The sequence below is a fragment of the Sorex fumeus genome, unplaced genomic scaffold (genome assembly GCF_029834395.1).
Source record: "Sorex fumeus unplaced genomic scaffold, SorFum_2.1 ptg000128l, whole genome shotgun sequence".
NCBI lineage: Eukaryota > Metazoa > Chordata > Mammalia > Eulipotyphla > Soricidae > Sorex > Sorex fumeus.
In genome coordinates, this window is record NW_026606185.1 from 24592785 (window position 1) to 25117469 (window position 524685).

Here is a 524685-nt window from a genome sequence, read left to right on the forward strand (position 1 = left end):
CACTACCTCCACTACCCAGCCACCAACACGCTCCAGGACGCATTCCAGACACTCAGGCCGAGACTCACACATGAGTGAAGCCCCACAGAGCAATAGAAGCGGAACTCCGGACCTCGGACTCAACGGACCCAGGAACAGAGATCCTCGCCTGCTCCCAGCAGCCCAGCTGACCTCCATTACCTCCAATACCTCCACTACCCAGCCACCACCACGCTCCTCCAGGACGCTTTCTGGACTGCATGGCACATCATAAAACACTTAATACAAGATTACCGCACCATATTTGATTGCGTTGAAATGTGGTTTGAACCATGGGAATACCTGCAAGGATGATTAGGATGATTAGAGGCCGCCCTAAAAGCCTCTATCTCGGAGAGCCTGGCAAGCTACCGAGACTGTTCTGCCCACACGGCAGAGCATGGCAAGCTATACGTGGTGTATTCGATATGCCAAAACCAGTAAATACAATGGTTCTCTTTCCCTTGACCCTGAAAGAGTCACCAATATGGCAGCGTTAAGAAGGATGAGGAAGGAGAGGCTGATAAAATCTCAGGGCCAACCTAGGCTGCAACAACAAAGAAAGACAAAAATGACTGTCTGTACTTTCAATGCATGTACGCTCGCATCGGATGCATCCATCGAGGACTTGATGGTGCAAGCGCAAAAGATCAAGTACAACAATCATTGGTCTGACTGAGACGAGAAGGCATCAATCACAACACGCTGTTTTCAACACTGGGGAAGAACTGTTCCTTGGAATACGCAACAAAAGAGGTGTTGGTGGTGTTGGTGTCCTTGTCAACACAAACTTGGCCATAGGCATTGATTCATTCGAATGCCTAACAACCCGAATCGGATGATTACACTTGAATAGATGTGGCTCACTGCTGAGAGAGAGATAGCCACAAAAAGACGCCTGTCTTCAAAAACTCTCAAGCTCATTCGCAAACGTGGCTTGGCACAAGCCTCAGGTAACCGCAAGCGAATGTCGAAGCTCGCAAAGCAGTGCAGAGAAGCAATCAAGGAAGACCTCAAAGAGAGAAGAGCAGCAGTGCTGGCAGATGCAGCAGAAGCTGGGATAAGCATTCACAATGCCTGCCTCTTCTTTGCCAACTACAAGACCAAGATGACTGCCCTCTGATGGATGGATCTATCGTATCTTCCAGAAGGGCAATGGAAAAGATTATCCATGACTTCTACTCGGATCTCTTCAATAGCCACATCCACCTGCCCACATACCAAATTCCACAGGATGGAATGTCATTCCCAATGTTCTCCCTTCTGAAATCTGACACGCCATTTCGTAGGTAAAGAAGCAAACAGCACCTGGCCCAGACAAGGTCAGACCCGAACACCTGAAGAACCTGCCGTCAGTACTCATCAATACACTGGCTTGGCTCTTCACATGCTATCTGTCTGAATGCAAGGTTCCATCCCAGTGGAAAACCAGCAGGACTATACTACTGTACAAGAAGGGAGACATTCACAACATTGGCAACTATTGCCCGATCTGCCTGTTGTCTGTCATCTACAAGCTGTTCACTCTAGTCATCCTGAATGGGATTGGCAGAACACTAGATGGACAACCATGCGAGAAAGCCGGTTTCCGAAAAGGATTTAGCACAATAGACAATATCCACATGATAACCAAGCTCATTGAGGTTTTTCGGGAGTTCAAGATGCCACTCTCTAACAATCATTGATTTAAAGAAGGCCTTTGATTGTGTTGAGACGGAAGCGGTCATCGAGGCCCTAGTCAAACAGGGCATTCGATGTCAACACATCAGGATCCTCCGTGAGCTATATTGCGGATTCACTGCCAGGATCTCACCTCTACAGGGAGGTGATCATTGACGTCAAGAGAGAGGTTCGGCAGGGTGATCCCATTTCACCGAAATTCTTCAGTGCCACCCTTGAGAACGTCATGCGACGACTGGAATGGGAAGGAATGAGAGTGAAGATAGAGGGTCAGCAACTATACCACCTCCGCTTTGCTGATGACATCGTTCTTATAACACCAAACATCAGCCAAGCGGCACAAATGCTGGCCCACTTTAACCGTGAGTGTGGAAAGGTTGGACTACAGCTTAATCTCACCAAGACAACGTTTATGAGAAACGGTCTCCTTCCTGACGTTCCGTTCACTCTCAACGGAACAACCACCTCCAAATGCAACAGTTATGTGTATAGGTCGAGAAGTCAACATGACAAATGACCTGGCACCTGAGTTGTGCAGGAGGAAGAGAGCGACTTGGAACACCTTCAAGAGCGTTGAAGAAATAGCTAAGAGGATGAAGAACCTCTGGCACTGGGCACATCTCTTCAATTCCACTGTTCTTCTTGCATTAACATACGCCTCAGAGACCTGGGCCCTTTGAAAACAGGATGAGAACTCTATTCGGGTCTCTCAAAGAGGAATTGAAAGAGCTATGCTTGGAGTATCATGTTTCACTCAAATGAGAGAAAGAATCTGGAGTTCTGACCTCCGTCAAAGGTCAAGAATCAGGGACATTTTCTTGTTTGCCAAGGCGTCGAAAATCAGATGGGCTGGACACATGATGAGATTTGGAGATGACTGCTGGACTAGAGCCATTACTGACTGGATTCCACGGGACATCAAAAGATGGCATGGCTGCCCTCCTATGAGATGGTCAGACTTCTTCGTCAAGACCCTGAACTATCGTTTTGAGGCTCTTCGTGTTCCTGGAATGAGCAGATGCCACTGGGCTACATACATTAGCACGCGACAGGGACGAATGGGTATGTTACTGGCGCCTGCACAAGCAAATAGATGAGTTACGGGATGTCAAGTGATCAAGTGATGTTCTTGGGGCCACAGAGATAGGTCAAAGGACTGGAGCATGTGTCTTGCATGCCAGAGACCAGGTGTTAGATCCTCAGTACTTCATTCATGTCCTCCACCCCAGCACTGCCAGGGGTAGCTCAGGAGACCTGATTCCCATTAGTGTGGTTCTGCAGCCCCGAGCACTGTTGGGGTGGAGCAGCATCATATTGCTGGCCCAAACATTGAACCAACAGCCTGGGTAACTGAGGACTGGTGAGAGTGAACATAGCCCCCTGAGCATTGCTGGGGAGTACCCCCTTTCAGAATTTCCCACCAGAATAATTCCTTTTATCTTTGTAAGGAGAAGTAATTGGAATTTGAGCAATTTTTCTTGTTTTATTGAGTTGTAATTGATATAAAGCAGTGTATAAGTATAAGGTGGACAGGACAATAATTTGACATGTATTGTAAATCATTTATTTTTAAATAATTTAAAAAACAACCCCTTTATAGAAGTTTTTCTGCTTTATCAAGATGACTTCGGTGTATCCACATTATTTTCAATTAATTTAAAGATATTTAAAGGATAACAAAATATTTTCTTTTTTTTTCTTTTTTTGGGTCACACCCAGCAATGCACAGGGGTTACTCCTGGCTCTGCACTCAGAAATTACTGCCAAGGGACCATATAGGATGCTAGGAATTGAACCCGGGTCGACCGCGTGCAAGGCAAATGCGGGAATTAAGCCCAGGTTGGCTCAATACAAGCAAATGCCTACCCATTGCACTATTACTCTGGCACAAATACTCAATTTTATTTTATTTTATTATTGTTTTGTCTTTTTGGGTCACACTGGTAGTGCTCAGGGGTTACTTCTGGCTCTGCACTCAGGAATTACTCCTGGCAGTGCTTAGGGGACCATATGGAATGCCGGGAATTGAACCTGGGTAGGCCATATGCAAGGCAAATGCCTTACCCTCTGTACTATCGCTCTAGCCCTAAATACTAAAATTTAAAGCTAAATTTTTTACTTTTGCTATTTCTAAACTGTATTTCCCCCAGGGGCTGTAACAATAGTACAACGGGTAAGGCACTTGCTTTGCATGCAGCTAACCTGGGTTCAATTCCTGGCATCTCATGTGGTCCCCTGAGTCCACCAGGAGTAATTTCTGAGGGCAGAACCAGGAGTAACCCCTGAACTTTGCAGGTTGTGACCCAAATACTAAAATCCAAAACAAAAAAACCCCACATATATATAAAATATATATAATGATATGTTATATATATTATCCCCAGACACCAGTCTTCAGGTTCTTAGAGTTTATATCCAATCATCACTATAACTCAAGACATTTTTATTTATCAGATAGGGCAGTTATGATGTAGTCTTACATGTAATAATGTAGTTAATATAATTTTAAGAATAATATACTTGTCAACATCTACCAGGTCTTCCTGTGTATCTTGTACAGTTCTCTAATTTTGTCTGATTTTCATTTTTATTACTAAAGTTCTCTGGCATCTATATTTTATAGATGGGACCTCAGAATATGAATTAGCATATGCTTGTCAGGAAAGCTATATATGACAGGATCATGATTTTGAAGAAGATGTGAATTTGTACATGTCAATATCTAGCTGTGTACGTGTATTTCTCAGTGGCTAAGAAATCAAGTCTAGGCACGGTATAATAGATACTACAAGGTAGCAGTTTAACTTTCATTTGCTTTTTTATTTTTGTTGTTTTTGTGCCACACCCGGCAGTGCCTCAGGACAACTCCTGGTTTGATGCTGGGAGTTACTCCTGGTGGTAATTTGGGGGAACTATGCAGTGCCCCCCAAACTAGATCTCCTGAACTGGAGAGAGAATATAGGGGTTAAGATGCTTGCCTTCCCTAACACCACATGTAGTCCCCAAACCATTACCATCATGCCTAAGCCACTGGGTGTGGCCCCCAAACCAAAAAACAGATAAACAAACCAAACTAGGTTTCTGCATGCAAGCATGCACTCAGCGCCTTAAGCTGTCTCTCTGGCTCGTAAATATATTTGTTTTTGAAAAAAAAAATAGTATCTTCTTTTGAGGGGTAATAGTTTCATGCAAGCAAAGTTGCATCAAAACTACAGAAAGTTCCCATGGATCCTGTCCTTGACAAGCAGTGATATCATCACTATCAACATCCTGCATCTTAGTATAGTATTTGTTACATTCAGTGAACCAATGTTTACACATCATTATCACCCAAAGTTCATAGTTTATCTTATGACTCACTCTTATATTGTTTATTCAGTGGGTATGGACAAATGTACAGTTCCTGGAATAATGTCAGTTCATTCAACTTTGTCTCATTATAACACTGATGACAAAACAAAGATTTTAGCTAATGATTAAGGAAAGGACATTATTAGAGAATTTGCTTTCTTAATTCATTGCTTTGCTTAGAGTAGCAGTTTCTAAGAACCTATTGGAGGCATTGAGGACTTACTATATGCTGATATATATTAACCATTATAATATACAAATTACTTTCACTGCCCAAAAAATCCACTGCATCGTGGCTGGGAGATACTACTGTGGCTAGGACATTAGCCTGGGTTCAGTTCTCAGTATCCCCAGATGCAGTCCGGGAGCCCTCCCCAGCAACACTGGCTATGAATCCAAAAACTCCCAGCACTGCTGAGGCGGCCCAGGTATCCTTGTTTCTTTGAATTGATTGAACTGCCAGTTCAGTGGACTGAGAATCACAAGTGGGACTCCCCTCTCATATCGTTTTGGAGGCTCCCAAATTGCTTGAGCAGGAATTGGTTGGACCTCTTTTTGTTCATGCCCAAGAATGTAGCAGAGCATGGCTAGAATAGTCACTCAAAAAGTACTAACGGGTAAAGTGGCTTTGGCTTATTTTATGAACATTTACAGACCAAAATAAAGACAATATACTGAAATAGTCATGCTAAAGCAGTTTGCTCTTACATAAGCACTTCATACTCTCTCTATCTCCCTCTATTTGATCCATGTTTACTTGATATATAATTTGTTTTAACTAGCCTATGAATTCCTGCTTTACTCTTAAATTTGAGATGGTGGATATTTGGGTAGATTCCCGTTTTGTTCCTATGATGTTTCTTCCTACACACAGATTATAGCTCTTAGGCAGTGTGATTTCTTATTGACCTAAAAATATGTTACATCCTAGGTTATGAATTCTTTCTTGTTGTTATTGTTGTTTGGGGGTCACATCCAGCAAAGCTTAGGAGTTACTCCTGGCTCTGAACTCAGGAATCACTCTTGGTGGTATTTGGGGGACTATGTTGGATACCAGGGATTAAACCCAGTTTGGGTATATACAAGACAAGTACCTCACTCTCTGAACTATCTCCCTGACACCAGGCTATGAATTCTTTAATAGTAGGAAACATATCTTTTAATCACTATAGCCCCAATCCTGGACTGGAGCAATAGCAGAGCAGGTAGGGCATTTGCCTTACACGCAGCCAACATGGCTGACCTGAGTTCGATTCCTCCACCCCTCTCGGAGAGCCCGGCAAGCTACTGAGAGTATCTCGACCGCACGGCAAAGCCTGGCAAGCTACCCGTGACTTATTCGATATGCCAAACACAGTAACAAGTCTCACAATGTTACTGGGCCTGCTCAAGCAAATCGATGAACAACGGGAGGACCGTAACCGTGACTGTGAGCCCCAATCCTAGCATAGATCTGACTTGTTAGAAATGAGGTAGTTTCAACTGAATGAAAATCATCTCTTTTCACATCCCAACAGAAATGTCAGCTATCCAAATAAACAATTGGTATATAATGTCAAGCTTCCTATAGTAGATATGTGATACATTATGGACCGTAGTAACAAAGGCCATCACCAATTGATTTTTAATCAAAAGTCTGTGTAGAGCAAAATAATATCTAAATAGCATTTCAAGACAGAACAAATAGTTCTCTTTTGGGAGGGGGTGGGTGGTGGTTGGCCCACACCCAGGAGTGCTCAGGGCACTCCTGACTCCATGCTCAGGGATCACTGTTTATGTGGTACTTGGTGCAAGGCGAGCTCCTTAACTCCTGTACTATCTCTTGAGACCCAGGCCAAGTCATTCTTAAAATGCAGACATAGGAAGCAGAAATTTCATGTTGACTCCGGCACACTGTTAGTTCATCTCTCATCATTGTTCAGGAAATGCAAAGTAATGCTCATAGTGGCTTTGTCAGAGCATAGGAATAAAGGGCAGAGGAAGGAAGAAAAGAGGAAGGAGAGCAAGTCTGCTGCCCCCAGAAGGCAACTAAAAATGTTTCCTGCCTCCTGCTTTTATATTATTCATGTTACACTTTTCATTGATTCATTTATTTATCTAACCTAGTTAAATTCTACCCTAGAGTGATATTGACTGTGTTCCTCAAAGCAGATTTTCTCTTCTATCTATAGAGACTTCTATCCAAGGAAAGTGTCTTTCTCCTAGCAAAATATTTGCAAGTTATTCTGGTAAATAAGCTTGCTTAGTCAGCTAAAACAAATCTAGAAGTGTAAGGGTCAAGGGGATAAGTATGAGGGGAATCTATTGGATTCCCTTACTGAATAATTTTCTGAGTATCCTGTGTATTTCAAATAGGTACTAAGTTTTTTATGTCATGTTTTAGAGGAAAAAGAGGAGTTTGATGCTTTCTATGCTGATTTCAATGAAATGCCACCACCTCCCACCCCCTCCCCACCTTAGTGTATTCTTCCTCAAAAGAGCAGAACCCAGTCCTGATACAGTGTTGGAGAAGGAATTAGTCTGTTCTATAAACCATTAGAGATATAAAAAATAGGCAATCTAATTGACTCAGACATGGCTCAGAGCCAGATAAATGGTTGCAAAATTACTTCTTGTGCAGGAGTAGTGACCACAGAGAAGCAGAAGTAAAGTGAAAATAAGTGAGATGAGAACTCTTAGGAAATATTTAACAGGACTTTAAAATTTTTTGCTAAACCTTTTGTTTAACCTTATGTAGAATTGCCCTTTGGGGAATTAAATGTATTTCAATAACTTAGTGCAAGTCAAAATACACTTATTTTAAGTACAAAATTATACCTTTGGTGTTAAATTTCATTTGTTTTTCAAAATCAACTGCTGAAGTAAAACTTTTTTTTTTTCAGTACTGTGGCTACATCGTTACTAGGAGATTTGTAATCTGCTTTAAACATGTTACTAAAATAGAAGTTGACATAACTACTAAATTTTCTATTTAATTAAAGGCATTACTTAAAATACATTTGAGTATTTAAGCTATAACAGCACATACAAAGTAATGTTATATTCATTCTTAACAAAAGTGATCTCTATTAATTCTGCCCTTATTTATTTTAAAATAATAAGTGTTTATTTCTAATGTACTATTGTTAAAATTCTTAAAGTTTAAATTAGAGTAAAACTAATAAAATTCAGATTAATAAGCATGTTAGCAAGTCTTAGCACATGTTAAATAGGAAAGATCATTGTTTAAAGGGTATTTTAAAAGCTAATTAACTATTAGCACAATTTGATATCCAAAAGTAAAAGTGTATTTCACCCACCAAAGTTAAGTTTTAGGTGCTAGCTAATTAAACCCTAGAAACACAGAAACCAGCATTAGGAAGATATTCAATGGGTAAGCACTATGGATATACTAATTAAATTTTTGTGATATAGATTCTTTACCAAATGCATGAAAGAGATCAAAGGGCAAAGAGAGATAGCTCCAATTTCCAGTGCACATGTTAGGGCCTGTCACTGTGTCATGTTTTTCTGAGCACTGCTAGGAGCAAGCCTGGAGCACCACCAGGCATGTTACACACACACAGACACATACACACACACACACACACATACAGAAATTGGCATAGAAGTCTCAATTTTGTAATACATTGTATATTTAAATACAGGAGAGGAAAATACTGAATTTTGGTTCCTTGCTAAAATAAGCTGACGTTTATGTGCCATCAAGTATACCTAGATAATAACTCTATCCTGAGTATAAATTTTTTTTTCAGTATCAAATTCAGTTGAAAGGTTTTTGAGAAATGGATATATAAACTTAATGTATATAAATTGAACCACCACCTGCAAATTAATAACATTCAAGTTATTACTTTAAACACATGCAAGATTGCACAATTACATTATAATCTAGAATATTGCCTTTTCTGCTTAGACTTCAATTCAACAGTTCTATTCAAACATGTGTCTTCAACATCTGGTCCTTCTCAATCACTAAAGCCATTCACAATGAAGGAAACTAGGTGCCTGAGAAATGGATAGACATTTCTTGTCTTTTATAAGACTATAAAGACTTTTTTTTTACTGAGGATTGCAAAACTATTTGTAAAGGGGGCCAGAGAGATTGAATTGCAGATAGGGCATTTCTTTGCAATACTCAGGAGTACCCCAATCATCCTGGGTGTGACCCCAAAAACAAACAAACAAAAAATTATTTGTAGAGAGGATTTCATGAAGCAGCTGTAATTCAGACTCTTGCCAGTGAACATGGATGATATTTTATTTCACTCCAAGTGTAGAGAAAAGAACTTTTTTCCCTCCACATCCAGCATGCTCAGAGGTTACTCTTGGCTCTGCACTGCTGACAGCCTTGGGGGACCATATAGGATGCTGGGATCAAACCCACGTTGTTCACACACAAGGCAAACACCCTATGTGCTGTGTTATCACTCTGGCCCTAGAGAAAAGAGTTTTTCAAAAACTTATCTTAAAAGTTACGAATTTACAATTATTGTTAGGGACAGTCTTCTACTGAATTATTTGCTCCTGAGGAAATCATAGTAAGTAGATAGTGGCAGCCACAATACAGGCATCTGGGAAAGCATTGCACTCTCTTTCACTGGATGATCAAAATGCATGACTTTTCCTGTTTCTTTTTGGGTCACATCTAGCTGTGCTTAGGGCTTACTTCTGTCTCTGTGCTCAGGGATCACCCCTGATGAAGGTGAGAAGCCATACACAGTGCTGAGGGTTGGACCTGGATTGGCAAATGCCTTATCCTCTGCACTATCACTCTCACATGGAAATTTTTGGCTCTTTTTTTTGCAATGAAGTAGCATTGCTTTATAACATTTAAGTTTCATGTTGCCTCATTGAAAGCCAACATATATATATACTTCATTAGTCTACCACTAAAGTTCAACTTTATCCTTTACTATATTTTGTCTTCTTTGTCCTGATTGACCCCTTCATGTCCATCTTCTCTTTTGATAGCGACTAATTATCTTATAGTCTAAATGTGTTTCTTTTAATTTAGTTTAAAAAATTTGTTTTCTTTGTATTTTGCATCTGAGTGAAATAATACAAGGTTATCTTTCTCCATCTCTTTGCCTTTACTTTATGTGATTGACTATATCCCCAATTATTTCCTAGTTTCTCCTTATGCTCTGTTAAAAGTTGCATTGCCTTTATTTGTGTGTATATGTATGTTTATGTGTGTTTTTGGTTGTGCTTTTTTTTTTTTTTTGCTTTTCTGGGTCACACCCGGGATGCACAGGGGTTACTCCTGGCTCTGCGCTCAGGAATTACCCCTGGCGGTGCTCAGGAGACCACATGGGATGCTGTGAATCGAACCCGGTCGGCCGCGTGCAAGGCAAATGTCCTACCCGCTGTGCTATTGCTCCAGCCCCGTGCTTTTGTTTTTTAGCTCAGAAATTTCAATTCAGATTTTTGTAAATGTGAGACATGTATTCATCCCTGGCTATCATCATAATTATATATATATAACAACATATATACACGCATATATATAACAATATATATACACACATATATAGAATATATATTGCTTGTCAGTCATACTAAAAATGTTTTTTTAAATCTGTTGTGCTTGGGGCTGGAGCGATAGCACAGCGGGTAGGGCGTTTTCCTTGCATGCAGCCAACATGGCCGACACAGGTTCGATTCCCAGCATCCCATATGGTCCCCCGAGCACTGCCAGGAGTGATTCCTGAGTGCATGAACCAGGAGTGACCCCTGAGCATCGCCGGGTGTGACCCAAAAAGCAAAAAAAAAAATCTGTTGTGCTTTTCTTTTACTAGCAAATTAAATGCAGTCACCCAACATATAATATAAATCATTTAAAGTTTTACTTTCTAAATTGATTTACTGATTACCAGTTTAGAGGTAGGAAATTGTTTCTTTCTGTTTAAGACCTTATTCTAAAAGCCCAAGTCATCACATTATAACATTATAGTTAGTTAATATGTTTGTTATTACCTCCCCATATATTAAAGATGTAATTCAGGCATTCAAGTTAATTGAATTGAATTTTCAAGTTAATTTTATAAATTTATTAACTCTTCTTTTTTTTTTTCTTTGCTTTTTAGGTCACACCCAGCGATGCTCAGGGGTTACTCCTGGCGGTGCTCAGGGGACCATATGGGATGCTGGAAATCGAACCCGGGTCGACTAAGTGCAAGGCAAACAAACGCCCTGTCCTCTGTGCTATTGCTCCAGCCCCAATCTTTTTGTTTTTTTTTTAAATAGTAATGAGTACTTTATAATATTATCATTTTGAGTTAAAGTAAAAGACCATTATTTTCTTTAGAATTCAATTAAAAGCTAAGATTCAGGGTTGAAGCAATAGTACAGCAAGTAGGGTGTTTACCCTGCATACAACCCAACTGGGTTCATCCCTGGCAGCATGTATGGTCCCCTGACCTCTGCCATTAGTGATCCCTAAGAAGAGCCAGGAGTAAGCCCTAAGCACTGCCGGATGTGATCCAAAAAGCTAAAAAAAAAAAGCTAAGATTTAATTTTTGGCCCTCCTTCTCTTTCTCTTTCCCTCTCTCCCTCCTTCCTTCCTTTCTTCCTTCCTTCCTTTTACCTCTCTTTCCATTTTGGCTTTCGGGTCATACCATTGCTGCTTCAGGATCATGAGCTCCTTGGGAGTACTTATAAATTGGATTGCTTTCAGTCATCTCCACAGCCCCTAAAATGTGTTGTTAAAGTGATTGTTTTGGCTCTGGTGATGTAATCTTCTTAAAACCTTAAAATCACAGAATGTCCTGACAGCCAGGCTGTCTTCACCGGGGCAACTCTGATGGGGGCAGGTTGAGTTTTCCTCTCTGTGCCAGCAGAACCCCGGCAGTAGAAAACCTCTAGAACCCAACCGCACAGCCATATTCAAGGCCTCTCTCCACAGGTCCAACAAACCTTACCTACGGGGGAACCTGCAGAAAAACCCAGGTATGTGGGACCCGTGACTGAGATCTCCAAGCTCACTTGGAACGGCACTGGGCCTCCTCCTCCCAGCCCCCAGTTTTCCGGTAGCTTGGCAGTCACACCCCAGCACCACATAATTTCATCAACGGCCAAAATCCAGAGACTATGAAATAAAGCTCCCAGAAGAGAGTGACACAGAACATCCTGGGCACATGGTGCATTTGCGGCCGTGGGATCTCTTATACTCTGGCCCACTGATGTACCAAAAGTAGCACACATTTGTTTGCGTTTAACATATATGTTTGTAATCTCTTATACAAGGGCTTAAATGGCTCCAGGATGAAATCCAACAACCTTCACACACTTTCCCCTTATGGTGGAGGGAAGGTGCACAGTGGTGGGATTGGTGTTTGAATATTATCTCTAGTGAACTATTGTGAACAACTTTATAAAAATTAAATTAAAATAAAAAACCTTAAAATTTTAGGGCCGGAGATATAGTACAGTGTGTAGGATGTTTGCCTTGTATGTGGCCAACCCAGTGCCTAGTGTCTTATATGGTTTTCCAAGCACTGCCAGGAGTAATTCCTGAGTGCAGAGCCAGAAGGAACCCATGAGCATCGCCAGGTGTCACCCCAACTCCACCCCCCCAATTTTATTTTTAAACCTTAAAAATTTTTGTTTATCTGTATAGGTGATTTACTGGACTCTTGTGAGATACTTTGAACCTCTCCCACATCCAACAGATTTTCAAACTTTTTAAATAAAGTTTCAAGTCACTGCCAGATACTATCTTCTCTTCTTTCTTCTAGGCGTTAGGGCTTAAGATACAGAAGCAGAGGTCAAATGAAGTTTGAGGAAAATTGTACTTCTTAACCCCATGATGGCAGGTGGAATACTCCTTGTATAGCATTTTTTTAATTCTTCTTTTAAGATAGCCATCAGTTAAAGGCAGGAACATACATATGACCTCGCTACAATAAAGGATAGATGAGTATAAATTTAATTTCGATATTGTATAGCTTCCATGCTGGCTGCTCAGTGGAGCAATTCAGTTTCTCCTCCACATCCAAGTGTACATGCATGGATGAAGCTTCACCCAAGAGCAAAAAGGTTATTAAAATTATGTCGGTAAGCACTTTACCTGTGTTGACAGAACTCCACAGGACAGGACAGAGAAACGAATTCATTTGTTGCTAGGACACCAGGCTGTTTCCAGAGCAGCATGCCACTCTGTTTGCTGTTCTCCCAATTACCAGCACTACACCTGTTCCTTAAGAAATAAGTTTGTTTTCCTGTACTGTAAAGCAAATACTTAGTGGGAAATAACTGAATGACCTCAACTTCTTGATAGCTTTCCAGGGGGAATATAAAACAGCAAATAAAATTTGATTTGTGGAAGGGAAATTTACCTATGTTATGTTATTACATAATAAAAATATTCAGATGCTTGATTGATTTGGCTATACCTACCATGTGCCTCAGAGTATCTGAGACTCTGATACAGATGCTTCTGAGACACCCTAAGGTTTGTTCTGCATAAACTCATGGGTTACTCCTTTAAGGAGTTTTTTTAGAGAAAACTTAAGATAGCTTTCTAGAGAACTCACAATTTTCCTCTTCTACTAGAATCTAAATCTCTCACCTAATATGCCACTAATGCTCCCTAAAACCACTAACAAAAGCTGGAACTTGAATGCCAAGAGACAAAATTTAAGGAAGTCCCACTTTGAGGATAGAGAGATAGTATAGATTGTAGGGCCTTGCATGTGGCCAACCGGGTTCAATCCTGGCATGCCATATTGTTCCCCCACCCTATTCCCCCAGCCCCCAAGAGGGATTCCTGAGTGCAGAGCCAGGAATTACTCCTGAGCACCAACGGGCGTGCCCCAAAAGCAAAAGCAAAAAAAGGAGGTCCCACTTTAAGGAAATCACCCAAGTATACTGTCGTCAATAACTATCAAAGGTGATCAATATCCCAGTCAAGGGTGTGCCAAGATTTGTACTGTCAAGATCAGGCTATTAGATAACTGAGTCTGACCCACTTGAAAATATTACATAACCAAACAGAACTGACTTTAAAGAAATATCTCACTGTAACTACAGTACTAGCTTCATAAAGAAGTTATTATTCCTTTCTTTTCAAAGGGTCTCTGCTGTGCCTGAAAATAGAGCTCAAAGAGCTTCTCTTCTTTTTTGTCCAGTTGATTGAGCTTTCAGATGTTTTATTTTGAAGTTTCTCTTAGCTCTGCTTCAAGGTGCAAGCCTTGCTTAAGGCATCTGGACTCCTCCTCTTCCATGACAAAAAGAGCTACTCCCCACCCCCAATCTGTGAAGGGAATATAGAAAAAGGAGCAAACAGCTACAATAAAGATTTGTCCATTTGAATAAAGGAACAAACAGTTACAATAAGGATTTTTTTAAGTTACAATAAGGATTTGTCCATCTGAATACTGCTGCTCCCTCTGACTTTGGCTTGACCCTTGCTCCACTTTGACATGACCACTCATGCACTGGCTTTCTAATTTAGACTCTCATTATCTCTTGCTTATACTATACTGCTTACAGTTCTCATTCTGTTGCAGCAAACATTATGTTCCGATTATCTGCCTTTCTCAGAAACATGAAGTAAAGACCTTAGTTGTGGCTCAGCAGTAGAGCAACCCACCTTGCATGTATGAGACTCCGAGTTCAATCACCAGTATCACCCAAAGCAAAGCAAAACAAAATGAAGCAAACAAAAACCCCATTAAATTATTCTTTAGTGCAGATGTTGGTAAACTGCAACCTATGGATAAAATCCAGTTGCCTTTTTTTTGTATGCAACACATAATGTTTGAATATAAGATAATTTTTAAGATATAATAATATCTTCAAAAAGACTGAATATTGTAAATACTCTAATGCATTTGTTGGTAGGGCATACTAACTATGAACCCTGCTTAGGTAAAATGTGATTTCCCCAAAAGAATTTCATACAAGTATTCTAAGTGTTAGAGTCAATGAGCAGGACTGGAATGATGGCACAGGGTTTGAGATGCTTGCCCTTGCTCATGATCTATTCCAATTTGATCCCCAGCACTGTATATGGTCTCCTTAGTAACAACAAGAGTGATCCCTGAGCAGAGCCAGGAGTAAGTAATGAGCACCACTGGGTGTGGCCCCAAATCAGAACAAAACAAAAACAACCTACATGAAGCACCCATAATGTGCTCCCATCTAGATATTTGCACCTTCATCACACCTTCATCTGCAATTATCATCACATTCTGAATGATAATTGCAGAATGACAAATGTAGGCTTTATCAGGATTTTTTTGGCTTCAAGTGGCAAAAGCTTTACACCAAACTAGTTAACTGAAAAAAAAAAATTAAGGCCCCTGGTTAGGTCTAGTTTCAGAAGTGACTGGATATAGGAATGTTTCTTTCTGAATTTTTATTATTGTCTCTCCAGTTGTGATGCTTCTTTTATTTTTTTCATTCTGAATCAATTTTCAGGCAGTTTCTCCTGGACTAGTTATAAGTTGGTTACCTGGGGTTGCATACTTCTGCTTCATATTTCCAAGTATTCCAAGCAATGGTCTCAAGATTCACTCTGGACCAGCCTAGGTCATTTGTCTACCCTGACTACTCTGGCACAGGAAATGTAATGTGCTGGTTGCCTTAACCAAAGCTGCATACTTCGCCTTGGACTGAAAGTAGAGCTCCTTTCAGATTATGTAGCTGGGGCAAGAAATTTTACATGTGGTTAAAAGATGCCAAATGGCCGCCAGAAAGACAAATAATGAATGTATTCTCTTTATATTAGATGTGATTGTAGCTATGTAAGTTTGCATGAAATCCACTTCAAACATTTTATAATAAAACTACAGTATCCTTCCTCCACTCTCACCCCAAACACATAATATAGATTTACCTCTAAGTAATGTAGTATTTTGAAGTAAACTTTTCTATAAATACCCAATAAATACCATAGACTTTGTAGGCAAAGAAATAGAAAATTTTCACGTGAGATCTTACATAAATCTTTTATAATTTGTTCTGTGATTTAGATATGTAATTGTGTCCTTTCCATTTGATTGCTTAGTTAATTGAAGGCAAATGCTGGATTTTACACACCTTTGTAATCTTTTTGGTGTTCATCTGGGTTTCCCACACATAAAAAAATGTTTCATACATATTTTTGAGTGTTTTATGATGTATTTCTTGCTTCCTGGATTTCTAGTTTTCTGATCTTCTTTGTTAACCCAACTTTATTCCCCCTCTTATTCTACTACTAAATATACCAGAAATATAAGTATATAATTATTTGCCCACAAATACATTTTTTACATAGCTCTAGTGTAAAGGACCTCTGTTAGAGGTCACTAGGTGGCAGGCTGTGAAGAGGCGGACAAACCAGCAAGGGACAAGGATTGGTGTGTTTTTCTTATTGCATCAAAAGTAATTAATGCAGTGCAGAAGGGGAGAAGAGATGAGGGTGATTTTTAAAAATGTATTATCTAAAACAAGAACAGCTAAATATTAAAAAAAGCAAAGAGGAAAGAAATAAAACAAATTCTAAAAAACAACAAAACCAAAATGTCTTTTTTAAGAGCGATAGAGAGAGAGAGAGAGAGAGAGAGAGAGAGAGAGAGAGGAAGAAAAAGCTAAAATGTATTGTTCTGTTGACTCAAATTTCCCTTCCCACATCCATATGGTATTTTCACTCTAAAAGGAGAAATGTAAGGGGACCTATTTAAACATCTGATTTTTGGGGACCTATTTAAACATCTGATTTTGGGGGACCTATTTAAACTTCTGATTTTTGGCATAGAGAAGAAAAAATTCCAGAAACCAAAAGGTCTACAAAAGGACACACCTTGTCCCAATCAGATATCAAAATAAACATAGAGAAACTCATAAAAACCACTTCAAATATAGTATTGCTCTGACCTAAAATTCCTGGGAGGAAAAATAAAACCAAGAAAATATGACTGTTCTATGAAAACTAAATTAAAACATAGGGCATAATTGTGGGCAAAAGTCTTTTGAAATGAAATTAGTTCTGCCACCAAAAACAAATCTTCTTCTGAATTATAAACAGATGAACTATGTTGCAAACAGTGCTTAAAATTTATATAGAACACCAATATCCTGTCAGTATCATAGTCATGAATTCTTTGACAGTTATCTTTTTCTTTTGTTTTATCTTAGAACAGCGTCTGATAGATTTTCTCTATTCTCCCTCTTTTATTTCCACCCTCAACCAAGAATTCAAAAACTCACATTATAGAATTGTCAGGATACAAACACTTTGCCAGCTTAAAATATAGAGAAAAGTAAAAGAAAAGTTGATTAAAAGAAATTTGGAAAATTCAATTCATGTGACTTAACTCAAATGAATTCATTGTTAGCAGTTCATCTTTATAAGACACATGCCAAAAATATTACTTTCAATATCTCTCAATATCTAGATACAGCACCTATTTCTGCCAACATCTTGCCTCTACATAATTAACTGACATCTAGCTCCTATGCATTACTCATCATACCCATTTTTTTTTCTCCTGTTTTGTTTAGTTTTTTGGCCACACCTAGCAGTGTTGATGCTTGGGGAAATAGGTGGTGCCTAGAATTGTACATGGGCCTCCCACATGCAGAGCGTGTCCTCAGCTCATTAATCTCTCTCTCAAATGTTTCTTTTCCTTTAAATTTTGTTATATTTTGTTTTGAGGGCCACACCTGGCAGTGCGCAGGGCTTACTTCTGACTCTGTGCCCAGAGACAACTTCTGGTGGAGCTTGGGAATTAGTGTTGGGGATCAGATTCAGGTCACCTGGGGGCGAGGCAAGCATCTTATCCTCTCTTTTCTAAAGGATTAGAGTCTGTGGTAAAGTTACAAAAGTTTTGACAGAATCTAAATTGATACTAATCTTTGTATATCTTGAATATTACTCCTTCTATGTGTGATGTGCAAATATTGTCTCCTAATCAGTGGCCTCATTTCTTTTGCAGTGTAGAAACTTTCTAGTTTGATGCTGTTTCATTGTTTATTTCTGCTTTTGTTTTCTTTGTCAATGGGGTCGTATCATTGAAGATTCCTTTAACATTGAAGATTCTTGACCCTATAGAGTCCTGTCTATGTTTTCCTTGGTGTATTTTATAGAAATGAATTTAAGGGACAAGGAGATAATATAATGTTTGATCCCACCTCCTCATCATCCCCAGAACATCAACAAGTACAGCCCTGGAGGCCCCTAAGTACCACCAGGATGGCCCAGATAATCCCTGGCACTTAATTATCAGAGAAGCACCTTTGCATTGAACTGCCGGCCCAGTTGGTCTCAAATTGCCAATGGAGCTCCTTGGACTTCTGAACACTGCTTGCAAACCTTCCTCCCCAAACAAATAAGAAACACATTTGGGGGCAGAAAGATAGTATAGAAAGTAGAGTGCATATCTTACACATGGCAGACCTGGGTTCAATTCTTGGCACCCCATATGGTGCCCTGAACCCCACTATGAATGATCCCTTGAGCACAGAGCCAGGAGTAATCGCTGAGCACAGCCAGGTGTGGTCCCAAAACAAAAAAGAAACATGTATGATATCAAGCTTTTTTAATGTATTTTGAATGGCATGAGGTAGGTCCTTTTATTTTTTTCCAATATGTCTATATACTTCTCTGAGCACAATTTGTTGAGGAGGTTTTCCTTGTTCCTCTTCATGCTTCTATCCCATTTATCATAAATTAACTACCCATACATACATCTGAAGGGTTTGTTTTCTGAGCTTTAAAGCACTTTCAAACAAAATTAAACAATGAATAGCCCTATAAAAATGGCTGAAGGACTGGCCAAGCAAGTGAAAACAGAGATAAACAAATGGGACTATTTTAAACTAAGAAGCTTCTGTGGGGGAAAGGCAGCTCAGATAGAGAAGAGAATACCAAGTAAAGGATGTTTGGAGGACCCGTTTGGGTTGAAAGGTGTGTGCCAAAAGTAATTATAGACCGAACATGATGGCTGCCCAATACCTCTATTGCAAACCACAACACCCAAAAGGAGAGAGAGAGAGACCAAAAAGGAATGGCCTACCATAGAGGCGGGGAGAGGTGGAGGGGATGGGGTGAGGGTGGTGGGAGGGATGCTGGGACCATTGGTGGTGGAAAATGGGCACTAGCGGAGGAATGGGTATGATCCCTCTGCCAGTGCCCATGATCATTGTATGACTGAAATGCAAGCACTTAAGTTTGTAATAAAAGTAATTAATTAATTAATTTTTTAAAATTTTAAATGACTAAAGGATATTAACAGAAATTTTTCAAAGATGACTTTAAATATGACCAATAGGTATATAAAATGTTTATCACTGATTATCAGAGAAACACAAAACAACAATGAGATTTGATCTCACACCAGTGAGAATGATCTACATCAAAGAGTCCAGAAACAATAGATGCTGTGGAGATGTGGCAGAAAGGAACTCATGCCTTTTTTGTTACGTCCTCATCACCACTGTTGGTGGGACTGTGGCTTGGTTCAATATCTTTGGAAAAATGCATTTGAGACTTCTCAAATAGTAATGATGGGGCTGGAGAGATAGTACAGCAGGTATAGTGCTTGCCTTGCACTCAGCCAACCTTGGTTCTGTCACTGGCATCCCATATGGTCCCCCAAGCACTGCCAGGAGTGATTCCTGAGTGCAGAGTCAGGAACAACCCCTGGGCATCACTAGTTGTGGCCCAAAAATCTAAAAGACAATACAAACAAACATAGAAAAATTCGTAGTGGGGGAGTAATAATAGAGCTTCCATTTTCCCCTGAAATCTCACCTCTGGGTATCCACCACACTCCCATCATTGATCTAAGTGGATATATACATGCCTATATTTATTTTTTAAATTTTTTTTATTAGTGAAACACCATGAGGTACAGTTTTAGATTTAAAATTTTTTTGTGCTTGGGTTTGATTATACAATGATCAGATACCCATCCCTCCACCAGTGCCCATTTTCCACCACCATGGATAATATCCCCCCCACCCCCATCCCCCCATCCTCCCCTGCCTCTGTGGCAGGGCAATCCCCTGTGTTCTCTCTCTCCTTTTGGTTGTTGTGGTCTGAAAAAGAGGCATTGAGTGGCAAACATGTTCAGTCCATAGTCTACTTTCGACATGCATCTCCCCTCCTGGGAGGATCCTCCAAACACTCTTCATTTGGTGTTCCCTTCTCTATCTGAGCTGCCCTTTCCTCTAGAATGCCCGACTGGCCACTAAGCTATGAAGTAATCCTCCTGGTGCTGATCTCAGCTATTCTTGGGTATTAATCTCATATTTTGTTACTTTATATCCCCCAGATGAATGCAATCTTTCTATGTCTATCCCTCTCTTTCTGACTCATTTCGCTTAGCATGATACTTTCCATGTTGTACCACTTGTATGTAAATTTCATGACTTCATCTTTTCTAACAGCTACATAGTACTCCACTGTGTAGATGTACCAAAGTTTCTTTAACCAGTCATCTGTTCTTGGGCATTCAGGTTTCTTCCAGTTTCTGGCTATTGTAAAGAGTGCTGCAATGAACAAACAAGTGCAGATGTCACTTCGACTACACATTTTTGCCTCTCTGGGATATATTCCCAGGAGTGGTATTGCTGGGTCAAATGGGAGCTCAATTTCTAATTTTTTGAGAATCATCCATACTGTTTTCCAGAAGGGCTGAACCAGTCGACATTCCCACCAACGGTGAAGGAGTGTCCCTTTCTCGCCACATCCGCACCAGCATCGGTTGCTTTTGTTCTTTTGAATGTGGGCCAGTCTCTGAGGTGTGAGATGGTATCTCATTGTGGTTTTGATCTGCATCTCCCTGATGATTAATGATGTAGAGCATTTTCTCATGTGCTTTTTTGCCATTCGGATTTCTTCTTTGAGAAAGTTTCTGTTCATTTCATTGCCCCATTTTTGGATGGGGTTGGATGTTTTCTTCTTGTGGAGTTTAATCAGTAATTTGTATATCCTGGATATCAACCCCTTGTCAGATGTGTATTCGGCAAATATCCTTTCCCATTCTGTAGACTGTCTTTGTATTTTGGTCACTGTTTCTTTGGAGGTGCAGAAGCTTCTTAGTTTAAGATAGTCCCATTTATCTATCTCTGTTTTCACTTGCTCAGTCAGTGGCGTGGCATCTTTGAAGATACCATTAGCTTCAATGTCATATAAATATATGCCTATATTTACTGCAGTATCATTTATTTATTTGTTGGTTTGGGGGTGACTGCGTGCAAGGGAAGCACCCTACCTGCTGTACTATCTCTCAGACCCCTGCAGCATCGTATATAGTAGCAAAGATCTGGAAACAGCCCAATACCCAATAGCAAAGGAGTGGATAATGAAATATGCATGATAGAATATTTTTCAGCTACGAGAAAAGATGAAAATTTACAGTTTGCAGCAACCTGGGTGGAACTAGAGAGCATCATGTTAAGGGAAGCGGAAAGAAAAAGATCATTCTTTATGGCTCATTTGTGGAGTACAGGGAAAATAAGGGACTGGGTTGGGCAATCCCCAATGGAAACAACCCTGAGATAAGGTCCATAGGACTGTGGTCTGAGGGTGTGGGGTGGGGTAGGTGTGCAGCCCTATTAGGACAGAGCTATAGGGATCTCGGCACTCTGGTAGTGAGCATTGTGGAAGCATTGTGCACAGCACTGGTTCTTTTGTTTCAAAACAATCATTGTACTCTCTGCTTGTTGACATCGAGATGGTTAAACAAACCAAGAAGGTGGGGACCTTGGGTAAATATGGGACATGTTAGGGCACCTCCTCCTGACGATGGTGAGGAAAATTGATATGAGCCAACACACCAAGTACACGTGCTGCTTCTGCTGCAAGACCAAGATGAAGAAGAGAAGGGCGGGGGGGGGGGGGGGGGGGGGGAGGGGCGGGCATCTGGCACTTGGTTCCTGCTTGGAAACTGTCACGAGAGGCACCTGGACCTACAATGACACTTCTGCCATCAAAAGGCTGAAGAAATTGAAAGATCAGTCAGAAACATTGCTAGCCTGTAACGAATGGGTTCATTTATTTTAAAAAGAATTTAAAAAGGATAACTGCAGGCTACTCTGTTTCATTTTAATAACTGCAGTTTTGTTATTATTTTCCCATTTCTTTACAAGACTTGGTTATTCTAATTATGTAACTGATAGTTAATGAGCAGAAGTACTGTTTCTGTTGTTTTGTTTTTGTTGTTTGGGCCACATCCTGGCTCTGCCCTCAGGGATCAGTCATGGTGGACTCGGGACTGTTTGTGATCTGGGATTCCAGCATGGGTCGACCTAGTGCAAAGCAAGGGTATCATCTGCCATCCTATCTCTCTGGCCCCTGAAGAATGTACTTTGAACTCACTTTCACATCAGCTTTGCTTATATCACTTTTGGTTATCTGCCTCTCTAACTCCATAGACTCATCAAACCAGAAAAGTTTTGTTATAAATGTTGTGTGATATACAAACTGAAACACTAGGGGTTGTAAAAAAAAATAAAACAAAACTAGGAACCAGGCTTAAAATAAAAGCTATTTTAGTGTTGCTCTGTTGTTTCCAGTGTATGTAGCAACTTAGCCTCTTTATTTATATATTTTATATAGCAATATAGTTGCATGTTTTATGACTCAAGTCAGCTGAAAACTATAATCAGGGAATTTATTAACACACTCAATCCAGAATACACTCATATCAGACTTTAGGAAATCACCTTACATACACATAGATAATCCCTCTTCATGGTGTATGTATATGTCTTTTTGAGCACTATCCTCATGTATGTGTGGGTTGATATCTGGACTCCCATTGCTTTACTATAAGCAGTGACAATAATACTGCAGCAGTAGCAGTGCCCTCATATCAAGCAACTGCTCTGTGCTGAACTTTGATGCATATTTTTACTATGTTACACAATCTAGAACTACTGCAAGACAAGGATTATGCTCCACTTTACAGAAAAGGAAGTTAAGCTCGGAAATATTAAATGACTTGCTCAGATACTCAGACTATTGGGCTTCAGCAGGAGTGGGGAATTCCAAAGCTCATACCCTGATCCATTCAGCCTCTCAGTGCTTAGAAATGTCTTCCTACAGTCTCCGGAGCCAAACAGACAACTCACAGGTGAATGCAACTTGAAATTGTGTTCATTTTTTGTGCTAAGAAGTGTAAGTCATATGTACTTGAATGTGAGTAAATTGTCACAAAGATCTAGGAATTCTGGAGCCCATAAGTCCACTTGGTAACATTTGTCAGCTGGGTGCCCTCTAAAACTGGCCTGTATATTGTTGCGGCATGCTTTCTCTAGAACCACTTGCTTAATTCTTTTACATCACTTAGTCTGCCCCTGTAGCGTAGATCTGATGGCCTCTGCCTTACGTTTAGGTTTTCATCCTTTCAATCATTATAAAGTCATATTAGCCATTAATATTTCATTGAGATTTTGTGTAATATGCTCCTGAGGACAGAACGAAGAGATGACTTGGGGCTGGAGTGGTAGTACAGTGGGGAGGGAACTTGCCTTGCATGCAGCCAACTCGGATTCCATTTCTGGCATCCTGTGTGGCCCTCTGAACCCCGCCAAGAGTGATCCCTGAGTGCAGAGTCAAGAGTAAGCCCTGAGCACCACTGGGTATGACTTAAAAAGAAAAGAAGAAGAAGAAGGAAAAGACTATTGGAATTACCAACTGAAAAGAAGCAAGAAGAGAGAGTTTTCATTCATCCCCTTTCTTTTCCTTGGTTGATGCTGTCACCGTAACTGAGTCACATGTGGTTGGACTATTGTGACACTCCTCAGCACTGTGCTTCGGCCTCCTCTTAGCCATGGTGTGCTCACACATGTTACAACATTCACTGGGTCGGCTGATTCACATGTATGCTTTCAAAGAGACTGTTCTCCTGGTCTTCATGTTCACACATCTGTAGTTGATGCCCACATATGCCTGCCTGTGCTGCTGGTACATTCTGCTGCAGCTTTGGGGATGCAAGATGGCAGAGGTGCTGAGGCTGCCCTTGGTGTGGCGGAGAGGCCCTGGGGATGAACTCCAGTCTCATATGCAAGGGGGCACTTTGTGTTTGCCACTGAGACATCCCCCAAAGGAGTTCTTTTTTTTTTTAACCTATAGCTTTATTGAGAGAGGTTTCTATTTTTATTTATTTATTTTTAATGTTTTCTGTTTTTATTCTTAGGGAGGGAAGAAATACAGGGAAAGGGAGGGCTGGAGAAGGTGACTCTTTCGTTTCCTTGTTTCAAACAGCAAGTACTGTCCTGGGTTTCCGAGTGGCCTGTCCACTGAAGGGAACCTGGGACCCAGAACATCCAGGATGGTTCTGTTGGTTTTACACAAACAAACCCTTTTCCACTGAACTGAATGTGCAGTGGGATGGGGGAATAAAGGGGGTATGCAGGTATTTCATCTGTGAACAGCCCTGGTTAAAGGGACCTCCGAACAATGCATGGGAGGAAGGGATGGGGAGGAAGGAGCTGGTGAGAAGTGAGGCCCAAGGGTGGAGGATGAGGAGTGCAGAAAGAGGAGGGGTGGCAGGGCCTCTTTCCAGGAGAGCCTTGGAGTTGAGGGAAGGTCACCACAGAGGTCACTTCGAGGGGACCCAAGGCACTTCCTCCCCAAGTCAGGCACTAGCAGCACAGGGGCGCTGGCGGAAGTACAGGGCCTAGGGAGACAGATTTTTAGTACATTGAAAGATAAAAGCAACCATTACCACAGTGAATTTTAGAACATTTCTTCACCTTATGATGAACGCCTTCTCCCTACCAGCTCTTAACCCCAACTGCTACTCACCTCCTGTTCTTTTCTGGGCCACAAACGGAGATGCTCAGAGGTTACTCCTGACTGCACTCAGAAATCATGCCTGGTGATGCTCAGGGGACCATATGGGATGTCCGGTATAGAACCTGGGTCAACTGTGTGCAAGCCTTGCCTGCTGTACTATCTCTCCCATCCCCTGCTCACCTCTAGTACTAAGAAATAACTACTTTGCCTCTATAGATTATCTTCTGTGTGAGTGTGAGTGTGTGTGTGTGTGTGTGTGTGTGCGCGCGCGCACGCACACACATGTATGTTTTGCTTTTGGGGCCAGAACTGATTCTTTGCTCAGGAGCTGGACAAAGTAGTGCTCAGGGGATGCTATGCAATGCTAGGATTCAAACTAGGGTAGCAGCCACAGCCACATTCTATGCAAGTGTCTTAATTTTGTACTTTCTCTCTGGAATCCCCTTTTTTGTCTCCACCACACCTGAGAATGCTCAGGGGTAACTCCTGGCTCAGTGGCATAGGATTGTTACTAGTGCTGCTTTGGGGACCTTGTGGCGCTGGGGTTCAAACCCATGGCTTCTGCATGCAAAGTATTATTAAGGTATCTCTCCTATCCCAGAAGGAAACTTCCTTTCCCCCCTATATTAAAGGTTCAGATGTTTATTTTTGTTTATTTATTTACTGAGATTCTGTGGCTTAAAATAGTATTAAGAATTCTTTTTTTCTTTCCTTTTTTTTTGTTTGGGTTGTTGTTGTTGTTGTTGTTGTTGTTGTTGTTGTTGCACCTAGTGACAGTGTTCAAGGCTTACTCTGACTCTGCACTCCTGGAGGTGCTGGGGGTTGATATGGAATGCTGGGGATCAACAACAACCCAAACCAAAAAAAAGGAAACCTGGGTCAGCCACGTGCAAGGCAAAAGCCCTACCTGCTTTGCAATTGTTTTGTCCCCTGTTAAGAATTCTTGATGCAAAGTCTAAACCATGGTCTTCAGGAATTTGCCTGGAATTCTTTTTGCAAGGGGCTTCATTTCTTCCATACAGCAGAGGTCTAGTCACTTGTCATGAGAAACTACACTAGACTGCTCCCCCACACCGTGAAGTTACACCTCCAACTCTTCCTCATTCTCTCAGATGAGTTACAGTATTTGTCATCTTGAAAAATTATGTTCCTAATAATCCACATGTAAGTCCCACTACAGTTCAAAAGTCCTTCTCATTAATTTGACTCATACAGCAACACCGGACGGAGCTAGGCAGATAATCATCATCACTGCCTTCATCATCACTGCCTTCTTGCTGAGGAGGAATCTCAGTTCTGGGCCGTGAAATAACTTGTCCAAGATAAAACCACCAGGGAATGATGGAGCCAGGCCTAGAATCCAGCCTCCAACCCAGGTCTCTGCGGCCTGTTGGCATTTTACCACACAGCATGCCCTGCGGTGTCCCTGACACGGTGATAGACATTTCCTCTTAAAAATATTTGCACAATTGAAATTAATTATACCTAAGATATTCACTTGATATGTTTTCTCACTTTTTACATTTTTCCTAACATATTATTTGAGATATGGCCTCAATGGAGGGCCATTTTTCTTGGCACTTAGTCACCCTTTTTGGGTCAGCAGCAGAACAACAAAAAGCCCTTATAGTAAATTTTAAGAGTGCATGATTACACTAATATATAGTAAAATTTGGCCAGATTAATTTTGGTCTTATAAAAATTCTGCAAGTTGAGTTTACTATTTAAAAAATTTTAGGGCTATTTTATATATTTAGTTAGTTAGTTTTGGGGGCTCACCCAACTGTGCTTAGGGCTTACTCCTGGCTCTGTGTTCAGGGATCACTGGCAGTATCGGAGGACCATATGGGATGCCAGAGATCAAATCAGGCTCACCTACCTGCAAGACAAATGCCCTACTTGGCTGTACTATTGCTCTGGCCCAGGCTATTTCTCTTTTTTTAAAGGTTGTCTCTTTTTTAAAGGTTTATCTCTTTTGCTGGGGAGCTAAACCCAATGGTGCTTAGGATAGCTCTGGTTCTCTGCTCAGGGCTCATAGCTGGCAATGTTCAGGGGACCATACACAGCACTAGGGTTTGAACGGGGGTTGACTGCATGCAAGACAAGTGTTATACTTAACCCCTATACTATCTCTCTAGCACTATTTTTTCTAGCATGAGTTTTAGAATAATTTAGATTGAAAAGAGGGAATATGCTGGCAACACGTGTTTTGTGCCTTAGTGAATCTGAGTACAAGCCAAATGAAAGCAATTTAATTTCCTTCTGAATCTTGTATGAGGGCAAGTCAATATAATCTGCTCTCTGAGACTTTTATTCCATCCCACAATATAACCTCATCAACACAGAAAAGGGATCTGATCTATGTTATTACTGTAGAGGAGAGGCATTAGTAATCAAAGCACATGGATGAGTGTTAAGAGGAAAGAGAGCACATTTCTCACAGAGTATCTGGTACATAGAACATGCATCAAAAGCATAAAGATGATTTTATACTGTGTATTAGGGGGTTTCAGTTTAGGATTTTATAATTTAGGAAAAATAGGGGAAAAGTTGCACGCATGGAGGAAAAAAAACACTGAACGGTATTTGGAAAGAGGTTGGGAGAAGGAATGTTAAGAAAAATTCAATGGGGGTATGGTGCCGCTATCATGTCAATCTGTACCTGTGAGGCGGCCTCATGGCACCTTTAGACTTCCAGATACCCCCAAATTGCTGTTTTGCCTTTGGCCAGACCCCATAAACTTGGGCAAAGTTTACCAAAGAAAGCATCTCACATCCTATAGAATCTCTCCAGCACTTGTACTTAAAAATTTAAACATGGTTTTAGGAACTGCATTGGCAAATACAATTTAATATTAGTCACTGATTAAACTTAAGAACTATAACCTGTGATACAGGTAGAGGATTGCATCTCAATCTCTTAAGAAATAGTTTTACTTTTTACACTTGACTCAGTAAAAAAAAATAAAAAGGAAAAGAAAAAAACCTTCCAATTTCACCAGAGATATATACTTTTAAAATGTGAAATAAAAATCAAAGGACTACATTAAAATATTCTTCCAAATCTATAACTTGCCACTTCAGCACACTGGATTTAGAATCACTTTTTTTTTTCTTTTTTGGGGTCACACCCAGCGATGCACAAGGATTACTCCTGGCTCATGCACTCAGGAATTGCTCTTGGCGGTGCTCAGGGGACCATATGGGATGCTGGGAATTGAACCCAGGTCGGCCACGTGCAAGGCAAATGCCCTACCTGCTATGCTATCACCCCAGCCCCGCAACTTAGAATCACTTTTACTTAGAAAATTCATCAAGATTTTGACTACTGTTCTAGCCACCTACCTTTTTTCTTCCTTCCTTCCTTCCTTCCTTCCTTCCTTCCTTCCTTCCTTCCTTCCTTCCTTCCTTCTTTCCCACACTGTTTTTGTACTCAGGCCTTTGTGCTCAAGGATCACTCCTAGCAGGGCTCAGGGAACCATATGTGGTGCTGGGGATCAAATCTGGCCATCTGCATGCAAGGCAAACACTTTACCTGCTGTACACTCTCTCTTGTCTTCCAAAATGTGTTTTATGGTTTTGGTTTTTGAACCACACCTGACTGTGCTCAGGATTTATTCCTTGCTTTGCACTCAGGGATCATTTTTTAAAATTTTTATTGTGAAACATCATGAGGTAAAAATATGGAATGCTTCATGAATTTGCGTGTCATCCATGTGCAGGGGCCATGCTAATCTTCTCTGTATCATTCCAATTTTAGTATATGTGCTGCCAAAGTGAGTACTCAGGAATCACTTTTGGCTGGGCTTGGGGGACCACCTGTGGTGCCAGGAATCAAACCTGGCTTGACTGCATGCAAGGCAAGTGCCCTACCCACTGTACTATTTTTTTGGCCTCCCAAACTGTGTTTTTGTTCTAAACAGTAGATACTTCAGCCATGGTTTAAATTTATAGAATATATCAACAATTTAGTTTATCTGAGTCACAAATAAATATTTTATAAAAATATATGATTGCTAAAGTAATATGCTCATATTGATTAAAACTCACACATAGTTAAAGCAATTTAACAATGGAACATTATCACCCAACTTGAAACAATCTGTCTTTGTTGTAGGACCTGATCTAATCTCTAGCAGAAAATAGGATTCATTGGTTCATTATTCTAACACAAAAGCTGTTAGATTGTGCATGCTGGTCAGAATCAAGCATAGGTATTGAGGGGCCCAGACACCAAGTGGAACAATGTTTACTAAACTCAATCAATCTTTATTAGAGTGATAATAAATACTTTCATAGAAATAAATTTGACCTCATCATATCAAAGAGAGTTCATATTACTCAAATCTGAATGGTCACATTTGAATTATCAAATATATTTTATATATAATATATCAATAAAATGTTAATTTCTAAAGTATCACAAGTGACTTATGAGAAGTAATTATACCAGTTTACAGACAAGAAAAACTGGATAGAGATACTTAGTGATTTTCTAGGTTACATTAGTAGAGAGTGGCAAGTTCAAGTTGGTACCAAAGTGTTCTGGGTTTAAATTCAGGACTCTTCCCACTGTACCATGATGCCCATATTGTAAATCTATCCTGTCCTCCAAAATATGTTTTATGGTTTTGGTTTTTGAGCCACACCTGGCTGTGCTCAGGGTTTATTCCTGGCTCTGCACTCAGGGATCACTTCTGGCTGGGCTTGAGGGACCATCTGTGGTGCGAGGAATCGAATCTGGCTTGACTGCAAGCAAGGCAAGCGCCCTGCCCACTGTACTATCTCTTTGGTTTATATTAGTCATGCTAGTTCTTGTGATTATAAAGAAGATGTGGGGCCTGGGATGAAGCTCATCGGTAGAATGGGTAATTTGTATGTATGAGACCCTTGATTTGATTTCCCTACACCAAAAACCACGGCAGAGCCTGGCAAGCTACCCGTGGTGTATTAGATATGCCAAAAACAGTAACAATAACAGGCCTCATTCCCCTGACCCTGAAAGAGCCCCCAGTATGCCATTGGGCTACGCTAGCACGTGACAGGGATGAATGAAGACGTTACTGGCGCCCGTTTAAGCAAATCGATGACCAATGGGATGACAAGTGATATACCAAAATAGCTAGCTATGAGACGTGGATCCTCTGATTCCCCCATCTAATTTCTTATTTATGTGGGGTCCGGTGTCCAGCTAACTAAGTGAGGTTATTGCCAGAGTATATGCATAGTTCCTAAATTTGGTTTCTCATATGTTTCTTCCTGACCTCAACCTGATCCAGGCTTTATTCCCTTTGTATAGGCAATGGCACCACTTCCAGACTCTCAGTAAGCAATCCCTATTGCTTAAAAGGAAAGAATTGACCTTAAAATAAGGTTATTCTTCTTGACTTTTTTACATTTACTAAATTCATGATAGCTTTCAGAGGGCATCTATACTTATTTACTAACTATTCACTATGACCAGTAATATGCTTAGTGTTTTGTGCATGTCGTCTCATTTTGGTTTGTTCACACAATAATTCAGTGAAACACATAAAAACTAATTTTAGTATTAGATTATGATTTAATTTAAAGATGAGGAAACCACAACTTGATGAAAGTTAAATAATCTGCTTAAGAGCTTGAGGTTCGGAGACATGGTACAGGAGTTAAATGTGCTTGCCTTGCATGTGGCCATCCTGGGTTTAACCCTTGGCACCACATATGGTCCTCTGAGTACCACTAGGAGTGACCCTGAATGCAGAGCCACGAGTAAGTTCTGACAACTGCTGAATGTGACCCAATCCCTCTCCCTACAAAATAAATATCATGAGGCCATGAGTTGAATTGAATGCAGAATTCAATCCCAGAAAGTAAGACTGCAGAACACAAGTTATTTCCTTGGAGTAAGAAATGATTCAATTTATTTAAAAATAATCTCTAACCTCCACACTTTCAATCATGTCAAAGGTGTCTTCAATGATTTGATTCCATTGCCAAAGAAACAAAAGCAAAATAAACCAATTGTGGACCAGAATGATAGCAAACGGGTAGGGTATTTGCCTTGCACATGGCTGACGTGGATTTGATCCCTGGCATCCCATATGGTTCACCCGTGCACCAGGAGTAATTCCTGAGTGCAGAGTCAGGAGAACCCCTGACATTGCTATATGTGACCCAAAAAGTAAAATAAATAAATAAATAAATAAATAAAGCAATGAGATTATATCAAATAAAGTCTTTGCACTGCAAAAGAAATGATGGCTAAAATAAAAAGATAGCCTACTGAATGGGGAAAATATTTCCCCATATACACTATCTGACACTAATACACTACCTGACATACAGATAATATCCAAGATGTGTAAAAGACACAATATTAAAAAAAAAAACACAACCCCATCAAAAGAGAGGCTAGAGGGATAGAACAGTGGTTAAGGCATTTGCCTTGCACCTGGCTGCAGTAGGTATATCCCCTGAGCATAGAGACAGATATGGCCCCTCAGCACTACCAGGTGTGCCCCACCAAAAAAATGGGGAGATAAGCTGAATAGATACTTTCTCAAAGAAGAAAAAGTGCTCATCATCATTCATCAGGGAAATTTATTTATTTATTTTAAGTCAAAGTTTTTTATTTTATTTTATTTTTTTAATTATCAGGGAAATTTAAATCAAAACAACAGTGAGATATCACCTCATACTTGTCAGAATGGAAAATATAGAGATTACAAACAATCAATGCCAGTTGGGAGGTAGTGATAAAAGGGACCCTCATTCGCTGTTGGTAGGATTAGAAGACTAACATGTATCTCTTTAGCTTTTGGGTAGTCATGCAAAGTTCCCTACATGGCCGACCCGGGTTCGATTCCTCCGCCCCTCTCGGAGAGCCTGGCAAGCTACCGAGAGTATCTCGCCCGCACAGCAGAGCCTGGCAAGCTACCCGTGACGTATTCGATATGCCAAACACAGTAACAACAAAGTCTCAAGGAGATGTTGCTGGGCCCGCTTGAGCAAGTCGATGAACAACGGAGGACAGTGACAGTGACAGTGACAGTGATATTTAGGTGAAATCTGACTATTCTTTGTAGAGTCAGGCAATTTTATAGAGCTGTCACAAATAGCTACAGCCAAATTCAACATCCTTTTATCCCTGATCTGGTGATAAACATTTTCAAAGCTTTGGCCTTGGCCTTGAAATATTTGGGATTTCTGATCCCAAGATGGTTCTCAAAGTTCTCTCATCAGGTCAAACCTGATGCTTGATCAGCTGTGCTCAAAAAACAGGATAATGCTTTGGAGCAGGAGAGATAGTAAAAGGCTTAAGGTGCTTTCCGTGACATGGCTGATCCTGTTTAGATTCCTGATACCACGCATTGTCCTCTGTGTACTTCCAGGAGTGATCCCTAGCTCAGAGCCAGGAGTAATCCCTGAGCAATGCCAGGCCAGGTGTGGCCCAAACAGCCCTACCCACATAAAGAGACAAAAATAAAACTGGTATTTTGTATATCTCTATACCAGTTGTGCAGGGTCAGTGTTATTTATTCTTTTTCTGTCTGGTATCCCTGGCTATTTTAAAATATTATTTTTGCAATAGTATTTTACATTCTTATATATATCCAGAATTATGGCAAAAAGTTACTCAAAAAAGCAGTTGATCCTCTTTCTAAGATTGTTATGCTGTGAAAGCACCAGGAATGTTCGACTTAACAAATATTGAAAAAACACCAATCAAGACACTGATCAGAAATTTAGGAATCAAAATACCATCTGATGAGGTCAAAAGTTGTGCTTATGTTTTCGTTTGTTTTTTAAGCCACACCTGGCTGTGCTCAGAGCTTATGCCTGCTCCGTTCTCAGGAATCACTCCTGACCTGGCTCAGGAACATTATTCTATCTCTCGGGCTCCAGGGGCTGTTTTGGAAGTAAGCCTTACTGAATTGTAGAGCAATGAAGTAGCATTTGGAAAGTTGAAGTTAATTACTTAGTATTTTTAGACAAGATTTGCCGAACAAAATTTATATGACGTGGACCTTACTCATGACAAAATGCACCCTGGGGTAATGTCAGTTTGTGATTATAACTCATGCTGTTGTCAAGACTGATGGCAATTTGCTTTGTCTATTCTTTGTTGGTTCTATTTAAAATGACAATAAGCAGTAGCTAGGGAGATAGTACAGGGCTAAGGGCACATGCTTGATCTTCAATCTTCAGCACCATATGACTTCCTGATTATCATTAGGTGTATCTCCATGGGCCCCGAGACCCCTGGGATGGCCCTGGAGATCTGTGGCACTGCAAGACCTGAGCAACACCATATCCTCAGACCCTTGCATTGAACCTCAGGCCTACTATGCTAAGAATTACTAGAAATGGCCCCCTGGTTCTCTGAGCACTGTTCAGGAGGCATACAAGAATCATACAAGAATCAGATTCTTATGTTCAATAGCAACAAATCTACTAAATACAGATGATGAAAACAATGACCCGAGAGTTCAAATGACTTGGAGGAGGGGGTCAATAAATTGATTGCAGGCAGTATTGGAAAATACAGAGAAGTTGTGCAGTCTATTTACCTGCTCAGCATTATCTCCATTAGAAAAGGAAAATTCCTGAGGAATCCCCAGTGTGAACTGTAAAAGCTCGTGGAGGTAATATTAAGCAGTGAAGGTAGTTTTAGAAAAAGGCACAAGGGGGTAAGAAAGACATAAAAGTTGAATGATATTACAAATCTGAGCCACCAGTCCAAGAATGTCTTAAATTTAAAATTTTAATAGTAAAAAAATAAAAAGTTTTATTTGAAAAACAAGAAAACAACTGAAAACTCCCCCTCAGTTATATTATTATCAAGATTTTTTTCTGGCTTCATATATCTTTATTTTTTTATTTTAATTTAAAAAATTTAAACGCTGTAGCTTACAAAGCTGTTCATAACATAGTTGTTTTGGTCATACAATGTTGCAACACCAATCTCACCACCAGTGTGACCTTTCTTCCACCATTGTTCCCCATTTCTCACTCCCTACCTCAAGCCTGCCCCCTTAGCAGGCACAACATAATCTATTTTATATTGTTTGTTACAACAAAATGGTAAATGGAATTATCAAAAAATACTTCATGCAAAGAAAATTTGGGAAAATCGCTGTATCTTATGGTGGTGTCACTGTCTGAGGATTTACTGAGATGTTTGCTGCTCGCTGAGCCTTCTGTGTTATTGCTTTTGCTTGCTGAGCTCAATGAGCTTCCTCTTCTCCCCTCTTACTTGCCGTGCTCCTACTTGGATGTCAGTACTGTGGAAGTTGGAGGCATATGCAGCCCTGTGCTCCAGGAACTACACAACAGGGACAATTCAACCCAAAGTTTTCAGCCTGAAGACCAGTGTACCTGTGAGTTTCATCTGTTTGGTGTCTTTTCCAAGATTAGTCCTCTTTTTTTGCCTTTTGGTTGTTTTTGCACTATACTTGGTCGTGCCTAGGGCTTACTTCTGGCTCTGTGCTCAGGGATTACTCCTGACAAACTCAGGGGACCGTCTGGATTGCCAGGGATCAAGCCTGGGTTGCCTTATCTCTCGTACTCTTTCACTCTCTCTATCCTCCAAAATTTCTTTTTAAGTCAATAAATAATTGTTGGTTGTTTGATGGATGTATGGAAGGGTATACTGTTTAGCGGATAGATGGGTTGGTGGGTTGGATGCATGCATTAATGAATGGATGGATGCGTAGGTGGGTGGACGAGTGAGTGGATGAATTGATGAAGGCAGTATGAGTCCCAGTTCAAAATTTTGGTGAGGGGATAGGCTGGAGCTATAATACAGTAGTCGAGGTGCTCACATTACTGAGGGCCAAACCAGGTTTGATCCCCGGCATCTCATATGGTCCCCTGAGTATCGCCAGAAGTTATTTCTGAATGCAGAGCCAGGAGTTACACTAGAGCATTGCCAGTTGTGACCCCCAAACAAACAAAAACAGTAAAATTTCATTCAGGGGTTTGAAAAGTCCTCCAGCCAGTTTGCTAGTTCAAACGGTGTGTTGTAGTTTAGTGCCACTGCGCTGCCATCTAGTGGTAACATGAGCTACCTTAGGAAAAGTGTTAATCAAAACCAAAAACAAAAACGTTTGAATGCAAATGAAAAAGATGAATGTCCCAACTTTTTTTCTAGTTAAGCAGTTTATAATGCCCTATCATATATCTCTCTCTAATCATGAAACCCATTTAATTAATTTATTAATTGTTTATTAATTTTTATTTGTTTGTTTTGGGGTCACATCCAGCTATACTCAGGGCTTACTCCTGCCTCTGCACTCACAGGATCATGCCTGGTGGGCTTGGGGGACTAAAAGGGAACATCCATGTGCAAGAAAAGTGCCCTCCCCATTATACTATCATTCTAGCCCCAGCCCATGGTCTTTTAAAAATGCTAAAAATCATTCTTTTTCAAAATATATAGGTGAAAATAATTTTGTTGCTTTTGCACTTTTTTTCATGTTTGGCTTTTGGGCGCAGAAATGCTCAGGGGTTACTTCTAGTTCTTAGAATCATGCCTTGCAATGCTCAGGGGACCATATTGGATGCCAGAGATGGAACCCAGATATGCGGTGTGCAAGGCAAGCGCCCTACCCTCTGTACTTTTGCTCTAGTTCTGATACCTTATATTTTTTAAGAACATGAGTCACCCCCCTTCCTTTCTTCCACCTCCTGTACCAACACTGTCTTAATTAGAACTATTTATCTTGGAAAAATTATGGAAAAATAGTTTCAACATCCAGGAAACCAGGAGGACAAAAGTAGGACTCCATGTCCCTTAAATAAACTGTATTGTATAATAGCATTTTGGGGGCTGAAGGGAATTAGCTTGAGACATACTGGCCTGATGTATTAGGAAATCTTTCCTCAAGGACCTTGTGTTTGCTTTTCGTGGTATGTTTGGGAACTCCAGAAGTGCCCAGGTATATTTTCACGTTTGAATGGGATTCGGCAGTCTCCTGCCCCCGCGCCTGGCTATTCCTCACTGGGGCCCCTTGGAGGGGAGCGGGTTGAGCTTTCCTCCCCACCCTGACCAGGGCCCCAGCAGCCGAAGACCTCCAGGACCAGCCACCACCATGCTGAGACCACTCTCCGCACACATAAAGGTACTGGCAGAGGGACAAAGTCACGCGGGTTCCAGGGCCAAGATCTCCAAGCCTACCCAGATTTGGGCCGAGCATCCTCCACCCAGATCCTCCAAATTCCAGTAGGCGGGGGTCACACCCACCAACTGGCCCCCTGGCGCCGTGTAATCCCATCAGCGGCCAAGACTCAGAGACTATAAAAACCAGCTCCCAGAACCGCGTGGCTGCATTTGCGGCCTCACGGCATCTTATTTTGACATTTCATTCCTACTTTGGCAAACTGGCAGGCTACCGAATGTAGCCTGCCCACACTGCAGAGTCTGGCAAACTCCCTGTGGCGTACCCAATATGCCAAATACCAGTAACAATGATGGGTCTCATTCTCCTAAAGAGCCTTGAATATAATCTCAGGGCTAGGATGAAGGAGACTTTACTGGGGCCTGCTTGAGGCAATCGACGAATAACAGGATGATCTGTGATCTGATCTGTGAATGGGACTCAAGAGTACTGTGGAAAAGGAGGCTAATTCTTTTCACTAACTGCCATATCTGATGGACTCAGGAGTAGGGAAGAAACGTGACTGGAACAAGATTGTGAAAAAGCCCCAAATATTGAAGGGTCTGGAGAATGGCCTGGGTCTTCAACTCATGAAAGGAAGTACAACCACATTCAAGAGGGAAAGCTGCTTAAAGTCCACATTGGTCTCATCCCAAATACCCTCACAGAAACACTCAGAATAATGTTGAACCAAATATATTGTTTGCACATCCTGCAACACAGTCAATTTTGATGCATAAAATTAACTATCACATGTGCCTTGTGTGGGCATTTTTTTTTTTTACCCATTGTGTTAGACTCTCAATAGCTTCTTTTATTCTGTTGACTCATGTACTTCAGTTCTCAGAAACTTTATTCAGCTTTTTCTTTGAACACTCATATATTTTATTTGTTCTCTTATTTCTGGAACGCCTGCTATTTAGATTTTCAGAACATCTAGTTGTACTTCCAATACTTCTGTCTGCTTTTCCTGTTTTTTCATCCTCCTTCACCTTGTTTTCTGAAAGGTCTCTTTAGTTTTTTTTCTTTCAAGCCTTTTATTGAGTTTTTACTTTTGCAACTATGGTTTCGGTTTTGAGAATTTTTTTCTTCCTTTACAGGATTTCGACTCTGTTCAAATAGTTACTTCTTCCTGTTTCATTTACCAATACCTTTTCTTAGAGATTTTTTCAAAGTGTCATTTTCTCTTATATGACTTGCTTCTTCCTATTTTTTTCTACTTTAGTTCTTTGATTTCCATTACTCTAATTAGATACTTCCCTCAGTTGTTCCTTCAATCCTTGGTTGTTGTCATATCCTCATAAGTAAGGAATTAAAAAACCACTTTCGAGCTCTGAGGGAGGTGGTCAGAGGGAGGAGAAACATGTTTGAACGTGACCTTCACAATGAGGGGAACTGGTCAGCTTGTATGGTTGGAAATCAGTCAGTATGTCTAGATCTTTTTTATTTGGCTGGTCAATTTTTTTTTAAGTAAACGTTTTTGGTTTTTTTGTTTTTACCTTTCTTAAAGACAGGACCGCTAGTTGCTGATTAAAAGATATTAAAGTGTCAGAGCTAGAGCGATAGCACAGAGGGTAGGGCATTTGCCTTGCACACGGCTGACCCAGGTTCGATTCCCAGCATCCCATATGGTCCCCCAAGCACTACCAGGAGTGATTCCTGAGTGCAGAGCTAGAAGTAACCCCTGAGCATCACGGGATGTGACGAAAAAAAAAAAGATATTAAAGTTAGGATCCAAGGCAGAGGTTTCCAAATTTTTTCTCTAAGCACCCTGTGCCCTCTTTCTTCTATGTGTGTTCAAGGCAGTGACTTCCTGCCCATTCTTAGCCCACTGGGCTATTCAGTTGGTTGCTGGGGCCCAAGGGTGCATTACTACTCAGGCTCTGCAGTGCTGGGGCCCACGTGATGTCAGACGGTGAGCCGGGGTGAGATGCATGCAAGCAGGCGTCTAACTCTTACCTCTGACTGCCTCGTTCGTCCTTGATGCCCTGCCTTTGAGATTGCCGGGTGTTCCTGATTTTAGTTTCGCCGAAAAATAAACTTTCCTGATCTCAGCAGAGCTGAATAAGGACAGTAGCCCAGCTTTGGAAGGGGAGAGAGAGCAAGGTCCAGGACTGAATGAACTCTCACAGTTCATGTGGTGCTGAGGTTCTCTCCACTTCTTTCTTCTACTTTCACAGGTGCCAGATACTGTACCTGAGCCTGCTGGAGATACAACATTAAGAAATAGAATGGAGGGGCTGGAGCGATAGCACAGCGGATAGGGCGTTTGCCTTGCACGCAGCCAACATGGCCAACACAGGTTCGACTCCCAGCATCCCATATGGTCCCCCAAGCACCACCAGGAGCAATTCCTGAGTGCATGAGCCAGGAGTAACCCCTGAGCATCGCCGGGTGTGACCCAAAAAGAAAAAAAAAAGAAATAGAATGGAGGTCTGGAGCTGGAGCAATAGCACATTGGGTAGGGCATTTGCCTTGCACGCCGCCAACCCAAGTTCGATTCCCAGCATCCTATATGGTCCCCTGAGCACCGCCAGGGGTGATTCCTGAGTGCAGAGCCAGGAGTAACCCCTGTGCATCGCCGGGTGTGACCCAAAAAGAAAAAAAAGTAGAATGGAGTTCAACCTTCCCTACTATTAACTTGAAATACGAGTTCGAGGGCTTGCTAAGTCATTCATCACTTCATCTGTTTTCTAGCTTTGAAGTCCTTTTTCTAGTGCCTCTTTTCTGCCTCTATCCATCTTTGTTGCCTCATGCCTTCATGACTGATTTTACTGCTGCTTTAGTAGTGCTGCATAAAAATCAAGACAGATACCTGTTTGTGAAACACTATCTGGAAAACTCTCTGTAGAATTAACTGCCTTTTCTGTTTATGAATTTTCTATTCATTTTGAAATTGTTGAAATATTTTAGGGCTTTTTTTTCTGTAGTCAGATATAATTAACGTTGTGTTATGAATTTTTTTCATTGTTTCCAAACTTAAGAAATCTTTTTCCTATGTTCAGATTAGCAAAATATTTACGTAGTTCTATCCTAAATAAAATTGTCAAGCAGTAATGTTTTCTGTTTTTGGTGGTTTTTTGGCACTGGTTCCCCACCTTCTATTGGCTGTGTCTCCCGCCCCCTCTTCAGTGTCCGCTGCCTTTCTCAACCCCCATGATGTCATTTTTTTCACTGATATTCCCAGTCAAATACTTTTCTCTCCTTCTATGGTAGCCCCAATGCTTCAGCACTTTCCTAGTCACTTTAATCATAGCAAAACTTACCTGTTCAAAAGTTTTGTTTTATTCTCTCTCTATCTCTCTCTGTCTCTGTCTCTGTTTCTATCTCTCTGTCTCTGTCTCTCTCTCTGTCTCTATCTCTGTTTCTATCTCTCTGTCTCTGTTTCTCTGTCTGTCTTGTCTGTCTGTCTCTCCTTCCCTTTTTTCTTTCGGTGCCAGGGATGAAATTCAGTGCCTTATACACACAAAGCAAAGCTCTACAGCTCTACCACTAAGTCTTCCCCAGCCCTGTTTTTTCCCTCACTCCCTCCAGGGGTCTTGGGCCATTTCCAACAGTGCTTGGGCAGGCACGTGGTACTGAGAATTAAAGCCAGGATCTTGCACATACAAATACATGCTCTACAATTTGAACCATGTCCCTTTGACACTACTAACTTACTCTGCTAGGAAAAGACATCAAGAAATGTTTTAGAAAAACTTACATTCAATACTTAATTCTAACAATATGATGTGATAGATATTATCAGTCCTCTTTCATAGATGAATAAATTGAGGCTTAGAGATGTTCAGCGTGACTTGCTCAAAGTTATAAGTAATCAAGTGCTATAATACAGCAGCTTTGTTTTGTTTTGTTTGGGGAACACGCAAGGTGCTAGTCGGGAATACTCCTGGCCCTGTGTTTGAGAGTTGATCTAGATGGTGCTCTGGGGGCCATATGAGGTGCTGGGGATTGAACCAAGGCATCCTGCAGGCAAATATGTGCTCAGCTCTTGAGTGATCTCACTGACCCCACAACAGATTTTAACCACCGCATATTAAATCCCTATGCTAGAAAATATTTACTATGCCGACTCACACACTAGAACTTTAGGAAAGTGTTTTAGAAACAATATTTTCACTAGGACAGCGAGCACAACAGTCAGATACAAAAGTTTCAGGCAGCCGGGCCTTCACTTCCATTTAGGGATCCTTTCTCCTCCAACTACCCTTACAGAAAGCTGGTCTATTTGGCATTTTTAACTTCATAGCTAAAGACTATAAAAATAAAGCCATCTATGACCATGAAGATCTCTGCAAGAGCTGCATTCTAAACTCTAGCAATGAGTCGAGAAAGACTGGTTTTTTAGCAGTGTATTTGGATAGGCTGGCGTGTTATGAGACACATACTTGAGCCCATTCTCCATTTCACTTTGTTTTTCAATTCAAATAGGATTTTTATTCTTCATGGTAACAAATGATACCAAAATCACAGAGAAGGCATCTTCTCTGACTATTTCCATTTAAGGCTATATAAACACACAGTTTTGATGATTTAATACACATTTTTCATCCTTACTGGGCTAAGGCGGTTTCCAAAGAAGAATAGCAGAGGATTCCAAATCTTCTCCAGAGATTCAATATTTTCTCTCCTGTAACTGAGAATACTCAGATCTTCTCCTCTGACACCAAAGTTGATCAGATATTCCAGTTTCTCTCTCTCTCACTCTCTCTCTCTCTCTCTCTCACACACACACACACACACACACACACACTCACACTCCATGCACACATTCCACACATAAAACTGTTAAAGAATTATGTGCATTGTAGGTGACACCAAAATAAAGAGCACAGTCTCTCTACAAAGAACTTATGGTCTAGAGAAGATAAAAACAATACATTTTAAAAAATGGAAGAGGGGCTGGAGCAATAGCACAGGTAGGGCGTTTGCCTTGCACGTGTCCGACCTGGGTTCGATTCCCAGCATCCTATATGGTCCCCCAAGCACCACCAGGAGTAATTCCTTAATTCCTGAGTGCAGAGCCAGGAGTAACCCCTGAGCGTTGCTGGGTGTGACCCAAAAAGAAAAAAAAATTAAATTAAAACGGAAGAAAATATATTTTAAAAATCTATTCCTGGGTCAGGGAGATAATGTAAAGGACATGAGTGCATGCATTGTATGCTGGAAACTCAGATGAAATCCCTGGAATGGAATGGTCTCCCAAACACTGCTGGGAGTGACCTCTGAGCACCAATACAGGAGTAGCCCCTCCCACCCAAGCACCACTAGGTGTGGCTCAAAAACAAAACAAAGCAAAATTTTCCAAAATCCTTTCCTGTCAGATTCTTTCTTTCATCTTGCGAAGAATAGGGACTCCAGCCTCTTTGCTGCTCCTCTTCTGATTCCCCACCCGCCACCATAAAAAAACAAAAACAAAACCCTGAAGCTTCTGCTGACTCTCAATGAATAACTCTCAGGGAGTTTTTCAGGCCCAAACTTCTTGTGGTTTATCTAAGTGTGCATGTCTGTCCCCAGATCTCTGCCCAAATCCAGTCTGTCAGCAGGCACTGCATGTTCTAACTTCAAAATTCAGAAATTCAGTAGCCCATCTTGTTTTTCACTGTTCCCACACCCAGCACCATCCCTTCTTACTTGGGCCTGTGCATTACTTCCTGAATGGACTCTTTGATTCTATTTATTCTTTTTTTTTCTTCTAAAATAGGGGCCACATCCAGTGATGCTAGGAGTCTGGGGTCACTACTGGTGGTGCTTTGTCCACCAATGAAGGCCCAAAGATTTGCCACTCAGTCAAAGAAGATTTGGTGCTTGTTCGGGCACATGGTGGGGTGGGAGGAGGGGGAGCAACAGGTTACATCTGACTGAGCTTAGGGATCCATGCAGTTTTGGAGGTTGAATTCAATCTTTATACATGCCAAGTGTGTACTGACTTGTGCTATCTCCACAGCCCCTATTTCATCTCTTTTTTTTTTTTTACCAGAACCATTTATTCTTTACAAAACAGTTATGGACCAACGAATTTCTGCCTGTCAAACACAAATAATGGCAGAGGTTCTTAAAGTCCTGAGCATAGACACATGTGACTCAAAGTAATAGTAATAATAATAATAATAATAATACTGCATCATGGTGCCAGAGGTTCAATTAGTAAAGCATTTGTTTAGCATGCACAAGGCAGAGTTAGATCCCTGGTGCCACGCGACTTCCTGCACCCAGCATTGCCAAATATAACCCAGTGGCCTCCCAAGCATCACCTGGTCCCAAGCACTGCTATGCTTGTCCAAGCACTGAGCTAGCAGGTCCCCATGTCCAAGATGAGAACTTATGGGAGTAGCCAGGGGTGGTCCCCTGAACATTACTGGGTGTGACCCATATAACAAAAATATTGTGTTGTATAATAGAAAGTTTCTAAGGAACTGTATCATAAAATATCTCATCATAAGGAAAAAAACCAATAAAATGAAGTGGTGGATGTACAGGAATACTTCATTCCATTATGCTTTGTGTTTTCTTGTTTGTTTGTGCTTTAGTTTATTTTGTCACACAGGCGACTTATAGTACCTTTAGGCTATGGAGACATAGCTGACAGGGCTGAGCACACACTTTGCCTGTACAGGGCAAGGGTTTGATTCCTGGTGCTACATCGTCTCCTTAGCACTGCCCAGAGTGGCCCGCCACCCCAACCCTTTCACCTAGCCCAGAGTCAGAAGAATCCCTGAGCACTGCTGAGTCTAATACCAAACAAACACAAAAATAAGAGACTGGATTGGTGTAGAGTCAAAGTATTTTTTTTTTGTAGGAGTACTGCTATTTATTCAGCCACTGATTAGCTGATTGAATTGTGCATGAACTCCACCTTACTTTTTTTTTCATTTTTTATAATTTTATTTATTGAATCACCGTGAGAGCAGTTACAAAGATTTTGGGTCTAAGTCTTGGTCATACAATGAAACACCCGTACCTTCACCAGTGCCCATTCTCCACCACCAAAATCCCCAGTATACCCCCATCCCACACCCTCCCCCTACCTGTGGGGCAGATGATTTCCACATTACTCTCTTTCTCTACTTTGATCACATTCAATATTTCGACACCAGACCCACCATTATTATTTGAGATTTTACCCCAACACTCATATCTGCTGAAAAGGCAACAATAGACAATTTGTGTTCTATTGCTGGCTATGAATAACATATGATGTCGCGTGGCTGCAGTAGGACCATGTGGTTTTGAAATTCTGAAATTTTAACACTTAAATCTGGAGGGATTTCTGCCAAAAGCCACTGGGTTTTGAGATCTGCTCCCGAGTCTCTGGGATCATGGCCGTTGAGCAGCTTGATGAGGAGCCAGAAAGGCCGTTTGTGGGCGATGACTTGGGGTCTCGTTGGGGTGGAGAGGACAGGCCCGGCTCCACCCCATCCCATGAGGCCCAACAAGTTTCGTCACTGCAGGCCCAAGCCTGACTGTCCAATGGCCTCTGGAGGATGACAGCCACCAAGCCGCCAAGAGGGAGCAGGTGGAGGGACAACATCCTTTCTTCCCTGGGGTGGCCCGGCGACAGTAACGTACTGTGGGATCCGGATGCATTTCTGCCAAAAGCCACTGGATTTTGAGATTTGTTTCTGAATCTCTGGGATCATGGTCATTAAGCAGCTTGATCAGGAGCCAGAGAGGCCATTTGTGGGCGATGACTTGGTGTCTTGTTGGGGTGGGGAGGACAAGCCCTGTGTGTCTCATCACTGGGGGCCCAAATGTGACTATCCAGTGGCCTCAGAAGGATGGTGGCCACTGGGCCGCCAGGGGGAACAGGCCAAGGCACGAAACCTATTCCCACCTGGGTTGGCCCAGCACTGGTAGCCTACTGCAGAGACCGGACACATTTCTACCTAAAGCCGCTGGGTTCCAAGATTCGTTTCTGAGTCTCTGGGATCATGGCCATTAAGCAGTTCAATCAGGAACCAAAGAGGCCTTGCCTCCAATTATATAGCTGAGCCGGAGGTGGTTTGTGGGTGTGTTTCCCACATACCTAGATTCAAAGTTTTAAGAGGATAAACTTGATGTTAATGGAGACCTTGTAGTTTACAATCTTTTTATTGTTGTTGTTCCAAGATTAAGCTTATTACTGCTGAAAAATTATTCTACTGTATCAGAAGAAAAATCTTTCCTAGCTGGTGAAATGGCTTTCTGCATTTATACAAGTATTTAATGAAACAGAAGAGATTTTTTGTAATAGACTGGGGGAAACAAATCTTTAATAACTTGCTTTGGAATTGAGGTATTTACTGAATTGAATTCTGAAAATTTTCTCATGGAATTATTGTACCTTGATATGATACAGTGTTTCCAATACATCTCAAGAGCAGATTGGGTAAAATAGTCTTATGTTTATATTGAAAAAAACTGCTTAATTTGGGGCCAAAGCAATATCACAGCAGATAGGGCATTTGCCTGGCAAACAGACAACCCAAGTTTAATTCCCAGCACTCCATACAGTCCCCTGAGCCCACCAAGAGTGATTTCTGAGCACAGAGTCAGGAGTAAGCCTTGAACACTGCTGGGTGCAGATCAAAACAAAATCAAACAACTCTATATCCCTCCCCCCAAAAAAAAAAACCACACCACACCAAAAAACAAAAGAAAAGCCCCAAGCTAAAGCCAAATCTGACTTTTAAGAAGTGTTTTTTCTTAATGGATGGAGAGGGGGTGCGGGGAATTATGTTGAAGTGATTGGGTAATTTTTTTGATTATTTGATATCGTGTGTGAATCGAATTCCTGAAATTCAACCAATGCTGTATTCCTTTTTTAAAACTTGACTTGTTGGTGATGCCCTATTTTAGTACATGTTCTGTTAAAATGGTAATTTACTCTAATTTATGCTTTTTGTAACTGTTTATGTCTATGGGTTAGATAAGTATGTAGATATATGTTTGTATATATGTGTATATATGAACACACTAGTTTTAGTATATTAAAATATTTGTTTTAGGTAACTTCTATTTTGCTGAACTTTGTTGTTTTATTTTGGTTCTTGAGTCACACCTGGCAGTGCTCAGGGCTTACTCCTGACTCCATGCTCAAGGGCCACTCCTCGTGGGATTTGGTGGACCTTACACAGAGCCGGGAGTTAGTCTCATGCAAGGTTAACAGCCTTATTTTTACTTTCATACTAATTCTCTCATCCATAAACTGGATTGTGAAACCAAAAAAGTATTAGTTACAGACCTATGCCATTTTATTGTGCTTTACAAATGCAGTACTTTTCACCAGTAATGTTTGTGGCCACCTGCATTGAACAAGTCTGTCATCATTTCTCTAACAGCATGTACTTGCTTGTTGTCTTGCTGCCACATTTTGTTAATTCTCGCAATAATTCAAACTTTTATTATTCTTAAACCTGTTGTTATAATTATTTATTATTCTTATATCTGTCATAGTAATCTGTAATCAAGAATATTTTGGTTTGTTTTGCTTTGAGTTTCCACCCAGTGGAAACTCAGGGCTTATTCCTAGCTCTGCGCTCAGGGATCAGCTCCTCCGGTAGGGCTTGAGGCAGATTATATGTGATGCCATGGATCAAACCAGGGTCAGTCACATGTAAGGTAAGTGCTTTATCTGCTGTTCTAACTCTGCAGCCCATGCAATCAGGAATCTCTGATGTTACTATTGTAATTGTCTAGGAGAAACAATTGAAAAATATGTGTGATCTGAGGTCTGGGGAAATAGTTCAAGTGTAGGACATAGCTTATCATGTGCAGTGCCCTGAATTTGATGGCTTGCACTCCCTAGCACTGTCAAGTAGAGCCCTGGTAGGTCCCAAGCGCAACTAGCCTGAGCACTGATAACCTGAGAATCACCAAACTCTGAGAGGAGTGGCTTGAGTTTCAAGCACTGCCACATGTGAGCCCTATAAAAATATTATTGTAAAGGAGCAGGAGAGACAATACAGTGGTTAGGGCACTTGTCTTACATATGCTCAATTCAGGTTTGATCCTCAGCATCATATATGGTCCCCTTGACCCCATCAGAAGTTATTCATAAGCCTAGAAACTGAAGTGAGACCTAAGCACCACTAGGTGCGCCTGACACCAAATAAGAAGAAGAAATAAATAAGAAAAATTGGAGTCAGAGAGATACTAGTTAGGTTAAGGTTCTTGCCTTGCAGATAGCAGAACCTTGACTGAATCCTCAGCACTCAGTCCCCAGAGCATAGCCTGGAGTGATCCCTGAGCATAGAGTCAGGAATAATCCCTGAGTATTCCTGGGTGCAGTCCCATGCCCTCCATTCCAAGGCAAACTTTTTTTTCAGTGTTCTAACTGTTCCTCTATTGACTGTTCTCTCATCTCTCTTCCTCTCCTCAGCTTCCGTGTTTCCTGACATACAGCAATATTGAAATTAGGTCAAAAAATAATCCTACAGTTAACTCTAATGAAAGGAATTGTCCTAGTGAGAGTATCATTTAAAATCAAAAGCTAGAAATGATTAAGTTTAGAGAGGAAGGCATGCAAGAACTTAAATAAGCTGAAAGTTGTGTTCCTTGAGCCAAATAGCTGAATTGTGATAGGAAAGGAAAAGTTCTCAGAGGAAACTAAAAGTACTGTTCCATAAACATACAAATAATACAAAAGCAAAAACTCCATTGCTGATATGAATAAATTTTTTATTATTAATAGTTCAAACCAGCTACAACATTCTGTAACCCAGGGTCAAATCTGGAGCAAGACTGCAGCTCTTTTAAATCTAACAAAGGCTGAGGGAGATGAAAAAGCTATTGAAGAAAAGTATAAAGCTACACATGATTGGTTCTAAATGTTAGGGACAGAAGCTGTCTGGGACAGCAAATACTAACAAAGAAATTATAGCAGGGCAAGGGTGAAAGTCACCCCTTCCAACCCCACGGGGAGATAAAACAATTTTCACAAATTTTCTTTTGATAAAGTATTTTTGATAATTCTTTTAGCCATTTGGTTGTAACAAGTAACATAAAACAAATTATTGTGTGCCTGATAAAAGGGAGACTTGGGAGTGGTTGGGAAAATGGGAACAATGGTGAAGGGAAGGTCACTCAGGTGGTGGGGTTTGTGATGGAACACCAAAAGCTCATAACAACTGTATTATGAACAGCTTTGTAACCCAGGGTGTTTTAATAAAGTGAAAGAAATAAATCAGTATATAAAAAGAAACTATAGCAAGTTATCAGGATCTAGCTAAAATTGTTGATGAAGGTGTTTGCCGGAAAAAACAGATTTTCAATGTAGACAAAGCAGTTTTCTTCTATTTTTATTTCATATTTGGGCTACTCCAGCTTGGCTCAGGGCTTATTCCTAGCTCTGTGCTCAGGGATCATCTCTGGTAGGCCTCAGGGGACCATATGCTGTGTCAGGAACCAAACCCAAGTTGCCCACATGCAACTCCTACCCACTGTACTATCCCTCTAGAAGAAGATGCCATTTAGAAGTTTGATAACTGGAAAGAGGTAACAAATAATTTCAAATAACAAAGCCTGGGATGTGGCTCTGGAGTGTAGAGCCTTGCATGTGTGAGATCCTGGGTTCAATTTCTGACACAGCAAAAACTAAAATTAAATTTTTTAAAATAGAAGATTCAAAGAACCAACTGAATCTTTTGTTGGGAGCTATTATAACTGATGACTTTACGTTAAAGTTGGTGCTCATTTGTGTTCAGAGAATCCTAGGGCTCTTAAGAATTAGGCAAAATCTACTCTTCCTGAGCTTTATAAATGGAACAGCAAATCCTGGATGGCAGCACATCTGTTTACAATATGAATTACTAAACGTGTTAAACCTCTTTCAGGCATATTTCTCAGAAGAAAAGATCCCTTTCAAAGTATTACTGCTCTTTGACAATGTCCCAAAGGGCTCTGAGGGAGATGTAATAGATTAATAGATTAATGTAATAGATCTCTTGCCTGCTAATACAAATTCCATTCTGTAGCCCGTGTATCAAGAACTTATTTGGACTTTCAAATCTTAATATTCCAAAAATATATTTTAGAAATCTATAACTGTCATAACCAGTGTTTCCTCTAGTAGATCTGGACATAGTAAATTGAAAACCCTTTGAAAGTGATTCAGCATTCTAGATGCCAATAAGAATATTTGTGATTCATGGAGAAGTTAAACAAGTAAACAAACATATTAATAGGTTTATTACAACTCTCACGTGTAGCTTTGAGGGGCTCAGATTTCAGTGGAGGAAGTAATTGCAAATGTGATAGAAAAATCAAGAAACTAAAATGACAAGTGGAGACTAAAGAAGTGATTGAAAGTTTGCAACTTCATGACAAAGTTGTAAGAGATAAAGAGTTCTTATGGATGAGCAAAGAAAGAGGTTTCCTATAATGGAATGTGCTCCTGTTAAAGATGCCATGACATTGCAGGATTGACGATAAAGGGTCTACAGCAGTACATGAACTTAGTTGACAAAGCATCAGTAAAGATGAAGAGGACTGACTTCAATTTTGAAACTAAATGTACTGTACATGCTGGGGGAAAGGGAAGCTCAGATAGAGAAGGGAGCACCAAATAAAGAGTGTTGGGAGGATCCTCCCAGGATGGGAGAAGCATGCTGAAAGTAGACTATAGACCAAACATGATTGCCACTCAATGCCTCTCTTGCAGACCACAGAACCCAAGAGGAGAGAGAGAGAGAACAAAAGGAAAGGCAGGGTAGGATGGGGGGGATGGAGGGTGGGAGTGATACTGGAACCCGTGGTGGTGGAAAATGGGCACTGGTGGAGGGATGGGTACTTGATCATTGTATAACTGAAACCCAAGCACAAAAGTTTGTAAGTCTATAACTGTACCTCATGGTGTTTCACTAATAATAAAAAAAATAGAATAAAATAAAATTCCATCAAACATCATCACATTCTATAAAACAGCCCTTCACATAGGAGTTAGTTGGGCTTGAGAGCTAGTACAGAGGGTAGGGCACTTGCCTTGCATGCAACTGAAAGAAGTTTGTCCTTGGCACCAGATATGGTCCTCTGAGCACTGCCAGGAGTGATCCCTGAACATAGAGTCAGGAATAAGCCCTGAGCACCACTGGGGGTGTCTCTAAAACCAAAAAAGGAAAAGAAAAAAAAAGGAGAAAAGGAAATCTGATCATGTAAGAAGATGATGGATAGCATTAGTGGAATCTAGATATCCTTCAAAGAACTCTCTGAACTCATTTGCAACTTTAAAAAGCAAAATATTTGGGGCTCAAGCAATAGTAGAGTAGGTAGGGTGCTTGCCTTATACATGGCCAACCTGAGTTTGATTCCTGCATGCTGGGGAAAAAACACTCTTTATTTGGTGCTCCCTTCTCTATCTGAGCTTCCCTTTCCCCCAGCATGCAACTCCCTCTGGTCCCCTAAGTACCTGAGCACAAAGCCTGGAGTAAGCCCTGAGCAAGTGTGGGTGTGATCCCAGAACAAAAACAACAAAAACGTACTCACCTTGGCAGTAAACATATTAAAATTAGAATAATATGGAGGTTAGCATGGCCCCCACAGAAGGATGACACACAAATTCATAAAGTGTTCCATATTCAAACAGAACAAAACAAAAAAATCCTGCCGGCAAAACCAGAACCAGATTTATAACTGGCAATTTTTTCAGCCTGCTCCCTTCCCGACTGTTCGCATAGGCTGTGTCAGCTCTGAGCCTTAAATTGCAAGGCTCATTCGAGGATCCGAGGTGGCTTCTCACTATGCAGAAATCACAAGCTCTGCCTGATCTCACCTTTGCCTCTTCTCTAGTTTCCCCTCCAGATACTGAATCAGTTGAATTTGTCCTACAATATTATGCTCAGTTTTCTACAATGATCTTTATACTGCTGTCTTAAAAAAATTTTTTCCCTTCTGGGGGGTGGGTAGGGAGAGTAGTACAGCGGGTAGGGCACTTTCCTTGCAGGCAGCCAGCCAGGGTTTCATCCTCGGCATCCCATATGGTTCCTTGAGCACTGCTTGAAGTAATTCCTGAGTACAGAGCCAGGAGCAGTAACCCTTGAGCATTGATGGGAGTGACCCAAAAAGCCCCTGCCTCGCCTAAAAAAAAAAACCCATCAATAAAATTTAAAATTTCCATTTTTACATATCAGTTACTTCAGTATGTTACAACTCCTCTCTGAAACCTGATTAGGGGCCCTGGGTTTTCAGAAACTGTGCATCTGAGTTCTGGAGCGACAGTACAGTGGTTACAGATGGCGCTTGCCTTGCATGCAGCCAGGTTGTCATCCCATGTGGTCCTCTGAGCAGTGCGAGGAGTAATTCTGAGTGAAGTCAGGAGTAACCCCTCATCATTACCAGGTGTGTTCCAAGAACAAACAAACCAACAAAAAAATATAAAGAAAATATGCAGCTACTGTCTATTGCTATTACAGTTGCCATGGGAGTCTCCCGGTGGACGATTCCACAACGAAATAGACCACATCATATTCAATCGACGGTTTTGCCTGACTGATGTCGCTGTTGTCCCAAAATTTCGAACGGGATCGGACCACCGTCTCCTTCGTGCAAAATTCTACTTCACAGAGCGGGGAGAAAGGGCTGCAAAGTTCAAAAAGAGAACTCCCAGAACGACCACCAACTGGGAACTCTTTGGTACTATTGCGGCAACATGGGAAGATGCCATTGTTGACAACATTGACGAGGAATACGATCGACTGGTTCAGCACCTCCATGAATGTGCGAGGAACGCCAAGAGAGAGATAGCCACAAAAAGTCGCCTATCTTTGAAAACTCTTGAGCTAATTCGCCAGCGTGGTTTGGCGCATGCCTCAGGCAACCGCAAGCTAACGTCTGAGCTTGCAAAGCAGTGCAGAGATGCGATCAAGGAAGACCTCAAAGAGAGAAGAGCAGAAGTACTGGTAGATGCGGCAGAAGCCGGGAAAAGTATTCATAACGCCCGCCTGTCCTTCGCCAACTATAAGACCAAGATGACTGCCCTCCGACGTCCTGATGGATCCATCACATCCTCCAGAACGGCAATGGAGAAGATTATCCATGACTTCTACTCAAATCTCTTCGATAGCCATGTCCACTTGCCGACATACCAAATTCCACAGGATGGGTATGTCGTTCCCAACGTTCTCCCTTCCGAAATCCGACACGCCATTTCGTCAGTAAAGAAGCAAACAGCACCCGGCCCAGACAAGGTCAGACCTGAACACCTGAAGAACCTGCCGTCAGTACTCATCAATACACTGGCTCGGCTCTTCACTCGCTACCTGTCTGAATGCAAGGTTCCATCTCAATGGAAAACCAGCAGGACCGTACTACTGTTCAAGAAGGGAGACATCCATGACATTGGCAACTATCGCCCGATCTGCCTATTGTCTGTCATCTACAAGTTGTTCACTCGAGTCATCCTGAATAGGATTGGCAGAACACTAGATGAAGGACAACCATGTGAGCAAGCAGGGTTCCGCAAAGGATTCAGCACCATCGACCATATCCACACGATAACCAAACTCATTGAGGTTTCTCGGGAGTTCAAGATGCCGCTCTGCTTAACGTTCATTGATTTAAAGAAGGCCTTTGATTCTGTTGAGACGGAAGCGGTCATTGAAGCCCTAGCCAATCAGGGCATTCAAGCCCAATACATCAGGATCCTCCGTGAGCTGTATTGTGGATTCACTACCAGGATCTCACCATTCTACAAAGAAGTGATCGTTGATGTCAAGAGAGGGGTGCGGCAGGGTGATACCATTTCACCAAAACTCTTCAGTGCCACCCTCGAGAACATCATGCGACGACTGGAATGGGAAGGAATGGGAGTGAAGATAGATGGTCGGCAACTACACCACCTCCGCTTTGCTGATGACATTGTTTTAATAACACCAAACATCAGCCAAGCGGCACAAATGCTGGCCGACTTTGACCGTGAGTGTGGAAAGGTAGGACTACAGCTGAATCTTACGAAGACAATGTTTATGAGAAACAGCCTTGTTCCTGAGGCCCCATTCGCTCTCAATGGAACGACCATCTCCGAATGCAACAGCTATGTGTACCTAGGTCGAGAGGTCAACATGACAAATGACCTGGCACCCGAGCTGAGCAGGAGGAAGAGAGCGGCTTGGAACGCCTTCAAGAACGTCGAAGAAATAGCTAAGAGGACGAAGAACCTCCGGCTCCGGGCACATCTCTTTGATTCCACTGTTCTTCCTGCATTAACATATGCCTCAGAGACCTGGGCCCTACGCAAACAAGATGAGAACGCCATTCAGGTCTCCCAAAGAAGAATAGAAAGAGCTATGCTTGGAATATCACGTTTCACTCAAATGAGAGACCGAATCCGGAGTTCTGACATCCGTCGATGATCAAGGATCAGGGACGCTGTCTCATTTGCCAAGGTGTCGAAAATCAGATGGGCTGGTCACGTAATGAGATTTAAAGACGACCGTTGGACTAGAGCTGTTACTGATTGGATTCCACGGGATGTCAAGAGACCGCGTGGCCGCCCACCTACCAGATGGTCAGACTTCTTTGTCAAGGTCATGAACGATCGGTTTGAGGCCCTCCATGTTCCCGGAGCGAAGAGATGCCATTGGGCTACACTAGCACGCGACAGGGACAAATGGAGACGTTACTGGCGCCCGCTCGAGCAACTCGACGACTAACGGGAAGTTAAGTGATTAAGTGATAGCAACCTTTTAGCACTTCCTCTTTCTTCATTGTTTTGTGGGTAGGTAGACTGCTGGAAAAAAAAAATAGTCGGTAACTAATACTCTGAATAAACACTAGATGTCACTATTATCTTACGTTTGAACAAATCAACAGTCACCAGTTCTACCTCTATCTAAATACTGTCTTAAGTGTTTTTTTTTTTTAATGTCTTTCCCCCTACTTAATTTCAAAAATGCTTCCCCCCTGAAGATTTTATGTTATTAACTGTTATGTGGAGTTTTTGTTGTTGTTTGTTTGTTTGTTTGTTTGTTTTTGGCTTTGGTGCCACAGCAGCGATGCTGAGGTTCCTCCTGGCTCTGCGCTCAGAAATCACTCTGGGCAGTGCCCAAGGGACCACATGAAATGCCAGAGATGGAATCTGGGTCAGCAGTGTGCATGGGTTGCTGCTAAGGTAAGCACCTTACCCACTGTACTGTTGCTCCCCACCCCTAAACATTTATTTTAGTTTTAGTTTTTGTTTTTGTTTTGCTTTTTGGGTCACACCCGCCAATACACAGGGGTTACTCCTGGCTGATGCACTCAGGAATTACTCCTGGCAGTGCTTGGGGGACCATATGGGATGCTGGGAATCAAACCCGGGTTGGCCGCGTGCAAGGCAAATGCCCTACCCGCTGTGCTATCGCTCCAGCCCCGAAACATTTATTTTAGTAATCATAATTTTCATTACTGTAATAATAGGGTTTCGTGCATACAATGCTCTAACCTCACTCCAGTCACAGAGTGTCACTCCACCACTGGCTGGAGCAATAGCACAGCGGGTCGGGCTTTTGCCTTGCACGCAGCCAACCCAGGTTCGATTCCCAACATCTCATGAGGTCCCCTGAGCACCACCAGGGGTGATTCCTGAGTGCAGAGCCAGGAGTAACCCCTGTGCATTGCCAGGTGTGACCCAAAAAGCAAAAAAAAAAAAAAAAAAAAAAAAGAAAAAAGAAAAGTGAGAGCCAAAAACCTCCACACTCCACAATTGCCACCATGCTCCCGGCCGGACCCCACAACTCGGAAGAGCTTCATCCAGAAGTTAATTTGTTGAAACACTCAAGTATGTGGGTTTTGTGACTGACATCTCCAGCTTTTATGGGGTTGGGGATGAGCTACCACTATCCATCTCCCTGTACCTTGGAAACTCCACAGTCACGCTCACCAACCACCTTTGGTGTCATGTGAGCTTTCACCAGCCATGATCCAGAGATTCAGAAATAGATCTCTTGAAAGAGATCTGCAGGTGGCAGAATTTCTCCTCAATTCTGCACAAGGCTGAATCATACTGGGGCAACCCGGAGGGGGATGGTTGAGCTCCTGCACCTGCCCAAATAGAGCCCCAGCAGCTGAAAACATCCACACTCCACAATCGCTGCCATGCTTCTGGCTGGACCCCACTGCTCAGACGAGCCTGATCCAGAAATTAATTTGTTGAAAACCTCAGGTATGCAGGTTTTGTGACTGAAATCTCCAGCTTTCATGAATCAGTCATGGGCTACCTCTCCCCATCTCCCTGTACTTCCAAAAGCCCAGCAATCACACACATGCCCCAAAGCTGCCAGTCAGTTAAGAATTTAACTCCAGCTGTATCACCCCGTTAGAAATTTTTGACATCCTGAAGTGTGTGGCTGTGATTTCAGCTGCATGACATCTCAAGACTTATAACACTGACAAACTAGGAGTACCACACCAGACTGGACAGGATGTAATGTAGAAGGAACCAATTTCAGTTAACAAAATATAGATACAAAAGGCTTAACCTGTAACAACATCTTGGTAATCTCTTATAAGAGTTTAAGGACTCCATGGTGAGATACAAAGATCTTCACTAACTTTCTTCTAAGGACAGATTTTTTGATCACCCTTTTAGCAAATTATCTATAAAATAAATTATTTAGGGCCTGCTTTGGCTCCAGGTTTAAGAGTGGTTGGGAAAATTGAAAATAATGGTAGTGGGAAGGTGTAATGGTGGTGGAATTGGCATTGGGATATTGAATGTAACTAAACTAATGACTTAATAAAATTATTAAAAGAAAAAGTGCATCTTGATAATATTTTAACTATTTTTGTCTGTTGGGCCACACCTGACAGTTTTTAGGATTTAACTCCTGGTTCTGTGCTCACAGATCACTCATTGGTGGTGCTTTCGAAATCCTATGTGGTAACAGGGATTGAACAGAGGTTAGCCACATGCTATACTAATCTTTGTGCTATTTCTCCAGCCCCTAATTCCTTTTTAAAAATGTGGCTGGAGCGATAGCACAGCGGTAAGGCGTTTGCCTTACAAGCGGCCAACATGGTCAACCCGAGTTCGATTCCTCCGCCCCTCTCGGAGAGCCCGGCAAGCTACCGAAAGTATCTCGCCCGCACGGCAGAGCCTGGCAAGCTACCCGTGATGTATTCGATATGCCAAACACAGTAACAAATCTCATGATGGAGACGTTACTGGGCCCGCTTGAGCAAATCGATGAACAACGGGAGGACCATGACCGTGACCGAAAAATGTATCTAAAAATATTTCTTAAACACAATAAGACTAACATTACATTAACATTTTTCTTCTTAAATATAATAATTTTACAATTTGTCAGCTTTATAGATTACTCCATTCTTATATAATTCTAACCTAAAATTTGGTGATCATCCTTGATTTTTCCTTCTTCTCATATTCTATATGTAAACCATTAACAATGTCTACTGATTCTTCCTCAAAAGTACATTTATCTACCAATTTTTTCTTCTCTGACATCATCTTGGTTCAAACTACTGTCTGCCACTGACCACAACAGCCTTCTTATTGTTCTCCCTGCTCCAAATAAGGAGAAACATAAAACTTGAGTGTGATGGAGGCAGGGGTAAAGACTAACTTTATTTAGTATCTATTTTGGGGCTGGAGGGATAGTACAGACGTTAAGATGTTTGCCCGGCATGTGTCTGCGGGTGCTGCAACCCTGGTTTGAATTCTGGCACCACTTATGATCACTGAGCACAGTCAGGTATAGCCCTTAAGCACCACCAGCTTTAGCTCCCAAAAAAACCAGAAATCTACTCTAGGGAACAGAGCCTTGGGTTGGATTTCACTTTCACATGGTCCCCCAATGGGCTGGAGCGATAGCACAGCGGTAGGGCGTTTGCCTTGCACGCAGCCAACATGGCCAACCCGAGTTCGATTCCTCTGCCCCTGTCGGAGAGCCCAGCAAGCTACCAAGAGTATCTCGCCTGGCAAGCTCCCTGTGATGTATTTGATATGCCAGACACAGTAACAACAAAGTCTCCAGTGGAGACGTTACTGGGCCTGCTCGAGCAAATCGATGATCAACGGGAGGGCCTTTTTTTACTTTATGGTCCCCCAAGCAACATAGGAATGACCCCCAAATACCACACCAGGAATAACCTTAAAGCACAAATTAAAAAAAAATCTATTCTACATATAGTCCTTAAAGAACAACCTACCTATGTTGGAACTACAATTGCAAATCACAATGATTCTAAGAATGCTCAAATATTGGAATAAACTCTGAAATGTTTTATTTTAGTTTTGGTTTTGTTTTTCTTTTATCAGCCACATCTGGTGGTGTTCAGGAACTGCTCCTGGTTCTGTGCTCAGGGGTCACACCTAGCAGTGTTCAGGGAACGATATGTGCTGCTGGGATTTGAACCAGACTCATGACTGCAGCCTCATGTTATGCTAGCGTCATAAATTTTGTGCAATCTCTACAGCTCTAAAACACTATTTTTTTTTAAAGTTGTGTCTTGTGTAACTCTAGTGCAGAAACACTTTGGATCCTGGGAATATTACATAGTCCTCCAGGTGAGTGGGCAATGTTTAGTATTAAACGTAGAAAAAAAAATCAATATTGCCATTTTTGTACTGTGGCAGATTACTAAAAGAACATTACTAACAATATTCTTTTTTTGGATTTTAAATGATTAGACTGCCAAAATGAGGTTATTTATATCATGGAAAGAACACTGAGTCTTGAAAGTACCTTGTTTCAGCAATGGTATTTGTTTTATTATGAGTGAGACTTCTGCAAAATCATTTAAAATTTCATCTTCTTTATTTATTTACTTACGGGTTTTTTGAACTACACCCTGCTAAGTTCAGGGCTTAATCTTGAATCTGTGCTCAGGGATCACTCCTGGAGTGCTCATGGGGGTGGGAGGTGGGGGTGGGACCATATGGGATTCTTGGGATTGGACCTGGGTCTGTCACGTGCAAGAGAAACACCTTACCTGCTGTACTATCTTTGTGGTTCTCATCTTCTATTTTAACCAAATATCTTAGATTTTGTGGTGAATTTTGTTGGAGAACATGTATTTGACAAGATTCTGATTGCAAGTCATTCAGAGTGATTAAATTATAGCGACATATTATTCTTTTCCTTGAAAGTGGGTAGTTTCTCCTATAAAATCTGCTGCTCATGTAAGTTAGGTTGAATTAATACATGAATTATTGGTTTATTTAACAGATCAAACTGGAACATGAAGTCCATGCTTTTGAGTGAGCAATGCCAGGGATAGAACCACAGTAGACAGTGCAAGTCAGACACCTTAACCCATTTATCAATCTCTCAGACCTCTGAATATTTTTTGTGTTTATTTGGAAAATAATTACTACTGCTTTAACTCCATGTTGCATAACAGATGAAATATGTATGAGGCATTAAAAAATTTCTTCCTGGAGTGTTTTATGCATGAAATACTGCCATTATCAACATTGAAAATTATGATGCCTGAAATAAAATCACTGTCACTGTCACTGTCCTCCCGTTGTTCATCGATTTGTAGAGTGGGCCCAGTAACGGCTCCATTTTTGTTACTGTGTAACAACTTGTTGAGACTTGTTGTTACTGTGTTTGTTTTGTCCCTCTTTTTTTATGTTTCCATTATCCCATTATTTTTAGTCAAAGTCCCACAATTGCATCTGAGGCTACTACTCTTCCCTGTGGCATTCTTGCACTCCCCAGGGGGCAGTATTGCCCTCTTTGGGAAGCCGTATGGGCGCACATTCACTGCTGTGAGGTAAGAAAGAATCCTGTAGCTGTCTGCCAGCTTCAGTCTCAAATGCTGTTAGTCTTCAGCTTCAGGAAAAACCTCGATTTAGGCTGATGGATACCCCTTAGGAGCAGCACCTGAAGACCACAACGTCGACTAAAAGCTAAAGGACAGGCTACCACAAGTGCAGTGAGTGAACAACGTATTAAAGCCCAAAAAGCTGCTATCCTGATGGATAATCAGGTCTATTTATGCCTGTAGCCATCATTGTATATATAATATATAATACATATAATTATATATATATATATATATGTATATATCTCGGAGAGACCGGCAAGCCACAGAGAGTATCCGGCCTGCACAACAGTGCCTGGCAAGTTACCACTGTGTATTCGATATGCCAAAAACAGTAACAGTAATAGGCCTCATTCCCCTGACCTTGAAAGAGCCCCCAATATGGCAGCGTTGGGAAAGACGAGTAAGGAAAGGCTGCTAAAATCTCAGGGCTGGGACGAATGGAGACGTTACTGGCAAACACTCGAGTAAATCAATGAACAATGGGATGACAGTGATACAGTGATACATCTATTATCTTAAAAATAATAACTATGGCTGGAGCAATAAGTTCAGCAGGCAGTGTGCTTGTCTTGTATGTGGCCTACCCAGGTTTGATCCCTGTCACTCCATAGGGTCCCTTGAGCACCACCAGAAATAACTCCTGAGTACAGAGCAGAAGTAAGCCCTGAACACAGCCAAGTGTGGCCCTAAACATTGTCCTCCCCCTAAATAATTATTTGACTGTAACTAGCAATGTTATTTATTTATAGAACTTTAATATTCTGTTATTCTTTAGGACATAGCTTTCTTTGTTTAAGAAATGTTACATAGGGCTAGAGAGATAGTATAGCTGGTAAGGCACTTGCCTTGCATATAGGTTTGATCCCTGGTACCCCACATTGTCTCCTAAACCTGCTGGAAGTGATCCCTAAGTACAGAGCCAGATAAGCCCTGAGCAATGCCAGATGACCCAAATCTCTTTTTCTCTCTCTCCTCTCTCTGTCTCTCTCTCTCTTTCTCTCTCTCTGTCTCTCTCTCTGTCTCTCTCTCTCTCTCTCACACACACACACACGAAATGAAAAAAGAAAAATGCAAATAAAATTTTTTTATTGAAGAGGCTGGAGCAATAACACAGTGGGTAGGGCGTTTGCCTTGCACGCAGTTGACCTGGGTTTGATTCCCAGCATTCTATATGATCCCCTGAGCAACGTCAGGGGTAACTTCTGAGTGCAGAGCCAGGAGTAACCCCTATGCATCACCAGGTCTGACCCCCCCAAAAAAAATTATTGAAGACTATCCATATAAATAGTGGCCAAAATTATAGTCATGTATGGCAATTTTCCATCCCTTCCTTTACTCTCAGCAAAATATTTAACTCAGGTTTGAATACCAAATATATCTTCTCATATTTTAGCTAAAAAACATGTATGCTTCAGTTATCACTGTAAAACAATTCTTGGAAGCTGGTTTCATATAAATGAAGAGAAAATTGACTTTGTATTGTTTATGAAAAATTTAGAACTTTAAATTTATGATCTAAAAAATTTCTAATATCTCTTACTGTTTCAAGTGAGAGAAAAAATAATAATACTACAAAAGTAATATTAGGTAAGAATACTAAGAAGGAAAAACCATAAAGCTGTAGACCTTTAAGGAGGCATAGGTTGATGTAGTATATAGACCTTAAAATAATGGTTACAGCATCTAAAAATAATTTCCTTGTCTCTTCCTCCCCTAAGCAAGACAGGAATGCTTTTAAGGGAAGTAACACCTATTTAAAGGATGGTAAGAAAGAGAAATTTTGTTTTGTTTCACACCAATAGTCTAACATTGCATGAGGTGGGTCAGATGACACCTTTTGTAATCAAGGTAGCAGATGCTGGTCTGCATGGAGTCCCAAGAGAATTCAAGACTCTGGGCTTCAAATCTTGGGCTTTTCTTTGATATGGAGGCCAGAAAACTCTCCAGTTTTTACAAAGCCCTTATCTCACCACTCCTCCTCTAAAAAGAATCAGATTTGACTAAAACTCATTAAACTTTTGTTTATTCTTATGTTTGATCAATCTTATTTCTACTTCCTTATTGGCAATCTATTTTTATTTTATGTCTTCACTCATGTCCTCTTTTACCCATATCCTGATAATTTTTAGCAACATTTAGCTTTTTAGAAACTGTTTAGTAAAATGTATGAACTATGCTTAACATTTTATGAAGTCTTTTCTCATACATATAATCCTTTAAATCTATTGAGTAATAGCTCATTGGAACCTATAAACTTTGTAACTCAAACTCAAGCAACCACTTTTAAGCTTTATTTGGGCAGATTCAGCTACTGTTTTTGTTTAGTTTTATTTCGTTTTATGGGCCATGCCCAGTAGTGCTCAAGGCTTACTCCTGGCTCAGTGCCCAGGGATCAATCCTGATGGACTTGGGGGACCATATGTTCTGCCAGCTATGAAACCTGGGTCTGTTCTATAGCTCAAAGATGGGTAGGCAAGTACCCTACCCACTGTACTATCACTTTGGCCCCAAATTTAACTGTTGTTAAAAGCTATTTTTCTTCATTTCCCTTATGTCATATATTGCTTTCCCATTGTAGTCGATTTTTTTTAAGCAATGTAGATGATTTAAATTTGTTGCAAAACAAAGGAACAAACTAAATAAGACAAAAACATACACCTAAGGTTCATAGATATAGTACAAGGGCTATGATGTACACAAGGCATGTTTTCTCCTCCTGACCACTACATGGCCCCCCGGAGCACCACTGGATGTAGTCCTGGAGGACCCCAAGTGTGTACAGGTGTGGTCCCAGAGGCCCTTGAGCATGCTGACTATGATGCCAGTAGCTCTCTGAGCACCACTGGAGTGGCCTTGGTCGTCCTCGGCATGGCAGGTATATTGCAGCTTTGCGTCCTTGTGTCATATCACTAAGCTAGCCTGGCTAGTGGCTGAGTAATCCCAGGGCCCCTGGCAGCAGCTTGGATGCACTTGCACAGTTGACTGTGTGTGGTGCTCATACATACACACTCTAGTTGTAGTGATCACCAGAGGTGACTGCTCAGTGGGCATCAGACTTTGGGCACTGTGCTTGCACGTCATTTTTTTTTTAAGTTTAAGGTCATTTAAAAATTTTTAAATTTATTTTTTAATTAAATCAGAATGAGATACACAGTTACAAAGTTGTTCATGATTGGGTTTCAGTCATAAAATATTCCAACACCTATCTCTTTGCCAGAGTACATTTCCCATCACCAATGTCCCCAGTGTCCCTCCCACACCCATCTCCCAGCACCCCCACCTCATTTTTCTTCTTCCTCTCCCCCTTTCCTTTTGGGCATTATGGTTTTCAATACAGATAATAAAAAGTCACCATGTATATCCTTTAATGTACTTTCAACTCTCAGTTCTTGTCAGAGTGCTCACACATCTTCTGAGTTTTGGTCAGCTTGCTGTGACACCAAGGATTTCAGATAGCAGTGCTGCTGCCAGGTACAGATGACAAAGCTTCCATGGATAGGCAATGCCAGAGATCAAACTCATAGACTCTTGCTTCCAAGGCAAGCATTTCAGTTCTCGAGTCATCTCTTGGCCCCAGATAAAACTTTTTTTTTTTTGCTTTTTGGGTCACACCTGGTGATGCACAGGGGTTACTCCTGGCTCTGCACTCAGGAGTTACTTCTGGCGGTGCTCAGGGGATCATATGGGATGCTGGGAATCGAACCGTGGTCGGCCGTGTGCAAGACAAACGCCCTACCCGCTGTGCTATCTCTCCAGCCCCCAGATGAAACTTTTGATTCTATATTTTCTCTAGTTAACAAGACCAATTTCCACTAACTTCAGTACTATCATAAACAACAGCACCTCAACAACAACAAAATTGAAAAACAAAGATAAAGGATACAAGCACATCCAGGCAGACCACATCACTATTTACATGGTAAAGGCCTAAAAGCACTCAAGCACCTGGTAGCCAATAAATGGATGTGAAGATGTGGCCTATATTTACAATGGGATATTATTCAGCTATAAGAAAAAATGAAATTGTGATCTTCGTGGCAACGTGAGTAAAACTGTGTGTGTGTGTGGGGGGGGGGGGGGCTTGCCAAACAAAGTAAGTAAAGAAAAAGACAAATACTGGATGATCTTACTGATACTAGACTATAAAGAAGCCAATCAAAGGGACAGATAAAGCCAAACAAAACAAACCCTTGGACTCTGACCAATGAACTGAAGTTACCAGAGGAACAAGGAGAGAAATTGTGGAAGGAGTTCAATGGACTGTGGTAGAAGGATTTTGATGTTTTGGTGGTGGATAATATTTTATGGTATGGTAACATATTTTATAAAGGTATTAAATTATCCCCTAAAACATAGTCTTGTAAACAGTTGTAATCCCATTTGAAAAAAATGAATTGGGGGTTAGGGATATGATTCAGTGTTGCCATGACAACACTAAGTTTGAGCCCCTGCACTGTAAGTTTTTCCATTTAAATAAATAAAAATAAATTTAAAAATATATTGAGATTATCTGTCAGAGAGAGAGGGGAGAGAGAGAGAGAGAGAGAATTATATCTGCTAATGATTAATTGGTACAACAGCAACTATTTTATTCACTGTCATCAGGTTCTCCCCAATTATTCATGTATTAATGTTTCCTACGATGACAGTCACCAAAGCTACAGCCCTTTTTGTGTATGATTTCTTGAGGTGGGAATTGGACAAGAATTTTGACAAGATATCAAAAATAAAATAGTATTTATTTCTATAGTGGTAAGAATCAAAGCTAAATTTGTAGTTTTATAACTAGGTTGTTATGACTTATTACTAAATTTACTTTCTATTTCAAACTCCACAATGTATGCATGTGTGTGTGTGTGTGTGTGTGTGTGTGTGTGTACGTGCTAATATTGGTGATGAATCTAAGATTGTAAGACACAAGAGGCCTAGATGCTACTGCTGAGCCACATCCCAGGGCAAGTGTCTTTATTCTTAGAGTTCTCTGCTGTTTGGCAGCACAGGAAGCCAGTACAAAATGCTCAAGCAAGTGAAGACTTTTTGGTTTTCGTACTGTTTGGGGGCCACACTGGGTGTGCTCAGGGCTTGCTCAAGGACCACTCTCAGCGGGCTTGGCGGGACCATGTAGGATGCACAGGATTGAGCCCTTGGCAGCCTGGTGCAAAGGCAGGCACCTTTACCCTCTGTTTTATCTCTGTTCAGCCACTGAAGATAATTTTTATTGCATTCATTAGCTCTTTTCAAAACTGCCTAAATCAAAGAATAAGGAAGATTCACCTCGGCATATTATTTCATGGCAAACTTGTATTTCCATGATTCTCAGAGCAGATTAAATGTAACTGGCACAATACCAGCCGCAGTGGCGCACTGCCCCGGAGCGGGCATTTCTCCAGAAGGATCGCCTGAAGGAGAGAAGTTTTATTCTCAGTCACTGGGCCAAGCAGACTGCGACAGGAAACCCAAATCTGTCTCCTGGCTCAGTTAGCATGACTTAGTTCTTTTGCTTGTTTGTTTTTAATAGAATCACCTCAAGACACACAGTTACAAAAGCTGTTCACAATTGAGTTTCAGTCATACAATGTGTTTGTTTCTTTATCTGTTTTAAATCAAATCGCTGTGAGATACACAATTACAAAGCTTTCATTACTGGGTTTCAGTCATACAGCCTTCCAACACGCAGTGGCATTAGTTTTAAGTGAACAAGACAGGGAGAAGGAGAAATGATTGGTCAGTGGGCGAGGATGTTTGGATATTGGACAGGAGGATGTGGGCAGGTATTTGTGTTTCTTCATCACACGTTCAGAAAAATGAGCCCCTTTCGAGTGGTTGGCCAGGAAGTCTGTATGTGGGATGCCTCACTAGGTTGCTCTGAGACAGCTCAGGGATGCCATTGTGTGGTTGTGGAGCTGGTCTTTGTGGACTTTTGGTACCTCTCATGAATAAAAAATGTTCAGAGGAAGTTAGGTTTTTCCATGCCATCATCTTGTTAGGGTACCCCTTCTTGTGGGGTACTTGACTTGAAAAAGATTTGAAAAAGATAACTGCCCACTCTTTTAGAGGCTATGTTGCCTTTGGAACCTTCAGCATAATGGATAAAAAGAAATAATTTAACAGTTTGAGAATGTTTTCTCGTTTGGGTATTTGTTCATAGTTGTTGTTTGCTGTTTTGGTTTTAGGGTCAGACCTGGTAGTCCTTGGGGCTACTCCCAGCTCAGTACTGGGGTTACTCCCTGAAGTGCTGGGGGCCATGCTATGCTGGGGATCAAAGCCAGGCCTCCAGCATCTGAAGCATGTACTCTGCTCATTGACCTACTCTCCATCCCTTATCTGGGTTTTGAAAGAGATTTTATAATATCCTAAATAACAGAAGATGGGACATCTTTGCAGGCATTGATTATTTTAGCTAACCCAGAATATTTCCCCTTCATTGGGGAAAATGGCTGGGTCTTTCTTAGGAAAATAATCCTGTGCATCTACAGGATCAACAGGAGGCTGTTATATGCCAGTTAAGAGTTTTATCTGTGGAACCAGCAAGATAGCTCAGTGGATTGAGCATAAGCATTGCACGTGTGTGTGTGTGTGTGTGGGGGGGGGGGGGTTCTCAGAATCAAACCCCGCACTGAATGTTTACTGAACATTATATGGATTGATTGCTGAGCTGAGCCAGGAGTAGCTCACAGTGTTGGTTGTGAGTCAAGGCTCTCTTCAAATAAATAAGTGCAAATTACATTTTTGAGTCCAAGAGATAGTACAACAAGTAAAGAAAATGCTTGCCTTTTTACAGCCAACCCCAGTTGGAATCCCAACATAGCATATTGTCCCCCAAAGCTCCACCACACAACACTCCTGGGCACAGAGCCAGGAATAGCCCCAGAGCACTGCTGGGTGTGGCCCAAAAAAACAAAAAACAAGAAAAAAGTTTGATCTCTGATTTAGAACTAAGTAAAGAATTGCTTTGACTGGTTCAAGGTTAAGGAAGTCACTCTTTTTAGGATAATGGGAGTCATTATCCTAAAAGGCCTTGGGTCATTTTCTAGAACAAAGAGAAAATGTTGCAGTCAAGGGCTCAAGAGATAGTTCTGAAGACAGGGCCACTTTTGTTTTTTTTTTTTTTTACCTGGATTTGATACCCTGTGCCCACATCATTCCCCAACCCTTCAAAAGTGACCCCTAAGTGAGTTGTCACAACTAATCTGAGCACCGCTGGTGTGGTCCCTAAACAAAACAATTATGCATTCTTTTTTGCTGAGTTTATTAAACCATTTAGATGTTGGTTCCCAGTCACTACTGGTCACCTTTTCAAGTAGTTGGAAAGAATCTGTCCTACTACTTTCTTTCAGAGCTAAACAGAGCCAAGAGAAGAGACACTGATTTGTGATGATGCTAAGTACTGAGACTCAAAAATGCTTCTAAATCCTGCCCTACCCAGAGAATTGTTATTTGTATTATGCAAAACAAGCTCTCCTGTGAGACTGTTTATATGTAATACAGTAGGTTAGACTCTTGTCTTGCACACTGTGTTCAATCCCCAGTACTGTATATCGTCCCCTGAGTTCTCCCAGGAATGATCCATGAACCTAGAGCCAGGTGTAAGCCTTAAGCACTGCCAATATGGCCTCCAAACAAAGCAAAAAGTAACCAAGCCCTTTTGTGTCTAAGTTGATTTGAATTGTTATTCTTTCACTTGAAACCAAAATAATTCTTAGTAATAATGTGAATGAAGATAGAGGGACTCAGAAGTGCATGATACAGTTGATTTGTTCTCTAAGAAATGATAATCTGCTTAGGAGGGGGACACAGCCAACACAGAAATAAAATGGATAATTAAACACCAAATGATATGATATAGACCCCAAATTTAATAAACCTGAACAAATATAGAGATGACCTTTTGACTGAAGTACATGGGAGATAAGATGAGTAAAATCTGAGTCAGTCTTAATAACAGATAGAAATTTGTATAGGGAAAAGGTCAAGGGAGAAAATCTTGGGCAGTAAAAACCTGAAAACTGAACAACTGAGGTGCAGATGTATATGTTAACATACTGACAATAAGAACGTCAGTTGTATTGGGGGTGCATAGAGGTAGGGAAGCCACAGAAAGTGAAGGTGCACAAGTAGAAGAGACAGCTTCTATAGACCTTGAAGGTCAATCAGTAACGTTCTGGAGGGGAGGAATACTGGGAAAGCGCCATATAATTATAAATGGATCATTACTGTATTTCACCACATAATCATCACACGCTCTTTTTTCAGCAAGACTGGCATGATTTGATTAATTAATTTATTGTTCCTTATTTAAACAAGGTTTACAAAGGTTTACAAAGTTGTTCATAATACAGTTGTGACAGACATTTGATGTTACAATACCAATCTCACCACCAGTGTGACATTCCCTCCACTATTGTCTCCATTTGCCTAACCACGCCCAAACCTGCCTGCTTAGCAGGCACAGAAAAATTTATTTTATATGCTTATTACAACTAAATGGCCAATGGAATGACAAAAAAAATAGTTCAGTAAAGAAAATTTATGAAAATTGTTAATATCTCACCATGGGTTCATGAAGTCCTTGTCTGAAGGTTTGCTAAGTTGTTTGTTGCTAGTTGAGCCTTCTGTGTCATTATTTTTATTTATCGAGCTAAGTTGGCTTCTATGTTACTTTCCCATTTAATTTGGTGTGCTCCTACTGGAATGTGAGTATGGTAGAATTTTGGGTGTGACACAGTTGCAAATGTGCTAAGCAGGCTCCAGAACCTGCAGGATCTGTAGAACATGGCAGATGGTTAACATGATGGTGGCTATGGAATGTGGGTGTGCCTGCCAGGGCTTCTGGAAGTCTGGATTATGGGGGGAGGCTGCCCAGCCCCACTCCGAGAAAACCCTAGAGTTTTCAGCCTAAACGCTGATGTACCTGGAATTCTCATGGTTTTGGCGTCTCTGCAGAGATTAGTTGTGAAGCAGTGGAATTGGGCTGTTGCATGGTGCAGCTTTGGGGTATGGGTGTGGCTTCTGGGGCTTTGACAGGGCAGTCAGTACCCCTCCCCATGGCAAATACTGGCACAATTTTTAAAAGCTTTACATATACTGATTGCACCACACATGTTTGCAAAAAAAAAAAAGGCATAAAATCAGTGATGGTATTATTAAGTGAAGTGTGATAAGTATTAAAAAGCAATATTTACCTGACACTATCATGCTGTTAGGGATATGTATATGAGGGAGACTGAAATTAGTGTGAGCAGCTATGTAGCCACTCTAAAAATTAAAAAATAGATTTGTCAGACTGGAGAGATAATAAAAAGGGTAAAGACACTTGCCTGTCAGGCTACTGATTCCAGTTTGGTACCTCAGTACTGCCTGGAATAACCCCAGCACCACTGAATGTAGCTCAAACCCCTCAGATCAAACCCAAATAGATTTGCCAATGTATTATTGTTTATTAATTTACTTTTTAATAATTTTAGCTTACAAGAATGAGATGATTAAAAGTAGAGTATAATTAAAAATCATTTTGATATTTTATTTTGGGACCACACCCAGTGGTCTCTGTTGTTACTCTTGGCTCTATGCTCAGGAATGACCCCAGGCAGTGCTCAGGGGACCATATGTAGTGCTGGAGATTTAAACCAAGGACACTGGTATGCAAGGTAAAAGCCTTAATCCCTGTACTATCTGCCCCAGGGATTATTGTACTATTTTTCAAGGCCTTTTTTTAAGGCACAACAACCAAAGACTACAAAACTAATTGAAATAAAATAAAATGTTAGATGGATGGACATGGAGAGTTTCATGCTGAGTGAAATGAGTCAGAGGAAGAGGAACAGACAGAATGATTGCACTTATTTGCAGAATATATGAAAAAAAAAACCATAGATGACACTAATACTCAAAGACAGTAGAAATGAGGGCCAGGGCCAGGAGGTCTGGCCCATGGTTGAAAGCTTGCTACAAGTGGGGGTGGGGAGTGCAGATAGGACAGAGAACGGATCATTATGACAATGGTAGATTGAAGTGATTGAAATGATCACAATGATCACTCTGGACAAGGACTGAATACTGATAGGAAATAAAGTGATGATATACATGATAACCTTTAAGTACCTGTATTACAAACCATAATTCATAAAAGGAGAGAGAGGGGGGGAGGGAGAGAGAGAAAGAGAGAAGAGAGGAGAGAGAGAGAGAGAGAGAGAGAAAAGTGCCTGCCAGAGAAGCAGGCTGGGGAAGAGTAGTGGTAGGAGGGAAACTGGGGACATTGGTGGTGAGAAGTGTACAAGGATGAAGGGATGGGTGTTGGAACATTGTATGACTGCAACTCAATCATGAACAACTTTTTAACTGTGTATCTCATGATGATTCAATTTAAAAAATAAAATAAAATGATAGGAAACAAGAGCACATCCAGCATTTGTACCAGATCAGAATGTTCTAAGGCTTTTTAATTTGTTGGCTTATACATATATGACCTATAAATCAATGTTATTTACTTGGCTTTCAGTCTCCCCACATCAGCCAGTTAAAGTCGCAGTACTTGTGAAGAATTTCCAATAGGTAAAAAGCAAATGAATAATTTTTTTAGAAAAAGGTTTAACTATTGTCTCTGCAATATCTCTTGTCTGTTCTTACCTTTCCATTTCCACTGATCTAGTTTAGATTTATATCCTCATAGTCCTGTCCTGAATTACTGTCATCCTTTTCTCTTTCCAGTCTAATTCACATATTGCTGCCAGGTAATATTCCTAAATTATAAATTATCTCATATCAATTCCCCCTGCTTAAAAAATAACAATTTTCCATTATCCAAAAGCTTTAATGGGATATTCAAGGTCATCCAAAGACCTGTCCTAAACTCGCCCGCAGTCCTGTGCTTTTTTCCCAAAGCAGTCTGCTAGCACAACACACTCCGTCACATCAGACAGGCTTTTTTCCCTGGCCAAGAATGTAGCTCTTTTGCCTGTCATTATTCATCAGATTCCACATATTGCAATACCTACTACACTAATCTCTAACTGTTAAAATCCATCATCTTTCAGATCTAACTCAAAACCTTTATAATGAAAACTTAAAAAATTTTTTTCCTCCAAAGCCTGTAATGTTTTCTTCTGAGGATTTCCATAGCTTTCTGCTTTAACCTTTTTAACCCTTTAACCAGGCCATATTAAACCTTACAAACAGTGACTGAGGCAGTAAGCTATTTAAGATCTTACTCTTCTCTTTATGTGCCATATCATAGTTTAAACTAGTTTCACTGTTACCATAACTATGTAATGAAAATACCTGTATTCTTTTTTTGGAGCACAGAGGAGTTTCCCATTGGAAGCAGAAAATTAAATTTAGTTTTTTTGGTCCATTCAGTCATTCTATATCTTTTAAATAAGAAATTCAGACTTAGGGTAATTATTGAAAAAATATGACAATTTTATAATAGTTTTAAAACTATAAACAGGGGTCAGGGAGATAGCAAGGTGGACTGGAATGTGTACTTTGCATATAGGAGATCTGGGTTTGATTGCTGACACCATCTGCCACCTGACAACCACCAGGAGTGACCCCTAAACACTGAACCAGGATCACTTTTTTTGTGGGAGCCCCCCCAAAAAGCCTTATGAACAGGTCAATGAGATATAGAATAGCCAATAGCCTTAAGTGATGAACTAGGCCAGATAGATTTAATAGCTATTCAGAGGATATTACACCCCAAAACAGCCATATTTGCATTGTTCTAAAGAGCTTATGCAACATTCTCAAGGATAAACTATATGTTGGGACCCAAATCAGTTGTTAATGAATGTATGAAGACTGAAATCATAGCAAGTGTAATTTCATAAATGAAAGAGGAGAAATTATAATAGATACTTTAGACACACAAAAGATCATAAGAACTACTATGAACAACTGTATTTCAAAATATTTGACCAGGATTCAATCAACTTAATCAATGGCTGAATAAATAGCAGTACTCCTTCATTAAAAGAAAATATTTGACCAGGGTTCAAGTCTCCACATCCCATATAGTCTCCTGAGCTCTGCCAGGAGTGATCCCTGAGTGCAGAGCCAGGAATAAGCCCTGAGCAGGTGTGGCAAAAACTAACAAACAAAAAAGAGAGAGAATGTAATATACACATATGCAAAATATACATATGTATATATACAGTGGAACACGATGTATAGGTATATATAGTGTTTACACATATTTATACATACATACATAGTGGAATGCTATTTGGCTATAATAAAGATTAATATTTGCCATTTGCTCCAAAATGAAAGGAACTCAAGGGGATTATTTAAATAAAATAAGTCATAAAGAAAAATATACAAAAATTGGATATCACCTGCATTGTAATATAAGAAAACAAAGTAGAGGAACAGATAAAATAAAAGTAGGTGGATATTGACAACAAAACTGAGGTTACAGACACTGAAAAGGACACTGGGGTAAGTTAGGGAAGGGAATACTGGAACGCTGGTGGACAGGTACAGGCCCTGCTCTAGAGGCAGGAGGAAAACTGGGGACCTTGGTGGAGGGAAGTTGATACTGGTGAAGGGATTGGTGTTGGAACATTGTTTACCTGAAATTTAATAATGAATAACTTTATAACTCTGCAATTCATGGTTTAAAATGTATGTATTGTAAAAAAAATTTTTTTTAAATGGAGATTACCAAGGGGAAAGAAGTGGATGGTGGGAATAAGGGTAGAAGGGCTATATAGAGTGAATGGTGAGTGTTTGAAAATTAAAAAAAAAAGGGAAAAGAGTGGAACTTTAATTTTTCCATATTATGGACATGGAAACTAAAATATAGAAACTTGCTGGACTGTCCTGATGGCTAGTTAAGTGGCACAGCTTGAACTTACCCTAACTCTGAAGCACATGTTTTTAATCTCTAAAATCTACAGCCATTGAATTTGTGGCCAGTCTTTGAAAAAACAAATACAAACTGTACTTGGTCTCTGTACTGGGAAGAGCATGTACTTTAAGAATAAATTTATCCTTTATAAATTAAGAGTTGTGAAATTAAAGCTGTTTCACCAGGGTTTGAAGATAACAAGTTAGTGAAGCAGGATCAGTGTCAGACGCAAGGAGTGACAAAGTGTTGTGACCCAGAGAGTGAATGCCAGGCTTAAGGCTAACATTCATAACAGCTTATTATGTAATTCAGAACAGTTTAAACACTCCACTGCCCAAGCAAGACATGCACCATACACTGCTGCAAATTTGTGGTCCTTGTTTATGAGCACCTCAAAAGAGAACCAACTAAGTTTAATTCACTGTTATTATTCTCAACATCTAGCCCAAGATGACACACATGAATATTTAATACATAGCTAAACTTTAATTAGCATCCATTAAGTGTCTTGATGTGGAAAACATATGTGTGCAAAATAACATAAGGAGAAATGACTATAGCACTTGAGGAATAATCATCCGTGGAAAGCAGCATGTATAAATTAAGTAGACTGGATATAAGCTCAAGAAGAGTATTTTGAACAAGAGGTGGAGGGACTTCAGGAAGTCTGCATGAAGGATACGAGTTTTGAGTTTTCTTCGTGCCTTGAAGCTATCACAGATTCCTTTAAGTTGCAAAGAGGGGAAAGGCTGCCCAGGGAGATAGGGGACAGAGTGCATTTCAACTCAAGGGAAGGTTAGCAGGAGAATATGAGCATGGGAGCTTGGTGAGGATAATATCTTAATGCGAGGAGAATATTCCTTCAATTAGTAAGACATTGCATCCAACAGAGAAACAAGAGATTAAAGAATATTTAACTTAAATGTTCCTCTATCTCTACTCCCACCATGAGCCACAGAGGAGAGGAACTCCATTAGAATGACTCATTAGGAGAGTGGTATTATGTATCCTGAAAGAAATACTAAAGTTTTAATAGGAAAAAAAATTTTAACATAGTTTTCTTATGAAAATTAGTTGTCCTTCAATGCTTCCCCCCCTTTTTTTTGTAAGTTTGACATTTAACTCAGTCTAATTAAATTGTTATTATGAGTTTTCAGTTTTAGATATTAGGACTAGAACTCCATTATGGAAGGCAAAATTAGAGCTTTGGCTTTCTTCCTGTCCCACTCCATGTTCTCACAGCGTAGTTACATCTATCCCAGTCTCCCAACACATTTACATTTAAATTTTTGTTAGATCCACGTTATATATCTATTTAAATATATCGATGATGTGTATATGTAATATCTCCTCAAATACTATTCATAGGTATGCCACTTCAGAAAATTATGACTACACTTTTCTTTTCTTTGTGCTTCTTAAGTTTCTTTAGAAACTACGTCATTGCAAAATGTCTTTTATTTGCTTTGTTTCTCATATGTTTTCTCAAGTTCATTCCTACAAGTCTCAAATAATTGTCTAAATCTCAACTCATTCTTGGGCATCATCAATCTTCCTATAAAACTTCCTAAGAATCTTTCCTTGAGCTTTCTAGCTTGCTCCAATCTAGATTAATTGCTCTCTATCCTTGGTAGTTAGGCATTGTTGTGAGAAATTTCTTGAGTGGAGGTGGCTGACCCCATTATTGTGCTGGACCCCTTTGTTTTCTGTATGCATTAGCTGGCTTTATTGTTTTTATCCCTTTTATTTTATGAAGTACATCCTGTAGTACTTTTTTTTTCTTTTTGGATCACACCTGGCTACGCACAGGGGTTACTCCTGGCTCTGCACTAAGGAGTTACTCCTGGTGGTGCTCAGGGAACCATATGGGATGCTGGGAATTGAACCCGGGTTGGCCATGTGCAAGGCAAACGCCCTACCTGCTGTGCTATCTCTCCAGCCCCCTGTAGTACTTTCTTAAGAAAGACTGCATGGAAAGCTAATCTTTGAGTGCTTAAATGAGTGGGAACAAGTCTTTATCTGACCTTTACATTTGATTGATAGTCTACCTGTCCAGAAATATCACTTAAAAATAATTTTCCTTCAAACATTTGAACACATTGTTTTATAGATTTCATTTCTCCATTGTCCTCTAGGTTTCAATATTTCTTTTTTTTGGGGGGGGTCACACCTGGCGATGCACAGGGGTTACTCCTGGCTCTGCACTCAGGAATTATCCCTGGAGTGCTCAGGGGACCATATGAGATGCTGGGAATCTAACCCGGGTCGGCCGTGTGCAAGGCAAATGCCCTACCCGCTGTGCTATTGCTCCAGCCCCTCAATATTTCTTATGATAAAATTTAAACTGATTTTGATGCTTTGCATATAAGTTTTTAAAATGTCTGCAGTGATGTGTAGTCTTTTTTTTTTATTCCTAATTTGTTTTGTTTTGGGACCACACCCAGTGATGCTCAGGGATTACTCCTGGTTTTCCACTCAGGATAATTCCTGGCAGTATGCAGGGCACCATATTGGATGCCTGGGGTAGAACATAGGTCAGCAACTTGCAAGGCAAGTGCCTTACCTGCTGTACTATTTCTCCAGACTCCTTTATCCCTGATTTTAAACAGGAAATCCAAACATTTAAAAATAATATTGTATCTTTCATGTATAAAAATTAATAACTGAGGCTAATAAACCAAATTGTTGTCCTGACTTTGCCAACTCAGGAATGGAAGATTGAGCAAACTGCATAAACTACCGAAAGAATTCTGTACTAAAGGCAATTTTTAAGCTTCATGGCCCAGTGGGGGCCACAGACAGTGGTGCTAGGGGCTGCTTTTGGTTCAGTGCTCAGGGTCACTCTTGTGTTCAGGGAAATATGCAGTACTGGGAGTTGAGTATAGAGTCTCACTTACACAAGACCACAAGACCAGGGAGCTACCACTAAGCCACATACGTAGTCTGATATTTAAATATGCTTTGTCATATAGATATTAAGAATTGGTGTCTCTCAAAGATTTTCCAAATAATGCTGCCCAAATCTGGGAAGAATGGCCTATTGTTTTGCCTTAAATCTTGCTCCTCCTTCCATGTTCACCTCCTGCCAGGCTAGCACTAAATCGTATATAATGCCTTTCATTGTTCTTAGTTATTTTCATTGTTAGTCTTATTGCACCATATTGGATACATATGCAATAACCCCATAGTGCCTAGAGCAGTTTGAGAATATATTGCCTACAAAACAACACATTATGACTTATTTATTGTTATTATTGTTTCTTTTAGGCTACATCCAGCAGTGCTCAGGGCTTACTCCTGACTCTGAGCTCAGGGATCACTTGTGGAGTGCTCCAGGGACCGTATAGGGTGCCGGGGCTCAAACCTGGGTCTGCTGCATGCAAGACAAGCAACCTATCCTGTGTACTATTGCTTCAGAGCCATCCTGTGATTTGTAGGTAAAATGGAGTTAATCTGATAGTAATGGTCCATATTAATCAAAGGAGTATCACTTAATCACTTAATCCCTGTTATTCATCGATTTATTCGAGCGGGTGCCAGTAACGTCTCCATTCATCCCGGTTGCGTGCTAGCGTAGCCCAATGGTATCTGTTTGTTCTAGGAACATGCAGAACCTCAAACCGATCATTTAGGGTCTTGACGAAGAAGTCTGACCATCTTGTAGGTGGGCGTCCACGTAGTCTTTTGAGGTCCCATGGAATACAATCAGTAATGGCTCTAGTCCAGCGGTTGTCTGTAAACCTCATTACATGTCCAGCCCATCTGATTTTTGATGTCTTGGCAAATGAGACAGCGTCTCTGATTCTTGAGCGTTGACGAAGATCAGAACTCCGGATTCTATCTCTCATTTGAGTGACTCGTGATATTACAAGCATAGTTCTTTCGATTCCTCTTTGAGAGATCCGAATAGCGTTCTCATCCTGTTTTCGTAGGGTCCAGGTCTCTGAGGCATATGTTAATGCAGGAAGAACAGTGGAATCAAAGAGATGTGCTCGTAGCTGGAGGTTCTTTGTCCTTTTAGTTATTTCTTCAATGCTCTTGAAGGCATTCCAAGCTGCTCTCTTCCTCCTGTGCAACTCAGGTGCCAGGTCATTCATCATGTTGATTTCTCGACCTAGGTATATATAACTGTTGCATTCGGAGGTGGTGGTTCCGTTGAGAGCGAATGGAGCGTCAGGAACAAGGCTGTTTCTCATAAACATTGTCTTCGTAAGATTCAGCTGTAGTCCAACCTTTCCACATTCACGGTCAAAGTCGTTCAGCATTTGTGCCGCTTGGCTAATGTTTGGTGTTATTAGAACGATGTCATCAGCAAAGCGGAGGTGGTGTAGTTGCCGACCATCTATCTTCACTCCCATGCTTTCCCATTCCAGTCGTCGCATGATGTTCTTGAGGGTGGCACTGAAGAGTTTTGGTGAAATGGTATCACCCTGCCGAACCCCTCTCTTGATATGGATGATTACTTCTTTGTAGAATGGTGAGATCTTGGTAGTGAATCCGCAATAGAGCTCACGAAGGATCCTGATGTATTGAGTTTGTACAAAGGAGTATATGTAATAAAATTTATACTTTTAGAAGGAACATTGGGAGATCCATTTCATGGTAGTGGGGTAGTGGGTTTGTTTAAACCTGTTCAATACAGAGCTTGTCTTCTAACCATGGTTGACCTGAATTGTCAGTGATAGGGAGAGTTAGGAAGTTTCCTTTCTACCTCTTCATTTTCTCTACTTTACCATAGAACAAGCTAAAATGTCAATTAGAGCTCATCAGACTCTGGGGTCAGCTTCTGTTTGAGAAAAGCAATTTAGTGATTAAAAAAAAAGCTACTTTGCACTTTGGGGAACTGTATCTAATCTGAGGTCAGACACATAGAAATAAAAAGACTTTCTTCATTTGGTTGAATCAGATCTGTTTGACCTTAAAATGAATTTGAAATTGGATGTACTTGTTCTGCTGGTTTGAGGAAGTCTCACTGTTGCATTGAAATATCAGCAGGTCTGAACAGTGTCCTTGAACAAGGGTAGTCTTGCTGTTGTGGTCTCCTGGACAAGACTGACAAGACAGTGTTGACTCAAGTCAAGAGAGAGACTGCCATGCAGACAGTCTTTTTTTTTTTAATTGAACACCATGAGCTACAGTTACAAAACTTACATGTTTGAGTTTCAGTCATATAATGATCGAACACCCATCCTTCCACCAATGTACATTTTCCACCACCAATATCCCCAGTATCCCTCCCCCCTCCCTGTCCTACTCCTCCCACTGCCTCCATAGCAGGCAATTTCCCTCTTACTCTCTCTCTCTACTTTGGGGCATTATGTTTCGCAATAGAGATACTGAGAGGCCATAATGGTTGGTCCTTTATCTACTTTTAGCACACATCTCCCATTATGAGCCATCCCTCCAACCATCATTGACTTAGTGATCTCTTCTCTGTCCTAGCTGCCTTCACCCCCAGCTCATGAGGCAGGCTTCTAATTATGGAGCAATTTTCCTGGCCCCTGACTCTACTGTCCTTGGGAGTTAGATAGATAGAGTCTTGCATGGAAGTTAGAAAGGCAGTGGAAGACTGGCTTCCTTACCTGGTCTTTCAGACTGACCTTTCTCCTTATCCTATTAGTTAATTTCCTGTGAGACATTAAAAAATATTGAATCTATTATATATGTAGGTGATTCATTTTTTTTAAAAAAAGGTGAAATGAATATTAGTTCTAACATTCTAAGAGCTTGCAATCTGGTTAGGGAGATAAGATATAAACATGGGGCTGGTAACAATAGAAGACAGAATTTGATTACATATTGATCAGAGAAAGGCAAAATCACTAAGAACGTTGACTTGTCAAGAAAGAATGTAAGGTATTGGAAACCTATAGAACCTTGAAGGGACTACTTAATTGATATTTTCATATCCATATTAATGACTAAGTAAATCATTAATAGGTGATTTAACTTACTGTATCATTTAATTTTCTTCAAATGCTGAGTTACCTATTTTACATAAGCCAATATAAGAGTCAGGAAAGACTGGAGTGTATAGTATTTCCACTGAGGCAAATCTCATTTGTTTTTGCCAATGATCACTGATAGTTCAAAGCAAAATATCAATAGAAAGACATAATCAGTTGGTTTTAAAGAAAAAGCAGTGTGTATTTCTCTAAGTAAATGAAGGACAGTTTCCTTAAGCAAATCAGTTTATATATTGGCCCCATTTTCTATTAACACGAAGGCAGTTCTGGTGATGGGTGCATGGTATGCCTAAAATGTTCATGTGGTGCCTACTCGAGCAAATAGATGAACAATGGGAAGACAGTGCTACAGTACAATATTTTAAACCATGATACCTCAATGAAAGAAATAGGGCATTGATTTAAAGCATTGCTTCCCAACAACCACAAATTGTTATTATGTATTATGCAAAAAAGAGGGCGGCGGTCATTTAGATTTCATTGGTTTAAAAATAATTATATTGTGTGCTTGTCATGGGCTGGAGCTATAGCACAGCAGGTCAGCCCCTTGCATGTGACTGACCCGGGTTCAATTTCTTTGCCCCTTTCGGAGAGCCCAGCAAGCTACCGAGAGTATTTCACCCACATGGCAAAGCCTGGCAAGCTACTCGTGATGTATTTAATATGCCAAAAAAAAAAAAAACCAGTAACAACAAGTCTCACAATTTGTTGTGAGACATTACTGGTGCCCATTAGAGCAAATCAATGAACAACGGGAGGACAGTGACAGTGCTTGTCATAGGATTTTTGAAGCCTTTAATATGATTGTTGGAATTGTGAGCTTTCAAGTTAAAGGTAGTAATATTCCATTTCTAAAATTTACTTGAATATCAAATAACATTTTTATATGAAATAACATTTTGTGCTATAAAACCTGGACAATAAAAATGTCTAAAATAAAAACTTTAAATACTATAAAAAATAAACAAGTGGGACTACATCAAATAAAACAGCTTCAGAGCAAAAAATATATTAAAATGAAAGAACAACTGCTTAAAAGAAAAAAATTTTTCAAATCATACATCTGACAAGGGATAATATTCAAAATATGTAAATAACTCTTATTACTCAGCAATAATAGACAACTAAAAAAATTGGGCTGAATTGATGTCCTAAATAGAATAAGCATTTGTTCAAAGAAGACCTACATGAAAGACAATTATCACATATCATTAATGAACTGAAAATTAAGCCACAGTGATGTTCAATTCACTGTGAGAATGGCTATTATCTAAAAGACAGAAAACAAATGTTGAGGATGTGGAAGAAAAGTTACCCTCATGCACTGTAGTAGAAATGTAAATTCAGGCAGTAACTATGAAAAACAGTACAAAGATTGCAAAACATAACAACTAAGAAGAAATAACATATGACCCATCTATTTCACTGTAAGTAATTCAATCCAATGAGTACAAAAAATTAATTCAAAAGATATATGCACTACAATGTTCATTGCAGCATTACTTTCAATAGCCAAGATGTGGAAACAACCTGAGTGTCCTTCAAGAAATGAATCAATAAAGATGTGGTATATTCAGTTAGGTGTTTTTTAACAATGGGATCTATCATGAGAAATAAATCTTTAGGTAATTTTAACATTGCGTGAACATCATAAAGCGTAAGTATGCAAACATGACAACATAGTTCAGGCTTAAAAGAATTGTGCTAGGTGATTAAGTCAGATTAAAAGCCAAGTACTCACCCACAAGCCAAGTACTCACCTGGCTGTCACATCCACAATGTGCCTCAGGGCACCATCCTAGTGCACCAATAGCCCTGGTTCAGAGACACCCAACTGAATCCCAAATTGGACTAGTGCCCCACAGAAATGTCTCTGGAACCCAACCATCTACATTCGAGGATTCCAGAAGCGTGCGGCCATGGCACCCATGATATTCAAAATGAACAATGGACAATAAATGATCTAGCATCTGCCCCTGACAGGCAGGCTTGAATAGTGATGGGAAAATTCGAGCAAAACATCACTGTCACTGTATCACTGTCCTCATGTTGTTCATCGATTTTCTCGAGCGGGCCCAGTAACGTCTCCATCCTGAGACTTTGTTGTTACTGTGTTTGGCATATTGAGTATGTCTTTGACGTGCGGGCGAGATACTCTCTCGGTAGCTTGCCAGGCTCTCTGAGAGGGGCGGAGGAACCGAACTCGGGTCAGCCATGTTGGCTGCATGCAAGGCAAACGCCCTACCCGCTGTGCTATCACTCCAGCCTAAGCAAAACATAATGCCCAAAAGTAGAGAGAGAGTATTGGGGAAACTGCCTGCCATGGAGGCGGGGTGAGGAGTGGGATTGGTGGGGGGGGATATACTGGGGTCACAGGTGGTGGAAAGTGTGCACTGGTGGAGGGATGGGTGTTTGATCATTGTACAGCTAATCTCAAACATGAAAGCTTTGTAACTGTATCTCACAGTGATTCAATTAAAAAAAAAAAGGAATGTGGAGTTCATGCCCAATTCAGCTTTATCAATGCTGAATAAATAGCAGTACTCCTACATTAAAAAAAAAGAAAGAAAGAAAAAGAAAGTAATACATTTTTTTTGCATTATAGGTACATTTTTTATTTCATAGTATTTCTTTTTAAAAAAATTTTTTTTTATTAGTGAAACACCATGAGGTACAGTTATAGACTTATAAATTTTTGTGCTTGGGTTTCAGTTATACAATGATCAAGTACCCATCCCTCCACCAGTGCCCATCCTCCACCACCACGGGTCCCAGCATCCCTCCCATCCCCCATCCCCTCCCCATACATTTTTAATTACCGAAAGAAAAAAAAAACCAAGTACTTCGCTTCACTCATATAAGGAATATTAAAAAGCAAAGTAAAGGAATAAAACAAAACAAGAATAAACTCCTGGGCTAGGGCCCTTGCCTGGCATGCAGCCAACCTGGCTTAGATTTCCAGCATCCCATAGAGTCCCACAAGTCCCATCTAGGCATGCAGAACCAGAGTAAGCCCTGAGCACTGTTGTATGTGCCCCCCCCCAACAGATACACACACAAAATCATAAACAAACAAAAGAAAATAAACTCTTAGATACAGAGGAAGATTAGAGGTTACCTGAAAAGTAGGGGATTGGGAGTAAGGGGAAAGGGGACACCAATTATATGGAAACTATACTTTTGGTAGTGAATGTGATGTTAAATCTAATATCTAAAACCTATAAAATGTTATAAGCCAATGTTACCTTAATAAAATTCTTTTAAAGTGCTATGATTCTGCATTTGTATATGAAATGTATTTTATATAGATCTAATGTATAACATATCTGTTTATAGGGGTATTAGGGGTATATTAGGGGTATTGTATTGTTTTGCTAGTCCTAATTTTGTTGAGAATTTATACAAACCAGGGCCAGAGAGACAGCTTAAAGGGTTGGCGCACAGGCTTCCTATGCAAGGGCCTGGGATCTCCTACGCCACATGGTCCCCCAGGAACAGTGAGGAGTGGCCCCTGAATACAGAGCCAGGAGGAGCAGCCCCTAAGAACTATCAGGTGTAGCCCAAAGGGAAAAAAAGGGAACTTATTAAGAAACGCATAATTTTTTTTGGGGGGGGGTGACCTCCCAAGAAGGGTTCATGTGGCCTGGGGGCCCCTTCCAGTCATAGTTCACCTATTAGCATGGGAGGTTCAATGCCAGATCTTGAGGATATGTAGCCCTGTTTATGTGGTAAAAATTTCTTATACAAATAGTTGTTTTTTTATGAGATATCTTTCCTTGAATAAAGCTTTTGTTTAATCATGATTTTACTACTTCCTAAGTACAGAATACATTTTAATACAGAAGCACCACTTTTTAAATGGGGGGGAGGGGGGAAGAACATCAAATCACATTCTTTTGTTTCAAGAATCTGCAAACATTCACTTTTACATTAGAAAAAAGCCTTCCCTTCCCCGAGCTGTCATAGCCTCTGGGACTTTAGAAGACCACTGCTAATTGACCCCACCTTGACCTTAGTTCCAAAGCAAAACTCCATTTTGGCATACTAGTGTAGAGAATGTATTTCTTTTAACAGAAGGGAGCCAGAATTCTGGGAATATTCTTACAAAAGGCCTAGAGATGCATTTACCACATCCCTAGCTCCCCGTGGCTGCGGCTGCCAGGCTTCTACTAACACAGCAAGTGAGTGAGAGCAGATTGTTGCTCTCAAGGGATCCATGGATACGATCAGCTCAAGCAAGGGGCCTTGAGAGGTGTGAAATTGTTTTATTTAAAATTAAAATCTCGGATCGTTGGGGGGAAATGAACTAGGCACACTTATTATTTGTTTGTTTGGTTTTTGGACCACACCCAGCTCTGCTTTGGGCTTCCTCCTGGGCTCTGGCTGTATATAATTAAGAGTCCTACCACTGGACTATCTTTCTGCTCCAAAATAGGCCTACTTTAAATAGCAGAGACCTTTTGGTAAAAAAAGGGAGAGTTTAGGCACTGGCTTGTCAACCCCGTTTTGATCCTCAGAACTTATCCTTATAGCCCCAAACTGCTGCCAGGAGTTATCCCTGAGCACAGAATCAAAAGTAAGCCCTGAGAACTGCTCAGTGTGGATCAAGCACACTTCTCTCCCAATAAAATATAAAGGGAAAGAAAAAGTTCTGTTGGTATCACAGGTATTATTTAGCAAAGCAGGGAGACAACCTTAGAGTCATTCTAGCTGCCTATCTTCTACAAATCCATTATGATTGTAACGGCAATTTACTATGCATTCTACTTAAAAATACACTACGTTCTTTCATGTGAATTAGATAATATATTCATTAAATATTTCTAAATACAAAAATTACCAAAAGGAAGAAGTTGAATGACCCAAAGACAACACAGTTCAGTAGAGCTCCTTTAGGTTTTTCTTGGAGGAGGGCATAATCTCTCTTTATTCATTTGTAAAAATTGTTTTGGTGTTTTATTTGGTTTTTGGACCACTCCTAGCAGTGCTCAGGAATTACTTCTGGATCTGTACTTAGAGGTCATTCCTGAAGGTACTCAGCAGATCATCTGGGAGTATCAGGGATTAAATAAAAATTCCTGGCAATAGGCTATCGTAGAGAAGTAAAATTTGAAAGATATATAATAAGCACATAGTAGGAAGTTTTAAATATAAATGAAATTACAATTAAAATAGTATAAATATGCTACATCCTTGGAATTAGTTCAGTAAATTATCAAGTAACTGACTCTAGAAAAATTACTAAACTTCTCTGAAGCTCTATTTCCTCACCAACTAGGTGAAGAGATGATTTTTCTCACAGGGTAATTTTGAGGATTGGGTAAAATGTGTACAATCTCTCTGTATTTCAAACATAGAAGATTTCCCACTAATTTAACGATAACATTCAGAGAAAATCCCCAAATCCTTGGAAATTTATATTAGGTAGAGACATAATCAGGCCTGATTTTATGGGGCCTAACCTTGTAGAATTATGGGTGATGAGTAGGACTGAGGGAAGAAAAAGTCATAAAGAAGTAAATTTGATTTAATTTTTTTAAAAGAGAGTGGGGCAGGAGAGATGCTTGTTATACATGCAGCTGACCTAGGTTTGATTCCCAGTACCATATATCTGTTCATTTACATAGTTGTTGCATCAATTAGAAATCTCTTAGTGACTGCCAAGATTTTATTCTTATATTCTCAAGGTGCTTAACATAGAGATTTACCTTTCATTCACTCTTTTTTGTTTTGTTTTGTCTTGGGGCCCCTCAGGGTTACTCCTTATTCTGCACTCAAGGATCACTCCTGGTAGGTTCAGGGGATCAGATGTGGTGCTGGGGACTGGACTGGGTTCAGCTGCACGCAAGACAAACATCGAATCTGCTGTACTATAGCCCCCAACTACAGATATTTTTTAAAGTGAAAGACCTGAAATCAGGAGGAGTAGGTGCATCCAAACATAGGGAGGATAATGCATGTGACTGGAGTTAAGAGAGAAGGAAACTCTCCATGGAAAGGAGAGAGAAGGGGGGTGGGGTAGATCTCCGAGAAATGATTGACTTTTTTTTTTTTTTTTTTTTTGCTTTTTGGGTCACACCCGGCATTGCTCAGGGGTTACTCCTGGCTCATGCACTCAGGAATTACTCCTGGCAGTGCTCGAGGGACCATGTGGGATGCTGGGAATTGAACCTGAGTCGTCCATGTTGGCTGCGTGCAAGGCAAACGCCCTACCTGCTGTGCTATCGCTCCAGCCCAATGATTGACTTTTAAGCCAAGTACATAAGAAGCCAATGGAGTTTTTACGGGTGGTGATGGTGATGTGATATACCTCAGATTATAAAAGGTCACTCTTTGACTGCTATGTGGAGTATAGACTTTGGCTGTGGCTGAGAGCATAGAGTGAGAACTGAGAGGCTGCTGTGGTTGCTTGGTGAGTATCATAGAATAGGACCCACAATGCAGGAAGTGAGAAGTATTCTAATTTGGGCATTTATTAAGTCAGAACCAATGATAATTTCAGGCCCAAGCAGTTTTACCTGGAGTGATAATATATATGTATATATGTATATATACATATATATATATAAAATACTGCATTATGTAAGTAAAGTAAAGTAAAGGCCCTCCCGCTGTTCATCGATTTGCTCAAGCGGGCCCAGTAACGTCTCCATTGGAGATTTTGTTGTTACTGTGTCTGGCATATCGAATACATCACGGGTGGCTTGCCAGGCTCTGCCGTGCGGGCGAGATACTCTCGGTAGCTTGCCAGGCTCTCCGAGAGGGGCGGAGGAATCGAACTCGGGTCAGCCAAGCTGGCTGCGTGCAAGGCAAGCGCCCTACTGCTGTGCTATCGCTCCTATAGATCACGGTCACGGTCCTCCCGATTTGCTTGAGCAGGCCCAGTAACGTCTCCATCAGGAGACTTGTTGTTACTGTGTTTGGCATCTCGAATACATCACGGGTAGCTTGCCAGGCTCTCCGAGAGGGATGGAGGAATCGAACTCGGGTCGGCCATGTTGGCTGCGTGCAAGGCAAACGCCCTACCTGCTGTGCTATCGCTCCAGTCCTGGACCTAGTACAGTGGTAGGGTGTTTGCCTTGCATGCGGCGGACCTGGGTTCGATTCCTCTGCCCCTCTCGGAGAGCCCAACAAGCTACCGAGTATCTCGCCCCCACAGCAAAAGCCTGTAAAGCTATCCGTGAGGTATTCGATATGCCAGAAACAGTAACAATTATAGATACTGAACTTAATAGACATATAAGCAAATGTTGGAGCATCACATAGGACAAGCAGCTCCTCTGGACTGGAAAGAGAGGGTGTGTCAGTGAGAAAGAGTGAAAGAGAGAGAGAATGTGTGTGTGTGTGTGTGTGTGTGTGTGTGAGTGTGAGAGTGTGTGCGTGAAAGAGAGAATGTGTGTGAAAGAGAGAGAGGAGAGAGAGAGGAGAGAGGAGAGATTGGCTGAGGATAAATAGCCTTGTACTCAACAAAACACAGAGAGCTCTCACTTTCAGGGTGATGGATATGCTAGCATGCTGGTTTAGCACCAGAGAATGAATCCCTCCTTACATTTCTCTTCTTAGGCACCTTGCTTGCCTCACCTCTAGTTCCATCTCTGGTATTTTAAGAAGAGGTAAATAAAGCTGAAAAATGTCAGGAGGCGAGATAGGAGATACAGATACTGCTAAAGGATTGCTGCAATTCTCTGGGTTATAGAAGTTATATTGGTGTTGGGAAACCAAAGAAACTCCTACGCTTCCGTCTTCTGTTTCTTCCCCTCCCTTCTCTCTTCTCCTTTTCTTTCTCTTTATCCTCCCTCTCCCTTTCCTCCTCCTTTTCCCCCTCTTCCTTTTCCTTCAGTTCCTTTATTCTTTCTCCTTCCTCCTCACAACTTCCTCCTTCTTTCTTTTTTGTTTTGAGGGGGGGGAGCCAGGGCTCCAGGGCACCCTTCTTAATCTTCCCTTTTTGTATTGTCAATGCCTCTTCATCTTTCGGTCATTTTCTTTCACAAGACTGGCTGTAGAGAGGAGCCATGGTCTCTAAATTCTTTTTGTCTCAGATGCCCAAAGGCAAAACAATTGATTCCTTATGTTTTATGGCGTTTTCCATTATTCACTGAAGAATCTAATAAACATTAAGATGTTACAAAGTTAAGAAATTCCTTAAAGTTTTTAACAGTTGTTAATTGTGATTCTTTGTTGAAGATGGTCACAGATAGAAGTCCTATATATAACTTACTGGAACTTCCATAACAAAGTACCATAAACTGGATGACTTAAAACAACAAATTTTTATTGTCTCACAATTCTGGAGGCTAGAAGTCCAAGATCAAGATCTTAGTAGGGTTGGTCCAGTCTGAGGGATGCAGGGGGGGGGGGGGGGAAGGGGGGGGAATCTGTTCCATGCCTCTCTCTAAACTTTGGCGGATTCAATGTCAATTTTTTTTTTATGTTTTGTGTCTTTTAAATGCAGTCCTTCATTTCTGACTTTTTTTTCATGATGTTCTCGTGCGCATGTATATGTTCAAGATTTCCTTTTTAAAAGCTGTGATAGTACAGTAGGTAGGTCATTTGCCTTGCAAGCAGCCAACCTGGATTATTAGATCCCTGGGATCCTATTTGATCCTCAGTGCACCACAAGGAGTAATTCCTGAGTGCAGAGCCAGGAGTAACCCCTGAGCATTGTTGGATGTGGCCAAAAAAATAGAGAAAGATTTCCTTTTAAATAAGAATTTAAGTCACATTGATTTAAGAGTCTACCCTACTTCAGCTTAATTTCAGGAATTACACCTGCAAAAAACCTCTAAGTTTTGACTCTGATTTCACAAGGAAGATAAAATGTTTGTTAAAAATGTATGTATAGTAGTAAAAAGTGTTTTGATCAAGAGATGTTGGCATGAGAGGAACAAAATTACTTGAATATCCCGAGTTGAAAGCCCTGTACTGAGCTCAAAGGTCCAAATGAGAGATAATTTAAAGGCTAGAGCACATGCTGGAGGCCCAGGTTGGAATCCCAGCAATGGCCCCTGAGTATTGGGTCATTTAGATTATGTCTCATTTAAATAACTGAGTAGTCTATCTGGGTGACACAGACACTAACAACCATCATGATCACAGTCCCAATTCATACATTGTTAAACGTGCTTGCCAAATGTTATTAAAGATGTAGGCAAAGACAAGGAGGGAGTAAAGAGTTCTATAGGAGGGCCAGAGAGAGAGAGAGAGCACGGCAGGTAAGGCACTTGTCTTGTATGTGGCAGGTCTGGATTCAATTCTCAGCACCATGTATGGTTCTTTGAGTCTCCCAGAGTGATCCCTGAACACAGAGATAGGGGTAAGCCCTGAGCAATGCCATGTGTAACCCCCCAACAGAAACAACAAAAAGAATTCAATAGGAGCCTTATTATTCTCAAGGTGAGGCTGGCAGAAATCTGAAAACACGTTCAGTTCAAATCATTTTATCAGAATGTGAATAGGTTTAGTAAAAGCAGGAGCTGTTCCTACACAAACCAAAATGCATATCACACAGCACTCAGAGGAAATGGAACTGAAGTTGTTACATAAGCTCGCCGCTGTTATTTTTAATCATTAGCAATCTGGACTCTAGACCAAACAAGACTGTCAGAGGTAAGATGAAATGGAGAAAGAGTCTATGATATAGAAGCTTTGATGTTACATAACACTATCTCTCTAGATGTCAGAAACTAAAAGAGACATGCCGGCAGGGAAATAATTGATCAATCATGGAGATCATGCATTAATGACACGGAATGAAAATCACAACTGGGACTCCCAAAATGCACGAAGAGTCATAAAGCTCTGGGCCCCTCCCACTGATTCTTGACCAACTTGGCTTTCCAAGTTCAATGACCAGATCTACAGATATGTTGGGTCTTGGACCCTGTTGTGCTGTTAATTACCAGGGTCAAACCAGAGGTACTCAAGAGAACCAGGGTCTATCTGATTCCCAATTTATGTTTTTAAATTTCCCTAATCCCACCACAAAGCACAAAGAATCAGGAAACAGCTAAACTGCACACGAAAGATAAGGATAGCATGAAACATCTATGTACTTTAAAAAAAAAAAAGACTGTAAGGAGCTAAAAAGAAGTACAGAAGGTAAGATGTTTTTGCCTTGCATACAGCCCACCCCAGTTTGATTCCTGGTACCACATGTGGTTCTCCAAGCACCGCTGGGAGCCAGAAAGAGCCTCTAAGTACAAACAAGTGTGGTCCAAAAACCAAACCAAAACAGAACCAGAAAATTGAAAGGGGAAAGATAGCTCAAAAACATGGTGCTCATGACTTGTGTTCAAGGGTTGAGTTTATTTTTACACATTCCATTTCTGGGACTCCATCCCCTCACTCCCCATTCATCAGTGTGCTGCATTTAGCCATTGACTCCTAGTGTTGCTGGGAAGCAGCTCCTGGTGCCTAACTAACTGGGAAGATGCCTTAAAATAAAATTTAAAACCTGAGAATAGATAGATCCATGGAGAAGAGAAAGTATAGAAAAGGTAAAAAGAACAAATCTTATTTTCCATAAAAATTATTGAAGGAAACAGAAATTTCAGTGAATAGTTTAGTGGAATCTTAGTGAAATCAGTGATACCATAATTTTCCTGTTGAAAGGATCTACACAGATAAAAGCATTTAAAGAGGACATTACAATGTCTTTGTGCTATCTCCGGAAGAGCTTTAAAATAAGTTCATATACCACATGCAGGTTCATTCATGGAACAAGTGTCAGAGTTTCTTCATTTTTAAGGCTGACCATAATCCATTATACATGTATAGGTTTGCTTATCTATTCATTTGTTGAAAGACACTTGGGTTGCTCCATTAAAAAAAAATTATTGGTAATAAAGCTGCTGTGAACAATAGATGTCCCAATATCTCTTTAAGACCCTGTTTTCAGTTCCATCGTCTCCTCCACTCCCCCCCCCCCCGCCCCCCGCAGGCAATGCTGAGTGGTTACTCCTGGTTTTGCACTCAGAATTACTCCTGGTGGTGCTCAGGAAATCATATGGGATGCCAGAACTCGAACCTGGGTCAGCTGCGGGCAAGGCAAACACCCTACCAACGCTCCAGCCCTTCTCCCCCCCCCCCCCCCCGCTTTTTTTTTCTTTTCGGGTTACACCCGACAATGCTCAAGGGTTACTCCTGGCTGTGCATTCAGTAGTCACTCCTAGCAGAGCTTGGGGACCATATGGGATGCCGAGGACTGAACCTGGATTGGCCGGGTGCAAGGCAAACGCCCTGCCCGCTGTATTATCGCTCCGGCCCCTCCCACGCCTTTTATTTTTGGTATATACTCCAAAGTGGAATTGTTGAATCATTATAGCAATTTTATTTTCAATTTTTTGAGGAAAGGCCATAGATTTTTTCCATCGTGACTTAACCATTTTTAATTTCCCACAAAAGTGCACAGGGGTTTTGATTTCTCTACATCCTTACCAATACTTTATTTTCTAAAGTTTTTTCGTTATCAACCTTAATGATTGTGAAATAATGGTTATGATTTATTATTTTATGTCTCTGTTTTATCTGATCATGTTTTATGTGCTCATTGGCTATCAATAGGTTTGCTTTGGAGAAATCCCTTCTCAAGCCTTTTGTCTATTTGATGGATGTTCTTGTTTGTTTGTTTTATTATATGAGTTGTTCCATGTATTCTACATAATAACCCCTTATCAGATACATGATTTGGAATGCTATTCTTTGGGTTGCCCTTTTACCATATTGGTTCTTTGGATGAGGAGGGGGAGCTGCGAGGGGGGCTGGGGGAGGGATGCCCTACATCTGGCTCTGTGCTCAGGGATCGCTTCTGGTGGGCTCAGGGGACCATTTGGGATGCTAGGTCTGCTGTATGCAAAGCAAGCTGCACTATTGCCTACTGCACTACTGCTCTGGCCTCTTGATTGTTTCTTTGTTGCTCAGAAGTTTCAAATTTTGATGTAGTCCTTCTCCATTTTCACTTTTGCTGTACATTTGTTGTCATTTAAATAAGTTATTGTTAAATCTCATGTCATGAATTTTCAGAAGTGTATTCTCATTGTTTGTAATTTTTAACTATTCTTTGGTTGAAGATTAAGGTAAAAGGTAAAGGCCCTCCCCTTGATCGTTGATTTGCTCGAGCAGGCCCAGTAAGGTCTCCATTGGAGACCTTAACTTTTTTGTTACTGTGTTTGGCATATCGAATACTCTCGGTAGCTTGCCGGGCTCTCCGAGAGGGGCAGAGGAATCGAACTCGGGTCGGCCATGTTGGCCGCTTGTAAGGTGAACGCCCTACCGCTGTGCTATCGCTCTAGCCCTAGGTTGAAGATTAGATATATGTTAACTTTAAAATATTTTTAATCAAGTAATTATCTCTTTATAATTAATTTATGGATTTCATATTTTAGGATTAAAAGCAATGGACCAGAATTTGATAAAATTTTCTTTGTGACTTAGGGTATTTTAGTCCTTTAAATATTTAGGATTTAAGAAAAGAACACAAACTCTGTTACAGATTTAGGATCCGAAGCTACCCATATACACTATGCATAGTTTTTGTTGTGTTATCAGAAAGTTCTTCCTCCTATTTATTTCTCTTTCATCTGAATTATGAAATTTTTTAGAGAAATGGGTTTAAACATTTCAAATAAATTATTTTATTCCCATTAGTTGTCTATATAACTATTTAGGGGCCCCTGATTTGCACTTTGGAATCAGCAGATGAGGGCTTAAGTTCTACATGCAACTATCACTGTGTGACGTGGAGAACATCTAATCTCTGTATAGTCTACTCCTCCATCTGCAAAATGGAAGCTTAACCACAGTCACTCCGTATCATTGTGAGGATTACTTAAGAAAATCCTCAGTTGAATTCCTGGCATGAAGTTAATGTTCAATAAATACTCACTATTCTCTTTTATCAGAGCAAATGGTCTTATTGTCCTACCTGATGTTTACCTCTAATCATAAATTTCACTTTGATTTAAACTTGCTAATTTTGTTTCTTTTTGTCTGGATTTGCATTTATTTTTAGTATTTCTGTATCATTTTATTTGAGTTTTATTCATAAAGGAAAACAGCGAAATTTCTTTTGGATTCACAATCTGAGAGATTTTTGTCTTTTTCAATAGGGAAATCTAGCTCACTTGATTTAGCCTTCTTAATGCTAAGAATATTTGTATATGGTATACTCTTTTTTTAATGCTTTCCTCTTTTTCCTGACTTTTGTGCTTTTGGTGAAGCTTTCTTTGAATTACTATTATTATTTTAATCAAAAGTGTTTCCCCTTCTTTTTCTTTTTTGACTTTTGGCCCACACCCATCTGTGCTCAAGGAATATTGCTCACTCTGCATTCAGGGATCACTCCTGGCAGAACTCAGGAACCATATAGGGTGCTGGGGATTGAACCTGGTCGGCCACTTGCACAATAAGGACTCTACATGGTGCACTATTTCTCTAGCCCTCTCCCCTTCATTTCTTTGTAATTGTGATGACAGGAATTTGCAGTGCTGACACACTTTAGTTGTAGTGCTCACAAGGATCACCCACTTAAACGGTAGTGTTCATGTATGCTTTAAAAAAAAATTTTTTTTTACAGTAGTGTTAATGCTGTTGAGCCCCACCCCTCCCTGCTCTGTTTTCCTACCCTCTGGTTACTTCAGTTCTGTTTTCAGAGTCCAATAGTTTATTTTCATTCACCATTGTCTACGCACTTTCTTTGTTTCTTTATATAGCGCGTGAGTGACATCATCTGACATTTTTCTCTGACTTATTTCTCTTAACATGACTGGTTCTTAACCAGTCTTCCCAGCACCATTTGTTGAAAAGGATTTCCTTCCTCCACTTACTGCTCTTAGCTGCTTTCTCATAAATTAATTATTTATTAATTTTTGTGCTTATCTCTGGGCTCTTAATTCTATTCCATTGGACTGAGAGTGGTACTGTTGTCATCTCAGTACCACACTGTTCTGATCACTATCTTTGAGAGCATAGTTTAAAGTCAAAGAATACTCCCCCTCCCTGCTCCGCCCCCCACTTTTTTTCCCATTCCAGAATTGCTTTAACTATTCTGGAAACTTTATGATTTCATGCAGACCTCAGTAGTATTGTTTTATAGCTTTAAAGAACAAATATTTTTTCTTTGGAAAAAACATTTTTTTGTCTTTTAGGACATACCTGGTGGTGTTCAGGGATCAATACTTGGGGGACCATATATGATGCTGGGGATTAAACTGACCACTGCAGTGCAATCAATCAATCAATCACCTTACCTCTCAGCTCTCTCCCCAGCCCCAGCCAATTAGAATTTTGAAAAGAATGAAATCAAATCTGTATCATGCTTTGCATGGGGTGGCCATGTTAACAATATCAAATCTTCCAAACCATTTAAATTTTTTTCATTTTCTTCTGTCCTCTTCAAATTTAATAGTAATTTAATAATTTCCAATGTACAAATCTTTTATTTCCTTTGTCAAGTTGATTCCTAGGCACTTAATGTTTTTGTGCACAATGGTAGGTTTTTTATTTTCTCTTTCTAGTTTGTTATTTGCATACAGAAATGCAACAGACTTTTTCATGCTCATTTTGTAGCTTGCCACTTTATTGTATTTGGTTTTTTTAAAAAAAGATTTTCTTAGTGAAGTATTTAGTATTTTTATTATATCATGCCATCTGCAAATACTGGTTATTTGATTTTTTTCTTTTCCAAATTGAATCCTTTTATTTTTCTTGCCTAATTGTTTTGGTTAGGAATTACAATATTATGTTGAATAATCGTGGTGACAGTAGATATGTTTGCCTTGTGTCGAACCTTAGAGGAGAGTTTTTAGTTTTTGCCATTAAGATGTAGATGTGGATTTGATTTGTTGTATATGGACTTTAGTACATACAGAGGTAAATTCATTCTATGTTTATTTGGTGAGAATTTTTATTACATAAATGGGCATTGAGGCTTAATAAACTCAATTATAGTTCTAGGCTTGCACAATTTGCTGGGGAGGTAGTTTTATTATTGTTTCAATTTCCTTTTGGCAATTAGTCTGATCAATTGTTCCATTTTCCCCTATTCAGTAGTGGGATATCTGATTCCAAAAATTCACCCATTACCTCTTCTCTTTACTTTATTAACATTAACAGTCTTTAAGCTACAATTTTTAAAAAAACTTTATGATTTAGTTTATCTAGTTTTACTTGTTTGTTTTGCCTTTGGGAAGGGTACTTGTGCTTTGGGTGTCAAGAAACTATTGCCTAATACAAAAGTCAAAGTAATCTATGAGGCTGGAGAAATAGTACAGCAGACAGGGTGCATGCCTAGTTCAGTCCCCAGCACCCCATATGGCTCCCTGAGCCCAACCAAAATTGATCCCTGAGCACAGAGTCAGGAGTGAGTTGTGAGCTCTGCTGTGTGTGGCCCACAAACAAATAAGAACCCTGAACAAACTAAAAGACTCAAGAAATTACATTTAAAAAATCATTATTTCAGTGGTCAGAGAGATAAAACAGTGGATAGAGCACTTGTTTTACATGCGACTGACCTGGTTTGATCCCTGGCACCCCATCTGGGTGCTGCTTCCAGAAGTCCTTGAGCGAAGAGCCAGGAGGAAGCACTGAGCACAGCCCCAAACAAACAAAATTTAAAAGTTACTATTTCACTGCTTATATTTAGACCAAATATCCAATAAGCTTTTTTTAAAATTTTTTTGGGGTCTTTTGGATCATACCCGACGATGCTCAGGAGTTACTTCTGGCTCTGCATTTAGGAATTACTCCTGGCAGTGCTGGAGGACGATATAAGATGCCAGAGAGCAAACCCGGTTTGGCTCCATGCAAGGCAAATGCACTACCTGCAGTACTATCGCTCTGGCCCCATAAGTTAATCTTTGTTTCTGCTGTAAGGCAGATTTCCAAATTAATTCTTTCACATACTGATGTTCTGTTGTCTCATTTATTAGAATGTTTGATCTTTTCCCATTGTATTATTTTGAAACTTGCTGAAAATCAATTGACAATGTACTTACTTTTAAGTCTATTCCATTGATTATATTTATATTCTGTGTTAGCTACATGATGTCTTAATTGAGGCAGTTTTGTTTCTTTTTCATTTGAGGAAACTTTCTAAATGGTAAAGGCCCAGGATCCATGTCCAGTGATACTTTACCAACCAGGCTAGTGGTTCACAATGAGGGCATGAGGATACAGTGCTACTCAGGCCCTGTGGTACAAGGGACCACAGGGTCACTCCTGAAGTGCTTGAGGGCTCCAGGTTATTTCTAGTGATGCTCAGGGATCCAGTGGTGCTGGAATGAAGCTGGGGTAGGGTGTATGCAAGGCATGTGTCCTCACCTCTGTACTATCCCCCCAGCTCCTCTTTATTTCCCCCCAAATGTTTGCGCCACAGAGGTGGTACTGAAGTGCTGCTTTAGATTCAGTGCTTGGGGTGAGGGGCAGGGCGGGGGGAGTATTCAGTGGACTATGAGATGTTGAGGATTGAACTATAAAGTATTTCCTCACAGCTACTTAATTACTATAGCTTTCTAATGAGGTTTGAAATTGGGAAAATGATCTTCTGGCTCATTTTATTATTTGTTGTCTTTCCTATTTAAAAAATATGATTTTGCACAGAGACTGGCACACATCAAAAAGAACAATAACAACCTGTGCTGGTGCAGATGTGGGGAAAAAGGGATTCGCTTTCATTATTGGTGGAAATGCCGACAGGTTCAGCCTTTCTGTAAAACAATATGAGCATTCCTTAAAAAACTAGAAACTGGGGCTGAACATCACAGCAGGTAGGGTGCTTGTCTTGCACGCAGCTGACCCGGGTTCAATTCCCAGCATCTCAGATGGTCCCCCGAGCACCAACAGGGGTAATTCCTTAGTGCAGAGGCAGGAGTAATCCCTGTGCATTGCTGGTGTGACCCAAAAAGCAAAAACAAAAAACCAAAAAAAACCCTAGAAACTGTGCTTCCATATGACCCAGCATTACCACTTCTGGTATATATCCCGGGGTGCAAAAAGGCACAGCAGAAATGACATCTGCACTTACATGTTCATTGCAGCACTCTTTGCAGTATCCAAAACCTGGAAAAAACCTGAGTGCTCGAGAACCGATGTCTGGTTAAAGAAACTTTGGTATATCTACACAATGGAATACTATGCAGTTGTTAAAAAGATCAAGTCATGAAATTTGCTGATAAGTGGATGGTTATGGAAAGTATCATGCTAAGTGAAATGAGTCAGAAAGAGAGGGACAGACATAGAATGACTGCACTCATTTGAACATAAAATATTTTATAGAATATAAAATAACATAATATGAGACTAACACCCAAAGACAGTAGAGACAAGTGCCAGGAAGATTGCTCCATGGTTGATAGCCAGTTTCATGAGCTGGGCGAGAAGGCAGCTGGAGTAGAGAAGGTATTACTAAGTCAATGATCGTTGGAGGAATTGCTTGGGATGGGAGATGTGTGCTGAAAGTAGATAAACGGCCAAACATGATGGCCTCTCAGTATCTGTATTGCAAACCATAATGCTCCAAAGTAGAGACAGAGTAAGAAGGAAGGTGCCTGCCACAGAGGCAGGGGGTGGGATGGGGTGGGGATGGTAATAGGGATACTGGGGATTATTGTGGTGGAAAATGTGCACTGGTGGAGGGATGGGTGTTCAATCATTGTATGACTGAAACTTAATCATGAAAGCTTTGTAACTGTATTCCATGGTGATTCAATAACTAAAAAAATATGATTTGGGCTATTTTAATATTCAGCATACTTCATTTGCATGACAGCCTGCCCTGGTCATTCTTAAAATTTCAGTGAGAACTTAATCAAGATTAAAATTTTTTCCAATTAGTTTGCCCAATTTTGTGGGCTGGGGGTGGGGTGGGGGAGAGTACAGTGAGGACAGTTAGGTTAGATAAGGGACAGCTATGACAATGATAGTTGGAAATAATCACTCTCGACAAGAATTGAGTGCTGAAAGTAGGGAAAGTGATATACATGATAACCTTTTGGTACTTGTATTGCAAACCATAATGCCCAAAAGGTCAGGGGAGAGGGAGGAGGAGGACGACGATGAAGAGTAATAAGAGAAAGAAGACGAAGTGGAAGAGGAAGAAGAGGAAGAGGAGGAGGAAGAAGAGAAAGAGGAGGAAGAAGAGGAAGAAGAGGAGGAGGAGCAAAAGGAGGAGGATGAGGATGAGGAGACAGCAGCAGACTGGGGGTGGAAGGTGGAAGGAGAGAAACTGGAGACATTGGTGGGGGGAAATGTACACTGGTGAAGGGATGGGTGTTGGAATATTGTATTGCTAAAACACAACCATGAACAACTTTATAACTGTATCTCACAGTGATTTAATAAAAATATTAAAAATAAATGTCTCCAACTTCTGCATTAATTCCATTTTAGTGAGTGGAAGTGGGACTACTTTTGTCTCTTCTTTCAAATAACAGATTATCTATAAAGAGTGGTTTTAAAAATCTGCTCCTATTTGTAAGTAGTGCTAGAGATAGTTTAGTATTGGTAACTGGCATCTCATTTGAAACTAGAAATCACAGTTCAATTCTCCATGGTGGTTCTAACCCTGTGAGCATGTGGTGGCAGGTTTTGGATATTGGTTTTGAGTGGAAAACTGTAGCTCCCCTGTTCTTGACAGAGGGTAATGGTTATGATTGTATAAATGAGCAGAACTACCACATCTCAAACTGAAATTGAATTTTAAGAGGAACAGCATATGGGAAGAAAGAATTTGAAACTTTACCCAGAAATGAACATTTTTGTGACTGCTAGTACATGGAACTCAGTGGAAGCAAATGAAGTCTACTAAATGTCTGGAGGAATTACCTGATTAAGTCAATCAGAAGCTTGGCCTTAAAAATCTTTTATTTGTAAAAGGACATCCAAGACTCCAAATTGTGCAAGCTATAACATTTCCAAGGAGAGCTTACTCCTCATTACTAGTTTCACAGAGATCATGGAGGATAATGAAGTAGGGTGAGTCTTTCAGAATATTGAGTCATAGACTTTAATGCAAAAAGGTGTTCATCCGTGAGAACAAAACCAGGATGAAGTCATACAATGCAAGGTAGAATAATCTCCTTAATAATTAATCAGAAAGATTATATGAAACTTTTCCTCACTTATAATGAATTTTACTGCTATACACTTTATATTTTTCCTTGAACTTAGTTTCTAATGCTGGATATTTGTGGAAAACCATTTGGGAGTCATTGCTATCGGAAATAATATGGAATGTACAGATATGATAGCAGGTTAACATTTTATTTTGTATTTGGCATTTGGCATATCTCAGTCTACATAGCTAATCTTTGAGGAACATGCTGTTATGATGTTATTCTACAAATGAGAATACTGAGATAGAGTAAAGGAAATTGGTCAAGATTACAAATAGGAATGTCTTGCTTACTTGTCTCTGTGTCTTTGCTTGCTTATTTCCACTCTGAAGAAGATTGTGTTCTCTCTTGAACACATACTCTCTTTCTCTCCCCTCATATCTTTCTATAAAATATAGTTCAGTAAAACTATCTTACTTCACACATACACACACATACATACACACACTACAAATGAGGGGTGCAGAGAGGTACAAATGAGGGGTGCAGGGAGGTAGTGCAGTGGGTAAAGGGTTTGGCTTACACACAACTGACTTGGGTTCAATGCCCAATTCTCTATGTGTCCCCTAGGCTCACCAGGAATGATCCCTTACTGCAGAGCCAGGAGTGTGCCCTGAGCATGGCCAGGTGTGGCTTAAAGGAGGAGGGCACATGCGGCAGTGCTCAGGACTTACTCCTGTGCTCAGGCATCTCTCCTGATGGGGTTCAGGGACCATATGCAGTGCTGGGATCAAACCCAGGTCAGCAATAATACATGCGAGGAAAGCAACTTTTCTGCTATATTATCAGTCTTTCCCCTGGGTCCATCATATTTTATAATTACACAAGTCTAAAGGGCATGAATAAAATATATAAACTTTTATGGAGATTCAGACTATACACAAACTCAGAAATAAGGAATGTGTTATTTAATAAAAGACACAGTGAAATGTCTTAAATCTTGCCAAATATAGACAGAGGTCAAGAGATAGCTCAAGTGGTAGAACAAAGACATATCATGTGCGAACCTCAGAGTTTGCTCCCTGGCATCACATATCTGCCCAAATGCTGAAAGATGTGGCCACATCTTTGTGTTTGTGTGTGTATGTGTGTATCTAACAGACTATAGCTAGATGGCAATTTTTTAACCTTGTTAGGGATTTACTGAAAAATTGTAAATTGCCAGTTCCCATTCTGGCTCACAGTAGGTGCTCAATAAATATTTGTTGACTGCATTGACAATTGGCTATCCCCATCACTGGTGGGCTCTTGCATATTAGTTTGAGAAGAATCACAGGACAGGAGTAGGACATAAGAAAACATTTTTATTTATCAAGACAAGAAGGAACCAATTTTAAGTGCAGTGACCATAGGTTCTCAAGATGGCAGTCCCACAATGGGATTTTATGCTGCTCTGGTTCCAGGTGAGGGCTGCGATATGATCTCAGTCTTGGGCCTTGTCCTTTTAAGATTAATTCTATCAGGGGATGCAGAGAATGGAGGAAATTTGGGGAGAGAGAAGACTGGAATTTGAAAGTCTTTGCTAGTTTTCCCGCCCTGTGAGCTACATTTGGCTGATGCAAACTAGTGCTCCAGTTGCAGCAGAAGTTGCTGCCTTATGTTGAAAAGGAGTTTTTTTTTTGTAATTTTTTTTATATCTATCATGACCTGTCAAGTTATCTAGGGTTCACTGATTACAAATACTAAGGAATATTAAAAAATATGAGGCACTGGTTCTTTTGTCCAAGACTTTCCCTTTCCTAACACTAAAGCCCTATAATAGAACTCTAAGGATTTTGCACCACTAGACCAAACTTGCCTTTGCATTTCCAGAGTACACTTGCACTGAACAAATGGTCCTTGAAGTAAAACCAGGAGAAAACCGTACTATGGTTTTACTTTGAGAAGGCACATTGTTTTCATTGCTTTTTCTTTAGAATGGAAGGTAAGTGGGAATGTCACTCATTGCTTTTCATGTGTGAGGCTTTGCTTCCTATCCCCAGCACCAAGAAAAAAGAAAAAAACAAAATAAAACTCTAAAATCAGAACGTGGACCCCTCCCCAATTCTACAAACCTTGTGAAAGATTGGGGATTTCAAAAGACTCTCACCTGCTTTAACCTCTTGTGTGTTTAGTTTTTATTCACAGGGTGGGCTTGAAATCTCAGGTTTTCTACTTACAGTTGTCTCCACATATATGCTAATTCTCACAGTGAGATGGGGACATTAGATTCCTTTAGCATCTTCCTCTCTACTGCTGATCATCTGTACCTTTCTAGGTTGTAGTTATTCTTAGAAACATTTATTTCACTTACTGAACCTGTATTGTGTGGATTTCATTCTGATTGTGAAGGTTGAGGTTCCTGCTGTCATGGCACATGAGTGCTTGCATTTTTTTTATAGAGCAAATAAGGCTTCAGTAGTAAAAGAAAAACAAAACTTTTTTGCTCCTAATCCCTTTGTGCACAAAATGATTTTTATTTATTTTTAATGTTTTTTTCTTTTTGGGTCACACCCAGCGATGCTCAGGGGTTACTCCTGGCTTTGCTGTGCTCAGGGGACCATATGGGATGCTGGGAATTGAACCTGGGTAGGCCGCGTGCAAGGTCAATGCCCTACCCGCTGTGCTATAGCTCCAGTCCCAAAACGACTGTTAAAAATAAAATGGCAGATGAGGAATCTTCCCAATAGAGGAGAAAGAACAGACAATCCAAATCAGTACAAGTCATAAACAATGAACAAGAACAATTAGTATTTGCTAGTCATGACACCATCTATGAGTTATTTTCTGATAATTTTAGACTTTCAGTCAATTCTTTTTGTAAAGATGGGAAAAGGTGCACTCCAGTACTTGTATTAAAAAAGGGGGGGGGAGGACAAGCAAACAACTCACAGATCTAAAGAGCTCACGTGATCTTTAACTAATCTACTTAGTTGAAACTCTCTTTAGGCATCTTTAATTGACAAAGATGCCAGTAACAATAGAGAGCCAACCGACCCCAACTGGGTGTCCTGGTGGCTACCCTCATTTCCATGGACAAGCTGGGTTGGGGGGGGGGGAACCCTTGCCTCAGAAGCACTAAAAAAGAAATCAACTTCTCTCTTTACCTAGGCTCTTCCTGCACCTCCAGCGTGTAAGTGCTCCTTCCAGATGTGGGCAGTCCCAAGGAAAGGCATCTATCTTTCTGCAACGATGACAGTATAAATAGGCAAGAAAGAAAGAAGGAAGGAAGGAAAGAGAGAAGAAAGAAAAAAAGAAAGAGAAAGAAAGAAAGAAAGAAAGAAAGAGAAAGAAAGAAAAAAAAAACCCCAACATCTGGGGCCGGAGCGAAAGTTCAGCAGGGCGCTGGCTTTGCACGCCACCAATCGGGTTGGAACCCTGAGGCCCAGCAGGAGTGATCCCTAAACTCAGAGCAGGAGTAAGCCCTGAGTACTGCCGAGTGTAGCTCAAAACAAAACAAAAACCCTCCTCCCGAACCCCCAGCTCCCAAATCCTCAAAGAAACCCTGCAGCAGCAGCAGCAGCAGCTACACATTTCCAACAACAAAATAAGCCCGTTGTAAAAAAGTGGAGTGAAATCGATTGGTCGCTATCTCACAGCATCTCGTGAGAACGTTTGGCCCTGCGCCACCCATCAAGACCCGGGACCGGCTCGGAAGCGGCCGCTCTGGGGCGGAGGTGCTCCTGGGTCCCCGCAGCCCGGGACCCGCCGTGAAGAGTAAGCATCGTCCCCGGGCCGGGTCCGAGGGCTCGAGGCAGGGCGTGTCCCGGCTGGAGCTGAGGACTGGGCGCCGGCTCCGAGCGCTGGGGCAGGTTTGATTTTGTCGGTGTCCGGCCCCGGCGCCGTCGGTTTCCCCAGGCCAAGGCCGCGAGTTTCGGCCCCGTCGTTGCCCAGGCCGAGCTGCGCGTGGGGCCTTTCGGGGGCCGTCGGGTGGGCTGGCGGGATGGTGCGAGGAGGCGAGCGCGGCGCGTGTTGGAAGAGGCGCGGGCGAGAACAGTTCTCGTCTGACGGTGCGCAGAAACCCTCCAGTAGGGGGGTGCAGCCCTGCTTCCCGAGCACCCCGACAGCTCCAGCGCAGCGGAGCCGGGCGGGGGGGGACGTAGCTCCGAGGGGGGGGGTGGGTCCGTGGGGGAGCTGAGGGGGGAGCCCGAGGGGCGGGGGGCTCCGTGCGGCCGCGGTTCCGGGGAGGCGGGAGGGGCAGCACCTGAGGAATCCGCCTCCCGCCGCGGCGGCCCCCGCCTCGCTCCGCCCCGGGAAACCGCGCGCGGCCCGCGCCTGCCACAGAGACGCCAGCCGGCGGCGGCGCTAGCACCTCGGCCGGCGGCAGCGGCGAGCGGCCAGCGCGGCCGGGACCCGACTGGGGGTGGGGAGCCGATCCCCGGCCAGCGCGGCCACCCCCGGGCCTCCGCCCTCGCGCCCCAGAGCCAGGTGAGTGGCGGCGGGGACCCGCGGCGCGGGGAGGCGGCGGCGGGGGCGGCTCTGAGGCGGTCGCGGCTGCCCTTCGGCGGGCTGCGGGCCCCTGCCGGCCGGGCGCGGGCTGATCCTCCTCCGGGGGGCGCGCGCGCGCGTGTGTGTGCGCGCGCTCGTGTGTGGATGTGCGTGTGTGTGCGTGTGTATGTGTGCGCGCGCGGGGGCGCGTGTGGGCTTGTGTGTGCGCGCGCGCGCGTTTGCGTGTGTGTGTGTCTGTGTGTGTGAATGTGCGTCTCTGTGTGCGCGTGTATGTCTGCGCGCGCGTGTGTATGCGTGCGTGGGTGCGCGCGTGTGTAGGCGTGTGCGTGTATGTGCGCGCGTGTGTAGGCGTGTGCGTGTGTGTCTGTGCGTGTGTATGCGTGCGTGTGTGTGCGCGCGTGTCTCCGCGCGCGCACGACTCTGGCGGGTGTGGCCGGGGTCGGACCCGCAGCCGGCCGGCGGGTCCACCTCGCGGCGCCCGGCGTTGGCCCCTGAGGAGAGCCCGGCGGCGCGCGGCCGGAGGCCTGTCAGGCGCCTCTCCTCCCCGCCTTTGTGGCAAGGCCGCCCGAGCGGGGCGCTGTGCGGGCGGGGGCGGCAGGTAGCGCGGCCGGGGATGCGGCGGGAGAAAGTTGGCAGCGTGGGGCCGTGGCAGGCCCGGGGCGCGGCGTGGGGCGCGGGGTGTCCGTGGGGCGCGCTTCTCGGCGCCACAGGTCGCTCGGTCACGAGCGCCCGCGCGTCCTCGGGCGTCGAGTGTTGGAGCTGGTTCGTTGCCGTGAGTGGGTCGGAGACAAAGAGTCCGCTTGACAGCGGGCGCTGCCGACCCCGGGCACGGCGAGGGAGGTGTGTGCCCCAGGCGGAGTGGCCGTCCCCGCCTGCGAGCCCGGGAGACGAACGGCGCGGCTGTGGCATTTGGGAGTGTTTCACGGTCCCGAGTCCTGTGTGGTCGCTGGGAATAATCGCCTTCCCCGGCCGGCCGACGGGGACGCGTCCCGCAGCAACTCGCGATCACGCTTTTTGCCTCTGGGAAGCGTGATTGCTTGCGAGGCCCTTATCTGCCGCCCAGGGCCTGCCGCCTCCTGCGGGGATGCTAGAAACCAGAATTTAATTTCTCCCTTTCCCACCATTCGAGACACACCCCCACCCCTCCCATGGAGACGGGAAATTGAATGGAAATCTCATTTTCAAACCATGCCTTTTAAAGAACTTTTCCGTAAAAGATCTTACCCCCCCCCCCCCCATAAAAGATTTTGAATAAAATGTTTGCTCCCTTTAAAAGCCTTTCATTCCTCTGGCCAGTTTCTTATTCTTTAAATTTGACTTATGGGACCATTGGGTACCCCTACCCCCCCCCCCCCACTTTTATATCATTTGACAAATTGGAATACGGAAAACTTAGTCAAAGAAGAAAAAGTGTTTTACTGAAAATATTGAGTAATAGAATTGAATATCTATGGGCATATGCGGCATATGCTTAAAAGTAGATTTTGAATCAATGAATATTGGAAAGTAAGATGCATAGGGTAAAAGGTTTCAGCAGTGTGAATGAAGCCTCTTTCCTTCAGCCTTTGCCCCCAGTGTTCTCTGTAACTGATACAATTTCTAATACATCAGTTCTATAAACCTAGTAAGACAATTACATATTAGAACTAAAGAATGAAAATAACTGAATATGAGATTGAATTATATATCAGTGATGATAGTTGTTACATATTTACTCATGATTATCTTAGAATCTTTTTATTTGCCATATGACAGATACTATTATCGTTGAAGATCAATTTTGACTGCTAAAATTCTTAGAACAAGTATTCAGTGGCAAGCAGATATATTAAATTGCTATTTCCCTCCCACCATCACTTTCCTCTCTCTCTCCTTCCTTCCTTCCTTCCTTTCTTCCTTCCTTCCTTCCTTCCTTCCTTCCCTTTCTTCCTTCCTTTTTTCTTTCTTCCTTCTTTATTTTCTTTTTCTCGCTCTCTTTCTTTTTCTCAACTTTTGATGGATGTTGTGTTGGTTTGGGAATGCTTTATGAAGCAGAGGGTGAGAACTATATATAGTTTAATATGTGCTGCAGTCTATATCTTGAATGCATTGAAAGGACATGACACATGCATACTTCTGGTGACATGACAATGTAAAAAATGTTTATGCTAAGGAAGAAATATGAAGATCGAGTTTAAGGCATTAGGTCACATCTCTTAATTCCAGGCCCAGTATTGCTTATAAACTAGCTAAGTAAAAGTAACTTCTTAGCACTACTTTGGTTTCATCCTCAATTAGAAGAATTAAACTATTCAGCTAAACTATTCATGATAATTCCAGTATCATGTGATTATTTAGTTATCGTAAAATAGTAGGTTTGTTGATGTGCTGAGACTAAGGAATACCCTCCTGGACCTGTGATTTTTAGAAGGTGAAGCGAGGAAAAAAGTTTACTGATGGTAGATTCATAATGAGAAGTTGGAGAACCTTTAAACCACACTTGTGCTCTTATGAGATTAACATCATAGGAAACCATCCACTTTCCCAAAAATATCACTTTTTGTTGAATGAACCTCTGTATCAAGTTGGATGAGAGTAAATTTTCTTCGTAGTTCACAGTGCCATACTTAGGGAAATTGCTGTTACCAAACTTTTAATATTTCCTTTGATAAAGTAGAAGTAGTTTATTTCCCTACTTTGGGGGTGCCTTACATAGCTTAATTAGTAACTGGAAAGCTTTTAGAATATGAATAACCCTTAAAGCAGAGATATTTTACTTACCTTATAGGTAATTAAAGGTTATGTTCTCCATAGGTAACTTTTCTAATCTTTAAAGCACCTGCAACTACTCCCTTATGACTTCTGAATCTGTGAAGAGAGTTGAGCAGTGGTTATAAGATTATGAAAGTTAAAGTTAACTTTAGTCATATATTGAAGGGATTTCCAAGGTATACTTGTAAGTGTTGATTGCAAAACCCATTGATGCTGACTTTATACTTTAAGAATCTTCTGAGTAATTTTTTTTAAGTTTCATAATCATCAATAAAGAATATTATATTACTATTAAATAAATTTAATATGAATGAAATATAATGATTAGGATGCTAAGAATTTGGTTGAAACTATAAAAATCAACTACAACAATAGATTATAAGGGCACTTAGAATAATCTTGATTGATAAAGCTGACAAAAGCAAAGCAAAATTAAATATTAGTGAACTTCTTCTAAAACAGAATCATTTTTTACTTTCCTGTTTCATTCCTAAGCTTGTCATTTGGCTATGTGTTTATAGATGTCTTATCTGCAGACATATATATATGTATATATATATAAAGCATACCTGAAAATACATTTTACTTTTGTTAAATAAACATTTCTCTGGGGCTGGAGCAATAGCACAGCGGGTAGGGCGTTTGCCTTGCACGTGGCTGACCCAGGTTCGATTCCCAGCATCCCATATGGTCCCCCAAGCACTGCCAGGAGTGATTCCTGAGTGCAAAGCCAGGAGTAACCACCCCTGAGCACTGCCGGTGTGACCCAAAAAGCAAAAAAAAAAAAAAAAAAACCCATTTGACTGTAATTTATTTTTTACTATTTGTAATACCTTTATAATAACTTATCCAGTTCATGTACTTTACTAGTTTTTCCCCTGTTTTATAGCTTCATGAATGTAACTTCATCCTTTTTAACTTTATTAGGATTGTTTCCCTAAAGAGATAGTGTAGTGTAGTTGTAATTGAGTGGGCCCCAAAATTAAAGATTTAGGGTTCTAAACATAGCCCTATCACTTATTGACAATATTGAACCTAACAACTAATTTTTCTCAGAATCTTAACTTTTGATCTGTAAAATGGATAAAGTAACAACTCCCTACAAAGTGAAAATAATGGAAAGAGTAAGGGCTCACTACAAAGTGAAGCAAATTACAGAATAAAACAAGTCAGTGTTAACTCATTTTTATTAACTTTTTTTAGATTTCTGGTTATTTTCAAATAATTCCCAAAGGGTACATTTATATGACAATGAACAATCTATAAATATATTAATATTATTTTAAACGATTTATGTAATTGTGGCTTTTTTGATCAGTATAAAATTGCATCCTATTGTTTTGATTTGTGTTTCTTTGGTCTTGTGCAAAGTGAGGGGTAATTTTTTCAGTAGTTTGTTATAGTTCTCTAAATGGAGTGGCGGAAGCTTCATTGTCTCAATGATTTTGAGGTAGTTGGATATATAAGTTGGATATATGTCAGGTAAGTTACAGCGCTAATGAAGAGTGAATCCAGTTTTTCTATAGGCTCTTTCAAGTTAATTATAATTTTCTTACACTTTCAATCTATGGCGATTTTTACTGGTTAATACTTTAAATCTTATAAGTAGCCATTAAAGTTAATAATATAATGCCATATACTAGTATTATTTAAATGAAAAGCAGTCCCTCATTTCCCACTCCCCCTTTAGTAAGGTGATTTATAATCGGCATTATTGTGATCAGAATTTAGTGGAGTTTTATTAGCCGTGCTCCCAGATTTGGGTGCCAAAATTTGAAAGTTTTGTGAGCTCTAATCATGGTATCTTTTGGCTGCACATGGGTAATGAAGCCATACCCTCTGACTTGAGTTCTTATATAGCCAAGGTAATTTAGACTACACAAAAGCATGCCCTTGTAAGTTCTAGAGTTCTAGTGACCCTGATATTCCTGGCAAACACACACCCAACATGGATAACAGCAACTCTTTGTGCTGCTGAGCCCCAGGAGGGCTCCCTATTGTGTACTCTTCCTTCCCTCCCATTCTTGACTGACCCGTGATAGCAACTCCTCCAAGTCCAGATGTGAAGCTCCCACAAGGACTCCTTCTTCTGCCTAACTCTGTGTTTACCCCTTACCACCCAGTCCTTCAGTGTATTTGCTTGTGTCATGCCTATGATAAATTCGCTATCTTTTCAAGGTTGTGGTTTCAGATTATATTTTTAGTTTTTCTCTATGTTCTGAGTGATTTCAGCATAATAGATAATCATAATAGAGACTAGCCATGAATAGCATAGATTAACAAACACAGAATCAGCACTGATAAATGTTTGTTGCTACGAACCTTATCTTGCATGGTGTTTTCTCTTCCCAAGTAGGGTTCTGTTTCATGGTACCAGTTTGGAGGAGCAAGCTCCAGTTGTGTCCTGGACTGACTGTGCTTGCCTGTTTTACCAAGGTTAGGAGTGAGGAAACATTTTTCCCTATCTTAACTCCTTGTGTTTCTAGAGACATTCCTTAGCTCCTACACCTTGCTTTTCTTCTGTACAATAGGATTAAGCATTACTTCACTATTTATCAATCTTTTGGACAGGACTGTTGTACAGATAAATAAAGTAATAAATATGGTGGACATGCTTTGGGGGGAGATTATAAATTTGTATTATGTAGTCAAAATGACACATTGTAGATATGCTACCAGGAGTCTTTTATATCTTTCTGAGAAAACCACATTTCAGTATGGAGCTGTATTTGGAAATTGAGTTTAGATGAAAATTCTTTGGACCCAAATCAGAAACTCTGGGAATGGGTTTTAGTCATCTGCATTTCAACAACTGATGCTAAATCACTGCTCTAGAAGTAGGAAATGTCACTAAGCACTTGAAAAGCTTTCTGTTGTTTAGTAGTATTAGTTACTAAATAAACTGGAAATTGCCATAAGATACTTTACATTTGCTAAGTATGGAATGCAAATTATTAATAACTCCTTAAACTTTTCAAAATTTTATTTAGAATTGTAAATATTCAGCTGCTTTTAGAGACCAGGTAGATAATTTTAGTCAGTGAAGCAGCACCCCTGTATATAGTAGGGATTGATGAATCTGATGAATGAAGAAATTTTTTTTTTTAAGAAATCTTAAGGTGGAAGAATTTCAAGAGTTCCACTGATTTTTGTTCTTGGAAATAGGGTCAATGTTGCCAGATCATTTGATATTTCAAGTGGTGCTGGATATTAATATTTTAATGAATTTAATAAAAAATAAATTTAAATTTTGGAAAGAAAACATAAAGACTCAGTAAAGCATATCTAGAAGGCACACAACTTCCAACCTCTCAGCTAATTAACATTGATAAAAATTTTCATTCAGGTGAGTGCAATGTCAAGAGAAACATCCCTGTTCAACATTATTAATATCCAAATAAATTTGTAATGGTGTAAAGAAGTGGTTATTTGGTCTGAGAAATAGTACTTGTTGACTTAGATTTGATCCCAGATACTGCATATGATCCTCTTACACTGCCAGGAGTGATTCTTGAGCACAGAACTAGAAAGCCCTGAGAAAGGGGTGTGCCCTCCAATTCAAACACTTGTTGCTGTGCAAGCAGAATGAAGTAAAATAATTTATCACTTTTCTTTTTTCTTTTTTTTCTTTTTCTTTTGTCATACCCAGCAATGCTCATGGGTTACTTCTGGCTCTACACTCAAAAATTACTTGTGGCAGTGCTTGGGGGACCAGTGGGTTCCTGGGAATTGAACCCGGGTTGGGCATGTGCAAAGCAAGTGCCTTACCTGCTGCACTGTCTCTTTAGCCCAATTTGCCACTTTTCTGTCATCATGTAATCTTGACTTTAAATGTCTGTGTCTGACCTATTATGTTATTCTCTCCTGTGTCTTATAGAGAAATAATTGAAAATGATAAGTCACATGTGGCAATTTAAAATTAAATATGAAAGCAAAGATTCTTATTTTTTGTGCACTGGTCACATTTCAACTGCTCAGTAACTGCATATGGCAGGAGTCTTTGGATTGTCATGAAACAGTACTTGTGTTTCATCAAAGAAAGGTCTGAAATAAGTTCTTTGAGTCAAAAATTTTCCTAGGGACTGAAGTAATAGTAAAGTGGTGGGTGCTTGCTTGCATGCAGCCAATCCAGGTTCAGTTCCCAACATGGTTCCCAAGCCCCACCAGGAGTGATTCCTGTGTGTAGAGCCAGGAGTAACCCCTGAGCACTGCTGGGTGCGGCCCAAATAAAGGTAAAGGTAAAGGCCCTCCCGTTGATCGTCGATTTGCTCGAGCGGGCCCAGTAACATCTCCATTGGAGACTTTGTTGTTACTGTGTCTGGCATATCGAATACTCTCGGTAGCTTGCCGGGCTCTCAGAGAGGGGCGAGGAATCGAACTCGGGTCGGCCATGTTGGCCGCTTGTAAGGCGAACGCCCTACCCACTGTGCTATCGCTCCAGCCCTGCGGCCCAAATAGCAAAACAGAATTTTTTCCCTGATAGACCATGGGAAAGTAGTGGTGGGAACTTGAAACACTGGTGGAGGGATTCATGTAGTATGCTATCAAATAGCAACTTCATTACTGTTGTAAACTGTGATACCTCAATTAAAGATTTAAATTACTGAAATAACTATAAAAATATGCATTAAGTTGTGTGTGGGTTTTATTTTGGTTGGGAGTGTGTGTGCTGGGTCACACCCAGCTGTACTTAGGACCTACTCTTGACTCTGTTCAAGGATTCCTCCTGCCTGGGCTTAGGGAGACCTTATGTAGTGCCAGAGGTTGATCCAGACTCAGTTGCTCGAGTCATCCATGTGTACAGCAAGTGCCTTAACTCTTTGACCATTTCCCTTGGATCATTTCCCTTAAATTATGTGAGTTTTGCATAGAGATGAGTTTTTAGAAAATATTATTATGAATATGAATAAAAATGGTGTTTCTAATGTACAAAATTTTCTCTGAAAGGAATTTTCTAAAAAGAAATAATCAGATAAATTAACAAAGGCATATACAAAAATATCATCTGAAATATTTATGAGTAAAAATAAAAAACAACCAAAACTTGTTTTTTTTTAATTTTCTGTATTCAATTTTATTGGTGAAGGGCCATGTATTAACTGTCACAACAGTTCCTGAAAACTAGTCTCCAATAAAGAAGAATACTATTTTGCCTTGCCTAGAAGTTATATATATATTTTATGTAAATATTTGATACAGTTCTTTAAATATATATTAGTTTAAGTGGCTTTGAAAGAACAGTGAGGCTTTTTATACATATATACATAAGCATATATATCCACATATATGAGCACAAAAAGCCATTTTTTCTTGTTGGAAAAAGAAATTTAGAAAACATTCATTATAGGACATATTTTTTTCCCAAAACTTGTTCTTTTTAAAAATTAAGTTGCAGTAAATATCCAGGATATATGTATTGCTCACTGGAAATATTGCTTTTGAAGGTTATTTCTTTAGTTTGAATAAGTACTTTAGAGATTAGGGGATCTGTTTTTTTTTTCTTTTTGGGTCAAACACGGCCATTACTCCTGGCTCTGCACTGAGGAATCACTCCTGGCGGGGCTTGGGGGACCATATGGGATGCTGGGAATCAAACCGGGGTCAGTCGCATGCAAGGCAAACGCCTTACTTGCTGTGCTATCGCTACAGCCCCAGAGGATCTGTTTTTCTATTCTAAAGCCCTTTTGTTTAAGGTACAGCTCTTCTCATATAGTGGAATTGTTTGATTTGCACTAAAAATTCAGCAGAGATTCTTGGCAATTCCATCTGCATCACTGTCACTTTGTGTTCATGTTAGAAATTTAGACTCTCAACCCCAGTCTGGACCTTTAATAAAAGACTGTCAGGGCACAGGAATCTGTATATTAATAAGCTCTCTGTATATTGGCTATATCTCCCTATCTCTCTTCTTTAAGTGAATCTCTTAAACTTCTTTTTTTTTTTTGCCAAATGAAATTTCCTTGAACTCTCATTGTTGTAGTCTAGTGAAGAACACTGACAGATGTCCTTGTCATCTTGGAACTCAAACAGTAAGCAAAAGAAAATTAAAATAGGAAGCACTAAAGAGGAAAATGAAGCAGAAGAGAAATTAGAAAGATAGGGTTGCTATTCTGAAATTCCCCCCCCAACTCTAGTTCTCATTATAGTGAAACCTGAGTGAAGACCTAAAGGCTGCTAGAAATGGAACTTTTGAAGAGTTTAATAAGAAGAACTTTTTTGCTTGTTGTGATAAGGGAAACTAGGGAGCCAATGGCTCTGAACTGGAGAGGCAAGTAAGGGAGAGAGTGAGGATTAGGTCAGAGGGGTAAACTAGATCTTTTAATGTCAGAATTCTTTGTTCTCTCTAGTGTACCACACTCCTCAAATTCTTTGGTTAATCAGTTTGTAAAGAGATAACGCATCCTTAAATTCACTTTTTCAGCATGATCTGTCAACCCCTGCATTATTTGCCTGGAGCTCTTGTTAAATGCAAATTATTGCTTGTTTAATATAAAACAACTGAATATAAGAATTTCTGTGGTGGGATCCTCAAATGTGTATTTCAGTAATATTTCCAGTTGGTTTTTTAAAAAGTTTTAGAGCCATTCATAACACTTATATTATGTGAGTGTAATTGTTTTTTGTTGCTATTATAGGGATGGAGTTGGGTCTCAGGCATGTAAGGTTGCACTTTACTTTAGAGCCACATCCCTGCCTGAATTTACTTATTATAGAGCAGGTTTTCGAAGAGGTAATGATGTGAAAAGAAGGTGTAATTTATATAATATCTCATGTATCTTGTGATTTTTAAACCAATTATATTAACAATCTTACAGTTAAGTATACATACACATGTACATTGGAGTATTCAAGAAACTATAATACTATTACCATTATTCTTTATTTGGGGGAATAGCCTTGGCCACACTCATTTGTACCCAGAGCTTGCTTCTGGCTCTGTGCCCTGGGATCACTCCTGGTAATGCCCGCTGTACTATTTCTCCCGCCCCATTACCATTATTCTTATTCTTATTCTTGTAGGAAGAGTAGGAGAAAACTTTTAATTTGAGAATCTTATCTCTCCCATTATCCAATTTATTTTGTGTTTTGGAAAGGATAAATTGGATTTTTTCACCAGATACGCTTTTCTTTCTCTTTAACCTGTTTCTTTTTTATCACTTTTCGTGAAATCTAACTATTCTATTTAAACATTTTGATACTCATTCTTTAATGCAGCTATCATGATTTCAAAAATGCACTGAGGGTCTTGGAGCATACCACCTAACATAACAAAGGACTTACGATATTGACTTTCCAAAGTCCTGCATGCTTTCTGTTTTATCACGTTCTTACATATCTTCTCATTATCTAAATTACTATTAATATAGGGAAATCATATTTCAATAATTTTTTATTTTCAAAAATATTTAATTTTTAACATTTAGTGAAAAACTTTTTAAACACAAAAAATTAGGATTTAGGGCTGGAGTGGGCAGGGCACATGCATTGAACACGACTGACCTGGGTTCCGTCCCTGACATCCCATTTGCCCTCCTAAGCCCACCAGGAATGAGCCCTAAGTAAAAATCCAGGAGTAAGCCCTGCTGGGTGTGGCCCCCTAAAAATCCAAAATTGGGTTTAGGGTCAGACCTGGCAATGCTTAGGACTTACTCTTGTCTCTGTGCTCAGGGATCACTCCTGACCATACTAAGGGGACCATATGTGGTGCTAAGGATCAAACTTAATCAGTCACATTTAAAGTAAGCTGTTGATCACTACTATCTCTCTGACCCTCAGAGAAATACTTTTTAAAATTTAAGCTTAAAATTTTAGAAAGACATCACTTATGATCCCATAACCCTCAGAAAACGAGCAATTTTCCCTATGATAATTCATGTATTTATATGCACTAATATTTATACAGATTAGTGATACTTCCCTAACATTTCCACAATCTTTTGGTAGTTTTGTCTTTCATGCCTTTGAGCCGGTCTGCTTGACTCTACTTTTCTTTCTCCTCACCTATTTTTTTATATGTGCTTTCTAAAATATAAACATAAATATCTATAAGGAAGCTTTCAAACTATGATATGTAAACCGAATATTACAGAGTATTATAGAAATTTAGAATAATAGAAAGCATGTGTCTTGTATACTTTCATAAAGCAAATAAATAAAACTGACTGTATGTAAACTGAGTACTGCAGAATAGTATAGAAATACTATATAGTATAGATACAGAATATTATAGAAGTGCTACCAAATAGTGTGGGAATTTAGAATAGGGGAAAAGTACCGTGACTTATATATTTTCATAAAGCAAATAAATAAAGCTAAATGAAAGCAATGGTTCTTAAGCTTTATCACATATGAAAGAGACCTGGATACTCCTAGGACTTTAATCTGTATTTCAATAATATCTCCAGTTGGTTTTTGAAGTAGCCTATAGTTCATCAAACACTGCATTAAATAACAGGTATGTCTTGCAAGGCTTTCTAGAACAATAGTGTCCGAAGGGTCAGTGAAGGGTCCATCCTCTGAGGTGAGTGTAGCACTGTCCTCCTGTTGTTCATCGATTTGCTCCATCGAGCACCAGTAACATCTCCATTGTGAGACTTGTTGTTACTGTTTTTGGCATATCGAATACGCCATGGGTAGCTTGCCAGGCTCTGCTGTGTGGGCGGGATACTCTCGGTAGCTTACTGGGCTCTCTGAGAGGGGTGTAGGAAACTAATTTGTTCTAGTTTCATACACTTGTTTTTCCATTTCAGAAAGCATTTGTCTGAATATTAGGATGTAAGCCTTTTGAGAGGAGATACTATGGCATTCAGTCGGTCTTCATTTTTCAAAATATTTAATACAATATCTGGTACATAGTATGTACACCATATTAAATAGCTACATTCTCAAAATTTACTCTACTCTGAAGTTGGCATTTTTTGCTGAAAAATCACAATGTCACCTAAAGTATTAGAGATGGAAGATGATTGAAGGTAAAGCTTTTTCCATGGTATTTTCCTCCAGTTTCATTTTTTTTTGAGAATAAATCTGAAAATCCTAGCTAAAGTTATAACAAATACTAGATGTAAATGTCCTGGTAAAGTTTAGATTTGTTGCATTTGAATTGAAAAACTGTTTCTGTCCTTTCCCCCATTGCTGATGGTTGTTATTGTTACAGTGAGTAGGGCTCACACACATACACACATACACTTTTGTGGTGCTCACACATATTATTTGCATGATGCTTAGCTGTGGTGGTTGTGTGAGTGGGGGTTGAGTTGCAGGTACTTAGTTGTGTTCCTTGTACATATACTTTCCAGGAGCCACACCTTATGGTTGCGGTGCTCATACCTGTGTTCCCACCTGTGCTCACAGCCTTTGCATTCATGCCTACAGTTTCTTTCAATTACAGTGTTTACTCATTTTACATCCTTTGTTGTAGTGCCTGGGATCTCAAGAATCAGTGCTGTCTGGACTGCACATGGAGCATGCAGTGTGGCACTGGAGCTCAAGGTCACGAACTCATTCTTGCAAGGCAGAAACTTTTTTATTTTTTTAATTTTTGAGTGGCTGGAGCCATAGCACAGCAGGTAGGGCATTTGCCTTGCATGCAGCCAACATGGCTGACCCGAGTTCGATTCCTCTGCCTCTCTCAGAGAGCCTGGCAAGCTACCGAGAGTATCTCGCCCGCATGGCAAAGCCTGGCAAGCTACCCGTGATGTATTTGATATGCAAAACACAGTAACAGTTGTCACAATGGAGATGTTACTGGGCCCACTTGAGCAAATCCATGAACAGCGGGGGGACAGTGACAGTGACAGTGAATTTTTGGGTTTTGGACCACACACAGAGCTTACTCCTGGCTCTGCATTCAGGGATCACTCCTGGCGAGCTCCGAGGAACATATAGGGTGTGAAGGATCAAACCCAACGTCATGCTCTCCCGTGGTGTGTGTGTGTGTGTGTGTGTGTGTTTGTAATATTAGGTGTGATACAATATTTTTGGTTAAAAGATGTATTGGAGATATTTGGTATGAATAGGAATTAAGTGGACTATCTGCACAATCTACTGAAGCTCTTTTGGAGTCTGGAAGTGGAGTGTATTTTGGATGTTCTAAATGTTTGAGGGTTTTGTCATCATAAAAACTCCTGGAGTCAGTGGTATTTCTTATCTCCACGCCTGCCTCTTGAACAGAAAATATGATGGAGCAGTGCGATATACCACATAGTTGGACATCTAAATTTCAGAGAAAGAAAGAACATATATGTCAGAGAAAGTTTAAAGACATGATTTTAATGGAAAAAAATTCTTTTATCATGCCAAAAACAGTAACAAGTCTCACAATGGAGACGTTACTGGTGCCCACTTAAGAAAATCGATGAACAACAGGAGGACAGTGTGCTACACTGCATGTCTTGCATCTTGCATCATTATCCATATAGACTTCTATGCTTAGTTCTTTCCTGATATTTGTAATTATTTTATAGTAGAATTAATGATTTAATATAATAACTTATGTAATAAAAATTAATGTATACTACTTCAGGTATTATATACATATACTTTTTAATCCTCACAATAGGGTTATAAATAGGCATCATGATTCTCACTGTTACAAATTTTTAAAAACTAAAATTTATAAAAATTTAAGCACATTTTATCTGAGCATATAGGTAGTAAACTAAAAATTTTAAGCTAGAGAATTCAGATACTCTCAGGGATGTGCTTATAACTAGATGATAGGATTGGAATATCAGGAATTGTATCCTATAAATTTGTTGTTGTTGTTTTGAGCCATGTCCTATAGTGCTCAGGACTTTCTCCAGCTGTGTGCTTAGGTCACTTTCAGTAGTGCTTGAAGGACCATTTGTGGTGCCAGGGATTGAACTGGGGTCAGTCACATGCAAAGCAAAGCACCTTAATATCTCCCAGGCTCTAGTCCTATAATGTTTTATATTATAAAAGTAACGGTGGCAAATGTTGCTGTTCTTGCTAAAATATAAATGTAGATAGGTACTGAGGGATTATAATAACTCCTTCAAATTACTTACTGCTTTATATTTTGGAAATAGAAGGCTTTATCTTAGTTGCTAAGCTATGAAATGAGGTGGATATACTTACAACTCTTTTTTTGTTCTGGGGCCACACTTACTGGTGTTTAGGGGCTGCTCCCAGATTGGTGATGGGGATGGAGACTTGTGGCATCTTTTATTCTCCAATCTTGAATGAAAATTCCATAACTACAGTATGTAGAGACTTTTACTCTCCAGTCATGAATATAAGTTCCATAACTAGAAGTATTATGCAGGGGACAGAGTGACAATATAGTGGGTTGGGCGTTTGCCTTATATGAGGCTGACCTGGGTTCAATCCCTGGCATCCCATTGGTCGCCTGAGCACTGCCAGGGGTAAATTGAGTGCAGAGCCAGGACTGATCCCTGAGTATCACCAGGTATGTTACCCGAAAATTTTTTTCGAAGAAGTATTATGTCTCTTTCCTCATTACTCTATCTTCAACTCCCAGAATAAGCACAGAGTTGTATCCCAATAAATATTTGTTAATGATTGATAATCTCTCGGGACCCATTAGCTTTCATCCATGCTTTAGGTTCTGAATTTTTTCAGCTGTAATCATTGACTGCAAGGAAGTAGGGGTACCATAAACTTATCACTTCTGGAAATACCAAGATGCATCTATCCCCTTTGAAAGCTAGTCAGTAGCTTTATCTTTTGAGTAAAGGATGCTAATAAGGAAAAATAAAGCCAAAACAAATCTGTAGCAGTGGTAAAGGAATAATGTGTTTCATTTCTTTTTAATTTTACAAAATTATGTTTTTACAGTTTTTCAGTTTATCATTTAATGTATTTACATAAACTAGATAATAGAGGCTTCAAATTTATCAACAAGTATCCTACTTAATTTTAAAAAAGATTGAAAATCGTGTTTCTAGGATAATGCTCCACAGTGAAATAAAACATGGAATTGACAGTTTGGAAAACAGTGTTTTGAAAAATGTGGCAAATCTCTTATAGTGTATAAAAGTTGCAATTCATATTTCTCATTGGATTTAAACTTGATAACTAGACTTCCAAAACGAAAACAGTGTGGATTTTCTTTAGATACTGTTATGTTGGAGATCACCAGACATCTGAATGGTGTTTACCATTGGAAGTTAGAACTTCTGAATTGCAGATACCATTATTCTCTTTTAGATTAAAGTACTGTTTTTTTAAGGTTTTGAAGAAATAATTAGGAACAACATTATATCAAGCTTCCTTTTGGTTTTGTTGGGATAGTGAGCAATTACTGTATCAAATACATTTATTTCCTTTTTTTTAAATTTATCTCTTTCTTAAAAGATAATTTTTCTCTTCATAATTTTCCTACTGAGCAAGAACTCTATTATCTAAAAGGACTAATAGAATTCTCCATGGGGCAGAAAATTAACAATACAATAGTTAATATTTTGTTACTCAAATATCTATAATAAGAATAGTACTATGAACAATGACAAAAGAAAATAAATATTTATTTCTGATCTTGGTTAAGCCTACAATCTAGTTGTAGAATAATTGTGACGTATAGAAATTAGCAGCCATATTGTTTTAGAAACATTGATAATCATTTCCCCCCATTTGTACAGGAGTAACTATGTATTAAGCATATAAGGTCTTATCTACATGGATTTGATTACAGTAACTAATATTCTCTAAATTCAATAAAAGCAGTTGAAGTTTCTCAGTTCACAGCTAAATTTATTTTAAGTCATGTCCCTCAAATCACTACTACTAATGTAGTTAGACCTTTATGTAACATAATGTATAAAGGCATTATTTGTTCTCTTGCCATATACCAAAATTATAAAAATATTAATTAACTTGATATCAAATGAAGATGTAATGTACATTTCACTTTTTAGATAAGAGAGCATTTTAAACTTTGATTATGAGTCATTGAAAGTAAACTTTGAAACAAAGTAGGTAATGTGAAGGGACTCATGGTATAAGTCTTCAGTGTTTTGTGACATTTTGGTGAATATTAAAGTGTCTATAAAAAAAACCCAAACTATGACATGAATATTTTAAGAGGAGCTTGCAAATTGGATCATTATTCAAATCATATCTTTTTTTAGTTTCATAATACATGAATTAGTTTACTTATTAATAAATTCTTCAGTGATGTTCATTTTGACAATTTTAAATCATGAGAAATAATCATTTAGTGAGTAAATAAAAGCTTATTGTGACCTTATGCTGTTTTAAAAACATCAGGTCATATGAAATTAATATATTAATAATGTACAATTATCATAAAACTGTATTACTATTTACATAATATATTACTAGTCTACTATTGCACATAGATTATGTAAAGAAATAATAAACATTTGAAGCATAGGTTATAAAGTATTTTCTCATAAATATTATACATGCTTTTAAAATTTGAATTATCAGCAATTTTTTATTGGTGAAATTTATGTACACTTTAATTTGATCCTTGATATGTTTCTTTACTATGTGTAGTAAAATGTATTACATTTAACATAAATATGTTGTCTTTTTGAAACAAATTTTTCTGGAATGGAACTAATTTTTTTATTTGATTTTTGGACCACCAAGAAAGAAGACACATGTTAAGAGAAAAAAAAAGACTTAAAGAATAACTGTAACTCTAATAATTTATTAATTATTAGTAAAGTAATATATAGCAATATGTAACTGTATACTAAAATTTAACTATTAATATAGTTGATATATTACTATTGACATATTTACTATACTACTATATAGTAATAGTTTACTAACTTTAAACTATGTTTCATTTGTATTAAGACTTGATAAAGATGATCATAATTTAATCTACTCAATTCTAATACACTTATGTAATCTTTTTTGTTGGTATAATTTTTGTTTAGTCTTATTTAAATGCTAGTCTTCTAGAAACTTATATGCATGAGAGGTCTGATCTGAATTCATTTTTGTTAGAATTCTATTTTGATTTGTTTAGAGATACTTTTAAAAAAATTTTACATTAAGTTAAAGTGTTAGCATGTAAATCCTATTGCAATGATATATAATTAAAATTGACTGATTAAAAACTGTGTAGTCACAAAGTTCACTGGCCTAAGAATTAGAGATTTAAATCTTTGAAAGCACTAATGTGTGTGGGATGGTTATGATAGTCCAGCTGCCTTTGTGAGTGTTTCATTTAAATGTAAATTTATCTTAAAGATTCTAAGGATGAGCTCAGAAGGTAGAGAATTTTAATTTGAATAGATTTTTTTCTTTTTTCATGAATACAGAAATAAATCCCTACTTTACACTAAAAAAAAAACTGTTAAACAGTCAGTACTACTAACTCCCTTATTTTAAAGGTTCGTAGTGATTATTAATTTTTTTCAGATGCAGCTTTACTTAGGTAATATAATTACATTAAAGGAACTAAATTTATATGCTATAAAAGTATATATATAAGAATTAAAAAACAGTTTCCAGTTTAATGCTAAGTAATATATAGTACTCTGTAGAGGAAAAAACTTGCTATACAAAAAAATGATAGGTTGTATAAATGCTTTATGAACAGATGAGATTTTTAAAAATAGCACAAAACCATTGAAGTTAACAGGAGCATATTGCTCTATCACCTCAATATTGTGAATATATTTAAGCGATTTTTTAAGTCTGCTAAAACCTTAGTCTGATATTGTCATTATAAATCAATTCTAGTAAACACTTTTGAAGGAAAGGTCTTGAGATGCTTCTACTTACCACTTTAAAACAAGTTAAGATGTAAGACTGTTAATTTGACTTTTGTATTTGCTTGTGGAAAGCCACCATGAATGGTCTCTTAAGGGAAGTTACATTGTGTTGTCTTCAGCAGTTTTTTTCTACTTCTCTACAATAAAACAGGCCATTTGTGTGAGCTGCTCTTGATTGCATATTTTGGATTCATTTTTTTTTCTTTAGCCATTGCATTACCAGCCTGTGATTATCTTGTGTAAAACAAACAAACAAATAGACAAAACCCTCTTTGATCTACCCTAACCTTTCTATATGTAAATTTTGGAAAAGTGACTCTGTTGCATGCCAACAAAATGTACGCCTGCATTGACACTTCCAAAGTAATTATAAAAAGGATTATAAAGTTTGCTAAAGGATTGTTATTTGTTGTTTGATAAAATTTGCTTGGGCTAGCTACTTAAATGTAAATATTTCCTAGGCAGCCACTATGAAGTCAGGGATTCTCTTCAAAGAAAAGAACTTTTCTTAACTCTAGCTTTATTTTATACAGTTAGGAAAGGTAAAAAAGTGTTTTCTCAACATTTTTATTGACAAGTCCTTTATTTTTACTTGCATGCGTGCATGTGCTTAGAGATCTTAAGTCATGTTTTACTTTAATTTTTCCAGTTCAGAATTAAAAACTAATCTTTACATTGCCCTGTTAGGGATGTGAAATATGCATTTGAAGTAGTATCCTAAACTAGAGATTCTGTGATACAGTTAACTCAGGAATTTTATTTGTTGATAGGTTGTCATTGGTAATTGAAAAAAGTATTTCTGAATTACGAACTACATGATTCTTTGCAAGGTGGTGCCCCAGTGATGTTAACTTGTAAGAAATAAATGGTATAAATATTTTTCTCTGGGTTTATTTCTATTTTGTGTCGTAGTTTGAGAAAAAACAATAAATGAAAACAGATTACTTTGACTATTTTTAATTATTCCACCTGGCAAAACTTCATGTTATGCCTAAGAATCAGAGATTAAAAAAAATAATAACTGCTGCATAGCACAGTTTTTATTAACCTTTTTTAAGGAGATTTTGTTTTAGTAGATGAGGTAGTATATGAAGTGGGGCTGATCTATACCTCACACACAGGGTTATCACCTGGTAATCAAAAATGCTATCTGAATCTATTTTTGTAGTGTCAGGGGGGTGGGGGATGGGGAGAATGAAACTTGAATCAGTGACCATCTGGCCCAGATTTGGCTGATTTCCTGTGCACTACCCTTTGTTTCATCCAGACAATGGATTGTTCCTTTTACAGATAAGGACTCTGTTGATGACTTTGTGCTGAATCAGCAGGTTTGTGATTTCAAGCATAGTCTCATTTTTGAGGAGTTTTTGTTGTTCTGACATCACTATCTTTGTGTTTATTATAAAAATATTCTTATGTTTCTTTTATATAGTTTAATAGAGTTTGCGGACAAATTGAATAAAGTAATTGGGAATGTAGCTTTCTGGTTTGATAATACTTATCTCAAATATTGAAGTTTTCCTTGTCCTTAGTTTCCAAAATTAGTATCTCCCTAATTGAAATTTTTGATGAATCTTTATGTAAACTCTCCTGTTTGTCTGAACTTGAATTTTGATAACTTAAACCTTGAACCTTTCATGTTTTAAATTTAATGTTATGTAACTCTAGATTAGGCCTTTATAATGTAGTTATCTGTAACATCTGTTGACATATATCTGTAAATTTAGGGTGAAAGAACTATTGTACTTACTTTGAAAACTACTTAATCATGAGGATTTTAAAAAAATGTTTATTGACTAAAAGTAGAGACCTTTTCACCAAATATTCTTAAGTAAGCTAAACATCAATCCTTATAGGTCATAATCTGTAGATATTACGATATAGTTAAATATCACTTTTCCAGAAGATGAGAAAAATCTTAGTGGTACTATTTTGCCATATGGTCAAGAAATATAAAAACAGAATTTTTCAGTTTTTAAATTATTGGAGAGTTTGGGCAGGGTTTAATTCTTTTTCTTTCTTTCTTTCTTTCTTTTTTTAACCACCTAATTACCCTTTAGTCCTCCAGTACAGAATTTTCTTCAGACAACTTTTTCTAAGACTTCTTATCAATGTAAAATCAAGCATTTGGTGAAATTGCACTGTTTTGAAATATAATCTGTAAACCTTTTGTGAGATAAAGGAATATTCTTTAAATAGAATCTAGGGGACTGATCATAAGAAAAAAACTGCTTAATAGTTCATTGGGATCTAATTATGTAGCAGATGGGACCACACAGCACAGTTCACTGTCATTTGATATAATTAATTTTAGGTCTATGAGCAGTGAAAGTGAATGGCAACTAATGGCACAAAATCTTAGCTTGCATCTATATGGAGCATTGCCTATCTATCTCCCTATATTGTTCCTCTTTTAAATCTTTTTGAAGTGTTTGCTCTGTTTAATGCTAGCAGAATCTCAGGACTGAGGAAGTTACAGATGTTGATTGAAATAAAATACTCAGATCTAAAGAGCTGGTTAGTTAAATCATAGAGTAGGCAGAGTTGAAAAGATGCAAAGATGACAACATCAAGGCAAGTTCTACACTATTTGAGTCTCCCACCCACTGCCTCCTGCTTTACTCCTAGACTAGTTCAGGGTACTAGTTCGAGGTAGAGGGGAAAGTCTTACCCTCTTTTCCCCTCCCCCCTTATTCACCCTTTAGCCCCCAGCCTCTGAATCTCCCTCAAATCTCACTGAGGAATTATAGTCTCTACACAGGCTTGGTTGCAGATGCCTGGAAAGTTTACACTGCAGAGAGTTGTTTTGTTTGGCATAGCTAATCAGGAGCCAGGCTGGAATTGCTCATAGCTGTCATTCAGGTTTTGTTTCAAAGTCCAAGGACCTGCTGGGAAAAACAAAAAGCTAATGAAAGCTGACTGTATTTAGGCTTCAAATCTGTGGAATCTAAAATGATGTCCTGACAGTGTATTCTTATTCTTCCACATTCTTGCTGTTACTAAGGTAACAGATTTTTAGAGGCTTTCCATCTTCATTGTCAAGTATTTGCTACACTTATTGTTGTTTTTCAGATTAGAGCAATTCAGATTACCTCCTTTTGAGATGAAGGAAAAGAGAAAATAATGGAAATAAAATGTCTGAATTATTTACCTTGAATGCTATCAGATCAGATTTTTTTTCTCAGAAAATTCTTAAGATTCAGTAAAATTAGGACAAGATCAGAAGGCATATATGAGAATTGCATCCTTACAGTATGTGATGTTAAATAGTTACATAATCATTAATAAATATATATTTTAAAGGAACGTTATATATTTAAAATACTGTATCTTTAAGATCTCCTTTGGGAATGACAAACTATAGGAAACTCATGTACTTGAATTCTTATATGTAAATGGAGAAATTAAGCAGCATGAGATGATGAACTTTGAGTAACCACACACACAAAAAATCAAGCTGTTAGTATTTGTTTTCACGAATTTGCTTTGTTGGATTAGGACTCACATATGAAAATACTATTTTTCTACTACGGGAACATTTGGGGCATGTATCACCAGTGGTCTGATAAGTAATAGAAGATGACATTTTAGAGACAATGTGTTTTAGGGGTTGGCTTTAGATTTGAGAGTCCCCAGAGACGCTCCTCGATAGTGTTATAGCCTTTATGAATCTTTTCGATAAGAGGTGATTTGGTCATTGAAAGATGATACAGTTTTATCTGATATCTTCATCAACAACTCTTTCCTTGTGAAATACTTATAATATTGGAATAATACAGTTTTAGTACTGATCAGATAATGTTCCCTTATTTGCCATCTCAACACAATAGAACCCTACATTCATGGAGATAAGATCTGACTTAAATTTCTTCTGGGAAGTATCAAAGTGTGGACAGCTGGCTGAATGAAAAGGGACTGGTCAGAGTCTGGAAGAGAAGTGTTCAAACTGTTTAAGGACGCTGTCATTTTAATTTTTGTATCTTTGTTCATTCTGGATATCCAGCTTGAAATTTTATCTTTTCTCCACTTTTCTGAATCCTGCTCTTCTGGAGATCCAGAACAGGCCCTTCTTTATCCTCTAAGCTCTCTTCAGCTTCTACTAGTATCCAGAGAGTAAGAGCCAGTATCCTAAACTGATTATAGTGTCTAAAGAGTTGTGCTTAGATTTCTTTATTTGTAAGAGAAAACATGTTAATTTAGGAGTGTGATCAGGGGAAAAATATCATAAAGGGAATTTGAAAAGAGCAAGTTTAATCCAACATTTAGAGAAAGACAAGATAACTGTCTTGAAGGGCTGATATGCAAAGCTGAAATTAAATTTACTTTAATTACCTTGAAAGGTTTTTCAAATTTTACCCTGCAGAGCTGCATTCTATGGGCTTCAGGGGATTAGAAAAGAGGGGGGAATCCTGGTGAACATGCTGAGGACCTCCTGCAGTAACCAGCAGAAGAGCTCGACTTTTAACTTTCTATATTGCACTTAAAACCTAATATTTCTTTTAGAGAAGCATTGTGTTGCTTAAAAATACATTAAAAACAGTTTTTAAAGGGGGTGGAGGGTGATGGGAGGGAACCTGGGGACACTGGTACTGGGAAATGTACAATGGTGGAGGGATGGGTGTTGGAATACTGTATGACTAAAATCCAATCATGAACAGCTTTGTGAGGGTCTATCTCACAGTGATTCAGTAAAAAATAGTTTAAAAATTATTTTTAATGATATAAAAATAGATGAGGATTTTTCAACATAGAATAAATAATTTAAGAAGATAGAAAATTTCAAAAAATTAAATGGACTATTTTGTGAATTGTGACCTCTACATTGAATAAAAAATTTAATGACCCTGATGAGGATGTTGGAAGATTTCTGTTTCTGAAAAGTTATGTTGGGTTGTATCCTCCTACCCAAGTTTTCCTTAATGTTCAGATTCCACAGTTGATTTCTTCTGTTGTCATCATCAGATGACTTGTCACTTAGTTGTTCTTAATGGGGTTTGTGTTAAAGCCCATCTCCCAGTTAAATCATGAGGTTCCAAAGAGTAGGAAAAATGCTATATTGCTTTCGAATTCTTCAGATCACAGAATTGATGTAGAGGCTCAGCAAATACCTGTTGATACAAGAAATAACTGCAAGAAGTACGTGCTTAATTGCATTATTACCTCTTCCAATCATAAAGAGTGATAAGGGAAGGTATTTGCAAGATTTTTTTCCCCTACTGTTGTTTTCTGCCCTACGGATTAGTAGAAATGACAAAGGAGATTTAAGATAAGCTTTCCCCCACCCCAAGAGGCCCAAATACTGCTGAAGCTGAAAAGATGAATGTGGCCTCACCTCCCTGGGCTGCCGCCACACTGGAGACCACAGGCCTAACAGATAAAAAACTGGATATGGAAGTCATGGTACTCTATACAAATTGAGAAACTGAAACAACAGAAGAGCAATGTGAGATTTCCAGGTAACCTAAATGCAGTAGTGCATTTTAAGAGTCATATCATCAACTGGACTTCAAAGTATTTCACCCCCATCCCAATTCAGTTATTTCTAATGTTATTGAGAATTAGAAGTAATGGACATGAATTGCAGCAAAGTTTTTAGATGCGTGATTGGAATCTGGTGTTCATAATAGAATGGGTGTGACAGGTGCTTAGTGAGTACAGTGTAGTATCAAGCAGCCCTTTTCACTCATAGGAGATCTTTCATATTTATCTCTTTAGCACTGGGTGAAAAGGGATAAAACTATCTTCCCAGCTCTTGATGCATTGCTTTATGCCTAATAGATGCTCAAGAAGTGCTTATGAGCTTAATTTTTATTAATGAGACTTTGAATTAATTACCAATGTACACCATAGTTGGTTATAGTAGCATCACTGCACATCACTGTTTAAAGTCTTCCCTGCACAAACTCAGAAGAGTTTAGGGAAAAGCACTCTCTTGATGATAGTATCTTTGAAAGTTCAGATGAGAAAATTGGTAACATTAAAACAGAAAAAGGCTTATGAACATCTCCTTCTAAGTTGTTCTTTGTTAATAAATGATAAGGGGAATACTTGGTGTCAGTGGTGAGTGCATCAATAAGGAAAACAGATGCTTTCATTAGATGAATACTTACACATGATAGCAATGTATACTACAATACGTGTCTGCTAAAGTGATGATTTCTTAAATACAAAGCTAACTGTGAAAGGACCTTCAAAAATAGGCTAATGTGTATGCCCGTGTAATAGAAGGAGTAGAAACTGGGACAGGACTAGAACACAGGTTATTTACTCAATTTCTGAGATAAAATGGTGAAGGTGTGTGTTTTATTTATACAGTGAATTTTTCATAATATTTAGGAAAAGACTTTCTTCCTCAAGGCTCTTTTGAAATTTTTGGATTGTGCATAATTCTGAAGACTGTTATACTCTATCCTTGAAGCTGCTGAAAATGCCTTAGGATTTTGGTAATAAGGAGGACCATAGGTGCGAAGAACATACTAGCTTGTTGGTGCAATAGGACAAGATGACATTGTAATGCCTTAGGTAGTAAGTACTCCATGCCAATGTGAATGAAGGAGAAACACATGGGTAAGATTTAATATGACAATTAGGACAATTGATCTGAAAACTGTGTATGAAAATTTAGTATTGCTTGAGTATATTGAATTATATTGGAGTAAATGTCAAAATAAGTTAAGAGAATATGTTACCTTTTTTAGAGAGGGTTCTTGATTATTGGGCCATACCCAACGGTGTTTAGTTTGGGGCCCTGGGGGTCACTCCCAGTGGTGCTTGGTGAACCATGTGGAGCCAGGGATCAAGCATGGGCTCTGGAATCTAAAATATATCATCCATTGTTTTGAGCTTTCTCCTAGACCTGGAGAATATGTTGCCTTTAGAGGCTTTAATGAACCTCGATTGAGTGTGTATATTGACATGAAGCAGTAGTAACAGTGGTATACAGTTGATACTCAGTATAAATGAGACATTAATTCATTATTTAAAAAGTATATAATTTTTACAATTTAGGAATTAAATGACCTTTCTTAATTTGGTAGAGGGCAACCATAAGTGCCATGAATGAATGACATACTCAATTGCAAAGTGTCAAGAAGGTTGTCTTGCCTTTTAAGAAAGCTTCTATATTGGGGTTGGAGTGATCGCACAGTGGGTAGGGCATTTGCCTTGCACATGACCGACCTGAGTTCGATTCCCAGCATTGCATATGGTCCCCCCAAGCACCGCCAGGGGTAATTTCTGAGTGCAGAGCCAGGAGTAACCCCCGTGCATCACCAGGTGTGACCCAGAATGAAAAAAAAACCTTCTGTAGTGACACAATCATGAAATTTCCTGCAACTTGGGTGAAACTTTTAAACAAGCAGCAGAAGAAGGACAAATCTGGATGATCTCACTTATCATGCAATATATAGAAAAAGGGAATGCAATGTTTCAAAGGGGGAGATACCTAGATTACCCTGGACCCTTGATTATAAAAATGAGAAGGGCAGGTAAGGAAAGAAATTGAGGAGGGACATAAGAAGAGGTAGATGGAAAGTAAGAGGAGAGGGGCCAAGCACATTGGTGGGTAGAGGTGTGTGAATATGTCTGACACACAGAGCCAACAGCACTACATGTGGGAGACCCAATACAACAGTCAGACTTAAAAATGTGCCTTTCAAGGAGGTAGTCTAGGGGGAGGGAGAGAAGCTGTGAACATTTGTACAGGGAAGGTCATCCTGGAGTGGGATTGATGTTAGAACACTATGTCTAAAATTCCATCATGAACAACTTTGTGAGTCATGGTGCCTTCATTTTAAAAATTGAAAAAGGTCCTTTAAGTGCTTACTAAGGTGATAACACTTTGGCAATGGAAAAAGTACAAGGAACTTATATTTCAGTTGGGAAGAAAAGATGTATACCCATATATCTAACATCAGCATAAATAAGAAAAAGTCATAAGACAAAATTAATGGTATCATAAAACTAATTAAAGTAGTTTTTTTTAATAAGCCAGATACATGAAAATAGTAAGTTGTCTGAGTTAAGTAGATGGTGGAGAAGTCTGAGAATATTTTGCTTAGAAAGTGGGGCATACTTAAATAATTTGAATTATTAAGGAAGTGGTAGTAAGAGCAATTTGGCACTGAGAAACACTGAAAGTGACTATAATAATAAGATTTTTTTTTTATGTAGGAGTACTGCTATTTATTCAGCCACTGATTAGGCTGATTAAATTGGGCATGAACTCCACTAAAATAAAATATTTTGAAAGAGACCACTTCCACAAAACTTTTATTACAGTATAATTTTCCACTTTATTATTAGAAATTTCTTTTTTTGTTGTTGTTTTAGGGCTACAACCGGTGGTTCTCAGGGTTTACTTCTTGTTCTGTGCTCAGAGATCACTTCTGACAGTATTGGGGGACCATATGGGTGCCAAGGATCGAGCTCTAGTTGGTCACATGTAAGGCAAGCACCTTCTCCACTTTTCTCCAGCCCCTATTGTGCCCAGTTTAGACTTAAACTTTATCACAAGGGTGTATATATAGGAGAAAGCGTTATCTGTAGAATTTGTCATATGCTGAGTTTCAGTCACCTTCTGGAAGTTTTTGTGCCCCAAAGATAAGAAGGGACTACTATTTAGGGACAGAGGGTAGAACAGTATGGAAGCAGAGGAAATGGATATGCAGGGAATAAAACTTTTGAGTTGAGATTATGTTGTGGAGGATTCTGAGATTCAACCTAGACTTAGTAACTAATAATGACCCACAGAAAGTTTCTGAATAGGAATGTGATACTGTTCTATTTAAAAAATCTAAATCTCAGCTATAAATATGGATGCAGGATGAAAGGGACCTAAATATTAGTCTTGGCATTAAAAGAGAAAGAAAGAAATTTAAGAATAGATATTACTGCAAATAAATTTTTAGGTAAGGAGAAAGAATAGTTGCTGGTGACTGCAGGTCTTTAAGCTTAGTGTCTAGGAGAAAAAATGAACAGAAGCAAATAAACTGGAAATCAGTGTTTTGGGCTCAGAGGTGATGATTTTTCTTTTAATTGAAGGTTTACATTATGCTGATACATTCGTATAAAAATGTATGGAAATAGTAGAACTAAATAAATTCTTAAATTCAAAATGTGAATGGCAAGATCCACATTATACTTGGACTCAGATTGTCTCAATCCCTCTGCAATGTACCACATTCTTACCAAAGAAGCAGGCCGTTTCCACTCTGATGTATCTGAGCTCACGTCAGACTCAGTTTAAGAGACAAAGAATTGAGTGCTAGCAGCACTATAATGGTCACTCTCAGAATATGCACTCTCAGAGTATAGCTTTATTATTTGATTCAGACATTACTTTTCATCTCTATCAGTTGTGTGTTTTATGGTACTGTGCCTGGCATTTATTTGTTTATCCATTGCTTTGGGGGCCACACCTGGGAGAACTCACTCTTGGAGAGGATTGGGGGGCTGTATGTGGTGCTGGAGTTGAAATTGGGCCAGCTGTGTACAAGACAAGCATCTTACTCAGTGTACTATCTTTCCAGCCCTGTCACTGACTTTTATTTAAGGTCACATATAGTTTTATTTTTCATTTTTATGGTTGTGAGTCATACCTGGCAGTGCTTACTCCTGGCTCTGTTCTCAGGGTTTATCTGATAGGGCCTGGGGAAACGTATGCTTACCTGATGGAACCTGGGTCAGCCATGTGCAAGGCAAGCACCCTACCCTCTACTATCCCTCTTTGCTCTGTCCCCTCCACCCACCTACACACATAAGATAGCACAGCGGGTAGGGCGTTCGCCTTACAAGCGGCCAACATGGCCGACCCGAGTTCGATTCCTCCGCCCCTCTCGGAGAGCCTGGCAAGCTACCGAGAGTATTGGATATGCCAGACACAGTAACAACAAAGTCTCCAATGGAGACGTTACTGGGCCCGCTCGAGCAAATCGACGATCAACGGGAGGGCCTTTACCTTTTTAATTCTGAAAAGAAGACATGGAATAGTATTCTGGAGAGTTACCATTCAATATACATTGTTTTCTTCTCCCCGTGACTTATTCAATATGCCAAACACAGTAACAACAAAGTCTCCAATGGAGACGTTACTGGGCCCGCTCGAGCAAATCGACGATCAACGGGAGGGCCTTTACCTTTACCTTTACCATTAATGAGTAGTACTTAGATTTAGAAAGCTTGAAATCTAGTGAACATACTGATGCATTTTTGGCATTGTACATACTTCTTTTAACAGTTTTGACATAGGATATAATTATTTGAAACTTCTGTGATGTCACTGAGGAGAAATTATATGACTCACTTTTTTAAAGTGAGGAGTTAGTTTTATTTGCTTGAGAAACTGGTGCTAAACCTCTTTTCTGTTAATAAAGAATGTTCTAAGGGTTGGGGAGATGGCTTAAATGACTGGGGTGCATGCAGAATTTGTGGGAGCTCCAAGTTTGATCCCCAGTACTGCCAGGTACCCAACTACCATCAGGAGCACTCCTCCTCCACTCCCATAGCACCTTTGGGTATGACCCCCAAAGTAAGAGCAAAAAGAAAGAATATAAGGGGACAGAGCGATATTTCAGTGAGTAGGGGTTTGCCTTGCACATGGCGGAACCATGTTTGATCCTTGCTACCCCATTTGGTTCCTCAAGCTCGCCAGGAGTGATCTCTGAAAACAAAGTCAACACTGCTCAGGTTCCCCTTCCCCAGAGGGAGAGGGAGAAGGAATGGGAGGGGGGAGGGGCACAGGGAGGAGGAGGGGCAGGGGGGAAGGGGGAGAGAGGGAGAGAGAATATGTAAGGAGATATTAGAATTAGAGTGTTTACTTTTTACATTTGGCTGAACTATGTATTTTCTGGGTAGTGTACATTGTATTTCTTTTCTTTCCTGAACCTGAACTTTCTTTGATTATTCTGTTGCACATATGTATCTCTTATGTTAAGCCAGGTTATACCCTATTTGGGAAGGAAAAAGTGTAAACATATATTTTTACAATAAACTATTCTCAGAATAGCTTATCCTCAGTATATGGGATATTTAGAATTGTTTTTGAATGAATGAACCTCAACTAGGGTTCAGTAAAACTACTTGAATCTGTTTTAAAATGATTAGAAAACTATTTGAAAGGGAAAATTAGAGATGCTGTCTTTAAACAATAGGCTTCCCCCTATCTCCACCCCCCAACCTCAACTCAGAAATGAGTCAGGTTTTTGACAGGCAGTAATAGGTTGGTAGGTTGTATGGGGGGGTTTGGGTTTGGGGGGCTCTTTTTCTTGTCTGTTTGTTTTACCTTATTGAACATACCTAGTGCTGCTCAGAATTTACTACTTGCTTGTGCTCAGGAGTGACCCCTGGCAATATGTGGTATCAGGGATAGATCATGATTGGCTGCACTCAAGGCAAGTACCAAACCCCACTGTATTACCTCTCTGACCCCAAGGTTGGTGTTTTTTTTCCTTTAAGTTTTGGGTTTTTTTTTTTTTTTTAAGGAAGAGAGTTGCACTAGCAGAGAATTGGAGGCAGAAAAGCATGGGCTGTGTCCTTGTAATGTTGAGCAGTGCATTTTGGAGAAGCATGGGGGAGAGGAATTTTGGAATGGTGGGTGGGAATCTGACCCACGCCTACTCTTGGATTATCATCTGTGCTTATTACTTTCTCTTGTCTCTTTATTATCTTGTCCACAAACCCAAGGTAAAAGAGTTCACAGGGACAAGAGTTTCCTCTAGTGTCCTCTCTCATCCCGCCCTTGACTCTCAGTCATTGACTCTAATCCTTTACTAAAACAACTTAACTGTGATGTTATTTTAACCCTGCTTAAAACCCAGGCAGTCCAAAAGCTGTCAGGCAACTTTAATTATTCTTTCGTTTACTCACCAGGAGGCCCTGAACATAAAGCACTCTTACATGCATAAAAAGCAAAGCCTCTTCACAGACAATAGATGATTTTATTACTCGAAGTTGGGTAGCTGAAATCTGGAGGTAATAGATATAAGTTAATATGTATGTCATTCTACTAAACTCTATATTTATTTAATCCTTATTGATTAGATTGTTAATCTCACTGTCACTTTCTTCCTATTTTAGACGTTAAACTTTTTTCTATAGGTATGCATGTTTTGAAGAACACATTATGTAAAGGATTTTATGTGCTCCTCAGACATCCACTTGAAATGTGACCCCCATGGATGTCGGGGGATTCTACCGTATAGGCACAGGCACACAGTAGGTTCCTGTATAACACTGAATCCTTTCATTATCCTTAACCACAGATGCTGTTATTAACATTTCAGTGATTTAAAAATTGAATAGAACTTAGTATCATTTAACTTAACAATAAAATTGCCAAAGTTAAGAATTTTGTTACAAAGTCTGAGCTCTTAGCCAGTACTTTATACTGATTTAAATAAGTATGTTAATAAAGTGTGAGGAGACAAACATGTTGATCTGTATTCAATAGATGTTGGGAAAAATTAAGGGTTAGTGTTAACTTAGTAGGTTTTTGCATTTCAGGTTCCATAGATTTAGTGGCCATGGGTCCACTGAGGCCTTTATTTTGTCATTTCAGTATTTAAATTAAAAATTACCTTTGAATGCCTTGAGGAGGTCATAAGCATTTTATTTATAGTCCATACCAGCCCCCAAATATATGGATATTGGCAATATGTTCCTATATGTAAAATGCTCACAATACATTTATTTTGTTAATTCAGGCATGGGGAGAAGGGATGATACAGGTTGTAGATTCCTTTGTGTCAGGGTAATAAAACTTTCCCCAGAAGTCCCAGCAGTAGACTCCCTTTATGTCTCCATGGCTAGGCTGGGAGGCATGCCCATCTCATACTGCAGGGAAGGCTAGAAAAGGAAGGATCAGGATTTTACTTCTTTATATTAAATACCGACCGGATTCCACGGGATGTCAAAAGACCGCGTGGCCGCCCACCTACCAGATGGTCAGACTTCTTCGTCAAGATCATGAACGGTCGGTTTGAGGCCCTTCATGTTCCTGGAGCGAACAGATGCCATTGGGCTACACTAGCTCGCGACAGGGACAAATGGAGACGTTACTGGCGCCCGCTCGAGCAAATCGACGACTAACGGGAAGTTAAGTGATTAAGTGATATATATATTTATTTATTTTTGCTTTTTGGGTCACACCCGGCATTGCACAAGGGGTACTCCTGCTCTGCACTCAGGAATTACTCCTGGTAGTGCTCAGGGGACCATATGGGATGCTGGGAATCGAACCCAGGTTGGCTGTGTGCAAGGGAAACGCCCTACCCGCTGTGCTATCACTCGAGCCCCATATTTATTTAATTTTATTTTGGTTTTGGGGCCACCTGGCATTGCTAAGGGTTTACTCCTGGTTCTGTGTTCAAGGATCACTCCTGATTGTGTTTGGGGGATCATATGCGGTTCTGGGCATTGAACCGAGGGCAGTGGTGTGCAAAGCAAGCTCCTTATCCACTGTACTTTTGCTCCAGATCCCTTATTTCTGTATTTATTTTAGAGAACTGTGAGGGGAGAGAAAGCTATATGTTCAGAAGAGAACATGGTCTTCTCTAGAAGGGAAAAGCTGGGAACATGATTTTTATTAATTTAGTTGAATCAGAATCTTTCACCTAGAGGACCAGGGACATAGCTCAAAGGAGCACTGGGTTCAGTCCCTGGCAACTCACGTCATCCTCTGAGCACCACCAGTGGTCACCCTCAAGTACTGAGCTGAGAGTAATCTCCAAGCACTGATAGGCATGACCCCCAAGGCCCAATCAAAAACCAAAACAAAATCCTTCACTTGCACTGTGTGCATGGGCACCTAGGAGAAAATCAGTGTTCTGTTAGAAAAGGAGGAGGATGATGCGTAGTAGCAAAAGGAACCGAAAATATCTGTCATAACTGTGTTCTCCTAACTTCCTCAAAGTAAGGATATTTGTTAACTATAAACTAACAGCTGTAACAAGAGTCCTTAACATTTCAGAGAATTAATGAACTCAGTGACTTAATTGGAGTTTAGTATGATGAGGTCTATTTTGCAGTCACTGATGTAGTCTGTTTCTTTTCATCTGGTTCCACAGTCATCCTTAAATTCCACCCTCGGAGAGTGCTGTAGGAGAGACTGGAGCAAAGCCACTCCGTGCTTAACTGCCTTAGCCATCAAGCCAGGCACATTCCATCGTGAGATCTAGGAAATGTGGCTGTCTTTCCAAGGAAAAGTGGGTTTGGTGAGCAGCTAACATTCTCTGCCCTGCTACAGTTGTATATAATCTAGTTATTATTAAAGATACTTGACAAAATAGATTCATTTATTTTTACAAATGTCAGAAGTGAATTTCACAAAAATTATAAATGAATTAGATTTATTGTCCTTTGGTATTTCTCAAGCAGTGCTCATTTCACCTAATAGTCCTCTTTGTAGATAGTTAAATCTAAAATCATAAAGTCTGAAGCACAGCATTTCCAAAAAGTCTTTTCCTAGTCTTTCCAGATGTAGGCTGCTTCTTGGCTATAATAACCAGTTGACATATATCTTTCTTTTATAAAAATGTGTTTTCTTTGCAATATAAATAATTGACTAGTTGTTCACAAAGGCAACATAGTTGCATCTAGTTGTTTATAAATAATTGAGGCTGGTTTCTTAAGGTTTTCAATAAATAGATTAAGTATATGGATCAATTGGAATGATCTCCATTTTCATATTAATGGAGAATGATTAAAATTTTTATTCCATAACTAATCATTTAATACTATTTAATGTCATTTTCATTCATTCAGTCAGTATTCAGTGAGTTTTTACTCAAACAGAATACTCTAAAAACATGTTAATGCTCCAATTAACAATTGAGAATTGGACTGGTAAGGCAAGTAGCAGGGTATGTGCAGTTATATGAGAGAGGTTTTGGAGGAGACACTGTCTGTGTTGAGATAAAAAGGAAGAGCAAGGCAAGGCTAGCGGGTGGGAGAAAAAGTGCTTCAGAACATCTGTTGAGGCGGGACACATGGGAGGAGCTGAGCAAGAAGGCTAGGGTCACAGATGCAAAAGGGAGGCCTGACACTGAGGTAGGCACAGGTTTTCTGGACCTTTTAGGTCGTGTTAAACATTTGATGTTGGCTATTTTAGATGGAAACATATAATAAACATTCCGGCCACTGTAAAACAATTTGCAATAAAATACATAGCCAACAACTTACAAAATACAGTTTTTAAATTTTAGTGAGATAGTGCAGGAATTAAGGCACTTGCCTTATACATGGCTAAGTCCAGCTTGATCTCTGGTACCGTGTGTAATTCCTCAGGCACTGCAGAAATAGTCCCTTAGCACAGAGCCAGGAGTAAGACCTGAGTATCAATGGGTGTGGCCCATCCCCCCCTCCCCCAAATACTACTATAACAGAAATGGGAAAGAATCTAAAACAGTGTTGTTTGTATCTCATAAGGGAAGGAAAAATTTCAGTAAGATTGAGGAAAAGGTGGTGAGGAGTGTATTTTAGTAAATGGTGGGGGGACCTAAGATTTTGATACCAATCGTTGCTTTAATCAGAATAATTTCCTCATAAATTAGGTACACATAATAATATAATATTTGTTTAACTTACATTTTGTGTAAAAAAAACCTTGATTTAATATTTTAAAAATTATATTTTACCTACTTTTCTCATTTACTCCTAGGAGCAACCCTATAAATTAGAAACTCTTACCCTCAATTTGCAGTAAAGACAACAGAGGCTTTAAGCGTTAATGAGAGGAACCAGAGAGATAGCACATCTGGCAGGTCACTTGGTTTGTACGTGGCTGACCAAGGTTTGATCCTTGGTACCCCAGCCAGCCTCCAAGCATCTCCAGGAGTTATCTCTGAGCTCAGAATCAGGAGTAACCTCTGAGCACCACTTTGTGTGACTTCTTCCTCCCCACTGCCCCCCCAAAAAAGGTAATCAGAAATGCTGCAATGCTTCTGCATACCTTGGCACTTGGCATTCTGGCTTCAGAGTTTTATCTGTCATACACATACCATCTCTAAAAATTCTAAGATAAAAAAAATCTATATTCATATACTATTTGTATAGGGAAGTGCACTCTTATTTTCATAAAGCGAAAAACAAGGGATAAAGACTGATAGACTTGACCATATGAACACACACAAACACACATGTACACACACATATATACTCACACTTATAAATTCTCACATAAGGAGATATACATATGTGCATATATGTATATATATATACACACATACATCATAAATATATACACAAATACATCAGCTTTTACATTTCCCCCTAGGATCCAAAGCAAAATATATAAATGAGAAGAAAAATTACTGGCAGTATATATCATAGGCAAAGTGTCAATAGTTTTTGTCTATAAAGTATGTTTATAGTAAGTAAAACAAAAAAAAAAGTTACTAGGACAGAGGTCAACAAACTGGTCCTGAACTACGCCCAGTTCTCTATCTCTTTTTGAGAAGTTTTACAATGGCATACCACTCAGCTGTAAAAGAAAGATGCAATCCTTCTCTCTCCAATGACACAATGACCATGCAGAGTCCTGCTCAGTGAAGTAAATCAGAAGGATCAAGACAAGCACCATAGGGCTTCACTCTTATGTCTTATATAGAGAAAGTAAATGAATGTCTCATCTAAATGAAATAATAGTGAACTTTTTTAAGGCTAATGAAATAGTTAACAGAATAGATTAATAGTTAATAGAAAAGAAGAGGGAAAAAAGGGGGGATAAAGTAAGTAAAAAAGGGGAAAATTGTATGGGAAAAAAAGAATTAGACTTTTGGTAGTGAATGTAACATAGTATGTATATATGTTGACTTTTAATACTGCACACCTGAAGCATATAATGTCTTGAAGCATTATTAACTTAAAGATATAAAAAGTAAAATTTTGAGAGCAGGGATAAAGTACAAGAGTTAAGGTGCTCCTGTCACATGTGGCTGACTCTTCTGATATCTCCAGCACCACATGGTCCCTGAGTGCCACTGGCTACAGCCCGGAGGCTCTTGAGCACTGCCAGGTGTGTCCCCAGAGGACCCTGAGCACTACGAAAGTGTGCCTCAGGGCCCGAGCAGCATGGCTTCCACAGGCCCTAACACTGAATTGCAATGTCCAGATGAATAATCGCTACAACATGCCTACACTGATTACTTATCTGTTTGTGGGAAAATATTTTGACCTCTGATGTCAAGAAATACTGCTTTTGGTGGTTTTGAAAGACAAAATAAAGTTGCTTCCCTTGGAATTTTTTTCAGTGCCTGGGACTGAACCCAGGAATTTGCATACTCTTTGGGTTGTTTTTTTTAGGGGCATCAGTATCCTGTTGGCAGAAGAATGCGCCAGTAGTATTTTGAGATCTTTTCCTAACCCCCACCCTCTCTTATCTTGAGCTCTTAAGTCAAATTACTACACATGAATACTGGTAGGCATCTGTCTTCCCTTCTGTACCTTTTCCCATCTTATTCACTTGCCCTCCTACTCCTGGTATCCTCTACTGCAATATCTCTTCCAAGGGAACAAACCCTCAAGTCCTCAGTGTTTTCTAGACCCATTCCTTGGCATCATCAGTACCTGACTCTCCAAGGTCAGGGAGATGTCTCAGAGGAATAATGCACATGCTTTGCATGCAGAAGGCCTAAATTCAACTCCAGCACCTCCTGTCCACCAAGCACTCGTCCACAGGAGCAGTTTCCTTTCCACCTTTGCTCCAACACCCCTGCCCCCAGCCACTGAGCTGGGAGTAGCCTCTAAGCCCTACCACATGTGACACACAAAAAAGACAAAAAAATCCCTTTAAACCCTGACTCTCCAATCATCTACCTTTTCCCACTATTGACTTTTGATATCCATATATAGAACTAGAACAATTTAAGATACTAGATACTTATTTCACCTCTGCTGCGAACTCTATCCTGAAATCCTGCATGAACCCGAGTTAACTCTTCCCCAGATACAAGTAACAGCTGACCCGTAGAAACTTTCTTCTTTTGCTCTAGCAGTCTTGCTCCATTCCTTTTTGTGGCTCTCTGAAAATGAACTTGTTAAAGATGATTTGCCATGTAATTCATTAAAGAAAGGAGACGTTCATGTAGAAAATATTTTTGTCTCAATCTCTCCTGATCTTTCAGAGTGAGGAACCCATTTGTAACACCTTATTATAGTTTAGTTTTCAACATTTTGTTTCTAAATTGTTTTACTTCATAGTGCATAAATTAATCCATATCTATTTTTTCTATTTAAGTGAAGGAAGGAGAATATAATAGATAGAGAGGGGGCTGAAGTTATAGTACAGCAGGGAGGGTGCTTTCCTTGCATTTGGTCGACCTAAGGTCCATCCCCAGCATCTCGTATGGTATCCTGAGTACTGCCAGAACTATCCTGAGTCCCAAGCCAGGAGTAAACTCTGAACGCTGCTGAATGTGACCCAAAACAAACAAACAAAAACCAAAAAGAAAAAAAAGGAAAGAGAAAGAGAGAAAGAAGAAAAGATTAGGGAAAGGAACAAGCAAGTCTTTTTTTTTTCTTACTTCTTACTACAGTATTTATCTTAGTTTTATTGAGGAATCTTGATTTACAGTAGTAATTAATATTAATTTTTAGACTTGTGATGCTACTCCATCATACTCATTACCAGAGGATAGGAAGTGCTTTGATACTTCTTTGGGCCCTACACTCTTTACCAGCTGCATATCTCTGTCTCTGGAATCCCACACTCTAGCATAGTTTCATCTTGTCACCATTTCCCCATTAGCATTTTAAAATTTAGCCTCCTGTGAGATTCTTGGCCAGATGCAACCCCAAGTGTACCCTATCTATCTGTCATCTTTTTTGGTTTTTGTTGTGGAACCACACCCAGTGGTGTTCAGAGCTGACTCCTGGCTCTCTGCTCAGGGATCATTCCTGGAAGGTCTCAGGGGACCATACGTGGTGCATGGGATAGAACCTGGGTTGAGTGTGTGCAAGGCAGTGCCTTACCTGCTGTTCTGTCTCTCCAGTCTGTCTCTTTCTCTTACAGGACTCATTTCAGCTCTTTTGATGACTCTTTTGATGTCACCTAATTTAAAACTTGCTTTACTTTCTTTGTTGATACTATTCTCTTTTATTTTTCTTTCTTCTCTGATGTATTTCACAAAATGAATGCTATTCATTTTCCTACCCTTGAATATAATTCTCTACATTGTTTCCTTTTCTTTCTGGTTACACTCTTTGTGTGCAATACTATTATCTCTCTACTAATGACTCACTAACCTCTCGCCTCAGTCCAGAGCTTTCTGCAGATTCCTCAGACAGGTGTCTACTAGCATATCCACATGCCTGGATAGACCAACTCACCTAAACTTGCATACGGCAGGGCAGGAGAGATGGTATGAGAGGTATAGCACTTGCCTTGCATGTGGCTGACACAGGTTCAGTCCTTGGTATCCCAGGTGGTCCCCTGAAAGCTGCCAGGACTAATTACAGTAAAGAGTACAGAGCCAGTAATCCCTGAGGATCACAAGGTGTAGTCCAGAAACAACAAAAATTTCGTACAGCAAAATTCTCCTCCTCTCCCCCCATATTATCTGTTCTTTCATACTGTTTCAACTACTATACCATGGTACTCTATGATTTGTCTGTCTGTTCAATTCCATTTTAGCTGCTTCAGTATGTTTTAATTTTATACCATTCAGTATGTTGAATATGATCAGTAAATGAGAGAAATTGTAAGTAGGGGAGATGAGTGAAAACAAAAAAGAATGGAACTTATTTTGGATTCAAGTATTCCCAACAGAAATGATAATCAGTAGATTGCCCTTTGAAATGAACTGAGTCTGAGAAATTGAATAGAGGATAAAATGTCAAAGATCTTCTTACTCTAAGACTTTTTTTTAAAATTTCAGTCATATCTAGTGGAGCTTAGGAGATATTCCCAGTTTTGTTAGGGGTTGCCCTCAGAAGTTGCTAGAGGAGCTATGTGGTGCCAAGGAGCAAAAATGGGCCTCCAGCAAAGCTTTCAGCCATATCTTTGACCCTCTGGAGCCAATTAATTAAACAAAAATTTAGGAGGCCCGTTGAGATTGATAAAATAACTATGATAGAGACATTTTTGTTTTGGTGGTTCTGTATTATACTTAGTGGCACCGAGAATGTATCCTGAGCTTGGTCTTCCGGTTGACTGTGAGGTCCTGGGAATCAAACCTAGGGCTTCCACATGCAACAAGTGCTCGAAGCTCTTGAGCTCTCTTCCTGGTCCCATCAAAAGGCATTTTATTTAGTATAGCATCAATTCAAAATTTAGTTTGTAGGGTATTCAGTCTATAGCAGCACCATTCCAAAGAAACATACCTCTAGTAGTATAGATAGAAAACCTTACATTTAGCCCTTAGCATACTTTCTCTTAGAAATTAGAATCTTATTTTTCACTGCACTGAGAACATTTTGGATTAAATTCTGATATCAAGTGTTTTTATAATACTTAAGTCAGGATGCTAATCTATTCTTTATTTTTGCAGTTCATAATACCACTTAAAAATATGAGAGAGAAAACACCCATCACATTGTGTTAAAAAGTAGAGGATTATGGATTTAAGGGCTCAGATTTGAGTTAATCAAATGATGATATGAAATTATAAAGAGGACAAAGAAGAGAACTTGGAGAACTGGAGTGCCTTTGCAAACAGGAGCATTAGGTACAATCCCCAGTCCTTCTTGGTTCCTCAAATAGCACTGGGAGTACCCCTTATGCCTCTCCTCACTGCTCATTCCCTTCCCTTCCTCTCACTTCCCCTTCCCTTCCCTCCTCTACTTTCCCTCTCCTTTTCCCCTCCCTTCCCCTGCTCTCCTTTGCCTTCACACAGAAGTGCTCAAATGCTATTCATGGCACTGCTCAGAAGGGACCATATGTGGCATGGGGCATGGCCACTGCAACCACATGCGAGGTAAACGCCTTACCCTCCTGTATTATAACTCATACTTACATTTAAGAAACATGTCCTAATTTATACTCATAGTCACGGTCCTCCCATTGTTCATTGATTTGCTCGAGAGGGCCCAGTAACAAGTGAGACTTGTTACTGTGTTTGGCATATTGAATACGTCACGGGAAGCTTGCTAGGCTTTGCCGTGCAGGCGGAGGAATCGAACTCGGGTCGGTCATGCTGGCTGCATACAAGGTAACCACCCTACCCGCTGTGCTATCGCTCCAGCCCAATTTATAGTCATTCAGCTTTATTAATACAGCCCAGTAAGGCATTTTGTTTTCAACAACACACAACTTTGTAGGTTTTGCTAAAATGGAATGGTGTTTTTGTTTTTCATTTTTAAGTTTCTTTATAATTTTTTTTTCTTTTTGGCACACCTGGCTGTACTTTGGGCTTACTCCTGACTCTACCCAGGGATCGATCGTGGTGGTCTCGGGGCATCATATGTTGTGCTAGGTTCAGACTCAGTTTGGTGTGTGCAAGGCAAATGTACTGCCTATTGTATTATCTCCCTGGTTTTTAAAGAAAATGTTTTAATGTTTATATTAATCATTATGAAACTTATGGCACTTTAAAAATTTTCTTGAATGAGTGTATTTTATAACTTTTTTTTGAAAACATGATGATCAGTCTGTTTTTAAGTAGGAATTAAAAGGAAATTAATTCCAGGACCAGAGCCATAGTACAGTGGATGGGACATTTGCCATGCATGCAGCTGACCTCGGTTCCATCCCTTGCATCTCGTATGGCCCACCAAGAACCCCAGGAGTGATTCTTGAGTGCAGAGTCAGGAGTAATCTCTGGGCATTGCTGGGTGTGGCCCCCCAAATTAAATCCAGATTGAATATTCATAAATCAAGTGTTTAGATGTATAATACAGGGCTGGAGTGATAGTACAATGGGTAGGGCTTTTGCCTTGCACACGGCTGACCTGGGTTCAACTCCTGGCATCCCATATGGTCCCCCAAGCACTGCCAGGAGTAATTCCTGAGCCAGGAGCAATCCCTGAGCAGCACTGGGTGTGACCCAAGAAGCAAAAAAAAAAGGGGGGGCATAATACAAATTTACCAGGAAATAAAGGAAACTTCTTTAGTTTCTTTGAGTTTGAAATTTTAGGAAGTTTGGAAACTAGAGAAAATGGTAATCTATAATCCATTAACCATACATACAAAGTTTTTGTATTTTTTCAAGGCATATGTAAATTATATATCAATAAATTTTATTGATTTTGTATTGAATTATATCGATCACTAAATTATATATCACTAAATTATAATTTACAACATTTTACTTGGTGCTGCGTATGGGTTTCTGTCCATCATATTTTTAGTTATTTTCTGTTTTCTTAAAGTAAAAATTCTCAATTAATTTATACATATAATCACATTATGATTTCTCAAAAGATTCTTCTAATTTATGTATTTCCCCCTGGAATATGAGTGGGTAAAATTCACTGCTTATTTAACAAAAATTTTAAGAGTGTGTTATTGGTAGGTTTTGTTTGTATTGTTTCGTTAATAATCATTTTAACGATTTTAAACAGTTTCACGTTTACAGCCTCCTCCCCCCATAGTTTTCCTTCTTACTAACATCTTGCATTAATAAATTGTATTTGTCGCAATTGATGAGTGAATATAACTCAAAGTTTAAATTAGAATTTTCTCTGTATTGTGAAGTTCTTTGGAGTTTCACATATAACTATATGCATTATATATCTCCCTTTACCCTCTTGTGCAGAATAATTTCACTGTCCTTAAGATCTCATGTGTTTCACCTAGTAACCTCTACTCTATCTGCAATCCTCTAGCAACCACTGGTCACTCTCTGCTCTTTTCTTCTTCTATTATGTAACTGGAATCATCTAATAGGTAGCTGTTTCAGCCTGCTTTTTTGGGGGGGTTGTTTTGCAATAGGCATTTAAGATTCCTTCCTTGGGGCCAGAGAGATAGTACAGGCGTTAAGGTGCTAGTCTTGCCTGTGGCTGGCTCATGTTCAGTCCTGGCTAACACATGGTCCACAGAGCCCTACCAGGAGTGATCCCTGAGCACAGAGCCATGAGTAAACCCTGAGCACTGCAGAGTATGGCCCCCCAAAAGATTCCATCCTTTTCTTTTTTTGGGGGGGTCACACCCAGCAATGCACAGGGGTTACTCCTGGTTCTGCACTCAGGAGTTACTCCTGGCGGTGCTGAGGGGACTATATGGGATGCTGGGAATCGAACCTGGGTCGGCAGCATGCAAGGCAAACGCCCTACCCGCTGTGCTATCTCTCCAGCCCCAGATTCCATCCTTTTAGTAGCTTGTGATGACTTGGGTTTTTGTCATCCGGTAGTTATTCTACTGCTTAAAGTGACACAGTTCATCTATTTTTCTAGAAGTTTTGGCCATTTCTATATTGGGGAATTACGAATATTTTTGCTATAAACTTTTGTACACAGGTGTATAAGAACAGAAAATCTTTCAACTTGTGTGGGTAAAGGTAAAGGTAAAGGTAAAGGCCCTCCCGTTGATCGTCGATTTGCTCGAGCGGGCCCAGTAACGTCTCCATTGGAGACTTTGTTGTTACTGTGTCTGGCATATCGAATACTCTCGGTAGCTTGCCGGGCTCTCCGAGAGGGGCGGAGGAATCGAACTCGGGTCGGCCATGTTGGCTGCGTGCAAGGCGAACGCCCTACCCGCTGTGCTATCGCTCCAGCCCTGTGTGGGTAAAGTAAGTTTTTTTTTATGTCTACCTGTTATTGTTTTATATATGTATTTTCTTCTTTCTCTGAATATATTAATGGAAAAAACTTTACACTTTTTCATCCTACAGTTTCTTTTTCTTTAGATGCTTTTTTTAATTTGAGGGGAGGAGACATAGAAAGCAGTGCTCAAGGTTTACTCCTGGTTCTGCACTCAGAAATTACTCCTGATGGTGCTCAGGGGGACTGTATAGGATGCTGAGGATGGAACCCTGTGTAGCTGGCTGCATGCAAAGCAAGCTTTCTGCACACTGTTCAATCTCTCTGGCCGCTTGATTGGCTATATTCTATAGAGCAAAACCTCATCTCCTGCCTGGATGATAGAGAGCTAGAAGCTGAGTTGAAGAGTATGAAGGTGGATGGACTTAGTTTTTGGTATAGAAAATGTCCATCTAATCCCCCTGTTTGCGGAATGATGCTCCATATGCTGCTGGGCTTATCTAAGTTGCTGGAGAATGGGGGAGATATAATTCCTGTTTGGGATTGGGGAAGGGATCTGGGGATTTATCTGATTCTTTGGGAATTTCTGTTAAGCCTCCTGTTTCTAACTTCACCTTTATCCTCATACCTGGAACCTAATATGGTGAAGCCTTTGGGGGAGGTATGTGGTTTACTGTGTAAACTGGTTGTTTCTAAGCTTCATTGGGGATTCAACTCTTACCATTCTAGGAGGTCATCTGCTTATCCATTTGCTCTCGGTTGAAATTTTTGGTTGGTCTTTCCTTTTCTTCTATTCTCTTTTGTTATCATAATTTTATGTCTAACAAAGCTGTATAAGTCTATATAATGTTTTAGACCAATGTTAGTTTAGTAAAAAAAAAAAAAAGAAAACCTAACCGCAGTCTATTTAAAATCTTACTATATATACTGTTGTGTTTTGGTAGGGAGTGAAAGTAAATGTATTTGATGTGTTGTTTGTGTGAAGGGCACATTTTTTGTTATTGTTTTTGCTTTTTGGGACACACCTGGCAGTGCTCAGGGCTTGCTCCTGATTATATACCTAAGGATTCCTCCTGGTGTTGCTTGGGGGCAGGGGAGGGGGTGGGGGTTGACGTTTGTAGTGCTGGGGATTTGAACCAGGGCCAGTCCCATTCAGGGCAAGTGCTGCACCCCCTGTATTATATTTCTAGCCTGTTAATATATAAGGAAAGAAAACCACAAAAAACAAAATCTATAGGTAATAGATGGCATGTTAGATGCTACTGGTTAAAAACACCGGAATATACTTCAGTGTTAATTAATAACAATAAATAAGTATAAAATTTTAGTGTATTTATATTCTGATTTTTCTGCATGCATACATAAACATAATTTACATTTAAAAATTGTGTCAAAGTGCAGTTGTTAAAGAGATTTAAAAAATCAGTGTGAATTAGAGTGGGAATTAACTGCAATCAAAATAACTTTTTGGGGTGGTAGAGATGTCCTTAAACTGTATTGTGTTGGGCTGGAGAGATAGTACAATGGGTAGGATACCTGTCTGCATGCAGCCAACCCAGGTTGTTCTTTTGCACCCCATATTGTCTCCTGTGAACCTCTGGAAGTAATTCCTGAACACAGTCCACGTGAGCATTGCCGTGGGCGGCCCAAAAGAAAACCAACAATAAAACTGGATTGTGATCATGGTTAAACAATTCTATAAACTACAAAATATTGATGGGTGCATTTCATGGCTTATACATATAACAGTAATTTTGCCTTAGGGAGTAGGGATTGGGGGCATTGGTGGATAGAAGTGGATACTTCTGAATGGATTGGTGTTGAAACATTGTAGACCTGGAACCTAACCATGTTTAACTTTGTAATTTCATGGTAACTCTAAGAAAAAAAAAGAACTTTGCTTTAAAAGTTTGGAGTAGGGTCAGGAAAATAATCGAGGGGAAAAAGTGCTTTCTCGCCTTGCATGCAGCCCACCTAGATTTGATCTGACAGTACTTTCATTTGAGGCATAAAGTTTCAGTTTTGATGATGTGTCCACTTTATCTGCTCATTATTTTTGCTCCTTAAACTTTTTAGTGTCTAAGATACCATTGCCTAATCAAAGCCATACAGATTTTCGCCTTTTTTTTTTTTCTGGTAAGAGTTTTATCATGTAAGCTCTTGTATTTAGGCTTAATGTTACATTTTGAGTTTTTATATATACGGTGCAGATCTAGTTTCTTTCTTTACATGAAACTCATGTTTGAGCACCATTTGATAAAAAAGAATCTTTTTTCCCAAATGAATTACTTTGGCACTCATAACAAATTGGTCATTGACTGGGAGACCCCTTGGAGTGCATGGTTTGTGAGTTTAATCCCTGGCGTTGCACGCACCCCAGAGCACTGCTGAGACTGGCCCCTGAACACTGCCAGGTATAGCCACAAAACAAAAAGAGAAACTAATTGATCAAAAAGGTTTATTAAAAAGGTTTTTTTTTTTTGACCCTGAAGTATGTTTCATTGATATCCATTACTTTTATTTCAGTAGCTCTCAATCTTGATTACTGTAACTTTGGGGGAGGGCTTTTGGGTCACACCCAGTGCTGCTCATGTCTTATTCCTGGCTTTATGCTTATTGGGTCAATCTTCACAGTGCTCAGGGAACCACACAGTGATGGGAAGTAAGCAGGGTTGGCCACATACAAGGCAAATGCCTTAACTGCTATGTTAGCTTTTTGGTCCCTTGATTACTACAACTTTGAATTAAGTTTGAAATTACAAGCATAAGTCCTCCAACTTTGTTCTTCAGTTTGAAGGTGTTTTGATCATTTCTAATCCCTTGAATTTCTATATTAATTTTAAGATAACATGCCAATTTCTGCAAAAAAAACCCACTTTTGCTTTTGATTACATTAAATTTGCAAATCTTGATGCACTGTTTTCCATGCTTTCTTTGTGCACTAAAATGGGCATTTCATGACTGCCAGAGATTATGACTTTTAGATGGGTATAATGTGTAACTCAGAATACAGATTAAGTTCTTAAGTATCTTCATACTGTGGTTTAGGCAAATCTTGTGTAGCATTTTGCACTATGAACTTGAGAATAACCACTTTTATACCAAATATTAAAACACTCATTTCCCCTCTTCAACTGCTATTTTTGTTGTTGTTGTTGTTTAAAACTTTTTAGAGATTTGGTTTTGAATAGAAGAAATGGAATGCTCAGGAGAAGACAGTTCTGAAAGTTAATTGTAGTAATGGTTGGAGCATTAGGGAATCCTAGGAAGTCTGTAAATCATGCTGACACAGAGCCATATTTCAACTCTTACATGGCATTTTGTAAATCTAATTCTAAGCATGCAGTTGCATGGGATAAATGATTGAAATTGAGCTGCTTTAAATCTTATTAGTGCCATGATCTTAAAAATGATTCCATAAAAACAATTATATGAATTTTTTGGTGTTTTTAATATGCTAGTTGTTTAAGAAATAGAAAGAGCATGTAATTAGTCATTTTGTGCTGTATTTCCTCCACACTGGAATTTAGAACAGGAACTTGTACACTTTGTTCTAGAGAATTGCACACTCCATAGCACTATTGGCACCAGTAAATGAGAACTAGTAACTCCTTCAGGAGGAGGGAGAGTCTTCTGTTATAAAGGAGTTCACCATTCATTGCCTTTTGAAACACATGTTCCCTAATAAAAGACCCAGATATTTTCAATTGTCTGTTATTCTATGTTCAAATTCTCACCCACCATTTGTTCTTCGTTAAAATTATGCATTTTTCTTACATTTTTCTGAAAATGAATTTTGAAGGATTAGGCCTCATCCAGCAGTACTCAGAGCTTACTCCTGGCTATTATACTAAGAGATCACTCCTATGGGTCCAGATATCAGTAGCTGGGGATTAAACCATTATAGGCTGGATACAGAGCTGGATACAGAGCCTTTACCCCAGTACACTTGTTATCCAAACATGAGTGTTATTTTAAAATCTGGGTCCAGAATTTTTCTTCCTGGTATCTGTGTACATTACAACTCCTCCTACCTTTCACAAGAGAAACACTGTCTTTAAGTATATATTATTTGCTGGTGGGGGGAAGGGCTGGGAGTGGAGGGGTTTGGTGCCACAATCTGTTGTGCTCAAGCACTATTCCCAGCTCTGTGCTCAGGAGAAATTCCTGTAAATGTTTGGAGAACACATGTGGTGCCAGAGATTCAAACCAGGGCTGGCCACATGCCTTATTCCTGTTCTATTTCCCTGCCCCCTTCAATATATGTCTATACCAAGCATGAGAGTTAAAAGGTAGCTCTTTTTTTTCCTCTCCAGTTAGCTCTCTTGAAATGGATGAAGAATCTATAAATAGGGTTAGCAGCTTTATACGGGGAAGGGAATATAAAAATCATTATAAGCTTGTCTGCATAGAATAAGTTAGACATTTTTAACTGACTAAAAGTCAGTTTAGTATTATTGCCTCTCTGTCCCCATCTCTCTCCTCCTTCCCCTGTCCATGGATCCTCCACCTCAGTACCCCCTCTCTCTGTTCCCCTCTCTCTTTCTCCTTACCTCCTCCACTCTACCAGTCTTCTCTCTTCTCCCTCCCTCTCTCCCTGGCCAGATATTTTGGGTTTCTATTAGTCTCAAAGGATTTTAACACCAAGGGATGAAAACAAAACAAAACAAAAAAACCAACTCAGAAGAAAGAGAGAGAGAGAGAGAGAATATCTTAAATGGAAGAAAGAGAGAAAGAGGTGTGTGTGTGTAAGGTGGTTCACTGACTCCCCATTTTTCAGGTGAATGAATTATGCCATTCCAGGACTGCAGCCTGATCGCTGCTTTGGGAGCAGGTATGTCCTTCTGAGCTGACCAGTCAGCACTGCATAAGGAAAGGCATTGACCTCACTTTTGAAAATCGCTAAAGGCACTATTTCTTCAACAATTAGTAAAAACATGTCATTTCATATTAATTGAATATTATTATTTTCATGGTTGTCTCTCAGTGTATACATCTAGGAGATTTTTGAGAGCCAAGCTAAAATATCAATGTTTTACAACGTGTATTATTAATAACACATTGAATAACAGCATTTGTGGGGAGGGGCTCCTTTTCACCAGTACATATGTAGTACTGCACTGCACTGTCCTACCATTGTTCATCGATTTGCTGGAGTGGGCCCAGTAACGTCTCCATTGTGAGACTTGTTACTGTGTTTGGCATATCGAATACATCATGGGTAGCTTGCCAGGCTTTGCGGTGTGGGCGAAATACTCTCAGTAGCTTGCCGGGCTCTCTGAGAGGGGCAGACGGAGGAATTGAACTCCAGTCGGCCGGATCAGCCGCGTGCAAGGCAAACGCCCTACCCACTGTGCTATCGCTCCCAGTACATATATAAATAGATAATAATACTAAATCTTTACAGGTTCTTTTCTCCAGTTTTCCCCCTTCCATGCTTTCCTCCTTTTTTTTTTTAAATTGTTGTGGTGACTGTGGATCACACACACTTGGTTTTGGTGCTTACCAGAGGTAATATATTTTGTTGTGATACTGCTGGGCTCACTATGGATGGTTAGTGCTCCTGGAACCAAATTCCGCTATGTGCAGTGTTGCTGGGACTCCGACTCCTGGTCTCATGCCTGTGAAGCAGTCACTCCACCACTTGGTCACATCCCTGGGTCCTGAGTCATTTCTTAGTAGTCCAAAGTAGTGGGAACTATAGAAACTTTTTGGTTGTATTGAAATAACATACTGTGGAAAATGAAAGTATAAGGCTAATAAAGCAATGATGAGATGTGCTGTGTGGTATTGTCATACTCAAAAATTATATCTGAGGCAGTTTTGTTAGTGACTTACTGCTCTGTCCTTGTAACTGCTGACAAATGCTGTGCTGTTCCTGGTTCTTGGAAAATGGAAAAGCTAAAGTGATCATCAGCATTGGAGCATTTTGGTGGAAACTATAGTAGCATGAACACCTGTTTCCCAAACCTACTTCTTTACTCAAAGAGATCATTGTAATTACCTTCAAGATATAGGCAAATAAAAGCATGAGGAGAATTCTGTGAATGTTAATTATAGTGCTTTATTCATCGCTGGAGATACAGTAACAACAAGTCTCACGATGGAGACGTTACTGGGCCTGCTCGAGCAAATTGATGAATAACGGGAGGACCATGACCGTGGTTCATTTCAAGAACTACGTTTTTAACTTTTAAAGTAATTATGCCTTAACTTTTCAGATAGGTTGCTTGCATTTTGTACTGAATGGTTGAGACATCCTTTGATACTTTACTAGGCTTGTTTTATCTTGATATCATATTTTATCTAATGTAAATGTTGTTGCTTTTAAAAATTACAGTTTTTGTTTGTTGATCACATCTGGCAGTGCTCAGGCCTTATTCTTGGCTCTGTGTTCAGGAATTGCTCTTTATCGGGTTCAGGGGATGAAATGGGGTGCCAGGAATCAAGCTGGAGTCAGCCACATGCTACCTGTTGTAATATCTTTCAACCTGCTCCCCCAAAATACATTTTTCTAAGTTTATTATAAGCTTATCTAATCCTTTACTACTGGGTAGATTATTCCATTTCTCTCTTCTTAATCTTGATTAGGATTTCCCGCCACCTCCCCCCCACACACAGAAAGCTCAATTAAAATGTAACACCTTCCCTTGATGGTAAGTGAAGCTTTTAGGTTTAACAGCCATCATTTACATAGAGATTTTTTTTCCTTTTATAATGCTTTATAATACTGTCTTGTAGCAGGATTTTTTCCACAAGTCAAGAAATTTATTCTATGAATACTGATGTCATCAAATTTATTTCTAAGAATTTATTTCTAAGCCAGTATTTTATCGTTTTCTTACCCAAGTGACTACACTTCATAATCAAACAACTGGTTTCACTGTTTTCCTGTCCCCTTCCCCCAGACTATCCCCTAGCAACTGTGAGGACTCGCCCATTGTTCCCCAAACTCAAGCATTGTCACATCTCAGTGACTTGGTACACACTGTCCTCTCCACTGGCCTGGAATGCATTCCCAGCCCCTGCTCTCACAGACCTAGCAGCCTGGGGAAAGCCTGGCTCACTTCAGCACCAGTGTGACCTCTGTGCGAGTCTTCTCTGACTGCTTGTAATCCCCTTGTTAGGGGAATTGAAGGCATTCCTGGTTGGTGCATGTCTTTTTCACTACAACAGAGTAAGTACTTTTTCTCTTCATGTTCTTAACACCTGAAACAGTACCTGGTATTCACTATATGTTGGGTGAATGAATACTGGATAGGAGACTATTTCTAGCATTTGTTTATTTACTTTTATTCTTTTATGCTGCTCGAGTAAGGTGGAAGGTTAATCTCATATTTCTTTGGGATATTGATGTGAACATGATGAACATGATGAACTTGTGAACATGATGACAGCTGCCTGAAATCATGAATCAGCCAACTTTGGACAAAACCATGAAATAGGTGCCATTGCCTTCCTTTATATGAGTGAACCTTACAGAAAGGCAGTAGATTAAGTAGAGCTTACTTGGGGTGGTGGTGAAGGGTGGATTGTGAAATTTATGGGGACTCTGAGTCCACTCTCATGTATGCAGGTATTTCTATGCAATGACACCAAAAGCTTAGAAGATTTGTTAAGTGAAGCAAAACATGTTTTTAATGAGAACCAGTGGTCTGTATAGTTCACACCATATCTCTGTAATGTGAGCTGTAGATTATATACGATAGATTTTGATGTTATATTTAGTTTCTTCTTCTCTCAGAAGCTGGTGGTAGACCTCACTGAATAGCCAGAGAATGTACTGGGCCATGATATAGATTGATCTCTCTCTGTCTTGGGATACCTTGATGAATTGTTTGACGACAGCCTTGATTACATATCATAAAAATACTTTATTTCTACTGATTTCACTTGTGCAGAAAAGTCTCAAATATCATTTTTCCACCCTAGATTTCTATAGGGCTGGAGTGATAGCACAGCTGTAGGGCGTTTGCCTTACATGCAGCCAACTTGGCCTACCTGAGTCTGATTCCTCCTCCCCTCTCGGGGAGCCTGGGAAGCTGCCGAGAATATTTCACCCTCACAGCAAAGCCTGGCAAGCTACCCGTGATGTATTCGATATGCCAGACACAGTAACAACAAGTCTCACAACGGAGATGTTACTGGGTTCGCTCGAGCAAATCGATGAACAACGGGAGGACAGTGGTAGTGACAGTGACAGGTTTCTATAGAAGACTCCCCACCCCCCATATATGCTTTTCCCTGTCAGGAATATGGTAAAAGTAGTGGAGCATGTACCTAGTATGTGTGAGGCTCTGAGTTCAGTCCCCATCACCACATAGTTTCCTGAGTGCAATGTAGAGATCCCTTACCTTTCCAGCATCAGTGGGCCAAGCACTGAACCCAGAGGGCTGCACAACAGAATATTGCGTGAATACACATAACCACACACATACATGAGTCTGTGTATATATTCTCTTCTTAGAGTATATACATATATACTCTTTTTAGTATATATGTGTATATATATACTCTAGTATATATAGCATATATTTAGTATATATAATCTAAAAAGGAAATACTGTTCCCAGAAGTAATTATTCACATCAACTAATGGTGCTGACACTTGGTACCTCTTTCTTCTCAGGGGTCTTTTTTATTAGATACCTTTTTAAATCTGTGAGGTGAATGTGCTTTGTGCATTGGGGCAGTAGGAAGAATGGTTTAGCTATTTCCAAGGGAAGTACAATGTTTTTCTTGTTATTCCAGTTGAAAATGGGTTCCCATTGCATAGGATCTTAATGTGTCCTGTTTGGGCAATACTAGAAGCTTTTGGGCACCCTTGTTCAACTCCTCTGTGCATGTCACCATCATGGAATATGCATTTTTGCTAGGGTGGTCTTGCTTCAGGAGGTTTTTTTTTTACCCTCTGTAGCTCTGAGGTTTTGCTTCAAGAGGTTTTTTTTTTACCCTCTGTAGCTCTGAGGTTTGGACAGTGAGATGTATTTCCAAAGACAAAAACTTGGTTATTTTAAAAATTGAGGTACAGGATGCAGATGTCAGGGAGATAGTGTGGCAGATAAAGTGCTTGCCTGGTCCAAATGAATTACCTGCACCGCATATGGAGTATGTGCTTTGCTTTTGGGAGGCTACAGTTCAGCCCTCAGATGCACTTGTTCTCCTGGACAGTGCCAGGAGCCGGGAGTAACCCTAAGGCAACCACTGAGTATGGCCCCCAAATGAAAACAAATATCACAAATTCACATGCCATTGAACTCAACCTTCTAAAATGTGTGGTTCGGTGGTTTTAGCTTATCCATAAACCTGTGTGTGCAGCCATCATTACTATCTAATTCCTGAACATTTTCATTACCTCAGACAGAAGCCCCATATTTGTCAGCATCACTCCTCATTTCCTCTTTTCAGCTTCTGACAATCACTAATATTTTCTAACTATAAATTTAATATTTTGGATGTTTCACATAGAAGAAGTTAATGTAGTATGTTGCCTTTTATGTCTATGACTTCTTTTCACTGAACATATTTTGAAGATTCATCCATGCTGGAGAATGTGTCAATATTTCATTCCTTTTTATGGTTATGATTATTTTGGAGGGTGTGTATTTCTTTTTAAATTGAAGTGTAGGGGCTGGAGTGATAGCACAGTGGGTAGGGCGTTTGCCTTGCACGCGACCAACCCAGGTTCGATTCCCAGCATCCCATATGGTCCCCTGAGCACCTCCAGGAGTAATTCCTGAGTGCAGAGCCAGGAGTAACCCCTGTGCATTGCCGGGTGTGACCCAAAAGCGAAAAAAAAAATTGAAGTGTAGTTGGCATAAAATGTTAATTTTAGTATAAATATAAAAGTATATGCTGTTATATTTATATGCAAATAAAATAGTAACATTAGTTTTATCATTCAATTTTGGCAAATTTTTAAAATTTTGCAATGCTGGATTGAGACCATGCTATTGTATACTTTATTGCATGATTTCTTTATTTTAAAACTTGAAATTTGTACTTGATCTCCTTTACCCAAGAAAGGAGATCTTATTTTTGATAAGAGAAATCAGATTAGCATAAAAAATATTTTTTTTGTTATGGAAGACTTTATGGAGTAAATTGGATGCAATTATAGAATAGGTCCTGAAGTCTGATCACAAGTCAAGATCCCAGGAACTTGGGATCCCAGGAACTACTATAATTAGGATTAGGCTTATTAACTTGGTCATCAAAAGAGTGAGTATAGCCAAAAAAATTTGGGTCATTCAACAAGATAACACTTTTTTAGAGCTTGGACTTGTTTTTTTTTTTCTTTCTTTTTGGGTCACACCCGGCGATGCTCAGGGGTTACTCCTGGCTCATGCACTCAGGAATTGCTCCTGGCGGTGCTCAGGGGACCATATGGGGTGCTGGGAATCGAACCTGTGCCGGTCATGTTGGCTGCATGCAAGGCAAACGCCCTATCCGCTATGCTATCACTCCAGCCCCTAGAGCTTGGACTTGTACTGAATTATTCTAAGGAGGGATCAGGGATGAGGGACCCAATACTGGATGGGTTAAATCATGAAGAAGGGGCAGTTCAGTAATTGGGTCTCACAGATATGTATATTCAGGATGGGAAGAGAAGCTGGGATGTCACTGGGAAGAAAGCTAGACTGACAAAAGGTTGTATTGCTTCTTCTGTACCTAGGGGACCATGCTGGGGGTCGAACCCTGGTTGGCTGGGTTCAAGGCAAGTGCCCTGCCTCCTATCTATTGCTCTGATCCTAGGGAAGTGTTTTTTTGTTTGTCACATCTTTTCTGTGTCACTTAGAGGTATCACCACAGATCAAATATTTATGCTCTCAAACAAGAGGGATGTATCCTGGTCTTGAGATTAAGGAGTAAGTAGACTTGGAGATATTAGTAAAATAATACAGCTAAATGACCAGATGGACTGATCAGTAGGTTACTGAATCAGAGAGATGATTCAATGACTGCACACATGCTTGCATGCTGGAGGCCTGGGTTTGACTCCGCACTGCATAGTCCCCTACCACCTGGGAGTGATTCCCAAGGACAGAGCCAGCATTGGCACCCAGCACCTGCCATGTGGTGCCCTCAGACAAAAATAAACATAATGTAGGTTACTATAATATTACCACAATGTTGTCATGACTTTACGGTAAAGGCCTAACTGAAAAACAAAATTTAGGGGCTAGAAAGATAGTACAAGAATAAGCAGTTTGCCTTACAGGTAGCTGACCCTGGCTCAGTCCCTGGCACTGCATATTCTACCCCAAACACCCCTAAATAACCGCAGGAGTAGCTTAAGAGTACAGCCAGATATAGCCTAAAAAATGTAAAAAGATACAAATTTAACATTTTTAGCACTTATGTGCTATAAATTGTGTAAGAAACCATCCCATTATTATTTAGACTAGATACCAAAAAATACCTAAATAGTCTTTATGATTTATTTTTCACAGAGGAAAAACTGAGACCAAGATAAAGAAATCTGAGGACCCAGAGTAAGAGTCTCAGGACTTGAAACCATGCTTATTAGACTTTAGAGATCAATCCCTTCATCAGCCACTCCGTAGCTTCCATTTTACATGTTTCTATTTGTAATTGTGATGGATTTCTCTAGTTCTGGCATCTGTGATTTACTCTGACCTCTAGAAGTCTATTTTTTTCTCTTCTGACTTAATATTGTTTATGTTTTTTTACTAAGAACCTAGCTATTATAAGAGAACTATCGTAAGGATAGTTAATGAGATAGTTTTATTCAACATTTTACAAAACCAACTTCTTCATATAATTAATTGTTGACAATTTCCTTTCATTTTCTGTGGATTTATGGCACTAAGGGCCTTTTATATCCTAAAATGTAGTGCTTGGGGAACAAGCTAGTTGAATTGGAGAGCCAGTTCATTCATTCCCAAATTTGAATGGCTCCTGCAGCCATCATGCCCGGAGAGTCCTTGCTTTCCAGTTGTGGGGAATGGCTTGTTATTTGAGCCTCTCCACTTTTTACCCTAAAGGTCATGACCCAGACTTCCAACTTCTTTCTTCCTTTTTGCCCTTTCCCTAAGAGTAGCTCTTGGCTTTTCTTAAGTGAGAGGAACTAGATCTCTGCACCGGTCTGGCAGGCTTGGTCAAGTCCTGAAAATGGCCCTTCCTGACTGAGAAAGAACTTTGTGCTAAATAAGGTTTTTGTTTTGTTTTGTTTTCTTTCCTTTAAGACGTGAAAGAGGGGCTGGAATGATAGCATAGCGGGTAGGGCATTTGCCTTGCACGCAGCCGACCTGGGTTTGATTCCCAGCATCCCATATGGTCCCCTGAGCACCGCCAGGAGTTAATTCCTGAGTGCAAAGCCAGGAGTAACCTCTGTGCATCGCCAGGTGTGATTCCCTCCTCCCCACCCCCAAAAAAGACCTGAAAGAACTCACTCACTTTGTTATTTGCAAAGTTCCCTAAAAGCCCTCTGAACATTTTAGCAAGCTATATCTAATGTATTTACTTGCCAGACCTTGAGAGTATGGAGTTGTGTAACCAATAACAGCCACTTCGGTGAGTGCTCTTGAGCACTCCACTGCTAATGCAGAACTGAGAGGAAGGAAATGGCCAAGCACAACACAAGAGGGACTGAGAGAGAATGATGAAGCACCAGAGTTGGAGACACGGAGGAGGCAAGTTGCAGAGTGGAGAAAGGGCAGTCTCTGAATGTATGGATCACTGCCTGGGCTGAAGGAGGGAATCATGAGCAGAGTGGTTTGACTGAAGAAGAAAATACAAGCTTGCACATTAAAATCAGGTGGGGAGCTTTAAAAAACAATTTCCCTATCGTTGGGGGAGGGACCACAGGTGGAGGGAAGCTGGCAGTGGTGGTGGGATCAGTGCTGGAATGTTGTATGTCTAAAACTCACCATGAATAACTTTGTAGATCACAGTGCTTTCATAAAATAACGTTACAAAATAACTCCCCTAAAGATTCTAATCGATCTGGAGTTGTGGGTTAGACATACAGATTTTTAAATTTTTATACGTGATTTAAAATTCTAGCCACAGTTGAGGACCATCACCATAGGAGACACTGTAGCCTGTGGTTCTTGGATCAGAAAATCATGGAAGCTTGTTGGAAATACTCCCAGTCCTGTTACAACGCTAGGGAACCTAACTAAGCATTTTTACTAGGTCCCAGGTTGGCCACATGCACAGCAAAGTGTGAGAAGCGCTAAAGTCAGGGGCGGGGGTGGGGGGGTGGGGGAGAGGAGTGGGGAAGAAAAAGAGAAATGTAGTTGAAGAGAGCAGATTAACTAACCAGATTTTTTTTCTGTCCTCCTGCTGAACTAGGCAGGAATGACAAGTGAGACACTGATTTCCCCTCAAGCTATGTAGGGATGCGTGAATTTCATATCAGAATGAAATCTCTGGGTTTCACAAATATAAACTGGGCTCCTTGAGAGGAAAAGCTGGTAGAGTTGGACTGTGCTATCAGTGAATATTCCCTGAAGATTTTTATTTTTGTTTTGTTTGGGGTCATACCCAACAGTGCTCTGGATTTACTCCAGACTTTGTACTCAGGGATCTCTGGGGCTCAAGAAGACCTTATGGGGTATAGGAATTGAACCTACATTCCTTGTGTGCAAGGAAAGCAACTTACTACCTGTACTATCTCTCTGGTTCCTCTGAAGAGTTTTGGTCATGATGTATGCCTTGGGGTGTAGGAAGAGTTTCTTGACAGAGAAATATAGACAAGGTAGGGGATATTCTAGGGTCTGGAAGATGTGTTAAGATACTTGAAACCATTCATACACAAGGTGAGAGAGTCCAGGAGAAAAGAGGATAATCAAGTTGAATTCAAGAAGCACTTAAATACTTGTCTCAAGATCTTCAGTGTAAGTTTGGAAGAAATTACAACAGAATCCTTTGTACTTTATTTGAAGACACCTTTATAACTTTTTGTTTCATTTTGGCTTTCTCTCCAAGTGTCAGGAAGGTTTCTAATGATTAAAATCTACTCAGCATAAATAAAGTCATAAACATTCAGCCCTCACTGCAGGATCCCTCTTTCTTGGTGGGTGGGATCATCTGACTTGAGGGTTATTAGTGATTTCAAAGGAGAAAGGAAAACAATGATGGTCATCATTTGGTGAATAGGCAGCAAGGGAGAATTTCAGGAAATGGAAAGGTTAAAAGTCCAAGTATGAAAGGCTTGCTGTTGTGGGGAAATTAGGATGGTACACTTTAGTTGGGAAAGGGAACCTATAATAAGGGAACCTATAATATTCCAAGAGATTACTTTGTTTGGGAAATTTTTTTGAAGTTGTCAGTAGGCCACATTGCTTCAAGACCAGGCTTGAGATGGCTTCTCCCATGAATTCTTCTCCAGTCCTCCCAGTTCATAGTTTCTCTCTGTCTCTTTCTACCTCGTTTGCTAAAATTCTTTATAACAACTCAGCAAATACTTTTTAAGTCCTGGTACTTGACATGCCCAGTGTCATATTCATTTTATAAGAATTCACTTAGGGTCTATTTTATTTTTCTAACTTATGCATGTGTTGTGCCTCTCCCTAAATAAGACTATAAATGTGTTGAGGACATGGACCATGTTTAATTCTTAATTGTTTCCCCTGGGAATTTGTGACTTTATGAAATAGCTATGCTCAAAGATGTTTACAATTTAATATAAACAATTTAAAATAATTTCCCACATACATACTTGTTTTCCAAGTTTATTGCTGGTTCTTAACAGAAATGTAGTAAGAAATGGAGTAGGAGAGGGAAGATACTTTAAAAATATAGAAAAAATACTATGCACGTTTTAAAATATTTTCTGTAGAAAAAGTCAAAATAACACTATCAAATGTTAAAATTTTCAGTGTTTCATTTCAAAGAGGAAGCTCTTCAAAATTATGGAACAAAGAATAGTAAATATCCCATAGAAAAAATTTTCTTTATTTTTCCTATGGTACTTACTTAGTTGCTTTAATCATCTTGCCATTTGGGTTTCTATTTTTACTTTCTTTTTGGAAGTAATACCATTTGTTGTAGGATAGTAACTCCTGGACATGTTTGTAGTCAAGAGTTTCATTGGTTATTTGGATGTAATCCACAAATATGCTCAACTATTGTATTACATATTTTAGGGAAATGTGTTGAACCTAAGTAGCCTATCACTTGTTACCCAGTTTTAAGATGATGTTCTATTTTGCTTTCTTTTCTTGTGATTAGAAACCTAGAGTTTTTTTAATTCAAAAGGCTGACATTTTGAAATGTGCACACTGAAAATTGTGTCTTCTACATTGAGGGGGTGGGGGAGGTATTTTAATTGTAGTCTATTGTGATATTTGACACTGTGGTGAAAAAAAGAGTATAAGACCTATAGACCAGTTCGAGCTTGACCAAAAAGAGTGAAAATACTTTACCAAGATAGCGGGTTTTTTTGTTTTGTTTTGTTTTTTAAGATTTAGATGGGGGAACTTTTAAAAAAGAATTCCTAATGAATCAATCAGTAGTTTATATCCTTAAAGAATTTTTTATGGTATAATAATGAACATTTATAACAGAACAAAAATAACCCATTTCCTAACATTAGCCTCTCTGACTACGGAGGTCATAAAACTTGTTAATGCAGATGAGGCGCCTTCTGTTGTGTGATGCTAATAGGAAATGGATCATTGCAGTTTATGGGGCACTTAGCCATTTTGGTTCATGATAAATAACTGACTTCAAGTGACATTCCTTCACCGATTTCCCACTATTCAACACCTGAAAGGATGGAACTCAAACATGAAGTTGATTTTGAAGTTGTCAGAAATTTCATTGTGATATAAATCCACTACATGCCAATGTTTTAATTGATTTAGGAAGAAATAATATAAATGAAAACATTCATAAAGTTTTTGTTTTTTAGCTTAAAAGTTAATTTGTAACTATTTTATCCTTCAACTTCTGTTGCCTCTTACTTACCTACCTACCCTTCTCTTTTAAAATATTCTCATTTTGAAAACTCACAGGATTTTATTTTTGCATATTATAAACTATCATTATAGTTTTATTCTATAAAATCAATCTAAAATAAGCCAGGAGAATGGAAGATGTTTCAACTTGTATTTCCACCTACAATTCAGACCTGTACAAAACAAAAATGAAAAAAAATAATTTCACTAGTATGTTCTTGCTGTTATTGTCTTAATTTCATCCCCTTCAATTATCCCCTTGGTATACAATCTCCCTGCCCATTCAGACTATACAACATCCCTTACAAGGAAAAGGCTTCCTGGTTGAGTAAGATTACATTATCCTAAAGTTAGGCACTTACTTTTAGAAATACTATTAAGCTTAGTTCTATGGAGACAATGATGTAACCCAAGATCTACTCATGCTAAATGTATGCCTAAAAGAAGTTTGAGTATTTCTTGTGTTATCTACATGTTTGGAACATAGGACCTGTGTTTAATTCAATAGGTTTTATGTTTATGTTATTTTCGTTTAGAGATATTCTATAGCTAACAAAATGTTAGTTTTATAATTAAATTTTCTTACAGCTGTTCTTAGAATTATTTAGTATGATTGAGATCATTTGACATTTATCCATTGATTCTTGAAGGAATTTTGACCTCCCTTATCTGTATACATTGTTAGAGTGAGGGGGGACAATAGGTTGTTTTGTTTACTTTGTAAACGTTAACAGGAGGAAGCACATCCTTGCCTTAACTTTAATTAAAGTGCTGCTTTCTTGAAAGGGAAATCTGTGAAACTTCCTCCCAGAGGATGTCTTTTGATATAGAACATTATATTCAATTTCATTTTGATTAAAGAATAATTACTACCCTTGCCTTCTTTCCCTTTGTTATTGTGATGACCAGAGATTGCACACTTGGTTGTGGAGCTCAGACACTTGCTTGCTGAAAATCACACTCTTGTTGAGGCACCAGTGATTCCAATCACATGGTTGCCCCCAGGATCACAGTCAGCATGTGCGGAGTGGTGCCAAGGATCAAATTTAGGGTCTCATGCTTGTAAGGCGGCTCTCTACTACTGTATTATCTCCAGGTCCTGACATAGAGCATTTAGTTTTATCAAATCTCCCTGAGAGCACAACTACTTATTTTTTTTTGTTTGCTTGCTTTTCATTTTGGGGCCAGAACCTGGTGGTGCTCAGTGGTTACTGCTGCCTCTGAGCTTAGGAATCACTCCTGGCAGTGTCCAGGGGACAGTATAGGGTGCCAGAAATTGAATTCAGTATAGCCACATGCAAGGCAAGTGCCCTACCCTCTGTACTATCTCTCCAACTCCACAACTTCTTTTTTTTGTGTGTAGTATTTTATTTACTTATTATTGAATCACTGTGTGATACACAGTTACAAAGTTTTCATGATCGAATTTAGTCATACAATGTTCAACAAACAAATGATATCTGTATACTTCGTTCACAGAGAAGTTAAAAAGAATAAATTGAAAGCATTTGCACTGTCTGAATTCTTTCAGCACTAGTACTATAGCCACTTGTGAGATTTGGGGGAGTCTCGAAGTGGTAGAACTGAAATATTGATTAGGTCTGTTATGTTTATTTTTTCTATCAAAAGCCTAGAAATAGCATATAGGACATAATTTGAGTATTGGGTTTTAGATAAGTACTCTTGGCCTTTATAATTAGTTTGAATAGTGACTGGAAAAATCACAATATTCAAATGAAATCTGTTGTATAGGAATCACTAATTTATTGAATCACAAATTTGTTGACAGAATCCCTAATTTTGAATATTTAGCTTGGTTACCAAAACTGATATCCAAATCTTTTATTTTTTATTTTATTTTATTTTTTTCTTTTTGGGTCGCACCCGGTGATGCACAGGGGTTACTCCTGGCTCTGCACTCACGAAGTACTCTTGGCGGTGCTCAGGGGGCCATATGGCATGCTGGGGATCGAACCTGGGTCGGCCATGTGCAAGGCAAATGCCCTACCCGTTATGCTATTGCTCCAGCCCCTAAATGACCAATTCTAATATGCTATACTATTAAAAAATCTCCATAATTCAGTTTTTGCATGGTGTAGCTATTGATAATAACATAGAGATTGGACCTGGCGGAAGGAAAGCACAAGCACAAAGATGAGCACAAGGAAGGCTAAGATGGAGGAAGAAACTGCAAGAAAAGTAGCTAAGAGAACGGATGCCTGGGTAGAACATAAACTTTGCACTTACTACTTAACTCTGGCTTAATAAGGTAAACATTGATGGCCTTTTGCTTTCTTTCTGCTTTTTCCTTTTACTCCTTACCCCGTTTTTCCATATTTGGCTACAAATACGTTGAAACTAAGAACAGCAAACTAAGATCTAAGATGCACTAGTTTTTGTGAAAGAAATAAAAGATTGGAGAACCTCACCACCCAAAAAATGTCTTAGGAATAAACTATAATATTATGTTTTTAAAAATAATAATCAGGTAAGTGTTCTGTTGTACCTTAGTTGTGTGTTGCTAAGCATTTTGAGTGCAACAGGATCTCAGCATGGATACCTTTGAGGTAAAACTTGATGGTGCACTAAATTTTCCTACTGCGTGCAATAACTGTCAGTTAGGCTCGAACAGAACTCGGCAAACAATCCATCAGAATCAAACCAAGAGTAGAAAAGAAGTTCCCAAATAGAAAACCACAGTCTTTTAGGACTGTTTTTATATGAAATTTATTTTTAAAATTTAGAAGTACGAAAGTGAAGCATAAGAATAACATTTTTTGAGAGACGTTCTAATTGGTTTTGAAATTCTCACTAAAAAATAGGTTAACTGTTAATGATTTTCTCTTTTCACTCACCAGATTCAAAGGTGTGATGTTAGTTTTAACCTATAGCCTGTTACTTTGCTTCTTTGCACTTCAAAAAGATCTGTCACTGATTATGACTTTGCTACTTCCTTCCCTATTGTCCTTACAAAGGATTTTGTGGGTTTAGACCTTACTGTAAAGAAAACAGCCCAAGTAAAATTTCTTGATATTTGCATGTCTATTAAAATCTACACACTTGCATTTTATTTGAACCAATTTAATTGTATAATGTATAAGATAAAGACTTAAGAGTTTCTCTTAGAAAGTTAAAATGTCTTTGTCTCCTTTTCTTTCATGATGCATTCTATAGTAGAATAAGCCAGTCTGCCAGGAACCAAGACTATAACCACTAAGAAGGTGTTTACATTTCTATAAAATTCTGTTGACCCACAGCTCCCCCTCCCCCAAGAAAAGTCATAGTAATACTTTCTAGTCTGTTGTTCTTCAGGGCCATTCTGATAGTGCCTGCCTGCAGTTGTGACATCTCTTCGTATATATCACTTGTGAATGACTTTTGTGTTTAGGCTTGAGCTCACAACTAATGTATCTAATTCTGAATAAGTAGAATATTTCAAAGTTTCTTTAGTAATACCCACATGACTGTTTTTTTTCTGATCTGGTAATCCTCTAGAAGTAATTAACTTCATATGTTTTTGGTGAAGAAATGTTTGAGTTTAGTAGGAGCATTAAGCAAACAAACCAATGAAATTTCAATTTTTGATTTTGTGATTGCTCCTTCACTTCAACACTTCGTTATGGGAGACATTGTAACTTCTAGGGAAGATTTATTTTATTAATTTTTTGAGGTCTCCCAAGGGTTGCTCAGGAGGTACGGGGACCCCTTGAACCCAGCAGTTCCACAGATTATCTTCATCATACTAAAGGTGCGAAAGACCTCCAGGACCAGAACCAAAGGTGTTTGAGTAACCAAGAGGTGATAGAATCAGTTGGCCACATTCAAGGCATGTATATTAACCCCTATACTATTTTTTAGGCCCAATAGAGAAAACTTAAAGATATAGTCCTAATGTCTCTTAACCATATGTTTCTAATAACATTTTCATTTGGATTTTTTTTCAGTATGTTGATCTCTCCTGAGAACTCCAGATTTATTCATGCGTTATCTGATTTACATCTCCATTTGTTATCTAAATAAATATATAGAACATGTAACCTTGGGGTGGAGTTGGGGATATATCATTCAGTGTTCGGGGTGCATGTCTGACAGATGCATTGAACCTCAGAACCACATGGTCCCTCCCCACCTCCCCTAGCACTGCCAGGTATTGTCCTAGAGGCTGCTAAGCTCTACTGGGTATGGCCTTGATGGCCTCAGGATCCCAGCACTACCACAGTGAGCATTGCTCTCTCTCTCTGGTATTGCTTGAGTGGCCCCAGACATATTGAGCACTGCTTGGGAGCAGCTCTTGTGTAACTTTTGGTTCCCTTTCATGAGCACTCCACTTCCTTGTACCTACTTTTTCATAGTGCTACTAATCATTTTGTTTAGATCAAAAGCATTGTACTTATGCAATCTACAAGCAAGTCAGTTTCCAGAATAGTTCCCAGTCTTTCTAATTCTTCCCCAGTCCATTTCCTCATCATAGTTCCAGCTACCATCTTCTCTTATGTAAATTATGACAGTGGTCTTCTGCCTCTCACAGTCCCTTTTCCCTTCAGACCTAGCACGATCCTCCAAAAGTACAGATCAGATCCTCTCCAGCTTAAAACCCTGCAGCAAATTCTCATCAGTCCTGGAAAAAATTGTAATTCCTTGTCCTGTAAAGCCTTGTATGGTCTGCTGTCTGGCTACCTCTGGTGTTTTATCTCATCATTTTTGTCTCACTGATATCCTTACTTTTCCTCTAGTACCCTTAGCTTATTCCCACCTCAGGGCTTTGACCTTCATTTTCTCTCTTCTGGAATGTTCTTTTTCCAATTTTTCAACTGGTTGACTTCTTAAAACTGTTGTAGCCTTCCCAAAAATGTTAACTCCTCAGAGAGGTCTTCCTAAATTCTGTTTCTCTTCTGTTGTTCTTCACCCTTTTACTTATTTCATCCCTAGAAAAGACCACTATCTAATCTTATTTATTTGCATATTTATTTTAATTTACCATTTTCCCTCAAGTGTAAACTCTGAGAACAGGGATTTCGTCTGTCTTCTTTACTGATATATCCCCAGTGCCTATAACATATTCTGGTGTGTGCAGTAGATGCTTAATTTATATTTATGGTTAAATTAGTGAATAAATGAGTTCTGAGTGATGAAGATTATAACTGATGAATCAGTTTAGATTATATTTTAGTGAGGATGTTTCTAACAAATTTTCATAAAATTCAGGTGATTCACTCAAAGGTAAGGGAATGGACTTTTTTCCTTTTCATTATCCTATTAATTTATGACAAGGGAAGAGAGATTAGCAATCAAAGTTAGATTACTCTTCCTTTTTTGTAAATGTGCATACAAAAGGGTCATAATCCATCAAGTGTGCATACCTTTTATTTGCGACTTGGTGTGAATGTTACATGCTTGAATAGCAGTACAAAGTGTACTCCAGACTTAAGAGTCTGAAATTATGATAAGTACTCATTATGATGAGAACAGTTTGCACTGAACAGACAATAGCTGGGCATACATCTTTCTCAAAAAAGAAAACACCAAATCTCAATCTTAGTGTTTGATAAACAGCAATTAATATAACAATATATTCTGAATATGTAATGATTTTCCAGGAATGGATGAAGTATAATGAATACTTGCATATTTATTTTGTGAATGTAAATGTCTGCAAATCAATAAGAATATATGCCTTAATTAAGGCAGAAGTGAAGAAGATCTTTTTCTTTCCCTTGCTGTATGTCATTAGACTACAGTCATTAGGCTTAAAGGTCATAGGCTAACCAAAACGAACTGGTGATAAACATCTTTTGTTATTATCTCTTTTATTCCTGGGACTCATCAGAATTTTTCTTAGCCTCTCCTTTCCAGCATACCGGTTTTTTATATTCTGTCATTTAATGGAAAAGTAGCAACCTTCAGAATTAAGAGCTTTTCTCCCTGACTTTCTTTTTAAATTTTCTAGTCATCTATTGTCTGTGTTCCATTGTATGGTTGTAATTTTTTCTGTAAGACTTTGGACACTTCTTCTACCTATTTTTGGCAAATTTTCACATGCTGTATTCTAATTTCTTTTTTTACAATGAAGTTTTAGTTATATGTAGCAGTACATCGATCTTTTGATCACTTGTCTTGATAGCAAGAAATATCAGCTCCATCCTTACCAAGGAGTGTAAAGTTTGGGATATTTGTGACTGACCTTAAGGTCTGACAGAGTTTAACATTTAAATTAATTTAAATTAGAACATAATTTTCTTTTAAGTGAGGTTTGATTTTTATTCTAGATGAAATACTGTTTTAAAATTGGAGTGACAGTCCCTAAGTCTCAGATTTTGATACACATACAAAATAGGAGTTTGCAAATGCTGACTTCTCGTTAGATCATAGATAAATTGATCTTAAATTGGCATCTTAGCAGTTTCCAAAGACCACCAGTCCAGGAATAGTGATCACCTATTCTTAAAGTATATTTGGTCCTTTTTAATCTATCCCTCACCCTCATTACTCTCTCTACCTGGGAGACTGGCTGAGGATTATACAAGGGCTCCTGTGCCCTCTGACTTTCTCTGATGGCATAGTCCCAGCAGGAGATCAAGAGAGGGATGGGAGTGAGGTCAGGCTAATTATTCTCCTGGTTCTCTCCTTATAGGGTTGCCTTGGGCTGCCTGTGCCCCTCGACCTAAGGTCATGGTTTCTTACTATAAGACTTTCTCCTGTTGGGCTCCTGTAATAAGTCCTTCCTCTCATCTTCTTTCCCTTAAGAGCCATTACACTCCTGCTGCTATCAGTCCTGAATAAGAGTAGTGTCCCTTATAGTTTCCCTACTCTGTGTATGCTTTTGCAAAAAAGTCCCTTCACTTTGGTTTATGCAAATTTTCCTAATATGAATGTGATCTCTGTTTCTTAATCAGAGTCCTCTCTGATACAATTATTATCCTTTCTTGAATTTGGGATTTTTTAGTTTTTTATTTGTATTTTAGCTTTAAAATTTTTTTACAGATTGTCTGTTACAGAGACATTATCTGAATAATGGCTGTGGAATGGGCACAAAGTAAGAGTCATTACCTCCTGGGGGAATCTGGCATGTGAAATAGACAAGTTACTGTTTTGTCTTTTTTTCTCTTTTTTCAGTATTCAATCAACATTTATTGAATAAATGAATAGCCTCTGTAATTTAAACATAGTGAACTTATCAGAGGCAGATATTAATATGAGCAGGTATAAATGTATTGAGGGGTCAGAGAGTTAGTGCAATGGGTGGCACTTGCCTTGTGTGCAGATGATCTTGGTTTCATCCCTGGGACCCCATATGGTCCTCTGAGCCCATCAGGAGTGATCCTGGAGCAAAGAGCCTGGAGTAAGGAGTAAGCCCTGATCACAGTCAGGCATGACCCTGCCACCAAAAATTTTTAAAAAAATTTTTATTAGTGAAACACCGTGAGGTACAGTTGTAGACTTAACAATTTTTTGTGTTTGGGTTTCAGTTATACAATGATCGAGTACCCATCCCTCCACCAGTGCCCATTCTCCACCACCAATGATCCTAGTATCCCTCCCACCCCCCATCCCCCCATCCCACCCTGTCTCTGTGGCAGGGCATTCCGTTTTGTAAAAATATGGAATGCTTCACGAATTTGCATGTCATCCTTGCACAGGGGCCATGCTAATCTCTGTATCGTTCCAATTTTAGTATATGAGCTGCTGAAACGAGCACCAATTTTTTTTTTGAGTGTTGAAAACAACTGCACTAGAACCTCTGACTGAGGTAGTTTTTTCTTTCCTACTTCCAAAGCCTACTAAACTAGAAGATACCTTAGAACCTGTGTACCCAGAGTCTGGCAGGACAGGAAAGATGTCACATCCCCTATCCAGTGTCTGGGGGAGGAATGCGTGAGAGAGACTTAGTAAGGCTTCTTAGGTATCTATATACTTGTTTTATGTCAGTATTTGAGAATATTGAGGCTAAGCTTTATGTACCTAATGAGAAATATCATAACTATCTAACTACCAAACTCTTCCTGATATTTAAGGAAGTGGAGTAGGGGAAGGGCATCACACATATGACAACCTAGGTGGAATGCTTCAAGTACCATTGGGGAAACTAGAACCAAATTTTCCACTCTTCCTGAAAGAGTAGAACTTGTTACTAAAAGATTATAATAAATTGTGTTAGGATTTTGTTGAAACCTTACTAATTCTAGTTTTTTTTTTATTACTCTAGCTCCTGCTTTAAGTATATCTCAACTTTTTCTCCTTGAGCTGTCTTGCTCTTTTTTTTTGTGGATAATCAAAATGCAATCTCTAGGGGAATGATTGTATTTAAATTTAGGCATTCCTAGTTGTTTGGCCTGGTGGAAGATAGGGATGTTGCGGAACATCCTACAACACACAAGACAGTTGTCTCCACCCCCACCTGCCATGGCAAAGACTTATCCAGCTTGAAGAATTAATAGTTTCAAGACTGAAAAGCCCTAACATATACAGTTATTTGTCCAATATAACTTTCTGTGGTGATGAAAATGATGTATACTAGTAGTCATTACTGCCTGTCATTATTGAACTGATGGTACAAAGAAGTAGGCAGTGGCACAAGGGACTGTAGGATTCCCAACTGGCAGTGGTGGATATGCTTACCAGTTACAGGCCTGTGGGACAGGGGAGGGACCCCTGCTGGGACTCTGTACCATGGAGGAAAGAGGACAGGCTGTCTGGGAGGAGCACCTACCTTTGGTGGAGGATGCAGGCAGCAGTAGATCTGGCTAGAAGGAAAATACTTGATCTCACTCTCTCCCTTCCTTCCAGTTCTTCCTTCCTTCCTTCAAGGCCCTTCTAAGCTACTCACAGACAGAAATCAGAGTATAGCTAACCTTAGTGGATGTGGTACATACAGATTTGTCTCCTGACACAGAACAGAGAAGAGATGACTATAGATATGTCCAGAACATTTTGCCTGTTTTTTTTTTCCATTAAGGTTTCTTCTCCCAGTGGCCCTCCTACAAATACTTTTTGTTCTCCCACTGTGAATCAGGTTTCTTTTATTAACTCCAGTCTGTCCTTTAGAACTGAGACTGTTTTAACCCTAGTATGCACGGGTACGATTTCTCAATCTCTCTGTTCTGCTTACCTAACAACACAACCCCATTCTCTTGCATACTAAAGTCGTACTTCTTCTGCCAGTCCTGTAGTTTATTTTCTGGGCTAGCACTCTGCATCTGTGCCCACTCATAAAAATGAATAACACATGAACATATAACAGTCTCAAAAAGAATTATTCAGCCATACTATCCGTTTACTTGCATGACAACATGTAGTATTAGAAGTCACAGGAGCATTAATGGGTGTTGACTTTAAATGGATTAAATTTCATTTTTAATCATCTGTGGCAACGAAAGAATATCATAACTCAGAAACTCAGAAAGTTTTGGACAGGATAAATATAGATAATGTTTGAAATATAGAATGTGTGGATCTGGGTAAAAAAGTAAAGAAAAGGCCCTCCCGTTGATCATCGATTTGCTCGAGCGGGCCCAGTAACGTCTCCATTGGAGACTTTGTTGTTACTGTGTTTGGCATATCGAATACGTCACGGGGAGCTTGCCAGGCTCTGCCATGCGGGCGAGATACTCTAGGTAGCTTGCCGAGCTCTCCGAGAGGGGCGGAGGAATCGAACTCGGGTCGGCCATGTTGGCTGCGTGCAAGGCAGATGCCCTACCCGCTGGGTATTGCTGTGATATAAACTTCCACCATTAACTATTTCAGACTCTGGACATATTATCTTGCAAACTGGTCAGAGCCAGCACCACTACACTGTGGTTTATCTATTGTTATTTATTGTGATTGTATTTTAAACTAAGACTTAAAATTTTTAAACTAAGTTCATTTAAAAATGACAATCATTCATTGTTAGTGAAAAAATAATTTTATGAAAATAACTTTTCCAAAGCAAGAAATTCAAGGAAAGAAAATAATTTTTTACTCTTTTTTCAAATTTTAAAAAATTTTGACTTACTAAAAAGCAACTGTTAAATCAGTTGCAGAATCATCTCATGTAACTTCTGGGAAAATCCATTGAAAACTCATGAGAAAATTAGTAGAAAAGATTCTATCTTATTTCTATTATAAAAGGTTCTAACTTTGTGGTGCTCTGAAAGGATTTTAGAGACAACCCCCCTCCAGGTCCTTATTTCCATACTTTGAGATTTGCTGTTTATTTGGGGAAGTACTCCCAAATTAATTTATTGAACATAATATTAAGAGCTTGAGGGTCAGAGAGATGGATAATGCAGTGTATAAGGAGCTTGCCTTGCATGCAGCTGACCTAGGTTTGATCCTTGGCAGCATGTGCTCACCTCTGAGCACTGCCAGGGGTGATCCCTAAGCCATAAGCACTTCCAGGTGTGTCCCAAATCCCTACCCTGCCAGAAAACAAGTTTTAGTAGTTTTCCTATCATGTTGATATATTGAAACAGAAAATTTTTTAATTCTTAAAAAGTATTTCCCTTTCAGAATGCCTTGCCACAGAGGCGAGGTGGGGTGGGGAGGATCGGGAGGGGAGTGGGAGGACTACTGAGATCACTGATGGGGAGAACGGGCACTAGTGGAGGGATGGGTACTCGATCATTGTATAACTGAAACCCAAGCACAAAAGTTTGTAAGTCTACAACTGTACCTCATGGTGTTTCAGGAATAATAAAAAAAAGTATTTTCCTTTCTTTTCCTTGTTGTTGTTATGATGAACAAACATTGCAAATTGTTTCTTTTGTGCCAGAGATCTTTTTTGTGCTATAACTCCAGGTATCCCAGATGTCCGGCTGGCTACACACAGCATGTGTGGACAGTGTGGAGGCCAGGAGAGGGCAATTTATAATTTGATGTCTGCAGTGCAGGTGCTTGGACAATAAACTATACTCAGACCCTGACAAAGTTAAAATTTTTTTATTTAAAATTTTAAACATTAAAATAAGTTGAAAGTTACTTCTTTTCTCCCAAGTAATTGTCTTGTATAGAACACATCTTTGGCTAGATCTTGGTATAGAGGATAAGATGAATATAAATCTTTGGGTTTGATGAGCAGAAGACCTATTTTGTCAAATAGGTGTTCTATTTGAGAAATAGAACATGAAGTGGTGATACATGTAGAAGTAATTTTAACTAGAGTGGAAGGAGTAATGGAGAGTGAGGAAGTTTAGACAAACTGCTCTCATGTCTGATCAGAAAGAATAGCAATAACTGATCAATAGTTGATTTTCTTTACTACGGAAGGTCTAGATTGAAGCCCTTGAAAAAGAATATAATAATCAAGACACTTCAGAGAAACCAATTAGTGGGCTTGAGATTAGTGAATGGGTGGCTAGGCACTTGTTTTGTAAATGGTCAACTCTGGTTCAATCCCCTCCCCAACTGCTGCCCCACACCACACACAGCCAGGAATGATCCTCGAACACAGGATCAGAAGTAAGCCCTGAGTACAGCTGGTGTGTTGTCCTCCCCCACCACTGAAGCCAATTAACAGTGTAAGCATTGGTTATTTTCAACTTCTCATGTAAGAATAAAATAAGCAAAGCAGCAAAATCCTTGGCAGATATTTTGAGAGCTGTATTTTTATAACACTGTCTAGAGATACAAGTAGTTAATAGGTTTGCGGGGTATGGTGCCGCCAGCAGGTCAATCTGTACCTGTGAGGCGAGTGCATCAGCAGCCTCATGGCGCCTTCAGACTTCCAGATACCCCAAAATTGCTGCTGTGCCTTTGGCCAGACCCCAAAAACTTGGGGCAAAGTTTACCAAGAAAGTAAACGGCCAAAAGTTAGGTATGTGGGAAACACACCCACAAACCACCTCCGGCTCAGCTATATAATTGGAGGCAAGGCCTCTTTGGTTCCTGATTGAACTGCTTAATGGCCATGATCCCAGAGACTCAGAAACGAATCTCAGAACCCAGTGGCTTTAGGTAGAAATGCGTCTGGTCTCTGCAGTAGGCTACCGGTGCTGGGCTAACCCAGGTGGGAATAGGTTTTGTGCCTTTGCCTGTTCCCCCTGGTGGCCCAGTGGCCGCCATCTGTCTGAGGCCACTGGATAGTCACATTTGGGCCCCCAGTACGAGACACACAGGGCCTCACGGGATGGGGGTGGAGTCGGGCTTGTCCTCCCCACCCCAACGAGACCCCAAGTCATCGCCCATGAATGGCCTCTCTGGCTTCTGATCAAGCTGCTTAACGGCCATGATCCCAGAGGCTCAGAAACATCTCAAAACCCAGTGGCCTTTGGCAGAAATGCATCCGGACTCCACAGTACGTTACTGTCGCCTGGCCACCCCAGGGGGGAATGGGTGCTGTCCCTCCGCCTGCTCCCTCTTGTCGACTTGGTGGCTGTCATCCTCCAGAGGCCATTGGAAAGTCAGGCTTGGGCCCGCAGTGACGAAACTTGTTGGGTCTCACGGGATGGGGGGGGAGGTGGAGCCGGGCCTGTCTTCCCCACCCCAATGAGACCCCAAGTCATCGCCCACGAATGGCCTCTTTGGCTCCTCATCAAGCTGCTCAAGGGCCATGATCCCAGAGACTCAGGAGCAGATCTCTAAACCCAGTGGCTTTTGGCAGAAATCCCTCCAGATTTAAGTGTTAAAATTTCAGAATTTCAGAACCACATGGCTCTACTGCAGCCACACGACATCATATGTTATTCATAACCAGCAGTAGAACACATATTGTCTATTGTTGCCTTTTCAGCAGATCTGAGTGTTGGGGTAAAATCTTAAATAATGGTGGGTCTGGTGTCGAAATAGTGAATGTGATCAAAGTAGAGAGAGAGTAATGTAGAAATCATCTGCCCCACAGGCAGGGGGAGGGTGTGGGATGGGGGTATACTGGGATTTTTGGTGGTGGAGAATGGGCACTGGTGAAGGTACGGGTGTTTCATTGTATGACTGAGACTTAGATCCAAAAGTTTTGTAACTGCTCTCACGGTGATTCAATAAATAAAATTTTAAAAAATGAAAAAAATATAGGTTTGTTTATTCTAAGTAGGTCAGAACAAGTCATTCTAACTGTTTTGAGTTGGCATGAACAGACAGAACTTCCCTTTCTTTTGCGAATACATATTTCTGTTAGCAAATGAGCATGTTTTTTTTTAAAAAAAGAGAACCACTGGAGATAATCCTCTGCAAAATGATAAATTATGCCCAAATGGCATCTATTCACTTACCTGCTCAACATTTCTTTCGATCCTCCAGGCATATGTATTTAAAACGTTAATTCAAAGACATTATACTCAGTAAGTTTAAATGCCAACTAGTCCCCGGGAAGGGCTCAGCACAAGGCATATTAGACATCAGGTGTGCAGGGGCATGTGCACTGTTGCTACCACTGTCAGTGGCAGAGAAGATTTTGATAGTGAGAGGAAGACATCTTTGTTAGTTAAATTTTAGTGACTGGAAGAAAAATTGTAGCTGGGCATGTAACTACCAAGGCAAACCATGGAGGCAGTTTTCTTTTCCACTATCTTAGGTGAGTCTCTTTGGGGGAGTTTATATACTATAAATTAGAGTCACAAAAATAAATTTTATTCAATACTGTGAGCTGGAGTGATTGCATGCAGCTGACCTGGGTTCGATTCCTCCCTCCCTTTCAGAGAGCCTGGCAAGCTACCGAGAGTATCCTGCCCGCATAGCAGAGTCTGGCAAGCTCCCCGTGGTGTATTCGATATGCCAAAAATAGTAACAAGTCTCACAATGGAGACGTTACTGGTGCCCACTCGAGCAACTCGATGAACAACGGGACATAGTGCTGCAGTGCTACTGTGTGCCAATAACTGTGTTGTTAACCGACATGTTGCCTCATCTAGTCTCTGAGAAAAGTCAACAAGCTAAGTGGTATTATAAACATTTTCTGGAGCTCAGGGCCACAGATGGACTATATCTCCTCTCTTTTAACCCAGTGATCGAAGATAGATGTATCAGGATTGACCCAAAACAACAGAACATTTCAGATATCAGCTCTTGTTTATAGTTTCCTAATATATATCTTTTTGTTTTGGGAGCCACACCCAGTGGTGCTCGGGACTTGCTCCTGGCTCTACACTCCGGCAGGACTTGGGAGGGCATATGGAGTGCTGGGGATCAAACTTAGTTGACTGTCTGCAGGGCAAATGTTTACCCAATGCAGTGTTTCTCTGGCCTCCTAATATATTTGCAAAGATCCATTGCTCCAGCAAAAGTAAGAAGTTATCAGGATTGTAAATAAGTTCTCTTTTCGTTAAAGCTCAAAGGAAGGGGGGGGGATCCTTCTTTAAATTTGGACACATTTCTTAGAATCCTCAGAAATACTTGGCTCAGGTTTATATCCTCTCCCAAAGCCAAAGTACTGTTATTGCCCATCATTGTGGAGAAAGATACAATTATGATGGCTTCTATTATTTCTCTCTTTCCTCAGTACATGTGTAGGAGTTTTATCTCATAAAACGAAATTTAAATTTTTCACATGAACAGAATGACTATTGGCCAATTTCTTGCTCATCTTGTCTAAAAATGGGCAGTTCTTCTTTCTGACAGGCTAAAACAGAGATATTAGGGGAATTTCTGCAGGCTGAATTACATGGTACAGAATTACTTGTTTTGTCTGTTTGTCTGCTCTTCTTGTGTTTGCTCTCGGTGATTTTTCACCAACGAAGTTTAATTATCATGGATCTAGATCCATATTACTTTGGTGAAGGTGATTTTGCTCCCTCCCTCTTTGTAACACTAACTCTTTACACAACCTTTTCATAGAATCTCAGAGGTGAGAAGTGACTATCTAGAAAAACTGAAATCATCTTATTGCCTTGAAAGCTGGGAAACACACACACTTTAGAAACCAGTAAATAACTTGAGGCAAAAAATGATGAATTATTCTTTCGTGAACCTGGTGGAAGAACTGCTTAATACATAGTAGGCATAGTTATCAACTGCATAAGGTTAAAACAACTTCAATAAGTCATTAATTAATTTTTTTGGTTTTGAGGCCATACCCAACTGTTCTCGGGGCTTACTCCTGGCTCTGAGCTCAGGAATCAATCCTGGCAGGGCTTGGGGGACCATATGGGATTGGGGAGTGAATTTGGATTGACGTCTTCCAGGCAAATACCCTACCTGCTGTACTATTTCTCCAGTCCCTATTCTCCTATAAGTCGTTAGCACCAGATGCAAGACCTGTTTAACACCTAGTAGAAACTCAATGAAAGTTTAATAGAGGAAATATGATCATTTTTATTAATATGTCAACAGGAAGACTAAAACAAAAATGTAAAGCTTGATGCTACCAGGGCATCTGATTTGTAAAGTGGACAAGGTTGCAAATTAGCAAGTTGTAGGTTTATGACTACTCAGTATTTTCTAATTTTCTGTTTTATATTCTGTAATTACATATTTTTTTGTTCAGTGGCCACACCGGATGATGCTTAGGTTCTTTGCTTAGGTAGGGCTCAAGGGATCCTATGTAGTGTCAGGAATTGAACCCACAGTTGGTGAGTGCAAGGTAAGGGCCACACCCGCTGTACTGAAACTCCTTTGAGTTTCAAAGGAAAGGTGTGGTGGCACTTGTAGTACTCGAGCGCCCAGTGGCTGAGAGCTGTTCCCTAGGCCGGACAATGGCCACAGTCGGACGAAGGACCAGGGGAACAGAGAAACAGGGACTGGGCCCCCGGCTGGATGGTAGTTTATTTCTCCTTCCTCCCTAGTTTAGTCTGATCTCTCCCCTTATAGCACAATCGTAGTCGTAGTTTTGGTTGTAGTCCCAGTCATCATAATTCCTCATCCTCGTCCTTATAGTTCTCCTCTTTCTAGTCCCCATTTCCCCCTTACAGCATAGTTATATAAAAATCATGAAGGGTTGGGGTACACATAGGGGGTGTTGAGCATTATCATAAAAAAACGATGTAAAGCCACTCCTTCAAGGGAAATTCTAGGAGATTAACTCATATCTCAGGATTCAACACTCCAGATTATTAGGAGATCCACTCAAGGGTGGGATTCCATCTAAGGTGTATTGCTTTCTGCTTTCCTCATTTAGTAGCACTGTAGCACTGTCCTCCCATTGTTCATCGATTTGCTCCAGTGGGCCCAGCAACATCTCCATTGTGATACTTGTTGTTACTGTTTTTGGCAAATTGAATACATCCTGGGTAGCTTGCCAGGCTTTGCTGCGGGCGAGATACTCTCGGTAGCTTGCCGGGCTCTCTGAGAGGGGCAGAGGAATCAAACTTGGGTTGGCCAGGTTGGCTGCGTGCAAGGCAAATGCCCTACCCGCTGTGCTATTGCTCTAACTCTCAGGTAGTAATCCATTTAAACTTTCATAGCAAATTTACTTCTTATAATATTTCTGGGCTGGAGCGATAGCACAGAGGTAGGGTGTTTGCCTTGCACGCAGCCAACATGGCCGACCCGAGTTCGATTCCTCCGCCCCTCTCGGAGAGCCCTGCAAGCTACCGAGAGTATCTCGCCCGCACGGCAGAGCCTGGCAAGCTACCCGTGATGTATTCGATATGCCAAACACAGTAACAACAAAGTCTCCAATGGAGACGTTACTGGGCCCGCTTGAGCAAATTGATGAACAATGAGAGGACAGTGACAGTGATGTAATTGTATGCCCTGGGAGCACTGTGGTGGGAGTAACTCAATAAACCTAATAATAAACACAGGAGGAGCAAGGACAAAATATTTCTAGTCATTTTGTATGAATACAGTAAGATTAAGCTTAAAGGTTGGCTCTTCCTGGGGACATCTTGCTATATATTCCAGACCATATTCCTCAGGCCAGGCTAGTCTTTCCTAACCCCAGTAGGGTCCTTATTAAGTTACTTCTTTCTTGGTCATGACAGAGTTTGTCCCATGACCATGCTCTTAACTCACTATACTTATGCTGCTTAGCTTGTCTCCTTTCAATACCAGGGTAGCTTACATCTTGCCCTGGGTCCACCCAGGCCCTTTGTTGGAAACCTGCCTTTAGAATTCTAGGAACTAAGGGCAACTGAGGCTTAAGTCAAGTAATTATGGATGCCCAGGAGTAAATATTACTTTGGAGTCAATTAATTTATATGTTACAAGCACAGCATGAACTGTCTAACTGTGTCTATACAAAAAGTACATTGCTAAATCATGCAAGTGACATAAAGGAGAGAGAAAAGCAATATAGGATTATTAGTGCCTGATGGAATTGGGTGGGCCTCATTATAGACTGGATTTGACCTTGGAGCCATGATTTGCTTATCATTGGTTTTTGGTGTTGAGATTTAATAGGCTTCCAAAGCATGGAATGTTTAGTAAAAGGTTTTAAGAACATGAAAAATGTTTTCAGTTTGATTTTATGTGAAAGGTTTAACAGTAAACGTAGACTGGTTTCATCTATGTAAGAAAAATGTACATGTACACAGAAAGAATTGGAAGAGAGGGGCTGAGTGATAGTACAGCGGGTAGGGCGTTTGCCTTGCATGCATCCGACTCAGGTTCGATTCCCAGCATCCCATATGGTCCCCGGAACACTGCCAGAAGTAATTCCTGAGTGCAGAGCCAGGAGTAACCCCTGAATAACCCCTGAACATCGCCGGGTATGACCCAAAAATCAAAAAAAAAATTGGAAGAGAAAAAATAGAAGAAGCATGTGTGTTGAAAGATTAAATATAATTGTCTTTGAATTCTAGGGTTAGGATAATTCTGAATATTTTTCCTTCTAGACTATATTTCTTATAATGAGCATGTATTGCTTTGATAATCAAGAGAATAAAATTAAAGCCTAGTGGTGCTTAGTGTCTCTGTACTCAGGAGATTATGTGGCATTGGGGATGAAAACGAGGGCTCCCACATGCAGAACATGTGCTTCCGCCCTTTGAACCATCTCTCTGGCTTATTTCCTAAAACTTTGACCTAGACCACTAATAATAAATGCAGTACATTATGACAGTAATAGATTTCTTTGTCATAGTCGTCAGGAGACTGAAAAAGTTTTTACTGAACAATGGGAGGACCGTGACCATGACTGATCTTTAGGGCTGGAGTGATAGCACAGCAGTAGGGTATTTGCCTTGCATGAGGCCAACTGGTGTTCGATTCCTCCCCCCCTCTTGGAGAGCCCGGCAAGCTACGGAGAGTATCTCGCCCGCACGGCAAAGCCTGACAAGCTACCCATGGCATATTCGATATGCCAAAAACAGTAACAACAAGTCTCACAATTTGTTGTGAGAGTGAGACATTACTGGTGCCCGCTAGAGCAAATCTGATCTTTAAAAAGCATTTATTGCCTTTCTTCTATGAAAGTCTTATTGTTAATTGTATAGGTGAAGGCTTTGTGGGACAACGGGAAGAGATGGCAGATATTGAGTAAGTGAGTCTCATTTACTAGCTATATAACATTAGAGAAATCCTTTAAAAAAATTGAATCACTGTAAGGTATACAGTTATAAAGTAGTCCCTGTTTGGGTTGCAGTGTTCCAGCACCCATTCCTTCACCATGTACATTTCCCACCACCAGTGTCTCCAGGTTCCTTCCCACATACACATCCACATCCCCACAATGGTCACAGACACTTTTCTTCTCTCTGGCAGAGAAATCCTTTTATCCAGACTTAAAGTACTTTTTAAAAAATGGTGTTTATAATAGGTACTATATAAGATGTTTGTGTGGGTCATGAAAAAAAATTTGAAGAGGGACTGGTGTATAAAAGCCATGGATGTGACTTTCTTTAATAACCCTTGATCCATTTTTTAACTTGTCATCAAGAAATAGGATACACATAAAAGGATATTTGCAAATTAATGGAGAAAATAACAAATTTTGTAATGGATGTCTAGAAAGCAGTAATAAAACAAAAATGTAAGTATAAAACAAACAAAACAGATTACCCCGAACATTTTTACTGATTTCTTATCCTGCTTGTAGTCATAGTAAGCTTAATTTGCTAAGAGGAAGAGTGAGAATTTCAATGAAAAAGAAATCCTCATAAATAAGTGCATTTTCAACCTCTTTTCCTTTTACTAACACTCTTTTTAAATATAAAGCTGTCCTCCTGAAAGAATACATATGAAGTTCTTAGAGTTGAGTGTCCATGCTATGCCAAATCATTTCATAAGACTTGGTGAATTTTCAGAATAGTTGGTGATTTTTACTTTTGTTTCAAAACGAATTGGATGCATATTTAAATATGGGGTGGGACAAGAACAGAAAAATCATCTGTCTTAAATCCTACCAATACAGCCACCATTTCAGAGATGAAAAAATTGACTCAGCAGAGGATGGGTTTAGACAGAAGGTAAAGGTCTGTCACAGCCCTACAGTATAGTCCAGACTTTGGGTTACTCCCACCTGAGTCGAATTTCTTTCCTATGAAATGCCTCTGCTCTTTGTTGTTTCTGGGGTTGAGCGGCCTGTCCCATGTGGATATAGAAAAAAACCACACAACTCTGGTGCCAGCCAGCATTTCAGAACTTATATAGAGAAGGGAATATGTGGTCTCTCTTTTTTTTTTTTTTTAAAAAGTCATTATTAAGTTCCTGTATTATGATATCTCTTTGTTTAAAAAAACTTCTTTGTGGCTTTCTTTTTCACCAATAAAATCTTTCAGAGCCTTGCAGAGAGCCAGACCTGTCTTTTTGCTTTACAGTGTTGTACCACAGTCCATCATCAAAGACTCCTAATAAAGATTTTGCATCAGGTCAGAGCAATAGTACAGCCAGTAGGGCGTTTTCCTTGCTCGTGGTCGACCCAGGTTCAATCCCTGGTATTCCATATGGTTCCCCCAGTTCTGCCAGGAGAAATTCCTGAGTGCAGAGACAGGAGTAACCCCTGAGCATCGCTGGGTGTGAGACAAAAAGCAAAAATAATATAATAATAGTTGCATCTTAAAAAAGTAAATAAATAAAATTAACGTGTGGCTAGGTACCATTAGCAATTAATAGTTTCTAGCTCTGATAAGAGTTTCAGACAAATAAATAAAGTTTATACAGGCAAATTCAAGCCAGAAGATTTAAACCAGAATTTCCTGTGGACTATGATAGGCATTTCCATGATTTTGAGTACTTTTGAATTACAGAGAAAGACACACACTATCAATGCTCTAAGAAGCTAGCTCTAGTCTGCTTATTGTGGTAACCCAGGGAAACGGTTTTTTTGTAACAAGTAAACAGCAAATTGGCTACCCTAGTCACTTCTGTTATCAAAGGCATCAGCAGAACTAGGGCATGAGCAATTTCTTCTGTTCCAGTCTTTGTCTAAATAATGGAAGAGAGAAATCTGGCTCAAATTATAGAAGACCAGAAAAGGTGAAGTATTGTGTCATGAACTCTATTAAGATTACAACTGAAAATTGTCTTCCAGACCCTTTTGTCTCTGCCAAATGGCAATAACTCATTTTGGTGGTAATTGAAGAAATGACCCTAGGATCAATGGACAGAATATCAGGCACAGGGTTTATTATTTCCTAGCATCTTAGGTTTGTATTGTTGGGTCTCCTCAGCTTGCTTTTTCCCATATTAACAGGCAGTAACAATGACCTCCAGTTAGATATCTGTGTAAAAAGTAGTAGATTATATTTCCAGAAATTGTTTTAAAATGTTAAAAAAAGTAGTTAAAATATAAAGTTGTACTGCTGTTGTCATTGCCATTAGCAATTATTATTGCATTTTAAAAATTAATCTTGAATTTACTGTTTCTTGGTAACTAGATGTAAGTTTATTGAGATAGGCACCATATTTTTATAAAGAAAAAAAATTCCTATTTTGGAGACTAACACCTAAGAATACCCGAGATAAGTACCAGGAGGTTTACTCCATGGCTTGGAGGCCAGTCGCACACGCTAGGGGAAAAGGCAGCTCAGATAGAGAAGGGAGCACCGAATAAAGGATCCTCCCAGGATGGGAGATCCGTGCTGAGAGTGGACTGTGGACCGAACATGATTGCCACTCATTGCCTCTTTTGCAAACCACAGCACCCAAAAGGAGAGAGAGAACAAAAGGGAATGTCCTGCTACAGAGGCAGGGTGGGATGGGGGAGATGAGGGGTGGGAGGGATACTAGGATCAGTGGTGGTGGAGAATGGGCACTGGTGGAGGGATGGGTACTCAATCATCGTATAACTGAAACCCAAGCACAAAAATTTCTAAGTCTGCAATTGTACCTCATAGTGTTTCACTAATAAAAATTTTAAAAAAAAGTTTTAACAAACAATATAAAATAAATTATTCTCTGTCTGCTAAGGAGGTAGACTTGGAGAGTGGGTGGGGACAATAGTGGAGAGAATGTCACACTGGTGGTAGGATTGGTGATGGAACATTGAATGCCCAAAACAACTATGTCATAAGCAGCTTTGTAAATCAAAAATGTTTAAAGTTATTAAAAAATAAAAAAGAAAAAAATTCCTCTACCCCAAGTTATATACTTTCAAAACTTTACATACTCATTATGCCATAATTTTGTAATTACAAAACAAATATAAGATTATTTTCAAATGTATTTTATGGGACCAAAAAATTAGAATTCCTATTCATATCCTTCTCATTCTTACGTGAGATGTTGTAGAACTGACCAGAAATTAATGATCGGTCACAATTTATATCTAAATAACAGTTAAGTCTACTTCCCTGCTGATCTATTTCCTCATATATCCATGGGGATTGACAGGTGAGCTAATAAAACAGAGGTAAATGTGCTTGCCTTGCACAGTGTGAACCTCGGTTCAAATCGCAGCGTCACATATGATTGATCCCAAGCACCTCCAGGTATGGCCCTGAGCACAGAACTCAAAGTAAGCCCTGAGCACTGCTGAGTATGTAAAAAAATAAATGAATTGGAGGTAAAGCTCATCCCCCAAAACTAATGTAAAATTATGTGAAATGATACAGCGGGTAGGGCGTTCGCCTTACAAGCGGCCAACATGGCCGACCCGAGTTCGATTCCTCCGCCCCTCTCGGAGAGCCCGGCAAGCTACCGAGAGTATTCGATATGCCAGACACAGTAACAACAAAGTCTCCAATGGAGACGTTACTGGGCCCGCTCAAGCAAATCGACGATCAACGGGAGGGCCTTTACCTTTACCTTACTTTTTGTTAAATATTCTGATCCCTACCTTAATGTTGAAGGGACTAAATGACAGACATGACAATGTCAAATTTCTGCCAAAAACGGTTTGTTGTATTTTTCAGATGATGTTAATTCTCAAGCTAGCAGATTTCACTGAGGCATAAGCAGGGCACGCCTTTCAAACATGAAACATGCCACTATGTAGCACATTGGCGGCTGAACTGATCTATGGCGATTACTAGCCACTGCCACTTCTAGGACTTAGTTTATTTGTTAATGTAATTTCATTAGATATGAAATAAAGTTAAAAGAATTTAAAAAAGAAAGATAGTTGTTTCGGTGCAATCCTGGTTGAGTGATTTGGAAAGATTTGATAAGATTGATAAGAGGACCAGGTCTCTGTTTCTGGTGACAGAGTCTGGGGAAGGGGCAACAGGCATCATGCCCAGCTGCCACAATGATAAGAAGCAGTTCCTGATGCAGTACAAGAAGCAAGTTAAGGAGATGGATAAAATAAAGCAGCTAATCAAAAACAGAAAAAGTAGGTGAAATTACAGGAACTAAAAGCAAAGGCTGTAGCATCCTCACTTTCCACTTACTTCCAGAAGCGCTGACCACCACACCCACATCCCACAACCGCTACCCTTGTAAACTCACAGCCGAGTTAATATTCAGGATTTTCTGGAGCAACAGCTCCAAATTCAACAATACTGACATCCCAGGAAGTGGACACCAAATTAGATGGGAAAGTAACTTAGTAGCCAACTGTAGTACTGTCCTCCCTTTGTTCATAGATTTGCTCCAGTGGGCCCAGTAATGCCTCAATTGTGAGACTTGTGGTTTCTGTGTTTGGCATATGAATACGTCACCGGTAGCTTGCCATATGGAATATGTCACGGGTAGCTTGGCAGGTTTTGCCTGCGGGGTAGATACTCTCGGTAGAAGAAATCTTGCCAGGCTCTCCGAGAGGGGCAGAGGAATCGAACCCAGGTTGGGCCGGTTGGCAGTGTGTATGGCAAACGCCCTATCTGCTGTGCTATTGATCCAGCCGATAGTAGCCAACTAAGTGCAATAAATAAAAATAACACATAAGGCTCAACTGCTTACTAAATACTCAGACAAGGACTTCAAGAGCCAAATTTTCATTTCTTTCACTGAGTTTTTTTTTTAAATAATTCCACTTGCCATTTAGTTGTAACAAGAAATATAAAAGAAATTATTTTGTACCTGCTGAGGGCAAATTTGGGGTTGGTTGGGCAGATGGGGACAGTGATGGAGGGAAGGTCACCTGGTGGTGGGATTGGTGCAGGAATGCCTGTCACAAATGCATCTTGAACAATTTTGTAAACCATGGTGTTTAAATAAAGGAGAAAAAGTAAAAGCAAAGGACTTGGAGAAGGGTCTTCTGGCCAAAGTAGAACGAAAAAATCTGACCAAAAAATAATCTGTTCTTTGTGCCTGAAGCAGTGGTGATCCTTAATTCCATTGAGAAATCATTGGTTTATAAGAATTTAAATGCATGTATTCAAAGTACAGTATTAACACACAACCAAACTGCCAGTATTGCTCGGAACCACTCCATTCGACCCTTTCAGTTTATCCCTCCCCTCCTCCCCCGTTTCCTTTGTACCCTCAATTCAGTGGTGAGAGTCTAAGGCTTTGTTTCATTGGACATTGTTTTCTTGCTTTGTTTCTTTATATACCACGTATGAGTGAGATCATCTGGTATTTGTCTTTCTCCTTTTGATTTAGTGTACTTACCATGACCTCTCCAGTTCCATCCTTGTAATAGCAAATGGTAAGATTTTATCTTTTCTTATAACTGAATGGTATTCCATTGTGTAGACCACATCTTCGTTATCTACTCTGTTATTGGGCACTTTAGTTGTTTCCAAATGTGACTACTACTATAAATAATGCTGCCCCCCCAAAAAAAAATAGGAGTGTCAGGGCTGGAGCAATAGTACAGCGGGTAGGCATTTGCCTTGTATGTGGCCAACCCAAATTCAGTCCCCAGTATCCCATATGGTCTCCCAGGCACCGCCAGGAGTAATTCCTGAGCACAGGGCCAGGAGTAACCCCTGAGCATCGACAGTGTGACCCCCCAAAAATAAGATAGAAGTACATATGTATTTTAAAATATGTTTTGTGGGGCTGGAGCAATAGCACAGCACAGGTAGGGAGTTTGCCTTGCACACAGCCGACCCGGGTTCGATTCCCAGCATCCCATATGAGTACTGCCAGGGGTAATTCCTGAGCGCAGAGCCAGGAGTAACCCCTGTGCATCGCCAAGTGTGACCCCAAAAAAGCAAAAAAAATGTTTTGTGTTCTTTGGGTAAGCATCTAGAAGCATAATTATTGAATTATTGGTAGTTCTGTTTTTAGTTTTTTGAGAAAATTTCAAGTTTTTTTCCCTGGTAGGCTAAACCAGTTTACAATCCCAACAGTGAATAGAGGTTCCTTTTCTCCACATGCCCACCAGTAGCTGTTTTTGTTTGATGGTTTGGTTTTAGGTTTTTGGGGTCAGCAATGCTCAGGGCTTACTTCTGGCTCTTTGCTTAGGGATCACTTCTGGCAGGATTCAGGGACCACGTATGATGGCAGGAATTGAACCCAGATCAGCTGCATGCAAGACAAATGCCCTGCCTGGTAAACTATCTTTCCATCCCCCCTGTTTCTGGCTTTTTTGATAAAAACTGTTCTCACTTGTGTGAGATGATATATCACTATCATTGTTATTTGCACTTTTCTGATAATCAGTGATGATAAACACTTTTTCATGTGCCGTTAGTGTCTATCTGTCCTCTTTGAAAAGTGAGTTCAGCTATTTTTCACCTTTTTTCTTTTCAGAGTAAAATGAAAAAATTCCTTTACTAGTTCTGTTTAAATGATTCTCAAATCAACACTTCCCATATGTATTTCAGTCTCCTATTTCTTAATTCCTGTAAGGTACCGCCATGTAGATATTATCTGCTACTGACAAATCCTGTATGTTTGAATCAAATAGAAAAAGTTTGACTTACCCTCATTTTTTGATAAGGTTGTTTTTGAAGCTGAATGTGAGTTTTGTGAGGTTCATGGCTCTTGGCTAGGTGCTCAGGAACCATATAATGCCAAAGATCAAACTCAAGGATCCCATGTACAGAACATGTGCTCCATCCCTTATAGCCTGTTTCCTGGCCTTTTAGAGTTCTTTGCATATTTTAGATGTTAGCCCTTTGTCAGATGTGATATGTCAATATTTTCTTCCATCCTATAGAGGAAAGTTGTTTCTCTTATCCTATAGAAGAAATTTTTTTGTCAGAGGATTTTTTTATTTGTTTGGTTTTTGAGACACACCCAGCAATACGCCGTGACTACTCCTGACTTCGTGCTCAGTAATAACCCTTGGTATTTCTTGGGACTCTATACATGGTGTCAGGGATTCAAAACTGGGTCAGCTACATGCAAGGCAAATATCTTACCACCTATACTATCTCTCCAGCCTTTGTGTTTAATGATAGTTTCTTTTGCTATACAGAAACTTTTTAGTTTGATGTATTCCAGTACACTTATTTTTTCTACTCTTTCCTTACCAATGGACTTGAACCCCTGAATTTATCACAAAAAGCCAGTATCTTGTAACATGTTGCTATGTTTTTTTCTTTGATGTATATTTATTGACTTAGGTATAATATCTCATGTACCATCCATTTTGAGATGTAAACTTTAGAGGGAGGAGAGGGGGTGGATTACACTTGGAGATACTCAGGGCTTACTCCTGGCTCAGGGGTCACTCCTGGTGATGATCAAATGTGGTGCTGGGGATCAGACCAGGGTCGGCCACATAAAAACCAAGTGCCTTACCAGCTGCACCATCTCTCCAGCCTGAGATCACCTTTTCTGTGTGTTACAAAATGATGGTCCAATTTCAGACTTTTGTCAGGAGTCACAGTTTTTAATTCCTGGTTGCAGGTGTAATGTTGAACCTACAGGAGTGGAAAGTGACTTAGGCTGGTCCCCCAGTCACCACTGGGAGCTGGGAGTCTCCCTGGAGTACTACTACATGTGGCACAAAAAATAAGAAAAGAATGCCAGTGCCTAGATGCACTGCTGCACACCTGAACAGTAGGGTCACCACATACATGGTCAATGATAGCTATGTGTCAAGTTCAGAGAGAAGTGCCAGGGAGGCTGCCTTTTTGTTCTGAGGCACATATGCACCTAGACCTAGGCCTGAGAGGTATCAACAGTGCCTGATAACCCCAGACGGCCCAGCTGGGGAAACTGTGTTATGGAGGCTGGGAGGTTGTATGCCCACAAGGGCTCAAGGGGGACATAACAGGCAGTGGGGACTATTATGCTAAAATCAGAGCTGAAAGTTTTGAGAAGTCACCAAGATGGTGCCTGCTGGTGACTCTGTCCCCTGTTCATATACTATAGTATGTTGCCTCCCATTCAAGTATTTTAAGAAGAGGATTATAGATTTTGATGTGAAAATTTATTGTAATCAAGCTCATTCCCCAGAGTAAAGATCCACACATTAAAAAGTCTCTTTCCAATTGTAGCTGGTACCCTGTGTTGCGGGGCTTCTCGGTTAGCTTGTCCCCTTATCTCCAACCCATTTTTAAATGTTCCTTCTTTTCTTTATCTGTTGGGGTTTCAGGTATAAATCTGTGGTTGGTCCTAAGCTTCTGTATAGATTGTTCAGTGATCTCAGGATTATACAAACACAAATTCTCCCTATTAGGTTATCTTAGCCCTCCTTCATTCTTCATTCCTCATTAAACATACATGTTCCTTGCCATAACACAAGTAGCTTTAATAGCTAAATTGAAGCGCCTTGAATAGGATAAGTTGACAAAAGCACTTCCTGTGAAATCAATGTGTTAAGAGTACAGTAAAAGTTATTGGTAGGAGAGTCATAGAAGTCTGCATGCACTCTGGACTCACTGTCTCTTAAGTGTCTTTATTCATGTATTTGGTTTTTGAGCCTCACTCAGAGGTGCTCAGAGGCTACTCCTGTCTGTGCTCAGAGAACCACATGATTCTGAGGATTAAAACCAGGCCTCCTACATCCAAAGCATGTTGCTCTAACCCATTGGTCTGCCTCTCTTCATCTTTCATAAGTGTATTAAACTCTAATTTTATTCTAAACAGGTGGAAATGGAGAATTATAGGTAATGCATTATGGTTTAAACCCTCACAAGAACCTTCAGACAGCTAATACTCAGCAAAAGCCCTTATCCTATACTCAAAGGATGAAAAGCGAATTCATATTGATATATTTTAAGTTTAAAGTATAAACAAATGTGTGTATTTTCACACTTTTTCAGACAGTATTCTATCAGAAACAAAAAAATGAATATTATAGAAATGAGGAATTGCATACATGTATGAGGACTAGGAATGTGAAGTTCTCAAAGGTGGTCAAAGGTTCATGGGTTCACTAGCCACTCACTAGTCCTGAAATCCTTGTGTTGGTGAGCAAATGGGAGCTTGTACCAGGCTAGGTCTGTTTACCTCGTGGCGAGGTTTGTGGGATGCAACTTCAGTAGAGCTACTACTTGAGGCGACAGTCAGTATCTGTGGGTGGGCCTGATGTTGCAGTAGCAAGTAGGCAGGATAAAAGTGGGAGGTGGGACAGAGGAGAGCAAGGGCAATGGGGATCTACTCTGGCCCCTGTGACTGGGGCTGTTTCTGACTGCAGTGACATTCTAAGAGTAACGGCTCTTTCCTCACTTGCACCCTCTAAATCTCACCCCAGACTCCACATCTGCAAGCTCTAATTCAGCACCACATTGGGCAGTTGGCTCTGGACCTTAACAAAGCCCAACCCTGCATACCCACTTATGCGATATTTTTAGTTAATCAATCATGTATTGTGTTTACATGTCTTTAAGAATGCTGCCATTATTTACTCTACCATCTATATTAAAATGCAAATCTAGATGATGAATTATACTGAAATTATGCCCTAAGACCTGTAATGTTATTTTATGTCTTTAGAATTAACAGACAAAGTTGAATTACTAGTTTTAGAGAGAGTTGGGACAGTTTATTGGATAGGAGTTCCTTAACCACAGAGTTTAAATCTTTTCTCTCTTCTATTGAGAATCCCATAATGACAACTAGGAGAAAGAAGAACAAATTTTATAACTGTGAGCTAGAAATATAGTCCAATAGAAAAGGCAACTGCCTTCAACATGGCCTAACTGTATTCAATCCCCAACATGGTATATTGTCCTCTGAGCACTGTTAAGAGTAATTCCTGAATGCAGAGCCAGGAGTAAGCCCTGCAAACATCAGGGTGTAGCCCCCAAAAGAACTGATCTATCAGATCTGCACTGCTGGGTCAGTAGCACCAGGAGTGGCTCCTGTGTTTACCCAGCACAATTTGGGGCAATCCCTAAAAAAATAAAAAAACCCTACAGTAGTAAACATGGTATTGTTTTTTCTTATTCCAAATTAGGAATTACATTTTACATTTGAAAATAAAATATCAATACATTAACTGATAGGAATAAAAACGCATACCACTATAAATCAGAAATGAACTGAAAAAAATATAGCTCATATCACAAGAGAAAATAATGCTAATTTCTTTCATATGTAAATGATTCCATCTGTATTGACCATCAACAAATGGGAAACAGATAAAAATATGAAGAGATCTTTCATAGAAAAACCTATAGGGACCACTGGGGCTGGAGAGATAGTAGAGTGGGTAGGACATTACACCCAGCTGAACCAGGTTCTATCCTCAGCATCACATATGGTCTCCTGAATCCCTGAGCACCACCAGGAGTGATCCCTGAGCATAATCAGATATGGCCCCAAAGCAAGTATCAGACAAACAAACAAATGATAAGGACTAGAGAGAGAGTGCAGCCTTGCACATGGTCAATGCAGTTTCAATTCCCAGCATCCCATATTGTCCTTTGAGCCCACCAGAAGTGATCCCTGAGTTCAGAGCCAGGAGTAAATCCTGATTACTGTTAGATATAGCTGCCAAATCAATACGTATGCATTTATATATACAGATATACTGCATATTTTTCTTTTTTTTATTTTTATTAGTGAAACACCATGAGGTACAGTTGTAGACTTACAATTTTTTAAAAAAATTTTTAATAGTGAGACATCTTGAGGTACAGTTGCAGACTTACAAATTTTTGTGCTTGGGTTTCAGTTATAAATTGATCATTTAAATAGACCTTTATCTTTTTTTTTGTTTGTTTTCTTTGGATCACATCTGGTGATGCTCAGGTGTTACTTCTGACTATGCAACTCAGAAATTACTCCTGTCGGTGCTTGGGGGACCATATGGGATACCAGGAATCGAACCCCAGTTGGCTGTGTGCAAGGCACATAGCCCTAGCTGCTGTACTATTTCTCCGGCCCCAAATAGACCTTTATCTTCTTTTTTCAGATTGAGAAAGGTTGAAACTAAAATTAAACTTTGTGCAAAAAGTACACTCCTCTTGGTCCAAGGTATAATCCTACTTCTGTTCCATATGAATGTAATATAAATTTTTAGAAATAAATAATCAACAAATGGTTAGTTGCTTAATAAGAATGCGATTATTTTGATATTATCTTGATTTTTGGGGTTATTTTCAATATCTTAGTTTTGGGTCAAGTTATAAACTGGACCGTGCACTCTAGACTAAATGACTCCAGATTGTTTTATTTTTTGAAGCTCTATCTCCTTTTAAAATTTATATTTTTGTCTTCACTGTCAGATTAAAAGCTTCACTTTTTAAAAACGGTCTATGTCCTTGCCCATGACATTTCACATTTGTTAATCTGCCAAAATTTAGGAGTCATAAACATACTTACTCAAACTGACTCAAATGAGTGAGAGGAAACAAGTGTGGGTGAGTTCCTGAGTGGTTCTCACTGAATGAAGTGCAAATACTTTGAGAATGTGAACTTTGTGCTATCTCTCGTGTCTGCATACTTACTTGCTTATGTTTAGATACTGGACTGTGTCCAGTAGTTGAGAATTTGGGGTCAGTGACCCTTAGAGAGAAGTCATTACTGCATTTGAATTGTTGAAAATTTGGGCATGTGCACTTCCACTTTCTACAAATTCCCAATGAAATGACTGTACACTCATCTCATAGGTGTTTGGTTCATAAGTGATATAACAGAAGAAGCACTGCATTACCCTGTTATTCTGAATAAGAGTAAAAGCTGCAAAGTAGAGCATGCTTATTTTGTAGGAGGTTGAGTGCAAATGTACCCATATTGGGACATGTCATTTGACTCACAGGAAAAAAGGAGATTTTTTCCCCTGTTTTTCTTTTTTCCTTTTCTTTCTTGTTTCTTTCATCCTCTCTCCCTCTCTCATCCCTGGACCTTACCCCAAAGTGAAATCTTTATTTAATATGGAGAGTACTGTTTATATATATTTAAAAAACAAAAAACATGTAGCTAGAAATTCTATGTAACCAGAAATTTTTGTCACACTGAAAATCAACCAGAAAATGTTTTTGTTTTTAAGCCTTATTGTTCAAAATAGGTTTAAGAGAAATCACACCACTTTTATATCTAAAAAGAGACCATATCTTGATGGGCTGATTATTGCGTTTGAGGACTCATGGATCTTGGGGTTACAGGTTTCAACAGCACTTCTCACTACTATGTCACGGTACAGCAGTAGTCTCTTCTAGTTCACTTATCTTTAGAAGACACCAATCTGTCTCTGAATATTTGAGGTTACCAGGGCCAATTCCATTCTCCCTTTGTATTCTCCAGTCTAAGGGAAGCAAGTCCATTGGAGTTCTAATAATAAAGAATTTTTTTTCAAAAATAAGAAAAAAGAAGTGGATTCTTATGTGTTCTCAGTAAACAGTACTGAACTTTTCATCAGTGTCAGAGTACTTAGGAATTTAGGAACAATTACAGATAAAGTTGTTGATAACTTTTTACTTTCTGTTATATTTAGTCATACCCTTATAATTTTTGAACTTTAATTGGCAACATTGTCTGTTCTTCACCTTTTCTTTTTATTATTATTAATTTTTGAGGGGGTTGGTTGGCCACAATCAGCAATGTTCAGGAATTACTCTTGGCAGGGAGGTGGAGCCTGGGTCACTCGCATGTGAGGCAAATGCCCTATATGATTGCTCCAGTCCCCTGTTCTTCATTTTTAATTTTTAAAAATAATTTATTTATTTATTGAATCACTGTGGGAAAAGTTACAAAGCTTTCAGGTTTAGGTCTCAGTCATGCAAATATCAAACACCTTTCCCTTTACCAATACCATTTTTAATTTCAATCATAAAATAGACATAAAGGGAAGAATATTGCAGATATTTGGTGTTTTCCCAACAACTTAAAGAAATTTAATTAAGTGAAATGATGTCCAGATTGCTCAACATTTTATGGCAGGGGAATATTTATGCCTTGTTATGGAAGATTTAGCCATGTAATTTTTTTCTTCCATAATAACTGGTAAGTTATAATAAGTTATTATAGACTACTGGCTATACGCAAATAAGGTATTGGTTATGTAAATGATGTTGTAGTCATGTGGTAAAATGCTATGACAGTCTTTAAAGATTATGTGATGGGTTCTTTTTCAGCATAAGAAAATATCAATTTGTAAATAAAAAGAGCAGTGGTACAATGTTATACCTATTTTTGTGTGAAGGAAATTATACTCACACAAAAATTAAATCATAAAAAAATTAAAATCTTCAAGGAAAATGTTATCGTTGTTGTTAGAATTTAATTTGGCAATAAGTAGCAAAGAAATGTGACTGAAGTACAGTTTTATTTCTATGTCACTTTTTAGTATTTCCTGGTAGAGAAAATCTAAGCTATTATAGGTATCAGAGATGAAGGCTTTTTCTGTATTCTTTCCTACTGTAGGGCTTCCATTCCTAAGGACCCCCTCAGGTCAAAGGTAGCTTGACCACTTGAGCTCCAACCATCTTTTCCACAATCCTTCCCCATTCTCAGTTTATTTTAATGAAAGTGAACATGAGAGAGAATCATGTTAGTGAATAAATCACATTGCTTTCCATATTAATTTTTTTACATTTTTAACACTTGAGTTAATTGTTAGTACAAATCATCTTTTAATCCAATATATTTTCACAAAAAATTATGAGAACAAAATTATTGTGGCCTTCCAAAAAAATTCTTTTGATCTCTCTGATGGAGTTCTGTATTAAACTGATCTTTAAACAAGTTCTCCCATTTAGAAACTTCCCGCAGTAAAACAGAGGTATTAACCAACTTTTGTTCCTTCTTCCTCTTTCTCTGAACATTGTCTCATTTCCCATTTGGCACATCTAGCCTTTTGGCAGATGTCTGCCTCTTTTTTCTTTTTTTCACCTAGCTGTCTCATCTTAAATACCAGTCTAGCCACAGAATACATCGAGCCATTTGGTTTATGAAAGAAACCTTTAAAACTTCATTTCTGAATAAGTTGTTGAAAATGAGAATTCATAGTGGGTGTCAGAGGATTCCTTTACAAAGTAAAAAAAAAGTAAAAATGTTTTGTTTAAAAAAATTTTTTTAATGTTATTTTCTTAGTATTTCCATCTATTCTTAAATTCCTTCTGGGGCTCCAGGTGTTAGTGACACAAGTTAACCAAAAGGCCTCCAGGCATACAGTACACACACACACACACACACACACACACACACACACACACAGCAGTAGAGCAAACCTCCTGTATTTTCCCATCCAGATTAATGGTATCATAGTTACTCAAGTGCTTAAACTAGAAAGTTCCCAGCTACCCTGTCTTTCCCTGTTCTCCTAACATCTTGTGTCCCTTCAAGTCAGTGCCCTACATAAATTCTGAATATGCAGCATTTTTCTCTGTCTCTCAATGCCTCTTGCAAAATAATTTAAAACAATTCTTTCCTATCTACTTTTTGTCAGTTCTCCTTTCCTTTCCAATGTTTTCTGCTTGGTCCCATAAATTATTTTTCTGAGAAACAAATTTTATTGTGTTACCCTTTGCTGGCTATCTTTTTGTTTAAATAGTGGCTACATGTATGGGTGCTGGGAAGACCCAGGGTCACTCCCAAGATTGCTGTGCCCCTACAGTCAGTTCTCCACTGAGATTTGCTGCGGGTGGGCGCACCAGGGCTATGCCCTTTCATGCTGTGTGTTATTGGAGAGATCCAGCTCCGGGTTTTGCACACTCCAGATGTTGTTACACCACTTGAGCTGTCTCCCCAAATCCTACAATCTTTTTTAAATGATCATTTTAAAGTGTATTTTTGATTGAGGTATTATAAAAGTGTAATTTTTTATTCACATTAGTATTAGGGTTATGTCAAAAACAGTATCAATAAATGGTCTCATTCCCCTGATCCTGAAAGAGCCTCCACTACAGCACCGTTGGGAAGGACAAGTAAGAAGAGGCTGCTAAAATATTAGGGCTGGGACAAATGGAGATGTTACTGTCACCTGCTCGAGCAAATTGATGAACAATGGATGACAGTGATACAGTATTACAGGGTTGCCACACCATCAGCATCACCACAGTGACTGTGTCTCTCTACCTTACTTCATTGGTCCTCAGTCTTTGGGGTCTGAGTCTAAGGGTTTTGTCTTTGCTGAACATTGTCTGTTCCCTTGTTTTGCTTGTAAACCACAGAAGTAAGATCACCTAGTACTACTTTCTTCTGCATGTATTTTGCTTAGTAGCATTGTTCTCCCGCTGTTCATCTATTTGCTCAAGTGGGCACCAGTAAAGTCTCCATTGTGAGACTTGTTGTTACTGTTTTGGCACATTGAATACGCCACACGGAGCTTGCCAGGCTCTGCCCTGTGGGTGGGATACTCTGGGTAGCTTGCTGGGCTCTCCGAGAGGGACGGAGGAATCAAACCCAGGTCAGCCACATGCAAGGCAAACGCCCTACCCACTCTGCTATGACTCATTTTAGTTCCATTATGTTTGGATAGTGCATTGGGTAGGGCATTTGCCTTGCCAACCCGGGTTCAATTCCTTCATCCCTCTTGGAGAGCCTGGAAAGCTACTAAGATTATCCTGCCTCCACGACAGAGCCTTCCCTGTGGCCGTATTCGATATGCCAAAAACAGTAACAAGTCTCGCAATGGAGACGTTACTGGTGCCCGCTCGAGCAAATCGATGAGCAATGGGATGACAGTGATATTGTCATGCTTGGATAGATATCTGGGAAAGGAATTGATAATAGTTCTAGTTTTAATTTTTTTAGAAATAACCTTTCTGTTTTCCATGGAGGCTGATCCTCAGTACATTTCTCTGAATAAGGGTTCCTTACCTCCACACTCCCACCCCCGACATCCTCAGTGGCAGTTATATTTTCTGATCTTTTTAATACAGGATCCATTCTAAGGTGACAGACTCTTCATTGTGGTTTTCATTTTCATTTCAATTGTTTATTTTTGCTTTTGTTTCCCTTGTTTGTGAAGTTGAATCCCTGAATATATCACTGAAGCCAAAATCATGAAGTGTTTCACCTATGTTTTCTTAATGTGCTTTATCGATTTGGATCTAACATCTGAGACTCAAATGTACTCTATGGATTTGGATCTAACATCTGAGATCCAAATGTACTTTATGGATTTGGATCTAACATCACAAGATGCCTGTACTATCTCTGCCCCGTTTCATCCATGTTGAGTTAATGTTAGCATGTGAGAGAGTGGTCTAATTTCATTCTTTTGCATGTTTTTCTATAATCTTTAAGGGTTCCCTTTCATCGGTTAGAAATGTTTTTTTAACTTAATGACCTTTCCCTTCTTAGCTTCTCTTGCTAGCTTAACTACCTGCCATTTTACCTTCATGTATTCTGGGACTCAGAGACACCAAAAGGATCTCCGCTTGTTTTGCCCTACTGTACTGTAATGTAATTTCTCTTATGCAAATTTATGCTAATTTTATTTCCTTAGTGTTTACATCTCAACCTTCTAGAGTATGTTCTCTGTCGCACTGTATGCAGTTGTGATGTTGGCCACACTGAATTGTGAATTTCTGAATGTTACCATTTTTGTTTGTTTGGGGGCAACACGTGGAGGTGCTTGGGATTGACTCTCAGCGGGCTTGGGGGACCATATTCGGTGCTGGGGATTATAATCGGGTTGGTTGTATGCAAAGCAAGCACCCTACCTGTTGTACTATCGCTCCACCCTCTGAATGTTACCGTTTTGTTCATAAATTATTCCTAGCACCTGCTTCAACGCTTGGCGCTTACAGGAACCAAATAAACATTCAGTGAATTGAGTGCAAATAAAAACAAATACAGACTGTCCCAGTAAAGACCTCTAGTCTGAAAATAGTGCCAAGATAATCAGGAAGCCAGATGGTGAAGCTGACCTAGATGAGTTAAAATGAGATACGGACCTGCAGTAGTTCAGAGTACTGAGAATTTTTCTCTTTCCAGGCCTCATGTCATGGTGGCCTGCCCTGTTCTTTGCTTATTCTATTTTGTGTCTTCATTCTTTTCTTTCACTCAGACATATCCATTTAACTGTATTGGTTGTACCTTCTTTCTCAACACCAAAGGCTTTTATAATGTGTGTGAAAGTGTGTATGGGTGTTTGTGTTTATACACAGAAAAATGAACTCTCAGAAAGAGAACATGATATTCAGCAGGATAGAATTTAAGAATGAGAGGTAGTTGGAAGAGAAACAATAGTAATAATCAGCTGTGTACTGTTTGCCAAATGCCAGGAGTTACATTTAACCCTTCGCAACACCTGTTATTATTATTCCTACTTTATGGGTTAGGTGATATAGGTAAAAGGACCCAAATTCCACACACCCTTTGGAATCAATTACGTTTTAACCTAAAATCAATGCTGTGGGACTGGAGAGACAATATAACAGGTGGGCCACTTGCTTTCTACGTGGACAGCCAGGATTCAATCCCTGGCACCCCACATGGTCCCCCAAGCCCTGCCAGGAGTGATCCCTGAGCACAGAGCGAGGAGTAATCCCTGAACACCAGTGGGTGTGGCCCAACCCCCCACCCCAAATAACTAACAATAATATCAGTGCTGTGGTCACAGTCTTAAAATAACTGTAATGGATCACATCACAATGGACCTTTGTCTGGCAAAGGTATCTCTGAAAGGCAAAAGAATGAAATGTGTAGTTTTCCCTTAGAAAAAGAATGGCTGTGTGCTGAAGAATCACTCCTTGTAGAACTCAGGAGATCATATGGGGTGCCAGGGATTGAACCCAAGTCAGTAGTATTCAAGGCAAGTGTATGACCCACTGTACTATCTCTCAAGTCCCCACAATATTTTTCTTTCGGAGTTCTACCAGTGCTTTGTATGTCTTGAATATTAACCATATGACTATTAACCATATGATGAATATTAACTTTCATTAGGTAGAGGGGGCCCAGTAAGTCTCCATTTTGAGACTTGTTACTGTGTTTGGCATATTGAATACATCACGGGCGGCTTCCCAGGCTTTGCCGTGCGGGCAAGATACTCTCTGTAGCTTGCCGGGCTCTCTGAGAGGGGCGAAAGAATCGAACCCAGCACAGCTGGGCTGTCTGCGCGCAAGGCAAACACCCTACTGCTGTGCTATTGCTCCAGCCTCATATAAACCGTAATGTTGTATGATGGGCAAATAATTTCTCCTCTGTGGGGTGTTTATATTTTGGTTATTTTTTGAGGTGCTTTTTAATTTAATGTAATGCTATTTGTTTATCTTTGCTTTTACTTACTTGTCCAATGGCTTTGCATCCTTAAAGATGCCCCTAATTTCAATGTCATGGAGAGTTTTGCCTACACTTTCCTGTACGTAACTCATGGTGCACTCCTATGTTCACTGCAGCACTATTCACAATATCAAAAATTTGGAAACAACCCAAGTGCCCAAGAACAGGTGGCTGGATAAAGAAACTGTGGTACATATATTCTATGGAATATTACTCAACTGTAACAGATGAAGTCATGCAATTTGCTGCTACATGGAGATTCTGGAAAGTATCATGCTGAATAAAGTTAGTCAGGAGAGGGACAGACACAGAATGATCTCACTTTTATGTGGTATGTGAAGAAATATAGCAGGGAAACAACAGGTATTTGAAAGCAATTGAACAGAAGTACATAAGATTCATTAGGAAGCTTGCCACTAGGATTGGGGTGGGAAGACTAGGTCAGGGAAGGAAACACTAAGACATTGGTGAAAAGTGCCTGTCATAGAGGCAGGCTGGGGAGTAGGGGTGAAAGAAGGAAACTTGGGACATTGGTAGAAGGAAGTGGACACTGGTGAAGAGAATGGTGCTGAAACATTGTAAGCCTGAAACTTAATCATGAATAACTTTGTAAATCTGTAATTCACAGGAGTCAATTGAAAAAAATAGAGGTCTGGGGGCCCCACTGGCAATACTGATCTGATGTTTCCAGCAGTTTAATGAAAGGATCCAGAGATGAGCTGTACTCAGGAGTATTATCTGGAGTACCCTACTGTGCTCTGGGGGTCTCCAAGGCTGCACTTGGTACATACATTGGGGAACCACATAGTGCCAGGGATTGAACATGGGTCAGGCACATGCTAGACAAGTCCCTATCCACTATACTATGTCTTGTTCCAAAGACTTTTTGTTTTGAGCAATTTGGGGTTCACAGCAAAATTTAGAGAATAGTGCTGAGAATTTCCCCTGTTATTTAGGGTTTTTCTCATCTAGAGTTTAACTCCTGAGGATCATTATAGGTAAGAGGATATTTCTATTGAACCTGGACTTAATACAAAAGACTTCACTGCTTTTCCACCCAGAGTTTCAGGAAGATTTCCCTTTTCCCCTCCTGGACCTCGCACACCTAGCCTTGGGTATCACTAATAGCCTGTTAATCTCCACTTGCATTCTAACCAGTTAAAAATGTTTATTGATATTGACAAGATACTATATAATGCATAATAGGAAAACAGAAATGAAGGGGGCAGAAGCTTGCTCTCCCCCAAATATACTTACTCAATTCTGTTAGGTAGATAAACCATTTACTAAAGAACTGTTAACCAACAAAACAGAACTGTCAGAGAGGGAACACTTAAGATATTCCTAACTTCCCAGCTGCTGAGGGAATACTTCTCAGTCCCTCGAGACAGTATGCCTGCATTCACCATCTGGCCCTCTCTCCTGTGTTCCTTTCATTACCAACTCATTCTCAGTGGATTTTCAGCTTCTCTATATTTAAACTCTGGTATGATCCATATTCAAACTACCTAGCATCCCTTTGCATCCATTTCCCAAAATCTTCAACCTCAATATCTCTTCCCAGGTTTTCAGAGGGACAATAATTCCATAGGTCTTTAACCTGGATAGCTCTTTTTGGGTTTTCAGGGAACAGTAAACCTTGAATACAACTTTGTCAGGGGGTTGGGCGGGGGAAGCAAAAGGAAACTGATTGCAGAATACGGATCCTGCCATCCATTATTGTTCTTCGCCAAAAGAGGCAAGTTCTCAGGCAGAGAAAGCCCATGGTGGGTCAGGCAGCAGCAGTCTGTGCTCCTCATCATGCCGGACAGAGTACCAATGAGCTGCCGCTTTGACCTGTAAGCACTGGCCTGACACTTTGGGGATTGGAAGGATAAACAAATATTTTCACAGGGTGCGTCCAGAAATGAGTAGTCAAGGTCACTCTGGTGCAAACAGAACACATGGTGTCAGTGTGTCCTGCTGTCTGGGCTCAAGGGGCCTTTCTTGGCAGCATCTATAAAGAACACAGAGCATGCTTGAGCCCCTCTGTTGATGCTGGGCCTGCTCTCATCACAGCTCAGTGAGATTTCAAGATTTGTTTCCATTTCCTGTAGATTGCTTTGAAAGTGGAGGCAGATTTGCATTTTCTGTGGATTGGGCTTTTGCCCAGTGTGCTTTGCCCCTCCACTTGAAACTGTAGTGCTCTGGTTCATTAGTTCTAGCCAAAGAAGCAGCAGGTACTCACAAGGGATCTCAAATAGCCTTTGATTGTCTTTCACAGATTGGAGTAAGAACACACTGACATTTCTCTAAAGAAACTTTACTATGATGAGTCTAAAAAAATTTAGAATATTGGTAGCCCTTTCTTTTCTGACACAGCTGATTTTAGGGATAGTATCAGTTCTGAAGCCCCCCCCCCCACCTCCAGTTAGCCATAGTCTAAGTATTGAATGACAGGATTATTTTTTTTAAAGACTCTGTTTTCTTGCTTTGTAATGTGACTTTGCATTTAATGTCCATTTACAACAGTATAATATATAGCATTTTCTGATATCATATACTATTGCATGACTTTGAAGATTTGCTTTTTCCTAAGTAGACACTAAGCTAACTTATCTGCACAATTTTTATCTGCTTCAAAATCAATGCCTTGTCATTAGCAAACTTCACTTACTAGATTTAGTCAAGTCTAAGCTGCACAATGGTTGAATTGGTGACTATTATATTTGTTTAACTGCTGTAAAGTAAGTTTGCAACAATAGATGCTTGCACTTAAATAGGCCCGTAAAGCACTGGGGCCCTATCAGTCATGCAGAGATTTCCCTCCTGCTGTCTCTTCTGATGGACAATTCTGCTGATGTTGATATTCAAAAAGAAGGGATCAGGAAGAACAGATGATGGATAAAGACAATCTTCTGTCTTGAGAGGAAATAGGAGAAATCCTTTTAAGGAATTTCTTTGTCATGGTGTCAGAAGATTAATTATGCTCGTGTGAGAACAGCTTTCTCATTGGGTGAAAAGAGACATTATCCTTCTGACTGGTGACAGAAGATTTTTTAAGAAAGAGAATTAAAGATTTCAACTACTCTGAAATCTACTTAGTCTGTTGTCTTCCTCCAACCATCCCTCAAGACCATTATATTACATCCATGACACGTGACATTCAATGAGTAATAAATTGGAAATATTTGTTTCAGTCACTTTTGATCCTCGTACAAATTTCTTCAGAGGCTTTAATACTCAATTTTTTAATTACATAATTATAGTTCAGGAATGGTATCTTATCATAGAAACTGAAGTACAACCAAAAATGTAGACAATAGATGAGTAAGTGTAATTTTTAATAAGGTAAATAATTCTATAATCTGAAAAGATAGCCTTAAAATCTCAACTTTCAATTTGCCAATAGTGATAATAGTTCAGATTATTTGCATTCCTTAACACCTCACTGAGCATAACAAATCAGTCTGCAGAAAAACCTTTGAAAGTTAGAGACAAAATACATTGCATAAAACATAACAGAATAAAGTTGTTTCAGAAAACTATTTTTCAGATAACTGAAGACTCAGAGCTTAAAAAAATGTCTCAATGACATAGCCTCTAAAATCTATAACTTAATATTCTTCCTTTTAAATAAAACATTAACTGCCTCAAGGTCCTAATGATAAAGAACATTACTGTGCTGCACTCAACTAGATGATATTCTCAGTGACTGTTGGAGTATTTAGTGTAAAGTTATTTGTACCAAATGGACTGGAGAGGCGTATTTTAATTTTTATTGTCTACATTTTACAGCTATGGAATTTCTTCTCTTTAGGTGAGTTATCACCTTTTCCTCAAATTTGTATGTGTGTTGCACGTAAACTGCTATTTACTTTTTACCTGAAGCTAAATTTGCACCTATAAAACACTAAGTGATGTTTCTTTTATTATTTCACTGGTACTAGGCTAAGTAGTTGAGATATCCCAGAAGTCTGTCCGGAAGGAGAAATCATTTTGTTAACATACATAAATGCATTTACTTATTGTGTCACAAATCAGTCACAAATCAGTTCAAATAATAAAACTGTGTACATGTATTATTTTAGAGGCTCTGTGAATGTGTATCACAAGAGGCACTATTATTATTTGCATGCCAGGTTCAAAACTTCGCACATGTAAGGCAAGCACTTCAGCACTGTGCTACACCCTGGAACCCTGTAGCACACTCTGATATCCCAGTCTAGGAGTGAGAGGGTGACTCATAAGGCTGGAGCACATGCAGGAGACTTGGGTTCCCAGTATTGCGTTGTTTCCTTAAGTACTGCTGGGAGCGACTCCTGCACACAAAGCCAGGAGTAGCCCCCAAGGACAAGTAGATATGACCCCCCCAAAAATGTGAAAATCAGAGAATATTTAAAAAATTTTTTGTCTCAGAAGTAAATTTCTAATGAGCTTCCCATTCTAGATATTTTCCTATCTTACCTGCTGTGGAATTTATTTGAAATAAAAATGAGTAATTAGGGACTGGAGCAATTGTCCCAAAAATTATGCTATTTTGACACTCTCTTTCAGCATGATGAGTTAACCTTTGAGAGGTCTTTAAAATTGGAGATAATTCATCTTGATGACATAGAATGTTGGAGAAAAAATAGTTTACTAATTAATAAAATAGATAGGCAGTTGTAGAAAATGTTTCCCTCCTTTGTCTTGTGACTCTGTCTTTAAAGAAGATCAATTTATCACCACAAGCCTTATGGATTCAATGGAAGAGTATTGGTTTTCTCTTTCCTAAACTCTTGCTGTGTTGTTCTGGCAGTATGTAAAAGTGGGTCATTTGTACCTAAAATACTTTACCAGTCCTTCATTAATCTTAGTGATGGTATTCTTTTTCCTCCAAGAAGGAGAATGATGGGAGATTATGAGGCAGGAAGAGGAGGCGAGCATTTTTTAGAAATGGATTTGTAAATAAATAATAGGAAACAGTGATTTAATTTTTTGTAGCCTGACTTTTTGGTGTTGTTTTGAGCCACACCTAGTGGTGCTCAGGGCTCACTCCTGGCTCTATGCTCTGAGATCACTCCTGGCAGTGCTCAGGGAACGATATGGGGTGCTGAGCACTGCCAGGAGCTCAGCATATCCATATCAGCCATATCAGCCACTGCAAGGAAAGAGCCTTACCCACTGTCCTGTCTCTCTAGCTCCAAGTCTGACCTTTTGATAATAAAACACAACAGAAATACCAGTGATATTTTATGGTATATCTTGCAGTATTTATTAGTAACAAACAGTACTTTCAGAAATCTCATAGAAATCTTTCAGCATTTGTGGTGGGGGGAAATGTGTCTTTGTCTATGTCTTCTGTCTAGACATAAATGGTGTGTCAGACCAAAGTAATGTAAAAAGCTAGATGAATCAAGAACAAAGATGTTTTTACCTTATAATTTTGTTTTTAATGTAAAAACTCCCACTCTTTCATATACATAGTGATTAAAAGGGAGAATAAACACAGCTGTTAGGAAAAATGAAGTCTTGAAATTTGCCTAGAAGTGGATGGACATGGAGAGTATCATGCAGAGTGAAATGAATCAGGAGAGGGACAGATTAAGAATGACTGCATTCATTTGTGGGATGTAAAAAAAAAAAACAATATGAGAATGATATCCAAGGCCAAAGAAACCAAGGGCCAAAAGAGGACTATTCAATGTTCTCATCTATCACAGGTGTGTGGGGGTTAGAGAGTAGGTAAGATAGAGGAGGGACCAGTATGACAATAATAGTTGGAAATTATCACGCTGGATAAGAACTGAGTGTTGAAAGTAGGTAAAGGGATATACATGATAACCGTTCAGTATCTGTATTGCAAACTATAGTGCCCAAAAGGAGTGGGGGAACGGAGAAGAAGAGGTGAGGGGCCCGAAAGAGAGAGACAGAGAAAGAGAGAGAGACAGAGGGAGGGAGGGAGAGGGAGAGGGAGAGAGAGGGAAACTCGGGGGTGGTGGGAGAGAAACTGGGGACATTGGTGCTAGGCAATGTACACTGGTGGAGGAATGGGTGTTAGAACACTGTATGACTGAAACCCAATCATGAACAGCTTTGTAATGGTCTTTCTCACAGTGATTCAATAATGAATACATAGAGTAAATTAACCTAAGACTTAAGGGTTGTTCGGCTGTTTGATGTTTAAATAGATCGTAAGACCTTGAATGTAGTCTATAATAAGCTTTGCATTTCTTAATAAATCACTTTCCATTTTCTGCATTGACCTTCCCTCGTGATTTTCTATGTTGATTGGCAAATTTCAAAGGTTAAACTAGCTACAGATGAGATGTTATCATAGTGACTTGGTTTCTTTCCAGGTCCCTCTGGAAATGGCAGTAGCCAACCTTGTTCATTTATAAAGGAAGAAAAGTCATTCCCTGAGCAGTTTGGAATGGGAAGCCCCTGCTGTCTCCTTCCTTCTTACTTAAATAAACAAGCTGAATGGAAAAATAAACTTTACTTCTTCACATCTGGTACAAAGCTTCCTCTTTTATTGAAAGTTCACATGCTCCCTTTGCTCTGTCTGGTTGTCTGAAGTAGGCGTCTTCCTTCCATTTGTAAAGTGACAGTAGCTACAGAAAGGACCCTGATGCTCTAACAACCCAAGAATGTCATAATATCATCATCATCAACAACAACATAAAAACCATAATAAGGCCCTCAGCATTGGGAATGACATCAGGTGTCAGATTTTACTTACTAATGGGACAGATCTTTCCCTTTTATGGTACATATCAACATTGGCAACCAGAGCTGACTTTCAGGCTTTCCCAGGCAGTGGTGCCATGACTCCTGAGGCACAGTGACATGTTCTAACCACTAGCTTGCTGCTAATTGTCAAAATTTCTGTTTGCAGACACACCACATGTCTTTCTACTACTCTCACCTCTATCCTTGTATGGTACTATGGTCCTGGACCACTTTCTCAGAACTTCTCTCCTTTTCGTATTGCAAACCATAATGCAGAGAGAGAGAGTGAGAGAGAGAGAGAGAGGAGAGAGGGAGGGAGAGAGGGGAGAGAGAGACAGAGAAAGAGAGAAGAGAGAGGAAAAGAGGGAGGGAGAGAGGGTGGACGGCGAGAGAGAGAGAGAGAGAGAGAGAGAAGAATCTGCCAGAGATAGAGAGAATAAAAGTATCGCAGAGGCAAGCTGAGGGAACAGGGGCGGGGGGCAGGAGGGAAACTGGGAACATTGGTGGCAGGAAACGTACACCGGTGAGGGAGTGGGTGTTGGAACAGTGTAGACTGAAATTCAGTCATGAACAACTTTGTAGCTGTGTGTCTCATGGTGATTCAATAAAAAACAAAATAATTAGTTTTGGATTTTTTTGCCATGCCCATTGATGCACTCCTGGTGCTGCACTCAAGGATCATTCCTGGTGGGGCTCAGGGGACCATATTTGATGCTGGGAATTGAACCCATGTTGGCCGTGTGCAAAGCAAGCATTGCCCCAGCCCTTGATGTAATAGCTATTACTTAGGAGTATTTATTTCAGGGCTGAAGAGATAGTACAGTGAATAAGGCTCTTTCTTTGCATGTCACCGTTTTATCCACAGCATCCTGGATAGTCCCTTGAGAAATGCCAGCAGTAATTCTTAAGTTCAGAGCCAGGAGGAACCCCTGAACATCACCAGGTGTGTGACCCCCAAAGCAGGTAAAAATAGCATTGCATTTACTTCTGTTTAGCTTTTTCACAGAGGACCCAGAGAGAGAGAGTGCGAGGGATGAGGCACTTGCTTGCATGTGATGGGTCTGGTCTCCATTCCCGCCACTCCACATGGTCCCCAGAATTTCACTGCGAGTGATCCCTGAGCACAGAGCCAGAAGTAATTCCAGACCACAAACAGTTGTGGACCTAGTTCCAAAAATCAATTAATTAATAAAAATAAAACTTTGATGCAGTGGGAATATCATTTGCAGCCTCCTTTTACCTCACAATTTTATAGATTTGATGCCTCTTATTATATTGTTGAGAAGAATATTATTTTTTAACTTAGCACATCCATCATTTAATGTAAGACCCAATTACTTTTTCTTAAAGCTTGTTTAGATGTCATATTGGGATAATCTGGAGTATGACTAGCTGTTCATCGATTTGCTCGAGCGGGCCCAGTAACGTCTCCATTGGAGACTTTGTTGTTACTGTGTTTGGCATATTGAATACTCTCGGTAGCTTGCCGGGCTCTGCCGTGCGGGCGAGATACTCTCGGTAGCTTGCTGGGCTCTCCGAGAGGGGCAGAGGAATTGAACTCGGGCCGGCCATGTTGGCTGCGCGCAAGGCAAACGCCCTACCACTGTGCTATCGCTCCAGCCGCATGACTAGAAAAGACAAATCAATTCTCTGAATTCCATAGTTAGTTGGAGATTTCTCATGAGCAAGAGCAATCAAGCTACTACTTCTCCTCTTTTAGCAGTAACAAGAAAAGCAGTATAGTTTTTAATTCTCCATGAAGTAATCAGCAGTATCTTTATCATGGCATTTCCTCTATCTAAAACTTTCCAAGTGGTCAAACTTCTTACACTAAAATTTTAATTGTAGCTTTTCTCATTGACCTTAATAGGAGCTGTACAATTTTTTGGAACAAATATGTTTGACTGCATATATGCTTTTAGTTCTGAGCGGGGCATCATACAGTGCAAAAATAAATAGAAAAATAACCAACAAAAGTCATTTTGGAGGTGAGGGAAGTTGAATACAAAACCTAAAGAAGTTGGGTTTTTTTTCTTTGAATCCTCAATATTTCTTGCTGTGACCCAGTTTTTATGAGTTTTATTAGAACAATATTCTTAAATGCAGCCACGCAACATCTTATTATCTCATTCTTACTTTGGACAACCTGGCAGGTTACCAAATGTTACCTGCCCACATGGCAGAGTCTCGCAAACTTCCCGTGGCGTACCCAATATGCCAAATACCAGTAACAATGATGGGTCTCATTCTCCTAACCCTGAAAGAGCCTTGAATGTGGCACTTTTTAAAATCTCAGGGCGAGGACTAAGGAGACATTACTGGGGCCTGCTCGAGGCAATCGATGAACAACAGGATGATCATGATTGTGATTCTCATAAATTGTTAGAACTATTTTCTTTTTAGTGCCTCCACTCGTTAATTTCTTTTAAGCATCACAGTTAAAAACATGGTTGATAAATATGCTTAATTTTTAATATCTGTGTCAGTCTTGAGTAAAAAAGATAAAGGTCAAGTCCAGAGGTATGGCTCAGTGGGGAACACCTGTGGAGTATGCTTGAGGCTCTGGGTTCATCTCAGAGTAAAAAAAAATAAAAAGTAAAAGTAAAGGTCAAATGCTACAGGCATCGAAAAAGCGGTGAAAGGTAGACATAAAACTCACCCTAGGAGCAAGTCGTTGTTGTCATGGCTAAAAGATCTTTTGTAACTCGCTTGTACCTCCTTTGAAAATAAATACAGAATAGTAAGGGATTTACTGGGCCCATCATTGTGTTCATTCTCATATTCAAAAGGAGGGTATTGGAACAAAACAATCAAGTTTTTAAAAATAAATACTTCATTTTTATTACTATTATTATTTGTGTTTGTATAAACAATTGTGCTGAGCAGTTTGTCTCCTGGCGCTGTACTCAGGGGTCACTGCAGGGAACCAAGTGTGGTGCCAGAAATAGAACCCAAGTTAGTTTCGTGCAAGGCAGGGCAAGTGCCTTAGCCAGAATACTATCTCTCCAACTCCTTTAGGAAATACTTTATTTTTTTTAACTCTGAAGACAGTTTATTCATCTGAAAATTCCCCTACAAAGTGGTATGAATTTACTTGACATGTTGATTTTTTGCTTCCTTTTCTTACTTCTAAGATCTCGATCAGTTCAACCCATACTCTACCACACCAACAGAAGTTTATAGGTATAAAATTACGGTCTTCACCACCACAGCCCTTCCACACAATACTGTGATGGGGGAAAAAATTGGACCTGGAGTCAAAGGATATGCATTTGATTGTAACAATCTCATGGAGTAATGCACTTGGATAAATTTTAAATATCATGGAAGTATTTTTCTATGATTAGGATTTTACAAGGATGGGAATTAATCTGTTGTAGTCTAAATTTATTCCAGGTGATTTACATATATTATCTTCTCTACTATGACTATGATGTAGGAGGTACTATTTTGCGGAGTGACCTTATCAGCCAAGGAATTGTGGAGTATTTTAGCATGAGTTGAATTATACTTACCACTTACCATGCTACCTGTCTTCAAGCTTAGGGAAAGCATAGGTCATGCCATTTTGGCCCTGCGTCTTGGCAGTTCTGAAGAAAGGGAAGGAGTAAAGGGGAAATGAAGGAGACACCTTGTGTGCCGACAGCAAAGGAGGAGGTGCTCTCTGAGGAAATACTCTGTTACTGACTCACTTGATGGGCCCCATTTCTAAGTGACAGACTGAAAAGTCCAGAGAGGCCACACACAGGTGAGAGTTTCTTCACCCTTGAGGGGGATGTGAGGTGGGGGGTGGCTCCCCATCTGCAAGCAACTTGAAGTGTGGCCCAGCTGTGTCCTGTATCTTTGTACTTACTTTTATGTCAAACAAGAATAAATGGCTTGTTATGTTTTTTTAAATAAAAAGTTGTAGAAAATATAAACATTATTATATTTTTATGAAATTTTTAAACCTAGAAGAGCCTTAAAATGAAAAAAATTTTAGAAATTGCACTCACTGAACTTTTCCAATATTTTTTTCCTCTTGAACAAAACTGGATTAGCGGCCAGGGATCTCACTCAAATGGTAGAGCACATGTCTTGCATTTACAAGGCCCTGGATTCATCCCTAGTGCCACATACCTCCTTCCTCACCCCCTCTCCAGACCACAGCACTGCCAGTATGATCCTTAGAACAGATTTTCTAGAAGACTTGGGGTCAGAGAGATAGTACAGCTTGGGCAGGGGGTTGCCTTGCATGTGACTGACCTGAGTTCAATCCCAGACAACCTATATGGCCCCACAAGCCCCACCAGTAGTGATCTTTGAGTACAGAGACAGAAGTAAGGCCTGAGCACTACTGGCTGTAGCCCAGAAACGGAGAGGAAGAAAGGGAGGGAGGGAAGGAGGGAAATGAAGTCACATTTTTCACTGGGACCTAAAGCCCCAGATGATATTGGTCATTGGTCATAGGTGTAAGCTATTTCCTTCCATATTGGTGGATACTTAAGAGTCTCTTAGGATTTGGTGGACAGTGGAAGTACCTCACAAATGGAAAGAGAGAACTCAGCTACTTTTGTTCTTGCTAACGGGTAATGATTATAATGCAAGAAAATCAAGGGGGTATAACAAGAAGTTTTTTTAAAAAAGAGAAAAGAAATTAGGGGGAAAGGCCATCGTTACTACCCTCTATTTGGCTTTAAACTTTAAGTACTATTTAAATTATCAGAAATGTTTTGCCTATCTGCTTTATCTGCTATCAAGAAAGAGGCCTTTGAATATATTCATGAAATTTCAGACTGATTAATGGTTTCAATACCTGAAAATGTTGAGTGGAAGCCCATCTGATCTAGTATTATATGAATTTTCATTGGCCATTCTTCTCAGAGAAGTAGTTATTTCAGTGTTTATTTCTGTTTTATGTTAGTGTTATTAGAGTTATATGGATAGCACTGTAGCACTGTCCTCCCGTTGTTTATCAATTTGCTCGAGTGGGCCCAGTAACATCTCCATTGTGAGACTTGTTGTTACTGTGTTTGGTGTATCGAATACGTCACAAGGAGCTTGCCAGGCTTTGCCGTGAGGGCGAGATACTCTCGGTAGCTTGCTGGGCATTCTGAGAGGTGCGGAGGAATTGAACCCGGGTTGGCTGGGCTGGATGCGTGCAAGGCAAACGCCCTACCACTGTGCTATCTCTCCAGCCCATTAGACTTATATGGGTACATTAAATAAAACTGCCTAACAGTATTGGAAGGTATTAAGTTTGTTTAATGTTATTCCCTAACTACACCCATTAAAAAAAGAAAGAAAAATAAGCCTCAGCCCTTTTCATTTGGAAATATAGGTTTTCCTTCTACATATTCAGATTTGCACAATGAAATTGTATTTGAGTTTAAGCTTTGTGACAAAAATAAAACATGTATATAAATGACAGAAAAATCTTAGGAAATTTTACCACGTTTTGCTTCTTTTCATTTTGACAATTCATACTCCAGGCTGTTACATATTTCCTTTGTAAGAAAAATTATTTACAATTGGAAAAATTGGAGTTTTCTAGCTAGTATTTAAATGGAACTCATCAGCAGAGTGGTAAAATTTGAAATGATGTGTACAATAAATTTAAAAGTCATTATAGGCCCTTAAAATGTCAGGAAGATTAAAAGGGGGACAGACTGTTATGCTTGGTTTATGAGTTTTAGTCACAATTATGGTGTATTCAAGAACCATTTTAATTCCTATTTTCTAGGCCTCACTGTCCCAAACTCAGTTTAGGTAGACTTCTAATTATTTTAAAAATAATTACACGTTAGCACCAGATGATCTAATGAAGACAGTTTCTCAGTGTGTCAAAATGAGTTCTTTGTATCTTATGTGAACCTTTTGTTGCTAGAAGCTAATCTGCTTTAGAGTTCTCAAATCCAGGCGTTTCACAATGCAGAAGCTAGCAATGGCATTCATTTGGAATGCTGGCTTTTGTTTACTGGCTTTCCCAGATCCTCACGCTTCCTTTGGTCATCTGGTGTCTTCACTAATGTGACTGTTGCTTCTCGGCTCTGCAGGTAGCCATAAGCCATTATAAGTGGGATTTCCAACAGGACTCATCGCCTTGGCTGCTAATGAAGGGAGTCACAGGGATTTTGTTTTGTTTTGTTTTTCAATCTGTCTTCCAAAAGACTGAAGGAAAGTTGTGTCCTGGGTTTACTAATTCTCCTTGTTTTCCATTTACTTTAATTTTTACAATTGATTTACTAACTTTGGTGAAAAAATAAAAATATTTTGTTTAAGAGTCAGAATGTTTCATCTGCCAGCCCTACATGCTAATCACTGGATTTGTTTATTATTGAACCTGGAAAGAACAAAGTGGAGTCTCTGTTTACACTCAACAGTTGGCACTTTACCTTCATCTGTTTTTGTCTTTCAGGAGAGTTTTTCTGGTTTGGGGTCTTTTTTTTCCTTTCCAATTTGGTCGTTTTTTGGAAAAAAAAAAGTATGTGGCTGGGAGTCTTGAATTCAGTGCTTTTGTAATCTTAAGTAAGTAACTTATGTGCTCTTCATTCTTATTTGTAAAGGAGAAAGTGTTACCAAGATACAGGAAATTCAAAATTTCATATTTTTCAGCTTCTCATCTTACTATCTTAGTGAACTATGATGCCCTTTTACTTAAGCTTACCACTGAAAACCAAACCTACTTTTGATAAAAGTTTTATTTAATAAAGTAATAAATATAAAATGTCATAAAATTAGAAATAGTATATTTGTTGATTATAACCCAATTTTATTTTTTAGTTTTAGAGCCACACCTGGCTCTACTACTCCTCGCCCTGTGAGGAGGGAGAGTGAGGAAGGGGCCATTGCTGCTGGTACCAGGGATTGTATTAGAATCTGCAGCATGAAAGGCCGATGCTGCAGATTCTAATACAACCTTAACCCTTGACTGTCTCTGGCCCAATACACAGTTTTATTGAGAGATTGGTTTTCCTATTCTCCAATAGTGAAATAACCTACAGCCCATGTTATTTTGTTTGTTTTTATATTTTGTTTTTGTGGCGCTAGGGATCAAACCCAAGCTTCACACATGCAAGGAGGCAAGTGTTTTGTGGTTGAACTTTATCCCTGGCCCCAGCACCTGTTTGGTGGGGTTGGGGAAGTTATGAGAGGTTGGACCACATGCTCAGAAGTTACTCCTGGCTTTATGCTCAAGAGTCGCTCCTGGAGATAGTCAGGAGACCATATGAGAGGTCAGGGATTGGATGGGGGCCATCTCTCCAGCCTGGAGCCCATTTGAATTGTGCCTCATTTTATTGGTGTTGGGGGTGATTATATCCAGCTGTGCTCATTGCTTACAACTCATTCTCATGGATCACTCCTGGCAGTTCTCAGGGACCATGTCATGGTATCTTTGATTTTTATAATGAAAATTAAATACACAATCTCAGGTGTAATACCTTGAGTTTACTTATGACAATTCAAGAGGCCCTAGCGTGCTTAGTGGCTGATCCATGGTGTTTAAAGACAATTGAGTTGCTTTTGGAGCCCCACCTCCAAAGACAGAATAGAATGCTCTGGGTTGAAGGTGTCCAAGAAAGCTCTCTTTTACATTTATTGAGACAGTAATATACCCCAATAAATTAAGTGGTTTATATTATATAAGTTTCAGTTATAGCACAGCGGTAGGGCGTTTGCCTTACAAGCGGCCAACATGGCCGACCCGAGTTCGATTCCTCCTCCCCTCTCGGAGAGCCCGGCAAGCTACCGAGAGTATTCGATATGCCAGACACAGTAACAACAAAGTCTCCAATGGAGACGTTACTGGGCCCGCTCGAGCAAATCGACGATCAACAGGAGGGCCTTTACCTTTACCTTACCTATCAGTTATACAAATTTTTATATCGGCATCTGCATATACTGTATAATGGTTGTAACCAAAACTCTAGTTTCCACTTATCACTAACCACCTCTTAACAAAAAAGAGAGTGAAAATTTAAGAAGAGGGACTGTTTATTCCAAGACTGAAAAATTTAAATCATGGGTTATTAGATGCTACTCTCTACACTGGTTTCTTGAGAAAAGTTAAGTCTGGTCCCACAAATGTTTAATGAGGACGTCTTTTGTGAGAGACACTGAATTGAGGGGATGTACCTGCAAAACTACACTCACCTTTCCTGCCTCCAGTCTAACTCATAGCCATGTGTACAGATAGTGTTGAGTGAGTTGCTGAGAATAAAAGTAGTAAAGACAGATTTCCAAAGTTGAAAGAATTTTGAACTTTTCAAAGTCCAAGGTGAGATGGACTTAGAGCCTGGTGGTCAAGTATTCATTATCTGGTCAAAGGTAAATTCACAGTTTTCTGGGAATTCGTAAACAGGATCTTAACTCATAATGAGAGAATATAAAAGAATCAATAAAATAAAAATTAAAAATTGGCAAGCTTTCCTGTTCTTGAATTAGCGATGGCTAGTGGAGAAAAATTGCTCAACCATGAAGATTGATATTATTACAAGTTTGTCTCTGACCCTAAACACAACAATCATAACTTTAATTTCCCTCAACTAAAATTTTCTCCTTTTTCTCTAATTAGTTGTATCAAATCTACTCTCCTCGGGACCAGAAAGATAGTACAGTGAGCAAAGGAATTGGCCAAACTGTGTTCAGTCCCCGGCATCCTGAGCACCACCAAGAGTGATTCCTGACTGAGTTCAGAGCTAGTAGTAACCCCTGAGCATTGCCAGGTGTGGCCTCAAAACCAAACATAAACAAATGAATAAATAAATACATAAATACCATAGCATTGCACTGTCCTCCTGTTGTTCATCGATTTGCTCGAGCAGGCCCAGTAACGTCTTCACTGTGGGACTTGTTGTTACTGTGTTTGGCATATCGAATATGCCATGGGTAGCTTGCCAGACTTTGCCGTGACAGCCAGATACTCTCAGTAGTTTGCCATGCTATCTGAGAGGGGCAGAGGAATCGAACCCGGCTCGACTGGGCTGGCCGTGCGTAAGGCAAATGCACTACTGCTGTGCCCATACATACATAAATACATAAATAAATAAAATCTATTTTCTTCAGATCTGTTCTAACAACTTCCCTTCAACAGATTGCTCTTCTCATTTCTAAAAACCTCTGAAAAATGCCAGCAATAATTTTCACTTGCACTGATCTGGAATTATTAGTATGTTAAGTGTTTTATCTTCCTAACATCAGGCTCACCTATCAAAAGGGCTGGAGCGATAGCACAGCGGGTAGGGCGTTCGCCTTACAAGCGGCCAACATGGCCGACCCGAGTTCGATTCCTCCGCCCCTCTCGGAGAGCCCGGCAAGCTACCGAGAGTATTCGATATGCCAGACACAGTAACAACAAAGTCTCCAATGGAGACGTTACTGGGCCCGCTCGAGCAAATCGACGATCAACGGGAGGGCCTTTACCTTTACCTTTACCTTTCATTTGGATGGTTCATGATAATTTTTTTTTTTTTGCTTTTTGGGTCACACCCGGCAATGCACAGGGGTTACTCCTGGCTCTGCGCTCAGGAATTACCCCTGGCGGTGCTCAGGGAACCATATGAGATGCTGGGAATAGAACCCGGGTCGGCCGCGTGCCAGGCAAACGCCCTACCCGCTGTGCTATTGCTCCAGCCCCAGTTCATGATAATTTTTAAGTCACTATATCTAAGACTGGGCTGGAGCGATAGCACAGCGGTAGGGTGTTTGCCTTGCACGCAGCCAACATGGCTGACTCAAGTTTGATTCCTCCGCCCCTCTCGGAGAGCCCGGCAAGCTACCGAGAGTATCTCGCCCGCACGGCAGAGCCTGGCAAGCTCCCCGTGACGTATTCGATATGCCAAAAACAGTAACAAGAAGTCTCATGATGGAGACGTTACTGGGTCCGCTGGAGCAAATCGATGAACAACAGGAGGACTGTGACTATATCTAAGACCTAGATAATCTTTTGTATAAGACCTCATCTTATGCCTCTGAGTGACCATCATTAGAAATGGTACCACCATCCTCTCCAATTTCACTTTAGAAAAATTGCTCTGCTGGGGCACAATCACTGCTCATGTCATTTGTCGTTAATTCCTAACAATTAAATTTTTTAATATTTAATCTTTTTGGGGGGGGCATAGCTGGCGATGCACAGGTGTTACTCCTGGCTCTGCACTCAGGAATCACTCCTGGCAATACTCAGGGGGACCATATGGGATGCTGGGAATTGAACTCAGGTTGGCTTGGTGCAAGGCAAATGCCCTACTCGCTGTGCTATCGCTCCAGCCCCTTAAATTTCAAATATTTCTCAAGTCTCTTCTTCCTCTGAAACTGTACCACAGCTGAACTCATATAAGCATCGTAACAACTCACCAGAACATAGTAGAAGCTTTTAACAACTCTCCCTGCATCCTCTTTTGCCTCCTCATGAGCCCCTCCCAGACTGCCAGCAGAAGAGACTGTTCAGAGCTAAAACAGGAACATGCTGTTTCTTTGCTCAATGCCCTGTGACATGGCCACTTTTTATCTATGGGATCTGGCCTCAATTCCTCATACCTGTCCCCATGTTTTCATTTTCCTTTCCTGCTACTCCCTCTCCTGCATTTGCCAGATTGATCTTCTCTTGAGAACATACTGTGCTGTGTCATGTCCCCATACTTTAGAGAAGCACTGTGTATTCTTTCAACTCTCTGCATCAGTTAGGATTACATTTGACTGAAAGTATCAGGAAATACTAAATACAAGTTAGAAACTTATTTTTTTTCCCACATAACACAACATTTGGAGTCATCCCCAAGTTGGTTAATACCACCTCCCTGGACTGATTCAGGAGGACAGTAGTATCCATGGACATAATTGGAGAACACTTTTAGATTACTTGCTTAAAGAATGTGAATGAGAGAGGGAGGCAGGGTTGTGCACTAAGTAATTTCTTTTTTTTTCTGAAAAGGACATGATAAGCCACTTCAATTTGTAAACCTCTAGTTTAAATCATTTTTGCCATTATCAATAACCCAGACCTCTGCCTGTGTTTCTGCCATTAATAGGAAACATCTATCCTCTTTCTCTCTCCCTTTTTTGATGCTCTCTAGGTGTTTGTCCCATTAATCAGCTTTTCTTTGTTTGAACCATAACCTTATCCTATTCTTTTAGGGAATATCCTCATCTTATAAGCATCCTTCTAATTATTCTTTTCTGCCATTTTCTGTTTTCTACTGAACTAATTTCTATCTTCAGCCACAATACTTCATAAAAGAGAAAACTCTGTGCATCGCACCATTTTATTCCTATTTGTCCTTTTACCTGTTGAAGTGTTATACACCTCCCACTTCTCTGAACTTCCTTGGCCTTTGGCTTCTGGTTTATTCCCACCTTCTCCTCCTTAGCTGCTTTGCTGGGTTTCCTCTTTCTTCCTTTGATATGCAAATGATAATGTTTCTCAGGCTACCATGGCTCTCCTACTGCACATTCTTTCCCTACTGAGGCAATCCTAGGCAACCTCACCAGTAGTGGCAGCAGCTCTCCTGTGGCTGCTGTCATGGTGCCACTTTGTTGTCCTTGCTTCTGGGCTCCAGTCCTACATTTCTAACATCTATCTTGCAAGACTCCTTTTCTTCGTTTCTTCTATTCCTGATCATGTGCCATTTCCATCCCTCCTTCCTAGATTCTTCAAGAAACTTTTCTTTTTTTTCAGGTCTCTGACCCAAGCCACCAAAAGAATTACCTTCTAATTAGGAGCCTGGAGAGATGTTACAGCAGGTAGGGTACTTGCCTTGCACACATCTGACCAGGATTCAATTCCCAGCACTACTTGTGGTTCCCCGAGCCCCACCAGGACAGATCCTGAGTGTAGGAGCCTGGAGTGAGCTCTGAGCATTGATGGTGTTGCCCAAATCCCCAAAGTAATAATTAAATATTTTGGGGAGGCTTGGGGGTTTTGTTTTGGTTTGATTTTATTTTGTTTTTGAACCACACCTGGTGTTGCTCAGCAGTTACTCCTCACTCTGCATTCAGGAATTACTCATGGGCCCAAATGGCATGCTGGGGATCAAACCTACGTCAGCTATGTGTAAGGCAAGCTGTTTACCCTCTGTACTATCTCTCTGGCCCTGATTAAATAATTTTTACTTGGGGACCACACCTGGCTGTGCTCAGTGCTTACTCCTGGCTCTATGCTCAGAAGTCGCTCCTACTGGTCCTTGGAAACCGTATGTGGTGCTGGGGATTGATTCTAGGTCTGTTGCATGCAAATATTCTGCTCACTGTAATATCTCTTTGACCCCCTCCCATTAATTTAAAGCCCAGAAACCAGAAGAAGGGAAAAATGTTCCTTCTATTTTTTTCAAGGGTTAAAAATTGCTGTATAGATACCATCCTAGGCTCCTACTAGCTACTTCAAACCCACTTTGTCCATTTTTCTCATCTTCCTGTTCTATTTTTATAAAACGTGTGTGTTTTTGTGCATATAAGTATGTGTTTTTAACTAAGAGGGGATCATCAGGGTGGAAATATCAATTGTGTTCCTATCAAAAAACAATCAACGAGCAAAAAACTTTTTGTTGCTTTCATCCACTTTCATTTGTATTATGCTATCACAGTCCCAAGAAATGAGGATTTCCACCAAGATCTCTCTTGAGTTAAGACAGTCTGACATTTGCATTCTGTTTGACATGGTGTGTTATGTGCTGAAGGTACTATGTGCTGGGCTTAGGGGATCAGTCATAGCAGGGAGCTTGGCAAGTTGCCACAAAGTAGATGGTGGTGATGGAGAAAAAAAACATTTTTTAAGTAGAAAAATGACATCTTTGGGCTTCTATTTGTTCATGTAGTTTTTTGTTTTCTATTTTACCCATCGTCTTTATTCTATTTATCTTTCTTGGTACCTCAGGAAATGTCTCACTGACTAATGTACTTTATTTGATTAAACATAAAGTGAGTTTATATTTTGGGGAATCGAGGATAGCCTAGTGGCAAAAGTGCCTCTCATGCCAGTATAAAGCTGTGGGTTTGATCCCTAGGACTACCTTGATATATTAAGCTCTGCTCTTTTGGACACAAGGCATATCACCAAGAGCATAATCTCCATACACTGCAGTCAGTTGTGTGCAAATACCACAATTAAAGTGTGTAACTCATGGCCAGAGAGAGTACAGCAAATAGGGCACTTAACTTGCATGCAGCCAATCAGGGTTTGTTCTTCGGCATCCTGTATGGTCCTCCTGGCTTGCCAGGAGTGATCCTTGAGCACCGAGTGTGGCCCCCAACCCCAAGTTAAGTAATTAATTAAGTGTGCCATTCCTGGCAACCCCTAGTGAAAACAGCAACTAAAATTTCATGAACATCATGTCCAGACCTCTGTTGAACATGTATGTGATCCCCTCTGCTAAAGAGTGTGATCCCAAGAAACACAGCAACCACAGATGCAACCTCCAGTGTACCTTGAGCACCTCCAGAAATAATCCCAGAGCTGAGAGTCAGGAGTAAGCCCTGAGCACCACATAATGTGGCTCCAAAACATCATGTACTTAACTATTTTTATATTGATTATTAAATCGTTTCCAGACGTGAAGCATTGTTTTACTTTCTAATATCCATAATGGACATTTAATTTATTAACTAGAAACATTTTTCTAAGATGATTATTTTTCATTTGTGCTAGATGTTAAATATAGGGCTGGAGAGATAGTACAGAAGTTAAGTACTTACCTTATATATGACTGACTAGAGTTTAATCCTTGGTACCACATATTGGCCCCTGAGTACAGCCGGGAGTAAGCCCTGAACACTGCCAGGTGTGTTTAATCTGATTTGTTCCTTATCTATTATATTTTAAATGATCATTTTTGCTCGAGCGGGCCCAGTAACGTCTCCATTGGAGACTTTGTTGTTACTGTGTCTGGCATATCGAATACTCTCGGTAGCTTGCCGGGCTCTCCGAGAGGGGCGGAGGAATCGAACTCGGGTCGGCCATGTTGGCCGCGTGTAAGGCGAATGCCCTACCCGCTGTGCTATCGCTCCAATGGAGACATTACTGGGCCCGCTCGAGCAAATCGACGATCAACGGGAGGGCCTTTACCTTTACCTTTACCTTTACCTTTACATAATAATTATTTTAGGTAATAAAGTGTTCTTTTTTTTAAAAAAAATTTTTGTTGAATCATCATGAGATACAGTTACAAAGCTTTCATGATGAAGTTTCAGTCATACAATGATCAAACACCCATCCTCCACCAGTGCACATTTTCCACCACCAATGTTCCCAGTATCCCTCCTGCCACCCCCACCCCATCCCACCCTCTGCCTCTGTGGCAGGCACCTTCCTTCTTACTCTCTCTCTACTTTTGGGTAGTATGGTTTGCAATGCAGATACTTTATTAAGACTAAAGATCATGCTTGGTCCTTAGTCTACTTTCAGCACACATCTCCCATCCCCAGCAATCCCTCCAACCATCATTGACTTAGTGGTACTTTCTCCATCCCAGCTACCTTTTCCCCCAGCACATGAGGCAGGCTTCCAAACCATGGAGTGATACTCCTGTCCTTGTCTCTACTGTGTCCTTGGGTGTTAGTCTCATGTTATGTTATTTTATATTCCACAAATGAGTACAGCCATTCTATTTCCCTCTCTTTCTGACTCATTTCACTTAGCATGTTCATCCACTTATAAGCAAATTTTATGACTTCATCTTTTCTAACAGCCACATAGTATTCCATTGTGTAGATGTACCAAAGTTTCTTTAACTGGTTGTCTATTTTCGGGTACTCAGGTTGTTTCCAGATTCTGGCTATTGTGAACAGTGCTGCAATGAACATAGAAATGCAGATGTCATTTCTACTGTGCTTTTTTGCACCCTTGGGATATATTTCCGGAAGTGGTATTGCTGGGTCATATTTCTTATTTTTGGAGGAATGTCCATATTGTTTTCCAAAAAGACCGAACCAATCAGCATTCCCACCAAGAATGAATAAGAGTCACTTTCTCCTCGCATCTGCACCAGCACTGGTTGTTTTTGTTCTTTTTTTGATGTGTGCCAGTTTCTCTGGTATAAGATATCTCATTTGCATCTTTCTGCTGATTAGCTATGTAGAGCATTTTTTTGTGTGCCTTCTGGCCATTTGAATCTCTTTTTTTGAGGAAGTTTCTGTTCATTTCTTCTCCCCCTTTTTGATGGGGTTGGAGATTTTTTCCTTGTAAGGTTCTACCAGTCTCCTCTATATCCTGGATATTAAGCCCCTATCTGATGGATATTGGGTAAATAATTTTTCCCATTCCGTGTGTATTTTGGTCAGTGTTTCTCTTAAGGTGCAGAAGCTTCTTAATTTCATGTAGTCCCATTTGTTTATCTCTGTTTCCACTTGCTTGGTCAGTGGTATTTCACCCTTGAAGATGCCTTTAACTTCAATATCATGGGAGTTTCTGCCTACATTTTCCTCCATGTACCAGATTGATTCAGGTCTGATACTGAGGTCTTTAATTCATTTTGATCAGACTTTTGTGCTTGTCATTAGATAGAGGCCTGAGTTCCATTTTTTTGCATGTAGCTGTCCTGTTTTCCCAGCACCACTTGTTGAAGGGTCTTTTCTTGCTGAACTTCGCATTTCTTGCTCCTTTATCAAAGATTAAGTGATCATATAGTTGAGAGTTTGTCAGAATATTCAACTCTGTTCCATTGGTCTGCAGGTCTGTTTCTATTTTAATACTATGCTGTTTTAATTACTACTGCTTTGTAGTACAGTTTGAAGTTGGGCAAGGTGATGCCACCCATCTTCTTTTTCCCAAGGATTGCTTTAGTTATTCATGGGGTTTTATTGCTCCATACAAATTTCAGGAGTGTTTTCTCTATTTCTTTGAAAAATACATGGATGTCCTTATGGGGACTGCATAGAATCTGTATAATGCTTGGGGAGTATTGCCATTTTGACAATGTTAATCCTCCTGATCCATGAGCAGAGGATGTATCTCCATTTCCTTGTGCCTCTTTTATTTCTTGAAGTAGTGTTTTGTAGTTTTATTTGTATAGTTCCTTCACCTCTTTAGTTAAGCTGATTCCAAGGTACTTGATTTTCTGAGGCACTATTGTGAATGGGATTTTTTAAAAATATCTCTTTCTTCTCTTTCACTATTTGTATATAGGAAAGACATGGACTTTGGGGCATTGATTTTGTAATGTGCCACTTTACTATACAAACCTATTGTTTCTAGAAATTTTTTGTAGAGTCTTTAGGATTTTCTAAGTATAATATCATGTCATCTGAAAGTAGTGATAGCTTGACTTTTTCCTTTCATATCTGGATGCTTTTGATATCTTTTTCTTGCTTACCTGCTTCCAGTACTATGTTGAATAGAAGTAGTGAGAGTGGGCAACCTTGTCTTGTTCCTGATCTTAGAGGAAAGTCTCTTAGTTTTTCCCCATTGAGAATAATGCTTGCTGTGGGCTTGTGGTAAATGGCTTTGACTATTTTGAGGAAAGTTCCTTCAACTCCCATTTTGTTGAGAGTTTTTATTATAAATGGATGCTGGATCTTGTCAAATGCTTTCTCTGCATCTACTGATATATCATATGGTTCTTATCTTTCCTTTCATTGAAATAGTGTATTTTGTTGATTTATTTGCGAGTGTTGAACCATCCTTGCATCCCCAGGATGAATCCTATTTGGTCATGGTTTATGATCTTTTTGATCACAAATCACACTCACAAATCATCCTGTTAATCATCGATTGCCTCGAGCAGGCCCCAGTAACGTCTCCTTCATCCTAGCCCTGAGAATATATTCAAGGCTCTTTAGGAGAATGAGACCCATCATTGTTACTGGTATTTGGCATATTGCGTACGATACAGGGAGTTTGCCAGACTCTGCCGTGTGGGCAGGCTACATTCGGTAGCTTGCCAGTTTGTCCAAAGTAGGAATGAGATAATAAGATGTCATAATAGGATGTCGCGCGGCCGCAAATGCAGCCGCGCGGTTCCGGGAGCTGTGCGGAGAGTGGTCTCAGCATGGTGGTGGCTGGTCCTGGAGGACTTTGGCTGCTGGAGCCCTGGTTGGGGCGGGGAGGAAAGCTCAACCCGCTCTCCTCCAAGGGGCCCCAGCGGCGAGGACAGTCAGGCGCAGGGGCAGGAGACTGCACTGTTCTTCTTCCGGTAGCTGGTTTTTATAATCTCTGAGTCTTGGCCGCTGATGGGATTACACGGCGCTATGGGGCCAGTTGGTGGGTGTGACCCCCCGCCTATTGGAATTTGGAGGATCTGGGTGGAGGATGCTTGGCCCAAATTCGAGTAGGCTTGGAGATCTCGGCCCCGGAACCCGCGTGACTTTGTCCCTCTGCCAGTACCTTCATGTGTGCGTAGAGTGGTCTCAGCATGGTGGTGGCTGGTCCTGGAGGTCTTTGGCTGCTGGAGCCCTGGTCGGAGCTCATCTTTTTGATGAGTCTTTGAATTCTGTTTGCTAGTATTTTGTTGAGGATCTTTGTGTCTGTGTTCATTAGGGATATAGGCTTGTAATTCTCTTTTTTAGTAGTATCTCTGGCTGCTTTTGGTATGAGGGTGATATTTGCCTCATAGAAACTAATTGGAAGTTTTACTGTTTCTTCAGTTTCTTCGAAAAGCTTGAACAGAATTGGAAGTAGGCCCTCTTTAAAGGTTTGGAAGAATTCATTAGTGAATCCATCTGGGTCAGGGCTTTTGTTTTGGGAGACTTTTGATTACTATTTCAATTTCCTTGATAGTGATAGATCCGGGTCAGTTTGGGAGATTATAGGAATCCAGGAATTTATCCATTTCTTCGTGGTACTCTTGTTTTGTGGCATAGAGTTTCTCTAATCTCTGATTATCCTTTGAATGTCTGTGTTGTGATGTCCCCCTTTTCATTTCTGATTCTGCTTATTAGGTGTTTCTTTCTCTCTTTCCTTGTGAATCTTACTATTTGTTTATTGATCTTGTTTACTTTCTCCAAGAACCGGCTCTTGGTTTCATTGATCTTTCAGATTCTTTGGTTTCCTTGTAGTTAATTTCTGTTCTAAGTTTTTATTATTTCTTTCCTCCTGCCTGGTTTAGGCTCATTTTGTTGGTCGTTTTGTTGCCATCTTAAGCTGTGAGGTTAAGTTACTTATGTGGGCTGCTCTTCCTTCCAGAGAAATGCTTGTAGAACTATAAACTTTCTTCTTATCATTGCTTTTGTTGTGTCCCATAGGTTCTGGTAACTCGTGTCTTTATTCTTGTTTGTTTCCAGCAATCTTTTGATTTTCTCTTTGATTTCCTTTCTAAACCAGTCATTGTTCAGTAATGAGCTGCTTAATTTCCAGATGTTAGTTTTGAATTTCTGTTTCTTTGTGTGATTCACTTCTATTTTCAGTGCATGGGTCTGAAAAGATCATTGATAAAATTTCTGTCCTCTTAATTTTATGGAAGTATGATTTGTGGCTCAGGATGTGATCTATCTTGGAGAATGTCTCATGAGCACTTGAGAAGAATGTGTATTCAGCTTTTGGGGGGAGATCCGATATATATATATATACATATATATATGTATATATATATATATATATATATATATATATATATATACTAACCCCCTGTCTTCCATTTCTTCCCTCAGATAAAGTATGTCCTTGCTGATCTTGAGTCTGGTTGATCTATCAAGAGGTGTTGAAATCAACCATTATTGTGTTGCTATCAATGTCTTTCTCCAAGTCTGTGAGCAGTTGTTTTAAGTATTTTGCGGTTCCCTCATTAGGTGCATATACATTTAGGAATGTGAGTTCTTTCTGATCTTTTGATCATTAAGAAATGACCTTCACTGTATCTTGTAACCTTCAGTCTGAAGTCTATGATCTCCTACTAGTATGGCCACCCCAGCTTTTTTGAGGAAATTGTTTGCTTGTAGAATTGTTTTCCATCCATTGTTTTGTTTTGTTGTTTCCATCCAACACTATTCAGTTGTGTTTCTTAGAGGCAGCAGAATGTTTGGTTCAATTTTCTGATCCATCCTGTTACTCTGTGTCTTTTAACTTGTGCATTTAGCCCACTGACATTGAGGAGATTATTGTTAAGGGATTTTATCCATGTTTCTGTAGTTTAGTGTGTGTGGGGGGCTTGTCTCATCTTAAAGTAGCCCATTTAGTTTTTCCTCCAGCAATGGTTTTGAGTCCAATGAAGTTCCTGAGTTGTTTGTCAGTGAAGTGGTGTGTTGTTCCTTCAAGTATGAATGAGAGTCTAGCTCGGTAGAGTATTCTTGATGGGGCATTCATTTCATTGAGTTTTTTCACTCCACTGTCTTTGGGCCCAGAGAGGTTCATCAGATAAGTATGCTGTAAATATTTAGGGTGCTCCTTTATAAGAAATTTCCTTCTTTGATCTTGCTGCTTTCAGAATTTTATCTCTATCTATGGTTTCTGTCATTCTGATAAGAATGTATCTTGGAATATTTCTGTTTGGATGTCGTTTAGCTGGTACCTCTCGGCCTAATAAACTGTTTCTGTTTGTGAGCTAAACCCCAATATGTTCAGGACTTACTCCTGGCTCTGTGCTCAGGGATCACTCCTGACATTGCTGGTAGGAAGGTGTGCATATGTGGTATCAGAGACCAAATTGGGCTCTGCTGAATGCTAGGCAAGCATCTTATCTCTTGTGCCATCTTTCTGGTCCAGTGAAGACTTTTTTGGATTGTCATGAGCTGCTCATTTTTGTGGCCAATCCTACATTTTAAAGCATTAAATTATTCAAATGATAGCTTAAGCATTTTATGTAGAAGGTACCATGATAAATGCTAGTTTAAATAATGGGGGCCAGGGGAGGAGAAAAAAAAACAGAAAAATACAGTTTCCTACTCTCATGTATTTAGAATCAATGGAGAAGAAAAACCTTAATTAATCATGCAAATTATGTTGCCCCAAAGTGAGTTGTTTAGAAGGAGATGAATAAGGGTCTATGAGAGCTTTCAGTAAAGGGCAGAGGTAATCAGGAAAGCAATCTCTTGAGTCATGATCTAAAGGAGAGGGGATTTAACTAGGCAAAAGTGAAAGAGAGTGGCAACAGGAACATGTTCATCCTGGTTGGTCAGTGTTGTTGGAGCACAGCTTTCTGGAAGAAAAAGAGTGCAGGATAAGGTTGGAGAGATCGGCAGTGAATATTTACAAAATTTATTTTTGTCCTGAAGAATGTAAAAACCCAAGGGGTTTTATCAAAGGGCTGGCATGATTTTATTTGCACTGTAATTCAAAGATTGGAGTCTGCCAGAGAGCAGGCAATTTGGCAAACTGATGCTTGTTCTTGGCAGGAAGCCTCAGTTGCTCCCAATGCAACTGCTAGAGTCTTCTTGCAGTATAATGACTGCTTTCTCTTAGCACAAGTTCTCCAAGAGATCATGGCAGAAACCACAGTGTCTTTTCTGACCTTGAAACCACACATTGTCACTTGTTCAATATTTTATTGAATATACAAGTCAACTGTGATTCAGTGTGGAAGAAGCTTACACCAGTGGTGAGAATCATTTCAGTCCATCTTGAAAGATAGTGTCATACACTAAACCTTGTGAAACTCCAGCATTTCGGTGGAAGTAGAGTATTATGGGAATACAAAGAAAATTGAGAAATAGCACAGGAAGGAATGGAAAAGAGGAAAATTATGAGACAAAATCCAGCAGAAGAAAGGGAAGTTTTAAGAAATGTACTGAGAGGGCTTGTTAAATGAGACCTGAAAATGTTTTTTTGGCTTTAGTGACGGATTTAATGGCCTGAAACTCTTCATAATATGATTTTAATATCTATTTTAACTTTCCTTCCTTTATTTTTGAAAGGGTATCCCCCAATTCTTTCTTTGCCAATCATCCATGTGAATTTTGCATTTTTAATAAATTCCACTTAAATTTTGATTGGAATTATGTTAGGTTTACTATTTTGTTTGAGAAAAAAATTATAACACTGTTCTACAAAAAAAAAGCAGTATATTTCTTTATGTGAGTAAAGTTACCTTTTATCACTAAAATGAAGTTTGGTAATTTATAAAATATCACATCTTTATTAAGATGATTCTGGGCATTATTTTTATTTCTGCTATTGTGGCTGGAAACAATCCCTATACACACTACCACCATAGTGATTTTAATCAGAAATGTATTGTATTACTTTTTTCTCCCGTTTATTGACTTGGAATGGCCCAACAAGATCAGTAACATGGCCATGGTTATAGTGTGGCAGAGTTGAAAATTGCAAACTTGAACACGCAAATTTTATTATTTAACACTAATACTAGATCAGAGGCAAGAGAGATAGTACAGCAGGTAAAGGAGCTTGCCTTGCATGTGGTCAACCTGGGTTCTATCCCTAACATCTCATATGGTCCCCCAAGGAGCTCCAGAAGTGATTGATTCCTGAGTGCAGAGCCAGGAGAATCCCTGTGCACCACCAGGTGTAGCACAAAACAAACAAAAATAAATAAGTAAAGTTGTATACCTATTGAAACTGTGTTAAAATGAATAATTCGCAACAAAGAATTAAAACTTTTTAAGTTTAATAGTCCAGCGCTAATTTCAGAGTAATAATATACATTTTGTTATAAAATGTTTCCAGTTTCCAGTTTTTTTTAGCATTGTCATTTTTAAATATAGTGTTGGGGTGAGGAGCTCCTTTCAGTTATCCCAAGATGAGATTCTTACCCGACAGGAACTATTTCTTCTTTGAGGTCTAAATAGATCAAACGTTCTATTGCTGAATAAATATTTAATGAAGATTGAATATTTCCTCTGTGGTGGATCAGTTACTCTTGTTGATTCTCTGGGGAGGCTTTTTTTTTGTTTTGGTTTTAAATGTCATTGTATAGTAGGCTAAGAAGTTTGTTTCCCTGGATATTGTTATTAGTACCACAATTTTCAGTGAAATAAGAATTCATGTTCCTTACTGGTTTTTAGTTGTCTCATTTTCTGATTTATAGTTGTGATTTTGATCTCAAATATAATAGCTAAGATTCATTGATCAGGAACATGCAATGAAGTCATTTGCTGTGAGAGTTGGTTTTTCTAAAATTTGTGCTCTTTGGAGTACTAATAATGAAAAATTATTCGCTAATGAGGTTAAGTTTGTACCTTTTGAATAGAAGAAAATAATTTTTATTGGTAATACCTCCCCCAACATGTTTTCTTTTAATTAATAAAATATTTCATAAGTTGTATTCTTTTGAGCTATTATTAACTGATTTAAATAAAATGCATTTATATTAGCCTGGCTTGAACATTTTCAAGTTGTAAGGCTGGAATGATTATATTGGAATCATTTAGCAAAAGTTGTTAGTGTTGGATTCAGATGGGATTCATGCGAATAAATTAGAAAAATTAACTTCTCATTTAAATGAAAATTGAAAAAAAATCAGATAGATAAAAGAAAGCTTGTCTTTCATTCTCTTTCTACACTAGGAAACATGTGAATATAATTCTGAAAGAGGAAATTTATACCTGGTGATAAAATAGTCTTTATTTTGAAGGAGTAACTTCACTATGTGTCACATTTGAAAACTCCCGGTACCTCTATTTCAATTTAAGTAACTGATTACATTATTTGATACTTATTTTATTAGAAGAACACTGTATGATGGCTGTTATAGTTCATATTTGATAACAAAGGTAGAATAAATTCGTTGGGCAATAATGATGTGATGATATCTGTCCTTAAGGTATTTTTGACCCAGAAGTCTGTGACCTGTGAAATCTCTACTTTTTCTAGTTTAAGATACTTTACAATGCAAGGACTTAAAGTTAGTTAAACACCACTGGAGGGAGTTGGGTGATGTGGCCCAAAACATCAAGAATATCAAAGTATAAACTGGAGTGTTAAGATCTTCCTAATAGTAATATATGTAAGAGAAAGGCTAGCATTAAGGAAGTTTTATTTCTTCCCCAACTTAAAACAACGAGAACCTGAAATTTAACCTAGTGTTTTTCTATGCTCTGATAACTCAGCAGCACCCCATTTTGCAAAAAAAAAAAAAGCATTGTCAAGAAACGTAATCAAATCCTGAGATAAAAACTGTTCTTCCATCAGATTTGAAGGAACATATGAGTTGTTCATAAGGTATTCCCTACCCAAAGCTGCACAAATAAAGGTTGAGACCTGGGGAGGTTGGTGGGGGATGGGGGGAGGAGGGTTCGAATCTGGGAAGGGAAGCTTCGTAGACATTACAGCTCCGTCCAGAGACCAAATGGGAAATAAATCACTGCTAGCCACCTCTCTTATTGAAATGGTTCAGCCCTCGGGTTTATCTGTAGACTTACAAGGTTTTGAAGTGCAAATAGGAGAGAAAAGTGATGATTCTTTAAGGGTTTAGTTTTGCCATATTTTTTTCCTGTGTGGATTTCTTGGTACTGGTTGTGATCTTGAAGGAGCCTAGTTAAAAAAAAAAGTATTTTGTGTTGTTTTTTTCATCAGTCAGACAATAAGAACTTTCCACTGTGTTGAATACTTTTCAGGATAGTATTTTGGGGAGGTGGGATTACTTAGGTTAGTGTTTATTAACAAACTTGTCTAATTGAAATTCAAGTCCACATTAGAACTAGTTGTTAGTATATTGATTTAAAAATCTATAATTATTTAATGTATTTTATTGAGTTATATGATCATAACGCTTATTTTTGTATGTTTTTTTTTGAGCATTAAATAAAGCAGGAAATTTTGAGATTGTGAAATATTTGTAGTATCTTATTTGTGTAGCTCTCCGGACGTATTTGAGACCATAAGGAAGACAAACAAATGCTTTAGAAAGAGAACTGTTGGGGCTGGAGCAATAGCACAGCAGGAAGGTGTTTGCCTTGCACGCGGCCAACCCAGGTTCGATTCCCAGCATCCCATATGGTCCCCGAGCACTGCCAGGAGTAATTCCTGAGTGCAGAGCCAGGAGTAACTCCTAGGCATCGCTAGGTGTGACCCAAAAAGTAGAAAAAAAGAAAGAAAGGAAAGGAAGGAAAGAGAGAGAGAGAGAGAGAGAGAGAGAGAGAGAGAGAGAGAGAGAGAGATCGAGATCTGTTGATTACCTGATTTGAAATTTTTTCTTTTACCCCAGGAATAATTCACATCCAGGGACCTGGGAGATTGCTCAAAGGACTGGAGTGCAACAGTTCCTCATTTGAGCACCCTGGGACTGGAAAACAGGGAGGATACCCACCCAAAGCACTGCAAGATGTGGCCAAACCCCAAAATAAAGAATTCAGATAGAAGCATGAAATATGTTTAAAAACATGCATTTTCAGTTAAACATGGAGATGAGAAAAATCATTAGTGATGCCAAAGAGAAATAATTATAACTAAAAGTCTTTCTGTGGGAAAAAAAATGCCAGAGGAAAAGTAAAATAATTGTATTTTTAAATTCCATTACAAAATGCTTATATTTCCTCTTAGACGTGTATTTGACAGAACTTTTCATGAGTATTTGACTCTTTAATTTAGATTAAATGTAGATACTTGTACCACTTTTCCCATTTAAATGATTTTCACCAATGAATTTAGCTGTAATAGATTTTTTTCTTGGGGATTTTTTTTGTATTGCTTGATGCCTTTTATAAAAACGGACTGTTAATTTCCATAACTGACACTGTTCACACAGTGTTCTTAGTCGACCACAAAATCAACCCTTGTTTTTCTAGTCTTTAAATTTCTCTTCACTGTACTTTCCTAAACATTAGAATAAATTTAAAGAGTTTAGGGTGGTAGGAAGTACACACTGGTAAAGGAGTGGATATTGAAACATTGTATGACTGAAACCCAGTCAGAACAACCTTGTAGCTGTGTATCTCACATGATTCAATTAAAAAAACAAAAAAAAACAGGCATCATTTAGAGAAAAGGAGAGAGAGAAAACAGAGCACTTAGTGAAGAACTTAAAAGACACACAATGTAAGATTCTATGTAGTATTAATGAAGTAGTGTGCCATGACCATAGATGATGTGGGATTTTAAAAAAATTAAGAGTTTAACTTTAGCTATTACCTCCTTTTTAAGCATTTAAAACAAAACAAAACTCTAGATGACATCACCCAGATCCCCTGATCTAAGGCATCCCTGTCATTTGTTGGTGAAGATGTTAATAAGACCTTTTCTTCTTTGTTAGAAAAAGAGATCTGTAGTCCTCAGAATTCTCTTAACTGTCTTTTTAACCCAAGTTGAAGGTTGTTTAATGAATGACCTTTTTCCTTAGGAGATACACATATTGTTGAAATTGGGTCACACGATGCTTTTTAATTTCTAATGTATTTTTAATTAGCCAAGCGTTCCTTTTCCTTTCACAGCATAGAATTGACTCAGCATTTCTGATTGCAGATATTGCTTTATGCAAACAGGATGGGTTAGGCTTAATAATGCTGTGTCCTGTAGCCCCAGTCACTGAAATACACATGTGAATGAATTTCACTTTGATTATTGTGGAATAAAAGACACTTGAGGAAGGCTTTTTTCCCAAGAACTTCTCTTTCCTCTTGGCAAGTGAATTGCCCCAATATAAATTGTGCTGTGGAGGGAAGAACGAGCTGCAGAGTGAAAAGGCAATCCACAAATAATCACTCTTTTCTGCCTTTGATTGTGTCAGATTTTTTTGTGTGTGTGGCAATTGTTTTCTTTTTCACTTAGAAGAGGTTTATGGTCCAATGTCTGTCAAGTCAGCCTCTGTCTTAAGGTTGCAGTTGTATTCCTCTCCAGAGTTCCTAGAGGTGATGTTATCTTTTGTTCACTCAGCAGTGTGGTGGTTCCTGAGAGCATCTGTCACTTTAGGCATTACAAGATGGATGGGTCTCCAGTGAACTGCTGGTTGAAGCAAATGGTGAAAATAAGAAAAGACAAGGGGCTGCAGGGGCTGCAGAGAGGACAGACAACAAGAAATACTGTTAGAAATCAAGAGTAAGCAGAGTAATCCAGAAGGAGAAAGCAAAGATGGATTGTATGTCATTTCGTAAAAATTTTGGAAATCAGGATCTATTGATGGCTTCCATGCTCTGAGGGGGACGTCTCTGCATTGTGGTAAACAATTCTATGCTTTGGATTTGTAAAATGTATTTCAGACTTAACAGCAAAATCTTGGAAAAGGGAGAAATACCAGTAATGGGGACTGCTTTAGTTGAAGATTTTGCTATTTGAAGAATTGCTGTAGTTTTGTAAATATTTGAGAATCTTTCAGCTTTATGTTTTTCTTTGTATTTTGCATTATTTTATCTCTATCCTTTTCCTCCTCTTTTTCCTGCAAGCTATTGAGCAATTGTAGATATTTAAATGTTTGGAAAGTTTTAGCTACACAACCAATATCCTTACTATTTACTGTAGCTTCTTTAGCATTTTTGCAGGGGAATTCTGGAAATTCTCTGCTTGTGCCTTAGGGAAATTGGGGGCAGACTTTAAATTATTTTAAGTAACCTTTCACTTAATTTAATTGGGTCTTTGATGACAGAAAGAAATATGCCAGTTACTGATCTAATGGAACAAGATGGGGATTTTATGTTATAATTGGTAATTAATTTTGTTGGTGAAAGTTAAAATTTGTAAATTCTGACTGACACAAAATCCCTCCTGGTAAGAGAAGGAAAAGGGAGCAGATTGGCAGGGAGTAAGAAAGTGGTGGCTTGGAGGGAGGTGATATGGTTGAAAAAATGATTTTGTCAAACTTTTTGGCATTTGCCTATGAGAAAGACCATAGGTTGAAAGGCAAAGAAATTAAGATGATTAGAAGCTTTAAGCTATACAAATGGTAGAGTATCTTCCTTCTCTATGGGTGTAAATAATAGATGAAAGAGTAAGAGTGACAACAAAGGATCTGGTCGTTTAAGAGAATGTGTGCAGCTTGAATAGAGGTCTGTGGCCCAGGGCCAAAGGTCTTAGCTTTGAGTGTAATTAGAAGAAAATACAAAAATGTCATTACTAGCAGGTGAAGTGTGCAGCACGTGGCCCAAAATTAGCAAATTTAGACTCTGGAGCTATTGGAATTGGATTACTGACCTTTTTTAAAAAAAGAAAAATCATTAAAGGTCCTTGTGGAGTCATATAGTTTCATTGGCAGTAATGCAGTTTGACCTTGTTGACCATATGGGGTAATCTTAGGTTCGGATGAAGGTAGTGCGACTCCTGACTTACCAAAACCCTCTATTTGTGTATGTAATTGGTGGGAAATAATGAGTTTGAAAGTCTGGGTCTTGCACTTTCAATTGTTTTTTTACCTGAAGACATTTTTTGTCAGCAAATGACATAAGAGCGGTAAATTTTTTTCAGAATCTAAAATCGTTCTTTTCTGTCTCTCAAACCAGAGAAAAGAAAAAGCAAAATAAATACCATTCTTTAGAAAAATAAATTAACCTTGCTTCAGGTATTTTAGTGCTAAAAATATACAAATGGAAATGAATGCATCCTTAGGGAACATGTCTTTTTCTTTAGACACAATAACAAAGAAATAAGACCCAAATTATGTATAAAATTAATGACAAATAGTTTTTATTTCACTTGAGGCTTTATGATTACAGTCCCTATTTTTCCATGCAATTATTTATGTTGACCACAGTCTGCTTCGAGAATAGAATCATCTAACTACTGTAGCAATTGCCTAATTTCTTCTAGGAATATATTTCTCCGAAGAGTAGGAATAATCTCTTCTTGCAGAATTTCTCAGATTCATTAGAACATTAGTTTCAAAATGTGCAAAAATAAGTTCAACCCATATTGTCATTTTTGGTAGTTCTTAAAGAAGAAAAATTTTGGTCAAGCAGCAGAATGAGAAATCTACTTTTCACTAATTTTATCCTGGCTCTATGTGCAGAGATCACTTCTGGAGGTTCTTAAGGGGCTTTATGTGATGTCAGGGATCGGGGACCAGGTCAGCTGAGGTGACTGCCTTACTGTTGTACTGTATCTCTGGCCGCTGTGAAGGGGTGAATCTTATGAGCAATAGCTTTTCCCACTCTGGAGAAGCCTGTGTTCTCACGAGTGCATATTTCTTTTTCTCTCCCTTTATTGTAAATTGGGCTTGAAAGATAGCTAAAGGGGCTGAGCCTATGTTTAGCTCGCGGGAGGCGTAGGTTTGATCTCCAGCACTGCATGGCCTCCCATGCTCCTCCTAAAGCCAGGAGTATCCCCTGGGCACTGCCAGGTGTGGCCAAAATAAAAAGATCAGACTTTTTTGAGTATATATAATTTATATTGATTATTTTGGGAGTATCTAAGAAAAAGGAATATATCTGTATTTGCCAGTTATGATATATGGAGTTGTATAAGACTTTGATAACAAATTTCTAATAATTTTTGTAGAATCATAAATTTTAATTGTATTGTGCAATATATTACATTTGGAAACTAATTTGGATTTTTACATATTTTTTATTTTTTATGTTTTTGCAGGTGCAAAAAAAGCTTTAAACAAGTAAAATCTAGGCAGCAGGCTTTCTGAAGTGTTGACAGCCCAACGTAATCATGAACATGATTCAAAAATGTTAATAAATAAATCAAGGTATTGTATAATTATAATATGCCCCTTCTAAATTTCTCAAGGTTAAATTTGTTTTAGGAGTTATATTATGAATTTAAATAAATTTACTGTATTTTGTCCTTGAACTAAGTAGGCTTCTCTTCCATTTCTGCCCCTCTCAGCATTTTCTCTCTTCTCCCTCTTTGGCTAATCCAGAAAAAAAAAAATAAAAGAAATTCAACAATAAGATTTTCTTTTCCCCTCTAACAACCACTGTTTTCTATTTCCAAAATACACTAATTAATATAAGAATTCAGTTTTGTATTCCTCTTTATTGATTGTCTGATCTTTCAAATTGCCTTTAGACATATAGATTGTAGACTTTTGCAGAAAAACTCAAAGTATATTTAATGCCAAATACCAGTAACAATGAAGGGTCTCATTCTCCTAACTCTGAAAGAGCCTTGAATATGGCACTTTTTAAAAAATCTCAGGGCTAGGACGAAGGAGACGTTACTGGGGCCTGCTCGAGGCAATCGACGAATTACAGGATGGTCGTGATTGTGATTGTGATATTTAATGACTTTGTTTTAAAATGTTATTAGAAAACACTGAGCTATATATCTTAAAAGATTTCTAAGTGGTTTTTTTTCTGTTTTAGAAACTTTTAATTTAGAAAAGGAAAAGAAAAGCAAAAGGACAGTATGGTTCTTATTTCTGTATGGCAATAAAAATTCCTTAGAATTAAGAATTTAGGGATATGGTTCTAGGTAACTTGTCCGTAGGGGCATAACCCAAGACTGTCCCTCTCCTTTGGAAGTTACAACAGGCTTAAATAGCCTGGCATTTCCAAGAAAGGCCAAAGATCTTTTCCACTTTTATGACCCATCGTATCCTTTTGAGGCCAAAAAGAACAAGAGGGTCATTGCCACTTCAGCCTGGCCCCTGTTTGTTCCTTCATGGTGACCATGCAGACCCTGAAACCTAGTATTGGCTTAACATTTGGGCCTCAAACATCTGGAAAATGGTCAGAAGGGAACAGAGGAAACAGAAGAGAGGGGGAACTGTTGCGTTTTGTTACACCAGGTGCTAGGAGGAAGCAACATTCCCCTTTTTGATATGGGAGGCAAATTCTGTGGGCCCTGGAGTTAGGCTTCAACAATTGAAGAGGTCAAAGGACAGCTGAGTGGGGTCAGTGAGACACCATGGGGTGTATTTTGTTACTTAGTAAAAGGAGCAGCCTCCTAAAACCTTAAAGGATTCTCTTGAAAATCTGTGTTGTGAAAGGGTTTTATGAGTCTCATGGCAAAAACTCCTGATTTATCTAAGGAATGCTTGCTTTTGTCTAATGGAAGGATAATCCTTACCAAATGTTGGCAATTTCTATAAGAGTCAATATAAGTGAAAGAACATTTGGTGTTTGAAGTGTTCTAACTTTGCAAAAATGTTTATCATTTTAGTATTTCTAGGATTTAAGGGTTTTTGCACTGCAGAAGTGCCACCTTTTTTCTATCCTCATAGCAGAAAGTATGTTTTGCATTGGGTTGAGGGCATGTAAAGGAGGGAATATAAGGCTGAGGATGTAAGGAGGAAACCAACATTAATTTTAAATTCTTCTGTAATCTTTTGAGTAATGCACAAATTACAAACCTTAAAAATATCAAATGCTTGTTGACCTTAAAAAGTTACCTTTGACTTTAATGTATTAAGGGAGTAAGTGACACATGAAATGGAATGCTTCTGGATTGTAGAAGATTTTTTTAAATTTAGTTATATTTTTTGCCCTAAAAACATAGTTGTTTAATAATAGAAATAGCTATCAACTAATAAATAATCTTAAAAATTGCATTTTCTCCTGATGTATTTCTTATACATGTTGTAGTAGTAAGAAAATCAGTGTCAAAAGTCAACCAAATAAGAGAAACAGATATAATACAGAATTTTGTCTTAGAATGTGCATGTCTTGTCAGAGCTCACTTTGTCACAGCCCATGACCTCAAGATACTCATATATGATTGCAGATAGTTTTGAAAGATGTTGGCCACCTGGCAAATACGTCTTAAAAAAGGAACTATTTATTAAAAGAGATTTGGTTTGATTTGTTTCCAGGCTATGAACTTTATATATACACAGTGCACATATATTTTAATATGTATAGTAAGAGGGAAAAGATGAAGAGTAGTGTAGTCTTCACTAATAATTGCTGATATAAATTTGCAATTTGTGAATTCTTGTGTGTGTAGATTTTGAGTTTTTTTTTAAATTACTCATTATAAAGCTGCAAAAATGTAGCTTAGGGTAGGTAAGGCTTACTGTATAGTGTTCTATGTCTATTTTTCTCAAGGCTTAAAGAGCCTTTCAACAACTAATTTAGAAACCTAAGTGTAGTGACTGATAATTGCCTAGAGAAAACCCACAGCTGTTTAGTAGCATTGATATTGTGGCAAAATTGACAAATACAATTAGTTAATGTATATTAAGATAGAAAGACACAGCAGATGGAATAATGGTGAAGAGATAGAAGTAAAGGAGTAAGAAATTAATACAAGAAATTAATATAAGAACAGAATGTTCACAACTACTTCCAGATTCCAGATCCTCTCCCTTAAAGCTAAGTCTTTTACTACTTTCTAACTCCAACATGGCTGTTTGTAGATTAAATAATTCATGTTTTTTTCAGTGCCTAACTGATTTGGTTTCATAGTATCTGAGAACAGTAATCCATTTTTTCTTATTCTAAAACAATTTTATTTCTAATCTATTTTAAATTTCTTTTATTTTACTAATTGCTATGATTGGGAGTTTCTTAACTCCTTTTTGTACCTCTATTCTTCTTATGAGTCATTCAGATGCATTACAAAGGAAACCAATTCCTGCTCCTGGATTTAGTGACAGAGAACTACCAAAACACAACAAAAGCCTGTAGATGTCTTTAATGTGTTATCAATAATTAATTTTTTCTGATTAATGTTTATAGCACACTTTTCAAGACACTTCTGTGATCTCCCCATAAAATTTTATGAAGCATTCAATGAAATTTGAAAATTGATTGCAGTATCTTTGGAGAATCTACTCTGCATTTGGGAAATTGGTTTTTGCCTCTGGCATTTTATGCAGATTTTAATCTTTGTTGTGATAAAATCCCCAGAACTTTGTTCTCTGAAGCCATAGAGACTGAACTTTTGAATATGGCTGACTTGATGGATGTGGTAAACCACACTTTGGAACCATTTCTCCTTATTTAATGTTTTCTGTTCTGGATTATTGACTCTTCTCCCTGTTGAAAAATTGGTCTCTGGTGACATGGTAGAGGTCACACTTTGCCTATTATTGTTTTGCTTCTTTGATCTTACACAGAGATTGCCTCTGGTAATTATACTAGTTCCAGAGAGTCTTGATGAGGTGTGTTTATTTTACAGAAGAATTTCTGGCATTTCAAGGAAGAAAGTAAAGATTTCCAGTAGAAACACGTAATTTCTTGTTACAAAGGAAGAATAGCATTGTACTTTATCTTTTAATTATGACATTTTTTAGTATCGTGGAATTGATTAGTATGTTACAGTAATTGTTTCCATAACAATTTAAGACACATTTTTATAACCACAAGAATATTGGTAAAAATGGTTAATTGTAGAATTAAGCTACTGACTCTGCATTTTTATGTCAGTATCTTAAAATACTTCTGGCTTCAGATATTGGCCAAAGGGTTTCATCCAGATTTAAAAGTACAGAATTATTAACAGAGATGGGAAATTTTGTCATTTTATCTATTTGTGTTTTCTAAAGATTTTCAGGAGGGAGGACAAGTAAAAGTGAAATAAAGTACTTTTGTTTTGAATGTGTAGTTAACTTTGTGCTTTGGTGAATGTACTTGGGAAGAGATATCTCTTCCAACTTTAGTATATAATTTATACATCACACACTTAATTGACCGAAGTATATTCATATTTTAAAAGTTCAATTGCCATTTTCAACAAAACAAAACGGCAATTACCCTTCCTCTGTCCTCCCCCCTTCCCCCAGAACTCACAATTTAATTGAGGAAGGTTGACAAATACTAGACCTAACTAGTTACTGTGAATATACGTTATTTGTATTTTAGACATAGACTTGATGAGAATATGCATGCTTGATTTCTTGTCTCATATCACTCATTGTGATTCTCATTGGTGAATATTTGTAATAAAGGGCATATGATTAATAATACTGTAACAAGTAATTTTCTTTTATAAATTCAGAATCAAATATATGAGATAGTGGGATGTTATAAAAATGTATATACAGTTATAAAATTCTTAGTAAAGGAATGATATAAAGTACTAGATAGCAGATTTTATTTGAGGGGCCTGCTTGGAAGCTCCTCCCAGTATAGTTAGTCCTCTGGGCTCACTGAGTGTTTAGGGAACCATGTGGTGCTGGGAATCAAACTATTTTTCCCAGCCCTTGAAGTCACATTTTCCTTGAATACTGAATGCCCTGTCATCTTCTGAAAGTGCTTTATTTTTCTCCAGTTTTTGCAGTGTCAGGGATTGAGCCCAGGACCTCAGTCATGCTAGGTATGTGCTGTGCAACTGAGTCCTAACCCCAGTCTCCAGAATTTTCTGTAGAGCTCAACACATAGAAGGGAGGGAGCACACCCTATTCAGTATCCTCAGTGTAGCACAATAATTTAGAACAGAAAAAATGCATTTTTGGGGTAGTGTTGGTGATTGGGGCGGGGGAGGGGTGTCGTTTGGGTTACACCCAGCAGTACTCTTGGCCCTGCACTCAGGAATCACTCTTGGCTAGTGCTCAGGAAAAACCCTACTATTACACCTAAAATTTTCTACATTTATTCTGTGCTAACCACTGTCCAAAACCTTTATGAAGCTTGTGTAATTTTACAAAAACCTCTAAAAGTAGTTTTACTAACTCATTTCACAGATGAGAGACAGAAATATTTTGCCCATAATTATATAGGATAGTGGTTATAGGGTTTGAATTAGTCATCTGACTCTAGAATTGGGCTGGAGCGGTAGCACAGTGGGTAGGGCGTTTGCCTTGCACGCAGCCAACATGGCCGACCTGAGTTCGATTCCTCCGCCCCTCTCGGAGAGCCTGGCAAGCTACCAAGAGTATTTTGCCCATACGGCAAAGCCTGGCAAGCTCCCCGTGATATATTCTATATGCCAAACACAGTAACAAGTCTCACAATGTTACTGGGCCCACTTGAGCAAATCGATGAACAACGGGGTGATTGTGACCATGACTCTAGAATGTATGTGCTTAGTTACTTCCACACAAGGATTTCTATACACATTACCTTACTAAGTGGATGATAGAGTTTGGAAAATGGACGACAATATCTGTAAAGAATAAGGTGACACAAAATGGACACATTATCAGAAGTTGTCTTTTCAGTTCAATTTTTGGCATACATGGGCTGGAGCAATAGCACAGCCGTAGGGTGTTGTGACCGGCCCAGTCGAGCTGGGCTCGATTCCTCTGCCCCTCTTGGAGAGCCCAGCAAGCTACCGAGAGTATCTCGCCCACACGGCAGAGCCTGGCAAGCTACCCATGATGTATTCGATATGCCAAACACATTAACAATAAGTCTCACAATGGAGACGTTACTGGGCCTGCTCGAGCAAGTTGATGAACAATGGGAGGACAGTGCTACAGTGCAGTGCAGTTTGGCATACAGTCATTTAAATCTGCCTTAAAATATGTTCTGACGTGGGCCAGAGCAATAGTACAGTAGATAGGGCGATTGCCTTGCATGCGGCTGATCCAGATTCAATCCTGGGCACCCGTATGGTCCCTGAGACCACCAGGAGTGGTCCCTGAGCACAGAGCCAGGAGGAAGCCCTGAGCAGTGCTGTGTGTGGCAAAAAGAGAGAGACAGAGAAAGAGAGAGAAAGAGAAAGAAAGAAAGAAAGAAAGAAAGAAAGAAAGAAAGAAAGAAAGAAAGAAAGAGAAAGAAAGAAAGAAAGAAAGAAAGAAAGAAAGAAAGAAAGAAAGAGAGAAAGAGAGAAAGAGAGAGAGAAAGAAATCATTGGGGGAGGAAGCTCATGTGTAGAGCACTTATTTGCATATGGGATAAATTCTGAGGTCTATCCCAGCACCTCATGCCCCACGCACAGCACCTCTGTGTTCAACACTACATGATCAGGTCCTGGTCGCTTGGGCTGACCCTGGCTCCACCCCTCTCCTCACTAGCACTGAGTGTGGTTCCTTTTTTTTTTTTAATCAGGGCCAGAGAATACAGGGGTTAACCTTGCCTTGTTTGTACTTGCCTTGCATGTAGACAATGTCAGTTCAGTCCTCAGCATCACATACGATCTCCTGAGTACTGCCAGGAGTGATCCCTAGAACACTGCAGCTCAAACTCCCCTTAAGAAATTCAAACAGCTACGTACATACATACCTCTAGTAGAATATGTTGCCTTTACTTTCACCTTTCCCCCCCCCCTTTTCAAATAGCCTGTTTTAGGAAGAGAAAGTAAGAAAGTACTGGTTTTTGAGTGTAAATTTGAATCTTAAGCCTTGGTTTTATAACAGAGATAACTTTGGTTTGTAAAAACCAGATAATTGCTCTGCCCCTCATTCTGTATCTGCTTGTTTCCCTGAGGTTTTGTTTGCTTGTTTCTTGGTTCTAGAAATGGAAGTTAGCTCTAGAGAGGTTTTCAAGATATCTCTTAGGTAATGTGTGTACTTCACACTATCCTCTGTGAGGAGGAATGCAACACTCTAAGTGATGCCAAACTTGGTCAGGAGTCTGGAAGTACAGCCTCGTCATTTTTTATTAAGTTCTTTACAGCCTCTAGTGCTTCACTAATCAGTACCCGAATGAGTTTTGCTTTAAAGGAGTTGAAGTGGTAATTTTATACTTCTGTCATTCTTTCCATACTAGCTGGAATTCTCTTAATTAAAAAATCTTAATCACTTGACCACTTGACTTCCCGTTAATCATCGATTTGCCTGAGCGGGCGCCAGTAACGTCTCCATTCGTCCCTGTCACATGCTAGTGTAACCCAATGGCGTCTGTTCATTCTAGGAACACAAAGAGCCTCAAACCGATCATTCAGCGTCTTGACGAAGAAGTCTGACCATCTTGTAGGTGGATGGCCACGCGGTCTTTTAACGTCCCGTGGAATCCAGTCGGTAACAGCTCTAGTCCAGCGGTCCTCTCCAAATCTCATTATGTGTCCAGCCAATTTGATTTTTGATGCCTTGGCAAATGAGACAGTGTCCCTGATTCTTGACTGTCAACGGAGGTCGGAACTCCGGATTCTTTCTCTCATTTGTGTGAAGCGTGATACTCCAAGCATAGCTCTTTCGATTCCTCTTTGGGAGACCCGAATAGTGTTCTCATCCTGTTTTCGTAGAGCCCAGGTCTCTGAGGTGTATGTTAGTGCAGGAAGAACAGTGGAATCGAAGAGATGTGCCCGGTGCCGGAGTTTCTTCATCCTCTAAGCTATTTCTTCAACGCTCTTGAAGGTGTTCCAAACCACTCTCTCCCTCCTGCGCAACTCAGGTGCCAGATTATTCATCATGTTGACTTCTCGACCTAGGTACACATAACTGTTGCATTAGGAGGTGGTGTTCTGTTGAGAGTGAATGGAATGTCAGGAACGAGACTGTTTCTCATAAACATTGTCTTCATGAGATTCATCTGTAGTCCGACCTTTCCACACTCACGGTCAAAGTCGGCCAGCATTTGTGCCGCTTGGCTAATGTTTGGTGTTATTAGAACGATATCATCAGCAAAGAGGAGGTGCTGTAGTTGCCAACCATCTATCTTCACTCCCATTCCTTCCCATTCCAGTCGTTGCATGACATTCTCGAGGGTGGCACTGAAGAGTTTTGGTGAAATGGTATCACCCTGCCAAACCCCTCTCTTGACATGAATGATCACTTCCTTGTAAAATGATGAGATCCTGGTAGTGAATCCGTAATACAGCTCATGGAGTATCCTGATGTATTGAGTTTGAATGCCCTGATTGGCTAGGGCTTCACTGACCACTTCTGTCTCAACAGAATCAAAAGCCTTCTTTAAATCAATGAACGTTAGACAGAGCAGCATCTTGAACTCCTGAGAAACCTCAATGAGCTTGGTTATCATGTGGATATGGTCAGTCGTTCTGAATCCTTTGCAGAACCTGGCTTGCTCGCGTGGTTGTCCTTCTTCTAGTGTTCTGCCAATCCTATTCAGGATGACTCGAGTGAACAGCTTGTAGATGACAGACAGTAGGCAGATCGGGTGATAGTTGCCAATGTCGTGGATGTCTCCCTTCTTGTACAGTAGTACAGTCCTAGTGGTTTTCCATTGGGATGGAACCTTGCATTCAGATAGGTAGCGAGTGAAGAGCCGAGCCAGTGTATTGATGAGCACTGACTGCAGGTTCTTCAGGTGTTCAGGTTTGCCCTTGTCTGGGCCAGGTGCTGTTCGTTTCTTTACCAACGATACAGCATGTCGGATTTGGAAGGGAAAGCCACGTCCACCTGCCCACATACCAAATTTGCAGATGGATATGTATTGTTCCCAACATTCTCCCTTCTGAAAAAAGTCTTAATATCCAGGATTATTTGGTTACTTTGATGTACAAGAACAAGAAATATTCCCTTTCTTTTTAGTGGGTTCAGTAAGATTTGGCTTTATCTAAGAAGAACTCTCTTTCTCTTTAAGTACCCTAAATTCACTTTTTATTTTATTATTTTGGGGCCACTTCTGGCTGTGCTCATGGTGTAGTCCTAGTTTTGCACGCAGGGATCACACCTGGAACTACTGGGGGGACCAAGCCTTGACTGGCCATGTGCAAGGCAAACATCTTGACTCATGTACTATCTCTCTGGTACCTGAATTAATTTTCTTTTGTGTTTAATTTCTCTTGTCTTTCCCTGTGGCCTTCCTCTTCGAACCAGAACTAGGAGACACAAATGGGCACTGTGTAGACATGGTGGGATATGAAAACACTAAATGCAGCACCAAGGAAAACACTGGCAGCAGTGTTCACCAGAGTGTGTCAGCTCTCTCCCTGATAGTCATGTGCTAAACGGAAGCTGGGAGTGGCTCTGTGACAACACAGCCTCCTGGGTTGGTGTCATACCATATGACACCAGTCCAGCGGGAAAAGACCAAAATTCAAAGTATAAATTAAATATTGAATTAATAATGCTTTTGTATCTTCTTAAAATTGAAAAATTGTAAGCCAAACCATTATAAATCAGGGACCTACCTTCTTCATTGCCTACCTTATCATAAAGTGAGGTCTTAGATACAGTTTCTTCTAATTTTTTTCAGCATGAACATGATTTTTAAAAATTGGTATTTTGGGGGCTGGAGCAATAGCACAGCAGGTAGGGCGTTTGCCTTGCACACAGCCGACCCGGATTCAATTCCCAGCATCCAGTATGGTCCCCTGAGCACTGCCAAGAGTAATTCCTGAGTGCATGAGCCAGGAGTAACCCCTGTGCATCACTGGGTGTGATCCAAAAACAAAAACAAAAACAAAAAATTGGTATTTTTAGACTGGAGCAATAAGTACAGCAGGTAGCCACATGCAAGCCACATTTCCTCCCCTGACAGGCACATTCTGCACTAAGATATCACTCTTGGCAGGCTTAGGGGACCATTGGTTTAGAGCAATTATGCTAGAAGTCAGTAGTAGAAACTTCAGTTTCTACTGAGAGTTCTCAATCCAAGCTCTAAAATGAATTTTACTTTTTCTGTAATCCTGAAGCATCAGCAAGGAATGGAAGAATATCCACTTTGCAAATTCAGTTTTCTTACCTCTGAATAATAAAACATTTTGTTTAGTTGTTTAATTTTGGTTTGGGAGCTATACCCAGCGGTGCTCATAGCTTACTCCTAGCTCTACTCTGGGAACCAAATAGGGTGCCAGGGATTGAATTTAGGTCAGCAGCGTGGCAAGGTCCTTACCTCTTTGGCCCCAATAAAATCTTTTTTTTTAATAACTTGTTCAAGGATAATTATAGTGATGAGACTAGTTCAGTTGCTATATGATAGTTCTCTTTTACTGTAATGCTTATTTAAAAATTCGAAGATACCAATTTTTTTTTAAAAAAAGATAATTTTAAATAGTCATCAGTAGATTATATTAACACTTTGTTGGATGTACTTCCTAACTTTCCTCCCCCCACAAAACTGTTGCATCAGTATTATCTTTATAAGATAATAGTGTTTATATTTATTTCTAAGAAATTAATATATTACCATACCTTTTTCTTGTGAGTTCTGTCAACCTAAATTGTGTGTCTGCTTCAATGGAGGAGGGAAAATAAACATTAATACATTAACTTTATTTTAAAGGTTACAGTTTGAGCAGTAATTCACATCTAGTACTTTTTAAATTGGTGATAAGAAAGATAAGGAAAATATGCTTTCACCTTTATTTCATTTTATCTTTTGTGCTTTTTCAAACTTTTTTTGGTCCTTACTAGAAAATAAATGAATATATGTGTGTGTGATGTGTAAACATTCATTTTAAATATTTTAAGGAGTTGATGAGACTATTTTAGGTTCTATGTTTGCTATATAATGAACGAGACCTCTAATGAATTAAGTGTCTTAAGATTGGATTTGGTAGGAAGAAAAAAAGATAATGGGCAAGATACATCCCAAAATAAGTTAGTCTAATGACTTGGAGTTCTAGAGCAGACCTATGCTTCTTCCTCTATAAATTACTCTTCTTTGCGAAATTTACCTTTTTCCCCCCTTTCATCTAATACTTACAGTGAATTAAAGGGACTTTTCATTGCAGGAAGGGGTTGTTGTTTTATTTATTTTGAATATTTTTAATTGTGGCTTATCTTTGTTTCCGTAATTCACATAGTTTAAGTTCAAATGCTCTTTTCAGCCAGTCTTGCAACTTTGCTATATACATAGACAAGGACAAATCATCAAAGAAAAAAATGTTCCTCGGTTTTTTTTATTTGTAAATTTGCTATTACTTTCCGGAGTATCTATTTATCCAGTTAGGTCATTATTATAGATGTTTTAGCAACTGAATGAACTTAACTGGTTAAAATAGCTTACAAGAGCTGTTGCTACAGTGTAGACAAACTGACTAGATTCCACTCAGATATTGCCGTTTCCCCCTTGTGTTATCTGGGATAGTCCTTTAACTTCTCTAGTCCTCAGTTCTCTTTTTTCCTTTTAAAAATAAAAAAGACTCTATTAGTGTTATTTTTAATATACAGTAATAATAGTTTTTATACATTATATAATAAATATTTTAGATATAATAATAGTAATGTCACATTATATTACTGTTATGTATATGTACTGTAGCACTGTAGCACTCCCGTTGTTCATTGATTTGCTCGGGCGGGCACCGGTAATGTCTCCATTGTGAGACTTGTTGCTACTGTTTCTGTCATATCGAGTATGCCATGGGGAGCTTGCCAGGCTCTGCTGTGTGGGCAGGATACTCCGTAGTTTACTGGGCTCTCCGAGAGGGGCAGAGGAATCAAACCTGGGTTGGCTGCATGCAAGGCAAATGCCTTACCCGCTGTGCTATTGCTCTAGCCCGTTTTATATATATATAAAGTATATAATAAAGCGCAGCCAACATGGCTGACCCGAGTTCGATTCCTCCGCCCCTCTCGGAGAGCTCGGCAAGCTACCTAGAGTATCTCGCCCGCACGGCAGAGCCTGGCAAGCTCCCCGTGACGTATTCCATATGCCAAACACAGTAACAACAAAGTCTCCAATGGAGACATTACTGGGCCCGCTCGAGCAAATCGATGAACAGCAGGAGGACAGTGACACAGTGATATATATAAAATAGGGCAGTAATAAATATGTTCTCCATGTCACTGTTTCATTGTTTTGTTTGGGGGTTTGGTTTTTTGCTTTCTGGTTTTGGGGTTTTGTTTGTTTTTTGCTTTTTGGTTTGGGGGCCACACCTGGTGGTGCTCAGAGGTTACTCCTGGCTCTGTGAACAGGGGTCACCCCAGCAGTGCTCCAGGGACCATATGTGGTGCTGGTTATTAAACCCTAGGCAAGTGCCCTACCCACTGTACTATCTCATTGCTTTCTTCACCCCAACTACTATACTCACTCAAAGAAGGTTTCCTTTAACAGTCATTACTACTATGAGTGAGCGTTCTCAGCACCATTAGTGGGATCACTCCCACCAGAATCAGTGATCCAGCAGCCTCTGTGGATCCACCTGTTAGGAGTCTACACTGTGATGTGTTTCCCATGTCACCTTTAAACATCGGAAGAATATGTATTAGAAACTCTGAGCTGATGCTTTCATTGTAAAAAAAATCTTTGGGGAATAAGTGAGAAAAAAAAAACCCTGCCTCTGTATTCTTGGTGACTTTGTTAATAACACATTAATTCTTAGCCGTGGTGTTATTGACAGGGCCAGAGAGATGGCCAGTGGGCTGGAGGGCGTCCTGTGTAAGTGGTCTGAAATGAAAACAATACAAGGCCAAGGAATACTTCAACAGAGTGTATTTTTTCTTTTTTTCCATTTTCAAAAGGAAAATTGAGGGAAGCCGTGGAGGCTTTAATAAATTATTATTTGATTCTCTAGCCTCATGCGTAGGGCCACCAGAGAGAGAAGCCTCCCTGTCTTACTCCCATATGCCCTCCTATACCTTACTTTCTGTGGGAAAGATGACAGGCAAGAGCAGAAAAGCATCAAACCACAGTGTCTCGGTGGTTTGTACTTGATCTCACTTGCTTTGTGAGCATTTAACTAGTGTTGCAGAAAGAACCTTTCCTGCGCACTGTCTTTTCTTAGACATTTCCTTGATATCAACCAGTATCTGTTAACTCTCTGCAGTCTTTTTATAACAAGCATTTAATATGATTTTTCCTTTTTTATAATTTCACAGAAATAACAGAAAACATAAAAGCAATGAAATGCAGTTTCATAATGCCCAGATATGAAGTACATGTACATCTATAATAGAAGTCATAAGTTGATTTCTTGTATTTAAAAACTAATTTAGAAAGGCATTTCTCCATTTTTTTCTGTCCTGAAGTTAGATTACTCACACTGACTTTGAGTTGAATGTTAGGCCATCGTGACTTCTGCACACTCTTTGAGAATCGGGTAGATTAATGCTAACCTTTCCGTGATCTTAAATACTATGGTATTAAATATTAAGAATACTTTTACTGGGACTAGAAAGATAGTACAGCAGTAGGGTGCTTACCTTTTACGAGTCCTACCTGGGTTTGATCCCCAGAACTCTATATGGTCCCCTGAGCCCTGCCAGGAGTGACCTCTGAATTCAGAACAAGGAATAAGCCCTGAGCACTGCTGGGTATGGCTCCAAAACAAAACAAAACAAAATAAAACAAAAAACAAATACTTTTACTGGGCAGGAGAGATGTTTTAAAAGTCTGGAGCACATCCTTTGACTATGGGAGCCCTGGGTTAGATCCCTAGTGCTGCATCCCAAACACTCACTACTGGGAGTAGATCTCCCCACTCCTAAAATACTTTGCATTAAAAACGCTTCTTCCTTTAAAGCAGAGGTTAACAGTTTATTTAGCTTTTTTCCCCTTTTTCGGAAAAAAAAAAAATTTTCTCAGTGCCCGGGAAATCTACCTTAAGTAAATAAGCAGGAAGAAATCACGTCCACAATTGTACCAAAGGCAAAGAACTTGTGCTTCTTGGTGTAATTTTAAACTATCAAGGAAAAACTTTAATACTCATTACTAAAGACTTCTGGGATCAGTTCTTTACTTTTTTTTTTTACATTATCACTGTCTTTCAAAATAATGAAGAATATGTTTTCATTTAGAAGAGTCAGTCATTTCTTCTTAAGTCCATTCCATGGGGACCACTTGTAGTTCTTATAGGATTGTATCATTTTTCTAAGTTGGTTAACCTTGACTGCCATTTTTTTTGTTGATTTACTAATTATATTCAGTACAATATTTATGAGCCCCTATACGTGTGTATCTGTCTTAATATTTCTTGAACTGTAAACAGGGAAGGAATTGAGAACATGAAATTTTATACATAATTATGAACTTCTTTTGTGGGGGGCAGGTGGGAGAAGAGCATGAAGTTTCCCAAGTTGTGTTAAGTGGGCCTGGGGCTATTCCTGATGATGCTTGGTCAAGTTCTGCTTGGGTTCATCAATGCAGGAGAATGCCAGCATACCCAGTGCTACTTATGGGACCAGGGTATGTTGGCAGTTGAACCTGGGAGCTCCGCACGCCAGGAATGTGCTCCCTGCCCTTTGACACATGTCCCTTGCTGAGCGTTTCTTTATAAATAGAATTTTTGGAAGCCTGTGGATAGGGTCAGTGGTCAAATGTGTGCTTCAAAGGTGTGATCCAAGGCAACTCTCTCTCCGTCTCTTTCTCTCTCTCTCTCTCTCTCTATATATATATGTGTATGTTTATATATATGTTATATATACATATATGTATGTTATGTATATATATATACACACATATACATATACTTATATATGTCATACATTTCAATAATAGGAAGCATAACTTTTTGAGCAAGTAATAGACATGAAGAGGCAAGATTTCCAGGTTTTTGTGCTGTGGAGAAAGGCTAAAGTTCTACCTTTTAAGTTACCTTTTTATTCTCCAGGGATAAAAAAAAATCACTAATGCTGCAAGTATAAAGTAATTATACTGGTTTTATTGTTAAAGAAAGCAAAACAAGACAAAACAAGCAATTAATATTGTAAAGGGAGAAAAAAAGCAGGTTGATGCTGTATATTCCTGTAATTTTCTCACTTTAGCAAGGAAGGAAGGTAAGATGACTGTTGGAATTACTTAAATATAGAAACTAGAGACACAGCATAGTTCTCCATCCTTACTTTACTCACCTTACTTGGATCATGTGTAATTGTTGAAAAATAACTTGCTTTTGTGCTTTAGAGAACTTATGTTTTTGGCTTTATTAGTAAGGTGTCTTAGAAGCTTGAGCCAAAAAAAATTTTAAGAAAATTTCATTTGACAGACTTTGTTGATTTTCTTCCATTTAAAAGTTTTAACTGATTGGGCTGGAGCGATAGAGCAAGTAAGGCATTTGCCTTGCACGGGACTGACCCAGGTTAGATTCCCAGCATCCCATATGGTCCCCCGAGCACTGTCAGGAGTGATTCCTGAGTGCAGAGCCAGTAGTCATCCCTAAACATCACCGGGTGTGACCCAAAAAGCCAAAATTAAATAAATAAATAAAAGTTTTAACTGAATGATTAACTGAACTGAAAGTTTTAACTGAATGGTAAGAGTAGAGCAGGTCGGACATGCCCAGAGTGCAGAGCCAGGAGTAAGCTCTGAGCAGAGCTGGATGTGGGCAAAAGAAAAAAAAATTTTAATTGGGTACCATATGTATACTTTGGGCTACATACTCTTCATCAGAGAGAATCCTAGCACCCCACTATGCTTAGAGCCTACTGCCTGCTCTGCACTCAGGAATTGCTACTGGCTATGCTCAGGAGATTATAAGGGATGCTGGGTTTTAAATATGAGTAGGCTGTGTGTAAGGCAAGCACCCTACCTCTCTATCTCTCTAGACTTATTTTTAGCAATTTTAATACATAATTTTTTATATAAGAAAGCTGCCAACATAAGATTTTCTGTCTTTATCTCCAAGTCATGGGAATTTCTTCTAAAGCTTCGATAAACTCAAACACTCTGATGGAAATATCTGTATACTACTTACTGATGCAAAGCTTATATAAATAAAATATTTTAATAAAGTGCTTAATATATATACTGTATTGCCCAGTAGTTCACAGACATCTAATATCAGAACCTTTCTGTACTTTTAAAATATTATTAATGTCCAGTGACTAATATGTGACTCTATAGAAAGATACATGTCTTGAATGTTTGAGTCCTTGGGTTTTATCCCCAATACCAACCTACAAAAAAATTAAAATGCTGAACAATTTTATGAGTGTTATATTTATTAGAAAACTAATATATTTCTAACATTTTTAAATGGACAATAGTAAGGCCATTAAATAGGAACACATTTTATGAAAAATAACCCTTTTTTTCCAAAAAGTAAAATATGTCAGCATATCTCTGACAGTTTCAACCTATTGCAATATCATATATCAGACAACCTCTTCAGACTTTCAGGATACATTGAGAGAATGAGTATTAACAAATGAAAAATGGCAAGTAGCATTGAACAAAAATTTGTAAAGACTTTTAACTTCATTGACATTAGAAAGGATCTTAGCAACCATGGACAGTACTTAGGAACTGTCCCCATTTAACACCCAATAACATATAGGATGTATGTTATTAATATACATGAAAAAAATTTAAGCTGCAAGTACTTTTAAAAACATTAGTGATGAAAAGTTTGAAAGGGCATGTTTTCAAGACTTACTATATATTTTCCTAAAGAATTCCAAATAAGTTTGTGATTTAGATGAAGCAAAAGAGGCAATAGTGGGGCTGGAGTGAGGGTGCAGTGGGTAGGGCACTTGTGTTACATGCAGCTGACCAGTATTTGATCTCCAGTGCCCCTGATGAACCCCATAGCCTACCAGAAGCAATCTTTAAACATAGAGCCAGAACTAAGCTCTGTACATCATTTAGTGTCGTCCTTATATCCTCCAAAGATGAAACAATAACATTTTCCAAGTAAATACTAGTAATTCACAATAAGTTATTTGAGTTTTAAAATACAACTCTTACTTTCAGTAACTTGTCAAAAGTATTATCATAGCTTTTTATTTTTCTTCTAGAAAAAGATCTTTTTCTCAATTCTCATAGGCTAATAGATCTCAGTAGATAGGGAGTAATTAGATATTTATTCTGATAGAGTTGTTATGAAGTTAGGGGAGCCCCCAAGTTCTGAAAGGGCCTGGCCTTATTGTTACCAGATCAGACTTCACAATTGACAGTAAATCTTCATTTACTAGTTGAAGAACCTTGACTTAAAAAAAGTATTATTGGTTGATTATAGTCATAGAATCTCTTTTAAAAGATTTAAAAATGATTTTGTATTGTAAAGGCAAAGAATTGAAAATTATTTTGATAACAAAAACCTATAAAGAGTTGTCTTAACAAGAAATAAGGTATAATATGTGTAATTCCTATTGACATCAGCTCTATTGTACTTTGAAGTTGTCTAACCCTCTAATTTTATAACTTCTCTCCTTTTTTCCCATTTTTTTTCTTTGGTGCTGGTGTAGACCATGGGGAATTCATATGCAGGGCAACTGAAATCTGCTCGGTTTGAAGAAGCTCTCCACAACTCCATAGAAGCCTCTCTCAGATGTAGTAGTGTGGTGCCACGGCCAATTTTTTCACAGCTATACCTGGATCCTGACCAGCATCCTTTCTCATCTACAGGTAAATTCCTCAATCTCACATCTTTGTAGATCTCCCTTCTTGTTTCTTTTGTTGGGGGCAGGAGTGGGGATCCATACTTAGTGGTACTCGGGTTACTCCTGGCTCTGTACTTAGGTATGACTCCTGGTGGTGCTGGGGGACCATATGAGATGTCAGATGTCAGAAATCAAAACTGGGTCAGTTGCAGGTAAGGCAAGAGCCTTCTCTATAGTACCATTTCTTCAGGGTCCCCTTCACCTCCCTTTTAAAAGAAGTTGTATTTCCATTCTGAAAGCCTCTCAAATAAATTGGGTAAATCAGGTAATGCTCTGATGTCTTTCCAAGCTGTTTTCTTTTTGTTATCTTTCCATTGCTTTTTTTTCCCCATTAAATTATCTCTGGTTATTTGTTTTTACAGATGTAAAACCCAAGGTGGAAGACCTGGACAAAGATTTGGTACACCGCTACACTCAAAATGGAAGCCTGGATTTTTCTAATAATCTAACAACTAATGAAATGGAAGATGATGAAGATGATGAAGAAATGTCTGATTCAAATAGCCCACCAATTCCCTATTCACAAAAACCTGCCCCAGAAGGGTCTTGCACTACAGATGGTGGGTTTTTCTTTTTAATCCCTCTATTATTACCTGGCTAGTATCTGCTCTTGAATATGATGCTGAAGGCTGAAAACCAGTCATTACAGAAAGAAATGAGGAATGATTATGCTATCACTCTTATCTCCTATGACTTCATCGTAGTGGTTTACCAGAAAGTCAGGGTTTGTGCCAGAGAGAGAGGAAGATAGTACAGCTTGCCCTGCAAGGAGGCTAATACAGGTTCAGTTCCTTGAATCCAATCTGGTTCCCCAACAACCTCTGGGAGTGATCCCTGAGCATAGAACCAGGAGTAAGCACTGAGCACTGCTGGGTCAGTCCCCAAAATAACAAGAACAACAAAGACAGGTTTTGTCATTCCATCTCATAGATAAGAAACTGAGATTCACAGCAGTTGAATGTCTTCTTTGAGACGGTGTGTGTGTCTTGGCAAGTTTAGACTCAAGTTGAGGCTTGACCAGGGTTCCAGAACACTGCTATTTTAGGAGCTTTACAGTTTTCTCTCTTTCTGCTTCTTTTTCTTCTACCTCAAAAAAAAAAAAAGAAATATTAAATGTTTTGCATTCTATTTATAGTACCGGTGGGGGGATTGGTAGAGAGGGTTGCATCTTACCATGCCCAGGTATTGATAATGGCTCAGGAATCAAACTGGGTGTTCAGCATGCAAGTAAATACCTTACCTCCTGGACTATCTCTCTAGCCCCTTTTCTATTTATTTTGAACACTCACTCAGATATTATTTATAGAAAATATAAATGTAGACATTTTGATAACCCCATTTATTTTTATCAACTTCCTTTTCACCAAATATTTAACCATCCTAAAAAATTCTCAATATAGAACATTTTCAGTAGTTCATGGCTTTGATTATATCACAATTTAAACTGTATTTTATTCCCTCTACTCAGTGGCACAGTGCTGTTTTCTGTTTCAGGCTAATTATGGACTAGTGTATGAATTCTACTTTATTAGCCAGAGTAGCACTTTTATACTCAGACTGATGAGCCTTTGAGTGTTGGTGGTGATTAAAATCTTGTTGGGAGGTGGTAGGGATAAGAAGAGGGTAAAATTTGAGAGCATCCTCCTTACAAAGCTTGAAGTGGGGTCGGGGATATAGTATAGAAAACCTGTGCTTGACTTCATTTTGTTACCTCACGGTCTCATAAGCACTGCAAGGAGTAGCCTTGGTGGTCTCTGGAACACAGGGTCTGAGCAGCACAGCATTCTCTAGTCCGAGCACTGACCCACTAGTCTGTTGGCCCTGTTAAGAGTAGGATTCTCTGAGTTACTCTTGGGAATCTCTCTGGGGAAAAGAAGGAAAAAGGAAGGGAAAGGAAGGAATAAACTCAGCACTGTAGGATTTTGTGACATGTCTTTAACCTTCAACCTATCCTGCACCCCAGTTTTTCCTCCTACCTCTATGTGCAGCTCCCACTGATCCAGTATTCTCCAAATGTAGTCATTCTCAGATCCTTACCACCATTCTCTGTCTGTCTACTTTGGGGAAATTTTGTTAACTCTTGACTTTTTTTTTTCTTAAATCTGATACAGTCTGAAGGGCTTAAAATCTTTTGCCTGGGCCAGAATGATAGAACAGGGCTAAGGCTCATGCCTTGCTTGGAACCTACTGAGATTTATTAATTTATTGTTCATTTTTTTAATTTGTTTTTTATTGAGGTGCTGTGATTTACAGGATTTGTAATAAGCACCACAGAACCCAAACAGCATTTCATCCTACTAGGCCAGGCCCTCCCATTGAATCACAGCCTGGTTGGCCAAGAGCAGAATCACTTGGGAGACAAAAAGCCAGCAAAAACAAAAATACAACTCCTAATGTGGAGACGTAAATATTTCCTAAATAGTTCTCCTTCTAGCTTGACTATCAGCTACAGTTATCTCCAGCAACTAATGCTGCTGGTCTTTGAGTTGGGTCTACTTCTAGCAGAATCATTCTCTATGAATCTGCTCTCACACGTTATCGGTTTCCTTTCCCTAGACTTTATATATAAAGGAAGTCCATCCACCCCCCACACACCTTAGGTATTTAAAGTCCTTTACTATGGCTACATGAGTAATTGTATTCATTGTTGCTGGAATAAGCCCTCTAAATCTATGGTGGTTGAATAGGTGACTGATGCCCACTTACCTGTCAAAATTTGTTCTCATGCCTTTTGTTTTCTCTGTCAATTAATTCATTCATCAGTTTATGGCTAATAGTTGAATAGTGTTTAAAAAGTTGTTGGATTTTCATTGGAAATTTGCTTTTATGTAAGAATTAAATAGAGTAAGAGTAAAAAGCTTTACAGGATAATTTTGAGACACCAAACTTAACACACACACACACACACTGGATGAAGGGTCCGATTTTTCCCGTGCCCAGGTATTTTTTAGTTGATCTCTCTGGGATACTAGCATTAAGGGTAATATTTTAATCAGGTATGGAAAGTTGTTATTTGCCACCAAGATACAAACCTAGCAGAGAGTAAGTATTAAACTATAAAACATCATCACCACTCTGCAGCAATTCTGTAAAGTATAACAGAAGGACAGTAGCTTTTTTTATAAATGAAAGGAAAAATTGGGAGGGGCATGTCTTCTGAGAAAAATGAACTATTCCATTCAATAAGATTCAAATAACAAGACCACCAGAAAGCTGTTGTTCTACACTTAGATTCCTACAACAGCAATTTCATCTTCTTGTAGCTAATTGCATCGCCATTACTCATTTCCCCCTTGAATTCACCTGAATATGGCCAATAAAAATGAAAAGCAAATTTATAATTTAACAGTTCGTGGTTTCTCTATAGCTTTTTCAATTTGGTTTATTCTAAGGCAGTTTTTGATCCTCTGTTATTAAAGGTAGACCAATACACCATTTTTTTTTTTAAATAAAAATGGCAGGGAAATTGCAGGGCATTCTAATGGCAGAACTTGTTCAGCACATTACCTTCTCTTCATGGGAATGCCTCTGTTTACCTAAGATTTAAAAGAAGGTAAAGCTATTTTTAGAGGCAGTTTAGATAAGCAGATACTTAACACCTGTTGGACTACTGGGGTTTAACCATTCAAATGTAAATTTTGGTTGTTAATTTCTTATGTAAATTATTGGAATAGCGAAGGTTCCTACCCTGCTGGGAGGCAGTTGATTATCTGAAGGGTTGAAGGGAAGCAAATTTTAGACTTCCAAATACTGCTTTGATTACTTTAGTTGGTAATCTTTTTTACAACAGCTGTTTCAGTAAACATCTCCTTCCCCCCATTTAGCTTACTTCTTAACCTTCAAGTTGGAGATAATTGGAGAATGCAAATATTCTTGTAAAGAGAAAACCTTGACTGTTGTTTTCTTAAGGAAATGCAAATGAAGTTTATAATGAAGGGTCCTCAGCTATTATCTCTTTTTTAAAGTTAAAATCATTTGCTGTGGAGTTTTGGTTTTAGGGTAACATTTCAATTTTATTCTCAGAAAACAATACTATTTAAAGTCACCTTTGTCAATTAAGCTGATGTTTGTATGTCCACAACTGGTCTTTCTTTCCTCGCAACAGTAAACAAGCTTAGGTTCTTCCTCAGGGCACCCTCCACCCACCCCCAAGTCTTCTAGTGACCTCTAAAAGATCCTTTTTTTGCAAACTTAGTTCAAATAAAATTAATACATGGCTGTAGAAAGGGTTTTTTTGGACCGTAGTTGTTTCTCATTGAGATTTAATATTTGAACTCTATTATTATAATCTGACAATCATAGTGAACAGAAAATATAACTACCTTAGATATTTGAAGCATTTTAGTCTGGAAATATTGTTATATTTTATAGATTATTTAGTTATCTGATTATTATTATTTTTTTACAAAAACAGCGTAAACTAAATTAACTTACTGCTTTGCATAATGTTTTCCTTGACTGGAGTTTCCATGATGTTTAATTAGCTGGTTTGAATGGGAGGTTAGAGGAAACAGTTAATAAATATCACAGCAGACTGACCCTTAGAGTAGCTACAAATAGAACTTAATCACTTTTCCTTGATCTTGCAACCACTTTTGGCCTTGAATTGGTTTCTTCCTGACCATCTTCCTAGACCCCAACCTTGCTTTTTCTCTTTTTAAAAAAATTTTTTTTAATTGAATATCTGTGGGATAGCCCATTACAAAGCTGTTCATAATTATATCAGTCATACAATTATCCAACACCCATCACTTCACCAGTGCACCATACCTTTTTATCAGAAAGATAAGGCTTTAATAGCTTTTTAATTGGGTAGCCGCTTTGGGGCTTGGATGTCACTGTCAAGGCTAAGTACAGGGAGGTGGGGAAAGGTAACACATCCTACTCCTGAGAAAGCCTGGAGATTTCAGTCACAAAACCCGCATACCAGATTTTCAGCAGATTATGTCTCAGTGAGATCTGTCCTGAAATGGTGGAGTCAGGCCAGAAGCATGGCAGCGATTTTGGATTGTGGAAGCCTTGCTTTCTCTTTCTCTGTTCTCTTTTCTCTTAAATTGTTTATGTGGCTCAGGTTGGTAAATAATTAGAATTGAAAAGATAAAAATAGAATCTTTAGGGGCCCTGGAGCCATAGTAATTGGTTAGAGCACCAGCCTTGCATGCAGTCAACCCTGTTAGGATCCCCCATGAAGCTCTCCCAGGGCTCACCAGGAGTGATCCCTGAGTACAGAACCAGGAGTAAGCCCTGAGCATTGTCAATATACCCGCAAAATAAAACAGACACAAAAAAAGAAGCTTTAAAGTTAGACTGTTTTTTAAGAACAGTGTTAGAATACAGAAATTGAAATAAATAGTTCCATTTCTCCATATCTCCTATTTGCAGCTTCTCCTATAAACATCTTAAGTTATTCATCATCACTGTCACTGTCCCTGTCACTGTCTTCCCGTTGTTCATCAATTTGCTCAAGTGGGCCCAGTAACGTGTCCATCATGAGACTTATTGTTACTGTGTTTGGCATATTGAATACGTCACAGGTAGCTTACCAGGCTTTGCCATGCAGGCGAGATACTCTCGGTAGCTTGCAGGCTTTCTGAGAGGGGCGGAGGAATTGAACGCGGCTTGGCTGGGCTGGCTGTGCGCAAGGCAAACGCCCTACCACTGTGCTATCACTCCAGCCTATCTATCTATCTATCTATCTATCTATCTATCTATCTATCTATCTATACTCTTTGATGCTATTCATATAAGAAGAAAATTTTTCTATATCTTATACAGAGATTGCTGTTTAAGTTGTGTAAAATTAATTTCTGTCTAAAAACACATTTTTTTTAAAAAATAAAGTATACTGAGTCAGAGTGATAGTACAGTATGTAAAGCACTTGCTATGCAAACAACCAACCTGAGTTCAATCCCAGCATCCCATATGATCCCTGAACACCCTCAGACCTAGGCATAAGCCAGTGTGAGCAAAACCATAAATGTTATTTATTAATTTCTCTGCAAATTACAATGTTTTGTGGATGTTTGGTTGGGGAGGTTTGTTTTGTTTTGTTTTGTTGGCCATACCGGATTTTTCTCGGGGCTTATTCTTGGCTTTGCGTTCAGAGATCACTCCTGTTGAGTTGCAGGGACCATATGGGGTGCTAGGGATAGAACCTGGGTCAACCACATACAAGGCAAGCACTGTACTCTGTACTATCTCTCCAGCCCAGCAAATAACAATGCTGCTGAGAGAGGTACTCTTTTTCTTCTCACATGAAAGCCAAATTAGAATATAGTCACCAAATTGTTTCCTAATCATTGTTTTTTGGAGGAGTTCTATAAGCACATATTGCATTTAATATAGGTAAGGTAAAGGTAAAGGCCCTCCCGTTGTTCGTCGATTTGCTTGAGCGGGCCCAGTAATGTCTCTGTTGGAGACTTTGTTGTCTGGCATATCGAATATGTCACAGGGTGCTTGCCAGGCTACAGTCTTCCTCATTCATTGACAGGAGGTACTTGCTGTGGTGTTTGCACATTTGGTTGTGGTTCTAAGTATAGATTGCATATTTATTTAATCTTATTTAATTAATAAGGTATGGGTTTAATCTTTCATATCTAACAAAGAAACTCCATAGCCACTTTATATAACACTATTGTTTTTGTTTTAGTTTGGGACTACGCCTGCCAATGCTCAGAGCTTATTTCTGCTCTGCACTCAGAAATTATTCCTGGGGGAATAGTTTATGCTTGGGGGGCCATATAGGATACCAGAGACCGAGCCTGAGGTGGCTGTGTGCAAGGCAAGCTCCCTACCTGCTGTACTGTTGTTCCAACCCACTATTTATTAATGCAATCAGTATTCCCTGAGTTTTCCATCATTAACCAGCAACTATTTATGGGTATAAATTAGGAAACAATATATATGAGTGATAATAAAAACGGTTTAAAAACTAATTGTCGAACTGCACTCTGATCGTGGTTTAGGTGAGTGAATCCTGTGTTTATTCACCTGTGTTCATTACCCTTACATGTGTAGGATACAAAGTCCTCAGAATATTGTTTTGAAAATAGGGTATCAGAAGACCAGGGAGCTAACTCAACAAGGAGAGGACATACCTAGCATGTGTGAGTCCCTGAATTTGACCTCTGGCATTTTATTACTTAGCTTTCACTGTCAGGCATGGATGGTCTGGTGGCCCTTAAGCATTGCTATTGATGATCCCTATAAAAAAAAATGAGGGATCCCTATAAAAAAATAATAGTACAGTGGGTAGCGTGCTTTTGTTGGACACAATCCACCTGGGTTCAATTCCTGGCACCATATATGGTCTTGATAGTCCCACAAGGAGTGATCCTTGAATGTAGCAGACCCAGAAGTAATCCCTGAGCTACTGGATGTGGCTCCCAAAACTGTCACTGTCACTATTCTCCTGTAGTTCATCAATTTGCTCGAGCGGGCCCAGTAACGTCTCCAATGTGAGACTTGTTGTTACTGTGATTGGCATATCGAATACGTCACGGGTAGCTTGCCAGGCTTTGCTGTGCAGTCGAGATTCCTTCGGTAGCTTGTGGGATCTCTGAGAGGGGCAGAGAAATCGAACCCGGATCGGCCGGGTTGGCCACATGCAAGGCAAATGCCCTACTCACTGTGCTATTGCTCCAGCCAGCCCCCAAAACAAAAATAAAAAATAGAATATAAGAATGTTTATTAACTTTTACAAATTGGTACTGATGTCTATTCAGATTTTACCTATGAATCCCAAGTATACTGCAATATCTTTATGAACTTTCTGGGAATTTCAACTCACATTGAAATGCTAGAGCCAGTGATTTTGAGACTATATGTAGCACTAATGGGGACTAGGAGATAACTGGAAGGGAACAAGGGAAAAAGGGAGAGAGGGATAGAGACAGGGAAAAACTAAGATGAAGAAAGAAAATATGTGTAACACTGATGGTCTTCAAAAGCTTATAATAATTTATAAATTTGCATAGACTGGATTTTACTTACTATACTCTTCCAATATAGCATGAATGGAGGTTGTAGAAAGCTTGTATTACTTACTTCTAGTGACAGCTCTCCCAAGCACCCTGTTTTATAATAGGCAATCATGAATCACTTATCTCCTTTTGGGAAAACATTTTACTGCTTATATGCAAATAACTAATAGTTATCTTGATTTTTTAAAGTAGTGAATTCCCCTTACAGGCTCTAAAATGCCTCCTGGATTTAGTATTTTATTGGTTTGTCTATTTCTTGTCGCTTTATTTTTTAGATATAGTATTTTAGAACTTGGTGAGAAAGTCTGTGTTTATCCATCATGATTTTGTCTCTGGATCATTACTGATCTTAATTTTCCTTTTAATTCAGGTTAAAAGTTCAATTTTTTTCTATATTTAACAAACTTCACATGTCTTGCATCATTGGATTCACTAATCTTGGGAAAGTTCTTTAATCTTTCAGTACCTCCATTCTTTTTTAAAAAAAGGAGATAATAGTACCAACCTAGAGTTGAAAGGATTAAATAGAATAATCTAGATAGTAGTTAGCTCTATATCTTTTTAAACTGTCATCAGTATCATAACCATCATTTCCCAGCTTTTACCCTGTGAGTCTTGTACCCAAATGCGGGTGTATAAATGACTATTTTTCAAGTAAATATAAATGGTATTATGACTAAAATATTGTTCAGGGGTTGGAGAGATAAAGCAGCAGTTAGAGCATTTGCCTTGCATGAGATCAACCCACGTTTGATCCCCACCATCCCATATGGTCCCCCAAGCATCACCAGGAATAATTGCTGAGTGCAGAGCCAGGAGTAACCCCTGAGTATTGCCAGGTGGGCCAAAAAACAAACCCCAGAAGTGTTATTCATTTATAATAGTTTAAAAATTAATAATTTTTAATTTTATCAATTATGAACAATTAAAAAAATTTAAATTTCAAGGTTAAGAGAGGATCTTCCAGCACGAAGTGGTTGAATCCAATTGTCCATAATTTTAAACTAGTTGATTTTTTTTCTTTTTGGGTCACACCCAGTGATATTCAGGGGTTATTCCTGCCTCATGCACACAGGAATTACTCCTGGCGGTGCTCTGGGGACCATATGGGATGCTGGGAATCGAGCCTGGTCAGCCGCATACAAGGCAAACTGCCCTACCCGCTGTGCTGTCACTCCAACCCATTAGTTGATTTTTTAAAAATGATATCTGCTTTTGAGTTCCAATGATTCAAGTAATATAGATTATTAATATGCATCACAGCCTCTTACAATGTTTGAATGTGGTTTTCTCTTGTTCCTCATATATTAACTTTGGTATTCAAATGTTTGTTGGTGTTTGCTTAGTATAAAAAATATTAATTGGGGCTGGAGTGATAGTACAGTGGGTAGGACATTTGCCTTGCATGAGGCCAACCCGGTTCAATTCTCAGCTTCCCGTATGGTCCCCCAAGCACCGCCAGGACTAATTCCTGAGTGCAGAGCCAGGAGGAACCCCTGAGCATCGCCGATGTGACCCAAGAAGAAAAAAAATTAATTGATTCTGGAATAATCTAGTATGTTTCCTTCTTGGTATTGGCCAGTGATAATGGTAGTCTGTTTGTATGTGAAGAATTGGATGTCTACCCTTTTGTCCTACAACTCCCTGAAATTGTATTTATCATGCTTTTATTCACTGTTTTAGTTGCAAGTGGGAGAAACCCAGCTCAGGTTAGCTTAAAGAAAATGAAGAAGTTACTGGGAAATTTCCAAAGCAAATAATTTCATACCATATCTTGGGAAAGAAATAGCTTGGCTTCAAGGATCAAAACACAGCCAGCCTAAGCACAAAAATTTGTAAGTCTACAACTGTACCTCATGATGTCTCACTAATAAAAATTTAAATAAAAAAATCCCACAGCCAGAGCATTCTCTCTCAGCTGTCTCTGTCAGACTTCACACAGGGCAAGAAGCAGCTCCCACAACAGCAGATGCAGCCATCCTTTCCCTGGTTCTGTGTTCAGAATTCTGAGGGGGAGAGCTTTGGTTTTCCAGGCTTAGTTAGTCAATAAGCTTCCCACTTCGGGCTGTTGAGATATAACAGGGGCTAAAGATATTTGCCTTGCATGCAGCTAAACTCTGTTTGATCCCTGGTGCCACCATGTTCCTCCCAAACATAGAAAAACTATAGTGACCATTGGGGGCTGAAGAGATAGTGCAACAGGTAGGGCACTTGCCTTGCACGAGACTGGCCTGAACTCTATCCCAGCATCCCATGTGGTCCCCTGAGTACCACCAGGAGTAGTTCATGAGCATCGCCAGATATGATTCCAAAACAAACAACAAATGGATATTAAGGAGTCATCATCTTTTAAACATCTCACTGTGTCCTTCTTACTGGGTTTTAGGTTTTTGTCAAGCAGGAAAGGATTTGCGTTTGGTATCACTATGTATGGAACAAATTGACATCCCAGCAGGATTCCTTCTGGTTGGGGCCAAGTCTCCCAATCTTCCTGAACATATCCTAGTATGTGCTGTAGACAAACGCTTTCTACCGGATGATCATGGGAAAAATGCACTTTTAGGTAAGTATTTCGTGCCTGTAAAATTCCTTCTAAGATAAAGGAGTACAAAATACAAGTTCGTTTTGAATTAGCAAAGAATTTTGTTTAATTGAGTGGGTGGCCATAAAGGACCTCCCAGCAGAGCTTGGGATCTCAATGACCACTTACTCCCCAGGATACTGGCACTGGCAGTGATGGAACTGGCCAAGAACCTGGGTCTGGAGGATATAGTGCTGCTTAGCCTAGTAGTACAGGGGACCACCAAAGCTACTCAGGGGTGTTCAGGGACTGTGCAGAGATTGAACATACAATGCATGCGTTCCAGCCCTTTGAATTCTTTCCCTGACCTTCCCTAATTTTTTTTTAAATTTTGGGGCCTCATCTGACAATACCCTGGGGCTAGGGCTCATGGGCTATTCATGGCTTGGTGCTTGTTAGTTGCTCCCAGCAGTGCTCAGGGAACCATGCAGTGCTGAAAATCAGACCTGCGCTCCTACATGCAAAACATGGGCTCCAGCCCTTTGAGCTATCTTCCCACACAGAATTTTTTTAATTCATAGACTGAGTTGAGTATAATATAAGTTAGTCAAGTATGAAACCTTTTTTCTTTTGTAGCATCTTAAAAATAGCTGTTATTTCTTTTTGTTCTCAAAACACTTGCTCTAGACCAAGAGCAATAGCTCAAAAGTTTAAAGAAAAAAAGTGCTGGAGACCCATATTTGATTCTCATTACCTTGTGGTTGTTAGGCACTCTACAAGAAACCTTAGAGAAACATGTCAGGAGTATTTCCAGCATCGATGGGTGTGCTCCAAAACCCAAATGAGACCAAACCAAAGAATACTTGCCTTAATAAAGAAATTGTTAGGGGCTGAACAATAATACAGTGGGTATGTGCCTTGCACATGGCCAACCTGGGTTTGACCCCCAGCATCCCATATGATCTCCCAAACTCACCAGGAGTGATTCCTGAGCACAGAGACAGGAATAACCCCTGAGTACCTCCAAGTGGCCCAAAAACAAAAATAGAAACTTTTTAAAAGAAGACGTTAAATCAAGAGATTTATTAAAAATGAATATTTTATAGAATAAAGTAGAATTCACTCTTTATAGAGTCATAGATCAGATTCCAATGTTCTAAACTCCCATAAGCTGTGAATTATCCACTTTTATATATCTGCAGTTTTTTCATTGCCTGTATTATTCTTAATATACTTGACGTGATTCTCATTTGATATTTAGCCTTCAAAATAACCACAGGTTGCATATGTTATCCCAAATGTATAATTAATCTTAGGATTGTATTTCTGGTATTACCTTGAGCCTGGGCCTTTTTACACAGCATAGTTTCCCTATATTATAAAAAATAATAAATTTATGTACTAAAAAATGAGGGAGTACATGATGTATGTTGACTTGAAGCTACTGCACTTTATAGTTGTTTTGTTTCTCAGAATATCATTTTACTATAAACAAACAAATAGAAAATTTTGGTGGGGCCATACCTGGCAGTATTCAGGGGTTATTCCTGACTGTGCTCAGGAATCATTCCTGGTGGTTCTTGGGGCACCATATGCAGTGCAGGGATAAACTGGGCTTGGTCACATGCAAAGCAAGTTCTTTAACCCCTGTAATATTTCTCTGGCCCCAAAGAGAAATTTTGACATAGATATGAGTATAAAAAAAAGAAAGCTGGTAATTCAGTATTGTATTGATTTGTCTGTCTGATTTGATATATTCTTCCTACTTTCTTTTTTTTAATGTAGGAGTACTGCTATTTATTCAGACACTGATTAGGCTGATTGAATTGGGCATGGACTCCACCTTACTTTTTTTAAAAATTTTTATAATTTTATTTATTGAATCACTGTGAGAGCAGTTACAAACTTTCAGGTTTAAGTTTTGGTCATACAATGAAACACCCATCCCTTCAGCAGTGCCCCATTTTCCACCCCCAAAAACCCCAGTATACCCCCCATCCCACACCCTCCCTCTACCTGTGGGGCAGATGATTTCCACATTTCTCTCTCTCTCTCTCTCTCTCTCTCTCTCTCTCTCTCTCCCTCCCTCCTTTGATTATATTCAATATTTTGACACCAGACCCACCATTATTATTTGGGATTTTACCCCAACACTCAGATCTGCCGAAAAGGCAACAGTAGACGATTTGTTTTCTATTGCTGGTTATGAATACCATATGATGTTGCACAGCTGCAGTAATAGCCACATGATTTTGAAATTCCTAAATTTTAACAATTAAATCTGGAGGTATTTCTGCCAAAACCTGCTGGGTTCCAGGATTTGTTCCTGAGTCTCTTGGATCATGGCTGTTAAGCAGCTTGATCAGGAGCCAGAGAAGCCGTTCATGCGCAGTGACTCAGGGTCTTGTTGGGGTAGGGAGGAAAGGACTCGCTCCACCCCCATCCCGTGAGACCCTGAGTGTCTCGTCACTGAGGGCCCAAACCTGACTGTCCATTGACCTCTGGAGGATGGCAGCCACTGAGCTGCCAAGGGGGAGCAGGCAGAGGGACAGCATCCTTTCCCCCCTGGGGTGGCCTGGCGACAGTAACCTGCTGCAGGGTCCGGATGCATTTTTGCCAAAACCTGCTGGGTTTTGAAATTTGTCTCTGAGTCTCTAGGATCATGGCCGTTTAGCAGATTGATTAGGAACCAGAAAGGCCTGGCCTCCAATTATATAGCTGAGCCAGAGGTGGTTTCTGGGTGTGTCTCCCACATACCTAACTTTTGGCCGTTTACTTTCTAGGTAAAGTTTGTCCCAAGTTTTTGGGGTCTGGCCAAAGGCACAGCAGCAATTTTGGGGTATCTGGAAGTCTGAAGGCGCCATGAGGCTGCTGATGCACTCGCCTCGCAGGTACAGATTGACCTGCTGGCGGCACCATACCTCCAATATTCTTCCTACTTTCTAATTTTAGCAGAATGTCTAGAAATAAAGAAGTTAATATGTTGAGTCAGATTATTACCCTGCATAGGCATTCTAAAGCTTTCTTTAAAAACAGGAGAGATAGTACAGTGGGTAGGATGCTTGTCTTGCTTGTGGGCACCCTGGATTCAATCTCTAGCATCCCATATGGATCCCTGAGCCTTCCAGAAGTGACTCCTAAGTGCAAAGCTAGGAGTAACCCCTGAGTACTGCTGGCTATAGCCCCCAGAACCAAAGCAAATAAATAATTTTTTTAGAAAGTCTTCCTTAAAATACATTTCAGAGACTTCTCTTGATTCAGAGGAATGGAAGTGGCAATTTTCATTTTTCTTAAGACTCATAAAAATGGTGGGGGTTTTTTTGGTAAAATTGAGCAGATAGTTTAAAACAGAAACCTAATGGTCAAGTTTATATATTGAATTAAATTAACAAAGACAGTCCAAGTTTTTGTTCATTTTTTGACAGTATTTGTTCAAAAATATACCATGTGACAGAAATCATGCTAGACTATGAGGACAAAAAATTATAACACAGCCCAATTTTTCCATCACAGAGCTAACAACAGTTGTATCAGAACAGCTTTAGGGACCTTTTTAGCATTTGAAAGCGTCATAGCTTCATTGAATGGAATATTTCACGTATGACTTAATCATAGACCTAGCCATATCTCTCATGTCTTTTTGCTCAGTAATTTCTCATGACTGAAAAAATACCCCTAGAATATGCCATAGGGACAAAATAACGCCATAGAAAGGAAAAATAATACCATCAAAATAATGTATTTTATAATTCTGTATAATCTAGAATATGAAACCATAGATGATGAACATTGGAATTGGAACTGAGTGTAAATCCCAGATTTATTACTTTGTTCAGGATTTGTGACTTGGGTAAGAACTTGGGCAAATTTCTTATCCTCTTGAAGTCTAGATTCACACATATGTACATGTGTGTATATGTGTGTGTGTGTGTGTGTGTGTGTGTGTGTGCACAAAATGCTAGCCTTGCAGGTTTATAAAGATCATAGGAGATGCTTGTTCTAAGACATTCCTCTGGCATAGTGTCTACACATAATACTTGTTCATTAAATGATAAGTAGTTATTCAACATTCTATCATATCATTAAATATTTTTGTTTGTTTTTGGTTCACATCTGGTGGTGCTCCAGGGTTACTCCCAGCCTGGCTCTTGGGGGGTCACTCTGGGTGATGTTCAGGGGACCATGTGGTACCAGGTATCAACCCTGAGCCTTGCACCTGCAAAGCACTCTAACACTTTAAGCTTCTCTATCCATAAATATTCTTATAATGTTGAATCTTTAATTTTTGGTAGCCTTATAATTGTAAATATATATACACATATGTATGTACAGTCAACCATTCTTAAAATTAAGTTAAACCAGTCATTCTTAAATTAAAATGAGGTTGAAACAACCATCTTAAAATTGAAAATGTTGTGCAATTAATGGTAGGGTTTTTTTTCCTTAAACTGTAGCACTTTTGGGCCAGGAAAAACCCCCATCACTACATGGACCCCTAAGCAAAGCCAGAAGCTACAATGGAGCAACTCCCTAGAAGTGGCCCCTGAACACCATTGGTCTGACCCCCAAAGAAAGTTACATTGTTGAGGCTTTTAATATATTGAACACCATATTGTCCAAACTTTAATTCTTATTCAACACTTCTTACATACTATGGGTTATTTTAGTGTGCATTTGTGTTGAGTAAGGATAGTTATAAAATTCAGATATTCAAGAATCCTTGTGAACTTCGATACCAATTTCTCTAAATTTTTATATAAATTGTGCAGATTCCAAAGACTGAGGGAATTGATTAAAAATATATTGATCCAGTTGGCAGTGCATATACCCCAAATCTACCATGCAGTTGGAAGACTTGACTGCCAGAAAAACTAGAAAGGTAATTTGATGTAAGAGGTATATAATCTGTTGTGATGCTGACAGCAAGAAATTTGAGCAGGTGAAATCTCTATTGAACTAAGACTAAAATTAAATTCATACTCTAATTTATTTTTTAAAACTTTAAAAAAATTTTTAATTTTTTTAACCAGAGTTTTTCTGACTCTGTACTCCAGAATCATTCCTGTGGTCCATATGGGATGCTGGTATTGAACCTGGGTCAGTTGAATGTAAGGCCAGCATTTTACCTGCTGTAATCTCTCCAATCCCACATCATACTTTTTAAAAATGAACTGCAGTTTTGTAACTTCAGTATAATAAATCATTAGTGTCATGGGAAGTTTGTCTTTGAATATTATTTAGATCCTATTTGCACCCTCCTTACACTCTCCCTTTTTACTTCACAGTATAGGAAGGAAATTAAATCCCAACTCAGTAATAGGGCAACTTTAATTCTCAGACCAATCTTAAACAATTATTATACTTTAGGTAACATGGTCTCAATAGTGTTAACAGAGTTTTTTGTAAGCTTGGGGACCACATTTAGAGGTGCTCAGGACTTACTCCAGGCTCTGTGCCGAGGGGTCACTCCTGGTGATGCTTGGAGGACCAACCATATGTTGTACTAGAGATTGAATTGAGTTGAGCATATGCAAGGCAAGTGCCTTAACCCCTGTACTGTCTCTCTGGCCCCATTTATGGTTTTTATGTACAACAGTACCCCATATCCTCCACCATTGTTTCTTATATTACTTCTACTCTTCCCCCAGACACACAGTGCTTCCCCCAGACACATCCAGTGCTTGTGAATATTAGGTTTGTAGTCCAAGGCCAAGGGTTTGTCATTGTTGATACTATTTCCTTGTCTTGCCTCACTATTTACTACAAATAAGTAAAATCATCAGCTACTTGTCCTCCCTCAGACCTATTTAACTTAATATGATATTCTCCAGAATTATTTCATCTTTTCTTGTAGCTTCATTGTATATGTACCACAGCTATCATTGGACATTTGAGTTGTTTCATATCATGGCTATTGTACTAAACACAGAAATGAATATAGATTCACACTAATTTCTAATCAACTAGTTGGACCTATCAAATAAGTTGCATATGGTTGCACTTGCTTGTTTAGCCTTTTGTGTGAAAGGTTCTAACTGATTTTTTTCTATGCTTTGGTTATGTTAAATCTGTCTCACCAGCCAGGCAATTTTTCATTGCTACATGATGATCACATGAGAATGTAATCACTTATCACTTAATCACTTAACTTACCGTTAGTCGTCGATTTGCTCGAGCGGGCGCCAGTAACATCTCCATTTGTCCCTGTCGCGTGCTAGTGTAGCCCAATGGCATCTGTTCGCTCTGGGAACATGAAGAGCCTCAAACCGATCGTTCATGATCTTGATGAAGAAGTCTGACCATCTGGTAGGTGGGCGGCCACGCGGTCTTTTCACATACCGTGGAATCCAGTTAGTAACAGCTCTAGTCCAGCGGTCATCTTTAAATCTCATTACGTGACCAGCCCATCTGATTTTTGACACCTTGGCAAACGAGACAGCGTCCCTGATTCTTGATCGTCGACGGATGTCGGAACTCCGGATTCTTTCTCTCATTTGAGTGAAACGTGATAATCCAAGCATAGCTCTTTCAATTCCTCTTTGGGAGACCTGAATAGCGTTCTCATCCTGTTTGAGTAGGGTCCAGGTCTCTGAGGCATATGTTAATGCAGGAAGAACAGTGGAATCAAAGAGATGTGCCCGGAGCCGGAGGTTCTTCGTCCTCTTAGCTATTTCTTCGACGTTCTTGAAGGCGTTCCAAGCCGCTCTCTTCCTCCTGCGCAGCTTGGGTGCCAGGTCATTTGTCATGTTGACTTCTCGACCTAGGTACACATAGCTGTTGCATTCGGAGATGGTCGTTCCATTGAGAGCGAATGGGGCATCAGGAACGAGGCTGTTTCTCATAAACATTGTCTTCGTAAGATTCAGCTGTAGTCCCACCTTTCCACACTCACGGTCAAAGTTGGCCAGCATTTGTGCCGCTTGGCTGATATTTGGTGTTATTAAAACAATGTCATCAGCAAAGTGGAGGTGGTATAGTTGCCGACCATCTATCTTCACTCCCATTCCTTCCCATTCCAGTCGTCGCATGATATTCTCGAGGGTGGCACTGAAGAGTTTCGGTGAAATGGTATCACCCTGCCGAACCCCTCTCTTGACATCAATGATTACTTCTTTGTAGAATGGTGAGATCCTGGTAGTGAATCCGCAATACAGCTCACGGAGGATCTTGATGTATTGGGCTTGAATGCCCTGATTGGCTAGGGCTTCAATGACCGCTTCCGTCTCAACAGAATCAAAGGCTTTCTTTAAATCAATGAACGTTAGACAGAGCGGCATCTTGAACTCCCGAGAAACCTCAATGAGCTTGGTTATCATGTGGATATGGTCGATGGTGCTGAATCCTTTGCGGAACCCAGCTTGCTCGCATGGTTGTCCTTCATCTAGTGTTCTGCCAACCCTATTTAGGATGACTCGAGTGAACAACTTGTAGATGACAGACAATAGGCAGATCGGGCGATAGTTGCCAATGTCATGGATGTCTCCCTTCTTGAATAGTAGTACGGTCCTGCTGGTTTTCCATTGGGACGGAAACTTGCATTCAGACAGGTAGCGTGTGAAGAGCCGAGCCAGTGTATTGATGAGTAATGACAGCAGGTTCTTCAGGTGTTCAGGTCTGACCTTGTCTGGGCCGGGTGCTGTTCGTTTCTTTACCAACGAAATGGCGTGTCGGATTTTGGAAGGGAGAACGTTGGGAACAACATATCCATCCTGTGGAATTTGGTATGTCGGCAAGTGGACATGGCTATCGAAGAGATTTGAGTAGAAGTCATGGATAATCTTCTCCATTGCCGTTCTGGAGGATGTGATGGATCCATCAGGACATCGGAGGACAGTCATCTTGGTCTTGTAGTTGGCGAAGGACAGGCGGGCATTACGATTACTTTTCCCGGCTTCTGCCGCATCTACCAGCACTTCTGCTTTTCTCTCTTTGAGGTCTTCCTTGATCGCATCTCTGCACTGCTTTGTGAGCTCAGACGTTAGCTTGCGGTTGCCTGAGGCATGCGCCTAACCACACTGGCGAATAAGCTCAAGAGTTTTCGAAGACAGGCGTTTTTTTGTGGCTATTTCTCTCTCGGCGTTCCTCGCACATTCATGGAGGTGCTGTACCAGTCGATCGTATTCCTCGTCAATGTTGTCAACAATGGCATCTTCCCATGTTGCCGCAATAGTGCCAAAGAGCTCCCAGTTGGTGGTCGTTCTGGGAGTTCTGGTCGTTCTGGGAGTTCTCTTTTTAAACTTTGCAGCCAGAGAACTCTAGGAGTTCTCTTTTTAAACTTTACATGAGAATGTAAATACCATGAAAACAGTAGTTTGGGCTGCATTGTTGAGAGCTAAAAACCTGCTACTGAAGCAATGCTTAGCACATCGTATAATACAAGTATTTATTGGATGGGTGGGTAGGTGGATGGATGCATGGGTTCATGGTGGATGGATGGCTTTAATAACTTGATGAGCTACACAGTCATTGACAGTTGTTTTCTTTGATCTATAACTCCAATATATTGGCCAGTAACCAAATGCTCTCAAATACAGTCCAGCTCTGAATATATTTTTAATAATTTATTAAATTTTTTTGTTGTTACTGTGTTTGGCATATCGAAAACTCTCGGTAGCTTGCCGGGCTCTCCTGTTTACGGATAGGAATAATAATAAACTAACAAGTGGAATTTTCAGTTTTTTTAACTGACCAGAGGTTATGACTACCTTTTGTTTATGGCTTTTATCCAGTGTTTATTAACCTGGCAGCAGCACTGTCCTGTTCTCCCATTGTTCATCGATTTGCTTGAGCAGGCCCAGTAACATCTCCATTTTGAGACTTGTTGTTACTGTGTTTGGCATACTGAATACGTCACAGGTAGCTTGCCAGGCTTTGCCATGCAGGAGACATACTCTCAGTAGCTTGCTGGGCTCTTTGAGAGGGGTGGAGGAATCGAACCCGGCTCGGCCAGGCCAGCTATGCGCAAGGCAAACGCCCTACCTCTGTGCTATCACTCGAGCCTGGCATCTTTTTAAATTTATAATGCATGATTATTGAACAAATAATAGTCATTTAAATTCCCATTTCTCAGTACTCTGTGTAAAGAGAACTGAGAAATTGACTTTCAAGCAAAGCATTGCTTTGTCTTGCCTTCTTCATTTCTTGTTCCCATGTCCCTGCTCTATCAGATCACTTAAAATTTTCTTTTGTTTGATTAGAGTGCATGGGGGGATTTGTTTGACTGTTATATCAAAAAAAAGTCTGAGCAGAAGATGTTTAATAAAGAGGAATATGAGATTCTCAGGGACCCAATACCAGAAAGTACACTTTATCTCACAGAAACCAGTTGTACCCAGTTTACACATCATCATCTCTGTTTTTCTGTCCACAGTCCAGCTTTTTGGCAGTGCTCAATTTGCTCTCTCCCAATTCTCAGCTGACATATGGTTAATAAAGCCCCAATTCCTGTTCAGTTTTACAAAACTTTACAAATTAGGGGTTTAGTGCATATTATCTTACTCTTTATTTAAGTTTTGTTTATTTCAAAATTCAGTATTCAGACTCTGGCTATCCCAGATTGAGTCAAATATTGATCCACAGTCTAATCAGCTTGGCCATTAGTGACAAATTGGCTGGTGGATAAGGCAAAGAACCAAAACTAGTATCAGCAGTTTCTCTGGGAAGGGAAATATATTGGAGAAGAAAAGATGAACATATCTAGGAAAAATCTTTCTCATACTTGTATGACAACTGCAAAAATGCTATATACCATACTATTTTACATTATAAATGCAAATTTCATACTAAAATATTTTGTTTCTGATGTTTTTCATCATGTATTATTTTCTTGAAATTATAGTTATTGAACCAGAGATTGTGAATGTATCTATGCATTGCCTCAGTTTATAAGACTACCTTTGGTTCTCCTTCCAGGGTTTTCTGGAAACTGTATTGGCTGTGGAGAAAGAGGATTTCGATATTTCACGGAATTTTCCAACCACATTAACTTGAAGCTCACCACTCAGCCAAAGAAGCAGAAGCACTTAAAGTACTACCTAGTCAGAAGCTCCCAGGGTGTACTGTCAAAAGGACCTCTTATCTGCTGGAAAGGTAGTGTCAGCTTCTAGGAGAGAAAGGGAAGGTCTTGAGGAGGTTATGATAATGACAAGTGGCCCATACAGACTTCAGGATCCAGGTGTGATATAGATAAATATCCCAATTTCAGAAGGCTGTACAAAAATGTGAAACCCTCTAGCAGGTTATGTGACTTGCTCCTTAATATTTTTAATAGGAACAATTCCAGTTTATGCAGATGCATGTCTCTATATTTGTCCCTTGAGAAGGTAGAGTATAGTGGGGCAGAGGAGACTGCTATGAGGTAGAGTATAGTGGGGCGTGGGGAGGGGAGGAGAGAGAGGAGGGAAGGTTCTCTTTCAGGCCCTTAATGTCATTTACAGAGGACCTCAATGTGTTGGTTTTTAACCAAATGTTCTTCTGTTACTTTTTGTTTTTTAATAACCCTCAAGCATCTGTATTTTAATTATTTATGTCCCACCCAGGGCTGCAGCGATAGCACAGTGGGTAGGGTGTTTGCCTTGCATGTAGGCAACATGGCTGACCCGAGTTCAATTCCTCCGCCCCTACCCGAGTTTGATTCCTCCGCCAGCCCGGAAAGCTACCAAGAGTATCTCGCCTGCACAGCAAAGCCTGGCAAGCTACCTGTGACGTATTCGATATACCAAACAAGTAACACGTCTCACAATGTTACTGGGCCCACTCGAGCAAAATTGATGAACAACAAGAGGACAGTGACAGTGACAGTGATGTCCCACCCAATGATTCTAAAACACTATTCTTATCTTGGTGGTGCTGGAGAACTATAACTGGTGCCAGGGGTCAAGTCCAGGCCTCCTGCAAGCAGAGCTTACACTCCAGCCCATTGAGCTAGCTCCCTGGCTCTGGATTTAATGTATTTATTTATCATTATTTTTATGATAAGTAAGAACACTTTAGAATAAATAATACTGACCTCAAAATAGCAAGTAAAATGTACCAGTAAGTTGACAAACTTTTTTTCTTTTTAGGTTAGGAAACTTATTTATAGAAATGAATCCAGGTGAAATTTCATACCTTCCTGTGATTGATATAAAATTTACCCAAGTTTTCTTCATTGTTCAATTCAGAGAAATATCTAATACGTACTATTTCAAGCAGTATTTTAGCTGATGAGACTTTTCCTTTTCAGTTATTAATATTATTATTTCATTAAAGATAACAGATGTCTTTAGTGTTTCCATTTGTTCTGCAAGATTTTGGTCTAAACTGAAACCCAACTGTGATCAACTTTGTAAAGGTCTATTTCACAGTGATTCACTAAAAAAATTTTTTAAAAATTTGGCCTAACCATAAAAACTCAACATAAAAAATCCAGTTTAAGTGCAAATTTTCCTGAATCTTTAATGTAGTTACTGTCGGTTGCTTCTGAAGTTATATGTAACTTCTTAGGAAATGGCTACATGTTCTATATCAGATATCAGGAATTGAAGCTTTTAGCCACGAAATCATAAGTACAGTGAATTATGGATAACTTAATATTATAAATAAGTCTAAAGAACTTTCCTTCAGAATAGCATTTTCAATGTCATAAACAACAATAAGAGTAAAACATAGGATAAATAATATTGCCTTTGCATCTTTCAACTGGTGTGTTTTTGTGTTATTTTTTTCTTTTGGTTGCATAAGAATTTTTTAACTTATTTTGTTCTTAGTTACACTTCATGTTTCTGGTAAAAAATAACATTTGTGAAAGACTTGTGATAGAGATATCCTGACTAAGTGGTTTCTAGGACCTCATAACTATTTTGTTAGCGTTGATATTTTGGTTAGAACTGAAATAAGTTGCTATTTTGCTCTTTTGGTTAGAATTATTTGCTGTTTGGTTAGAACAGTTGCTATTTTACTTAGAACTGAAATAATATATGCATACATTCACATATATAAAAACAGTATCAATATGCATATATATGTACAGTAAATGTTATGTGGAGATAACCTTTGAGGTCAGAATATGAAAGCTAGGAATTCCAGGTGGTTCCTCCCACAATCTAGGAGATTTCTTGTGTTTTTTTCCACTTCCTTCCCCTTCTCTTTCACAGAATTTGAAACAAAAAAAACTAAAGATGAAAAAACTCTCTTAAGAAGTTCAAAGATAGAAGGTTACGGAAAACTATTTCTAACTTCTGCATCTCTGATAAATTTAAGCACTCTCTACTGGACATTTTAGCTTTGTCATTTACAACCATTTTGTTTTCACATGTTAACTTTGTAAACTAGTATAGAATAATATTTAACATGATTGGCTGGAAGTTACAGTTTGTTATGGTATTTACCACCTACCAGAATCAGTGCAAAGAATTATTTATGTGTTATACTAGAAACCCATTCACATGTTTACTTTTCAGTAGGGTCTCTATAAATAGTACAAAGGTTAAGGTGCTTTCTTTGCATGCAGCCAACTGACCACCACCTGCCACCTGTTCAGTCTTCAGGCTTCATGGTTCTCTAAGTATTACTCGTGAGCACTAAGCTGGGAGTAGCTCCCAAGAACTACTAGGTGTGGCCCAATTCCCCCAGTGAAACTTTACATTACATGATCAGTAATTCTCTTAAATTTCTACCCATTCATTTCAATAAAACCAAATAATCGTATTTTGGACAATTGCTAATTTTTCTCTCCTACCTATAAATTTTTCTGTGCTTCTGCTTTTGAACAGGTAAAGTAAATAAGGCTGAAAGTAGCTTAGATGGAGTCTCTGTCACTGTTCCCCACTTAAAAATAATCCTGGACAAGAGGTTAACTGATGTTTGGGAAATCTTCTGGATTTTTTATGAATCATTCATAGTTCAGCTTCAGTCTTCTCCAAAGAAGTAGCAGAACTCTCTTGTTTATAGCAACTTTCCCTCTAGCTCCTAGTCTGTGAGGAACAGTAGTCTGATTTTAATTTAGTTCCATTTCTTTACTTTGTACATGTCTTGCTCATGGAAGACAAATTGTGTTCATCATCTTGCACATTCTGTTGGAGTGGGATTAGAAGAGAAATCTCATAGAGAAGTTCAGTGCCACTTGAAGGAAAGCAGTTAATTTTAAGAGATTTCATAGATTATGCCTTAATGCCTGTTTTAACAAATATTGGTTTCCTTACACAATGTGATCTTACTCCTTTCCAGAATGTAGAAGCCGACAATCCTCTACTTGCCACTCTATAAAACCAAACTCTTCAGTGTCATCAACTGTAACCCCAGAAAATGGCACAACTAATGGATACAAATCAGGATTCCTTTCCACAGGTAAGGGGACTTCCTTTTGGAGTTTTAAGAAGTAGATATTTATAAACCATTTTAAAGTTACCATTGTATTGTCTGAATGTAGATATTTTAAATAAAGATATTGTTTAAGTTGCTATTAAAATTAGTTACCATTAGTATTCAAGAGGCTGGAGAGATAGTATACTGGGTAAGGCATGTGACTGACTCAGGTTTGCTTTCTAGTATCCCTTATGGTCGCTCAAGCCCTTCCAGGAGAAACCCCTGTAAGCTCTGAGCAGTGCAGGGTGTGTCCCAAAAATATAAATAAAAAAAGAACTCAACCTTGTATGGACCAGAGAAATAGTACAGGGGTTAAGTTCTTACTTTGCATGTGACCAATCCTGCTTCTATTTATGGCATGCATGGCACTGAAGATATTCCCCAAGCACCGCTAGGAATCACTCGAGCACAGAGGCGGGATTTGCATCTAAGGCACCACTGGATATGATTCCAACCCACAAAAAAAAACTCACCTCATCTTTGAGATGGGTCAATCTGTGGGTGACCAGGACCCAAATCCCAACAGTTCTGCCTATGCTGAGCAAAGGATGGATAAAAGAACTGACACTTCACAGGAAATTTAGAGAAAGTACAGGACAAATTTCTATAGCAGTCAAACAGTAAGTGAAAATCTAAACATGAAGGAAATTTGCTCATAGCTATTAGATCACATGGATTGGGTGCATAATCATAAATACTGGAATTCCAGGGTTGGGCTATAACAGTTCATTGTACCATTGGGAATTTTGTGCCAACTGTAATTCAAATGCAAGTCCCAAGGTAAGATTGAAGATTACAATGGAAGAGTACAGGATCCTATTTCTAGTGATACAAAATAGGATTTTTTGTTAAGTAGAGAGAGAGTATGCGGTAAATTGTCTGCCATAGAGGCAGGGGAGGGTTGGGATAGGAGGTGGGGGATATTGGAGACATTGGTGGTGGAAAATGTGCACTGGTGGAAGGATGGGTGTTCCATCATTGTACACCCCATTGGAAGAATGGGTGTTCTATCATTGTATGATGAAACTCAAACATGAAAGTTTTGTAACTGTATCTCATTGTGATTCTATTTTTTTTTAAAAAAAAAAGAGGGGCTTTGTTAAAACTAATCAGATAAAATTTTAGTGCCTAAAATTAGGTTAGACTGTCCAAGCAGGATGAGCAGAAGGACTGATCTGATACTGAGCAGGTAAGTGTTACAGGTTGTCTAAGCAGATGCTAGCAGTGAGACAGTGTTTCCAGGTAACAGAAAGGCTAGAGGGCTGTCACTGAAATAATCACTGCAACAGGGTTTGTGAACATTATTCAGAACCAGATTCTAGCTTATACAAGAAGGAAAGCATTTTTTAAAGAAAGTGTAGGGTTTTTTTTTTTCAATTCTGTTTTTTTTGGTGTGAAGTACTATTTTGTTTAGGTGCTTTGCCAGTGTTCACCTGTCCATAGCAAGTTGAAAGAGGGCTGCCTTCACTATTTATTTCACTATTCTGTCCTCTTCCAAACTGATATGAAATGTTGATGAGCTGGTAAAGTTTTTCTACTTATTTTCAAGATGGGGTGTTTACTAAATTTTGTTAGCAACAATAGCAATGAAAATAAGATTAACTTTACCTCAGACACTTGCTGAATGTCTGCATTGAGCTACCATTGCTTCATATTGAAGTTTAAAAGTCTAACATTTAAACTGTTCTGGGACAGAGAGACAGTGTAAAGTTTAAGGTGTTTTCTTTGCATGTGGCCAACCCACGTTCAAATTCCTGGTACCACACATGGTCCCCTGAATACCACCAGAAGTGATCTGAGAGCATAGAGCCAGAAATTGTCCCTGAGCACCATTGGGTATGCCACCACCAAAAAACTTAAACTGTGCAAAAGATTTAGTTAGTGACTAATCAAAGAGGAGAAGCATAAGGATAATAACTGGAGAATAATATCAGATCACTAGATATTAAAGAAAAAACTTTATATTTGACTCTTTGCATTGAAAAACTATTTTTATTACAATAATAACAAACCTACATAACTTTTAGATTATCATTCCATTAATATCATTGATTCCATGGCCATTAGACCTTGAGGCTAATAAATAGTTTTAAAAGTATTTTTATACTTGTTTGTTTCCAACAAAAATTTAGAAAATGATTATATGCTCTAAGACCAATGCTTCAAGGTAGGGTTCCAATATGTGGATGATTCTGTTGACATAAAAACCATAAGAGAGATAAATGAGCAATAGAACAAACTGCTTTTCCTGAGGGAAAGGTAAATATTTATATGCAAAACATATAATTAACCAGATATACCTGAAAATATATTTAAATGCTAATAAACAGTAAGAGTTTTAATTGTACCAGGAAATATATTTTGAAAATAAATGCAGCTCTGGATAGAGGAATTTATGTCAGGTTTTTCCAAAGGTTCCCTTAGTTGCCAGACGAGACACAATGAAGACACTGGCTGACTTAGAGTAAAAATAAATGTTACTGTGTTTAACCAATATTCTATGTATCCTTTGTAGATATAAAAATGGTAATTTAACTGTGAAATTAGTGACTTTATATGCATTTTGGGTATCTGATAGGAAGGTGCCGTGTGTGTGTGTGTGTGTGTGTGTGTGTGTCTGTCTGTCTGTCTGTCTGTCTGTCTGTCAGCCACACCCCGCTATGCTTAGGGCTTACTCCTGGTTGTGCACTCAAGGATCACTCCTGGTGGGCCTCAGGACACCAACAGTTTCCCTAACACCTCCAGGAGCAACCCCAAGGACACCATACCAGCAACCCTGGATGTGCATCCCCCCATCACAAGAAAGGAAAATATGGGTATCCTATGTGGGAAACAGTGGAACTGGATCCCCTTTCCACACTATTTATAAATATCAGTTGGAAAGGTGAAGCTATCAGACTTTTAGAAAATCCTGTAGAATTTCCCAAATATTGCATATCTCTTAATAAAAGTGAAGACAAAAGTACTTAGTGTAAAATAAAAGACTTAACACTTACCACATTAAAATTACAAACTTCTGGGACTGATAGAGGGATCATCTGAACAGATACTACAGTGGGCAGGACGCTTGTTTTGCACACAGTCAACCCGTCTTCCATTCCTGAGCACCCCATATGATATGATCCCCTGAACCTGCCAGTTGTGATTCCTGAGCACAGAGCCAGGAGTAAGCCCTGAGCACCACTAGATGTGGCCACAAAAAACAGAAAGCTTCTCAAAAGACTATTAAGAGAATAATTAGACAGATCATTGGCTGAAGAGGTAGTTCAAAGGACTGTGCACATGCTTTTGCTTGCAGGAGTCCCAGGTTCAATACCAGAGATTTCCTGAGTACCGCTGGGGACCCCTCAATCACTTTGTCTCCCCGGCTCTCTTTCTCCCTCCCTCCCCCGCTCTTTGTAGCTCTCTTGCTCTCTCTCCCCTTTCTCTCCCTCTCCTTATCTTCTCCCTTTCCTTTGTCTCTCTCCATCTCTTTCTACCCTCTCTCACTTCCTCATATTTCCTAAGTGAAGCTATTTACTTCATTAGAAAAAAAGAAAAAAGAGGGTGGGCCATGAGTACAGCATGTAGAGCACTTGCCTTGCACTTGACCAGAGCAGGTTCGATCCCCAGCACCTCGTATCATCCCCCTAAGAAAACCCGGAGTGATCTCTGAGCCAGAGTCAGGAGTAAGCCCTGAGCACAGACAAGTATGACCAAAAAATAGCTATTAAAAGGCGAAATCAGACTTCAAACTCTTACTTCTTTGACTGCCTCTTTTTAATTTGTTTTTACACTTAATGCTTTTAAAATGGTAAAACATAGTTACTAATAACTGAGTCTTAGCTTATACAATATTCCAGCACCAACCCTACCACTTTACTCCAACAATGTCCCCAAGTTCCCTCCAATCCCAGTCTGCCATGCTGACAGGTACATTTTTAAGTTTGGCTGTTGTCACTTGGATCTCATGCTTACTCTGTTGTTGGCTCTGTAGTTTAGGTATCTAGATGTATCAACACCTCTACCCCTCCAATATGTCCCAGGTCTCTGAGCCAGATCCCTGTACCTCCTATCCATCTCTTCTTACTTACTCCCCCACCCCACCCCCATTTCTTTTCTTCTCTGTCCTCATTTCAATAATGGAGGGTCCAGAGTAATCTGGGTATATCCTCTTTGATACCATGTATTCCCTTTCCTGGCTTTCTTTTCTAAAAAGGTCACCATCCCCACCACCACCTGACCAAGTAATACAGGGATGGAAAAAATTTTGAACTATTGCATAAAGAGGAAAAGGGAATTGTTTGGGCTTTTTCTTTCCTTCTTTCTTTCTTCCTTTCTTTCTTTCTTTCTTTCTTTCTTTCTTTCTTTTTTTTATGTGACATTATGCCAGAATTTGAAGATATATTCAAGTAACTAATTATGTAGTTGGAGAACAAGAAGTTAGAAACCACAGTTCCATAAAGAATGGAGCTGTGACTTGCTCAAGGAACTTTCTATGCCTGCATATTTTCCCTTTTCTCTTGGAGTACTTACAAGTTCCTCCGTTAATGAATGTAAAGTCAGTAATAGAAGGAATCAAGGCTGGGTAAGATACAGAGAGTGGCCCAGAGCTCAAATTCATGTCTCATATTTTCAAATATTTAGAAATCCCAAGTAATCAAAACCATGAGTGATAATGTCAGATGTTGCAGTGCTACCATACTTGTGCATTGTGGTAAAAATCAGGGAATGACGACATAATAGTATTTAAACTTTATCTTCAATATGAATTTGTTTGTTGTGCTTTTTGATTAATCTATTAGCAGAGTAAATCTTACTTTGTACACTTAAGAAGTACTTATGTTGCTAGCTGCCTATCTAGACATAACTTTCATTTATACTTATTTTGTTGATTTACTTATCTAATTATTGGTTTTGGAGGCCACACCTGGCAGTGCTCAGGACTTCTTGGCTCTGTGCTCAGGTATCAATCCTTGCAGAACTCTGGGGACCATATGTAAGTGTCAGGGATTGAATGGGGTCAGCTGTGTGCAAGGAAAGTGCTTTACCTGCTGCACTGTCTCTCCAGCCCCATTCTTATTTTTGATTAATTTATTTCACTTTCTGAAATATTACATCTATATTTTAAAACACATGCATATGCATATATATGCCAAATATATTCACTGATATTCATATATATAGCACTGTCCTCCTGTTGTTCATCGATTTCCTCGAGCAGGCGCCAGTAACGTCTCCTTCTTCCTATCCTTCTTCCTAGCCCTGAGATTTTAAAAGAGCCATTTCAATGCTCTTTCAGGATTATATATATATATATATATAGTGAAAAATTTCTTCTCCATTTCTGCTTGCTTTTTATGTGACTTCACGAAACAAGCAGCCACTGTAATTAGTCTCTTATATATCTTTCTCCATTATCTTCATATCTTTTCAACGATATAAAAATAGAGATTCTTAGTTTTACACCTTTTTTGCTTTTACCATTTTTATAAACATTACTACTCCTTACTTTTTCATATTGCTACTTTTTAGAGACCTTTCAAATGAAGGAGAAATTTTACATTAATTTTTTTTTTTGCTGTTGCAAGTTATATTACATAGGTGTGCCATAATTCATTTACCCTTGTCTTCTATTGGTGAACATTTATACTGTTTCCAAACTATGTGGTATTGAATAACCACAACATATATCATTTCTCACATACTCAAACCTCGGCTCTTGCATCTATTGCAAACACTCAACCTGTTGAGCTATCTTGTTGTCCCTTTATTTTTGGATTGTTCATTGCAAGTGCATAGAAATGCAATAGACTTTTTGTTTGTTCCGGGGGAAAGGGCCTCCAAGCAATAATCAGGAGGCCCAAGTTCACTCCTGGCTATATTGGACCCAGTCGTTCATTGGTTTAATGCTTAAGCCTGGCAATGAGATGCTGCTTGGGCCCAGTTGGTGTGAGGGCCTGCAGGTCACACCCAGTAGTGCTGAGTGGCTTAGGGGTCCATGCAGTGCCTGGGATTAAACTTGAACCTATGCATGCAGAGCATGCAGTTCAGTCCTTTGAGCTATCTTCCCAGCCCCACGATTAACTTGTGTCTTGTATGTATGTATTTGGGGGTATTCAGGGGACCGACCATATGTGGTGCTGGGGATTGGAATCAGGATTGCTGCTGCTGAAGCTGCCTGTTATCCCTCTGGCCCCAACTTTGGTCTTGTATCTTGCAGCCTTTGTGAACTCTCTTATTGGCTCTAGTAATTTTGTAGTATATTCCTTAAAACTTTTTTTTGCCTTTTTTATCTGATTTTGCTCTTCTAATATCTGTATGAGTTTCTTAGGGGTGCTATAACAAAAATATCATAGACTGTGTGGGGGCTAGAACAATAGTACAGCAGGTAGGGTGCTTGCCTTGCACATGGTCTACCTAGGTATTGATCCCTAACACCCTATATGGTCCCCTAAGGCCCACCACGAGTGATCCCTGAGCACAGAGCCAGAGGTAAGCCCTAAGCACTGCCAGGTGTGGCCCACAAACAAAACAAGGGAAAACAAAAAAAACTGTGTGACTTCAACAACAACAACAACAAAATATCTATTTTCTCACAATCTTGGAAGCGGGAAACCCAGGTCAAAGAGCAACAAAGTTGATTTTTCCTGAGGCTTCTCTTGCCTTTCAGAACTCTCCTTACCATGTCATGTGACTTTACTCTGTGTGCATTTTCCTGTGTCTTTCTCTCTTCTCCTAAGGATATCAGTCATATTAGATTAAGACCCTATCTTTATAACCTAATGTAACCTTAATTACCTCTTTAATAATCTTATCTCCGAATACTGTTGTTTTCTAAAATCCTAGAGGTTAAGACTTTAAAATAGGACTGTATTGGTAAGGATCACACAATTCCGTCCCCAACTGTAGCATATTTTATAATCCTTTTAATTTCTATAAGATTGTCAATGATACCCTCTTTTTTTCCCTCTAAATTTTAGTGACTTACATCTTTTTCTCTTTTTCAGTCTAGCTGAATATTTGTCAATTTTGTTGATCCACTCAAAGAACAAATTTTTGGTTGTGTTGCTTTTTTCACTGTTGCTTACCTATTCCTTACTTTGTTCATTCCTGACCTAATTTACAATATTTTTTTCTTCTGATTACTTTGGATTTAGTGTGCTCTTTTCCTGTTTTCCTTTTTTTTTTTTTTTTTTTTTTTTTTGCTTTTTGGGTCACACCCGGCGATGCTCAGGGGTTACTCCTGGCTCATGCACTCAGGAATTACTCCTGGTGGTGCTTGGGGGACCATATGGGATGCTAGGACTCGAACCCGGGTCGGCCATGTTGGCTGTGTGCAAGGCAAACGCCCTACCCTCTGTGCTATCGCTCCAGCCCCTTTTCCTGTTTTCTTAAGGTGTAAAACTAATTGCAGAAATTTCTTAATAGATTGTACATTTTATCAGTTGTTTATATATTAAAATTTAGTTTCTGTGTATTAATTTTATGTCCTTTCAGTGTTTAAAAAATTAGCCTTTTAGGGGGCCTGGAGTACTAGTACAGCGGGTAGGGTGAACTTGCTTGTAGCCAACTTGGGTTCAATACTCAACATCCCCGATAGTCCCCCTTGAGCCTTGCCAGTAATAATCCCTGCATGAAGAGCTAGGAGTTTGCATTGCTGAGTGTGAGGAAAGAAACAAAGAAAGGAAGGGAGGGAGGGAGAAGAGAGGGAGAGAACCTTAGTAGATATTAGGGTCAAAGAGATAGTATGTTGGGTAGGGCACTTGCTTTGCATGAAACTAAGTGGGCTGTATCTCCAGTACTACATACGGTCCCTCAAGTCCACCAGGAGTGATACCTGAGTGCAAAGCCAGGAATAAGCCCTGAGTATTTTAATAAATAATAAAATTAGCCTATTAATCTGCATAATTCATCTTTTGTAGACTTTTTTGCTTGTTTGTTTTGAGGGCCATAACTGGCAGTGCTCAGGGCTAACTCTTGGCTCTGGGCTCATGGATCGTCACTGTTGGTGGTGCTCATGGTACCATACATGGTGTGGGAAATTGAGCCAGGACTACCTGTGTGCAAGGCGACCACCTTACCCTTTATACTCTCTCTATATCTACAGCCCCTAGCCTGCTTAATTTTATTTGTTTTGTTTTTTCTTTTTGGGTCCCACCCGGTGATTTACAGGGGTCACTCCTGGCTCTGCACCCAGGAATTATTCCTGGTGATGCGCAGGGGACCATATGGGATGCTGGAATCGAACCCAAGTTGGCCTCAGGCAAGGCAAACTCCCTATATGCTGTGCTATGGCTCCAACCCTGCCTGCTTAATTTTAATTCAATTGTTTTAAAAAGTAGAGAGTCATTGCTTTTTCAATATAGTAACAAGATTTCACCTATTTATCTGGACTCTTAGAAATCTGCTAAATACTAGACAGAAACTAATGTAGCCGGTACTAATCTTTCCTTATCAATTGTGGCCTAAAACATAAAGACCAATCTATAAAGTGGCACAGTGAGCTTACGTAGGATTTCTGCCCTCTGATGTTGCCTGTTCACAACCGGAAATCTTAGGCCATGTTAGTTTCTTACAGTGTAACAATGTTGTATGTACACTTGCTGGTCTCTGTTCTCCTAGACCTTAAAATTGTTTACTATTAGTAATTCAAGCCCTCAAACAGGCATATTGACTCTTTTTAAGCATAAGATACCATTTCAGGCTTTTGTATTCTTATGAGCAACACTGATTAGTTATGTTAGGAATGATTAATAATTTTTGATAATTTTTAATGCAGCATCATCAGTATACTGCTCTCTTCATTTTTTTCTCTAAAACTTATCTTCAAATAGGCTGGAGAGATCATTGAGATTATTCCTTGCCTGCTAAGGCCCAAGTTTAGTCCCCGCAGTAGACCCTGAGCACCTCTGGGTTTGACCCAAAGCCAAAAAAAAAACCCACAATTTTTAAAGTATTTAAATGATATTGTTTTGTAATATTTTATAAGTTTCAGTTGTACAGAATTAAAAATCACCATTTTGAAATACTGTATTATATTGCCACCGCAAAATTGCTTCTATTCTTTGTGTGTGTGTGTGTGTGTGTGTGTGTGTGTGTGTGTGTGTGTGTGCGCTTTTGGGGTCACAGCTGGCAATGCACAGGGGTTACTCCTGACTCATGCACTCAGGAATCACTCCTGGCGGTGCTCAGGGGACCATATGGGATGCTGGGAATTGAATCGGGTCGGCCTCGTGCAATGCAAACACCCTACCCTCTGTGCTATCGCTCCAGCCCCAGTCGTTTCTATTCCCTGCTGTGTATCTGACTTGATTTATCCACTCTTCTACCCTCTTCCTTTTCCTATTGGTAACCACTAATTGATCTTATCTGTTTGTCTTGTTTGCCTTGTGTACCTGCCTCTAAAAATTGCAATTATGTGGTTCTTTTCTATGGCTTATCTAGCTTAACTTAATCATTTCATGTTCCATCTCTGACATTGCAAATGGCAGGGTTTCATCTTTTTTCTAGCTCAACAGTATTCCATCATGGATACATGTGGTCACTTGCCATTTATGGGATATAGTCTGAATAATGCATCATTAGGTAGTTTTCAGTTGAGAGAACTTCAGAATCTTAAATAGTATCAACCTCCTTGCCACATAGCCTATATGATGGAAACTCCTGGGACCACCTTTGTATATTTGGTCTGTTATCAAAGAAACATTCTTAAGGATAAGACAGTATCTCCTAGCAAGTTCTTTTTAAGGTAACTGGTGTAAAAGAGTGTAAATGTTGATGTTTTAAGGATACATTGTTGCTATCTACCAACTACCAAAATAATATTGTTTGCCCTCTGTCCACTAGACCCTTTCAGCCCTTTTCACTGCCACCTTAGTAAACTCAGTTCTGTTTTTTAGCTTCTATGGGTTTATTTTCATTGAACATTGTCTCTTCCTCACTTTATCTTTCCTCTCATTATTACTTTTTCAAACCACATCCTGCTTGCTGAGGAACTGATCCAGCCTGGTCCTTGGGGGATCTCTGGTTGTGCTTATGGGACCTGTGGTGCTGGGAACTGAACTCAGGGCCTCTGCTGGAAAAACTGGTTCTCTAACCCTCCAAGCTGCCTCTCATCCCTGTTCTTTTTTCTTTTTATATCACACAATTCAGTATTGTCTTTTTTCTTCTCACCTTATTTCATTTAGCATGACACTGTCCAGTTCCGTCTATGTTGTATGTAGCAAAAGGCAAAATTTCACCTTTTGATTGCTGAGTGGTATTCCATTTTGTATATGTACCACATTTTCTTTATATACTCTTCTCTAGCTGAGTACTTTGGTTGTTTCCAAACTGTGGCTAATGCAAATATCATTGTCATGAACACAGACATTCCATATGTCTTTTGGAATTAGTATTCTTTAGAGTATCTCACTATCTGGAGCACTTGTTTTAACAAGTCTCTAGTGATAGTCTCCTATGTTCATTGATTTAGCTGATTTGCTGGAATAAAATCTAGCAAATCTGCACTCATTTTGGAAAACTCTAGTTGAGTTTATACCTCACCCATAAACTGCCTCTGAAATAAAATGTGGTTTTCTGAAATTATTTTTCTAGATCCAAGTAGAAATTTTCCTTTGGATGTACCTGGTATTACGTAGATACATTCAGTCTAGTTTAATCAGATAATTTAAATGACTTTCCCTCAAAAAAGGAAACCTCCTAGTTTTCAGTAACTTACTTTGTATGACACCTTTTAAATGACAAGCTCGGCCCAAGTGATAGTACACTGGTAGGCCAGGTAGACCGGGATTCCATCACCAGAATCACAGATGATCCCCCAAGCACCACCAGAAGTGATCAGTGAATGCAGAGCCAAGAGTAACCCCTGAGCACTGCCCGCTGTGGCCCCCAAACAAAAACCATTAAAAGAAAAGCTCAGTGGAGTTCATGAAAAATTCAATCAGCCTAATCAGTGGCTGAATAAATAGCAGTACTCCTACATAAAAGAAAAAAAAGACAAGCTCATCTGGATAGAAATAAATGTCTCCTTAAAATATGTCTCTGAAAACTGTGAAGACAATTTTAATAATGTACGTAATGATACTGTAATGTCACATCATTTGACTTTGACCAAATTAAATACCTTATTTATGATTACAATACTTATTAAATTTTTACATGAATTAAGTGACTTGATCTTTTAAATGCTCACATTAGCACACAGCATATAGTCACTTCTAATGGGTGTTTCTCAAATAACTATTATGTAAATATATAGCACTGTAGCACTGTCCTGGTGTTCATCAATTTGCTCAAGCGGGCACCAGTAACGTCTCCATTGTGAGACTTGTTGTTACTGTTTTTGGCATATTGAAAACACCATAGGGAGCTTGCCAGGCTCTGCTCTGCCTACGGGATACTCTCGGTGGCTTGTTGGTCTCTCCGAGAGGGACAGACGAATTGAACCCAGGTTGGCCGCATACAAGGCAAATGCCCTACCCGCTGTGCTATTGTTCCAGCCCATGTAAATATATAAAATAATATAAATAAAACCTGGCTACAGATAAATTTACTTTCCTAAAATATCGAAACAGATTAAAGGGAAAAAATTCTCCAGTACTCTGTTTCTCACCTCACATTTGTTGATTTAATTATTTCTGACCTATGTAAGTAAGTCGTTAGTAATTTCAGTTATGTCTTTTATTTTAAAGATCCCCCGATTCTCAATCCAGCTAATTCTGCAATCAATTTAAGTGGCGCTCAGGACTTGACCCGGAACAAGAATGTCGTAAAGCCACTGGCTTTATCTTTGCAGGTTGTGGGGAAGACTTTTGCTGCAGGTGATGTTTTCTTCACTTATATTTGTTCTGCAAATACGGAGTTTACAAAAGGCCTGTGTGAAATGTAATTGAGAACTTAGTAGGAAAAAACAGAAACTGTCTTTGCCAGTGTACACTAGAAGTAAGCTCCCTCTAGTGATGTATATGGTCGTAGAGAACTTTGTGTTCTCTGTGTTCCAATCAGAAGAGAAAATGGATAGAATTTGGCATGAAATGCTGAGAGAGTAGATTGATTCTCTTCAAGAAATACTTCTTGGGTATCTGCTATGATGAGAACTGGAGATACAAAGACAAATAAAGTTAAATACCTACGCTCTCTGTGTTGGAACCTAATAGAGGTGACCTACCACAGCTATTTCCATGACCCACAATAAATACAACAATATACTTGGGGACCTCATAGGAAGGGGCTTGGTTTTGAACTACAAGAAGTTACTCTCTATATAAAGGAATGAGATACTAGTGCTTCAAATTCAGAGAAAAACAGGAGAGACGTTAAAAAGAAAGGAAAATAGTGGCATGATGTGTTCATGCTTCCAACAATTGAGACTTGTTAAAGCTTTAACATGTGAAACTGAGAAGAGGTGAGTGAGGGCCAGGAAAAGGACAAATTGGCCAAGCTAAGATGCATGTGTTTGACTCTAACTTATGGAACAGAAAAGTGATTTGACCCACTTTGAATTTGATCTAGATTACTTCAGTAGCAAAAAAGATAGATATATCAAAACCAAGTAGAGGTCATTCAGGGTGATAATAGGCTTGGAAGGAAGGAGGAGATTGGAGAACTACTCAGGAGTGACATCGCAGGATTTGAATGATTAACATGAGTAATCCTTTATTCTAGGTTACTGGTGGTACCATTACCTGAGATAGGAATAAACAGGGCATAACTTGTTCCATGAAGAAATTGTGAGTTCAGTTGTACATATATTGAGTTTCAGATATTAATAAGATACTTCAAGTGGAATAACTCAACCATCATTTAATTAACTCTTAGGGAAATCAGGATTGATAAGTGATCTAGAGTTGAACCCCCAATTATGTGGTTAAAACGCCAGGGTAGGTAGTTATTTCCCAAAAAAATACATAATGTAAGGCAAGCTGTGAACTAAGGATAGAATTTTAGAAAATTCTAATAGTTAAGGAAAATTAAATGAGCGGAGATAACAAAGAGTGAGGGAAAAGAGAAGATGTTGTTCTGGAAACTTTTGAATAGTTAGCAGTCCTAGTTTACCCAGACTGATTTTGTTTTTGCTCTAGTCCAATAATTCTTGTAGAATCTACTTCCTTGTTGGTTATTTTTTGTTCTTGTAGGGCCAGTATTGAACCCAGGGCCTCATACGTGTGAGCCACATCACTGCGCCCCCACCGCTTAGGTTGTTGACTTGAACAAATGGAATTCAAGTTTCTATAGCATTAAAAAATTATGAAATGATGGATCTTGACAGTAATTTTTTAGTTGCTAAAATCACTAGATGAAAAACTGATGATTAGTTTCAAATTTTGAGGATCAAGCTAACAACTTTTGGATCCACTGATCAAACTTAGCATCACAAAAAGAGAGAAAAATATCCATGTGTGCTCCTTATGAAATTACACACAACAGTACTTATTAGATACTCTTGCCAAAAAGAAATCAGTCTGGAATCTGGGAAATCTCTGTCTTTGTTTTTAACTACAAATACAGGGGACAAAAGAACATTAAATGACACCACAGACAGCCAGTTATCATGCTCAATTTTTTTATACTCAAAATTTTTTTAAAAGAGAAATTCTCTCAAGTTTTTTAGTAATTTAACTATAGGAAAAAGAAGACTCCTGTTGATTAAAAGATATTTAAGGGACATCAAAGCAAAATTGAATGTGCAGCTCTTTTTGAATCCCTGTTTTCACAACCCATCTTTAAAAAAAATTCTGAAATAACAGGATAATTTGAAAATAATCCAGAGTCTGTATATGTATTTGACGGGAAGAGATAAGGAGTATAGGTAAAGTGAGATTGATAATGGATAATGTGAGACCTGGAGATGCTCAGCAATCGAACACTTACCTTGCACATGTGAGACCTGGGTTCCATTCCTGGCAACACACACACACACGCAAGCACGCACGCACGCACGCACGCAAACACACTCACTCATTCACTTTTGGCCATAAATATTGATTGATATTTATTGTTGATAAATATTGAAGCTGGTGGTAGATACCTAGTTTATTATACTATTCTATTTTTGTATATGTTTGAAATTTTCTGTTACGAAGTTTAAAAGATTTCCCTGAAAAAGAGACTCTAAAAGATCTCTTGGGCTTCTAGAAAATTATTATAAGAGATGACATCTCATTTTAATGAAAGTACTGATCTGTTGGTTGGTATTAGTTTTATACAACTGGACTAGCCCATAGGTGAGCTTCCTTTGGGTCCTGAGTATGAGGTTTGTCGTATGGTTGCAGAGTCGCAGAAAGCAGCGTGCTGCCACCTGTGTCTGAGTGACTCTCTCTACTACAGATGCTGCTAATGGGAACAGTAGCCATGGTGGGAAGAATGGTGCATCGAGCTCCACTCCAGCCCGCCCAGGGAATTACTCGTTGTCACCAAGACCTAACTATGCACCTGGAGACCAAGGTAATACCCTCCTAGAATTTTGAAATAACATTAATTACTAAAGAAGTGCTATAAAGTTTGGAACAGTGGATTCATTTGAATGAATCAGAGTCTTTCCTTAGCTTGTCATGTAATGTTTTGAAAGCTGATGGTTGATGTGAATGGGAATGATCAAATTTCTTGATGATACCAGAAGGATGAGCCTAGCTTAGAAGTAAGATTTAAACAGACATTTAAAAAGTGTGTTGAAAAACAATGAACTTTGCTGACCAAAGTAAAAGACTCAAAATTCCTCTTGTTATGCAGCTTTAGGCATATGCAGACTTTCCCTTCTTCATCTACAAAATCAGTGTATCGGGGGCTGGAGCAAAGGTACAGTGGGCAGGGTACTTGCCTTGCACATAGCTGACCTGGGTTCTGTCGGCAGGACCCCATAAGGTCTTCCCAAGCACCTCTAGTACTGATTTCCTGAGTTCAGAGCCAGGAATAAGCCCTAAGCAAAGCTGGCTGTGATCCAAAAAAAATTTGGTTTATCAGTATTCTTGTCATGTAACTTAACTGGTGTTTGATAGAATCAAATCAGAGAAAGTAATCTGGTAACACAGCATGCAGATGTTAGGTGCTATTAGTATGACTTTGCTTCATTTTATCTTTAGAGTGACTCAGGCTTTTGAAGGCTAATCAGATGAAAAATTCTGTGTTACTTTGACTTTGTTCCTTTCTTCCACTGCTAAGGACAAGATTCATCACTCTCTTTTGTCTTCAGCTACCATGTTCATATCGGGGCCACCAAAGAAACGACACCGAGGATGGTATCCTGGGTCACCCGTCCCTCAACCTGGTCTAGTTGTACCTGTTCCTGCAGTTCGCCCTCTTTCAAGAACTGGTAAGATTTCAACAGAATATGAGCTCTGAGTTTACTTAAATTAGTGAAAGTGTCTTCCACTCCTATTATTACTGTAGGTCCATGAGGGTAAACTGACCATACCCAGTATTATATAAGAATATGAATTATGGCTAATATATTTGGTTTTGAGTACACCTGGCAGTGCTCAGGGCTCACTGCTGACTTCATGTTGAGGAATCACTCCCAATGGTTCTCCAGGGACCTTGTGTGGTGCTGGGAGTCAAACTGGAATCAGCGTTGTGCATGGCAAGAACCTTAACACCTGTGGTATCTCTCCAGCTCCACCTTTGTGAAGCTGTGGCCCTTTGGTGCTTATGGTTTTATGTTCAAACCCATATATATCTATATCTATCTATATATATCTCTCTATATATATATACTGTGCTGTAGTAAGTAGTAGTTATACCAACTCTAAGACATAAACAGGCTCTTTAAACTTGTTTTTCTGTTTTGGCCTGAGAATATTACTCATGCTTCCCAGAGTTCATGCTTCCCATTTGTGAGGTCCTGGGTTTGAGCCACAATCTAAACAAACAGAAAAAGTCTTTTGACTTTTCATTCTTGGCCTCTAACGACAGAACTGAGGGGCGCCAGGATAGTATAGAGGGGCAGGAGTCCATTGGGCAGCGGTGGAGGAATAGTGACACAGGATGGTGGCATGTTGTGCTGGCATACATCTTGAAGAAGTGTGAAATTGTTCTCCTAAAGCAAATAATTTTTATAGACTAGTGGTAACTTAAGAGAAAAAAGAGAAACTTTTATTTGTTTAAATAATTTTAAATATTACATAGAAATATTATATACAGGGGCCTGAGCTATGTACAGTGGGTAGGGCACTTGCCCTGCATGTGACCAAGCCAGGTTTGATCCCTGGCATCCTATATAGTCTTTGAGAACCTCTAGGATTAATTCCTAAGCACAGAGCCAGGAGTAACCCCTGAGCATCTCCGGGTGTGGCCCCAAAACAAAAAATTATACTAGTATTTTACTGTCTATCTCTGCATCGTACTAACTAATGATGGGCTGCTTCTTCACACCCTTGTCTACTTTTCACATTTTCTGTAATTAGCGGCTATGCCTTGATAATCTAAGAGTGTGGGGCTAGGTGGGATGTGAGGAAATAAGTTGTGAAACAGAATTTAAATAATTGGATGTGGGGGAAAACCTAGAAGAAAAACCTATCAAAATGCTAAATAGTATTTATCTTCATATACAATTGTAATTGATTTTTCTTTTCTCAATTCTAATTTTATACAATAAACACAAAGTACTTTAATCAAAAAAACAGACCAATGGACTTCTAAAACATGTTTTTAAAAGTATTAAACCTGCCATCCTTGACCCCAGTATTTAGAAAGGAGAAAGACAGAGAAGGAAAGAAATTTAGAGAGAAAGAAGAGAAGGAGAAGTAATAGGTGAACAGGGCATCAGGGCTTCAGTTATACTGTGATGTGGGCAAGTGGTGTAGCCATCTATCCAAAACACAGACTGAACAACACTGAAAGCATGAGATCTAAGCTGCACCCACTGAAACTTTGTAATGTGTCTGTCAAGGTGACGGGCAGGGGAAGGGTGGAGGTTGGGGTGGGGAGGAAATATGTGAACACTGGGGGAGGGAAGTTGACCAGGGTGGTAGGATGGGTGTTAAAATATTATATGCCTAAAACTCAGCTATCAACAACTTTGTAAATCACAAAAAAATGGGAAAGTATTAAACCTGAACTGTATTTCATTTAACTTTTATGTTAATCCTTCTTTCCAAATAACTTTTTTTCCAGATTCCCTTTTATCTGCCCCAGTTTCACAGACTCCACTAACTGGAATTTTACAACCTCGGCCCATTCCTGCAGGGGAAACTGTAATTGTTCCTGAAAATCTGCTGAGTAACTCCGGAGTTAGACCAGTAATTCTGATAGGTAAGACTAAGGAATTTCAAGTTGCTTGTGTCCACTGGAACCTAGGACTGTATCTTCCTTTCCCACTTACTTATGAATGTATTCACTGATCCATGTACTGATTCTCTTAGCTTCTGTTGGGTCGCTCCTTCATGGGGTATTCAACCTGTGAACAGAAATTAGGACTATGAGGAGGTAGCTGTTTAAGGGAGCACTCTTCACGTACGTAACCATCACAGCACTCTGGTGATGGAACTGGTGAGGTTCACTGCCAAGAATCACAGGATCTGAGAGAACAGGGAACTGAACTGCCTGGAGGTCTGAGGTCTTCTCAGAGGTTATGTTTCTGTGAGGTTGCAAAGGGTGGGCAAGAGTGTACAAGGTGAAAGAGAGGAATTTCCTGTTCAAGGGACTCAAACTACAGGAAAAGGAACAAGCAGGATAGCTGACAGACTCACCCAGAAGAACCAAGAGTCAGGCCCATAATCACAGATCTGAGCCATGAAGTGTTTGTAAATAAGGAGTGTGAGTATTTCTTTTTTTTTTTTTTTTTATACAAATATAGGTTTATTAAATTTATATCCTATGATTCACATGGTTATAGAGGATGACAAGATCTGAGATCTTCAGCATGAGTTGACCATCCAGAGACCCCAGAAAATGAATATCATAGACACAGTTCTAAGTCTGAAAGCTTGAAAAATGGCAGAGCCGATATGACATAACTTTAGTCAGAAAGTGTGTAGGTTTGAGACAGAGAAAAATCCGATATTTAAGCTTTTGTTTAAAGGGATTAAAAAGTAGATGTTTCAGTTCAAAGTCGGTCATGCGAGAAGAATTCACTCTTACATAGGAGATGGTGTGTGTCTCTTTGGTCTACCCAGGACATTAACTCTAATTGGGTGAGACCTACCTACATAGGGAGGACAATCTGCTTTAGTCAGTTTGCCACTTTAAATATTAGCCTCATCCAAAGAACACACAGAAACACACTTCAATATACTGTTTGATCAAAAATCTGGGCAGTGTATGACTCACTCAAGTTGCTATGTGCAATTAATGATCACAACAGGTATATTCAGAATAGCAATAACTTCTAGGGGAACCTCATCTGTTTTGCATAGAACAGCAACATTGCAAGATGAAACTTCAAAAGGAAATAAAAATGTATTCATCAGTCTAACCAGTAATTCAGCTGCTTAAGCATAATTCAAAGAATTAAGCCACAACATGGAGCTGTATAGATGAAGGCAATCACGTATCGTTCTTACAGTGTTTATACTTTATCACTGTTCTTTATTACAGCTTGGGGACTCAAAGCTGAGTTGTTACTTGAGATTGTTGCAAGAACAGCCATTTTCTAACAATTGTGTTAGAATTATACTAGGAAGGAAAAATTCCATTTTTTTTCAGGAAGAAAAATCTCCCTTGGTTTTGTGGAGACTAAAAGTCATATTTGATGACTGACAAATGCCACATGAAAAGGATGCTGATCATTTTCTGGGAAAATGTGATGAAGAAGTCACATATTATCCAAAAAAGGGAATGAACTGAGAACTGAATTTGCCAAAATATAAATCCTCTGACCCTGGGAGAGCACTGGTGAAGGATATCCTGATCAATATTATTGAAAGTACCTGGAATAGGACAAGGAAAAGACATTTCAAAAATGGACAGCTTCTAACTTTACAAAGATACAGTTCTTGTTAAAAATTGTGAATAAGGAAATCAAGAGATTTATTGATAAGAGTTAGAATATAAAAGGTTGTTAGTTGAAGAAAAAAGGGATTCAGATATTGCAGATCATATCTTAAAGTACAAAGGTAAATTACTTTTTTAGATGCCAGCAACAGATAAGTGGGATTTGCCATTTATAATAACATACAAAATATGGAATTCATAGAAATATCTAACTATGTGAGGAAGACCATTAAATCTTTGATGAAAGAAATAAGTAAATGCAGACTCAATAATGTTAGATGTCTGTTTTTTCTAACTTGAGCTATATATTCAAAACAGCCCCAGTCACAATCCTAACAAATTAAGTTTTAGATGTTAGCCAAGTAATTCTAATGTTTATAAAGAATGACAAAGTTGCAGAATAATCAGCACAATGCATAGCATACTTGATTTGCAACAGGGTTGCAGGTCCCCAAAGCAGTCATACACTGAAAATTATTATGTCAAAGATACTTTTAATACATCTAACCTACCAAATATAGTAATTTAGACTGTTCTACTTAAAATGTAGTCAGAATAATTATTTTAGCCTAAACCTGGGCAAAGCTCATGTGATAAAATTTATCTTAAATAAAAATTTAATATCTAATGAAATTTTTGAACATTTTTCTGAAAATGATGAAGAAAACTGTTATATGTGTTCAAGCCATTACTTTATGCAATTGCAAGTAATGTAGTAAAGTTAGAGAAAGGCAAAGCAAAACAAACTTTACTTAATCTTGGATCAGGTACATTATGTATTTTTTTTTTTTATTTATTTATTGAATCACTGTGGGAAAGGTTACAAAGCTTTCAGGTTTATGTCTCAGTCATGCAAATATCAAACACATTTCCCTTTACCAATACTTATTTTTTCCCATGAAGAACCCCAATAAAACCCCACCCCCCACCCCTCCCCGTCCCTGTGAGGCAGATGAATTCTAGTTAACACTCTATCCGCTTTGATTAGATTGTTTCAATAAAAGATTCACCACTATTATTTAGAGTTTACCCCCCCCCCCCAAATCAGACATGCTGAAAAAGCATTGTGAAGTGATTTGCTTTCTCCAGCTGGGTTCAAGAATTAAATGTTGGTTTTGGATTTCTGCTATTTTACTTATTGACCCTGGAAGTATTTCTACTGAAAGTCAGATAGTTAAGAAATTGGTTTCTGTGTTCTGGAGTCGTGGCCGTGCTGGAGAGCCGCTCGTGGGGGGCAACTGGTGGCCTCGGTAGGGCGTGAAGGGCGGAGCGAAACGCCCCCCTTCCCATGAGGTTTTAGTCACCCCCGAGTGTGAGTATTTCTGAGCTGTCGTTCCTACCCTTGATGGGCGTGAATATAAGATGTCTGATAGTAGAAGTATAGAAATTTAGGGATCCCTGAGTTTTAAAACTTGGTCCCTTTTATGTCCACATCAAGAGTATCCTCTTTTGGGCTTCCCCAGGAAGAGACAGCCCTCTTAACCTTCTAGACCTGCATTTCTATTATTTTTTAATGTAGGAGTACTGCTATTTATTCAGCCACTGATTAGCTGATTGAATTGGGCATGAACTCCACCTTACTTTTTTCTTTTCATTTTTTATAATTTTATTTATTGAATAACCGTGAGCACTTACAAAGCTTTCGGGTTTAAGTCTTGGTCATACAATGAAACACCCATACCTTCACCAGTGCCCATTCTCCACCACCAAAATCACCAGTATACCCCTATCCCACACCCTCCCCCTACCTGTGGGGCAGATGATTTCCACATTACTCTCTCTCTACTTTGTTCACATTCAGTATTTTGACACCAGACCCACCATTATTATTTGGGATTTTACCCCAACACTCATCTGCTGAAAAGGCAACAGTAGACAATTTGTTTTCTATTGCTGGTTAAGAATAACATAAAATGTTGCATGGCTGCAGTAGTGGCTGCGTGATTTTGAAATTCCGAAATTTTAACACTTAAATCTGCTGAGTTCCGAGATTTGTTCCTGAGTCTCTGGGATCATGGCCATTAAGCAGTTTGATCAGGAGCCAGAGAGGCCATTCATGGGTGGCAACTGAGGGTCTCATTGGGACGGGGAGGAAAGGGCTAGCTCCACCCCCATCCCGTGAGGCCCGTGTGTCTCATCACTGACGCCCAAACCTGACTGTCCAGTGTCCTCTGGAGAATGGCAGCCACCGAGCCACCTAGGGGGAGCAGGCGGAAGGACAGCACCTTTCCCCCCCCACCCCGGGTGGCCGGGTGACAGTAACCTACTGTGGGTTCGGGCGCATTTCTGCCAAAAGCCACTGGGTTCCAAGATCTGCTTCTGAGTCTCTGGGATCATAGCCATCAAGCATGGATCAGGAGCCAGAGAGGCCGTTTGTGGGCAGCGACTCGACTTGGGGTCTCATTGGGGTGGAGAGGAAAGGGCCGGATCCACCCCCATCACGTGAGGCCCCACGTGTCTTATCACTGCGGGCCCAAACCTGACTGCCCAATGGCCTCTGGTGGATGGCGGTCACTGAGCTGCCAAGGGGAAGCAGGTGGAAGGACAGCTCCCTTTCCCCCCTGGGGTGGCCCAGCGACAGTAACATACTGCAGGAACCGAATGCATTGTTGCCAAAAGCCACTGGGTTTCGAGATTTGTTTCTGAGTCTCTGGGATCATGGCTGTTAAGCAGCTTGATCAGGAACCAGAGAGGCCATGCCTCCAATTACATAGCTGAGCCCGAGGTGGTTTGTGGGTATGTCTCCCACATACCTAATTTTTGGCCGTTTACTTTCTTGGTAAACTTTGCCCCAAGTTTTTGGACTCTGGCCAAAGGCACAGCAGCAATTTTGTGGTATCTGGAAGTCTGAAGGCACCATGAGGCTGCTGTTGCACTCACGTCACAGGTGCAGATTGACCTGATGGTGGCACCATACCCCCATAGACCTGTGTTTCTAAACCAGGGACTATATACTGCAGGAGCCTCTGCGATATTCCAAGGGGAGCACAGGTGAAAATCGCAAAAATAGGGGATACGGTGCATAACTGGGGAGCCCAGTTGGTCACAGTAGGGTCAAAGGAAGGAAGCACGATTGGGAGGGTGCTGGCCTTGGAGAAGACTCAGACGCTGTTCTAAACTGACCCTCATAGTCCCTGGAGTGTCTCTGTGAAGTGTTCCATGCACCTGTGGTTGGCTTGAGCCTTCTGAAGCTGTTAGTTATCAGGCAGCTCTCTCCACAGCTTCTTGCACTATTGCAAGCCCAATTGTTCAACTATTCAAATTCCATATGATCAGCGAGTTCTTATTGAGCAGGGGAGCATGGTCCAAAACTAAGCCTTAGAAAGATACATACGTGGTATATGGAGACTTTTGGAGGGTGCCATTTAGAAAGACAAATGGACAGTTATCTCTGCCACATAACCGAAATGGCATATTTTCAGCATATCTTTGTCCCATCTATTTCTAAGATAATTTGAAGCTGTTTTCCTGACATTTAGAGGGAGAACATTTAAAAAAAATTAGCTAAAAGAGCAAAAGACATGCTTTGATTTTGTCGCTGATTGGTGAGTATAGCCTTAAAGTTTTTTTTTTTTTAAAGAAAATTTCGGGAGTGAAGCATGTTGATATAGTTTCTCTTTTGACCTTATTTGAAAGGAAACTTGAGGAATGTTATCAGAAAATACATTTTTTTAAGATTTATTTTTATTTTGAGCCACACCTAGCAATGCTGGGTGGGCATTCCCAGTGCAGTGCTCAGGACCATTCCTGCCAGTGCTCGGGACAGAGTCCAGGGCTCCTACATGCAAAACAAGCACTCAGCCCTTTAAGCCATCTCCCAAACCCTGGCTTTTATCATTATTATTACTTTGATTATTGTCATTTTTTTTTCTCCCTTCCCTTTTTGCTCTTGATGTTGTGCTGTCAGGCATCTCACATGCCTTCTGTGGTATTTCCCATTGGTTGCAGTTCTTGCACACCTGCTCGCTTGGGGGGCAGTGGCGGGCTCAGTTAGCTGTGGTGCCCCCTGAGGGTCCCCATCTTGCTCACACACACACTTAGCAGACTTTGTTTCTGACTGCAATGTTTGCAATATCTTTAGTTGTGGCACTCGCTCCGGGTAACTCACACATGTGAACTGTGGCTCTGTCTCACAGCTACCTCCTATTTGGGTGTCAGAGAATGCACCAATCCACCAGCACGCTTTCAGCCCGCTGCAGCCTGCGCAGGAATTCCTGCCCAGGAATGGTACTCATGACCTCCTGCTTGCAAGTCAGATTCTTTTAGCCACTGAGCCATTCCCCAGGAAATACTTTATTGCCACAGTTTTTTATAAGGAATACAGCTCATTTCAGAAAGGCTTACCAGGCCAGTCCTCAGTGGCAGAGATGTAATAGTAACACAGGTTCCTTCTGGGGGACCCAATGACAATATAATTGGAGTTCTTTGTTTCCTGTCCATCAGATTTAATGATGTTAATAGAATTTGGAGCACCCAACTACATCACTCGAATTGACATATCTGAGTGATTTGCAGATATCTGAGAGCAGGGGTCTTTGGGTTTTGCCTCTTGGAGACTAGTGGATTTAGAATACCTGGTTGAAGCTCAGAAAATGTTGACCATTCCTGACCTCTTCTGTTGGGCAGGCTATGGCACTTTACCCTATTTCTATGGAAATGTTGGAGATATTGTTGTGAGTCCTCTGCTGGTGAACTGCTACAAGATTCCACAGTTGGAAAGCAAAGATCTGGAACAATTAGGGTTGACGGGTAGCCAGCTCCTGAGTGTGGAAAATATGATTCTTCTGACCATACAGTACCTCGTGCGACTGGGTAAGCTTTTCCCACCAATCATTTGTTGGTGAAAATGTGATTCTTTTTAATAATACAACGTTTTCCCTTCCCCTCCTTCCATGCATTCATCAGCCTTTCTTATCTCACTCTCCCTCTTTCACTCCTAACATTCTTTTCCTCCCACCTCATACTGATGTTCCCCTTGCTCGCTTTCCTTTCATCCACTGTCTCTTTCCCCACCCCCACCTCCATTTGTCCCTCCCATCTACTCTTTTCTTGCTTCGTGTGTCGCGCCTTTGGAGAGAGAAATAGCTCCACCTAGTGCCCGGTCTCTCGGGACAGTCCTGCCATCTCCAAAGCAGTGAATGAAGATAAAGCTGAGGGCTGCACCCTAAGGAGCCTGGCCGAGCCCCTTTGCCTGAAGTTCAGCAAACGCAGCCATTGCCTCAGACAATCATTTTCCAATCTACTTTACCTTTTTATCATGTTTATGTACACTCCCTGCACCCATTTTTGTTTAAACTTCTGATGCATCCCTTTCAGGCTGTCACAGCAAGCTTTCCCTCACTGTAACTGCCTGGAAGATTCTCTACGCCTAGGGCAAGGAGATTCATAGGTCATGAACCCTTTGTTTCCCCTATTGATGCATTCTCCCGAGCCAGGGTGGGCGTGTGCCTGTGCCCTGACAATGCTATGGAGGCTCACCAGCATTTACATTGCAATGTCCTTTATTTTGCAAACTGCAGTGGGCCATCTAATATGCATATTAATTATACCCCCTCCAGGACTTCCAGCCACTGATTTACTTAGAAACATGTTGTAAAATTACATGTAAAAATGTTATCCTCACTTGCGATATTTTTTCCCTTATGTAGCAGATTCCATTCATTTCTTTTTATTGATTTAGTAATGATTTATCATACCATAGAATGTTAGAGGAATAACTTAGACTCTTAATTTTGGTGAATTTTTTGATGTTTGGAGATACTTGGGTGTTAAATAATGAAAGCATAGTGCTAACAGTGTTTGTGGGGCGGGAAAGAAAGCTTCAGCAGGCCTGAGTTCTCCTTAGAGCATCTGTTAGCAGTGCTGCTTCTAACCTGGGCTCCCAGGCGCACCATCACCACCAAGCCAGCTTTCACACAGTCTGGCCCTGATACAGACTTTTGGAATCTTCAGTGCTTCATGAACCACATTCACTATGACCTGTAACTTGCTAAGCATGCTTACTAGTAGCTGATAAAATTATGAAAATCTTGGCTCTGTAGCTCATTTCATGTTGTAATTTTGTTTTTGTTTGGGGGCCACACCCAATGATGCTCAGGGGTTGTTCCTGGCTCTGAACCCAGAAACTACTCCTGGTGGTGCTTAGGGGCCATATGGGATGCTGAGGATCAAACCCAAGTTGACTGTGTGCAAGGAAAGCGCCCTACCCACCATACTATCACTTTGGACCCTTGTATTATAATTTTATTTATTTATTTTGGTAGCCTCCACAGTGCTCAGGTGTTGCTGCTGATTCAGCACTAGACAGGTCTCCTCAGCAGTGCTAGAGGTCTCCAGGATTCCACCTGGCAGTGTTTGCAGAACTACGTGGTATACATGGGAATCGAACCCTAGCCTGCACTCTGCTGTTCTAGCTCCTGGCCCCTAGGTGGTGGTTATAATAATTGTATTGACTTGACTGTGTTCCAGTATCTAAAACCAGCTTTCCAATGCTGGATCAATGAAACAAAACCACATAAGGAAAATGCTATTAAAGCAAACCAAGCCAATCAGTATAGCATATTTTTCTGTCTTAATGACAATTTAAAAAGAAGGTTCAAGGACCAAAGCAATAGTACAGTGGGTAAGGCCTTGTTTTCCTTACATGCGGCCAACCCAGGTCGATACTTGGCATCCCATATGGTTCCCTGAATACAGGAGTAGTTCTTGAGTGCAGGCCAGAAGTAGCCCCTGAGCATTGCCAGGTGTGACCCAAAAAGAAAAAAAAAAAAGTACAAGTTAATTGAATGAACTAAATGGTCAAAAACTAAATATCTTGGTTTAGATTACTAAAAGCTCTTGTCTTGGGGGGCGGGGGGGGGAACTCTAGAAAAATCTCCATTCACTGAACTGCTGGCAGGCTCCCTAGAGTTATTAGCCCTCAGTTAATTAAGTTGGTATTGTGCAAGATGAGTAGTTTTTGATTTCTAGGTGCTAGGCCCAGTGATGCTGGGAGATGAACCACTTCATTTGGTGCCTATCAGTAGTGTTGGGGACAAGGGGCTGGAGGGAGCAGGATCAGCTCAGAGCCTCATGCTAGGCATGTGCTCTACTGCTGGAGCCATGTCCCTGGCCCTAACACTTTTCATGAAATCTAAATCTTATACATTGGAATTCCTGCCTCTCAACCACTAATTCTGCTGCCCCCGACTATTCTTTTGCTCTTGTTTTGAAGAAAACAGTAAGAATATTTCCACAGGCATTATAGATAAAATATTATATTATAATCTATCAGATGGTATATTTTTGCTATCAATTATAGAAGTTTAGGAAAATAAACCCAAACTTCTAGGAAGGCAGGTCTAATAGCTGTAGTCTGATGGTTCACTTTTTGGGGGGCGGAGGGGGTGAGAAAAAAGAAGAAGCAAAAAGGTAAAAAGAAAAATGCTTCAGAATAAACAGGCATACTCCACTACAGGTACTAAAAAAAATTCTCTGTCATTTCACAATCTAAAAATCTTTTCAGTAGATAATGAAGCCAGCCAGTTCAGAGATTCTTGGAAGGCTGAGTCTGTTAAGATCTTTTCTTTTCTGATTAAGGTGGCTATATTGGAAAAGCCATCAGATCTGAGTTACTGCAGGTGAGCACTCAAAAGGAAAAATTACTCTTACTAAACTTGCAAAAAGTGGAGAAAAATGTTCCTGCAATTTAGCTGTAAAAGCAGAGAATGAAGAAATAATGGGAGGTGATTGGAAGAAGGATTTCACTAAGAATTCTCCTATCTCCCTTAAACTTTGATACATTTTTCTCCATTTTTTATTTTCTAATAGTAATCCAATCATATCTCTATAAAACAGAAAATGCTGTGAACACATTTGACTATTTCACTTTCTTATAGTGATTTTATATTTGAAATTAGCTGTGCTGCCTCTTAGATTATATTACTCCACTCTGGTTTGGAGCAGGTTTTATGGACATGTCTGTTACCAGTCTCTGAGCTTTAGGCTGTCTGTGAGAGCAAACAGGAGATAGAGACCACATGCATTTGAGCTGTTGTTTTCTCTAATGGAAGAATGTTTCAAACTGACAACCACTGGGCCAAAGATAGTACAGTGGGTAAGGTGCTTGCTTTGCATGCAGCCTATCCAGGTTTGATCCCCAGCATCCCATCTGGACCCTAAGCTCTCAAGGAAAAATTCATGAGCAGGGAGTAAGCCCTGAGCACCGCCAGGTGTTGCCCAAGACCCAAATAAATAAATAAACAACCATCTTCCAATATCTGATAGTACAATTTGATTGACTTTCAGGTTTCCTAGTATGTACTAGTGACCTGACAAGCATGATACTGATAGATAAAACTAAAGGAAGATCAGAACCTCAATAATAAGAATACCTCTCCTTTGCTCCAGCAAGGGATTGGGGTACCCTTGGGAAACAGAAGCACAACGTGACCTTTCTTTCCTTCCTTCTTTCCCTGCATGAAGAGGGGGAACATCCCTTCTAATTTCACTCTCCTACTTTGCGCCATCCACCCTCCACACTACCCAGGAAGATCTGATTTCTTTCATTCAGAATTCCCTTTTAAGATATGTATATCATTTGACTGTTCCAGTCCTGGAAATGACTGGGCTAGAGCGATAGCACAGTGAATGGGGCATTTGCCTTGCATGAGGTCAACCCGGGTTCGATTCTTCCGTCCCTCTCGGAGAGCCCGGCGAGCTACCAAGAGTATCCCACCCACCCGGTAGAGCCTGGCAAGCTACCGAGGCGTATTCGATATGCCAAAAACAGTAACAAGTCTCACAATGGGGATGTTACTGGTGCCTGTTCAAGCAAATCGATGAACAGTGGGAGGATAGTGCTACAGTGACAGTCCTGGAAACATGATTACAACCTTTCTTGATCTCTCTTTCCTAGAGTAGAAGAGCAGGGGCGAGGAAAGACACTTAGATTCCTATTACGGGGTATTAAAGGATGTGTCTGACCTTCCCATATAGAGGTCCACTTCCTTTTTCCTTATTTTTTCACATCGGACTTAAAGCCCCGAGTACTGAGGCTGTTGTTGGATCTCAAATCAACAGACACTGAAGAATTTGTGTCTGTTCATGAGAATCAAATCTCACATTCACAGAGCAAAAGAAATGACACTGAATAATAGGAGCAAACATGGGTTCAGGCTAAACTGAAAGTAATGTCACACTTGGGTCACTTGGGTGCCATCAGTGACTTAACTTGTTTTGTTCTAAAGACTGAGTTTCTAAGGAGAGTAAGAGAAACAACATTCCCCCAAGATCGGGGCCACAGGTCACCCTTATAAGCCTGACCATAGCCACAGCTCTGGGAGAGATGACATACTTAAGAGCCCAGAATGCTGAAGGAAAACTAAATGATAAGAAAATTCTCTATCTGGGGGAAATATTAGGCTCCCTAAATATAGTCTGGAAGATAATGGAACTTAATTTTCCTTTAAACAGTTTTCTCAAAAGTTGATTAGGGGTTGCTGAAGTGTTTGCAGGGAGCTGTGCAGTGCCAGGAATCTAACCCGGCCTCACTGGCCAAGCATGTGCTCCAGTCTCCTGCCTTTTCTATTCCTTTTTGGGCGTGGGAAAGGCCACACTCAGTGGTTCCAGGGGCAGCTGCTCTGGAACCTGCATGATGCTCGCTGTACAATGCTGGGTTTCAGCTATATGCATCGCAGGCCCCGATAACCTCTGTGTTTTTTATTAGGTTGTTTATTTGTAAATACTGTTTCCCAATCTGTGATTGGTCTTCTTTCCTCTTGATAATATCTTGTGAAGAAGAAAATTTGATTCTAATTTTGTTGAAGTCTGGTTTGTAAATTCTTTGATGATTGCATGTTTGGTGATATATCTAAAGTTACCCATTGTCATCTGGAATTTTTTTTATGTTATCTTCCCTGTGAATTTTTATAGCTTTGTGTATTATGTCTAAATGTAAGGTTTCTGTCTAAATCCACTTTTTTTGGGAAGGGACCACACCTAGCATGCTCAGGGTTACTTTTGGCTCTGCTCTTAAGAGGGGCTCAGGGTATTATAGGGAGTGCTGGGAATCAAACCTGGTCAGGATTGTGTAAAGTATCCTACCTGCTGCACTGTCTTTTACACTTTTAGGCAAGCCCCTAAAACTTCGTTTTGTTTTCTTTTTGGGCTGGAGCACAGTGGGTAGGGTGTTTGCCTTGTAGGCAGCCAACATGGCTGACCCGAGTTCGATTCCTCCGCCCCTGTCGGAGAGCCTGGCAAGCTACCGAGAGTATCTCACCCTCACGGCAGAGCCTGGCAAGGTACTCGTGACATATTCGGTATGCCAAACACAGTAACAACAAAGTCTCACAATGGAGACGTTACTGGGCCCGCTCGAGAAAATTGATGAACAATGGGAGGACAGTGACAGAGATATATTAAAATAGTTTTCCAAGTACCTGTGAATAAAATGAGAAATGAGTGAAACCTAAAATCTATTACATACCAGTAGATTGATTAGCTTCTTATGTAAACTTGTCCATAATGCCAAGTTTAATAGGTCAAATAATATGCCACCTGCAGTGACCATGTTCCAAGGCTTTCAATGAAATTGATACTATTTGTGAATGAGTCTCCCTTTTAAAAATACCAAGATCTGATGAAAGAACAATAGAAAGCTGAGTATTTCTTTTTTAATACTGAAGCAGAGAGAGAAGAGAGTAGGTCATTTCATAATGGGAAACAACTAATAGGAGTCTGTACTTGGGGCCACTACAGGGAAAGGAGCTTATTTCCCAATGGGAGCAAAGTGAGTTTAGAAGTGGGGGATTTGTGCATGTATTCGTGTGTATGTGTGTGTCTGTGTATGTCTGTGTTTCTGGCTGTGATTAAAGTCATTCTCATTTCATGTAGGTCCTTTGATTTCTCAAAGCCATTCTCTTTCATATAGGTCCTGATCAGATACCTCTCAGGGAAGAATTTGAGCAAATCATGCTGAAAGCGATGCAGGAATTTACCCTGAGAGAGCGAGCCCTGCAGATGGGTGCACAGTGTGCACCTGTGTCCCCAGGACAACTCCCCTGGCTCGCGAGATTAATTGCCAGTGTGTCTCAAGACTTGGTTCATGTGATTGTGACTCAAAACTCTTTGGCAGAAGGCATTTCAGAAACATTGAGGACTCTCAGTGAAATGAGACACTATCAGAGGTTACCAGATTATGTTGTGGCAATTTGTGCATCAAAAATCAGAGGGAATGAATTTTGTGTGGTAGTATTAGGTGAGTAATTTTCGTTGTTATTTTTAATTTATTCATTCAGTCATCTGTCCACTTAAAAATATTTATTGGGTATCTCAGATATCATAATTAATCTGTGGTGTTATTGCCCCAATTAGAGTTCTTCCTCCTAATTTTAATTTTTCTTCTTTCCTCAGATACCAGGTTTTCATAGCTCCTAGTTTGGCTGATGTCCCTGTCAGCTGGCTATGTGAGCATAATTTCAAAGCACAGCCTAGTAACAGATACCCTTGTCTCATGTAACTTCTGTCCTTAAAAGGTTCTGGAAATGTTAACCACTCTAGCATGTGATAAAGCTATTGCCACAGGTGGCCTAAGCCAGTTAGTCAGATTTGCCAGCCTCTCAGCTCATGTTTACCTCTTCACCCAAGATACACAATATTATAACACTGACCATAAGGAGAAATTTCAGAAAGTTGGCACATTACATAATGCATTTTTATTTCCTGTGCTAATTTTCTATCAAACATTGTCCTGTGTAGCTATCTGGATGAGTTTGCTTTTCTTCTCTCTTGAATGAGTCTCACTTCTTCCAGCCTAAGAGGTTAAGTCCTGTCACTTCAGTAAAACCCTGCTTCTCCTTCTTGCTCTTTCAGAAAATCTCAGCAAAAAAAAAAAAAAAAGGTGTGGTACAGTAGTTATTTGCATTTGCAAAACTCAGTTTGATGAAAGTCAGCTTATATTTTTAAGACCAACAGTTTTACTGACCTTGCAAAAGTTTATTCTTCATTTTTAACTGTTCTTCCCTAGTCTTTCAATACATCAATGGTAGTTTTCAATGAAAACCATCAGTGTCATTTTTCCCCTGATCACATAACATTATTATATAAACATCTTTTGTTTTAAAATATCATTTCAAATGCTGTGTAATAGTTCATTTTTATATGCCTTATTTGGGTATTTTTGTCTGTTTATTTTTTTAATTTTATTATTGTTTATTTTATTTATCTTTTTTGATGGGAGACAGTGTGCTGGGGACCACAAAGGGTACCCTGCGATTCTCAGGGAACCACACTGTATCAGGGATCAAACCCAAGGCTCTGAGCTATCTGGCAGGATAGCTGACATCTAAATCTTACATCTGAGATATATATATATGTAAGTGTATATATATTATATCTCTGATATTGTATGCCAGACATGCACACCAGCCCTCTGAGCTCTCTCCCTCAACCCTGTGCCTTAATTTTTTTATCCAGGCCCCTATAGCTCTATATTTTAGTTGTTTCCAATTTGTGCTGTTATAAATCATGTCCCAGTGAACATTTGTTCACTGACACGCTATCTCCTTTCCAACTCTGTTCTGCAGGTCAGCATCAGTCCAGAGCGCTGGCAGAGAGCATGCTTACCACAAGTGAGTTTTTGAAAGAAATTAGTTATGAGCTCATCACAGGAAAGGTCAGTTTCCTGGCATCGCATTTTAAAACCACATCATTAGGTGAGTGGTGGAGCAACACTGCCAAACCCTAGCTGCATGATTTTCAGATTTTTAAATCTTAGCCTGTCAGAGAGATGAGTGTGGAGCATCTGCCTCCCAGCTGACCCTTCCCTTTACCCTGTCTCTCCGAGTATTATCTTACTGCCCAGATTGGCCTCAGCTCAGCCACTGGCTTGTTGTGTGACCTTAGGCAATCCCCTATCCCTGGCTTTTCATTTTCTAATGGTAAACAGAATAAAAAACAATGGTGCTATCATGCCTGCTTTGGTTATTACAACTGTCAAGAGAAATACAGTATGTGAGAGTATATAATTTATATACACTTATACTCTACAAACTACAAATGATACAAACAAGGGCACCTCAGGCCATGGAGGCGCTGGAAGCCCAAATTTGAAGCCCTGAGACCATCAGTTGGGGGTCCCTGGGCCCCTGCTAGGAACATATCTTTCCTCGTAATCTTATCCCCACTTTGTTATGTGGTCAATAGGTGATGATCTAGATAAGCTGCTTGAGAAAATGCAGCAAAGAAGAGGAGACAGTGTGGTGACTCCCTTCAATGGAGACCTGAATGAATGTGTGTCACCGCAGGAGGCCGCTTCGATGGTTCCCATGCAAAACCTGGGTAATGTCACCTCAGCCCTTCACCCAAGGGAGGAAATTGGCCCCTAGGAGAGGAAGTTAAGTCATTCTGATGGCGGTTCATCATCTCGTGATGGATGGGGCTCCCATTTTCAATGCCTTATAATGTGTGACATAGATCAAAGGCCTGTACTGAGTTAATATTCTCCCCTTGCCTTCCACCGGGGTCCTTGGTGAACTTCTCCTAACTCTGCTAGCTGTGCCTCGAGAGCTGAAGGGGCTCACCAAGGACTTCAAATAATTGCTTATAAGAGTCTAGACCAGGACCCAAGAGATAATACAGAGGGTAAGATACTTGCCTTGCCTGTGGCTGCTGTGGATGTCACAATTTCTCAGCCCTGCCAGGCACCATTTCTGAGCACAGAGGTCAAGAATAGCCCTTGAGCACCACCAGTGGTGCTCCTCTCCCCACAGAGAGAGAGAGAGAGAGAGAGAGAGAGAGAACCTAAATCAGAGTTTCCCAGACTTATTCAGTGTGCCATACCCTTTTCAGAAAACTTAATTATATTGCAATCGCACTGGTAACCTATCCTTTTAAGCAAACAGAAAGTGCCCCCAGTTATACACAAGGCTGCTATCCCCTCAATGCCCCCCCTTCCAGGATATTTCCTGGGCCCTTCAGAAGGTTGGTGTTGTCCACTCTGAGAAATGCCCATCTAGGCCAGCATCTTCTACCTTTCAACATCTACGGCCAGAGCCTGTCTGCAGGCAGTGCATACTGGCCCGAACCGGCAGTTACAACCAAGGCAGCAGGCCAGTGGTTTTCTACCTTTCTACACCTGAGGCTGGCATTGTTTGCAGACCAATGGTTAGAGAACACTGTCTAGCCCATAGACCATGTGAAGGGCTCCTAGATTCCTTTGGGTTCAAACTCCTTCCCCAATTTGTTGATTGATAGGGACAACATAGGAGAGAACAGAAAAAAAGAGCAGGAGAAAGAGATATGAAACAGATCCATACAGCTGCTGCTGACAGCCTTCTGGCCTGCACTTGCTAGGAATGCATCATATTAAGATTGCCTCAGCAATGAAAGGAGCCTGGCTTGACAACAGCTTACTCAGGAAAATAAATTCAAATATAGAAAAAGATTCTTCTGACTTACGGGTTTTATTTTGTAATGAAGGGATTGTCCAAATCATAGGTTCCCATACTTCTTTGGTCTGCTGCCCCAATATTACTTTCAGAAAATAAATCATTCAGTGTCCCCTAGAAATCAACATTTTTATAAGCAAACAAACAGAAAATACCCATCCAGTTATAAGTATAGCTACTACTCTATCCCTGGATACTACTGCAACCTGCACCCCCCAAGCCGGCAGTATCCCCGTGTTGGGAGACACTGATCAAGATTCTCTAAATTATATTTGTAATGTTTTGGACTTTCTGTTTGTTTGGGGTCCAACTGGCAGTGCTCCAAACTTATTCCTGGCTCTGTGCTTAAGGATCACTCCTGGAGCAGGTTTGGCCCATATGGGGTGTCAGGGATTGAACTTGGGTCAGTTGCATGCAAGGCAAAGTGCCTTACCTGCGTGTACTATCTCTCTGGCTCTGACTTGGACCATTAACAGATTAAAATTATTTTAATTCGCAGGAGTGGTTATAGATTTCCCACGTACCTATCCTTGATTTCCTATTTAGGAAAGATTGCTTAAAGATATTTTTATGTCTTGGGGCTGGAGCAATAGTACAGCGGGTAGGGCGTTTGCCTTGCATACGGTCGACCCGGGTTTGATTCCCAGCATCCCATATGGTCCCCTGAGCACTGCCAGGGGTAATTCCTGAGTGCAAAGCCAGGAGTAAACTCAGAGCATCGCTGGGTGTGACCCAAAAAGAAAAAAAAGATTTTTATGACTCCTCACACTTCAAAATTTGCTAAGTTAAGTTCTAAGTTATACATTTAAGTACTAGTCTCTATGCATCCAACCTGTGAAATGAAATAAATAGAAACTTACCTATCAGAAGACAGAATTATTTTTATTATTTTAACATTTATGGTCCTAACAGTGTGGGTTACTATTGAAAGTTACAGCTTTCGCCTTTTCTAATGGGATCTCTCTACCAGTATTGGCACCACCTGTATAAATGTTCCCACCCTGTCAGGGCTTTGTGGTGTTGGGGGTCTCATGACTGCTACCTTAGCTTTGGCCAATCCAGTTTGGTTTGGCATTAATTAGCACAGTTTAATTGGGCCCTTGTTTGTGCCAGGCATACTCCCACATGTGTTCCTAATGCAAAGTAACATTTTAAAGTCATATTGGATGCTGCCTGTTCGGGTGTTCACCTGACTACACTGTCTTTCATGTGTGTGTGTGCGCAAAGGCACGTATAAGAGATTGATTGCTTGGTTATGACTTGTGATATAAAGCTCCTGACATGCTGGGAGTATCTGGGCAGTGTTTCTCTAATACATCACCTGTTGAGTGGCCAGCTGGCCATGTCATGAGTTAGGTCTCTTCAGATAATACAGGCGTCAGCATTGGACATGACCACAGCCATCTAGAACTGCCAGATCACAAGAACTGGCAAAGTCAAGTGGGAAGAAAGGTGAATGTGGTTCCTCCATGACCTTTGTATTTTGTGCAGTCACAGGGGAGATGAATCTTATACCATGTTGGAACTGGCTTATGGTGGAGGAAATGATTGCTGTGGTGCCATCCACAAAGCTCAAAGGAATTCAATATTATTGTGGTTTTGGCATTGTCTCCTTCCTCAAGCTGGGCCTGGGTTCAGGCCCCTGCCCTGTGCTTCTACTTCTAAAGAAAACCAGAAACTCTCTTTCCCCTGGCAGTGCCTCTGGCTCATTCTGTGAGAGCAGGTTTCTTCCCGCCTCACTCCAGCAAGCCTGAGCGGGGTGGGGGAGAGGGTAAGTAAATGATTTGTGAGACAATGGAGCAGTTTCAAAATAGTAACATTTGTAAAACTATCACATCTGCTTGAGTGCCTTCTTTCAACCTAGTTGTCAGAGATAAGAGGCAGATCTATTAAAACTCAATCCCAAGTATGAATAGAAATTGAGAAATCTTGGTAACTGTACCATGTGGATAGTATATGTACCTGTGTGAATTTATAGTGGCCATCACAGAAGTGAATTAATTTTGTTCTTATGACTTTTTTTTTAATTTTAGATGTAGATAATGAAACCTTCCAAATTTATCAACCACAGCTAACAGTTGCCAGAAAACTCTTATCCCAGGTGTGTGCTATAGCAGACAGTGGTAACCAGAGCCTGGACCTTGGCCATTTCAGCAAAGTGGACTTCATCATCATTGTCCCAAGATCAGAGGTTCTGGTCCAGCAAACTCTTCAACGAATTCGACAATCAGGTAAGATGAAACTTTCAAATAGGATCTTACAAAGATCCAACCTTAGATTCTTACATTATTTCTCTTGATCATTCCAAATGTTTATAAGTCACCCCAATCTTTTTCACAGTAATTAAAAAAAAGTACAAGAGCATTTTAGATGTTGCTTTGAATTTATCCTCAAGTTTTTATTCATTCATCCTCAATATTCATTTCTAGGTCAAGGGTAAATTGATATGCCGATTTGAGTCAGTGATGTCATTCATGGAGTAGAAACTGGTCATTCTTCTGTGAAAGAGAATTTTCACAAGACACAGAGCCGTATATGTGATGATAGGGTTTCTACCACATGAACTCCATCTAGGGCTTGGATAGCTCAGACTCGCCTAAGTGGACTCACTGATATTTAGCAACACTCTCGTCACATTTCAACCTTGACACCAGAACAACCCGTCCCTTGTCAACACTAAAAACCTTCATTGAAAAAATATAAAATTAGAATTTCTCCTAATGACTTTTATAGGGATAAAAAGTTTCCCAGCAAACATAAAAAGGCAAGGGAAAAAAATTCTAAACATGTTTGGGAAATAATATCCCTATGAAGCATAAAATTTGCTTAGGCTTACAAGAATCAGTAAGGAACTTAGAAAATTGAAAAGTGAAAAGTGAAAATTGACAACTAAAAAGTGTCTGCCTTTAAACCTAGATTTGAAAAGGAAATTATAAGTGTAAAGCTGCTTCTGATCACCTTAACTGGAGGTGAGGAGGGATTCACACATAGTGTTTTTATTTTTATTTTTTTAAGTACCTCTTAACAGTCTTTTATTCCCCTGGCCCCAAATCTGTTTGTTTTGTCCTGGGAACTTCTGAACCCAGGGTCCCTCTCAGACATTTATAGAATATACTGTTCTGGGGCTAGAGCCATAGCACAGCAGGTAGGGCGTTTGCCTTGCACAAGACCGACCCGGGTTTGATTCCCAGCATCCCATATAGTCCCTCGAACACCGCCAGGACTAATTCCTGGGTGCAGAGCCAGGAGTAACCCCTATGCAACGCTGGGCGTGATCCAAAAAGCAAAACAAAACAAACAAAAAAAGAATAGATAGAACAGTAGTTCTATCAACAAGCTATATCCTTTGACCTAAGTGCAGAGACTTTCATTGGATGGTGAATCTTTTTGTAAATTTTTTTCTCAATATAGTTGAAAGCAGATGGGGCACAGAAAAATTCAGAACTACTTAAAATATAGCTTTTATGTTCCATATCTATCATACAGTCTTCCTTAAACTTTACTGTGGATATGGATCACCTGGGGATCTTGTCAACATTCTTTTTTAGTGCATCTGGGTGGACTGGAGTTTCTGCATTTCTAATAAACTCCCTGGGCTCGGAGGACCATATTTGAGCAGTGCAGCTCTAACAAAAATCTTTCTTTGCTAGATTTGTGGGCCCATTGAGCTGACAATAGATTTTTCTTCTACTTTCACATCTTACTGGCTACAACAGATACATATCATCTTTACATCACTTTAACAGGCCCAAGAGCCTGTAGACTTCTTTGAGCCTCTAAAATTCTGAATGGCAAGTTACTGAAGACTTGTTGGAAATACGAACATAAGCAATAAGTCAGAGAAGGTCAAATCTCTCTCAGAAACTAAAGTGGTTTCCTTAGCAACTCTAAATGGAGGGAAATAAATGGGCTTTAGCCATATCTAGCATTAGCCAGGTATTTTTTTCTTGAGAATTCTCACTTCCATAATATAGGAGGAGTGCCTTCTCTTACAGGGATTTGACATGTACAGGTTGGCATTTGTGACCTTTCTGAGCCTGTGATCTGATAGCCTAAACCATGCCTGAACAAACAACATAGCAGCTGTTTCAAGTGGTGAAATCATCCATGGTCAGCATTTGTGCTCTCTGTAGAGCTCTTTCCTGAAATAACCTCTAATGACATGTACTTTCACCTTAATAAATGCAAAACTCTAAATAAAACTTAGCATTTGTCACAGATGAATAAATTGTAGAGATCCTTTCTTTTCCTTCTCAAAGCCCTCACATTTTTCTAAAGTGTATATTTTAAGATTCTCACATCTCAGAAAGGTACCAGTATTTGTGCAGTTACATAAGCTTAGGAACCAGAAAAAATCTATTTTAATGATAGATTTGGAAAATTCTAGGCAAAGCATATTCTAAAATTTATCACATCTGACTTTGGCATACATACCACATTTTTGCTTCTTTAGCAATAACTTCTATATTTTTAAAAACAACTCTAGGGGCCAGAGAGAAACCTTAATGGACTGAGCACATGCTTTACATGCAGAAGGCCTGGGTTTGGTTTCCTGGGCAGCACCAGGCGCACCCCCTGAACGCTATTGGGTGTGGCCCCAAAACAAGCACATTTATTCTTGGGCCAGGGAGATAGTTCAGAGGGCTGGAGCACATGCCAGTCATGTATGAGACCCTGAATTTGATTCTCCCTGGCACCATGTAGATCTCTGAGTCTCTCTGGGGTGAGCCTGGCTCCCCAAAACAGCATCTGGGCTGCACAATCAGGTCAAGTATTACAGGTGGTGCCAGGCCTGTCATGCACTTCTGGGAGACCCCCACCAAATAAAAAACACAGTTATGGCATTTTCAGTTTTGAAGAATACAAAAGTAGAAAATGTCAACATTTCTGAGTTTAAGGATAACCAGTGTTAAGTAGGGTATTAACAGTGGCTTACTGCCTAGTATTGCAGGCTCTCTTCTCTTCCTGTGTGTCTCTTTGCTCAACATTCTAGAATGTCCATTTTCTTATATTATTAGTAGCCTTTATATGCATCAGTTTTAATACGGTATAGTGTCCTATATATAATGGCACTCAAATTTACCTTTCTATACTGTAACACATAACACTGATGGTAGGAATAACAGTAAGCATGTTAACAGGTAAGAGGAATTATCTAGGGCAGGGTGCCTAGCAGAAAGTTATCCATGAAAACTTCATAAAACTTATAGCTATAAAAACAGAAAGGATTCTCAAGAAAGCATCTGATTCAGTTTCCTCATGTGTTGTCATGTGAATTGAGGAGAACTTTGTGTAAGGTCACTGAGGGAGCTGGAACAAGGACTGTGTTACTCTCTGTACTCAGTTGGTACCACTCTCGAGCCTGGCACCTCTTCAACTCATACTTGAATGGAGGAGGGTGGAAAGGACCAGGCAGAAGGAGAAACAGTGTCCAGTCACTCCGTTTTCTGCTCCCATTTTTCTTTCCCTAAATGAAGCATTTCAGCAGCCAGCCTGCCAAGAAAAGCACAAGCCAAGGAGAGGCAGTCAGGGCATGCAGAAAGGGCACATCCTTGGCAGAGCATGTGTGACCAAAAGAAAGACGGTGAAAATAGAAACTATCACATTGCTGCAGACCCAGCACTAAGGCAGAGCAGCTCACAACTCCCATTCCAATAGAGGAAGGAAAGACGAGGGAGAAGGAAACCACAGAAAATGCTGTGGGGAAAAGTGTAGCTTAAAAGAATCGAAGTGGATTAAAGATTTTTAAGTCTGCCAAAATGGATGTGTCCTGCTAGCATGCAGTGAAGACACAAGGAATTGTTAGACTCTAAAAAATAACTGCTTTAGGGACATTTTGGTATTTTGTTTTTGTTGTTTTGTTTTTTTTAATAGAATTTGGTATTGTCACATAAGTCAGAAGAATCCAAGTTCTAGAAATTAGAATACAAGGTTATCTGTGCAGTCAAAATATAAATCACTTGAAATTCAAGGTGGGTGGGATGAAATCAGAAAGCACTAGTGACTGTATTTCCTCCTTTCCTGTGTTTCTGTTTGAGGTTGGGGTCTGTTAGCGATGTTCAGGTACCCGCAGCCACAGCCACTGATTGTTGGCCCATTGGGCTAACAGTTCCTTCGGGGCTGTGCCCTGGAGTGCCAGGGCATTCCCTCCAGCACTTTGAATTACCTCCTTGACATCCCTTATCCTTGCTTTTAAAATGCTATAAATGAGGCCCCACTTCCACCCAGCCATGTGGAACACATCTCTCTGTATTAAGCAGGGAAGTTTTGTCATGCTTAGGGATGACTCGGATTTGATACTTCAACTCGTGCCTGAGTTGAAAGAGCCAGCAAGATAGCTTGATTCACTGATACATAAACTACTCTGTCTCAAGTATAGTTTGGATGCAAGGAAGTTTTGAGGCAGAGATTGGGAGGGAAAGAAAGACAGGAAGACATTCGTGCTTTCTAAAAATTATTTTCTTGGTCTTTATACTTCCCCATCGGTCACTCTCAATGGAGCAGAAAAATGACAGCCTTTATCGGGCAGTAAAAAGGGCAGAAAGTAAAGGGATCCCAAGAAAGAAAATGCTAGGAAATTACTCTGGCCTTAAGTAGAATAGAGACAGCTTCCTTGTGTGTGTATACTGAGGCAGTACCTAAAGTTAGCATGCTTTGAGATTTTTTAAAAAATGTTTATGGTGTTTACAAGATCATAAATGTTGGTGTTTTGTGGGTACAATTTTATCCTACCACATCCACCACCACCATACCATCTCACCACCAGGAATATTGGCACTGTGTATATTGGCTCATATAAGTACCAGTGTTCTCTACCACAGTCCGTTGGCATTCTTTCAACCCACTCCCCTCCCAGTGACCTCAATACTGTAACAAAGCCTAAGGGTTTTATTGAATATTGTCTCTTCCCTGGCTTTCTGTCTTGACACACCGCCTACTAGTGATTCCCTTTCCCTCAGCATTCCTGGAAGAGCTGTCTTCTGGGCCTCATTCACCCTCTGGGCTCTAGGTGCCATCCTCAACTCATTCTCATGGTTTCACACTAATGATCTCTCTTTTCATTGTCACCTTCAACTTACCCCTCTGTCCCAGGGTTCTTTCCATCCCTTTGCTCTTTCCATTGGTCCTCCTCTTCTCAAAGACAGAATGATCTCTTTTATCCTACATAACTTCCAGTTCATCCTCCTCTGGCTAATCTGGCACACCTATTGTGGTTGTATCCCGCCTTCTCCTCTCGCAGTGACTCCTCCTACCCTGCAATCTTGCCTCTGCACCCCCATCCCTCCCTTCTACAATGACCCATGTTATCAGTGAACTTTTGAGTCATACACAAGTGATTGCCATTCCTTCCTCTAAACACCCTCCACGACACACTCTGTCCCAGCCTTTCTTGTATAATTCATGTCACACGCACCAATGCTGATCTCCAGCCATGACTCAACCCTTGTAACTGTAGGTTTGTTATTCACTCTCCATCAACAAAGTAAAATGTTGAGGGAACATACCTGTCTTGTATAATTCAGGACCAAGGGTTTGTCATCATTTGATACCCTCCATCCCCTTGTCTTACTGATCTGTATACCACAGATGAGTGAGATTGTGCTATTTGTCCTTTTCTCTCTGACTTTGCTTATTTGAGAAACTCCAGCTTCATCCAAGATGCAGCAAACTGGATAATTTCATCTTTCCTTACAGTATTGCATTTTATATTACCACTTCTTTACGCAGTCATCTGATGCTGGCCTCGGGTTGTTTCCATATGCTGCTGACTATTGCATTAAATGCTGCAGCAAACAGAGATGTGTATATTTTAGAATTAATATGGCCCAGGGATCCCACTTCTTGGTATCTACCCCCAAAACACAAAATCATTAATTCAAAAAGATATATGCTCACCTGTATTTGGGGAGGAGGCAGATATCTTCTTGATGGGAAGAGTCACTGTCACTATCACCCCGTTGTTCTTCAATTCGCTCGAGCAGGCCCAGTGACGTCTCCATTTGTCCCTGTTACATGCAAGTGTAGCCTGATGACCTATTGGGGGCTCCTTCAGGGTCAGGGGAATGAGAACCATTCATTGTTACTGTTTTTGACATATCCAGTATGCCACGGGTAGCTTGTCAGGCTCTGCGATGTGAGCAGGATACTTTTGGTAGCTTGCCGGGCTCTCCGAGACAAATGGAGGCTTTTGGGCCAGCCTCTAATCACCTTTACAGGTGTTCCTAGTCAGGCATATAGGTGGCTATGATTCTCTCAGTAGCCTGCCGGGTTCTTTGAGAGTGAGAACTAGAGAATAAGAGGTTGCGCGGCTGCCTTTGCAGCCACGTGCTTCCGGGAGCTTGGTTTTATAGTCACTGGATGACCGTTGATGGGTTACACGGCAGTTGGTGGGTATAACTGTCTAGCTACTGGAAGGTGGGGGAGCTGGGTGGAGGAGGCCCAGTCCCGAACTGAGCAGGCTTGGAGGTCTCAGCCCCGGGTCCTGCACACTTGGGTTCCTCTGCTGGTTCCTTGTCCAAGAGTGTGGAGAGTGGTCTCAGCATGACTTTGACTAGGTCCCAGAGGTCTTCAGCTGTTGGGGCTCTGCTCGGGGTAGAAAGGGAAACTCAACCCGCCCTCCTCCAACGGGCCCCAGTGAGGACAGCCAGGTGCAGGGGCAGGAAAGAGTAAGCGATAAAAATGAGGAATAAAATAATTTATTAAAAATAAAAATCTGGGGCCTAGAGAGATAGTATAACAGATAGGGCACTTGTCTTGCATGTGGCTGACTGCGATTTGATCTGTGAAATTTCATATGGTTCCCTGAGCACCACCAGGAGTAATTCCTGAATGCAGAGCCAGGAGTCACACTTTGAGCATCACTGAGTGTGGCCCAAATACCAAATTAATTAATTAATTTTAAATTAAATAAAAATCTGGGATGGAGACATAGTACAGTGTGCTTACCTTGTATGCAGTCAACCCAAATTATGTCAGAAAAACTAAGAGTGATAAAATTCTTAGAAGAAAACATGAATCTTTGTGATTTTGGATTAAACAATTATGTCTTAAATATAACTCCAGCATCAAAAACAGCTTTTAGAAATTGACATTCAGGGTACAGAAAGAGCTGCAAAGGCTGGACATATGCCCACATATATCCCAGCAGCACATGTGTTCCCTGGAGCACTACTGGGAGTAACTGAGCAATTGACTGCAAGAATTTTCCTCCCTTCGCTTCCTAGTTACAGTTATTTTGCTTTTTATTATTCTCACATGGTTTTATTTCTTTATGGTTTTAATTTTTATTTCCCTTATAATAACAACATTGAATATATTTTCATATATTCATTAGGCTTTCTTCTTCAGGGAAATGTCTATCCAGTATTTTTTGTCCATTTTTTTCTTGAATTTATAGAAAATATTTATGCATTCTGGACATTAACCCCTTGTTAATAATAAATAATATTTATTACAGACTTGTCTATAATGTCTTTGATGAACAGAAGTTCTTAAATTTAGTTTATCTATCCTTTGGCCTTTTGTACTTAAGCCTTATGAGGTCCTGGTTATTCTTCTTCATTGTCTTCTAATAGTTTTAGCATTTTGTCTTTCACATTTAAGTTTTTAATTCACCTGAACATTTTTGTATTTATTAGTAAAATCCAATGTGCTGTTTCTTTAGCACCATTATTGAAGAGCTCATGCTTTTCAGTTGCTCCACGGTGCAAGTTCTATCATAAATCTTATTTTCTGTATTTATGGGGCTTTCTTTCTATACAGTGTTCAATTCCAGAAACAGTGAAACCATGTAACTCTATAATTCTAGTTTCTGATAATGCATATAGCTGGCCAATTCTTTAGGACTGCCCTTTACTATTCTTAGATCTTTGTTCTGCCATGTAAACTTTTTTTTTTTTTGCTTTTCGGGTCACACCCAGTGATGTTTGGGGGGTATTCCTGGCTCTGCACTCAGAAATCACTCTTGGCATTGCTCAGGGGACCCATATGGGATTATGGGAATCAAACCAGGGTCAGCTGTGTGCAAGGTAAAATGCCCTACCTGCTGAACTATCGCTCCAGCCACTGCCATGTAAACTTTTAAGTGATTTTTCAGTTTAAAAAATACGATGAGAGCAATGGGATAGTGTTTGCCTTACACATAACCAACCCAGGTTCAGTCCCCAGCACCACATACAGTCCTCCAAGTCCCGCTAGGAGTAATCCCTAACCACAGGCCCACGGTCACGGTCATGGTCCTCCCGTTATTCATCGATTTGCTCGAGCGGGCCCAGTAACGTCTCCATTGTGACAATTGTTACTGTATTTGGCATATCGAATATGTCACGGGTAGCTTGCCAGGCTTTGCTGTGCGGGGGAGATACTCTCGGTAGCTTGCCAGGCTCTCCGAGAGGGGCGGAGGAATCGAACTCGGGTCAGCCATGTTGGCTGTGTGCAAGGCGAACGCCCTACCCGGGTAGGGCGTTTGCCTTGCAACCACAGGCCCAGGAGTGAAAAAATTATGGATTTTATATATGTGTGTGTATATATATTTTTTCCAAGAGTATCACTTTCATAAACAAGAAAGAAACAAAAATTAAAATAAAGTCTAAAAATTGAATGGCAAGGACAAGCTACTAAAATTTCCCAGTCAGAAATAAAACACTCTGGGATCAGTGGTAGTGGAGAATGGGCACTAGTGGAGGGATGGGTACTCGATCATTGTATAACTGAAGCCCAAGCACAAAAATTTTTAAGTCTACAACTGTACCTCATGGTGTTTCACTAATAAAAATTTAAGGAAAAAAAATAAAAAAGAAATAAAACACTCAAGCCCCTCCTGTCCCTGCTCCCTACCCAGGTTTGCCACAGCAGAGCCAGCTGGATGCGTAGTACAGACTAATGTACCATGTTTCTGTGATGGAATGACCACAAGGATTCATGAAACTTTAAAGGAATTAAAGGAATGTAGGGAATCAGCCTATTAAAGGCCTCTATATTAGTTTTTTCTGATGTAGTCAGCTCTTTATTATCTGTAAGATACATTTTTTTCTTCATGAATTATTTCTGGCTTTTTCATACTAGGTTACCCTAACCTCGCACCTAAGGATAGAAAATACAGACTAGGAAAATAGGGACTCTGGAATACTTTGGAAATGTAGGTATATTTTTGACTGGTTATAAAGAAACAGATACTCCCCAGAGATTAGGCAGATCTCTTGTGCCTCCTGCTCACTCTTACTCCCCATAGTGCTTCGCCTCCCATTATAACATATGTCCAGATTATCCATCTTCATTATAAGCTCAATGATACAAAGACCTTTGTCCTGCACTCCTGTGGATCTCCAGGCCAGGAATGATGCCTGACATGCTACTTGATATATCATCTTAGAAGCTCAATAAATCACTATAAAGTACAGCATGTAATTTTCTGAATATAATTTTCTGAAAAATTAAAATACCTTCCATATTAAGTATTGGATTGATTGCCTTTGGAAATACAATAGCTTTGACAGCATTGGTTGGAAATTAAAAATCATCTCTTGAGGAAAATCTCCTACTGGGAAATCTAAAATCAAAACTAATCTTTTGCTTCCCTTTTATCTGATATAAAAAAATTCATGTACTAAATTGTTTTTTGCTTTTACACTTTGTTGATCTATGAGCATTACAACCCCTAAATCCTTATAGTGTATTATTGTTATTTGCACTGGGTTTTATATCAAAGAAAGAGATTAAACTAAGTCAACATAATTCATAAGTTTCCTTGTCTTACTTATATTATTTTTCTGTTTCAATTTTTTTCATGTGGTGGGGGCAGCTAGGAGTGTATATTTATATCTTCAAGACCTTGAGTCCAGGCTCATCCTCTGGGATCATATATAACCTCTAAAATATGACAAATTTAATCTTTAAATCAGTCTTGTAATTTTTTTCTGTTCTGGAGGTCTTGGAACCAGTGGGTTTAACCCTCCCCAAAATGCACCTTCCTGGGCAGGTGACAGGGGATGATTGCCTTTTGTTTCTTGTTTTCTTGTTTTGTTATTCCAGCTTTATTGAGAGATCATCAACATGTAGCACTGTACAGATTTAATGTGTGCCATGTAATGATTTCCTTCACATATGTATTGGTATATAAATATACATTGTCTATGCATATGGTAGACAATGTGAATATCTTTCAACTCACATCATTGCATAATTGCCACTTTCACTTTTATTTTTATTTTGGAGGTGGGACACTGGTGGCAGTTCTCAGGGGCTATTCCCAGCAAGGTGCTCAAGGGCTACTCCCAGAGGTGCTGGGGAGCATGAAAGCCCAGAGCTAGGGCTCTGGCATGCAAAGTCTGTCTCTTACCTTGTGAGCCACCCAGGACTGTACTCTTCATTCAAGGATTAAATATTGGGGGCTGGAGTGATAGCACAGTGGGTAGGGCGTTTGCCTTACACACGGCCAATCCAGGTTCGATTCCCAGCATCCAATATGGTCCCCTTAGCACTGTCAAGAGTAATTCCTGAATGCATGAGCCAGGAGTAACCCCTGTGCATTGCCAGGTGTGACCCAAAAAGCAAAAAATTAATAAAGTAACTTTAGGGGGAAAAAAGGGATCAAATTCTGTATTTTTAATTATCCCAATACAGCATCTTATGGTTACAATATACAACTTTTAAATATCGTATATTGTATGTTGTATGTTATAAATGTTGTGTGTTAAAGTTTCAGTTTCTAACATTTTGAGAGGACAGTAATTTTGAATAATTCCATTCATTGTATTAACTTGCTACGTAACTTAACATTCATTGAGGGTTTCCCTTTCTGTAGAGACTGGGCAAAGCTGTCACTGCTTATTACTTTCCTTTTTGTTACATATGGTTTGTTATGAATTTGGATTTATGTGATTTATTAATCTGGCCAAGAATCCTAAAGTTTCATTTTTCCTGAGTAGTATGTAATAGCTGAGGTCTGACACATTCAGCTGTTTCTACTTCATGTGTCAGATTGTTCCCTGTTGTCATTTGTGTGAGGTGTGGGAAGGGAGTTGAGTGCCAAGTTCTCAAGCCAAAGAGAGGAGGGGCTGGGAGCTCTGATTTTAAACCCTGGTAACTCATGGTCTTCCCTGAACACTGCCAGTTGTGTCCCGAGTGGCTAAGCATTGCCAGGTGCTTAATTAAAATTAAGGTAAATTAAAGTAAATTGTTTATAAATCTCTGCTCCATTAGTGTCCTGCATATCCGCTGATAGTGAATCACATGCATCCTTTTCATCTATGTGTATGTAAGAAGACAAACTTGTTTTCTGCTTGGCAGGTGTCCTTGTAGACTTGGGTCTGGAGGAAAATGGAACAGCTTATCAGAGAGCAGAGAAATATGTTGTTCGTCTAGACAATGAAATTCAAACCAAGTTTGAAGTTTTTATGCGAAGAGTGAAACAAAACCCATACACACTGTTCGTGCTGGTTCATGACAACTCCCACGTGGAACTAACGAGGTGATTGCTTCAGAGTGAGCAAAGACAATATTTCTTCTACAGCAGTAGTTGCTAAGTAATACATTAAGTAAAATGTCACTTGAAAACCAAGGGCCTTAACATTAGACATCCTTTTAATAATTTTTTTAAATTAAAATCAGTAAAGGTATTTGTTAGTAACCTGTAAATAAAAAGAGCTGGTTGGGATTCTATCATTACTGTTATTTTAAATCAGTGATAACCAAAAATATGGTATAAAATATCTATTACCTTCTTTTTTTTCAACCTTGTGTCTCTTTTGTTTGTTTGGTTGGTTAGGGATTTTTGTTGTTTTTGGGTCACACCCAGCAATGCTCAGGGGTTACTCCTGACTCTGTACTCTGGAATTATTCCTGGCAGTGCTCTGGGGATCATATGGGATGCCAGAGATCGAACCCAGGTCAGCCTCGAGGAAGGCAGACGTTCTGCTTGCTGTCACTCTGACCTTGCATAACCCTACATCTTATTTTGATTCCTACTCTTTTCTTCCTCTTAACTTTCTGTACAATCTAACATTGGTTTTATTTTAATTTACTGACAGTGAATTGTGTGATTCCTATTAGCATTATGGTTTTTGGTTGTTTGTTTTGTTTTTGTTTGGGGGTCATATGTAGCAATGCTTAGGGGTTCCTCCCGGCTCTGTGTTCAGGGATCACTCCTGGAGGTGCTTGGAAGACCATATAGGATGCCAGGGATCAAACCCAGATTAGCGACATGAAAGCAAATGCACTATCTGTTTTTCTATCACTCTAGCCCACACTATAATCTTCAGAGCATGGTGGAGCTCTATTACTTTTAAAGGGCTGACAAGGACCCAGAGCAATAGTAAAGGGGGTAAGCCACTTGCCTCACATTCAGCCACGCTTGGTTCCATCCCCAGCACCACGTATGGTCCCCTGATTCTGACCGCAAAGCCAGAATCTGAGCATAGCCAGGTGTGCCCCAAAACAAACCAAAAATGGGGGAGGCTAACAAACTAAATGCTTGCTCAAGACTAATGAGCACCCAGGCAGGACTTTGCTCTCCTCCTCCCCCATTCTTTCCCCCTTTTTGTTCACTTCTTCTTGCTAGTTCTCTTTCTTGCTTTTCACTCCTCATACCTTTAACAGCAGTAGAGCTGTCACAGAGAGAAGATCAGAGACCTGTCCCAGTTTACCAGACAGAAGAGTAGCTCATTTCGTGGGTGAGTGGCCTTCTCAGTGAAGGAAACAGATAATGGAGCCCGCTCTGCTCCCAGGTCCAATGACAGTAATGATCTGGCAAGAGGATCTTACTCCTATAAGACTGAAAGGGCAAGCAGTTATTTCTGAGGGGAAAAATTAATCGTCAAATGTTAGAGATCACCTGTGTCATATACCATGTCTGAGAGGAAATTGGGTATGCCATCAAGCATTTGTAGTTTTTTTCTTCAGACCACAGTGAGGTTTAGAAAGTTTGATGGTCTGTGGTAGACATGCCAGAATTACAAAAGCACTTCTTCAAAAGCCAGAGACGTATTTGGTCCTTGATATCTGAAATCTAGAATCATATGTAGGTATCAGTAAACTCTTGCATAACCTGTTAGATCTAGCAGAGGGAGGGAGGAGAAGGAAATTTGCTTACGTTCTGTTCTGTTCCTGTTAGTGTTCAATGAGCAGAAAGAGCTCACTGGCTGGCCTTGTATACCATGTCCTTTACAGTTAAGAGTAAGTTCTGAGGACATGCAATGACTCTCGATGAATGTCATTCTCCAGGACATTAATATTATTCTATTAACCAGCATAATGTAGTTTGAGGCTGCATGGTAACCTGGTACATCCAAATTGAACAGAACCGAGAAGGATGCAGCAACCAGAGAGATAGTACAGCAGGCAAAGTGCTTTCCTTGCTCACAGTCAACGTAGGTTCAATCCATAGCACCACATAAGGTCCCCTGAGCACTGCTATGAGTGATCCCCAAGCACAGAGCCAGAAATGAGCCCTGAGCACAGCTGGTTTGGACCTCCCCCAACCCCCGCAAAAAAAAAATATATATATACAGAGACATGAAAGTAATGGTCATAGGAAGGGCTTAAGAGGCACCCCTACAGCCTCAGAGGAGAGAGAGCGATGGTAGCAGAGGGAAGCTGCTACAGCGTGGGGCCCTTTCCAGAGACTGAGCATCATGGTTTGATGGAAGAACTCCAGCTTTCAAATGCGCTTTCAAACTATTGTAGTCCACCTCAGTTATTGATAGATTCCTTAGCACTATAGCACTGTAGCACTGTAGCACTGTCCTCCCATTGTTCATCGATTTGCTCGAGCGGGCACCAGTAATGTCTCCATTGTGAGACTTGTTGTTACTGTTTTTGGCATATCGGATATGCCACGGGGAGCTTGCCAGGCTCGGCCGTGCCGGTGGGATACTCTTGGTAGCTTGCCGGGCTCTCTGAGAAGGATGGAGGAATTGAACCCAGGTCAGCTGCGTGCAAGGCAAACGCCCTACCTGCTGTGCTATCACTCCAGCCCTCTGTAGCACTATACCTGCACTAAACTACATTAAATTTAGACTTCAAGGTGGATCAGGGGAAAATTTTGGTTTTGTTTTGTTTTGGGGCCACACCCAGCAGTACTCAGGGATTACTCCTGGATCTACACTCAGGATCATTCCTGGTGGTACTCAGGGAGGTCCATATGGAGTGCCAGGGTTTGAACTCTAGCAAGGCAAATGCTCTACCCACTGTACTATACTCTGGCCCTAGGGAAAAATATTAAGTGAAAAAAAATTCATGTTAACTACCTGAAAGTGATAAGAAGCAGTATAATTTTTGCTCTTATAAATCAAATATTCATTGCTTCAATTCTCCCAATTTAAAAGCACTTGAAAAATAAGAACAAAACATAATCTTCATGTGTGGTGTCTGTTTTGCATCTAATCCATTAAGGGCAAGGTATTAATTTTACGGTCACTGTTTTCAGTGTCATTTCAGGCTCTTTGTCACATGGAGAACCCAGTCATGGGTTGGCTGATCGAGTGATCAATTGCAGAGAAGTTCTGGAAGCTTTCAACCTCCTGGTGCTCCAGGTCAGCTCCTTCCCGTACACGCTGCAGACCCAACAGTCCCGAATCAGCTCCAGCAATGAGGTGCACTGGATACAGCTGGACAGCATGGTGAGTCGTGTTCTGGTCTCCGCGCAGAGTCCTGCCCTGAGCTCTCCTATGGGCAGGTTCTTCCATGACAAGACTTTTTCCAACAATAGCACAAGCATTCAAAAGTCTAACATAATGCTTTCTCTCATAAGACTTCCATAGATTTATATTATTGAAAGATTAAAAACTCGAGAATAAGTGTCTTTATAAATTTGATTCTGTGACTTTGTTTTGGTTTGGTTTGGTTTTTGTTTGGACTTGCAGTGTTCAGGTGCTGCTCCCAGCTTGTTGCTCCAGGGTCTCTCGTGTCAGTGCTCGGGGGACCACATGGTGTAGATTTGTACTGCATAATGACCACTGGCCTTCTGCATGCAAAGCTATGTTCTACCTAGCCTGTTCAACTGTCTCTCCAGCACCCCCTGCCCAGTCGTTTGTTTTTTGGTTTATCCTGTAGCACTGTCCTCCCATTGTTCATCGATTTGCTCGAGCAGGACAAGTAACGTCTCCATTATGAGACTTGTTATTGTTTTTGGCATATCGAATACACCATGGGTAGCTTGCCAGGCTTTGCTGTGCAGGCAGAATACTCTCGGTAGCTTGCCGGGCTCTCCAAGAGGGGCAGAGGAATCGAACCCGGATCGGCCAAGTCGACCGCATGCAAAGCAAACGCCCTACCGCTGTGCTATTGCTCCAGTCCTTGGTTTATCATACACATACTAAATCATTGTCCATGTTTGTTTGTTTTGCTTAGTTGGGGGTGAGTGGATACCCAGCTGAGCTCAGGGGCTGTTTCCAAAAGGGGCTTGAGGTTGCTTCTGTTAGTGCTGAGGTGACTCTATGGTGCTTGGGAGACCTTGTGGTGTCAGGGATTAAACACAGATCTCAGATACACAGAGCACACACACAAGCCCTTGGAGCTCTCCTGACCCAACACAAATTCACTTGAGGTGCTGCCTCTAGCCTGAAAAACAGAAGTTCAGGGAAGGTTTTTTTTATTTTTTTGTAGAACACAGAGAATACTGATCCTGAATGAGTTCAGCTAGGGGTCTTACATCATTGCAAATGCAAAATTGGAGTTTGGAGTGGGGCTTCATGGTGTAGATTTGGAATATTTTTCAAAAATAATGGTCACTGAAGCAGCTGGTGTAGATAAAACTTGGGAAAAAACGATGCCGAGGACTTCAAGAGGACAGTAAAGCCAAGAGCTGACGCCTACAGGACTGGGACTTGGCCTCAGGAATCCTTGGTGACCTTCCAGGGAATAGCGTCTGTCAGACTACAGGGCAGCATTTGCTGGAGGAAAAGCAGATTCAACAGCTGACAGGGAGAACTCCAGGCTGGGGTTACAGAGAGGGCAGGACTTTGGAAGGGAGAGGGTTTTTTTTTTTTTTTGAGAGAAGGGGTAGATTTCCCAAAAACATAGGAGTCAATAAATGGTATGATTGGGTTTTTTTTTTTTGACATTTGGAATGCGTGTTTCTTTGGCATTCTACTACAGTGTTTGAAATACAATATCGTACTTGCCATTTTATACATATAACACACTGGAAAAAACTTCAGGCTTTTTGGGTCACACCCTGGTGATGCAGCACAGGGGTTGCTCCTCGCTCTGCACTCAGGAATTACCCCGAGCGGTGCCCAGGGAACCATATGATGCTGGGAATCGAACCCAGGTCAGTTGTGTGCAGGGCAAACGCCCTACCCACTGTGCTATCTCTCCAGCCCCAGTAGCTCTAATTCTTAAAACCCATATTATATCCAGTTGATCACATTCATGTATTTTACAACCTAGCCTATGATTTTTCTAAGAAAAAAGGAAGAGGGATCCAGGAGCTGGCACCCTGGTTAAAGCACCCACCTTGAAAGTGTGAGGCCTCAAGTTCAATTCCCAGTGCCACTCACATGCACTCACCAGCATCCCAGCAACTGTGCTGTCAGTGATCCTCGGCATTGCATGTGATTTCTAGCTATAGCACAGTCAGGGCTCTTGCAGAGCAACCACTGTGAGACACCTGGTGAACCACAGCTTTAAAAAACTATTTTTAAGCACCAAGACCAGGAGTGGAACTCTCACAGTCAGTATGTGTGTGAGCACCACAACTACCATATATGACCCTCAGCCAGCACCACAACCACGTGTACAAACCAGGGTGTGAGCACCACACCACATGTGTGATCTCCAGTCACTGCGACAGTGACATCTATAGGGAAGAGGATTACTGGGTCGGGGGCAGAATAAAGGGGAGAAAAGGAAATAAAAATAAGGATTCAAAACAAACAAAAAAGAATAATGACAGATGGATGCATCCCATTGTGCAAATTATGCCACATCAAGAGAAGGAGCAGACCCAGAGCAGGATTTTATCTTTTCCCCTAAGAAACGGGAGCAAAGATGACAAATAATGTGAAGACCAAGTGCTTCTAAAAGAAAGCACTTTTACTCAATCTGACCAGCCAGCAGTCCGGATCAAGAGGGAAGTGCAGATGAATGAATTTTCATCCTGAAATGACTTATTTGACAGTTCTCCAGAACTCAACCAAGAACTCAAGAGGAAACAAGCAAATAAGGGAAAAGGCTTCTAAATTGAGTGAGATCCCACTCCATCTGTGCTATAAACTCCACTATTTGTAAGACTCTTCAGATGAAGTTTATTTACTTTCAACTATGACCTTGTTCTAAGAAGAATTAACTTTTTTTTTTCATTTGTTTGCTTTGGGGCCATACCATCACTCCTGCTTCTGCCTTAGGAATTACTCCTGGTGCTGATCATCCCATATGGGATGCCAGGGATCAAACCTGGGTCAGGGTAGGCACTCTACTTGCTGCACTATCTCTCCAGCTTCAGGATTGACTCTTTAGGAGCTTCAAAAAAATTAAAATCTTTAGGGCAGAAGAGATAGTACAGTGGGTAGGGTACTGCACACAGCAGACCCAGGTTCAATCCCTGGCACATGATATGGTCCCTTAAGTCCCACCAAGTGATCCCTAAATACAGAGTCAAAAGTAAGCTCTGAGCACTGCCAGGTGTGGCCCCAAAACAAAAAGGAAAGAAAAAAATAAAATTAAAGCTGCCAATTTATACAGTGCCATGTTTTTATCTTCTGCCCCCGCGCCTGGCTGTTCCTCGCCAGGGCCCGTTGGAGGGGAGCGGGTTGAACTTTCCTCCCTGCCCCGACCAGGGCTCCGGCAGCCGAAGACCTCCAGGACCAGCCACCACCATGCTGAGACCACTCTCCGCACACATGAAGGTACTGGCAGAGGAACAAATCCACGCGGGTTCCGGGGCCGAGATCTCCCAGCCTACTCGGATTGGAGTCGAGCATCCTCCACCCAGATCCTCCAAATTCCAGTAGGCGGGGGTCACACCCACCACCTGGCCCCCTGGCGCCATGTAATCCCATCAACGGCCAAGACTCAGAGACTATAAAATCCAGCTCCCGGAACCGCGCGGCCGCATTTGCGGCCACGCGACATCTTATCAGGACATCTTTTTACGACATCTTATTATCTCATTCCTACTTTGGACAAACTGGCAGGCTATAGAATGTAGCCTGCCCACAGGGCAGAGTCTGGTAAACTCCCCGTGGCGTACCAAATATGCCAAATACCAGTAACAATGATGGGTCTCATTCTCCTAAAGAGCCTTGAATATAATCTCAGGGTTAGGATGAAAGAGACATTACTGGGGCCTGCTCGAGGCAATCGACGAATAACAGGATGATGAAATGAAATGAAAAAATGTTTTTATCATATGGTTTTGTAAATCATATGATTGCTCTCTTTAGATGGCTGCTGGAAACTGCAGAACCAAACTTATAACCCACTTCTAACAAAATGTACAGAAACATGTAGTATGTATCCTTTATAGTACTAATTTTACCCCCACCCCAAATTCATTTATCTTACCCTTACTTATTCTTCGTATGATTACCTCATTAATTATTCTCATTATAATTTTTCTGCCTTAACTATTTCAGGGCCGAAAAGATAGTACAGCAGGTAGGGCACCTGTCTCATGTGTGGCTGACCCAGATTCGATCCCTGGCACTACATGTGGTCCCCAGAGCCCACCAGGAGTGATCCTTGTGTACAGAAACATGGAGTCAGCCCTCAGTACTGCTAGGTGTGGCCTTTCTCCAGAAAAATTTAAAAAGGAAAAAAAAATACGTCGACATTGCACTAATCACATCTTGAATTTATTTGAAAGGAAAAGAAATCTTAGAGTGAAGAGATAGCTCCATGGACTGGAGTACATGTTTTGCATGCAGGAAGTCCAAGTTTGATTTCCCAGCCAGAGTAGCCCCTGAGCATTGAGCTGGTTGTGGTTAAAAGAAAAGAAAGTGAAAGAAATGATTAAAGAATTGTTGGGTTATATAATGGAACATGGTTTTTGTCGGTTTTTTGTGGGGTTTTGTTATTGTTGTTTTTGGGTTTTGTTTGTTTGTTTGTTTGTTTTTTTAGGTCATGCTCAGGGGTTAGTCATGGATCTACACTCAGGAATTACTCCTGGAGTGCTCAGGGGAATATATGGAATGCTGGGCCCAGTTTGGCTGCATGCAAGCAAAGGCTCTACCTTCCAGCTGTGCCATCACTCTGGCCCTGATTTTTGTCAGTTTTATTGATATGTACAGAGTTGTATTTGAAGTATGCCTCTTGATAATTTTATAGATATCTATGTTATGCAAAGATTTCTCACAGCTAGCTCATTAGTGCATCCGTCAGTCCACAGTTCAGTATGAGGGCTCGAGGATGCAATGCTGTGCCAGGGATTACCTGGGCCATCCCAGTGTTGCTGCAGGGCCTCTAGGACTGCACCTGACGATGCTGATGTTCTGGGGGCCAAGTGAAACTAGGGGTCAAACTGGAATTGACTGATGCTATTCATGCGCCTTAATCCTTGAATTAAGAGCTCTAGTATCTGTATACATATATTTTGAGAACACTTAAATTCTGTTCTTTTAGCAAATTGCACTTTATAATTCATTGTTAGCAAGTGTATGACTGATCCTGAGAAATTTTTTATCCTATTCATCAGAGTTTATACTCTGTACCAATGTCTCCCACACCCCCAATAACCTGAATACCTGTTTCTGAGTTTGACTTTGTTTTGGGGGGCCTCACTTGGCAATGCTCAGGATTTACTCCTGGGTCTGTGTCTAGGGAGCACCCGTGGGAAACCATCTGTGGTGCCAGGGATAGAGCCAGGATAAACTGCATGCTAAATTGGACCTTTTTGAAGATTCCATGTAGAAGTGATAACATGAAGTGTTTTATCTTTCTTTGATTTATTTAATTTAGCATAATACTTGCAAGATTTATCCATGATGTTGCAAATGACTGATTCCCTCTTTCTCAAGGTTACATAACATTCCATCATGCATGTACTATATACATACGTATATCACATCACCTTTATCCATTCATCCATCAGTGGACACTGAAGTTGTTTCCATATCTTGTCTGTTATGAAGAATGTGACATTTTGTCATCTCCCAAAGAGGAATTGCTGGATTCTTCAATCATTCTATTTTCACTTACCATAGTGGCTGCAACCAGTGTACAAGCCACCAACATACCCAAGTGTTCTCTTTTCTTGCCAACACATGTTATCACTCTTTTTTTTTAACTTTATTTTATTTTATTTTATTTTTTGGCTTTGGGAGCTCTACCTGATGATGTTCAGCGGTTACTTCTGGTTCTACATTCAGGAATCACTCCTGGCAGTTTTCAGGAGACCACATGGGATGCTAGGGATTGTACCTGGGTCAGCTGCATGCAAGGGAAATGCCCTAACCTGTGTACTATCACTCTGACCCCTCACTTCTCCTTATGTAGTGGGTTTCAACCTCTTACACCGGCTGCGTGTCTTCAGCCTGCTCACCAGTGGTTGGAAACCACTGTTTCAGGTTATAACCTAAAGAGGCAAAGTGAGAGCTCATTGTGGTTTTTTTTCCATCATAGAAATGTATTCATTTAGGACCAAGAACAAGATTATATATGACAAAAATTAGGAAAGCACTGTAGCACTGTAGCACTTTGCTCAAGCAGGCACCAGTAACGTCTCACAGCAAACTATGAGACTTATTACTGTTTTTGGCATATCGAATATGTCACGGGTAGCTTGCCAGGCTTTGCTGTGTAGGCGAGATACTCTCGGTAGCCTGCCAGGCTCTCCAAGAGGGGCGGAGGAATCAAACCTGGGTCAGCACCCTACCCGCTGTGCTATCACTCCAGCCCTAGGAAAGCAAATAAATAGAAAATTTGTAATAAAGAAAATTAGTACACACGCCAAAATATTTAATCCTGCGCATTTTGTACAAAATGCTACTTAAAACAACAATACAGTTAGCATGTGTAACTACTAAATTTGAAATATTAAAATTTATGTCTAGTGGTGACCTGATCAAACAGGTGTACTATTGACAGCATGAGTTGATAAAATTGCTCGGCGAATTGTGAGGTTTTAGTACTCTGATGACCCATGGTGTTAAACACCATTTGGTTTTTTTTTTCCAATGCAGGGTCACTCTCTACAGCAGTGCTGGAGTCATTGGGGACTCCAGGGAGGCACTGACTAATGTTAAATACTTTTTCATGTAAACTGCCCAATTTGGTAAAATGTTTATAGAGCCTGGCAAGCTACCCGTGATGTATTTGATATGCCAAAAACAGTAACAAGTCTCACAATGGAGACGTTACTGGTGCCCGCTCAAGCAAATCGATGAAAAACAGGACAGTGCTACAGTGTTTATAGTTCCTCTACCCAATTTTAATCAGATCATTTTTTTTGCTATTGGATTATATTATATATTATATAAAATGTATGGTGTATTATATATTATGTGTAATATATCATTCATTTATATATATACTTTGGATATTCATGTTCTTTAAATATTTGGCTTGCAAATACTCTCTTCCCTTCTAGATGTTACATTATTGATACCATCTTTTTCAGTGAAAAAGCTTTTTACTCTATTTCACTAGTTTATTCACAATTTTTTCTAGCTTCTAGGAAATAACCTAGTTTCTCCCCTAGCAAACAAGACCCGTTGTATCCCATCCTCACTGGGTTTTGCTGTTTTGAATCAGGAGGACATGAGCTGCGAGGGGAAGCTGTACTTCGGCTTGAATGAATACAGCAAGTCACTGCAGTGGGGCATCACAAGCCCACTTCTGAGATGTGATGAGACGTTTGAGAAGATGGTGACCACACTCCTGGAGAGGTAAATAAGGCTCGATAGCCCGGCTCTGCTTTCCTCTTGAAAACAGCCCGTCCAAGTCTTCCGTGTCAGTCTCACCAGGAGCCACAGCAGTAAAATGGCCTTTCCTAAGATGACCTTTGACTGATGGCTTTGTGTCAGCTCCCCAAGACCCACAAAGGGAACCAGCCATCAGCAGGAGACTGAGAGCCTCTTTTTTTTCATAATTTTATTTATTTTTCTTCTTATATTTATTTATTGAATCACTGTGGGAAAAGTTACAAAGCTTTCAGGTTTAAGTCTCGATCATACAATGATCAAATACCTTTCCCTTCACCAGTACTCATTTTTCACCACCAAGAACCCCAATATACCCCCCTCCCACCCCTCCCAATACCTGTAGGGCAGATGATTTCTACTTAACTCTTCTGAGAGCCTCTTCATGTTTCGAATCATTCCATGTGTACTTCATTGCTGCCACTAAGATTTCATGAGCAGAAAGGAATTTGCTTATTAAACAGCAAGCCTTTGAGGTTTGCCCCTGCACACACCCCATTCATTCTGCTCTTCGATATTTCCCCTCTTTTCTCCTTTACCCCAGGCAAGTACTGTTAGATGAGAAAATTTAAGTCAACTATGAGAGATTTGCAGTGTGGACAGGAAAAATTAAAGAGAACCAGCTCGTTTAAGTGAGTTCACTGTCTAGGGCTCCTCCTTTAGTCCCTGACTGTAGGAGACAGTAATTTTCTCTGCCTTGTAAGTGCTCTCCCTTGCACACGCCGACCTTAGCTTGATCCCCCCGGGTCCCCGCAGCCTATCAGGGGTAAGCCTCAAACACCACCCTGTCTGGCTAAAACCAAACCAAAAAACTGTCTGTCCTCCTGTTGCTCATCGATTTACTCGAGTGGGCCCAGTAACGTCTCCATTTTGAGACTTGTTTACTGTGTTTGGCATATTGAATATGTCACGGGTACCTTGCCAGGCTTTGCCGTGCGGGCAAGATATTGTCGGTAGCTTGCCGGGCTCTTCGAGAGGGGCGGAGGAATCGAACCCGGCTCGGCCGGACTGGCTGCGCGCAAGGCAGACACCCTACCGCTGTGCTATAAACCAAACCAAAACAAACATAAAAGTCTTCTCTGCCTTCTTTTTATACCCCACTTCCAGGAAAAATCTACGAGAGTCATGACCTTGAATTATGACTCAAAGAGCAGAATTTACGTAATCTAGTAGAGCTCCCTCCCTGTCCTCCTGCTACGGAATTCTACCTGATAATCTGGTGGAGTATTTGGTGCTCTGTTTTATGAGGTGCACAACATATTTTTTAGTAATTGTGGTTCTACAAATTGACTCAAACTATTCATAAGCCATCTTTTAAACCACCTATGACTTTGCTTAGTAAAAAGAAAGAATAGAGAATATCCTTACAAATTTTTACATGTGTGAGACTCAGAGTTTGGTCTCTGGCAATAAAAAAGAAAAAAGAAGAAATAAATATAAGTGAGGTCAGGTGGACACATCCTATCTAGCAAGTTAGAATGCTGTGTCAGAAGATTCCAGCCTAAAGTAGGTTCTAAGATTTCTGCAGCTGTTGGATTTGAGAAGACTTAACTACTTAACTGATACTGGGGCATTAATCCTTTCACAGCACAGGTGATCCTCGATTTCCCAGACCAGCAGAGTCTCCTCTCCCTGTGTTTCCTACCCACCTGTTCCCCCCACTGTTTGGAATGCCTCCGTCCTTCCAGAGACATCCTGCAGTTCCATTCCCCAGTTTTTAGTAGTTGATCACACCATCCCCTACTTCAACTCATAATCCTTACAAAATTACAATTACAGTTTAAGGTAGGCACAGCAAATTGAGAAAAACACTTGATTTAAATCCACTCCTCATTCTGAGGGTGAAATTTAAATACCTGTGTTTTGAAATTATCCTTTCTTCTTTGACTTTCCTACATAGCTAAGCAAAATAGTAAATAAATAATATTAGTTATTTATGACAGAAATTATCTTGCTGCCTCCAATCCATCACCTTCGACTGAGAATAGGTATTATTTACTGAATTGAGAATAGATATGATTTTTTTAACCCTTAAAGGAACTGGCCCAGGATTAGTTGAACTTTTAAAGAGTTTCTCCATTTTCCTCCACTTTCCTCCACTCCGTGAACTCTTCATAATGTAACTCTCTGTCAGAGAGTTACTCTAATGAAATCTGCACACAGCTCTGTATGACCAGCTGCATAACCTGGGAAAGTGCTTGAATTCCTCTCTGCCCCCTTACGTTCTTATCTCCTTTGAAAGAGAAGTAGTGTGGTTAAAATTCAGGGCACCTATGGTTCTTTTCAGCTTTAAAATACTTCACACTGTTCATTTGATGGCACTAATCGTTGTTTGACCTGGGATGCCTGGATGTGTTTGGGCAAGGTCAGTGGGCCCCTGTTTCACTTTCAGTTGAATTGTAAAGTGGAACTAGATGGATCCCCCATTAGCCTGCGTAGCTGCTTAGCTGTCCTGGCTGCAGGTAGACTAGCTGGCAGCTGGTAAACAGAGCGTTCCCACTGTCCTCACTTTACCCGGCCTCGAGGGAGGCTGGGCCAGCCTTGGCACAGAGCCACACTCTGACAGAACCAGATTTATCTACCAGCACCTCCTTACATTTGCAACGGGTCCTCTTTGCCCAATGACTTTTGTCAGCAAGTCTGATGTTCTAGGGGATTTCATGAAGCTTATTTTCGGTTTGCTCTGTAATTGCAAAAACAAACTGCCAATCTGAACAAAGTGATACTCTGACCTGTCAGTCGAGGCCCTGAGGTTGGGGTCTGGTGGAGTACTGCTGAACACTTGAGAATAGGTATGATTTTTTGGTGGTGGTCCAAAGGCCCTGAAGTGAAGTGAGTCCATTCAGGCCTTATGCTGAGTGGGGCCTCCACTGATGACAGGCTCCGCCACTAGGGGGTGCTATTTCTCCAGCACTCAAAGTTTTCTCCAACAGCCAGGCTCTGTGTGAGGCTAACCTCAGATTAATAATATTACTCCCCTCCCCCTTTTGTTGTTGTATTTGCGGGGGTGGGGGACACACCTGGCATTACTCAAAGTTTATTCCTAGCTCTGCTCAGGGATCAGTCCTGGTGGTGGTTGGGGGATCATATGCAGTGCTGGGGATCAAACCTGGGTAGCTGAATGCAAGGCAAACGCCCAACCCACTGTACTACCACTCCGGTCTCTCCAAACTTCTTTAACCAGCTGCCCCTTCTCCCCACAGACTCTGGTCCCCCCTTTGCTTCCAACAGTGTGAGCTTTGAGGCAGTTCTAGAGCCCAGTCCTGCCAGTGACCCTAAACTCTTCCCACAGTGCTCGTGTGTGTTTTCCTGCACCAGTTGGCCCTGCCACCTGATTGTCGGCTCCCTGTGCTCCGTTGCAGGTACCCCAGACTGCACAGCATGGTCGTGCGCTGCTACCTACTCATCCAGCAGTACTCAGAGGCGCTCATGGCCCTCACCACCATGGCATCGCTCCGAGACCACAGCACACCGGAAACCCTCAGCATTATGGATGACCTCATCAGCTGCCCTGGAAAAAACAAAAGCGGGAGGGGCCACATGCTCATTATCCGGGTCCCGTCGGTGCAGCTGGCAATGCTTGCCAAGGAGCGGCTCCAGGAAGTCCGCGACAAGCTGGGGCTGCAGTACCGCTTCGAGATCATCCTTGGGAACCCTGCATCAGAACTCAGCGTCGCAACTCACTTTGTGGCGCGACTAAAGGTTAGCGATGCCCCCACCTTTCTCCTGAGAAACACAGTTTGCTTCTGTTTTCTAGAAATCCTCCCTGAGTGCCTCAGAGGGCCATGTGTTCGTTTCGCACTTGTGTCCATTTGAACTTCCTGATCATGTCAAGGCTAGACTAAGGGACATTTCCCCTTTCCTAATCACGAAGATGGTTTCAAGCCCCCTTTTAGCATGTGCTTGCAGTTGGTCTTCCATGCTCTCCAACTGCAGGTGCAAAAATGAGATGATCCAATTTGACCCCCTGTTTATTGACCTTGTTCAAGATGCGTCTAACCCACCAACATCTGTTTTCTCAGAAAAAAAAATAAAAGGTAAGTTGCTCTCTCTGACCTCTGTGGGGTATGCCTTTAAGTCTCATCAGTTTACTAATCCTCTTCATTTATTTAATTATTTACTAATCCAGTCCATTTCCGTTTCACTAATCCTTAGGGTCAGGATCCTGTCTCATTTTCAGTACTCATGAACTTGCCCTCCTGCATGGGGATCCCTCAGCAGTTCTTAGTTGGTCTGTATTTGCTGGACTCTAGGGCCCAGGACAGTCCTGTATGAGATGATGCAAGCATCTCACAGACATGCTTTGCACATGTGCAAATCTAAAGCCCCAGCCCACCGAGGACAAACTGCTGCCCCTGGGCCCTCTGGGTTAGACTTGGCAGCAGGTAGGTCTTATAAACAAACCAACCTAGAGCCTTCTTAGACCCAGCTCTGAGGACTTTTGGAATCCAGCTTGACCAAGTGATTAGGGAGCATGTAATAAAGTACTTGCATATGCATCAGCCTGGTACAGAGTTACGTGCTGTGTATCAGCGTTAAACCCACCGTGGTATCTGCACTAAATTGGTTAAAGCAAACTCTAGTTTGGCACAGGTATTATTCAGAGAAAGCACACAGTGCTGGAGGATGGAGACTAGAGTTTCCCAGCTACAAAATTAGAAAACTAGACTAAGTGGTCCCGAGAAATTCTACTTGGGGAGTATTAGAGTTCATAAAGCATTTTTCAAATTAAAACATTTTTACTAGGACCAGAGAGATAGTACAGGGGTTAAGATACTTGCCTTGCATCCTGTCAATCCCAATTTGATTTGGGGGGTTTCTTTGTTTGTTTTTTGGTTTCTGGACTCAGGGGTTACTCCTGGCATTGCACTCAGGAATTACTTCTGGCGGGGCATAGGAGACCATATGGGATGCCAAGGATAGAACCCAGGTTAGTTGCATGCAAGGCAAGCGCCCTACCTGCTGTACTATCTCTTCAACCCCTACCAACCCCAGTTTGAATCCCTCACACCATATATGGCCCCACAAACACCAAGGTATAGTCCAGAGAGAGAGAGAGAGAGGCCTTTAATGGAGATGATGGCACACAGGAGGGAAGGCACTTGCTTTGCGTGAGCTGTGGTAAGTGCTGCCCTGGTTCAAATATCTGCACCATAGAAGGTCCCCAGAGCACCACCTGGTGAGCCAGAATATCCCCTGAGCACTGCTGAGTGTGGCCCAAAAGCCAAACAAACAAAATACCCAAAACTTTTTAATTATGTTCTTTTAGCTAACCTAAATTGAATAATCCAAAACTCAAGGAAAATAAATTGCATTAGCTTAGAGTAAGTAAATCTACCTAAAATATAAACTTCTATAAAGTGGAAGTTGTAACATGTATATTTCATTTATACATAATAGTGTTTGGGGCTAGAGCAATAGCACAGCAGTAGGGCATTTACTTTGCAAGTGGACAACATGGCTGACCTAAGTTCGATTCCTCTGCCCCTCTCGGAGAGCGCTGCAAGCTACCGAGAGTATCTCGCCCGCATGGCAAAGCCTGGCAAGCTACCTGTGGCATATTCGATATGCTAAACACAGTAACAAGTCTCACAATATTACTGGGCCCACTTGAGCAAATCAGTGAACAATGGGAGAACAGTGACAGTGACCTAAAATATAAACTTCTATAAAGTGGATTTGCTCGAGGGGGCCCAGTAACGTCTCCATTGGAGACTTTGTTGTTACTGTGTCTGGCATATCGAATACTCTCGGTAGCTTGCTGGGCTCTCCGAGAGGGGCGGAGGAATCGAACTCGGGTCGGCCATGTTGGCCGCGTGCAAGGCGAACACCCTACCCGCTGTGCTATCACTCCAGCCCTTGCATCCTGGGCTGGAGCGATAGCACAGCGGGTAGGGCGTTCGCCTTACAAGCGGCCAACATGGCCGACCCGAGTTCGATTCCTCCGCCCCTCTCGGAGAGCCCAGCAAGCTACCGAGAGTATTCGATATGCCAGACACAGTAACAACAAAGTCTCCAATGGAGACGTTACTGGGCCCGCTCGAGCAAATCGACGATCAACGGGAGGGCCTTTTATAAAGTGGAAGTTGTAACATGTATATTTCATTTATACATATAATAGTGTTTGGGACTGGAGCGATAACACAGCGGTAGGGCATTTGCCTTGCATGCAGCCAACATGGCCGACCCGAGTTCGATTCCTCCACCCCTCTCAGAGAGCCCGGCAAGCTACCGAGAGTATCTCGCCCGCACGGCAAAGTCTGGCAAGCTACCCGTAACGTATTCGGTATACCAAACACAGTAACAAGTCTCACAATGTTACTGGGCCCGCTCGAGCAAATCAATGAACAATGGGAGGACGTGACAGTGACAATAGTGTTCACAGTTTTCAATTATAGTGACCAATCACATAAAGCAGAATTCCTAGAATGAATAACAAAAGTCCTTTCTAAATTAAAGAAATTAAATTAAGAATTTTTTTTAAGTGAAGGTCCTGAAACTCTCTTTACAAATAACTAAGATACAGATCCTGAGTGAATAATACTAATGTTGAAGAATCTGGAAGAATCAGCGCCACTCTGATTTCCTACACACTTTTTGCAGGGAGACAAGCTAAGACTAGTGTTTGACAGCTTTTTCCCAATTGTGGCCTCCTTTTGATTGTGTTTTCTTTCTGCAACCCCCTGTCCTCCCACTTGGCCCCCTACTCTCAGGCCACGGCCCCCTACTGATGCAGTTTTTACTGGTGGCTTCCACTGAGAAGTACAAAGTTGAGGCTAAAGGTATTTCCGTTTACCCTGATAAGTGTAATGACTTAGAGTCAGTTTGTTCAGAACTTTCTGTTACAGCCTGTTACTGAATCAGTGTAAGTCCTCTGGCCATAGTTTGGAAAACAGTTACCTAACTGCCAGCACATCAGAATCACATGCAGCATTGAGAGGTGTGTTTCTGAGGGTGCCAGCTACCAAGGGCAGCTCAAGTAGTTCCTCTCCAAGCAGTTACAGCTCACACAATTTGTCTGTGTTCTTGACTCAGACCAGTCACCCAAAAGAAATTTCCATATTCTCAAAACCACTTGTCACATCTGACTGTCCTTTCTAAGCTCTGTATTTGTGTAGAAGTAAATATGTGAGCCCCCTTTGGGGTGTGCCACTTGCCAGGTGACCCCAACTTCACTGAGAACCAATCACCAACTACCTTTACCACTGTAGAGACAAGATTGGTAGGTCCTTTATCTCTAGCCTTGGATAAAATTCAATATATCTTTTTTAGTCATGGTCTTATTTTTATTTACCTATGATAATCCTGTTACATATTGTGGTTAGCTTATAAGTCATGAAAGTACTCTGGAAGGATCCAAGATTGAAACCTAAATAAATTCCTCTGGAAAGCCTTGAAAACTTTTGCTAGATTTTACTGGTCTGAGACCCATATCATTCTTGAACCCAGTGCTCACCCAGACTACTGTTTTCAGTGTTTCTGCAGAAGCTACAGCCAAGGGCAGGTTCTGTCTATAGAAGAACCATAGTCATCATTTGTCAGTAACAGCAAAATGATGGGAAAACATTTTATGGAAGTGTGGTGGACCTGGTCAAGATTAGATTTATTTGACAATCTTTTGAAAATGTACTGGTGGTAGCCCCCCACGAGCGGCTCTCCGGCACAGCCATGGCTCCAGAGGCAAAAGAACTTAATCCAGAGCCTGGCAGCTTGCGGCAGAAAAGTGAATGGACCATGCGTTAAACTATGGCGCCATGCCTCCCCGGGAGGGAAAGGGTGTTGCTCCTGTCTGCCTTTTTCCCCTCCAGCAGCAAGGTGGCCGCTGCCTCAGAGCTTATAGGAAAGCCAGGTATGAGCCAGCGGTGACAGACAACTGCAGTCTCATGGGAGCTCATACCAGCTCATCCTTCACGCCCTACTGAGGTCACGAGTTGCCCCCCACGAGTGGCTCTCCGGCACGGCCATAACACCAGATGCACAGAAACCAATCTCGTAATTATCTGGCTCTTGGCAGAAATCCCTCCAGACTTACCTAGCAAAATATCAGAAATCCAAAATCGCGTGACCGCAACATCATATGGTTCTCAAAACCAGCTATAGAAAACAAATTATTTCACAATGCCTTTTCAGCAATTCTGATTGTTGGGGTGAAATTCTAAACAATAATGGTGCATCTTCTGTGGAAATAATGTAATCAAAGTAGAGAGTTAAGTGGAAATCATCTGCCTCACAGGTGTTGGGAAGGGTGGGAAGGGGTTATATTGGGGTTCTTTGTGGTGAAAAATAAGTACTGGTGAAGGGAAAGGTGTTTGATCATTGTATGACCGAGACTTAATCTTGAAAGCTTTGTAACTTTCCCCACAGTGATTCAATAAATAAATAAAAGGAAAAAAATAATAATAACAAAAAAAAGAAGAAAATGTACTGGTGTAGATTTGTCTCCCCAGACTTAAAACCTTAATACCAGATTATTTTAAGATAAAATCAGGTGCACTAACACCTCATAATGGAAATCATTTGGAAGCACACAGGAATAAAATCTGGACCCAAGAAACTTTTTAACCTTATAGAAAACAGTATGGACGATTCCCAAAAAAATTAGAAATTGAGCTCCCATTTTGGGCTGGAGCAATAGCACAGAGGGTAGGGCATTTGCCTTGGTTGCGGCCGACCTGGGTTCGATTCCTCCGTCCCGCTTGGAGAGCCCAGCAAGATAACGAGAGTATCCCGCCCGCACAGCAGAGCCTGCCAAGCTCCCCGTGGCAAATTCAATATTGCCAAAAACAATAACAACAAGTCTCACAATGGAGATGTTACTGGTGCCTACTCGAGCAAATCTATGAACAAGAGGACAGTGCCACAGTGCTACAGAGCTCCCATTTGACCCATCTATCCCACTTTTGGGAATATATCCTGGAGAGGCAAAAGAGTATGGTGGAAATGACATCTGCACCTGTATGTTCATTGCGACACTGTTTACAATAGTCAAAATCTGGAAAAAACCCAAGTGCCCAAGAACAGATGACTGGTTAAAGAAATTTTGGTACAACTACACAATGGAATACTATGTAGCTGTCAGAAAAGATGAAGTCATGAAATTTGCGTATAAATGGATCAACATGGAAAGTATCATGTTAAGTGAAATGAGTCAGAAAGAGAGGGAGAGACATAGAAAGATTGCATTTATCTGTAGAATATGAAGTAACAGAATGGGAGACTAACACCCAAGGATAGTAGAGATAAGGACCAGGAGGTTTACTCCACTGCTTAGAAGCCAGCCTCAAATACTGGAAGAAAAGGCAGCTCAGATAGAGAAGGGAACACCAAGTAAAGAGTGTTTGGAGGACCAGCTCGGGTTGGGAGATGCGAGCCGAATGTAGACTATAGATCGAATGCAACAGCTACTCAGTGCCTCTAGTGCGAACTACAACACCCAAAGGAATGCCCTGCCACAGAGGCCGGGTGGGGTGGGGGTGATGGGAGAGATATTGGAATCATTGATGGTGGAGAATGGGCACTGGTAGAGGGATGGGTACTCACTCATCATTGTATGACTGAAATGCAAGCACGAAAGTTTGTAAGTCTAAAACTGTACCCCACGGTGATTCACTAGTAAAAAATTTTAAATAAATAATAAAAAACTTTTTTAAAATTTGGTAACTTAATGAGGTTTAATTTTTATCATTTGGATTCCTTTCTGTAGACCTGGAGAGGAAATGAGCCAGAGGAGTGGATCCCTCGGACATACCAAGATTTAGAAGGACTGCCTTGTATAGTGATTTTAACTGGCAAAGATCCTCTTGGAGAAACATTTCCCAGGTACAGTGTGAATGATTAGCTCTTATTTTTCATGGGTTGGTTTGCTGAGCTGATGGTTAACACCTGTGGATGTCAAACCATTTTATTCATTTCATCCTGAATGTCTTGTTGTGAGAATTGTTTTATTGGGGATGCAAGAAATTTAGCTGTTTGGGGGCTGGAGCAATAGCACAATGGGTAGGGCAATTGCCTTGCACGTGGTCAGCCCGGATTCGATTCCCAGCATCCCATACGGTCCCCTGAGCACTGCCAGGAGTAATTCCTGAGTGCATGAGCCAGGAGTAACCCCTGTGCAACGCCGGGTATGACCCCAAAAAGCAAAAAAAAAAAGAAAAAGAAATTTAGCTGGTGATTCTTCCCTCCGATTTTCCAGAGATAAGCTTGCAATTTGGAGAAAGGGAGGTAATCACAGCTGAGAAGTGTTTACGTGCCTAAACAAGGAGAGAGGTTGTGAGAAAAGCACCTACTCCAAAGAGAATTTTTATTTATTACTATTATTATCTCTATCTGCTATTCCCAAACCCTTCAAGAATCTCAGGCTTATAGATTGAAAGGTGACAACAGCAATAATAGCATAAATTGAACATCGTCACTTGTCCTAAATGTCTCACACGGGTCATGTCTGTCTCTCCTCACAATAACCTACGAATCACGCCCTATTATTCTATCTTATACTTCAAGAAAATGAAGTGACTAGTCTGAAATCAGAGCGGCTGGGAGGTTTAAATCAAGTATTATCTGACACTGAGAAACCAAGGTCTTAGCTACTGTTGTGATCAACCGCCTGGGACACGGTAGCGCTGAGTGCATGGCCTGATGGATCCCCTCCAACATAATTGCTTTTGTGCAGATCTCTGAAGTACTGTGACCTCCGGTTAATCGACTCGAGCTATTTAACCCGCACGGCCCTAGAGCAGGAGGTGGGTCTGGCTTGCTGCTATGTCTCAAAAGAGGTCATCCGGGGGCCCACGGTCGCCCTGGACCTGAGTGGGAAGGAACAGGAACGAGCCCCCATAAGTGAGAATGATCCCGATGAGCTGCTGATCGACCTGGAGAGGCCCCAGAGCAATAGCAGTGCTGTCACTGGAACCTCAGGTCAGTACTTTCCGTTCTTTTTCCAAGATGAGGGGCAGGAATCCGTTAGAAGGCACAGGGAAGGCAGAACCAAACCGCTACTGCTACGCCTGAAGGCTTTCAGTGGGCCCCTGACCGGGGCGGTCTTAGTTCCCTAGAAGACGTCCCTGGGAGCAGAACGTTTGAACAGCTATCAGGTACATCTCCGGGTAAACATTTAATTAAGGTTTCTGGATTTTTTTTTTTTTTGCTTTTTGGGTCACACCCAGAGATGCTCAGGGGTTACTCCTGGCTCTGCACTCAGAAATTACTCCTGGCAGTGCTTGGGGGACCATATGGGGTGCTGGGAATCGGACTCGGGTCAGCCGCGTGCAAGGCAAATGCCCTACCCACTGTGCTATTGCTCCAGCCCCCAAGAGTTCCTGGATTCTTCCCTCCAACTTTGCAGAACTCAGCAAAGCTAGGTTACGTGTACTCTTATCAACCCAGCCTGCACTGTTTCCTTTAGTTGTTTTTTTTTTCTACCCATAATGACCACATAGACATTATACACTAGACATTTGCAGCGGGCCCTCTTTTTCTTTCAGATCCTCTTGTTGTAAATGTGTGCTAATTGGCTTAGAACCTGACACAAAGTGATTGAGTGAGTGACTGAAGGAGCCAGGTAGGCAGGTAGTGAATGGCAGCTTGTTGGTGAGGCTGCCCGGGGGCACTGATTGGTATGGTGGCTGAGATGTATCTCCCAGCCGTGCCCTGGACCACCACTGTGTGGGCTAGTGCATGAGATTTCTTCAGGTAAGTTTCATTACATCAGGGGAAGAGATGTTTAAGAGGTTAAGGCACTGACCCGAGCACAGAGCCAGAAGGAAGCGGTGAGTGCCACTGGGCGTGGGCCAAATCCCTCTCCCTCACAAAAATAAAAGCTTTATCGCCTCAAATGCAGCACTGTTTCAATTACTTTTTATTACAAAAGTAATCAGGGCAGACTGATAGTACTGGAGTTTAAAAACAGGCTTTGCATCCCACCAACCCTGGTTTAATCCTTTGCACTATATAAGGTCCCCCAGGTACTGCCAGTAGGGACCCCTAAGCACAGAACCAGGGATAACCTCTGAGCACCACTCGGTGTGACCCAGAAATCAAAAGGAAAAAGGAATCAGAACAAAACTTTGTGTAGGAACTTAGAGAACGTAACAAAATGCAGAGATGACAAGTGAAACCTAACCTTATTGCCAACCCTTACCAGCAGCAACCTTCTTTCACCCACATTTCACTCCTGTCTCTAGGACACACATAGATACACTCACATGTCTAAAAGCAACTCTGGTCTCTGTTCCTCGTCAGCATCTGGTCCTGCAGTGACAACTTCTCTGGAAGAGCACAGAAAGGCCTAGCTACCCCCCTCGGCCAAGGGTCAGGCTGTATTTCCCTGCAGCTCCTAGTGCAGGGTTTTCTCTGAGGCCACTCAGAAAGAAGCTGACGGTTCCGAGGGTAGTAAAGGCAGCAGAAGGGAGAGGAAAATAAGCCATCTGGGAGTCAGGGGGTTTGGGCAGGAGCACAGGAGGGGAAGGAGAAACTTTCTTCCTTTGGTGCTATATCAGAAACCCTCTTCCCCTTGAGAGCCACCCCACCTGTTCTGGGCCTGGCTTTGATGAGTCTGCTTAGACCAGTGGTCTCCATATGCCGGTCTGCAGGCCAGAGAGGGGCCACAGGTGTGAATGCATGGGAAGGCTAACTTGAACTGCCTCCGGCCTTCCAGGACACCCTGTACTCACAGCCTAAGTCTCACGTTAGGCTGACTGTGATGGTCTTGGCAGGACACGAAAGTCCAGGGAGCAAAACTTGATGTCAGTAACCAATTCTTCTTCTAGGACTTTCCAAGGTCAGGGTTAGACATGCCTGGGGAGCCTCCAGCGATGGCTTTAATGAGCATTCGTTTATCCTTGAATCAAGATGGTTCAGACAGTAGGTGGGAAAATGCATTTGAAGGGCCAGAGTGTTAGTTCAGGGGGTCAGGCACTTGCCTTGCCCATCAATCCGTGACACCCCGTCAGGTTCCCTATGCCCTGCCGAGAGTGATCCCTGAGCATAGAGCCAGGAGCAAGTCTTGTCCGCCACTGGTGTGACCCAAATGCAGACCCCTGCGTGCAGCCCAGACCAGCCTGGCGGCCAGGACACAGCCCCCAGAAACAATAAGGCACGGGATGTGGGGGGATCTCGACTTGCCAGGGTCACCCAGAAGGCGGAGGGTGTGGAAACGCGGGCCGGTGGGGCCGGGAGACTCCCCTGGTTGCCCCGGCGGAGGTGCCCGGGCAGAGGGGCCCGCACCCCCGCTCTGGTAACGCGCCGGGCTCTGTCCTCTTGCAGGCTCCGTCATGGAGAACGGGGTGAGCTCCTCCAGCATGGCCGACAAGTCCCAGAAGCCGCCCCCGACCCCCAGCTTCCAGAGCCCCGCCACCAGCGTGGGGCTGGACGAAGGGGTCTCGGCGGGCCTCGGGGGCGCGGGGGAGGCGCTGAAACAGGAGTGCGACTCGCTGGGCGCGCCGCTGGCCAGCAGCACCACGTCCCGGCCGCCGTCGTCGCCGTGCGCGGGGGGCCCACGAGCGCTGGCCTGGCCGCCGGGGCGGCCGGCGGGCGGCGGGGGCCTGGCGGGCGCGCTGCCCCCCGTGGTCATCCTGTCCAAGGCCGCCTACGGGCTGCTGGGCGCCCCGCGCGGGGGCCAGCTGCCCGCCGCCTCGGCCCTGCTGCCGCACGCCGACGTGGCCTGGGTGAGCGCGCTGCGGCCGCTGCTGCCCCGCGAGCCGAGCGGCGAGGAGCAGTCGCTGTACTACCGCCAGTGGACGGCCGCGCGGCCGCACCACGCCGACCACGCCAACCAGGCCGACCCCGCCACGGGCGCCCGCGCCTGCCACCCGCGCCGCCTGCTGCTCACCGGGCCGCCGCAGGTAGGCCGGGGGAGCCGGGCGGGGCGCGGGCGCGGGGGCCGCCGGGCGGGCGGGCGGCTGACTCCTCGTCCTCTGCGCCCCGCACCGGATCCCACAGGTGGGCAAGACCGGCTCCTACCTGCAGTTCCTCAGGATCCTCTTCCGGATGCTCATCAGGCTCCTGGAGGTGGATGTGTATGACGAGGGCGAGATCAACACAGGTGAGCCCTCCCGGGCGCGGCGGGATGTGTATGGCGAGGGCGAGATCAACACAGGCTGGAGATGGCAGAGAGCGTGTGTGTGTGTGTGTGTGTGTGTGTGTGTGTGTGTCTGTCTGTCTGTCTGTCTGTCTGTCTGTCCTGGATGTGTATGACGAGGGCGAGATCAACACAGGCTGGAGATGGCAGAGTGGGGTGCTCCCCCGCGCGCACGTGTGTGTGTGTGTGTGTGTGTCTGTCTGTCTGTCTGTCTGTCTGTCTGTCTGTCCTGGATGTGTATGACGAGGGCGAGATCAACACAGGTGAGCCCTCCCGGGCGCGGCGGGATGTGTATGGCGAGGGCGAGATCAACACAGGCTGGAGATGGCAGAGGGCGTGTGTGTGTGTGTCTGTCTGTCTGTCTGTCCTGGATGTGTATGACGAGGGCGAGATCAACACAGGCTGGAGATGGCAGAGGGCGTGTGTGTGTGTGTGTGTGTGTGTGTCTGTCTGTCCTGGATGTGTATGACGAGGGCGAGATCAACACAGGCTGGAGATGGCAGAGTGGGGTGCTCCCCCGCGCGCACGTGTGTGTGTGTGTGTCTGTCTGTCTGTCTGTCCTGGATGTGTATGACGAGGGCGAGATCAACACAAGCTGGAAATGGCAGGGTGGGGCGTGTGTGTGTGTGTGTCCTGGAGGTGGATGTGTATGACGAGGACGAGATCAACACAGGTGAGCTCCCAGGCACAACGGCTGGAGATTTGCGGAGTGGGGTGTGTGTGTTGGGGGGGTGTCTCTCTCTCTGGGGGAATGATACCTCTGGCTGGGAAAGATGTTGTGCAGAGAGGCGTTTCTGCAAAGGTCTGGGTGTGCATTGCCCAAGTGGCTGAGGACTGGTTCCAAGTGCCGGCAGGGTTGATGCCCTCTGTCAGGCCTTTTCTGGGTTGTGTCTCCGCAGCCCTAGGAAGGGGCTGGGAAGGCTTGCGCTTATGTGCTGCACATGTAAACGTCCACGTGCAGCCCAGCCGACCCTTCTCTCCCCTCAGCACCACAAAGAAATCCCCGCTTACATTTGCAATAAGGAGCAAGGGCTAATGTGTGGCAGGGCTGGGGTGGGGGTGGGGCTGGTTTTCAAACCAAGACCCTGTCCTCTGAGCCACCCAGCTCCTGGCACGCCACCCCTTGCCTGCTTCCCCATGATGGAGATGCTGTGGTGCCCTGACAGCGGGCAGACACAGCCAGTGACCACACTGCTGTTTGCTCAGCACCACCTGGCGGGAGAAGGGTCTGAGGAAGTGAGGACGAGCCCATCTCTGTTTACAAACTGCACCTGGGTTCCTGGGCCTTGTCCTCAGGTCCCACAGGAAAGAATATCAGGAGAGGACAGTGAAGCAAAATGCTTCCACTGAGGAATGGGAGAGCGGGCGAGAGCACTCTGGGATTTGAGGAGCTGCACGTGCCTGGGCGAGTGGCCCCCTCCAGGGAAGGGGCCGTCTGTGCACCCAGAGGTGCTGATGTGGGCAGCGCCTCTTGGTTTCATGGTACTAGTTTTCTTAGTCTTTTTCCAGGCTGCCCCGAACTTGGGGCTTTCTGTGTCCGTAATTGTCTGCTGTGGCATTGCCAAAGTAAAAGGACTTTGAGCTTTGGGTGACCTCCCTCAGGTCTGACCCAATGAAGTTTCTTACAAAGGAAACATGGTTCTGCTGAGGCGTCTCCATCTCATCTTCTCTCAGGGAATCCAGCCTTCTTCCCTAGCCTGGCATCATTCAGAGTTTTTTCAGTACTCAATTCCTGCAAATCATTTCCAAAGATTGGGACAGGGAGGATGGAGGGGGCCGGTGCCATAGTACAGAGGATAGGGTGTTTGCCTTGCACTCTGGCAAAAGCCAGGATAAGCCCTGAGCAACACCAGTGTGACCCCCAAAACAAAGCAGATAATGGGGGCTGGGGGCGGGGGGGGGCATGTTCAGCCTTTGTGCACTGGGGCTGGCAAAAGGGTTGATGACAGTGTGATTCCTTTTCACATTCCTTTTCACATTCACATTGGTTTTATTGCTTCCCGGAACTCATTACCAACGGGTCCCACCACACTCCCATAGGGCCAGAGAGTGGGTGTGAGCAGGGATCAGCCAGCTCATCTCTGACCAAGAACAGTGTGGCCTCGAGCCAGGGTTTTGCATCTGATAATCAGACTCGCTAATCAGGTGCAGCCTGCTCCTGATCATGAGAAGCCTGTTTGGCTTTATGGCTTCTCTCTTATTTTAGTGCTGAGAATTGTAGACACTCAGTGACACATTAAAGGGGGGGCAGATTTAAAAAAAGGCCAGAATTATAGTAGGAACTTTGCCTTGCACATGGCTCACCTCAGTTCGATTCCCAACATCTCATATGGTCCCCGAGCACCACTGCCTATGAACCCCCCCCCCCAAAAAAAAAGAAAATGAACTTAAAGTTTCAGGTAAAATGAAAACTTCACCTCAGGCATATAAAATTAAACAAATCATGTTTGAGTTTCATGTTCAACCCAGCTAGCCAGGCATATAAAAATATCGTGCTTAAAAGATAGTAGTTGTGCTTCTAGCCTTCTAGAATTTTTTTTTAACTCGATGTACAACACTGTATAAACTTCAGGTGTACAGCTCATATTCCCACAGGTGTTTATGCCACACCATACCCCCTGCCCACCGTCTAGTTTTACCATCTGTCATGATCCTTGTGGGGCTGACCATCTGGTCATCTCTTTCTATCATCTTCTAAAGATTGTTGGTTTTGGGGTGTGAGGGTCTCCACATCACTGCTTGGGAGCTTGGGTGCTGTGTTTGAATATACTTGGTCTCCCAACCCTCTGCCCAATGGGTAGGTGCTCAGGCCTGGCTCCTCAAGCCCATGCTAGGCCCATGGGAACTATCCCCACAATTATCCCCGGGGAGCCCCAGGGTGCAGGGGATCTAACTCAGAGCCCCACACATGAGGCTCCATCTTTGAGCAGCCACCCAGCCGCTAAGTGGTTAGGTTTTGTTCACTTCTCTTTTTATCCCACATGGTGAAATCTTCCAGTCTGTCTCTGACTCAGCACCCTCTGGCATACACCCACCCTGGTCCTCACAAATGGCATCTTTTTCATACCGCATCTTTTTTTTTTTTGAGATAACATTGGTTTGCAAGAATATAAATGTTTATAAGTTTTAGGGATATAGTGTTACCACACTCACCGCCACAGTCCAGCTGACACTTTCAGCCTATGCTTCCTTGCTCCCTCCCACCCTCTAAGAAATCTCAAATCTGGGGCTGGAGTGATAGCACAGTGGGTAGGGCATTTGCCTTGCACGTGACTGACCCGGGTTCGATTCCCAGCATCCCATATGGTCCCCTGAGCTACTGCTAGGAGTAATTCCTGAGCACAGAGCCAGGAGTAACCCCTGTGCATCGCCAAAAAGCCAAAAAAAAAATCTCAATTCTATCTGGTTAGAGTCTTTAGCACTGTTCACCCGTTGTTCATTAGCCTTCCTGGTAGACTGTTCTCATGAGTGTGAGGTGATTATCCTATTGCCTTTTTGATTTGCATGTTCCTGATGATGAGATTTGCTCAAGTGGGCACCAGTAACGTCTCCATTGTGAGACATGTTGTTGCTGTTTTGGGCATATTAAATAAGCCATGGGGAGCTTGCCAGGCTCTACCGTGCAGATGGGATACTCTCGGTATCTTGCTGGGCTCTCCGAGAGGGACGGAGGAATTGAACCCGGGTGCAAGGCTCCAGCCCGTATATTTCTGCCCCGTGCTCTGAATATACCACATATAAGCAAAATTATCCAGTATTTGTCTTTTACCTCCTAACTTATCTCAGCTTAGCATGACCAGCCCCTCCTGTTCTATTCCTGTTGTAGCAAAAGGCAAACTTTCTGCCTCTCTTGGTGCTGTTGTGTATGTAGACCACGTCTTGAGCCACTCAGCCATTGTTGGGCCAGATCTCAGCTATTATAAACGGTGCTGCAGTGAACACAGCAGTGCACATATCTTTTCAAAATTAGTATTTTTTGTGTTCTTTGGGTAGATTCTTGGGAGTGGAATTACTATCATGTGGTGTTCTATTTTTAGTATCTTAAGAAATCATTATATTATTTTTCCATAGATACTGAGCCAGCTTTACTTTCTTGCCAACAGAGAATGAAGGTTCCTTTTATTCCATATCCCTGCCAGCTTTGCTGTTACTAGCCTTCTTGGTAGACTGTTCTCATGGGTGTGAGGTGATTATCCTATTGCCTTTTTGATTTGCATGTTCCTGATGATGAGAGGTTGAGCATTTGTTCATGTGCTTATTTGCCTTATACATGCGTTCTTGGAGAAGTATCTGTCCAAATTCTGTTGTTACTTTGGGCTATACCTGGTGATGCTCAGGGGCTTCTGCACATCAGTGTTTTAGAGTACTGTTTGGGCTCCATTTGAGAACAAGAATTGAACGCCTGCTCCTGCAGGCAAAGTATCACGTATGCGCCCTAGCCTACTGAACTATCCTTCCCGCCTTCCATACTTTTGAGTGAGATTGTTGAGTTTTAGGAGTTCTTTATAAGTTCTTTATGTATTTTTGTTTTATTTCCTTTAGCAGTGCAGAGCTTTTTATTTTGACATAATATCATGTTTCTTAGTTTATGTTGTTTCTCTTGCCAATGGAGTCCCTGAATATATCACTGTATTTTGTAGATTCATTGTCTTTAATCCGTTCTGAATAAATTTTTTTGTTTGGTTGGTTTTGGGTCATACCTGGCAGTACTCGATATACTCTGGGTTCTAGAATCACTCTGGTGGTGCTTGTTAATCGGCGTACTATACAGTGCCAGAGATTGGGCCCCAGGTTTCCTGCATGTAAGCATGCTCAGCTAATTGAGCTGTCTCTATGGCTCCTGGAGTTAACTTTTGTGTATTAGTGTGAAATAATGAGTCAGTTTCATTTATTTGCATGTGACCATTCAGTTCCCAAGAACCATTTGTTGACGAGACCTTCATTTCTCTGTTCTATGCTCTTGGCTCCTTGTCAAACATTAACTGTCCATATATATGAGGGCTGATTTTTTGAGTTCTCTATTCTATTCCATTGATCTGAGTGCTTTTATTAAAATATCATACATTTTTAAAATACTGTAGCTTTATTGTCTTGTTCAAACTCAGGGATAATGACTTCCAAACTTTTTCCTCAGCATCTTCCCAGGATGGGAGATGCATGCTGAAAGTAGACTATGGACCGAACATGATTGGACTCAATGCCTCTTTTGCAGACCACAACACCCAAAAGGAGAGAGAGAACAAAAGGGAATACCCTGCCACAGAGGCAGAGTGGGATGGGGGGGGATTGGGTGTGGAAGGGATACTGGGATCCATGGTGGTGGAAAATGGGCACTGGTGGAGGGATGGGTACTTGATCATTGTATAATCAAAACCCAAGCACAAAAATTTGTAAGTTTACAACTGTACCTCATGTTGTTTCACTAATAAAAATTTAAATAAATAAATAAAACTTTTTCCTCAGCATTTCTTGAATAGTGCAGGAAGTTTTGTCGTTTCATACAAAGTTCAGTAATATTTGTTCTAGGTCCTTGAATAATGGCATTGGAATTTTGATAGCACTGTAGCACTGTCCTCCCATTGTTCATCAATTTGCTTGAGCTGGCACCAGTAACATCTCACAACAAATTGAGACTTGTTACTGTTTTTGGCATATTGAATACGCCATGGGTAGCTTGCCAGGCTTTGCCATGCAGGTGAGATACTCTCAGTAGCTTCCCAGGCTCTCCGAGAGGTGCAGAGGAATCGAACCCAGGTCGGCTGCGTATAAGGCAAATGCATTTGTACATATTTTGGCTAGCATGATTACTTTGGGGTGCCAGACATGGCAATGCTCAGAACTTACTCCTAGCTTTGTACTCATGAATCACTCCTGGCTCTGTGCTCAAGGACCACTCCTGGTGGTGCTTAGGGGCCCATATTCAGTTTCCAAAGTACTTATCTTACCCACTGTACTATCTCTCTGACTCTCTTTTTGTTTTCAAATCATATCCAGCAGTGCTATGGGTTACTCCTTGCTTATTGTTCATTGACCATGGAGTGCCAGGAGTTAAATGCAGACCTTGAGCTTGCAAAGGTATCCTGCCCTAGAATATTTACCATTTTCTATGTCTTCCTTCTTTCTTTCTTCATTTCTTCTCCCTCTTTCTGAGTAGGAGGCCTCCCAGGCAGTGTTCTAGGGCTCCTGGGGCCACCCCTTAGCAATTTTCAGCCAACCAAGCCAGTGGTTCAATGCTCAGAACCAAAGATGTATTGGCAGGAGCTGGAGCTATAGAACAGTGGGTAGGGCATTTGCCTTACATGCGGCCGACCCAGGTTCGATCCCCAGCATCCCATGTGGTCCCCTGTGCACCACCAGGAGTAATTCCTGAGTGCAGAGCCAGGAATAACCCCTGTGCACCACTGAGTGAGACTCAAAAAGCAAAAAAAAAAAAAAAAAAAACCAAAATCACCAAAAAAAACAAAATTCTAAAAAATCTTAAAACACACACACACACAAAGATGTGTTGCAGCTAGTGTTTTTGCAGTTCTGAAGACTTCCAGGGCCCCAGTGGGGCTTCAGAGTCACATCCAGTGATGCCCAAAGTCCTCAAGGGATCTGCTCGTGGGCCATGTGGTAGAAGGGACTTTGTTAGCTCCCAGTCTCTTCTATTTCTTTTATTTATTGTTTTGTCAGGCCAGATATCAAACTCAGGACTGAACACATGCCTGGCATGCTCCTATGACTAAGCCACAACCCTGGTCTTCTATTTGTTGGCGGTTTTAGTTTTGGGGGGCCACCTGGCAATGTTTAAGGGTTATCCCTGGCTCTGCACTCAGGAATCACTTCTGGCAGCACCAGGGAGTCATATGGGATGCCGAAGATCAAACCCAGATTAGGCGTGGGCAAGGCAAACTCCCTATCCACTCTGTACTGTCTCTCTGGTCCCTCTTCTATTTTGGGGGGGCTTTGTTGTTGTTATTGTTGTTTTTGCTTTTTGGGTCACACCTGGCGATGCATAGGGGTTACTTCTGGCTCTGCACTCAGGAATTATTCCTGGCGGTGCTCAGGGGACCATATGGGATGCTGGGAATCGAACCCTGGTCGGCCGCATGCAAGGCAAACGCCCTACCCGCTGTGCTATCTCTCCAGCCTCCCCTCTTCTGTTTATTTTAACAGTGACCTATAGTCTTCAGTGTATAAATCATTCAGTTCCCAAACTCATTTGACTCTAAATAATTGATTGCTTTTGATACAATTGTAAATAAGATTGTCTTTCTTTCTCTAGTTCATTATTTGCATACAAAAACACAACAGATTTGTATATTGATTTTTGTAGCATGCCATTTATTGTATTGGTTTATTATTTCTAATGGATTTTGCATGCAGTCTTTATCACTTTCTGTATATACTGTGCCTTCTGCAAGTAGTGATCTTAAGGACCTTTTCCAGTTTGGATCCCCATTCTTTTTCTTACTGTGCCTTATCTTTATCTGTTCATCCACCAATGGACATGTAGGTTGTTTCCATATATGGAGTCAAACCAGGGATCAAACACAGGTCAGGCGTGTGCTGTGAACAGAACTGCAAGGAACATGGAGGTCTATATATCTCTTCAAATTGATGTTTTCATATTCTGCAGATAAATACTCAGAAGTGAAGTTGCTGGATCATATAGTAGCTCTGTTTTTTGTTGTTATGAAAGGTCACATCAAGCAATGCTCAGAGGTTACTCCTGACTCTGCACTCAGGAATCACTCCAGGAGGGGCTCTGGGGCCCATATGTGGTGCAGGGAATTGAACCTGAGTCAGCTGCATGCAAGGCAAACACCTTACTGGCTGTACTATTTCTCCAGCCCCAAGTAGTTCTATTTTTAATATTTTAGGAATCTTCATAGAAGTTGCACCAAATTACATTCTCACCAGCAGTGTTTTCCTCTTTTCTCCACATCCTTGCCAATACTTTTTTTTCTTGTCACTTGGGGTCTCATAGATGTGAGATGATATTTTTGCTATTTGTATTTCCTTAACAATGATATATCATATAAGGACAATAAGTATGTGCCTGGTGGTATGTCTGTAGAGAAATGTTATTCAGAACTCCTTTAGCCTTTCTGTAAAAAAAAAAAAGTTTTTATTTGAAAGTTATCTTAAACATTTTTGATAAATTTTATTAATAACCACGGAACCACGGTCCTCCCATTGTTCATCAATTTTCTCGAGCGGGTCCAGTAACGTCTCCATCGTGAGACTTGTTACTGTGTTTGGTATATTTTTTTTTTTTTTTTATAATTTATTTATTTATTGAATCACTGTGGGAAAAGTTACAGAGCTTTCGGGTTTAGGTCTCAGTCATGTAGATACCGAACACATTTCCCTTTACCAATACTCATTTTTAACCCCGAACCCCAATAGACCCCCACCTCCCACCCCTCCCAATTCTTGTGAGGTAGATGAGTTCTAGTTAATACTCTATCTACTTTGACTAGATAGATTATTTCGATAGAAGATGCACAATTATTGTTAAGAGTTTACGACCCACCCCCCCCCCCAATCAGACATGCTGAAACAGCGTTGTGAAATGATTTGCTTTCTACAACTTGGTTTAAGAATAAAATGATGTCGCGCGGCCGCGATAGCGGCCGCGCGGTTTTGAATTTCTGCTATTTTACTTATTGACCCTGGAAGAATTTCTATTAAAAGTTAGCTAGTTAAGAGATTGGTTTCTGTGTCCTGGAGTCGTGGCCGTGCCGGAGAGCCGCTCGTGGGGGGCAGCTGGCGACCCCGGTGGGGCGTGGGGGACGGCCCACAAAGCCCCCCTTCCCATGAGGTCCCCGCTGCTCCCCCCCCGAGCCCGGCTCAAACCCGCTTTCCACAAGGCTCCCGTGCGGCCGCCATCTTTCTTTCCAGAGAGGAACGGGCGGGCTGGTCAACGCCCTTCCCCCTCCGGGCAGGCTTGGTGGCGCGGATCAACACAAGTCCATTTGCTTTTCTGCTCCAAGCGGCTGGTTCTCTGTGCTAAGTCCTTGTGCCTCCGGGGCCGTGGCCGTGCCGGAGAGCCGCTCGTGGGGGGCAGCTGGCGACCCCGGTGGGGCGTGGGGGACGGCCCACAAAGCCCCCCTTCCCATGAGGTCCCCGCTGCTCCCCCCCCCCGAGCCCGGCTCAAACCCGCTTTCCACAAGGCTCCCGTGCGGCCGCCATCTTTCTTTCCAGAGAGGAGCGGGCGGGCTGGTCAACGCCCTTCCCCCTCCGGGCAGGTTTGGTGGCGCGGATCAACACAAGTCCATTTGCTTTTCTGCTCCAAGCGGCTGGTTCTCTGTGCTAAGTCCTTGTGCCTCCGGGGCCGTGGCCGTGCCGGAGAGCCGCTCGTGGGGGGCAGCTGGCGACCCCGGTGGGGCGTGGGGGACGGCCCACAAAGCCCCCCTTCCCATGAGGTCCCCGCTGCTCCCCCCCCGAGCCCGGCTCAAACCCGCTTTCCACAAGGCTCCCGTGCGGCCGCCATCTTTCTTTCCAGAGAGGAGCGGGCGGGCTGGTCAACGCCCTTCCCCCTCCGGGCAGGTTTGGTGGCGCGGATCAACACAAGTCCATTTGCTTTTCTGCTCCAAGCGGCTGGTTCTCTGTGCTAAGTCCTTGTGCCTCCGGGGCCGTGGCCGTGCCGGAGAGCCGCTCGTGGGGGGCAGCTGGCGACCCCGGTGGGGCGTGGGGGACGGCCCACAAAGCCCCCCTTCCCATGAGGTCCCCGCTGCTCCCCCCCCGAGCCCGGCTCAAACCCGCTTTCCACAAGGCTCCCGTGCGGCCGCCATCTTTCTTTCCAGAGAGGAACGGGCGGGCTGGTCAACGCCCTTCCCCCTCCGGGCAGGCTTGGTGGCACGGATCAACACAAGTCCATTTGCTTTTCTGCTCCAAGCGGCTGGTTCTCTGTGCTAAGTCCTTGTGCCTCCGGGGCCGTGGCCGTGCCGGAGAGCCGCTCGTGGGGGGCAGCTGGCGACCCCGGTGGGGCGTGGGGGACGGCCCACAAAGCCCCCCTTCCCATGAGGTCCCCGGTGCTCCCCCCCCGAGCCCGGCTCAAACCCGCTTTCCACAAGGCTCCCGTGCGGCCGCCATCTTTCTTTCCAGAGAGGAACGGGCGGGCTGGTCAACGCCCTTCCCCCTCCGGGCAGGCTTGGTGGCGCGGATCAACACAAGTCCATTTGCTTTTCTGCTCCAAGCGGCTGGTTCTCTGTGCTAAGTCCTTGTGCCTCCGGGGCCGTGGCCGTGCCGGAGAGCCGCTCGTGGGGGGCAGCTGGCGACCCCGGTGGGGCGTGGGGGACGGCCCACAAAGCCCCCCTTCCCATGAGGTCCCCGCTGCTCCCCCCCCGAGCCCGGCTCAAACCCGCTTTCCACAAGGCTCCCGTGCGGCCGCCATCTTTCTTTCCAGATGTGTTTGGTATATTGAAGACGTCACGGGGAGCATGCCAGGCTCTGCCGTGCGGGTAAGATACTCTCGGTAGCTTGCCGGGCTCTCCGAGAGGGGCGGAGGAATCGAACTCGGGTCGGCCATATTGTCTGCGTGCAAGGCAAACGCCCTACCACTGTGCTATCACTCCAGCCCTTATTAATAACAATAAGTATCATCTATAGATGACCTACCTCAGACCTTATGTATTTATTTATTTTTTTTGCTTCTTGGGTCACACCCGGCAATGCTCAGGGGTTACTCCTGGCTCATGCACTCAGGAATTACTCCTGGCAGTGCTCGGGGGACCATATGGGATCACGATCACGATCACAACCATCCTGTTGTTGGTCGATTGCCTCGAGCAGGCTCCAGTAACGTCTCCTTCGTCCTAGCCCTGAGATTTTTTAAAAAGTGCCATATTCAAGGCTCTTTCAGGGTTAGGAGAATGAGATCCATCATTGTTACTGGTATTTGGCATATTGGGTACAACACAGGGAGTTTGCCAGACTCTGCCGTGTGGGCAGGTTACATTCGGTAGCCTGCCAGTTTGTCCAAAGTAGGAATGAGATAATAAGATGTCACAGGGCCGTAAATGCGGCCGCACGCTTCCGGGAGCTGGGTTTTTTTTTTTTAAATTTATTTATTTATTTTTTTACAGTTGTAGATTTACAATTTTTTTTGTGCTTGGGTTTCAATTATACAATGATCAGATACCCATCCCTCCATCAGTGCCCGTTTTTCACCACCATGGATAATATCCCTCCCACCCCCATCCCCCCATCCCCCCCTGCCTCTGTGGCAGGACAATCCCCTGTGTTCTCTCTCTCCGTTTGGGTGTTGTGGTCTGCAAAAGAGGCATTGAGTGGCAAACATGTTCAGTCCATAGTCTACTTTCGACATGCATCTCCCCTCCTGGGAGGATCCTCCAAACATCCTTTATTTGGTGCTCCCTTCTCTATCTGAACTGCCCTTTCCTCTAGGATACCCAGCTGGCCTCTAAGTTATGGAGTAATCCTCCTGGTGCTGCTCTCAGCTATTCTTGGGTATTAATCTCATACTTTGTTACTTTATATCCCCCAGATGAATGCAATCTTTCTATGTCTATCCCTCTCTTTCTGACTCATTTCGCTTAGCATGATACTTTCCATATTGTACTACTTGTATGTAAATTTCATGACTTCATCTTTTCTAACAGCTACATAGTACTCCATTGTGTAGATGTACCAAAGTTTCTTTAACCAGTCATCTGTTCTTGGGCATTCAGGTTTCTTCCAGTTTCTGGCTATTGTAAAGAGTGCTGCAATGAACAAACAAGTGCAGATGTCACTTCGACTATACATTTTTGCTTCTCTGGGATATATTCCCAGGAGTGGTATTGCTGGGTCAAATGGGAGCTCAATTTCTAATTTTTTGAGAATCGTCCATACTGTTGTCCAGAAGGGCTGAACCAGTGGACATTCCCACCAACAGTGAAGGAGTGTCCCTTTCTCGCCACATCCACGCCAGCATTGGTTGCTTTTGTTCTTTTGAATGTGGGCCAGACTCTGAGGTGTGAGATGGTATCTCATTGTGGTTTTGATCTGCATCTCTCTGATGATTAATGATGTAGAGCATTTTCTCATGTGCTTTTTTGCCATTCGGATTTCTTCTTTGAGAAAGTTTCTGTTCATTTCATTGCCCCATTTTTGGATGGGATTGGATGTTTTCTTCTTGTGGAGTTTAACCAGTATTTTGTATATCCTGGATATCAACCCCTTGTCAGATGTGTATTCGGTGAATATCCTTTCCCATTCTGTAGACTGTCTTTGTATTTTGGTCACTGTTTCTTTGGAGGTGCAGAAGCTTCTTAGTTTAAGATAGTCCCATTTATCTATCTCTGTTTTCACTTGCTTGGCCAGTGGCGTGGCATCTTTGAAGATACCATTAGCTTCAATATCATGGAGGGTTTTGCCAACTTTATTTTCAATGTACCTTATGGTTTCTGGTCTGATGTTGAGGTCTTTAATCCATTTTGATCTTACTTTTGTACATGGTGTTAGGCAGATTTCTGAGCCTATTTTTTTGCATGTAGCCGTCCAATGATGCCAACATAATTTATTAAAGAGGCTTTCCTTACTCCACTTCACATTACTTGCACCTTTATCAAAGATTAGATGATCATATGATTGAGGGGAGATGTCAGTGTATTCAACCCTGTTCCATTGGTCTGCAGTTCTGCCTTTGTTCCAGTACCATGCTGTTTTAATTATTACTGCTTTGTAGTACAGTTTGAAGTTCGGGAGGTTGATTCCCCCCATTTTCTTTTTCCCAAGAATTGCTTTAGCTATTCGTGGGGGCTTATTGTTCCATATAAATTTCAGGAGTGTTTGCCGGGAGCTGGGTTTTATAGTCTCTGGGTCTTGGCTGTTGATGAGATTACACGGCGCCAGGGGGCCAGTTGGTGGGTGTGACCCCTGCCTACTGGAATATGGAGGATCTGGGTGGAGGATGCTCAGCCCCGATCTGAGCAGGCTTGGAGATCTCAGCCCCAGGACCTGCATGCCTGTGTTCCTCTGCCTATACCTTCATGCGTGTGGAGAGTAGTCTCAGCATGGTTGTGGCTGGTTCTGGAGGTCTTCGGCTGCCGGAGCCCTGATTGGGGCGGGGAGGGAAACTCAACCCGCTCCCCTCCAAGGGGCCCCGGCGAGGACAGCCAGGCACGGGGGGGGGGGGGGGGGGGGGGGGAGGGGGGGGCAGGAGACTCCATATGCCACCATATGGGATGCTGGAAATCAAACCCAGGTTGGCAAGGCAAACGCCCTACCTGCTGTGCTATTGTTCCAGCCCTTCTGAGAACTTTTAACATACCAACTGGGATTCTTTCAGCAATCACAAAACCTCAGGGAGGAAGATGCTTGCAGGTGAGAAATAGTAAGAGGACGAGCCTGGGCTCATATCCAAACAGCACAGGGAGCGTCCCACATGGCAACAGGCCCTGGATTATAAGGAGATGCAGGAATATGGGCTGAGCACAGAGACTGTGACAGGCTCCCAGGTGATTCTGCAATAGACGCTTACACTGAAATCTTTTTCAGTGCACTTTGGTTGTTTGGCTTTGTTATGGTGCTGGATAGAGAACCTACCACCTTACACATGCAAGACACATGCTTTACCGCCAAGCCACATACCTGGGCTCAAGTACTCTTCAGATCTCTTAGGTAGTTGACATCTTTAAAATCCCACAACTGGGGCCTGAGCAATAGTACAGCGGGTAGGGCATTTGCCTTGCACGCGGCTGACTTGGGTTCAACCTCCAGCATCCCATATGGTCTTCCAAGCAGAGGCAGGAGTAATTCCTGAGGGCAGAGCCAGGAGTAACCCCTGAGCATTGCTGGGTGTGACCCCCTCCCCCTCAAAAAATCCCACAACTAACAGGAGAACTGATCTTCCTCTGTAGGAAGCTTGACACTCTGACAGGGTGAGGGGGATAAGTTAGGGAAGGGACAATGGGGGAGGGGAAAGTGCCTACCACAGAGGCAGGCTGGGGGGCGGGAGGGAAACAGACATTGGTGAAGAGTAGTGGCCAGAGGTGAAGGAATTGCTGTTGGAACAATATATGCCTAAAAATCAATACTAAATATCCTTGTAACTTTGTAATTCAACAGTGATTCAGTTTTAAAAAGCAAACAAACAAAAGTCCCACAACTTTGACAAGTGAACGTCAAAGAATTTAGATCATCTAAAATTAATCAAGCTTTTACTGAAGCCTAGGGGTCTGGTGAGAAGGGATAACTGATGTCATGAATGTGGGCGTTTGTGAACTGTGTGTGAAGGAAGCTAACATGGGGCCTTGAGGCCCCTCCCAACACGCTGCCGAGTTGCCCCTTTGGGAAGCAGTGACCGGGAGAATACTTCATTTGCTTAAAGGTAGATTTCCAAGAGAATGTGGGTTCTCTTTTCCTGAGAAGGGTGCAGTAGGCCAAGAAAGTTTGGGAAGCTCCATCACTGAAACAATTTTTTTTATTAAAAAAATTTTTAATAGTGAGATATCATGAGGCACAGTTGCAGACTTACACATTTTTGTGCTTGGGTTTCAATTATACAATGATCAAATACCCATCCCTCCACCAGTGCCCATTTCCCACCACCACGGATCCCAGTATCCCTCCACCCCCCATCCCCCCCATCCCACCCTGTCTCTGTGGCAGGGCATTCCCCTCTGTTCTCTCTCTCCTTTTGGGTGTTGTGGTTTGCAAAAGAAACATTGAGTGGCAATCATGTTTGGTCTAGTCTACTTTCAGCCATTACTGAAACAATTTTACTTTCCTCCACTGCTCATTTCCCAACAAGTGCCTTGGTTTCTTAAGACCCTTCACCTCTGGCCCACTGGAGTCAGCCTGCTGCTCTGCCCACTCCCTTTCTTGCCCTAGATCCCAGCGAGAGCTGTGACGTGAGCCCATCGGAGAGAGAGCCCTGGCCTGACATCGAGAGCTTCAGTAAAATGCCCTTTGACGCCAGTGTGCATGACCCCAAGTACAGTCTCATGAGCCTGGTGTACACGGAGAAGCTGGCAGGGATCAAGCAAGGTCAGTGCAAGCAGAGTCCAGGAGTTAGGGCCTTCCTTGAAAGTCCAGGGGAACATCTCAGAGGCTAGGAACCTTGGGGCAGCTTAAGCCTTAAGAGCAGCTGCCATCATTCTCTCTGCATCTCTCTCTTTTTACCTGTGTGTTAATTGGTGAGTTTACACCTGCCTCTTGGCCTGAAGGAGGATTCTTGCTAAAGAGGCTTCGTGTATATCACAGGAAACTTTCTTGCCCTTTATACACAGAAGCAACAAAGGAATCCAAAATTGAGGAGCCCCGGAAACGAGAGACCGTGTCCATGATGCTGACCAAATATGCGGCCTACAACACATTCCACCACTGTGAGCAGTGCCACCAGTACATGGACTTCACCTCCGCCTCCCAGGTGCAGCCCCCACCACGTCTGATTCCCACCACGGCCAGGAGGACTCCCGCAGCCCCCCATCGGGCCACTCTGTCAGACTCTCCACCTAGTGAGGGGTGGTCATTGTCACAGGGCATTCCAAAGAGTCAGTGCTCCTTCTTTTGTGGAGAGAACTAAGGGGCGGGGAGACAGATGGGAAGCAGTGCAGCCCCATATCTGGCCTCCTCTTGTTCAGGCATGGATGGGAACAGTCAGGCAAAATGGTATTGTCCAGGCCTGTTTCTAGGATAAGCTCTAGCTTGCTTTCCCCAGTCTGTTTTCTTGGTTTTGATCGACTGAACATGTACAACTCTTTCTTGCTCTGGGATGGGCTGACTGAATGCCCCCCAAAACTGAAGATCCCATCTTCACCCTTTGCCCACAAGGTATGAGAAGGAGGCTGAAAATCTGAATTGGGTCATTCTGTCCTTTCAATACCAACAACCTTTGGATTTTGGTGCTTTGGGAAGCATTTTGAATTGAAATAAGCCCATAATGCTTTACAGAATACAGGGTTACAGGGGAGCCCCACGGCACATCCCCTCACCCTAGGGGCACAGCACCTGGATTTCAGGGTTCAGGGTTGCACACCCACAGGAGTGGCGGCACAGGGTCAAGTTCAAGCCCATGTCCTTCTCTTTGGGGGGCATGGGGGCACACCTGGTGATACTCAGTGATGTCTCCTGGCTCTGCACTCAGGAATCACTCCTAGCGGTGCTTGGGGGACCACAAGAGACACCAGAGATCAAACCTGGGTCGGCCACATACAAGGCAGATACCCCACCTGCCCTACTTTCGCTCTGGGCCCCATGTTCTTTTTTTCTAACAACCTTAGAAAAGGTTGTTAGAAAAGGTTAGCCCGGGAGTTTGCTCACTGCTTACATCCCGCCCTTTCTGCTTTGCAAATGCAGATGTCTGATTCTACCCTCCATGCATTCACATTCTCCTCCTCGATGCTGGGAGAAGAGGTGCAGCTCTATTTCATCATTCCCAAATCCAAAGAGAGTCATTTTGTCTTCAGTAAGCAGGGAAAGCACCTGGAGAGCATGCGGTTGCCCCTGGTTTCCGACAAGGTGAGTGCAAGTGCCACAGGCCCCGATTCGAAGACTGAGCCTTTAACCTCCTCTATAAGGCTCTTAACTTCCCCCTTGGGGTTTCTGGTTGCTTTTCTTTTCTTTTAGCAGAATCTGAATGCAGTCAAGAGCCCGATTTTCACTCCTTCCAGTGGCCGACATGAGCATGGACTCCTCAACCTCTTTCATGCCATGGAGGGCATCAGCCACCTTCACCTGCTGGTGGTCAAAGAATATGAGATGCCACTGTACCGCAAGTACTGGCCCAACCACATCATGCTGGTGCTCCCGGGCATGTTCAATAATGCAGGCGTGGGTAAGGGTCCCCTCGGGGGAGGGAGAGGGGCTCAAAGAAGTACCCAGCTCCCTTCCACAGGCACGAAACTGTCAAAGGCTCCTCTCTTTGGAGCAGAACTTTTCACTCCTTCCAATTGGAATTTTCTTTCCTAGAGTATCTACAGTTTTGCAGGATAAATTTCTGAGGACTAGAAAGTGGGCGGAGCGATAGCACAGCTGGTAGGGCGTTTGCCTTGCAAGCGGCCGACCCGGGTTCAATTCCTCTGTCCCTCTCGGAGAGCCCAGCAAGATAACGAGAGTTTCCCGCACGGCAGAGCCTGGCAAGCTCCCCATGGCATATTCGATATGCCAAAAACAGTCACAAGAAGTCTCACAGTGGAGACATTACTGGTGCCCACTCGAGCAAATGGATGAACAACTGGAAGACAGTTCTACAGTGCTACAGAAAGGAAGCAGGATACTAAGCACATGGGAGGGGCAGGGAACAAACCGGTGTGGTGCCAGCAGTGCAGGGGCTGCCAGAGCCCCGGGGCTGAGCACAGACAGCCCGACTGGTATGATTAGTATAATGTTTTCTAATTCAAGGCCAAGGGCTTTTCATCATGTTTCTGCTGTTTTATAGAATCTAAGGCTAGATACCAATAAATAAGATTTCTGGAAGCTTACTTTTTTTTTGCTTTTTGGGTCACACCCGGCAATGCTCAGGGGTTACTCCTGGCTCTGCACTCAGGAATTACTCCTGGCAGTGCTTGGGGAACCATATGGGATACTGGGAATCGAACCCAGGTCGGCTGCATGCAAGGCAAACACCGTATCTGCTGTACTATTGCTCCAGGCCCAGGAAGCTTACTTCATCAGAAGTCTTCATACTGTTTTCCATAGTAAATTAACTAAATGACATTTCAACAGCAGTGAAGATTCCTTCTAATCACTTCCCCACCAACACTAGTTGTTTCTACTTTTTAAGTACGTACCTTTCTTGCTGGTGTGAGGTAGCTCTTTGTCATTTTATTTGCGTTTCTCTGGTAATAAGTGACTATTTAATAAACACATTTCCATAGGCCTACTGGTCATCTATGTGCACTCTTCAGGGAAGTATCTTTGGGTTTTTTTGGTGGTTGAGTTTTGTTTTTATATATCTTGGATATTAACTCTATCTGATGTCATTATGTGCAAATATTTTCTCCTATTCAATACAGTGTCCTTTTATTTTAATCGATCTCTTTTGCCATGTTTGATGTGTCCCATTCATTTTTATTTGCCACTGCAGTCAAACCATTGAAGACACCTTGACGGTCCTTATCCTAGTTTGTTCTGCTTATACTTTCCTCAAGGCCTTTTATGGATTCTGGTCTAACCTCAAGGTCATGAATTCACTTTGAAATAACTTGTGTGTGGTGAGACACAGATCCAGTTTTGTTTATCTATATGTGGCTATCCAGTTTCCCTTGCTGAAGAGGCTTTCTTTGTTCTCTACCCTTTTGTCATATGTTAACTGTCTACGTATTTTAGGATTTCTTTTCTTGTTCCTCAATTCTCTTCCATTGATCTGAGTGTCTTTATGCCAGTAACACAGTTGATTATGATAGCTTTATAGTATAAAGCCAGTGAATTCAATTCATCTTTTTCTCAAAATTGCTTTGGCTATTTGGGGTATTTTCATACCATACAAATTTTAGTAGCGTTTGTTCTAAAACCTTGAAGAATGTTATCAGAATTTTGATGGGAATTGCTTTGAATTTGCATGCTTTTCGGTTGGTAATTTTTCCAGTCCATGAACATAAAAATGCTTTTCCATTTTCTGGTGTCAGATTTATTTCAATAGTGATTTATGGGCTGGAGCAATAGCCCAGTAGTAGGGAGTTTGCCTTGCACGTGGCCAGCCCAGTCGACCTGGGTTCGATTTCTCTGTCCCTCTTGGAGAGCCCAGCAAGCTACAGAGAGTATCTCGCCCACACGGCAAAGCCTGGCAAGCTACCTTTGATGTATTTGATATGCCAAACGCAGTAACAAGTCTCACAATGGAGATGTTACTGGGCCCGCTCGAGCAAATCGATGAACAATGGGAAGACAGTGCTACAGTGGCATAGTTTTCAGTGTTTAAGTCACATCCTTAATCTAGATTTTTTTGTTTCTAGGACACTATTTTCAGTAGGGCTACCTTTTTTTCCTTCTAGTTTTGAATATAGATTTCTGCAATAGATTTTTGTGTACTATAGCCTATTTTGCTTTATTATTATTCCTAGAGGGTTTGTTTTTGGGTTTGTAGAATTACATATTGCGTGTGTGTACACGTGTATACATACATAATCAACTGCAAATACTGATGTATAATTTGTTTTCCAGTTTAAATACCTTTGATTTCTTTTTCTTACCTGAGTGCTGTGATGAGAACTTCCAAAATTATATGCAATTAAAATGGAAGGAGAACATCTTAGAGGGAAGACTTTTTATTTTCATTATTGAATGTTGATTGTGGGTTTGTTGTAGATGGACATTACTCTCTTAAAACATGTCTATTCTCATTTTGTTGAGTTTTTACCATGAATGAATGCTAATCTTCCAAGACTTTCTTTGCATCTATAGATATGATCATATGGTTTTAATCTATTCTTCTGCTATGGTGCAGTATGTTGGTTTGTAAATATTGAATTACCCTTGAATTCCTGGGTAAAACCCACATGCTCATGGTGATTCTTCTGATGTATCGTTGGAATCAGTTTGCCAAGATTTTGCTGAGGATCTTTATATTGATAATCATCAGATATATTAGTCTGTAGTTTAAGTGATAACTCTTCTTTTGATATTAATGTGATCTTCATAGAAGCTATTAGAAAGGATTCCTGTTTCTTTAGTTGGAAGAACATGAGTACAGGTACTAGGTATTTTATGAAGTTTTAGCAGAACTCACTAGTGAACCCATCTGGACCATTTGTTCTTGGGAAGTTTTTTAGTTGTTTCCTTAATAATAATTGGCCTATTCAGGTTTTCTCCTTTCTATAGATTCAGTCTTAGGAGGTTGTATGATTCTGTGAATAGTGATATAAAGTTGTTCATAGTAATCCCTTATAATCTTTTGTATTTCTGAGGTAATTCCCTCTGATTCAATTTATTTTGGTCTTATTTTTTTTCCCTATCTACGGAGTTCTCAGTCTTGTCTATTTTTAAAAACCTGCTGCATGCAAGGCAAACTCCCTACTGGCTGTACTATCCCTCTGGCCCCCAGAAACCTTTTCTTGATTTCTGTAACATTACTTTCTGCTCTAGTTTCTACTGCTTCCTTCTACTTTGGGATTTGTTTCTTATTTTCTGGTTTCTCCATCTGTTAGGTTATTTATTTAGCATAACACTGTCCTCTCGTTGTTCATCGATTTGCTCGAGCAGGCACCAGTAAATTGTGAGACTAGTTGTTACTGTGTTTGACATATCAAATACGTCATGGGTAGCTTGCCAGGTTCTGCGGTGCGGGTGAGATACTCTAGGTAGCTTGCTGGGCTCTCCAAGAGGGGCAGAGGAATCGAACTTGGGTCAGCTGGGTTGGCCACGTGCAAGGCAAATATCCTACATGCTGTGCTATTGCTCTTGTTTCCAATAAAAACCTATATTGCCATAGTCAGGGTCTATGCATGACTGAAAAGGAGATCACGTACATGGTTTCATGCTTGCTTAGGAATTTCCTTTAGCTACTGAACCATCCCCTGGAACCCACGGTGTTACCATTTTGTTTGGCTTTTTTAGAGAGCAGCACCAGCAGTGCTTAGAGCTTAACTCCTGGCTCAAGAATCATCCCTGGCAGGGCTTGAAGGAACACATGTGCTTCTGGGCTCAGATGGGGGTTGGCTGTGTGTAAACACCTTACCTCCAGTCCCACGGATGTATCTTTCACCATACAAGTCTTTTGCCTTTTTGGTTAAGTTTATTCCTAAATATTTTTTTCTGGTACTGTTATAAATGAAAATTTCTTAAATTTCCTTTTTCTTTTTGTTGTTAGTGTATAAAAAAATAACTAATTTATAAATCATTTTTTTGTGTCTGCAACTTGGCTGAACTCACCTTCTCAGCTCTTTTGTGTATAAGATCTTCAGTTTTCTACAAAAAAGAACATATCATGGGCCAAAGAGATATACAGGGGTTAAGGCACATGCCTTGCATGTAAACACTATACAGGACCCTGAAGCTTCATAAGGTGCAGCTCTGGAGGCCCCTGAGCACCATCGGGGTATCCCAGGTAGTCCCCAACCCACAACACATTCAGGCCCTTGCACTGAACCACTATCCCGGTTGGCCAAGAATTGCTAGGAGGGGCCCCCAGAGCACCACTTGCAAGACCAAAAAACAAAAAGAGTAATAGCATACCCACTAACCACAGCCTGGCTGTTCTCTGATGCAGGCTGCTTCCAAGACAGCCTCTTGGATTGTAGTTTTTAGGAACTAACCAGTAACAAACATTTTCTCATTAAACTATTTTCCTTGTATTATGCAAACTAGATTTTTGCCATACTCCTCAAAGTATAGTTCATGAATCATCTACATCAGCCCCCTTTCTGTTATCAGCCCCTGGGACACTCCTAGAGGACCACAGGTGAAAATCCAGTAAATGGTGAACCATGGCACAAATGGGGGAGGGAGGCATCCTGTATGCCAGGGCCACTCGAAGGAAACAGGTTGGAAGGGATCATGGTTGGCCAGAAGTTGAGTGCTCCGATCTCATCAGCAGAATCTCTGGCCGCTGGCCTTCATCAGCCCCAAAGGAAACCCATTGAAATCCCCAGTGATTGCAAGTGGAGTGTGGTCAACACCTCTGCCCCAGCACAGGCTCTCTGAAGTTACCCCCTGTGGAGCTTCAAGCTCCAGGAAGGAGGTGCAGCTGCAGTTCTGTTGCCTTCCAGGTGCTGCCAGGTTTCTCATTAAGGAACTGTCCTATCACAACCTGGAACTGGAGAGGAACCGCCTGGAAGAACTGGGAGTCAAACGCCAGTGTGTGTGGCCCTTCATAGTTGTGATGGATGACTCATGTGTCTTGTGGAACATCCACAGTCTTCAGGAGCAGACTGGGTAATGGTACTTCCTAAGCAGTTCTTGGGGACTAGGACACAGTACTATAGAAAAGATGTTTTTGGCCATAGTTATACTGTGAAGAAAAATGCTGCCAGCAAAATGACTATCCCGTCTTTTTTTTTTTTTAAGTCTGCTGTGATGTGAGAAACCTGGGTTCAATCTTTGGCACTGGGAAAAAAAAAACTACTTGGAAAATTAAGTTTGTTGAGAGACACTATTAAATCTACTGGCTTCTGAACCAGGAGACCAGGTTTGGTTTGGTTTTGCAGTGCCTTGGATCAAACCCAGGGTCTCAAAAGTGCACAGCAAGTGCTCTACAACTTTAAGTCAAGAGAAATGCTTTTAAACCGCAGCTCTGCTTCTCTAGCTTACTTTGGCAGGCCCCAAATTAGTAACTCTTCTCATAGGGCAGCGAAGAGACTCCATAAGGACCACACAATGCTAAACATGAAAAAGTTCTACGCAATAAGTGGTACCCCAAATGACAACAGCACCCCACTGAAACACCATACCAGGTGATATCTAGGCCCCTTCTAACTCAAACATTGGGAGTCCATATTCTTGTTTTCACTGTGGAATGGAAGCCAGTGAAGTTTTCAAGTATTCCTTCATTATCCTGTAACCAGCATTGGAAATACACTTGGATTCATCTAGCCTCTGGAAAATCCTATTCATGTCTCACTCTGAAGGGTGGTCTAGCTGACTTTTATAGAGTAAAAATCCCACCTCTTATACGCAGTGTCCCTGAATTAGCAGTAACAATGAAAATTAGGTTAAACATTCTTCTCCATTCCAAGTTTATAGGGAGCAAACCCACCACTACCTGTTTGCTTTACAGTTACTGATAACATAATGTTGGCCCTTCTAAATGGCCCACTTCTCAGTAATTTTATTATCTAAACTAACTTTGCATTTCATAGCCAGCCCACGGAAGCAGGAATTTCCAGTAAGAATGTATCTTTGAAGAGTGTCTTGCAGCATATTGAAGCAACACCCAAAATTGTTCACTATGCAATCCTGGGCATACAGAAATGGAGCAGCAAGCTGACTTCTCAGAGCCTAAAGGTGCCCTTCTCCAGGTGCCACGTGCACGACTTCATTCTCCTCAACATAGACTTGACTCAGAATGTACAGTACGACTTTAACAGGTGAGTTAGGCCTCTCGAGTGCAAATAATGTTGACAGCTACAGATTTCCCTACTCCGCTCCAGCTTTGTAATGCGAGAGAGATATTAGGAAACAACTAGTTTCTTTTTACATGGATAAGGAGAAAGGGGAGAGGTTTTATAAGCCCCCAACTACTCTTCACCCTTCAAACTGACTTAGTTACTGGTGTACTGTGAAACGCTTAGAAAGCACATTTTTACCCTTTTACTAATGATTATTCAACAAGAACCGGAACAAGGACCAAAAATACCCCACTACTTGATCAAGCAATAGCACAGCAGTAGGGCATTTGCCTTACGCACCGCCAGCCCGGCAGAGCCTGGTTCGATTCCTCCGCCCCTCTTGGAGAGCCCGGAAGCTACCGAGTATCTCGCCCACACAGCAAAGCCTGGCAAGCTACCCATGACATATTCAATATGCCAAACACAGTAACAAGTCTCACAATGGAGACGTTACTGGGCCTGCACGAGCAAATCGATGAACAACGGGAGGACAGTGAGAGTGACAGTGATTTGATCGGGGCTAGAGAAAGAGCTCAACAGGCCAAAACGAACACTGGCCTTGACTGACTCCTAAGTAAATAATGTCCATATTCTAAAAAATCTGAGAAGACCAAAGAATATCAGAAACCACAAATTTCCTATCAGCCTACCTTAGATAAGAAGTATGTGGTCTTCAGTGCAGGATTTCCCAAAACCCTGTATATTGTCTGGGGCCAGAATCACTTTCCTTCCTTAAATAGGCCTAGTGCCCAATCAGGGAGTTCACGGGCCAGTGTAGAAGGGCCAGATACTCAGGGGTCAGGTGCTTGCCTTGCATGTGGCCGATCCTGTTTCAATCCTGTTTCAAATGGCCCTGAGTACTGCTGATTGTGACCCCAATTTACAAAGATTATTTGAGACTGACAAATAGGAGAGCCTGGCAAGCTACCGAGAGTATTCGATATGCCAGACACAGTAACAACAAAGTCTCCAATGGAGACGTTACTGGGCCCGCTCGAGCTAATCGACGATCAACGGGAGGGCCTTTACCTTTTACCTTTATTTGAGACTACTTCCTAACATATGCCACACATTTCTGTGATCCTGGTTGAAATGTTAACAGGTAGTCAAAGAAACTTTTCCTAATTATGATTTAGGTATTTCTGTGAAGATGTTGACTTTAACCTAAGAACCAATAGTAGTGACCTACTCATCTGCCGTTTCAATCACTTCAGTCTCATGAAGAAACATGTTCAAGTTGGAGGGCAAAGAGACTTTATCATTAAACCAAAGATCATGGTAAGTTTTGCAAGCTGTATTTTTTATTTATGTCTTTATTAAGTTTTGGCATTAAGGCAGCTGATGGGAAAATTAGGTAACACAAGTTAAATTTTCAAAATAATTTCTGTGAGGATTCATCTATGACCAAAATGTTTTGCAGTTTCAATAAAATTCCTATATTTGAGGCTTAAGTCCATCCAGGTTTCAGTTTTATGTTCATATTGTTAAACTAGCAAGGTTAATATTTTTACCTTATCACAAGAAAAATTCATTATCATAAAAGAATCGTATCAAAAAAGAATGATAATTTGAATCTTTGCCATGAAGGATCTGAACTCACTGAAATTATTTTAATAATGTAATCAGAATTCACTGAAATTATTTTAATAAATATATATCAAAATCTCTTAAGGGTAAATCTTACGGGCCTTTTCTGTTGAAGAAATCAGGTGTGGTATGTGTGGTAACATACATTTGAAAAGGTGAAGGTGTACCCCTAAGACAGTCTGGTAAAAAAATTTTGAGGGAATTAGCTCCTCCCTATCCATTTGTTCCTCACACATGCGTTTGCTAATTGCAGTACTTTGCAGAAGCCTTTTCCTGCCCTTACTGTGTGTAAACTTCCACATCCAAGAGCACTATTCCCAAGAGAGGAAAACTCAGACCCCACGATGACAGACATAGCTGAGCCTAGCAAGCTGCCGCTCGGGAACTGTTGGATGCAGTGTCTGCCTTGCCTGTTTCTTCATCCACTTAGACATGGTATTTCCCATGTTAATCTTGGCTCTGATTTCAGGTGTCAGAGATTTTAACACCCATCTTGCCCCTTCAGTATGTCTGTGCTCCAGACAGTGAGCACACACTACTGGCAGCCCCTGCACAGTTTCTCCTGGAGAAGTTCCTTCAGCACGCCTCATACAAACTCTTCCCCAAAGCCATCCACAACTTCAAGAGTCCTGTGTTGGCCATTGATTGCTACCTTAACATTGGACCAGAGGTAACGGGAAAGGGGTTGAGATTATCTTCTTCCTGCTCCACCTGTTTATCTTCCTGTTTTGGCTCCAGTTTGAAGGTTTAAATGGTCATAAGAGCCTGTAACATAGTAACGCCAAGGCTCAAACAACACAACAATAATGGCAGCTCTCCGCCGTATCAGACTTCTCCACAGGGAGCCAGTGAAGTGGACCAAGCCAAATTCAGCTGTGCTGAGCAGTGTACCTCAACCATCTAAGCAATGCTGTGGTCACCTGAGTGAGGATTCTCTATAAAATTGCAAGTTCCTCAGAGCACACAGTATGACTTAGTTTTAGGCATCAGGATCTCAAAGGGCTGAACAGTTTTGGGCCACATTTCCTGAAGTGGGAGATACTGCCCCTTTCCCAGGGAATACTGAAACAACCCAGAGGGAGAGAAGTAATTTTTTTTTCCCTAAAATGTGGGTGGCAAGAAAAGTGAGTTTGAGAAACTATGATTACCCTAACTCTACCTTCTACTCTCAGACTTCTGTATTTCACCTTTATTTTTCACTCCCTTTCTTCAAGTTCACCTTTTTTTTTTTTTGGTTTGGGGGCCACACTCAGCAGTTTTCAGGGATAACTCCTGGCTCTGCACTCAGGAATTACTTGTGGCAGTACAGATGACCATATGGGGTGCTGGTGATCAAACCCAGGTCGGCCATGTGCAAGGCAAGCCCCTTACCTGCTGTACTATCACTCTGGCCCCTTTCTATTAATTGCCACTTGGCACCTACCAGCTTTTTCTGACCCCTGGTGATCTTCAGGACTTCTTTGGTTTGAGGGCCATATCCAGCAGTGCTTGGGGGAAATCATCTAGTGCTGGAGATGATCTAGGCCTCCCACATGTACACAGCCTATGAGGCCGTCTCTTTGGTCCCAGCCTCCAGGACCTCCTTCTCAATTGTTTCCCAAAAATTGTTTCTTTAAAAAAAAAAGTTGTGGGGGGGGGGGGCTGGAGTGATAGTACATAAGATAGGGAGTTTACCTTGCATGCGGCCGACCTGGGTTTGATTCCCAGCAACCCCATTTGGTCCCCCGAGCACCACCGGGAGTAATTCCTGAGTGCAGAGCCAGGAGTAACCCCTGTGCATCTCGCCGGGTGTGACCCAAAAAGCAAAAAAAAAAAAAAAATCCTGTAATTGAGAGCAAGGTAAGCACTCCAAGAGGATGGAGTGCTTACTTTGCACATCGCCCACCCAAGTTTAATCCCCAGCATCCCATATGATAACCTGAGCATGGGCAAGTATGGCTGCCCAAAACAAAGCAAAACAAAAAAGCTGTACTCATCAACACATCCTCCTTGTAAATAAGGACTGTTTTAGAAAGAGAAAAATACTTTGGTGTAAAACTTTTCCCTCCCTCGGGGCTGGAGCAACGGCACAGCGGGTAGGGCGTTTGCCTTGCATGCGGTCAACCCGGACTTGATTCCCAGCATCCCATATGGTCCCCCAGCACCGCCAGGAGTAATTCCTGAGTGCAGAGCTAGGAATAACCCCTGTGCATCGCCAGGTGTGACCCCCCCCCAAAAAAAAGAAAAAAAACATTTCCCTCCCTCAATCTTTTTTTAAAAATGGTATGCACCAACAAATTTTATCTCTTAACCATGGATATGGCTCAGTGGTACAGCACTTGCCTTGCAAGTGTGAGGCCTGGGTTCAATTCTCAGCATTGCCAAGAGCGGGGTTGCGGAGGGACCATTTTCTTCTGGTGAGTGAGCCCCAGGACTAGTTCAACTAGAGTAGCAGCAGCAGCAGCAGCAGTTTAGCTTAGAGAGCCCTCCTCAGCTAAACCAGAACATGATTCAGCTAAGTCAGAACATAATTTTATTTTTTGGCCACACCCAGCAATGCTCAGGGGTTACACCCAGCAGTGCCCAGGGTCAGCAGCACACAGGACAAGCATCCTACCCAGTCTATTCTCTCTCCAGCCCAGAAAGATGATTTTGAATATTTAACACAATGCAAATGTTTTAGAGTCAGGAAGACTTGTACCTGCGGGAGCCCCAAGTTTGATCTCTGCCATCACATAATTTTTCTGAGCACTGCAAGAAGTGAACTCTCCCCCGACACTTTTAAAAAGGAAACATTCCATTATATCCTCATCTTTTAATAATATATCCTATAGGTTTAATCATGAGTTGTAGTATTTTAGAAGAGTGAATCTTAAAAATCAGATGTAATCAGCCATAATAATGCAAAAATTTTGTGGAATTTAAGTTGTGTGTGATTCCAAGTGCGTAGCCAACACAATCTGAGTACTACTAGTACTGTATGTAGCAACTGTTGTTAGAGTATTAAGGGATTAACTTAATAGGTATGTAATTCACAAAGAGTCTAATGAAAAAGATCTATTATTATCCCTACAAACAAAAAGTGGCGGTCTGAAGAAGTGAAGTAAGCTGCTCAGTCTCACAGCAACTAAATAAGGGAAGTGGTGTTTGCACCGGAAGCAGTCTGGCCCACACACCAAAGCCATTCACTATTCTCTAGATCTCCCATCCATCTTAGTTACGTCCCTGTAATCTTTGTGAAGTTATTATCTGTACATGGAAGCCATATAGATCTAAAATTTTAAATTCATACTATTTAAGCTTTTAATTGTGAGTTTAAATGAAAAGCTAAAAAAAAATCCTCATCAACAGTATAACTTAAATATCCAAAGACTCCTAGATAGAGGGACCTGTACTTCTCTCATAAGCTTTATGAGAAATAGCAGAACCTTCAGCTTTAAACAGGCTTTGGTTTTAAATGGGCATGCTAAGTATGAAGTACAAAGTTTAAACCAATCTAGTTTGCTTCAGTAAAAAGTTTCATCTTTGTCCTGGAAGGTGGCTCACAGGTCAGCATATGCTTTGCCTGTAGTAGTCCTAGGTTTAGTCCCCAGTACTGCAAGGTCCCCAGCACTGGCCGAAGCCCATGCTATTTCTGCTTGCTAATTCCAGGTGGCCATATGCTACGTCAGCTCCAGACCCCACTCCAGCAATGTCAACTGTGAAGGGGTGTTTTTCAGTGGACTCCTCTTGTACCTCTGTGACTCTTTCGTAGGTGCTGATCTCCTTAAGAAATTTAGGTTTCTTAAAGGTAAAAAATTTTCATCTTGTTTCTGAAATGTTTTGATTACCACGGGATGAAATACAGAGCTAACAAATAACTTTTGAAAGCTTTAAACCATAGAGAGATGACAACAGTTCACATACTTACCTTGCTTGCTAGTAACTGGTTCAGATCCCAGCACCACACACTGTTCCCTGAGCACTGTGGGATACGACTCCCCAAATGAAAAAAATAGAAGCTTTAACAATTTGGGGGAGAGGAGGTTAATATATTGAATATCTTGCTTTTAAGTCATGGGGAGGGAAATGTGGTGAGTTTTTTTCTTGATACTGGCTGGGGATAACTACCTCTGGTGCTCCAGGTTCCCCGTGGTGCTGGGGATGGAACCCAGGACTCCTGTGCCGCATGGACTAGGTTGCTGAGCCATCCCTAGCCCCACTTTACACTCTTAAAACCAGGGCCACCAATGTTCTTCAGTAGAGGTAAAGAAGTATGTTATTGCAGCTAACTAGCTAGACTTATGACCATTAGTGGTTTTACAACTATTAACCTGCAGTACTAAAACGCGCCTCACGTGATTTGTGTTTACAAGACCAGTGCTAACCCTGGAGGTAGGAGTCTCACATGACTGGTTTTTAAAAGTCAAGAGGCCAGAGCGATAGTGCAGCGGGTAGGGCACTTGCTTTGCATGCAGGTTCAATCCCCAGCATCGTCCCCCACATTCTGCCAAGAGTAATTCTGAGTGCAGAACCAGGAGTAACCTCTGAACATCGCTGGGTGTGCCTGGCCCCCCAACTCCCACCCAAATCAAGTGAATGAGCTAAACTTCTGACACAGAAGCTAACGTTGCTAAAGGAAGTAGGCACATCCAGTCCTGGACTGGCCTAAGAACTAATGATTATGTATCACAGATAATCCTGATAAAATGACCTCTAGGGTCAGTAGAATAAAATTAAGGTTCAGAATTTTATATTATGGCCCCCAGAATGATGTGGTGCTGAGATTGAGAACTGCTCTAGAAGACACATGTGACAGAAGAATAAAATCAATAGCATCCACTTTAATTTGGGGTTACCAAGCACATGGGAAGGGGGATTTAATTGAAAATTTTTAACTTGTACTTTTGAATTTGCAGTTTACCAAATGTATTATTAGCTTGTAGAGAGGTATTTATCATGTTAGACAGAGGTCCTTATCATGTTAGTACCTTGAGCCTAAACTACATTTCTGCCTTTTTTATGAAGGTGCTACCCTGTGTGTTATCTGCCAAGACAGAAGTTCCTTACGCCAAACAATTGTCCGCTTAGAACTAGAGGATGAGTGGCAGTTCCGTCTCCGGGATGAGTTTCAAACTGCTAACAGCAGTGATGACAAGCCCCTCTACTTTCTCACTGGACGTCATGTATGAGTTTTTCTGAAGAGACCAAACATACTAAAAGATGCCTAGGTGGGGTGGGCCAAAAAATTATTTGGGATTTTTTTTTCCTTTAAAGTACAATCACTGTGGAGCAAAGTGCAACATATTTGTCTATTCTCCAAAGGAACCCCCGGGCCCCCATCTGACCCAGGTCTTTGGGGGCATCACTATCCTTCAGTTAATTCCACCCTAGGCAGTTATGCAATTACTTAAGACGTAGTCTGCCCACGGGAGCCTGAGGAAGAGGATGTACTTTGGAGAATGAACACGGAGTTTGCATTGTTCTTTTCTTCGATTCTATGTTAGGGGAAAACTGACTCTTAGCATTAGCTAGTCTGAATGTGTTACATGAGACTCACATTGGTGTGTAATTAATTGAAGGTTAACATCTGAGGCCTGAACCCTCAGTGTTTTTCTTCAGATCTGTACTTTGGTACAGTATTACTCAGGGGTCTGAAAACGATAGAATGTAGAAGTTATTTGTATTTTAAAAAGTAGTAGCTTTGTCTTTCTCTGTGCAGTGTTAGTTTAAGATTTATAATCTTATATGTATTGAAACTTTTGGCAAAATTTCCACAGGAGTTGAAAGTTTACTATTTAAACTGAACAACAAAAATCAGTAAATGCAGAGCAGGCATTATGTATATTTATGCAGTTTCTTGCTTAAGTTTCATTGCTTTTACCTGTCTTTAAAAATAAAAAGCACACAAAAATGTGGAACAGTGATGAATCTTGTACAAGGAAAACCTGAATCAGTAGTTCAGCCCATTAAACAACTTTGAAGAGTTACCCAACACACCCTCTTTGATTGGAGAGGAGCAGCTGGCACCAGCAAAGCAAATGTTAGGCTTATGTTTGTGGATAGAACTAGTTTTCTTCAGGGACTCAATAAGCTTCCTTTAAATGATAAAATGAGGGGCTGGAGTAACAGTACAGTGGGCTGGACACTTGCCTTGCATGCATCCAGCCAGGGTTCAATTCATAGCACCCACTAGGGTTCCCTGAGCACTGTCAGGTGTGACCCCCAAAATAAGAACAACAACAAAAAAGATCCAATGAATGACAATTAGCTGCCTTATACTCACAATGCAGAAATTGAGCCATAAAAAAAGAACTGGTTTTTACTTAATGGCATCTTCTGAGGAAAAAGGAAGATTCCACTGTCATTCTGATTCATTAAAATGGGCAGGGTGTAGTTTCTTTAGCATTAATAGTAGGAGACAAGTTTGTAAAGATTTCTAGAAAAAATTATGTCCATTGGGAGTTTACTCTTAAATTATTTCATTTCTCACCAACCCATTATACCACTTTATTTTCACCTAAATGTTGCCATTTTTACTTGAATCTATCTTGTGGCCTGGAACTACTGAAAGAGAAACCTATTAAAGCCTGCATTTACTTAGTAGTGTTAAACTGACAGCTTTATTAGCTTGTTATAACGAGTTTACAGCTAGTGAAAAGATGGAATGTACTAATCTGAAAATGGTTTGCAGAACTCTTGGTTTTAATATAGTTACTTATAATATTTTAAATGTATTTTGAAATGAGTAATTCTTTTAAACCCCACGTTTCATTGTCCTTTGGAGAGGATCTCTGCCTTATATGTAATTAAGTACAGTTGACTTTATGGCAAAGAGGTACGTTTTTGAAGCAGGTTGATATAGATATGAATGTATTTCAACTGCTCCTGTTTTGTGGAAAGGGCCTAATGCAGATGTTATCAGAAACCCACTGTTTGTGCAATATTCCAATAATAATTCTATATAGGGCAAATAAAATACTTGAAATGATTCTAAAACAGGTGTACCTGGGCAGATGGCCTCTCAGGGTTTCTTCTGGCTTTATGGCAGCATAGTCTAAAGAATATTTTTTAAAGTAGTTAATTTAAATGCAGGTATTCCATACTAGTCAGGACTATACTCTGGGGGGAAAAAATCTTAAAGGACAATGATCTCTTAAATACTAACTCTGTAGAAGAGCCAGAATAAAGCCAAAAGACCATCACCCTAATGATGGAAAATTCAAATTGAACTCCTGTTCTTTTCAATGCCTATTTTAAGTTTTAGATCTTTAGAGAATGTTAGATCCTATTCCTTTAAGGATGAAAATTGCACAAGCACAGGACACCATGATTTGTTAATACATATGTTGGTGTGTTCAGCTTCAAGCCTTGCCATCCCTTAGAACATTGTGGTATGAATGTGTTCCCTGGGCCTACATTATAATTGACCTATACACCTGTTGAATCTTGCCAGGTATGACAATTCACACAGGTTAATACTGAATGTAAACTAAAATTAGACTGAGAATTGTAATTTTTCTTGCTGTAATTTATGCAATTGCTTTTTGTGATTTTTAGAGATGGGGCATCTATGTTACTTTATTACTGTAAATTTTCTTACCCGAAATTTGGTGAACTTCACTAGTCAGTCTACCTCACATATGTTTATGATTCTATGTTGTCTTAAATTGTGTCAACACTATGATCTTGTCCTTCCTTTCATTTGACAAGTATATTAAAACTCTCCCACTCAAAAAAAAAGGGAAAAGGTGGTTTTCTTTAATTTTCTGATATGTCCAAAATAGAATGAGCTTACCGGCAGTATCTGTGAAAGTGCTAAATATTCACTGGATGAAAACCAATTGCTCAACAAAAATACATACCATGTCTATCTGGAGTTCCATATATTACAGAAATGACTTTTCAAGAGATGTTAGGTATGTTTGTAGTACATCCGCAAATCTTCTGCATATGGGAATTATATTCACTTTTGTATCATCCTTAGATGCATAACATGTGTGATATAGGCCACTAATCTCCAAACTCAAATACCAAACTTTTGTGAGGAAGTAACTTTCAATTAAAAAAAAAAAAAAACAGGAGAGAGAGAGTTGGGGCTGGAGAGATAGCACAGAGGGTAGGGCGTTTGCCTTGCATTCTGCCGACCCGGGTTCAATTCCCAGCATCCCATATGGTCCCCTGAGCACCGCAAGGAGAAACTCCTGAGTGCAGAGCCAGGAGTAATCCTTGTGCATCACCAGGTATGACCCAAAAAGCCAAAAAAAAAAAAAAAAAGAGTTCTATTATGGAACGTATACTCAAGTAATAGTATTTGATACAGAACCACAAAAACACTCTCCTAAGCTAAAGCATCTCACCTTGGGGGGTGGGGGAGGGGGGTAGTAATAAATATTTCTAAGTATAACAAATTCAGAAACAAAAAGTCCCTGTTCTACTCTATATTCCAAGGCCATCAAAGAACAAAAACTGGGGCTCTGACTGCTGTACCTTCATGTTTAACTACCTCAAGTCAAAATAATATACAGGAGAGAAGGAGCAAGCCCTGAAAATCATCAGTGCAGCCCAAGTCCCTGCCTCAGTCTTTCCTTTTTATCTGCCAGAAGGCCATGAGAATATACAGAGTATCTATGTCTACAATCATTAACCTCTGTTAGTAATATAGTGTTGACCCTTTTCTTTCATTCTCAAAACACATTTCACACTTTCTAATGTGCTCTTTTTTTCCCCTTTTGTCCTCCATATGTCATCCAGGTAGTATTCTTTGAGATTCTTAATGATTTAGTCTCTCTCTCCTCATTTATAAACCTCAGAGTGATCGCCTCTAAATCATCACATAACCAAACTCATGTTTTCTTAGTTGAAATTTTTCACAAACTCAATATTCACATGACCAATCAGGCAAACAGCTATCTCCACTTGGAAATTTTATAAGCACCTTAAATCTTGACCAAAAATGGGGCGAGGGAGATAGTACAGCAGATAAGGCACTTGCCAAAATCTGAGTGCATCCCTTCCCATCCAGTCCTTCCAATTCTACAACATTCACTTTTCAGTTTGTCTACTCAATCATCCAAATCGAAACTCCCCAAACCTTAGAATCTTTGCTGTGATCCTTTTTAAGTCACCACAAATTCATATCACGCCTTCAATTGCATCTTCTCAAAGATTATCTATTTGATCTTCATCCCAACATTACTGCTTCAGTTCAGTGTTTCAACATTTTCTACAATACTTTACCACATTCTCGTCTTCTAAGATCTAGGTTCCACACATGTATACTCCATTTCATAGGGTTGTCATAATAAAAAACAGCAGTAAACACACAGCATGACGCATACTATTTTTTGTTGTTTTTGGTCATACACCCTGCAATGCTCAGCTTACTCCTGGTTCTGTGCTCACAGGCCATTTCTGGCAGGCTTTGGGAAATTGTAGGGAATTTCCCAAAACTGCTGGGGATCAAATCTACATCTGCCTTGTGCAAGGCAAGTGCCCTACCTTCTGTGTTATCACTTCACCCCCAACAAGAATATTCTTAAGGAAATACCCTGATTGTAAAATTATTTGAGGAGCTGTATCTTCTACATAAATGTGAACATAAACTGTTTCCAAGTAGTAAATATTGTCTCTTATCCCCAATTCCTTTTTTAAAAGCACTGAAATTTGTTCCCCAATGAAATATAAAATTTAAGTAATTTTTATAAATTAAAAAAAATTATATAAATTTACATAAAATTGAACCTGGATTATGAGTATATATGTATATATTGGAGTATCCATATCATACCTGAAATCCTATTCCCATTTTTAAAAAATGATCCCTGTGAAGCAAATTGAGACTAGGAAAGAGTTAAAGAAGTTAAAGATTCAAGATCCTTAAGCCACTCTTGAAAGCATACATTATTAATATGAGAGAAAACATAAGCCAATCTGTTAAAATCTTAAATTTAAAGCTCTAAATTTTAGCCAGTTTTTAATGAAATAAAGATTACCTCATAAAAATAATCTATATTTAGTCATGAGTGTTTCTCATTCTTGAGCTGTGGCACTTCCTAGTCCAGGAAAGTGTGATGTTAGGATCTGCCTTCTGAAGATAAACAGAAGTTATTGCTTTCACACTGATCCTTTTGGCAAACTAGTGAAAACTACCTTTAAGAAGCCAATGTTGTAACGCATTTTAAGGTACTGAACCCAAGAAACATTGGAAAAGCACAAATAACACATTATCACATTTATCACTTTTTTAAAAGCTATCAATTATTTTATTATTTTATTCTACATTATATACATATCATAAAAGGCCACAGCAGTTTTTCAACATATAAACCCTTTAAAAGTAGAGGGCACTATGAAGGATAGACAAGTATCAAAATGAAGTTCCGTAACAAGGGTATATACTCAGTGTAGTATTTCTGAGCAATAACAACGCAGATACCAAGTTATTCAGGTTTAGCTGTGACTATTCCATATGTTTATAAACCTCTTTGGGATTAATAAATAGCCTAAGTGTGCCAAAGTTGCCATTTAAAAAAAAAAATGACACTAAAATAATAAACTTCAAGGGATACTTAACACTAGCTCTCCATTAGTAGGTCCCTAAAAAAAGAGATGAAAGAAAAAAATCAATACCCAAATTCTTCATGTACCCGGGGTGGTGCTTTATTTGGGGGGGAGGGTGGTAGGGAGGTTTGGGGGCCACACCTAGCAATGCTCAGGAGTTACTCCTGGCTCTGCACCCAGGAATCAATCCTGACGGTACTCGGTGGGATGCCGGGGATTGAACCCAGGGTGGCCATGTGCAAGGCAAACACCCTACCTGCTGTACTATCTCTCTGGTCCCTGGAACTCTGCTTTTTTTTTTAAAGGGTCATCATCAAAGTATCTTTCAGAGTCTCTTCTTAAATAATAACAAAAACACTGGTTTCTGCTCTGTGAAAATACATCTTTAAAACTAACTGGTATCAGCAGATTCATATAAAAAAATACAGTACACCAAGCTACACTGGTATATTTCCATATTAAGAACTTCAAAATATACTTATCAACTGAGACCATAGTCCTTGCATTAGTTTTCAGTCCACTATGAACAATTATCCGCTGCATGTAAACATGTCTAAATAAGTATAGATAAAATACATCAATCATAAATTTCTGTAAAAGATAATAAAATATCTTCTTTAAAAAACAAAACAATAAGCTATTACTGCATTGTTTCCAATTTATGAAAATGGAACAACCTTATGGCTGTTGCCAATCCTGAGTTCATTATAATAAAAATGGCCCTAGTTCCTGGTTAAAGTCAGCAACCAATCCCATTTCTCTCATTTCTCTTCAGTAGATCTTCTAGTACTGTAGGCAAGAATCTGTTTTAGGTATTATTTTGTCCATTAATAAAATTATATACCAAAAACTGACCAGTGCCACAGTACTGTGTTGCAAACAGTTTTCCATCAGGCGTGGGATCTGAGAAAGCAATTTCTTCTTTACTCAAGTATGAGCCGTATATAAAATTGCTCCTGTTTAAAAGAAAACAAACAGTATTTTTAATCATTAAAACTGGAAAAACCTGTCAAATACAGTTTGACTAGAAGGGTATTTTTGATATATTGCTCTAAATCATTGAAAATAACTGTTCATATAAAATAATAGTAATTTGAGGCCAAAATAGCAACAGCAGTTTAACGTTTACTCCACTCTTTTCAACATCCATCAAGAACTAGAGATGGTATAGGAGTTAAGTCACTTGCCCTACATGCAAGTGACCCCATTTGGAGCCCTGGTACCACATATGGTCCCCTGAGCACTACCAGCAAAGAGCCAGGAGTAAGCCCTAAGTACCGCCAGTGTGGCCTCCATACCAACCACAAGAAAGCCCTGAGTATCACCAGTGTGGGCCCCACACCACCCAGCAAATACTCATCAACTCCAAGTAGAAGGAACTTACTCAGCCTAGTAAGAGTAATGGTGAGTATCAAAGTCAATAGTAAAAGATTAAAACTGTTCCCATAAAAATAAATAAAAATAATAATAAAATATATCACACAAATCACAAATCATCCTGTTAATCGTCGATTGCCTCGAGCAGGCCCCAGTAACGTCTCCTTCATCCTAGCCCTGAGATTATATTCAAGGCTCTTTAGAAGAATGAGACCCATCATTGTTACTGGTATTTGGCATATTGGGTACAACACAAGGAGTTTGCCAGACTCTGCCGAATAATAAAAAAAATAATAATAATAATAATAATAAAATTAAAAAAAATAAAACTACTCCCATGCATTAGGAACAAGGTAAGGTTATTTACTTTTATCTCTTCTAGTCAACCATCTAATCTGTTCATGAAGTTAGCATATTTCAGTGAAAACTTTTCAAGAGTTGAGAATATATAGTCAGGGTTTAAATATCTATCCTTGGTAGCTACTATGCACATTTTACATGCAAGAGGGCAGATCCTGCATGGCCCCCAAGCAACACCAGAACCCCTAAGCACTGAGCTTAGTATTGAACCTGAGCAGGGCTGGGTGTGATCCAAAGAAACAGAAGAAAGTTTTGTCCTTCAAAGGACATCAAGAAGATGAAAAGACTCCCATGAAATGACAGAAAAAACCTTGCAGATCATGCATTTATAGTTGATAGGAAATTTACCTCTAGAAAATATATACTATATGTTATACGCCCACATTTTCTATGATTCATTATTTGTAAATGACACAAACTGGTCATAACAGGTCTAGTTAACATCTGTCACTATACATATATATTTTTTCTTCTTTCCTTTTTGGTTTTGGGCCACACCCTGCAGTGCTGGAGGGTGAGGTACTGTGGGGAACCTGTGGCGCCAGACTCAGCTTGGCCTCCTGCACGCAGTTCACCTTTCCAACTCCTTCACACATTCTGCCAACTCACCTCCTGCTTTCACTGATAACTACTATCCTCTGTATCTCTGAGCATGTGTGGTTATTTTGTTTGTTCTTTTGTTTTTGAGCTTGGCTGGTTGTTTCTTTCGGCCTTTTTGTTTTGTGCTCAGGAATCATACCACATGGGGGCCCAGCAATCAAACCCAAGTTGGCAGCATGCAAGGCAAGCACCCTACCCACTATACTAGCTCCTCTCTGGTACCTGAGCTTATTTTTTATAAGTTGTTTTTGGATTCCACTTAAAGTTTTTTCTCATTTGACTCACTGTATTTAGTATAATATCAAGTTTCAGTCATGTGAAAAGTGGCAAGATTTCATTCCTTTTTGTGGCTTAACACATATATACTGTTGTATATACTTTTGTTTTTGGAATGCACTGGCAGTGCTCAGGGCTTACACTGACTGTGCAAATGGATCCAACCTATGTTAGCTGCATGAAATCAAGTGCCCTAACTGCTGTTTTATCTCTCCTCCACTACAATAGTTTTCCTTCTCCATTAATCCATCAATGGATATAAATATCAAAACTCAACCAGAAAGTGATAAATAAACCAAGTTAAAAATGGCCATGGGAGCACCAGAGCAATATTGCAGCGGGCAGGACAACTTGCTTGCACACCATAAACCTGGGCTCAATTCCTGATGCCACATATGATCCCTCAAGCCCTGCCAGGAGTCATCCCTTAGTGCAGTCAGGAGTACACCCTGGGCACAGAGACTGTCACCCCACCAAACCCTAAAAAATAAATAAAAATGGACACAGTGGCCAGGAAGAGGCTCAAAAAATTGGAGAACATGGCTTGCATCCAGGATACCTGGTACCAGGTGGGACCTCAGCACTGACAGATGCGGCCCTCCACATTAAATAAATGGACATAGGCAGCCAAAGAAATACCTCAAAGGGCTGGAGTCCATATGCATGTTTCACCAAAAAGGCCCTGGTGGCCACACCATCACCAGGCCAAGCAGCACCACTGGGCCCGAGGAGGACGCCATTGAGCAGGCCCATGCAGCCAGGTCAACTATCACTGAGAATAAATCCCAGATCCTCAAAGCAGTTGGGGAGCCCCTCCCCACTCCACCAAAGAAACAAAAAATGTGCACAGGCATTTCCTAAAGATGACTTTTTAAAAGCCAATAAGCACATTAAAAGAGTCCATCTTTAGGAATTAGGGAAATGTAAATCAAATCCACAATGACATACCACTTCATATTTACTAGGATAGTAAATATGAAAAGACAAGTGTTGGAGAAATGTAGAAAACTAAAACTTTCCCTAATATGTTCCTTACGGACTATAATACAGAACAGCCTCTTAGACAAAACATCTTGCAGTCCCTCAACATATTGTAGTGAACAGTTAACACATGGTTCAATAATTCTACTCCTAGATATATGCCAAGAGAATAAAAATATTTAAGTATTTAATTACCAAAAGGAATATCCTAAAAATTTGTACATGAACATTCACAACATTATTGTTCATAATTGCAAAAAAGCAAAACAACCCAAATGTTTTTCATATGAAGAATAGACAAAATGTGACATATTCCTATTGCTCAATGTTATCTGACAGATTCCGAGTGGGGATGTAGCTAGGTGGAAGTTTAAATGGTTTTCATGGCTGAGGTTCTAAATTAGCAACTCTGTAACAAAAGAACAATTTTTTAAATTAATGAGTTTAAGAAAAGGGGGGGGCAGGTAGAGTGCTTGCCTTGCACACATCCCAGCTGGGTCCAATTCCCAGCACCACATATGGCTCCTGGCCTCCTGCCAGGAGTCAGCCCTAAGCACAGAGTCATATCAAGTGTAGCCCCAAAACCAAAAAAGGAAAAAAAAAAACTGTTTAAAGAAAACGAAGCAGGGAGATAGCACAGGTTAGGACACACAAGAGGCTTATATCTGACAGGATTTGATTCTCAGCACCAGAGTTCCCCCAAGAGCGATTGGGTACAGAGGAAGCCCAACATCAATGGGTCCCCCAGCAATGCTAGAAGTGGCATGGATATCCCAGGCACCACAGGTCTGAGTAGCACTGCATCCAATGAAGGATAGAGCCCCTGCACTGAACCAATGGCGTAGCTTTATTTATTATTTTTTTTGGGGGGCTTTTTTAGGTCACACCGGCAATGAACAGGGTTTACTCCTGGCTCATGCACTCAGGAATTACTCCCGGTGGTGCTCGGGGGACCAAATGGGATTGCTGGGAATTGAACCCAGGTCGGCTGCGTGCAAGGCAAACACCCTACCCGCTGTGCTATCGCTCCAGCCCCCAGAATTTTAACCTATACAGCAGACAGGATTGGGTGCCAGAGAACTGAACTGGGCAAGCCACACACAGAAGGCAAACGACCTACATACTGTACTATTATTCCAGCCCCAAGATAATTTTTATTGAATGAAACTTGCTTAGAAAAAATGTGAGAGGGTGGCAAAATGACATTACAGCAGGTAAGGTGTTTGCCCTGCACATGGCCAACCTGAGTTTGATACCCTCACCCCATATAGTCCCCATGAGCGCAAAGCTGGGAATAAGCCCTGAGCAGTCAGGTATGGCCCAAAAAAAAAAAAAAGATGTGAGAGGAGGGGCTAGAGAGATAGTACAGCAGGTATGGTACTTGCTTTGCAATCAGCCAACCCAAGTTCAACACCAGTATTCCATATGGTACTGAGCAGTGCGAGGAGTGATCCCTGAGGAGAGCCAAGAATAAGTCCTGACCGCTGGGGGTGGCCCAAACACCACCTCCCACCAAAAAAAAAAAAAAAAAAAAAAAAAAAGTGGAGAGAAAAAGTGTTCAAAGATACACAGAGATAAGCAAACAAATAGTTCAAGGGAGAAGGTGGGCTTGAAGTGGAAACCCATTTGAGTTTAAAAGACAGGTGGAGAGTGGGGCATTCCTGTCTGTGACGCCGTGGGTTGAACCTGGACTTCCTGCTTGCAAAGCATGAGCCCCTGTCCTCTGAGCTATCATTCTGGCTCTGAAAGCTCCTTTTCATTCTGAAATTCTGCTTAAATTCTAAACTACTGGAAGCTATTTGAAGAATAATATTTTAGTTACCTTAGGCATTCAATCATTCGAGAAGCAATTTTCTTGCGTCGCATCATGCTGAATACCCATATACGGCTGATACCACAGATTGCAGGTTCTGGCAATGTTGAGCAGCACCAGGCCTTTTGCCTTTCAAATCTGACTTTTTCTTCTTCTGATCTTATAACTGGAAGTTTCTCTTCTATGACTCTGTAGCCCTACAAATATCAGAATAAGGAAGGGTATGGTTAAACTGAGAACATTAACTAGTAATTGTCTAGACAAGTCAAGGCAATCAAAGAACTGAGTAGTGAGGATCAACAACTTTTATAGAGGGCCAGATAATCAGTATTTTCAGGAATCAGAGAGACAGTAGAAAGGTTAGGGAGCTGGCCTTACCTGCAGCTGACCCAAGTTTAATCCCCAGAACCCCATCTGGTCCCCTGACCCATTAGGAGTGATTCCTGAGGGCAAATCCAGGAGTAACCCCTGAGCACTGCCCAGAAAAAAAAACACAACACACACACACACACATACACACACACACATATTGTATTTTAGGTTCTGCAGTCTATTTGGTCCCTCTTTCATCTACTCAGTTCAGTTCTTGGTAGTGTGTATGGAAACAGCCATAAATAATATAGAAATAAGTGGCCATGAATGTTATAATAAAGTCCTATTTACAAAAAGAGTCTGGATTTTTTTCACACAGCGTTATAGTTTACCAAGCTTGATTTATTCCAGTGCTGAAGGAATAATTGTATTAGCATCCAATGGAAACTTCCTAAATAAAATGTAATGGTTCTTTTGATAAAACTAATTCCCAAGCAAGATACCTCTATACTTAATAAAAAACTGCACATGGGAATTCATTCACACTTTCCTCTAACATAAAATGTTGATATATTTATCAGGATTATGCTACAGAATATGGAGCAAACTTTTAAAGACGCTTAAAAAAAAAATCACTTACCCACTGGATATGTTCCGCAATTAGACAGCCAACTACTTTTTTGTCATTAGAAATAAAGAGAAGTGTTTTAGTTCTAGAATAGCACATTAGTGGAGCCTGTTGGAAACCTAAATCATTATCAACCATCTCTCTAATTTCGTCGACCTGCCAAATAAATAACATTCTTTTTAACAATGAAAACAAACATTATATATACATTAAAAAATATGCTATTTCAGTTAAGTAAATTGAATTCATTAGAACTACTATACTGAAAACTGTTTTAAAAACCCTGATCACCAATATGCAAAATGAAGGAAAGCCTGGAAGGTTATGCCAAACAGCCTAGAGAAAAATGTAATTCAGAGCTCTTAGTTTTAATAAGAATGCTAAGAGGCATCTTGGATTTGAGAACTGACAGAAATTCACTGGAAACTTAAGTCACTTTCCTTCCTGAGACTTAATCAGCATTCCTTCAGTAAAATGGAAATGGGCACAGAAGAAAAAAATATGTATCTCTCTCTTCTGTTTTTCAGAGGATGGAGGGCATCCATGGTTCAATGCCACGAATGAAAGCAGGGCCTCCTGCATGCAAAGCAGGTACATTAGTATGTTGAACTCTCTCCATTCCAGAAAATATACATATCATTAACAATTTATAGGCCAGGCATTATGCAAAGCACTTCACAAATATTATCTGACTAAAATTCAGCCATCTCTCAGAGGTCAACAATCCTCACTTTACATTAAAAAATAAAAATAAAAACCCTCAGAAATTAAAAAACTTACTCATGTCCAACAATGGACATCTAGGTACTGGAGAAATAAAACAGCGGGTAGAGCGCTTGCCTTGCACATGGATTACCCAGGTTCAATCCTCAGCACCCTAAACCAATCCCCAAGCCTGCCAGGAGTCATCCCTGTGCACAGCCAGGAGTAAGCCCTGGGTATTGTCATCTATGGCCCACCCCCAAAAAGGACATCTAGAAAATCATGGAGAAAAGTTTCAAGTCATAATGTAAACAAAGTATTAGCTGCTTCTAGTTTACCTTCTAGGTCAAGGATCAAGTAAGCTTAAGCTTTAGTAGGCATCCAAGTACTAGTTCCTCTTGCAGTTAAAAAAAATAATTTGTAGGAGGCTGGAGCAGTAGTACAGAGTACGGTGTTTGCCATGCATATGGCCCACTTGGGTTCCATCCTCAGTATCCCACAAGGCTCCCAAGCAACACCAGGAAAAATTCCTGAGTACAAAGTCAGGAGTAACCAACCTCTGAGCAATGCCAGATGTGACCCGAGCCAAAACCACAAAAAAACAAAAATAATAATTTGTAGGGGCTCAAGTAGCATCTCATATGGTCACCTGAGCACCAGCAAATATAATTCCTGAATGCAGAGCCAGGAGTAACCCTTGAGCATTGCTGGGTGTGGCCCAAAAACAACCAAAAATAAATTGTAGGGACCATAGAGCACAGCAGTAAGGCACTGGCCTTTCATATGACCATCAGCATGTGATCCCAGGCACAGTCAGGATTAAGACCTGAGCACTGCTGTGTGACCCAAGAAGAAAGAGTAACAACAAAATATTTTTGTATTATTCAGTTCGATAAATATTCATTTAAGTGCAAATAATTCCTATGGGTTAGGTATTCATACCTCAGACAAGCAGAATAGCAGAATACCATATTAAATATCTCTTATACAGTGATCAAACTCAAGTCCTCCTAATTCTGGAATAGGAGAAACCCATAATACAACTCCAGATCTAGTTCCTAAAGCAAATGATTCATAACTCTATAATTATCTAGTTTATTATTTTGCAGAGGTTGGGACTGAAACTCAGACAAGAAAGAAATATTCTTTTCTCTACCATTAAGCTCTCTCTCTAGCCCTCAATCTCAAGTTTTAACATACAGAAAGTTACTAGCTAATGGCACAATGACTAGCAAGTTATTAAGATTCTGACCTGTGAAACTAAAGAAATGAACATTTACTGAGTAATCGGTGTAAGAGAAGTGTAGATGCCACATGTTTGTATAGCAACTCCTCCCCACCTCCCCCACCCATGTATTTCCAAATAACAATAGCTGGTATTCCAAAAAAATCCACAAATTACATTTATGCAACCAGTAATTCAACATTTACTCAACAAAGATTTGTCTTTACACAAGCATCACTGCTTCAAATACAAAACAGGTGGGACATCTGCCATTCTGCTACTTTTTATATTGCTATGCAGTGGTGGTTATGGTGGCTTATTTGGGTATTTGGGATTGGGCATCATACATTTGGGCATCATACATGCAAAGTATTTAAAAAGTCAGAAACGACAGAATAAACTTTTAAAGTAGAATGTTAACATTATTTTATCAAAAAACAGATTCTAAGCGTCTCCCTTCACCCTTCTTTACAAATAAAATATTCCTAATTTTAAATTAGTCCAATAGTTAATCTTGTTCGTCGATTTGCTCGAGCGGGCCCAGTAACGTCTCCATTGGAGACTTTGTTGTTACTGTGTTTGGCATATCAAATACTTCACAGGGAGCTTGCCAGGCTCTGCCGTGCGGGCGAGATACTCTCGGTAGCTTGCAGGACTCCCCGAGAGGAGTGGAGGAATCGAACTCGGGTCAGCCATGTTGGCTGCGTGCAAGGCAAACGCCCTACCGCTGTGCTATCGCTCCAGCCCATAGTTAATCTTAAAGAAGTACTATCAGAGGTAGATAGTACAGGGCTAAGGGACAACCCCTGTTCAATCCAAGACTGCAAATTTTCCCCAAGCACCACCAGGAGTGACACCCCTAAGCAGAGTCAGAAGAAATACTTAAGCACTGCTGGGTGTGACTAAATAAGTAAATCACTGAATAAGTAAATCTCCTGGTTTAGATGTTTCGACACTTAATAGTATGAGTGTAACGTCACTGAATTCACAGCTTTATATTTTAAGATACATCTAAAAAAGCATCTGGAAGTTGAAAAAACATATTAGTATACCATTTGAAAATGGAGTAACATTACTGTAAAACCTATTTATCCTAAGGTTCCTGGAGCTATGGAGGAACCCTGCAGTGCAGGGATAGAACTTGGGTCTCTGGCCTCTCACCCTATAAGCTATCTCCCCAGCCCCCGCAATTAGCTTTCATTTAAAAATTTAACTTTGGACTAATATTGTACATGTATTAATTTTAATTTTCTAAACTACTTTCATTCTAAACCCTGAAATCAGATGGCTTTATTCATTAATCTAATATACTACTACAAATTACTAATAATACTGGACAGTATCAATTCACTAAAAATTAATTTTATATATATATGAGACAAGACAATGTTTAAAGTATACATTTTTTGTTAATTCTTGTTTTCAGAATTGGTATCTAAATATGCCATGCCAGCATAAACTTTTCCCCTTAAAATTAGCCACAAAATTAAGTTATCCTAAAAATTTACCTTTTTCAAAGCATACTTTGGGTCTTCAGGAAGGACCATTATTATCCTGCCATCTGGGTATTCAGCCAGAATTCTTTCTTTTTTCCAGCCCTAGATATTAAAAAATGTAAATTTTATGCCTCTGTTATATTTTACTATGTTAATATACAATGAAATACGCAAACATGGAAAAATATATGCTCATTAATGTTGAAATAGAAAGACATGATAAATCAGCTATTTTTAAAGCATACAATGTAAGAAAATTTCTAATATCTTTTAAAGATTAAATACCACAAAAATATTACTAATTTACCATTTCCCATTTTAAATTACTAATGAAAATCAAACACCAAAAGCAAGCCCATTAAGTCACTAATTCCCCGAACCTAAAGGAAAATTTTCCCAGTTCCTTGATAAAATAATTAAGCTCTTAAATTTATTTTGCACATGGTTACCTCCACAAACAAACACTCAAGATTTTATGTCTGGCATGCCAAAGACCTCCAGGAGGTTTTAAATGAACTGATTTGCATGCAGTGGCCCATTATGTAAGGAATCGTTTTTATTCTTATTGATCACATCTATCAAAGTTACAAGAAGGAGACTATAAAAATATAACTACCTTCTAAGAATCTAATAGGGAAGGAGAGGCTACGTTGTGTGTATCTGAAGTTAAACATACTCAAAAAAAGAGGTAATAAAATCTTCTTCAGATCCACACTCGTGGTGATTAATGAGCAGAACCTGCATGAAAAAAAACAAAACAAAACAAAAGCCACTTAAATCTAGTAAGATGGGACTGAACCAGAGGTTAAAACTCTAGGAGCTTTGAAGTTAAAAATATTTACAGAAGAATGAGTTTAACTGGTTGTTTCATTTGTTTTAACCCAACCAACTTTACAGGGAGAAAAAAAAAAAGTCTCTCAAGAATCAGTATGTACTTCTAGTAGAGAAAACCAATCTATTTTGGAGATGTTTCTTTAGTATCAATGAAAGTTCAATGAAAACAAACAAAAAAAGGTGACTTTTTTAAAATGTCTGAAATAAGAGGGAGTGATATTCTTAAACAATCCAGACTGAATTCTTGGGGCAAGGGGCAGGATGTTAGCATGGAATAAGAAAATTCTATTAGCATGCTTGGTATATCCATGTGGATTAAAATATTTTAAATTAGAGTCTGTTTAAAAAATAAAGCATTCAAAAGGTAAAAGTAAAATTCAGGTGGTTATAATGTGGACTTGCAATGTGTTGTCAAGACTAGAAAAGGAGCAGAAACAGTCATACAAATCATACACTAGAAACTAAATCTGAATTATGTCCAGATCTAAACAGACTTTTTTTTTGAGCTTTTTGGGGTCACATCCAGTGGTGCTCAGGGGTTACTCCTGGCTCTGTATTCAAGAATTATGCCTGGCAGTGCTCTGGGAACCACATGGGAAACAGGGATCAAATGCGTGCAAGGCAAACACCCTACCCACTGTATTACTGCTCTGGCCCCATAGGTACTAAAAGGCTTGAAAGATATAATCTCTTTTTTTTCCTAATTGTATTTTTATGTTGCTTGGAAGATAAATTCATTTTCGCAGTATGAAAAGATTTTCTTTTTAAAATCAAACTATAAATTCAATGACAAACTAAAATAAGTAGCCCACAAGGAGTCAGGTAATACAAGGCACATGACCAAGGCAATCCCCAGTTCGATCCCTGGTGCCCCATCTGGTCCCCCAGCATCACCAGGAGTGATTCCTGAGCACAGCTGAGTATGAGCCAAAAAACAAAAAAACAAAGATACTGGTATAATGCTATTTTATATCACATCAATAGGCACAGGACAAATTATTTTAGTTTCTAAATTTTTGGTATAAAACATTCCCTTGAAACTTGCTTATTTAAGCAGAATCATTTTAAGTAGTTGAATTTGAAATAATTTCAGGTTTTAAATCTATCTAAACAGTAGTAACTGAAAAGGGCAGTGTTATTATTGTTTAATTGTGGGGGAGAGGCCACACTCGGCAGTGCTCAAGGCTTACTCCTGGCTTTACGCTCACAGGACAATCCTGTGCCATATACAGTGCCAGGGAATAAATCACCTCACCTCCTTTATATCTATCCATCCCCTTAGCTTAAGTTTCTGTTCATAAAGTAGCAGATTTCAGTGAAAACTTTTCAAGAGGTCTCAAGTAAAAATCCATGTTTTAAATACCTATCCTTGGTAGTTACTTGTGTCTTGGACAAAGCATTTGTTTTTCAGATTTATGCCACTAACACTACATCACTTTGTAGTTTAAAAATAATTTATGAAGCCAGAGCAATATAAAATAAATTTGATAAATACCTACCAAGGGGGCAGGCTGGAGAGTGGGAAAAAGCCTGGGAATATTGGTGGAGATAGAGACATTGGTGGTGTGATTGGTGTTAGAACATTGTATGCCTGAAATAATTCTATATGAACAACTTCGTGAATCAGTGCCTTCATAAAAACTGTAAGAAACAAAAAAGCGAGGAATTCTTGTCTCATGGACTTTGATTCTCTAAGAATGAACAGTACCTTAAAGTTTTAAAATTTGCTGTAGTCCTGAAACAGAAATAGCTAACAAACATCTAATATTTTAAAAATGAGCCTAGAAAAAAGTTATTCCATATTTTCATAGATTTAAAAAAATAAATAAAGGGACTCAGGGAGACAGTTTTGGGGACAGAGTCATATTCTGTGCATGTTCAAGAACCCAAGTTTGATCTTTGACCTGTGAAAGCCAAGTATAGGCCTAGAAGCCCAGGAGCACTGCTAGGCATGGGCTTGAGGGCCCCAGCACTACTGAGCATGAGTAACATCTTACTGCCTGGCCTTCACATTGAATTATCTTGCCAGTTGGCTGAGTATCACTTGGAATGGTCTCTGGGTGCTTAAGCACTGTTTATGAGCACTGCCCCACGCCCAAAGTAATTCAAGTGTAAAAAGGTTAAACAGATTAGAAGGTCATGAAACAGGACCAGAGAGATAGTACAGTGGTTAAGAATACTTGTCTCACACACAGCCAACTTGGGTTTGATCCCTAACACCACATATGGTCCACCCAGCCCAGAGAGGAGTAAATCCTTAGCACTGATGGTCCCAAAACAAAATAAATAAATAGATCATAAAACTAGTAATTCACTAAAAAAAGTCAAAATTCTAGACTAAACTCACATTCTTTTATATTATACAACCTCAACAACTTTATAAATCTAAGAACCTTACATAAATAGCAAAAAATGTCTATAAGATGAAATAATACATTATACCTATGCCTAAAAGGAAATCTTCCTTGAGTCAAACTAAGCTTTCTTACACTTCCATGTTTCTGAGTCCAGAGCTTGTCTTATAATCAGCATGTATATTTAATGTGTTTTTTGGTTCTCAAAAATGCATTTAGAGTGCATGTCTTGCATATGCTGAAGCCCTGAGTTTGATCTCAGTCCCTCAAAAACAAAAGCAAGTAGTTATCAAACCCTACAATCACCACCAAAAAAAAAAAGACAAGGGGACAGATCAGAAGTATAGCGGGTACGGTATCTGCTTTGCAAATGAGACAAATAGGTGCCGGGGCAATACTACTTCTGGGTAGGGACCTTGTCTTGCACACAGCTGACTCCAGCTCAACCCCCAGTATCCCATACGGTCTCCTAAACCCTACCAGGAGTGAACCTGAGCTCAGAGCCTGGAGTAAGCCTGTGAATCACCAGGTGTGGCCCCAAAAGAAAACACTGTCACTGTCCTCCCCTTGTTCATCGATTTTCTCAAGCGGGCCCAGTGACGTCTCCATTGTGAAACTTTGTTGTTAAGTGTTTGGTATACCAAATACGTCATGGGTAGCATGCCAGGCTTTGCCGTGAGGGCAAGAGACTCTCCTCTGACAGGGGCGGAAGAATCGAACTCGGGTCGGCCACGTTGGCTGCCTGCAAGGCAAATGCCCTACCCACTGTGCTCCAGCCCAAAAAGAAAACAAAAGAAAGTTTTAGGGGCTTGCCTAAAAGTGGAAAAGATAGTACAGCAGGTAGGATACTTTACACAATCCTGACCAGGTTTGATTCCCAGCACTCCCTATAATACCCTGAGTCCTTCTTAAGAGCAGAGCCAAAAGTAACTCTTAGCATGCTAGGTGTGGTCCCTTCCCAAAAAATGTGGATTTAGACAGAAACCTTACATTTAGACATAATACACAAAGCTATAAAAATTCACAGGAAGATAACATAAAAAAAATTCCAGATGACAATGGGTAACTTTAGGTATATCACCAAACATACAATCATCAAAGAATTTACAAACCAGACTTCAACAAAATTAGAATCAAATCTTCTTCACAAGATATTATCAAGAGGAAAGAAGACCAGCCACAGATTGGGAAACAATATTTACAAATAAACAACCTAATAAAAAACACAAAGTTTATTGAGGCCTGCGATGCATGTAGCTGAAACCCAGCATTGTACAGCGAGCATCATGCAGGTTCCAGAGCAGCTGCTCCTGGAACCACTGTGTGGCCTTTCCGACACCCAAAAAAGACTAGAAAAGGCAGGAGGCTGGAGCACATGCTTGGCCAATGAGGCCGGGTTAGATTCCTGGCACTGCATAGCTCCCTGCAAGTACTTCAGCAACCCCTAAGCAGTCTGCCATGAACAGCCCTTAATAATCTTCAAGTGTGGCCCAAAACAAACAAAAACATACAAAGTCTTAGAAATCAACAGTTTGGGGACAGAGAAATAGAAGAGTGAGTAAGTAGGGCATTTGTCTTTGCATGCGGCCAATGCAGGTTCCATCCCTGACACCCCCGAAGGTCCTCCAAGCACCACCAGGAGTAATTCCTGAGAACAAAGCAAGGAGGAACCCCTGAGTAATGTTGGTCATGGCAACGATCTACCCCTCCAAAAAAATCAATGATTAAAAAGTTTGAAAGTTTTCAGGGAACAAAATGATAGTACAACAGTGGCGCATTTTCCTTATACACAGCTGTCTAGAGTTCAATCCCCAGCACCCCATACGGTCCCGGGGTCCAACCAGAGTGATCCCTGAGCAAAGAGCCAGGAATAAGCCCTGAGAACCACCAGGTGGAGCCCAAAAATCAAAATATAAATAAATTTTAAAAAAGAAAAAAACTGGACTCAGAAATAAATTCTTAGAGAGCAACACGAGCAACACGCATCCAGACGCCACAACAGGCTGTCTCACCCGGAGCAACCTGACCAGATAGAGCCCTGGCAGCCAAAAACCTCCAGAACTCAATCGCCGTCATGCTCATGGTTGAACTCCAAAGACTCAGACGAGCCTCATCCCTGAGTGAATCTGCTGAAAAATCCAGGTATGCGGGACTTGCAACTGAAATCTCCAGGCTTGCACGGAGTTGGGAATGGGCAGCCTCCCCCGGTATCTCTGTGCTTCCGACATCTCATACTCTACACCACTGATATACCTTTCCTCTAAGGAAACTTTATGGATCATATTTAGCGGATTATTCATAACAAGCAATACAAAATAAATTATTTAGATCCCACTTGGGGGCAGGACTTGGGGGTCTAGGTGGAAACATTCAAAATGTGGAGGGGGAAGGTGTAATGGTGGTGGGATCGGTGTTGGAATATTAAACGAATTATTGTGAACAACTTTATAAAAATATTTTTTAAAAGTTAATAAAACAAGAAAATCAAAATTCCAATAGCAAAAATGAAAAGGAAAGAGAGAGAGAGAGACTGAGAGAGGGAGGGAGGGAGGGAGGGAGGGAGGGAAGGAGGGAGGGAGGGAGGGAGGAAGAGAGAGGGAGAGGGAGGGGAAGGGAGGGAAAGAAAAAAAGGAGAAAGGAAGGGAAAGGAAGGAAGGAAGGAAGGAAGGAGAGAAGTAAAGGAAGGGAGAGAAAGAGAGAGAAATAAAGAGAGAAAGAGAGAAAGAGAAAGAATAAGCCAGACTGGCTTTCTGCGCTGCGAGAGTGAGAGCAAGAGCGGGAGCAAAAGCAAGAAGAAACCCAATGAAAAAAAGATCAAAGACCTGGACGTTTTATCAAAGTAGATATACTAATGGCAAATAAGAAAGTGAAAAGTCACTCTATATCATATGAGGGACATGTAAATTAAAACAAGATGCTACTAACAGAATGACCGAAACCAGAACACTGACTATACCAAATGCTGGCAAAGATGCAGAGCAACAGAAAAATCCGTGTGATAGAAGGGCTAGAAGCATTATTTTCACAGATAGTAAAAAATTAGGGGTCAGAAAGCTAGCTAAAAAATGCTTTATGTGAAGATTTAGATCTGGAAAATATTGATATTTATGTCTAAAATATATATTACATATATCATAAAATACAAACTTAAGAAAAACACTGGTATGCAGTGTTCTATAATAATTCATTGCATCACTTAGGGGCTTTTTTGTTTTTATTTTTATTTTGGGGGCGACATCCAGCAATGCTCAGGGGTTGCTCCTGGCTCTGTATTCAGCAACCACTCCTGGCAGTGCTCAAAGAACCCTATGGGATGCTGGGGATCGAACCCAGATTGGCTGCATGCACGGCAAACACCCTACCTGAGCTCAGCCCTCTTGTTTTTATTTTTGGGCCACACTTGGCAGTGCTGAACTTTTATTTCTGGCTCTGCATTTAGGGATCACCCTTGGCAATGCTTAGAGAACCATATGCAATGCTGGAGATCAAACTAGGGATGCGAAACAAACACCTTATACCCCTGGACTATGTCTCCAGCTGCCCCTAATCATTTAATAATCTTAGGAAACTAATTCTAAGAATCAAATAAAATAATTTGCATAAAAATTCATCTAACTTTTGCCAGATTTACGTGGACTAAATTTTTTCCCAGAAGTAATTTATAATTTAACTACCTGATAGAACTATTTTTTTTTTGTTTCTTCTGTTTGGGGGTGACAAAGGCAGTGCTCAGGGGCTGTTCCTGGCTCAATTCTTATGGGGGCTCGTAGGACCATATGGGAGTCAAACCTGGGTCAGTCACACGCAAGACACCTAACTGCCTTACCTGCTATACTAAGATATAAGGGTCTTAAGAGAGTCATACTCAAAAATTACAAACTTCAAGAAATTAGCTATACTCTCTGAAGAGTATAGAGTATTAGCTATACTCTATAAAATATCAACACATTATATCTGAAATTAGTTAAAAGGTAAGAGCATGTGTATGTGGAAAGGCAAATGAAATAAAATATGTAAAACATGACCACCATAGAAAACTAAGAAGAGAAAAACTCAGCCACCCTGGGTAAGGTAATTGGATAAACGGGGGGGGGGATAAAGAATAAACTCTTAAAGAATAGGAATTTAACTCAAGATAGTTAAGAGTCAGTATCTATTCACTGACTGTAAAAGCCTATATAAAATGATTTAATGATCTCAGTTCAGATATCCTGGAGGTCTTATTAATGTGAGTGTAAAATACTGAAGGTAACATGTATAGAATAAAACCACAATTCCATTTCAGATATAATTAGACAGTAATTATACCAAATTACTATTTTCACAAAATATCTGAAATGGTACAAAATAATTTAAGATTTTGTTACTTCCAGAAACAAACATTAACCCACTATGTTACAAACACACATGCATTTTAAAAAAATACTAAACTGTATTTACTTTGTGGAATTTTTTTTTCAGTACATTAAAATTTGTGAGGATTTAACCTTATTTTTTCTAATTTTGATTTTTTAAAAAACTCATGAAAGAACAGGTAAAAGAAACCCCCAAACCATTTACTGGACGTATTATTATCAAGATCTAAAAAATTATGAAAGCTATATATTAAGCAAACTTATAGTCAATAATTATTAAATTCAAAGGAGTATTGAGAAATACTTCAGTTGAGTTCCTTTGCTAGTTCCTGTTAAAAGAACAAAAACTACTTTAAAGATGTAACTTTAAAAAAAATTCCCACAACATAAACTAGCCAGAATAAATTAGCTAGTTTTATGTTCTGCTTTGTCTTAAAAACCAACATAAATACTGAAAGACTTGTGTATCTTACTTCTAGAAAGAGAAAATTTTTAGTAACTTAAGTACAGTAATCTAACTCATTAATCATTAAAATTCTGGCCTAGTTACCTGCTTTTATATTTTTAAGTAAAAAATTCACTTACCACATATTTTACAGCACTAATAAACTGATTATGGAAGAGCAGATGTTGTGTTTCATCTTCAGGATTTGAAGCTGTGTAAAGCATGCCACAAACATTACAAGATACTGCTCCAAATCTTTTTTGTCCAGCATCCTATTAAAAATAAATAAATAAATAAAATTTCCCTCCCCAAAATAATAGTTCCAGAATAAAATATCAAAACCTCTAAAGTCATAACGTACACATGAAGTATTAGGAGCAAGAGAGATACTTGGCTTTACACTCAGCTAACCTGGGTTCAATCCTAGAACCTAATATGGTCCCTCAATCTCCACCAGAAGTGACTCCTGATCCCAGATGTGGCCCAAAAACATTTTGTTTAGGGGGCCAGACCCGATGGTGCTCAGGGCTTACTCCTGGCTCTGTGCTCAGGGATCGTTCCTGGCAGGTCTGGGGGACCATATGGGGTGCCAGGAGTTGGAAGCTAGGCCAGCTGCATATAAGACAAATGCCCAGTCCAATATACTATTGCTCTGGTCCCTAAGTGATTTTAAATGTTTAAACTGTTTAAGTAATTTTCAATACTGACTACACAAGATAAAGATGTTAATCTCTGAAATCCATAACTTTGAGAACTGCATCCATTTTAGTAATCTAATCAGTTACTACACAACATTTAATCACCATTACATAGAAATGAGAAATGTAGTTTAACACTGCCACCTTAGCCCTAAAATCCCCATGAGCAAATACTCTGAGAATATTTTTTTCTTTTTAAAATGTTTTCTTGGGGGCTGGAGCGATATAGCACAGCGGGTAGGGCGTTTGCCATGCACGCAGCCGACATGGCCGACTTGGGGTTCGATTCCCAGCATCCCATATGGTCCTCCAAGCACCGCCAGGAGTAATTCCTGAGTGCATGAGCCAGGAGTAACCCCTGAGCATTGCTGGGTGTGACCCAAAAAGCAAAATAAATAAATAAAATGTTTTCTTGGTGGGGATAGGAACAACAGTACACTTTACCTTGTCATGCAGCTGACCCGGGTTCAATCCCTGGCATCCCATCTGGTCCCCCAAGGCAGGGGGGTGGGGGGTAGGGGGGAAAAAAGTGTCTTTCTTTCTTAAAAGCAGAATGTGCCATTAGCCTTTATTTATTATAGAGGGTCACCCACTGTGGCACTAGGGAAGCCCAGCAATGCAAGTCTAACAGTTTGGTACTCAGGTGCTAGGGCCTGGTAATGTGGTACGACGCCACTAGTGCTAGAGAATTCAGAGTTAAAAGTGGGAATACTTGGGGGTGATTCAGTGCCAGGGATTAAATCCAGGTCCTGTACTCCGCCATTAGAACTATCTCCCTAGATCTGAAAAAATACATTTAAGCCCTGAAATAATTACACTGCTAAAGTTAAAGGAACTGGGGGTCGGGATGGTAGTACAGTGGGTAGGACGCTTATCTTTCATGAGGCTGACCTGTGTTCAATTCCTGGCAGATCGCATGCTTTGTCATGGCACTAGGAATCACAGGGCCAGGATTGCACTGGGCACGTGGGGACAGAGTCAAGGATCAAACTCAGTCTCATGTATTATTCACCTCACTGCTGAGGATGTAGCTTAGTAGGAGAGCACTTGCTTTGCATGTGCAATGCCCTGGATTAAATCGTGGCATCAGGGAGCTAAAGAGAGAGTGCAGCCAACCCAGGTTCAATCTCCAGCAAGCCCACCAGCAGTGATTCTTAAGCACAGAGCCAGGAGTAAGCCCTGAGTATCAATGGGTGTCATACCCCACTACAGCAAAAATAAGTCAATAGTGGCATCAGAAGAACACATACATATACAACCTTTTTTTCAAGTACAAAGTTCTCAGTAATTATAGTAAGTACTTCCACTTCAATTTCTTCATGGTAAATGATTAACAATAACGAACTACATCAATAATGCATTCGAAAAGTATTAGTTGTTATCATGATCGTTAATAGTATCATCAACAACTCTTGACCAGCAGTAACCAACAAAAGCAAGATCCACAAATCTGATTTTAAATTTTCTGTTAGATTAAAAGCCCAGAAGTAGGGCATGGGGATAGGCTCACATGAAAGAGCACATGTCTAGCACATGTGAGGTCCTGAGTCTCTTCACTTCACTGGATGCCCCCCCCTACCTTTTACCCCAAGTACAGACAGGGCGTGGCCCTGCGAGGACTACACCATCAGACCAAGCAAAGGGGTGCCAGAAATTGAAGCCAGACCAGCCGCATGCAAGGCAAGTGCCCAGTCCAATATACTATTGCCCTGGTCCCTAAGTGTTAAATGTTTAAACGATTTAAGTAACATTCAATACTGACTACACAGGATAAAGATGTTAATCTCTGAAATCCATATAACTTTGAGGATTGCTCCCATTTTAGTAATCTAATCAGTTACTGCACAACATTTAATCACTGTGCATGTCTAATACCTAGCACCAGTCTCTCTCCCTCCATACACCAACACCACCAAAGCAGCCTCCCAGCAATGCACCATGAATAGCCTGAGGACAGATAGGTGTGGCTTCCGAAAAATTATGATTATGTAGAGTGAAACTATATTAAATATCACTATTATCTTGGGTCCCTTTAATTCAATTTTGTTTTTGTTGTAAAAGCCAGGGCTGTGACTACTGTGAACTGCTGTATCCAGGGGCCAGCTGGGGAGGGGTTCATGCATTGCATGCATAAAACCCAGAGCACCAAGCATACAAGGCATGTGCAATATCATTTCAGCCACTTCACCAGTCCCCTCAAATTATTTTTGGGGAGCCACAACAAGTCCTGTGATTGGAGGGGTCATTGCTGTAGATGGTGGGGTACCATGCAGTGCCAGATACTGAATCTGGGTCAAATTTATTTTGAATCATCTTTTCCACATTGCCTAACTGTAGAATATTTTCAGTGTTCTACAGTTTATCTTCCAATAAAATTATTGAAAGAATTTAACATATTAAAATATAAAATCAGGCCGTATAGAAGGTATAGCAGATAGAGTTTGCCTTGTACACAGCTAACCTGGGTTTAATCCCCAGCAGTCCTAACGGTTCCATGAGCCCGCCAGAAATAATCTTTGAGCATAGAACCAGGTGTAACTCCTAAGTATCACTGGGTGTGGCCCAAAACAAAAAAATACAACCAAAAAAATTTTTAAGTCACTATATGTATTTTCAGAATATTTTAATATTCAAAAACTACTGAAACTACTAAAATAGTGATCAGATGACAGTTAAGAAAATAACAAATGTAACAAGGTATCAATCTGTTATGTGGCCCAGTACAGTTTGCCTTGCTGACCCCAGTTAAGATTCTAGGCTCCAAATATCCACATGTAGGTCCCTCAAGCACTGACCCAACTCACTCAAGCAGTCGGTACTAGTCCTGAGCATCAAACAGGAGTGGCCAAATACTGTAGCCCTCCCGCTCACCACCCTCCCCCCCGCCCCCATAGTCAAAGCATGAATTTGTTATAAGTAAAACCAGAAGAAATTTCAAAGTTCCTTTTTTCCCTACAAGATGAACACACTACTATACTAGGGAAGCAGACCAGGTAGGTGCCAACTGTCATCATATCAGGAATATTTCCTTAAGGCAGATTTATGGTGACAAAGGATATTTAGGGAAAAAATGAATAAATATACCCTTTAACAATTTACCTAAGAAGCACATAACAATACTTTATCAAAAAGGTCAAAAACATGAAGTTGTCTACTTACTATGATCAACTGTTTTTCATCAACTTTTTCTGTTTCTTTTAGCTTCAACTCCTTTGGAATTGTTAACTCCAAACGGGAATTACACTCAGACCAAGAATGATTTTGTGTCTTCTCTCTTAAAAATAACAACAAAATTTAATATGGAAATGTATCACTTCAAATCACTGGAAAAATAATTTACTTTGTATACAATATTGACAAATTTCAACTCTTATGGCATAAAAAATAAACTTTTATTTATTCATTTGGGTTTTGGGGAGATACCCGGCAGTGCTCAGGACTTAGTCCTGGCAGGCTCAGGGACCAGGTGGGGTTCAGGGACTGAACATTGGTCTGTTGCGTTGAAGGCAAGCACGCTATCCACTGCAATATCTTTCTGGCCCCTTAAAGAAGAAACCTTTAAAATCAAGTGGAGGGGATTGGAGAGAGTACAGTGAGCAGGGGCACACTTGCACACGGGCAACCCAGATTTAGTCCCTGACAACCCATAGGGTCTCCTCAGCTCTGCCAGGGTGTGGACCAACAACCAAAAATCATGAAAATTAAATTAAAATCATTTGAAGGGAGGCTGGAGCAATAGCACAACGGGTAGGGTGTTTGCCTTGCACGAGGCCAAACCGGGTTCGATTCCCAGTATTCCGTATGGTCCCCCAAGCACCGCCAGAATAATTCCAGAGAGAAGAGCCATGAGTAACCCCTGTGCATTGCCAGGTATGACCCAAAAAGAAAAAAAAAATCAAGTGAAGGGTAGGGTAAAGGTGAGAGCTGGGGTGACAGCTCAAAGATGGCTGAGTTGAGTCCCTGGCACTATATGGCCCCCAAGTTCCATCTGGTAGCCCGGGTGGGTCCCAGCACTGCTAAGCCCAAGCAGTGCCACACTGCCAGAGCCAAGCTTTAAACAGTCCAGCAGACACAGCTAGGCCAAGTATTACTAGCAGTGGCCCAGGGGCCCTCTCGAGCAATGCTTGGGAGACAGCCCCTCCCTTTACCACAGACATACACTCACTTTCTCTCTCTCTCTCTCTCTCTCTCTCTCTCTCTCTCTCTCTCTCTCTCTCTCCCAAGGATATAGCTCAAAGGATTAGCTTGCTAACTCCAGGCCCCAAGTTTGATCTCCAGCACAACAGTGCCCCACTCCACGATGGTAGCATCACTGCTGGGCCCCAGCATTTTGGGCTTGCACTTCTGGGCTGAGTATAACCAGGAGTGGCCCCAGGTCCTTGAGTACTGCTGGGGAGACCCCCACCCCACTCAAAAGGCAATCATGTTGATGAGCCACAAATACGATCCAGTGATAGAACACCTGCTCAAATGTGGGAAGCCTGTGATTTGATCCCAATCACCACCACAAAAAAACCTAAACAATATGAAAACAGAAATGTGGCAAAGCAGTAAACAGTATACCTGTGAGCTTATACTACATACATGTAATCACACAAGTGGGCTTTCAATTGCAGGACTTTTTTCTAATAGAAATGAACTACAAACAACTAAATATTTACAAAATGGATAAAAATAATACACCAAAATGGAACAATAATACAGCAAAATCTATGCATAATATTAAAAAATTAAGTGGGAAGGTGACAAAAATGCCCATAAAGTTGAAAAATAAAAATTTATATAAAATTGTATGGTATGTGTAATACATACCGTAAGAAAAAAAATACAATGAAGAATGAATTTGTAAGTCTTAGTGAAAAACTAGGACTATTAGCAAAACATTCAGGGTGGAGGGAACTCTCCCAAACTCAAAAGTCAAAGGTATAAAATCCTTAAGTTCTCAAACTTAGTACCTTACCTGTTGTCACTGATCTTAGATGTTTGGTTACTGAGTATACTACTATGCTGTTGGGGAACTGAACCTGTAATTTAATCAACAAGATGGGTTACATACATATATATTAATCTTAGTATAAGTTCTCCATTTAGTGATCAAATTATGATACAGAAAAGTTAACTGCTTAATTTTTAACACAGACCAATTAACAAAAAATGAGCCTTTTTCTAGAAAATACTTCTCAGAGAAAAGGCAGAAAAGCTCTAGAAAGTAATATAAACGTAATAGCATGTTGAGTTTCATCCTAGCTTCATTAATAATTACTAGGAAACTGTTTAAATGTCCACATATTATCACAGTCCTTAAGTGGGAATGAAAATTTTCTTTCTTTAAAAACATCTCTGAGGTCCAGTGAATGGTTCAGTGGCCCAAAAGAATACCTGGAAGTATGAGGGCAGAGTTTGAGTCCTGGTGCCAACCACACGCTTTGATCTGTGGCCTGGTGGCTCTGCCGTCTGGAACCCCCAGCACGCATCTGAGTGTGTGGTCTCTGTCACACAGCTAGTTGTAAGGACAACTACTACAATGTGGCCACCCCAGAGAGTACCACAACTGAAAAAAAGCATAAGTAAAACCACAGGAGTGCAACCCCTGGGAAGCACAGTCTGAGCCCCACAGCTAGTCTCCAGAAAGCACAATTCAAGGGACATGACCACAGCACAGGTACAAGCACCACAAAAGAAGTGAGAGCCCCAGGGACCAAGACAACTAAGTGTTCAAGCACCACAAAATGTACAGCCCCACAACCAAGCATTTGTAATCCTTGGTCATAACAGAGAGAAAGAAGGGGGCAACTAATTAGAGAAGTAAGTAATCTCTGGAGAGGCTGGGGAGATAGTACAGCACATAGGACATTTGCTTTGTACATGGTTAACGTTGGTTCACCACATGGTCCCCGATCATTAGAAGCGATCCCTGAATAGAGAGCCAGGAAAGAGCTCTGAGCACCCCCAACTAAGGCCCAAACTCCCCTCCAAAGAAAAAAAAGAAAAAGAATGTCTGGAGCTTATGGTTTGTTTGGTTGGGGGCAGAAGGTGGGACACATCAGTGGTTCTCAGGGATCATTCTGAGCAACGCTGAGGGACCATGTGGGGGGCCACGGGTCAAATATGTCCCTCTTGTACACGAAGCATATATTCCTACTTGTTGAGCTACCTTTCTGGCCTTATCTCTAAACTTTCAATCACATTAGTAAACAAATAATGCAATAATGAATTTTATTTTTAATGAACAAATGTATTGCTCATATTTAAGGTCTATCCTTACCCACTAAGAGGAAACAGCTAAAAAGATGAATGACATATAGCAGAAGCAATTATTTGACCTCAATATTTTGTTCCATATTTACGTTGTTTTTAGAAGAAAACAAAAGGAATCAGGAGCTTCCTTCCTATATTCCCCAGTGTTTCATCTGATTTGGGGTTGCAACTCTCCAACAACAGATCAAATATATATTGTCAAAAGTTTTTCATGAGGCCAGAGCAATTTAGTTATGCAGAAAGGCAAGCATATGTATATATATATGTGTATATATATATATATATATATATATATATATATATGCCTTCCACATGGGTAACCTGGGTTCGACCCCCATCATCCCATATAATTCCAAGTAATACCTGACTACACAGCCAGGAGTAACTCTCCCCTCACATCTTTCTAAATAAGTTTTATTCACTAAAAACTACCATGCTTCAATTTAAAAAATTAATTTTTTTAAAATTAAATTGGTGTTAGACAACTGGAAATTTAAGGATTTACTAAATCCTTAATTAAAATACAGAATCACTCATATTCAAAACTGAGTAAAGTTTAGCACTGTAGTACTGTCTCCCATTGTTTATCGACTTGCTTGAGTGGGCACCAGTAACATCTCCATTGTGAGACTCCTTGTTCTGTTTCTGGCATACTGAATACACCACACGGAGCTTGTCAGGGAAGTTTGTCAGGCTCTGCCATGTGGGCGGGATACTCTCGGTAGCTCACCCAGCTCTCCGAGAGGGACAGAGGAATTGAACCTGGGTCAGCCGCGTGCAAGGCAAACGCCCTACCTGCTGTGCTCCAGCCCAGTAAAGTACCAGTGCTATCACCCCAGCTCCAGTAAAGTTTATACATAAGAAAAGAGTCAGGGATAGAACTCAACCCTAGTATATTCAAGACCCAGACTATAATTCTAGACAATTCATGTATCCCCTACCTGACACTGTCTGGTATAATCCTAGTCACCCCCAAATGCCACTTAACTGCCTGAGGAGCAAAATGACAGACCCAAAGTGCTTCTGATTTAAAAAAAAAAAAAAACGTATTCTAAGAAAGAATGCCGATGTGCACTCTTTCATCCGCCATGATCCAGAGACTCAGAAATAAATCTTGAAAGAGGTCAACAAGTGGCAGAATTTCTCCTGGATCCTGCACAAGGCTGAGTTGTCCCAGGGCAACACGGGGCGGGGGGGGGGGAGGGGTTGAGCCCTGGCAGTTGAAAACCTCCATGCTTTACAATTGCCACCATGCTCTTGGCCAAACCTCACTGCTCAGACAAGCCTCATCCAGAAACTAATTTGTTGAAAAACTCAAATATGCGGGTTTTGTGACAAATCTCCACCTTTCACAGAGTTGGATGGGCTACTTTCCCTCATCTCCTTGTATTTCTGGAAGCCTGGGAGCCATACACACAACACAAAGCTGGAGTAAGTTGAATTTAACTCCAGCTATATAAACTCATTAAGAATTTGGAGACACCCTGAAGCACGCGGCCGTAGTTTCAGCCACAGGAAATCTCAAACTCTGTAATACTGATAAACCAGGAGTAGCATACCAGATTGGATGAGATGTAATGCAGAAGGCAACCAATATCAATTAAGAAAATATAAACATAGAAGGTTTAACCTATAACAACATCTTAGTAATCTCTTACACAAGGTCTCAAGGGCTCCGTGGTGAGATATAACAACCTTCACTAACTTTTTTTAAGGAAACATTTTTTGATCATCCTTTTAGCAAATTATCTGTACATGCAATGTAAAATAAATTACTAAGAGCCTGTTATGGAGGCAGACTCAAGGGGTGGTTAGATGGGTCAGAGCAAAAGTATAGCAGGTAGGGCAATTGCCTTGATCCCCAGCAGCCTATATGGTCCCCCGAGCACCGCCAGGAATAAATCCTGAGTGCAGAGCCAGGACTAATCCCTGAGCAGCACAAGGTATGACCCAAAAAGCCAAAACATTAAAATATTAAAAACTAACGGTGTAGAAAGGTACAATTGGTGGTAGGATTGGTGTCAGAATATTGAATGTCTATAACTTAACTAATGACTTACTAAAGTTATTAATAAAAATAATAATAAAGAATGCTACTGAACCTTTACTACACACATACCCGAAATAAACTTAATTTGAAAAATAATTTTTTTAATTTAAAAACAAAAACTGGGGCAAGAGAGTACAGAGGTCAAGGCACTTTGTCTTGCATGCAGCCAACCACATTCTATCCCTGGTACAGGGTCCTGAGCACCACCCAAAGTCATTCTATAGCTCAGAACCATGAATAGCCCTGAGTACTACAAGCTGTGGCCCAAAAAGGAAAAACAATACAAAAATGTAAGTAAGGCCAGACATTGGACTGGAGCACAATGCTTTATATTCAGGAGGCCAAAGTTGAACCCCTGGCATTACATGGTCCCCTGAGCACAAAGCCAGGAGTATCCCCTGAGCACCACCAGGCCCAAAACAAACCAACAAAAGTCAAATAGAAAAGACTTGTCAACCTAAGTAATTCTCCCACAAAAAGTGGTAACTGAAATGATAATCACACATTTGAAAAATACAAGCAATAAATAAGGTCTATTTGATAGTCAATATAGTATACTGTAATACTAATACAATGCTGTCAAATCCAAATATTTTCAGTGTATTACCTGGAAATGTACTGTCTCCTGAATCAATTTTTGCTTGACTGAGCAGTGCTGCAACTGTGGTGGAATTTTCCACTGTACTCTTTTCAAGCTTAGATTCCAAATGCGGGCTGAAATTCTGAAAACATATAATACAAAATGTTAATGTTGGCAATTCGCCACCATGATTTGTCTCTAGCTTTTTTAAAAAAAATTGGCTTTCAGAACTACATTTGTTTTACTCCAATATACCTGTATTTTAGCAAACAAAAAAAACTTAAATACAAAGAATACAAAGGAAACTTAAACAGATTAAGTTAAATAGCTTTAAAACATAGCCATGTCTATAACTAGCTTATCTGCATTATCCCCCTCAAACTCCCCTTCATGTTATACTGAAAACTTACCTGGCTCTATAATTTCAGCTTTTTCTATTAAAAACCTCACCACTCAATACAGTAGCCACTGCCACACCCAACAATGAGCTTTAAAATATCTAATTAAAAATAATTTTAAAATAATATGAGACGTTATCAAATTCACAAACCAGATTTTGAAGAGTAAACTCTGAGCACAGCTGCATCTAGTCCAAACTCTCCCCGCCTAATTTTTGGGGGGGCCACTCAAGTGATATTCAGGGATTCAGGAATTACTCCTAGCAGGGCTGGGGAGATCATGAGGGACGCCAAGATCAAAGAAGGGTCAGCCATGTGCAAGATAAGTGCCCTTGTTATCTGTACTATCTCTTCAGCACCCCTTCCCAAATTTTTTACATTAAAATGACAAATGAAAAAAAGTAATTCTACCAGTTATTTTGTTTCCTTAGTGTAGATACCAGACTTTAAAAAATATTTTATTAAAACCCCATGATTTACTGAGTCATTCATAATACTAGCTGTTTCAAGTCTTAAATGTTCAACACCAATCCCACCACCAGCGTGCCCCTCCCTCCACCAATGTCCCCAGTGTCCCACTCAGCACCCCAGTTTGCCCTCTTGCAGGCACAATCAAAAATACTTCATATTGTTACAACACAAAGGCAAATGGACTTATCAAATTTTAGGTCAGTTAAGAATCAACTTGTGATAACTATTATATCTGACAATGGTGTTACTAAAGCCAGTATCTTGAGAATTTACTCAGGATACTGGCTTTAGTTCTGGTTAGTTCTAGTTTAACCTTCTGTGTTATTATTTAGGTTCATTGAGCCTGGCTACCAGAACACTTTAAACAAGATATGTGGTTCACAATAATTCCTACTAGGAATTACTGATCTAGTAAGTCTTATCTCTACATAACTTCATTGCTTAAAGATAAACTACCAAGCTACACACAGACATACATTACCATTCCTTCTCACCAAATATGAAATAATTTACCATTTATCTCTCTTTGCTCTTACAGCTTTTTTTCCCCTGCTGGGTGACCCAAGCAATGTTTGGGGACTTAGGGGCTATTCCTAGAAATACCTGGCCAATCAGCCTGGACATTTCAATGCTAGGACCCAAAGATGCAATGCTGCTTTAGTCTAGTAATAATGGAGGCCACCAGGGTCACATCTCCAAACGATATTCATTTTTGTATTCCCAAGAGCCTCTAACTCAGAACAGCACTAAAGCAGATACTGAATAATTACTACCAAAAGAAAATACTCTAAGGGCCAGAGAAATATTACAGCAGGGCCATGTGGCCATCCCAGAATCAATCCCCAGCACCCCATATGGTTCCCAGAGATGGCCAGGAGTACAGGAATAACCCAGGAATAAGGTCTGAGCACCGCCATTGTAGCCCAAAAGGAAAAAAAAAGGAATATGAAAGGAAAGAAAGGAGAAGAGAAGGAAAGAAGGCAGAAGAGGAAGAAGGGAAGGAAAGAGAAAGGAGGATGAGGGATGGGAAAGGAGATAGAGGAGGCAAATGTTCACCACTGGCTAAGAAAAATTTAAATGGAAAATGGGAACAACTATGTGAATTTGTATGTATCAGTATTGTGACTGTTACTAAAACATTTAACATCTGTATTTCACTTTAAGAGAAATGTGTTCTTACAATGAAAAAGGGCCAGAGACATAATACAGTGAGTAAGAAGCTTGCCTTGCATGCAGCCAACCTGGGATTAATCCCTGGCACCATATAATCCCCTAGCAAATCCAGAAGCAGACCCTCTGTGTTGAGGAACACAGAGCGAAATCGGAAGTCTTAGACAAAGCTAGATATGAACCGAAAACAAGAATGGGAAAAAAAGGAAAAGAAAATTTAAAAAGCAGAAAAACTGAAAACAAGACCAGTGACATCAACCTACTATACCTGGAAGAAAGCAAGATTTTAAGAGCAACAGTACAGGGGGTAGGTTTTTTGTCTTGCATCCGGCTGATCCAAGTCTGATCTCTAGCATCCCAAGTAGCTCTCCAGTAACACCAGGAGTAATTCCTAAACTCAGCCTGGAATAAGCCTTAAGCACAGCAGGGTGTAGCCCAAAGTCAAACCAAGTCATAAAATAAGCTTTAAGATTCAAAAGGTCCAAATGATTTAAATTGTTACCTTCCTTTTTATATGTTGCTGGGATTCAACACGGGGCTTCACACATGCAAAGCATACGCTGTACCAGTGGGCTGTGTGTTCTAGTCTGTTCCAAATAATTTAAATTCTGCCTCATGAATTCATAGAATGACTGCACCCCTGGCCTTACTAAACACACCATTCCTTGGTAAGGCGGAGACTATCTGACACAATGCAACTAATAGCAAAATTACAATAGTCATAGAAAGGTTTTTTTCTTGCATGCTGTTGAGGTGACAGCCACCTGGATTCTAATCCACATACGGTTCCCTGAGCACAGCCAGGGGTCACAGACCCACGAATATTCCCTGAACAGAATCTGTGGTGGCCCCAAATCCACCTTCCCCCACCAAAAAAAAAGGCAGATTCGTGTATCCATGTCAAATATACTTACTGTACAAAACCAAGTTGCCAAAAATTACAAACACATACATAAACTATGCTAAAAATCTGTAACACGCTGAAAACACAAACTACAAAACATTCTTTACGGATTCATGCAGCAACAAGAGCACAATTAATTCTGGAGAGTTTAAAAGAGCAAAAAGGTATCTTTAATCTTTAATGTATTATTCTTATTTTAAAATATATGAATAGTAAAATGTTAATTTTCTTTTTCTCAAATTTAGGATCATAAACACATTGAGTACAGGCACTAGTCTGAATGTTTAAAATATTCAAGAAGGGCTGGATGATAGGACAGCGGACAGGGCCTTTGCCTTATACGCAGCCGACCCGGGTTCAATTCCCAGGCATCCCATATGGTCCCCCAAGCACTATCAGGAGTAATTCCTAAGTGCAAAGCCAGGAGTTACCCCTGTGCATTGCCAGGTATGAACCAAAAATCAAAAACTTTTAAAAAAAATTTTTAGATAAAATATTCAAGAAATTTAAATGTAAATAAAACACATTTTATAGGGCCTTTTCTCATAATGTTCAAGACTGAGGAGTTGTATAAATCCAAAACAAAGAAGGTCAAAATAATGTAATCTAAGTCTCTCTAATCAGTATAGAATAAAATGAACTACATTTCTGTTTTTCTTCCAATAAGAAAGAAAAATAGAAATGTAGTTTTTTTTCTTCTGTCCACCTTTTGAGTTCTGACAGGCATTTCTGCAGCAAGAAATAAGAATATGTACTCCCCAGCAGCACCTGATATGGAGGCATCAATGAGCTAACAAAGACATCCTGGAGGGAAAGCCATTTCATCTCTGCAAGTGGCAACACTCATACTACTACTACTACTACTACTACTACTACTACTACTACTACTACTACTACTACTTGCTCCTTCCTTCTAACTATAATTATTAGGCAGTTATCTACAGTGCACATGTCCACTTGGACAGAAAATGAAATCTAAGAATACATATGGTATTCTAAGGTATCCACTTCCTTTACAAAAACTTTGATTTTTCAGTCCATGAAAATAACAGAAAACGATGCTGGCTTCTGGCATAAAGCCAATATCCTTCTTTCTGATTTGTTTCTAGACCAAAATGTTTCAAGAATACTAAATGACTCCTATAACTTTAGAATGGGCTAGAGCAATAGCACAGCAATAGGGCGTTTGCCTTGCAAGCAGCCAACATGGCCGACCCGAGTTCGATTCCTCCGGCCCTCTCTGAGAGCCCGGCAAGCTACCAAGAGATCTTGCCCGCACGGCAGAGCCTGGCAAGCTACCCGTGATGCATCTGATATGCCAAACACAGTAACAAGTGTCACAATGGAGACGTTACTGGGCCCGCTCGAGCAAATCAATGAACAAGGGGAGGAGAGCCAGGAATAAACCCTGTGCATTGCCAGGTGTGGCCCAAAAAGCAAAAAAATAAATAAAAACCCCAGCTACTGTCTTAACAGCATTCCTTAGCAAATTTGTAAATTTTTTGACATTAGTCAAGCTAAAATGTTATGTTTATTACAAAATACTCAAACACTTCGACTCTAGATAATAAAAATGTATTACCTTATCTGGTGTTGATTCAGAAGAATGTTTCATCTGGTTATCCAATGATGGGACAGGAAGTTTTATCTGATTATCCAAATCACAATTTTCAGAAGCACTTTTTGTGGTTTTATTAATTTCAACTTCAGTGTCATTAATTTTAGCTTCTTCAGAATTAAGTTTTTTCATTTCTTCCTGCTGACAAGCCATGTTTTTATCAAGATGCGGTTTTAACCCTAAAAATGTACTCTGAGTCACTGGATGATGCACTTCTAAAGCTGGTAGTGAAAAACTGGTTCGTAATAAGTCCAATTTGGGAGAAACTTGAGAATCCAACTTATTTTGTTGCACAGAATTAAACTTTGATAGCTTAATTTTAGTCCAGTTAGAGTTCTTTTTAGTTGAGCTGTTTATTCCATTTAGTATACATTTCACAGGCTTTGTTTTTCTACTGGGAAAGAAACGATTACACTGAACATCCTGATTTGTTTTCTGGTGATGAAGTGTTTGCCCTTCAACATCGGTCTCTTCCAATTTCACTTCCGTACACTGGTCCTCATTTACACTTTCTACTTGTGAAGATTCCTTTCTCACCTCTACAGTATCTGACTCAATTTCACCAGCAATTTCTTCACATAGTTGAAGAATGCTACCTCGCTTGTTCTTTCCTTCTTGCTCCAGTTCGTTATCGACATTTTGTTCAGGCACTAATGGCTGTGGACGTTTTGGGGATTTTGCAGTAGTAATCACTTGTGTATGAACAGACTTCTTCATTTCACTCTTTTCAGAGATCAGTGAAGTAGCCACTTTTGATCTTTTTATCTCAGAAGCTACAGGCACAGGTTTTGTTTCCTCTTTTCTAGAATTCTTCTGATGACACTTTTCATCAGATCCTTTTAAGCACTGAGAACTGCTGGTATCAGCTGCCTGGTGCTCTACTTTGCGTTTTTTTCCTTTTGGTGAATTTATTTCATTGAGAACTGGATTTCCATCCTCTTTAAAGTCAGACTTCTCCTGTACTTTCCTTTTCACATGGTTTGTACTTGTTTTTACTTTACTAGTCTTACTCTGAGTATTACTACAGTACTCTTTTCTTGTTAGTGGAAAATTCTGTTTAACTGCTTGTACTGGGCCCTGAATTTCTCTACTCCGCAGAGTCCTTGTTGAAACCTCTGCTAATTGTTGTAGTCTTTGTGATCTTCGGTTAAGCTGTTCATTCGATGTGGAGGTTTCATTCACTGATTTTTTCTGAGATGATTTCTTCTTTTTCATAGATTCTTGTTGTGAATTTACAGTTACATTTTTATTAATGGAGTTGTTAGCTTTTTTGTCACTGGATGCTGCCTTTGCTGACCTTGTACTCATGCATGTTCCAAATTCGGGCCGATTTATTTTATTTTCACTGGAAGAATTAACTGGTGATTTTAAAACTTCCTTTGGTCCTGATTTTTTGGCTAGATTTTTCTGAGACTCTTCAATTTTTGTTTCTAAATTTCTATCTTCTCTTTTCTTAGTGACATTGGAGGAATTTTCTTTTGATTTCTCCTGCATGGACATCATTCCTTTGTCCTCCTTTTCTGAGTAGTTTTGAGAGAATTTTCGTGACCTTGAAGGTGGGAATGCTGAATGCCTAGTATTATTACTGAGAAGCAGGTCTTAAGAATGAACTTTAACTGATGCTGCTATACATTTTCAACAAGAATACTGGTTTGCTTCAAGTAAGGTTTCTGTCATCCCTAGGATATGAGAAAAGCTAGCATGAGGCTGAAAGATATTTGTTTTACTTGGGCAAGGTTACAGAAATTTGAACAAAAATGTAATTCTAATTTGCAATTTCTGGAACTTTTTTTTATAAAAAGTTAAGTTTGGGTTCAATTTACTTTGTGAGTTTCTCAATTAATACTGTAATACCTAGCCCTATTATTGAAATTTATTTATCACTGAGCTGTCTGTTTCGACAATGATTTTGAAAATTTTTTTCTTTTAAGTTTACAGTTACTAGACTTTGATTCATTTGAAACATGTCTTAAAGCTAACACGTTTCTTTTTCTCTTTGCTGAGTCTGTTGATTTAAAATTCTTATCTAACCTCTTTCGTTTAATAAAGTACTCTATTAATACAGATTTCCTTTTGTGCTGCCATTTCTGAAAAATTAAAGAAAATAAAAATTAACTTTTGCACAATTTAAGAAATATGGCAATGCTAATACTATAAACAACCATGATTTATATCAAATCTAACTTGTCCTCTTAAAGTGCATATTTAGTCTATATATAGTTAAAGCTATCATAGTATCTTAAGTACATTTCCAAAAATAATCAAGATTATTTTATAGAATAGAATAAATGAAATCAGTTAACTCCATGAGGTTTACTTACAGTTCTTTTCCCACAAGACAGAACTGATCTTTCAGCAACCATAACTCAAGAAAATTTGACAAAATCATTCCTTATAATATGCTCTTAACACATTACACAGCACCTAAAAGAAAAAAAAGTATTTTTAAAAGTTTAAAAGTAACAAAGGAAAGACTTAACCAATCATTCACCTCTCATTAAATACAACTTACCTGGGCCTATCTTACCATTAATATCCAGAGCTTACTTTATAATATAGCATCTAATTTTTGTATTTATAACCTGAAAATAGAAAACACTCATCCAATGGAATAGTATGGATCCATTTTATGTTGTAGAAAAAGTTGTAAAAATGTTTGTAATACATGCAGTTAATATGTTACTCCAACAAAGTAAAATCTTGTCTTGAGGAAAACAATGCATATAACTAATTATATATAGAAAAACACTGTCACACAATAAAAAGGCAGATTTAAAACACACATATAGCTAGCTCTACTCTGATGTAAACCTACAGAAAGAAAGAATGAATGAATGAATGAATGAAAAAGAAAAAAGAGAAAGCAAGAAAGCAAAAAAGCAAGCAAGCAAGAAAGAGCAAGCACAGGGGAGATAGCTCAAAGGGATACAGCACAAACCTTTGATGTCCACGGCCCTGATCATAATCCCTGACTCCACAAGCTCCTCAACACAGAATCACCAAGTGTGACCCTTATTACCCCCAAGCACTTCAAGTAAGGTTTCAGTCATCCCCAGGACATGAGAAAAGCTGTCAGAAAAGCACCTGGCACTGTCAGGAAAGCTGTCAAGCTCAAATAACATTCGATCTGCACTACCACCAGCACCACTAAAAAATAATGAAAATAATTTATAACAAAAAGCAATTAAGTTCTGCTAAATATTCGGGTATGCAGATTTTGTGATGGAAATCTCCAGAGTTCCTCGGGGTCGGGATGGGCTACCTTCCTCTACCTCGCTGTACTTACAGAAGCCTCGAGCCATGTCCACATCCCCAAAGCTGCCACCCAGTTAAAAAGCTACTCCAGCCTTACCTTCCGATAAAAATAATGAATGCCCTGAACAATTATGAGGACCTCTTAGTATCTGTATTGCAAACCATAATGCACAAAGGAGAGAGAGAAAAAAGAAAAAGTGCCTGCCATGGGGACAGGCTGGGGATGGGGAGTGGGGTCTTGCGGTATGGTGGGAGGGAAACGGGGGACACTGGTGGTGGGTAATGTACACTGGTGGAGGGGCGGGTATTGAATCATTGTATGATTAAAACCCAATCATGAACTTGCTTCCATAATCCAAAAGCATTGCCATGCTCATGCACTATTAGGTTTTGTAATGGTGTATCTCTTGGATATTCAATTAGGAAAATAAAAAGGTAACGTGGAGTTCATGCCTGCTTCAGTCAGCTTAATCAGTGGCTGAATAAACAGCAGTACTCCTACATTAAAAAAATTAAAAGCAATTAAGTTTATTTTTGCTTTTGTTTCTGGGCCACACCTGGCAGTGCTGAGGGTTCACTCCTGGTAAGCTCAGGCGCAATATCGTGTGCCCAGGATCAAAACTAGGTCGATCACATCAAAGGAAAGCACCCACCCACTGCTGAACTATCACTCTGGCAATATGTTTCTAACAAGAAATATAAAAAACAAACCAATAAAAGTATGTAAGCTACAAAGAAATCCTAACACGCACCATTCAAGAAAACCCAAATCCTAATCTGGCAATGAGAAAACCAAGAAACTGTTAATTTAAACAACAGAACAGCTAGAGATACACAGGGGTCAAGGAGTTTGACTTCCGGGGAGCTGACCCCAGCTCAATAGCCATCATCTCATATGGTCTCCCAGACACCTGAACAACGAAAGAAATCGGCCAAGCCCTTCCCGTCCCCATCATACACAAATTCAGTAGATATTTTTAACAATACCACAAAGTTGACACAATTAAGAAAGATAAAGAAATAATAAAAATTTGAGGAGCTGGAGCAATAGCACAGCGGGTAGGGCGTTTGCCTTGCACGCGGCCGACCCGGGTTCGGTTCCCAGCATCCCATATGGTCCCCTGAGCACCGCCAGGGGTAATTCCTGAGCGCAGAGCCAGGAGTAACCCCTGTGCATTGCTGGGTGTGACCCAAAAAGCCAAAAAAAAAAAAAATTGAAAGACTGAGCAGCAGGTAAAGGACTTATTTTGCACAAAGAAGACCATGGTTCAATCCCCACAACTCCATATGGTCCCCCAAGCTCAGGAGTGACCGAGCACAGAGCCAGGAGAAAAACCTAAGCACTGCTGGGCATGGCCCAAAAACTTTAAAAAAATACTATTTTCTCAGAAAAAAAAAACTAAGACAATATAAAACATATTTAATACATAAATTCACAAAGGTGAATAGGTAAGAGGGAAATACCATAAAAATTCAAAACCTGGAACAAAAGAGACAGTTCAAGACGCTGAACTATATCCAGGCCTAAGTTTTATGCCTGACACCCTGAACACTACTGAAATTGACTCCTGAGCCAGATTTGCAAAGCTGGGTGTGGGAAAAAAAAATTTAGGCCATAGTAATGGTACAATGCGTAGGGCACTTCCTTGCATGTGGCCGAACCAGATTTGATCCTCATCACCACATAAGCCCACCAGGAGTGATCCCTAAGCACACAGTCAAGAATAAGCCGTGATCATAGCCAGGCATGGCCCAAACACCTCCCATTCAAATTCAAAGTGTTAAACAATCCACTGAAATATATAATCAAAAACATCACAGACTAGAACAGTAACACATACACAAATCAGCTTAAAAAGTGATCGAGTACCAAAGGGGAGGGGGGATGGCTGTTGAGATATGTAAGGCAGATAGGGGGCTTGCCTTGCAATCCGCCAACCCAGGTTCTATCCTGCACACCCCACACAGTCTCCCAGCCCGGCTAGGAGTGGTCACTGACTGCCAAATCAGAAGAAAGCCCTGAGAAACACAAGGTGTGGTCCAAAACCAAAAACTTAACTCCTGCACTATCTCGTAAGCACTAATCATTTTGAAAGGCACTAAACATAAAGTCTAAAGGACTCACCTTACTGAAACGGGAATCATGTATCACTTTAAGTTGATTGATGATGCGTCTAATAAATGATGCTTCTAAAAACTTCCTGTGTATTTGTGATCTTTGGGGGGAAAAAAAGAATTCATTAACTACCAAAAAAAAAATCTTTTTTTTAAAAAAGACATAACACAGTACTCTTTTTTTGGGGGGGGGTCACACCCAGCAATGCACAGGGGTTACTCCTGGCTTTGCACTCAGGAATTACTCCTGGCAGTGCTCAGGGGACAATATGGGATGCTGGGAATCAAACATGGGTCGGCCACGTGCAAGGCAAAACGCCCTACCTGCTATACTACAGCTCCAGCCCCAACACAGTGCTCTTAACTGACATATTAAAGCAATTCAGACTTAATTGTTTACAATTAAGTAAACAATGGCCTAATGATTTTCTTCATGCACGAAATATTACAACTGCAATATAGTACCAATTTATTTTTATACTCTCTAACAGATTTTGTTTTCATCACTATTAATTACTATCTGTGGGCCAGACCAAATTAAGTACAGGGCTTAAGGTGCTTATCTGCACACAGTCAACCCTTGGTTCAACCCTCAGCACCACAAATGATCCCCAAGCTCAGCCCCCACCCCATCCCCCCCACCCCCCGCCCAAAAGCCTGACTGAGCACCTCCAGGTTTGCCAACTCTCTCATCCTCCAACAGTTAAAAATCAATAGAAAAGATATTTCTTTCAAATTTCACACGTTTAAAATCTCAAACAATGTTTGGGGGCTGAGAATGTAGGGTGCATGCAGTCATGTAGCCCCAAGAACTGACAGACCAGAGCACTGCCAGAAGCACCCCCTCAACAATAAAAATTAAAAAAAAAATCAATCCCCAATTTGTAACCCTAATTAAAAGAAATACAAAGAAATACAAAATCATAACTGAGATCTGAGTTCTCCCAACTCAAAAACAAAGTGCAAAAACAAAAACAAAACCCCACAGTTATTATACAGATTTGAACACAATTTAAAACTTCATCTAATGGGGGCTAGAGCGATAGCACAGTGGGTAGGGTGTTTGCCTTGCACACGGTTGACCCGGGTTCGATTCCCAGCATCCCATATGGTCCCCTGAGCACTGCAAGGAGTAATTCCTGAGTGAAGAGCCAGGAGTAATCTCTGTGCATTGCCAGGTGTGACCCAAAAAAAAAAAAAAAAAAGAAACCTTCATCTAATGAATGTATGAACGCACATATTATCCTCTAATTATAAAATGTTCTTTTAAACACACATGGGATATTTACAATGCCCCAAATACAGGCCACAATAAAGGTTGCTCCTCAAGCCTCTGTTCTCCCCTTGCGTCTGTATCTCATTTGCTTGTCTCTATGTCTGTTTTTTCCACTCTGGAAAAGCAAACCTGTGTTCTCTCTTGAATACCTACTGCCTTTTTTTCTCTCCTCACATCTTTCTAAATTTCGTCAAATAAAAAATAGCTCGCTTCAAAAAAATACTGCCTAAGCCAAAGTCTCCACAAACATCCAAGAAAAAAATACATACAGTATGTTCTCTAACAGCGCAGTTACACTAGAAGTAACTTATTTCCAAAATTCAAGGTAGACACTGCCTGAAAGTTTGGAAATTTTTAAAAAATCTGTTCTTCTGAACCCAAAGAAATTACACTTTAACCACAGTGGATGAACTCGTTCTACCAGATACCAATTCTTAAACTATAAACTATACTAATGTGGGTTATCGTGGAAATTTAAAAAGAGAAAAAAATTTAAAAATTATACTAATGTGTGTTAGTGTTTTGGAGACAGACCAATAACAGAAACAAGAGCACCCATAAACTACAGTGGGAATTATTTTTTTTTAAATTAAACTGGACAAACTCTGCCAAATGTATTACAAACATAAAATGTGAAAGTGAAGAAACAGACCTAAAAGATGAATGATGAAATATAAACAGGATTAGCATATGTACATATGGTTTAAAATCCTACAAACCAGGGCACAGAAAAGATTGTACAGCAGGTAGGGCACTCGCCCTGAACACTGCCAACCTGGGTTCGATGACCTGGGTTGGATATCCAGCATCCCATGTGATTTCCCAAGCACCACCAGGAATAAAATAATCCCTGAAAAAAGTGGCCAGAGTAAATCCTTAGCACAGCCAGGTGTGGCCCAAAGGTTAAACAAACAAAAAGCAGTAATGGGCCAGCAAGATCAGAGAGATACTGTCAGGTGCAGGCCGTAAGAGAGCTTGTCTTGCAGTATAACCAAGCCCAGTTCCATTTCCAGAATGGCATACGCCACACCCCACAGCATGGCCAGAAGTAACTCCTGTGTAGAGCCAGGAATAGGCGTTGAGCAGAACAGAAATGGCCCCAAACCCCAAATTTACACTTTTTTAAATAAAAAAAGTAAAACTACATTTTTATTTAAAAACACAATTTCCTGGTGTCCTGAATTGTCTAAAGACATATTACATAAGTAAATATTACATATATATGCGGGAATGTAGGTATCAAATCTACCTCATCACAAGTGAGGCATGTGCTCTATGGCATTGAGTTATACCCCAAACCACTGTTCTCTCTCCAGTCCCAGAACCCAAAATCACCTAGTTCTTACCAGCCTTTCCCTTAAGTCATGAAATGACATGACAGAAATACTGTGAACAGTTTCTTAAGCATCATAAGTACTTACTAAATATTACTTATCATGTTACTGATAAGTATTTTTGAGCGGCCAGAAATACTGTATAGTCGATAAGGCTCTTCCAGGCACACAGCAGACCCAGGTTTGATCCCCGGAACCACATATAGTCCCCTGCAAACCACCAGAAGTGATCCCCTGAGCATGGTCAGCTGTGAACCCCTAAAAATTTTTTTTTATTTTTTAATGAAATGGGGCTGGAGCAATAGCACAGCGGGCAGGGTGTTTGCCTTGCACGCAGCCAACATGGCCGACCCAAGTTCAATTCCTTCGCCCCTCTCGGGGAGCCCAGCAAGCTTTGTCGCCCGCACGACAAAGCCTGGCAAACTACACGTGATGTATTCGATATGCCAAACACAGTAACAAGTCTCACAACGGAGACATTACTGGGCCCGCTCAAGCAAATCATTGAACGGGAGGACAGTGACAGTAACAGCTGAATGAAATGAGAGTCAAAAAAGAAAACATTTGCCTTGGTTACTTCCAGTGTCACGTAACTACTCGACAAGTCCATTTTTATATTATCATGGTCTCTCAACTTTTTTTTAAAGGGTTTTTTTTTGGGGGGGGGCTTTTTGGCTTGTTGGGTCACACGCGGTGATGCTCAGGGATTACTCCTCACTCTGCACTCATGAATTACTTCTGGTGGTGCTCAGAGGACCACATGGGATGCTGGAATCAACCCAGGTTGGCTGCGTGCAAGGCAACCACCTTCTCCACTGTGCTCAAGCCATGTCTCTCCCAACTTTAATACCTAAAATTCTACTTTAATTACAATAAGGAAACTGTTTCAAGGTACACAAAAACCCTTTTCAATTACAATATTTCAATAGATTAAATTCAAACTAGAGTAAAAGATCAATTAAAAGTGCAACACTGACTGGTGAAGTAGGACTGAAGCACAACTCTGCGTGTAGAAGCCCAGGATTTGATCCCAGGCACAAGTTTCCCCACCCCCTCTGCACCACCAGAAGCCACACCCAAAGCAACAAGCTGGGAGTAGTTGTAGCCCCCAAGTATGGCTAAATACAGTTTAATAAAAAAGTGGGAAATGTATGATTTGGAGCTGCAGAGATAGTTCACCATGCTCCGGGCCAGACTCCACTACTTGATTCAAGCCTCACCCAGGAATTCATTCATTCATTCATCATCCTGTTATTCGTCGATTGCCTCGAGCAGGCCCCAGTAACGTCTCTTTCATCCTAGCCCTGAGATTATATTCAAGGCTCTTTAGGAATAATCTGCTGAAAAACTCAGATATGCGAGTTTTGTGACTGAAATCTCCAGGTTTTCAGTGAGTCAGAGAAGGAACACCCCCCCTCACCCTCCCCCCCATCTCCCAGTAGTTCTGGAAGCTCCAGCAGTCACACACATGTCCCAATGCCACGACCCAGTTAAAAATTTAACTCCAGCTGTATTACCCCACTTAAAATGTTTGAACTTCCTGGAGCAAGCAATTGCATTTGCAGCCGTGATACATCTCAAACTCTATAACACTGATAAACCAGGAGTAGCGCATCAGATTGGATGGGATGTAACATGGAGGGCAACTAATTTCAATTAACAAAATTCAAGCACAAAAGGCTTAACTTGCAACAACATCTTAGTAATCTCTTATACAAGGACTTAATGACACCATGGTGAAAAACAACAACCTTCACTAACTTTTTAAGGAAACATTTTTTGATCATTCTGTTGGCAAATTATTAATAATAAGCAATATAAAATAAATGGAGGACCTGCTATGAGTGCAAGCTCAAGGGGTGATTGGGAAACCTGTAGATAATAGAGGAAGGAAGGTGGAATGGTGGTGGGACTGGTGTTTGGATAATGAATATCGTAACAAATCATTATGAACAACTTCATAAACCACGGTGCTTATATAAAGTGAGGGAAAAAGTAAATTTAAATAGAAAATGAAAGTTAGAAGGGAGATACTTCAGATTTTTTTCAAAAATGCTGGGCTGGACAGAAAGCATAAGGACGGTTCTTGCATTGTATGCAGCCAATCACCCCCTTTCAATTTCCGGCATAGCATATGATACCAGAAGTAACACAAGCAAAGAACTAGGAACATAACCTGAGCACTGTAGGTATGACTCCACTCCCAATTCCTCCACCCCCAAAAAAGTGTAGTCAGGTATGTAGCCCAGCCATAGAATATTATAGTTAAGAGGCCTTGGGTTCAATCTCTGGCAATGGTGTTAAAAAAAAAAAAGTGTAAAGGGATCTTAACCAAAATGACAGGATGGCGAATCACTTCATAAAAGTAATATTTATAACCCAATTTCATTTACATTGAGTTTTCAGCACTGCGGATCTCAGAGAGCAAAGGACATAAATCTTGTTTTCCTTAGATGAATTTGTACTGCAATTAAGGACAAGCTACTTAAGTACAAGCTCTTCAAAAAAGACAAAACAGCAGGTTTACCCATATGATATATTTGCCAAAAATAACTAACCTACAACATCAGTTTTGTAAAACAGAACAAATGCAGGGCCCAGGGAGATAAGTCAAAGGAATGGAGCACATGTTTCGCAGACAGTAAGTCTGGGTTCTTTCTTGGGCCCTACATGGACCTCTAAGCAGTGCCAGCAGCAGAATCCAAAGCCCAAGCTAGGAGTAGGCAGGAAGCACTACTGGGTGCAGACAGACACACACACACCCTCCTGCACAGGGGGACCCCAAAGGGGCCCCTGAAGGCTGCCAGGATTGATCCCTGAGTACAAAGTCAGGAATAAGTACTTAGCTGCATGTGGGAAAAAAAAAATGATAAATCTCTTAGGGATGTAAATCAGTGGTAAAGCAGATGCTTGACACAACTGAAGTCCTGGGTTCCATCTCTGATACCCAAAAACAAATATATCCTGTCCTGTTCTCTACATAACTACTAAACTGACTGAGCAAGATGACAATTAGAGTATAACTACCTCAACTAGTAAGAAAAGGTAGAGGGGCCTGAGCTATAGCATAGTTATAGCTGGTAGTGTGTTTGCCTTGCACTTGGTCAGCAGGAGTTTGATCCCAGGCATCCCATACAGTCCCTGGAGCACTGCCAGGAGTAATTCCTGAGTGCAGAGCCAGGGATAATCCCTGAGGATCGTCTATGTGACCCAAAAAGACAGAAGGAAAAAAAAAAAAAGAGTTCAAAAAATCAGAACAAGTGTGGTCCAGGAACTCAACTTTGAAAGTCACAAATCTGTCTTAAGGGGATTCTGGACCAAAAAGACGGTTTAAAGAGGGAAATGACTAGATTACAATCCAATTTTTTCTCATTTTCTCAAAAGCTCTAGGCCTAAATCTGCAGCTTCCAGGATACGAATTTTCAACCTACTGTCACATTAAATGCTCTTGGTATCAAGTGCTGAGAATCCTTAAGTTTTTCTAACTAAAAAAAAAAGTTCCTAATAACCACAATATTTCACACTGATATTCGAATTTTACCCAAATTTTAATTTACTTTTCCAGGCAGGTTTATATTTCGACATTTTAAGCTTTTTAAAAATAAAAGTTGTGAAAGGCCGGAGAGATAGTACAGCGGGCCGGGTAAGAAACAGGCCCAGCCGGGTCGACCGCCGACCCCCCCCCCCCCAAGTGGGTGCCCTGACCCCTAAGCACAGAGCCTGGAGTAAGCCCTGAGCACCGCCAGAGGTGCCCCACAAAACAAAGTTTAGAGGCACTGCATATGAATAACGCTGTAATACACATGAATTATTCCATTCCAAAAAAAAAAAAACCTGTCATCGTTGGAGGCGGGAACCCATTGATATTCGAATATTCCACCTAGGAAGTCTTCTCCCAGCAGCTTCTGCAAGCTCCTTCCTGAACTCATCTGATGAATACTAGGCACTGCAAGGACTTCCTGCTTTAAGGAGCCCCCTGCAGCTCTGGGGCGCGGGCGCCCAAGGTTCCCGGGACTAATCCCAAATCGCCGCCGCCCGCCGCCCCGCCGCGCGCCCATTCCCGGGTCAAACGCCTCCAGTGCGACGCTCCGCGAGCTCCACGGGCGGGAGGTGGGGGTGGCAAAGTTCTCCCGTTCGGGGACCTGCTCCACCCCGCGGCACGTGCCTCTCCCCCGAAGGAGCGAGAACGCCCGAAACCCTCCCCCGCCGCTCTCGCAGGCAGCCCCGGCGCGCCCCGAGCCCCGACTCTGCGGCCGTGACCTTGCCCCGCACCCCCTCCCCGGGATCCCCGCAGCCCGGCCCGCGCGCGCACAGGCCTCGGGGTGCAGGCGGGCCGCGGGGAGTGGGGAGCGGGGGTCGGGGGCGGGCCGGGCCGCGGCTACCTGCAGGCGCCCCCCCGCCGCCCGCCCCGCCCCGGCCCGACCCGGCCGCGGTCCCCGCGCTCCCGCCGGCGGCAGGTGGGTCGGCGCTCGGGGCCGCCCTCGCCTCGCCGGGACCCCCTCGGCGCTCTCCCGCGCGCCTGAGGAAGCGGAGGTGCGGCCGCCGCGACGCCGCTGCAGCCCGCGTACCTGCTCGCCCCGGCCGCGGGTCCGACGCGGGCCGCCTCACATCCGGGTGGCTCCAGCCGCGACCGCCGCCTCTCCCGCGGCGCAGCAACGCCAAACTTCCGGCGACGACGGCGACGCCTCGCCCGTCAGATGGGAGTTACCTGTGACTGCCTCGGGCGCGCTTGCGCAACGCTCCTCCTCGGCCCGAACCGGCGCCGCCGACGCGCCCGGAGGAGGAAGATGGCCGCCACGCTCGCTGCGTGTCACGCAGTTTTTCGCCCCGGCCCGGACGGCCGGGCGTCGGGGAACGGCGAGCCCGCGGCCATCCGCAGCGCAGGCGCGGTGGGAGGCCTCGCGTGCGCGCACCGCGGGTGGGCGCGTCGCGGGGGGGGGGGGGGGGGGGCTGCGGCGCCCCCTGGCGGCCGGCGCTGGCCCTCCCCTGGGTCCGCCCTGGGAGGAAAGCCACCCAGTGCCCCCAGCGGTGGCGGCTGGTCCCGAAAACCCGTCGCCATGGTTTCGCCTTAGGCTTTGAGCACTGCTCTCCGCGACCTTTGGTGCAAGTAATCTTCGCCTTCACGCAGCCCAGTTTAACGACAAGCGGAGGGGACAAGCAGCTATGACAGTACTTGCCTTGCATGTCCCAGGTTCGATCCCCGGGACCGTGCATGGAGTGATCCCTGAGCACAACCGGGTGTGGGCTAATAGATAATGAGGGGAGGGCAGGAGAAATACTCGAGCGGGTAAGGCACGTGCACGACACCCCATTTGGTCCCCGAACACCGCCAAGGGTGATCCCTGAGCATCGAGCCAAGTGTGAGCACCTCCGGGTGTGACCCACAGGGGAAAAAGAAAAAGGAAAGGGGAGACAAGTGATCCTTCTCTCTCCGTTCCATGCAAGATCATTCAGCGCCTCCTGCCCCCCAAAATGCAGGTTTCATATTGAGTATTTTCTCCCTTGTGCACGAGAGCACAGTCTCCAGAAATTGGCGAATGTTTAAAACTAGGTTTAGGGGCTGGAGACATAGCACAGCGGGTTGGGCGTTTGCCTTGCACATGGCTGACCCGGGTTCAATTCCCAGCATCCCATATGGTCCCCTGAGCACCGCAAGGAGCAATTCCTGAGTGCAGAGCCAGGAGTAACCCCTGTGCATCCCCAGGTGTGACCCAAAAAGCAAAAAAATAATAATAATAAAATTTAAATTTAGGTTTAAAGCAATCAGGCCAGGTGTACAAACAAACCTGAGTTTCAAAAGGAATTCAGACTTCAATAACTAGCATTCGAAGTTTCCACCTAGCCTTTGAACGCGGGTGTGTGTGTGTGTGTGTGTGTGTGTGTGTGTGTGTGTGTGCTGTTCCTATTGCAGAACTGTGTAGTTCAAAAAATTGGCGCTTGCCTTTGAGACTATGGAAAGATAAGTGAATTTCCCCCCTTTTTTTGAAGCCACACCTAACAGTGCTTAGGACTGACTTTTGGCACTGTGTTCAGGCTGGGCTGACTCTGGAGACCACATGTGGTGCCAGGTATCATGAAACCCAGGCTGCCCACATGCAACACAAGCACCGTACCTGCTGCACTATTGCTCTGGCCCATATTTTCTTTATTATTTTTAAAAGTATGTTTCACTGGGGGCTGGAGCAATAGCACAGCGGTTAGGGCATTTGCCTTGCACATGGCTGACCTGGGTTCGATTCCCAGCATCCCATATGGTCCCCTGAGCACCGCCAAGAGTAATTCCTGAGTGCATGAGCCAGGAGTAACCCCTGTGCATCGCCGGGTGTGACCCCCCCACCCAAAAAAAAATGTTTCACTTAGTCATTAATACCAGTTTTCAATTTTTGGCTTGGTTATATCTTAATTATTTTATAATACCATGTTTGGTGAAATTTCTTTTGCAATCCATCAATGGTTTCTTTGTGTGTATGTTGGGTGGGCGCTCCCAAGCCACTTCCTCTCAAGGAGCAGGGGCCAATCCTGGAGACTCTCAGCCTGTGGTTTGAGGGACCAAGGGCATTGTGCTGAGACTGCAATGTTGGGAACCACCTGGATCACCTCAGCAGTGTTCCAGAGCCACCAGGGCTACTCACTGTGATCCTTTTGGGGGCCATGTGATTCAGGGGATCCAGCCACAGCCAAGCACAGGAGAGGCATGCACCCATCCTCCAGTGCTATCTCCCTGATCCTCAATGATTTTCTGTTTTGCTTTTTTTTTCAGTTTTTAGTTTGGGGACCACAACAAGCAGTGCTCAGGGCTTACTCCTGGCTCTGTGCTTAGGGATCACTCATGGCAAGCTTGGGGGACTATATGCAGTGCTGGCGAGATTGAACACTGGTCAGCCACATACATGATAACATCCCTACCCACTGTACTATCTCTCCGGACCCCCAAAAAAATTTTGTTAAGAATTTCAATTTATGCCCAAGAACAGATGACTGGTTAAAGAAACTTTGGTACATCTACCCAATGGAGTACTATGTAGCTCTTAGAAAAGATGAAGTCATGAAATTTACATACAAGTGGTACAATATGGAAAGTATCATGCTAAGCGAAATGAATCAGAAAGAGAGGGATAGACATAGAAAGATTGCATTCATCTGGGGGATATAAAATAACAAAATATGAGATTAATACCCAAGAATAGCTGAGATCAACACCAGGAAGATTACTCCATAGCTTAGAGGCCAGCCGGGTATTCTAGGGGAAAGGACAGTTCAGATAGAGAAGGGAGCACCAAATGGAGGGTATTTGGAGGATCCTCCCAGGAGGGGAGATGCAGGTTGAAAGTAGACTGGACTGAACATGTTTGCCACTCAATGCCTCTTTTGCTGAACACAACACCCAAAAGGAGAGAGAGAACAAAAGGGAATGCCCTGCCACAGTGGCGGGGGGGATGGGGGGATGGGGGGAGGGATATTATCCTGGTGGTGGAAAATGGGCACTGGTGGAGGGATGGGTATTTGATCATGGTATGACCGAAATCCAAGCACAAAAATTTGTAAATCTACAACTGTACCTCATGGTGTTTCACTAATAAAAAAAAAAAAGAATTTCAATTTATGGAGCTAGAGCAATATCACAGCAGGTAGGGTGTTTGCCTTTTACCCTACCTCATGTCAGGCCAAACCGGGTTCGATTCCCAGCATCCCATATGGTCCCCCAAGCACTGCCAGGACTAATTCCTGAGTGCATGAGCCAGGAGTAACCCCTATGCATTGCTGGGTGTGATCCAAAAAGAAAAAAAAATTCAATTTAGAAAAAGAAAAAAGAATTTCAATTTTAAAAACAATGTTTCTCACTCAAATAAGAGAAAGAATCCAGAAATCCAACCTCTATCGATGGTCAAGAATCAGGGACACTGTCTCATTTGACAAGGCGTGAAAAATCAGATGGGCTGGACACGTAATGAGATTTGGAGACAACCCCTGAACTAGAGTCGTTACCTACTGAATTCCAGGGGACGTCAAAAGACTGCGTGGCCGCCCACCTACCAGATGGTCAGACTTCTTCATCAAGATCATGAATGATCAGTTTGAGGCTCTTCATGTTCCCAGAGCGAACAGATGCCATTGAGCTACACTAGCACGCAACAGGGACAAATGGAGATGTTACTGGCACCCGCTCGAGCAAATCGATGAGGAATGGGAAGTCAAGTGATCAAGTGATCAAGTTCTCTCATTGAACTCGTAGAGGAATCTAGACAATAATTGAAAAAAAAAGTTATATGGGGCCAGAGAGATAGTACAACAGGTAGGACATTTGCCTTGCATGCTGCTGACCTGGATTTGATCCCCAGCACACCTTAAGATCCTCTGAGACCAGCCAAGAGTGACCCTTGAGCACAGAGCCAGGGGTAAGCCCTGAGCACAACCAGGTGTAGCCCAAAAAACAAGAGTTATGGGTAAAAACTGGAAAAACCTGGGGAAATTGAGAAAGGCCAGGGGAAGGCACCAGTTGGCTCAACATTTATCACATGCACATGATAGCAACAAATACTGGGACATAGATGATAACTTCTATTTCTTTTTGGTGGGGCACAGGGGGCTCCCATATGACCTGGGGGCCCAGGTCATACTCCTTGAGATACTCAGCTAACTGGGCTGGGCTTCAATGCTAGGGGTCTGATTATTCAGTACTGCCTGGGCCCAGCATTGTCATGAAACCCTCCATACTCTAAAGCTTCCAGGGCTACACATGGGGTGCTCAAGGAACCATGTGGCACCCAGATCAGTATCTCCCTGGTACAAATGTTGCATCTTGATGTTCAATATTATGGTTCCATAATTATGAGCATCTTTTTTCATAGCCCCTATGTCAAGAAATTAAATCTCCCACTTGTAAATTCTCTCACTAAGCTCAAAATTATTAATGTAATCCCTTACATTTATTTAAGTTTTCTCACTGACTCCAATCTCCAGAATGCACTTGCTTACTGTTGGGACATGGTATTTCTAAAAATTGATGATGGAATAGTTCCATGCTCCTCAGAGCACAGATTCTCACAACCTTACCTCTCTCCTTCCCTCTCTCATGTTCTCTCTCTCTCCCCCCCCACCCCCCACTTTTTCAATTGGCTTTGGACCACACCTGGTTGTTCTTATGGGTTACTTCCAGCTCTGTGTTCAGGGGTACTCCCAGCAGTGCTAGGAGATCAGAATTGGTACCAGCATCCCTTGCCTTTTGCATTTATCTCTGCCCCTCTGGCTTTCATGGTTGGATAGACTAGTAATTTACTTGAATCTGCCTTGTCTTTATTTTGTGTTTTGGTCTTCGCATACACTTTGTCTTCCATTTGGCTTTCATAGCCCAAAGGCTTCCAGCATGGGACTGAGCCACAATCTTCTGAGTGCTGAACCACCAATGTGAACCAGTAATGATGCACTTGAGGGATAGAAGAGATAGTGGAGCAGGTAAGAAGCTTGTTCTCCGTGCAGCTGACCAGGATTTAACCCCTGGCATCCCCTGAGCACAGCCAGAAGTAATTCCTGAGTGCAGGGCCAAGATTATCACCAGGTGGATGACCCAAAAACAAACAAACAACAACAAAACCAAAAGCACTTCTGAGGAGGTATGGAAGTGTTAAAGAATTCAATGTGCAGAAATCTAAGCAGAGTGAGCTTGATGAGTTATAGAAACTCCAATATTTCCATGCTATTAAGGGATAAAAAATAAAAAGAAAAGCAGAATCTTAAGTAAGAACCTTAAGGAGCCTAGGAGTTACTACACTGTGCTTGGTACTGGATAATCTGGTCAATATAAGGAATAATACACACAAGTTCTCCTTCCTAATGTGGCATTAAATTTAATGGAATAGATACTGTTATTGCATTACCACAAAGCTGAGGATGCGGCAGTGAACAGAACAGACACAAATCCTCACATTCACACAGCCGATGTTCTCATGTCAGACAATAAGTAAATGAATAACATTAATTGCAAGGAAGGAAATAAGTATGGTAATAAACAGAAGAGCTCTGTCTAATCAAACATTCTATGATGATGAAAATATTTTATGTTTTAACTGTCCCAAATGGTAACCACAGATACATATGAACCCTTGAAATGTGTTTATTACAACTGGAACTAATATTTTTTTTGTTTTCTGGAGGAGCGGGAGAGGGTTGTGTGTAGGCTACATTCAGCTGTGTGCAAGGTTACTCCTGCCTTACTCTGTGCTTAAGGATCACTGCTTGCCAACTTGGGGACCTCAAGGATCACTGTTTGCCAAATGTGGTGCCAAGGATCAAATTGGGTCAGACGTGTTTAAGGCAAGCACCTTACCTTCTGTACCATTTCTCTGTGCCCTGGAAATTATTTATTTTTTTTATTATTGGTTTAGGGGCCACAGATAATGATATTCAAGGCTTACTCTTAGCTCTACACTCACAAATTACTCCTGGTATTTGGGAGACCGTATTGGGGCTCTGGGGATCAAACCTGGGCTGGCTGAGTGTAAGGCAAATGCCCTACATGTTGTACTATATCTCCAGCCTCCTATACTTTATTATTTTATCTAATTTTAATTTGAATAGAATTTTTAAAGCCACATTCAAGCTGTTGTTGTTGTTGTTATTGATTTTGGGGAAGCCTCATCCAGCTCTGTGCTCAGTGATTACTTTCAGCAGGCTTGAGGGACCTTATGGGGTTCCAGGGATCAAACCCAGGTCAGCTGTATGTGAATCAAGTGTTTTACCCCCATATGGCATTTCTCTGATCCTCAAGCATTGTTTTTGATCTATAATGAATTATTAATAACTGTCATGATGGATTTTGTGTTTTCTTTAAAACTCTGAACTTGGATTGGTTCTTCACTTCTATAGAGGTTTTCAATTCCTCCCAGGTCTATACATCTCTTTTCACATCAAAAGCAAACTTATTCCCTACAAAGGTCTGGTTGATCATTTTAGATCTCAAGCACACCATGGACAAGTTAAATAATATGGTAACTGACATAAATAGCCACCTCAGAACCATCTGTACGCCAGGAGATTATTGGTAACTACTGAGATGTCAAGGTAATATATATTGACAAGAGAGCATACTGATTTCTATTCTAGTCTTACTAAATTGTGATTCATGGACCACAGGTTTATTTGTGAGCTGAAGACTTGTTAGAAATGCAGAGTTTCAAGTTTCTGCAACTGAATCAGAGTTTTTCATGACAGGGCTGAAGCAATAGTATAGTGGGTAGGGGGCTTGCCTTGTACGTGGCTGGCCCATGTATGTCCCCCATTACTCTTGTGGTTGCCTGAGCTCAACAGAAGTGATCCCTGGGCACAGAGCCAAGAGTAAACTGAGCTATGCCTAGGTGTGCCCCGAAACAAAAAGATTCATTCATTTCCATTTTCTCCCTATGCATCGTTAAGCTTGCTGAGAATTGCCTTACCAACATCCAAAATTTTGATGGCCAGGTATGAAGTCCATGCTAGAGATGCAAATTAAAGCCATGATGTGGCAGGAGATTGGGTTAAAGAAGAAAGTACATATAAGGAAACTGTACTTAGTAGAAAGTCTTAAACACCTCTGTAAGTACTGGATTAGTCAGGAGTAAGGCAGCTAGGGAGACCTCGAAAGACTAGTGAGCTGGAATAAAACCGTGAGTCCTGGGATGTAACTCAGTGGTAATATATATAACTTGCATGTGCCAGGCTCTGTTTTCGATACCTGACTCCACAAAGAAAAAAAATAATGTGTGGTTGGCTTTCTGGAAGCCAGGAGAGGAGGGAGGGGAATTTTGTGTTTCAAGGTTGCTGAAATGTTGACTATGATGTAGAAACTTATCTCAGGAATTTTTAATGACTGCTAGAAAAATTCATTTCAGTGGAGTGGTTTGAAGAGGTAATTGGAAGAAATTATTTCTTAGAAAGTAATCTGGAATTACAGCTCTGTTTGTGAAGAACTGTAAGATAAATTTGCATATAATGAGGGACTGGAGAGATAGAACAATGAGTAGGGCACTTGCCTTGCATATGACCAACCTGGGTTTGATTCCTGGCATCCCATAAGGTCCCCATGCCTGCCAGGAGTGATCTCTGAGCACAGAGACAGGAATAAGCCTTGAGCACTGCCAGATGTGTCCCCAAAATACACACACAGTAAAGGTAAAGGTAAAGGCCCTCCCGTTGATCGTCGATTTGCTCGAGCGGGCCCAGTAACGTCTCCATTGGAGACTTTGTTGTTACTGTGTCTGGCATATCGAATACTCTCGGTAGCTTGCCGGGCTCTCCGAGAGGGGCGGAGGAATCGAACTCGGGTCGGCCGTGTTGGCCGCTTGTAAGGCGAACGCCCTACCCGCTGTGCTATCGCTCCAGCCCACACACAGTATATAATGAAAAAAATTATTGTAGTAGAAAAGTTTGGGTTTTATTTTTGTTTGTTTGTTTGGGAGTCACACCCTGCAATGTTCAGGAACTACTCTGTTTTGCTGGGCCTATTGCCGGAAACTGAGCACCTTGAACAATCTCCCAGGACCCTAGGAAGGGAAACATTTTCATGATTCAGATTGGAGGGAGCTTCCTGAAGTAGTGAAAAATCTCTTTTCATGTGTGCATGATGGGAATCAAGCGCTCACACATGCAAGGAGAGTGCTAGGCCACTGATCCACATCCCTAGACTCAGGAGTGAAATTCTTGAGAAAAAGAATGAATAGGAAAAACAACGCATAGAACTTTGGCTTGAAAGGGGCAACAATATTTCCAACCTGGCAACAAGGAAGGTAGGTCTTTTATTCTTTCAGAGGATGAAACATTACCTGAGAGTAATTTGAGAGAGCAACTATAAAATATTTGTGAGTAAAGTTAAGATTATTATCTCATTCTTACTTTGGACAACCTGGCAGGCTACCGAATGTAACCTGCCCACACGGCAGAGTCTGGCAAACTCCCCGTGGCATACCCAATATGTCAAATACCAGTAACAGTGATGGGTCTCATTCTCCTAACCCTGAAAGAGCCTTGAATAGGGCATATTTAAAAAAAAAATCTCAGGGCTAGGACAAAGGAGACGTTACTGGGGCCTGCTCGAGGCAATCGACGAACAACAGGATGGTCGCGATCGTCGTGATCAAGTAAAGAAAGTTATGAAATAGCTTGTGAGTTTATTAGTTGAACACAATTATGACTTCTGGGCAGTGTAGGGTTCCTATTTCTATTCTTTTACTTTCTTTTTTTATTTAAAAATAGTTTCTTTTTGGGGCTGGAGCGATAGCACAGTGGGTAGGGCGTTTGCCTTGCACGCAGCCAACACGGCTGACACAGGTTCGATTCCCAGCATCCCCGAGCACCGCCAGGAGCAATTCCTGAGTACAGGAGCCAGGAGTAACCCCTGAGCATCGCCAGGTGTGACCCAAAAAGCAAAAAAAAAATAGTTTCTTTTTGGGTCATGCCTGGTGATGCTCAGAGTTATTCCTACCTCTGCACTTCTGGCGGTTCTCAAAGGACCATATAGGATGCTGAGGATCAAATCTGTGTCAGTCTCATGCAAGGCAAACTCTTTATCAGCTGTACTATCACCCCGGTCAGGGTTCCTATTTATGATCAGAATCTAAAGTGAAAATAAGCAGATAAAGTGTGTGGTTTTCTAATGTCTCCTATATAGAGAGGCTGGGAGTGCTGGGGTGGGGTGTTGGGGGATAGTAGGAGAGAAACAGGGACCATAGGTGGTGGGAAATGTACACTGGTGGTGGGGTGGGTGCTGGGTCATTGTATGACTGAAACCCAATTATAAACACTCTTTGTAATGGTCTATCTTATGGATATTCAATTAAAAAGATTAAAAAAATAAGTATTGTGGAGTTCATGCCCAATTCAATCAGCTTAACCAATGGCTGAATAAATAGCAGAACTTCTACCTTTAAAAAAAAAAGGCGTGTGGTTTCCTCAGGTATTTTAAATAATGCTAAAAATTCTCCTTGTTGGAGCCTAAGTATCATAATCTTCTGAGTTCTTTTCAAAACTCCTCTTCGTCTACAAATAGTTTTGGCTCTGCATAATACACAATGTCCTGCAGTGCAGAAATACTCTGGTCACAGATTCACTTTACTGGATTTATGTCTTCAAAACCAACAGCAAGAAAGTAGATAAAGGACCAAACATGATGGCCTTTCAGTATCTGTATTGCAAACCATAATGCCCCAAAGTGGAGAGAGTAAGAGGAAAATTGTCTACCATAGAGGCAGGGGAGGGGGAGGGGGAGGATGGGGGGGTGGTATACTGGGGACGTTGGCAGAGGAAAATGTACACTGGTGGCGGAATGGGTGTTTGAACATTATATGACTGAAATTCAAACATGAAAACTTTGGGGCTGGAAGAATAGCACAGTGGGTAGGGCATTTGCCTTGCATGTGGCCAACCCAGCTTCAATTTCCAGCATCCCATATGGTGCCCCCAAGCACCGTCAGGAGTAATTCTTTAGTGCAGAGCCAGGAGTAACCCCTGTGCATCGCAGGGCGACCTCCCCCCCCCCAAAAAAAAAAAGAAAAGATGAAAGCTTTGTAACTATATCTCAGGGTGAAAAAAAAAAAAACCCTCCAGCAAGAAATATCCTCATACACCCGCCTGAAAATCACACCCCCAGCCGCCAGGGGCCGCGCCGGCCCGTGGTCAGAACCGGAAGTGAAGCTGGCCTCGCTCGCCTCTCGGTGTTTCCGCTGGCCTCCGCCGCGCTCCGCGCGCTCTTTACGTCTGATCCCAGGGAGGCGGCGTTTCCGGCCATTCATCCTCCCTGCCCGCCGGTCCCCGCTTGCTGGCCTCGGAGCGCTAGAGGACCGAAAGGGCCACGGCGCCGCTACCATGAAGCTCGTGAGGTGAGGAGGCGGCTTTGGAGGGCCCCGCGGGGCCGGGGAGGGAGGCTCCTGGCGCGGGCGGGAGGCCGGGCGGGCGCGGGAGGCCGGAGCCGCGTGCGCGCGGCCTGCTAACCGCCCCCGGCGCCCGCTCGCGCCCATCTTGGCCGCGCCGCTGCCGGAGCCCGCCCTCCCGGCTCCCTCGTCGCCCACTGCGGTTCCGGGGCGGAGAAGGGCCCCGGTCTGGGCACGCGCTCCGGAGCTGCCCTGTGCACTAGGCGCGCTTCAAGGGACGCAGCTTTCACTGCGCAGCCGACGTTGCAGTTAAAGCCGGTTTCATCTGGCAATAGTGGAACTCGTTTCCCGCCTGTTTCCCATCGGGAGTGGACTAACGACGTCGAACGGGCGCATTTGCCCCAAACCCAGTACTTCTGGACTCCCTAGGCTTAAGGTTATCGGACCTGTGTTTCCTGTTTGAGTCGAGTTAGGAAATAGCACGGAGTGGTCCCCGGCACCCCGTTTGTGGACGGCTGCACGGGTGATTGACGTCTCTCCTTCCCCGCCCCCGCCGCCGCTTGCACCGGGTCGGTCCTGGAGCCTGCTGGAAACTTAGTTGGCTGGGACAGCGGTCACTGACCAACCCGTAGTTCTGGGTTTCTGTCTTGTCGGTTTCCGTTCAGTGAGGGCTGACCCGGACATCCATTTCTAGCGTGTTTGCAATCATGCCCAAGGAAGGGTTTGCAAAGAAGGCACTTTAGGTGAACGTGCTTGCCGTTACTTGAAACGCATCTTTAGACGAAAACGCGCATCGACAGGGCGGTTTTGCAAGTTCTCGCCATCTGTCATTTTGGAGCTATTTCTGGTTAAGTTTTATGTATGCTCTTTTAAGTTTGTACCATTTATTTCCATTTATTCAAGTGGGAGGACACACCCGCAGTGCCCAGGCCTGACCGGGCTCAAGGGGCCGTTTGGGGTGCTGGGAATAGAAACATCTTACCCATTGTGCTGTATCTCTCTGGCCTGTTTGATTTTACCTCTTCATCCTGGTTAGATAGATTGCCAGCTTTTGACCATTTTTTTCCCCCCACCCGAAGGAAGTATTGCACTATCAAATGCTCCTTGTTTGGGTACTGAAGGATATGTTATCTGAATATTTGGATACCTAAATTTCAGTAAGAATTCGGGTAGTAAAAGGTTCATCAGAAAATAATTGAATCTGTGTAGTTCCTAAGCTCTGGTAACGTTTCTCCCCGCAATTGACAATTACCGTTCTGTCTTATTGGAAGTAGATGTTCAGCCCCTTGCTTTAATTTTTTTTTCCCACCTACTGAAGTAGCTTATCTCAAAGTAGAAGCAGTTTGGTGGAGAAATTTAGACATTCCTATTACCCAAACATGTGAAATACTATCAAGACCTCAGAAAATTCTAACAAGCCCTTCTCAGTTCTTGGACAAAGGCATGCCACCTCTTCCTAATGAAATTTCATTTTGATTGTGTTGGATTTTGAGGGGAGCAGGGCCCCTCCCCCACCCAAACCACTGAGAGGGATGCTCAGGACCTAGTTCTGGCTCTGCTCAGGGATCTCCTGGTGAGGATTAAACCTGGGTCTGCTGCTGCAAGGCAAGCAAGCACTTTCCTGTTCTCTAACACCCACACTCCCCCACCCCCGATTTGTTCATTTTCTCTAACTTTCAAGATCACTTGATCACTTGACATCCCCTTACTCATCGATTTGCTCTAGTGAGCGCCAGTAACGTCTCCATTCATCCCTGTCGCATGCTAGTGTAGCCCAATGGCGCCTGCTCGTACTAGGACCATGAAGAGCCTAACTTTTAAGACGTTTCGTTTATTTTTGATTTGGGGCTACACCCTGAAGTGCTCTGGGTTTACTCCTTGGCTCTGTGCTCAGGAATCACTGAACCTGGCACAGTTGTTAACTGTGTCGTTGTTAATTGTTAACTGTAGTCTTGTTACATTCCTAACAATTGATTTTTTATAAATGATAGTTTCTATTACTGTTCCTTTGTAAATGTTTAGGATTTTCTTGAAGGAGAGTTGAGCTTATTGTGTAGATTTTCAGTAGGAATTTACATAGATATCATTGGTAGAAGGTTTATGCCATCTGTCATCCTCTTGAGTTGGAATTTTTTGAATGTTAAAAGGTGAAAATGTTATTCCTGTTTCTAGATTTTTGATGAAGTTGAGTCATGAAACTGTAACCATCGAGTTAAAGAATGGAACTCAGGTTCATGGAACGATTACAGGTATGGAGTTTGAGATAACTTTTATAACACCTTTTAAATTAAAAAGAATGTGGTGGACCTCACCTCAGCAGTACTGTTGTGAAGTACCATGTAATGCTAGGGATCAAACCCAGGACCTCATACATGCAAGGCACACCCTCTAGCACTTGTGCAACATCCCTGTTTCCTAAAAATGCCTATTTTCTTTTTCTTTTTTTTTGGGGGGGGGGGAAGAGGGCTCCCAGTCCCTGTCTGGAGGCCCCTCCCAACAAGTTTTTAGCTAAACAAGGTTTACAGTTAAATGTGAGTACCGAGAATTCAGTACTGGAGCCTCCAGAGAAACACCAGGTGATGCTTGGAGAACCATGTGGTACCAGGGATTGAACCCGGATTGGCTATGTGTAAGGGATGAGCCACAATCTCAATTCTATCTCTCTAGTTCCTTGAACATCTTTTATTTTTGTTTTTGGGTCACACCTACTAAAGTTCAGGGCTTACCTCTGCCTCAGTCTGTGCTCAGGAATCATTCCTGGCAGGCTCAGGAGCCATATGCGGTGCCAAGAATTTAACCTGGGTTATCCGAATGCAAGGCAAGTACCCTACTCATTGGACTATATCTCTCCAGCTCCTAGAACATCCTTTTTTGATTGGTTTTTGGGCTATACCTAACAGTGCTCAGGGTTTATTTCTTGTGTGCAGGGATCTCCCCTGGTGGGGAGTAGGGGACCATATGTACAAGATAAGCACCCTACATGTTCTTCCTCTCTGGCCCCTGGAATATTTTCTTGCCATTTTATGTGTCTCTTTCAGTGACAACTACGTTTGGGTGTTTTGTAGGGTTGGTTTGGTTTTTTTTGGGGGGGGGGGTTGTTTGTTTTTGTATTTGGGGACCACAGACCACAGCTGGATGCTCAGACCTCACTCTTGGCTTTGTGCTCAGGTGTTCATACCTGATGAGTTCAGAGGAGCACTTGGTGTGCTGGGGATCAAACCTGGGTTAGCCACATGCGAGGCAAGTTGTAATATTTTCTGGCTCCTTGTATGGTTTGTTTTATATTTAAGGTTACTAGTCCTTGACTGATATAGCTGTTCCCTTCCTAAATTACAGAATTGCTATAAATTTAACTAGCCAACAGATAGAAAATGCTGTGTTATCATCTGATTCCTTGCTGAGATATTTATTTTTGAGTTTGGGTCCTTACTTGATGGTGATCCTCCCAGCTCAGTACTCCAGGGTCACTCTTGCTAGTGCTCTTGATGTATAAGTGCTGAGGCCAGATCTTGGCCTCCTGCAGTGCAAAACATACACTCAGCCTGTTAGTTTTTTTCTTTAACCCCGTCTCAGAAATACTTAATCTTGGTTGTGGTTTTGTGTGTGTGTGTGTGTGTGTGTGTGTGTTGTTTGTTTTTTGTTGTTTTTTTTTTTCTTTTTGGTGGGGGGGTGTCACACCCAGCAATGCTCAGGGGTTATGGGGGACCATATGGATTGCCGGGAATTGAACTCTTAAACTCAGGTTGCCTGTGTGCAAGGCAAATACCCTCCCCGCTGTACTATTGCTCCAGCCCCAAACTTGGTTTTATTTTAAGTAAAATGAAAATTTTTTATAAAAAATATTTATGGGGGCTGGAGAGATAGCACAGCAGATAGGGCGTTTGCCTTGCACGCAGCCGACCCAGGTTCGATTCCCAGCGTCCCATATGGTCCCCTGAGCACCGCCAGGGTTGATTCCTGAGTGCAGAGCCAGGAGTAACCCCTGTGCATCCCCGGGTGTGATCCAGAAAGCAAAAAAAATATATATATGAACAAATTTGTTAAATTGCAAATAATATTTTAATTATAATAAGCTTTCAAATATTTCAAATTTTGTGGCTTGGGTAGTTAAAAATAGTGTTAAAGAGTTAAAGATTACAGTATTGATATAAAAATTGCCACAGCCAACCACCACTAAAGTGGCCCAGATGGTCTACCACTCTCCGGTTACCTCTAGACTGGTCCTTTTCCCCCCCTTCCCTCAGTCTTTGGTAGCTTAGTTTTGTGTTTTGTATTATGTTATGGTTTGTCGCTGTTCAATACATCTATTCTCTTGTTTGTCTCAGAGTCTCCTAATAGCCAAAGCAATTCTAAAAAAATAGAAGATATTGCATTTTCTGGCTTTAAAATTAGACTATAAAGCTATAGTAATCAAAACTGCAGAACTAAGATAAACTCTCAAGTTACTGGAATAGAATTAAGAACCCTAAGATAACCCTCAGATTTCTGGACAATTCATCTATGAAAAGGGTGCTGAGTATGTGAAGTAGAGCAGGAAAAGCCTCTGCAAAATATTATTGGTATGAGTGAGATAGCTATACAGTGGGTGAGGTGTATCTGAAGTATGTGGCTGATCCCGATTCAATCCCTGGCACCCCGTCTGGTTCCCTGAACTGCACCCAAGAGTGACCCCTGAGCTCAGAGCTAGAAGTAGGGCCTTAGTGCTGTAGGGTTTGCATCCCCACCCTGTGCTGTTGGGAAAACTGGATATGTTTGGGGAGGGGGGGCACAAACTATTTCACTCCACAAAAGTTAACTCTTAAGTGGATTAAACGTTAAAAAAAAATTAATGTGCAGGAACCAGAGAGATAGTACCCGGATTTTGTTTCTTGGTACGCGACTGACATAGGTTCAATCCCTGCCACTTGGTTCCCTGAGCATAGGTGGGTGCGGCCATACCAGCTTGTCTGAGAAATCCAAGAGAAAACTACTGTTGAACTAATGTTATTTGTGAATATAGACAAATAGCAACTGAAGTGGAAGAATATCAGTATAGTGTAAAATTTGGTATTGTCATAAAATTCTGCGCGCAGACCAGGGATATGAGAAAAGTAGTAGTGTACATGCCTAGCATCTGCATGACCCTGAATTTGATACCTGACATCACTTGGTTTTCTAAAACACTTCCCATTAGGACCCTGAGAAAAAGTTGTTGGAGGTAGCCAATTTAAAAGCAGCAGCTTGGGGACAGCGGTAGTACAGTGGGTTGGGTGTTTGCCTTGCTCATGGCCAACCTGGGTTCAATCCCTGGCATCCTATCTGCTTCTCCAAGCACCGCCAGTAGTAATCTTGAGCGTCACCAGGTCTGATCCAAAAAGTCAAAAAAAAAAATCTAAAAATATTTTTTTAAAGGGTGCAGCTTGGGTACATCAGATAGGGTACTTGCCTGGCATGTGGGCCGATCAAGACTCAGTCCCTATTTGCCCTATATTCACCAGAGTCCTCTTGATATAAGCCATGAGCAATTAGCCAGGAGTAAGCCCTGAGTTCCCCCTGCTGTGGCCTAGAAACAATGACTTGATCAAAGTACTAAGCAAAGCAGTAATACTTTGGACAGGGCTTTGGGTCACTCTCACTCTACTGTGGGTCCTTCCCAGTAGTGTTCAGGGAACAATGTGTGGAGCTTGGCTGCATCTAAGGCAAGTGTCAACAATATACTATCTCTGCCCAAAAAATTTGTTTTGTTTTGAGGGCCGCATCCAGCGTGTTTAAGGTTTACTACTGGCAGTGCTCAGGGTACCATATAGGTTCGGTGATCTAACCTGGGTCGACCACATACAAGGCAAGTGCTGTAAGAGCTGTACTAATACTCCAGCCCTGCCCAGTTTTTTTAAGCACAGTTTAAAATGCCTGTGAAGGGTTAAAATGCTTGCCTTTCCTCCCTCATTTGAATCCAAGACCCTGCAGTATGGTTTCTTAAGCACTCCAAGAGCTCATTTCTGAGCACAAAATCCAGGAAGAGCCTGTGTTACCTCCCTCCTCTATTCACACCCCTCCAAAAAAAAAATAATCAATGTTTAAATTTTTAATAATAGACACCATTGAAATAGTTCAGGAGCTCAGACTCTTTCCTTGCATGTAGCCGACCTGTTTGAATAGACACTATTTAAATATTATAGAAGCTCAGACTCTTTCCTTGCATGTAGCTGACCTGTTTGATGCTCTCCTCAGTATAGATTGGCATAGCCCCTTAAAATACTTTTTCTTGAAAAATAAAAAAAGTACATAGGATGAGACTGGAGAGAGAGTGCAGTGGGTAGTGCGCTTCCCTTGCATGCGTTCAACCCAGGTTTGATACCTGGAAGCCCATAAGATTCCTTGAGCACAACCAGCAGTAATTCCTGAGTGCAGAGGTAGGAGTAGCCCCTGAGCATCACTGAGTGTGGCCCGAAAACCAAAGCAAAAGTACACAGGATTATAATTTTTGTATAGAATGGTATTTTTAAAAAAAAACAGTTTGGGGGGGCCACACCTTGCTGTGCTGGGGGCTTACTCTCCTGGCTCTGTGCTCAGTAATCGTCCAGTCCCAATTTACTCCCCAGTACTTCATGGTTTCCTGAGCTCCACTAGGTGTGACTCCTAACTCCCTCCCCAAAGGGGACAAAAGGATAGCTTGGTGAAGCGGTATAATAAGTGTACTGGAATGCAGGGGGTTTTTTGTTTGTTTTTTGCTTTTTGGGTCACACCTGGCAATGCACAGGGGCTGCTCCTGGCTTTGCACTCAGGAATTACTCCTAGCAATGCTCTGGGGACCATATGGGATGCTGGGGATCGATCCCGGATTGGCCCCGTCCTACCCACTGTGCTATTGCTCCAGCCCTGGAGTGCAGGCTTTACATGCAGAGTCTTGGGTTTGATCCTTGGTACACATGTTCCCCTGAGCACTGAGTCTGGAGTAGTCTCCGACCGAGTACTGTCAGATATGGCCCAAAAATCAGAGTTTTTTTTTTTTTTAAGTGATATGATGGGAAAATACAGACAATAAGCTATGTGGTCTGGACATTGGAATGGAGGCCTGTGTGTGCCGGTTCCTCTGGCTCACTGCATTCACACACCTAATTGCAAGGGAAGACTTCTGAGACTTTCTTAGTCCTTACTTTCTAATAATTACTGCTTTCTTCTCTACAGGTGTAGATGTCAGCATGAATACGCATCTTAAGGCTGTGAAAATGACCCTGAAGAACAGAGAACCTGTACAGCTAGAAACACTGAGTATTCGAGGAAATAACATTCGATACTTTATTCTGCCAGACAGCTTACCTCTGGATACACTACTTGTGGATGTTGAACCCAAGGTGAAATCTAAGAAGAGGGAAGCTGGTAAGTTTGATGGGTACAGCTTCTGTTTAAATAGGTGTGATTTGGGACCATTTGGGGTGCCAGGGATCAAACCCAGGTCTGCACATGAAAGGCAGGTACCCGGCCCATTGTATTTCTTTTGGGGCCCCACACAGCATGCTCAGGGGTTACTCCTGGTTGTGCATTCAGGAATCACCTGGTAATGCTCAGGAGACCCTATTGGATTCTGCAGATCAAACCTGGGTTGGCTGCGTGCAAGGCAAGTGCTCTACTTGCTGAACTATCACTCTGGTCCCTCTATGCTTAATCTTTAACGTGTGTGTGTGTGTGTGTGTGTGTGTGTGTGTGTGTGTGTGTAAGGAACTTTTCTGGGTTTTTTCCCCCCCTCCAGTCCATATCCATTGGTTCTTAGGGCTTTCTCCTGACTCGGCATCAATCCTGATAGTGCTTGAGGGATCATATGTCGGATGCCAGGCATCAAAATCTGGGGTCAATTGTGTATAAGACCAGCATCTTACAGCCTCTCTGGCCTGTCCTTTTTGTTCTGGCCCTTTTTGTTGATTTAACAATCTTATGTTTTGATTATTGGGTGGCGGGGTATGTGTGTCTGTGTCTCTGTGTCTGTGTGTCGGGGCCCTAACAAGTTCTGGGAAGAAAGGAGGGTAGGCTCTGTAGTGATGGGTCCTATTATATAGGTTGTTTGAAAACTGAGTTGACTAGGGCTAGATTTCATTTCAATCCATTTTTTTTCTAGTCTTATTACTGAAATCAGTGAAGTCTAGTCCTGTGGAATATGACTGATTTAAACTCCACTCGTAATTTAATATTTTTAACTGTCTCAAGATTTAAATTCATACGGGAGATAAGTGCTATGTCATTTGGGTAGCCAAATAGTTAGAATAACCAAGAAACAGTCACATTTAAAAATAGACTGTATTCAAAGCTGTCACTTTAATTGAATCAAATGGCTTACAGGTCTGAAGAAGAATGCAGTTGCAAGAATTTAGATTTTCTTGGCTTTGTTTTTTGTTAGTTATGGTTTTGGTTTTTGGGGGCCATACCTGTTGTGTTCAGGGCTTACTCCTTATTCTGCTCAGGGATCTCTCCTGGTAGGGTTTGGGTACCTCATGAGGTGCTGGGTAACAGAGTCAGTCAGCTGAGTGCAAGACACGTGCCTGCTGTCTGTGCTATCTCACTGTACTCTCTCTCTGACTTTACATTGCTTGGATTCTATTCATGAACTGCATGTCATGTGTTCATTGATGTCGTGTTCATTGATATTTTCTGGGATGGAGAGTGTTCATTACTGTTTTGTATCATTTGTATTTCATTTAGTGGTGGATTTGGGACATAGAAGACTTTAATTTTTTTTTCTTTTTGGGTTACACCCAGCGATGCGCAGGGGCTGTTCCGGGCTCTGTGCTCAGGTATTACTCCTGGCAGTGCTCAGGGGACCATATGGAATGCTGGGGATCGAACCCGGGTTTACCATGTGCAAGGCAAACACCCTACCCACTGTGCTATAGCTCTGGCCCCCCAATTTTTTTTTAATTTTAAAAATTTAAAAGCTGTTTTAGCTCATTCTAGTCGTGTTTGATGGTAACTCCTGGCATATTTGGAGGACCATTTGGTGCCAGGGATCAAACCTAGGCCTCCCATGTGCAAAGCATCTTATGTGCTTAGTGCAGCAGGTGGGGCATTTGTTTTGTATGTAGTGGTCCTCAAAACCATAAGCTCTCCTGAGTACCTCTTGGGAGTAGCCCTCAGCACCACAAGTATTCCTCTCCCCCGCTCCCCCAAAATGGTGAATTTGACAGTAAATTCACATAAAACCAAGTCTTTATCTTTGGTCCAGCAGTTTTTGTTTGGTTTGGTTTTGGGTCCACATCTGGTTATGCTCAGGGGACCATATGGTTGCCGGGGATCAAACCCAGGATGGCTTTGTGCAAGACAAGTGTCTTGCTGTACTATCTGTACTGCTGTACTATCACCCCTTCCCTAGTCCAGCAGTCTTTTCTTATATAATATGTGTTGGGAGCAGTTAGTCTGAAGAAACAGAATTTAAAGTTTCTTTGCTGTGGGTGCTATTTGTGGCAAATTAACAGTATAGAGAACTTATCTTGCTTTGTTTCTTTTTCAGTTGCAGGAAGAGGTCGTGGCCGAGGAAGAGGAAGAGGGCGTGGCCGGGGCAGAGGAAGAGGGGGTCCTAGGCGATAATGTCTCTCAAAATTATTGCTCCAAAGTGATATGTGATTTGGGATATTTTTTTTGTACAGGTTTTGTGTGTTTATGTCAGTTTTTAATAAACATAAGTGTGGGGAAAATTGTCTATTGGCTATCAAATTGAGTCTTGGTAGTTCATAAAGAGTCCTGGTATTAGCCTAGGAAGAGCTAAGCAGCCTCCGAATAAAGGGTGTGTGTGTGTGTGTGTGTGTGTGTGTGTGTGTGCGCGCGCGCGCACGCGCACTCGGGGGAATTACTCCTGGCGGTGTTTGGGAGACCATATGGGTGGAATGCCAGGGATCAAACCCTGTTAGGCTGTGTGAAGGTGTATTATCTCTCACCCCAGAATAACTCAATTCTTAGGTCAAGCTTTTAGGTTTGGTTTTGTTGTAACTAAAAATTTTTCTTTTTGGGGCTGGAATAGTACAGTGGGGAGGGCTTTTGCCTTGCACACATCCAACTTGGGTTTGATCTCGCCAGATGTGACTCAAAAAATCAAAAAAGTTTTGGTTGTGTGTGCATATATAGAGAGAATATATACCTTTTTATCTCACATGCACAAAAATTGGGTGTTTTGGTTTGGTTTCAGGGTCACACCCAACTCAGGGGTTACTCCTGGGTCAGCACTGAGGAATTACTCCTGGCAGTGCTCAGGGGACCATATGGGATGCTGGGGATTGAACCCTGGTTTGCCAGATGAAGACAAACACCCTATCCGCTGGCTGTACTATTGCTCCAGCTCCAAAATTGTGTTTTATTTTTACTCCATTCTATGGAGCAGATGAAATGAGTACTATTTGATACTTCAGTTACTAAAGGCCTATGGAGATTTTTCTCCTGGGTTTTGGTCCATGAAGTCTTAGGTACTTGGTGAAATGTAACTGTCACCTTTTTTTAATTGGTTTTTTATTTCGTCACAGTGAAATTGCAAAGTTAAATCTAACTGGGTTTCAATACCAATCCCTTCACCAGTGTCCACTTCCCTCCACCAAGTGGTTATTACCTTCTAAGTTGCTTTTCATATCTTCTAAGTTGCTTTTCATGCTTTTTGGTTTTTTGTTAAGTAGGATCTCAATGGAACACTTTTATAGTCTCCTGATTTAAAACACTTTGAAAGACCACCAGATTTTCCCATGTGAGCAGTACTGATGCCTGTTAATAAGGATGTGCTTGTCAGTGGTTCTGTTACCAAATACTTTCACAAAGAACACTTAAAAACGGAAGGAAAAAGTAGAACAGTGAGCTCAAAGGGTTAGAGCACATGCCTACTTGGGTCCCAAGTACTTCATGGTCTCAAAGACTGTTGAAATCAAAAACAAAGTAGTCCAGAGCAGGTACAGTGGGTAGGGAGCTTTCCGTGCTTGTCACAGACTAAGGTTCTGTCCCCAGCACCCCACATGGTCCCCTGAGCCCTCTAGGAGTGATCTACTTCCGCCCCCCCCAAAAAAAAACTATATAAAGGATAAAAGATTTATTTTAATCAACAGCAAAAATGGTAGTCTTACCCATTGTTAACAAGCTTGGTTTGGTTTTAGTTTGGGAACCACACCACCACTGCTCAAGACATACTCTTGACTGAGCTCAAGACCGTGGGGTGCTGGAAATTAAGCTCCGGTCTGTCACTTACAAGACTAGTGCCCCCACCTGTTACACTATCTCCAGCCTTTGGTGATGCGTTTTTAAATTACTTTGATGACGGGAGAAGTGAATTTGCATTTTGATCTAATCATACACATGGGTTTATTTTTTATTTTATTTTATTTTATTTTTTTTGCTGTTTGGATCACACCTTGCGACGCACAGGGGTTACTCCTGGCTCTGCACTCAGAAATTAGTCCTGGTAGTGCTCAGGGAACCATATGGGATGCTGGGAATTAAACCTGGGTCGGCAGCAATTTGCATTGCAAAGCAAATGCCCTACATGCTGTGCTATTGCTCCAGCCCCGCACATGAGTTTTATTACATATTTTAATAAAATTTACCCCCCAATAAGAAAATATTTTTTGTAAAAATGTAACCTGAAAAAGACTCAAGGGTTATATAAGTCCATAACAGCATGATTATTTTTGTGGCATATGCGTGTCACTGCATCTCTTCTGTGATCTGTTCTAGTGAGCTCAGGAAAGCGAGGAAGCCCAAGAGGAGATTTTAAGCAGGCAAACCAGAAAGACTTGCAATAGTAGTGAATAATCATAAATTGACTTCTGTCTTCATGGAACTTACAGAATAAAAGGGAAGCTGAGTTAAATAAACTTCATACTGTGTGTTCTCTGAAGATACAGTGTTTTATGTTGGATTTCAAGGCTGCATATTGGCAGATTGATTTATTATTTATTTTTTGCTTTTTTGGGGGGGTCACACCCGGTGATGCACAGGGGTTTCTCCTGGCTCTGCACTCTTGGCAGTGCTCAGGGGACCATATGGGATGCTGAGAATCGAACCTGGGTCGGCCGCATGCAAGGCAAATGCCCTACCCGCTGTGCTATCTCTCCAGCCCCAGACTGATTTTTTTAAACAGTTTTTTTTTTTTTTTTTGCATTTGGTCATACTCAGTGATGCTCAGGAGTTACTCCCGGCGGTGACCATATGAGAGGTCAGAGATCGAACCTGGGTCAGCAACATGCATGGCAAATAATTAGGCCTATCTGCTGTAGTATCACTCCGGCCCTTAAATAGATATTTAACTAAACTGTTTTATGAAAGGACTGAGATGGAAATGGAGGGGATAATAGGGATATTGGTGGTGGAAAGCTTGCACGAGTGGAGTGATGGGTGATCCATCATTGTATAGCTGAATATCAAACATGAAACTATGTAACTGTCTCACTGTGGCTCATGCTTCTGGACTGTGAATTAAGCTATGGCCCTGTGCCACCCCAGGGGGGGGAAGGACGTTCTTCTTTCCGCCTTCTGTCCCTCTGTGGCATGGTGATCGCCATCTTTCAGAGCCTGTTGGACTGAGAGAAATGAGTTTGCAGTGACAAAACACATAGGGCCTCACAGGGTGGAGGCTGGAACCGGCCCTTCTCCCTGCCCCAATGAGACCCCCTGTTGCCGCCCACGAATGGCTCCTCCAGCTCCTGAATGGCCACAATCCCCGAGGCACACAAACCAATCTCGAAACCCAGTGGCTTCTGGCAGAAATCCCTTTGGATTTTATTACTAAAATATCAGAAATCCAAAAATGCGTGGCTGCACGACATCATATGCTCTTCATTATCAGCAATAGAAAACAAATTATCTAATGATGCCTTCTTGGCAGGTTTGAATGTTGGAAAATTCCAAATAATAATGGTAGGTCTTCTGTCAAAAAATTGAATGTAATCAAAGTAAAGTGGAAATCATCTGCCACACTGGCGGGAGGGTGGGGTGGGGTGGGGGATATACTGGGGTTCTTGGTGATGGAAAAATGTGCACTGGTGCAGGAATGGGTTCATTGTATGACTGAAACTTAAACCTGAAAGCCTTATAACTATTCTCACGGTGATTCAATTAAAAAAAAATAAATTGTTTTATGAATTTCACACTACCAACACCTAGATGTAGGACTGAAATCTCAGTGGGTACTGAGATTATTCCACTAGAGGTCATTATTTCACTTTTATTTGAAAAACTGAAGAAAAACTGAACTGATTGCTATTATGTTGAAAGCACTGTATGATTATTGAAAACATGAGGTTAATATGTATTAAGTCTCTGGTCCTCAAATATCTAGGATCCCAATACTGTTGCATTGTACACACCTGATGTTTTAAGGTTTATATGTGATTTAATTTTTAAGCAGTTAAAAATTTTTCATGGTTATGACGTTTGATAATCTTTATTTAAATTCAGGGGCCATACTTAGTGGTCTCAGGGCTTATTCCTGGTTCTCCACTCAGGGCTCACTCCCCTGCAAGGCAAGGGCCCTACTCACTATATGTATCTCCAGCCCTAGAAAAGGTTTCTTTAATAACATGATAAAATGATTAAAATCCATCTTGAAGACGCTTTCCTAGAGACTTAAAATAGCAACAGAAAAATCTTACATTGGTTTCATTATTAAATGTGAAAAAACATTTTGATTTTTGGGGTCATACCTGGCAGTTCTTGGTGACTATCTCCTGTGCTTAAGGGTTGTTCTGGGGACCATGCTATGCTGGGTATTGAACCAATGTCAATAGTGTAGTCCTGTATTATCTACTGTGGGTAAAGCTCTTACCTTGTACATGGCTGACCCAGGTTTGGTCCTCAGAATGCTACATGGTCCCCTGAGCTTGGCATAGCCAGATATGACCCCAAAACAAAAAGCATGTACTATCTAGTCCTAAATGTGAAGATTCTTTTTTTTTGGTTTCGTTTTGTTTTCAGTTTTTGGGTCATACCTGGCGATGCTCAGGGGTTAAGTCCTGGCTCTGCACTAAGGAATTAGTACCGGAGGTACTGGGGTACCATATGGGATGCCAGGGATTGAACCCAGATTGGCCGCATGCAAGGCAAACACCCTACCTACTGTCCTATCACTCCAGCCCCTAAATGTGAAAATTCTTAGGAATTTACAAAAATGCTTTGTCTTTTTTCATGGTGAAGCAAATTTTTCTTTTCTTTTTTTTTAAATGAATCACTCTGAGGTACAGTTACACTCTTACAAACTTTTGTGCTTACATTTCAGTCATACAATGATCGAGTACCCATCCCTCCACCAATACCCATTCTTGGCCACAAATGTTCCCAGTATCCCTCCAATCACTCCCCCCAATTCATCATCCCCACCCCCCTGCCTCTGTGGCAGGCACATTCCCTTTTTTTTTTTTAATTTTATGAATACACCGTGAGATAGTTACAAGCTTTCATGTTTGGGTTACAATCACACAATGTTCTAGGGCACTTGGGTTGTTTCCAGATTTTGGCTATTGTGAACTGTGCTGCAATGAACATATAGGTACAGATGTCATTTCTACTGTGCTTTTTTGCATCCTCGGGATATATTCCCAGAAGTGGTATTGCAGGGTCATATGGAAGCTCAATTTCTAGTTTTTGAAGGACTGTCCATAATGTTTTCCAGAAGGGCTGGACTAGTGGACATTCCCACCAACAGTGAAATTCGAGTGTCCCTTTTTTCCCACATCCACGCCAGCACTGGTTGCTTTTGTTCTTTTGAATGTGTCAGGCACATTCCCTTTTATTCTCTCCTTTTTGATGTTGTGGTTTGCAATACAGGTATTAAGTGGCCATCATGTTCAGTCTGTAGTCTACTTTCAGCACACATCTATCCCAATCGGACCCTCCAAACATCCTTTACTTGGTGGTTCCTTCTTATCTGAGCTGCCTTTTCCCCCAGCATGCAAATTTGTTTTTATTTAACAAAATTGTTTAAAAAGATGTGAGAGGAAAGAAAGATGAAATATGTTCAAGCGTGAACACTCGTGGTGGAAAATGTACACGCTTGAAGAGCAAGCCAAAATACATTTTTTGTTGTTGTTTTTGGGCCACACCCAGCAATGGTCAAGGGTTATTACAGCTCTGCACAGGAATTCTTCATGATGGTGCTGGGGGACCATATGAGATACCAGAGATCGAACCTAGGTCGAACTGCATGCAAAAGTAATGTCTTACCCACTGTATTATTGCTCTGGCCCCAAAATACGATGCTTGGTCCTGGGCTGGAGCAATAGTATAGTGGGTAGGGTGTTTGCCTTGCAAGCAGCAAGCTTGGGTGGTTCAATCCCTGGTATCCCATATGCCATATGTACCCCGAGTGCCACTTGGAGTAATTCCTGAGTGCAGAGTCAGAAGTAACCCTTGAGCAACACTCTGTGAGAGCGATAGCACAGCGGTAGGGCGTTTGCCTTGCACACAGCCAAGATGGCCGACCGGAGTTCGATTCCTCCGCCCCTCTCGGAGAGCCTGGCAAGCTACCGAGAGTATCTCGCCCGCACGGCAGAGCCTGGCAAGCTCCCCGTGACGTATTCGATATGCCAAACACAGTAACAACAGTAAAAGCAAAAAAAAAAAAAAAAAAGCTTTTAAAAAGGATTAAAAAATTTGCTGTTTTCTGTGTAGGATAGGAACATTATGTGTATTTATCTGAACCACAATGTTGATAACTAGTTTGAAAGTTTTGTTCTTATTTTTGGTGTAAAGATTGATGATTCAGTTTATAAAAGAAAATCATCAAAAGTCTCTAGACGTCAAATGGAGTCGACGCTTATTGGTGGTAGTTGTGTAAATTGCTGCGAATACTGAACCATTTGTTCCTCAGAGACAATGTAATTAGATTCTGAATAGCATCGGAACACATTTTTATCAACAAGTTGGTGAATAACCTGTCCTCTGTGTTTCTGTTTAATGACATCTTATTTAATAGAGTTTGATTTTTATTGAATTCACAACCCAGCAACACTAGTTAAGGTCTGAACAAAGCTTTTCTTTTAGACATGTATTTTCTCCTAAAGGCATATCACAGCCATCTTGCACATAGACATATTCTGTTAATAGACCATTTTAAACAAAATCATCAGCAAAGAGCCCCAAACAAAAGGCTATGCACCAAGTAAACCGAAAGGATATTTATAGTTTCAGAGTGAAAGGAGACAGTGTTGCTTTGTTCATCTTTAGCAGGGAACATGTACGTCAGGTGACAAAATATTTGCCTCTGCATGTCCATGCATGACTGAAGAATCTTGAATGTTGATTTTGGAGTTAAATTTATTAAGTAGGCAGCTCCCCAAATGTGGAATCCATGAATCAAGTGACTTAACCATGCTTAACATATTTGGTAAGATTATAACAGAATGTTTTGGATTTTGTTACTAAGGGAATGTTACTCTATTTAAATTCTAACTTAAAAAAGTTCTAAATATAAGATTTTTTTTGGTTCTTTTCGGGGGCCTTACCTGGTGGTGTGGTAACATTGGGGTGGACATGGGGGGTGGTGAACAGACCTGGGTTGCTTATATTCATACTTGGGGTTTGATTTTTTATTTTGTAGTACCAGGAATTGAACTCTAGGCCTCACATATGCAAAGCTCTACTACTGATCTATATCCTTGACCTGGCATTTTTTAACTCATAAGATATCGTTTCCAAAGCTATGCTTGAAGGGGCTGGAGCAAGAGTACAGTGACTTAAGCGTTTGTCTTGCACATGGCCAACCCCGGTTTGATCCTTGGCACTCCATATGGTCCCCCAAGCACTGCCAGGAGTGATTCCTGAGTATTGCAGGATGTGGCACAAAAGCCAAAAACTAGTTTTGGCTAAAGGAAAATACCATTTCAGCTATGTTACTTGTAAAAACAACAGGTGTGTGTGTGTTAGCATGAAACATGGACATTTAAAGTTTGGCTAATGTAAAGCTTGCTGGGATTGAAGAGATAATGCAGGGGTAAGGCACTTGCCTTGCATATGGCTGGTCCCCATTCAATCTGATATCACGTGGCCCCTCAAGCACTGCCAAGGGTGATCTCTCTCTCTCTCTCTCTTTTTTTTTTTTTTGGGTCACCCCCGGTGAGGCACAGGGGTTACTCCTTGCTCTGCACTCAGGAGTTACTCCTGGCGGTGCTCAGGGGACCATATGGGATGCTGGGAATCGAACCCAAGTTGGCCGTGTGCAAGGCAAACGCCCTACCCACTATACTATTGCTCCAGCCCCAGTAGTGATCTCTGAGCACATGGTCAGGAGTAAGACCGAGACACAGCCTGGGTGAAAAAGTAAAGCTTCCTCGCAAAGTTTGAGTCGGCTCCACTATGCAGGTGAGTGCTCAACTATTTGTAGCATTTGTCAACTTCTCTACCATAGCAGTTTCAAACTATTCACCTGCTGTGAACTAGCTCACAACATGTCTAAAACTTTGCATTTATTTCCACTCGAACACAACTGTCTCCCCACATCAACATCTTGTCTCTGTTCATTTGTAGGCTCTGGCCGGTTCCCATTTTTTAATTTCCTGAACAAAATTTTCTTCAAATTGCTTATTTAGGGATTGCCTTTGTTCACATTCTCAATGTCACTGACTTTTACCCATCATGTTCCTGTCCTATTTTAGCCAGATGCAAAAAAAGGATACTTGCAAGGGTACAGATGGTTATGTTGACTCAGGCTAGAACATAGGACCAAACCTAGTGGTACTAAGGGATCACTCCTGAATGGCTTGGGGGACTATATGGAGTGCTGGGGATTGAATACTCTTTTGGTAGGTGGTTCACCCAGCTGTTTTCAGGGCTGACTCCTGACAGCTTAAGGTTCTCTCCTACTGGCGCTCAGGGGACCATCTGGGGTTCTGGGGGGTAGAACCTGGATCAGGGGCTGAAGGATAGTACAGCAGGTAGGATGCTTGCCTTGCATGCAGCTGACCTGAGTTCCATCCCCAGCACCCTTTGTGGTACTCGAGTCTGGCCCAAAAGCCAAACACAAAACAAAACCCGGTCCCTGGCATAAGAAGTCAAGCACCATACTATACTCACTCTTCAGCCTTCAAAACGTTTTTTTCTTGTATAGCATTTGGAAGTTGTTTAAATGTTTTTTTTTTGGTCAGCTTTTGGGAGCTACATTACTGAGAATGAGAGGAAACTGAGAGTATGTATTGGGGGTCCCAGGGTCGATGGCAACAGCCCAGAGGACAGTAACCTTTTTTTCTGTCTTTTAGGACACAACTGGACCTCTGAATACTTCTTTTAAAATAAAAGTTTTATTGAGACAATTTATAATTCAGTAACTTTATTTGTACATCCTTAGCCACACAATTTTAGAACATTTCAGTGCCCCCCCCAAAGAAATCCCCCCTAAGTCTTCACCCTTCAGTCCCCCCCTCGCTCCCCCATAGCTCTACAACCACCAATCTACTTTTCTGGCTGTAAACCTATTCTGGTCACTTCATAAAAATAGAATCAGTGTTTGGTCCTCTAGGATTGGTTTCATTTATAGTATTTTCAGGGTTCATCCAATTTGAAGCGTGTACATTATTTTTATTCCTGAGTAATATCCTGTTGTATGGATATAACATATTTATTCACTGGTTGATGGCATTTGGGTTATTTCTACATGGGGCTATAATGAGAAATACTATGAACATTCATGTTCATTCTTCTGTGAACATGTTTTCAATTTTCTTGTGTCTGCATAGGGATGGTGTGATGCCTGTATTTAAATTGAGGATCTGCAAAACTTTTTTTTAAGTGACTGCATAGGAGAGAACACAACAAGCTAAGTGCACACTTGGTATGCAGGAGGTCTGGGTTCAATCCTTGACTCCATATGGTCTCATAAGTTTAGAGTCAGGAGTAGCACCTAAGCAGATGTTTTATTTGTTTGTTAGTTTGTTTTTGTTGTTTCTTGGACCACACCTGGCGATGCTCAGGAGTTACTCCTGGCTCTGCACTCAGGAATTACCCCTAGTGGTGCTCAGGGGACCATATGGGATGCTGGGAATCAAACCCGGGTCGGCCACGTGCAAGGCAAACGCCCTACCCGCTGAGCTATCTCTCCAGCCCTCACCTAAGTAGATGTAACCCCCAAACAAAAACAAATGATAAAGTTGCATTATTTGACATTCTTTGCTGGAGAGAAAAAGGGTTCTAATACCATATCCTCACCAACATTTAATTGTTTATTTTTGGGGGGGGTGGTGTGAGGTGGGAGGGAGTTTGGCCTTACGGATCACACCAGCAATGCTCAGAAGTTAATCCTGATTCTGCTCAGGAATTACTCCTGGCTGTGCTCAGGGGACCATATAGGATGCTGGGAATCAAAGCTGCATCAGCTGCCATGCAAGGCAAATGCTCTGCCCGCTGTATATCGCTGCAGCCCCACCAACATTTAATTGTTATTTGACATTTGGATATTACTCTTCCTCTATTGCCATAACAGTAGGAAACAGTCCCCACATTGTTCCAAATTAAAGTGGCACCCTTAATTTCCTGAGAATGTTGCCTTATTTACTGTTGTTATTACCAACTATGGTTTTTGGGACTACAGCCAGTAGTGCTGAGGGCTGCTCTCAGGACTCACTCCTGGGATAGTCCGTATGGTCCTAGAGCTCTTTCATACAAAGGCTGTGCCCAGCACTTTGAGCCATCTCCCATATCCTAAGTTACTGGGGTTTTGTTTTGTTTTGTTTTCAATGCCTGTGACTGGACCTAGGTCCTCACAGAAAAAGGGCAAGTATTTGCCTTGTACGCTACTAACCCGTGTTCAATTCCTCCGCCCCTCTCAGAGAGCCCGGCAAGCTGCTGAGAGTATCTCGCCCACACAGCTAAGTCTGGCAAGCTACTTGTGACGTATTCGATATGCCAAAAGCAGCAACAAGTCTCACAATTTATCATGAGATGTTACTGGTGCCCGCTTGAGCAAATCGATGAACAACGGGAGGACAGTGCTACAGTGCTACTCTACTATTGAAGTCTATCCCTGGCAATACTGCTTCATTTATTTTTACTTTACATATGCTGCTATGCTTTAAAACATGACAGTGTGGGGCTGGAGAGATAGTCCAGTGGTTAAGGCCCTTGCCTTGCACGTGGTCAACACTGGGACTGATCTCTGAGCACAGCCACAAGTAACCCTGAACAGCACTAAGTGTGGCATCAAAACAAACATGACACACCTGCCTTAGGTTTACCTAAGGCTTCATACATGCAAAGCATGCACTCTATCACTGAAGTATATCCGCAGCCAAAATCTGACAGCCTTACATTACTAAACCCTCTAAGACAACATTTCTATTGCATAGAGTGAAGCACAGGAAAATTAGACAATTAGCATTTTAACCCATGTCATCACGGCACTACCTGACTGCCAGAGAAGACCATACCACACTGGGTCAGCTGGTCCTTCAGGAAGTAGGTGAGAAAACATCCAATATCTTGATGTCTGAAATAGGATTCTAACAAGCCATGTGCTTCCGGAAACAGAACCTCCATCAGCTCTTATTTCAAATCCTGCTCTAAGGTTATAATTGCCTCTTGTTGACTGGCAGCAGGGGAGAAGTAGGTTTCGGGCCATGGGAACTGCTAAGCAGCTCAGACCACAATTGTGTGGTCTTTACTATAAAAAGCCTTTTTAATGGCAAAGCTGGCCATTTGAGGACAAAGCTGTCCCTGAGTCTTCATACTAGGGTCTTGGGTTAATTTGATGCATTTGGGGGTGGCGGGAGGAGGGAGAGGGAATCAGCCTTTCTCTCCACGACAAGGAAACATTTTAATTCTAGAAGCCAAAATAAAATATTGGAAGGCAGAGATAAGAATTTCTAAAACAAACAAAAAAATTCTAAGACTAGATCTTCAGTTTCCTTTGACTCTTGATCTGTTTAGATGGGATTTAATGACCCTTCAGCCACTCTGTTTTCTGCAGAAAGAGCCTTCTAAATCAGGGGAATTCTGTAATTCCAGTAAAGATACAGGATTCAGTGTGGGGGTTGGGAGGGGTTTCCAACAAATCAAGTCACTTGCACATCTGCTTGTCCCAGACAGATCTGCAATTCTGTACCATTGGAGTCTGGGGTCTATTCTGCAATTTTGGGTTTTGAGCCAGGCCCTTGGCATTTACTTTCATTGGCTATTTCCTCATAACTGTCCACAATTAAAGCAGTTTGATATGGGTCACTCAGCAGAAATCAAGGCTACCCCAGACCTGATTGCTCCTGGCAGTGCTTAGAGAACAGCCAGGGATCCAACTCGAGCCTCAAATATAAAGCATATATATAGCCCATGGAACAATCCAACACCTAGAAAATAATTGAGGTGGGAGGGTGGTACTTAGGGACCACACCCAGCAGTGCTCAGGAGTCATTCCTGGCAATGGTCGGGGGATCAAAACAGGGGCTACATGCAAGGCAAATGCCTTGACCCCTGTACTATCTCTCTGACTGGAAAATTATTTATTTTGTTGGGTTTTTTTTTTTAGCCACACTGGTGGTGCTCAAGGCTTACCCAGGGCTGTCTATTCAGGGGTAATTCCTGGCAGTGCTTGGGAACCATGTGTCATACCAAGTATCAAACCTGGGTTGGCTGTACACAGATAAGCACCCTGTGTGCCTCTGTACTACCTCTCTGGCCCCATCCAAAAATAATTTTTACTTTATTGATTTTTTAAAACTTTTTGGGGAGGTCATTTTGGGAGAGTCATACCTGGCAGTGCTCAGTACTTATTCCTGGCTCTGTGCTCAGGGGTCACTCTTGGTGGTGCTTGGAGGACCATATGGAGTGCTGGGGAGTGAACTCAGATCAGCCTTGTGCAAGGTAGATGCCCTACTTGCTATATTACTACTCCACCCTGGAAAGTAATTTTTTATCTCATATGTTTTAAAAAATTTACTTTTTTAGGGGTCTGGAGCGATAGTACAGCTGGTTGTGCATTTGCCTTGCACACAGTCAACCCAGGTTCAACCGCTGGCATCCCATATGGTCCCTTGAATGCCTCCAGGAGTAATTCCTGAGTGCAGAGCCAGGAGCAACCCCTGATCATCACTGGGTGTGACCCAGAAAGCACAAAAAAAAAATTACTTTTTTGGTTTGGGGGCCACACCTGGTGGTGCTCAGGGCTTACTTCTGACTCTGCTCAGGGATCATTTCTGGTGATCCTCAGGGGCAAGTATGTGGTACCAAGGATTCAAACCACTGTCTCAGTTGACGCAGCGCATGCAAGGCAAATGCTTTACTTCCTGTACTATCTCTCCAGCCCCAGTTTCAATATTTCCTACCAATGAATTCATGAAATTATTACAAGTTACTTTCCAGGGACTACTTTCGATAGATAAAAAATTCACAAGGAAAAAAATTTAAAATGATAGATTTTATTTTAATATAATGACATATGCACATAAACTATTTAAAAATAAGCATGTAAACTATAATCATTATAAAACATAAATCAGCCTTAGTATCATATGAGTAAAAGAGCACATATAGAGGTCAGTCTAACATTGTTGCCTTTTGAAGTTGGAATACATAAAATATTTAATTTACTGTATTTTATCTTATTTCAGTTTTCATGTTATCATCACTAGATATAAATATCCTTAGGAATGTGCCAACTTAACATACATTTATATAACCAAACTTGCTTAGCGGTTATTAAAGTACCATTAAATCACCTAAGATGAGTAATCTAAAAAAAATACTAGCCTAAATTAAAACCCTGAGGAATTAAAATTCTTTTGACACAATAGTTTTGGTTAAGTGCAATTTCATATTTGTTCTACTTTAAGGTCATACTTGGTAAGGCATAGTAAAAATAAAATCTACATAAATTACAGTCTAAATCTATAATCCATTTCTCGCTACAAAGTTGTTTTGTTTCCCCAAAAGTAGTTTTTGCATGTCATGTCATTCTGGACTTCTTCATCACCTGCTGGCTTATTTGTTCTCTCTACAGTAGTTAATATTTGTGCATTAAGCTGAGTTGCTTCTCGTTGGTGATTCAGACAAAATGCACCTGAAGAACTACATGTTAGAGAGTTCATGTCCATGTTCAATCATGGCCTGCACGAACTGCTTGAAGACTCGATCCATGTACGTGCATTGCCTTGGCCAGAGTCCCTCCAGAAAACCAATGTGGCCTCCATAAGAAGTAAGAACCAAAGCAACATTAGGGTTTTGCTTAGCAGTTTCTATTGGGATAGCTAGGAGAAAAATAGGAGGGAGTTAAAGAAAAGGAGGGAGACAGAAATAAATACAATTAGTACCAAATTTTTATTAAGTAGCATGCCCTTTTCATTCACAATCAATCTAGCCCAAAATATCATTAAACTCACTAATATATATATGTATAAATATTCTGTGCATGTTTGGGTCACTCTTGGTGGTACACATAGGACCATTTATGTCAGGGATTGAACCTGGGGCTCATATGTGCAAAGCATGAGCTTCAGGAGCTGGAGAGATAGAACTACAGGTAGGTTTGATCCCTGGCATCCCATATACTCATCTGAGCCCTACCAGGAGTGCAGAGTCAGGAATAAGTCCTGAGCACTATTGGATGTGGTTATAACAAAATTAAAAAAAAAAAAAAGCATGTGCTTTAGCCCTTTAAACTATCTCTCTGGCCCCAAGTGGTTGTGTGTGTGTGTGTGTGTGTGTGTGTGTGTGTGTGTGTGTGTTGGTGGCGGCGGTGGTGTTATGGGGTCAAACCCAGGGGTTCACACATGTAATGCAAAGTATTTCATTATTGAGCCATATATCTGGTTCCACCCCTGTTCTTTTAATTAGAGATCCTTCATTAAAATATATATATATATTTCAGGGTTTTGGGTCACACCCTGTAGTGTTCAGAACTTTCTCTTGGCTGTGAATTAAAAGGTCATTCCTGGTGGGGCTCAGGAGACCATATGGGGTGCAGGGGATCAAACCCCGGTTGACTCAATGCAAGGCAAGTGTCTTAAGCACTGTACTATCTCTCCAGTCCCTTATTATTTTTTTAAACCAATGTGGATGAGAGTATTTATTCTTCAGGTTTCATATGCACAATGCTGTTCTATGGTTTACTTTTCTTTTGTTGTCACACCCAGCAGTGCTTAGGCTTACTTCTGCTTCTGAGGTCAGGATTCACTCCTGGCCAGGCTTGGGGTCCTAATAGGTGCCGGGGATGTAATCTGGGTCAGCGGCAAGCAAGTGCTCTACCTGCTTTGCTATCCCTGGCCGGCCCCAACAGCAGTCTTTTTATAAGCTTTACAAAATCCTGAGTAAAACTCTATAAAGCAGTGTTCCTCAGCTGGGGTCAACTGACTTTCTGTGAGCACCCAGGATATTACAAGAGGCCACAGGTGAAAATCATAAACAAGGGAGTCATGACGAAGACTATGGGATTACTGGTATGACAGGGAGGGTGAGGAAGGGGCACAGGAAGGGAACAAGGTCTCTGAAGGCCATAGCCAGAAAAATGTTGAACACAGGTGTAAAATGTGGTTTAGAGTACAGTGAATAGAATGCTTGCCTTGCATGCAGTTTAACTTCACCGCCCCCCCATATGGTACCCCAGCCCCACCAGGAGTGATTTCTGGAGCACAGAGCCAGGAGGAAGCCCTGAGCACGGATGTGTGTGGCCCCAAAACAAAAATAAATGAATGTGGTTTCTTTCTCTAGGTTTCTTTTTTTTTTGGGGGGGGGTGGAGTGGGGGTGACACCAGAAATACTAGGGCTTACTCCTGGCTCTACAATCAGGAATCACTCCTGGCAGTGCTCGGAGGACCATATGGGTTGCCTGAGATTGAACCCAGTGTGAGGGCGAAACTGAAGCCATGACAAGCTGCAGCCAACAGTAAATTTAAACTAGGCCTCAGTTTCTGTTTCCTCAAAACAGGACTTGCAGTTTCTGGTAAACTTCCAGTTGAATAATGTGCCTAGATAAGGAATTAGGTACTTGGGTCTGGCCGGTCATAAGGGGTCACTGTACCCTCCTTAGAAACTGTTACTAACCACTGTCTAGGTAAAGGCCCTCCCGTTGATCATCGATTTGCTTGAGCGGGCCCAGTAACGTCTCCATTGGAGACTTTGTTGTTACTGTGTCTGGCATATCGAATACTCTCGGTAGCTTGCCGGGCTCTCCGAGAGGGGCGGAGGAATCGAACTCGGGTTCGGCCATGTTGGCTGCGTGCAAGGCAAACGCCCTACCCGCTGTGCTATCGCTCCAGGCAATAACCATTGTCTAATTAATGGATACCATTGTAATAGGGTCAATGCTAAAAAATAGACCAGCATATAAATTGCTTCTTAATTCTGAACCCTATATAAGCTGCTTGTGATTTGGAGCCAGGGTCCTTGTCAAGACTCCACTGCGCTGGATGAGACCTGGACCCTAGCTCGAGCTAGCAATGGCTCAGGCTAGTAATAAAGTTCCTTTGCTTTTGCATTATTGTGTGTGGACTTCGTCTCTCCGCAACTGGGGATCTGAAACTTGGGCACAACACCAAGTCAACCACACACATGCAAGTCAAGCACTCTAGCCATTGGCTTCAAATGTGATTTCTTTTATTCCAGGCTGAGAATTAAAACGGTGAAATGTTTGATTAATGTCTATTGTGGATCACACAGCCTGTCATGGGAAGAGTTTGATTTCAGAAAGTATTACATCTTGTCTCCTTGATTAAGATAACATGGTTGATTCTAATGAGAACTTCACCTACGGGGCAGAGTTACAGTGATAAATCAGCTAATTAGAGGTAAGAGCTCCTTATCCTATACCCTTCTAATCAAGGAAGCAAAACTGACACGTGACAGGGGAACTGCTGCCTGCACACACTGCCCATTTAGACGCTGCTATAAATTTGACCCCTCACAGCACTGCCTTAAGAAAAACAGACTGAACGACACTGCCCACGGTGGGCCAGGGTTTCTTTCCCATCGGGGTGCAGGAATGATCTAGGTTGGGTGGTAGTAGCCCAGGGTGTAACTGGGAAATACTTTTTTTTCTATTGGTTTAAAGAAGATACATTTGCAGGCTGTGGTGAAAACCACAGGGGACAACAAAGAACTTTTTGTTTTGGTTTGGTTTGTTTCTGTTTTTTTTGTTTTTGCTTTTGAGCCACTCCTGGCTGTGCTGAGGGTTTTGTGCTTTGGGATCACTCCTGGAATCATGCATGAAATAGGTCAGCTGTGTGCAAGGCAAGTGCCTTAACCCAGTATTATATCTCCAGCTCATGGGTTTGATTTTTTTTTTTTTGGTGGGGTGGTGGGGAATATTGGGGGTTGGAAACATACCTGGCTGAGCTCAGGGCTTTCTTCTTTTTTTTCTTTTTAAATATGGAACGCTTCACGAATTTGCGTTCATCGTTCATCCTTGTGCAGGGGTCATGCTAATCTTCTCTGTATCATTCCAATTTTAGTATATGTGCTGCCGAAGCGAGCACAGGGCTTCTTACTTCTTTTTTGTTTGCTTATTTGGGGGCCATATCCTGCAGTGCTCATCAGGGCTTACTCCTGGCTCTGCACTCAGGGATCACTGGACTTGATCTGATCTGGCAGGGCTTAAAGAACCACATGTGGTGTCAGAGACTGAACCTAGGTTGTCGACTGTGTGCATGACAGTCACACTATCTCTACCAGTTGTACTATCTCCCTCTGGCCCCTATTTTTTGTTTTTCTGGAAAGGAGTTGCTGCATAGGTCAGTAAATTTGGAACCCTATGCTCTTAGTCAAGGCCCAGAACATCGTCAAGTTCTGATTCAAAGGGGTTCTGAACTCACATCCTTAGTCAGCGCACGACACCTAAAAATGAACATCTATCTTGGGATCGGGTGTGAGAGCTGAAGTGGAAGAAGGGGAAAATGACTGATACTATTTTTTGCTTTTCCATCGCACATTAAGATGTAGAGTGCTTCATGGGCCTCTAATGGATTATTAAGAACTCCAACTTCACAGTCTGAATACATGCAGGAATTTCTAACACTCAGAATTGCAGTCATATCAGAACAAAAGGCTGTACCACATTTGAGTCATGTGAAAGATGTTGGCTGCCTGATTCTCAGAACGCAGACAATTGTCCACTATATTAAAGTGAAAAGACTATTTTAAGGGTTTGTAAAAGAATAGAAAGTAATGAAATAGGTCAGATTGAACTGTGGAAAAACGTCAGTGAGATGGGGCCTAAGAAATAATACAGAAGAGAAGACACTTGCTTTGCACAAAGCTGACCCAATTTGTTCCTGAGCATTCTACATGATCCCCCAAGCCACCAGGAATGATCCCTGAGCACACAGCTAGGAGAAACTATGAGCACTGCTGAGTGTGCCCTACCCATCAAAAAATATTGTGAGTGAGAAAGGTCAGCAAAATAGTTCCTTAATCCAGTAAAAACGAGTTACACAAATTGCCATGTAATTCATCCAATACCAAAGTTCACTGTGTCATTTTCTGATCTGTGGTCAAAGGCCAAAAGTTTCAGTCATTTAAAGTTACGTGTACTGGGGCTGAAGGGATAGTACAATGGGGAGGGCATTTGACTTGCACACGGCCAAGCTGGGTTTGATTCCCAGCATCCCATATGGTCCCCTGAGCACTGCCAGGAGTAATTCCTGAGTGCAAAGCCAAGATAACCCCAGTGTATCACCAGGTGTGACCCCCCCCCCAAAAAAAAGTTACTTTGTTGAAGGGGCTGGAGTGATAGCATAGTGGGTAGGGCATTTGCCTTGCATGCAGCCCACCCGGGTTCAATTCCTCCATCCCTCTCAGAGATGAGGATACTATCTCTAGGATACTACTAAGAGTATCCTGCCTGCATGGCATAGCCTGGCAAGCTCCCTGTGGCATATTTGATATGCCAAAAACAGTAACAAGTCGTAACCCCTGTGTATCACTGAGTGTGACCCAAAAAAGCAAAACAAAACAAAACAAAACAAAAAACCAGTAACAAGTCTCACAATGGAGATGTTACTGGTGCCTGCTGGAGCAAATCGATGAACAACGGTAGGACAGTGCTATAGTGTAGGCTAATTTGTTGAAAAATATACACAAAGGTAGGAATTTTACCATGACTAGGTGAGAAAACGTCATCCACGGAATTCAGACACAACACTGGAATGCCTACTGATTTGAGTCTACGATTTGGACTGGCATCAGTATAATAGTCATCAATTGTTCGATATCCAAACAAGATCGAAGTGAATCGCTTATCAAACTCTCTGATGGACTTAGCCTGAAAAACAGAACATATTGTATCTATCCTAGAGATTCAAAGAAGAAATAACATTATTATATAAATCTTCCTCCTACCTTCATAACATGATCCATGTCAATTTGTTTCACAAACATATGCCTGTGCCTAGAACAAGAGAATTTCAGAAGTAAAAAATTGAGGTAATTCCCATCTTTAGCATACCTAAACTCTAATTAGAAAGAACCAAATAGAAGAGTTTAGGAAAAAAAGTTGGTAATAAAAAAAATTACTGAATCAGATACAGGAGTATATTGATAGTTGTTTAGAACACTTTTCAAATTATTGTACTTTTCACTTTTTTGAGGTGCTGGGGGTTGAACTCAGGATCTCACACATCCAAAGCAAGTGCCCTCTGTTGATCTGTATCACTGACCTCAGTACACTTTCTTTTTCTTTTTTTGCTTTTTGGGTCTTTCTTTGATGAGGATCAAACATGGGTCAGCACGTGAAAGGCAGATTCCCTGCCTGTTGTATATTTTTCATGAATACTTAAAAGCTCCAGCCCCACATTTTTTCTTAATTGATAAAGAATGAATCAGTTTTTTGTATTAAGTACAAGTTGTTACATAATAAACTACCTATAACCTATTGTTCCTAAATCAATTTTGCCAAAATGATCTTCCTGAAGCTAGGAGTTTAAATTTTTATATTTTAATTTATTTATCTTGGTTTTAGAGCAAGCAGTGCTCAGAGCTTACACGTAGGGCCCTGGGAACCATATGGGATGTCAGATGTCAGCTGCGTGCAAACCAAGAGCCCACCTGCTGTACCGACTCTGTGGCCTCTGAAGACTAAAGGTTTTTTATTTTGTTTTTGGGCCACATCTGGCAGTGCTCAGTAATTACTTTATATACTTAGAAATTAGTCCTGCCTGTCCTTTAAGTGCTGGGGATCAAACCTGTAAGGCTAGTGCCCTACGCTCTGGGCTATCACTCTGGCCTCTCTCCTAAATTTCTAAATAACAACATGTTCATAAGCAAGAGTCTGAGAAACCACATACTTTAGCACTGATGTCACTTAATATATTGTTTTTACTGAGGACAGAATTAGAGACTGGTGCGCTTAAGTAACAAGTAGCACATCTACAGAAATAGCTTAAGGTTCAACATAGTCAATGTATGCTTTGTCTTATATTTTTAGCCTTTTGGAATAATTTGGAACAATGTCAGAACAGTTATTTTCAAAATGGAGGTATGTTCTTAGGAGCTGGACAGAAAGTTCACTGGCATAGAGAAAATAAACATCACAGGTTTTACCTATATTTTTTCATGAATACTTAAGAGCTTCTTTTGATATACTTACAAGATAAAAACATTTTCATACAGTAGTTAATGTCCGAATAAATATTTTTATATTAATAGTGAGATACCTTGAATCTTTTTTATACTGGAGGCATGTAATCCAAAATGTTTGGAGATACCAGGGTTAAAAGACTCACTTATTGACTGAAGACTGGAGGCAGGTTGTCAGATAATAATTAAAAAGCAGCCAGTTCAGTGGTTTTTCCAATGACTCTGAGCAAGCAAAAGTATTCCAGCCAACTGAGAAAGTGGCAGCAGCCTTCAAAGGAGTTTTGGACCCAATCTTCCCCAGGTAATTTAACAGCAGCATTCTAAAATGAAGAGAAATAAGAGACGTAATGATTAATTTGCTCAAACTCTCAGGATATACTATTTCTAATTATGAACACCATGTTAACTATGAAGAAGGAAAATACAAATCAGGTCTGGGGAGATGATTCACGGGGAATGCGAGAGACCAGGGTTTGACCCCTGGCTCTGCATGGTTCGCTGAGCATCAATCGGAGTGACCCCTTAGCAGTGAGCTGGGAGTAGCCCCTATGAACCACCATTTGTGGCACCAAAACAAAAGCCAACAATAAAGCAGTGGTTCAGCAGTTTATTCTATTGTGAGGGACAAATCATTTATGTATTAGTCACATGTGTGTCCTACAAATAAAATGAGAGAGAAATCAACCATGAGTGTTCCGCTTGTTTTTTTCCCCAAAATAATACAGGCGATTTACTAAAAATGAAAATTCCTGGACCCCAGACACAAGTTGAGTGTTTAATACTAAAAACCAACTTCATGACTGCAGTATAAATGCGGATGCAGATAGTAACAAATGAGCAGATGTGGATGTGGCTCAATAAAACACTGTACGCAGGGGCTGAGAGACAGTGCAGGCTTGCCTTACGCAGAGCTACCCAGGTTAAAGCCGTGGTACCCCATATGGTTCCCTGAGTCCTGCCAGAAGAGATCCCTGAGCACCAGAGGGTTGGGACTTAAAGCAAATAAAACATCAAATGCAGTTTTTGAAATATAAATTTTATATAATCTTTATGGGCTGGAGCGATACCATAGCGGGTAGTGTGTTTTCCTTGCACGTGGCCAACCTGGGTTCGACTCCTCCATCCCTCTAGAAGAGCCCGGCAAGCTACCGAGAGTATCTCACCCACACGACAAACCTGGCAAGCTACCCATGACATATTTGATATGCCAAAAACTGTAACAACAAGTCTCACAATGGAGACGTTACTGGTGCCCGCTCGAGAAAACTGATGAACAACGGGAGGGCAGGACAGTGCTATAACCTTCGTGTCATGAAATACTATTTTCCTATTGTGATGTCCACACCACGCAGTGCTCAGGGTCCTAGTAATTCCACCTGGTGCTTGGGGTCACATCTGCCAAAGTTCCAACCCAGGACTTTGCTCATGCCAGGCATGTGTTCTGCTTCTTGATGAACAGATACCCAGTCCAGGGTCTTTCCTCAGCTGGAGCGATAGCACAGCGGGTAGGGCGTTCGCCTTACAAGCGGCCAACATGGCCGACCCGAGTTCGATTCCTCCGCCCCTCTCGGAGAGCCTGGCAAGCTACCGAGAGTATTCGATATGCCAGACACAGTAACAACAAGGTCTCCAATGGAGACGTTACTGGGCCCACTCGAGCAAATCGACGATCAACGGGAGGGCCTTTACCTTTGGGGCTGGAGCGATAGCACAGCGGGTAGGGCGTTTGCCTTGCACGCAGCCAACATGGCCGACCCGAGTTCGATTCCTCTGCCCCTCTCAGAGAGCCCGGCAAGCTACCAAGAGTATCTCGCCCGCACGGCAGAGCCTGGCAAGCTCCCCGTGACGTATTCGATATGCCAGACACAGTAACAACAAAGTCTCCAATGGAGACGTTACTGGGCCCGCTTGAGCAAAAACAGTAGTGTACAATGATCATTCTTAACCCTTAGACTCTTCTGAATAACCAGATGGTTTACTCCTACCTCTGCACTAAGGAATTAGCCCTGAGAGTATTCAGGGGATCATATGGAACACTAGGATTGAACCCAAGTTGGCCCCATGTAAGGCAAACACAGTACCCGCTGTACAATTAATTGCTCAACTCTCTGTGAGCCGTTATTTGCCAACTCTTGGTGTTGCTGAAAGAGCATAAATGGAGTGGCTTTCAAGTGTGGATGCACACTGGAATCTCCTGGGGGGGTTTTAAAAGCTACTGGAATATCTTCCCACTAGAGACTCAGTAATTGGTCTGGGTGGCCAGTCTAGTGACCTGGGCTCCCTCACAGCAAATCTCTATAGGGCACCCTAGTCTAAAGTTAGACTTTCTCTAGCCAAACAACTGGCCCCTAAAGAAATGTGTTTTCTCTCCCTGCTCCTTACAATTTTTCAGCCTTCTTTCTAACAACCTATTTTCCTCTTTTCCTTCAGTTCTATCAATTTTTCTGATTTTATCCTAGTTTTAATTTTGCAAGAGGGACAAGAATAAAGTATAATTTAATAACAATGCCAGAAATCTAAATTTGTTTATTTTGGGATCTTATGTGGCAATGCTCAGGGGCTATTCCTGGCTCTATGCTCAGGGGACCATACGGTGTTGGGGCTTGACCCCGGACCTTCTGCATGCAAAGTACACACTCAGCCCACTGAGCTCTCTCTTTGGCTCAGAACACTACCATACAAGACAAGGGATGACATATACTCTAAATTCTGTTTATAATTACATTTTAGTTCTCTAATTGCATAGGTTCTGAAGCAAAGTTAATACATTAAAATGATCTTTTATTTTCTTCAACCCCAAAAGACTTGCAGGGTGAATTTGATTTTTTTTTAGAGGAAAAGTGGAGATTGTTTGAAAACAAGTCTGCACAGTGGTTTATAGATTTAGCACTACGTTTCAGCTTGGGGCTACACCTGGTGGGGCATAGGGACCATATGGAGTGCCAGAGACTGAACCTTGGCTGGCTAAGTGCCAAGCAAGTGCTTTACCTGCTGTACTCAGGCAAGGCTATTCCTTTACTTGGATTTTCTCCCCTTTATATGTCAAAAGTTTGCTTACTATTTCATCAAATGGCTGGAAGTTGACATGGCTTGGGTTCCTTGGCTAGACTCAGTTCTGGCTCAGACACCCAACCTGGTCCCAGGCCTCATGGTTTGGGAAATACCCCAGTCTACTGGCAGCGAGCAGAGGATCTTCAGTATTCTATGCTTTCCTGTTGCGTTCCCCCAACCCCACAAAAGTGTCAAGCTCTAAAACACATCCCCAAGTGGTAAAGCCACTTGGGAACCCTCAGAGTGCTAGGCAACTAGAAAGGGTGCTTCCCTTTAACAATTTACAAGACATTAATATTCAGCCAGCTGCAAAGGCCAACGGTCAAGTTCTGCCTCCAGGCACTGAGACTTCAATGCCACATGAATAGGCATTGGCCAGGAGCTTCAGAATAGAGAATCTGGGCCTGTTTATGTAAGATCTTGGCTTTAAAAAGTCAAGATTTTATATGATTAAGGGAAAAAGTCTAGCTGGCACCCTCCTCTGTGGCTCACTTCATGGAGAAAAAGAAAAAAGAAGGGAAAGACTGTCCATTAAGCATAATTCAGAGATTTGGCCTTGGCTTTCCTGAGCTGATTCAGATTTCTTCCTTTAGTAGGTCAAGTCAGACCTTCCATGCTAATGTAAGATACTAGTCTTCTTACTTTTTATCAGGATCTAAAAAGCAGTGGTTAAAATCTATTTTTCAGAATCCATCATTTGTAAAAATGGTTCAAATAAATAAGTTTCAACAATGTATTGAAAATCAAAATAACAGATAAGCCAATTAAAAAATTAAGAAATCATTTCTTATCTCATGTATAAGCTGATTTGAAAAGTTGTTTTGAACAAATGATTTAGGGAATCTATTCCTAGTAAAATTCCAAATAATTAAAAAATTAGATTTTATTAAGCTCACTATCTCCAGAACAAAAATATAAATAATTTTAGTAGAGAGGAATTTAAATATAACACGGCAAATAAAAATGTCAAATAAGTCCAAGGTAATTGCGAACAATGCAATATCGAAGCCAAGAGCTATGAAATCAACTTCTAGGGCTTCGACAAGCCTTCAGGCTCATAAAACTCAGAGTCACCCCCAAACAGTACTTGCATCCTTTTAACCAGAAAGGTTAAAAATCAAGGAAAATATTAAAATCCACCTGAATTAACTCTGCCTGCCCTTCAGCCACATGTGCTCAAAATCACTCAAATGAATCATTTATTGCAAATGTCTGTGAAGCTTTCAGTCCTCTGCAAGAGGCCTGGGCAAAACCACTTACTTCTCTTTGAGAAGGTTTAGGAAAGAGAGGCCTTACCCGCCCATTGAAACCCCTGCTGCGAGAAAGGGGGCGGCTGGGTACAGACTGTGGACGTGGTGAATGACTGTCTCCAAGTCTTCAGTGTTAGCACAACAGTAAGTTCTTGGCGTCTGTAAGCAGAGACAGGTAAAGCACAAAAATTAAAACTGTGAGTTTAATTATTTAAATGATGCAAAAACATTTTTACAAAGAGAGCAGGAAGCCATGAATATGAGAAAATAACCTTTGCACATATAATTAGTAATAGTAGTTTATTGTTTTCATATTTTCAATACATACAGATGTCATTTAAAGTCAACACTATTCTATCTTCGATGTGGGCAGTAAAATTCTGGTCTTTCAAGATCAGAAATGGGGCAAGCACAATACAAATATCTTAAATTAAACAGATACAGAGTAGAGGTGAGAGCAATAGTACAGTAGGTAGGGCACTGCCTTGCAAGCAGCTGATCTGGGGTCAATCTTGGATAACCCCAGTACTATCTCTACCATCCTCCAATAATTTTTTTTTTTTTGTTACACTTGGCGATGCTCAGGCCTTACTCCTGGCTGTGTGCTCAGGAATTACTTCTGGCAGTATTCGGGGAACCATATGAGATGCAGGGGGTAAAACTTGGATTGGCCACACGCAAGGTAAGAGCCTGACTCACTGTACTTTCTCCAGCTCCATCCACTGAAATTCTTTATTAGAAACAAAACTAAACAAAAACAGGGACAGGGAAATGTTTTGAAGGGCTGAAGCTGGGCCGGAATTCCATATTATCCTCCAAGCACCACCAGAAGTAATTCCTTAGTCAAGCCAGGAGCAACCCCTGAGCATCACCAGATGTGGCCCAAACCCCTCAGGTCCTCTCCACTAAAAACATAGCTATAGCCCATCAATTTATTACTTAAAGTATTTTCTTTTACAATAACATATTCATAAACACCCAGCTGTGCTACACTGTAAAACACTTAAAATATTAAAATATGCAAAGCTGATTATGCCTCAGTACATTATGCATTAAAACAAGTGGCTTGTGTGTAAATCTCATCAATAAAGCCTCTGTTTCTAGCAGAAAAACTTCTCAGATTCTTTATTTGATGTGGGAGGAGAGAGCAATCCACTCAGCAGAATATGTGTGAGTGTGTATAAGAGAGAAAGATACAGGGGCTTAAGCAATAGTATAGCGGGTAGGGCGTTTGCCTTGCACGCAGCCAAGCCGGGTTCGATTCCTAGCATCCCATTCCTAGCATCCCTTGAGCACTGCCAGGGGTAATTCCTGAGCGTAGAGGCAGGAGTAACCCCTGTGCATTGCCGGGTATGACCCAAAAAGCAAAAAAAAAGAGAGAAAGATACACATGGGGTTTAAAAAACATAGGAATTTAGCCTTGCAGGTGAAACTGAGACTGAGAAAAAAAAATTTTATTAAAAAATTTTTTAAAAAAAATTAAAAAGGGCGAGGCAGTACAGCCTACGATGTTAGTCTTGAATATGGCTAACCCACATTTGATCCTTAACACCACATACTTTTTATCAGGTCCCCTTAGTCCTGCCAGGAGTGATTCCTGAATGCAGAGCTAGGAGTAAGCCCTCAGTATTTCTAGGTGTATCCCAGAAACCCCCCAATATTTTTTTTAAAGAATAAAAAATGAAAGTTTGGGGGCCAGGGTAACTCAGTGGGCAGTGCCTGCAAGAAACACGACCTTGAGTTTCACCTCCAGCACTTTCCAATACAAACATCCCAATTAAGTATGTACAGACCCTTCCCCCTACCACACACTGCACAATGTCAGCAAAGGGGAAAATAAACAAAATATACATAAAAACCCTCAGGAATTTAGTAATGAGAAGAATTTAGTAATGAGAAGAATTTCTCTCTAAAGGGCAATTGTCACCTGGTAACATGAATATAATAAAAGCTCTGAAACCTGGTACTGCATAGGCCAATAGGCTGGAATAATTTGCATGTAGTAGACCTGGGCTCAATTAAAGGCCACCCGTGATTTGTACTAATAAATTTTAATACCTCAGCATCCGTGTTCACAATAGAAAGGTATGTGTCACCAACACTCAACCACTAAAAAGTAGTCTGAGGAAAATTACAATCTTCAATGATCTCTTCAATTAGGTTCAAACCTAAAGCTATCTAGTGCTTGCTATTATCTCTCTGAAGTCTACATATATGAATCTCTCTAAAGGGCAATTGTCACCTGATAATATTTGGAATGGCTAATAATTTACTGAATAATTAGGGGCCAGAGAGATAGTTCAGCAGCTAGGACACTTGACTTGCACGCAACCAACCTGGCTTCGGCTGCTGGCTTCCCATACTGTCCTGTAAGCACTGCCAGGAGTAATTTCTAAGTGCAAGCCAAAAGTAGCCTCTGAGCATCGCCAGATGTGGCCCAAAAATCAAAAACAAAAAAAATTTACTGAATAATTAAAAATGTCACAAAACCCTGAGGGAGAATCTGTCATTCTACTTTATAAATGAGGAAGTTGAATTTATAGGTATATTAATAATACCTATAATACTTCCATAGTTAGTGACTAAGCTGAAATGTTTTAAAAAACACTTTGTGATGGAACTGCATTTGAGGGGGCACATATACAACATAAACTGTAAATGAAACAATGTCGATTACATGTTCACTCAGAGTAAGTGACTACAGAATTTGTCATCCTGGGGCTGGAGAGATAGTTGGTAAGGTACTTGCCTTGCACACAGTGACCCTGGCTCGAACCCCCAACATTACACATAGGGTCTCCTGAGAACTATCAGGAGTGATTCCTGAACACAGTGAAGTGCCCCTCAAACTCCAGAATTTGTCATCCTCATTCATTTTATTCACAAATGAGTCTTTTCAATACTACATAGCTTTAACATTTCTGAATTATTTATGAATAGTCACCAACGTTTACTCTTCTGTAGACTTGAATTGTGTGTTCATTGAAATATACAGACACACACATTCCCATGTACACACACAGTAATGGTATGGGGGAAAAGCCCATTAGGATCAGAAAAGCTTAGTGTCAGGATCATAACTTATGTTTAGTTCCTTATTAAGGGTCTTGAGGCTCAGCAGGGTTGAAGGGTTGAGTAATTTTCCAAGGGTCACAAAGTCCCAAGGCTGGATTGCATGTTTGTTGTAAAGAATTCAATTTTTTTCCTTTGGCTCTGGGCCATACTGGCAGTGTTCTGGGTTTAATCCTAGCTCTGCATTCAGGAATCACTCAAAGGACCATATGGGATGCTGGGAATGAAACCCAGGGCACCTTCATACAAGGCAAGCATCTCTCCGGCCTATGAACTAATTCTTTATTGCGGGTTCAGGAACATACCCAGCAGTGTTATTCTCAGATCTGTAATCAGGGGTCATCGTGGCAGTGATTGGGAAACTGAGAAGCACCAGAACTTGGGACTGACCAGGGTCAACTGTGTGCAAGGCAAGAGTTTTCCTCACTGTACTATCTCCCCAGTGAACTAATTTTTGTAAGACACTTGAAAATATTAGGGTTCTATAAGATAAGTAAATCAATATCTGGTACCCTGTGATAAAGAAGTGGACTTAAATTTTTCATTTTTTTCTAAATCATATTGAGGTTGATAATGCTGCTATGATTCAAAGTTACCAGAACTCTAAAACTCAGAAAAGTCAGAACCTTTCTAGTATGATCTACCTCTACCACCTGGCTTCCATGATGGCTTTACCTAGTTCTCCTTTCTCTGGGCTTCCATCCCCTGCCATGTTCCTATCATTCTTTCCCCAACCCCAAACGGGGGTATTCATTTCCAGAAGTTTGTCTTTGCCTTGCAACTGCTCATTCTCTGACCAAAACTCAATTGCTGATTGTCTGATCTTTCTCCAGTTTCATTAACTGTATGCAATGACTAAGACTAAATCTTCGTGGTCTTACCTTCATTTTGAGCTACAGATTCAAACTTCCAAGTTCTAGTGTGCTTTCAGAACTTTGAACTCAAAGCGCCCCATAGTGACCCCCTCCCTTTTTCTTCTTCTTTTCATGAAAATAGTATCTCTCCTAACTTGTCCTCTTCTACAAACAACATCTCGACTTTCCTAGTCAAAGTTGTGACTGATTTCTTCACCTTAAGCTTTCTGGGTATCTTTTTCTGGAAAAACACAGGTGATCCCTTCTTTTCTCTGTAGTGAAGGTATATCAATAATCTCTCAGAAGGGCTCCTTTGACAAAAGTATGATGGCAAGCAGTTCACTGGGAGGGTGAAACCAAGAAGCCCAGTAAGGGACTGAGAAAAGTAGACGGTCAATACAGATTGTTACTAAGCAGTTTATGACTCTGATTCAATCCCTTTGTTGGACTTTGAGACTGTGTTGAACATACGTGTACATTACCCCAACCAGGGGCCAAAGAAGTGCTCAAAGGGCTGCCACGTTAACACTAAGCTGGAAATGACTCCTAGTGCTTAGGGCAGTGCTTGCCCAGTGTTACCCCACCCCCCAAGGCAAAAAAAAAAAACCCACCCAAAACAAATGGGGCTGGAGAGAGAGTACAGTGGGGAGGGTGCTAGTCTTGCACATGGCCAACCCAGGTTTGATCCCTGGTATCCCATAGGGTCCCCCAAGCACTGCCAGGAATAATTCCTGAGTGCAGAGTCAGAAGTAAGCCCTGATTGACACCCCCACCCCCATAAAGCCAAAACTAAAAACAAAACAAAATAATCCCAGCCTAGTGAAAGCAGCTGGGTTATTTACCCACCAATCATTGGTAGAAAGCTGTTTCTGGAGGATAACTCCCTGGTACAGACCCAGAAGAACCCAGGGGCAAGAGAAGCCTTCCAAGACAAAGATATACAAGTTACTGGCAGAGGAAAGCACAGAAATGAGTGCCAGTGGGGTAAGATGTAAGGTGGTGAGGGTCTGCAGCCACCTCTGCTATCAGGTTGTGCACCTCTCACCTGGATTGCTGCAAATAAGCTCTTAATTGGCATATGCCCAGCTTTTCTTAATTGTACACCCCTTTTACTTCTCTTCAGACTTCTCTTCCAAAGGAATACTATCAGTTTTCATCACAACAGGCTTTCTGCTCAAAATTCTGCACTAGCTTTCTGTTGCTGAATTCCTACTGAATTAAGCACAAATTCTTCTGTTGAGTGGTTAAGGGCCCCCTGAATAGGTCAAGCAACCTTCGCAGCTGTCTGCTTCCGTTTCTCCACATGTATGATTCTGATCAATGAAACACTGCAATGCGCTACTCTGTTGCACTGGCTAACCTTAACATGCCAAGTGTCTAAGCAACCATTAATTTTTGTTTGTTTGTTTGCTGTTTGTTTTTTGGGTCACAGCTGGCAGTGCTCAGAAATCACTTGTGGCAGTGGTCAGGGTCACTATCAGAAGTGATCTGTGATCCCATATGGGTGACAGGGATCAAACCCAGGTTGGTTGGACACAGGCACAGGAAATCCCTAACTGCTGGCCCCACAACACCTGCAACCACTAAACTTTGCCCTTGAACTTTTGTTTTCCATAAATGCTGGCACAAAAGGTACTTGACCTTTCCTCTCCAGGACCTCTTAGCCTGTTCCAATTCCACACCTACTAGCGTGGACCATGTGTCTCCCTGACCTTATCTCTTTTCTTCCTTGTCTTAGACAGTCAATAAATCCTTGCTGGTAAGGATGAAATCACTGAAACACGTTGCTATTATTAGGTCACACACCCTCTTGCTGCTTGTTGAGCTCCAACAGGAGCTCACACCCCTTCTTCACAAGACTCCCTTAAAAAAATTAATCCAGGAGAAACAGCCAAGATATGTATGGGGTTACTACATTAAACTGGATGGTCTTACAAAAAATTTCTTCAGGTCTGGAGATAATCTGCAGCTTCTTATTTATTTGTTTTGGAGTTTTGGACTCATCCTCAGTGGTTCTCAGGGCTCACTCCTGGCTTTGTGCTCAGGGACCATATTAGTGCTGGGGATTGAGCAGGGGTCAGCCAGTACAATGTAAGCACCTTGCCACTGTACTATCTCTCAGGCCCTGTTAAAAAAATTATTTACATTTCACATTTACTATAATGTCAGGTTATCATCAGGAACTAAATTATTTTCACCTTACAGTCTTACTAATACAGGATTTCATGATGTATATTCAAATATTTGATGAGATGCTGCTTAAAAGGTTTATTTGATTTGAGAATTGCCTGCATCTGAAATTGGGATGAATAACTTCTTTCTTTTACTTTATGCGATTCCCTCTTCTCTCTTGATATTTCCCAAGTGAAATTATTTAACTTTACTGTATGTTTTCTCTAGTAATTCTTTTCCAGAGTATAAAATCAAGAGCTTGGGCCTTCAAGGAGACAGCGACTGACTTCTCTGATCCTCAGGCACTGGCTGATGCTGGTGAGCCATTCAAAAAGAGAAGGAACTGCTCAAAATCTCCAGGAGGAAAGTGGGGACCTGGCCAAAATCTGCCAAGCAGAAAGGTGGAAAGAGAAAAAAATGGGTCTTCAGGTCTTTGGAAAAGACTTCTGAAGTGTATCAGAAGCTTATTCTTTCCTCCTGCTGCCCATGAGTTGTAACTTACTTTCCAAGCAAATCCTTTACAAACCATTTGCCCCAGCCTGAAAATAAGATGGTTTGGTGGGAACATGAAATCTGCCATCAGGGCTGGATCAGTAGTATAGCAGGTGGGGCACTTGCCTTGCATGCATGCAGTTGACCTAGGTTAGATCCTCACACCCAAAATGGTCCCCCAAACCCACCAGGAGTGATCCCTGAGAACAGAGCCAAAAGTAAGCCACAACTACTGGGTGTGCTCCCAAAACAAACAAAAAAGAAATCTGTCATCTTCTTAGATTACGAGCACCTGAATACAACTTTTTTCCCTATTCTATTTTTTTTTTTTTTAAAGGATGTTCTTGGGGCTGGAGAGGTAGTATAGCAGGTTGAACACTTGCCTTGCACACAGCAAAGCCAAATTCGGTCCCCAGCATCCCACATAATTCCCCAAGCACTACCAGGAGTAATTCCCGAGTGCACGTAACCCCAGAGTATCACCAGGAATGATCGCAAAACTAAAATAAAAAGATGTTCTTAAATAAACTGATTCTTGGGTAGGTAGGTACAGGTTTTTTCATACAAAATAATGTTGTTTTTTTCTTTTTGGAAGACAAAGTTTCCATTTATCTCAAGAGTGTGTTTCTGTTGTGGTTTTGTTTTGTTTCCATCTGTCACAACCTGGTCCAATTCCTAGTGAATTGCCCAAATTATTATAAAGAAAATGGATTCATTTATTTTGCTTTTTGTTTTGTTTTGTTTCGTTTGTTTTTGGACCAGTTGCACCAGGTGATGCTCAGGGCTTACTCTCCACTCTGTACTCAGGGTTGGGCTACTGGGGGGCTCCGGGGACCACGTGGAATGGCAAAATGCTGGGTGTACTACATATTCTTTATCCACTCTTCTGTCAGACAGGCATTCAGTTGCTTCTGTATTTTATTTCTTGGCCCTAACTACGTGGTTGTTGGGGCTCCTGGGGACTCTGTGCTCAAGGGTCAAGCCTTGAGCTTGTCATGCAGTGCCTGGGACTTAATCCAGGCTTTTCGTATGCAAAGCATGTGCTCAGCCATTTGAGCTCTCTAACTCTGCTTCCATATTTTAGCTTTCGTAAATAACAGTGCAAAAAATACTGGGGTAGGCATGATTTTATTGTGTTGATACTTTTGTGTTCCTTGGATAGCTACCCCTGATTGGGATCCCTGGATCATAAAACAGGCCCCTCATTAGCTTCTCAGGGAAAGTATGTGTTTTCAAAAACAAACGTGCTAATTTACATCCCCAGATCGTGAACTTCCTTTTTCTCTACACTCTTCTGATACCATTTGTTAAAGCTGTTTTGGATGTAAGTCATTCTCACAGGTGTGAATTTTGGTCTTAATCTGCATTTCACAGATGATCAGCATTTTTAATGTGCCTATATGTCCTCTTTACAAATACATGTTCATTCAAATCTGCCTATTTTTAGATCTGTTGCTTATAAAAACTTTGTTTTGTCTGAGTTTGTTTTACTTATCTTTGGAGGGGAACACACACAGTAGTACTTACTCTTGGCTCTGTGCCCAGGGATTATTCCTGGTGGAGCTCAGGGGATGATGTGTGGTTCTGGGGATTTAACCAGGGTGAGTTACAGAAAGTCTGTAGCGCTGTCACTGTCCTCCTGTTATTCATCAATTTGCCTGAGAGGGCACCAGTAACGTGTCCATTGTGAGACTTGTTGTTACTATTTCTGGCAATTCGAATATACCACAGGGAGCTTGCCAGGCTCTGCCATGCAGGCGGGATACTCTCGGTAGCTTGCCGGGTTCTCCGAGAGGGATGAAGGAATTGAACCCAGGTTGGCCCTGTGCAAGGCAAACACCCTACCCGCTGTGCTATCGCTACAGCAAGTCAAGTGCCTTAATCCCTGTACTAGCTCACTGCACCAGTTGTATGAGATTTTTTTAAACATAACTTTGCTATCAGGTATATGATGTGCAAATATCTTGCCCCAATAGGCTAATTTTTTATTCTATTTAGAGTTTTCTTAAGCTGTAAAAATCCTTTCAATTTAACGTAGTTCTGATTGTCTACCTTTACTTTCATTTCCCTTACCATTGGGGCTGAATCCCTGAAATCACCTCTAATGATGTCATATAAGTTTCACATGTTATTGTCTATACACTTTATGATTTGGGGTCACATCCAAGCCTTTAATCCATTTTGAATTTATGTTTGTATATGAGGGTTATAGAGTAGCTTCATTCTTTTTGCCTGAAGCTGTCCAGTTTGCCAATACTATTTGTTGGAAAGATTCTCCTTCTATTGTATGGTCTTTGTTTTAAGTCAAATATCAAAAAGTGGGTGGGTCTATTTCTGGGCTTTCAATTTTATTTCATTGATATGTGTTTTTTTTTTCTCTTTTCTTCTTCTTATTGATCTTTGGGACACATCCCTGGTACTCTGGACTTACTCCTAGCTCTGCACTCAAGAACTACTCTTGGCAGTTCTGGGGGAGGGGGGCGGGGGGGGGAACACATGTGATAAGAGGGATCAAGCCTGGGTCAGCCATGTGCAAGGCAAGTACGCTCTTTGTTCTTTCCCTACCCACTGTAATATGGCTCTGGCCCCAATATGTGTATCCATTTTTATTCTAATAACATAATTTTAATTTCCTTCAGTTTGAAAATCAGCATTTTAACAAATAATCATTGCAGCTAATTTGATAGGCATATAAAATGACCAAGTGTCTAAATATGCCAGAGGCTTTGCTAATTATTTAAAATAAGCACAAAACAAAGGACCTGGGAAATTTTCTGGTCAACTCTGAGGTCCAAATGTGTCCCGTTCCTGCTAATCTTCTAGATGACAATGGCATGTGCTTATGCAGTCCTGTTAGACATGACACCAATAAATGTTATCTCTGAGAGCATGCCTCTGGGGCAGACAGGAGTTTATCCTTGATCTACATTCTAAGAAGCAGATCTCATGCTCTTTTCTGGTTGGGTGTTGGGTCAAAAGTGGCTGGAATTGGTCAGGGGAAATTTTCATGACCAGGAATATCCATTACCTCAGTAATTTTCAGTTCTGTTTGCATGCTCAGCTCACTGGTGACTTTTTTTTTTTTTTTGCTTTTTGGGTCACACCCAGCCAATGCTCAGGGGTTACTCATGGCTCTGCACTCAGGAATCACTCCTGGTGGTGCTTGGGGGACCATATGGGATGCTGGGAATTGAACCCGGGTCAGCCGCGTGCAAGGCAAACGCCCTACCCACCGTGCTATTGCTCCAGCCCCTCACTGGTGACTATTAATACAAAGTCCTAAATTTGATTCTAGGTGCCTCCCCATAAATTATTACAATTATTAAAACAAATCATAGAGGAAAAAAAATATATATGTACCTCTTGGAGAGCCCAGCAAGCTACTGAGAGTATCCTGCAAGCTACCCGTGGCGTATTCAATATGCTAAAAACAGTAACAATAACGGATCTCATTCCCCTGACCCTGAAAGAGCCTCCAATATTAGGCAGTGTTGAGAAACACGAGTAAGGAGAGGCTACTAAAATCTCAGGACTTAGACAAATGAAGACGTTACTGGCGCCCACTCGCATAAATCCATGAACAATGGGATGACAGTGACACTCTCACTGTCACTGTCCTCCCATTGTTCATCGATTTGCTCAAGCAGGCCCAGTAACATTGTGAGACTTGTTACTGTGTTTGGCATATCGAATATGCCACGGGTAGCTTGCCAGGCTTTGCTATGCAGGCGAGATACTCTCGGTAGCTTGCCGGACTCTCCGAGAGGGGCGGAGGAATCAAATTCAGGTTGGCCATGTTGGTTGCGTGAAGGCAAACACCCTAACCATTGTGCTATCGCTCCAGCCCAACAGTGATACAGTGATTACAAACATCTGAACTTCATCCAGACCAAATGAATCAAAATCTCTAGGGCATGGTATCAGTATATTTTTCAAAGCTTCCTAGAGGATTCTAATGTTTTCCTGGAGTTAAAAACCAATTGCTTGAGGAGGGACGGAGGGAAGTGGAGAGGGAGAGAGGAAGAGAGAGGGAGACAGGGAGGAAGAGAAAGAGAGAGGGAGGAAGAGAGAGAGAGAGTGAGAGAGAGAGAGAAAGAGAGAGAAAGAGAGAGAGAGAGAAAGAGAGAGGCAGGCCAAGACAGAAGAGATTACAGTGACAAGAATAATAAAACCATGTAGAGATTTGGGCAGAGGGAAATTTAGTTTGATAGGGATTACTCAAAGCACAGTAAAGAACTGCCCGAGGTACCTTACAGGAACACCTGGTATGTGGCCAGTACTCAAAATGGTGTAAGTAATGCACTGTAGCACTGTCCTCCCGTTGTTCATCAATTTTGCTCAAGCGGGCCCAGTAACATCTCCATTTTGAGACTTGTTACTGTGTTTGGCATACTGAATACATCACGGGTAGCTTGCCAGGCTTTGCTATGCGGGCGAGATACTCTTGGTAGCTTGCCGGGCTCTCCGAGAGGGGCGGAGAAATCAAACCCAGCTTGGCCGGGCTGGCTGTGTGCAAGGCAAACGCCCTATCACTATGCTATCATTGTTGTTGTTATTACTGTATACCCATGCACGAGGTCCTGGGTATCCAGTAATAACAACAGTTATTGTTATTATTATTCCTATATTTTTAATACTATTTTGGGAGCTATACCTGGTGGTGTTCAGGGTTTACTTCTAGCTCTGCAGTAAGAGATCACTTCTGGTGAGTTTGGCGGACCGTATGTGGTACTGGGGTTTGAACCTGAGTCAGTCCCATGCAAGGTCAGCCAACGTGTGCAATTACTTAAATATGCTTTTACTTTTATTTGAAAATTGTTTAAGGGCTGGAGATGTAGGTCAGTGATACAGCACATGCCTAGTGTTATGGTCTCAAGTTTGATTCCAGATGTCTTCCCATAAAACAACCAAAAAAAAAACCTGCTCAAACAGCAGCTGACACAACTACACTGGACCTATCAATGTTAGAAGAAAATTCCAAAAAGATTTAAAGATTCATGTATACCTGTGGTGGACATCAAATTGCTTGGATTGCCCTGATTGAGAAGAAAGAAGCTATTTTTCTTTTCATTTTTTGGATTTTTGGGTCACACCCAGTAAAGCTCAGGAATTACTCCTGGCAATGCTTGGGGGACCATATGGGATGCCGGGGATTGAACCTGGGCCTCATGGAAGGCAAACACTCTACCTGCTGTGCTATCAATCCAGTCCCAAGAGACTATTTTTGGAACACTCAAGAAAAGGCAGACCAGTGGGAAAAGATGGTGCAGAGCAAAAAAGGTATCAGTAAGGTATTACAAGGAAAGGTCTGAAAAGCAAGTCTGGGAAGTGAATGGCACTCTTGAGATTTTGTCCATATGCTCTTCAGACATGAGGGAGGTAGGTCCTAAATTCCTTAGATTGTCTCCTTCAAGGGGCTAGAGAGATAGTACACTGGGCAGGGTACTTGCCTTGCATGCAGCCAACCCAGGTTCAATCTCTGGCATCTCACATTGTCCCCTGAGCACTGCAAGGAGTATTCCTGAGTGCAGAGCCAGGAGTAACCCCTAAGCACAACTGGCTATGGCCCCAAAACAAAAACAAAAAGCCAAAATAAATAAATAAAAAAGAAGGCCACCCTAGGAAAACAGACAACAGCATTATTCAGAGAAAGAGCCCCACGTTTCTCTTATCCTCCTAGCTTTCATGAGGGAAAAAAGTGAAAAAGCACAGTTGTAATCAAGGGGAGCTTTCTCTAACTCTGCGACCTCAATCAACCACTGACTATTATCTGAGCTTAGGGCAAAAACCCTCTCTCTATGCCTAGATTTTTGGCCTGACTGAATTTAAAGCCAAAGCTCAAAGATAAAGAAATTAGACTGCAGATCTCAGCTTCTGCCCCCAAACCATTAATCAGCTTTATGGCATCAGGCCTATCATCCCATCTCTCCAGAGGCATCTTGTCTATAAAATGAGGGTTTTTAGGGTTGCAACTTCTGAGGCAGAGCTACTCAAAATGCAGTCCAGGATAAGATCCAGTGTTGGCTTAAGAATGTAAGTGATTGTGGGTCCTGAGAACACAGGGGTGGGGCGCTTGCCTTGCACATGGCCAACCCGGGTTGGATGACTAGCATCTCAGATGGTCCCTAAGCACCTCCTGGAGTGATTCTTCAGCACAGACCCAACTATTACCCCTGAATATCACTGAGTGTGTCCCCCCCACCAAAAAAAAATGTAAATGATTGTGACTGGAGAGATAGCAAGCGTAGTTAAATTGGGGTCATTGCCTCTGTGGAGTTGGGAGGGGTGACCTCCACTCATACCCCCATTTGCCCAGAAACCACCTCCGGTTTTTGTGGGTCATACCCACAAACCACCTCCAGCCTAATTTAAACTCATTAATGGCCAAGATTCAGAGACTGACAAATCTCGCAAGAGAGTCACAAGTTTATCCAAAAATCTCAGAATTCCTGGAGCCAATTTTATACTCCACTCCACGTGACAGGCGTGGGTGGTGGGAAGGGTAACTAAAGGTGGTGGGAAGGTTGTTATGGTGGTGGGATTGGTGTTGGAATACTGATTATGGTAAACTACCGTGAACTACTTTAAGCACTGTAAGCACTGTCCTCCCGTTGTTCATCGATTTGTTCGAGCGGGCCCAGTAACATCTCCATCCTGAGACTTGTTGTTATTGTGTTTGGCATACGGAATGCGTCATGGATAGCTTCCCAAGCTTTGCCGTGTGGGTGAGATACTCTCGGTAGCTTGCCGAGTTCTCTGAGAGTGGCGGAGGAATCGAACTCGGCTTGGGTGGGCCGGCTGCGTGCAAGGCAAACACCCTACCACTGTGTTATCGCTCATAAAATTGGGGGGAAAAATTGGGGTCATTAAAAGCACTGGTCTACTGCTGACTCTTGCTCAATCCCAGCACTGAACAGTCCCGAGCGCTACTAACTTCTGAGGTGCTGGAGCGACAGTGCACAGTGGAAGGTGTTTGCCTTGCACTTGGCCAACCTGGGTTCCATCCCTGGCACCCCATATGGTCCCCCAAGTACTGCCAGGAGTAATTCCTGAGTGGAGATCCAGGAGTAAGATCTGAGCACCCTCGGTGGGGCCCCCAAAATGAAAGTAAGCTCTGAGTACAGAACCAGAATTAAGCCCTGAGCACTGCTGGGTGTGGTTCAACACCACCACCTCCCCAAAGACAGAATGCAAACAATTACAGGGGATTGCAGTAAAGCACTTGTCCCACATTTGTGAGGCCCTGGTTTAGATTCTCAGCACCACACACACACACACACACACACACACACACACACACACACACATCCCTCACCCACCCAAGAATGTAAAAGAGTACAAGCTTCTCACCAAGAAAGTACTGCCATTCGAAATTAATACATTAGCTCACCAAAAGTCTGCTCAGAATGGAAGGCTTTTTTTTCTCTTCTTCTGTTTTTGGGATCACATCTAATGGTGCTGGGGGCAGGAGGTGGGGCTACACCTGGCATGGGGTTTAGATGAAGTTCCTGATCATGTGGCAGCGTAGACCAACCTGGGCCTTCTGCATGCAAAGCACATTTTCTCACGCCGAGTCACACACTCATCATATTTTATCACAGTACTTCATCTTGTCAGAAGTGTAAGTTAAGGGGAAATGCTTTAAGCATTTTCAGGTGGCGGGGAGGGGGGAACAACTTCTGGCTTCAACTTCTTCTTTTGGCCTTACTGGCTCTAGCAGCTCTAACTTGAACTGGAAAGTACCTGAAAGAGGCTTGGATTCGTTTGGGTGTTTTATCCCTTCCTCATTAGTTTGTTTTTCACTTTGCTGGAGCTGAAGATCAAATCTAAGGCTCACAGATGCAAAGCATGCACTCTTCCACCGAGCTGCATCTCCTGCCAAGAGGGCTTTTATTTTCTTTCTCTTTTTTGTTATTTTAAATGATTATTTTTTTCTCTTTTTGGGTTTTAGGCTATATCAGTTGTGCTCAGGGCTTACTCCTGGCTCTGTGCTCAGGGTTCATTTTCATTCCTGGCACAGAGACCACATGTGCTGGGGACCGAAGCTGGGGTTGTCTGTGTGGAAAGCAAGCACCCTACCTGCTGCACTATGCATCCAGCCCCAGAGCTTCTTTTATTTAATTATTTAATTATTTATTTATTTATTGCTACCCCAGCTATGCTCAGGGCTAACTCCTGGCTCTGTACTCAAGAATCACTCCTGGTGGGCTCTGGGGATCATATGCTGGGATTCAATGCAGTATGCATTGAGCGAGGCAAGGGTGCTTACCTCTCCAGCCCCCAAGGCCTTTCTTTTTAACAGTGTCAAGGGTTAGAGAAATAGTATAGAAAATAAGGTGCTTTCCTCACATGTGGCAAAACCCTATTTGATTCCTGGCACCACATATAATCCTCAGAACAATGCCAAAGGTCACTTCTGAACACAGTCAGAAATAGTCCCTGCCCTCCTAAAAAGTGTTATAAGACATGATTCATAGCTCATATAATTCATCATTTAAAGGTACAGTTCTGGGCCAGGAAGGTAGCTCAAAGAGTTGGAACACTGCCTGGAGTAGTTCTGGTGCCCCTGGCTATTGGGGAGGTCCAAAATAAAAAATTAAATGTATAATGAATTATTTTTAATATATTATAAGTTGTGTGACAGTTACCACAATATCAGAACATTTTCATTACACCCGTTCCCCTCCCTCCTACCCCTTCCAAAGAAACCCTCTATACCACTGCCCTTTATTCTTCCTCTCCCAGCTCCAGGGAACTTTAGCTACTGAACATATCCCAGACATGCAATCATCTGATACCGCATTTCTTAAACTGTGGGCTGGACCCACGTGGGGCTGTGGAACTGCACAAGGGGATCATGGGAAATTTAGCAAAAGTACAAATGAATGCATGGAACCAAGAAGTAATTTAAAATCAACCATGGAATAAACCTCAAGTGTTTTTGGCAATGCTTGCAACACGGCATTTCTCAAAAATGGGTTGTGAGTGGAAACGTTTAAGAAAACCTAACATAGGCTGGTGAAATGGTACAATGACTAAGGCACTTGCCTTGCATGCAGCTGATCTGGGTTCGATCTCAGGTACTCCAAATGGTTCTCCAGCCAGGAGTAATCCCTGAGCACTGAGCCAGGAATAAGCCCTGAGCACTGCTGGGTGTGGCCTAAACCTCTCCTTCCTTCCCGCTTCAAAAAAAAAGAAAAACTGATCTAAAATAGGATTTATTTCCCTTGGAATAATGTGTTAAGGTTTGTACATACTGTGGCATGTACTTCATTCCTCCTTTTTTTTTTTTGAAGGTTGAATAATATTCTATCATTTAGTTATATCAATTTTTAATTATTTTCTACCTTTTACCTTCCTCAAGGTGACACAAAGAGATATTTAGTAGGGGCTGGAGCAATAGGACAGTGGGTAAGGTGTCTGCCTTGCATGTAGCCGACCCGGGTTTGATTCCCAGCATCCCATATGATCCTCTGAGCACTGCCAGGGGTAATTCCTGAGTGCAGAGCTGGAAGTAACCTCTGTGCATCGCCGGTGTGACCCAAAAAGCAAAAAATTCAAAAATAAATAAATAAATAAATAAATAAAAGAGATATTTAGTATTGTCTGTATAATTTTTTTGTTTGTTTATATTTGGGGCTACACCCAGCAGTGCTCAGGATTTACTCCTGGCTCTGCACCCAGTGATCACTATTAGTGGAGCTTGGGGGATCAGATAGAATGCCAAAGATTGAACCCAGGTTGACCAAGTACAAGGCAAGCAACTACGAGCTGTGCTATCACTCCTGCCCCTCCTGTGTAATTTTGGGGGTTTGGGGACCATATCTGTTTGTTCTCATGGGGTTACTCCTAGCTCGGTGCTCAAGGGCCACTCTTGGAGGTGTTTCAGTGACCATATGTGGTACCAAGCACCGAAAAGGGGTTGGTGCATGCAAGCCAAGTTCTGTAATCCCTGTGCTCTTTCCAGGCCCGGCCTGCATAGTTTATAAGGTTGAAGTCCATCAAATGGAACCCTCTCAGGTTTCTGAAGCAAAGTAACTTGCGTAGGATAAACGGCAGGAAACACCGGATGATGTGCTAGAGCATCAGCTCCATTTTCTGATTTTCAAAAATTTCAGTCCTGGGACCAGAGCAATAGCACAGCGGGTAGGGTGTTTGCCTTGCATGCGGCTGACCAGGGTCTGATTCCTGGCATCCCATATGGTCACCTGAGCAATGCCAGGAGTAATTCCTGAGTACAGAGCCAGGAATAACCCCTGAACATCACTGGGTGTGACCCAAATAGAAAAAAATATATATATTTTAGTCCTAATAAAATGCTATTTTATTAGCAACATATTAATCTAACTTCCACTAGCAAATCAAAGTGTGAAAGATGATCTGAAATAAAGGCAGAAATGGGGGGGAAGAAATTGAAAGAAAGAAAAGAAAACAAAGGAATAATTAAAAGGGAAGAAATGAAGGAAAGAAGGGAGGGAAACTACTCTTGTGGCCCCATCATTCTTATCTTTTTTTTTATTTACTTTTTTGCCTGGGCTGGAAAGATAGCACAGCGAGTAGGGCGTTTGCCTTGCATAAGGCTGACCTGGTCAACCCGAGTTCGATTCCTCTGCCCCTCTTGGAGAGCCTGGCAAGCTACCGAGAGTATATCGCCCGCACGGCAAAGCCTGGCAAGCTCCCCGTGATGCATTCAATATGCCAAACATAGTAACAACAAGTCTCACAATGTTACTGGGCCCGCTCGAGCAAATCGATGAATAATGGGAGGACAGTGACAGTGATAGTGACTTTTTTGCCTCTCGAAAGATTTTACTGGTTGTTTTAAAGATCAGTACACAGGTATTATAATTTGTACATAAATTCTTAAGTACATAGTACATTCTCTTTTTTTTTTTTTTTTTTTTTTTTGCTTTTGGGTCATACCTGGTGATGCACAGGGGTTACTCTTGGCTCTGCACTCAGGAATTACTCCTGGTAGTGCTCAGGGGACCAAATAGGATGCTGGGAATCAAACCCGGGTCGGCCACGTGCAAGGCAAGCGCCCTACCTGCTGTGCTATCGCTCCAGCCCCTCTTAAGTACATTCTTAATGTACATACTAAAGTATATAAATTCTTACCATCATTCTTATTTTAAAACCAATCTGCACAGTAAAGGAAAATGCACTGTGTGCTCTAGGCTTCCCAGAACCGTGCAGGAAGAAGTGACGGAGGATCAATCTACCAGGACTAGGTTTATCGGCTTCCCATGCTCGCAGCCCAGGGAGGATGTGAACGCCTCTCATTTCCCTCAATCCCATAAGAACTGATGGGAAATGAAAACAATATGGTGGTGGAAATTTTCTACTTTCTTATTCTTTGCAGGAGTCACTGCAATCCTTATAAATTCTAAGTATAGCACCAACATGTTTTAGCAAACCTTTCACTTCTGCATTTCTTTCACTCCTAGAATTGCTGATGATCCTAAAATCTATTTCACCTTTGCTAGCTCTTTTTCAAGTGAGAGTTCTTCCTGTTTGATTTTTGCTGATTCATCTTTTGCTCTTTTTTTTTATGCCTACCCTCAGGTCTTCCTTACTCTGGTGGTGAGCTATACTCAATTATTTTTGAAAAACAAGATGAGGGAAATAAACACAGAACTTCTGTAGTCTGAAGCAGTAATTGTTTAAAGCTCTGAGGGAAAAAAATTACCAAGGGATGGATAATGGTAAACACCAAAGCAAGCATCTCCTTTTTGTGATTCATTAGGATTCAAGAATTATATATTAAAGTATAGGGCCAGAGAGATAGTACTGCTGATCGGGTGCTTGTCTTGCAAGCAGCTGGCCTCAGTTCAATCCCAGGCATCATATGTGGTCCTACGAGTGATCCTTGAGACTAGAGCCAAGAGAAAGTCCTGAGCACAGTCAGGTGTGACTCCAAAACAAAAGAAAAACAAAAGCTAAATTATAATTTAATCCCTTAAAATTAAATATTTATTTTTAATAACCGGGAATCAAACCCAGTTTGGCAGTGTGCAAGGTCCTCTCTCTGGCCCCAGGGCAAGTTCTTAACCTATTTGTACCTCAATTTCTTGGGAAATAACGGTAATGATGACTATGCTTACCTAAATTGTTGCCTTGATTTTTATTGCTGAACATTAGAAGTATGAAATGGTAGAACAGACTTCTTAAGGGCTTTAAACATTAACATTTAAACATTAAACATTACTATATAAAAATCATTGGCAACAGCAACAAAATATACATATGTATATATATCATTGGCATCATTTCTCCACAGGTAAGCCCTTTCTATTCCATACTCTCCAATGCCTTGAATTACTCTGCCAAGAAAGCCTCTCTAGCTAGCTCTTCTCCTGGTTCAAGTCCTTCTCCACAAACTTCAAGACCAATTCAACTCTACTTCCATGTTATGTTCTCCCAACTTCTCTAATCAGTTAGTTACTGGCTTCCTTCAGCCTTCACAAATATTTCTATGGTTCCACTTAGCACTGTATTATGTATGCTTTATGAATTTGACTCTCTTCAATTTAAGCTCAAGTTCCTGCAGGTCTGGGTTTGGCCAGCAGACATGTACTACTTGCCTCTAGCACCCTAATTAATAGACATAAAACAAAGTTTGCAGAATAGACAGATTTTTTTGTTCCTCACTGTACTTTGGAGTTCATTATTTTCTTGCAAGCCTTAGACCCTGTCTATAGCATTTTTGTGTCCTAGAAACATCGAGAAGAATATGCCACAGATAAGTGCAACTCAAAAATGATCTGCTTAATCCTTTCCTCCCCACCCTAATGAGACCCGGAGTCGCCGCCCACGAACAGCCTCTCTGGCTCCTGATGAAGCTACTTAACGGCCATGATCCCAGAGACTCAGAAACAAATCTTGAAACCCAGCGGCTTTTGGCAGAAATGCGTCTGGACCCTGCAGTAGGCTACTGTCGCCGGGCCACCCCAGAGGGGAAAGGGTGCTGTCTCTCCGTCTGCTTCCTCTTGGCAGCTCGGTGAGCGCCATCCACCAGAGCACATTGGACAGTCAGGTTTGGGCCCGCAGTGACGAGACACGCAGGGCCTCACAGGATGGGGGTGGTGCCGGGCCTGTCCTCCCCACCCCAACAAGACCCCAAGTCATCGCCCATGAATGGCCTCTCTGGCTCCTGATCAAGCTGTTTAATGGCCATGATCCCAAAGACTCAGAAACAAATCTCGAAACCCAGAGGTTTTTGGCAGAAATGTGTCCAGTCCCTGAAGTAGGTTACTGGCGCTGGGCCAACCCAGGTGGGAATAGGTTTTGTGCCTTGGCCTGTTCCCCCTGGTGGCCCAGTGGCTGCCATCCTCCAGAGGCCACTGGACAGTCTGGGCCCGCAGTGACAAGATACTTGGGGCCTCATGGGATGGGGGTGGAGCTGGCCCTTCCCCCCCACCCCAATGAGATCCCGAGTCACCGCCCATGAATGGCCTCTGTGGCTCCTGATCAAGCTGCTTGACAGCCATGATCCCAGAGACTCAGGCAAATCTGGAAACCCAGCAGCTTTTGGCAGAGATGCCTCCAGACCCTGCAGTAGGTTACTGTCGCCAGGCCAGCCCAGGGGGAAAAGGGTACTGTCCCTCCGCCTGCTCCCCCTTGGCAGCTCGGTGACCGCCATCCGCCAAAGGCCATTGGACAGTCAGATTTGGGCCCACAGTGACGAGTCACGTGGGGTCTCACGGGAAGGGGGTGGAACTGGCCCTTTCCTCCCCATACCAACGAGACCCCGAGTCACTGCACATGAACAGCCTCCTGGCTCCTGATCAAGCCGTTCAATGGCCATAGTCCTAGAGACTCAGAAACAAATCTCAAAACCCAGAGGTTTTTGGCAGAAATGCGTCCAGTCCCTGCAGTAGGTTGCCAGTGCTAGGCCACCCCAGGTGGGAATAGGTTTCGTGGCTTGGCCTGTTCCCCCTGGCAGCCCGGTGGCCACCATCCTCTATAGGCCACTGGACAATCAGGTTTCAGCCCGTAGTGACAAGACACAAGGGGCCACACGGGACGGGGATGGATCTGGCCTTTTCCTCCACACCCTATTGAGACCCTGAGCCGCTGCCCACAAATGGCCTCTCTAGCTCCTGATCAAGCTGCTTGACGGCCATGATCCCAGAGACTCAGAAGCAGATCTCAGAACCCAGTGGCTTTGGGCAGAAATGTGCCTGAACCCGCAGTAGGTTACTGTCGCTGGGCCACCCCAGGGGGGAAAAGGTGCTGTCCCTCCACCTGCTCCCCCTAGGCGGCTCGGTGGCTGCCATCCTCCAGAGGCCATTGGACAGTCAGGTTTGGGCCCTCAGTGATAAGACACTCGGGGCCTCATGGGATGGGGGTGGAGCCAGCCCTTTCCTCCTCATTCCAACAAGACCCCGAGTCGCCGCCCATGAATGGCCTTTCTGGCTCCTGATCAAGCTGCTTAACAGCATGATCCAAGAGACTAAGGAACAAATCTCGGAACTCAGCAGGTTTTGGCAGAAATCCCTCCAGATTTAAGTGTTAAAATTTCAGAATTTCAAAATCGCACAGCCACTACTGCACCCACAGGACATTATATGTTAATTCTTAACCAGCAATAGAAAACAAATTGTCTACTGTTGCCTTTTCAGCAGATCTGAGTGTTGGGGTAAAATCCCAAATAATAAAGGTGGGTCTGGTGTCAAAATATTGAATATGATCAAAGTAGAGAGAGAGTAATGTGGAAATCATCTGCCCCACAGGTAGGGGGAGGGTTTGGGATGGGGGTATACTGAGGGTTTTGGTGGTGGAGAATGGGCACTGGTGAAGGTATGGGTGTTTCATTGTATGACCGAGACTTAAACCCAAAAGCTTTATAACTGCTCTCATGGTGATTTACTAAATAAAATTATAAAAAATGAAAAGAAAAAAGGAAGGTGGAGTTCATGCCCAATTCAATCAGCTAATCCGTAGCTGAATTAATAGCAGTACTCCTACATAAAAAAATGATCTGCTTAAGAGCCGGAGCATAGTACGGTGCATAAGGCACTCTCCTTGTCCGCAGAGTGCCCAGATTTGATCCCTGGCACCTTATATGATCCCCTGAGCCTTGCCAGAAGTGAATCCCAAGTGCATAGCCGGGAGTAAGTCCTGAGCACTGCTGAGTGTGACTCCGATTCCCACCTCCCCAAAAGAGATTTGCTTTGTCCAGGGCCACAGCAACAAATTCAAGTCTTTCGAGAGTACCTACCACTGTCTACAAAGTTCCTGAAGAACTGGAAATGTATACCTTCACATGAAATAGGAGGAAGTTGAGTAAGTACATAAACATTTTATAACTTCAACTTTTGAAATCATATTTATCTTAATTCCTTCCAGGGCCTAAGTTAATGGGAAGCAAAGTACAAAAACTTTTTTTTTCCTCTCCAAGTAACCATAAAGTTCCAATATTTAGCGATAAAATTGTAAATTTAAACAACCATGACCTTATTATTTATAATATCTCTTCGATCTGGGCACACTCAACCCAGCAGTGCTGGGAGATACTCCTCCAAGTTCTGTATTTTGGAGGTGGGGGCAGGTCACTCCCGGCACTGCTCAGAGGACCAGGTGATGCTAGAGATGGAACGCAGCCCTTCTGCATACAAAGCATGGACTCAGCAGGTTTTTGTAATCATAATCTTTAGTTTATCATTTTAATGTCATCTTTATCAATGACTGCTCCCCAAATATTTCCTTCAATTCTGGCAGTAAAGGCCCTCCCGTTGATCATCGATTTGCTCGAGCGGGCCCAGTAACGTCTCCATTGGAGACTTTGTTGTTACTGTGTCTGGCATATTGAATATGTCACGGGGAGCTTGCCAGGCTCTGCCGTGCGGGTGAGATACTCTCGGTAGCTTGCCGGGCTCTCTGAGAGGGGCGGAGGAATCGAACTCGGGTTCGGCCATGTTGGCTGCGCGCAAGGCAAATGCCCTACCACTGTGCTATCGCTCCTGTCTATGATCGTTTAAAGAAGTAATGAACTAACAGTTGAAATTCTTACAGAAAGGTTTAGTGAGTATAGTATTTTTCACTTACTGAGGTTTAACATTAGATACAATTTTCTAAGAGGTAGTGGAATGTATTGTAGCAAAAAATTAGATCTTAGAGGAAAAAAATCAGCTGACTTAGAAAAGATGTACATATTTCTTCTATGTAAACTTCAGCTAACAAATAGTTACCCTATTTCCCTATTTCATGAGAAAAGTAAATTTTTTTTCTTTTAATTTTTTTTTTTTTTTTGCCGCCCGAGTACCTGGATGTACTCAGAGTACCTGGATGTACTCAGGGCTTAATCCTGGCTCTGTACTCAGGGATCATTATGGGTGTCTAGAGGGGACATTTGGGTGCCAGGGATCGAGCCGGGTCAACTATGTGCAAGGCAGGCACCCTGCCCACTGTACCATTGTTCAGCCCCTATAGAAGGTAACTTTTAAAGAAAATGTGTTTTATGTTAGAAACTAATTATAACTGATGTTCAAATATAATCTGCACAGGACCTAGACATTTCATCTAAATGCACTAAATTGCATTTCTAGATTTTTAAACATGAGGGTTGGAATAAGAAAATTGTATTTTGAGATGTCCATGTTTTCCTACCAGAAGATCAACATCTAAGCAGTGAAGTGACGTCCTTGCAGGCATAGAACTTTGAGTTAAGATCCTCAGTACTGCCCCACATAAAAAGAACAACCCCTGGTGCCACAACAAAGTGTGCAAAACTCTGGTGCATTACAACCCTACTAAAGTATGTGAGCACCTGCAATCAATGTGTGACTTCCCTCCCAGGAGCACTTTAAATGACTGTGTGCTCAAACACAACTGAAGTGTGCAACCCTTAGCAAAAACTGCAACTAAAACTGTGTGAATACCACAACCAGGGACCTACAACAATGGGAAAAACACACAATCAAAATAATGCAAAAGTTACAAAATAGGACCTTAATTTTAATTATATGTTATATTTTACTTAAGCATAAAATATGAATGAACATAGATGAAGGATACTTCCCTGGTTATATAATTGTGGGTATTACACATTTCCTTATCTTTTTTTCACAACAAAGTTGTACTTTTTTATATTGTAAGTAATTTTAACTAAAAGCATATGCTTTTTATTACAAAAACTAGACGTGATTCTTTTAAAAATTAAGCTGTTGTCATGAATTCAAATGTACTTACCAAAAGATTCTCCCCTGCCACTCCTCTGTTGTTAAAAACCACACACCTAAAAAACAGAATAATGATTTTTTGTTATTTTTACATAAGATTCTTGATTGCAGTACTAAAATTAGTATTTTAAAGCACTTAAAAAGTTTAAAAAATTATTATCATGGGCATGAGAATACTTTGATTTTATCTAAATGCACTAAATTGCATTTCCAGATTACTAAACATGAGGGTTCAAAAGGAAAATTGTATTTTGAGGAACTGTTGATTTTTTCCTAACAAAAGATCAGCTTTATATGCTTCATCCTATGCACATGTGCAGACCTTTAGTAAACATTAATAAAACAATTCTAAATACATGTCAAATTGAAAGATTTTTGCCTCAAATTTTAAAAAGGTGTTCTGGGGCCAAAGCAATAGTATAGCAGGTAATGTGCTTGCTTGTTTTGTATGTATCAGACCCAGGTTAAATCTTCCACATGGTCGGTCCCCTGAAACTCTGCTCTGACTGATCTGTGAGTGTAAAGCAGGAATATTACCTGAGCATCATTGGGTGTGACTCCCCAAAAAACAAACAAGAATATCCTCTATCCTGAAGTGATGCAAATAAGCATCTACTTACATCCTAGGAAATGGGTCTGGTACCTCAAAGCTCTGCAAACAAGGAGATTAGAATTTTACTTGAGGTTAAACACTTCACCACAGATAAACCTCCAAGGATCCTGGTCTCTGAGCTCATAAAACAGGCCCCTACTATGGTGACTTCTTCAGTTAACCAGGGACGGAAACACTGCCCATTTCCTATCTTCTTGTTTGCCTTCTTGGACTGCACGGACACATAAACATCTTAGAACAGTGATGGCTCAGAGTAAGTATATAACGCAAGGTAACTCTTAGCAGAAATGATAGCTGTGTCTAGTTTTAAAAGGTCATTCTGCACTTAAGATACTTAGCTCATTTACTTTCTGTCAATCACAATCCCCGGTTATTTCTTGCCATACTCAGACAAAATCCTGACTGCATCTGTATGCTCTGCTTGATTTACTAATTCTATATGCATGTCAAAGTGGAGCCAGAGGGACAGTACAGGTGTTAAGGCAATTGCCTTGCACGACCTTGACCCACTTGGAATCTAACATCAAATAGATATCTCCAGGTATGTGGAGGTAGCCCTGAGCGCTGTTGGGTGTGGCCCCCAAATCAAAACAAAGCAAACAAACAGTAAAGAAAATGTCAGTGTTAAATGTTAAATTTTTTTTTTTTTAATTTCACTCATGGGGGCTGGGGCGATAGCACAGCAGGTAGGGCACTTGTCTTGCATGAGGCTGACCCGGGTTCGATTCCCAGCATCCCATATAGTCCACTGAGCACCGCCAGGGGTAATTCCTGAGTGCAGAGCCAGGAGTAACCTCTGAGCACCGCCGAGTGTGACCCAAAAAGCAAAAAAAAAAATTACTCATTAGTCAAGGCCGGTATAGGTTCTAATTTCATCTTTCAAGGCACTGCTGATCCACCTAAGTGCAGATGAGCTGTAGAACTTCATGACGCAGGGAGTTAGGTTTCACTGTGGTATTTTAAATATGTTTTGGGAAAGCAGTTTTTTTCTGGCATCTGAAAGGTTGTACAGAGAATTTGATTGGGTCCAAATGAAAGAAGAGAAATGATTACATATATCAGACACCTGATTTGAGGAGCCAGAGTGATAGTACAGTGGGTAGGACACTTGCCTTGCAAGCAGCCGACCTGGATTCAATTGCCGATACCCCGTATGATTCCCTGAGCCCAACCAGGAATAATTCCTGAGTGCAGATCCACGAGTAATCCCTGAGGACTGCCAGGTGTGGCCCCCAAAACAAAACCAAAAAAATCTGATTTGAGAAAAATCTAGAAATACTGTATTTTATTGTCTGACTCCCCCATCCCCCGCCAAATCTTAAATATACTATTAAAATATGGTAATAATTTAGGGTCAATTCATCCTTCGTTTTTTCTTGCTGAAAATAACAGCAAGACAGAAAACATGTAAATAAAATATAAGTTAGTTAGTCCCTTGGATTTGCTTGGATAAGCACCTAAATTACACTGGATATAACTTGTGAAAATGAACTGTGACCTTGAGTCTCGATCCTTCCATTCATTCAGGGGAAAAGAAAATAACCCTATACCTTTTGAGCTCAAAGAGTACGGAAGGATACACGTGGATTCTGGAGCAAAGGCATTATCATGTGGCTGCTACTTAGGGAAAAGAACAAAGCTACCCAGAAAAGGATGATCTATCTGCAAACTCATGAAAAAGCAGCCAGTTTGGAGACTTTGCTTCCAAACTGCAGACTGGGACATTCACACATTCCTTCAGGCAACTTGAAAAGTGGATCACTACTCCAGTCTCTCTTGCTAGAGGAGGAATTATACTGAGCTCTGGGAGGCCTAAGTTGCTGACCACGCTCCCCAGAGCAACCCTCAGTGTGTTTGTGTATAGCCTTGGAAGTGGGACAGAGGCCCAGGAAGGTGGGAGGGAGGCAGTGAAGGGAAGCCCCCCACCCTTTCAACTCTCCTCTCTTCTTTCACTTCACTTTGTAACTGTTCTCTCCAAATAATTTTTATAATTTCCCCCACTTTTAAAGCTATGTGTAATGAGCAACATAGTTCTGAAAAACATATTTTTCCCTACATATTTTCAGCTTCTTAAATTTTCCTCTCAAAACAGAAAAATGCAAAGAGAAGAAATACCAAAGAACAAGCATGTCTGGCATGAAGACATTTCTGTGATGACAGAAGACCAGGGAGCAAGTGGGCCTCCTCTCGTGAAGGTTAAATAAAAGGCAGAGTCGCCTTCAGGCCTTAGCACTGTGGACATTTTGGACAAAGAATTCCTTGCTGAGGAGCTGTCTAGAGCTCCCTTGGTTGAGAACCACGGTATCGATCAGGAGGCTCTGAATCTGCTCATGCTCTCACTAGAATAAAGGGATTTTTTTCTCAAATGACCTTAAATAATTTCCAGTTCTATGATTCCGCAAATCTTAGAGTCTAAGAATAGAAATAATAATCAGCAAAGGGTGAACTGAAAAGAACGGTCAAAGATCACTACTCTGATTTCAGAAAATAAAAATATCAGAAACAGGTAAATTTTAGTGTTTCTAGTGTGCTAGGTTATGTTATAAACATTTCTATATACATTATTAAACATTGGAATTGTTCCCTTACTAAAAATTTTATTAAATAGAATATTTACTGAACTAAATACTGAGTTAGTGTTTATAGGAGAAAACTGAATCGTAAGACTTTTGTTCCTGAGACTCGTTAGATATCGAATTAGACTGAATATCTAGTTAGACTTTGATAGGCAGCATATTTTCACTTGGGTCAATATAACAACAGTTACATGACATTCAGTATCAGTCAATGTCCAATGAGTGGTATAGCTAGACAAGATTAACAAAGGGTTCATGGAAAAGGCAGATAAATCTTATGCTGAGATCTAAAAAGTGGTAAAGATTTTAGCAGAAGAAAAGTGTGGACTATATAATGGATTAAGGGGGCAACATGAACAGAGATAAGGTAAGCATGTACATTATTTTTTAAAGAAAGGAGAAATGAATTGGATTAGTTTAAACATGGCTACATAGAAATAAAATAAGGATGGAAAAATAGGTTAGGACTAAAATAGGTAGATAAGCTCAGGGCTTACTCCTGGTTTGGTGCTCAGGGATGACTCCTGGCAGTGCTCATGGACCAAATATGTTGCCTGAGGTTGAGTCAGGGTTTAGCTGCACGCAAGGCAATTACCTTAAAACCTGTACTATCTCTCCCATCGGAAAAATTAATTCTGAATAAACAGGCCAATTGTCTTTGCTGACCCTTTTTATGTACATCTTCGAAGCAGTGTCCAAACAGTCCAATTAAGGATAAAAAAAATTAAACACAATTGCTGTCTATCACAGAGGAGACAAAGTCTGAAGTTTAAGTTCAGCCAAGTTAACTGTCTGAGAAAAAAAAATCAAGGAGCTGGAGAGATTGCTGAATAGGCTGACTACATGCAAGGCATGCTTTGCACAGGACAAGCCCAGGTCTGATTCTCAGCCCCACATCCCCAAACACTGCTGGGAATGGTCCCCAAGCACAAAGTAGCTCCCCTGCACCTTACCAGCCAAAAGCCAATACACCAATACTCTAGGAAAATATAATAGAATCCAGAATTTCTATAAAGGATAATATCAATATTGTGTCTGATACACAATCTAAAATTACTAGACCGTAATGAAGCAGAAAAATATGTCACATTCTCAAAAGATACAATAAAATAACTAATCCCGAGATGATCCAGATATTAGAATGAGTAAATTAGGATTTAAAGTAGCTATGATGGGCTAGAGCGGTAGCTCACTGGGTTGAAGGCCTGGGTTGGATACCTGGCACCATCTTGTCCCCTACACACTACCGGGAGAAAGCCCAAAGTGCTGCTGGTTGTTTCCAAACCCTTCGCTCCACCCCCAAAAGTAGTTATTATAAACATGCTCAAAGATATAAAGGAAAATAAGGTGGTAATGAATAACAAAATTAGAAATCTTGGAGGTGAGTATAGTGTTGAAATGATGTCGGCATAAAGCTTACGCCAATATTTGATGGGTATTGTAAGGCGTAATGGTACCTCAATACAAATGGGGGGGGGCGTTTCAATTTTTTTCTTTCATTTTTAAAGAAAAATACATTTTTGTTTCTGGCCCACACTCAGCTAACAGCTTAAGGTTTACTCCTGGTGGGCTCTGGGGGCCATATGGTGTACTGAATTCAACTTAGACTGGCCACGTGCAAGGCAAGCACGCTACATGCTGTACTCTACTCAGGTTCCCTAAATTAGTTTTTCAAAAAAATATGAGGGGAGAGGAACAGAGAAAGTGTTTAAGAGAGAACATGGGCTTCTTCAGAAGGGAAAAAGCGGGAGTATGCATCTCAGATTGAGATGTAGGAAAATCTGCAAAACAAAGAAGGCACCAAATACACTTAACACTGAAGACACAGCACAGGAATTAAGGCGCTTGCCCTGAACTCAGCCAACAGTAGTTCAGATCTCCAGCATTGCACATGCATGGTGTGCATACTGCGCACCGCCAGGAGTGATCCCGAGCACAGAGACAGGAATAAGCCCTGAGCACCTCTGGGTGTGGCCCAAGAAGAATACACTTAAATACCTCATTCTGCTACCTGAAGCTATCTATGTTCCTACATTCAAATCCCTTTTTCCAAAGGTCGATGCCCCAAACACAAAGTCCAAAATCCACTAACAAACTGATAAAGAAAGCTCTGTTCCTGAAAGTTTACTGATTGAGGCATCATTTTATAGTGTAGTATCTACCAATTAGTCTCAGGACTACCTGTCATTAACAACCACAATATTTTCCAAGAATAACCTTAAATAAGCTAAATTCAATATTTAGTGCTTTCTAATTGGCATTACTTCAGCTAACCAGTTTCATGAATAATCAGCTGACTCATTCTAAATTTTTTTTAAAAAAATCTTTATTTTAACAAAAATAGATTATCTATTTGTTTTTTGGACCACAACTGGTGGTACTCAGAGCATACTCCTGTATCTCTGCTCAGGAATTACTCCTGGCAGTGCTCAGGGGGATCCTATGTGGTACAAGGATCAACCTGGGTTGGCTACATGCAAGGCAAGCACCCTACCTACTGAATTATCCCACTGGTCCACAACAAACAACAATTAAAAAAACACTTTTAGACACATAATTCTGCAAAGGATGCAAATCAGTGGCAGAGCACCTGCCGTGGGTTTGAGTCCTAGTATTGTAAACAAATGACTTCTTATCTTATCTCAAGTAATGCCTTTTAGACTAAGGAGTAGTCAGACAGGATCTTTTGTTTCACTGGCTTCTTTTCCTTAGTTTTCCTTAGTTTTCCTTCTTATCTTATCTCAGGTAATGCCTTTTAGACTAAGGAGTAGTCAGACAGGATCTTTTGTTTCACTGGCTTCTTTTCCTTAGTTTTCCTTAGTTTTCCTTCTTTTTTTTTTTTTTTTAACAGTGAAACACCATGAGGTACAGTTGTAGATTTACAAATTTTTGTGCTTGGATCTCGGTCATACCACGATCAAATACCCATCCCTCCACCAGTGCCCATTTTCCACCACCAGGATAGTATCCCCCCCCCCATCCTCCCATCCCCCATCCCCCCCTGCCACTGTGGCAGGGCATTCCCTTTTGTTTTCTCTCTCCTCCTGGGTGTTGTGATCAGCCAAAGAGGCATTGAGTGGTGAACATATTCAGTCCAGTCTACTTTCAACCTGCATCTCCCCTCCTGGGAGGATCCTCCAAACATCCTCCACTTGGTGTTCCCCTTTCTCTCTGAATTGTCCTTTCCCCTAGAATACCCAGCTGGCCTCTAAGTTATGGAGTAATTCTCCTGGTGCTGCTCTCAGCTATTCTTGGGTATTAATCTCATATTTTATTATTTTATATCCCCCAGATGAATGCTATCTTTCTATGTCTATCCCTCTCTTTCTGACTCATTTCGCTTAGCATGATACTTTCCATGTAGTACCACTTGTATGTAAATTTCATGACTTCATCTTTTCTAAGAGCCACATAGTACTCCATTGTGTAGATGTACCAAAGTTTCTTTAACCAGTCATCTGTTCTTGGGCACTCAGGTCTCTTCCAGTTTCTGGCTACTGTAAAGAGTGCTGCAATGAACAAACAAGTGCAGATGTCTTAGTTTTCCTTCTTATCTTATCTCAGGTAATGCCTTTTAGACTAAGGAGTAGTCAGACAGGATCTTTTGTTTCACTGGCTTCTTTTCCTCTTCCTTCCTCCCTCAGGAAGACTCTGGATGACCTCTCAGTGCACTTTTTCTGCCACAGGAAAAGCTAAATGTCATCTCAATCTGAGTATTCACTGGTGCTACTTCACCTGAAAGCAAAATGCACAGGTCCAATTTGCAAACAAGAAAGTAAAGGAGCCCTTAGAAGCAGTCCCAGAAGCTGTGGCGCAGTCAGCAGGTCAACTGTACCCATGGGGCAAGTGAATCAGCAGCCTGATGGTGCCTTCAGGCTTCCTGATACCCCCAATTTGCCACTGTGCCTCTGGCCAGACCCCAACAATTCAGGACCAAGTCTCCCAAGAAATTTAATGGCCAAAAGTTAGGTATGTTAGGAACCACACCCACAAACCACCTCTGGTTCAGCTATACAACTCATTTATTGCTCTTGCTTCAGAGACCCATAAATAAATATCAAAAAAGATAATCAAAAGCCACAGTTAAACTTGGACCCATGCAAGGCTGAACTGACAGAGGTAAATCAGAGGGGGGGGGGGGGGGGAGGCGGTGCTTCCTGGTGCCCACAGAAGCAGAGGCCCAGGCAGACTCTCTTGCTCCCACAATCCAAAATTGCTGCATGCTCCTGGCAGGATTCCACCGTGTCACGATGAATGTTACCAAGATATTAATCTGTTGAAAATTAGGATATGTGGGTTTTGTGACTGAAATTTCCAGGCTTTTGCGGGGTCAGGATGGGCTACCTCCACCCTGCCCCACAACCCTTCCCTATACTTCTGGGAGCCTCGGCAGTCACGACCACACCTCAAGACTGCAACCCAGTTAAAAAAGCTATTCCATCCTTACCTTCCCAATAAAAATACTGAACACCCCGAATGCAATAACCTTTTAGTAACTATATTACAAACCATAATGGACAAAAGGAGAGAGAGAAAGGAGAAAAGTGCCTCCCATAGAGGCAGGCTGGGAGGGGGATGTTGGGGGATCATGGGAGAGAAATGGGGGACTGGTGTTGGGAAATGTACACTGGTGGAGGGATGGGTGTTGGATCATTGTATGACTGAAAGGCAATCATGAACAGCTTTGCAATGATCTATCTCACGATATTCAATTAAAAAAATAAAAGCAGTCCCATTTCATAACTTGAAAATAATCACCCATTTCAAGTCTCTCCCCAAAATATACACAATGCACAGTAACATCACTGTATGAACAGGTGAGTTCTATACTGAGGAGCAGAAGGTCTTGATCATGTCAAAACCACAGGAAGAAAAGATTATTTATTTATTTTTGCTTTTTGGATCACACCCGGCGATACACAGGGGTTACTCCTGGCTCTTCACTCAGGAATTACTCCTGGCGGTGCTCGGGGGACCATATGGGATGCTGGGAATCGAACCCTGATCAGTCGCGTGCAAGGCAAATGCCCTACCCACTGTGCTATAGCTTCAGCCCCAAAGATGAGTTTTTTTTTTTTTATAAGCAACAAAAGGAAGCAAGAAAGAACTTTCTGGTTTTTGTTTTGGGTCCCCACCAGGCAATACTCAGGGGTTACTCCTGACTCTGACCAGGGATCACTCTTGCAGGTGCTCAGGGGACCATACAGATGCCGGAGATTGAACCCAGACTGGCCATGTGCAAGGAAGTGCCCTACCTGCTGTATGATTGCTCCTAACCCAAAAAAGAAATTTTGTAGAGTATGAATCTACAATCAACTGACCCATTCACTTTCTTATAGTAATTTTGTTCCTTTCCTTTCTCTGCCAAACTTAACAAGTAGGGACCAGAGAGAAAGCTCGGTGGGCTAAGTACATGCTTTGACTGCAGGGGCCTGGTTGCAATCCCTGACACCTCACCCCTGAGTACTGCCAGGTAAGCACAGACAGACTTCAGAGTAGCCACTGAGCACAGCTGGTTGTGGCCCCCAAAACAAAAAAAAATGACAAACTTAACAAACATGATCCATTCCTGCTCTTGTCTCCTGAGATCATCTGAACCCTCAGAAGTATGACTTCCTTTCTCGTTACTCTACTGAATCTTCTCAAAAGTTGCTGTTTCTCCCTTTCTTCCTGTCCTTTCAACTGCATCAAACACTGCTTATCTGTTTCTTATCTCCATGAAATATCTCTTTTTTCACTTTGTTTTGTTTTGGGGCCACAACCGGCAGTGCTCAGGGTTTACTCCTGGTTGGCTCTAGGCTCAAGGATCACTCCTGGCAGAGCTCATGAGACTGCATCAGGTGCTGAGGAACAAACCCAAGTTGGCCGGATGCAAGGCAAATGCCCTAACCACTGTATTATCACTCTAGGTCTCTCTTGCTTTTTTCAGTTATTACAGACTCAGTTCTAGTGGTCACCAGTTTTATTCCCTAATATCCATCCTTCCATTCTTCTTAGAAACCTGCCTGGCATGCATGGGGGATCCAAATTAGACCCCCAGCTCTGCATGTCCTCTGCGGCACTACCAGCTGTAACCGTGGAGGAAAACCCAGGACAGAACAAAAATACATGAAAACAATTTTTTTTAATTAGATGCCAAGGATCAAAACAGGGTCTCATAAATTAATGCACCTTACCATTAAGCTATATCTCTAGACTCATGTTTTTCCCCCTTTGTCCCCCCAAATAGAGGCCACAGTTCCCCGTGCTCTGGGATCCAGAGTATTCCTGGTAGTGCTCCAACCTAGGAGTGCTTGGGGTCTCCAAGTGCACAAAAACGAAAGTGGCATGCACAATTACAGGAAAGCATTATTAAAGGAAGAGGGACATTCTTTTTACTTCTTGCTGGGTATGGGAATGCAGATGTGATAGCTGGTGCTAATGCAGTGGTGCATGGTGAAACTGTAACATAGAAAGATTATTAGTTTCTTGGCAGTATACAAGAAACTAGTAATCTCTTGTGGTTAGTTGGAGCTGGAGAGATCATACAGCAGATAAAGCACTTGCCTTGCACGGGTCCTGTGCTGGTTCAATCCCCAGCATCCTGTGTGGTTCCCTGAGCACTGCCATGAGTGATTACTGAGTGCAGAGCCAAGAGTAACCCCTAAACATCATCAGGTGTGCCACCCCGCCGAAGAAACAAACAAGTTGAGGTCGACCTTCTTGGATCTTTACTCTAGAGAGAACTAAGCTTGTATCTTGTTTAAGTCCGTTTTAGTTTTGTAACTCACAGTCAATCCTGGCCCTTTCTAATAGACCATAAGCTCTTTGGGAATATAGGTTCTGATACTGTACTTTACAGTACTGAAATAATTAATGACTAACCTAGATTTTAATGAACTTATTATTACATAATTCTGGAGAGGTCACTCTTTAGTATGAGTTGGGAGTGAAATAAAATAGTAGATGTAGTCTCTCAATAAAAATGGTAGGGCCAGAGAGATAGTACAGCGAGTAACGTACTTGCCTTGTATGGAGCCAACCCTGGTTCCATCTTGGTACCATGTAGTTCCCTGAGCATCACGTTGTATAGAGCCCTGGTGACCCAGATAATCCCCAGTACAGAAGGGACCAAGCAGCAATGCATCCTGGATCTTGCATTGGTTGGTTGATAATCACTGGTAGGGCCCTTGGGCTCTACACGCACTACTTGAGAGGTTCCTCCCCTCAAAATTAATTGTCATATAATCAGGGATATGGCTCCATGGTAGAGTGTTTGCCTTGTATGTGTGAGACCCTGGGTCAATCCCTGGTACCAAAAAATAATCTATTTTCCAAGGCCAGAAGGATAGGTCAAATGTCAGAGACATATAGAAGGCCCTGAGTTTGGTCCCCAGCATTGCATGCCCCTTGCAACCCACCAGTTACTGATGAACATGTGGCCCTCGGCGTGCCAATATGATCCCATTGGTGGAGTTCTGCTGGGAGTGGCCCCAGAGCCCCCCAATTGCCAGCACTGCTGGTTGTGCCTCTGTTAAAAACTTATTTGTCAGAGGAAGTGGCAGTTCCAACAGGTCTGGCTCTAAAGGTCATGCACACTCCCCTGTGTTCTACAATCTTTCCCAAACTGTTAGATACAAGACCATAAATTACAGTATCCATGACTTGTATCTTTTTAGTCATCAACGCAGACTTGTACCAAAGCATTAGATCTTTTATTTTTTTAAACCTCAGTGGGTTTTGAAACAACTTTGCTATCTGTGGGAAATATTTTGTAGCTAGCTCTCTCTATGAAGAGGTGGAATCTATTTCTGTATAGTTCACTCTGGCCCACGAGTGACTAGCTTTGACTAGAATTCTACAGAAACAACACTAGTCTCCACTTCTGCCTCAAGAGGCCTTGAAGCTTTTGTCCTTTGGTTTTGGGGGTCACAACTGGTGATACTCAGGGCTTAGTCCTGGTTCTGTGCTCAGATTTCAATCCTGGCAGGCTCAGGGGACGTTATGAGGTGCCTGGAATTGAACCCCCGTCAGGCGCATGCAAAGCAAATATCACTGCCTTGATGCCTTATCACTGTTGCAGTATCCCTCCAGTCCTGGCCTTGAAGCTTTTGCTTCCACAATCCTGAAACCCTTTACCACCAAATGAAGAAGTCTAGGAGAGCCCAATGGTGGGTGAGAGACTCCGTGGAAATGTCATTTCTCCTATAGGCTCCCAGACACAGAGCTGTCCTTGCCACTGACCACAAAGGCACCCACGATCCCAGCCAGAACCCTAGCTGAGCTGAGTGCAAACTGCTGACCAACAGATCTATGAGCAGAACAGTTGTTCTCATTATGTTTTGGGATAGTTTGTTACACAGTTTTGGGATAGCTCGTTCCACTATGTTTTGGTATAGTTTGTTATACAGCAAAACCTAACTAACCTTTCCAACGTGGGTGCTGAAATTTCTTACAGTTGAAACAAAGAGAAATAGACAGGAAGACAACTAAAAACTGTATTGATCTTTGCTTATCCACACAATTACAGTCAGTCTGATTCAGTGTTTGTGTTCCCTAAAACCAAATAAGGTGAGTAGTCCAGTGGCGACCAGTGACCTGCTTTAGCTTCTCATGACTGTGACTTCACACAGTCCTTCACATACAGCCTTCCTCTTTTCATACTGTTTCAATGACAGTTTTGGTCAAGAAAACACTTTTAACCCCTATGGAATCTAGGACCAGCTAGTAGCTTTGGAACATAGTATAAAAACAGCTTTGGAAATAAAATTGGACAACTAACAGTAGGAAGAAGGCCATGCCTTCTGACAACAATAAGATTCAAACTCTGAATTTCAACAGTGCTTTGGAAAACACTTCCTAAGTCTTGAGAAGCAGTTCCCAAGTATAGAATTAGAAAAGCAAGTAAAGAATCTTTTAATTTAAGAATATTTGAAATTTAAGAATATATGAAAGGCTTTATGATACAAACTTTCTGATCCTAAGTTACAAAAAAATTGAAAGCAAGCCTATTTCATAGTTAAACACAAATAAATGGTATTTAACTATATAAAAACTATGAATTCTATTCTGTGTAGTACAAATATATTGGTACCATAATTCTGGAAAAACAGATTATAGCTTCTGAGACTGAAATAGGCCTTACCTAAAAAATATCAAAGTTAATCTGTTAAAATTGCCATATTAAAAAGCATGCCAGTCACATGCAAGGCAAGCACCCTACTTACTGTACTATTTCTTTGACCCCATAAAGTTTTAGTTAATGTAACTCAATATCAATTTTTCCTCCAAACAAGTTTTTCAAATTCAACAAAAAATACAATGCCATTTTTAAATGCATATCAGCATCAGCTATAATGACCAAGGCACAAAAAAGCAGTACCTTTCACAATGTTTCTAGCTTAAGTTTCTAGAATTGTTGCTAAGTCATTTGGGAAAACTAAATTGTTCCAGGTGACAGAGTTGAATAATGATTACTCTAAAAAGCTATTGTATCATCTCTTGCCTTTTGCACCTGCAAATTCAGGTGACTAGAAGAGGCATAGTTCACCTTTGGAAAAATAAGGATGATCTACCAGCCTAGGTCATCTGGGTCATCTGGGCAGTTTTACTGTTGGGATCTAAGCCAATGAAGCAAAATAGATCCAGTCCCTGAATGTAAAGCGTGACATTAAGGCCACTATGTACTCTCTTGCCAGCAGTAATTTCTATTCTTCACAGAACTCCCTCCAGTAGGGTTCACTGCTTCTCAGATTGGATTCTTTGGTCAATATCTAGGTAATATTAATTTAATTCATTTCTTCCATTGAAATTTGCTGAGCACTTACTATACTGCTATTTCCTATATGATGATTCAATTATGCATCTTCCTGGGAAAATAAAGGAGGAAGCAGAGAAAAATAATCATTTAAAGGGATTGATTAATCCAAAAGGGAAGTGACAAGTATTTCTAAAACAAATGCAAACATAATTGTGCTTCATTTATAATAAATTAAGTGAGAAAACAAAATATTTTACTAGTACCTGTATCCCAGTTCTTCACTAAGATGGATCATGTGAAGGATATATGATTCCTTGCTTGTTCCAGTGAGGCCAGGCAATAATAAGATAGTAGGCCTAGTGCTGACATCCATATATCTCTTACTGCTGGCATTATCAAACCAGTCTAGTGAAATCTGTCCTCCATCTGCAGTTTTAATAAGTTCACTGAAAGAAATAATTCAAGACATTACTCATTTCACATCATCCCTAATATCAGTGTCTTAATTCTATAAATATGACATTATTTGATTATCTAAAATAACTTTTCAGTGTTTTCTAATACATGCACTTATCATTTTCATTATAAAAATGTTATGGAGACTAGTACCATAAGGTATTTCCAGCAACTCTGTGAAAGACAGTCTCTAATAACTGAATTGCAAAGTACTTCAAATATTTATCTTAATCATCTCTTTATTACTCCTAAGTCTCCAGCATTTAACCCCTATTTGATTGAGGTCACCCGAATAATTCCACAGAGAATTGTGAATAAGTGAAAAGCTGCTCTGATCACTGCTCAAGCTCTGATTCAATAATTCAGTTTCCCCATAGACTATGCTATAAAATTTGCTCCCCAAATGTTTTAAAGTACTTTCCACATATTATCTTATGAACTCAAAGAATTTTCTCAAACAAGCCGTGCAAGTTTCAGACAACAAAAGGAATTCCAGAAGGACTAGATGACTCAGGGAAATTAATAACAGGCACCATTTAAATCTTCAGGTTACTGATAAATTCTGACCCATACTTTGAACATCTCAAGGGCAGTTAGAAACACACTAGCGAATCAATATGAAATCCTCTTACAGAGGGCATCACACAAAAATCTCAATTAACTGGAGTCCTTTCCACCACCCCTCCTTAAGTGAATTGGGCACATCATCAAGGGGCAGATGCATGGCGAACTGGAAAGTGGGAAAACTGTACCCCCAAACAGTCCGTTCACTAATTTACAGCAGGGCAAGAATGGTGAGGGACCGGTGGAAATCAATACTTAAATACTTCCCTGCAGCTAGGTGTGGGGCCCGGGGATACCTTCCACTTTAGTTGCCCACGTCTTTATTCTAGATACCTGCTAAATTGGAGATTCTAGTAACCAAGCAGAGGGGGCATGCACAAATCTGTATTCTGAAGAAATGCCGGCAGATAGAAATTCACTTACTTCCTGTACTGCACCGGGGGCTTGGAAGTGATAAAAGGTCTCAGCAGGGTCTGTCCTCGACTCTCCCAGCACCAGACCGTCGGGTAGTACGTTTCTGTCACCACTGGGCAGTGATGCTGAAGGAAGCGGCTGAAACTCTCACCCCCGGTCACCAGCTGGGGCTTCTGTAGCGGAGTAAGGGGTGGGAAAGGCGCTTTGAGTGAAGAATCCAGACTAGTGCAAAGTGTCTGCGGACAGTACGCCACACGGTAGCGCGGACTCGGTCCCCTGCGCGCCACCTCCCCACCCCCGGAGATGACATCCCCTGGAACCCTGACGCGAGCAATTCAGGAGCACAACGAGCTTTAGAAGGCGGCTTATTGCAAGCCTCGAGAGAGAGAGGAAAAGGAGAGTTGTGATGAGGGAGTCCTTGGCAGAAGTGCTACCCGCACCGTCGAGCAAAGAGCGCGGCCGCGCTGGCCAGCGGGCAGTGACAGGTTGGCGCCGCGGGCACAGAGGTCGGCGGGTCTGCGCCGCCGGCCTGAGCCCCGGCGGGAGGCCAGGCGCGCTCAAAGGGCGTCCATCGGATGCGGGGGAAAGGGCCAAGCCCCGGGTGCGGCCAGCCCGCCCGGTGCCCGCCGCGGTCACCCGCCTCTGCCTCCGGCTCGGCGCGCTGCAGTCGCTCCCGGCAGAGCCCCCGCGCCACCCCCCGCGCCGCGCTCACCTTGGCGATGCTACTCAGGTAGTAGCAGGCGTACGCCACGCTGAAGCCCAGGATCAGGGACAGCCCCACGCCCGAGCCGAAGAAGCCAACGCGCACTTGGTGCTCCAGGTACAGGGAGAGCTCCCGGGACAGCATCCGCAGGTCCATGGCCAAGCGCTGCATGGCCCCGGGGGCGCGACGCTCGCGTCCTGCGGCAGGCGGCCGGCCCCGGCGAGCGGCACCGCGCGCAGCCCCAGGCCCGCGGCTCTACCGGCCCGCGGACCCCGCTCCCGGCGCCGATCCTGCGCGAGCGAGCGCGGCTTCCGCCGACGGGTGCGGCCGAGCGGCCCCGGGAGGCGTAGCCCGGCCCCCCGGACGCCCCCGGCTCCGCCCCGCCTTCTCCGGAGCCGCCCCTGCCGCCAGCCACTCCGGAACGTTCCAGAGGCGCGGTTCCCGGGCACGCCACCCCGCGGGCGCTCCAGCAGCTCGCGACCTGCTCGCGCGCAACCTAGGTGAACCCCCAGAGTGGAGAGGGCGCGGGCAACGACTGCCCAGAAGGAAATGGGCCTTGCGGGGCGCGTCTAGGTCTCGGGGCTCGCCGCCGCCGCGTGACCTTGAGTGATTGCCGCCAGCTACGGGTCTCCGTTTATGCTTCCCGTAAATTTGGGGTTTCTCGTACCCGGGAAGTATGCTCTGCTCTCAGGGCTTTGGGGAGTTAAAGATATCTTAGGAAAATGCAGTACGTCCTTACCTACTGAAAGGATCCCACGTTCTGGAAGTTCTGTTGCTCCACTAGACTGTCCACAGTGAAAACATTTTAGAAACATTCAATAGTCTGGATATTCCTACTTGACTTTAATATCCCTGTAAACCTTTTTAGTTGCTAAATATGCCCTAAATGAGAAGCAGTTGCCGAAATAAACGATTCAAGAGCGGGAACTGGGATTCAAAACATTTTAAAGCCTGTTTGTGGTTTTTGATGCTTTGAATTTAGACAGATGGTATGTACCTAATGTAACAGACAAGAAACCTAAGCTGATTTGTAGCAGCATATACTTAAAGGTATCGAAAGGGTTAGGTTTAGGAATCTTTTACTATGAACTCACAACACCAAGAGTTACAAGGGAAGGCCAGACTTCAAATGGCAAAAATTGTAAAGGGCAAGCCCTAGAGGGGGCCTGAAGAGATGGTGCAAGGAGTAAGGCATTTGCCTTGCACGTGGTCAGCCTGGGTTTAATCCCCAGCACTGCATATGGTTCCCTAAACACAAAGCCAGGAGTAAGCCCTGAGCACTTCCCTGTGTGCCCCAAATCCACTCCCCTCCCCCTACACACACACACACACACACACACACACACACACACACTTTCTTATAAGATTACAAAGGATTATGGAATAGGAGAGCTTGAGGCAATTGCACTGCATGCTGCCAACCCAAATCATCCTGGCACACATATGGTTCCCCATATGGAGCAAAGGACTATTCCTTGGGCATGGCCCAAATCACCCCAAACCACCCTCCCCCTGCCCCTTGGATTGCACTGATACAAATTAGAATTAGAATAAATCAGTTACCTGGGGCCTGAGTGATACTACAGCAGGTTTGATCCAGAAAATCCCATACAGTCCCCTGAGTACCACCAGGAGTGATTCCTCAGTGCAGAGCCAGGAGTAACCCCTGAGCATTGCTGGGTGTGGCCCCAGAACCCACCAAAAAAAAAAAAAAAAAAAAAAAAGGAGAGGGAGAAGGAGAAGGAGAAGGAGAAGAATTCAGTTACCTTCACTGTTGCTGCCTTATATTTAATCATTTTTATTTTGGGGGTCATATGCAGCTGTATTCAAGACTTCTGACCACATACTCAGGGATCACTCCTGGAAGGGCTTGGGGGACTGTCTATGGTGTTGGGAATCACACCTGAATCAGCCTTGTGCAAGGCAAGCACCCTACACTGCATTATGTCACCAGCCCCTATATATATATATATATATATATATATATATTTGCTTTTTGGGTCACACCGGGCGATGCACAGGGGTTACTCCTGGCTCTGCACTTAGGAGTTACTTCTGGTGGTGCTCAGGGGACCATATGGGATGCTGGGAATCGAACCCGGGTCGGCCGCGTGCAAGGCAAACGCCCTACCCGCTGTGCTATCTCTCCAGCCCCATCCAGCCCCTATTTTTTATTAATTAATTTGTTTTTTGTTTTGGGGTACATACCTGGCTGTGCTCAGGACTTACTGCTGCCTCTGCACTCAGGAATTACTCCTGGCGATGCTTGGGGGACCATATAGGATTCTGGGGATCAAGCCCTGATCAACCATCTCCAAGGCAAGCGCCTACCCACTGTACAATCTTTCCAACCTCTTAAAATCTATGGAATAATAATTTCTACTTTATATAGTTGTTGGAATGATTAAATAAAATATTGTATGTGTGGGTCCAGAGTGATAGTACAGTAGGTAGTGGTTTTTTGCACGTGGCTAACACATGTTCTATCCATGCAACCCATATAGTCTTCTGAGCACCACCAAGAGTTATTCCTCAGCTGAGCAAGGAGTAACTCCTGAGTACCACCAAGTGTGGCCCCCAAACAAAACAAAACAAAACAGAAACATTGTACTGCTAATTTCTTCTGAGCTTAAATCATTGGCTTTTATATCTATGTATAATAAATGCACATGCTAGTTGCCAAATTTGGCAATCCACAGGTACCATCCTCATTAATGCTTGCACCTTCCTCCTTGCCCTGCTCACCAATCAATACATGTATATTTCATCTTGCTTAAGATTAAAATGGGGGGGGGCTGGAGCAATAGCACAGCGGGTAGAGCATTTGCCTTGCACGCAGCCAACCCGGATTCGATTCCCAGCAGCCCATATGGTCTCCTGAGCAGCGCCAGGAGTAATTCCTGAGTGCAGAGCCAGGAGTAACCCTTGTGCATCGCCAGGTGTGACACCCTCCCCCCAAAAAAAAGCAAAAAAAAAAAAGATTAAAATGGGACAGAGAGATAGCACAACAGATTGGAGTGCAATGCTTTGCAAGCAGGCCTGGGTTCAATACCCAGTGCCACATATAGACTCCCCAGCTCTGTCAGTGGTGACCTCTGAGCATTGGATTGGGAGTAACCACTGAACGCTGCCTGTGTGGTCCCTCAACGAAAAGACTACAATGAAATATTTAAAATTAAGATACTTCATAACCATCTTGTGTATAGAAAATGTGCTAGGTGCTTAAGTGATTGTAGGGTGGGTAGGGTTCTTTCCTTGTACAAAGTCAACCTGATTTTGATCCCCAGCACTTCATTTGATCCCTAAGCCCAGCAGGAGTAATTCCTGAGCTCAGAGGCAAGAGTAACTCCTGGGTACCTGTGGAGAAAGAAAGAATAAGGGAGGGGGGGAAGAAAGGAAGGAAGGAAGGAAGGAAGGAATTAAAAAAATAACTAATTTAGAAAAAGTATTTACTCTTAAAGTCTCAGCTACTTGTCTGTAAATAGGATTGTTGACTAAATTTTCTTTAAATTTTTTTTCTTCTTGTTGGAAGAACATTCACAACCTTTCTCAATATAAGAAATATTAGGGGCTGGAGCAATAGCACAGCGGGTAGAGCGTTTGCCTTGCACGCAGCAAACCTAGGTTCGATCCCCAGCATCCCATATGGTCCCCTGAGCACCGCCAAGAGTAATTCCTGAGTGCATGAACCAGGAGTAACTCCTGTGCATTGCCGGGTATGACCCAAAAAAAGCAAAAAAAAAAAAATAATATTATTTGCAGTTTATCTTATTTATATGTTTTTGCTTTAGGGGCCATACCTGGCGATGCTCAGGGGTTATTTTTGTCTCTGCACTCAGAAATTACTCCTGGCAGTGCATACAGGACCATCTGGGGTACCAGGGATTTAACCCAGTTTGGCTGCATGCAAAGCAAGTGCCCTATTGGCTGGGCTGTACTATCTCTCCAGCCCCGATCTGCAGTTTAGATGAAGAAGTGAAAGCTTTGTGTAACCTCTTCTCCTTGAGTGCAGGTAGGAACTATGACTTTCTTTACCTGTTAGAAAATAGCACAATGTTTCATTGTTTACATTCTGTTTTGTAACTTGCATTTTTACCTGCCTTCAGGATAGAATCAGCCATATAGGACTTGTGAATAGCCTTAAGCTGACAACCAGGGGAAAAAAAAGGGCCTTCAGTTCTACAACTACAAAGAACTCCACTTAACAACTTGAATGAGTCTGGAAGCAGATTCTTCCTCAATTAAACCTCTCTCCCCAGTTAAAACTCAGACTGGCCAACTGCTAGCCTGGTGATACACTGAACAGAGGATTACAACCAATTAGTTCCTGGACCCTGACCCATGGAAACTAATAACAAGCATGCAATGTTAGACCAGAGAGACAGATCAATGGGCTGAGCACATTGCATGAAGCTGACTCAGGTTTGATGATTACTTGAATCCAAAAGGTCCCCTGAGCACAACCAAGAGAGAACCCTGCACGCTGCAATGCAGAGGAGGTTGGGGGTATAGCCCCGAGATCCTCCAGGTATAGCCTTGAATATGAAAAAGGAAATTACAGCTCCCAGGTCCCAGACAGCAGAGCTGCTAGATCGTGTTTCTGGCATCAGGAGGCAGGCAACAAGGGTTGTACTCGGGACCTGAGACTTGCAAGGCATGAATGAGTTCTATGCCACTGAGCTATTCCTCCCAGCCCTATAGGGCATTTCAAAAAAGTTAAAGATTTTTGGCTTTTTGATCAATATTCAAAATTAGAAACCTATTGAGAAACTTTTATTTCTTTATACTTCTCTTGGTTTTTTTTTTTTTTGCAATTGTTATATTTGTTACTGCTTAAGCAATAAAAATTTGTTATTTAGGAAAAAATGCTAAGTGAATTTAACTTTTCTTGTGTGTTGGTACTGGAACTCAACCCCAGGATTTCACACATGCAAGCAAATGCTCTACCACTAAACCACATCTTGACTTACAAAATTAACTTACAGAGGTAAATCATATGACAGGAGCATATAGTGGATACTATGAATAAACAAAACATTCTAAGATGTAATGGAAGACAAGGTTTTTTTTTCCCTTTATTTTATTTTATTTTTTTTTTACAGTTGTAGATTTACAATTTTTTGTGCTTTGGTTTCAATTATACAATGATCAGATACCCATCCCTCCACCAGTGCCCATTTTCCACCACCATGGATAATATCCCTCCCACCCCCATCCCCCCATCCCCCCTGTCTCTGTGGCAGGGCAATGTCCTGTGTTCTCTCTCTCCTTTTGGGTGTTGTGGTCTGCAAAAGAGGCATTGAGTGGCAAACATGTTCAGTCCATAGTCTACTTTCGACATGCATCTCCCCTCCTGAGAGGATCCTCCAAACATCCTTTATTTGGTGCTCCCTTCTCTATCTGAACTGCCCTTTCCTCTAGGATACCCGGCTGGCCTGTAAGTTATGGAGTAATCCTCCTGGTGCTGATCTCAGCTATTCTTGGGTATTAATCTCATACTTTGTTACTTTATATCCCCCAGATGAATGCAATCTTTCTATGTCTATCCCTCTCTTTCTGACTCATTTCACTTAGCATGATACTTTCCATATTGTACCACTTGTATGTAAATTTCATGACTTCATCTTTTCTAACAGCTACATAGTACTCCATTGTGTAGATGTACCAAAGTTTCTTTAACCAGTCATCTGTTCTTGGGCATTCAGGTTTCTATGGAAGACAAGTTTTAAATAGAAATACAGTTTCACAAGTCTGTGTAATGAAAATCATAACAAAATAAAAATAAAATTAACAGGTGATTTTTGTTGAGAGACACAAAATCTGTTCTGTTTAGTTTTTCTTTAATTTTTTTTTTTTGCTTTTTGGGGGTCACACCTGGCGATGCACAGGAGTTACTCCTGGCTCTGCACTCAGGAGTTACTCCTGGTGGTGCTCAGGGGACCATATGGGATGCTGGGAATCGAACCTGGGTCGGCCGCGTGCATGGCAAACGCCCTACCTGCTGTGCTATTGCTCCAGCCCCTTCTTTAATTTTTAAATAAAGAAAAAATCATTTTATAATAGGACATAAAAAGTAAGTAAAGTAAAGTAAAGGCCCTCCCGTTGATCATCGATTTGCTCGAGCGGGCCCAGTAACGTCTCCATTGGAGACTTTGTTGTTACTGTGTCTGGCATATCGAATACGTCATGGGGAGCTTGCCAGGCTTTGCCGTGCAGGCGAGATACTCTCGGTAGCTTGCCGGGCTCTCCGAGAGGGGCGGAGGAATCGAACTCGGGTCGGCCATGTTGGCTGCGTGCAAGGCAAACGCCCTACCCGCTGTGCTATCGCTCCAGCCCAATATTATTATTCCCCCCGTGAATAGGACATAGTTCATGATTTTTCTTGGTATGGGGGACCCTCAGCTGTGCCCAGGGCTTGCTCCTAGCTCTGTTCTCAGGGGACCATATGTGGTGCTAGGGATAGAACCCGGGTTGGCCATGTACAAAGCAAGTGTCCTACCCACTGTCTATTCCTCTAGCTCCTAATCCATGGTCTTAACATCCTCAGGTCTGTGAAAAATCAACAAAAGATTAGGGGGATGGCAGAATAATTTTCCAGAGAGATGATTCAAGAACTGGATTGCATGTGGGAGCCCCAGGGCTTCTACATGGTCCCCTTAAGTACAGCAGGGAGCAATACCTGAACACTGAGACAGGACTAGTCCCCCCGGCACAGATGAGTGTAACCTGAAAATAAAAAGAAGCAAAAACCAGGATAATTTATGCTTACGGAAAATGTCAACTAGAAATCACAATACAGGGACCAAAGCAAAAATAGGGTGTTTGCCTTGCACAGGGCCAACCTGGGTTTGATCCCTGACACCCTAAATGGTCCGCTGATCCTGCCAGGAGTAATTTCTGAGTATAGAACCAGAAATAATCCCTAAGCACTGCTGGGTGTGGCTCAAAAACAAATATAAAATAAAAAATAAAATAAAAAGTTAATAGGAAAAAAATTAGGGGGCCAGCGAGATAGCACAGGAGATAAAATGATTGTCTTGCATCCAGCTGACCCTAGTTCAATTCCTGGCACCACATGTGGTCCCCAAGTGCCACCAAGGGTCACTCTTACACAGATCTAGGAATAACCTCAACACACCACTAGGTGTGGCCCAAAGAACGTAGTGGTGGGGCTGGAGCCATAGCACAGTGGGTAAGGAGTTTGCCTTGCACACGGCTGACCCAGGTTTGATTCCCAGCATCCCATATGGTCCCCTGAACCCCGCCAGTGGTAATTCCTGAGTGCAGAGCCAGGAGTAACCCCTGTGTGTGAGTATGACCTGGGTATGACCCCCCAAAAAAAGTAGGGGTACCCAAAGGAAAAAAAAAGAAAAAAATTAGGCTAACTTTAATTAAACAAAATACTGTAATTCTTTATAAAGAATTGTTTTTGAAATTACTGGTGTTATCAAATTGTTTCTTAGTAAATATGTGACCTTAAACTCTTCAGTTTTAATACTTATTGCACTAATGATAGACCTAAACTTAGTGCTAACAATCTCTAACACTATTAAATTCCAACCGTAGCACTACCAATCTGATTTCCAAAAGATTGATTTATTTTTGGACCACACCAGCGGTGCTCAGGACTTACTCCTGGCTCTGTGCTCAACGATAACTTCTGGCAGGACTCAGCGGATCATGTAGGGTGCCAAGGGTCAGATCCAGGATAGCCACATGCAAGGCAAGTCCTACTGCTATACTAGCACGCTGGCCCCAGATTGATTTATTTGGCTGAACATAGTCAACTATTAACTGAGGCCAGAGATTTAAGTAAAAAAAAAAAAAAGAGTAAAATAAGCTAGGGATTCAAGTAACAGGCATAATGTTGATTTAGGGGGCTGGGGAGATACCTTCAAAAGCCAGGAGTGGAAGCCTGGTGTACGGAGACCCCAAGTTTGATTTCTGGATCACATGATCCCCCAAGCACTACCAGACTTTCCCCAGTAGCCTTTAGTACTGCAGAGACCCCAGCAACACCCAGCTGAGTATGTGGGGAGGAAGCCTTAGGCCCCCGAAGCACTTTCCACCCCACCCAACAAAAAAACATTGCATTAGAGGAAAGCGCATGTGAAACCCTATGGAGACTAAGGAGAGGAGTTATTTGAACATGTTCATGGTCTTTATTTTGTTTTGTTGTTCTTTGTCTTGGTGCCACAACTAGCTGTGCTCAGGGCTTACCCCTGACTCTGCACTCAGGGATTACTAGGGCTCGGGGGACCGTATAGGGTTCCGGGAATCGAACCCAGTTTGTGCATGTCAAGGCAAGCTCCTCACCTGCTGTACTAACTCTCTGGTCTGCAAAGTGAACATTTTGAAGGCTTAAGAAGCCATCAAAGGGGCAGATAAGTTTGTGTTGCCCAACTCCCACCTCTAACTTACACTATTTGAACCTATCATTAAAGTCTTGAGGAAAAATCTACAAAAAGCTTCCCTCAAGGTTAATTTGTGTTTATTAGATTCGGGGCATGACAGCGAGGTAGTATCCATAATAGGGAGATAAATCAACCCTGCTTCCTCCAAGGTAACTGGGGTCATTGGGGAATATCTTCCTGAGCATACTAACTCAACTGGAGAAACAGAGAATTGATGCTTCCTCTTTCTTCTTCCCCGCGGGAAAGCCAACAGCTTTCACTTTGTATTAAGATAGGATGATAAAAGATCAGAGTGCATGGAGAAAAGAATAACAAAATACATGAGGGTTTCAATAGAAATGTCTGGGGTAGAAATGATCCTAACAGAACTTCAGTATGATTCCCCTTCATGCAAAGATGCAGTTTACTGATCCTATGTGGTTGGCAAGAGTATTTTTGGCCACTTAGACATCTGTGAAAACACTCTGCCCTGTTAATTCCCAAATAGCTTATTTACAAGTAAATATACCCATCATAGAAAAGTGTGGAGTGATCATGTGGAACACTGCAAGGATGTGCTAAAATCAGTTCTTAAGCAAGGCAACTAAGTTGAGTTATAAAAAAATGAAGGAGGGGCGTTCAGAGAGGTAATAGTGGGATTAAAGCACTTACCTTGCATACAGCTGACCCTTTGGTTTTTGTTTGTTTGGTTGGTTTTGGGCCACACCAAGTGATATTCCGGGGTTACTCCTGGCTCTGCATTCAGGAATTACTCCTGACAGGTCTTGGGGGACCATATGGGATGCCAGAAATTGAACCCAGGTTAGCCATGTGCTAAGCAAGCACCTTACCCACTATACTATCTCTGCAGCCCCTGACCCTGGTTTGAATCCCTGGCACTACATATGGTCCCCTGAGCACCACCAGGGGTGATTTCTGAGCAGAGAACTGGAAAAAGCCCCTAATCATTTACTGTGTCCCCTCTGCTCCACTATTGCAAATGCAGACAGGTGCTGCACAATGGTTTTCCAGCCATTGATGAACCACATTCTATATTTCTGTTGTCTATTACATTCTTGTACATGCCATCAATGTACTTCAGGAGTAAGAAGAAATCATGAACCAAGGATTGGAGTGATAGTATAGCACATAGGATGTTTCTCTTTCACACAGTCAACTGAGATTCAATTCCCTGCACCATGTATGGTCCTCTGAGCACAGTCAGGAATGATTCCTGAGCATAGAGCAAGGAGTAAGCCTTCAAATAAAGGAAAGGCTCAAATAAAGGAAAGGAAACATAAAGTAAGGAAAGGAAAAAAGAGGGAAGAAGAAAGAAAAAGAAAGAAAGAAAGAAAGAAAGAAAGAAAGAGAGAGAGAGAGAAAAAAGTGAGGGAAAGAGGGAGAGAGAGAGGGAGGGAGGGGAGGAAGAAGGGAGAGAGGGAGGAAAGTTGGGTGCATCGGTGGTGAGAAATGTACACTGGTTAAGGAGTAAAGGGAAGGGTGTTGGAACATTGACTGAAATCCAACTATAAACAATTTTGTAACTATCTCATCCTGAGTCAGTTGAAAGAAAGAAAGAAGAAAGAGAGAGAGAAGGTGGGGGAAAGAGGGAGGGAGGAAGAGAGAGAGTGGGGGGGAGAGAGAAAGAGATGGAGCTCATGATCAAGTCAAAGAAAGAACTCTATGGGAAGCCCAGGTTTGATTCCTGATACTTTAAGCACAATCAAGAGTGATTCCCAAGAACAGACCCAGAAATAGCTCCTGACCACTGCCTGGTGTAGTGACCCCTAGGAAAGAAAGAGAGAAAGAGAAAGTGAGAGAGGAAGGAAGGAAGGAAGGAAGGAAGGAAGGAAGGAAGGAAGGAAGGAAGGAAGGAAAGATCATTCAGACAAAAACCATAGCCTAGGGCCGTAGCGATAATAGTACAGCAATAGGGCCCTGGCTTTGTACACAGTTGACTGGGTTCAATCCCCTGCATCCCGTATGGTCCCTCAACTCCCTTCAGAAGAGATCCCTGAGCTCAGAATCAGGAGTAAGTTCTGATCATTGCTGGGTGTAACCTCCAAACAAACAAAAAACTCCAACCCAAAAAGCGTACGGTAGGTGGAAGATACTCTCTCTCAAGATTCTTCACCAGTTTATGCTCCCTTGCATAAACCTCTTCCCTTGAGTGTGAGAGGTACATGTAACTATGATGGGATTCATTTGTGTGATTATGTTACATTGTTTAACAAAGGTGAAGTTATTTTGCAGTTATTAAGTTGCCTTCAAGTCAATCAAAGGCGAGTGATTTTGGATGGCCCGAGCTAATCAGGTAATCCTTTTAAAGAGGGTCCAGGTGTCAGACATGGAAGAAGTTAAAGGCTTTCTTTTGTTGGTCTTTAAGAAATAAGCTTCTATGAGTTCTAGTGGTGCAAGAAATTGGAATGGAAAAACTACGACATGGACTTGGAAGAACATCTTTAACCTTGGGTTGGACAATAATATGATCATCGAGCAGAGTGTCAGTTGTGTGGTTTTCTTAACGGCCTTTTATCATGTTGAGAAAATTCCCTTTGTACCTAGTTTTTCCAGAGTTTAACAATAAAAAGATGTTATGTTTATTTTATTTTTTGTTTTTGCTTTTTGGGGCAACACCTGGCAATGCTAAGAGGTTACTCCTGGCTTTGCACATAGGAATTACTCCTGGTGGTGCCTGGGCAAACATATGGGATGCCAGGATTGAACCCTGGTAAGCTGCGTGCAAGGCAAATGCCCTATCCACTGCAGTATGGCTCCTCGCTCAAGTGTTAGATATTTTCAAATGTTTTTTCTGCATTATATGACCTGGTCATGTGTTTCTTCCCCTGGGTTTTATTTAAAAAATTAAAAAATTTGGATCTCCCAAAGAGGAATTGAAAGAGCTATGCTTGGAATTGAAAGACCTATGCTTGGAATATCACGTTTCACTAAAATAAGAGAAAGAGCCTGGAGTACCGATATCCGTCGACAATCAAGAATCAGGGATGCTGTCTCGTTTGCCAAGGTGTCAAAAATCAGATGGGCTGGTCACGTAATGAGATTTAAAGACGACCGCTGGACTAGAGCTGTTACCGACTGGATTACACGGGATATCAAAAGACCGCGTGGCCGCCCACCTACCAGATGGTCAGACTTCTTCATCAAGATCATGAACGATCGGTTTGAGGCTCTTCGTGTTTCGAGAGCGGACAGACGCCATTGGGCTACACTAGCACGCGACAGGGACAAATGGAGACATTACTGGCGCCTGCTCGAGCAAATCGACGATTAACGGGAAGTCAAGTGATCAAGTGAAAAATTGAATCACTGTGAGACATACGAAGTTGTTCATGATTGACTTTTAGTCATACCAGTCAAACACTCATCCCTTCACCAGTGCATATTTCCTACTCCAGTATCCCCAGTTTCCCTCTTGCCTGTGCCCCTCCCCTGCCATCCTCCAGGGTATTCTTGCATAGTAAGTATATTGATAGTTGCGTACTCTTGCATCCTGGGATAATTGGTCATGATATAATCTTCCTACTTTGCCACTAGATTAGGTTTTCCATTTTTTTTTCTTTTTGGGTCACACCCGGCAGTGCTCAGGGGTTACTCTAGGCTCTGCACTCAGGAATTACTCCTGGCGGTGCTCAGGGGACTATATGGGATACTGAGAATCAAACCTGGATCAGCCACATGCAAGGCAAATGCCCAACCCTCTGTGCTATCGGTCCAGCCTCAAGTTTTCCAATTTTTTTTCCAGGATTTTTGCAGCTATTCACATAAGGGATCTTAGTTTCTAGATTCCTTTGTGCTGAATTTGTTTGACTCAGAAAAAATACTGCTGTCACATGTGTAAAGCCATGTGTTTGGTCCCTGGTACAAAACAAAACAAAACAAAACAAAACGAAAAAACAAAAAACCCACCAAAACGAGTACCACAGAGTTAGGAGGTGCTTCCTCCTTTTAGCTGTTTATTTATTTATTTATTAAGCATTTGAGTAGCATTGGTGTTGATTCTTCTCTAAATGCTTGGTAGAAGGCTGGAGAGATAGTGCAGTGGCTAGGATGCTTGCCTTGCATGCAGCTGACCCGATGCCTGACATTTTATATGATGCCCCAGCACTGCCAGGAATAATTCCTGAGTGCAGAGCAAAAAGTAACACCTGAGCATCTCTGAGTATGTCCCCAAACAATAACAAACAAACAAAAAAACCCAACAAAAAATTTGTAACAGTTTTGAATTATCCTCTCTTAGAGCCAATGAGAAAACAAGCAAATGCATATTCAAGTGACTGAGTTCTAAATATGACAGATGCGGTTGGAGCGATAGCATAGCGGGTAGGGCGTTTGCCTTGCACCCAACTGACCTGGATTCAATTCCCAGCATCCCATATGGTGTCCTAAGCACCGCCAGGAGTAATTCCTGAGTGCATAAGCCAGGAGTAACCCCTGTGCATCACCTGGTGTGACCCAAAAAGCAAAAACAAACAAACAAACAAAAAACCCCATGACTGATGATCTTGAAAGTGGGTTGGCCAATCAAACATTGGAATATAAAAGACAATCTATCCACAGATAAAACTTTTTTCTGCATAGTTATTTATCTTATCTTCTTATTTTTGACTGTTTTATAGCTTGCAGTATAGTGGTATATGTATAATTTATACATAAATAATTACATATATTTGAAATACATATTCAAAGATGTTGTACTCAAAGGATGTATGATCAAAACATTTGGATACCATCAGTGAACTGTTTTAATTTAAAAGCCTTGAAGCAGTCTTAGTGGTATGAAGATGTTAATATATAACTACCATAAGGAAATAGACAGAATTTTTGTTGTTTTTGTTGTTGTTGTTTGGGTCACAACCAGCAATTCTTGGGGATTACTCCTGGCTCTGAGCTCAGGAATTATTTCTGGTGCGTGGGGGATGCCAGCGATCAAACCCAGGTTTTTCTGTGTGCAAAGCAAGTATCCTACCTGCTGTACTTTCTCTCTGGCCCCAGAATTTTTAATGTATAAAATATGACCAGTGTTCCCCTCCGCCTTTCTTCCCCCCGATGGCATGGTGGCTGCTACCTCAGAGCATATTGTACAGCCAGGTATGAGCCGTTGATGATGGGGCAACTGTGGCCTCATGCGATGGGGGGTGGAACCTGCACGTCCTTCCTGCCCTCCCGAGACCATGAGTTGCCCCCATGAGTAGTTCTCCAGCACGGCCATGGCCCGAGAGGCACACAAACCCAATTCGGAACCCAGTGGCTCTTTGGCAGAAATCTCTCCAGACTTAATTAGTAAAATATCAGAAACCCAAAGTCACTCAGCCGCGATAGCATCATATGCTCTTCATAACCAACAATAGAAAACAAATTATTTAATGATGCCTTTTCAGCAGGTCTGATTGTTGGGGGGAAATTCCAAAGAATAATGGTGCATCTTTTGTCGAAATAATGAATGTAATCAAAGCAGAGAGAGAGTTAAGTGGAAATCATTTGCCTCACAGGCAGGGGGAGGGTAGGGATGGGGGGGGGCATATTGGGGTTTTTGATGGTGGAAAATGTGCACTGGTGAAGGGATGGGTGTTTGATCATTGTCTGACCAAGACTTAAACCTGAAAGCTTTGTAACTGTTTTCACAGTGATTCAATAAAAAAAAATAAAAAATATGTCCTCTGTTAGATGGATTATAGTTTGAGTCGTATCTCTGTAATTCTTGAAAATTTATGTTGTCAGTTCTAGCCTCATCTTTTTTTCATCTCAAATATGAGAATTGGGCTCATCTGAGATTTTCATACTTGTGTTTACTATTACTACAGAGGTGATGAGTGCCTATGAGCCCCTCAAAAGGTAGGAGGAAGGAAAAAACTACAGATTGACTCTAGACTCTTCTATTGCTTAATTTAAAGAACTAGTTCCCTTTAAAGATAATTGTATGTGGTAAGTATGGAGAGTTTAGAAGTGGGGACAGAGACTCACAAATAAATTTTGGAAGAGAACAACAAGCTGCAAACATGCTTCTGGACTCTGCCCAGGCTGAACCTCATATCTGGGGCAGCTGGAAGGGAGGCAGGGAGTGGAACTCGCCAGCCTCAACAGAGCTCTGACAGCTGGAAAACCTTCAGAACTCAATGACTGCCACGCTCATGGCTGATCTCCACAGGCTTGGACAAGCCTCATCCATGAGTGAATCTGCTTAAAGACTCAGGAATATGGGTTTTGTGATCAAAATCTCCAGGCTCACAAGGAGTTGGGAATGGGCAACCTCCCCCCATCTCTCTGTGCTTCTGGGAGCCTGGCAGTTCCACCAAGGAGCTGCCTCTAGAGTGATATAAGCTCATTAATGGCCACGATCCAGAGACTCATAAATATATCTCAGAAGAGAGTAACAAGCTGCAGACATGCCTCCAGACCCCAAAGCCACCATCTAGTTGAAAACTTAACTCCAACTGTATCAACCTATTTAAAATTTCAGAATTACTAGAGTGCATGGTTGCATTTGTGGTCACATGACATCTCATACTCTACATCACTGATAGCACAGAGGGCGGAGCGACAGCACAGCGGGTAGTGCGTTTGCCTTGCATGCAGCCAACCCGGGTTTGATTCCTTCATCCCTTTTGGAGAGCCCGGCAATCTACTGAGTGTCTCCCGCCCTCACGGCAGAGCCTGGAAAATTCCCCATGGTGTATTTGATATGCCAAAAACAGTAACAACAAGTCTCACAATGGAGACATTACTGGTTCCCGCTCGAGCAAATCAATGAACAATGGGAGGACAGTACTACGGTGCTACCCCACGTTGGATGGATTGTAAAATAGAAGGCAACTGATCTCGATTAAAAAATATAAATGTAATCATATACATATATGTGTGTAAAATCAGCATATAAGGCTCAACCTGTAACAGCATGCTAATAAATCTCTTATATAAGGGCTTAATGGCTCCAGGCTGAGATACAACAGTCTTCACACACTTTCTTCTAAGGAAACTTTGATAAAATTTTTAGTGGATTATTCATAATAAGCAATATGAAATAAATTATTTAGGACTTGATATTGGGGTAGGCTTGATTGGTGGTGGAGAAAATTTGAAATAATGGTGGTGGCAAGTGGAATGGTGGTGGGACTGGTGTTGGAATACTGAATGTAAAATATTATTGTGAACAGCTTTATAAAAATAAAATAAAATAATAGAAGTGGGGCAGGGGGGAAGAAAAGAAAAGAAAACCATAGTGGTAGGAGGAGAGACAGCAAAAAGGGTTGGTGCACATTCTTTGAGTACCGGAAGCCTGTGCTCAATTCTCGCTCAATTCTCCATGGTCTCTTCAGAACCAATAAAGTGAGCCCTGAGCATGAGCAGGGAGTTGTCTCTGAGGACCTCAGGGTGTGGTCCAAGAACAAAATAAAACAAAACAAAACAAATCACAATACCTGATCACCTCTTTAAAATCCTTTCCCAGGGTTGGAGAGATTGTGTAAGGGTTAAAGCATTTGCCTTACAGGTAACTGGCCACGGTTCTAGTGGGGATCCCAGTATGATCCCCACCACTGAATATGTTCCTGAGTATAGCCAGGAGTGATCCCTGAGCACAGAGCCAGGAGTAAGTCCTAAGCACAGATGGGTGTGAACTGCCCCCCCCCACCCAAATTCATTTCCATATTAAGATAAATGAAATTCAAAATTACTCTAACCTCAAACATTAAGAATAAAACTATGTCTAAATAAACTATAAGTAATTGTAGAACTCCTGGATGAGGGAAACAAAATTATGCAGTTGGAAGGCAATTATATACCATGTTTGACATAAAATGCAAGAATTCTCTATAAGGACTCTAATTTCTCAGGTGGTCTTTGCTTGTGTAAGCTTACTTTGTCAGTTCGGCACACATATAATTATGCAATGGCTATTCTAAAATCTGTTTGTCAATCTATCAAACCACTTGTTTAGTTTAACATTAAGAAAAGATGGAAATTAGAAAAGGTTCCAGAGATGGAAAAGGTGGTGAAACAGGATGACTTAATAGTACCTTTCATTCAGTATTTGGACTTGGATAGCTTTGGCAATAACACATTTAAAATTTTCAGAGTTGAGGCCTGGGTTGGCTCTCTGTCACCCTCATGATACTCTGAGTATCACTGGGAGTCGTTACCAAGCCACAAACTTCCACTGTGAAAAAATTTTGAAATACAAACTAGAAATTTGACTAGCCTATTTTGAGCAAATGCTTTCTTTCTTTCATTCTTATTTTTTGCGATCCATGACGTATTCAATATGCCAAACACAGTAACAACAAGTCTCACAATGGAGACATTACTGGGCCCGCTTGAGCAAATCGATGAATAACAGGAGAACAGTGCTACGGTACTATAGTGCTACTCAGGTTTACTCCTGACTTTGTGTTCAGGGATCTCCTGCAGTGATCAAGAGATACCATATCTGGTGTCCAGGATCTAACCAGGGTTGGTTTCATGCAAGGTCTTAATCTCTGTACTACCTCTCTGGTCCCATCCCACAAATTCTTTAAGAACTCGATTTAAATAATATTTAAAATTAGAACTATGTGGACTTTCAGACTTCACACAGTATTTTCCTAAAAATTAATAACTTTTTTTTTGGGGGTGGGGTGGGTACACTGAAGTGCTCAGGGTTCACTTCTGACTCTACACTCAGGGGTCACCCCAGAAACCATTTGGGGGCCGGGGGAGAGAACCCAAGTTGCCCCAAGTAAGGCAAGAACTCTACCTGCTGTGCTTCAGTTCACACATAATTATTCATTGCTTTGGGGACCACAGCCAGCATTGCTCTGGGGTTATGCCTTGCAGTGCTTGGGGGATGTGGGAGATCCAACACCGGATCGGCTGTGTACAAGGCAAGTGCCCTACCCCTACCCGGGGTACTATCTCTCTGGCCCCAGGTAATGTTAGTTTTCCCACTTGATTATTTGATCTGGAATATGTTTTGCTCCTTTGACTATTGGGAAAAACAAGCCTATTATTAGAATGCAATCTGCTGAATTGTGAAATAATGGTTTTAAATCCTACATGTCTAAATATCATGTAAAAGCGGCCAGAAACCACTCTTACTCCTCTTATTTCCCTTTCATGGTTGTCTTTTGCAACTGGTGGCTAAATTACATTGTGGAGTGGGAAGCATTTATCAAAGGACAAGGGCTTGTAAACTCTTTCCCAGGAGCTTGGGCACGGATTGGAGTTTACTCACAAACCCCACTCCGCAGGAAGGTAAAACATACCTTTCAACGGTAAGATGTGACCTTTTGCTCACATCATTCAGTACCATCTTTTACAGCTAAGAAACACATTATGAATCACACACTCTGGTTCGAAGTGTTTTCAGTTTACACACATAAAAATACAGGTCATCCTTAGTCAGTTCCCCTAATGTGTCCTACTTCAGACTGTGTTAAAAAGGAAGACTAGGGGCTGGAGTACAGCATGTATGGCATTTGCCTTGCACATGGCCTACCCAGGTTTGATTCCTAGAATCCTATATGGCCCCCTCCACCCCCAGCACTGCCAGAAGTGATTCCCGAGTGGAGAGCCAGGAGTAATCCCTGAGCATTGCTGGCTATGGTCCCGCCCCCCCCCAACCACCTCCTCAAATGATCACTATCACGACCATCCTGTTGTTCGTTGATTGCCTCGAGCAGGCCCCAGTAAAGTTTCCTTCATCCTAGCCCTGAGACTTTTTAAAAAGTGCCATATTAAAGACTCTTTCAAGGTTAGGAGAATGAGACCCATCATTGTTACTGGTATTTGGCATATTGGGTACACCACGGGGAGTTTGCCAGACTCTGCCGTGTGGGCAGGTTACATTTGGTAGCCTGCCAGTTTGTCCAAAGTAAGAATGAGATAAGATGTTGCGCAGCCACAAATGCGGCCACGCGCTTCTGGGAGCTGGGTTTTATAGTCTCTGGGTCTTGGCCGTTGATGGGATTACACGGTGCCAGAAGGCCAGTTGGTGGGTGTGACCCCTGCCTACTGGAATATGGAGGATCTGGGTGGAGGATGCTCAGCCCCAATCCAAGCAGGCTGAGATCTCCAAGCCTGCTCGGATTGGGGCTGAGCATCCTCAAACAAAACAAACAAACAAAACACACACACACACACACACACAAATAAGACTACTAAGACTAGAGGGTTTGGAGCAATAATACAGCAGGTAGGGCGCTTGCCTTGAACCCAGCTGACCTGAGTTGCATCCCTGGAACCCCACAGTATCCCCGAGCCTGCTACCTCTGTACTACCCTCTGTATACTACCCCTTCAACCCCATAAATTCTTTAGAATCTCTTATTTAAATGCACTATAGCACTGTCCTCCCGTTGTTCATCAATTTACTCGAGCAGGCACCAGTAACGTCTCCATTGTGAGACTTGTTGTTACTGTTTATGGCATATCGAATACAGTTACGGGTAGCTTGCCAGGCTTTGCCGTGTGGGCGGGATACACTCGGTAGCTTGCCCGGCTCTCTGAGAGGGACGGAGGAATCAAACCTGGGTCTGCCACGTGCAAGGCAAATGCCCTACCAGCTGTGCTATCAGATGTCAATCACATAAATTGGGTTCCAGCTCAAGACTAAGGGGGCAATCGGCAGAACAGGGGAGGACAGAGAAGACTGATGAGAAGGGCTCCAATGAAGGCTTCTTGCTGTTGCTGGAAGACATGCTCTCCTGTGCATGGGCCGTACATATGTGACTTGCACAGATACCTGTTCAAGGGCGAACACACGTGTGAACTGCACTGGAAGAGACACTGGTGACTCGGAAAGGGGTGGGAAGAGAAAGGCTTTAAGGAGCGCCTTCTAGAGAAGGTGCCATCACTAACGTATGCCACCACTAACGTGAATGGACCATTGTGGACCATCTCTGACCTTTCCTGGCTCTCCCTGCCCATTGCTGTCTTGAACCCTGCAGACAGCCTCCATGCTTTCTTCTCGATCTCTGTCAATTGGGCTTTCAGCAATTCTCCTGGAGGAAGCCACTTTTCCTGCCTCCCTGGAAGGACCTCCGTGCCCAGAAAGCCAGGAGTAAGAGCTGAGCACTAACAACTGTGACCCAAAAACCAAGGGGGGGAAGAAGTGAGCACAAAACTGACCTTCGGGACTGGCATGAGAGTACAGTGGGTAGGGCATTTGCCTTGCATGGGGCTGACTGGGATTAGTTTCCCAGCATCCCATATGGTCCCCTGAGCACTGCCAGGAGTAATTCCTGAATGTAGAACCTGGAGTAAACCCTGTGCATTGGGGCTGGAGCAACAGCATAGCCGGTAAGGTGTTTGCCTTGCATGCGGCCGACCCAGGTTCAATTCCCAGCATCCCATATGGGCCCCCAAGCACCGCAGGAGTAATTCCTGAGTGCATGAGCCAGGAGTAACCCCTGTGCATCGCCGGGTGTGACCCAAAAAGCAAAAAAAAAACAAAACCTGATTTGCCATGCAGCCCCTTCAGATCAGCTGCTCTCCTCCTCCTTCCCTTTCTGCTCCACTGCACCTCCCCCTTTTTCCCCTCCTCCCCATTCTCCCCCTCAGCGTGTCCTCCAGTTCTGGAGGCTCTGCACTCTGCCATCTGCTAGGGGCCCACAAAGTTCTGACCTTACTGAAAACACCCAGGTCTTCCGGAGCTCCCCACCAAGACGATCTATAACTGCTATTTCTGGGGACATCAGGACATTTCCCTTGTCTTTCAACCAGGGCCTTGTAATTGGCGCTCATGCAGCATTTGTTCATTCAAGAAGTTAACACAAGGGGGCCAGAGCAATAGTCCAGTGGGGGAGGTGGGAAGGGGACACACTTGCCTTGCATGTAGGCCAACACAGGTGTAATCCCTGAGCACCACCAGGAGGGATCCCTGAGTGCAGAGCCAGGAGTAAGTGCTGAGCACCGTCAAATGTAGCCACAAAACAAGAGGGAGGAGGGAGTGGTGAGAGAAGGTAGCCCAGTGCTTATAGTTCAAAATACATTCCCAAGACTGAAGTGAACTCCAAGACCATAAACGCAAGGACAAGGGTCCCTGCCCTACTCCCATCTATTTAAATCATTGTCACTGTCCTCCCGTTGTTGTTCATTGATTTGCTTGAGTGGGCCCAGTAACATTGTGAGACTTGTTACTGCGTTTGGCATATTGAATACCTCACGGGTAGCTTGCCAGGCTTTGCGGTGCAGAAGAGATACTTTTATTAGTTTTCAGGCTCTCCGAGACGGGCAGAGGAATTGAACCGGGTCATGCAAAGCAAATGCCCTACCGCTGTACTGTCATCACTCCAGTCCATCTATTTAAATAGTCTTTAAAATTAGATCCATGTGGGCTTTTGTACTTCACACAGTATTTTCCTAAAAAAATTTTGGGGGAAGGGGTGGGCACACCTGGAGTGCTCAGGGCTCACTCCTGGGTCTACACTCAGGGGTCACCAGGGAAACCATTTGGGGTCCTGGGAAGAGAACCCAAGCGAGGCAAACTCTACCTGCTGCGCTTTACAATTATTGAGTACCTGAGTACCCAGCATTGATCCCTGAGCGCCGCCGGGTGAGGGCCCTCAAACAAACAAGACT

The 524685-nt window shown here is 41.2% G+C and overlaps 4 protein-coding genes, 3 non-coding genes and 2 pseudogenes across 11 annotated transcripts; 4 read left to right on the forward strand and 5 right to left on the reverse strand.

Moving 5' to 3' along the window:
* Positions 1-21716: 21716 nt before the first annotated feature.
* LOC130045512 (60S ribosomal protein L37a-like) lies at positions 21717-22045 on the forward strand (annotated as a pseudogene).
* A 6416-nt stretch (positions 22046-28461) lies between these two features.
* LOC130045649 (U6 spliceosomal RNA) lies at positions 28462-28568 on the reverse strand. The gene has a single exon (XR_008795614.1). It is a non-coding gene; the product is annotated as a U6 spliceosomal RNA (small nuclear RNA).
* A 20810-nt stretch (positions 28569-49378) lies between these two features.
* On the forward strand, positions 49379-49482 carry LOC130045575 (U6 spliceosomal RNA). The gene has a single exon (XR_008795563.1). It is a non-coding gene; the product is annotated as a U6 spliceosomal RNA (small nuclear RNA).
* Positions 49483-99807: 50325 nt separating this feature from the next.
* On the forward strand, positions 99808-373557 carry GREB1L (GREB1 like retinoic acid receptor coactivator). The gene is made up of 33 exons (XM_056137907.1): positions 99808-100007; positions 245991-246150; positions 246548-246745; positions 256555-256731; positions 266602-266778; positions 269896-270015; positions 281709-281837; positions 284344-284460; positions 285206-285325; positions 287125-287262; positions 293569-293754; positions 299852-300178; positions 301506-301634; positions 302125-302259; positions 305402-305599; positions 316656-316836; positions 319792-319984; positions 327057-327190; positions 330586-330925; positions 336927-337042; positions 337893-338137; positions 340484-341061; positions 341159-341261; positions 356124-356279; positions 356522-356661; positions 357591-357752; positions 357864-358068; positions 362939-363104; positions 364028-364255; positions 365413-365554; positions 366333-366533; positions 369494-369632; positions 370850-373557. Exons 2-33 carry the CDS (start codon positions 245994-245996, stop codon positions 371011-371013), a joined length of 5901 nt encoding a protein of 1966 aa, XP_055993882.1. The 5' UTR covers positions 99808-100007; positions 245991-245993; the 3' UTR covers positions 371014-373557.
* LOC130045549 (U6 spliceosomal RNA) lies at positions 164670-164773 on the reverse strand. The gene has a single exon (XR_008795545.1). It is a non-coding gene; the product is annotated as a U6 spliceosomal RNA (small nuclear RNA).
* Positions 373558-376004: 2447 nt separating the features above from the next.
* On the reverse strand, positions 376005-421144 carry ESCO1 (establishment of sister chromatid cohesion N-acetyltransferase 1). 5 transcript variants are annotated; one of them, XM_056137911.1, is made up of 12 exons: positions 420838-421143; positions 413670-413760; positions 410611-410713; positions 408254-409968; positions 403756-403870; positions 399801-399864; positions 398000-398114; positions 394283-394414; positions 386167-386256; positions 382744-382887; positions 381801-381988; positions 376005-377340 (listed from the first exon to the last, which is right to left on the reverse strand). In XM_056137911.1, exons 4-12 carry the CDS (start codon positions 409790-409792, stop codon positions 377193-377195), a joined length of 2535 nt encoding a protein of 844 aa, XP_055993886.1. In that variant the 5' UTR covers positions 409793-409968; positions 410611-410713; positions 413670-413760; positions 420838-421143; the 3' UTR covers positions 376005-377192. The 5 variants fall into 5 exon arrangements, 4 of the variants coding, with proteins under 4 accessions (XP_055993886.1, XP_055993885.1, XP_055993887.1 ...); XM_056137910.1 differs by lacking the exon at positions 413670-413760; XM_056137912.1 differs by lacking the exons at positions 386167-386256; positions 413670-413760.
* Positions 421145-430997: 9853 nt separating this feature from the next.
* SNRPD1 (small nuclear ribonucleoprotein D1 polypeptide) lies at positions 430998-440773 on the forward strand. Its single transcript, XM_056138262.1, has 4 exons — positions 430998-431115; positions 433279-433355; positions 438274-438465; positions 440585-440773. The coding sequence occupies exons 1-4, from the start codon at positions 431102-431104 to the stop codon at positions 440659-440661; spliced, it is 360 nt and encodes a 119-aa protein (XP_055994237.1). The 5' UTR covers positions 430998-431101; the 3' UTR covers positions 440662-440773.
* Positions 440774-453414: 12641 nt separating this feature from the next.
* ABHD3 (abhydrolase domain containing 3, phospholipase) lies at positions 453415-504118 on the reverse strand. The gene is made up of 9 exons (XM_056138225.1): positions 503730-504118; positions 503027-503190; positions 501847-502029; positions 488666-488711; positions 464929-465041; positions 460728-460901; positions 459346-459394; positions 459103-459268; positions 453415-454262 (listed from the first exon to the last, which is right to left on the reverse strand). The coding sequence occupies exons 1-9, from the start codon at positions 503889-503891 to the stop codon at positions 454084-454086; spliced, it is 1236 nt and encodes a 411-aa protein (XP_055994200.1). The 5' UTR covers positions 503892-504118; the 3' UTR covers positions 453415-454083.
* LOC130045555 (uncharacterized) lies at positions 457372-457484 on the reverse strand (annotated as a pseudogene).
* Positions 504119-524685: the final 20567 nt, after the last annotated feature.

What these genes read in the sequence shown, in the direction of transcription:
- ABHD3 (XM_056138225.1), bottom strand. Translation starts at nt 503,891, where the DNA reads ATGCAGCGCTTGGCCATGGACCTGCGGATGCTGTCCCGGGAGCTCTCC. An exon ending in CCCCCGGTGCAGTACAGGAA is followed by an intron (nt 502,030 to 503,026) that starts GTAAGTGAATTT and finishes TATTTCTTTCAG; the next exon opens with TGAACTTATTAAAACTGCAG. An exon ending in ACATGGATCATGTTATGAAG is followed by an intron (nt 459,269 to 459,345) that starts GTAGGAGGAAGA and finishes TCTGTTTTTCAG; the next exon opens with GCTAAGTCCATCAGAGAGTT.
- ESCO1 (XM_056137910.1), bottom strand. Translation starts at nt 409,792, where the DNA reads ATGATGTCCATGCAGGAGAAATCAAAAGAAAATTCCTCCAATGTCACT. An exon ending in AGGAGACAGTACATTTCCAG is followed by an intron (nt 399,865 to 403,755) that starts GTAATACACTGA and finishes ATTAAATTACAG; the next exon opens with GTTCAGTTCCCCAACAGCAT. An exon ending in TCTAAGATCAGTGACAACAG is followed by an intron (nt 398,115 to 399,800) that starts GTAAGGTACTAA and finishes GTTATTTTTAAG; the next exon opens with AGAGAAGACACAAAATCATT.
- SNRPD1 (XM_056138262.1), top strand. An exon ending in GGTTCATGGAACGATTACAG is followed by an intron (nt 433,356 to 438,273) that starts GTATGGAGTTTG and finishes TCTTCTCTACAG; the next exon opens with GTGTAGATGTCAGCATGAAT. An exon ending in ATCTAAGAAGAGGGAAGCTG is followed by an intron (nt 438,466 to 440,584) that starts GTAAGTTTGATG and finishes TTTCTTTTTCAG; the next exon opens with TTGCAGGAAGAGGTCGTGGC.
- GREB1L (XM_056137907.1), top strand. Translation starts at nt 245,994, where the DNA reads ATGGGGAATTCATATGCAGGGCAACTGAAATCTGCTCGGTTTGAAGAA. An exon ending in TGCTCACCGGGCCGCCGCAG is followed by an intron (nt 341,062 to 341,158) that starts GTAGGCCGGGGG and finishes CGGATCCCACAG; the next exon opens with GTGGGCAAGACCGGCTCCTA. An exon ending in TGCCCCTGGTTTCCGACAAG is followed by an intron (nt 357,753 to 357,863) that starts GTGAGTGCAAGT and finishes TTCTTTTAGCAG; the next exon opens with AATCTGAATGCAGTCAAGAG.